The sequence below is a fragment of the Rhinatrema bivittatum genome, chromosome 5, assembly GCF_901001135.1.
Source record: "Rhinatrema bivittatum chromosome 5, aRhiBiv1.1, whole genome shotgun sequence".
Taxonomy (NCBI): domain Eukaryota; kingdom Metazoa; phylum Chordata; class Amphibia; order Gymnophiona; family Rhinatrematidae; genus Rhinatrema; species Rhinatrema bivittatum.
In genome coordinates, this window is record NC_042619.1 from 29624062 (window position 1) to 30200777 (window position 576716).

Consider the following 576716-nt stretch of genomic DNA (forward strand, 5'->3'; position numbering starts at 1 on the left):
AAGGTGGAAGGAAGGCCAGGCGATTGCTGGTAGGGTTAAAAGGTGAGGTAAAATAGGCTATTTTAGCCAAAAGATCTTTCTTAAAAAAAAATTGGAAGAAAGATCCGTCTGAAGAAAATAGGAAAAAGCAGCACTGGCAAGTTAAATGTAAAAAAACATTGATAAGGCAGGTTAAAAGAAAATCGGAAAAGGAGCAGGTCATACAGGCAAAACCTCCTAGATCGATGCGGAAATGTCTGCGAGGAAACGCTTGCACCGTTAAGATGATCGAGGGGTTAAAGGGCACTTAGGGAAGAAAAGGGCATCTACCGTGTTTACTGAGGAGGACTGAGATAACTTGCAGGAGGACCTTGTGAGACTGGAAGATTGGGCATCCAAATGGCAGATGAAATTTAACGTGGACAAGTGCACGGTGAATCATATAGGGAAAAATATCCCTTGCTGTAGTTACATGATTCTAGGCTCCATTTTAGGAGTTACCACCCAGGAAAAAGACGTAGGCGTCATAGTGGATAATACATTGGAATCCTCAGCTCAGTGTGCTGTGGCGATCAAAAAAGCAAACACCATCAGGAATTATTAGGAAGGGAATGGCAAATAACACAAAGGCTGACATAATGCCTCTGTATCGCTTTATAGTTAGATCACACCTTGAATACTGTGTGCAGTACCGATTTCCACATCTCAGAAAAGGTATACTTGCCCTGGAGAAAGTACAGAGAAGGACGACCAAAATGATAAAAGTGCATGGAATAGCCCTACGATGAGAAAAGGCTAAAGAAGTTAGGGCTGTTCAGCTTGGAGAAGAGACTGCTAAGGGAGAATATGTTAAAGGTCTACAAAATCATGAAAGGACTTGAATGGGGTAATTGTGAAATGGTTACTCTTTCGTATAATAGAAGGAGTAGGGGGCTCTCTATGAAGTTAGCAAGTAGCACATTTAAAATGAATAGAACATTATTTTTCACTCAATGCACAATTAAGCTCTGGAATTCATTGCTAGAAGATGTGGTTAAGGCAGCTAGTGTAGCTGGCTTTAAAAAAGATTTGGATAAGTTCCTGGAGGAGTGTAGTGGGTTCTAATATAAAATCATACGAAGTTACCATACTGGGTCAGACCAAGGGTCCATCAAAGCCAGCATCCTATTTCCAGCAGTAGCCAAGCCAGGTTACATGAACCTGGCAAGTATCCAAAACATTAAGCGGCGGATTTTAAAACAATATGTGTGCCGGTACTTTTGTTCGCGCCACTGGCGCGAACAAAAGTACACCAGATTTTATAAGATACGCACGTAGCTGCGCGTATCTTATAAAATTCAGGGTCGGCGCGCGCAAGGGGGTGCACATTTGTGCAACCTGCGCGCGCCGAGCCCAGCGCGGCCTGCTTGTTCCCTCCGAGGCCGCTCCGATTTCGGAGCGGCCTCGGAGGGAACTTTTCTTCGCCCTCCCCCCACCTTCCCCTCCCTTCCCCTACCTAACCCACCCCCCTGGCCCTATCTAAACCCCCCCCCTTACCTTTGTCGGCAAAGTTACGCCTGCTTTCAGCAGGCGTAACTTTGCGCACATCGCCGGCAGCCCCGCTCCGTCCTCCGGTCCTGGGGGCGTGGTCCGGAGGCCTCGACCTCGCCCCCGAAACACCATGTTGTTTCGGGAACGCCCCCGGACACGCCCCCTCCCTCCCCGTTTCGAAAGCCCCGGGACTTACGCGCATCCTGGGGCTTTACGCGCGCCGGCGGCCTATGCAAAATAGGCGTGCCAGCGTGCGCAGGGGTTTTAAAATCCGCCCCTAAGTAGATCCCATGCTACTAATGCCAGTAATAGCAGTGGCTATTCCCTAAGTCAACTTGATAAATAGTAGTTAATGGACTTCAAGAACTCATCCAAACCTTTTTTAAACCCAGCTACATTAACTGCCCTAACCATGTCCTCTGGCAACAAATTCCATAGCTTAATTGTGCGTTGAGTGAAAAAGAACTTTCACCGATTGGTTTTAAATGTCTACTTGCTAACTACATAGAAACATAGAAACATAGAAATGACTGCAGAAGAAGACCGAATGGCCCATCCAGTCTGCCCAGCAAGCCTCACACATTTTTTCTCTCATTCTTATCTGTTACTCTTAGCTCCTTGTTCTATTCCCCTTCCACCCCCACCATTAATGTAGAGAGCAGTGATGGAGCTGCATGCAAGTGAAATATCTAGCTTGATTAGTTAGGGGTAGTAGGGGCAGTAACCGCCGCGATAAGCAAGCTACACCCATGCTTATTTGTTTTACCTAGACTATGTTGTACAGCTCTTGTTGGTTTTTTTTTTCTTCTCCCCTGCTGTAGAAGCAGAGAGCCATGCTGGATATGCATTGAAAGTGAAGTATCAGGCGCATTTGGTTGGGGTAGTAACCGCCGTAACAAGCCAGCTACTCCTCGCTTTGTGATTGCGAATCCTTTTTTTTCTTCACCCCTGTCGTTGAAGCTATGCAGGATATGCGTGAAGCATCAGTTTTTTGTTTTTGTTTGTTTTTTTTTTTTTTCCCCTGCCGTTGAAGCAGAGAGCTATGCTGGAAATGCGTGATGTATCAGTCTTTCTCCCATGCTGATGCAGCAGAGAACCACGCTAGATATGCATGGAAAGTGAAGTATCAGGCACATTTGGTTTGGGGTAGTAACTGCCGTAACAAGCCAGCTACTCCCCGCGTTTTGAGTGCGAACCCTTTTTCTTCTCCTTTGCCGTTGTAGCAGAGAGCTCTGCTGGATGTGTGAAGTATCAGTTATTCTTCTCCCCTGTCATTGAAGCAGAGAGCTATGCTGTATATGCATTGAAAGTGAAGTATCAGGCATATTTGGTTTGGGGTAGTAACCGCCGTAACAAGCCAGCTACTCCCCTCTTTATGAGTGCAAATCCTTTTTTCCATTACCTCTTGCTGTTGAAGCTTAGAGCGATGTAGGAGTCACAGTAAGCATGTGTATGTTTATTTAATAAGGGTATTGTGTCAATAGCCATCATTCTGGCGAGTCACCCACTCTTCATTGGTGGCCTCTTGACTTTATGGATCCGCAGTGTTTATCCCACGCCCCTTTGAAGTCTTTCACAGTTCTGGTCTTCACCACTTCCTCCGGAAGGGCATTCCAGGCATCCACCACCCTCTCCGTGAAGAAATACTTCCTGACATTGGTTCTGAATCTTCCTCCCTGGAGCCTCAAATCGTGACCCCTGGTTCTGCTGATTATTTTCCTACGGAAGAGGTTTGTCGTTGTTTTTGGATCATTAAAACCTTTCAAGTATCTGAAAGTCTGTATCATATCACCTCTGCTCCTCCTCTCCTCCAGGGTGTACATATTTAGATTCTTCAATCTCTCCTCGTACGTCATCCTATGAAGATCCTCCACCTTCCTGGTCGCCCTTCTCTGTACTGCTTCCATCTTGTCTTTGTCTTTTTGTAGATACGGTCTCCAGAACTGAACACAGTACTCCAGGTGAGGCCTCACCAAGGACCTGTACAAGGGAATAATCACTTCCCTTTTCTTACTTGATATTCCTCTCTCTATGCAGCCCAGCATTCTTCTGGCTTTTGCTATCGCCTTGTCGCATTGTTTCGCTGTCTTCACATCATTAGACACTATCACCCCAAGGTCCCTCTCCTGCTCCGTGCACATCAGCCTTTCCCCCCCCATCGAGTACAGTTCATTCGGATTTCCACTCCCCATATGCATGACTTTGCACTTCTTGGCATTGAATCTCAGCTGCCATATCTTCGACCACTCTTCCAGTTTCCTTAGATCCCGTCTCATTCTCTCCACTCCTTCCGGCATGTCCACTCTGTTGCAGATCTTAGTGTCATCCGCAAAAAGACAAACCTTACCTTCTATCCCGTCTGCAATGTCGCTCACAAAGATATTGAACAGGACTGGTCCCAACACCGATCCTTGCGGCACACCACTTAAAACCGCTCTCTCTTCAGAGAAGGCTCCATTTACCATCACACATTGTTTTCTGTCCGTCAACCAATTTGCAATCCAGGTCACCACATCGGCACTCACTCCCAAGCTTCTCGTTTTATTCACCAGTCTCCTGTGCGGAACCGTATCAAAAGCTTTGCTGAAATCCAAGTAGATGACATCTAGTGCTCTTCCTTGATCCAATTCCTTGGTTACCCAGTCAAAAAAGTCAATCAAATTTGTCTGACAGGATCTTCCCCTGGTGAATCCATGCTGCCTCTGGTCCATCAATTCTCCAGACTGTAGATAGTTGACTATTCTCTCTTTCAGCAGTGTCCCCTAGTCCTGTTAGCCAAAAGAATAAATAATCAATTTATTCTAGACCTCTCATGATTTTGTAGACCTCTATCATAACCCCCCTCAGCCGTCTCTTCTCCAAGATGAACAGCCCTAACCTCTTTAGCCTTTCCTCGTAGGGGAGCCATTCCACCCCCTTTATCATTTTGGTCGTCCTTCTCTGACTAGAATTGTACACAGTACTCAAAGTGCAGTCTCACCATGGAGCAATACAGAGGCATTAAGACATTAACGTAAAGAGCACAAGGGCCTGGGTCACTATGATAAGGCCCTTAAGTAACCTTTCAATACTTCAAAGTGCCAGATATATAGACTATAAGAAAAGGTGGATAAAACCAAGGATTTCCCTTCCATTATTATCAAGGAGAGGGGTAATATATAAACAGCGTTATTTTCAATAATTTAGAGTTAGTGGTCCCTAACACTGTCCCACAACCTCACTTTTCAACTGTGTTATTTTATTCCACAAAAAATGGGTTTTACAGATGTGTGGGAGAAAGGCTGGAACAAAGTAAGTTACAATGGTAACAGATTCAGAGAGGTTAAACCTGTATTTTTATATTTTCCTTATAAATAAACATTATATTAAGAGCATTTAATGACAATTTTTAATTAAATATATTTTATTAATGCCAGGCTACAAGGACATTCATAAGTTAAATAAAATAAGGATAAATCCCACACAACAATGATATTAACTTTCAGCTAGCTTCATCAAAATGCTATAAATATAGCAAAAATAATGCTCAGAATAAAAAAAATGGCAGTGGTTAGGCTAACTTCCTAACTTCCGCACCTCATAGGCTATTTCCGTGAAGTGCAATGCGTCCTCCAGTTGCACATAATTAGCCATTCCTCATTAAACCAAATTAAAGACTAAAAAAATAAAATCCAGGCAGCATCCGCTCCATTCTAGTGTGCTGGAACAAGAGGTCACAGTCTGATGCGCCATGTGGGTAGACACAGGAGCAATATCAGAAAATATTTCTTCACAGAAGAGTGGCGAATGAACTTCCAGTACAGAGACAAAAATGGTAACAGAATTCAAGAAAGTATGGGATCAACAGAGAAGATCCCTAGTGCCAAAGAGGTGAAGAGGAGGCTGGGGATTGGTTGTGGGTCTGTGGTGTTCCTCTGGGAATGAGGTAGGGTGGACTGGATGGGTGCCATGGTCCTTGCCTGATGTTATGTTCTTTGATAGTGGGAGGGACAGGGTTGAGATGTTGCAGTATTGAAAACAACCACTGCTCACTAAGGGCCGGATTTTAAAAACGTACGCACGTAAAAACCCGAGGTTTACGTGCATGGCCGGGTCTTACGCGTGCTGGGCCAATTTTCAAAGGGCCCAGCCACGCGCGTAGACCCCCAGGACGCATTTAAGTCCAGGGCTAGCCAAAGGGGTGGTCTAGGGGCAGGGTGGGGCTAGAGGCGCCCGGCACAGAGGCCATTTGCCATTGGGCCGGGGGATAGGGTGCCAGCAGGAGCAAAAGGTAAGATAAATTTGGGGGTATTTAGGATAGGGGGAGGGCAGGATAGGGGGAAGGGAAAGGAGGTTAGGCTAGGGGGTTGGGAAGTTCCCTCCCAGTCCGCTCTTTAATTGGAGCAGACTGGGAGGGAACTGGGGAAGGCCCCGATGCATCCACGCACATAATTGCAATAGTCTACCCCCCTTGCGTGTGCCGACCCGAAATTGTATAACATGCGAGTGCCAGCGCACGCATGTTATGAAATCATGCATCCATGTGTGCCTGCCGGGTAGCGCGCGCACGCATACCTTTTGAAAATCTACCCCAAGAGCGTGCAGAGGAAAACATTTTGTTTTGGTTCATTTGTTTCCTAGGGCACCTTTGGTTCATTAGTTTAAAACAAGAAAAAATTTGTGTTTATTTGTTTACCATTAAAGTCTATGGGGGGAGGCACTGTAGCCTATTCAGGGCTCTAAATTTGGGGTTTTCTCATCAATTCTCATAAAACTGGTGGGTAGACATCATCAAAAGGATGAAGGCATGATAACACATCAAGACTATGTCAGTGTGGTACCAAAGGTGGCATGAATACCTGTAAAGGTGCAAAGGACTACCAGCAGTGGCAGGAGTTCTTCAAGGCATCATCAGAGGAGCACAAAAAGTGGCAAAGAGGGGGAAGGAACACCCCAAGGCTTCAAAAGGGGACACCAACAACAGTGGCATGAAATTTCAAAGGCAGCATGCGAAGCAAAGTGACACCAAGAGTGGTATCAACATCCTAGGGCACCATGAAGATGCAACGAAGCTGAAAAGGAGCAGAAAAATTCCTAAGGCACTGATAAAAAGGAAAAGCATGACATCAGCACACCAAGGCACCAATGAGAGGTGTAAAGCAGCCCCCCCACAGTGGCAAAAACATCCCAGGGTGTAGAGTTTGGTGTTTGGTAGAAAGAACCCCAAGATATAACATGAGTAGTATATCAACAAGACAGAGTAGCATGGGAGATGTCTGTCTTTCTGTTGATTAACCAACACGGTAAATTAACACAGAGGGTCACAATTATAAATACTCCCTTATTTGCTTGTAGAAATATCACACAACAACAGAGAGATGACACATTCACAAGGTGTATAACGTTTATTGAGCAAGATAACACACTTACCTATATAGACACTCTAAAAACTAAACTAACACACACATACAACCATCATGCCCTTATTTGTTTTTAAAACAAATTGCACTTGAATTAACAATGTACATAAAATACAATAATTGACAAATCATTTATTTCCAAAATTGAATTACAAATTCCCAATACTAAAAAATGGATCCAGATCATACATTTCTTCACATAGATCTGAGTATGTTTGATAAATTCTGAAAATGGATCCTAAGTCCGGGTGTTTAACTGCTTCTCAACATGGGTCCTATGGGACTTATGTTGAGAGGACCCATGTTGAGAGGAAGTCCCACTGTAGCTGAGGTGTCCCAGAGGTAGCCCCGAGAAACGGGAGGCCTTGCAGGTTAGAACCCAGGAGACGCAGAGCCAGCCTGAGGAATGGGGTAGGCAAGGAGAGCAAGTCCCCATTGCGTGCACTGGCCCCCGAGGAGCGGGTACCAGACAGGGTCCAAGTCCAAGGCTCGAAGCGTAGTCTCAGGAACATGTAGGCAGTAGTCGAAGACGAACGGAACTTGTTGCCAAGTCGGCTAGCTGAGGGCGAAGGTGGAGTTTAAATACACCGGTCTGATGATGTCATCAACTGGAGATGCCCCCGAGGTTCCCACCGAGGAGGCTTTAAAGGAGGGCCCAGTGGTGCACGCACACGCGCCTAGGAAGACCCAAAGTCGAGGAAGATGGCGGCAGCGTCCAGGCTGCTATGAGGAGTCCCAGGGAGTGCGGCAGTGAAAGCTGGCCTGAGCCACGAGTAGCCCCGGAGAGGGCAGAAGAGCAGTACAGGAAGTAAGTACATGCAGTCACAGCCGTCTGCGACCAACAGGCATAACACGTTCCATGCCACTTATCATTTTGGTCGCCCTTCTCTGCACTTTCTCCAGTGCAAATGTATCTTTTTTTAGATGCGGTGACCAGAACTGCACACAGTATTCAAGGTGCAGTCTCACCATGGAGCGATACAGAGGCTTTATGACTTCCATCATTTTATTTGCCATTTCCTTCTTAATAATTCCTAACGTTCTGTTTGCTTTTTTGATTGCCACAGCACACTGAGCCGACGATTTCAATGTATTATCCACTATGATGCCTAGATCTCTTTCCTAGGTAGTAACTCCTAAGATAGAAGCTAACATTGTGTACCTACAGCAAGTGTTATTTTTCCCGATGTGCATCACTTTGCACTTGTCCACGTTAAATTTCATATGCCATTTTGAAGCCCAATCTTCCAGTCTCACAAGGTCCTCCTGCAATTTATCACAATCCGCTTGAGATTTAACTACTCTGCATAATTTTGTGTCATCCACAAATGTGATCAGTTTACTCATTGTACCCCTTTCCAGATTATTTATAAAAAGCACTGATCCAAGTACAGATCCCTGAGGCACTCCACTGTATACCTTTTTCCACTATGAAAAATGACCATCTAATCCTACTCTCTGTTTCCTGTCTTTTAACCAACTTGCAATCAACAAAAGGACATCGCCTCCCATCCCATGATATTTTAGTTTTCTTAGAAGCCTCTCATGAGGGACTTTGTGAAACACCTTCTGAAAATCCATATATATCACATCTACCGGTTCATCTTTGTCCACATGTTTATTCACCCCTTCAAAAAATGTAGGAGATTTGTGAGGCAAGACGTAACCTTGGGTTAATCCATGATGGCTGTGTCCCATTAAACCATGTCTATCTAAATGTTTTGTGATTTTATTCTTTATAACAGTTTCCCTTTTGAAAGTTTATTGGTAGAGCCATGGATTTACTTACTGCCCCCCTTCCAGTCATTAGTTCAAATTTGATCATATTATGATCACTATTGTCAAGCAGCCCCACCACCATTACCTCTCTCACCAAATCTTGCACTTCACTGAGAACTAGATCTAAAATTGCTCCCTCTCTCATCAGTTCCTGAACCAATTGCTCCATAAAACTGTCATTTATTCAATTCAGGAACTTTATCTCTCTAGCATGTTTTGATGTTTCATTTACCCAGTCAATATTGAAGTAATCGAAATCTCCCATTATTATTGCACTACCAATTTGGTTAGCTTCCCTAATTTCTCTTAGCATTTCACTGTCCTTCTCACCATCTTGGCCAGGTGGACGGTAGTATAATACTTTCATTATACTCTTCCCCATCACACAATGGATTTCTACCCATAGGGGGTAATTTTCAAAAGGAGTTACATGCGTAAATGTAGCTACTATTGTAGCAATTTTCAAAAGCCATTTACTCAAGTAAAGTGCACTTATGTGAGTAAATCCTATAGACAAGTCAATGGCATATATTGTAGCAATTTTCAAAAACCCACTTACTCAAGTAAAGTGAATTTACTCCAGTAAACCTGGTTTTTACTCGAGTAAATGCTTTTTAAAATCAGGCCCATAAAGATTCGGTTGTGCATTTAGTCTCATGCAGGATCTTTATCCTGTTGGACTTTATGCCATCCTGGACATAAAGTGTCACCAAGATGCTCCTCTCCGTCATTGCAATATAATTTGTACCCTAGTATAGCACTGTCCCATTGGTTATTCTTTTTCCACATTGTCTCTGAGATGCCAGTTAAGTCTATGTCATCATTCACTACTATACACTCTAATTCTCCCATCTTTCTTCATAGACTTCTGGTATTAGCATACAAACATTTCAAAGTGTGTTTTTTATTTATAATCTTTTAGCTCAGGTGAGTTTTTAATTATAGGCACTTGGACTACTTTTCTTATTATTGGAATCTCTATGTTGGGATGCCCTAACTCTAATGCTTCATTAATAACCTTCGAAGATACCTCCCTTTGAACCATTTGCTGCTGAGTGACTGTTGGCTTTCTCCTTTGATTTCATTTAAAAGCTGCTCTATCTCCTTTTTAAAGGTTAGTGCCAGCAGCCTGGTTCCACCCTGGTTAAGGTGTAGTCCATCCCTTCGGAAAAGACTCCCCCTTCCCCTAAACGTTCCCCAGTGCCTTACAAAACTGAATCCCTCTTTCTTGCACCATTGTCTCATCCACGCATTGAGACTCCGGAGCTCTGCCTGCCTCTGGGGACCTACGCTTAGAACAGGGAGCATTTCAGAGGATGTCACCCTAGGGGTTCTAGATTTAAACTTTCTACCTAAGAGCCTAAATTTGGTTTCCAGAACCTCCCTCCCCCATTTTCCTATGTCATTGTCGCCCACATGTACCACAACAGCCAGCTCCTCCCCAGCACTGTCTAAAATCCTATCTAAGTGACGCATGAGGTCCACCACCTTCGCACCAGGTAGGCATGTTACCAGGTGATCCTCAAGCCCACCAGCCACCCAGCTGTCTACATTCCTAATAATCAAATCACCAACTATGATGGCCAATCTAACCCTTCCCTTGTGGGCAATAGCCCTGGGAGACACATCCTCAGTGCAAGAGGACAATGCACCTCCTGGAGAGCAGGTCCTTGCTACAGGATCATTTCCTGTTGCACCAGATTGATGCTGTCCGATCATGAGACCTTCTTCCTGCAAGACAGCACCAGGACTGCCAGACTGGAGTTGGGACTTGACTACTATGTCCCTGAAGGTCTCATCTATATACCTCTCTGTCTGCCTCAGCTACTCTCGGTCTACCACGCTAACCTTATTTGTAAGCCAGGATATGTTGAGAATGATCTGTCTATCAGATTTACTACTAATGCCCTTCTTAGTATTACATTGTGACAAAAAGAGCCTCCTTCTGGAGTTCATAAGGTGTAATTTTTATAGGCAAAATAACAAGTGTGACTTTCCTGGTAATTTGTGAGATTTGCTTTATTAAAAAAAACTTTTCCTATATACTGTAGCTGAACAAGGTCTTTCCTTTGTTGATTTTCTGGTGTTGCATTAGTTCTCTCATCTTACTGAAAACTTTTCCACATTCAGAACATGTAAAATGTCTCTCCTGTGCACATTTTCTCTTGTACTTGCATTTCTTCTTTTTGACTGAGGGATTTGGGGGACAACACATCCTAGTATAACCAAGAAAGAAGAAGGGTGGGAAAATTAGGCTGGGATCCTAGAGATGTACAACAAAACAGTAAGGTAGAGAACCAGAAAAGAGATGAGGTAGTAGAGAAACTTGTATTTTTTTTCTCTTTTCAAATTTTTTTTCTGGGGACAAAACACCATAGTATAACCAACAAACAAAGAGGGTAGGAGAACTAGGTTGGGATTGTAAAGTGGTACAACAAAATGAAGAACCATACAAGAAGAGGGTGGGAGGAGAAACTCGTGTTTATCTATTTCACATTTTTTTTCTGGTGACAAAACACTCTAGTATAACCAACAAACAAACAGGGTGGGAGAACTATGCTGAGATCCAAACCACAACCATGGAGACACCAAAACTCCCATGCTGGTACTGTGGAAAATCTCTTAAATGGGATGTACCCAGGAGGCCCCTTGGCCTGGCTTTGAATACTTCTGTCTCTACCAATTTAAAAGCTTTAAAGAAAAATTTGTATCACTAAAGAATGGGAAGGCAATTAGCTTACTTCCTTATTTTATTATCTGAACATGCACACATATCTTGCTCAACATGAATATGTACAATATTTTATCAATATTTATTGAATTCCAAGAACTTACACTTAATACTATGCATAAGCTTACATTTTTCCTAAGAAATTACAGTTAACTTTTTGGAGTAAACAACTAGTTACCTTCATATATATTTAGGCTTTTGCTACTAGAGATTATATAAATGTATAATTTCTACCTTGTTGTAGCTACATAATTTTATTACTTCTGCCTTTAGCTGTTTGCTAGGCCTAAAAGCACAGGCTCAATTCTTATGTCAGCAATTAGCATAACCTAACCAAGGATTTCAAGCTGGAAATTCTGAAATTTACCACAGTTCCTCCTCCTTTTTATGCTATCTGTCATCATAATCCTAAAATAAACTACTGGGGAAGTTCTCCCTGCATCCACTGCAGCGGATGTAGTTCAGGTATCCATTCAGCTCTGTGATAACTCAACTGCCAAGTTGTCTCAGGAAAGTGCAGTTCTGGTGGATGTGGTGGAAGGGTGTCAACTGCCATGATGGTAGTAGACAGTGAGGAGGTTTTCTTCCTGCAGAAAGACATAAGGCACGAACAAGAAAACAAACAGATAATATCATAACTAGTCTATCAACAATCAAAAGTATATAAAGTAAGCAATTTTCTCTCTCAATCTTCCAAATAAATCCCCAATTCCCAGGAAATCCCAGTTCCCATCAATCTGTAAACCACCTACACTCACTCAGTTCATGGGCCTGATTAGCTAAATCTCTCAGTGTAAGGACAGATTTTTTAATGTGCAACAGGTAGTATTAATCACTTGACAAATACCACCTTCTTTGGCAGCAACATATCCAAGGTCACCCAATTATTCAGGGCAACTCTGGAAAGGGAGGAAACTTTGATTTGCTATGTCTTTGATGATGGAGAACAGGTTGAGGACAAATGTCTCAAGTTCAGTGACTTCTAAACTTAGAAAAAGGAGATGAACAAATTTATCCCAGCCACTTTATCTCAAGGGATGATGGTAACTTTTTCAGTCTGCAATGAGGATGGATGTCTTGATGATAGGAGGAGGGATTACTGGTGAGCTGATAATGAACAGAGAAGTAGGGCATCAAATGACATAATGTGAAGCGAATTGTCATGGTAGAATATAGTTTTTCTTAAAAGTTCAGTTCCCGGTGATGAAATACAAACCCTGGCATTGCCAAACAGTTATATGACTCCTACGACCTTGAGGATAGCAGGTCAACTACATTCACCCAGTCTATTTCTTATGTCGGGTATCCTTGTCCATTCTGATATAGGGGTCGTCCACATGGGTCAAAAGGCTGAAGAACATGGATAGGGGTTGCAATGAAATGCTGGCCAATAGGGTACAATTCTCAGGTGTAGCAGTGGAGTTTGGCAAAAACAGATAAACCTTCTTGAGACCGCCTCATTGCATTGTCTTTTGGTAAATGTTGATAGGAGTCAGAGAGGACCAGTTGACATAAGAGCCAAAAACAGGGCTCTAAGTAAACCACTTCAGGCAGGTAAAATTATTTTCCCAAGTCTTAGGGAGCACGATGTTTCCATCTGAATAGGCATATAGAATATTATGGCACAGTAGATAATCATAGGAGGTATTAGCAGTGAAAGAAGGATGTGGAATTGTTAGGCCAAAGCTTGAAACACTACTCATCCGGTTCAAGGACATCAGATAAGGTAAAAGGAGTGAGTGGGACTTTCTGGACAGGTTTTCTCACTTGACAGATGGCTGGTGGCTTGCAAAGATCTCCCACTGTGGCACAATTGTAAGAAATATCTCGAGTGGGAGCCCTTACAGTAGATTATCAGATTTAACCAATAACCTTATGATATGAATTCATTAGCTTTAGGGAGCAGAAACAAATACTTTTATGAAGTAGTCAAATTTATTAGCAGCATAAGTAATTTAGGATTAAATACAGTACAATTATTTCTTTTCTTTGCTTTTGGTTTGTAACAGTTTCAGTTTACAAACCAAAAGCAGTGAAAGCACCATCATGTAAGATAATGAGAATGTATAAGCATTATCTTTAAGCTTAACTTGCACTTAAGAATTACACAATTGCCACTAAATTAGTCCAAACTATAAAGGTAATTTAAGCCAGTGTTATTACCCTCCTTTGTAATACTGCGCAAGTCCAGGGTTAATTTCTTTAACAGGATGCTGCTTCAACACTGCAGGATTAATCCCATGGAATCCCTTTATTGGATGACAGATTAAAACCAAAAGCTTTCACAGACGTATCTATGAGGTATGACGGCAGATAAGGAGTAAAAATCACTAATTGGCCAAAAGCATTTTCGGGGAAATATTTGGCAAACAGCTGGCTCTCGGTTACAGAGCAGACTGTACTGAGTACCTGAAACTCAGTTTAGCTTGCAGATTTACTGCAGCAGTTAAAGTTCTATTATCAAATATCTCTTGGCAGAGCTTGGGGAATCTGTGAAGGAAAAGCCTTTAGCAAAGGCTTTTACAGATAATGTCCCCAGGATAATGTCTGTTCAGCTCTTGTCTTTTCAGACGTTAAAGTTCATCTGTCTGTCACACATCCAAAAATACGTTTGTATAACTCAGAGACTAACTTGAATATTCAGTTCTATAATGGTCAAATGCTGCTCCGGATTAGATGTTACCACCTCCTATAGACACAGAAGTGATGGGATGTGAATTAGGTCATCTGTGTCTCAACACATAGGAATATTCTCATCTGCTCATTAAAGTCCATCAGCAAAACAGGTATTAAAACAATTCCCGCTTCATAGCTGGTCTTCAAGCTGGATACAAAGTTTTATTTATTTATTTTTAGTTTTTATATTCCGATGTTCCTGTATAATATACATATCACACCGGTTTACAAGGAAATAAAACTGACGCCTCGGTGGGCAGTTTACATTGAAACAAGATAACAGATAACATAAAGGGGCAGAGGAATTTAGAGGAGGTTACAGGGATTAAGCATGTCTAGTTAAATAGCGATAACGAACTATTCAGTTTTACCAAGGACATGTTCTCAGTTCTAGTCCAAGGTTCCATCCTCTCATTTGAAAGGTGTTGATAACTCTCTGATATGAAGAAACAAACAATCTTTTCTCCTCTGTGTGAAAAAGTCACTTATAACGTTGTCAAAATATCGCATGGCAGCAAAACTCCATTTTGCATTGCTCTTTAGGCCTGCACTTTGGTCAGTCTGTGTGCAGTAGTAGGCCTCAAAGTTCATTATGCACATCCTGTTTAGGGTCACTGGTATTTACCCTACAGGGTGAGATTCATGGGGAGTGCTGTGAACATGTTGGGAAAGTCAGTCACAGTATCAGGCATATTGGTGCACAGCCAGCATTGCAAGAGGTTATGACCAGGGCTGATAGATTGAAACAAGCTGATGGCATGGTTGTGGTGACGGTAAAGATGTTAGCCAGGAAATTCAGTAAGCAGGAAGCACAAGACCAGAACATAGACAACATCATGACTAAGAAAAAGAATATTTATAAAAAGCTGACAAATAGAACTTTCAATAATAATTAAACTCATATAAAGATATTTTAAAAGTTCCCCAAAATCAATCAACGTTCAAAAGTGCAGACATCAAATAACATCCAATAATTAAAACTAATAAGGATAAAATAAACTTGCCATTCTCCAGACCTGGGAAATTTTGATTTTTAGTGAGATTGTCGTGAATTAACTGGGGGGAAGAGAAGGGTGCACAAATGTTGCCCTCTCATTTCTCATATACACACACAGAGGTACATATGTTCATTCTCTCATACATACATGCTTACACTCTCATACACACACACTGAGACACATATGTTCATTCTCATACATACATGCTCACACTCATACACACACACACAGACACGTTCACTTTCTCATACACACACACACCGACACATAAGTTCATTCTCTCATACATACATGCTCACACTCTCTCATACACACACATTTTTCTCCCCTTCCAGCATGCATAAGTTGAAGCAGCCTCCACCTTCAGCCTATGCAGCAGATAGGACCACTCCTCTTTCCTCTTGGGACGTGGGCTGATGCTGTCCCTGGCTCCTTTCTTCTGCCTACATGGGTTAATGCTACTCCTGATCCTTCCCATCCTCTTTTGTCCTGTTCTCTCACCCATACCTCCTCCCTTTCCTTCCTCACCCACTCCTCCCTTTTCTTGCCTCCACTCACCCCCTTACCTCTTACCCATGCCTCCTCTCTTTCCTTTTCCCCCTCACCCATTCCTGATTCCCTCTCCCCCTTCCCTCATCTCATTCCTCCTCCCTTCCATTTTCACTCACTCACCTACCTCTTCCTTACCTTCTCAATCATTCCGCTTCCCTTCCCCTCAATTCCTCCCTTCTCCTCATTCACAACCCCTTCCATTCCACTTACTTAGCTCAGTAAGAAGGAAGGGGAGGAGAGGAGACCTTAGTGAAGGAGAAGGAAAGGGAAGAGGAGGTGGGGGAGTAAGAATTTCTCATCTCCCCTCCCTTCCCACTCTTTCCCACAGTCTCTCACACACACTCACACACACACATGCGGGGCGGTTTTATAATAAGGCAGGATGAGGCGGCTGTTTCAGGTGGCAAAAATTTGAGGCGGCAAAAATTGCCCTTCAAAACTCTCCATCCACGGCCGCCTCACCCTGCCTTCAGGCTCATCAACGCGCAGCTCTGCCGACAAGCTTCTGCCGGCAGTCGATGGGAGACAGTGAGCAGGCCAACCCTGCTCTCAGCCGCTTGGCCATTGTTGCGTTGCTGCCATGGGACAAGCCTGCGAGCAGTCTCTCACCTTCCATTGGTGGGGTGCTGGCTTGGTTGCTCCCCAACCCGCAATCGGAGCCGCTGCTGATGCGGTCTGTCCCTTCGCGGCTAGAGTGCCGCTGCTGCCGTGGGACAAGCCCGTGGGTGGCCTCCCACCTTCTGCTGGCAGGACGCCGGCTTGGTTGCTCCCGGGCCTGTGGTCAGAACTGCTGCTGACCACCATCACCCCTGCCGCTTCTGCTGTCATCCTTATGGCGGCAGGCCAGACGCCTTCGCCGACTCCTTTTCGCAGCCTGGATCTTGGGGCGACAGCAGAATTTTGGAATGGCAAAAAGTGCCCCTCCAAAACACCTGTACCGCAGCTTCACCCTGCCTCCAAAGTCAAACATCGGATCGGGCAAGGATAAACCAAACCCCTGCCCGATCCACTCAGAGGCAGCTCTGGGCAGGAGTCACATTTTTCCTGCGGGTCATCTCCTGCTGCCACGAGACTGGTGACCCTAGAGAGGAGGAGGATATGGTGGCTTAAAAAAAGGTCTAGGTCCTATGGGCACGGGTGGGTGACTGCTTGTGTGTGTGTTGGTGGAAGGGCGAGAGCCTGTGTGTGGGTGTGTATGTGTAACTGCTTGGGTTTGGGTGGGTGGGTGAATGAATGTGTGAGAATGGGTGCCTGCTTGTGTTTGTGTGTGTGTGTGTGAGAGAGAATGAATTGGTGTCTGCCTGGGATCTGTGTGTGTGTGTGTGTGAGAGAGAGAATGAATGTGTGCATGCCTGGAGGGTGGGGGATAACAGTGTGCAGATGAATGGGAGCTTGCCTAGGTGAGTGTATGTGTGTTTGTGAGAGAGCCAGTGAGTTTGTGTGTGCGTATATGAGAGAATCCGGGGGAAGTAAGAGTTTGTGTGGGGTGGAAAGAGAGGGTCTTAGAGCCTGAGAGTGTGTCAGTGTCTGTGAGAGAGGTCGTTAGTGTGTAAAGGAGTATGTGTGAGGGGGCGCGCCCTCTCATCCCTCGCCTCAGGCAGCAGATTGCCTTGAGCCACCCCTGCACACAGGCACTCATTTCTCTCTTACCTACATAGGCAGTCTCTCTTTCATACACACTGGACCTCTCCCTCTTATTTGGCTGCCAGCTGCAGACGTGCTGGTGGCCCAGCAGGATCTCCTCTTCTGCTGGTGCCATGCAGGACCTTCCTGTTGTTGCAGGGGAGTTGGAACAGTACCAGCACGCCATTCCATGGTGCCAGGGGTTTTCTTGTCGTCAGGGCGTGAAAACTCTGCCGCCGCAGGGTTTTGTTTTGTTTGGGGGGGGGGGGGGGGGGGGGGGGGGGGAGGGAGGGAAGTGGACTCTGTGCTGCTTCACTATAAAACTGCTCCAAAATGGAGGAGGAGTGAGGGGTTCAGTGTAGAAGTAAGAGTAGCTGGCCGGAAATATTTTGGGGGGGACCCTGGTCCCTGCGTTCCTCCCCCTCCGATGCATATGCCTTCTAGGGTAGAGAGAGACAGGTTATAAGGACAAACTAAAGCACACATAAAGGCAACACAAGCTAACAATACTACACCCCATGTCATAGCTGCATTGGCACAAGCCGGCTACAGCTCCCCAGAAACCAACAAGGCGGGTCTTGACAGATTGAAGGTGGTCAGATAAATCCAGACCCAAGAGGCCGAATGTATCAGCAAGAACCACTTTAGTTCCGGCAGCTATTTAGATTTCAAAACTTGGACATATGACATGGGAGGCCTGGATTTGGATTAAGCAGAGAATCAACGAGGAAGAAAACAACGGCCTTGGATAAGGACTATCACCCTGGAAGCGGTCAAGCTTCTACGACTGGCAGCTGGGGTAGATCCGTGCAGTGCCCTACAACTGGGCAGATTGTATAGGCCAATTGGTCTTTTTCTCCCATCGTTTATTATGCTACTATGTAATGAACCTCCAGCAATTTATTCAAACCTTCTTTTAAACAGATATACTACCAGCCTTGATAATATCCTTTGACAACAAATGCTACAGCTTAACTGCGTGTTAACTGAAAAATTACTCTCAAATTTGTTTTAAATCTGATACCAGTTAGTTTCATGGAGTTTCCCTTTTATGAACTTCTGTCATATCCCCCCCTCTCAGTTATCTCATCTCCGGTTTGAAGATCCCTAGCCTGTTAAGCTTTTCTCCATAAAGGAAGACTGACAAGTGGTCAAGAGTCTGGCAAGTGAGATTTAATACAAATAACTATTTGGATGTAGAAATCCCAGAGAGCAGTACACAATGGGAGTGAGATACTGACATGCAGCCAACAGGAGAGCGATCCCAAGGGGATCATATCACATAATCACAAGGTAATAAAAGCCACTGAAACGGCAGTGGCAAGAGCTTAGGGAGAAAAAAAACAGGACGCGATAAGGTCTCTGTACAGGTCAGCTGGAGAACCTGGTCCAATGCTGGAGGCCGTATCTGTAAAATATTATTTAAAAAAAAGCAGACAGTTCAAAGAACTGGTGCTGAGCTTATGCCGTAAGCTCTATGGGGCCAAACTACTAAAGTGTGCTGAATTTAGCGCAGTCCTTGTGCTTTTTCCACACGTAAGTTTTCTATCGGACTCGTATGGCAATAAACCCAGTTGAAAACTTCCATGCAGAAGTTTCCTACAGACAGCTTTGCAAAAAAAAAAACAAAAAACAACCAAAAAAACAACTGCACCTTATGCTGTAGTTCTATTTTCAGCGAAAACCATCCTGCAAAGGCCTTTTTGTGCATATTTTAGAAACAGTTAATGAGCTGCTTCGCATGAATTTGCATTGTAGTAGCTCATTTACTTTGATTTTGCATAAAAATTCACAAGCACAAACTTACTGATGCAAGTTTAGTTCATGTGAAGGCAAAACATTTCACAAAGTCCTCTTCGCATGTAAAAAAGGGAACTTGTGCTCTTAAGTGCAATTTAGGGGCCCAGGTTGCTGTTTTGGTTTTTTTTTTTACCCATGAAATGGACGTTGTAAAGCTCGGCACACTTTAGTGCTTCAGCCTCCTAAATATATACAGTGGGAGATGCGATAGGGACATTCAGATACCTCAAAGGTAAAAATAATACCCAAGAAGCAAATCTGTTCCTGTCAAAATGGAGAACAAGAGGTTAAAAGCGGTCAGACTTGGGTACATTATATATAAAGAAATATTATTTCACAAAAAGGGTGGTGGATACATGGCAGAGTCACCCAGCAGCTAAAAGAAAACACCGTCCGAGCAGAGGATCCTCGACTAGGGGCAAGTGTGGGTAAAGCTGTAGATTGGGTAGGCTCTGCGGTGTTTCCTCCGTTCGGGGCAGACCAGATGGACTCAGCAGGCCTGATCTGCTGTCATTTTCGTACGTCTGAAAACGTTCATTCACAAGTAGAGAATGTGCAGTGATAAGAATTTCTTCCCTGCTTCCTTTCCACCCTCTGTCCTCTCCCACTCGCCTTCTCCAACATCGGAGGAGAAATATCAAGAAAAGGTGATCATTTTCATGCTGATAAACATTTGTAAAACCGATTTCTCCCTTCCTGCTGCTATTGTCCTTTGCCTTGGATCCAGCGATTATGCCTCACTCAACAGAATATATGCAAGTAATGAATTACCCTTCCCAACCCCCCATCTGTTCTCGCCTCTCCCCTTTCTAGGCATCAGAGTAGCATACTGATCATGTTAGACCCTAGGACAGGGGACACACACATCAGACAAACAGAAACCTCATTCGCAGACACCCCACACCCAGCCGACCAAGTGAACCAGATACGCAGACAGTCACCACACAGACAAACTAAACATACAGACAGACACAGACAAAGCCATACCACACCTGACAGAAAAACAGACACTCCACCCCCAGAGAGAAGACAGACAGACAGACAGACAGACAGAGAGGCATAGACACAACACAACCAAACACACAGGCCGATACAGTTACCCTGCTTCTAACCCGCTTCTAACTCACAATTTGGCCGCGTAAGTCCAACCCGCGATTCACTATCCCTTTTAACTCATCCTTACCGCTTCTTTAAATCAACTGGTAACCCTTTCCGCCCGCAGCATGTATATGAGATGTAAACGCTTCGATTATCTATTCCCTCCCATACAGTAACGTGCGCCCCGATTATCTCCTTTTTAACCTGCAGTTTTGCAGCGCGTTTAACCTGCTAACTTACCGCCTACCCTTAACCCTGCGTTAGTGTGGAGCGTCAGGTCAGAAAGATGAAATTTCATGGGCAAACGACCCCCCTCACCCCCCGGGACCCTTACCCTGGCGTTAGTGTGGTGTGACAGCAATAGGCAGGCTCCGGTCAAAATCCCCCCCTCCCGAAGCAAGGCGCAGGGCGAAAATCGGCTCGACATGTCATTAAAACAAAAGTAAATAAAGTGTAATAAAAGTAAACTTACTGCATGTGAATTTTCTTTTGAACAGTCCTCTCTCCCCTCCTCCCGAGGCGCGCACTGCGGCTCCCCTGCCTCCCGGGGGCAGCCGGCGGCGAAAGCGACATCCAGCAGCCCCCGCCGGCAAAGGTGGATGAATGGACGCCTGTACGCCTGGATGAACGCACGCCCGCCGGCGAAGGTGAGTGAATGAATGCACGCCCGTACGCGGTAGGAGCCACAGGCGTGCATTCATTCACTCACCTTCGCCGGCGGGCGTGCGTTCATCCAGGCGGAGGGAGCCGGCGGCGAAAGCGGCTTCCAGCAACCCCCGCCAGCGGTGAATGAATGCACGCCTGCGTACACCTGTGCGTGCAATTTGGGCACTCAAGGCGTGACGTCACGACGTTTGACGTCATGGCGTGTGACGTCGGCGTTCGCTAATGCACTGCCTTGAGCGCCCAAATTGCACACACAGGCGTGCATTCATTCACCTTCGCCGGCGGGGGCAGGGGAGCCAAAGCGGCTTTCAGCAGCCCCCGCCGGCGAAGGTGAATGAATGCAATTTCGGCGCTCAAGGCAGTGCATTAGCGAACGCCATCACCCGCCGTGATGCTAAACGTCGTGACGTCACGCCTTGAGCGACCAAATTGCACGCACAGGCGCGCATTCATTCACCTTCGCCGGCGGGGGCTGCTGGAAGCCGCTTTCGCTCCGGCTCCCCCCGGGAGGCAGGGGAGCCGCGGTGCGCGCCTCGGAAGGAAGAGAGAGAGAGAGAGGACTGTTCAAAGAAAATTCGCATGCAGTAAGTTTACTTTTATTACATTTTATTCACTTTATTCACTTTTGTTTTAATTTTCGCCCTGCCTTGCTTCGGGAGGGGGGGGAGAGAGGACTCGCAATCGCCCCTGGTACCTGTCATTTCAAACGTCATTTGAAATGACAGGTACCAGCGCACCCAGGATACTGTATAGCGCTCTATACAGTAAAATGGATTGCGCGGGCCTAACGCTTCACGGACGCGGCTTGCATTTGCATGCTGTTTCAATACAGTATCGAGGGGTAGGTGATCCGAACTGTGCGTGCGGCAAACGCAGGTGCGCCCGGCCGTAATGCACCTCTTCCTACCGCTCCTTACTGTATCGGCCTGCTTGACAGATAGTCCACATAACACACAAGAGCCACTCACTCCACACCACACTAGTAAGGGCTAGAACATTTTTCAAAAGACTTAGATGCCAGCCAAGATTTTTCAGGAACTAAGAAAACTCCATCCCTCTGTGCCCAACTTTTTGTTTTTACTTTTTCTCATTAATTTTTCCTATTTTTTAAATTTTTTCTTAGTGTTGTACACATCTATTTTTTCCTGTTTTGATTTGCTTTTTTTTTTTTTTTTTTTTTTTAACACTTTTTGCCTTCATTCTCTCCCCTCCACCTTCCTCATTCCTTCTGGCCTCTTTGCCCACTCTCCTCTCCAACCGCACCACTTCTTTTTCCTCCAGTGGGCAACAGCTGTGATCTCTCTCCCTGGGTAAGGACCTGGTAGCAGCAGAGCGCCTCCTGGGCTGAGGCCCGAGGGTGGCAGCTCTCCCTGGATTGTGGAGCACTGCCGTGGCTGTTCCCATGTCCAGTTCTTCTGCAGAGTAAGCAGTTCCCCCCCACCTCATCTCCCACCTGGACCCACCACACAGAAGCAGCTCCTCTCCCTGGCTCACCAAACGACGCACATAACTAAGCCGTGGCATGCTTACAATCAGGCTGATACAGTACAGTGCGCTCCGACGGGCATCCTAAGTAAGTAAGTAAGGGGCAGAAAATGCGCGTCCAACCCGTGGCACCTAATAGCGCCCTCAACATGCAAATGCATGTTGAGGGCGCTATAAGGTATGCCCGCGCGATACAGAAAGTAAAATGTGCAGCCAAGCCGCACATTTTACTTTCAGAAATTAGCGCCTACCCAAACGTAGGCGCTAGTTTCTGCTGGCACCGGGAAAGTGCACAGAAAAGCAGTAAAAACTGCTTTTCTGTGCACCCTCTGACTTAATATCATGGTGATATTAAGTCGGAGGTCCCAAAGGGTAAAAAAAGTAAAAAAAAAAAAAAAAGAGAAAAAAAATTTAAAATGGGCCGGCGGCTGTTGGGCTGAAAACCGGACGCTCAATTTTGCCGGCGTCTGGTTTCCGAGCCCGTGGCTGTCAGCGGGCTTGAGAACCGATGCCGGCAAAATTGAGCGTCGCCTGTCAAACTCGCTGACAGCCGCCGCTCCGGGTCAAAAGGAGGCGCTAGGGACGCGCTAGTGTCCCTAGCGCCTCCTTTTGCCCGTTTCTACCGCACCACCTAATTTAAATACAGAATCGCGCGCCCAGGCGAGTGGCCTGTTCGTCCACTCTCCCGCGGACTTTACTGAATCGGCCCGATTGCCAGTATGTTCTGGCCGCTCCCCCCTCCCGATCTTGCAGTGTCTCACGGCTCAACAGCATAGCCTTTTTTTTTTTTCTTAGATGCACGTTCTTTTTTTTTTTTTTGCATGCGGAGTGAATCGCTAATAAGCCTCATTCACATGCATTTGTTATGTGATGAGTGCAATTAGTTTCACTCCGCGTTGGACGCACGTTGTGAAGGCGCTAATCCCCTATACAACCCGCGTCCAACTGCGGGTTATACAGTGCGCCCGGCTGAGTGCACTATATTGCATCAGCCCCTAGAAGAGGAGGCGATGAAGGCCGGGAGGAGGGATAGTTCCTTTTAAGAATCGCAATACTGCTCAGGAATCATCTGGTGCAAAACGTTTAATGAAAGAATGGTCACTTAGCAGTGGATTTGGTATTGCTATAGGGTTACATTCCATCCTGAGTTCAGTAGAAACAAAGGCTTCCAGACATTTCATTTAGGGGCCCAGGTTTGAAGGTTTATGTTGTGATTTTTTTTCTTATTGAAAGCAAGCCTGATGAAGGCTCCAACTGCTATTTGTATGGCCCCTGCCGGTGCTGCTAAAGCTCTACTCCTAAATCCCATGCAAGCAGTGCTCCAGAGCACTATTTTGCAGGGACTGTCTTCCTGTAGGTTTGTACATCACTGCGAATGTCATGTAGTGCTATAGAAATGTCAAGTACTAGTAGCCCAAGTACCAGAAAAGGAGAAAGGCCAGCTCAAGACGCACAGATATTTTTTTTTTCAGCGAAAAAGGAAACCAAATCGTTCATCGGAAAAGGATACCTTGATGAAGCTAAGAGCTGTTTAAAAAGGCAAGCTTTCATGAAGAGCCCTCTCAGGCAGGCTCTCTGTAATCCCACAAGTTTGCATCTTTCAACATTTATTACCATAATCAAAGTATCATGCATACAGCTAGTTTGTTCATTCTTTTTATCAATTTTCTTTTTTTTCTCAAGCAGACTCTCCTTCTGTCTACACAAAAAGTTGTAAGCTATGTTAATTCTGAGAATCTAATCCATAAAAATTCAACACCTCTTGGTCACATTGGGATATTTCGTGGCCTTTCAGATTTGAGGCCAATCGATTATTCCGAAAGGGCACAAATAGTTCAGGCACTAGGATTTGTAGGTGGACAGAGTGAATGATATTCATAACTTGTACTTTAGAAGAAAACGATTTAGGGCAATGGCCTTTGCTGTGTCGCAGGGCAACCCATGAGAATGTAAAGCTGCACAGCCGTGAGTGCCAGAACACAACTGCTGGCACAAGAAACCGCTGCCGAGTCATGAGATGAGAATCCGTAAAATGAAAGAATAATCTCATAACTTGATGGTGCCCTTACATATGCACTCACAAGCCTGGATAGACTGGGAATGGACATTTTGGGGGAAAATCCTCTCTTGAGCCAAATATTTCACTGAGCACGCACCGCACACAAAATCTCCTTGTTGCCAAAGTTGTCCATTACCTTTTTTCCTTCCCATCACTGGTGCTTCTGCCTCTTCTGCCAGCCTGGCATGAAGCAGTACTGCAGGTAAGCCACACAAGCTCGTGCGATGGAATTCTGCTCCATTAATTACACGGCAAAGGGCCCCTTCTCATAGAAGTTACCAGCACAATTCTTGTGCTATCGAGATGCAGACAAGCATCTGCTCGAAGAGATTGCTGCAACATTATTAGTTCTGTGTAAAAACGGAGCAAGCTCAAATCGCTGGGCACTTGCAGCTTCAAGAGAAGTTAGTTGCAAGCAGGTGAGTGCTGTTTATGACTCAGCAAGGGGCCCTCATGGGCTTTCATTCAGTGGAGACCCACATTGATGATACAAAACTGTTTACATGAGGGGGATCTTCTGGAAGCTCCTCTCCCCAGCATATTGAGAAGCAAAATGGCAAACTTCATGTGCTCAGTTATCCAGGATGCTTTTTGAGGTTCAGGCGAAAGAGAAAGGTACCAAAAAAACACGAAGGAAGGCGATCTATGAAAGCCGTCAGGTTGAACAAAGGAATAGATGCCAATAGTCTTGAAAAAAACTTTATTGAAGTGGAGACACAAAGTAGCCCGACTCAGGCCGAGTTTCGCCGTATCAAGACGGCTGCCTCAGGGGCTAGAACATAAATAAAAGTTCATATAAGTACATCTTTATGTAATAATAAATAAAACAATGATTAAAAACAAAGTGTATGTACTGTACATGTATAAAGCATTGGTGACACATAGAATATATTGTAAATTATTAACATCAAATGTAATATAAATTAAATAAACTCACGGTTAGTACAAATATATAGTGAATTTGTAATAAAAGATGGTTTTACCTTGTGTATATTCTCTTCAGTACACAAATAAAACAAATCATATATGAAGGATCATATATACCATTATATGATCAATGAAAGTAATGAATCTGTAAAAATGCAAAAAAAGGGGGGGGGGGGATGGCAATATTATATAGGACTTTGTTCAAATATTAAAAATTGATTAATAAACAAATATCATGATGTATATACAGAGGTATATAATATCTTATATGCACCTAAAGTATCAATTGATGACTTATATATCTATTCTTAAAAATCTGTGTAGATTTGTAAAAAAGCTATTCTATTTTATATTTAATAAAAGTCAATTGAATAAGTGAAAAATGTCAAAAGTGAATTATTGAATGAAAAGTGCAATGATTGTCTAAAAAAGATTGTTTGTCTAGAAATGATATATGACTAATGGATTAAGTGTATTGATGTATTAAATAAAGATAATTAGTTAATTAACAAGGTAGTATTATTGAAACCCTCCTGATGATTAAATTCAATACTGATGTGTGTAGTAATGAAGGAAAACCAAGTCAAATCTGTATGTGTATAAAAATGTATATAAGGATCTAAATATGCAAGTATGCAAAACTAAAAGGAAGACTAATGCTCTGTTAAGAATAAAATCAAATGGAAGACTATCTATACTAACAAAAAACTAATTGTTAAATAAATATCTTAAGTAATGACTATATCACTAAAATAGAGCATAAATAATAAATCGTTATTAATGAATTGTACAATGTAAAATAGTTCTAAACGATGAAATTATTTAATACAAAAAAAGGGGAGCATCTGTTGTCGACAAAGCCGAGTGTTAAGAGCACCATTGTGAATTAATTGTATATCGAATAATGATAGTCCGGACCGCGTCTGCAACAAACTATATACAAATGGAGTGTCAACTCGAAAAACTACTATTATTATATTAAATGTATAATGTGATTATCATAAGAACTACACTGGTGATAGTTCTTATGATAATCACATTATACAATTAATTCACAATGGTGCTCTTAACACTCGGCTTTGTCGACAACAGATGCTCCCCTTTTTTTGTATTAAATAATTTCATCGTTTAGAACTATTTTACATTGTACAATTCATTAATAACGATTTATTATTTATGCTCTATTTTAGTGATATAGTCATTACTTAAGATATTTATTTAACAATTAGTTTTTTGTTAGTATAGATAGTCTTCCATTTGATTTTATTCTTAACAGAGCATTAGTCTTCCTTTTAGTTTTGCATACTTGCATATTTAGATCCTTATATACATTTTTATACACATACAGATTTGACTTGGTTTTCCTTCATTACTACACACATCAGTATTGAATTTAATCATCAGGAGGGTTTCAATAATACTACCTTGTTAATTAACTAATTATCTTTATTTAATACATCAATACACTTAATCCATTAGTCATATATCATTTCTAGACAAACAATCTTTTTTAGACAATCATTGCACTTTTCATTCAATAATTCACTTTTGACATTTTTCACTTATTCAATTGACTTTTATTAAATATAAAATAGAATAGCTTTTTTACAAATCTACACAGATTTTTAAGAATAGATATATAAGTCATCAATTGATACTTTAGGTGCATATAAGATATTATATACCTCTGTATATACATCATGATATTTGTTTATTAATCAATTTTTAATATTTGAACAAAGTCCTATATAATATTGCCATCCCCCCCCCCCTTTTTTTGCATTTTTACAGATTCATTACTTTCATTGATCATATAATGGTATATATGATCCTTCATATATGATTTGTTTTATTTGTGTACTGAAGAGAATATACACAAGGTAAAACCATCTTTTATTACAAATTCACTATATATTTGTACTAACCGTGAGTTTATTTAATTTATATTACATTTGATGTTAATAATTTACAATATATTCTATGTGTCACCAATGCTTTATACATGTACAGTACATACACTTTGTTTTTAATCATTGTTTTATTTATTATTACATAAAGATGTACTTATATGAACTTTTATTTATGTTCTAGCCCCTGAGGCAGCCGTCTTGATACGGCGAAACTCGGCCTGAGTCGGGCTACTTTGTGTCTCCACTTCAATAAAGTTTTTTTCAAGACTATTGGCATCTATTCCTTTGTTCAACCCGAAAGAGAAAGGTATACACGGTGCATCTAGAAATTTATTCTGTTTCAGGAGGATTCAACTGCTAGGTTTAACACTATTAGATTTTCAACTTGCATCACTTGTCATAACAGTGAGCCTTTTTTTTTACCCCCTTTCTAGATCTGTCAGCAATGGAAAATTGCAAAATTCATAACTTGTCATCCAGGCCACTGGGGAGCACAAAAAAAAAAAAAAAATGTCTCCCTTGCGAAAAGGCTTCATCTTGCATTTGGGATTTAGTTTTCAATGACTGGAAGAACTCAAACGAGGGGCTTACTGACCACACTGGAGGCAGGACACTTCTCACACCAGCATGTGCCGTTTGTTGTTGTTTTATTATGACAATTTACATGTCATACTCATATGAAAGAAATGACAGCAGGTATAACAAAAACATTATGAAAGAAAACAAGTTACACAATTAGGCCTACAGCTAGAAAATGGCTTCCGGCCTAGACTATACACAAAAGAGAATTCTTACCAGACGGCAGTATGACAACATTAAAACATTTCATTAACAAAAATATTGGCACCAGCCTTAACATTTTTTTTTTTTTACTTAATTTACAAGGAATACAGTATTTAAACACTTCTGCACTCTAATTCTGAAACGTTAGCTGTTATGCGGCAGTTTACCTTTTGACCACTGAGGCAAATCATGATTTCTGTTTGCGTTTGACTACAATCTTATATATAAAAAAGGTACAAACATGCGACTGATCTCCTGGCGTGTGCAGGTGGGGTAGAATAGCACAGCAACAACAACTCCAGTTCCCTTTTGTACACGGGCATCGCTCTTTGACCCAAAGAAATAAAATACCATGTTTGGAAGGGTACAGGCAGTACACAGGTCATTCTGCAAAGGGCAAGAGTATTAAGGAAATGTACCATTTTACTTCTGCACGAAGCAAGCAAGCAAGGCAGTCTGCAGAGCCGAAACTCGGGCATATGGAACTGCTGGTTTCATTTCAAACGCTGAAAAACAGGCTAGACTGGGGTAAGAAAAACTTGTTACGTCGAAGCAGTTCTAAGGCCTCTCACAAGTACTTGGCCGTTTTAATAAGATTTCACTTCTCATATACAAGTTGATGAAGGTAATTTAACTCTGAAGAGCCAGGCACCAGTAAAGCCCACAGCAAACAGACCCATGTAGCCACAAAGAGGACTTTACATGCATGGGAGGAGGGCTTAAAAATCAATGAAGTAGCCTGCACAGGCCATGATTTCTTCCTAAAGGCTCAAATGAGACCTGTTCAGTGGAACCACCTGTAACATTTGCCAGTTTAAAAAAAATATATAAATATGAGGAGTCTATGTTGTACCAAGAACAGGCAGTGAGAGGCACAATGTTGTAGTGTGGTACAGTTTACACTTAGAAAGCAGAAGACTATCCAACACCAAAGTGAGTATTAAATAAACACAGTGCACAATGGTCAGCTTATTCCTTGGGAAGTCACATTTTCATACTGAACATAATGAAACCACATCCCTAGTTAGAGTTCCTGGGAATCCCCCCCAAATGTCCTCGACTTTCATACAAACCAAACTATTGGTGATATGATAAACAACGCACAACTGTACTGTTATCTGTGTTTGGTAGCTATTTATTAAAGATTTCCCATTTGTATTGAGAGAAAATAATAGCAGTAATTTAGATTTATATAGCAGCTTTTGTTCAAAGGGGACCACAGTGCACTTTACTTTTTTCATTATTTCAGAAAGTCACATCAGCCTCTGGGGGTAGACGGCCTGATGGACTTCTCCCGATACCCAGAATGCATGCAAAGGGGAGAGGGGAGAGAAAATGTTACTATTATTACTCGTTATAGTGGGGTGAACTCAGGTAGAGAGGAAAGAAATGAAGAGCAGCAGAGGGGAAGATGGACTTCTCCCAACTCAGGGCTCTAAGCACTAGAGGAAAGGTATGCCGGGCTCTGCTCTGAACGTATTTTTTGGGTGAGCACTCAATAGCAGCTTGCGGTTCAATGAGTTGGTTTCTAGGTGGCTGGATCACCCATCAGTAATAATGGGCAAACAGCAGCTCTCAGTCAAGCAGGGTTTGCTCGGTTTTTTTTTGTATCTTTTAGAACAGTTATGTACTCATGCAAAAATAATACTTGCTAGAACAGTGTGCTTTCAAAAACGAAACCATGAGTCAAGAAATCTTGGTTTCTCCCCATATCAAGCAGCATGAAACGTGTTCATTGTTCACTGCAGCAGGGACATGTGGTATTAATAATTTTTACCCTTTATTATTTAGTAACCAATAAATATCTAAGATTAATAATAAAAGAACCTGGACTTGTCTGATGTATGTATTCAAATGAAAATATGTTAGCGTCATTGTTCTGTACATTAACGAGTACCAAAACTACACAACAGCCATCTGAAAATTCAAGTGCTGCAAAAACAGAGTCCTTGAGTTATACATCACAGAAGGGATTTAGGGACAGGAAATCTTGAAACTGTCAGTCTGTTCGGCTAGTAAATCATCCCTTTCTTTTTACAGGGGATAGCTATGGATAAGCAGTGTAATTTGCAGCATTTGAGCCGGTGTAGAATTACCCCAACATCTTTTCAGTATATTCGTTAAGAACGTAGCTTCTATTTTCTCATTTTTTTTGCCAGTCATGAATTGGTTTGTTGCTCAACAATGCTATTTTTGGGATGTTTCTATGGTTTTCTTTGAAGATATTGAACATGAATTTGTATACTTTTTGATGTGTTGCAGTTTGGTGCTTTGAGTGTTTGTAGGCGAGTATATGGTGCTGGTTGTATTTTCAGTTCTTTGGTTTGCTTTCAGGATTTATTACATTTTTTTTTGTTTCCTCTGGGTGCCTTGTCTGTTAAGAATAATTAATGAGTTTCTGAGGTTTCTCCAGTTTTCAAAGTTTGTCAATAAAAAAATTGATTTACACATGTATAAATGTATTGGTACTTTCTTAAAAAATGTAAGCACATTATTGTTTTGTTTTGGCTTTACAGTTTATTTGCGATAATGCAGTTTAACTATTTTGGTATTTACTTTTGGAGATACACACTAGCTATAAAGATCAGAATCAGGTCCTTAAGGTGTTCACAAGCACAAGCTGTAATGCAAGGCCATGAAACCAGGGAGTGTTTGAAATGTGCATGTGTGCAGTCAGTTCTTCTTGATACAACATGCATAGACTGGGGGAGAGAGAAGGGAAGGGTCTCTACAGCTAAGACACGAGGGATAAGAGGATGCCTTTAACCAGTTTTCATTATGAACAGATTTTACTAAAGAATATTACAATAAAAAAAAAAAGAAAAAGTGTTTTGATTATATACATATAAAATATTTTAACAGATGTACATATGCCTGTGTAAACATCTCGTTAACTCTGTGCAATTCTACCACACTAGGTTAGCCCAGTCACCCAGTAACAGTGCAAGAAATCCATGCTTCATGCCTACAAGGGCCTGGGATGCTGAGAAGTTAGCGTTCACAGCTGCTGTTATGGAAGGGAGCCTCATTCAACGCCAGAGGATAATACTTCAAGAGCACACAAGTCAGATTCTGGAGTAAGCCAGGACTGGTGCCTCTCAGCCAGAGGACTGTCACTGCAGTGGCTAGCCTAGATAGGGGAGAAGAGCAACAGGAAGAGAATAAAAACTGGAAAGTCCTCTGGTAGGTACAAATGAAGGCTCATGGCACCAGAACCCCAGTTGGGGTGGATTTGATTGAGCTAGAAGCCAAAAAGGAACAAAACAAAAAGCTTCCAGGCAAAAAACCAAACAACAAAAAAAAAAACACAACCAACAACAAAGTCCTACATCACAAGACAACATTCTAATGAAGGATATCCACTGCGCCAACATGAATTTGGATGCCGACAGATGGAATCTGCAATGTGATTAGTTAATTAGATTGCTAGATCATATCATGTCACACCCATACTGTAATGGTCAAATTAAACCACCGACATGCCATCACAAATCCTTAAAAGCAAATAAAATCCAGAAAAACGATCCTTCCCATAATAGCACTAAGGCACAATAAGTCCTACTTTATCTGCACACTCCTAATCCTTTTCAGCTGCTCAAGGCGCAGGCATGTTGTAATCACCAGGTAAAGCAATTCCTGTTCTCTCTTAAACCGATATTAGTCTATTAAATACCTGCATCTTGAGCAGCAGCAGGTTCTGAAATGGTTAAACTGAACATTCAGACAGCTCAATGCAATCATCATTTATTTTCTAACAAAGGCATCCAGACTTGGCCAAATCTATAAAGCTGGGGAAATATCTACTCTTTGAATCTTCAATTGTATATTTTAATCGAGCTGTACAATTTAAATATAAATATGTTTTAAGTTATAAGCCAGTAATTATTGCCACATCAATGTAAGATTTAACTGTATCTGTACTACAGGCTGATGTTCATTCTCTGAGGAAAGCCATTCTAACCACACTGAAGCAGTCTTCCTTGAAAAATGGCTTGTTTCAGCTCAGCTCCAAACACAGAACTTACAAACGATGTTGAAACACTTAGAACTTGAACAAACATAGGCAAGCTTGTAAGACACAAACAATGGGTGTCCACCTGCACCTAATTCTTTTCAATTTTGTGACTTTTCTGAAACTTGATTCCTAAAATATAGTATTTTGTTCTGTATATTACGCGAACAATAAACACAATGCATTTATCACTCATGTACCTTTCGGGAGTAGTTGTGAATCATAAACAAGGTCTTCCCACTACCCAGATAGCATATTCCTTGTGTGTGTGTGTGTATATATATATATATATATATATATATATATATAGTCCCAGGATATGTTCACACTAAATAGTTTTAGAAAGGATGAAAGTTCAAGACTTGCTAGATATTGCCAGCACCCTCCATCCCTTATCAGCTGCAATCTGGTTTCTACAGTGGTATCTAGAAGGGATGTGCATGGCCAAAATATTCATTTATGCTTTTGGGGGGGTTTTTTGTTTACATTTTTTTGTTTTTTTTCATTCTGATTCATTTTTGGTAAACTGTGCACACTATTTGCTGAAAACAAATCAAAACTAAATTTTTTGGGTTTTGGGAATCAAATTAATTTCGTTTGACAGGAAACAAAATGGGCTCATTCATCCCATTTTCATTTCAAACGAATGCACATTCCTAGTGTCCAGTGTTCTAAAGCTATGTTTCAACAGACTATAAAATAAGAACAGAAGATATGCCATACTGTGTCAGACCAAGGGTCCATCAAGCCTAGTATCCTGTCTCCAACAGCAGCCAATCCAAGTCACCTGGAAAGTACCCACACATTAAACAGATCCCGTGCTACTAATGCCAGCAACAAGCAGTGCCTATTCCCTATTGATTAATGCAGTTTATGGACTTCTCCTCCAGGAACTTAGCCAAACCTTTTTTTAAACACAGCTACATTAACTGCCTTAACCACATCCTCTCGTAATGTATTCCAGAGCTTAATTGTGTGCTGAGCGAAAAATATTTTTTTCTCTGATTCATTTTAAATGTGCTACTTGCTAACATCATGGAGTGCCCCCTAGTCCTTGTATTATCCGAAAGAGTAAATAACCATTTCACATTTACCCGTTCAACTCCTTTCATGATTTTGTAAACCTCTATCATATACCCCCCCTTAGCCATCTCTTCTCCAAGCTGAAAAGCCATAACCTCTTTAGCCTTTCCTCATAGGGGAGCCGTTCCAAACCCTTTATCATTTTGATAACTCTTCTCTGTACTTTCTCCAGTGCAACTATATGTTTTTTGAGATGTGGTGACCAGAATTGTACACAGTATTCAAGGTATGGTCCCCCACCATGGAGCGATAAAGTGGCATTTTGACATCCTCTGTTTTATTTCCTATTTCCTAACATTTTGTTTGCTTTTTTGATCGCCACAGCACACTGAGCTGACGATTTTAAAGTATTATCCACTATGATGCCTAGAGCTTCTTCCTGGGTGGTAGCTCCTAATATGGAACCCAACATTGTGTAATTATAGCATGGGATATTTTTCCCTATATGATTCACCGTGCACTTGTCCACATTATATTTCATCTGCTATATGAACACCCAATCTTCCAGTCTTACAAGGTCCTCCTGCAATTTATCACAATCTGCTTGTGACTTAACTACTCTGAATAATTTTGTGCCATCTGCAACTTTGATCACTTCACTCGTCGTACCCCTTTCCAGATCATTTATAAATATATTAAAAAGCACCGGTCCAAGTACAGATCCCGGAGGCACTCCACTGTTTACCCTTTTCCACTGAGAAAACAGACCATTTAATTCTGCTCACTGTTTCCTGTCTTTAAATCAGTTTGCAATCCACAAAAGGACATCACCTCCTGTCCCATGACTTTTTAATTTTCTTAGAAGCCTCTCATGAGGGACTTTGTCAAACGCCTTCTGAAAGTCCAAGTATACTACATCTACCGGTTCACCTTTATCCACATGTTTATTCACTCTTTCAATTAAATGTAGCAGATTTGTGAGGCCAGACTTCCCTTGTGTAAATCGTGTCTATCTATATGTTACGTGATTTTATTCTCTATAATAGTTTCCATGATTTTTCCTGGCACTGAAGTCAGGCTCACCGGTCTATAGATTTCCAGATCACCTTTGGAAGCCTTTTTACATAAGCTTCGAATATACTGCATTATGACTGGTTGGTCAGGCCAGGATCCATGGTGCTAGAATAGCAGCCTCAAAAGTAGAATCTTTTATTTTGCAATCTTTAATGCATTATCTATTTAGGCAGTTCTAAAAGAAAACCAAGTTTACGCACTGAAAATGCGACAATGTACACTGTATTGAAAAAGTTGCAAAATCCTTAGTCTGATTCAAGACCAAAGAGTATTAACATAATCAGTAAACTGTGCTATAGCGACAAGAAATTTGGGATATAAAGTTAAAGTGTAATAACCCTGGAGATAGGGTGATGCACTAACAATTCTCTCCAGGCTGGTATGTCATTATTGTAACATCACATCATTCTCATATTTCTGAACAAAGTCATGTATCTTCAAATATATGCTCATGATCACTTAGCAGGAGCTCATCTGATGGAAACTTTTATTTATTTCTAACTCCCATGCATAAATTCCAGTTACCTAAGATTTCCAAAGGTGGGGTTTGTTTGTTTTTTTGGAATGAGCACTAATTTTCAAAGTTTTTTTTTGTGTGTGGTGTGTCCTTGTCCTTTTTCATGTGTAATTCTCAAGTTTATGAGCCCCACTCTCAAAGCCAAGCCCGCAAGTTTCTAAACATTCACAGCTGAAAAACAACAAATAGCCAAAAAGCATTGTAAGTTTTGGACATGCATTGAACGAATCAAACCAATGTAATCAGGGGAATGGTCTGCCATCAAGGTGTGAAGGAGAGCATGTTACTGGCCAAGTAACAGTAGAAAAGGAGGTCATAATACATTACATAAAAATGAAATGGCTGAAGAACTGGTACATGTAACAAGACGTTGAAGGGAGTTAAGAGCACAAGCTAGTCGTATGTCTATCTTTATGAGTGCAATTTGGAACTAGGTATACCTTACCACTAACCCTTCCTAGCTATACAGTTAAGGAATGAGAGAACACTACTGGCCACAGCAACTAACAAAAAGTTTCACTGCAGTGCTTTTCATGTTCACTGAGCATCCATCTTGGAGAAATCAATTGCATGAGCAAAAAATAAAAACCATTTTCCTTTTGGATTTTTTTTTTAACTTTTAGGCAGGCTGCGGCATTTGAAATGCTTAAGAAAACTAGTTGTCGTTAAAGTTCTGCCTTAGGGTAGGTACCGCATTAAGTCACACCATCTTGGAAAGCATTTCTTCCATGATGATGTGATAGACAAAATGTCCAGTTTTCAATGTTTGTAATTTCACATGGGCTTGGTGAACTCACCATTTTAAACAAGTAGAAAGGGTGACATTCTAGATAGCCTCGGTTCAACCTCCCCATGCAGTTCTTTTCAGAAAGTGCCAATTGTGCCCTCCTTCTGTGCCTCCCAAACTACAAACTTTGAAAAGTGGACATATCCACCCACCTCCACCCATTTTTTGGTAAAACTAGCTCCATCTGTTTCAAAGTCATAAAGGGACACACACATACAAACTACGTGCGTATCTTATGAGAAAACGGACAACTCACCCCCTCCAAATCACTGCCACCTCCCCCCCGCCTCCCCAAGGGCCTTCCTCCACACATAGACTGGGGCAGCTAGTTTGAGCTGTTCCAAAGTTATAAAGAGAGGGTAGAAATGCATACATAAAAATGCAAACTGCAACACACAGACCTTTTATCAGCCGAAAAGCCTCTCTGTTCGATTCAACCAAAGCTAAAAACTGAAAGACCACAAAGTGACTAGTAAACCCAGGCTTTGGCTGGTCTAGTTCCTTTGGCTTCCTACAAGAAGTTACAACTGACCACAACAACGTGTCTGCACCACAGTGAGCTTCTGAGCCTCCCTGTTTCTGCTCTAGAGTCAGGACTTAAGGCTTCCTTTGGTAATAACTATTAAAACCAATCAACGTATTCAAAACAGCTGACGTTTGCTAGGAATCATTTTTCCAAATAGCAATGATTTTAAATTACCTACCTAGATATTGAATTGGCCAAAACAATGTTTAGAAAAGAAATATTTAAACTGCACTTTGGGACTGATGTATGGTGAAATCAGCGCTAGCTGTTAGCGCATATTTTTTTTTTTTTTTCGCACGCACAAGAAAAGCAGGTGCCTCCGCAGGATGTAATAAAGGACAGGCATGCAAATGAGATGCATGCAGAAAATCAGCGCAAAAGTGAAACCCGTGCAAAATACACGCGCTCACTGCTCCGTGTAATAAACCGTGCAGAAACCCACGCTGAAACATGCATTAATGTGGTGACCTATGAGTGATTCTCGGAGTAAAAGCCTTCCCTTTTTATAAAACAGTGGAGAGGTCAGTGGTCTGGGAGTGGGACTGAAGGTGGATAAGAGTAATGACTTAACCCCTTCATGTTCCATCTCCTACTGCGTGTGGCAGCTATACTGGCGGATGTCAGCAGGCGTTGGAATGCAGCAGGGATTGCTATAGCTGACCCACAAAAATGTTCCAGACATCCAGAAAAAGTGAAGGTAGCACATGATTACCCCAGAGTAACCCGTCTCCAGACGCGCGCTTTCACTCAACTCCTGCCCTGACCCAGGCACTAAACAACCCCTGTTCAAACACCCACACTAACCGATGGGTGACTCCCTGCATAGCCTGCGAATAGTTAATTGCCTCATTGGCCTGCACTCACGCTAAACCAGCTGCGTGTTTTAAAGTGGGTTTGTGCATGTGTTTTTCCCACACTGAACACTTTATTACATAGCCGTGTGAGGCTAGCGTGGGAAAAACGCATGCAAAACCCCATGCAAGTATGCACAAAAACCCACGGCAGCTTTAGCGCTGTTTATTACATCAGTCCCTATGTGTGGTGGCACAGTTATACATAACAAAAATGAACCGATGAGTCGGAACGTGCCCCCATGCCAGTATTCCTCTCACATCTGAGCACAAATGAAACGAATGGCCATCATAGAAGGTTAACACACTATGCTGACTGACTCGTAGCACTAATGTGTGTATATTATTATTATTATAGGTCAATTAAGCCAACAAAAATCTTTCATTGTACCTTATATTTCTTCAAACGAGCAAATCATACATGAGGTATTAATAAGGAGCTTCATAACACCCATGTTGAGGATTCGTTTGAGGCTTCCATTTAAAGAAACCAGGTAATAATTTATCATGAATGTCCATGCTGTTATTTATTCAAAATGTTTAATTGCAAAAAAGCCCTCCGGCTTCCATTTAGAATAGGGATGTGAATCGGGTGCCCGATTGTTCCCACTTTCGGGATCGCCTGGCCGCGGAAAACTCTCGTTTTCCCGTGGATCCCCATTTTTTTTTTTTTTTTTTTTTAGTGAAAAATCGTTTTTCGGGTTAGCGCGCGCTAACTCATGTTAGCGCATACTAACAAAAATAGCAAAAAGTAACAAAAAACAACAAAAATAAACGTTTTTTTATTAGTGTGCGCTAACCAGAAAAACAATTTTTACGAAAATTCGGGGGGAGAAAGTGATCATTTCTTTTTTTACCAGATATATTAACGAATTTAGAAATATCATACGATATTTCAATTCGTTAGAAAAACGATTCACGTCCCTAATTTAGAATGCTCATTAAGAATGAAAAATAGTACTTCCCTTTAGAAGCTGAAATATGCCCATGTTTCGATCTTCTGCATCAGGGGCTTGTACTGCACCTTCTTTATTGCGGCTTGACTTGCTAGGTTAAAGGTCAGTTTTTCATTATTTATTTAGCCATTTTATATACCATTGATCCAAATAAAAATCACAACGGTTTACAACATGACGTACATACTATACATCAACAATTATATTGATTTTAATGAGGTCAAACAACATACACATTAAAGATTGACATGTACTTGGGACAAGGTATTTAGATCAGAGGATAGCTTCTTAATGACATTGTCCTTGACGGTGCATGCTCTGTGTTCAGGGGATTTTAAGTTAGGCTATAGGCATTTGAAATAACCATGTTTTTAGGTCACATCTGAATTTCTTTGTTTCTGGGGTCAGTCTTAGATACTCTGGGCCTGCTATGGAGAACATAAGGGCTCTTATTTTTGTTAGATGCGTATTCTGTAATGATGGCACAGCCAGTAGTCCTTTGTTTTGAGATCTTAATGATCTCTGTGGCCTGTATGATTGCAGCGCTACATCAACCAAATCAGAGTTGTTAGAATGGATGATGGAGTGTTTTAATGTTAGGAATTTGTAGTTGATGCGGGGGCTTGTACAGGTAGCTAATGAAGAGCTATCAGTGAATGTGATATGTGATCGAATTTCCTTGAACCAGTTAAGAGTCTAGCTGCAGCATTTTGTAATAGTTGTAGTTTTTTTTTTTTAGAAGACAGTTGGGAACTCCGAGTAGAAGTGAGTTACAGTACATAAATGATGGCTGTCTTGAAGCAGAGCAGAACCCCTGATGCAGAGGTTTACTCTTGTCCAGCATCAGGCTTTAAAAGACAATCTCAAGACATTCATGAGATTAGTTACTTTTTATCTGCATAGTATACAATAAAAATATATACAATTACAGATGTTTGACTTATCATTACAACAACATACATGTATTAATACTACAAGTCAGTCAGCACAGCATGGTAACCTTCTATGACGGCCATTCATGTCATCCCATGTCATTTGTGCTCTGGTATGAGAGGAATTGACAGTTATATGTAGACATATAACTGCTGAAGGCATGTGTGTATAATTTTATTACTGTGAATGCTGTCATACACTAGTCCCTAAATAACAGGGGGCAGGGCATCTGCATATATGACACATACCGGCTGTTTTACCTTCTGCTTCCATCTCGACGGTTTATGTATTTTGTGTAGCCTCAAACACTAAACTGCATTAGAGTTCTTAAAATATATCTCTCTATATATATTATATTTATGTCAAGAATATAAATAACTAATTAAGGCAAAAAGAAAATATAAAAGATGCATATACCAGATATAGGCAACTCCAGTCTCAGAGTGCCACAAACAGATTGCTTTTTGGGATATCCACAATGAATATGCATGAGTTATATCTGCATGCACTTCCTCCCTTATATGCAAATATATCTCATGCAAATTCCTTGTGGATACCTTGAAAACCAGGCCTGCTTGAGGTTGTCGAGGTCCAGAGCTGCATACCACTGATCTATACATTACATTCCTGTACCACCTAATGCCAAGCTATAATTAACTGGAAACAAATGGTGCTTTTTAGGACATGAAATATGGGCATAGGAACAGAGGCAGCTAGAATTCCAGGCTGGCTTCAAAATGCCATTCCGCATCTATGACAGATTATAGCAGAAGTAAATATCCACAGCATCAAACTCATTCTAAGTTATAAACATTTTTTTTTTTTAACATTATTCATGTACACAAAACTAAGTTCTTTATGAAAAGGACTTTAGTTTGGATTCTTTTTTCTACACTGCTTGTTTGTAAACTAAAGGAAGTATTCACAGACAGTCAGATTCATGTGCAGATTCCACAGTAGCAGGGAAGCCTTCTCGGGTCTCAGATTAACCACTTCCATAGGTGCAAGTCCTGGCATTTACAGATATATTTACAGCACTAATCAGAAGAAACAGCAGTACAGTAATAAATTAGAAATATCACATCTAGATTAGTTTTGTTGTGTTGCCAGCAAGTTATAGGTGCGGCACATTGTAATTGTTGCAACACAGAGGAAACCAAAAGCAATGAGTTTACCTGTAAAAACTGTACATTCCCCCATATTTACCCATCACCTAAGTAAAGAAAAGTGCTTTAAAATTCTACCCACACCTTCTAAAAGTCAGTCGCTCCAGATACAACCCAGACAACTTGCAGTCAGTAAAGCCTTTTTTTTTCCCCACCAATGGGAAATTACATCTTCAAAAGACTATATTTGATTGTATTCCAGCTAACTTTTAAGAAATTAAATTCTTTTTTTTAGGAAAAGTTTCATGCTTGCTTACCACAGCCTAGGTGGTTATGCAGTATCCCTACTGGTTGTAATTCTGAAAGGGAAGGGACTTATAGCCTGCTAATGCCCAAGCTTAGAAAGCAACTCAAGATGCATAAAGGCAGGAGTCGGGCCTCAACAGGCACATGAAAACAGGAACCACAATTCACATAAAATGATAACTGGGTAAACAGGAGTGAAGAAAACACAAATATCAAAGGCATAAGAGTAGGTTTTTTTTTAAAATCTAGATTTACTATTAAGGTACACTGTACAGGTCCAATGTACTATCACAATCTTTTAAAAAACAGAGGCGTTTGGCTACAAATATAATATACACCATAGAGTTTTTCCCCTCTGATGAGATGTTAAATCATTAAAGATGTAAAAGCAAATACAACTGGGGAGGGGGGTGAGGGTTGACCCAATGGCAATACTGTGCATGGCATGCGAGAGAACCAGGTTTGACTCCCAAACTAGCCTTTTGCTCCCCGGGCCAGCTGGGTCAGGGGATTCTGCAGAGACAGCATTCACAGCCCCTGAGTGAGAGAGAGAGTGTGTCTCAGTACTTCACATGATGGCAACACCTAGTGGTAAATGTGCGTTGAGAGTTCCAGGAGGAGCCACAGTCTGTGCTCCCTGGCTGAGGATTGTCGCTGTGATGGCTGAGGAATAGAAGGTGAGGGTTCGAAACGGGGGAAAGCCTTGGCCAGGAAAGAGTAAAGGCTCATGGTGCTGTAAGCTCCGGCTGATCTTAAAAACCTAAGGGAGCAGAGCAGGGAAGGGAAAAACAAATTGGATTTCTAGTTGTGTGCACTATATTTGTAAATTCTACCACTGGTTTCTTACATGTTTTAAAAGCACGATAAAAACAAAACTTTGCATTAAATGAATTCAAAGCTTAGTGTCCATCATATGCTTGATATTTTATTTTACAAACAATTTCAACAGACTGCAGCGTGCATCCTCGCATGCCTTCCCATAAAAAGATGCGATGGCCGGGTCGGGTAAGTGTTCCTTTTTTTGAAGTCGGCTTGATCGGCTGACAGCTACTGAAATCGCTCTGAAGAAAAATTTAATGGCCAGAGGCCTACTCTACATTCAAAACCTGCCAATACATCCGAGACAGATGAGTAAAATCAAAACAAAAAAAAAATCCCACAAAACAAAGACGAACTGCTCCACCAGTTGACTTCAATTTGAAGTAAGTACTAAGGGTACGAATGGACCAGTCAAAGTTAAAGACAAGAAAAAAAAAATAATCCCCACTGTCACCCAATGAGCTGTAATCATATGCTTACATGTGGTATGCGTTTATGCATGCATGTATGTATGTACAAATGCATTCCTTTCAAAAATACTCTTCCAGATGTTTACATCTGGCTGGCTACTTTACAGTTATGCTGTCTGTACACGTCCCTATCCAGTGGCAAAGTACTCTCCATGCAAGGTTTGGCGTGGCATCACACTCATGCCAGATGTTTTAGATTATCAAGGGCTTCCTGATTACTAGTCATACAAAACTGCTTTGTATAATTTCCTTGTTTGCATATTATAATTTTCAGAGTACAAGTTTTGATTTGTTTTTACCTTTCTTTAAAAAAAACAAAAACAAAAACCCAGTCTAGAGAATTTAATGCTGGTGAAAAACATGCTTGATAGTTCGAGAGGCCAAAGTCCTCTGTTTCTCCCTGCTGCTCCCCCCTCAAAACCTATGTTGGAGGGGAGGGTCAGCTCCCAAGCCAATTCAATCTTTAGGGAACACCTTAAAAAGTTTGCCAATTATGGTGGCTATTTTGATGTGCACACCCGTCTCGAACTGTGACTTCCCAAGTCACTTCAAACAGGCCAGCAGATGCTGATAACCCTATTCATCTGAGCTGGCGGCATGCAAAAAGGCTCTGCATCTGTATAACCTAGCAATCAATTTTGCCTTCCAGTGCCCAAATGCAATGATATTTCACGAATCTCCATAAAAGTACAATGGATACTGAAAGACAATTTGGATAGTCTTACTCAATGGCCTTTTTATGTCCTAAATGGTCATCACCAGCATTAAAGAAAGCACTTGCACAAAGCTGATTACCTAAATTTCACAAAACGCAACAGTAAAGTAGATGGGGGTTTTTATTATTTGTAACTGCCTGTTAATCGTAACCTAAGTAAAGAATATTTAAATATATAATCTTCATATGAAAAAGCTAAAAGTACAAGGGTTTCCTGTCCCTTTCCTGTTCTTTCTTTCCACAGTCAAATTTCTGGGTCCTGCTGGATTCGGAATGCAATGTTTATCTTGGCTATTCTCATACATTTCTAAGTCCAGTAAATGTAAAGTCGGAACTCTACAAATGCTTTGTTAATGGTGTAAAGTTTTTGTGAGTGAAATTACCTCGGACCGTTGACTTTCAGAGATGAAAAAAAATACATCAAAGGGAATTTTACAGCAATTATGTATCTTCAAAGTTCAGAACTGGTCACTTCACAGAAAAAAACTGCAGGAGTGGTGAAAGATTCGCCTCGTTAAAAAAAAAAAAAAAACACAACCAAAAAAGAAGTGATAACGTAGTGGAGAGATTTCCAGGAATAAAACAGCTTGTAATAACTGGCCCGCTGGTATGAGAGCTACTATGGAATAAATTAGCACAAAAAGGAGGGAAGTCTTATAACTGTTCACTGTTACAGACATAATCCACAAGGTCAGTTACTCTTAAAAGTTCATCCTCGTCTTCCTCTGGCCCTATGGCCTCCTGACCACTACCTGTCCCATTGGGTGCCAGGCTAGTGTTGACTGTGCTGTCCTTAGGGGCTTGAGTCTTCTCGTTTGTTTTGCCAATCAAGGTCTCAAGAGTTTTTCCAGGGCTCTGTCCATTGGTGGAAGGTAAGTCCACCAAGCTGTAGTCCAAAGGGCTTTCTACTTTCCCCACACGATCAAAGTCATCCTCATCGTCGCTCTCCATTGGGTAGCAGGCCTTCTTGGTGCTTTCGAGCTGATTAAGCGGAGCAGAGGGCTTATCTACAGAAGCAGGATTTTCTGGGTATTCTTCTTTACCTTTCACCTTTTCCTCCTCCTCCTCCTCCTCCTCATCTGTCTCAATTCGATTCAGTCGCTTTCGGACAGGTCGCTCTTCCTCTTCTGAGAATTCATCATCTGAGCTCCTGACGCGTTTTCGAAGCGAAAGTCTTCTCCCTTTCCTTGGTTTGTCATCATCTTCAGAATCCCTGAAGAAGCTCCCTGAAACAAATAGCAAACCTCAAACACATTAGCCAATCCGACAGTAAAGAGCTCACCATTCAGCAGGATGACATCAGTCGAAACCCCCCCCCCCCAAAACAAAAGAAACAGAACTCTCAACACCTGGCTTTCTCCTGGCTTAAGTAAAGATAGCATTCATGGAAGGCGACAAATTGACATTTAAAGATAATTGCAATCCTCCAGTTTTATTTAAGCTAAAACAGGCACAGCATAGGTGGTGTCCGAGAAAGCTTCCCCCCACAATCAAGGCTGAATCTAACTTTGGAAGGGGACTGCACCTATTTCCATGCCTATTCAATCCTTAACTTCTAAACTGAGACTGCAGACTCCTTCCCCTTCCCAACCCTTTCCTGATTAAAGCTGCAGGAGTCCAAACCCACTGCTCCAAAGACAAACCGAGAGCTAGTGATGGGAGCAGCGGGGATAGGGTCCCATTGCTCCTGTCTGCAAATACCGCAGTGCAAAATACCAGGTTTGTCTCGTTTTATGCAAAAATATGATACTGGGAAATTTGCACTCTATTGACAAGTTTAATAACTGAATTGAGCACTTGGGCACTGGAAATTGTGAACTTTTGCACAAAAAACCCCCCCAAAATAAATTTACACAGGCCATTAAAATGCAGTCATAAGTAAACACTACAGCGAATGGGTTAGGATTTTGAACTGGCATTTAAGTTCCGCGGTTCTGTAGCCCTATCTCAAGTCAGTGAACCATCCAATTCCTTGCATGCATTACTTCAAGCCTTGCCTTCTTTTATGGAAAAAAGTCAGTATGATGCTGTACAGGGCAATCAGCGATCTTAGGGGGAGAAGAACAGTCTTCTCCACTAACAGATGCACAACTAACAACAAAACATGTCCGGACAAATGAAATCCTGGGAGGCGAGCTGGGGAATCAGTACTGCTACTGCTTTTAAGAGGTTAAGGAGGCTGTCTTATTTTCCTTGACTTCACTTTGCAGCTGTTTCTGCTGTGTTCATCCTTAATATGGGAGGAATAAATGGATTTCTGATGAGGGTCAAGGCAACATGTATCTGATCATGATGACAGGAGGGGGCTTTCAAACATTTCAAATATCTCTTCAGGAACAAAATAAAATTAATGTATTCATTTAACAATTCTTAAATTCTACCTAATTCAGACAAGCCATACTAGGTGAATTACAGTAAAACATATACAAAATGATAAAGGAGACAATGCTTTTTTTTTTTATTTGCTAATATAATTTGTTTTGTTACTGTGTTTGGGAAGGCAGGGTATTGACACTACAAGGCTAGGTACAAGGATGAAAATGTACTACACTGTATAGGAAATGAATTAAGTTAACATCATTAAGGAAAATGTGTTCTTACCTGTTAATTTTCGTTCCTGTAGTACCACGGATCAGTAGACCATGGGTTGAGCCTCCTGTCCAGCAGATGGAGACAGACCAAAACTGAAAGGGTATCCTTTCAGGGCAGAGCCTAGCCTGCTGCCTCTCAGTATAACCATTGTCAAAGCAGAAAACAGGAAGAGATCAAGCAAGTAACAAGAGAACTCGAGTAAACACGAAGAACTCCAAAAATTGGACCAAATGGAAAAACAATGAATGGACTCTGTAAAAGGATGCCCTTGCATAAATGTCCATAGTCATCATATAGATGCTTCCGGTGCCTCTAAATATAACCAGAGTTAAAGTTTTCGGAAACCTGCAGAAGATAAGGCATAAACTTCGAGCGGACAGAAGGAAGAATAGGGAAGGGCGTCTGGACTGATCCGTGGTATACTACAGGAATGAAAATTAACAGGTAAGAACTAATTTTCCTTTCCCTGTACGTACCTGGATCAGTCCAGACCATGGGATGTACCAGAGCTTCCCTAAACAGGGTGGGACCGAGACAGTCCCGCTCGAAGCACCTGCCGCCCAAAGGAACCAAAAACTGGCGCCTGAACATCAAGGTGTTAATGCCGAGCAAAAGTATGCAGAGACTTCCACGTAGCTGCCCTGCATATCTCTTGCGGAGAGACCGACTGACTCTCCGCCCAAGAAGTAGCTTGAGACCGCAAGGAATGAGCCTTTAAACCCTCCAGGACTGCATGTCCCTGACTGATATAGGCCGACGCGATCGTCTCCTTCAACCAATGAGATATCGTAGTCTTAGAGGCCTGCTTTGCCCTTGTTGGGTCCACTCCATAAGACAAAAAGATGATCCGAGAGTCGGAAGTCATTAGTTACCTGAAGATACCGCAAGAGAACACGTTTCACATCGAGATGGTGGAGATCATGCGAATCGGACTGGCAAGGTCCGCCGAGGAGAACGCGGGGAGCTCCACCGACTGACTGACATGAAAAGCCGAAACACCCTTTGGCAAGAAGGATGGGACCGTCTTTAGAGAAACCCCCGAGTCCGAGAAATGGAGGAAGGGTTCCCGGCACAACAACTCTTGAATCTCAGACACCCATCTGGCGGAGCAAATAGAAACTAAGAACACCGCATTGAACGTTAAATCCTTGAGAGTAGAGCGATGGAGAGGCTCGAAGGGAGCTACACAGAGAGCCCGGAAGACTAAATTAAGGCTCCACGAAGGACAAGTGGCCCGAAGCGGCGGCTTCAAATGTTTGACTCCCTTAAGGAAACAGACAACATCCGGATGAGAAGCAACCGCATGACCGTCAAGACTGCCCAAAAGAGAGCCTAGGGCCGAGACCTGCACCGGCAGCGAACCAAACGAGAGTCCCTTGGAGAGACCGTGCTGTAGAAAGGAAAGAACCAGCGAAACTAGTGCCGAATGCGCTGAGATACCCGATTCTACGCAAACAAGTTCGAAAACCTTCCAAACCCAGACATAGGCGAGGGAGGTAGAAGTCTTGCGAGCCCGCAGAATAGTGGAGATAACGTCCTCCCTATATCCCTTCTTTCTCAATCGCTGCCGTTCAAAAAAGCCAGACCGCTAGACAGAAGTGATCCGCCTGGTCAAAAAATACGGGACCCTGCCGAAGCAAGTACTGAAGATGACAGAGACGAAGGGAACCGTCCAACGACAGGTTTACTAGGTCCACGAACCATGGTCTGCGAGGCCACTCGGGAGCCATGAGGATGACCGGACCCTTGTGTAGTTCTATCCGCCTGAGCACCTTGCCCACCAGAGGCCGAGGAGGGAACACATACAGAAGGACGTTGCGGGGCCAGGGAAGGACTAGCGCATCTATGCCTTCTGAACAATGCTCCCTCTAGCGGCTAAAGAACCTGGGGGCTTTGGCACTGTCCAGGGTGGACATCCGGTGCAGATGAGGAGGAGCCCACCGGTGGACAATCAGCTCCATTGCTTCGTTGGACAACTCTCACTCGCCTGGATGGAGCCGCTGATGAGTCAGAAAATCTGCCTGAACATTCTCCTTGCCCGCAATGTATGATGCCGCTAGACACTGCAGATGGCGCTCCACCCACATGAAGAGTTGGCTGGCTCTGAGGGCCACCAGGCGACTCCTGGTGCCCCCTTGGCGATTGACGTACGCCACCGTGGTAGAGTTGTCTGAGAGTACCCGAACTGCTCTGCGGCGAAGGAGGGGGAGAAAAGCTTGGAGGGCCAGACGAACCACCCGCATCTCTAGGTGATTGATGTGCCAGTGGGATTGGGTAGGGGACCAATATCCCTGCATGGCCTGCAACTGGCAGACTGCTCCCCAACCGGAGAGGCTGGCATCCGTCGTCACCACAATCCACTGCGGAGTCTGAAGAGATCATCCTTTCAGAAGGTGTCGAAGCGAGAGCCACCACTGAATGTCGCTGATGGTAGAGTCGGAGAAAGAGAGCTGCGCCTGAAACTGTTCCGACACCGGCTTCCAGTGGGATAGCAAAGCTTTCTGTAAAGGTCGCATATGCGCAAGTGCCCAGGGAACCAAGTCGATCGTGGAAGCCATGGTCCCCAGGACCTGCAGGTAGTCCCACGCTGTGGGGAGAGGCATAGAAAGGAAGCTTCGGACTTGATCCATCAACTTGAATGCCCGGGAGTCCGGCAGGAACACCTTGCCGAGTCGGGTATTGAACCGAGCTCCGAGGAATTCCAAAACCTGGGAAGGCCGGAGATGGCTCTTGGCAAAATTGACTATCCATCCCAGAGACGAAAGGAGCGCAAGGACGCGGTCCACTGCCAACCTGCATGAGGTCTCCGACTTGGCCCGCACTAGCCAATCGTCCAGATACGGGTGGACTAGGATGCCCTCCCGCCGGAGAGCGGCTGCCACCACCACCATGACCTTGGAAAATGTGCGTGGTGCCGTGGCGAGACCGAAGGGGAGAGCCCGGAACTGATAATGTTGTCCCAAGATGTGGAATCGGAGATACCGCTGATGTTCGGCCCGGATTGGAATGTGGAGATAGGCCTCCGTCAGATCAAGAGAGGCCAGAAACTTTCCAGGATGAACAGCCGCTATAACAGCCCTCAGAGTTTCCATCCGGAAATGGGGTACTCTGTGGGCCCTGTCAACTCTCTTGAGGTCCAGGATGGGTTGAAAGGAGTCGTCCTTTTTTGGAAACACGAAGTAAATAGAATACTGGCCGGTGCCCTGCTCCTGCACGGGGACCGGGACTATAGCCCCCAGCCCCTGGAGTCAGGCAAGAGTCTGACAGACAGCAGCCCGCTTCTGAGGGCCGCATAGGGAGACTAGGTACAGATCCAGCAGGTCCCGAGCAAATTCTAATGCGTAGCCTTTCGATTAACTCGAGAACCCACTGATCCGACATGATTTTGGCCCATTCCTCCAAGAACAGGGATAGACGACCACCTAAGTTTGGAACGGAGGAATGGACCAGCCGAATCTCATTGAGAGGTGGGCTTGGCTGCGGGACACTGAGGGTTACCATCCCGGAAGGCACAGCGCCCGCGAAGGACTGAGACCAGAACTGAGACCTAGAAAAATTTCCCTTAGAAGAGGTGCCCTGTGTCCTAGGACTATATCTCCGCTGACCCCGGAAGCGGGTGTGAATGGGGAAGAAGGTTCTTGCCTGTTTCGGGCGATCCTCAGGAAGTTTGTGGACCTTGTTCTCACCCAAGGATTTGATAAGCTGGTCCAGGTCCTCACCAAAAAGTAACTTATTTTGAAGGGGAGTGTGCCGAGTTGTGCCTTGGAAGACGAATCAGCCGCCCGGCCGCAACCGCGGAAGCCATCGCCTTTGCCTGGACCCGGAACAAGTCGTAAAGGGCGTCAGCCCCATACGCTATAGCCTCTTCCAATCTTTCAGCCTGCTCTGCCTCTGCAGACGGGAGGTCCTAGATGCTGAGCAATTGTTGAACCCACCTGAGGCTTGCCCGCTGCATGAGACTGCTGCAGATAGATGCCCGAACACCCAAGGCCAACACCTCGAAGATGCGCTTGAGATGAAATTCCAACTTGCAGTCCTGGACGTCCCGTAGGGCCGTAGCCCCCACCACCGGGATGGTGGTGTGCTTGGTGACAGCAGTCACAGAGGAATCCACCCTAGAAATTTTCAGCATATCCAAACACTCTTCCGGGAGTGGATAGAGCTTTTCCATAGCCCTGCCAACATGGAGCCCTGATTCTGGAGCCTCTCACTCTCGGAGAAGCATCAGCCGATGCATTGGATGATAAGGGAATGTGCATGGAAGGGCCCTGAGTCCCGCCATGACCGGGTCTGCGCAAGCCGGCATTGCGGCAGAAAATTCATCCACAGTGGAGCACTCTATCCCCAATTCCTGGGAGACAAAAAGAAGAAGGGGCTCCAATTCTTCCTGCCTGGGGTCATCCTCCTCCAGAGGAGGGGGAGGCTCGACATCTTGATCTGGATCTTGGGCTGGGGTCACTAAAGGATCAGGAGGGTCGGGGGAGGGGGAAACCCCCGGGACCATCCGCACTCGAATAGACCCCTGTGAAGCAAGAACCACAGGAGCTGGGAGTGCCACAACCCGAGGATTTTTTGGAGGAGGGGGCCCAGGGGGAGAATCTGCCTCCTCCTGTAGGCTGGCCAAATAGGATTTGTGCATCAAAAGCACAAATTCTGATGAAAAACGAGGTCGGGAACCTCGGGGGGGGGGGGGGGGCTGTCAAAAACTGCCTCAGGGGAATGAGCGGGGCTCAAATCAGGGGGAGGATTGAAAAAATCCAGGTCCTGTGAGTCCTGCCGGCCTGAAAACGCAGTCTCTGAAAATCCCAAGATGGCCGCCGTTCCCGCGGTCTGCCGACCTGGGAACGGCCCGGCCATGTGCTTCTGAGGCTTGGCCCAGGGAGCTGGAGAGACTGCTGCCGTGGAGGAACCCTCATCTCCGGGAATGCAGCGCGAACAAAGCCCCTGTTGGGAAAGCCGGATGGAAGACTCCCCGCAGGCAAGACAGAGTGGGGATCGCGGCATGGCTCTGTGCAGGAGCAGAGAAAATCAGCTGATCAGACTGGGCTGTAGGAGCGGAAGCAGGCGACTGAACGCTGCACGCTCCTTCCTCTCTCAGAAGCTGCCAAAAATGCACCCAAGGTAATTCTTAGAAAACTCCCCAATTAAATCTTTTTTTTTTTTAAATCGGGTAGGCAGGGGAATAAGCGTCCCTGCCTGCAGCACAAATGAACAAAGTACTCAGGAGATTAGAGAGAGAGGAAGCTGTACTGGGGAAGTGACTGGCACCACAAATTTCACCCCACAGCCAAGGAACACCGGGAATAGGGGACCTAGGCTATGGAACCACAAGGGGCAAAAGCCCCCCTAGGCCCCCACAAGAGCGAGGAGACAGTAACCTGTCTCCTGACAGAAATCCACAGAGCCCAAAAAAAGTTTTCACTGACCTTTTTTTTTTTTTTTTTTAAGTACAGAATAACAAATACTTGCTTGATCCGATATAGTTAAAACAGAAAGGGAGTCCCAGAGGGGACTAGATAAAAGGAAATGGGGAGCTGTCGCATCTGCTGGAGACAGACAAATACTGAGGGGCTGCAGGTAGGCTCTGTCCTGATATAGGATCCCCTTTCAGTTTTGGTCTGTCTCCATCTGCTGGACAGAAGGTTCAACCCATGGTCTGGACTGATCCGGGTACGTACAGGGAATGGAGAATTCTTCACTTGTGCACCAAGAGGCCTAAGGTGATTACAATTTTTCAAATGAAACGTTTTTGGCATATGTAAGAGAGAGGACTCTGGTACAAGCACATTTGGAGCAATCATACCTCTTTCCCAGCAGCCCCAGAAAGGTGATGTGTACTTTACCATTACTGTCTGAGCTGGACAGCCTCCGCTTGCGCACACGTCTCATCTCTTTGCCTCTTCCGATGTGGACACTTTTCTGCGAGCCATCGCTCTCCGAATCCTCCCTGTAGTTGACTTGGCGCTTCTGGTTCCTCCGGGATCTCCTCCGCCTGGTTTCTAGGTAGTCATTGCTGAAATCACTAGAAGGGTCACTCTCTGTACAGAAGGGAAAGAGATTCGCCATCTGATCACTTACACATGTACTGTGGCACAGCAGCCCCCAAGCTTGTCATCCCAGTGTCCGGTCACATTTATTAGGGCTGCAAAGTCTTTGCTGACTAATCAGAAGGGCTCCACTGAGTGCATACTTCCGTATAGTCCTAAATCTGATGTTCACTTAAAAAAAAAAAAAAAAAGTTGATTTTAGGGGAGAATTAGAACATATTGCCCAGCCAGGGCAAATGAACACTTGATTGGACAATTAGGGAGCAATTTTCCAAAGTTTAGGCTCTTAACTTTTGGAGTAAGGCCCCTAAAATGGCCCTTTTTACAATTTACTCGGGATGAGTGCCTACATTTAGGCTCCCAAATTTAAAAGCCTATAAAGCGGGGAGCTATAGGGGCATATTTACAGTGTGGAAACAAAGTTAGGAACTTAACACCAATTTTCTGAACTAGGCATCTAACTTAGGAGCCTAAATCTAAGCAAATGAATAGCAGCCCTAAATTTAGGACCCTAAGTTACAGGCTCCTAAATTTATGTGAATTTTCAGCTGGAAACTTAGGCTCCCAAGTTCAGCTAAAAATAGGCATCAAACCTAGGCACCTAACCGATGCTTAAATTTAGATGTTCAGCTTTTTTTTTTTGGAATCTCAGCCCTTTAATTATTAAGTGTAATTTCCTAATTTCCAAATCTGTATTAAAGGATCAGGGTGGAAATCCTTCTTGTCAGCAGCAGTAGCAATGGAACAATAAGATAGAAGTTTGTCCTTCCTTTGGCTAGGGGCAGGAGATGAGCTGAAGTCACTATCTCACCTTGGGATCAAGCTCCTTTTTCGGGGGGGTGGAAACAGAGAGAAAGAACACTTTCTCTCTGTTTCCTAGAAGATTGCGTTGGATTTTCCAAGTTATTTGTAGATTATACATCGTAGCCACACATTGCAGACCTCAAAGGAGCAAGCCCTTGAGCACTCACAACCAGGAAGGAGCATTGCAGCCCATGCCCTGTTACTTGCATGTTACATGTGGGGACGTTAGCAGGGTGCACTAACACTTGCCGCCCTCACCAGATCCCTCGTTTGTGTCATCGGAGTCGTCCTCCTCTTCATCATCATCAGAGTACCTCCTCCTGACCGTCCTCCTTCGCAAGCGCCTGCTCTGTCTCATGGGTCTGGCATAATGCCGACGGGGTCTGCGAGTGCCAAAGTCGGCATCGCTGTCATCATTGGACTGCAGGTCCTCGCTTTCATCCAGGTTGTCGTCGGTCACCACAAACTCATCTTGAGATCTAATGGGAGCAAAATTTCCCAGCAGACACAATATCACTGCATGTACAAGAGGATCCCTTTATCGCAAGCTATGTCTAGATTCCACTGTACCTAACCATACCCATCCGTGAGTATGTGTACATACATAAATACACACACATCACATATATTAGCTACCTCAACTATTTTATGTAGGTGTGCAGCGATGCCTTATTAGGATCTAATGTAAGCATTCAGCATTACCAAAAATAAATAAATAATAAATAAATAAATTATAAACAAAAGGGAATATTCCTAAATTTTCTGATTTGCATTTCAATGTTACTAGCACACTGAAACTGTAGTATAGCATGACAAAGGTGTTTCTGTGTGCAGCAGTCACAAACGAAGACGCAGCCAGAGTCGAGTGCTCCAGCTTAGTGAGAGTTTCTTTTCTCCACTTGGTTGCTTATCGGAGACATGCACTGATCTACTGCATGTCTTCCATGGCTGATCTGGAGCAAGATTTCAGCTCCATTGTACTACACAGAAATCTCAGAAGGCCTCCAAAAACAGACAAATGCCAGTTGAAAATGGAAATTACATGGAAAAACTGTTTTTTAATGAGTCTGCCATAAAAAAATAAAAATAAATATATATATATAGAGAGAGAGAGAGAGAGAGAGAGAGAGAGAGAGAGAGAGACAGAGAAAGTGATTTGCCTTGTCTTTTCATCATACTATACTGGAGGGTTACACAGAAACACTGTCAGCAAGTGTCCCCTTGTGATGTGATACACACCTTACAAAACCATATTAAAAATGTTGAATATACATCGTAACTTAGCCAGATAAGTAATTTCGCTGGTTAGCACTTAACTGGCCAGTTTTTAATATTGACTCCATCTATAAATATATTAGTGAGTTAGGCCATACATTTCTATAATTCTATTAACAAGGAATGTAGCAAGGAATGTAGCAAGGAATGTAGCTTGGAAATACATGTTTATATATTCGTCTGAACTGCTTTTAAAATTAAATTCAAATGTTGAAAAAGTATGGAGCAATCGTCTACATTTGAGCAGGACTTCCATTATAGCAATGCTTTCTCTAATTTAATATCTGGTTACTTGACTGATAAAGATTTATCTGATTAGTGCTAAGAACAGCACTTTTGGAGGGGGAAGGTCATTTCTGCACATTTTGAGTGTTCAGACCTTGACTTCCACTTGAGGACATGTGAAGTATCCAAAACAGCACCTGGTTGAGAGTTACTATCCATGGTCATAACTGTTAGTATGTCTGCTACAGGAGAAAAATATTTACTTCATATGAAAGCTTTGCTGGTTCTGCCACAATGCATTCCTGGACAAGCCTTATATTGCAAATGCAGCATGGCTAAGAAATAACTGTTAAGGTTTCTCAAAGCAAATTTAGAGCCTGATTTACTAAGAGGTAGATTTTAAAAGCGTTGCTCGAGCAAAAACGGCCACATATTTATTTATTTATTTGTTGAGTTTTATATACCGTCATTCGGTAGAGCCATCATAAAGGTTTACAAAAATATACATTTTTCTTAGCAGTTGTGTAACAGAAAAAACAATGTGCACCTTATGTGGGCCACACGTGAGCTATGCGAATTTTAAGAAGCCAGGAAGGGCGCGCGTACATGCATGTTGCTTGCGCAACTTTGCTACTGCTCTTTATGTGGCGCAGGAGAGAGAGAGAGAGAGAGAGAGGGGGAGACACTCTCTATATAAGTAACCACTCTAGAGGGGCACTTTGAATCAGGGTGGGTTTTCGGGAGGTGGGTGGGGTTAGGGGGTATTGTTCCAGACACATTCAGAGGTATTCATAGTAAAACTGACATCAGTAAAGAATTATAGCCCTTATCAGTGATGAAAAGTCTAACAAGACGAGTCGATTTGTAAACTGCAGTGCTAGCTCCTCTTCATCACTGATAAGAGCTATAATTCTTTACTGATGGCAGTTTTACTATGAATACCTCTGAATGTGTCTGTAATAACACCCCCCCCCCCCCAACCCACCTTCCAAAAACTCACCCCGATTCAAAGTGCCCCTCTAGAGTGGTACACTAATATATAGTGTCAGACTGACTCTATACTGAGGTTCTCTCTCTCCCTCCCCCCACTGAGTGCACAAGATACGTGTGTGAAAAGTATGCGTGGCAACAGTATTTTATATGCTACGCGTGTACTTTATAAAATGAGGCGTATTTTTGCTCGCATTGCAATATGTGCATTTATGGGCGCACGCGCGTTCCCTTTGAACATTTACCCGTAAGGTTTCCCTCCCCCCCCCATGCTTAGTAAATGAGGCCCTTAGCTTGTTTCCAGATCTATGGAAGAAGTCTGGGGGGCTTCAAGTCTCTGTTTACCCTGCAAGTCAATGGAGGCAGCCATCGGTCACACCCTGTACCCTACACAGCAAAACCTACGTCTAAGAGGCAGCGATTTCTGAAACTTGGGCTGTTTCACGGCTCACGCACCCTTCACTGATTCGGAACTCGTCTTCGCTCTCTTCTTCGTCTGCGTTACTGTCACTGTCCAGGTCGTTCAGGCGCCTCCGTTTCTTGCGGCGGGCGGCAGCTCTCTGAGGTCGTTTGCTCTCTTTCCTTTCTTCCTCCAAGATGGTGGAGATGTCTTTCCCCCGGTGACCTGTGATGTTGGACATGTCTTTGCCTCGGCCACCACCTAGACAGCATGAGAAAAGATTTCAGACGCCCCTATTTTCTTAATCCAATGGTTGCTACTTACATACTTCTACCATCATTTATAGTGGCGAATTATCAACCAACAAAAGGACACAGGGGACAGAAAGTGCCAGAAATAATACTGTGTTAAACATAATGGTCTAATGCGCGTCTGCTTAATGGGATAATGTCTTCTTTCAACCCTAAAATAGGGTAAGTAACACCGCTAACGTTTCAAATGATTTGAGAGATGCTTAATATTGCAAGCTTTATTACGCGATGACAAAAGAATACCAAACTATTCAAAAACACGCAGACATATATTAATCAATTGTCCTAGTCAATCATTCCTCATTCATACCACATCTAAACTCTCTTCAGTGCTATACATTTATACCATGTATAAATACCAACATACAAACATTGCCAAAATATATAGAGTGCTTGTAATGAAACAATAAAACACTTGCAATAGAAGTGAACTTCAAGAAAGATACTTTGTGAATTGCACATGAGTCACATGAAAGACACCTTCATTAAAAAAGGGGATACAGCCGAACCACAGTCCACAAAGAAAGGATACTTTGTAATAGTTTCACAGGAATGTTGTGCATATCTTCTCACTTCATATAGTTTCCACTACTATTTCTGTGTCCCTACAAAGGCCTCTATTTCGCCATACAGGCTTCTTCAGGGGAAGTTATGGCTCATAACTTATTCTTGCATTGATACCAAGGACTGTATTTAGTGAAGAGAACTTGATCTCTTATTGCTGATTCTTTATATGTCGATTTGCCAATTCAGTGTCTCACGTCTTCAACTGTTGTTAATTAGCAGCTTGCTAAATACAGCATAATCATTGTTGTTTCTTTCCTTTAGTAGAATTTGTAGCCAGATTGCAGGATTTTTTTTGTGTGTTAGATACATGATGTGGAAGTATATTATTCTAATTCGATTTAGTCCTGTCTGGGGTCGTGTGAATTTTCAAGTGCTAAAATGGGGTCATACTAGCTAAAGGTTTGGGAAGCCCTGAGATACAGAATTTGGTTGAGAGAAGATGTCATTGCATTAAGCAGATCATCATTAGTCATTATGTGTAACACAGTATTGCTTCAGGCACTTACTGTTCCTAGTCTCCTTTTGCTGGTTTCTCACATAACCACTATCCCCCTCCCCACCTGCAATCTGGCTACAAATTCACCTAAAAGAAAAAAACAATCCACAGAAATACATACACACACACACATATATATATATATATATATATATATATATATATATAAACATATACACACATATATATACACATATAGCAAATGTTGCTTACCTGTAACAGGTGTCACAGGACAGCAGGATGTTAGTCCTCACATATGGGTGACATCACAGGATGGTGCCCAATCACGGAACACTTTTGTCAAAGTTTCCAGAACTTTGACTGGCCCCTACTGGGCATGCCCAGCATGGCACTAACCCTGCAGCCAGCAAGGGTCCCCCTTCAGTCTTGTTTAAAAAGCTACAGGAAGTGCCGAAAAATAAAATAAGAAATGTAACGAACCCAACACCACGGGGAGACGGGCAGGTTTTGTGAGGACTAACATCTTGCTGTCCTGTGAGAACACCTGCTACAGGTAAGCAACATTTGCTTTCTCACAGGAGAAGCAGGATGGTAGTCCTCACATATGGGTGAGCACCGAGCTGAGGATGTCAGAGTATGCACCAAATGTACCCAAGACGTGCAACAGGCACAACAACTGGGGTAGAATTTGGTAGAGAGCATCCTGAACCCTAATGGGCAGGCGGAAGGGTGTTGGTACATCAAGTTGTGAATAGGTTACGCAGGACAGACTGGCCGAAGATGGAATCTTGTCTTCCGGCCTTGTCCAAGCAATAGTGGGCTGCGAAGGTATGGAGAGAACTCCAGGTGGCAGCCCTGCAAATGTCAGGAAGCGGCACCGATCGTAGGTGTGCTACTGAAGTCGCCATGGCCCTCACAGAGTGTGCTTTAACATGGTCCTGAAGTGAAATGCCTGCTTGCTGATAGCAAAATGATATGCAGTCCGCTAACCAGGAGGAGAGAGTCTGCTTACCCACAGGCTGCCCCAATTTGGTGGAATGGAAAGAGACAAACAATTGAGTGCTTTTCCTGTTGGCAGTTGTATGGTCTAGATAGAACGCTAGAGCCCGTTTACAGTCAAGGGTATGCAGAGCCTGTTCTCCTGGATTGGAATGGGGCCTGGGAAAAAAGGTAGGTAGTATAATGGATTGATTGAGATGAAACTCTGACACTACCTTAGGCATGAACTTAGGGTGAGTGCGGAGTACTGGCCGGTCTTGCAGAAGTTTAGTGTAAGGCGGATAGGTAACTAGGGCCTGTAACTACCTAACTCTCCGGTATGATGTCCCCTAATACCGGTGTATAAAAGTCTCTAAAATAAAATAAATAAACTCTGCGAGCCGAAGTGATTGCCAAAAGGAAAATCACTTTCCATGTGAGATAGCGAAGTTCACAGGATTGGAGAGGCTTGAATGGTAGTTTCATGAGCCTTCCTAAAACCAGGTTGAGTTCCCAAGAAGGGGCTGGAGGACGCAGTGGAGGCTTGAGGTGAAGCAAGCCCTTCAGAAAACATGTTACAAGAGGTTGTACTGATATAGGAACATCCCCAACACCTTTATGGAAGGCGGCCACCGCACTAACATGCATTCTGATGGAGGAAGTTTTTAGACCTGACTCCGACAAATGCCAGAGATAGTCCAGAAACTTCGTGATTGGACAGGTAAAGGGGTCAAGGGATTGAGAAGAGCACCATGACTGAAACCTGTTCCATTTATAAGAATAAGATTTTCTCGTGGAAGGCTTCCGTGAAGCAATCAGGACACGGGAAACTGATTCAGAAAGGTTAAGTGGTTGAAGGATTAACCTTTCAACATCCATGCCATCAGGGACAAGGCTTTCAGATTGGGGTGGCGCAGGCACCCCTCGTTTTGTGTAATCAGAAGCTGGTCCTTTCCCAAGGGAATGTGTCTGCGAATGGAAAGATCCTGAAGTACTGGAAACCACACTTGGCGAGGCCAGTGAGGTGCTATCAGGATCATGGTTCCCTTGTCCTGACGTAACTTCACGAGAGTCTTTGAGAGAAGTGGAAGTGGAGGGAATGCATATAAGAGACCTGTCGCCCACAAGAGGGAGAACGCATCTCTTGGTTGTGAGTGTTGGCTGCGAGTGAGAGAGCAAAAGTTCTCTACTTTGCGGTTTTGAAATGTTGCAAAGAGATCTATATGAGGCCATATGAGGCCCCATTGTTGGAAGATCGAGTCCACCACTAAGGAGTTGAGAGACCACTCTTGCGGTTGAAAGGCGCAACTTAGCTTGTCTGCCAACACATTGTCCACTCCCGACAAGTAGGTGGCCCTGAGGTACATTGAATGGGAAAGGGCCTCTACCCATATCTGCGCAGCTTCCTAGCACAGTAGGTAGGAGCCCGTCCCTCCCTGTTTGTTGATGTACCACATGGCCACCTGGTTGTCCATCTGAATCAGGATGACTTGATTGGAGAGGCGATCCTGAAATACCCTAAGAGCATATCTGATTGCTCGCAGCTCCAGGAAATTGATTTGGTATTTGGCTTCCTCTGGAGACCAATTTCCTTGTGTCTGCAGATTGGCCACATGGGCACCCCAGCCAAGATTGGAAGCATCGGTGGTGAGAATTATTTGAGGGCCTGGAGGCTGGAAGGGCAAGCCTTGGAGGAGATTGATCTGATTTTTCCACCAGGCGAGAGAGTGACGGAGTGAGTCGGTGACGTGGACAATGATCGACAGGGGCTGAATGCATTGAGTCCATTGTGACCTTACAGTCCACTACATGACTCTCATGGCTAGGCGGGCCATTGGGTGACCTGAACTGAGGACGCCATGTGTCCCAGTATGATGAGAAAGCGGCATGCAGTCGTGTAGCACTGAGACTGCAGCTGGTGTGCGAGAGAGACGAGAGTGAGAGCTCGTTGTTGAGATAGAAAAGCTTTTGCCTGCAAGGTGTCCAAGTCTGCCCCTATGAATGATAAGGTTTGAGATGGGACTAAATAGGATTTGTCTTAGTTGACGAGAAATCCTAGCGAAATCAGGGTGTGCAAGGTAAGATGCAGGGACGACAGAGCAGTTTGCTGAGTGGGAGCCCTGATCAACCAATTGTCTAGATAGGGGTAGACGTGAACTCCTTGAGTCCTGAGGAAGGCTGCAACTACTACGAGACATTTCGTGAAGACTCGTGGTGCAGACGCGAGGCCAAATGGAAGCACTCGGTACTGATAGTGCTTGGGGTCTACCAGAAATCTCAGGTGTTTGCAATGAGATGGAGCTATCGCAATATGAGTGTATGCATCCTGGAGGTCTAGAGAGCAGAGCCAATCTCCTTTTTGCAGAAGAGGAAGGAGGGAACCCAAGGTTACCATCTTGAACTTTTCTCGTTGGAGGTACCTGTTGAGGGCACGTAGGTCCAGAATTGGACGAACGTCGCCTGATTTTTTGGGGATTAGAAAGTACCGGGAATAGAATCCTAGGCCTCGTTGGGAATAGGGTACTGGTTCTATTGCTCTGGACTGGAGGAGGAGGGAGACCTCCTGTACCAGAAGTGGTGAGTGGTCGGATGTTCCCCATGTCAGCCGAGGCGGGGAGTCCGGTGGGATGGAGAGAAAGTTCATGTGATAACCCTGAGAGATTATGGCAAGGACCCACTGGTCTGAGGTGATTGTGTGCCATTTGTTGTGGAAATGGCACAATCGACCTCCCACTGGTATCTGAGGCAGTGGAAGCTGGCTGCTGCTCTCTATGTAGGAGTCAAAAACCGGAAGCAGGGCCCGGCTGAGGAACTGCTTGCGGCTTTTGTTTTCGTATCCGACGAGACTGGGCCTTTTGGAAAGGTCTCGTGGAACAAGTCCTAGACTGTGGTGGATAGGACTTCTTTGGACGGAAGAATGACTTTTTAGTATCCTTCCTGAATGGCTGCTTGGAGGCATACTCAGAAGGCATCAGAGAGCTGTCTCAGGGTCTCATGATGGTCCTTGAGTTCCGCCACCGTTCTTTGAATCTGTTCGCCGAACAGATTGTCTCCTACACAGGGCAGGTCGGACAATGTATCCTGCACTTCAGGGCGAAGGTCCGAAGACTTGATCCAGGCCCATCTTCTCGCCGAGATAGCAGCTGCAGATACCCTGGTAGCAGTGTCAAAGATCTCGTAAGATGATCTTATCTCATGCTTGCCCGCTTCAAAACCCTTGTCTACTAGGGTTTGGAGCTGATCTTGAAATTGCTGAGGCAGGGAGTCTGTCAAGTCTGTCAAGTTGTAATGTAACTTTATGACCTCTTTGCCCTTGTTAATGTTTCGTTTCTGCGTTTCACACCCCCCTTGTTATATGTAAACCAGCATGATGTGATTTCTAATCACGAATGCCGGTATAGAAAAACTCTAAATAAATAAAATAAGTCTTGTATTTGCTTAAATAAGACCCTGTTGTATTGGGTCATAAACAGCTGATAAGAGGTGATTCGAGAGATGTGCATTGAGCCCTGGAAGACACGGCAACCAATGGCATCTAGAAATTTTTGCTCCTTGCCTGGGGGAAAGGAAGTGTGAAATTTTGATCTTTGTGTCCTCTTTTGGGCAGATTCCACGACGACAGAGTGGTGATCCAATTGAGATTTTTGAAAACCTGGGGCTGACTGTACCAAATAAGTGATGTCAGCCTTCCTGTTGACTGGAGCAACAGAGACAGGGTGTTTCCAGTTCTTTTTGAGGAGATCCAGAAGAACTTGGTGAATAGGGATGGAGGTTATTTCCTTGGGAGCATCCAGGAATTGCAACAGCTCCATCATTTGGTGCCTGTCATCTTGTTTGGTCTAAAATTGGAAGGGAACCAATTCAGACATCTCCTTCACAAAGTTTATGAAGGAAAGGTCCTCTGGAGGAGAACGCTTTCTGCTTTCAGAAGGAGAAGGTGGTGAAGGCAGGTCATCGGTGTCTGGTGAAGAATCATCTGTCCAGGTATCGTAGGGATCAGCATCTGCCCCTCTAGGAGCCCTAGGGGGAAGGGACGGTGGAATCCCTGAAGGTCCTGGTTGAGGCTCCAAAGGAATCGAAGGAATAATTGGAGGCACAGATGAAGGCATTGATGAATAGATCGGTGGCACCGACGGACGTATCGGCATCGATGGACGTATTGGCATCGATGGATGAGGCATCAGTAGGACTCCCGATGGAGGGATGCGGAACGGTGTTTCCCCTCCCGATGACAAGGTAAGTGGAGAGGGCACCGGAGCCATAGGTGACCCGGGATCCATTGGTGGAAAAGCGGTGATGAGCGCTTCCATTTTCAAGAGCAGCGGTGCCAACGCTTCCGGAATCGGGTCAGCGTTCAGTTCCATGATCGGTACCGGTGTCTGTGCCGGAGGAAATTGGAGTCGATGCATTGCCTTGTCGATGGCCTCCTGAACCAGCTGGTCCAGTTCTTCTTGGAGACCTGGAGCAAGCAGCCTGGCTCTGGAACAGAAGAAGGAGGCAGAAGCATAGCCGGAGGGACCACCGTTAAAGGCGGAGTCGCGGCTCCCAATCCCCTTTCGGGTGAGGGTTGCCTCGGTGACCCGGTCGCCGACAAGGTCAGTGCCTTTTCTGGACGGGGTTTCTTCGATGGTGGCTCGGATGATGGCGAGGTCGATGATTTCGCTCCCTCGATGGTCCGAGACTTCCGATGTCAATGGCGCTCTCTATGATCCCTTCAGTCCTGAGGGGGAGTAGAGGGAGTTGAAGGCCGAGAAGTCATCGATGCTGGACGGTCACCAGCCAGTGGTCGATACTGGCGCGAAGTTGACGGTGCCGGTTCTGACGACGTCAATGCAATAGACAGCATTGGGGTTTGAGCATGGAAGAGAAGTTCATTCTTCTCCATTCTGGCCTTGTGACCTTTTGGTGTCATTAGGGCACATTTGGTGCAGGTCAGGACATCATGCTCACATCTGAGACACATTACACAGACCTTATGAGGGTCTGTTATGGACATGGTGCGATTGCAGTCCGGGCACCGATGGAACCCCGATGCCATGGCCATGAAAAACTCGAGCCACGGTATGGTCGACGGCCAGTAGGCCATGAGGGCCAAACATGAAGGGAATCGACCGAAAACGGGTAAAAACTTACCAGAGTACCGCAGAGTCAAAAATTTGAAGGAGGGACCCCTCTGGGGTATGAAACTTTTTAATAATTCCGTGAGGAAAATTCCTTTCAGGAATCTCTGTGGAGCTCCTTAACCGCGTGGCTACTGCTGCGCGGAAAAAAGAAGACTGAAGGGGAACCCCTGCTGGCTGCAGGGTTAGTGCCATGCTGGGCATGCCCAGTAGGGGCCAGTCAAAGGTCTAGAAACTTTGACAAAAGTGTTCCGTGATTGGGCTCCGTCCTGTGATGTCACCCATATGTGAGGACTACTATCCTGCTTTTCCTGTGAGAAACATATATACATACACATATACACACATATATACACACACACATATACATACATATATATATATATCTTTGTAGCCAGATTGCAGGCTCCTAGAAAAGCCTATAATTTTGGTTAACCTCTAAAACAAAGGGACACATTTTGTTGTTCTATATCCCATTATGACCACTGGATCCACCAACACTTTGTAGGACCAGTAATAATACCACATTTCTCTCATCCAGTTTGTCAACCAAAAAATATGCAAATATCTACTATATGAATATTCATAATGATTAACTTAAACCCCTATCCATTATATTTTTTGAGAGGTAGGGGTGATGGTTGTGTGGGAGCGAGTCAAGGACTGCTTATGAGAAACACTATCCTACAGTGTGCAGACTCAAAACTCATGAAACACTGCAACTCATTAGGTTTCTAAGGCTTCCCTCCTACTTCACTTTAAGAGATTTCTTTGAGGGGAAAATGAAGCTGCTTATTTATAACACGTGTTCTCTGAAAACAGCAGTTCTGTCAAGCAGATGGGTGATATCATCTGACGGCACCAATACGGCTTTCCAGCAAAATCTCGAAGGCTCCTTTGGACATGTGCAGCATTTCGCATGGTCACACAGTGTTTCTCAGTTATATAATTAAGCTAAGGAGCTCAATTCCAGAAGGGTAGGTGAGAAGGTTGGTGTGAGTCAACTATTGATTTCAGATAACATTTGTTACACTTCAGCAACTTTGCTTTTTCTGAAGACAAGAAGTTCATCCTAGTCACGCACATGAGCCTCTCTAGCTAAGGAATGTCTTCCAACTAAAAATGAAAAACAGTCCCACAAAGGATGGAACCAACATTTTTTGTGCAACAGAACACTCTTTCAAAATAAAACCCCCCCACAAAAACAATCTGAAATAAAAAGTGGGTCTGGTTGGGCTCTAACCCTTTCAAAGATCCTGAAGAATGGATATCCAAACCTGCTGGCATTGTCATGAGTCCGTATCCAAACAATAATGGGATGTGATGTGTGGCATGAATTCCATGTTACAACCTTTTAAAGGCTGATCTACGATGGGCTACCAGCGCAACTATGTCCCTTAACATGTCCTTCCCAAGGTGAAATATGCTTGAGCATAAGTGAAGGATATGCAGTTCTCTTTGACACAGCAATCTGAAGCTTGTTGATGCTAAAAGGAATAAAAAGCTGGGTGGACTTCTTACAGTCTTTAGTCTGCTCCAGATAGATCATGATGGTTCTCTCTTGCAATCCAAATTGTATATGGCTTGTTCATCTTTGTAAGCAGGTGTGGTAAAAAGGTTTGAAGAATGATTAACTTGTTTGGGTGGATTTCCATCACAACCTTAGGCAGAAACTTTGAATGTGTGCACAGCACCATTCTGTTGTGATGAAAATTATATAAAGTGGATAAGTCATTAAGGCCCAAATCTCTCCAACCATATGGGCTACAGCAACTAGAACCACAAAAAGCAACTTTCCAGGTCATATGCTTTAGCGCACGAGAGTTGAGAGTAAAAGAAGGCTTTCATCAGTCATGTTAAAACCACACTGAAGTTCCATGATGCAGCAGGGGGCTTCAAATAAAGCAAGCCTTGCATGAATCTTATAACTAAGGGTTAAACCAAAATCTAAATTTCCTTCTACATAATGGTGACATGCACCAGCTGCAGTGAGGTGCGCCCTAACAGTATTGATGCCAGACTGAGATTTGTAGATTTTCAAGCTGTTTTGTGTTGAACATGAAAAAGTATCTAGGGCTTTGCCATCACGCTAGGAAAAAAAACCTTCTCTATTTGTAATCATATGGCCTTTTAGAAGATTCCTTCCTACAAAACAGTATTTGAAATACTGCATTGGAAAGGCTATAGGAACATATTACTTCATACTCCATATGTGGGCCACGAAGGAGAGGGTCTGAAGACTCGGATGGAGTAATGTTCCTTAGTTCTGCTATATTAGAGTTGGAAAAACGTCCAATTTGATTGGTTTCCTAAATGATAAATCCCAAAGGATCAGAAATCAAAGTCAAGAATTATAGTCTTGAGTTTGGTCTGAGTTTTATTAAGGTTTTTGTCACTAGAGGTATTGGAGGATACATGTTCTAGGGACTCTTTCTACAATTAGGGAGAAGATATCTGATGGAAATCTTCTTTTTGACCACTTTCTGAAAGATAATGTTGGCAACCTCCAGTTCCAAGTTGTTGCAAACAGATCTTTCTTGGGATTACCCCACCAAATGAAGATGCTCACTATACTGTGACTCAGGGACCATTCATTTGGGGGTGGGGGTGGGTGGAAGAGTATCTAACTGGCAATAACTTATCTGGGCTGTCTGTTATGGGATGATCCTAAGAGCCAGATAAATGGCTCTTAGAATCATCTCATATGAAACAACCCAGTTCCACAGTCTGATAGCTTCTTGACATAGGAGGTAAAATCTAATCTCTTCCTGCTTATTCAAGTGCAATATGGGTACCTGACTGTATGGACGAGGACAATTTGAATGATTACATTATATCTGAAAACCTTTAGAGAGGTGGTTCACAAACTTGTCCTGGGGAACCTTAAGCCAGTCAGGTTTTCAGGATATCCACAATGGATATACATGAGATAAATCTGCAAGCAACAGAAGCAGTGCATGCAAATTTAAATCATGCATATTTATTGTGGATATCTTGAAAACCTGGGGGGGGTCTTCCAGCACAGGTTTGGGAGATACTGCTTTACAGCATAGAGGATTGCCCTTAGTTCAAGAAGACTGATGTGCAGTCTTGTCTCCTGGAGGGACCAGGATCCCTAGGAGTGGAGTTCATCCAGTTGAGTTTGTATCCATCTATGGTTAGAACAATTTAATATGGTTGAATTTAGAAAGGCATGTTTTTTGTCAAATTGGAATAGGTCAGCCACCAATACAGGAAGTCTGAGCTTCTCTGGTACACGGATGCATTCCTGTAATCTCTGAATGGCTGCTTCCACTAGAGTTTTAATATCCATTAGGTATATCTCATATGGAGACATGCCATGGGAATTACATGTATTGTTGAGGCCATGAAGCCCAACATTCTCAACATGGTCCAGGTTGATGTCTGCTGACTCTTCCTGATGTTCAGGATTCCACTGCCAGAGAGAAAAACTCTGGCTTGAGAACCCCATTAGATGTGATGGGCTGAAATTGGACTTGGGGTATTTAATGAACCCTAGAACAGGATGTAGATTGAATAAAATTCTGACCCTTTCTACTGTAATAGGATATCTATGACTGCCTTGGCATCCAAGAGGGAGGAGATTTCTAATCTGGGTAGACCCTAGTGACTGTTGAGAGTCAATGTTCTCCTTGGTGAATGATTCGGGGAGGGAGTTCTAATAGGTGTAATTTGTAGCCTTTTCCTTGTTTATTGGTCTAGCTTTTTAAATTTTTTTTCCTCTTATTTTGCATATTTCTATTGCTTCTTTCCCCTCATGTGCTGGCAGATTCGTACTCATTCTTCCATTTGTTGGAATGCTTGTCCATGTTTTAGGATAGTGACTCATTCTGGCTGTTCACTTTTGTACTTCAGCAATTTTTTAATATTTGGGTCTATTGATGCTTTTAAGTATACCTAGAGGCCTATGATGGTAGGCCTCCAGATATAATATTTCTATAAAACCCATATCAGGTCTTAGCATGTACAATCTCAGTATACTTGGTCTGACCCAGTATGGCAATTTTTTATGTTCTTATAGATTACCTGGTAGGCATAGAGGATTTTGCTTGTTCTTACATTCAATTTTTCAAGATCCATACGGGGCCAATCTATAATCCCAAAGCTATATAAGAATATAGCTTTGGCATTATAAGAATATAAGAACTGCAAGCTAAATTGTTGCACCTTCCTCTACTCCTAAATATTTATGTATACCTTCCTGTTCAAATGCCTTTATACTACAGTCTTCAGTTAGAGAGATGTTTCCTTAAAGTTTTACTTTGTCCAGGCAAATGCTATCCTGATATCATCTGGAGTTTTTCTGCTAAAGTGATCATCACAGGAACTGTAAAGTTTCAAGACATCTACAAATAGTAGGTGAAATATTTGTGGATCCTTAATATCTCTAGGAGCTTAAAACCATAGACCTAGGAGCTGAGAGTGGATTTATTGCCAGACAAAACAAACATGATGACAGGGAATCTCCCTGAAATATTCCTCGCTGGATGTTGATATTAGGAATGACAAATTGTACATCTTTATAATTTAGGAGTGAAGTCCTGCCACATTTTTATGGTGAACTTGATGTACTTGATCAATCCAAGATTCACTCTGTACATTTCAAGTCAGTTTATTATCCAAGAGTATGGGATGCTACAGAGGCTTTCTTACTGTCAATCAATGCTATACTGTGATTTTGATTTTCCTTACAACTGGCCATGATGACTTTACTTAAGTTCCAGGATGCTCCTTTTTTTTTTTTTTAATTACCCTTCTGTTCTATCACCAGGATGTTATTAGAGTCTATGTAATTGTCCATTCTATCTGCATCTATTGCAGTGAACAGCTTGTAGATGCCAAGTTAGAGGTTGGTATTTTGGGGGATGTTACTTAGGTCTCCCTTTGAAGAGTCCTTCTTGCTATTATCCGGTGTGGTACTAATTCATTCTGTCTGATCAATTGATTTTTGCAGTTTGCCATGTCTTGCTGGAGAGATTTTAAATGTTTGAGCCAAAAATTGGACACACTATCAGGGCCAGGGCACTTCCTGTTTTTTGGCTCTTTTTAATCTGCTTTCCAGTTCTTTGGTTGCTACTTCAGGCCATTCTATGGTTTTGATATTGGCTTTTCCCAATGTTGTCCATAATCTCATCTGATGTATAAGGGGACTCCCATGACTGTTCAAAATCACTCTCAATGTATAAAAGAGGTGACAGCTGAACTTGTGCCAATCCCATTGACTGTCTTTCTATGCCGAAGGTTAACTCTTGGGGCCTCAGACCTGAAAATTGCTAAGGGTCTGAAGAAACTTTAATCTCTGAGGCCATTTGACTCAACTCAGTACACATCATTAATGTCGACCCATGTAGCTCAATTCTGGTGTTAAGATGCTCAAGGAGACAGCAATAGACAGGTCACATGATATTCCAAATGGGGCTGAGCTGGTCGATATCTGTTTCTCAGCACTCTTCATGGACTGAGCGACTGCCTTTACTTGCCTCCCAAGTTCCTCCTGAAAGCCTCAATGTGTTTCAGCAGATAGAATGACCTTCTTTAGAGTGTCCTGAGGGAAACCAAAGACTCGAAAGCTGGACCACTGGAGTCTAACGCAACAAGGGCTCTAAATGGGAGGCTGAGTTTTCCTCCAGATGTAGTTGATTCGGCGGTTAAAAGGACACCCCTGCATCTCCCTCTTAGCCATAAATTTAAAGAAATGGTCATCATCCTGATCTTCGTCGAACCCTTATAGCAGGTCTTGTGATAGTCAGTGATGACCACCTTCTGCCTACAGTTCAGGCAAAATTTGAAGCCACTGGCCTTTTTCTTTGCCATCATTAGAAAAATGGATAACAAAATAAAACAGGAGAAGAAATTTTAAAGTACAAGTGCTATAGTTAAAGCAGGCCTGCTGATAGAAATGTTGAAAAAGAAAGTGAACTTGAAAACTGGTGAAAAATCTAACTAAAATGAATAAGGGGAAAGAAAATATACCAAAGTACACTCAAAAGAGGGAAAACTGGAGCAAAAAATTCCCAGAGCATCAACACAGCAGAACAAAATGTGTTTGTGGGTTCCAGCAGAAAATAATGAACTGAGGCACACTAAGCAGCTATGGGAATTACCTTGCAAAGTCAGAGGGGCCTACAAGATTTTAGTGGAAAGCTATGGAAACATGTTCCATGTCAACACTATCAGATGACATCATCCATGTATGTGATTATAGTGAACTGCTAGTCTTCAGAGAAATAGATACTATGTTGGTCTGATTATAGGATGACACCTCTGATATTTGGGCCAATACAGTAAATAAAAGTTAGGGGCACAAGAATAGGTGACCCAAACTCCTTTCCTAGTTAGGCCCAGTGAGGCACTGCTGATTCCTCATGTACCAAGAAACTGCAACTGCCTCCTCTCTCCCACTGAGACATTGTAGATTTTTCCCCATCGGGCTCTGTAGGATAGTACTGCTTCTTGGTGGCAGTCTTCGGCCCAGCTGATGGGCTCTACTGAACTTCCTTGGCGGGGGTACTTTTTGGTTGCAATTACAAGATAAGGTAGGATTCTGGACAGACAAAAAGACTCCTTTGTCTTATAAATTGGGCCAATACAGAATTTCATATAAAACAAACAGAGCAGCACTGTAGAAAACATTCAGTGGAGAGGCTCAGCTCATGAACAAACTCAAGTTGTGCTATTTATATCTTCCTGTGAATGTCAAAGACCAGTTTCTCTGTTATAAAGACTTTTTAGCTAGAAAATCTCTTTCAGGGAATCAGTCCTCTGCTCAGCTAAGAAACAGCAACGTAAAAACAAACATACCCCCTCCCTCAGATTCTTTGATATCATCTTCTATTGCTTCATCAATGGCTTCATCAAATTCATCAAACCTAAAATAAAGAGATGACCATTTCTTCAACGTAACAGCAGCTGATATACACTCAAAGGAAACTAACAAACAATATCATGCTAACATTATAAGACTGACTAAAGAAAACACATTTATTAGAGGTCCAGACCCACCCAGTCTGTTCACTGCCCCATCTGATGCAATGCCATAAAGACTCCCTGATTTCTGGCTTTAACCTCAGGCTTCCCACTTTCCCTGTTCCATACATTTTCAATACCTTCTTTGCTCAAAACACAATTGTTACATACATCGACCATTTATAATGTGAAGAAATACTTCCTGATGGCACTTGTAACCTTCATATAGTGAGTCTCTTGTCCCGGCCTCAGCTTTACAGTTATGTAGAAATAAACTACAGATATTAGGCTGGAAAATTTCCAAAAGTCAGTTCTACTGGGTGCCTAAAATTTGGCACTTGGTGCTCAAAATACGGAAAAGCAAAAAATAAAAACAAACTAAGAAAAAGAGCAAATAAATTAAGCCTAACAAAATAGCAAAGTATTAACAACATAAAAGAAAAAAAAGTTAATTAAAAGTTAAGAAATGTTTTCCTGGTATGTAAATTTTCTAAATATATTTCCTTGTCTGATGGGCATATTCACTTGGTCTCCTGAATACTGCTTAGGAAACAGATAACAAGGAACCTGCTGATTATCCCCATCATGTGCCTTTTCTCTGCCAAGCAATCTAGCTTGTGGCTACTGAGGTTGAGATCTTTAAAAAGGGCATCATTAGATGTCATAAGAGAAACTGAAAGATTCTGTTCCTTTTCACTACTAGCTAACTTGCTCAAAATAACATAGAAAAAAAAAACTTTCCTGTTTTTGGCTCCATTTATTTTATCTGTTGCTGTTATTTGTAAGTTATATTTTTTTTGGTACCTCTTTTAAAACACAAATGAGAAAAAACATTTACAAATGTAAAAGGATATCAAAAGCAGAGCATTACATTTGTGAGCACAGAAATTCAAAGAATCCTAGAGTGCAGTTAACTGACTCTACCTCCATTCAAGAATCCTTTATCCATTTCCAATAAGCCCCCCAAATAGAGTCATATTTCTGCAGGGTATCATGAAAGGAGTGAGACATACTCCTTTCATTATTGCAATATCTGTAACCACCCGCTGCCAATGAACACTCTGTGGCTTTGTTTTCCAAAAGCAGGCGACAGTTATCCTAGCAGCATGAAGTAAATGCAAAATTATAAGTTATCTTTTTTGTTGTTCTAATATCTTACTCTTCTAACCTTCTTTAGGATTAAAAGGTGTATACTACATAGGGAGGGTAATTTAAAGGCAGTTTCCATGGGTAAAACAGTGCTTTACCTATGAAAATGCCCACTCTATATGTAGGCAAAAGTACATGCATAGATAGCAAAGTTGTTTACCTGTAACAGGTATTGTTCATAGACAGCAGGACAAATCAGCGACACACGAGTGATGTCATCTGATGATGCGGAGATGAAAAAGCATTTCTGCACAGCCACTGCTGCACCAGTATCCTCAGTCTTTATAGCCAGTCTTTTATAGTCTTTATGTGGCTGATTTGTCCTGTTGTCTAAGAAGAATATCTGCTACAGGTGAGCAACTTTGCTCTCTCCATGGACAAGCAGGACAGAGATCAGCCACACAATGGAGAATACCATGCTGAAGGCTGCATGAAATTATTATGCTCTTATTTAATAGTGGAACATGCATCCCATATTTATGCCAGGGGCTGAGGGGAAGAGTTGAAGGAATCAGTTAAATAAGCTCTTTAGAACTGCATGTCCAAAACTGTTTTAACACAAAATACTTTCTAGGCAGTAATGAACAGTAAAAGTATGGATACGAGACCAAATGGCAGCCTTCCGGCAGAGTGGGAATGGGCTTGAGAGGCTTTTACTGTAAATTGAAAATGTTGACCTGATTGATTATAACAAGTAGGAGATACCATCAGATAGCCAAGTTGAAAGAGTTCACTTTGCAACTGGAGGGTCCTGATTGACTGGGTTGAAGGCGACAAATTTTTGTCATGACTTTCTGAAAGCCTTTGCTCTTCCTAAATAGGACAAAGCTTTTCTGCAATCCAATGTGTGAAGTCTGCTTGCTCTTATTAGGGGTGTGATCTCGGAAAAAATATTCTCAAGTCAATGGATTGATTTTGATGAAACTGAGACACAGCTTTCTGCAGAAATTTTGGATGAGTTTTCAAAAGTACTCTGTTGTGGAAAATTTGAATAAAAGAAGAGTAAGTGACTAAGGCTTGCTGGTCAGAGATAGCTTCTATGAAAAATTGAATCTTCCAAGAAAGGAATTTCAGCTCTGCTGTTACCAAAGGCTCAAATGACAGTTTCATTAGTTAAGCCAGAACTACAGTGAGATCCCAAGGTGCAGTAAAATCTTTAATTAGAGGTTTTAAATGCTTCAAACCTTTCATGAATCTTGCTATTGTAGGTTGATAAATGGGATGCCCTTTTTAAATTTTCATTGTATGATGCTACAGCACTGTGATGATCTCTGACAGAGGTATTTTTTTCAATCCTGAATCAGAAAGGTTTAGCAGATATTGAAGTAAAATGGGAATAGGACTCTTAAAGGGGTCCTGGTGAAGACATGTGAATCAGATCATAAACTTTTTCCATCTGAAGTTGTAGAATCTTCTTGTATTTTTTGGCAGCTAAAAGAAATGTTCCTACTTCAGCACGCAAATAGAGAAGATACTAGATGACTTTCAACATCTATGTCATCACAGCTAAAGACTGAAGGTTGGGATACAGAAGATTCCCATTCCATTGGGTGATCAGGGATGGGAATATTTGTAATCTTATTGGGAAACCAATAAGATTACAAATATTTAAACCAAACCTTAAAGGTTCAAAAGTGGCTATGAAAATTATTTGCCCTCCCCCTTCTCTTAACTACTTGACTTAGATATGAATGGAATTGGGAAAAACACATAGCACAGTCTTGGATTCCATGTAACTGAGAAAGCCTCTGCAGCCAGACTGTTTTGGGATGGATTCTGGAACCATATCTTGGAATGGAAGAATAGCCTAGTGGATAGAGCAGCAGGCTACAAACCAGGGACCAAATTCCACTGCTGCTCTTTGTGACCATGGGTAAGTCACTTTACCCTCAGTTGGCTCAGATACAAACTTACCAGGTCATTCATCAATATGCATTATTATTCATAACACATGGCATGAATGCAAATTTTTTGGAGGGGCAGGATCAGGGAGGAGTTTGGGCGGGATTTATGAAAATGAGGGGCAATGTCGTACCATGCGATAGCATACCACATGCTATTACATGGTTTTAACGCCGGCGTTAGGCTGTGCGATAAGCCCGAAATGGCTATAACGCAATTCGCAATAAATTTTTGGAATTGCATTTTGGCCATTTCTGGGCTTGGGGAGAGAGTGGGAGAGTGGAGTGGAGTGGAGTAGAGTGCCTCTGGGGAAGGCCTCATTGTGTGCACCTATTTATATCTCTATAGGAGGGCCACCTAATAGGTCGAGGTGAGGTGCTGGTGGTTCAAGCTAGGGTGAGAGAACATAGTAGAAATTTCATCTTTTTGAGACTTTCCTCACTCCAAATGACATCAAATCTTCACCAAGGTGTACTGTGCTGTTCGTACGTCTCACTTTACATGAGAAACTGGTCCCTAAACCACCACTAACACATCACCTCGACCTATTAGGTGGCCCTCCTATAGAGATATAAATACTTAACTACTATGAGGGCCTTGTAGATTGGTTCTCTCTCTCCCCCCTCCCCCAGCGCAGGATGCGAAAATAGGAATCAGCACACAGTGCACTAAGTTTACCGCACCATGCGGAAATACCGATGTGAAGCAGTAAGTTATCGCGTGGTGCAGTAATTCAAAAATTTCCATAAACACGCCCCTTTTTGTTATCAATGTATTAGTAACTTTTTGGTGAATCTAGGTATTATATTGTAAGCTCCTCTAGGGATAGGGAAATCACCACAGTATCTGAATGTAATACACTTTGAGGTGCCAAAAGCAGAATATTAAATAAAAAAAAACAACCCCACTTTGTTATTTACTGGCATTACAAATAGATCTATCAATGGAGTGCCCCAGAGTTGCAAGAGCTCTTGTGTTACTCTTCTGTCTAACGACCATTTTGTGGTTGTAAGTGGTGACAATCTGTCTGCTATGTGAATCTCCCTCATCAGGATATAGACAGCTTGGAGTACAATTCCTTGGGAATCTGCCCATCTCCAGATTTTGTAAGCTGCTTGACAAAGACAGATTGCATCATTTCCTCCCTGTTTGTAATATAAAACACTGCTACTTGGTTATCCATTTAGAATAAGACTACTTTGTTTTTTTAACCATGGATTGAGAGCATTGAAGATGGCTTTTAGCTCATGTGAAGTAATTTTTCTATTGGCAATCAAATTTCTTGAGAAGATAAGTTGTTGAGATGTGCTCCCCATCCTCAATTGGAAGCATGAGTTTACTATCTCGAAACTGAGGGTGGTGACAACACTGACCTTTGAGGAGGTTTAGCAAATTTAACCACCATGTTAGAGAATGCATGACAGCACTGGGTACTTGCACCTTGTGGAACAGTAAAAATGACAGGAGTCAAGTGGCACCTTATAGACTAAGCAATTTTTTGAAGCATGAGCTTTCGAGGACAGAGTCCACTTCATCAGATGAATCTTCATAAGGCTGACGAATTTTCACTTCATACGGCTGAATCCAGTGCTTTCCATGTGGAGAAAATGATTCAGAAGGATAGCCGTATTAGTCTGATGTAGACTAACCAATTCATTGAATCATGAGCTTTCGAGGACAGAGTGTGTCTGCAGTAGGTGGCTCTGGAGCAGCTGAAGTGTGGAGCCACTGGATGGGGCACCTCAATGGAGTGGATTCTTAATCCTGCCAGGGTATGTACACAGCCTGCTGAGATATTTGATTTTTTTTCTGTAAAACTGGGAATATGACCTGGGGAGATGTAGTCCCATGCAGTCCTGTCAGTGAAAGATGGTGGCCTTGGAGAAGTGACTGGGGCTTCAGTGGATTTTGAGATGCCTTCCCCCTCTGTGGAGTGGGATCTAATCCTATTCTGGTGAGACCACTAGCTATTACTCTGGATGCTAATTGGCATGCACTGCCTCCATAACATGCAAATTTTCTCTCATACATATTCATTGTAGATATCCCAAAAACCCGACTGGCTGGTGGCCCTCCAGGACAGGTTTGGGGACCACTGGATTAGAGGGTTTCATCTCCAAATGTTCTGCAGATATTGCTGACTTTATATCTTTAATTGAATCACAAGCGTCTTCTCAGGGGAAGGCTATGGAAGATCTCACTAAAATTGTAGGAGATTTGGAAGTTAATGCATGGAAGCTTAATTCTGTACAAATAATGGTTTCTCAAGATCAGATGGTTGTTCTTCATAGTTCACCACATGCAGATGGGCTCCCAAAGCCGCCATGGCATGGTTGGAATGAGCCTTGTTGTGGCCTCCAAGCTGAAGGCCCACATAGCAGAAGGAAATACAATCTGCCAGCCAGTTGGATAACGTGTGCTTGGTAACTGCAATCCCCAATCTGTTCTTATCGAAGGAAACAAAGAGTTGCGTGGACTGTCGGTGGCCTGCTGTTCTCTCCAGAGAGAAAGCCAAGGTTCTTTTGCAGACCAGGCTGCGTACAGCCCGTTCACCATGGTGAGAATATGGCCTGGGAAAAAAAGGTAGGTAGGATAATTGACTGGCTGAGATTAAAATCAGTCACCACCTTAGGCAGGAACTTAGGGTGGTTGCAAAGCGCCACCCTATCATGAAAAAATTTTGTGTAAGATGGATATGTTACCAATGCCTGAAGCTCACTGTCTGTGTGTGCTGAAGTAACCGCAATCAAGAAGATAACCTTCCATGTCAGGTACTTCAACTCGCATGAACACTGTTGCTCAAAGGGATCTCGCATGAGATGAGCCAGGACTATGTTAAGATCCCAGGACACACCAGGAGGCCGCAGGGGAGGTTTCAGCTGAAGCAAATCTGGCATGAACTGGCTCACCACAGGATGCATGGAAATCTGTGAACCATCCACCTCGTGGTGGTCGGCCCCGATAGCACTGAGGTGCACTCTGAAAGAGTTGGTTTTCAGACCAGAATCAAAAAGAGATAGCAAGTAGTCCATCAACTTGAGAGTAGGACAAGAGAATGGATCCAAGCCATGCCTCTCACACCAAATGGAGAACCTCCTCCTCTTCAGTGTACAACTTCCTGGTGGATGGCTTTCAAGAAGCTACCAGGACCGAGATACGTCCTCAGAGAGGTCAAGGGACCATAGGACTAACCTCTCAACTTCCAGGCCATCAGAGACAGTGCCCAGAGGTTGGGATGGTGCAGCCTGCCCTGATCCTGTGAGATCAGGTCAGGGAAGGTCCCTAGATTGAATGGTTCCCTGAAGGAGAGGTCCCGAATGATTAGGGACCTCTCGACAGGCCTGTCTCGACCACCAGGCGTCCACAAAAATCATGGTCCCTCCCCATCCTGCTGGAGCTTCAGGAGAGTCTTCAACACCAGCATAAGCGGAGGATATGCATATAGCAGGCTCTTGCTCCAATGGTGGCAAAGGCATCTGAGGCTGGCCCCTCGGTTCCCCAGTGAAGGGATCAGAAATTGCTCACTTTGCTGTTGTAGGGGGAGGCGAAGAGATTTATGTTCGGTTCCTCCCAGAGATGGAAAAGGTGATTCGCTACTGCCTGGTCCAGGGACCACTCATGGGGGTGGAATGCTCAGCTCAGATGATCTGCCACCACATTCTATGATCCCACTAGGTACACTGCCCAAAGCAGAATTCCCTGAGACTGGGCCCAGGAAAAAATTTGGTCAGCTTCCTGGCAGAGAAGGAGCGATCCGGTACCTCCTTGCTTGCTGATGTACCACATCACTATCTGGTTGTCGGTCTGGACCAGGACCACTTGGATTGGACAGGTGATCCTGGAAAGCCCAAAGCGCATAACTTGATCATCCGAAGTTCCAGGAAGTTGATCTGGCACAAAGCCTTCTGGGCTGACTAGCAACCTTGTGTGTGGAGGCCGTCCACATGCGCCTCCCCAGCCAGGGTGGAAGCATCCGTAGTGAGCGCAACCTGGCACAGAGGGTCTGAAAGGGAATCCCCCACTCCAGGTTGGGGAGAATTTCCCACCAGGACAAGGAGACCTGGAGGGGTGGCATGATGCGCACCTGCACACTGATCCTGGGAGGTCTGGCGCCACTGCGACAGCAGAGTCCATTGGGCTCTCCGCATGTGCAAGCTGGCCAAGGGTGTGACATGGACCAAGGCAGTCATGTGACCCAACAACCAAAGCATAAGGCGGGCCGGCACCTGTTGGCTGCAGTGGACCAAACTCACCAGAGACACTATAGCAAGCACTCGTCAAGAGGAAGGAAAGCCCAGCTTTGAGTCATATCCAGGTGGGCCCCGATGAAGTCCAACTGAGTCGACGGAACAAGATGGGACTTCGGGTAGTTGATGACAAATCCGAGGGATTCCAGCACCCATATGGTCAAGTTGAGGGAATGAAGCGTCTCTTCGCGTGTGGCCATCTTGATCAGCCAGTCGTTCCAAGTAGGGGGAAGATGTGCACCGCTAGTCGATGAAGGTGTGCACCCATGACTGCCAAGCACTTGGTAAAGACACGTGGGGCCAAGACCAGGCCAAACGGCCATAGCTAATACTGGAAGTGATTGTCGCCTACCAGGAATTGAAGGTACTTCCTGTGACCGGGGGAGATTCCTATGTGGGCATAAGTGCCCTTTAGGTCGAGGAAGCAAAGCCAGTCCCCTCTTTGCAGGAGGGGAATCAGGGTGCCCAGTGAGACCATCTTGAACTTTTCTCTTCATAGATATTTGTTCAAGGCTCTCAGGTCTAAGATGGGGCATAATCTCCTTCTTTGGAATCAGGAAGTATTTGGAGTAGAATCCCTGTCCTTGATGACCTTGTAGAACAGGTTCTACCACTCCTGCTATTAAAAAGGTGGAGAGCTCTGTCCAAAGAAGCGCTCAGTACCCAGCACCGATGTTGGTGGAGAACACCCAGGACTCCCGGGGGCAGCTAAGAGGACCCTGGTACTGCCCCAAGCAAAGCACTGTATGATGATGGTGACCGGTGCCAATGCTTCCAAGGTTTCCCACGGTGCTCGGCTCAGTCTTTCCCTGGCACTGAGGATGGAGATAATCCTGAGGTCCTGGAGCACGACGACACTGAAGAAGGCCTATCTCCAGCACCATGCTCATGTGAGGGCACCACGGTACTTGGGAGTAGAGGCTCATGACGCTGGAGTTGAAGGGTCAGATTCTTTAGTCCCAAAGAGTTTTTCCATTTTATCAAGTCGAGCCAGACGACCCTTGGGGGTCATTTGGTCGCAAAGATGACACCTCTGGATGTCGTGCGACGCTCCCAGGCAGAAGATGCAAATGTCAAGCGGATCTGTAATAGACATGGTCCGCTGACATAGAGGGCATCAGCGAAAACCCGACGCCATGAAAGAGAGCCAGCGAATGGTCGATGACCAGTGGATACAGAGGACGGCACAGTCGGGAATCGACTGCAAAGAAGGTACAAGAAGTTACCATACCACCCTGAAGCACCGACTGGGGAAGGGGGACCCAGCACAGAAAAGTACTGAAAAAGTGCCGAGAAAGATTCTAAAGAGCAGAGCTCCAAAAACCCGCGAGGCAAACAGCTCCACGGAAAAGAAGAGACTGAAGAGGGACACTGTGTGGACAGTGGCATGCTGGGCATGCTCAGTGTGCCTAAGTCAAAGTTCTAGAAACTGACAGACGTGTTCCATGCTGGGCTCCATCTGATGATGTCACCCATGTGTGAGGACTACCATCCTGCTTGTCCTAGGAGAAAGATAGGTAGATGCAGATCCCTCCAGCGATTCATACAGGTCGATCATCTGATGTTATCCTTTTCTTAGAGTAATGCAGCTCATGAGACTAAGTCTGGTTTGTTTCTTCTCTGCATTGATAGGGAGTGATGGAAGACTGACTTTTCATTTTAGGTGCCAAAGATTCTAAAATGAGAGACATCTGCTCCAGTGGCAGAGGGGGTGGCATCTCAGTAAAATCATTTTATTTATTTATTTATTTAAAACTTTTTATATACCGGCATTAGTAAGCATACATCATACCGGTTCACATTGTAACTTGATTACAAAATCAAGCCACATTTTTCTTAGAAAGGCCTGAGGTACAACAGCAGGAACTCCAGTGGAAGAACTATGATTGAGGTAGTAAAGTGCAGGAGACTTTAGCTTCACAGTGGAAGATTCTGTACAAATCTTTTTTTGGAAACTTGCACTAAAGAACTGATCCATACCTTGATGCTCATTCCTAGGGATAAGCGATGGCGTTCCCAAAGTCTAACCATTTATGAATTTTTCCTTGAGGAACTTTTAAACCCATTTATGCTAAATGTCTTATCCACATCCTCAACCAATAAAATCCTTGAAATGCCAAGGGTCAATTAAGGTCTGCAGTAAATAAGACGGGAGATGAAGATGAGCAACTGGATGGGCCTTCTAGCTTTTATCTGCTGATATGTTCTATGTTTCATATGAGTCAACATAACTCCCCCCCCAATATTCTTAGTGGGCAGAATGGTTAAGTTAGAGAAGCTTTTAAAACCTTTCAACACCAATAATCTCCCCAGAAAGGGGATAAAACCTCAAATTAAAAATGAGACCCTTAATGACTGTGTTGCTCTTAAATAATTTATTTTTCTAGAAACATATTTCCTCGTATTCTTCCTGTAAGCTATGCTTTTCTTGGGCTTGTCAGCACTTGATTCTTGTGCTTTTCGCCCAATCAGCTTTAGCTCCATTCTCTCATGCTGAGATGGTGAAGAAGGGTGCAAGGAATGGGGATTAAATTGAGGCAGCATCCAGATATTTTCCCCTTTAGTTCCCCAAGGCCTCTCCCTCTATCCTGATGTTGCAATGACGACAGATGGTGGCTTCCTTTGCTCCCTAGTGTTTGTGGACCTTTGCAATCACTATTGAGATTTGTTTCTGCTTCCACCCCCATCTGATTGTGAAAGCTGCTGTGGTAGTAGTCAGAGCCCTAGCCAGCCCAAAGAAAGGGAGCTGTGCATTTTCTTGTTTGATAACATTAGGAAACACAAAGACACGCTACAGTGAATGACCCAAGTGAGTTTCCAGCCGGATTCTCTGAAACTTTCTAATATACTCTGGTGCCTCTCTTCACTGACAGTGAAACAGGGCCTTTTCAACCAATCACTCTTCTTCAGCACATCCCATACCTATAGCTTATGCATTTTCGTGTCCTCGTCGATCTTCTTTCCAATAATTTGGATTTTTTGGAATCTTTTTTCTTTACATCCAAAGGTTCTGAAATTTCTGGCTCCTGTTGAAAACAACAATGAAATGTAAGTAAGGATACATCAAAGTGCTTTACACCATCTCTCCACCCTTAAACATATGAGAAACAGCCAAACATTAAGATCTAAGAAAACAGTGGACAATCTACAAGTAAATTCTTGCTGCTCTGGCTTCTGTGTACAAATCAGACTTATGAGAGGAAAATCAGGTGTAAAAATGTTTGGGCACCACAAAAACAAACTACCACCATCAGGTGTTACAAAACTTTTATTACGTTTTTTCACAATGATGTCTGATCTTGAAAGTAAATTGGTGTATGAAATTTACTGACCAATTAACAGTTACCGATTTCCAAAGTAGATTAACGAAAAAGCCCTCATATGATCTGACTGAACTGGATGCTTAGCTCAGCTAATTGTGAAAGCTTTTCCATCTCAAATCCAACTTTCTAATCTTAGACAGGTCAAATTATATGCCCAATGACAAGGCAGTGCCTACAAAACAGGAGCATTTCAGAGGAGTTCCCATGGAATCAGAAAGATGAAACACACTTAGCCAAACCTGAACGTGCATGAAAATGATAGCCAGGCAAGTAACATGACAACTAGCATAAAACAAATAAGAATGGATTCTCTGTTCAGATATTTTTACTGGACTGACAGGAAAATAACCCAAAGATGATACAGGGGCCTATATGATGCAGGCTCATATAGGTTCCTTCTTCATTTTTTAGATATCATACCTCAAAAGCTCATGTGCCTTATTATCTTTGGGTTATTCTCCATTGATCCAACCTGCACAGAATCCAGTTTTCTCCAGGATCAAAACCTATAGAGATAAGATCCCATGCTGATTTAAATTATGAGCAAGGTGATCCCCAAGCCACGCTCCCATAAAAAGGCTAAAAATACTTATAAAAGAAAAGTAAGGAAAAGTTGAAAAAAATCTGTAAAATAAAGAGAGAATACACCAGATGGAAAATCTAATCTACAAAAGTGGTAACATGCTGTTGAAACAATTCTCAACATGCAAATTAATTTGTGAGACTGCACAGTACTACACCAATGTCTTTTGGCGCTATGTACTGCTTAATCAAATGTGTGTGTCAGAGAAGGTACTAAGTACAGTATATTGGAGAGCCTTTCACATATAAGTGGAGGTGTAGCCTAGTGGTTAGAGCAGAGGGCTATAAACCAGAAGACCAGGGTTCAAGTCCCAGTGTCGCTCCTTGTGACCTTGGGCAAGTCACTTTACCCTCCACTGACTCAGGTACAAACTTAGATTGTAAGTCCTCTGGGGATAGGGGAATCCCTACAGTACCTGAAATGTAATCCACTTTGAAGCGCTGCAAAAAGCGGAATATAAATCTAAATAAATAAATAAAATAAATAAGGTACTATGGGGGAGACACAGACCATGTTCTTACAAACTTTGAAAATGGTCATTTTCTGTCTCCATGTCATATTGCACACATCTGTAAAAAGAGCCATGAGAAGGCAGGTCCTTGCCTACAGACACAGCTAGGACAGGCTAGGACAGTGCACTTCACTTGGTGCTGGAGCTTCCACAAAGACTGGGTACATCAAAAAAATCTAATTTTATTCCTTCTTAATCTGCCCCAATCTAACTTCTCCCCTTCCCCAGTGAAGTAGCTGAACATCTGTATATCTTCTTTTACAGTATTCAGGAAGTGAAGAGAAGTAGCAAGGGGCTTATAATCTTTTCCCACAGTATGTTCAAGCAAAATCCAAGCAGAAGCTGAGTGAATGGAACATTTACTTTTACTTCTGATAATTTTATTTGTATTTCTAAGGTAACTGAATTAAAAATATTTATGAAAAATGCACAAATAGTAGCTAAGGTTGAAACCTTGATGTTTGGTGCTACTGTTCATCTATTTGAAACTTGAGCTAATTCAGCCATGTGTGCATGTGTATAAAGCCTGTTCTAAATTATTTAAAATCCAGTTCTTGATTATCTCTAAAGCCTGTTTGTTCTAAGTTTTGTAAAAGCTACCTTTCTGATTTCTTTAAAGCCTGTTTTGCTGCATTAATGTTACATGTAAACCGATGTGATGTTCCCAACGAACGTCTGTCTATAAAAATGTTTAAATAAAATAAATAAATAAATAATTAAAGTTCAGTAAAATATGCCTATCTACCAAGAATGAAATGGGTCCCCTATTAGGAAAAAATTGTCACTGCTATGCAAGTCTCTGAAAATGTACCTATAAGTAAACTGGACAATCTTACAATCTGAATAGAATTAGGCTAATTATACATTTACACAGAACAGTATTGTGGCAAGATCAATGACAATGTACAATTCTTTCTGTAGTTTCAATCTCCAGGTCAGCTTTCAAGGTACTACAAATTGTGCATTTCCATAAAGCCCTTATTCCATTCCTTCCCTCCCTCAAACTCCACATTCCCCGCTAATCTCCCTAAGAACATGCCACACTGGGTCAGACCAAGGGTCCATCAAGTAGAAAGTAGAAAATAGAAAGTAGATTGGAAACACGCTCAGTGAGCGTGCAGGCTCTCTAAACTGCTTTGGAGACGGAAATTACTGAAGAGCTTCACTTCCTGTGGGGGTATCTGTACCCGTGCTGACGTCAGATCCGTCTCCAACTGCTAGCACGAGCACACTATACCCACTTGTTCTGAGTCCATCTGCATACACGACAGGAAAGCTTCGTTGCTGAATACTTGTTGCCTGTAAACCGATATAATGTCCAGCAACGAATGTTGGTATAGAAAAACCCCCCCCAAAAAACCCTTAACCTTAAAGCACATCCTTTAGCAACAATTTCCAAAGTTTAATTATGCACTGAGTGAAAAATACTTTTATGATTTGTTTTAAATGTGCTACCTATTAGGTTCATTGAGTATTCCCTAGTCCTAGTATTATCCGAAAGGGTAAATAACAGTTCCCTGTTTACCCGTTCCATCCCACTCAAGATTTTGTAGACCTCTATCATATCTCCCATCAACCATCTCTTCATCAGGCTGAAGAGCCCTAACCTTATTTATTTTTATTTATTTATTTCAAAATCTTATATTCTGCCTCTTTCAACAAAAAGTGACCAGGGCAGATTATATAAATATAAACATGTAAAACACAAATTTTCAAAACTACAGAAAAAACATAAATAATCAGGTAAAAGCTTCTTTAAAAAATGTTTTGCCATTTTTCCTAAAAGCTTTGTTCTCAAACTTGTTTAGGCTTTCTTCATAGGAGAGTCATTTTGGTTGCCCTTCTCTGTAATTTTTCTAGTTTCACTATATCTTTTCACAACTAGAGCAACCAGAACTGCATACAATACTCAAGGTATGAGCCCATCATGGACCAATATAGAGGCATTATGATAGAACAGAAACTATTTTCCATTCCTTTCATAATAATACCTAACATTCTATTTGCTTTATTGACCATTGCCACTTACTGGTCAAGAATTTCAAAGTATTGTCCACAATGTTTCCAAGATTTTTGTTCTAGGGTGATGATGCTTAATAGAGACCCCAGCATTGTGTATCTTTAGTTTCGATTATTCTTCCCTATTGTGTTGTAGCGCAGCCCGGCCGCAGGCAGGAGCTGACAAGCTACCATAAGTGCAACAAGAGTACCAGAGCCAGACAGCAGGGGGCGCAGGGGAAGAGAAGAACTACGAATCCCAGCTTCCCTGAAACACCACCAGACAGGGAAGGAAAGCCTGAAGGCGAACAGGTGGCAAGCATAGAGGTTAATGAGGCAGACACCGATGAGTCCATGGAGGTGGAGGAAGAGGGCGTGCCCCCTTGGTGGGACTGGCCACAAAAAGCCAGCTCTTCAGAGTCAGAGGAGGAGGAGATGGAGGTAGGTTCAGGGATAGAGGAGTCCTCCAGTTCATGCATGGATACGGAGTAATCCAGGTGGAGGGGGAAGTATAATCTTTACTCTAAAAGGGCCTGTGGTGTTGGGGGCTGGTAATAGTGCTGAGCAGAGGAGGTAAAGGATGGCTCTGAACTAGCACTGCTTGTAAGGGAACCAGAGGGCTGGAGGGGGAGGGGACAAACCCCATGTAATGCAGCCAGTTGTTACTTATTAAACTGCTTTGAAGGAACTATTCCTCTTTCTGTGTTGTCTTTGGGGATTGGGGGAACTGCTTACCCCCAACCCTGCCTGAAGGGAACTCAGAAGCCCAGCAAAACCAGGGCCAGCAGAGGCACGGACTCAGGGAGTTACGTGAACACCGTGAACTCCAGGGACCGGGGCAACTGGTGGCGACTCAGGACTGGAGACCGAAGCGCGGTGCTCGAGGCCTCACGGACGGTGAGCCATCACACTATATACATCACTTTGCACTTCTCCACATTAAATTTCATCTACTATTTAGACTCCCAATCACCCAATTTTGCAAAGTTCTCTTGCAATTTCTCACAACTGGCTCATGATCAAAAAACTTTGAACAACTGTGACATTTGTGAATTTGATCATCTCACTCATCACTCCCTTTTCCAGATCATTAATATTAAAAAGCAATGGTCCGAGTAGAGATCCCTGATGTATTCCACCATTTTCCCCATTGAGAGAAATGACTATTCAGTCCTATTCTCTGTTCCCTATCTTTAGCCAGTTATCAATCCACTAAAGGACACTGCCTCCTGTTGCATGGCTTTTTCATTTTGATGAGTCTTTCAATAGGACTTTGTCAAATGCTTTCTGAAAATCTGTACACACTTTATCAATAGACTCTCCTTGTCCACATTTGTTAACCCCTTCAAACAAATCTACCTTATAAATGGGCTCTGACCAACGGCCCGCAAAAGCACAGTAGAGAGCAGCTCTACCGCACATGCGCGGGCGAGCACGTCGGTCAGAGCGGAGCGTGCCCGAAAACAAAAATGGAGCTGGGTCCTTAGGAGCGGCGGCGGCGAGGCGCAGGAGTGGCGGCGGCAGTGGCGGCGACGACGAGGAGCAGGAGTGCTGCCGCACGCGAGGGAGGGAGGGACACCCCCCACCCCTGGAGATCTTCCGTCTGCCGGTTGTGGATGAGCTGAGGGGAGGGAGGAGAGAATGAGGTGAGGGGAGGGGGGAGTGAGGAGAGTGAGCTGAGGGGAGGGGGGAGGGAGGAGGGAGAGGGAGGGAGACTAGGGGGGGGGGGGGAGGGAGGGAGGGGGAGAGAGTGAGCTGAGGGAGGGGGGAGTGGGAAGGAAATGGACCGAAAAATGTTTTTTAAATGTAGCCCGTTGTTACGGGCTTAACAGCTAGTCTAATATATTTGTAAGACAAGACTTCACTTTGCTAAATCCACCCCATTTTTCTCTGTTTATCCAGATAGCCAATAATTTTGTTCTTTATAATAGCTTTTACCATTTTACCTGACACTGATGTCAGGCTCACTGGTCTGTAGTTTCCTGGATCACTCCTGGAACCCTTTTTAAAAATAAGCATTACATTGACCACTCTCCAGTCCTTTATTTCAAAGCACCTGAGCTACTTCTGCCGCTATTGCAACCTCTCTATCGGGATATTCTAACTATCCCATTATGCTTGTATCCTTTGAAGATATCTTATTCCAAACCATGAGCTACCGAGTGACTGAAGGCTTTCCCCCATGATCTAGTTTAAAAGCTGCTTTCTCTGTTTTTTAAACATTAGTGTTAGCAGCCACATTCCACCCTGGTTAAAGTGAAGCCCATCCTTTCGGAACAGGCTCCCCTTTCTCTAAAATGTTGCCCGGTTTCTAACAAATCTGAAGCCCTCTGCCCTGCATCATTCCCTCACCCATCAATTGAGACTCCAGAGCTCTGCCTACCTGCATCTGGGGTCCTGCATGTGGAATGTGGAGTATTTCTGAGAATGCCCATATCTTCCTATGTCGCTGTTGCCCACATATACCACAATAGCTGGCTCCTCCCCAGCACTGTCTAAAATCCTATCTAGGTGACACATGAGGTCTGTCACCTTTGCACCAAGCAGGCAAGTCATCAAGCGATCCTCATGCCCATCAGCCCCCCCTCCCCCCCAGCTATCTAAATAAACGTTCCTGGGTAATTGTGAACGAAGGTTCATGGTCCAGACTTGCACAGATCCAAAAACCACAATGGAAAGCATTTGAGTTTACCCATGTTTGCCTCACTAAGGATACTTATCAGAGAAAAGTGGTAGGTTTTTTTTTATAATTAGCAAAAAGTGGCTTTTCAAAAAACAAAAGCTTTCAAAAAAATGTTTTTGTCGAAACATATGTGGAAAAAGGAAGGATTTGAATGCTTTCCCTTGCACACTTAGTATTCATGGGATATTGTGCACAGTAAATGAATTTACAATTAACAGTAACCACAAAGATGATCTTTGCTCAGTTCATATATGACTTGCCCCAATAAAACTTAAGTATTATATAATATTCAGATCCAACGCTTTCTGAATGTGAGAAATCTACAGACAAAGAATGGACAAGATCAGCAACTTACTTGTGGAGGAATGATGTTCTCAATACTAATGCCCACATAAACTAAGCGTTCTTTCCTTGAAAATACAAACAGGAAAAACAAGTGTCATTAGCTGCCATGCCATCTCTCTCACACATCATGTTACTATGTTATAACATATAGGCTGACCTCTGCTGCATACCATCAATTTTAATATAATACAGTGGTATGTGCTAGTGTTCTGTATGAAGATGAACAGGCAAGTACATATGGGATTAAAGGTTTCCTGGGCTGAATATGTAGAAATAAGGGTAAACAAGTTATAGGAGATAATCTTTCATTTGCTTGCCTTAATATTTTTGTGACTAGGTTTCAAGATTTATTAACCCCCACACCCCATTATAATATTTTAATCATTTGGATTAGATCAGTGCAAGCAAAGTTGCTTACCAATAACCAGGGTTCTCCAAGGAAAGCAGGATGAAAGTCCTCACCAGTGGGCAACATCATTTGAAGGAGCCCAGTGCAGAGATTTTACATAAAAGCCTCTAAATCCTTTCAGCATGCTCGACTGAGCATGTGCAGCCTGACCAGTGTCACCATATTGTGCAGGGCCCCTTCATAGTTCATTCATAGCTAATAAGAGAACCTGGAGAACCAAATCCAAGGGAGGTGGGTAGCTTTTATGAGGAATTACATTGTGCTGTTCTTGGAGAACACCTGTCACAGGTAAGTAACTTCTGCTTTCTCTGAGATCAAACAGAACGCGAAGTCATTACCAACAGGAAATCCTTAGCTACAGACTGTCCTGAACACAAAAGGGGGAAAAACAGAAGCATTGCTAATGGACAAAAATTATTTTTGGCAGCAGCCAGTCATTTCTTCTACTCCCCTCCAACCGGAAAACATGATAATGGACCCTAGAGGGAACAGAGTTGATTTCCACAATTCAAAAAGACTCCACATGACAGACTGGCTAAACCTACTGTAGCATCAGAAGTCCCTGGTCAAACAATAGTACGATGTGAATACATGGAGAGAACTCCAAGTTGCAGCTTTGTAGATCTCCATGGAGGCCAATCTAGCACTGCCATAGCCCTGATACTATGAGTTTTGACATGCCCTATCAGATTAAGCCTGCATGGGCATACAGGAAATGCCATATGCTAGCCAATTATAAAGTGTACGCTTGGCAATGGCAGTTCGAAGTTTCTTGGGAGTCAAATGAAGGAAAAAAAAAAAAAGCTTGGTGGACTTTAAGGAATACAGTCTGTTTCAGACAGAAGGATAAGACTCTTGTCACCATCCAGTGCTTGTTCACCTTTGTGGACTTGTGGCCTGGCAAATGTTGTTTGAAGGATGATTGGTTAAAGCGGAAAAGTCAAGTATTTTAACTCATAGGTTTCTAGTGGTTCAAAGGGCATTTTCATTAGCTGGCCCAAAAACACACTGGGGTCCCATGACATAAGCAGGAGGCTTGATGGTAGACTTCAAATGAAGCAAGCTCGGCATAAAATGAACATCTAAACACTGTATAGGGATGGGTTTACCTTCTGTATGGTGCTGATGAGCACCATTTTCACTAAGATGAACCTGGAATTAGTCTTCAGATATAGAAGGTATTCAAGCAGTTTTTGTGTGGAGCAGGAGGGTCACGTGCTTCCCCTCATACCAGACAGCAAACTTCCTCCATTTCAAACCATAAGATTTCCTCGTGAAATCCTTCCTAGAAGCCAGAAGATTATGAGAGACATCCTTAGGTAGGTTCAGGAAATGCAAAGCTACCCTCTCAACATCCAGGCTGTGAGGACTAGGGACTTGGTGTTTGGATGACGTAACATTCCCTCATTCTGAGTGATGAGAGATGGGGAATTCTCCAACCTGTCTGGATTCTTGATAGACATCTCTTGCAGGAGATTGTCTTGAGCAAAAGAATACTATGAGAATCATGGACCCCTGGTCTCTTCTGAGGTTTAGCAAGGTTCTTGCCAGCAGAGGAAATGGAACATAAGTATATAAAATACCTTGACCTCAAACTAGGAAGAAGGCATATGAGGCTAGTTTGTCTTGAGTCCCCTTCTGGAGCAGAAATTCGGGAATTTTCTGTTTGAAGGAGATGCAAACAGATCTACTATGGGTGTACCCCACTTGCAGAATATTTGGTTTGCTACCTCCCCATCTGGGGACCATTTGTGAGATTCCAGGACCTGATTCAGTCTGTGTGCCAAGGCACTGCCATGTATCTGACAGGTGAGGAGACTCAGGACCCTTCTATATGAAATGGCCCAGCCCCACATCTGGATGGCTTCATGACAAAGGAGATAGAAACCTTCTCCTCCCCGTTGATTGATGTAGAACATCACTACCTGATTATCCATCTGGATGAGGTCAATTTTGTTGGCTAACCGATCTCTGAAATCCTTTAGGTCATATCATACCACTGATGAAATTGTCTTGAGCAAACCACAGGCCTTGGGTATGAAGTTTCTCTAGGTGAGCTCCTCGGCCCTGGTTGGATGCATCTATGGTTAGGAGAACTGGCACTGTAGAAACTTGGAAGGATATTCCTCTGGCTATTTTTGATTGACTCAGCCACTAGGACAGAGAGTCCCTGAGTCACTAAGTGATGTAGATGCAGTCTCAATGGTCTTGACTGGCCTAGGTCTTCCATGATCTTAGGGTACATTGGGCTCATCTCATATGAAGACATGCCAAGGGAGCGACATGTACTGTTGATGCTATGAGGCCCAACAACTTCAACATGTCCCATGCTAATGTCTGCTTACCCATTCTTATTCCCTCTACTGTAGACATCAATGTGATGATTCTTTCCTGTGGAAGAAAGGTTTTAGCCTGATTTGTGTTTAGCAGAGCTCCTATAAATTTCAATTGAGATGACATGCTCAAATGGGTTTTTAGGTGATTTCTAGATGGTTTTGCTCATCACTTCTGCAGCACTTCCTTCAGATGCGCTCTTGACCTGCCAGTCATCCAGGTAGGAAAATACATATACTCCCAATTTGAGGATATGAGCAGCCATCATAGATACTTAATGGCAGAAAAAGACCATATGGCCCATCCAAGTCTGCCCATTCGTCCAATTAATTTAACATTATAATTTTCATCACTTCTTTAGAGATCCCCTGTATCTATCACATGCTTTCTTGAACTCAGATACTGTTTTTGTCTCCACCATCACCACTGACAGGCTGTTTCACACATCCACCACTCTCTCTGTAAAGAAATATTTCCTAAGATTACTCCTGAGTCTACCCCTTTCAAGCTCAGCTCATGGCCCCTCGTTCTAGAACTTCCTTTCCACTGATAAAGGCTCACCTCCTGTGCATAGAATCCTTTGAGATATTTGAATGTCTCTATTATATCTCTTCTATCATGCCTTTCCTCTAGGGCAGCAATTTTCAACCGATGTGTTGCAACACGTAGTGTGTCGCCAAGCACCGGCAGGTGTGTCGCGTCTCCTGGTGTCCCACTTCCCCGTTGTACTTTCCTTCTCCCTTTTTCCAGCCCCCACGGGCCAATTGGAAGCCTCCTTTCTTCCCACCCCCACTGCCCAATGGGAAGCCTCCTTCATTCTTCCTGCCAGTGGAAGTAGAAGGAAGGGAGGAAGCCTTTGATTGGCTGGTGAGGCAGGAAGAAGGGGCATCGCATAGTCTGGGGGTGGGGTGGGAGGAATGGTAGTGTTGAACTCCGACGAAGCAAAGCTGTCACGGGAGCTCATCCCCGTGGCGGTGAAGAGGAAAACCCGACCCTGACCAAGCAAGGCCGCCACGGGAGCTCATCCCCGTGGTGGTGAAGAGGAAACCGAACCCCAACCGAGGCCACCACAGGAGCCCATCCCCGTGGCAGCAAAAAAGAAGGCCCGCCGGAGTAAAGCTGCGGCGGAATTGAAGCCCATCCCTGCAGTGAAGGAAGAAGAGGGTTTTGGTGAGAGTTTGTGTCTATGGATGTGAATGGGTGCCTGGGTGAGAGCTGGTGTGTGGGTGTGAATGGATGCCTGGGTGAGAGCTTGTGTGTGTGGGTATGCCTGGGTGAGAGCCTGTGTCTGTGGGTGTACCTGGGTGAGAGCTTGTGTCTGTGGGTGTGAATGGGTGAGAGCTTGTGTGTGAGCTTGTGTCTGTGGGTGTAAATGGGTGAGAGCTTGTGTGAATGGGTGCCTGGGTGAGAGCCGGTGTGAATGGGTGCTTGGGTGAGAGCTGGTGTGTGTGGGTGTGAATGGATGCCTGGGTGAGAGCTGGTGTGAATGGGTGCGAGAGCATTTGTGTGTGATTGAGAGCTTGTATATAAAAGAGAGCATGTGTGTGAGAGAGAGACTGGTCAGGGAGGTGATGTGTTTCTGTGTGAGAGAGAGACTGGTCAGGAAGAGGGCTGGTGTGAGAGAGACAGAGACTGGTCGTGGGGTCTAATTGGGGGTATGTGTATGTGTGTGTGTGTGTGTGTGTAAGTGACTGGTTATGGGCGCTAAGGAAGAGGACTGTGAGGACAGAGCTTCAGCAGCCCTTGCTGCTTCTGGTGAGTGCTATTGGCTTGGAAGGGAAAGGAGTAGGAGAGTTGCTGGAGACGATAAGTAAAGGTGGCTTTTTACATTTATTTTTCTTGATTGACTGCCATTTTAATTATTGGGTATTATGCGATGTCTGCTGTTTTGAAATATTTTATTGATATTTGGACATGTTTTAATAATTTTTATGAGTTTTTAATTGTTGGATATTATTCTGTTCAGCAGCTGTTTTATAACATTTTTAGTATAGCTTTACAATTATTTCTGTGTGGGGCTCTATAGCAGCTTGGCTTATTCTGTTTTCCCAATAGGAAATGTATTAGTGTTTAGGGCCTGGTTTAATAGTTGTAGTGTTGCCTTTTCATAGACAGGGTTGTTACTGTTTGAGTGTATTCCATAATACAGATGTAACTTTGTGCGGGTTAGTTTGTGTGCATTATTGCAGATTCTGGGACTGTGTTAGGTGATATATTTCTCTTTCCATTTCTTCAGGTTCGCACAGCATGCAGAGTGGCTTTTTTGGTTTTCCATTCCAGTTTCTGTCTCCATATTTATAATTTGTGGTTTTTCTGTACTTGGTGAAGGTCAGTTCTGGGTATGTGACCAAGGTGAGGTATTTTACTAGCATGTAGGCATTTGTATCAATCTTATTTGTTGCATTAGTGGTAAATTACTGTCTTTTCATAAGGAAGGCTATTATGCCTGGTAGTAAAGGGAGTTTGTTTTGTTTTTACTTAGATGTCATCAGAACTAAAATATCTTTTTTGTATGGGGAGTTGTACAGGGTAATGCCCTAGATCTGCTCTGCACTCATTGCTGGGAGTTGAGGGGATTCCTGTGGATGCAGAGTGCATGTTTACATTTAGCCCCATGATGGTCACATGTTAAGTGTGTCACGCATGTAAGAACCATCTGTCAGGTCCAGAAAACCATCTGTGTCCCGGCCAGAAAAAGGTTGAGAACCACTGCTCTAGGGTATACATGTTTAGATTTTTAAGTCTACCCCATATGCTTTAGAATGAAGATCACTGACCATTTTATTAGCTATCCTGTGGACTGACTCCATCCTGTTTACATCCTTTTGATGTTGCAGTCTCCAGAACTGCACATAGTATTTCAAGTGAGGTCTCACCAGGGAGCTATACAGGGGCAATATCACCTCCTATTTTCTGCTGACCTACTCTCCTTATGCAGCCAAGCATCTTTCTGGTTTTACTGTCACTTTACCTACCTGTCTGGCCACCTTAAGATCATCAGACACAATTACCCCCAGATCCCACTCTTCCTTTGTGTTTAGAAGAATTTCACCTCCAATACTGTACCTTTCCCTTGAGTTTTTGCACCCTAAATGCATTACTCTGCATTTTTTAGCATTAAATCTTAGCTGCCAGACATTAGACCATTCCTTGAGCTTTCAAAGACATTGTGTGAACATCAGTGGTGCCAACAGTAGGCCAAAAGGCAGCATGCAATATTGGAGGTGGTGTTTCCCTACTATAAATTGGAAATATTTCCTGTGACTTGGAAATTTCTATGTGGATACAAGCATCCTTTAGGTCCAGGAAGCACAGCCAATCCTTTTTTTAAAAAAGGGATTAAGGTGGTAAAGTTTTTCGGAAATGATTGGAAAGTCTTTCGGAAACAATTAAAGGCCTATTTATTCATTTAAGCTTTTCATGATTCTTAATGTGTTTATTAATTATAAATGTTTTCTGATGTTCTATTTGTCTTTGTTTTATGTTGATTTTATGTTTTGTTGTATTTTTAACTGATTTTTATGTATTACAAGCCGTTAAGCCCGTAACAACGGGCTACATTAAAACATTTTTTTTTCGGTTTGGTTTTCGGAAACGGCACTCTTCCTCATTTCTTCTCCCTCACTCCCCCTTCCCCTCTCTCATTCACCTTGGTCACTCACCCCTCTTCCTCCACTCACCTCCCTTCCCTCCCCTGCCCCCACTCAAACTCCTTTCCCTCAGTCTTATTCACCCTCTTTCTCCCACTGCCTCCCTCCCCTCTCACTGAAACCCCCTTTCCTTCACTCTCACCTCCCCTTCCCTCATTCTCACTCCTTCCCCTCCTCAGTCACTCCCCACCCTCACTCTCATCCCCTCCCATCCCCTCTCAGTCACTATGCTATGTGACTCACTCCTTCCCTTGTGGCACAGCAGTCTGTTACTCTTGGCCCTTATTGGAAACCTTTTGTTTCTAATTTTCTTCCCCTCTGCCACTGATGCAGAGAGCAGTGCTGGAGCTCCATCAAAGTAAAGGCTTGCTTTGCTCTCTTTCTGGGAGACCTGTGCCTTTAAGAAATCCGCTCAGGGGCTTGAGAGGGAGGAGGGAGCAGGGAGCAGGGAGCAGGGAGCAGGGCTCTGGCTTTCACTTTTGTTGCTCTGCTTTGTGGGGAGTGGGGGTGGAGGAATGCCCAAGTAAACTCTTCCCCTGGTGGCTGAGACCCCCCCCCCCCATGGGTTGATAGTACTGCTCCCCCCCTCCCCCCCTGCAGCAGTTGCTGAATGTTTACTTGGCTTCTCCTTATCTGCGGGACTCAGGGGGCGGGCTGACTCAGATCTTCTCCATTGTCTTCGCTGTGCTCCTGCTGCTTCTAATCTGTTCAGCTGCAGGTAAGGAGCAAGGCCTCTACTGCATTTGCTGGCGACTCTTCTTTCCTCCTCCTGTCCCCCGGCCGTCCCTCCCCCCCCCCCCCCCCCCCCCCCCCCCCCGGCGGTGGAGGAGGAGGAGGAGGGACGGGCTCAGGCTGTTAACATATCGGAGCGGTAGCTCCCTGCCGTTTCCTCCTCCCCTCTGTCGCTCAGAGTTCTCTGTGCCGCACATGTGCAGTAGAGCTGCTCTCTACTGCGCATGTGCGGCACGTCGGTCAAGCTTCATTTATCTAGTTAGATTATATAATGCTTAGAACTTATATTTGTAATTTGTGGCCTATAAAACTTTTAAATAAATAAATAAAATGAGGTGCAGAGGGAACTCATCTTGAACTTTTTCTTCGCCAGGCATTTGTTCAAAGCCTCAGGTCTAGGATGAGAGGGAGTTCCCCTGTTCTCTTCAGGATCAGGAAATACTTGGAGTAAAAATCTTGCCCTCTTCCCCCTGATGGAACAGGTTTAACCGCACAGGCCTCTAAGAGGGAAGAGAGCTCCTTTTGAAGAAACTCCTGATGCTGAGATGTAGACCAAAAGCTTCTCAGTGGAAAATTTGGCAGGTTTCTCACTAGATGCAATCTATATCCATTCTTGACTATGCTGAGAACCCTGTGTCCAAGCCTTTTTCTGGCACGGATACTGGAGTGCTAGCTACGCTCACTTCATCCTAGGTTTTGACTGGGATGCTGCCTGTAATTTTGCTGTCTGAGATGAGAGTGAGGTCCTTGCAGTTGACAGAGACAAGGGAGCAGAGGATATAATCTTCTCAGCACCCCACTTGAAAACCTCCTAAATAAGGAAGGAAGGTCTGGAGTAGCAGTGGAGAGGATCTGAAGCATTGCACAGTAGTCTTTCACTTGACACACTGCTTCCTTGATCTTATCTCCAAAGAGATTCTTCTCCATTGCATGGCCTGTCTACAAATCTGTCCTGGACATCCTATCGCAAGCCTGAGACCCACAGCCATGAGAGGCTGCAGGTGCCAACATTCACTTCAGAAATCTTGATGTTGTCTCAAAAACATCAAAGGCTGAATGGACCATGTATTTTCCACACTCCATTCCCATGTCCACTACTGACTCTAGGGCATTATGCTGTTCCTGAGGAAGCTGCTCTGACAACCCATTCACATCTTCAGGATGTTTGGCATATACTGATTCATAAACAGCCAGTAAGAAGCTGTGCAAGCATATCCCCCTGGTAAACTTTTCTTCTAATAAAGTCAAGCACATAGGAATTCTTCCCTGGGGGGCACTAAGGAAAGAATTCTAGACCTCTTGGCCTTTTGAAAGCAGATTTGACCACAACTGACTGATAACAGACTTGCTGCTTTTTGAATCTGGGAGCCTTTGGGACATAAAATATCATGTCTGCCTTCTTATTCACTGAAGAGACAGAAAGAGGGTTCTCCCATATTCTTATTTGCATTTTCTGGAAAATCTTGGAAACAAGCACTACCAAAATATCCTTGGGGGGGATTAAAAAACTGGAGAATGTCAACCATTTGGCCCTGGATTTTTCCCTCAAACGGAATGGTCTCTACCAGTGTCTTAAAAATAAATTTGGCAAAAGGGAGGTCCTCTAGAGGAGATCATCTTCTTTCCTGTCAGAAGAGGGATCTAAGGAGAGACCTGTTGACCCCCCCTCCTGATCAGAAGCCATATCCCCAAGATTACTCAAAGTTTGAACCTGACTTAAGTAGATGGTGTGGATGACTCATATCCATCTAGAAAAGACCTCTGTGAGTGTTGTACTTGCCTGCTGAACTGAACGTCTGTCTGCACCTCAGTGAAGCACAGAAATTAACATCAGTGCAGCAGAACCCAATGCCCCTCCAGGAACTGACATCAGGACATCAGGACCCCTCTTCCAGATGCCCTAAGAGTCACCAGCAAGGACACAGATGCTTGTTATTTTACAGTCCAATGCCTCTTGGATCCTTCTATCTAGTTCCTCCTCAAAAACTGCTGATGACCAATACCACTTGGGAAGCAAAAGGAGAGACCACATCTCCCTGGGTCTCTTGAGGAAGATTGGTGGCTGACATCTGGACCCTTGGAGGACACTGCAACTCCTGAGAATGGTGCAAAAATGAGCTGTCCTCTCTATGAGAATGCTTTAGGGAAACCACGATAGCCATCAAAATGTTCCCATTCCCTCCATTAGAAACTGAGTCCAATGCCGATGCTTCTTGGCCTTCACCTGATACGTCATCAAAACTTAAATCTGGTACCAAAGAAGCAGAACCCTGCAATTTCCTCAGGTAGGAGAAGCTAGACAATGGTCTATCGCCTGGGTCCCTAAGGTGATCAATATCAAGAGGGATCAATGCCCTCCCAATGTTGATGCAAAATCAGCATCAGTACAGTTCCTGGGTCCCTTGATGCTAATGAATCCAATGCCGAATGGCTATATTTGACTCTCCTGTAGAATTTCTCTATTAGCACCAATCGGGAATGATGTCTCCTAGGGGTCATCTTCTCACACAAGGAGCACCCTGAGATGTCACAAAGCACAAATCTATCCATGGGGCTCTGAGAGAGACATGATGTGTTTGCACTAGGGATACTTATTGAAGCTGCTGGCCTTCTCATTTTAGGGCACTAGCTAAAAAATCAATAAGATGAAATCAAATAACTCAATTGTACCAAAAGCATAATTGATGCTTTTCAATGCATTGTCAGTGCAATGGGCGGCCAATGAAAAATAAAGGAAACTTGAAAAACAAGTGAAAAACCTACCTAGACAAGCTAAGATGGGAGAGAACTGCGAGGCCCTATATAAAAAATAATTCTGCCACTTTTGGGAACTTCGAGAAGAGAGAGGGAAAACTACAACAGAAGTGCTCTGCAGAAAAATAAAACTGAAAGGGTCCTGCATGATGCAGTGACATAGGGCAAACTGTACATTCTCAGTCAAGTATCTAAAAGCTTCTAGAAGCTTTTATGCAAAATCTCTACATCGGGCTTTGTCGGAAGACATCACTCACTGGTGAGGACTTGAATCTTGCTTGTTGTTGGAGAGAATGTGCTAGAGATGATGAAGTTTGAGTATACAAAAAGTACCACTTGGCTGGTTTATATCATTATGTAAGTCCAGTAGAAAGGTATCAGCTACAATTTGTTTATCTTTATTCCTATGTATCTAAGTACAACCCTGGAGAATTGCAAGAAATCCAATTCACACAGCATTTCCCTCTCCCTCCCTGCCACCCGACAGAGATGTGAAGGGCAAGGTTTCTCAAGCCAGTGCTTGGGACACACCTAGCCAGTCAGGTTTTCAGGATATCTACAACAAATATGCTTGAGATAGATTTTCATGCAATGGAGGCAGTACATGCAAATCTACTCCATGCATATTCGTTGTGGATATCATGAAAACCCGACTGGCCAAGTGTGTCCTGAAGACTGAGCTGAAAACCCCCCAGCTAATGTATAGAATCTCATTCACAATGTCTCTCAGATTCTAACCTAAACCAAACTTTCTTACATTTACATCTTTATTGCTTTCTTGCTCTCTTTTGATATGCAGTACTGGTTATAAGAGAATAAGGGCAGGGTAAAGTATGCAACAGAGATGAGATTATTCTGATTTCTGCTTTTTCTTTGCTTGTAAGCCTTCACACAGTAAGGCTGAAAATTCTCTGTTGGCACAAAAGTGTATCTTCCATCATCAAATAATTTTTTTTTCCATTTTCCCCACTTAATTCTATGAAGTAAGTGCACATACCTGAATTGTTTAAACATATTTAATAGGGAAGAGCTTTAAGTGAAACATATGCTGACCTATTTTATCTCCTTGAATACTTTCTTTAGCTCTAGATCTTGCCACATTATATCACAATAAAAAAAAAATGCACCCAATATATAGTAAATCTCCCAATCAAAAACAAGGACAGCAAAATTCTATTAAACATAATTTTTAAAACCTCAAACATTTATTTTATTTATTTATTTATTTATTTCGGATTTTTATATACCGGCATTCAAGACAGCAGTCACATCATGCTGGTTCACATAAAACGAGAGTGCATAATAAACATAAACTAGAACATTGGTGCGGAAAAGGCAGTTACATGTAACAGGGTAGCTAGAACTTGGTGAAGAAGGAAGAGAAAGGACAGTTATTAATTAATAATGGCTAACGCTAGTAGAGATAGCTAACAATAGTGTTATCTTTACATATTAACCATAATAAATGTTTAATATAAATTTGTTTAAATGTTAATGGTTAAATGTAAACCATGCATTAAGGTTTACATATACATTTCTTTTACAAAATATTCCTTTCACAAAAATTGTATAGATACACTTGAAAATTAATAATGTATGAACCACAGCTTTCTTCTCTTCTACCATACACCAAACAATTGTTGACAGAAAAACTGTAGAGATACACGTGAAAATTATTAATATACAAATCATTGACGACGGCCAAAGTGGATAGATTTTTTAAGCCTTCAGAGCTAAGAAGCATCATTAAGATGAATCTTACACTTTAGTGTGCGAATTACAAGAGGTTGACCACTGGGCATTAAGAAAAAGCCAACTAGAAATTTAAGAATTGTCCTGCCCCCTAATGCAGGCATTTTATGCCAAAATGCTGCAGTGTCATGATAAGAGTAGTCAGGAAAGGAAATTCAATAGAAACTAAAAGATTGAGAAATTACTACTTACCTGATAATTTTTTTTTCTTTAGGACAGTCAGATGAATCCAGAACCAGTGGGTTTATGCACTCCTACCAGCAGATGGAGATAGAGCAAACTGACGTCACAGTACATATACCCCTGCGGTGACATCAGCCTGCCAGTATTCTCTTCAAAAGCAACTGTGGACAGACTAGCAAAAAACATGATTAAAAACAGGTAACCATTGCAATATTCAGCCAACAGGCAACATTGTATGCAGATAAGAATGCAATAATACTAATCTAGGGGCTGGAGTATCACTTACCAGTAAGCCTTGTAACACAGGAGGATCATTATGCGATCAATAGGCAGCCAAAGGAGGGAAGCTGAATTCATCTGACTGTCCTAAAGAAAAGGAAATTAATAGGTAAGTAGTAATTTCTCATTTCTTAGCGTCCAGTCAGATGAATCCAGAACCAGCGGGATATACCCATGCTACTCCCTAATACGGCAGGAAGCTTCCCGCAGTCCAGACAAAACCACACATGCAAAAGCCGCGTCCTCCCTGGCCTGAGCAGCCAGGGGATAACACTTGGAAAAGGTGTGTAAGAAGGACCACGTCGCAGCTTGGCAAATGTTGATGGGAGACAACAATCCAACTTCTGCCAATGACACTGCCTGAGCCTGAGTGGAATGGGCCCTAACCTGACTAGGCTTACCAGCATCCATGTATGCTGCCGTGACAGCCTCCTTAATCCAACGAGCTATTGTAACCTGCGAGGCTGGCTCTCCCTGTCCAGTACCGCTGTGAAGGACAAGCAGGGATCCGACTTCCGTAAATGCTCAGTAACCTCCAGATACCTGAAAATATGTAGCTTGACATCCAAGGGTGGCAACAAACGATACACTTCTGCATCTCTCTCTCTGTCCATAGATGGCAGAGAAATGGACTGATTCAAAGGAAACTCAGTGACTACCTTCAGTAAAAAGGAAGGAACAGTACACTCAGTTGAACCGCTTCTGGAGTCACCTGGAGAAATGGCTCCCGGCAAGACAAGAACTGCAGTTCGGAAACCCTATGCACCGAACAATTGCCACAAGAAACACCGTTTTCAAAGTCAGCAACCGCAAGGACAGAGTACATAGTGGTCTACATGTAGAGCATGCCAAAAAATCCAAGACCAAACTAAGACTCCTTAGGGCAGGGGTCAGGAACCTTTTTGGCTGAGAGAGCCATAAACGCCACATATTTTAAAATGTAATTCCATGACAGCCATACAATATGTTTAAAACTAAATACAAGTAAATGTGTGCATTTTATGTAAGATCACACTTTTAAAGTACAATAAGTCTCTGAAAATATTACACCAGGCCTTAAGACACCAATACATCTCCTATTAGGAAAATGGACCAAGTCAGGCTGCTATAGAGTCCTACACAGAAACTACACGCCAGCAGAAAACCTCACCTGAATCACGTGCTGTCCCTCACCTAACATAGAATAAAGAGACCAAAATGCATAACAAGAAGCATGCAGAAAAAACTGAATTGGAAACTGCAACAAGCCAGAGTCTCTGTATGCAGTGTAACAAAGGAAAAAAGAAACATCACCCATCCTTATAAAACAAATCAAGAAATATAAAATCATCAGCAGTAAAACTGTACTAACAAAAAGAACATATTTCGAAACAGCTGATGAGTGGAATATCCAATAATTAAAAACTCATATAAAACATTTCCAGATACCAACAAAATATTTCAAAATAGCAGACACAAAGACCCAGTAATGAAAAATAATAAGGATACAAAAATTTTTTTGCTCTGCATACCTGGGAACGTTTGATATCCAGGTGTCCTGAGATTGTTCTGAATTAGCAGGAGGTGGGGTGGTTTGCTTGGAACTTTTTCCTCTCTCAGTCACATACCAGTGCTCTCTCTCACACTGGCTCTCAATGACACACCTATACACACATGCTCTCAGTCACTCACATATACACATGCTTTTTCTCTCTCACTTATATAGGCTCTTAATTACACATTTACACACATGCTGTCTATCTTTTCACGCTTACACACACACAGGCTTTCAATCACATAAATACATGCTGTCTTTTTCTCTCACACACAGACTCTCATTCACATGCTTACAAACATGTCCTCTCTCTCATTTACACACAGGCTCTCAATCACATACTCACATGCTCCCTCACCTAAATCAGCTCTCAATCACACACAGACACATGGTCTCTCTCTCATTTAAACACAGGCTCTCAATCACATACTCACATGCAATCACCTAAACCAGCTCTCAATCACACACAGACACACATGATCTCTCTCTTACTTATACACACAGGCTCTTAATCATACATACACATGATTTCTCTCACACACAAAGGATCTCAATCATACACACATACTCTTTCACACAAACAGGTTTTCAATCACAAACTTACACATACAGGTTCCCAATGGTAAACTTACATTCATGCTCTCTCTCTCTCACAGGCAGGCTCTCAATCACAGACATACTCTCTTTCACATGTACAGGCTCTCAATCATTCACATACATGCAATCTCTCACTCACACACACACACAGGCCCCCGCGGCCCGGAAGAGGAAGTGGAGAGTATCGGGTGCGTGCGCGGCAAGAAGAGGCCACGCTAGTGCGCTCGGCATCGGCCCGAAGAAAAGAAGACTGCAGCGCGGCTCGGAGGAAAATGAAGAGCTTCAACCGCGGCTGATGGGACTCCGCCTCCGCGAGGGCTGAAAATGAAGGAGGTTAGCGTTGGGAGAAGGCTGCTGCTGCCGCGAGTTCCCGGGGTGGGGGGGGGGGAGAGAGAGAGTGAATGAGCGAGCAAACACACATGCTTGCTCGCTCATTCACTCTCTCTCTCCCCCCCCCCCGGGAACTCGCGGCAGCAGCAGCCTTCTCCCAACGCTAACCTCCTTCATTTTCAGCCCTCGCGGAGGCGGAGTCCCATCGGCCGCGGTTGAAGCTCTTCATTTTCCTCCGAGCCACGCTGCAGTCTTCTTTTCTTCGGGCCGATGCCGAGCGCACTAGCGTGGCCTCTTCTTGCCGCGCACGCACCCGATACTCTCCACTTCCTCTTCCGGGCCGCGGGGGGGGGGGGGGAAGAATAGAGCACGCCGGTGCCGCTGACTCCAGCTGTCCTGCCGCGTTCCGCCCGGGCTGACAGCATTTTAAGCCCGGGCGGAAGAGGACCGGGCAGCAGCTGGGTCAGCGGGAAAGTGTGGCAAAACTTGTCTGCGAGCCAGATGCAGCCCTCAAAAGAGCCATATCTGGCTCGCGAGCCATGGGTTCCCGACCCCTGCCTTAGGGGAACTGGAAACTGCAAAGGAGGACAAAGATGGTTCACTCCTTTCAGAAAATGGGCCACCTCAGGATGAGCTAACAAGGATCCACCATTTACCTGACCCCTGAAACAGGCAAGAGCCGCTATCTGTACTACCAAGAGATAGAGAGCCAAGCCAATATTCAAGGCATCCTGAAAAAATTCCAACATGAGCAGAATTTTGACCAAGGAAGGAAGAGCACCTTGATCCTTACATCAGGCCTCAAACACTCTCGAACTCCGTATATGTGAACCAGCATGATGTGACTGCGGTCTCGAATGCCGGTATATAAAAATCCAAAATAAATAAAATAAATAAAAAATATAGGCCAAGGAAGTGGAAAACTTTCTAGCTCTTAGCAAAGTGGAAATCACTGTTGCAGAGTATCCATGTTTCAGCAAACGAACCCTTTCAACAGCAATACCATAAGAGAAAATCAAGCTGGATCTCTGTGAAAAACAGCTCCCTCCTGTAACAGGTTCCTATGCGCTGGAAGTTGAAGAGGCGAATCCACCAGGAGCCTCCACAGATCTGCATAGAACAGTCTCCTGGGCCAATCTGGAGCGACCAACAGCACCATCCTTCTGTGGCATTTGATTCTTGAAATCAATCTGCCTAACATGGGCCATGGAGGAAAGGCATACGGCATCTTATCTTCTGGCCAAACCTGCACCAGGGCATCGATCCCCAATGACTGCGGATCTCTTTTGCAACTGAAAAATCGCGTAACTCTGGCCCCATGCAAAATTGCCAACAGGTCCCGGTCCAGGAGACACCAGCGATCCTGAATCATCCGAAACGCCTTGTCTGACAATGCCTACTCTCCTGAGTGCAGACTCTCCTCGCTGAGAAGCCTTCTCTTATGTTGCCTTTGCCTGCAATGTGTGAGGCTGAGATCAATGTGTGAGGCTGAGATCAATGCCCTGCGACACTTGGTGGCTCTTGGTTCCTCCCTGCTGAGTGATCTAAGCCACAGTCGTTGCATTGCAGTTGGGAGAAGACCTCCATTGGCAGGTGGAGCTGACTTGAATAATCTTAAGACTACGTATTCCACCGAGACAGCAGGGATTGCAGCAGAGAACGCACATTTATTTATTTATCCATTTTATATACCGACGTTCCAAATGAAGATCACAACGGTTTACATCATGATATACATAATATGAATTGACAAATATATTCACTTAAGGTGTTAATCTAACATACAATTTAAAGACAGGCATATATGTTGGCTAAAGTTCTCATGGACACATACATTGACTAATGTTAGCAGGGGTGAGGAGATATGCAGGGATGAGCTAATATTTGGGGTGCTTTGGAACAAGATAAGGTATAGAGGGGTGGAAAGTGAAGTGTTATTGAATTCGCCAGTTAGATTCTTCAAGAAATTTGTCCATATAGGAGTAAGTACTAATATCAGAAAGGCTTAAGTTATGATATAGGCATTTTGGAATAACCATGGTACTATTGCTAGGGTTGCTGCCATTAGACCAAGGACCTGCAGGTAAGACCACATGGTCGGGCGCAGAGGGTTCAACAACAGACCGAGTTGAGCTAGCAACTTCTGAATTCTAGCTTCCAGCAGGTATACCTTTCCCTGTTTTTCGAGTTGAACCGAACTCCAAGGAATTCCAGCAGCTGAGGAGGCTGAAGGCTGCGCTAGGCTAAGTTCATCACCCAGCCGAGCTCCCACAACAGGGAATTCACCCTGCGAGTCACCAGGTGGCTCTCTTCCAGTGATTTTGCATGAAGCAGTCATTCGTCCAAATACAGGAGTATTAGGATTCCATCCTCTCTCAACTCTGCTGCAACTACCACCATTACTGTGGAAAGGTAATGGGAGTGGTGACCATACCAAAGAGTAGTGCCTGAAACTGAAAGCGGCGTCCCAGAACTGCGAACCGCAGAAAGCATTAATGCTCTAATCGGATGGGAATGTGGAGATACGCCTCAGATAGATCCAGAGAGGTCAGAAACTCCCCCGACTTCATGGCCATTATCACTGAATGCAAGGTTTCCATGCAAAAATGCTTCACTTGATTATGACAGTTGATGCCTTTGAGAGCCAGGATGGGGAAAAAAAAAAAAAAAAAAAAAAAAGAGTCCACTTCTTTGGCACACCAAAATAATTGGAATATCGCCCCGTTTGGTCTTGAGATGGGACACTGGGACCACAGCCCTCAGACTGAGAAGCCTTGCCAATGTAACTTCCATTGCCTGCTTCTTCAGCAGGGAGATGCCATGAACATGTCCCGAGGAATACTGCGAAACTCCATTGCATATCTTTCTTGAATCACCTCCAGGATTCACTGATCTGATGTGATTTCGACCCACCTCTGATGAAAGACAGAGAGAGGAACTCCATCTCCTGTTCCTGGGGGTGGGTCGGTTGGGAGGTATGGGAGGGTCCACCACGTGAGCCTGCACCTCATCTAGGTTGTCGGGAACAAAAGGACTAAGACCTACCAAAGGGCCAAGTCTTCTGAAAGGTCATTCCCCTATAGGGTCGAAAACACCTGGATCCTCCAGCACGAACTCTCATGATAAGGGAGCGCTGCACCTATCTCTTATCCTCTGGCATACGAGGAACCGGAGATTCGCCCCACTTAATGGCCAGTTTGACAAACAAGAGTGAGCTGTTAAAGGGCAATTTGGTGAAATTAGCCTCAGAGTTTGAATTGGCCGACCAATTTCTCAACCATAACTGCCACCTGGCTGCCACAATCAAAGTCACCCCTCTGGACAAAGTGAGGACCAAAGCACAGCCCGCATCAGCCAAAAAGGCAGCAGCTGGTTCCATAACAGTGCTAGGATTTATGCCAGAGTCAACAACCTCCTGGGACAGAAGTAAACAAGAGCGAGGCACCAAGGACAAGATGCGATCTGCAAGATCACTGCCAAAGCTTCAAACGCCTACTCAAGGACACTCTCAATTTTGCTACCATGAGCATCCATCAAGGTCTCTCCCCCCTTCCACAGAAATAGTGGTCCGCTTGGAGACTGCACACACAAGTGCATCTACCTTTCAGAAAATGGAAGTGCTCTCTCACCACTGGATCCAGAAGGTATAGGCCTTCCAAAATCCGACTCCCTTGGAACTAGCCTTTGGGGTACTGCACTCAAGCTCAATCAATTCTTGAATGGCTTCCATCTCGGGGAAAAAAACAAGAGGCTTTACACAAGGGAACAAAAATAGGATTTCTCCTTGGCTCAGAAATGAAGTCTGCCCCAGGAACTCCAAGCATGTTCTGGGGGGGGGGGGGGGTGGGAAGGCGGTTCCCCACCCTCATTCAAACTAGCCTGAGCTCCAATCCAGAGGAACTGCTGCCATTCAAAGGACACTTCGGCGCTGAAAAATGCAGAAGCATCCAGACCGAGAGGCATCTGAGGAGTACTTACTAAGTCACCTTGCCCTGCTGAGAAACAGTTAGGGGAGGGCCAATGTCAGGCACCCTACCTGAGAGGTCTTCAACCAGGCCACACCGCCTGGGAAGAACAAGGCTTATCTAAAAATTGAGGAAAACAAGACACTCTGAGCCTTCAAGCAGTGCTGGCACAAAGCAGCGGACATTCCAGTAGGAGATGCCCGAAAAGAACAGGCAGTGCAAAGATTTTTTATTTATTTTATTTGAATTTCTTATATACCGGCATTCGCGATGGGAGTCGCATCATGCCGGTTTACAAATAACAGCGTGTGACAAAAGGATAAATACTTAAAAACTTAAAACATTAACATGTGATAGAAGAAGAAAGTAGCAGTTACAATAAGGTGCTTAAGCATTAAGAATAATAAGATAAGGTAATAAGATAATAATAATAAGGTAAGGTACATTGTAAACCGGGTTGATGTGATGCCTGTCATGAAACTCGGTATAACAAAAACAATAAATAAATAAATAAATAAGATAAGGTGCTTAGGCATTAAGAAAAGTGTAAGGAAGGCAAAACAATTTCTGGCATGGTTAAAAGGTGAGGTGAAAGAAGCAATTTTAGCCAAAAACAAAAATCCTTCAAAAAGGATCCATCTGAAGAAAATAGGAAAAAGCATAAGCATTGTCAAGTTAAGTGTAAAATATTGAAAAGACGAGTGAAGAGAGAATTTCAAATGAAGTTGGCTATAGAGGCAAAAACTCATAATAAAAACTTTAAAAAATATATCCAAAGCAAGAAACCTGTGAGGGAGTCGTTTGGACCATTAGATGACCAAGGGGTTAAAGGGGCTCTAAGGGAAGATAAGGCCATTGCAGAAAGATTAAATGAATTCTTTGCTTCTATGTTTACTGAGGAGGATTTTGGAGAGATACCAGTTCCAGAGATGGTTTTCAAGGGTGATGAGTCAGATGAACTGAACCAAACCACTGTGAACCTGGAAGATGTCGTAGGCCAGATTGACAAACTAAAGAGAAGCAAATCACCTGGACTGGATGGAATGCATCCTAGGGTTTTGAAGGAATTAAAAAATGAAATTTCAGATTTTTAGTTACATTTTGTAACCTATCATTAAAATCATCCATTGTACCTGAAGACTGGAGGGTGGCCAATGTAACACCAATATTTAAAAAGGGCTCCAGGGGCAATCCAAGAAACTGTAGACCAGTGAGTCCTACTTCAGTGCCGGGAAAAATAGTGGAAATTATTCTAAAGATCTACATGGAACACAGTCTACATGGTAAATCCATTTTGACTGTGTTCCATTCAACCAAGTGATTTTATGGTTTAATGGAACACATGGTTTAATGGAACACAGTCTACATGGATTTACCCAAGGGATGTCTTGCCTCACAAATCTGCTTCATTTTTTTTTTGAAGGGGTTAATAAACATGTGGATAAAGGTGAACTGGGAGATGTAGTGTATTTGGATTTTCAGAAGGCATTTGACAAAGTCCACATGAAAGGCTTCTAAGAAAACTAAAAAGTAATTGGATAGGAGGCAATGCTCTTTTGTGGATTACAAACTGATTAAAAGACAGGAAACAGAGAGTAGGATTAAATGGTCAATTTTCTCAGTGGAAAAGGGTAAACAGTGGAGTGCCTCAGGGATCTGTACTTGGACAGGTGCTTTTCGATATATTTATAAATGATCTGGAAAGGAATACGAGTGAGGTTATCAAATTTGCAGATGATACAAAATAATTCAGAGTAAGCGGATTGTGATACATTGCAGGAGGACCTTGCAAAACTGGAAGATTGGGAATCCAAATGGCAGATGAAATTTAATGTGGACAAGTGCAAGGTATTGCATATAGGGAAAAATAACCCTTGCTGTAGTTACACGATGTTAGGGTCCATATTAGGAGCTACCACCCAGGAAAAAGATCTAGGCATCATAGTGGATAATACTTTGAAATCATCGGCTCAGTGTGCTGCAGCAGTCAAAAAAGCAAACAATGTTAGGAATTATTAAGAAGGGAATGGTTAACAAAACGGAAAATGTATTTATTTATTTAAAGTTTTTTATATACCGCCATTCATCAGAGATATCGCGTCTGTGTACAGAGAACAGGAACATACGCCAGAGCTTTATACATATAACATAAGGTTAATATATGAATTCTTAAACATGAAACAAGTAAAACATAATTGAAGCAAAACATATCAATTAAACGCAACTTATAACTGTGCTGAGCTAAACATAGCTTAATGAATAATATAGGGAGCCTAAGAACAGAAGGAAAATAGTTCGGGATGGATAAATGAAGGAATGGATTTATAAGTTAGAGATGGCAAATAGGGGGAGTGATAGCAAGCACAAGTAGGAGCGGTTAAATAGAGGGTATAGAAAGTATTAAGTAGTTATAAGGAGCAAAACAGAATTGGTGCATAACGGAGATGTATTGGGTGGATAGAGGAAGGGCATATATAGGGAGTAGATACACATATATGTATCATGTATAAGCATGAGTGAATAACCATGTCTTGAGTTTTTGCTTGAATATCTTGGGAGACAACTCGAGGCGTAGTTCCGTGGGCATAGTGTTCCATAAGAAGGGGCCAGCAAAGGAAAGCGCTCGTGTCATAATGCCTCTGTATTGTTCCATGGTGAGACTGCACCTTGAATACTGTGTACAGTTCTGGTCACCACATCTCAGAAAAGATATAGCTGTGATGGAGAAGGTACAGAGAAGGGCAACCAAAATGTTAAAGGGGGTGGAACAGCTCCCCTATTAGGAAAGGCTGAAGAGGTTAGGGCTGTTCAGCTTGGAGACGAGGCGGCTAAGAGGGGATATGATAGAGGTGTTTAAAATCATGAGAGGTCTTGAACGAGTAGATGTGAATCGGTTATTTACACTTTACGATAATATAAGTACTAGGGAGCATTCCATGAAGTTAGCAAGTAGCACATTTAAGACTAATCGGAGAAAATTCCTTTTCACGCAACGCACAATTAAGCTCTGGAATTTGTTGCCAGAGGATGTGGTTAGTGCAGTTAGTGTAGCTGGATTTAAAAAAATGTTTGGATATGTTCGTGGAGAAGAAATCCATTAACTGCTATTAATCAAGTTGACTTGGGAATGGCCTTTGCTATTACTGGCATCAGTAGCATGGGATCTTCTTAGTTTTTGGATACTTGCCAGGTTCTTGTGGCCTGGTTTGGCCTTTGTTGATCAGGATGCTGGGCATGATGGACCCTTGGTCTGACCCAGCTTGGCAATTTCTTATGTTCTTATGCTGCACAGGTGCTATTATGGCCAACAATGAGCTGAGCGATGGCCGGAGGTGTGTGTCTAGTTGATTTTTGCCTCTTATTTTTATATATGCGCTCAACTAGGCACCCAAAAATTATGCATCCAATACATGTACTTGCATACCTAGGCGCTCACCCAGACAACCAAAATGACAGCATACAAAAAATGAAGAGCATAGTGCCACTAGTACACTGACATAAGCGTGTGGCCACTAGGCGGTGCTTAAAGTGGGCGCTCAGAATTCAAAGCTTTACTATGTGCACACGATAGACCGACAAGCCAGAAGAGGGCAGCCTCTGAAAGTGCATGAAAAGCCGTTGAGGTCTACCACATTGCAACTACAGAGGCTACTCAACCTGGGGACCACTGAAATCATCTTAGGAATTCTCAACTAGGGGAGAGACCAATTGGTATCACTGCAGGAGAACAGGGCATTACATTTTTTTCCTTAATTCTCCTTCTTAAAACTGAAGCAATCCCCAGAGGGGAAATGTATGTCCAACATCTGCTGGAGATGGAGAATGCTGGCAAGCTGATGTCACTGCAAGGGTATATATACTGTGATGTCAGTTTGCTCCATCTCCATCTACTGGTAGGAGTGCATAAACCCAGTGGTTCTGGATTCATCTGACTGGATGCTAAGAAAGTAAAGATTAGAGGAGAAGGAGATATCTGATATATAAACAAAAATACAATAATAGATCGATCTGAGGTTTACAGCGGCACAATGAATCAAGAGAAACAAGAACACTAAAGAATAACGAGTCAGTTCCCTTTAAAAAATGGTTTATGGATATTTATAAATGTGGTATATTCATCATGGGGTTGGTTCTGTTTAAAACTTATGATGTATAGAATTAAGTTGTGATAGCTTTATAATATTTTAAACTTTGGTAATGTGTGCCTTTTACAGTGTTTGTGAGGTACACAATATTGATTGTATATATTTTTACATGTTTGAGATCTGACAATTGTTTGGTGTATGGCAGAAAAGAAAACTGTGTGTGTATCTATACAACTGTTATCAATTTCTTTTAGAAAAAAATCCTTTTACATGTAATTGAGGTATAATAACCATAATAAATGTTTAATATGTAAAGATAAATGTATGAGGTTTTAGAGATTGTGTTTAACAGAATATTGCTGCCCTTGTTTTTGATTGAGAGATTTTCTAGAACTTACCACCACAATTTCGAAAAAAGATATAAAGCCTTGTTTCATCAGATACAGCATGGACAAAAGTCTTCTGGATGAGGGCTCCCACTGAATTTGTAGGAGAAGACAGAAGCTGTTCCCTAAGATTTCTCCACGGGAGAATCAGTCCCTTGGAGATAGGTGCTTGGAACCTTTTATTTCTTCTACAACATTCACCACCACCAATAAAATAGCCATACCTTCTTTCCGCCCGCTCTTTCTTTTTCAACACAACGTCCAAATTTTGCAACTGCTCCTCAAGCTTTTCACATAGTAATTTCTGTCATGGGGAAAAAGTATACAATGTCAGTTTCCTGAACCTGCACAACACTTCAGAAAGTTTATTTGTTCAAAACCTTCTCTCAATATGTTTAGAACTTTGAGTCACAGGCAGCAATGAACTTCCCAGTCAAGAACTTTATGGTTGAAGATCTACAGAAACAAGCCTGTAAGGGGAAAGAAACAGCCACAGGTTCCTGCAACGGCTGAAGGGTACATTCTGTGCAGAAGATAGGGTTTTTTTTTTCATATTTTGTACGCCCACTTGTATATTACAATTTTCTATTACATATTTATGCAAATTTGCACATATTTACATTATTTGATAAGCACAAAGTTATTTTAGTGAAAATCTCAATACTCATCTTTCAAAATTAGTTTTCTAACCATTCTGAGCATTTAATTCTTTTTGCTTCTGTTTTCTTTCTTCCAGCTTTGTCTCTTTCTTTTGATTTTGTACCCCTCCCTCTCAGCCTCTCAACCTTTTTACCTTTTCCCCAAGGACGATTTCCTCATACTGCTCTATCCTACCCACCTTCCCAGCCTTTTCCCCTTCCCGATCCCACCTCTCCAATACTCTCCAAAGTGATTTCTTTCCCTTCCCCTTCTAAATTCTATCCAGTTATCAGGCTCTCACCTCCACAAAAATCTCTCTCTCATCTACAAAGCTATTTCTCCTCCTCTCCAATACAGTTTTGTCTACTAGCACTTCCCCAAAATGTCTCGTTTTCCTCTCTCCTCTCATCATCACTCCTTTCTCCTCTCATTCACTTCTCTTCCATTCTCTCCTCTGATCTCACTGGTAAACAAATTTCTGGGAACATTTTGTTTCTTCCACAACCTTCAGTGAAACAAGTAGATTTTAACAAGCTGAAAACAAATATGCATTTATTATGTCTGTGTCACATACTGTTTGCCAGAAAAGTGCGATATATATTAAGCATTGTTATGTGTCTGTAGTGGCATAAGCTATAATGGCAATGTTGACACCAGAAAACAAAACTAAAAATGTTTTGCCGCAGATTTTCATTTGTAATCGCTGTCCAACGCTTCGCGGATGCAAGTCCAACAATAGTCACCCAGCATGGAGTGGTTCCACTTGCCTTAATACAGTTTCTCCATTTTGCCTTAATACAGTTTCTCCATTTTGACAATGTCTTGATGAAACCTTTCACCATGTTCGTCACTCACAGCGCCAAGGTTGTCTGGGAAGAAGTCCAAGTGGGAATGAAGAAAATGTATCTTCAAGGACATGTTGCACTTCATCAATTTGTATGCCTAAAGCAGATTTTCAACCTGTTCGACATAGTCTGCTGCCTTATAGTTGCCTAGAAAGTTACAAACAACATTCTTGAAGGCTGTCCACGCAACACGTTCTGTACCTTGCAGAAGACCATCAAAGTGGCTGTTCTTCATCACAGCTCGGATTTGTGGGCCAAAGAAAACACCTTCTTTTATCTTGGCGTCACTTATGTGTGGAAACATTTACCGCAAATAATAAGAGGCTTTACTTTGCTTGTTCATTGCCTTAAAGTTTTTCATCAGCCCAAGTTTGATGTGCAAAGGTGGAAGAAATATCTTACTTGGATCCACCAATGGGTCGTGCACTACATTCTTCTGCCCTGGAACCAACTTCTTGCGGAGAGGCCAGACTTTTCTGATGTAATGCGAATCTCTTGCTCAACTGTCCCGCTCACAAAGGAAGCAATAATACTTGGTGTAACCAAGCTGCAGACCCAGTAGAATTGCAACTACCTTGAAATCACCACACAAATCCCAGTTGTACCTAGAGTACTCAGTGTGGTTCAGCAGTAGCTGCATGTTCTCATATGTTTCTTTCATATGAATGGCAAGTCCGACAGGTATTGATGGGTAGATAAGAACATAAGAAATTGTCATGCTGGGTCAGACTAAGGGTCCATCAAGCCCAGCATCCTGTTTCCAACAGAGGTCAAACCAGGCCACAAGAACCTGGCAATTACCCAAACACTAAGAAGATCCCATGCTACTGATGCAATTAATAGCAGTGGCTATTTCCTAAGCAAACTTGATTAATAGCCTTTAATGGAATTCTCCTCCAAGAACTTATCCAAATCTTTTTTGAACCCAGCTACACTAACTGCACCAACCACATCCTCTGGCAACAAATTCCAGAGCTCTACACTGTGTTTTGAGTGAAAAATAATTTTCTCTGATTAGTCTTAAATGTGCTACTTGCTAACTTCATGGAATGCCCCCTAGTCCTTTTATTATTCGAAAGTGTAAATAACTGATTCACATCTACTCGTTCAAGACCTCTATTATATCCCCCCTCAGACGTCTCTTCTCCAAGTTGAACAGCCCTAACCTCTTCAGCCTTTCCTCATAGGGGAGCTGTTCCATCCCCTTTATCATTTTGGTTGCCCTTCTCTGTATCTTCTCCATCGCAACTATATCTTTTTTGAGATGCGGCAACCAGAATTGTACACAGTATTCAAGGTGCGGTCTCACCATGCAGCGATATAGAGGCATTGTGACATTTTCCGTTTTATTAACCCTTCCCTTCCTAATAATTTCTAACATTGTTTGCTTTTTTGACTGCTGCAGTACACTGAGCAGACTATTTTAAAGTATTATCCACTATGATGCCTAGATCTTTTTCCTGGGTGGTAGCTCCTAATATGGAACCTAACATCGTGTAACTACAGCAAGGGTTATTTTTCTCTATATGCAACACCTTGCACTTGTCCACATTAAATTTCATAGGATAGGGATATACCTACAGTATCAGAATGCAATTTGCTTTGAAGTGTTGAAAAGCAAACAAAAGAAAAACAGCAGAAAACTGTGAGGATTCAAAGCAGCCTCATTTAGGTCAAGAAAAAGAGGACAAGAAATCAAACTTATCCAAAGCCTCCTTGCCCACTTCTCTTTCATGTAATTTAACAAAACCTTCTAACTGTTCAAGTTCGTAAAACACATACACGTACCTAAAAGTCATTTTGCATTTAGCTGGAAATTATAAAACAAAAACTAGCTCCTAGCTTTTGCACTGCTGAACCTAATGAGAGAAAGTTCTTAATTTACTATCTTAGACCTCAACTTGAAAACTAAAATATGGTTATTTTTCTTAGTACTCCTTATTATGTACATTTTCTTCTAGCAGTATTTCTATGAGATATTTATATCAATTATTATTCTCTGAAACTTACATAGAAGCATAGAAATGATGGCAGAAGACCATACTTATCTGTTATTCTTGGCCCTTATTAGTAACTTTTTGGTTCTAGTTACCTTCCACCCCCACTATTTATGTAGAGAGCAGTGCTGGAGCTGCATCTAAGTGAAGTATCTAGCTTAACTGGTTAGGGGTAGTAACTGCTGCAATAAAGCAAGCTACTCCCAGAGTTATTTGTTTACTTCTCCAAGAACTTATCCAAACCTTTTTTAAACCCAGCTACACTAACTGCACTAACCACATTCTCTGTCAACAAATTCCAGTTTAATTGTTTGTTGAGTGAAAAATAATTTTCTCCAATTAGTTTTAAATGTGCTACTTGCTAACTTCATGGTGTGCCCCCTAGTCCTTCTATTATCCGAAAGAGTAAATAACCGATTCACATTTACCCGTTCTAGACCTCTCATGATTTTAAAGATCTCTATCATATCCCCCTCAGCTGTCTCTTCTCCAGGCTGAACAGTCCTAACCTCTTTAGCCTTTCCTGATAGGGGAGCTGTTTCATCCCCTTAATCATTTTGGTCGCCCTTCTCTGTACCTTCTCCAGTGCAACTATATCTCTTTGGAATGCGGCAACCAGAATTGTACACAGTACTCAAGGTGCGATGTCACCATGGAGTGATACAGAGGCATTATGACATTTTCCGTTTTATTCACCATTCCCTTCCTAATAATTCCTAACATTCTGTTTGCTTTTTTTGACTGCTGCAGCACACTGAGCTGACGATTTTAATGTATTATTCACTATGACGCCTAGATCTTTTTTTCTGAGTGGTAGCTCCTAATATGGAACCTAACATCGTGTAGCTACAGCATGGGTTATTTTTCCCTATATGCATCAACTTGCACTTGTCCACATTAAATTTCATCTGTCATTTGGATGCCCAATCTTCCAGTCTCACAAGGTCTTCCTGCAATTTATCACAATCCACTTGTGATTTAATTACTCTGAATAATTTTGTATCATCTGCAATTCTGATTACCTCACTCATTGTATTCCTTTCCAGATCATTTAAAAATATACTGAAAAGCACCGGTCCAAGTACAGATCCCTGAGGCACTCCACTGTTTACATTTTCCACTGAGAAAATTGACCATTTATACCTACACTCTGTTTCCTGTCTTTTAACCAGTTTGTAATCCACAAAAGGACATTGCCTCCCATCTCATAACTTTTTAGTTTCCTTAGAAGTCTCTCATGAGGGACTTTGTCAAATGCCTTCTGAAAATCCAAATACAATACATCTACCAGTTCAACATTATTCACATGTTTAACACCTTCAAAAAAATGAAAAAGATTTGAGAGGCAAGACTTCCCTTGGGTAAATTCCTGTTGACTATGTTCTGTTAAACCAGATCTTTCTATATGCCCTGTGATTTTGATCTTTAGAATAGTTTCCACTATTTTTCCCAGCACTGAAGTTAGACTCACTGGTCTTTAGATTCCCGGTTCGTCCCTGGAGCCCTTTTTAAATATTGGGGTTACCTTGACCACTCTCCAGTCTTCAGGTACAATGGAGATTTTAATGATATGTTACAAATTTTAACTAATAGATCAGAAATTTTATTTTTGAGTTCCTTGAAAACCCTGGGGTACATACCATCCAGTCCAGGTGATTTGCTACTCTTTATTTGTCAATTTGGCCTGCTACATCTTCCAAGTTCACAGTGATTTGGTTCAATTCATCTGACTCAACACCCTTGAAAACCATCTCTGGAACCGGCATCTCCCCAACATCCTCATTAGTAAACACAGAAGCAAAGAATTCATTTAGTCTTTCTGCAATGGCCTTATCTTCCCCAAGAGTCCCTTTAACTCATTGGTCATCTAATAGTCCAACCGACTCCCTCACAGGTTTCTTGCTTTGGATATATTTTTTAAAGTTTTTATTATGAGTTTTTGCCTCTACAGCCAACTTCATTTCAAATTCTCTCTTAGCCTGCCTTATCAATGTTTTACACTTAACTTGACAGTGCTTATGCTTTTTCCTATTTTCTCCAGATGGATCCTTCTTCCAGTTTTTGAAGGATGGTTTTTTTTTGGCTAAAATAGCCTCTTTCACCTCATCTTTTAACCATACTGGTAATCATTTTACCTTCCTTCCAATGGCATTCTTTACTGAGGCCAATTTTTAAAAAAATAAATGGCAAAGTAAACATCAATCAAATTAGAATAAAGAAACTATTTAGGGTATCATTATTTATGTACCAGTAGAATGTGGTCTTACCTTGTAAGTTTATGCCTCATTAGGTCAGTGTCTTTAGCCAGTAGCCTAACAAATATAGATCTTCATAGGCCTACATAGCACTACAGCACATGTATAGGTATCTAACAGAGACAATGTAAACAGTAAGTTGGGGAGAAAGTGTTGACAGAGCCTATGTCCATTCGCAAGTCATTCCTGAAGATCTAGCCTTCTTGTGCTCTATATTCTTTTATTTGAAAACACAATAAAAACAGATGGCACACAAGATGACTGGATATTCTCCAATAACTTACTAATAGGATCACTGTCAACACTTTTCCTCCAACTCACTGTTTATGTCATCTCTCTTAGATACCAGCAACAAAATCAACAGTGCCGCAATGATGATTAGTTCAGTATTTCTCAGGAGATCTTCATATAAAGTGATTAACATGTTCAACTCTTCTTGGTCTATAACTCTCAAACATCAAATTTATCTAAATCCATTCACTGGTTTATCCACTAATACTAGGTGGATACTAGATGGATACCACCTTCCCATAAGACATACTTTTCCTTACTTTCAGGAAAAACACCTAAAATGTGACAACAAATGGAACTGGGATAAGATTTATCTTTGAGATTTTGAGATTCCCCTTTTTAGCTCAGGTAGGGATACACAGCAAAAGAAAGCAGCTTCTGAATAAGACTCAGTAATAATGGCCAATATGCAGCAGATATACATCTGAAGGCCACTTATGATTTATAATCTTGGCTTTGAATACGTATAACATATCTAAAGCTTTGTTCCTGGAGGTTTTAAGGCAAGCAGCCAGGATGTATAGCTACATGGTTCATTTTAGCTTCAAGAGGGCCTTGCAAACACACTTGCTGTTTTAAAATGTGTCTTTCTGTTGCTGCATACATCCAGTAAAACTTGGGCCAAGCTGAATGATTTTTATGCATTTCAAGAAGTGTTATTTCATTGCATGGCATAGAATGATTCTTCTAATGCTGCTAATGTTTCCTTTATAACACAGCTTGGAAATGCCATGCCTAAAAAATAGCTTCTCCTTTTGTTTTAAAACATGGGTCTCAAATCAGTTTCTTGAAGGACACAGACAGTTCTGTTTGTCAGGTACTAAGTAGATGGATTTCCATACATTTGCTCTGAGAATCCAGTTCACATGCATATTTTGTGTATCCTAAAATCTAAACATGTTTTCAGCCCTCAGGGAGCAGGATTGACATTTGTTTTTGTGGCTATCTCCTGTTCCTCTGGCTTCAAAGCTCAAGCCATATTTGGGGGACTTCTTCCAATAACTCAGCTATCATGGAGGCAATCCTCAGACATCACATACCATGGGCTCCTCCAGAACCAGGTACACACACGTGACTCTGGTCTCTAGGTGTTACTATTCTGTGATGGCTGAGACTCCTTGTTTCACCCTCCCCTGAAAGAGGGGGATATTTTCTGTAAGCAAACAATTCTCCTACCATGGGATAAACAGGGTTTCAAAATATTTCATATTGGAACATAATATTAAATACAAACACATGAAATGTATTTATTTCCATGTATCCTCTGCCTCTACAACCTGCTCAAGGCAAATTACAACATTAAAACATAATTATACAAATTTCATCACACAGCAATCAATATTATAATTACACAATCATCAAAATCAATGCTCCCTACATTAAAAAAAAAATCCTCACCCCATTCTTCCCTATCCCCCTGCTTAACACCACAATATAACACTACGGTCCCATTAAAAGCTCTTATCTATGTCCAGAGGTAGCCTCTGTACTCCTTAAGTTAATCCATCCACGTCTGCCTGGTGAAAAAGTCAAGCCTTCATACTTGTATGTAACACAGATAATACAGGTGGAGCCAGGTTTCCTCCAGCAGCTTGTTCCAATGTGCCCTTGCAATGTGGTCCAAGAAAACAAAGAGGTAGGCGATCTATAATAGCCGTCAGGTAAACACAAAGGAATAGATGCCTTGATCTTTTTCAATACTTTTATTGAAGCAGAAACGTGTTCATAAAAATGCCCGACTCAGGCCGAGTTTCGCAGCTCAACAGCTGCTGCCTCAGGGGCTCAAATACTCTGAAATCATGAATAAAATACAGTAGTGTAGTATCATCCAATGAGCAATGATTGTGTATCAGCAATGTAAGGACAACTTGCAAACCACATTCAGGGCGCGTATCTTATAAAATCTGGTGTACTTTTGTTCGCGTGCTTTTGTTTTGAAGATCTACCTCATGGTGTTTATCCATGAGGTGACTTATCCCCCCCTTTTTTGTTGTTTTATCAGCTGCTATATTTTAAGTATGTAATACTTAGAAAAGAGCATTGTGATGTTTGCTTTTCCTCCATTTTTTGGGGGGGTAATTTGTATTTCATTATGGATGTGTTTAAAGTCTGCCTATTCTAGATCTTTGGGGTTTGGGGAGGAGTGGGACAGGTGCAGATGGGAGGGAGGGTGAAATGAACTATTAACTGTAATATGTTTGTGATCCTATGTTAGGGTTATAATATAAAACAAAATAACTATATATTGTTGTTGTGCATTTGGTCTGGTATGCATAAATGTCAGTGCATGCCAGGTGTTTGTATTGCTGTTACAATAAAAAGATTTGAACGTAAACTAAACTAGTTAGGTTTATGAAAGCTATCTCTCTCCCCATTAACAATGGTCCCCCAGTGGTTGAATGTAGGAAATACAACCGATCTGGCACTTATCGCAGAATCTGAAAATGGTATCGCAATTTGCGCTAACTTAGCTCTTCGCACAGGTAATTAGCGCAAATTGCGATAAATGCTATATTAGCATAAAACATGCCCCTTTTGCTATCGCATGCGTTACTTACCGCATATTGATAAATCCAGGCCTTAGATTGTAAGCCCTCTGGGGATAGGGAAATACCTACAGTACCTGAATGTAAACCGATGTGATATCTCAGATCGAATGTCGGCATATAAAAATAAATAAATAAATGTCTGTATATAATGCTTCAATTGTAAATACGCGTAAACCTGTTTAGGATTTAGCCCATACTGAATATCCTAAAAAGGGAAAAATCTTGCCATCTACATCAACCACATATGTTGGATACTTGTCAATGCCCATAAAAGCAAAGGTTTTGGAATAGGTCACTGGTTATGACCCAGTTTAGCAAGACAAACCTCCAAGCATGTTTGAGATAAACTACAATAAAATACCCACAATTTTCCAGTGCTCAAACACCAGCTATATCTAAATCACACTAATGCTTCCATCTTAATTTTTTTTTTTATTATTTACATTTATTTTTTATTTTTACCTTTTTTTAATATATCAATTATATTTCTAAAAAATCTGTACTAAAATTAACTTTTACTACTACTTCTTGGACTATTTCTTTTTTTTTTTTTTAATACTTTATTTTCATTTTCAACTAAGTTACAATACAAGAATACTCTTGCTTAGGAAAGAATGAAGGTACTAACACTACGATTCCCAAAAATTGGTGATACAAAACAAAAATCCAAGGGAATCAGTGTTAAAGAGTGTTCCCAAAAAAGAATTAACAATAAAATCTGTCAATTAAGACTAACTAATTACCCTCAAATTATAGACTATTGAGCTACAAACCATATTAAAAATTTATTACATACACACCAATCAAACCACTCATTCAAACACTAATTAAAACATATACCAATAAATGGAATTTCCCACAATACAAAAATACAAAATGTGTAAATTCAATATATATTTCCAAATACCAAATATATCAGAATGTTCAAATTCTTAAAGTGTACCCGAAAAGAGGCCACTGTTTCGCTGGAAAGTAGCTTCTTCAGTGGATTTGTTAAACAGTAGTTTCTCTATTTAACTTTTGTTTAAAAAGTTCTATTTATCTGTTTGTTCAAAAAGTTATTCGTTATATGTAATTGCTCCCAAGCAAACCTTTCAATAGTTCTCTGTAAACCGATTTGATTTGCATATAATGTAAGAAGACCGGTATATAAAAAACATAAATAAATAAATAGTATTCATATGCAAAATCAGTATCTTCACATACAAAATAGGCTCTCCATGTTTTTTTTTCTTTCTTTCAAATGCAGACAATCTCATCAGGCAGAGAAAAATTGTGAATGCAGTATAAGAGCTCTTCATAGCTCAATTATAAAAGACAGAGAACTTCAATTAGGAAAGGAGTGCAGTTTAATTCTTCCTCCTGTCTTTAGACTGCTGACACGCAGCTTTATGATCAAAAACTTTCCTTCAACTGAATTCTGATAATTATTTCAAGACCGCTAAAGCCAAACTATGAATGAAATATTAGTTCATCAATTCTCTGCTGGTAGAGAGTATCTGGTTAAGCTGCTTTCCTTGAAACTAAGTAACTGCTGCTCCGTGCATGTTACTCCCATGCAGAAAAGTTACACCATCCCTTTCTTTATGCCTTTAGGGATCCACAGTATTTCTCCCATGCCCTTTTGAATTCACTAACTGTTCTTGTTTTCACTACCTCCTCTGGAAGGGCATTCCAGGCATCCACCACTCTTCTCTGTGAAGAACTATTTCCCGATATTGATTCTGAAGTTTCATATCATGACCCTTAAGTCCCAGCAGAAAATGTTTGAAGTTTGTGCATCGTTAATACCTATCAGGTATCTGAAGGTTTGTATCACACCTCCCCCCGCATCTCTTCTTCTGCGGGGAAATACATATTCAGATCCTTCAACCTCTCTTCGTAGGTCTTCTGAAACAGATTTCCCACCATTTTGGTAAGCTTCCTCTGCACCAGTTTCATCCTGTCGCTATTGTTTTTGAGATACGATCTCCAGAACTGAACAGTGTACTCCAGGTGAGGCCTCACCAAGGGCATTATTACTTCCCTTTTTCTGCTAGTTATTCCTCTCTCTATCCAGCCCAGCATGTTTTGGCTTTAGTTTCTGCCTTGTCATATTGCTTTACCACTTTCAGATCACCAGACACAGTCACCCAAGGTCCCTCTCCTGTTCAGTACACATGAGTCTTTCACCCGCCATCACATACTGCTCTTTTGGAATTCCACACCCCAGATGCATGTCTCTGCACTTCTTGGCACTGAATCGCAGTTGTCAAATATTTGACCACTTTTTAATTTTCTTAAATCACTTTCCATTCTCTCTACTCCTTCAAGTGTTTCCAGTCTTGTAAGAAGATAATTTTAGGCAGCTTAGATAGATCCCTGGAAGACTTTCAGGCCGATACAGTACAGTGCGCTCCGACAGAGCGCACTGTTAACCTGCCATTGGACACACGTTTTCCCTTACCTCTTATTCAGTAAGGGGCGGAAAATGCGCATCCAACCCGCCGAACCTAATAGGGCCCTCAACATGCAAATGCATGTTGAGGGCCCTATTAGGTATTCCTGCGTGATTCAGTAAGTAAAATGTGCAGCCAAGCCGCACATTTTACTTTCAAAAATTAGCGCCTACCCAAAGGTAGGTGCTAATTTCTTCGGGCACCGGGAAAGTGCGCAGAAAAGCAGTAAAAACTGCTTTTCTGTGCACCCTCCGACTTAATATCATGGCGATATTAAGTCGGAGGTCCCGAAGAGTAAAAAAAAGTAAAAAAAAATATAAATTTGAAGTCGGCCGGTGGCTGTCGGGTCGAAAACCAGATGCTCAATTTTGCCGGCGTCCGGTTTCCGAGCCCGTGGCTGTCAGCGGGCTCGAGAACAGACGCCGGCAAAATTGAGCATCAGCTATCAAACCTGCTGACAGCCGCCGCTCCGGGCCAAAAGGAGGCACTAGGGATGCGCTAGTGTCCCTAGTGCCTCCTTTTGCCAGTTTCTACCACCAAGCCTCATTTAAATACTGTATCGCGCGCACAGGCGAGTGCCTCTCCCGTGGACTTTACTGAATTGGCCCGTTTGTGATGGATAAGAACAGGCTCTAATGACTCATGATTGTGGATCAATATATTGCATATAAATTGAGTACAGGGATTGTATAAAGGCATGACACTATCACATTCTTTGTTCCTTTCATTCCTGAGACTTCCTGGCACCAATGAGCTGATAAAGAATTAAGAAACCTCAAAAAACATTTGGTGTCTCTTAACAACTGATTAGTTCAAAGACTAGTACTGACACCAATGAGCTGATAATGAGTTAACATAACTTCAAGACATCTGGTATCTTAACAACTGGGAAGATCAAAGACTAGTACTGAAAAACCTTCAGTACTAGTCTTTGATCTAGTACTGAAGGGAGCTAGTTGTAAATCTTTTGTTAAAGTGCAAATTGAAACACCTAACTTGCAGTCAATAGATGAAAGTCAGAGAAAATAAGATATAAAAAGCTGTGTGTAACAGTGAGTTGTTGAATGAGTCATGAACAAGAGAGTGAATAGCTCTTTAAATGGAGTTCCTGGTGCCATACAGTCCTTTGTTTGAGAATACACAATTCCACAGCAGGGAGGACCTACAAGGAGAGTATTCTTTCTATAATACTTTTTCTTTATTCTTATAATTGCAATCTTATTTACTTAATTCATTTATTGTTTCCCTTTGCTGATTTAATACCATATAAGAAGTTGCCATACTGGGTCAGTCCAAGGGTCTATCAAGTCCAGCATCCTGTTTCCAACAGTGGCCAATCCAGGTTTCACGTTCCTGGAAAGTACCCAAAAACTTAAGATGATCTCATGCTATTGATGCCAGTAATAGTAGTGGCAATTCCCAGTCAACTTAATTAATAGCAGTTAAGGGACTTCTCTAAGAACTTATTCAAATCTTTTTTAAACCCAGCTACACTAACTGCACTAACCACATTCTCTGGCAACAAATTCCAGAGCTTAATTGTGCATTGAGTGAAAAAGAATTTTCTTTGATTGGTTTTAAATGTGCTACTTGCTAACTTCATGGAGTGCCCCATAGTCCTCCTATTATCCGAAAGAATGTCACAGAACATTTCATAAGGAGCATAAAATGTATCTTCCCTCTTTAGAGTTGCCTTTGTGATGATCCACACCATTGATCCGAATAACCCATAGCAATCAGACTATCCTGAAGATCTTGAGATAGGAGTGTAAAAAAGGATGCCCAGCAGGCACAGTATGCAGTCCCGTCACTTTTCAATTTCACTATGCTGTTCTTTTTGCCTTTACTTTTTCAGCCATCATCTTTGAGAACCAGATGTGTTTCTTTTTCCTCTAACTTTTGTTTACTTTTCCAACATACAGATAGATTTGTTTCCTTTGTAATAGCTTCTTTTAATTTGGTCCCCTATTGTTCCATCTCACCCATTTTCTCACAGTCTTCTAGCTCTTCCTTCAGGAATATCCCCATTTTGACAAAGTCCATATGTTACGTAAACTGGTGTTTTAATGTGCCCATGGGCCTCAGCCTGATCCCAGACGGATCCAGGACCGAACTGAGGGTTGACGGCGTGTTCCACTATGGCAGACGGTCTTACCCTCCGCCAGGCCTGCAAGCTCCCAAGCCCAACAACAGGATGATGTTGGAATGTGAATGGTCCTCCGACCATTCCGAGCCCTTTCGGACCTGCCGCTTGGATCGGCATGGAGCAGCAGGCCTGGCCTGAGGATGAGGGCAGACGGACCTTGACACGAAGACATGATAGACTTGGATTGATGCGACAGCATCACAGACGAAGACTTGGGTTGATGCGATGGCATTATAGACGAAGACTTGGGTTGATGCAACGGCATCACAGACGAAGACATGACACCAGGGCTGATGCGACGGCATCCCGGACCAATGGTCAATATGACAGCATCCCGGATCAGGGTCGATGCGACGACATCAGGAACAAGACGTTGACATGATACCAAGACTGATGCAATGGCATCCGGGACGAGACAAGGAACATGACGAAGTCCAGACAAGACGAGAGATTGGGCGGAAGGACACTGGCACTATCTCTCAGGGTGCCCTACACAGTCCACCAGCAGGACTGGTCACGGACCACCCTGACCCACTGCGTGCCCTACACAGCCCGAGGAGGCTGGTCACGGACCACGCTGAGAATGGGACGAGCGCAGGAGAGGATCCAGTCGAAGCAGAACTCAGACGGAGCCGATGTCGTCCGAAGCTCCACCAACGGCTGGCAGGACATGAAGCTCAGGAGCGCAGGGACCGGAGTTAACTGCCGGCATCTCCCAAGACGAAGCAGCGTCACCAGGAGATCCACGGCCGGCAGTACGGAAGGCTCACGAGCACAGGGACACAGGAGCAGGACACCAAGAAACCTGGAACATCAGGAAGCAGAAGATCTATGACGAGACAACAGGACACCTGGACGGGGACCTCAGGCACGAACATGACTTGACATGACGAGATGAGACAAAACGAAAAGGAGCTCCACGAAGAAGACCTGACGGAGCTCTGGCAGGCAGGAGCCTCCAGAGTGAAGTAACTCCAATGCAAGCAAAGACGTACTGACGGAGCAGGAAGTCCAATCAGAGGTGGGGCCAGCACACTTCCTGTGTCTGGCCCTTTAAATACAGAAGAGAGGCACGGTCGCACGCCTAGACGGAGCAGGAAGAGCTGTGCAGGACCGCGGACAGCGGCCTGCACCGTACAGCGTCAGAGGTGCAAGGCTGAGCCCTGAGGAGCAGGCCCGATGAAGGCAGAGGTTCCAGCTGCTGCAGGAGACCCCGGGGGCGGCTCCAGCCGCTATTCCATCCCGGGGGTGCGGCCTCCAGGCCACGAAGACCACAATGACCTCAGGGGCGGCATTGGCCGCGAAGAGAAAAACAGACAAGTCCACGGCTCCGACCGCGGTGAAGGGCGGCTCGATGGGCGGCCCCCGGGCCGCAGGAAACAAACAAATCTGCGGCTCAGTCGGGTGAAGCATGGGGGGAGGTAAGCAGTGCCTGCTCGCGGGGGTTAGCTCCGCGGGCAGGGTTCATAACACCATATTTTTGAAATTCAAATCTCTGTTCTTTGTGCAACTTCTATGTATCTTATTTGCAATAAACCATACCGTCTGATGAACACTGGTGCTCAGATGGGCAACTTCTTGGACATTAGAGACATTATCCTCATTTGTGAGTATCAAGTCCTTCCTTATGGGTTCCATTACTATTTGTTTGAGCAGAGCCGCTTGAAGGGCATCCACTATCTCTCTTCTTCTTATAGATTATAGGACTTCAAAGGGGCGTGGGATAAACACTGTGGATCCATAAAATCAAGAGGCCGTCAATAAAGAGTGGGTGGCTCACCAGAATGACGGCTACTGCCTGGAGATAATACCCTTATTCAATAAACATACACATGGTTACTGTGACTCCAACATCACTCTAAGCTACAACAGCAAGAGGAAATGTGGAAAAAAGGATTCGCACTCACAAAGTGGGGAGTAGCTGGCTTGTTACGGCGGTTACTACCCCAAACCAAATAAGCCTGATACTTCACTTTCAATACATATCCAGCATAGCTCTCTGCTTCAACGGCAGGGGAGAAGAAAAACTGATACTTCACGCATAGCTCTCTGCTTCAACGGCAGGGGAGAAGAAAAACTGATACTTCACGCATATCCAGCATAGCTCTCTGCTTCAACGGCAGGGGAGAAGAAAAAAGGATTCGCACTCACAAAGCGGGGAGTAGCTGGCTTGTTACGGCGGTTACTACCCCAAACCAAATAAGCCTGATACTTCACTTTCAATGCATATCCTGCTTCAACCGCAGGGGAGAAGAAAAACTGATACTTCACGCATATCCAGCATAGCTCTCTACTTCAACGGCAGGGGAGAAGAAAAACTGATACTACACGCATATCCAGCATAGCTCCCTGCTTCAACGGCAGGGGAGAAGAAAAACAACCAATAAGGGCTGAATAACACAGTCTGGGTAAAACAAATAAACATGGGTGTAGCTTGCTTATTGCGGCGGTTACTACCCCTACTACCCCTAACTAATCAAGCTTGATATTTCACTTGGTTGCAGCTCCATCACTGCTCTCTACATTAATGGTGGGGGTGGAAGGGAAATAGAACCAAAGAGCTAAGAGAAACAGATAAGTATGAGAAAAAAATGTGAAGCTTGCTGGGCAGACTGGATGGGCCGTTTGGTCTTCTTCTGCCGTCATTTCTATGTTTCTATGTTTCTAAGATTCTGCAGATTTAATCTGGCAGATTAAAATTTCTAACGGGTAACACTTCTCTTTTCTTTCCCACTTTTTGGATGTCTTCGATCAGATCTTTGTCCCGCTCTTCTGACTGAATCAAAGCCCTTTAGACCACACAGATGTAAATGGAAGCACCATCATCTTTTTTTAGTGCACATGTCCAATGCATTGAAATATGTTGTTCAATGCATTGCATGAATTCCTGCGTTGACCAACATACATGAATTTTATAATATGCAGTCATGTGATATGACCATGTTATAAAATACTAAGGTAAAACTACACATGTCCACATACACGAGTATATGCTGCTGCGCACAGCCTTTTAAAAGCTACTCTCCTAGATTGTAAGTCCTTTGGGGATAGGGAAATACTTATAGTACCTGGATGTAGTGTGCTTTGAAGTGCCTGAAAAGTTGAATATAAATAAATAAAATAAATAAATGGAGAGTGAGGGAAGAGATTGGGGGCAAGTGAAAGATTTGAGAAGGTATGGGGTTAGGGGCTTGGAGGATCGGGTGCAGTGAGAGAATTGAGGCAATTGGAGGGATTATGAATCAGAGGAACAAAGAGGTGGGAAAAAGGGATCAGTGTTGAGAGGAGGGATGTGAGTGAATTTTCCCTCCCTCTCCTGATCCTGGATCCCCTCTTTTTCCTCCCCATTCTTTAATCCCCTTTACCTCTCCCTCTGATTACTGACTCCCCATCCTTTCCTCCTCGTGTGCCCCATTCTTCTACCCATTCTGCCTGAGATCCCTTCTCTCTCCCCATCCCCCAGATTCCCCTATTGTTTACTCCCCTTTTCCCTTTCTACTACCATCACTAAGATCCCTTCCCCCTACAAAAAAAAATTCAAATAAACTGGACACAGAAATGCCAGAAAAGGACTTTATTTTTATTAAATAAGAATGTACATATGCCAAATTATGAAAATCTGACACACAATTGTCAATTTAAAAAAATCTGCCATTGAATCTTGAATAATTTGCCACAGGAAACTGTACTCAGATAAATATTTCCATTTCTCATGTACCTCTACATTAATGTTGGTGAATGAGTAGTAATTTGTGTTCCAGAGCTGCTTTAATAAAAACATTCCAAGTAATTCTGATTAGAATTTCTCTTAACTTGTAGTACCATGTGTACGGCGAGTTCACAGTTTCTTTTGTTGGTACCATACACTGAAAACAATTTCTCATGAGTCTCTCAGTTCAGACGCGGTCGTTTTCGGATTCTCTTGCAGAGCTGTAGCTAGCCTATTGGCTGATATGACCTCGGCCCACCATGCTTCAGGGGCCCCGTTGCACTCCTTCCGCTAGAGCTCTTCCTCCCAAGCTTTGAAGAGCTGCTGCGCCTGATCTTCCTGTCTACCCTCTCCAACAGGGCAAATCAGAAAGTGCTGCTGCCTAGGCAGCCTGCACAAGACCTTCTTTTCCCCTCATCCCGCCCCATAGTTAGAAGCAGCATGGCCCACAGGGCCATAAAAATCATTATCGCCTTTCCCCCTCCAATTGAGAGCAGGAAAACAGCGTGGCACTGAAAATTGAAGCATTGGCTCTCCTTCCCCTCTGGCAGCCAGGAGCAGAAGGAGCACGCTGCTGCTCAACAAGAAGCATCATTGGCTTCCTCTACCTCCAAGCAGTGGAGGTGGGGGAAGGAGCAGTGTGATGTGGTGCAGGTTGTAAAAAGACTCGACCTTCCTTGGTTTTCTGGATCAGGAGGAGATGTGCGTCTAGTTAGCAGAAAGAAGCACTAACAATCTTCCCTGCCCCCTTCCCCATAATCAGGAGAAGGAGCAACTGGGCCTGAGGCTAGTAGAAAGTCTGATGAGCTGAAAGAAGATGCGTCTGCTGCTGCTCCTTGTGTTTCCAAAGGGGAGGAACAAGTAAGAAAGCGTGTGTGTGTGTGTGTGTGTGTGTGTGTGTGTGTGTGATTGAGCATGAGAGACACAAAATGGAAATGTGTGACTGGGCATCTGAGAGAACAAATGTGTGAGTGTGTGACACTAAGCATGGGAGTAAGCGTGCATGTGTGTTTATATGACTTAGCATGCGAACGAACATCTGTGTATATGTGACTGAGCATGTGAGCAGCGAGTGTGTGTGTGTGTGTGTGACACTGAGCATGAGACACAAAATGGAAATGTGTGACTGGGCATATGAGAGAACAAGTAAATGTGTGTGATTGAGAGTGAGTCTCGGGGTACCTAAAAATCAGAAACTCCCAGGTATGGAAAGCTGGGGATTTTTTTTTATCCTTATTAGTTTTAATTATTGGGAATTATTTATTGGTGTTTGGAAAGGTTTTATGAGTTTTTAAGTACTGTCAGCTGTTGTGAAATATTTATTCTTTGTATCAGTATGGTTTTACTATTATGATTGATGATTTTATAGTTCTTGATTTTATTGTTGTATATGAAGAATGGCCATGTTTCTGATTTGTAAAAATAAAAAAAAGGAGACAAGCTATGTACACAAAAAACTAACTCACAAAAGGAGAATAGGAGCAAAAATCCTCAAAACAATTATTAGATACATAAAATATTAACTTCATATTCAATTATTGGCACATACAATTTGATTTAGATTTTTAAAGAAGTGACATTTTTAAAATGGAGAAATTACTTACCTGATAATTTCGTTTTCCTTAGTGTAGACAGATGGACTCAGGACCAATGGTTATAGTGTGCTCCTGATAGCAGTTGGAGACGGAGTCAGATTTCAATCTGATGTCAGCACTACAAATACCCGTGCAGGAAGCTCTGCTTTTCAGTATTCTCCTCAAAAAGCAATTGTGGATATATGTGTGTTTGAATAACTTGATTAACTTGGTTAACTCGATCGACTTGATTACTTGGTTAACTTGAACTGGTTGACGTGAATTCTAGCTGGAGACCATCAGTGCACTCAACCGAGAAACGCCGACACCTGGCAATTATAAGGTGTCTTAACTAGGGGTAAAGTCCAGCTTACCCATGATTGTCTTGCTCTCGGGGATTGTCACTCGAGGTTTCCAGATTTTGGGGCAGCCTTGGGCGGGATGCTGAGACCATTTGTCTACATTAAGCGTGCAGCAGATGGACTCAGGACCAATGGGATGTATAAAAGCTACTCAGCGAAAAGAGAAAGGTCCAAAGTGGTATAGTGAAATTGAAAGGTGGTAATGATCAATGTGTGGAGACAGACGAAGAAATGGCAGAAATATTAAACGAATACTTCAGCTCTGTGTTCACTAAAGAAGACCCTGGAGAAGGACCATCTCTACACAACAAGAAACTGGAGGGAAGTGGAATAGATGAAAATCCTTTTACAGTAGAAAATGTGTGGGAAGAGCTAAAGAACCTGAAAGTGGACAAAGCCATGGGGCCTGATGGGATTCATCCAAGGATATTGAGGGAGCTCAGAGATGTTCTGGCGGGTCCGCTGTGTGACCTGTTCAATAGATCCCTAGAAACGGGAGTGGTGCCGAGAGATTGGAGAAGAGCGGTGGTGGTCCCGCTTCACAAGAGTGGGAACAGGGAGGAGGCTGGCAACTACAGGCCGGTTAGCCTCACTTCGGTGGTGGGAAAAGTAATGAAGTCTCTGCTGAAAGAGAGAATAGTGAACTATCTACAGTCCGGAGAATTGATGGACCAGAGGCAACATGGATTCACCAGGGGAAGATCCTGTCAGACAAATCTGATTGACTTTTTTGACTGGGTAACCAAGGAATTGGATCAAGGAAGAGCGCTCGATGTCATATACTTGGATTTCAGCAAAGCTTTTGATACGGTTCCGCACAGGAGACTGGTGAATAAAACGAGAAGCTTAGGAGTGAGTGCCAAGGTGGTGACCTGGATTGCAAATTGGTTGACGGACAGAAGACAATGTGTGATGGTAAACGAAACCTTCTCTGAAGAGAGAGCGGTTTTAAGTGGTGTACCGCAAGGATCGGTGTTGGGACCGGTCCTGTTCAATATCTTTGTGAGCGACATTGCGGACAGGATAGAAGGTAAGGTTTGTCTTTTTGCGGATGACACTAAGATCTGCAACAGAGTGGACACGCCGGAAGGAGTGAAGAGAATGAGACGGGATCTAAGGAAACTGGAAGAGTGGTCGAAGATATGGCAGCTGAGATTCAATGCCAAGAAGTGCAAAGTCATGCATCGGGGAGCGGAAATCCGAATGAACTGTATTCGATGGGGGGGGGAAAGGCTGACGTGCACGGAGCAGGAGAGGGACCTTGGGGTGATAGTGTCTAATGATATGAAGTCTGCGAAACAATGCGACAAGGCGATAGCAAAAGCCAGAAGAATGCTGGGCTGCATAGAGAGAGGAATATCGAGTAAGAAAAGGGAAGTGATTATTCCCTTGTACAGGTCCTTGGTGAGGCCTCACCTGGAGTAGTGTGTTCAGTTCTGGAGACCGTATCTACAAAAAGACAAAGACAAGATGGAAGCGGGACAGAGAAGGGCGACCAGGAAGGTGGAGGATCTTCATCGGATGACGTACGAGGAGAGATTGAAGAATCTAAATATGTACACCCTGGAGGAAAGGAGGAGCAGAGGTGATATGATACAGACTTTCAGATACTTGAAAGGTTTTAATGATCCAAAGGCAACGACAAACCTTTACCATAAGAAAAAAATCAGCAGAACCAGGGGTCACGATTTGAAGCTCCAGGGAGGAAGATTCAGAACCAATGTCAGGAAGTATTTCTTCACGGAGAGGGTGGTGGATGCCTGGAATGCCCTTCCGGAGGAAGTGGTGAAGACCAGAACTGTGAAGGACTTCAAAGGGGCGTGGGATAAACACTGTGGATCCATAAAGTCAAGAGGCCGCCAATGAAGAGTAGGTGACTCGCCAGAATGATGGCTACTGCATGGAGACAATACCCTTATTCAATAAACATACACATAGTTACTGTGACTCCAACATCACTCTAAGCTTCAACAGCAAGAGGAAATGTGGAAAAAAGGATTTGCACTCACAAAGACAGGAGTAGCTGGCTTGTTACGGCGGTTCCTACCCCATACCAAATATCCAAATTACTACCTCCACCCTCCTCTATTCCTGATGCCTTTCAACTAGCTTGATCACTCCATTCTTATACTTCACTTTCAATGCATATCCAGCATAGTTCTCTGCTTCAACAGCAGGGGAGAAGAAAAACTGATACTTCACGCATATCCAGCATAACTTCAACGGCAGGGGAGAAGAAAAAAGGATTCACACTCACAAAGCGGGGAGTAGCTGGCTTGTTACGGCGGTTACTACCCCAAACCAAATGTGCCTGATACTTCACTTTCGATGCATATCCAGCATAGCTCTCTGCTTCAACGGCAGGGGAGAAGAAAAAAACTGATACCTCACGCATATCCAGCATAGCTCCCTGCTTCAACGGCAGGGGAGAAGATAAACAACCAATAAGGGCTGTATAACATAATCTGGGTAAAAACAAATAAGCATGGGTGTAGCTTGCTTATTGCGGCGGTTACTACCCCTACTACCTCTAACTAATCAAGCTAGATATTTCGCTTGGATGCAGCTCCATCACAGCTCTCTACATTAATGGTGGGGGTGGAAGGGAAATAGAACCAAGAGCTAAGAGAAACAGATAAGTATGAGAGAAAAAATGAGGGAAGCTTGCTGGGCAGACTGGATGGGCCATTTGGTCTTCTTCTGCCGTCATTTCTATGTTTCTATGAACCGGGTGGGAGGCTGCCCGAGGCCCACTTAGTACTGCCCTTGCGAATGCTGTATCCTCCTTGGCCTGAACATCCAGGCAGTAGAACCTCGAGAAGGTGTGAATGGAGGACCATGTCGCCGCCCGACAGATCTCGGCGGGTGACAGCATCTTGGTTTCTGTCCAGGACACTGCCTGGGCCCTTGTGAAATGGGCCTTGACTTGTAGAGGTGGAGGCTTGCCTGCCTCTACATATGCCACCTTGATTACTTCTTTGATCCAGCAGGCTATGGTTGCCCGCGAGGCTGCTTCCCCTTGTTTCTTCCCGCTGTGAAGGACGAATAAGTGGTCCATCTTTCGTACAGATACCGACTTTTCCAGGTATCGGACTAGGAGTCTGCCGACGTTAAAGTGGTGTAGAAGGCATGTGTCTTCCGAGTCCTTATGCTCGTCTGGTGATGGCAGCGAGATGGTTTGGTTTAAATGGAAATGAGAAACCACCTTTGAAAGGAAGGAGGGTAGCTGTATGGATCCCGATGTGAATCTGAGGAATGGCTCCCGACAGGATAGTGCTTGAAGTTCGGAGATGCGACGGGTTGAACATATTGCCACTAAAAATGCAGTCTTCAAGGTCAGGAGCTGTAGGGACAGACCGCGTGAGGGTCTAAAAGAGGTTCCTGCTAGAAAGTCGAGTACTAGATTGAGATTCCAATAGGGGTACCAGCCACTTTAGTGGTGGTCGGATTTGCTTGATCCCTCTCAGGAAGCGGGAGACGTCTGGATGGGAAGATAGACTGATGCCATCCACTTTGGCTCTGAAGCAGGCCAGCGTGGCCAGTTGAACCTTGATGGAGTTGAGAGACAACCCCTTCTTCCAGTCATCCTGCAAAAATTCCAGGATCATGGGAATTTTGACTGTCCGTGGAAGGACGTCGCGGTCTTCACACCAGGCTTCGAATATTCTCCATATTCGTATGTAAGTTAAAGATGTGGAAAACTTGCATGCTCGGAGCAAGGTGTCAATCACTGCCCTTAAGTATCCGCTCTTCTTCAGGAGAGTCCTCTCAATGGCCAGACCGTAAGAGAGAATCGAGTTGGGTCTTCGTGGAGGATCGGTCCTTGCTGGAGCAGGTCCCTGTGTGGAGGTAGATACAGGGGGGTCCCTGCCAGAAGTCTTCTTATATCTGCGTACCATGGCCTTCTTGACCAGTCTGGGGCCACTAGAAATACTAACCCCCTGTGGTGTTCTATCTTGCAGATGGATCCTTCCCAGTAGCGGCCATGGAAGACAGGCGTACAGCAGGTCTTCCTGCGGCCAAGTCTGGACGAGGGCATCGATTCCCTGGGATTGTGGTTCTCGTCTGCGGCTGAAGAACTTGGGCGTTGGACCGGGTTGCCAGAAGATCCATGGCTGGTGTTCCCCAGCAGTTTACTATCAACTGGAAGGCTGTGGTGGACAGCATCCATTCCCCTGGGTCTAGACTCTCTCTGCTGAGGTAATCCGCAGAGACGTTGTCTTTTCCCGCGATGAGGGCGGCTGAGATCCTTTGTAGGTTTGCTTCTGTCCACACCATTAGGGGGTCTATTTTCAGGGACACCTGTTGGCTTCTGGTTCCTCCCTGGCGGTTGATGTAGGCAACTGTTGTGGCATAGTTTGACATGACTCTGAAAGATTTGCCCCGGAGCCTGTGACTGAAACGTAGGCAGGCTAGTTTGACTGCCCGGGCTTCTAGTCAGCTGATGTTCTATCCCGACTCCTCCTCGTCCCATTGCCCCTTAGTCGTCAGTTCCTGGCAGTGGGCTCCCCACCCTCATAGGCTCGCATCCGTGGTGAGCAAGACTCAGGTTGGTGGGGATAGCATTATTCCCTTGCTCAGATGATCTTCTTGTAGCCACCATTGGAGCTGGGTCTGCACCTCCTCCGGTAGCTGGAGGTGAACGGAGTAGTCCTGGGACATCGGGTTCCATCGTAACAGTAGGGAGCGCTGTAGCGGTAGCATATGGGCTCTTGCCCATGGGACGACTTCCAGGGTTGATGTCATGAGGCTGAGGGCTTGGAGGTAATCCCATACCTTAGGGCGAGAACATCTCAGCAGTTTTCGCAAGTGGTTCATCAGTTTTCTTCTCCTTGTAGGGGGAAGAATGACCTTGTCTTGTTTGGTGTCTAACCAGACTCCCAGGTATTCTAGAGATTGGGAGGGCTGCAGGCAGCTCTTGGTTGTGTTGACGACCCACCCAAGGTTCTCCAGTAGATTCTTGAATCTGGTGGTCGCCTGATGACTTTCCTCTGGAGATTTTGCCCTGATCAGCCAATCGTCCAGATATGGATGTACGAGGATTCCTTCTTTCCTCAGTGTCGCTGCCACTACAACCATGATTTTGGTGAAAGTCCGAGGGGCTGTAGCTAGCCCAAAGGGTAGTGCCCGGAACTGGTAGTGATGGTCCAGGATCGTGAAGTGTAGGAAGCGCTGATGATTGTCATGGACCGGGATGTGCAGATAGGCTTCTGACAGATCCAGAGAGGTCAGAAATTCTCACAGCTGTACCGTCCTTATGACTGAGCGTAGGGTTTCCATTTGGAAGTGTGGTACCCTCAGGTAGTGGTTGACAGACTTGAGTTCCAGGATGGGCCGGCACATTCCCTCTTTCTTGGGGACAATAAAATAGATGGAATAGTGCCCAGTATTTTGCTGGTGCGTGGGCACCGGTGTTATAGCCTTTAAGGCAAGCAATTTGGTCAGTGTGGTTTCCACTGACGCCTCTTGAAGGGGGGAGTGGAAAGGGGATTTCACAAATTTATCTGGAGGGATGCTGTGGAAGTCCAGATAGAATCCCTCTCAAATGATGGTTACGACCCTCGTCAGATGTTATCTCGACCCATCTTTGGTAGAATAGGTCAAGCCTGCCCCCTATGGCTTCTTCCTGTGAATGGGTCAGTTGATTCTCATTGTGGGGTGCGGCTGGGGCCTGGGCTGGCTCCTCTCTTGTTGTGTTTGTTCCGAAAGGACTGGCCCCCACCTGTGGGGAGAGGTGCTTGGTATGTATTTTTGTACGATCTAAAACACTGTGATCCTCTGCCCTTGGATGTTCGGGGAGAGGGGCGTTGGCTTCTTTTGTTCTTGTCCTCTGGTAACCAAGGTACTGGGGATTCACCCAATTTGTCAGCTAACTTCTCCAGTTCGCTTCCGAACAAGAGGGTTTCTTTAAAGGGCATTCTTGTGAGTTTCGTCTTGGAAGTCGCGTCGGCTGACCAGCTTCGGAGCCAGAGTTGCCTTCTGGCAGCCACAATGGATGAGACGCCCCTGGCTGAGTTGCGCACCAGGTCGCAGGTCGCATCCGTGAGGAAGGATATTGCTGGTTCTAATGTTTCAACGGGCGTGGTAGCATTCCTGGCAAGTGACAAGCAGACATATCACCACGGCACAGCAGGCAGCGATCTGAAAGTCACAGCTGCTACGTCAAATGACTGTTTAAGGATAGATTCCTGACGTCTGCCCTGAGCATCCTTGAGTGCCGCTCCTCCGACTGGAATGGTAGTGCATTTTGTGACAGCTCAGACCTTGGCGTCCACTTTGGGAAACACCAGGAATTCTTTGGCTGAGGGTTCCAATGGATATAGGGCTTCTAGGGCCCGTCCTCCTTTGAAACTGGCCTCCGGAGCATTCCATTCCAGGTCGATCAGTTGTTGTACGGCTTGCAGCAATGGGAAATGGCGTGAGGCCTGATGGAGCCCGCCCAGAAGAGGGTTCATCTTTGGCTCCGCTGTGGCGCTTGAGCCTGGGATGACCAGCTCCTTCAGGCTCAGAGACACGAGGTCTGGTAGCTTGTCTTTGGAGAAGAAACGCATCATGGTTCGGTATGGTTACATTCCTGGAGGGATTTCCCCTTCCTCCAGGGAGTCTTGATCTTCCTCCGAGGTGTTCGTGTCCCCTAAGGTGAGGCTTTTGTCCGGGGGAGGCACGTCTCTGGGAGGCAGAGAGGGGCCTGGGAGGTTTGGGTCCTCTGGTGGAGGCTGTGGCTGTGTCACTGGTGGCACCGATTGCGCCTGGATAAAGGTTTGCAGACCTTTAAAGAATTCCACCCAGGAAAAGGTTCCTGGGTCTATATTGAGCCCAGAGGCGTTCCCAGAGGGCCCCGTCTGAGGAAGGGCTGAGCTGGGGATAGAGAGGTCCGGGGTACTATCGGTGAAGCAGATTCCTGTACTGGCTGGGGGGGGGCCTTGCCCTGGTTCTCCCAGAGGCACAGGGCAGTAGCCTCTTCATGCTGCGCAGCTCTTACGTGGCAGCTGGGCAGAGGGCTTGTGTCTTGGCTTTCGTGGCCGGTGGTGCCATGGTTTGTGCGCATAGGGTCGTTCAAACCCGGTCTGTGCGTTTATATGCGCACGCCGGGAGGCTTAGAAATGCGCGCAGGCTGGTATGTGCGCTTACGGAGATATGGTGGCACGCGCAACTTGTGTGCCCGGCGCTGATGCGCGCGCCGCTGTGCGCACGGCTCAGTTAGGCGGACAGTACGGCGATAGCGGGGGGAAATGGCAACGGCGACTATGCGAGCAAGATGGCGACCCCCCCCCAGAGGGTCTCCACGTGGGAGGACCCTCGAACCGGATCGGGGTCTAGCCTGGACGGGGCTGATCAACCCAATGGGACAGATGCCAGCTGGCGATCTATACAGTTATCCGAGCCTCGGAGACCGGAGGCTTAAGAAAGTTTTCTACCTTACCTTGTCTCTGTGTTTCTCGTTCTGGTGCCGGGCGGTCTCCGGCTGCGGGGGAAGAGGGAAAATTACCTTCACCGCCGCGCTCGGTATTGCACCTGCTGACTCTCAGCCACTCCCGTTCCTAGGGGCTAAGTCCACGCCGGGAACTGGCTACCGGACCAAGGCTTACTTCTGTGGGATCTCGGAAATCACCTCAGGAATTCTCGACTGGGAAAGGGGCCCTTAGGTATCACCACAGGAGAGCGGGGCTCGTCTCTAGAGGTAAGATTATTTCTTCATCGTTTTGGAATTTTCTTCTTTGGTTTGGATTTTCTAACGCTGTGCAAGCGTGTGTATAGTCCCGAACTGCTAAGGAGACAGAGAAATACTGAAGAGCAGAGCTTCCTGCACAGGTATATGTAGTGCTGATGTCAGATTGAAATCTGACTCCATCTCCAACTGCTATCAGGAGCACACTATAATCCTGAGTCCATCTGCTACATGCTAGGAATCTAAACTTTTTTTTTTAAGATTAAAAGGCATCAAATGGCAAGAGATTGCAATTTATGCTCTCAACTCTGTATTCTGACAATCATTACGTGCCCAATGTGTTCAGATTTTTCAAATGGTGTTTTCAGATGGAGAAAAAGCAACTTTTTAATGTCTCAGAAAGTGTTCACCAAAACAACTTTACTGTCCCCAAAACAGCATCAACAAACAAACGTTCTTTAAAAATGGAATAGCTTATTATTCTTGTCTTCTAAATAAACCTTTTCTCATTTAAGATGGAATGACTTGTAAAAATCTTCTTTAAAAATCTAAATCAAACTGTGTGGCAATAATTGAATGTGAATTAAATATTTTTTTTGGATATACCGTATTTTTCGCTCCATAAGACGCACCTGACCATAAGACGCACCTAGGATTCAGAGGGGGAAAGGAAAATTAAAAAAAAAAAAAAAAAAAAAAAAGTTGTGCTAAACTGGCTCTGTCCCCGGGCGTCTGTGCATCTTATGGAGCAAATTAGGGGAGTGCATAACATTTTTTTTCTCCCCATTTTGTTTTTGGGTCTGGGGAGGGCCATTTTGGTCCATTCCCCAGATCAGAAAACTTTTGTCTTTCTAATTCTGTGGGAAACCCTCCCCCCCCAAAAAACCCCCCACCCCAACCCTTTAAATTAATTAACAACCCCCCACCCTCCTGACCCCTCTCCAAGATCTTCCAAATTAATTTACTACAACCCCCACCCTCCTGACCCCTCTCCAAGATCTTCCAAATTAATTTACAACAACCCCCCACCCTCCTGACCCCCCCAAGACCTTCCAAATTAATTTACTACAACCCCCCACCCTCCTGACCCCCCCAAGACCTGCCAAAAGTCCCTGGTGGTCCAGGAACGATTTCCTGGACTTGGGCCGTCGGCTGCCAGCAATCAAAATGGCGCCGACGGCCCTTTGCCCTTACTATGTCATAGGGGCTACCGCTGGCATTGGTCGACCCCAGTGACATAGTAAGGGCAAAGGGCCGTCGGCGCCATTTTGATTGCTGGCAGCCGACGGCCCAAGTCCAGGAGATCGCTCCCGGACCACCAGGGACTTATGGCAGGTCTTGGGGGGGGGTCAGGAGGGTGGGGGGTTGTAGTAAATTAATTTGGAAGGTCTGGGGGGTGGTCAGGAGGGGGCGGGGGTTTTGTTAGATTTTAATTTTTTTTTATATTCGCTCCATAAGACGCACAGACATTTTCCCCCCACTTTTGGGGGGAAAAAAGTGCGTCTTATGGAGCGAAAAATACTGTAATTGTTTTTGAGGATTTTTACTCCTCCTCTCCTTTTGTGAGCAAGTTTCTGATTTTCCATTGTTGCACTGCGTAGACACTGGCTTATTTGCGGTTTCCAATTAAGTTTTAGTCTACTCATTTCTATTTATACTTTATGATCTCTTTATCTGTATTTGGTGAGGATCGCTCTGTGTTCTGCTTGTGTGATTGACCTTGAGGTATTTTCTGTAGGGATCTATAGCAGCTTGGCTTTTTCTATTTTCCTAGTGTTTTAGGGCCTGGTGTAATAATTATAGTGTTGCCTTTTCATAGGTAGGATTTTTACTATTTGAGTGTTGGTGGTTAGTGTTGTTTTGGTATTGGGGTTTATTATATTGTAATTGTAATTCAGTTTACTCATGGCTTTTTCAAGCCAAGACCACAACCAACACGCCATAGGCCTAACACCATATAGGTTCCAAATATTTTTTTCACTTTTTAGCAGGATTTTCTGAATGGCATCACAACAGTGCATGTAAATATAATATACAAGCTGCAAGAGATTTTTAGTCTCAGAAGACTGTACTTTGAATGTTTTCATATAAAATCTTATTATAAATGAATAATTTTAAATTATATGTTTGGAGGGCACGACTGGGGGCAGGGGGGGATACAAGACTGTAAAAGGGAGAGTGGAGCTGGCAAGCAATATGTTTGGATTTCATTTTGAAATTCCTGAGTGTGCTGATTAATGTTGACTTGGAACCTGCTACAAAGCAGGTGAAAGTCTGTGGGTGTACAAGCACCCACACGTCCAGGTGGCCCCCAGATTCCAAAAAGAAATTTGCAGGCAGTTTCCTAGTCTCTTACATTATCTATATTGGCTATGTCTGATGATAGTGAATCCTCTGATCTATCCCTAAGATACAGTTAAAGGGGAGTTGCTTACCTGTAACAGGTGTTCTCCTAGGACAGCAGGATGTTAGTCCTTACACATGGGTGGCATCATCAGATGGAGCCTGGCACGGAAAACTTATGTCAAAGTTTCTAGAAACTATGACTAACACACGAGCATGCCCAGCATGCCACTTTCCATGCATCCACGAAGGGTCCCCTCTTCAGTCTTATAATATAGAGTTTGCGAAAAATAAAATTAAAAAACCCCAAAATACCCCTAATTCTGTGGGGAGGCAGGTGGGTTTCATGAGGACTAACATCCTGCTGTTCTAGAACAGGTAAGCAACTCTGCTTTCTCCTAGGACAAGCAGGATGGTAGTCCTCACACATGGGTAAATACCTAGCTCAGGCTGCTCCCGAACAACAGCAAGACCGATTGACATCCAACCAGTTGCCAATGGGCACAACAACCCCAGTGCCGTCAGCTACAGAGGGAGATGGCCTGAACTCGAACAAAAGGCCCGAGGCAGGAAAAGTTGGTTTTCACGACCGGAAAATGTTATGGAAGACCGACTGACCGAAACTGCTGTCGCGTTGGCCTTCTTTGTCCAGACAGTAATGAGAGGTGAAGGTGTGGAGGGAACTCCAAGTCGCAGCCCTGCAGATCTCGTCCATGGGCACCGCATGCAAGTGGGCCATCAAAGCTGCCATGGCTCGAACAGAATGAGCTGTGATGTGACCTCAAGCTGCAGATCAGCTTGCACATAACAGAAAGATATACAATCCACTAGCCAGTTGGACAAGGTCTGCTTGGACATTGCAACACCAAACCTGTTTCTGTCAAAAAATAGAAAGAGATGTGTAGACTGCCTATGGTCAGCTGTACGGTCCAGGTAGAAGGTCAGGGTCCTTTTACCTTCTAGCGTGTGCAGTGCTCGCTCACGCTGGTAGGAAGTGTGGCTTTGGAAAGAAGGTGGGCAGGATGATTGATTGATTGAGATGGAACTCAGTCACCACCTTCGGCAGGAACTTAGGATGCGTATACAGCACCACCTTGTCATGAAAGAATTTTGTATAATGTGGGTATGACACCAAAGTCTACAGCTCGCTAACCCTGCGTGCTGAAGTGACTGCAATCAGAAAAAGGACCTTCCAAGGACAGGTATTTCAGGTCACATGATCGCAGGGACTCAAATGGAGCCTTCATAAGGTGGGTTAAAATCACGTTGAGGTCCCAGGAGACTGCCAGAGGATGGATCGGCGGATTGAGCTGGAGCAGTCCCAACATGAAGTGGCCCACGAAAGGCAGAATGGAGATGGGCAAGCCATCCTCTTCCTGGTGATAAGTCCCAATCGTACTGAGGTGGACCCTTCATGGAAGTGGTCTTCAAGCTAGCCTCGAAGAGGTGTACCAGGTAATCCAGAAGTTTCGAGGTGGGGCAGGAGAACGAATCCAAACCATGTCCCTCATACCAGTCCGAGAACCTCTTTCACTGAGATTGTAAGATTTCCTAGTGGAAGGCTTTCTGGATTCTACCAGAACCTGAGACACCTTTTCCGAGAGGCCCAGGTTCTGCAGGGTCATCCAGTCAACATCCAAGCTGTGAGAGCCAATCAGGTCCAGAGAGGTCTCCGGAGATATCGGAGTCCAGGAGGACAGATCCTGTATAAGTGGGAACCAGATCTGTCGCGGGCAATATGATGGGATCAGGTTATGGTCCCTTGGTCCTGCTGGAGCTTCAGAAGGGTCTTCAATACCAGTGGAAGTGGTGGATACGCATATAGGAGACTGGTGCTCCAATGGCGAGCGAAGGCATCCAAGGCTGGCCTGCTGTCCGTCCTGAACAGAGAGCAGAATTGGTGCACTTTCTTGTTGCACAGGGACCTGAACAGGTCTAGTCCAGAGTTCCCCAAAGGCGGAAGATCAGATCCGCAACCTCCTGTTTTTGGGACCATTCATGAGGGCGGAATGAATGGCTCAGAGCATCCACTGTCACCATTCTTGGTCCCTGGCAGGTATATGGCTCAAAGGAGGATGCCCTGCAAGAGTGCCCATGATTACATCTGCACCGTCTATATGCCTCCCTGTTAGTTCAGATACTATATTGCAACTTGGCTATAAATCTGAACCAAGACATTCTTGTTGACCAGGTGCTCCTGGAACACTCCCACAATGTACCAAATCGCTTGGAGCTCCACGAAATTGATCTGGAAACGCTGTTCCAGCTTGGACCATCAACCCTGGGTGTGGAGATCTCAGACATGGGCTCCCCAAACCAGGTGGAATGCATCTGTAGTGACAGTAAGCTGAGGGGGAGAAACCTGGAAAGAAATGTCCACATCTAGGTTGGATAGTGTCTCCCATCTCGATAGGGACTATCGAAGTGGTGTGGTAACTAGGACGTATGCCTGAAGGTCCTGGGTGGCCTGTCGCCACTGGGAGCGCAAAATCCACTGTGTTCTGCACATGTGGAGCCGAGCAAATGGCGTAACAAGAACTGTTGCCGCCATGTGTCCCAAGGACACAGGAACTTGTGCGCCGAGGCTCAGTGGCTCTGAGAGATCACCAGCGCCAGGGACACCAGGGCCAGCGCTTGGTCTCGGAGCAAGAAAGGTGGAAGGAAGGCAAAACGATTACCAGCATGGAGTAATTGGTTCAGGAACAGATGAGAGAGGGAGCAATTTTAGATCTAATTCTCAGTGGAGCACAGGATTTAGTGAGAGAGTTGACGGTAGGGGACTGGAAGGGGGACACAGTAAGCAAATCCACGGGTCCAGTGCTAAACTTTCAAAAGGGAAACTTTGATAAAATGAAAAAAATATTTAGAAAAAGCTGAAAGGAGCAGCTTCAAAGGTAAAAAGTGTGCAAGAGACATGGACATTGTTAAAAAAAATACCATCCTAGAAGCACAGTCCAGATGTATTCCACACATTAAGAAAGGTGGAAGTAAGGCAAAATGATTACCGGCATGGTTAAAAGGTGAGGTGAAAGAGGCTATTTTAGCCAAAAGATCTTCATTCAAAAATTGGAAGAAGGATCCAACAGAAGAAAACAGGATAAAGGATAAGCATTGGCAAGTTAAAAGTAAGACATTGATAAGACAGGCTAAGAGAGAATTTGAAAAGATGTTGGCCAGAGAGGCAAAAACTCACAGTAAAACCTATTTAAAATATATCCGAAGCAGAAAGCCTGCAAGGGAGTCAGTTGGACCATTAGATGATCGAGGGGTTAAAGGGGCACTTAGAGAAGATAAAGCCATCACGGAAAGATTAAATTATTTCTTTGCTTCAGTGTTTACTGAGGAGGATGTTGGGGAGATACCCATTCCGGAGAAGGTTTTCATGGGACTGAACCAAATCACAGTGAACCTAGAAGAAGTGGTAGGCCTGATTGACAAACTGAAAAGTAGTAAATCACCTGGACAGGATGGTATACACCCCAGGGTTCTGAAGGGACTAAAAAATGAAATTTCAAATCTATTAGTTAAAATTTTTAACCTATCATTAAAATCATCCATTGTTCCTGAAGACTGGAGGATGGCTAATGTAACCCCAATATTTAAAAAGGGCTCCAGGGGCAATCCGGGGAAACCACAGACCAGTTAGCTTGACTTGTGTTCAAAAGATCAAACTCACAGAACATATAGAAAGACATGATTTTAATGGAACAATGTCAGCATGGCTTTACCTAAGGCAAGTCTTGCCTCTCAAATCTGCTTCACTTTTTGAATAGGTTAATAAAGATGTAGATGAAGGTGAACCGGTAGATGTAATGTACTTGGATTTTCAGAAGGCATTTGACAAAGTTCCTCATGAAAGGCGACTAAGAAAAGTAAAAAGTCATGGGATAGGTCATGATGTCCTTTTGTGGATTACAAACTGGTTAAAAAACAGGAAACAGAGTAGGATTAAATGGTCAATTTTCTCAGTGGAGATGGGTGGGCAGTGGAGTGCCTCAAGGATCCGTATTGGGACCTGTGCTTCTCATTATATTTATAATGAATCTGGAAAGGAATACGACGAGTGAGGTAATCAAATTTGCAGATGATACAAAATTATTCAGAGTGGTTAAATCACAAGCAGATTGTGATAAATTGTAGGAGGACCTTGTGAGACTGGAAAATTGGGCATCCAAATGGCAGATTAAATTTAATGTGGATAAGTGCAAGGTGATGCATGTAGGGAAAAATAACCCATGCTGTAGTTAAATGATGTTAGGTTCCATATTAGGAGTTACAACCCAGGAAAGAGATCTAGGTATCATAGTGGATAATACATTGAAATCATCTGCTCAGTGTGCTGCGGCAGTCAAAAAAGCAAACAATGTTAGGAAGGGAATCGTGAATAAAACAGAAAATGTCATAATGCCTCTGTATCGCCCCATGGGGAGACCGCACCTTGAATACTGTGTACAATTCTGGTAGCCGGATCTCAAAAAAGATATAGTTGCAATGGAGAAGATACAGAGAAGGGTGACCAAAATGATAAAGGGGATGGAACAGCTCCCCTATGAGGAAAGATTAAAGAGGTAAGGGCTGTTCAGCTTGGAGAAGAGTCTGTGATAGAGGTGTTTAAAAACATGAGAGGTTTAGAACGGGTAAATATGAATCGGTTATTTACTCTTTCGGATAATAGAAGGACTAGGGGGCACTCCATTAAGTTAGCATGTAGCATTTTTAAAACTAAACGTAGAAAATTCTTTTTCACTCAACACACAATTAAGCTCTGGAATTTGTTGCTAGAGGATGTGGTTTGTGCAGTTAGTGTAGCTGGGTTTAAAAAAGGTTTGGATAATTTCTTGGAGGAGATGTCAATTACCTGCTATTAATCAAGTTGACTTAGAAAATAGCCACTGCTATTACTAGAATCAGTAGAATGGGATATACTTAGTTTTTGGGTACTTGCCAGATACTTGTAGCCTGGATTGGCCACTGTTGGAAACAGGATGTTGGATTTGATGGACCTTTTGTCTGACCCAGTATGGCATGTTCTTATGTAAAAAAGCCTTGCTCTGGGCCGTATTGAACCTGGCCCCAATGAAGTCCAGGCATCAGGATGGAACAAGCTGGGACTTCGGGTAGTTGTTCAGAAACCTCAACGTCTCCAGGATCCGGAAGATATATTGGAGAGACCGTAACGACCCCTGCCTGTTGTTGCTCTTGATGAGCCAATCGTACAGGTAGGAGAATACCTGCACTCGTCGCATCCTGAGATACGCTCCCACTACCACCAGGCAATTCATGAAGACATGTGGCGTGGATTCAAGACCCAAAAGGTAGCACCCGATATTGAAAGTGCTCCTTTCCCACCAGGAAACGGAGGATCTGTCGATGATTGCGAGAGATCGCAATATTTATTTATTTTATTTAGCGTTTTTCTATACCGGCATTCATGATTAGAAACCACATCATGCCGGTTTACATGCAACAAGGGGTGAGAACAAGAAACGAAACATAAACAAGTGCAAGGAGATCAAAGTTACATTACAACAAGGGTCTTAAACTGGGAAGAGAAATTAGAATAAGAGAGCCGAACAGTAAGGATTACATTATTTACATTATAATGTGAAGTCTCTTGTATAGTTTGCTATCTCTTATAAAATTGCTATCATTTAGATCGGATCTGGGAAGGCTTGTTTAAATAGCCAAGTCTTAAGCCTTTTTCTAAAAGTCGGTAGGCATGGTTCTTGTCTCAGATCCGGAGGGATAGAATTCCATAATGAAGGACCGGCTGTGGAAAAGGCTTGGTCTCTGAAAGTTAGGTAGTGAGTGGTTTTGGTTTGGGGAACGCGGAGTGATCCTCTGTAGGCTTCTCTGATGGGTCTAGTGGATGTGTGTTGTCTGAGTGGTATTTGTAAATCGAGCGTTGCTTGATGATGTATAGCCTTGTGGATAATAGTGATGGATTTGTGGATGATTCTAAAGTGTATAGGCAACCAGTGCAGGTTCTTGAGAGTAGGGGAAATGTGATCTCTTCTCCTGGTGTTGGTCAGAATTCTCGCAGCTGTGTTCTGGAGCATCTGAAGGGGTTTGATGGAAGCGGAAGGCAGACCTAGTAAGATAGAATTGCAATAGTCTATCTTAGAAAAGATCACTGCTTGAAGGACCGTTCTGAAGTCTCGCACGTGAAGGAGCGGTTTGATTCTTTTAAGTACCTGGAGTTTGTAGAATCCATCTTTAGTAGTTTGTTTGATGAAGGATTTTAAGTTGAGATGGTTGTCGATAATTATTCCTAAGTCCCTTGTTTGGGTGGTAGGTGGGATGGTTGGAAGACTCAGAGATGGGTTACTATTTTCTGGTGAGATGATAAGAAGTTCCGTCTTAGCTGTATTTAATATCAAGTTTAAACTCGAGAGGAGGAGATTTGAGCTTTGGCGTCTTTTAGGTCAAGGGAGCAAAGTCAGTCCCCTCTCCTCAGGAGACGGATTAGGGCACCCAATGAAACTATTTTGAACCTTTCTCTTACGAGAAACCTGTTCAAAGCCCTCGGGTCTAAGACAGGATGAAGGCCCCCGTTTTCTTGGGAATCAGGAAATACCTCTAATAAAACCTGCTGTTTCACTGATCTGGTGGGACAGGCTCGACTGCTCGGGCCATTAAGAGGGTGGAGAGCTCTACTCGAAGTATCTGCTTGTTTGTTAAAAATTTCCAAGAGGGGATTCTGGGGGAGGCCCACTGGAAGTTTAATCTGTACCTCCAATGAAAAATGGATAGGACCCATTAGTCTGAGGTGACAGAGCCAATGGTCTGCAAAGCTTTGCAGATGGCCTCCCACTTGGGGGGGGGTGTCGTTCGTCGAGGGTACGGATTGCTGGCTCAAGCTCCCTCGCAACCAGTCAAAACCCTGTAATGGGGCTCTCCTGCGAGGCTGGTGGCGGCCGAGGGGTGCGCACCTGCCTTATTTGTGGTCTAGCTCACATACATTGAGGCCTCTACTAGCTGGAGGATAATACTTCCTTGGGCGGTAAAAGGGGCACCTCGAGCTTTGCCGTGATAGCCTTTTGCCCGTGGACTGTGGATCCAAGGAGGTGGCAGAGAGATGTTGAAGGGTTTCATGGTAATCCTTAAGCTGTGCTACCACCTCCTTGATCTTGTCTCTGAAAAGATTTTCCACCGTACAGGGGAGGTCCTCAATTTGTTCTTGTACTTCTGGCCAGAGGTTGGAAGCCTGAAGCCAGGCCATGCGTCAAGTTCCTATGCCTGCTGCCACCACCCTTGCAGCCATTTCAAAGTAATTGAAAAACAACCTGAACTCATGCTTGTCACATTCCAATCCTTGTTGGATCACTTTCAAGAAGTCCTCCTGGAATGTTAAGGGAGGCGCTCCACCAGATCCTGAACATGTTTCCAGAGGTTCTGGGCTGCCAGCATGAATCCTTGGAAGACCTTCCTTCCTAAAGTGTCCAGGGCTCTGTGATCACGACTTGGAGGAGCTGAAGATTGGGTCCGTGACCATTTTGCCTTCTTTAAGGTGGATTCCACCACTATCAACTGGTGTGGTAGCTATCGGCATTCAAATCCCATGGTGGGTTATACCAAGTAAGACCACATCAGTTTTTCAGTTTACTGGAAGGATGGAAATGGGATGCTCCCACAATTGGACAAACAGATCTTTCAAGATGTTGTGTATCGGTACTGCAACAACCTCCTTTAGGGTGTCCACAAACTGGAGGACATCTAGCATCTTATGCCTGGAATCTTGCTCAGTCAAGAGCTGAAAAGGCACCGATTCCGCCAGGGCCCTCATGAGCCCGGCAAAGGTTATGTATTCCAGTGGAGACTTACACCTCTCCTCCAGAGGGGAGGGTTTGGAGGGCAAATCCTCAGAGTCCTCAGTAGAGGACAGGGACTCCTAAGGATCATAGGGGCATTCTCCTCACTCTCTGTATCCAGGGACATCAAAGGTGGAGCCCCCAATGAGCTCTTGTGCTGAGACCTCCGAAGGCAGAGGCATGGGCACCGCTGGAATCGAAGGGTACTCCAGCCCTGGTGGTGTCATGGGTAGCATGATTACCAGGGGAACCGGCAGCCCCAAACACACCATGTCTGATGGATCTGGGAGGGGCACCGCCAACTGGGTTATTGGTTGCGAGGCCGGCACCACCGATCCCAATGCCCCCCCCCCCCCCATTGGAGGAATCAATCATCGGGATAGTCTCAGATGAAAGCCGCCCCGAAGCTCCTTGTGGCAGCGAAGGTGCCTGGGGCATCGGGAGAGGCTGCGTCGGTAAAGTAAAGGTGCAAGCACCAATGGAGCAAGCTCCTGTGGCTGCGGTAGCACCAGCGGGACCCGGGGCTCGATGCCCTGCAGGGCCTGGATGACTGCCAGCCGCACACGCCACTTCAACTTCTCCTTGAATGCTGAGGAGGACAGGACAGCTTGAGGAGAGGTGGCAAAACCAGATCTTCCCTGCAGCCCCGAAGGGATTTGTGCCCACCACTGGAACCGGTGGGGATTATCATCTCGGTCCCTCGGATTTGATGGAAGGTGATGCTTCCTCGGCCTGGGGCCGTTTCAGGGGCAGCTCGCTCAGTGCCTTCCTGATTTTGGAGCCATGCGATGATGGTGATCGATGGCGATGTTTTTTCTTGAGTTCTCTTGATGCTCAGCCCGGTCTTTCCCCAGCGTCGAGGTGGATGATGAGGAGCCGGACCTGGAACGAGAAGAAACCGACATCAGACAATCCCCCGCACTCAGTTCTATCCAGGAACCTGACAGTGGAGGAGATGTCAAAGCTGCTGGGGTCGCTAACATCTCCTTCCCCTTTGGCGTTGATGCCCGCGATGCCGAAGTTGAGGGCTCAGACACTTTGGCATGGAACAATTTTCCCATTTTGTCCAGGTGCATGTGATGGCCCTTAGGAGTCATTTGGGTGCAAAAATCGCAACCCTGGACATCATGCGAAGCCCCCAGACACAAAATGCAGACCTCATGGGGATCCATGATGGACATAGTCTGGGGGCACTGGGGGCAACAGCAGAAACCAGACGCCATGGGCAAAAGAGCACGGCGCACGGTCGATACCCGGCAGCTACCGAGGAATGGCACCTTCGGTAAATGACCGCAAACAACGGAGCACTTACCATGATGCCCAAAAAGTATCCTGAAAGTGCAGAGGGACCTGACAGGACTCGGGACAGAAACAAAAGTTTTCCACAAAAAAAGCACGAGTCCACAATCACGAGTTACTAGCTTCGTGGAAAAAGAGAGACTGAAGAAGGACCCCGCATGGATGCGTGGATAGTGGCATGCTCATTGTGCTGGGCTCCATCTGATGATGTCATCCATGTGTAAGGACTACCATCCTGCTTGTCCTAGGGGAAAAATATTGTCCATGCTCATTATTCCAACATTAGAAACCTAACTAATGTAAATATGGTGAACAGCATTTGATGCATGGATGTATATTTTTGGTAAATATTTTGATGGTTATAAGTTTTAATATGTATGTCATTTTGTACCCTACCTAAAACTGTAGATAGAATGAGTTATACATTTTTATAAATAAATAAGGCTAAAGGCGATAGGATCCCCATACTGGTTCCAACTGAGCTGGAAGCCCAAAGGAGCAAGAGGAAACTGCCAGATAAAATTAGAAATTAAATTGCCCTAAATTTAACTGAATCTCCCAACCCGTGGTATTGTGTGTTGCATTAAGAGTAAGGGCACACTTTCACTTCGCCATAGGTGCCAAATGGACTGGCCACAGCTCTGTTCTCTTGCTTTGCAATATATACCTGTCTCCTTTTCCTTTAAGGGAATCCAAAACAAAAGCTATCTACTCTGACAACTTATTGCTTCTACTGCAGACTAGTCTCAGTATATTCTCTCACTCTTCAGGATTCATTGGTGGCTGAATAAGCTAACTAGTATAAAATTAAAAAAACATTGCTGTGTTTCCCTAAATCCTGTGGTTCAGCTGTTTGGGAAGGTGTTTTCATAACCTTCTACTTTTCACATTCACAAAACAAATCCATCTCTTCCTGTCAACACACTCACTCTCTCCTTCAGGGAATCGCTAGTTTTAAAATATTGTTTATTTCTCAGCTTCTTAGATGGAATTTCAGAGCTCCACTATGCAGCCAGTGTCACACTGTCACTGACTGTACAGTGAGATCCGTATGAACCTTCTATTTCTGATCTGTAAGGTTTAAATCTATTTCAGGTCAGTATTACCAGTTTCTCCCAAATATTGGCATTACCTGTATTACCAACTAAACTCCATTGGAAATATCCTCTCGCACATTTATTTCTCTTACCTTGAGCAGATTAATTACTTTTACATTTGCCACAAATCTGCTCAAGAATATTATAATTTATTTCTCTCACTTTCAAAAATCTATTTTTCTCTTACCTTGAGTGACTTAAGAGTCATTGGTTCAGATTCTTTCATCAATACTTCTCTTTCTGTGGTAAATCTTGCTCTCACACATTCACTAAAATATTCCTAACTTGAGTCCCAGAACTTTAAGACAGAAGCTCTCCAGTGCAGGCTCTCTCGGGCCTTATATAGACTGCTTTTGAATTCAGCAATTTTCTCTTTAAACATCTAATTTTAATCATTACAGAGCAGCAGTCTCTCAATACTGCTCCTGTCCCTTCAATCTACAACGGTCTTCCAAATTGTGAGTTCTGGCTTAGGATTGAGCCACGGACCACATGCCGATCATGCTGAAAATGAGTACTGGAGAACTGACTCTCCTCCAGCTGTGGAACCCTCTGGCCCCCAAGTTTTGTCTCCAGCCCGGTTCGGTTTGTATGCTGCACTTATTTTTTTTTTTTTTTTTTTACAGCAGTGCCCAGGCATTGGATTTTGCTGCAAGTTACAGGCAGATCCCCCACATGATCCGGCTACAGCGGAGGGAACTTATGCGAGCTCCCTGCCGCTTATTCTGTTTCTCTCTCTCCTTTCAGATTCACTCTTACAGCGGCTTAAGCAGCTGCACAACCTTCCCTTCTGGGTTGCAGCCATTTTCAGCCCTGTCAAGCCATGTTCCTGGGTCTTTCCCCCCCCATTCTCTCTCTGCTCCCGCTGCTGGCCGAGACAGTGAAAAAGAGAGGATGGAAGAAAAAAAAATAATCAAGCCAACTTTTCCCTGTACCCACAGCAGCCAGAACCAAGTCACTGCACCCCCAGATAGGCATTCTCCCTTACCCTAGATAAGAAAAAATATTTTTCACTGTCTGACAATGCTCTCTCCATCGAATCAACAGACCCTCCCCCCCCCCCCAAAACAATCCTGCCATGTCATGCTTCTAAAGGCATTTTACAGCTTGCAGTGACAATGTTTTAATAAAGTACTCCCAAATGCCAAAAAGGAAGTACCCCCAATTCTAGTCTCCCTCTGTTCAGCAGTTCATATGGCCTTTGTTATGTTTCTAATACTTTGTTCCTTTGCATATTTAAATTTGGTGAGCTTTACCTATTCGCTTGATCAGAATACAAGATTAAACAATCAATGACATTTTACTGATATTAAAATCTTCCTCTTTTTCCAGATCTTTTTATCTACTAAATCCGGAAAGACAGTCTTTTCTGATTTAGAAATATTACATCTGTCAGACTCAACTATAAAGTTCAATACCAAATCACAGAGAGTACTTTACGGCTAAATATTTGCACAGCAGGCGCAGGAACACTAAACTTTGTGTAGCAGTGAGTCAAAATTGCGTAGCAAATTTAAAACGAGGAAGAATACTGAATTAAACGTGTTTTCTAGCGGGTCTGGCATTTCCCCCCCATCTGTTTCATCTCCTGTCCTACTTTGCTCTCTTTTCAATCATTTTCTCCCTTGAAACTCCTCTTTTGTTCTTTGTCTTACTGCTTCCTATCATCCCTCTCTTTTCTTTCCCCTTTCCCAAAGCAACCTTCTTCCATTTTTCGTTCCCTACAGAACCCTCCCCCCTTTCCCGTGCGATACCTTTATCCACCTTTCCTCTTGCCTCTTCTGCTTTGTTTCTCACTCCTCCATTAGATCCCGCGTATTTTGTTCCCTTTCTGCTTTCTCTTTCCCCCAATCCCTTCCTTTCCCTCTCTCTCTCCATAATCTTTTCTTTCTCTGTCCCCCTCCCCCCATAACCTTCTCTCGGCCCCATGGCAGATTCTCTCCCTTTTCCATACTGCAGACTTCCCCTCATCTTTTTCCCCATGCCTCTCTCCTTTCCCTCCAACCCTCCCTGCAATTTACAATCCCTCTCCCCTCTGCTTCTCAACCAGTCTCCTTCCCCCACCAGTTCAAAAGCCATAAGAGCCCATCACCCCTGTTTTCAACACCTCTCCCAGTAAAAGGTGCTGTGATCCATTTAGACTTTCTCACAGGTTCCACTGAAGTTTCAAAAGTATATACCACAAGTCACAGCACCTCACATCAACAGAGCCAGAAGTGTTGGGAGCTGTGGGCATGGGCAGACGGTGAGCAGAAACACAGGTTGTGGACAGAGGGCACCGTTTCTCAACCCTTTCCTGGACGCACACCTACCCAGTTGGGTTTTCGGTCTTGCCACAATGAATATACATGAGATAGATTTGCATACCCTGGGTCTCCAGAGTAATCTGGATCCTCGACTGGATAGGTGTGCCTCCAGAAGGCTGGGAAACACTGGGGTAGGGAAAGACAGGAGAGCTTCAGGTGGCTTGGAATAGCTCTTCCTCTCCCACACCATCTACTGGCAAGAAGAGTGCACTGTTCCTGTTAGCAGACAGCTCCATGAAGTGAAGTAACTTGCACTGCACAACACTGCTAGAAAAATGCGATACTGATTCACAATAAAGGGGGTATGTATCATGTTATTTTTGCAATGCAATACTAAGAAATTTACACCCTGAAGGGCTGTGAACACTGTCTCCACAGCATCCCTAGCCCTGATTGGCCCAAAGAGCAAAAGCAGGAGTCTGAAATCAAACCCCGATCTTCAGTCTGGCTGTCTACAGCACTGCCACTGAGTCATCAGGCCAACCAAGAACCCCTGCTTAAAAAGGGAAGGCAGATAGGGGCCAAGCTGGTGTCCAGAAAAGTCATTTTTGTCTTCGCGCCTGTGGTAGCACCGATAACAGTACATTTTAGCTGCATCTTACATGCTGGCAAGGCGGACAAAACCATTCTCCATCAGGGATGAGCATCAGAGGAGGGCGAAGGCAGGCCGTATGGTAACCACTGTCACAGGAATCACACAACAGAATCTGTAGGGAGGAAAAGAAAATATCTGCTGTATCTGACTGCAGGGATCTGGCAGAGTCAAAAAAATGATAAAAAAAATAACTTACAGCAGAGCTGAATAGATTCTAATAATAATATTTCCACTACTTGTTTACAAAATGTAACGAAGAGCCATCTTGGTACTTTGGGACTGATTCATGAAAAGCAGAAGAAAACCTACTACACGTAAAGCACCAATTGTCTACTCCTTAAGCAAGATCTCTCAATTGCTACAACAACACAGGGTTATTCCTCATGTGTGCTAAGGCCAATATACTCAGCATCTTGGTGGATCTCTTTTCCAAGGACCAATCAGTGAGTATTGTTTTGCGCACTGTTTTCCAACTGGATCAAGTGAGGGTCAGAAGGTCAGAATGAAAAAAATGAGGAAACCAGGAGACATTCTGCCATGAGGAAGTCTTTCCAGCATATATTGCAACACGGGGAATGCTGCTTCTGTTCTGCATTACCTGCACAATTACTGTCACTAATTCAGCACAGTGGAAGCACTAACTCAGAAAAATGTGCTTCTAATAACTGCAGGCAACAAGAGCAGCTGCCCTGATTTCTAAAGTCATGACTGTATGCCATTGGTGATCACCTGCCACACTCCCACTCCAACCGATTAAAAGTTTGATTCAAAAAAATGGTCATAGTGGTAAATTCGTCTAAGACTGAATGCTTTTTATTTCCAACCCCCAACATCCCAAGCCTGCACTCTCAAGCGACCCTACATACAGTGTTCTCTCCTCACAACCCTTCGTACGAGACCTTGGGGTTTAGATTGACCAACATTTAAACTTGAAAAAGCACATTAACACTGTCCTAAAGAAAGGTTTCTTCAAGCTCAAAGTTATAAAAAAACTCAAACCCTTACTTCACACCCACGATCTCCGCACAGTCATTGCAAGCGACCCTATCAGCCAAATTTGGATTACTATAACTCCCTATTTCTAGGCCTCCCCTACTCCACTATAAAACCACTCCAAATGCTGCAGAATGCCGTTGCCAGAACTATCACCAATGCCCGCAAATCTGACCATCCTTAAGGACCTCCATTGGCTCCCGATACCCTCCTGTATCCTCTACAAAACACTCACCATCATACACAAATCCATCTACAATCACAATTCCAGCTGGCTCGACGAGCCCCTCCGTTTCACACAATCCAACCGCCCCACCAGAGCATCCCTCAAAGGTACCCCTCCACATCCCTTCCCTGAAGAATTCTCACCTCATCATCACTAGGGAGAGAGCCCTCTCCATTGCAGGCCCTTCCCGCTAGAACTCACTACCCACGAATCTCTGCCTCGAGCCATGCACCATCAAATTCAAGAAAAAGTTAAAAACCTCAGTACTATGTTACCCGTTACTCTTGTTACTGTCCTTTGTAGTCCCATTCCCCCTCCCTGTTCTATGTATTTTCCACCTTTAGTTTGATGTAAACCGACATGATGTTTCCACTAATGTAGGTATAGAAAAGATGTTAAATAAATAAATTAAATATATAAAGAAGAAAAACTCTAGAACGGCATTACTAACAGAAGTGTCAGTACCAAGCAACTATTCTGTACTGTGTATGGAGAAAGAGAAACTCTTCAAGTACCAAAAAGATGCACTCAGAGATCAAGAAAATGTTGCAGAAAGATACAAATATAGTCTCAACTGTATTGGGCCCACTGGCTGGATTTAAAAAGAATTTCCAAGCACCTTGCTATGTTGACTGTACATACTAGACCCTACAAACTCAAGGAGGCAGCTCTCTTTGGTACAGTGCAAGCTTTGAGACATGCACTAGTAGTAAATTTGAGAGACTAATAAGTCATACCTAACAGACTCTTGCTAACAAGTGATGTTCATTTCCGTCATGGTATGTACAAGAGCTTCCAGCTCTTTAAAAGCCATCCGGTATGAGCCATGTTTCAAAGAAAGGCGACTCCGAGCGGGGATCGCGTCTATAAAAAATAATTAGAGATAGCTATTGAAGACTTCTTACTGGTTGGTTTGTCACAGAACAAGATGAAAATTTTTGTCCCCTGAAGCAGGACCTCAAGAGTGTGGGTCCGAAACGCGATCGTGTTGGGATATGCAGGATAAGTACTTTTGCTGAATTAATTGTTCTTTGGAAAGAAAAAAAGTGACAATTTAAAGACTTTCGTATGGGACTATGTTTGAAGTTTTTCACCAGCTTGGCACAAATAGAACAAAATCACGAAAAAATGTGTTGAAAGTATGTTGTATAATTTTAAAAAATGTTGAAAAAAATACAAAGTAAAACGGACCAAAACCCATAAGAGAGAGTCTGGTTAAAATACCTTGACCCTGTGAGGAGTGGTCCCACAAATATATTTTGTAGCTATTCCTTTATATTTCCAAGAAAACACTGGGTGTACCAATATTTTGAGGTATTGTTTACAATTGAGGTACCCGGAATACACAAGGTGTGCAAGAGCCTATATTGTGTGATGTACAAAAAAAACCCATCTAGAGTCATTACCTCATGACGGAAAACAACCCTCTTTATGTGAACTCCTCTGTTCAGCAATTAAAACCAGCAGCAAAGATAAATTCACTTTCATCTCATATTTTTTTTCAGCACTACTTAGAACTTCTTGCACATGACCAATGGTATTTGTTACTTTTGAATCTTTTCCCTAATTTCACCAGACACCATTCACATGCAGTCAACATGAGCATTATGAAAATGATCAGAGCCTGCTATGCAGGGCTACAATAACATAAGAATATAAGAAATCGCCATGCTGGGTCAGACCAAGGGTCCATCAAGCCCAGCATCCTGTTTCCAACAGAGGCCAAACCAGGCCAAAAGAACCTGGCAATTACCCAAACACTAAGAAGATCCCATGCTACTGATGCAATTAATATCAGTGGCTATTCCCTAAGTAAACTTGATTAATAGCCGTTAATGGACTTTTCCTCCAAGAACTTATCCAAACCTTTTTTGAATCCAGCTACACTAACTGCACTAACCATATCCTCTGGCAACAAATTCCAGAGCTTTATTTTGCGTTGAGTGAAAAAGAATTTTCTCCAATTAGTCTTAAATGTGCTACTTGCTAACTTCAAGGAATACCCCCTAGTCCTTCTATTATTCAAAAGTGTAAATAACCGATTCACATCTACTCATTCAAGACCTCTCATGATCTTAAAGACCTCTATTATATCCCCCCTCAGCTGTCTCTTCTCCAAGCTGAACAGCCCTAACCTCTTCAGCCTTTCCTCATAGGGGAGCTGTTCCACCCTTTTATCATTTAGATTGCCTTTCTCTGTACCTTCTCCATTGCAACTATATCTTTTTTGAGATGCAGCGACCAGAATTGTACACAGATTCAAGGTGTGGTCTCACCATGGAGCGATATAGAGGCATTATGACATCCTCCGTTTTATTCACCATTCCCTTCCTAATAATTCCTAACATTGTTTGCTTTTTTGACTGCTGCAGCACACTGAGCTGACGATTTTAAAGTATTATATGATGCCTAGATCTTTTTCCTGGGTGGTAGCTCCTAATATGGAACCTAACATCGTGTAACTACAGCAAGGGTTATTTTTCCCTATATGTAACACCTTGCACTTGTCCACATTAAATTTCATCTGCCATTTGGATGCCCAATCTTCCAGTCTTGCAAGGTCCTCCTGGAATGTCCGCTTGTGATTTAACTACTCTGAATAATTTTGTATCATCCGCAAATCTGATAACCTCACTCGTCGTATTCCTTTCCAGATCATTTATATATATATTGAAAAGTACCAGTCCAAGTACAGATCCCTGAGGCACTCCACTGTTTACCCTTTTCCACTGAGAAAATTGACCATTTAATCCTACTCTCTGTTTTCTGTCTTTTAACCAGTTTGTAATCCACGAAAGGACATTGCCTCCTATCCCATGACTTTTTAGTTTTCGTAGAAGCCTCTCATGAGGGACTTTGTCAAACGCCTTCTGAAAATCCAAATACACTACATCTACCGGTTCACCTTTATTAACATGTTTATTAACCCCTTCAAAAAAATGAAGCAGATTTGTTAGGCAAGACTTCCCTTGGGTAAATCCATGTTGACTGTGTTCCATTAAACCATGTCTTTCTATATGCTCTACGATCTTGAGAATAGTTTCCATTATTTTCCCGGCACTGGTCAGGCTCACTGTTCTATAGTTACCCGGATCGCCCCTGGAGCCTTTTTTAAATATTGGGGTTACATTGGCCACCCTCCAGTCTTCAGGTACAATTTTAATGATAGGTTACAAATTTTAACTAATAGATCAGAAATTTCATTTTTTTAAATTTCCTTCAGTACCCTAGGATGCATACCATCCAGTCCAGGTGATTTGCTACTCTTTAGTTTGTCAATCTGGCCTACTACATCTTCCAGGTTCACAGTGATTTCGTTCAGTTCGTCTGACTCATCACTCCTGAAAACCATCTCTGGAACTGGTATTGCCCCAAAATCCACATTAGTAAACATAGAAGCAAAGAATTCATTTAGTTTTTCTGCAATGGCCTTATCTTCCCTAAGAGCCCCTTTAACCCCTCGGTCATCTAATGGTCCAACCGACTCTCTCACAGGTTTCTTGCTTCGGATATATTTAAAAAAGTTTTTATTATGAGTTTTTGTCTATGGCCAACTTCATTTCAAATTCTCTCTTCGCCTGTCTTATCAATGTTTTACACTTATGTTTTATCCTATTTTCTTCAGATGGATCCTTCTTCCAGTTTTTGAAGGATTTTTTTTGGCTAAAATAGCCTCTTTCACCTCACCTTTTAACCATGATGGTAATCGTTTTGCCTTCCTTCCACCTTTCTTAATGTGTGGAATACATATGGACTGCGCCTCTAGGATTGTATTTTTAAACATATGGACTGCCCCTCTAGGATTGTATTTTTAAACAATGTCCATGCCTGTTGAACTCTTAACCTTTGCAGCTGCACCTTTCAGTTTTTTTCTAACTATTTTCCTCATTTTATCAAAGTTTCCCTTTTGAAAGTTTAGTGTTAGAGCTGCAGATTTACTTATTGTCCCCCTTCCAGTTATTAGTTTAAATTTGATCATGTTATGATCACTGTTGCCAAGTGGCCCCACCACCGTTACCTCTCTCACCAAATCCTGCAGTCCACTAAGAATTAAATCTAAAATAGCTCCCTCTCTTGTTGGTTCCTAAACCAACTGCTCCATGAAGCAGTCATTTATTACATCCAGGAACTTTATGTCTCTAGCAAGTCCTGATGTTACATTTACCCAGTCAATATTTATTTATTTATTTTTAATTTTTATATACCGATGTTCCTGTAAAGTATACATATCACACCGGTTTACAAGAAAGAAACTGTCGCCTCAATGGCGATTTACATTGAAACATTTAACAATTTAACAATATCATTGCGATATTGGGGTAATTGAAAAATCTCCCATTATTATTGCACTGCCAAATTGGTTAGCTTCCCTGATTTCTCTTAGCATTTCATCATCTGTCTGATCATTTTGTCCAGGTGGATGGTAGTATACTCCTATCACTATACTCTTACCCAACACATATGGGATATCTACCCATATAGATTCTACTGAGCATTTAGTCTATTGTATGATCTTTATCCTGTTGGACTCTATATCCTCCCGGACATAAAGTGCCACACCCCCACCAAGTTGATCCTCCCTATCATTGCGATATAATTTGTACCCTGATATAGCACTGTCCCACTGGTTATCCTCCTTCCACCAAGTCTCTGTGATGCCAATTATGTCAATCTCATTGTTTGCTGCTATACACTAACTCTCCCATCTTACTTCTTAGACTTCTGGCAAGTGACAGAGCACACAAACAATACACAGCCATGCTGATGCTAAACATTTATTTTTACAGACTAAATACATACCAGCTCAGGGTGGTTGGGAAGACCACATTTCTTGCAAGGTTCGTCGTCTTCTGCTGCCGCATTCTCTTTTTCCTCTCCTGAACCTTCCTCCGAGTTCTCTTCGCTATCAGAATCCTCACTGTCATCTTCACTAGAACATCGCCGTCTACGGCGTGACCGGGAACCCGTCCATCGAGCTCTGCTTCGACGTTTGGATTTAGTCTGCTGATTAACAGATGTAAAAACAAAAGTTTTTCCACTACCAAATAAAGTGCCTTGCATAACAAAACAGCATTTTAGAAAATCATGGCCAACTTTACCTACCTAAACAAAGGCAGACGTCTATTCCAAACAAAGCTCGATAAAATTTTCTGATTTTGTCCTACACTATGTACCGTATTTTCAGGTGTACAAGTAGCATTTTTTTTTTCGCGATTTCAGTGACTGCGACTTATACATCGGTGCAACATATACTGTCATAATCTCTCTCATCATCCTTCAGCTTGTACTGTTAAGCTCACAGTACAAACAGGTGTGACTGATCTACCAACCTTTTCGTCAAAATGGTAGTTTATACAGGGGTGTGAGATACACAGATGTGATTTATACACCAGAAAATATGGTGTATCTTTACCTCTCAGCACTGGGAAAGGCAGCTATTCTGAATTTATCGCTTTCCTGTTGTATTATATATTTGGCACCTTAAAGCCAGCAGAGAAAAATATTGTTTATTATTTTTGTGTTTCTTTAAACTCCATTTACTGAAGTATTTCTTCATACATGGAATAAAAATACAAAATATAACAAGCAACCCAGTGGAATACAACACCAGAGAGAAAACCAACAGCATAATTCATCATTTATTTATTTTATTTATTTGACTATTTTCTATACCGGCTTTCACGACCAGGGGTCACATCAAACCGGTTTACATTGAACAGTTTGTGCATTAAACATAGAACTGGAACAACTAAACTGGTGCAGGAAATCATGAAGCAAGAACAACTAAACTGGTGCAGGAAATCATGAAGCAAGAACTTATGCACAGAAGGCTTTCAAGTTATTACATGCTATGTTAATCATGGTACAAACCCATGGCTCAAGTTTTAGATTTACCAGTTTAGGGGAGCCCAGATAGGTCTGTGCTTGTGGTCCTTCAGACTGCTTACTTTATGCACTGTGGTCTTCCTCCACACATAACGTTTGCTGAGGAATCTGGATACAGCATATCCAGAATGAGTGACAAAAAGCACTGTTCATCCATGGACTGATTTAAGAGGGGATGTGGTTACCAGCTATCTTTGCTTCCCTTTGTTAACTTGTAAGCATGCTGCAGCAATAGCTCTCTGTCCTTTTACTGCCTGGCATTATTACCACTTCATGGGAGTCCTGAATTGTACTACCTGGGGAATTAGAAACAAAACTATACAGGACTAACATAAGAAATCTAATCAAGAGGAAAGTTGGTTCTTACCTGCCTCCCTTCCAGCAGATGGAGACAGAGAAAGTTTTGCTGAGACTGGCATATAACCTGGTGTGCCACCTGCAGTCACTCAGTATTGACCTGTACCCAAGCCAAGATACCATAGAAAACTAATTCTACATACAAATCCTAACATATACCCTTGAACAAGCAGTGGGATGAGTAATCCCAAAATGGAAAAGATCCTTTCCAACCTTAAACAGAGGAAACCAAATAGAACCTGAGTCATCCTTCAGCCTATTTACAACAATAGATCGAGCAGACTCTCCAAACTTCTCCCGCGGTAACTGGGGTGGGAGTCTGGACTGATCTGTGATACTACAAGTATGAAAATTGAATTTTCCTTTCCCTGTACATATCCAGATCAGTCTAGACTCCTGGGATGTATCAAAGCTTCCCTAAATAGGGTGGGACTGCAAGAGTCCTGCTCAAAGCACACTCTCACGAAATCCAATGGCTTTGGAAGCCTGAACATCTAAGTGATAATGCTTAGCAAAAGTGTGCAATGACTTCCAAGTAGCCGCCCCACAAATCTCTTGTGGTGATACTTGCTGACAATCGGCCCAGGATTCAGCCTGCGACCAAGTGGAGTGTGTTCTCAATCCTTCAGGAACCATATGACCTTTTACATATGTATGCCGAATCTATAGCCTCTTTCAGCCACTGTGCTATGATGGACTCAGAAGCTTTATGCCCTTTCTTCGCACCACTCCACAAAACAAAAAGATGATTCAACAGCCGAAAATTATTAGTGCCTCCAAATAACGGAGCAAAGCCCGCTTTACATCCAGAAGCATCAACTTTCTTGCGAGGGGTGCCTTTTCATCCAGGAATGGAAAGGCTGGCAGCTCCACAGACTGATTCAAATGAAAAGGACAATATCACCTTTGATAGGAAAGAAGGGACCGTATGCAAGGAGACACCATCATCTGTAATCCTGAGATAAGGGTCCCTTCAAGACAGAGCTTGTAGCTCTGAAGTTCTCCTAGTGGAACAAATGGCCCCTTGGATAAAATGTACCACATCAGGATGCGACACTAACGCTACCCTCTTGACCTTGCCCCTAAGGCAGCCCAATACCGCGACCTGGACCCTAGGGAGTTAAAGGTCAAACCTTTCACCCGACCCTGCTGTAAAAAAGTCAAGATGTGCGCCACCAACGCCTAAGGGGGAAAAACCCCTTACTGCATGCACCAGGTCTCGAAGACTATCCACACCCTATCATAAGCCAAGGATGCTGAGGTCTTCCTAGCTTGCAACAGGGTTGGGATAACATCCTCAGGAATTCTTTGGCCCTCAAACGCTTCCTCTCAAAAGCCAAGCTGCAAGACAGAAGCAATCTGCCTAATCCAAAAAAATAGGACCCTGATGCAAAAGATTGGGCAGGTGAGCGAGACATAACAGACCATCCACTACGAGACTGACTAAGTCCGTGAACCAAGGCCACTGAGGCCACTCCGGTGCCACCCAAATCACCTCTCCCGGATGGATCTCTATCCGCCTGTACACCTTGCCCACCAGCGGCCATGGTGGGAACACATACAGGAGAATCTTAGATGGCCATGGAAGCACCAAGGAGTCAACTCACTCCCCTCCTTATTCACTTCTGTGACTGAAGAATTGCGGAGCTTTGGCACTGATCCAAGACGCCATTAAGTCTAGACAGGGAACTCCCCACCTGCAACAGATCAGTCGCATCACTTCCTCAGACAACTCCCACTCTCTGGGGTCCAGCTGTTGGCAACTTAAGAAATCCGCTTGAGCGTTTTCTATCCTGGCTATGTGGCCTCACTAGTAACTCCAAATTCTGTTCCGCCTAGTGAATTAACTCCTGTGTCTCCTGAGCCATCTGACTCTTGGTACCCCCTCTGTCGGTTGATGTAGGCCACTGTGGTCGCATTGTCAGATAAAACTCTGACTGGTCATCTGCGAAGCAGAGGGAGAAAAGCTTTCAACGCGAGGCGCACTGTCCTTCTCTCTAAGTGATCGATAGCCCAGGATGACTCCTCCAGTGGCCACTGGCCCTGTACCAACTGGCTCAGACACACCACTCACCAACTGGAAAGGCTGGAATCAATTGTGACTACATCTGATTTGGAACATCCAAAGGTACCTCCTGAGCTAAGTTGTCTTGACCAAACCATTGAGAGAGACTGGACCTTGCTTCCTCCATCTTATTTATTTATTTATTTAGGGCTTTTTTTTTTATACCGACATTCGTGATACCAACCATATCATATCAGTTTACAAGAAACAATCGTGCAATAACATTAACATCAACATGAACAGTAGGCGAAGAGAGAACAAAGTGAACAAAAGTTACAATAAAACAGGGGCACTTGAACTGGGAGGAGGAAGAGCCAGAGGCATGGCTAACTCAGAAATAAATAATATCTAGTCATATATTCAGGACTATAATAGTAACATGTACTCAGGACTGAATACTATCAAATATATAAATAATATCATATACTCAGGGCTGTAATAATTGAAAGGCAATGGAAGATGAAACTATTCTGAGAATGGGTCCCATCGGGAAAGCAGAGCGCTCTGCAAGAGCCTCATATGAGCAAAGGCCTATGGAACTAATTCCAACGTTGAAGCCACGGAGCCGAGAACCTGCAAGTAATCCCAGACTCTGGGAACCGTGATATCCAACAAGACGCCAATCTATCTCTGTAGCTTGTCGATCTGCTCCGAGGTGAGAAAGACCTTCCCGACCCTTGTGTCAAAGCGAGCCCCAGGAACTCCAACACCTGAGAAGGAACCAGCTGACTCTTGGACAAATTCAATCCAACCTAGGGACCATAAACACTGCAGTACCACTGCTACTGACTGCACAAATCTGCTGACGTCCCCCGGATAAGCCAATTGTTGAGCTATGGGTGAACCAATACGCCCTCCCTCTGGAGAGCAGCTGCCACCACAACAATCACCTTGGTGAAGGTTCTTGGGGCCGTTGCCAACCCGAAGGGCAGGGCACAAAACCGAAAATGATCTCCACGAAACACGAACTTCAAGAACCTTTGGTGATCCGGACGAATTGCTATGTGCAAGTAAGCTTCGGTCAAATCCAGAGACGCCAGAAACTCCCCCTTGTGTACCACCACAATCACTCATATTACAGGGTTTCCATCCGAAAATGTGGAACTTTGAAAGCCACATTCACTTTTTTCAGATCCAGGATTGGGCGGAAAGTCCCTCCATTCTTTGGAACCACAAAGTAAATAGAGTACCTTCCCTTGCCTCACTCTTCTACAGGAATGGGGGGACAATCGCGCCCAGCATCTGCAGGCGGTCAATGGCCTCTTTTTTGCGTATGTGCAAGGAGCCACCATGAAGAGATCTTTTACCAGATGAGCAAATTCTAAAGCATAGCCAAGTTTTATCACACTGAGGACCCACTGGTGTGTTGTAATCTTGGCCTTTGTTCTCACTGAGGAGTTTCACAAGCTCCTCCAAGTCTTTACCAAAGAGCATCTTCCCCTTAAAAGGTAATGCACCTAGCTGCAACTTAGACCAAACATTCGCTGACCAGGCCCTCAACCAGAGGAGTCTCCTGGCCAAAACCGCCGACATCATAGTTCTGGAGGACGTCTAGATGAGGCCATACAAGGCATCCCCCCCCCCCCCCAATAGGCAACCATAGCCTCCAGCTGCTCGGCCTGTTTAGCCTCTGATGCTGCCAGCGCCTTACCAGACAGGAGCTGCTGAACCCAGCGCAAACCAGCTCAAAGCATAAAACTGCTGCATAAAGCAGCTTGAATTCCCAAGGCCGACACCTCAAAAATCTTCTTGAGGTGGAACTCTAACTTCCCGTCCTGCATAACTTTCAGCGCCGCCGAACCAGCTACCGAATAGTAGTCTTCTTTGTGACAGCTGAAACTGAGGCATCCACCTTTGGTAGCCGCAACAACTCCAATGTGTCCTCTGGCAGCGGATACAACTTATCCACAACCCCCTGCTGACTTTCAGACCAGTTTCCAGGGTCTCCCATTCACGAAACACAAGCTTCTTTATTGACTTATGGAAAGGGAAGGCCTTCGCCGGACCTCACAAGTCCTCCATGACCAGGTCCACCTCCTCATGATTGGAATCTTCTCGAGCACATATAGAATCAAGGATCACAAGTCCTCCCTGTGGAAAAGGCAGACCACTTTGGGGTCACCTCCTTTCACAGCCAGGGCATGACCTTGTCCCTTATTCGAACCTTGATGGTCCGGAGAAGAGTCTGGCACTGGAAGATCCTCAGGCAGAGGAACCCCGATTTCAGACTCCTCTGAAGAGTTGCTCGTGTCTCCTGGATGCTCCGGCTGCCTTAGGATTCAAACTCTGGTAGCCACCTTAGGCTGCACCTTTCTGGGCCGCTTGGAAGAACACGGCTCTTGCAGGCCTGCTGCCTTCCTGGCCATATATGCTTTATGAAACAACAGAACAAAATCCGGGGGAGAAACTTGAAGGGTCCTCCGGATCCTCCCCCAGGAGGCTCTCATCAACCTCATCCCCTGAGAGGATTTCCCTGGTCCCCCTGGGCCTAGCACTAGCTGGGGAAGGTGGTGGGGGAAGGGCCTTATGCTCCACAATAGCCTGAGTCGCAGCTTGAAAAGTTTTCAAAATGGCCTCCGTTCCCGGTGCAGTGGAAAGGTGGTCGGCTGCCAAATTGGTCTCTCCCGTAAACCCTGCAGCGGCCCGAAGCTTCCCCACTGCTTTTGCCAGCGTGCTTGAGTTACCCTCTCCCCCAGAGAGGCAACTGGAGCAAATGCCGGCCTGAGCGTGCCACAGGCATGACTGACCACACAAACAGCAGCTGCCACGCGGCATGGCCCTCGACACATGCAGACATCGCCGGTGGGAAGATGCCAAGAAAAGAAAAATTAAAAGAAGAAAAAGTTAAGTCTGATGGCCCACCTGCCTTTCCTCCCAACCCGCAAACTGCCCACGCCATCTAGAAAGCAACAAAGAAAGGAAATTTTACCTAGTCGTCTTTTGAATTTTTTTTTTAAACTTAAACAAACCCTTGTAGCAGGACTGACTCCTGAAGGGCTGTAACAGTCTCCAGGGCAACAGCAGGCTTCAGGTATCCTCTTGGGGGGGGGGGGGGGGAGGGAACTGGCCCCACGAATTGTACCCCACCAACGGTAGAAAAGACCGAGCCATAAAAGGGTTCACAATTCCCTGCTCATTCAGCTCAGCATCAGAAGGGCTGGTCCAACCAGGACCTGCCAACTTTCTGGGAGGATTTAGGCCACTCCTAACTTCTGATTTTTTTTTTTTAAACTCTTCAGACTGCAGGTTTTCCACTGCCATCATCTGCTGGAGACAGAGAAATACTAAGTGACTGCAGGTGGCACACCAGGTTATGTGCCAGTCTCAGCGAAACTCTGTCTCCATCTGCTGGAAGGGAGGCAAAACAGGAGTCTGGACTGATCTGGGTATGTACAGGGATCTTAGGTTATTTAAAACAATTTACGTTTTAAGTGAGAATTGCACATATCTAAGATTATTAATCCTATGCTATCAACATTCATAGCAGGACAAAACTTTCCCCTACAACGCGTATTGTATTACATCTCTTTGATTAATTCCCCATTTTACCTTTACTTTAGCAAAGGATTCCTTTTCTGGCATCCTTTCGTCATCTTTCCTCTCAGGCTTTTGCGCATTTTGTTTCTCCTCCTCTTCTGCTCGTTTTCTCTCTGATTTCTGCTCCATGATTTCAGCCACTTTTGCAGTCGGTCTTGAAATTCGAGGAGACCTCCTCAAAGTACGACCAAGGATGACCTCCGTTTCTACATCTTCTGGCTCTTCCTTGGCCTCTGTGTCCTGCGATTTTTGAGGTACTTCAGGTGTTTTCTTTTTACTGGATATCCTTATGGTTAACTTGATTCCATCCTTTTGCCTTTCAGAAGTTATTTCCTTACTTTCTGAGCCACTATTTTCCTCTTCAGATACCAAGTGAAATTTCATTTTACTCCTAGGCACTACAGCAGCTTTTTTTGTGGTCTCTGAAGGCTCCTCTTCCTCTGAAACCTGGGCACTATCAATTTTACTCTTTTCTTCCACAATTACCTCAGCTTTCTCTTTCATTTTCTCAGCGTCTATTTTTTCCAGTGGCTTATTCTCACTAAGGCTCCTGTTCTTTGAATTGGAGTTCTCTTTTTCTATCACAGACACAACGGGAAGAGGGGATGATTCAACAGAGGCTTCTGTGGCATCTACAAAATCTGGTTTCTTCTCAGACTTGCATTTATTCTTTAAAACTTTCTCTGACTTGGTACCAGATTGACAGTTGCTTTTCAAACTTTGCCCATGTCCTGGTGGCTCATTACAAGACAGCAACGTCGTGGAGGACTTTTCTGAACTTTCCATGAGGGGCGTCTGTTCTCCATCTTTGATCTCTGAAGAGGTGGTCACCTTGGAGACTTCTTCTGTCACCCCTAGGTCTGCCTTTACAGGAACTTCCACTGCTTTCTCAGAAATAGCATTGCCAGCTGACCTCTTTTTCTCTTTAAAGCCAGTTTCTTCTTTTGAAGGAGCTTTTTGATTTGATTTTTCCAAGCCCACCAAAGTTATATCCTTTGTTGCTGGTAACACATCTTTCTCTGATTCACCATTATCTACACTTTTGTTAACATCCAAGCTAATTTTTTCTCCTATTAAAACTGTGTTAGTACTGGAGCTTATTTTTTCTTCAACTAAGCTTTTGTTGATTTCCAGCCTCACTTTCTCCTCAGCTATGCCATTTTCTTCCTTAGAGAACCCAATACTACTGTCCTTTGTGCTGCTGGAAATTGTTTCAGAAGATTCCGTTTTGCTCTTCAGAGTGATTTTTTCACTGCTCACTTCCCCATTCACCATTTGTTTTCCATCAGCTCCTGAAGTAGAACTTGCATGATTGCGCTTTAGACCCTCGTCTTCTTGCTTCCCTTCTTCTTTCACCACATCCTTTGTAGGCGTCACAGGTTTACAAAAAGATCCTTTAACTGGACTGTCATAATCCTCCGTCATTTTAATTTCTCTCTTCTTCAGAGGTATTTTGGCCTGCTGATCATTTTTAAGTTTCTCTGTTTCTTCTGTTGTTTTCTCAATGATATCTTGAGGAGGCTTGACAATTACACGTATTTCAGGCCTCTCCAGTTCCTGAACAATTATTTTATCAGTGTTGACTTTCACCTCTTTTGACCCTTTTGTCTCCATTTTATCTTCTTTAATCTCAGTTTTCACAGGCTTGACATTTTCCTTAAAGGAATCACTTTCTTCTTTGGTTACCTTTTTTTCATCATCATTTCCTGAAGCTCTCCCTATTTTGATTTTGAGAATTGTTTTTAAAGACTCTTTTTCTTCTGTTTCACTTTTCACTGTATTTTTTCCTTCATCTGGGCAGGTGGGTGTTATGTTTCTTAATTCTTTTGATTGTTCTTCTGCTTTTGTTTCATTTAGTTGATCTAATTTTTCTCCTGTTAATTGTCCCCCTGTCTTTTCTTCCTTTATTTGCCCATCTTCATTTTCTTCCTTTATGTGCCTCTCTCCCTCTACTGAAATAATGCACAGAAAATCAACAATTACTTATCAAATAAAAGGCTAAAACAAGAATATCTGGCCCATCTACTTTTGACTCCATCTGCTTTTGATTAGACACAAGGCTGCTCTATTTTTGTACAAAGTGTTAATCTAGAACCTCAAATTTCTATCATTAAATCTTCATTACAAGCTGATTAAGTATGTTTCTAAACTTTGTTTCATGTAAATGAGCTGATCTGTCCTGTAATCAAATGACAAAGAATATATGCACTTTACAGAATAAATTTGTTAACGAGGAAACTTCAGCATTCACTCAGGGCTGGTGCTATTTTGCTGTAATTACCATGCTCCCCCCACTGGTTCTAACATAATCCTTCATGGGCTTCCCCCCACCCCCAAATAACTGACTGTTTATAGATTGCCATATTTCTGTTAGGTGAATCTGGGAAACTTGTTCACAATAGTGCCAGCATTGACCAAGCAGTTCATTTGGGGATGAGGGAGGTGTTGTCTGGATTAACACGATGAAAAATTGTAGCAATCTACTCTCAAAATATATCTAAAAGCATACTCTAAAATTATGCATCAGAAAAAGAATCAAATCAGGCAACAAAATCCAGCTGTTCTCAACATTTAAATTCTGTGTGAGAGACATAGCTAGCTAGCTCAGAGACTTTGAATTGGGTCCCAAGGTATTTTAAACTGATATCATTAATATTCTCTATCAGATAATAAAACAGTATCCAATTTTTGCTGTCTCTGGCTTAAATTTTCTGCTTGGCATATCTCTTTTTAACATGCTCCGTTCTTGTTTCTGTTCTCTCTCTGGTGTCCTTTATTCTTTTCTAAGTTCACTCCTTTCTTTAACACTTTCTCTTCAGATTCTTCCTGCCTCCTTGCCTCTCCTCCAATCATTTCCCCACATTATCTTCATGCAAACCTTCCTAACCATCAAATCTAGAGTCCTCTCTCTGTATCAGCTGCATCCCTGGTCCTCTTCTCTACTCTGGGTCCTTTCTCCCTTGATCCTCATTCCTTCCAAGCCAGGCTATTTTCTCCCTCAGTCTCCAGCTCTGCCTGGTCTCTGCCCCCCCCCCCCCCCCCTCCATCCTGGGTCCTTTTTCTCAGTTCTTAATCTCCATGTCCTCTCTCTCTGTCCCCCACCCCAGATTCACTCTCCTCAATCCCTTGAATGCTGTCCCCACATTCCCTCCCCTTGACCCCCAAAAAGCTGTTCCCAAATCCCCATTCCACTCCTAGAAGGTGCTCTCCATTGTCCCCATCCCGCCTCCACAACCCCACCGTCTCCCCTACCCCTGAAAGCTGTCCTCACAGTTCTCCTCGCCAAAAGCTCCCAAACAGTTCCCTCTAATCCTCTCTACCTGTGACCCCCAGTGTGGCCTACCCTCCCTCTGATCCTCCCCATTTGGCAGAAGGCGCAGAGCTTACCTTCCTGTGCAGGGCCATTTTCATGGTATGAATGTAATAAATCCCATAGACCTTGTGCATCATACCATGAGACTGGTCCTTCACAGCACAGGAAGTTAATGCTGTGTTAAGCATCATCCTGACAGATGTGGGAAGAGTGCAGTGGAGAGTAAACGGGATAAGCCAGGTTCTACACTTCTTAGACTCCATAGGCAGGGTCAGCTGTGTGATGTTGCTCTTTTGGAGCTATCTTGTGCATGTACACAGTCTGCATAATGGGTCATGCCAGCCCTGCATTCATTTATGTTCAATATAAAGCATTCTGCTAATAAATGCAACAGAATGGTAAATATGTTATATAGTCAACCCATCACACAATGCAGTTGTCTGCCTGAATATACAAGTAACTCACACTAACTCCAATGCCTGCCTCCTTACTCATTGTTTTTTTGTTCTACAAGCTATGGCAACCCCAACTGCAGTCTACAAAAAAGACCACCTGTTATTACAATCTAACAACAAAGTTACTTTTCTGTAACAGATGTTCTGAAGACAGCAGTTCACCAATCACATAACTGGATGATGTCATCCTGATGGCTCTGAACCATACATCTTCTTCCAGAGCTTTCTAAGAACATCTTTAGCTCTTCTAGACATGTGCAATAGCTCCTGTACAGCTGCATGCCCCTTGTATTCCCAAGTCCTGTCATTAAGCTAATCAGCTCAACTGCAGAAGGGGGAGAAGTGTGGGTTTCTGTGACTGGTGAACTGCTGTCTTCAGACCACCTAGTAACCTTGTTATCCAACTGTAACAACTGGTGATCTGTCCTTAAAGAGCACTTATTACCAGTAAGTAGCTTTATTTTCTCAAAGAACAAGAAGTTCACCTATCACACAATTGGGACCTCCTAGCTAAGAGCTGTCCTCAAAAAAAGGGGAAGACAGAAAAACCACCACCACCTGCCAATAAGGCAGGTCAATTATTTTTGGTGGGTTAGAACTCTTTTTCCATTAACAGAACCTAAAATAATAAAAAATAGACTGGAGGTAAGCTCTAGAAAAGAGACTACCCAAACCCGGCTCTTTGTGAATCATTGGTTAAACAGTAATGGGATTTAAATGTGTGAACTTAACTTCATGTCACAGTCATCCATAGCTTCTCAATAGAGGCTGAAATATGCTACTGCTGCAGCCACAGCACTGATAAAATTTGAGCACTGACATATCTCTCTATGTTAAACCCACTTGAGAATAAGCAAAGGATACACAATCTGCTATTCAGTTAAAGTCCTCTGAGATACGGCTATCCCTGTTTTATTTGGGTAAAAAGAAACAAAAAGCTAAGGTCTTTAATTTGTTCCATGTAAAAAGTGAGAAGACTCTTGCAATTGAAAGTGTTGTTGGCATCAGTCCTCGGGAAAAACATTGGACAACGATGAAGATGGACGTTTGACACTTCCTTGGGCAGAACTTTGGGTGCATGTGAAGTACCACTTTGTCATGATGAAACTTAGTATACAGCAGATAAGCTAATAAGGCCTCAAGTTCCTTGCCTCTACATGCTGAAGTAATCACCACCAAAAATAGGATCTTTTAAAGGCCCACAGGATGCCAGAGGCAGAAAGGGGGCTTTCATCAGCTGGGTTAAAACCACATAGAGGTCCCATGACATAGCAGATGGCTTGATGGGAGTCTTCAAATGAAGCAAACCCCACATGAATCACATCACTAAGGGCTGTAGAGAAATGGGTCTTCCCTTTATATAAAAGCAGCATCCACCAATTACAATAAGGGTTGGTTTTGAGCCCAGACTCTGAAATATGTAGAAAGTATTCAAGCAGTTTTCGTATGGGCAGGAAAAAGGATTTAAGACCTTGCCCTCCCACCAGATAGCAAATCTCTTCCATTTACAATAATAAGCCCTTCTAGTGCATTCTTTTTTACGAACCAAAAGAATTTAAGACACTGAATCAGAGGGACCATAGGAACACATCACTTAACTCTCAACATCTAAGCTATAAGGGTGCAGGACTGGAAGCTGGGAAGAAGTAGCATTCCCTGGTTCTGTGGTATGAGGGATAGAAAACTGTCCAACCTGATTGGTTTTCAAATGGATAGAGGGCCCAGAGGGAATTATAAGAATCATAATTCTCTGAGAGGCCCTGATGGGCAGTTCTCACCTCTGACCAGTAGAGGGCCTCAGTGAGCCTCTTGGACCATCTGGTTAGTCTTCCCAGGTCTATGGCTCACACTTCCTGCTGGCAGCCATCTTCTTCCTGTTTGGACACAGTTATATTGAAGACTCACAGTTTGCACTTTGGCAGAGCTTGGTCTTCATGGTCAGACACGGTCCTATATTTTGTGTTCCTGTTTATTTCTAGATTGCTTCATCTATCCAGTCCTCCTGAAGTGGTCTTACACTTTCTGTGGGCGCCTTCAGGTCTCCAAATTTTCCTGCAGTGGTCCAGCTCAGTTCTCTGTTTCTGTGGGCATTTGAATGTCTCCAGGTTTGGGTTCTGTATTGTCTTAGTGGGTTCCTTGTGTTTTCTGCTGTTCCTATCCAGGTCCTGCAGGCCATCAGCACCTAAAGGCTCAATCTGAGGGGAAGGTGGCTGCCACAGGCAGAAGATGCATGACTCCTGCTCCAGGCTTTGGGTTCACACCTCTGGCAGACACCATCAAACCCTCAGGCTAAGAGGGTTCTGTTTTAATTCTTTATTTGAGCAACAGAACAAGAAACAAACAGAACACATGAGCCCAGAATCATAATCAAGATGATTTGTATATTTACTTATTGAGCAAGTTCCAACATTACTAATTCAATATTAAATATATTTCAAACCTGTGTTATTGTCATGCAGTTTTTCCTTCTTTTATTGCCCACCCCGTCCCCCTTCCCAAATATTATCCTTCCACACAAATATGTCATGTCTTTCATCTAAATTGCATTAAGTTTCTTCCCACTAGAGATATGAGATGATAAATATATAGAATCCCCATCCCTCAGTGAAGGGAGACAGCATCTACAGCCAGACTTTTATTTTATTTATATTTCACCTTTCAGCCACCTGAAAGCGGATTACGTTCAGGTAGTATTTTCTGATCTCATTTTGCAACAGAGTGCATCTTTCTGGTCTGAACAGTTGTGAACAGATATCTCAGGAGTTTCCAACTGGGAGAAAATCTCATTTGCTAGGCTCTGAGCCAGGGATCATTTGTGAGGATCCATTTGGCAACTCAGGCTATCTGCCAGAACATTTGCAAAGTACAATGCTCTTAAAGTCATCCCCCTACAGTGGGCCCAAAGTCATAACTTCCCAACACAGGAGTAAGCTTGACCCAGTTTGATCAGGTAGAACACTACTAGCAGGTTGTTGGCTTGCACTAGCAGAGTTTGACTGGTCACCCGATTTCTGAAAACCTTTAGTGCATAAACAAATAGATTGCAATTCCAGGAGGTTAATGTGAAATCTCCTTTCCTGTTGAGACCACAAGGCCTGAGTATGAAGTTTGTCTAATTAAACTCTCTAGTCCAGACTGAATGCATCTGTGGTTCGAAGAACTGAATGGGGCTGATTTTGGAAGTATAATCTGAAACAGCAGAAGTGTGAGGCTTAACTGGTTTTTTTGTTTTTTTTTTTAAATAAACAATAGTGTTCCAATTAATCAACACTTCAACAATGTTTCAATATTGTAGATAAAGGTATAAACAAGCTTTTACTCCCAAACAGAAGGTATAGAAACTGAGTCCCTTCACCTGTTTGGGAGTAAAAGCTTGTTTATACCTTTATCTACAATATTGGAACATTGTTGACTAATTGGAATAGCGTTGTTATAAAAGTAAAAGCTACTTGAAATTCACACTATGGAATATTGGCAATTAAGCCTCACACCTCTGTTTCAGATTATATTTCCTTGTGTGAGGTCATTACTCATCCACCCTGACTTTTTTGGCTGATTTTGGAAGGACATGGTCTTTGTCAAATTAAATTAGAATAGACACTAGGACAGGAAGGCATACTTGGAGATCCCAAGTACTGTGGGACCCCTGGGATTTTAATGTCTATGGACCATGTTTCATATGGAGATGCACAATAGGCAGAACATGATCTGTTAAGGCCATAAAACCCAACATCCTCAACATGTACCAGACTTATATATGTGTTGTGCTTATTGCACCTGATTTCCTCCACTGTAGACATGATGTCCGTAACACTGTTGGGTCAGGAAGAAAGCCATAGCTTGACTCCTGCCAAAATGTTGAGCTGAGATTTATTTACTTTTATTTTAAAATCTTATATACTACACTTACCAACAAACATCTAATTACTGCGGTTGACCTCTCTGATTCTGCCTGAGATATGCCCTTCACCACTCAATCATTGCAGTAGAGAAACATACACATCCACATTTTGCATTGATATGCAGCTACCACTGCTAGATGTTTCGTGAAAACTCAAGGGCTGAAATGGCAAAACGTGATACCACAGATGGTGCTTCCATACTTGAAATCTGAGATACATCCATGTCACTGGAAGTATCTTCATATGGGTGTATGCTTCCTTAAAATCCAGAGAACACAGCACGTCTACTTTAACAGGAGCTCATGGAAAGTACCTTGAACTTCTCTTTCATTAAAAATTGTTCTAAGCCCTTAGGTCAAGGATGGGATGGTAGCATCCTGTCTTCTTGAGGACTAGGAAATACTTTAAATAAAATTCCTGTCCTCTCTATGATAGTACAGACTCGACTGGTGGAGTCTCCAAGATGGAAGAAATTTTTAACCTCAGTAAGTCCTGGAGTTTGTTAGGAGGTAAAACTCCTCCGGTGAATGATCTGGTGGCAAAGCAAGATTATCTGAAGCACCTGTCAGAGAGTATAATGGGTCAATGGTTCATGTAGAACCTCAGCCTCTCTCCAACAGAGAGTGACTATGGGTCATGGATTAAAATACTAGCTATACTTTGATTCAGTCAAAATTCTGTCCCTGCTATTGGCTTTGTAATATTCTAGGCTTTAGAGCTTCTGCCTTTGCTTTCATGAGGCTTGAAGCCCTTCTGGTGACAAGGGGTGTGCTGAACCCTGGAATCATTTCCTCTGCTGATAAAAATGCTTTATTTATTCAGTACTACAGTACTTTCTGAAGAAGGTGACTATGGTAAAGAGGGCCTGAAGCATAGAATGGTGGCCTCTGAAAAGATTCACAGCCTCTTTGACCTTATCTCAAAGAGATTACCTTCTGAACATGGTATATCAGCAAGTCTTTACTGCATATCTTCACACAGGTCTGATGCACACAGCCATGAGAGTCTGTGCTCATCAACAGGCACTGCAGAGGTCCTAGGTACTGTGTCAAAAGCATCATATTCCAAGTGGATAACACACTTTTAGCACTCCGCTCTTTGTGCCTGAATCTCTTGAAATAGGTGCTCAGTGAAGCTATGTGCCTTCTCAAAAACAGTGTGTAAAAGTATTGGATCATGTAGTTCTGGTAGGATGCTATACAGGATTAGAGCATATGATTCTGATAATGCCTTCTCCCAAAGCAATTCAGGATTGCGGTCATATCCTAGGGGCACCGCAACATGAGCAAAAGACTTCTTAGGTCATTTTAGGATAGATTTGATAATCAGACGGGTACGGCAGTTGGGATTTGTTGAATCCTTTAACCACCTGGACATTATACTTCACATCCACCTTTCTACTTACTGAAGTATGGTGTGTGCAGTTTCTTGCAACCTCTCACACACATCCTGGAAGACAGAGTGGACAGGTACTACCACAATCTTTCATGCATCCAGGTACTTGAGGAGGACAAAAAGGGATACCTGAGCTCTACTTCAACCTGCAATTCAATGGGGAGTGGCCTTTGCCATTATGTCAACAAAATCAGAAAATGAGAGGTTCTCAAGTGGGGTGTTTTTCCTAGGCTGTGGAGGACAGAGTTCAGAAGGGAGATCAAGAATATTCTTCAGAGTCAATGTTGGCTGATCTAAAGGATGAAACCCAAGAACCTTCCGATTTACTCTCAAAGACTAGACAGGATTGTAGAAGTTGGGCTGAACCCCACGTCAACTGCTTCTTGGGACTGGAGACGCTTGGAGAAGGGTCACTGAGTGTTGAAAAACAGAAGGGGAAGCTTCCCTTTCCTATTTTATAATGTACGTTAGTTGTTACCTACCTAGAACCGTGATAGTGTGGGATACAAGGTTTTTAAATAAATAAGCAAGCTACTGCAGCCTGGCATGGCATGCGTCAACATTGAACATCAACTTTCACTGCTCAACACATAAGTAGGCAACACAAGAGAAGGCTCAGTCGACAAATTAAGTTCAGTCAAGCCAGACAAACACAGACTGCTCAATGCTCTTCATGGGTTGAATGACCACCTCTCCTATTTGCTTCTTGAGGTCCTCTCCTCCAAGGCAGCTGAAGCAAAGAGTCAATAGGACCTAGCAATTGGAATGACTTTCCTCAGAATCATTTAAGGACAGTAAAAGATCCATGAAAACAGATGTGACAACTACTCCTGAAGAGAGGAAGAGCTATCTAAGAAGCACAAGTGCTTCAGTAACAAATAGTGCTCTCATGCTCTCACAGCATGCACTGAAGGAGGTTGGAGTTGATGATCCTTATCCTTTAATGGCCCCTTGATGCCAGATCTTGGTTCTATGTTCGGGCACTAGAACTTTCTGGACCATGCAAGCTGGGACAGCAAGAGCAGATTATCTCCTTTGGCCTAGCAAAAGCAATCAAGGCATCCTTCGGCAGCTCCTCGCCTCCAGCTGTTGGCACTGCTCCATGGTCCTTGTGCTTCAATGCCTGTTCTCTGGAACTGGACTTTTCCTTGAGCGCAAGATGGGTGTGAAGTCTCTTTTTGCAGGACTTGATGACCCTCAGCAACATCCTTGTGCACATGCTGCAGTTGGTGACATGGCCCTCATCCAAACACTTAAAGCAACTCGTGTGACGGTTTGTAAGGACATCATCTGACCAGTCTGGACAATTTTTGAAGGCACTGGTCCTCCCCTCAGACATTTCAGAAAAAATAACAGAAGCAAAATCAAAACAAGAGATGACTGTGTCAAAAGAAAGATGGCTGAAAGAAAAAGGGGATGTTGACACAAGGTCCACAGTGAGCTGAGAAAAATGGGCTCAATACAGGAATGACAAAAATAAGCATAACTAATTTTTTTTAGCAAGAAACTAGTAGGAAAGAAAAAATATTAAGACTGAGTATGCCCAGAAGAGCTGAAGCTTTGGAAGAAGCTGTCTGGTTCAATGCCGTCAGGATGACGTCACCCAATTGTGTGATGGATGAATTACTTATCCTCAGAGAATGTTTTTATTAAAACTACCAACAGGCAATACGTAGAGCAGAGATGGTCAACTCTGGTCTTCAAGAGCCACAAACGGGTTTGGTTTTCAGGATATCCTCAATAAATATGCATGAGATTGATTTGTATACAATAGAGGCACCATATGCAAATCAATCTTATGCATATTCATTAATGAAATTCCAAAAACCAGGCCCATATGTGGCTCCTGAGACTGGAGTTGGCCACCCCTGACCCAAAGTATATGTAAGAGACAATGCAGATAGAAATCCCAAACCATTTACCTTTATACTATCTACAATTATTCCCAAATTCATTCATATAGTGTTGCTAGATGGGCAAATGGGAAGGTAAAATTAAATGAAGGAAATATATATCAGTATTTTAAAAAAAACAAAAACACAAAGCCAATAACCTTTTTTTCTAAAAGACTTTTTATAAAGGCCTTTTCAGTTAAAATTTATACTTTAGTACAGTTTAGTCAAGGCCAAGCAAAATCTTGAAATGCAAGTTGGATGCCCCATTGTCAGCATTTTTGTATTTAATAAAATGTATGAATCACTTTCCAGATTTAAACCAAATCACTCAAAGCGATGTACAGTATCAAAGCGATGTACAGTATCACTCAAAGCGATGTACAGTATCAACAATTCACTTTCTCTTGTACATTTGTTTATGATCGTGTAACTGGGTAATATTAATTTCCCTTTATTGCTTGTAGAGCCTAATGTGAGGCCCAGGCACCGGAACATTCTGCCAGACCATATACTCCAGATGTAGCTGTTGCATACATTTCTGGAATGCATTTTATTCTTTAGGGCATTGGAATCCTGTTCAAACAAGAGGCAATACGTATATGCAAAAGTGTAATGGACTGGCATATTTGCTATGAAATTGCAGAGCCTTTATAGTAGGGTTTGGGTTCCTCCTCAATTCTCAGAAGTGAGAACAATCTAAATAACTGGAGATCAGCTAGAGACCTTGTAACGGCATTCCTTCCTTCTTGATTTCTTCCTCCTCAAGACTGGGGCTGTCACGAGAAGAGGTGTCCGGTTGGTCAGGCTTTTTGAGCAATGCTGGGTCTATCTGTGCTTTCAGGAGTTCAAGTATCTCAGCCAATTCATTTCTATTTCTAAACAATAAAAAAAAAACAAAAAGGAAAAAAAAAAAGAATGGTAAAAATTCTTAGTTGTCAACATTTGGCTAGAAAAAGCTGTTTTATTAAAAAGAGCAGTTATGTTATAAATTCCTTTCTAAGTTAATAAAAATGAGGCTCCTCAAATGTATTTAAAATATATTTATCTACATAGTTTGGGTCCTGCAATTTCCCTCTTGCTAGTTTGGGCTTCCATTGGGCTGTGTCATGAGTCTCCATTCACATCTATCAGGGATTTCCCCCCTGTTTTATAATCCCAACCTAGCCCAGCCATTGCTGCAAGTCCTTAGCTCCCTCCAGAATCCAGTATGCATGCAACCCAAGTCTGGTTACTAAGTGTTGCTGTTGAGCGACGGCTACTCCCTCCTCCCTAGGGACTATGAACGCTGCCTCTACAGCATTCTCAGCCCTGGCTGGACCAGGGAACAGAAGCCAGGCCCTAGGAATTGAACTCAGCTCTTCCAAATAGCAGTACACAACACTATCCATGCAGCCACCAGGCTGGTCAATTTAATAAAATATGTAAAGTCATCAGTGGATGATGCACTAGTTGGGGTAATTACAACCAGCATACAATATCATGGGCACTTTAAAAACCTCCAAAATACATCATTTTACAAATTAAGGTTGTTAAAGCACTCCTCATGGGATCTTCTTATTTATTTATTTAACACTTTTATATACCGATATTCATGTAAGAAATTACATATCACTTCGGTTTCAACAAAAATGGGGCCCAACAGCTTAAGAACCATATTTTAAATATATTCATTTATGTAAAAATTATAGATTATGAGCATGCAGAAATCCTACTATATTAGTGTGGGTGGGCCCACACTAATATACCAGTCATTGGACCACCCACCCTCTCCCCTAGTCTGCACCCTTTAATAATCAGAGGCAGAGCACCACTCTGGTTGTGGCCCCTCCCTTAAATGGGGAAGGGTTGGCTCCTTGACAGAGAAATAATTTAACATTTCGTATGCAACTGCATATTGACATCGCTTTGTAGAAATACTGTGGTTTCACAGTTCTTCACAAGTTATTACTGGGCAGCTGTGTACTGCGTAGTACTAGTTTACATTTTCAAGTAAAAATAAAAAAAACCCCCCAATCTAATATTTAATATCCAAAAGTTCTGTACAATTTCAAAGACAGAGCTGGGCAAATCTGGGCCAGATCTAGGATCCCCCTCTAGACACCAGGCAGGAATCTGCTTCCTTTCCCTTCTGTGTGGCTCACTTACCCCCCACCTCCCCTGTGAAGTTCTCTCACCTTGTGGCCCTGCATCTCCCACTGCTGCTGGGGCCATCCTGTGATATTGGTTTCTCTCCCTGACAAACCCCAGGTACCAGAATGTGGCTTTTAGATGCCATGGTGACCTGGCACCCAGGATTTCTCCCACCCTGTTCAAAGGCTCGTAAGATCACCTGCCCTCATGAAATGCACTTTCAACACAAACTGCCATTAATAGTTCAAAAAGTCTTAAAATAAAAAAAAAATAGTTGATCACAAAGTAAATGGGCTTTTTACATTTTGTGTGAAAAACAGTATAAAATTGTCATTTTTGTATAAAAGGATTTTTTGCTATTAGGGTATTACTATTACATTTGGGAAACTCACTGGCTGGCCATGTACTGTGTGGCACAGAAGACTTTAGTTTTTATCTCTTGCCTTCATGGGGCTGGCAAGGGTCAGGTATGTGATGGAGATAATACACTAAATCCCGGCAAGGGTGGGAAGACCACTGCCACTTCTTCAGTGACCCCTGCCACGCAAGTGTGAGTGACAATGAGGTTAGGTCAAGAAGGGGATCTTTCCTCTTGACTGGTTAGGACACTTGTTACCCGTGTATGGTGTCTGGGATGCTGGGTTTCAGTAAGAGAGGAAGAAATGGGATTTAATAAAGCAAACAAAAATTGGGATTCTTCATTATTCATCACACTAGATAGAAACACAATAGGAAAATCAGTCACATTTACATGAAATGGTATTAATGCTATGGAGTCCACTTAAGACTCAGTTGTGTGGGAATAAACCTGAGATCCCTTCACAGGAGAGGCGGGATAATAGATATGCTTAAACCTTTCATCTATGGAAAAAAATGAGATTCATTTTTATTTTTTTCTCTCTTTATAGAGCAGGATAAAAAAACACTTGGTAATTTAGTTTCATTTTAGGCTTAAAAACTGGGGTCATTACAGATAAAAACAATCATTTTTAAAAAGATTTGAAGATAATGCTTTTTTCAGTTTCACTCAATGAGAAAATTAGTTCTGATTCAGCTGTATCATTTCCAGCAGTGGCCGAACACTTTTAAACCCTAGCTCAACCTACATACAAAGCTTGAAAGTTCAAAAGGCGATTGAGGCTGCTCTTAAGTCAGATTCAGCTTAAGAGCTAAAGTCAACTGTTTGCGCAAGGAATAAACTCATTAAACACCAGGGATCCATTTTCAAAGGGATCTAGTCAGCTAAGGAAAGACTTAGTCAGCTAAATCAAAGCCTTTGAAAATTGACCAAGCAGCTCAACTGGAGCATTTTAGATTCATTATGTAGCTTAAATTAGTCAGTGCCAAAAGCCTGGTTGAGGCAGGAAGACTTAGCAGTGCTAATCAGCTAAGACCCCAATATCATAATGTGCACTTGGCTGTGTTTGCATGTTAGCACGCAGTTCTGTGCATATTTTTGTACATACAACTTTACTCCCAATTTAACAAGAGTTTAGCACACACTAATATGCACACCAATAAGAATAAAAATGTGTGCACAAAGCAGTGCTCCTCCATGCAAATCCCATGTTAATCAAGGCATTAGCTATTATTCCCCAATGCAGAGAGGTGTGTAAGCTTTATTAAGGCTGGAAATGTAACACCTGGTGAGAGGTGCGGGTAAAGTTTCTGGGGGTAGTGACAGTCTATGGGGCTGAACCCAAAATTCATGGTGCTCGGGGGTCTGCACTTGGAATTTTATGCGCGGAAAACATCTTGCTTCCTAACTCACGTTTTGTGCTCCTACGTTTTAAAAGCACAATCTTTATGCTCCTAACTTTTAGGAGACTTTTAAGCTCCTAACTCTTGTTTTCTGCACACAACAATGTGCATAAACCTTTGTATGCACAGTTTTGGGTTAGTGCTTTTTTTTTTTGGTAACTTCAGACACATTAGCATACCATTAGCTTTTTGCATTGGACTTGTGTTTAAAAAAACTAAGAGTAAAGAAAATATGCACTGAAGTTTGGCACACATTTTATACTCATGTCCGGGGCCTAAGTTCAGCTAGCTAACTGGATAAGATTATCTTTACTTAATTAGTAATCTTTATCCGGCTAGATACATTTTTTTAAATATGCAAATTTTGCATGAACTTTTCCAGTAAATACAACACAAATACAATTAGCTGGGATAAAACAGCAAGCTAAATAAAGATAGCCACTAAAGGGGTCATTTTCCAACTCACATTACGGCGTTTTCAAATGTGTTAAAAGCACCATAATGCATGGTTCGAAGCTAATTTTTAAAAGGGGAGGAATTGGGGCAGAGTCAGGGCAGGATTTCTGTAAAAGTGGGCTGGCTTCGCGAAGCCATACACATGATATCGCACAATTTTAACGCCGAAAATAACTACACCTTTTTCATTGGCGTTAAGCTATGCGATATGCCCATAACGTAAACTGTGATTTTTTAGAAATTATGTTTTGGGCATTTTTAGGCTGGGGACGGGCCTGAGAAGTGGGGAGAGAGGAGGAAGAAAAAGAGAGAGAGGGAGGGAGAGCGCCTCTGGGGGTTGCAACATATTAAGCAGCTATTTATGCTACAATACGAGGCCCACCTAGTAACTCAAGGTGAGGTTTAGGTAGTAGTGTAGGGGTTAGTTAGGAGCCACTTTGGCATGCATAGTTAAGACATTCGAATAGAACAGTACACTCTCTTGTGAAGACTGGATGTCCTTCAGAGTGAGGAAACTCACACAACGATGACATTTGTACAATATTCTCTCAACTTAGCTTGATTGACTCTCTACCTGGGTAACATCTAGCTAGGTTGAGAGAACACTGTACAAATCTCAGCGTTGTGTGAGTTTCCTCACTCTGAAGGTCATCCAGTCTTCACAAGACTGTACTGTTCTGTTCGTACGTCTCACTCTGCATGCCAAAGTGGCCCCTAACCCCTACACTACTACCTAAACCTCACCACGAGTTACTAGGTGGGCCTCATATAGTAGCATAAATAGCTAACTACTACAAGGGCCTTATAGTTATTCTCTCTCTCTCTCCCCACCAGTGGTTTGCAGGTAGGAAATGCAATAATTGTGGTATTAACGCAAAGTGCGAAAAGTTAAAGTAATTTGCAGTAATACCTATACGAAGTACTAAGATAACATACATTGCGATAATGGAGAAATTACTTACCTGATAATTTCGTTTTCCTTAGTGTAGACAGATGGACTAAGGACCAGTGGGTTATATTCTCTTCTGCTAGCAGATGGGAGATGGAGTCAGATTTCAAAGCTGACATCACTCTAGATATACCCCTGCAGTAACCTCAGCAATTGAGTATTCTCTTCGAAAAGCCATTGTGGATATATCTTGCTTAAATAACTCGATTAAACTTGATTGAACTGATTGAACTGATTTCAAACTGGAGACTGCCAGTGCTCTCAATCAATTAATGCAGACACCGGACAAGCTGTGGGTGTCTTAAAACTAGGGGTAGGCAATAGCTTACCCGTATTTGCTTAGTCTCGAGGTTTGCTTCAGAAGTCCTCTTTCTCTGGGGCAGCCGTGGGCAGGATGCTGAGTTCATTTGTCTACACTAAGGAAAACAAAGTTATCAGATAAGTAATTTCTCCATTTCCTAGCGTGTAGCCAGATGGACTCAAGACTAGTGGGATGTACAAAAGCTAATCCCAGACAGGGCGGGAGGCTGCTCGTGGCCCACTTAGTACTGCCCTTGCGAAGGCTGCGTCTTCTCGGGCCTGAACATCCAGGCAGTAGAACCTGGAGAAGGTGTGTAGGGAGGATCATGTCGCCGCCCGACAGATCTCAGCAGGCACCAGCAGCTTAGTTTCTGCCCAAGAAACTGCCTGGGCCCTAGTAGAATGAGCCTTCACCTGTAGTGGTAAGGGCTTTTCTGCCTCTATGTAGGCTGCCTTGATTACTTCCTTGATCCAGTAAGCTATGGTCGCCCGCGAGGCCGCTTCTCCTTGTTTCTTCCTGCTGTGAAGAACGAATAAGTGATCCATTTTGTGCACCAGTTCTGGTCTTTCCAGGTATCGCACGAGGAGTCTGCCGACATTTAGATGGCAAAGAAGGCGTGAGTCTTCAGAGTCCTTATTTTCCTCCGGAGATGGTCTGGTTCAAATGAAACTTGGAAACCACCTTCGGTAGGAAGGAGGGGACGGTGCACAGCTGTATGGTTCCAGGAGTGAACCTAAGGAAAGGTTTCTGATAGGACAGAGCCTGTAGTTCAGAGGTGCGATGAGCTGAACATATTGCCACCAGGAATACAGTCTTCAATGTTAAGAGACGTAATGATAGACTTTGCGTTGGTCTGAAGGAAGCCCCTGCTAGGAAGTCTAATACCAGATTGAGATTCCATAGGGGTACCGGCCACTTTAGGGGTGGCCGGAGTTGTTTAACCCCTTTTAGGAAATGGGTTAAATCCGGATGAGCTGATAGCCAGATACCATCCAATTCGGCTCTGCGGCTATTTGGACCTTGAGGGAGTTGAGTGACAACCCCTTCTACATACCATCCTGTAGGAACTCCAGAATCATGGAGATCTTGGCCGTCTGTGGGAGCATCCCACGGTCCTCGCACCAGGCTTCGAATACTCTTCATATCCGTATGTATGACAGATGTTGAGAACTTGCATGTGTGGAGCAGGGTGTCAATCACGGCCTTTGAGTAAACGCGCTTCCTCAGGTGAGTCCTCTCAAGGGCCAGACCATAAGAGAATCGAGCTGAATCTTCGTGAAGAATCGGGCCCTGCCAGAGAAGGTCCCTGTGTGGAGGTAGGCACAGGGGGCACCCTGCAAGGAGTCTTTGCATGTCTGCATACCATGGTCGTCTTGGCCAATCCGGGGCCACTAATAGAACTAGTCCCCTATGATGTTCTAAGAAAACACAGAGGTAGGCGATCTATGATAGCCGTCAGGAAAAACACAAGAATAGATGCCTGGAGCTTTTTCAATGTTTATTAAAACAGAGACGTATATTAAAAAACTTGCCCGACTCTGGCCGAGTTTCGCGGCTCACAAAGCCGCTGCCTCAGGGGCTACCAACAAACAAAAATCAATATCAATCACAACAAATCAAAAGTTAATAATTAACAACATCATTAAGATCTCATATATATTAAAAAGTCTTTAATAAAGTTTAAAAACCTTTTTAAATGTTCACTAAGATCTAAGATATTGACCAAAACTAAAAATTATGAATAATCTTAAAATGACAAAATAAATATGATGCCAAACATACCAAAAAATGAACTTCCTAAGTATAATGCCTATCTACTTAAAAAATATATCAAATAGTATATATTGTCCTTTAAAAATCAAAGTAAAATTGCTTTACCTTCAACACTTCACAGCTGCAAATAACACTCAGTAGTGCAGTTTCTTCCAACATACAATCACTGATTGTCAGCAATACATAAGGCAACTGGAAAAAGTATATAAGACAGCTTAAAAGATTTTCCTAAAACCCTTCATTAATCTCTAGTGTGATTCTGTTAAAAATGAACAAGTGGCAAAAAATCGATTTAACATAACAAATAAATCATAGGTTGAAGGCTAATTTTTAATATAAGCATCCCCATCCTTTAAAAAATTGAAGCATTGCAATATTTGATAAAACAGCAAAAAGTGGCTTTAAATCACTGATCGTGTGATAAATATTATATTGGAAAAACGATCAGGGAATTCAATAAGCGCATATTGGAACATAAGAGTAGCATTAAAAGGAGTGTCAGGTCGAAACCCTTAGTAGATCACTCTCTGGAATTCAATCACAAATTTGAGCATTATAGATTTTGTGTGATACAGCAACCGAGTCTTAGCTGGAGAGGGGGAAATTTGGATAAATTACTATTGCAAATCGAACAGAAATACATATATGAGTTCAACACAATGACACCTAATGGTTTGAATATGGAAACTGATTTATCTGTATTCCTCTAGTCTGTTTTTTGTGATAATGTACTCCATAGGTAACTTTTACAACATATTTCATGGAATTCTGTTTGCGCATTTAAACGGCATGTTAGCAATGATCGAATGCTGGTATCTCTTTCGTGGTTTTATATTACTCTTTGTGTGTTTTAAATTGTTTTACATATGATAAGACAGCACAATACATTTTCTTACATGTGGCAATTAAATAGTTTTAACATTTCTTATAATTTATTATTAACTAACATAGATTTTATAGACTATATTTATTCATTGGTGGGTTTTTTTTATTAGTTTATAACCATGAAGTTTTATGGATTGTATTTATTTAAAGGTGGCTTTTGATCAGTTTATTTATTTATTTATATATTTTTTAGATAAATTCATCAGCAATTTAACCATTTTTAAAGAACAATAGTGGCTTTATTGAAATCTGTTATTTTAGATCATGAATTTACACTAATTGGTAAGATATTTTTTATAGTGTAAATATATTTTTTAGATATACGTAATTTATTTTAAATTTTTCATCATTTGGTTATACAGTATTTCATTGTTCAAATTGGATCTTTTTAATAACTTGATGAACTGAATAGTAAAACTCAGCATTTAAACTGGGCTATACGAGCAGACTATTTTGCTTGACAGCCGATAAGTGTATCAGTAAACACACCCACGAGATTGATTGACATATGCAGTAACGCCCATTTTATTAATTTAAAACAGAAATCCCTTGACTTTTTTAATAATTATAAAATATTTTTTTGCAAATTGAAAAGATCATTGCATGTCTAAAAGATCCTTGTTATAAGCAGTATTTTTGAAAACCATTTTTAAATTTTGGCGCCAAAATTGTCCCTTTAAAATGGAGGATTCGACGTGCTGAACAACATAGAAGCAGAGACTACATATGCTGCACGTCAGTGCGAGAAGTAAACTGTTCAATAATTTAATTGATCTTTTTTGAATCATGTTTTAAATTATTACTTGTTTCTCACAATCAGTTTAACGATTTATCATTGCATTAGAGCACAAAGGTATACTGAATTTGCTCCGTAAAGCTTTTCTAGCTGCCACCAGTGGACTTTAAAGATTTAACAGCGCTTATTTTGATTTTAATTGATTTGAGAGTGAAATATATAGTCTATTTGCATCCACCCCATATATTTTGTGAGCGTTTTGGTTGCCAAGGGTTTGTCGGGCAAAAATCTGCGTTTTTAAAAAAATGATCGCGCTTTTTAGCGATCAGTGATTTAAAGCCACTTTTTGCTGTTTTATCAAATATTGCAATGTTTCAATTTTTTAAAGGATGGGGATGCTTATATTAAAAATTAGCCTTCAACCTATGATTTATTTATGTTAAATCGATTTTTTGCCACTTGTTCATTTTTAACAGAATCACACTAGAGATTAATGAAGGGTTTTAGGAAAATCTTTTAAGCTGTCTTATATACAAACGATTACAAACGAAACATGCATCTCTATAGGATCTCTCTTCTACAAGCAAAAAAGGACTATTACGCCAGCAAAATCCATGATATTCAGTTTGACGCTAGGGCCCTGTTTTCCTACGTATCTCAACTCACTAAACCCTCTGCCCCTACCATTCCTGACGATCAGGCTCAATCCAAAGCCAATGAACTCGCACTCTTCTTTCAAGATAAAATTGCAAACACGCTAGCGCTTCTACCTACCAACCCAACACCACCAGCTCTAAACTTCACCACCACATGCTCCCCCAGAGCTACCCTAGATTCCTTCGAGCCCACCACCCCCCTGGAGATAGAATCAACACTCAAGAAGCTGAAACCATCCAGCCACCCGATGGACCACATCCCAACGAAACTTCTGCTCCTTATCCCAGGCACCATCTCCAGATCTCTGGCCGACATCATTAACTGCTCCCTAGCCCAAGGAGTATACCCAGATGACCTTAAAACAGCTTCTATTAAACCTCTCTTGAAGAAACCCAACCTGGACACCAACGAGCCTTCCAACTTCCGACCCATATCCAACCTCCCGCTGCTAGCTAAACTCACCGAGAAGGTGGTAAACACACAGCTTTCGGAGTACCTGGAGGAACACAAAATCCTATACCCCTCCCAGTATGGCTTCCGCAAGTCTTCCAGTACCGAAACCCTCCTCATCTCGCTAACAGACCATATCCTCATGGGCCTGGATAAAGGGATTTCGTTCCTGCTAGTTCTCTTAGACATCTCCGGAGCGTTTGACACCGTAAACCATAGCATCCTCCTCACTCGTCTCTCAGACATTGGATTATCCGGATACGCCTTCCAATGGTTCAGCTCATTCCTCAATAATAGAAGCTCCAAAATCACTATCAATAACAAAGAATCTCCTAACTTCAAATCTACTTTAGGTGTTCCCCAAGGCTCCTCTCTATCCCCCACCCTCTTCAATTATATACCTACTGCCTCTTTGCCAGCTCCTCACAAACCTTAACCTAATCCACTACTTATATGCTGACGACGTTCAGATCCTGATCCCAATAAAAGAATCCCTTCCAAAAATGCTCTCCTTCTGGGAGAACTGCCTTAAGTCCATCAACCAGTTACTCACCAGCCTGAACCTGGTCCTCAATGCAGCCAAAACTGAAATCCTTCTCATCTCCACCGACCATTCTTCCAGCCATGATCAGACAACCTCTATCCCTCAGACCACTCAAGTTAGAGATTTAGGAGTCACCATTGATAACGACTCAAACCCCTCCTCCATCTCCAGGACTTCAGAACTGTCCTTCAGTCTACATTATTCTCCAAAACTGACTACTGCAACACTCTCCTCTTAGGACTCCCGATCTCTGCCACTAGACCACTACAGATGCTCCAGAACTCAGCAGCCAGGATATTAACCAACACCAACCGGAGAACTCATATCACTCCTATACTTAGAAACCTACACTGGCTACCTATTAAATACAGAATTTTGCACAAAGCAGTCACCATTATCCACAAATCCATACACAACCAACTACCTTTAGACCTTCAGTTCCCACTCAAACTATACACATCGGCAAGACCCATCAGAGCGGCACACAAAGGAACCCTTCAAGTTCCCCCAACTAAATCCTCTCGTCTAACCTCCACGAAAGAACGGGCATTCTCCACAGCTGGCCCCATCATCTGGAACAACCTGCCGACTGATCTAAGACTGGAACCCTGCCTGATTACCTTCCGAAAAAAACTCAAGACTTGGCTTTTCATCCAAGCCTTCCCATAAGCCAAACACTACAACAGTTCGTTCATTTTGCCCAATAGACTAAATGACCGACCCAGCCACTATATATTCATAAGTTCTCATGCTCCAGTTTTTCTGTCCTTTATTTCCTGGCTACTCTAGCCCCCAAGTTCTTGCTCCCTGTTATTTGTATCTGCACCTCGGCCTTCCTGTTATATGGTTTTGTTCAGTTAACCCCTAAGTTCGATGTAAACCGGCCTGATATGAAGCTTGTCATGAAGTTCGGTATAGAAAAACATGTTAAATAAATAAATAAATATACTTTTTCCAGTTGCCTTATGTATTGCTGACAATCAGTGATTGTATGTTGGAAGAAACTGCACTACTGAGTGTTATTTGCAGCTGTGAAGTGTTGAAGGTAAAGCAATTTTACTTTGATTTTTAAAGGACAATATATAGTATTTGATATATTTTTTAAGTAGATATCAGGCATTATACTTAGGAAGTTCATTTTTTGGTATGTTTGGCATCATATTAATTTTGTCTTCATTTTAAGATTATTCATAATTTTTAGTTTTGGTCAATATCTTAGATCTTAGTGAAAATTTAAAAAGGTATTTAAACGTTATTAAAGACTTTTTAATTTTTCTGAGATCTTAATGATGTTGTTAATTATTAACTTTTGATTTGTTGTGATTGATATTGATTTTTGTTTGTTTGTAGCCCCTGAGGCAGCGGCTTTGTGAGCCGCGAAACTCGGCCAGAGTCGGGCAAGTTTTTTAATATATGTCTCTGTTTTAATAAACATTGAAAAAGCTCCAGGCATCTATTTTTGTGTTTTCCCTATGATGTTCTATCCTGCAGATGATCTTGCCCAGTAGTGGCCATGGGGGGGAAGGCGTATGGCAAGTCTTCCTCTGGCCAAGTCTGGACTAGAGTATCGATCCCTTGGGAGAGTGGCTCTCGTCTGCGGCTGAAGAACCTGGGGACTTGGGCAGTGAGATGGGTGGCCAGTAGATCCATGGCTGGGAGGCCCCAGTGATTTACTATCACTTGGAAAGCTGTGGTCGCCAGCATCCATTCCCCCGGGTCCAGGTTCTATCTGCTTAGAAGGTCTGCTGAGGCATTGTCTTTTCCCGCGATATGGGAGGCTGAGATCCCTTGTAGGTTTATCTCCACCCATGCCATGAGAGGGTCTATCTCCAGAGACACCTGCTGGCTCCTGGTTCCTCCCTGGCGGGTGATGTAAGCTACCGTTGTAGCATTGTCAGACATTACCCAAATCGCTTTGCCTCAGAGTATGTGGCTGAATCACAGGCAGGCTAGTCTGACTGCTCAAGCTTCCAGGCGGTTTATGTTCCATCCCGCTTCTTCCTTGTTGTATTGTCCCTGGGCCTTCAGTTCCTGACAGTGGGCTCCCCACCCTCACAGGCTCACATCCGTGGTGAGCAAGATCCAGTTCGGTGGGGATAGGTTTACTCCTCTGCTTAGGTGGTCTTCTTGTAGCCACCACTGAAGCTGAGAACGTACCTCTGCTGGTAGTTGAAGGCGAATCGAGTAGTCCTGGAACAGTGGGTTCCAATGTGAGAGTAAGGAGCGCTGGAGCGATTGCATGTGGGCCCTTGCCCATGGGACAACCTCCAGGGTTGATGCCATGAGGCAGAGGACTTGAAGATAGTCACATACCTTGGGGCATACATTGGTCATTAATCGTCATAATTGTTCCTTCAGTTTCCTTCTCCTCAGGGGAGGGAAGACTTTGTTCTGTTTGGTGTCGGAACGGGTCCTCAGGTACTCTAGAGATTGAGAGGGCTGCAGGCTGCTCTTGCCCGTGTTCACGACCCAAGTTCCTGCAGTAGGTTCTTGACTCTGCTAGTCACCTGCCAGCTCTCTTCCGAAGACTTTGCCCTTATCAGCCAGTCGTCCAGGTAAGGGTGTACCAAAATCCCTTCCTTCCTTAGTGTTGCTGCCACGACCACCATAATTTTGGTGAATGTTCTGGGGGCGGTTGCTAGGCCGAAAGGTAGCACTCGGAACTGGTAATGGTGACCCAGTATCGCAAAGCATAGAAAGCGCTGGTGATCTTGATGTACTAGAATGTGAAGGTAGGCTTCGGAGAGGTCCAGGGAGGTTAGAAACTCTCCTGGTTGTACTGCCATTATCACGGAACAAAGAGTCTCCATGCGGAAGTGTACTATCCACAGATGACGGTTGACGTTCTTGAGATCCAAGATGGGTCGGAATGATCCTTCTTTCTTGGAAATAAAATAGATGGAATAGCACCCCGTATTTTGTTGGGGCTTAGGAACCAGAGTTATTGACTTCAGGTTGAGTAGTCTTGTTAGCGTGTCTTCCACTGCCAGTCTCTGTGTGGGAGTGGCAGGGTGACATCATAAATTTGTCTGGAGGGATGCTGCGGAACTCCAGAGAGTAACCTTCTAGAATGATGTTTAGTACCCATTTGTCCGACGTGATCTTGACCCATCTTTGGTAGAAGAGGGCAAGTCGACCCCCTATTTCCTCTTCCTATGGATGGGTCGGCCCATTCTCATTGGGGAGCACGGATGGAGCCTGCCCCCGGGCCTGTTCCTCTCTTGGTCTGTCAGTTCCGAAAGGGCTGGGATCTTCCAGAGGGACGAGGTGCCTGGAACTGTGAGTTCCTTTAGAGTCTAAAGCGTTGCAAGCCTCTGCTCTTGGCTCTTCTGGGGGAGGGGCACTGAGATCCTTTACTCCTGTCTTCCGGTAGCCGAGGCACTGGGGATTCGCCCCATTTGCTGGCTAACTTCTCCAATTCGCTTCCGAATAAGAGAGATCCTTTAAAAAGCATTCTTGTGAGATTTGCTTTAGAGGTCACGTCAGCAGACCAATTTCACAGCCGTAGTTTTCTTCTGGCTGCCACTGACGAGGCTACTCCTCTGTCTGAGGTACGCACCAGATCTGAGCTTGTGTCTGTTAGGATTTCTGCCGCAGGTTCCATCATCTCACCAGTATAAGTTCCGGAGTTATTTGCTTCTCTCAAGAGGAGCAAGCAGGAATGTGCCACCAGTGTGCAGCAGGAAGCAATCTATAGTGTCATTGCTCTTGCATTGAAGGCCTGCTTAAGAATGGATTCCAATCGACTATCCTGAGTATCCTTCAATGTAGCCCCTCCCTCAACGGGAATGGCTGTTCGCCTTGAGACGGCACAGACCATGGCGTCCACTTTCAGAAAACACAGGTGTTCCTTTGGTCACTGGTTCCAGAGGGTAAAGGGCTTCCAAGGCCCGACCCCCTTTGAAGCTGGCCTCCAGGGCATCCCACTCCAGGTCAATCAATTCCTTTATGGCTTCCATCATTGGGAAGTAGCATGAGGCTTTACGAAGGGACACCAGGATAGGGTTCTTCTTTGGTTCTGCCATAGGGTCCGTGCCTGGAATACCCAGAGTCTTCAGGGTCTGGAAAACAAAGGCTGATAATTCATCCTTGTGGAAGAAGCGAAGCATGGTTTGGTATGGGTTCCAGGCCTGGTGAAATTTCTCCTTCCTCCAGGGAGCCGCCCTCATCATCTGAGGTGTCTGGGTTCCTGTCAGGGAAATTCTTTGTTAGGCGAGGCATCTGAGCAGGGCAGGGAGGATCTTGTGCTTTCAGCAGGGGTTGAGCCCGGTGCGCAGCCAGGGCTGATTGTGCCTGAACAAGGCTTGCAGCCCTTGGAAAAATTCTAACCAGGAGAAGATCCCTGGGTCCATTTAATCCCAGGGGGAATCTGAGTAGGAGCCCCTGAGGTGCCCCCTCTTGTGGAGAAGCCATCTCAGAGATGCATAGATCCGGGGAGCTATCGTCTATAGTAGTACCGGACCCATCCCCAGACAGTGAGGGACCAGGCTTTGGTTCCCCTTGGGCTTCCTCACAATGCTGACACAGGCGGGACCTCCAGTTCAGGCTGCGTGGCTCTTATGTGGCTGGCTGTGCAAAGACAGTACCTTCTGGCCTTCTTGGTGCCGGTGCCATTGCCTCTAGCTTCAATGCGTGCTTGCAGTTGTAAACGTGGCTGTTCGCTTGGTTGCACGCGCATCTGTATTGGACGCACACAAGTTAGGAGCATCGCCCACCCGGCGTACCCCGCGCGTACCACCGGTCGAGAAGGGAAGATGGCACCGACACCCCCCGCGCATAATATGGTGCCCCACCAAGGGACTCCACGTTTACCCCAGCACCGGATCGGGGCCTAGCCCAACCAGGGCTGCTCAACCCGATCGGTGCTCCCTTTCACCTAGTTGGAAGAGAAAAAGAATCGGTACGGCGATCCGAGCCTCGGCGCTTACCGATCAAGTGCCGGGACGGTCTCCAGCTGCAGAGGGAGAGAGCTTTACCTTCACCGCCGCACTCGGTTGTGCACCTGCTGCCTTTCAGCCACTCTGGGGGCTAAATCCATGCCGGGAACCGGCTACCGGACCAAGACACACCTCTGAGGGTTATCGGAAATCACCTCAGGAATTCTCAACTGGGGAAGGGACTCTTAGGTATCACCACAGGAGAGCGAGGCTCGATCTTCTTTAAGGTAAATTTTAATTTTCTTCTTTGTTGTAATTCTTAACACTATTCTAGTGTGTGGGATAGTGTCTGCATCTGCTAGGAGACGGAGAGATACTGAAGAGATGAGGTTACTGCAGGGGTATATCTAGAGTGACGTCAGCTTTGAAATCTGACTCCGTCTCCCATCTATTAACAGAAGAGCACATAACCCACTAGTCCTGAGTCCATCTGGTTACACGCTAGGAAAATAGGCTATTACCATAAAACATGCCCCTCTTATCACATGCGATATTTTGATGAATCTAGCCCTAAGTACAGTTACCAGGCTAAATCGAGCCATGTAACCCAACCCTACAAACAGCAATCCTAATTCTAACCATTTAGCCAAACTTTGATTGGCTAGATTTAGGAGAATTTTCAGCTCTAGGCAATTAGAGTCAGCTAAAATCTGCCAAAAGATTAAATTCCTAAAATTCACTGCAGTATCTTACCCATTCAGCAGGTCTTTGAAAATTGATGCTTCAGAGTCTATGGCCCCAGATAAAATTTAAAAATACCATTTACATGCTAAGGAAAAAAATATAGTGAATGAACCTACTTGACAACACATTTCCATGAAGATCCATCCTGATCATCTTGCTCCTCTATATACATTCGGATATTGTGGTCTTGGTCCAGTTGGCACCAATACATCAGGCCATCTTTATCTCGGCCAACTGGTTGTAGGCGCATGGCATCAGAATCCTCTTCATTAATAGTATTCTTAAATTTCAGATTGTCATCAAACTGACACTCACAAAGGTGCTAAGAAAAACAAATGCAACATGCAGAGTCTTTTGCTTTCGTTTTCATTCATAAATGCGAAAATCCCTAAAACACAGGGGATAATGGACAATTCTGCCTCAGATGTAACAGTTCTATAGGCTGAATGTAAACAAATTTACTATTAGGAGTGTAAGACAGCACAGGATGGGTTCAGGTGGTATATTTGGAGCCTCCCCTGAATTTGGGATTATTCCTTTATAAGCTGGGGAAGGTATGTCATAATGTTTCTCTTTGTACTCTGTGTCTGGGACTGAACAGAAGCAGAGGTAGAAGAGGTTCTCCCTCTGCAGATCAAAAAAAGGCCAGATGAGAAAATAAAAGAAAAGCTGCAGTTTGAAGAGACAGTGTCTCAGGACAGAGGTAGCAAAGAAGAAATTTCTGTTTACGAGGTTCAGCCTAAGCCCCAGAGGCTACTGCCTTCCATCTCCTTCCTCAGATCCAGAGGGAGAGGGATGCAAGTGGGACTTACAAAAATGATCCATACTAACTCACCATCTGAGTACAAGTAAACAGACAGGATCTTTGCACAAGTCCAAGATTTTGCAGCTTTCAGAAGTTTGTTTCTGACCAACTATATGGCCCCACCAGGAGAGTGTGGGATCCTGAACAAAAGTACTCATTTGATCTGTGAGGAGTCCCCTGGGAAACTATGCTATTAACCAGGCAGACAGATCTGCTGTGCTTCAAGTTAAAAACTGAAATTCATAGTGAGGTGAATGCCAGCTGCCAGAAATTGAATTTACTTAGGACTATCCCTTGAAGAAATTTTGCCATTCCACATTCTTGCAGCTATCATCTAGCATCACTAAATCACCAGGAGGTCAAGGCAGCCGTGTGCTGTTAACTTTTAAACTCCTATATGATGCAACTGTTCTTCGTATAGCAGAGTTTCCTGCCGTATACGGATTCTCACCATTAGGGGCTGTGAGATAACAGGAGGCTTAAAGTTTGTAGAAATTATCAATACATTATTTTAACTGTGTGTTTTAGTATGCATGAATAGTATTGTTTTAACTATGTATGTTTTACTGTAAACCGCCTTGATGGCCAGATCCTGCCTATAATGCGGTATATAAAAACTTTTTAAATAAACAAATGATGGTAAAATATTTAAAAGGAGAAACTATGCATTTTTATTATAAAAAGGCAAGTAAGGATGGCAATCCTTTAATTGCAGGTGTTGAGTTATTTCCATTACAATTAAAAAAAACAACATACAACCATTTTAAATATCAATATCTTCTACAACAATTTGTGCTATCAGTGACTGCAGCACGCCACTGGAATACTGGCTCTCCCAAAATAAGCATACCTAATAACATTAGATGCTGTCCCTACTTACACTATTCTAGCTAAGGATATCTCCCAGCTGTCAGCCTTACAAGCTTGACAGTCTACATTGCTCTAACTGTGATCATCACTCCATATCTTTCAGTTGTCAGCTGTACAAACTTGTGACCCGCGCAGGAGATTGTTCCTCATCCTCTATACTCTTAGTTGAGAAGTATGTTCAAATCAGCCTGCTACCGATGCTAGGAAATGCAGCATCGGTAGCAAATTTACTGACCAATAAAAAAAACAAAACAAAAAAACACACAACAAAAAAATGAAACATCCATAAACAATTTAATGTTAATAAAAACCTCATGTGTTTTGGGACTCATGTCCTGTTCATGGTCTCAGAATGTAAGGTACTAGATCTCAGTGCATAAAGGGGTGAATGTCAGCATAGTAAATTCAATTGGGCTTAACATGGCAATGGTAAAATATATGTTTGCAAAAAAGTTAGGTTATCAGTACAAATCTGGCAGACTGTTTAAAAAAACCCCCCCAACAAAAACAACAACTTTTTCATGAGTTAGCAACCCTGCTCTGATTACATCTGAGAATGTACCAAAGGCCTGCCATTGCTCTATGTTGCTTGACCTTGCCTTCTGTTCTTGGGAGCTTCATGCAGCCAAACCACTCTTTTTAACAAGCCAGTTTGATCCATCTCCTCCTTTGGGTTCTCTACTATTCTAGGCAGATAGGCATAACAGTTCATTCCTACTCCAAGGCCTCACATTTCTTTTACCTTACTGTACCCACAACACCCTGCTCTTCCTACTGCCCTCCACCTGTCGGGTTCTGTCTCCTTAGACCTCCTTGTCCTCTTCATTTCTGCTTTCTTTTAACTTTGAAGAACTCTATTCTCACCGTTTATTTTGTCACCAAAATGGGTCAAGAGCAAACACTTTTTATTTTCTTTTTAAGGAAAGCTCGATGCTACTATTTATGATTACTTTCAACTTCACTTCCATTCTGATCTTGGAAACGAATGCCACCAAAGCCTGCCAGCAACTTCAGCTATTGTACCCATTGCCGTTATGAAGTCTACGGCTACTGCTTGGGAGGCAATGACGCCTAGTTGTCACTTTCAGCTAGCCAGACCCAGCAGGAAAGACTCGGCACTTACCTGACCGAGAAAACGTCCAAGCTGTGAGTTAGCTCACAAGTCTGGCAAAAAGACTGCATGAAAAGGATTTCCTTGTGGGTAGGTTCTGTCAAAGCAGTTCTCAGCTACTTTAATGCCTCATCATAAAGCTGGGACCCAGGGAAAAAAAAAAACCCAACAATTTTGCCTGCCCCAAGAAATATATTCCTTCAAATAGACTCAGAAGTTACTGCTAAACATTGGTCTGAATTCCGCCTTAATCATGCCCACAAGGGAGAACCTGCCCTCTACAACCAGGACTGCAGGAGAGCTCTCACCTTCTATCTGAAGCAAACTAAAGCCATCCAGCTTTTTATTTCTTTGATGCCCACAAACCTAGCCTTCCTCTGGGAAAATGTTCAGTCTCTACTGGGTTAACACATTGCATCTCTGTTACACCCTGGTAGGCTAGCATCTGGAAGGACACATCAACAATCATGCTGTTAGGAAAATGGCAACATCAGTAGCAAATGTCTAAAATACAGAAATCTGCAAGGCTACATCATGGTATTCAATCAACACTACTTTCTCTAGACACTGCCTTTTGCCAAGACCGATTCGGTTTATCAGTGCTATTACGGTTTCTCCCAGGATAATGCCCATCTCCATCTCCTCTGGGACCTGTTCTTTTATATTTGTTGTTTTTGTTCTGTCTATCTTTATAAAACGCAGTTGTTCCTTCTATTTCTCTCCCATGCCCTACTGGTGCTTGGTTTACCAGACAGCTAAGTTAACTAATCCTATGTAATAGTGTAACTACTGAATACTACCTTAGTAATTATGGATAATTAATAGCTTTCCAATGACTTAAGGCATTCAGGTGTGGCACATGTTGATCTAAAACAATACAGGAAAATCATGCATGCATTATAGTAAGTTCCCTTACTGTAATTGTTTTCTGTAGACAGCAGGATGAATTAGCCATGACTTGTGGGTGACGTCATCTGGCAGCACCGAACAGACCCCCTATCTCTTAGCTTAGAGCTTTTGCTCTGATCAAGTGTGGGAATTCCCATGCAGTTGTTGCCTCATAAGCCTTGCTCAGTTGATTTTAGAGATAATTCTAGCTAAGTAATCAACTGTCCAAAGAGGGTGGTAGATATTTAACATGGCTAATTCATTCTGCTATCTACAGAGAACACCTTTACAGTAAGTAAACTTGCTTTCTCCATCAACAAGCAGGGCTGAATTAGCCCGACATAAGGGGAGTTCCAAGCTGAGGGCTGTAGCAAAACATTTACTAAATAAGCAACTCAGAGCCCACCATGGAGAATAGACTGTTGAGTGAATAGGCTACACAAAACTGCTCGTCAGAATCCACTCTGACTCTGAGAGACTGTCCAAACAGTAATGAGTGTGCACTGATGACCATTTTGCAGCTTTACAGATCTCTGAGTGGTAATGTTCGGAGATGAGTCACTGAAGCAACCATGGCTCTAACTTGATGAGCCTTGATGGTGTCTGTAATTTGAAGTCCTACTAGTTTAAGGTGGATAATGTAGTAAAGCCTAAAGCTCGCAGACCTTTTTGGCTGACATTACTGCTACGAAGATTATTACTATACTTTCCATGTTAGAAACTTGAGAGAAAGATTCCAATGGTTCAAATGGCAACTTCATTAGTTGTCCCAAAACCATGTTTAAGTCCCATGGAACAGGTGGTTTCACAATTAGAGGTTTAGTATTCCATAAGCCTTTCATGAACCTGCAACCTAATGGATGAATGGAAAGGGGCTTCCCCTCAATTTGAGCATGGTAAGCTGCTATGGTACTGAGATGTACTCTTACTGTTGAGGTGCTAAGTCCTGAAGCAGAAAGAGAGAGCAAATAGCTCAGTAACTTAGAATTCACATGTAAATGGATCCAAGGTATTACGTTGACATCATATAGGAACCTTTTCCATTTAAAACCATAGGCTCTTCTAGCTGATGGGTTTCTGGCAGACACTATTATGTCCTCAACTTCCTTGAGTAAAGGCAATTCGGTGATCATTAACCACTCCATATCCAAGCCGTCAAGTTGAGGAAGGAAGGTTCAGATGACACAGATTTCCCTCTTCTTGAGTTAATAAGGATGGATCTGACCCAAAAGAGATTGTAGAACCGCTGGACAACTGTACTAGATACACAAACCAAACTTGTTGGGGCCTAGTCTGAGCACTTTTTGCACTGTTCCAGCTATCAGTGGATTGGTGGAAAGGTATACATAAGATCTACACAACAATCGAGCAGAAAAGTGTCCTGAGCAGATCTGAGTTTGCTGGGAAAATGGAGCAAAACTTTTTCCAGTTTTCTGTTTTGCTCTGATTCAAATAGGTAGATTGCTGGAAGTCTCCATAGACTGAGTAGTCTGACGGCTGTTCACTGCTGCACAGACCATTTTGCGTAATCAAAACAACTCTGCTGAGGCGATCCGCTAATATGTTGTAGATCTCTGATAGGTCGCTTGAGGACAGCTTGATAAGAAGAAGAAGAAGAAAATGCCATACTGGGTCAGACCAAGGGTCCATCAAGCCCAGCATCCTGTTTCCAACAGTGGCCAATCCAGGCCATAAGAACCTGGCAAGTACCCAAAAACTAAGTCTATTCCATGTAACCATTGCTAATGTTAGTGGCTATTCTCTAAGTGAACTTAATAGCAGGTAATGGACTTCTCCTCCAAGAACTTATCCAATCCTTTTTTAAACACAGCTATACTAACTGCACGAACCACATTCTCTGGCAACAAATTCCAGAGTTTAATTGTGCGTTGAGTAAAAAAGAACTTTCTCCGATTAGTTTTAAATGTGCCCCATGCTAACTTCATGGAGTGTCCCCTAGTCCTTCTACTATCCGAAAGAGTAAATAACCGATTCACATCTACCCGTTCTAGACCTCTCATGATTTTAAACACCTCTATCATATCCCCCCCTCAGTCGTCTCTTCTCCAAGCTGAAAAGTCCTAACCTCTTTAGTCTTTCCTCATAGGGGAGTTGTTCCATTCCCCTTATCATTTTGGTAGCCCTTCTCTGTACCTTCTCCATCGCAATTATATCTTTTTTGAGATGCGGCGACCAGAATTTTACACAGTATTCAAGGTGCGGTCTCACCATGGAGCGATACAGAGGCATTATGACATTTTCCGTTTTATTCATCATTCCTTTTCTAATAATTCCCAACATTCTGTTTGCTTTTTTGACTGCCGCCGCACACTGAACCGACGATTTCAATGTGTTATCCACTATGACACCTAGATCTCTTTCTTGGGTTGTAGCACCTAATATGGAACCCAACATCGTGTAATTATAGCATGGGTTATTTTTCCCTATATGCATCACCTTGCACTTATCCACATTAAATTTCATCTGCCATTTGGATGCCCAATTTTCCAGTCTCACAAGGTCTTCCTGCAATTTATCACAATCTGCTTGTGATTTAACTACTCTGCACAATTTTGTGTCATCTGCAAATTTGATTATCTCACTCGTCGTATTTCTTTCCAGATCATTTATAAATATATTGAACAGTAAGGGTCCCAATACAGATCCCTGAGGCACTCCACTGTCCACTCCCTTCCACTGAGAAAATTGCCCATTTAATCCTACTCTCTGTTTCCTGTCTTTTAGCCAGTTTGCAATCCACTTATTGGCAAAGAGTTTATGATCCTGTGCCCCCCATCCCTCCACTTGCTTAGTCAGAGTGAACATGACAACTTGGATGTCAGTCTGAATGAGAATGCTTTTCCCCAGAGAAAGTGAGTGAAAGTTGTTAGAGCATATCTGATCACTCTCAATTCTAGAAGGTTGATTTGAAATTGTCATTCTATGAATGACAGAATCCCTTGAGTTTGGAAGAGGCCTGTGTAGGCCTCCCAACCCTTTATGGAGGTATCCGTTGCCAATGTTACTTGGTGAGGAAGTAAATGGAGTGGTGCTCCTTCCTGAAAAGGGGACTAGCCACCAACACAATTCCTGTGTCTTTTTTTTTTTTTTTTTTAACAAAGCCTCCACTTTGGTTGTTAAGAATAGAGTAAGCTGGTCCCATTGGGAACCAAGGCCCTGTAAGAAAATTTTAGGGAGCTAGTTAAGATTTCCAGAAGACACTAACGCAAAAATGGGGTTAGCTATGGAGGAGTAGCCTAGTGGCTACGAACCAAGGGAAATCAGGGTTCAAATCCCACTGTTGCACATTGTGACCTTGGGCAAGTCACTTTACCCCCAATAAATTGATAAATGTGGATCAATAAGTTATTGTACACAGCTTAGCAAAATTTAAGCATAAGAATTATTAAAGCCTGAAATACTGTCTCAGCACACTGTCTCTCGCTGTTACTGATGAGCTAATAAGGCAGGAGAGGCAAGAGACATTTGGCTCCTCTAACATTTGTTGTTCTAAGAGATAACACTGATGAGAGCCAGCGTTCAGGAGACTAGTACAGGATATCTTCCTAACAGCCAAAGTTAAAGCAGTAAATCTTACTGTAACTGAGTCTTAATTGCTATAGCTTGACAACTTCAGATGGCTAATGTCAGAACTATGGGTGCAAATTGAAACACCTAACTTGTAGCCAGTGGACTAAAGTCAGAGAGAATTTGATGTATAAAGCTGTCTGCAACAGTGGGTCATTGAATGAGCCACAAACAAGAGAGCAAATAACTTGTATATGTGGAGTCCCTGACATCGTACAGTCCTTCATTTCAAGAATACACGATTCCATAGCAGGGAGGACCTATGAGAGTGTTCTTTGTATAATACCTTTTCTTTATTCTTATCTCTGTGATTGTAATCTTATTTACTGGATTAATCTATGTAATGCCTACTGTGATGTTGTGTGCTTGTACTGATATTCATTATGATATTGTTTCTCTTTGCTGATTTCATACCATATATTTACAACATATAGTAAACTAAGTTTTGCTTTACCAGATTGTGCAGAATGTTATTTTACATAATTTATAACCAGTCAGCCTACTTTCCACAGTCCCCACTGCTGGAGTCATATGTGATGGTGGGTTAGTGCAACTACAAGAATTGCCGCCATTATGTGGCCAAGAACAACCAGGACCTCCCTGGCCAATGACTGAAAGGCGTTCAACAGAGAGGGTGTTTGCTCAATCTGTCAGAAGGAAAGCTCTCTTTTGTGCAGAATCTATCCAAGCTCCAATGAATTTATTTTTTCTGGGTAGGAATTAGAGTTTATTTCATGAAATTCAGGAGGAGCCTTAACAACTGTAGTAGCTGTATTGATTTTTGTAGGGAGCTTAGCACACCTTCCTGGGAACTTGCTATCACAAGCCAATCACCCAGGTAAGGGAAAACTCAGGTGCCCTTTCACCGCAGATGTGCTACTACTACAGCCAGGGTGAGGGGGAGAACTCTGTACTGATAGTGGGAGGAGTCTACCATGAAATGGAGGTAATGCTAGTGGGAAAGATGGATGGGAATATGAGCATATGAATATGAAGGGAAGAAATGTATGGAAGGAATTCATTTTTAAGTTCTCCCAGAGTATATGCTTCTTAAACCCAGGATGGATCTCGGTTCTCTGGATTTCTTGGGGATAAGCAATAGCGGTAGAATCCCTGGCCATGGTGATAGGAACTGGTTCTATCACCCACTGCTTGAGGAACAACTCTTTCTCTAAGTTGAGATGCACTGAGTGAGACAGATCTGGATTGAAGGCTAAGCAACAAGGAAGCATAGGAAACCAAGAAAAACATAAGCAGTATCCAAACTTCACAATCTTGAGAACTCAGCAATCTTTGATGACCCTGCACCCCTTCTCTAAGTGCTGGATTCTCTCCCATACTGGAAAGGGTAATTGTTGGGTTTGGAACATAAGAACATAAGAAATTGCCATGCTGGGACAGACCAAGGGTCCATCAAGCCCAGCATCCTGTTTCCAACAGAGGCCAAAAACCAGGCCACAAGAACCTGGCAATTACCCAAACACTAAGAAGAACCCATGCTACTGATGCAATTAATAGCAGTGGTTATTCCCTAAGTAGGAATGAGGTCAGAAACTTGGCTCACACTTGTTGCATTGTTTTTTGGCTAGTGGAATTCATACTGTCAAGCATGAGCCTGTAGAGAAGGGATCCAGTATCACTGGGACTGCCAGAAGGAGCATCTCTGGAAATATGGTCTTGGGAGATTTCAATTACCTGAATATTGTCTGGGTAATTGTAACATCAGGACATGGATGGAATAAACAACTGCTTCATGGAGCAATTGGTTCAGGAACCAACGACAGAGGGAGTTATTTTAGGTTTAATTCTTAGTGGAACACAGGATTTGGTGAGAGAGGTAATGGTGGTGGGGCCACTTCTTAATAGTTATCATAACAATCAAATTTGAACAAATGACTGGAAGGGGGGAGAATATGTAAATCTACAGCTCTAACACTAAGTTTTCAAAAGGGAAACTTTGATAAAATGAGGAAAATAGAAAAAAAACTGAAAAAGTGCAGCTGTAAAGGTTAAAAGTGTACAACAGGCGTGGACAGTGAAATGCTAAGAGAAATTAGGGAAGCTAACCAAATTGGTAGAGCAGTAATAATGGGAGATTTCAATTACCCCAAAATTCACTGGGTAAATGTAACATCGGGACATGCTAGAGAGATAAAGTTCTTGAATGGAATAAATGACAGTTTTATGGAGCAATTGGTTCAAGAACTGATTGAGAGAGGGAGCAATTTTAGATCTAATTCTCAGTGGAGCACAGAATGTGGTGAGAGAGGTAACAGTGCTGGGGCCGCTTGGCAATAGTGATCATAATATGATCAAATTTGAATTAATGACTGGAAGGGGGACAGTAAGCAAATCCATGGCTCTAGTGCTAAACTTTCAAAAGGGAAACTTTGACAACATGAGCAAAGTAGTTAGAAAAAAACTGAAAAGAGCAGCTAAAAAGGTAAAAAGTGTGCAAGAGGCGTGGACATTGTTAAAAAAAATACCATCCTAGAAGCACAGTCCAGATGTATTCCACACATTAAGAGTGGAAGGAAGGCAAAACTATTACTGGCATGGTTAAAAGGTGAAGTGAAAGAGGCTATTTTAGCCAAAAGATCTTCATTCAAAAATTGGAAGAAGGTTCCAACAGAAGAAAATGGGATAAAGCATAAGCGTTGGCAAATTAAATGTAAGAAATTGATAAGACAGGCTAAGAGAGAATTTGAAAAGAAGTTGGCCAGAGAGGCAAAAACTCACAGTAAAAACTTTTAAAAATATATCCGAAGCAGAAAGCCTGTGAGGGAGTCAGTTGGACCATTAGATGATTGAGGGGTTAAAGGGGCACTTAGAGAAGATAAGGCCATCACAGAAAGATTAAATTATTTCTTTGCTTCGGTGTTTACTGAAGAGGATGTTGGGGAGATACCCGTTCCGGAGAAGGTTTTCATGGGTAATGATTCAGATGGACTGAACCAAATCATGGTGAACCTAGAAGATGTGGTAGGCCTGATTGACAAACTGAAGAGTAGTAAATCACCTGGACTGGATGGTATACACCCCAGGGTTCTGAAGGCACTCAAAAATGAAATTTCAGATCTATTAGTAAAAATTTGTAACCTATGATTAAAATCATCCATTGTACCTGAAGACTGGAGGGTGGCTAACGTAAGCCCAATATTTAAAAAGGGCTCCAGGGGCAATCTGGGAACTACAGACCGGTTAGCCTGACTTCAGTGCCAGGAAAAATAGGGGAAAGTGTTCTAAATATCAAAATCACAGAACATATAGAAAGTCATGGTTTAATGGAACAAAGTCAGCATGGCTTTACCCAAGGCAAATCTTGCCTCACAAATCTGCTTCATTTTTTGAAGGGGTAAATAAACATGTAGATATAGGTGAACCGATGGATGCAGTATATTTGGATTTTCAGAAGACATCTGACAAAGTTCCTCAAGAGAGGCTTCTAAGAAAAGTAAAAAGTCATGGGCCAGGTGGAGATGTCCTTTCGTGGATTACAAACAGGTTAAAAGATAGGAAACAGAGAGTAGGATTAAATGGACAATTTTCTCAGTGGAAAAAGGTATACAGTGGAGTGCCTCAAGGATCTGTACTAAGACCCGTGCTTTTCAATAGATTTATAAATGATCTGGAAAGGAATACGACGAGTGAGGTAATCAAATTTGCAGATGATACAAAATTATTCAGAGTAGTTAAATCACAAGCAGATTGTGATAAATTGCAGGAAGACCTTGTGAGACTGGAAAATTGGGCATCCAAATGGCAGATGAAATTTGATGTGGATAAGTGCAAAGTGATGCATACAGGGAAAAATAACCCATGTAATAGTTACACAATGTTAGGTTCCATATTAGGAGCTACCACCCAAGAAAGAGATCTAGATGACATAGTGGATAACGCTTTGAAATAGTCGGTTCAGTGTGCTGCAGCAGTCAAAAAAGCAAACAGAATGTTGGGAATTATTAGAAAGGGAATGGTGAATAAAAAACAGAAAATGTCATAATGCCTCTGTATCACTCCATGGTGAGACCGCACCTTGAATACTGTGTACAGTTCTGGTCGCCGCATCTCAAAAAGATATAGTTGCGATGGAGAAGGTACAGAGAAAGGCGACCAAAATGATAAAGGGGATAGAACAGTTCCCCTATGAGGAAAGGCTAAAGAGGTTAGGGCTGTTCAGCTTGGAGAAGAGACGGCTGAGGGGGGAAATGACAGAGGTTTTTAAAATCATGAGAGGTCTAGAATAGGTAAATGTGAATCGGTTATTTACTCTTTTGGTAGAAGAACTAGGGGGCACTCTATAAAGTTAGCAAGTAGCACATTAAAAACTAATCAGAGAAAATTCTTTCACTCAACGCACAATTAAGCTCTGGAATTTGTTGCTAGAGGATGTGGTTAGTGCAGTAGTGCTGCACGCGCATGTTATAAAATTGGGCATACATTTGTGCGCGCCGGGTAGCGCGGTAGTATGACATTTTTATTTTTATGCTCTTATGTAGTAAGGGCACCTTGCAGAAGACTGTTGTTCTGGTTCTATAAAGAGGGACTGGACCACCACATACTATTCCTTTATTTGAACCACTGTTTCTCTGATCTTTTCTCTGAGAACGATCACTTAGATAGAGAATATCTGCCAATTTGTCATAGATACCAACGCATGGGCCACTAGCGCTTAACCAGGCCATGTCTTGAGCTGCAATGGAGTTCGAGGAGCACAGAGGTGGTATCGAATGCCTCACAGCCAAATCAAAGATGGCGATATATACACTCTTCAGCATCCAAGAGTGACTGAGGGTATATGATTCCACCTTCATTAGCCAGAAGAAAAGGTTGCAGTTTTTCTATACAATCATGTAAGTACTGAACCATGTAGAATTGGTGAATGGTACCACAGAATGGTACCACAGAATGCCACAGAGGCATTCACGGAGCGGGATGCCAGTGGCCAGTAGTTAGTGTTCCACCTTCACGGAGCGGAAGGATGGAGGGCTGCTATCTCCAAAAAAAATAAAAAAACAAACAAAAAATAAAAACAGGGGTGGGTAAGAGTATGGGGCAAGGGTGTGGCCTGCTTGTTACAGCGGTTGCTACCCCTAATTGATCTGGATGTCACTTGGATGCAGATACGGCACTGCTGTCTAAATTGGTGGTGGGGTGGAGGGGAATTAGGGCTGGAGGGTACTGGAAACCAATAGTAGAAGGTGGGAGAGAGAAAAAGGGAAAAAAGGGAAAAAAAAATGGATAAAGTGTGTAGCTTGCTGGGCAGACTGGATGGGCCGTTTGGTCTTCTTCTGCCGTCATTTCTATGTTTCTATGAATGGAAATCCATACATTAAGCATTGAATTTTGGAACTTTTTATTAAAATTGTCCCGTAGCCTGGGATCTGTAGGCAATATAAGGGTATATGTAGCTGGGAGGAGACTGCCTGCCTTCCCTATCTGGGGGATACTGGCCATGCTATGGGAGCTTACCACTTATTACCTTATATGCGATCCAAAAAGTCTAAGAAAGGACACCTGTTTGTTTCAGAATCAGACTGCTTTATTTTCAGACACTTCAGGTTTAGCAGTTAGAATAAAATAAACACCTGCCTCTAATGTCCTTCACACAGCACAGGTTTATACTGAGTAAAGCTCTACATCATTAGTAAACTTAGAATATCAGAGACTTTGACTGGCTTTGGGTATATCACCAACACAATATGGTTTCCGAAAACACCTCAGTATGGAATCCCTACTCCTCTCCCTTACAGATACCATCATCAAAGGAATGGACGCCGGTAACTCCTATATCATCGCCATGCTAGATATTTCCGCCGCCTTCGATACCGTAAATCATAACATCCTCATCAACACTCTCATCAGTATAGGAATCTCAGGTACTGCTCTTTCTTGGATAAAGTCCTTCCTCCAAAACCGTACGTACACAGTCCTCACCGACAATTTTACATCCCCCCCTGTAAATCTTGACTGTGGCATCCCCCAAGGATCCTCCCTCTCTTCCACCCTATTTAACATTTACATGCTCCCCCTTACAAACCTCCTCTCCAACCTTGGTATTACACACTTCATCTACGCAGATGATGTGCAAATCCTCATCCCCTTCAAAAACTCTGTACTCACTGCACTCCAAAAATGGAACACCATTCTCGCCTCCATAAACCAACTCCTCACTGACATGCACCTAGCCCTTAACCCGCAAAAAACGGAACTCCTCCTCATCTCCCCTAGACATGCACCCATACCCATTCCCTCCACCCCCCACCCCCCTAACTTTCTCTCAGACACAAGAAACCTGGGCGTTATATTTGACAACCAACTAACCTTCAAACCATATATCAAATCTATCCTTAGCAGCTGTTACTTCAAATTACAAACCCTCAAAAAACTCAAACCCCTTCTTTACTTCTCTGATTTCCGCACAGTACTCCAATCTATAATTTTTTCAAAAATGGATTACTGTAACGCACTCCTACTTGGACTCCCTGCTACCCACATCAAACCCCTACAACTCCTTCAAAACGCTACTGCACGCATCCTCACTAACACCAAGAAGAAAGACCACATTACTCCCACCCTCATGAATCTCCACTGGCTTCCCATCCACTCACGAATTATATACAAGACCCTTACCCTCATCCACAAAAGTATTACTAACGAACACTACAACTGGCTAAACCCACCGTTCCTCCCTCGTACCTCCACAAGACCCACCCGCTCCTCTCTTCGTGGAACTCTTATTCCTCCCTCCATAAAATCCACAAGACTCATCTCCACCACCAATAGGGCCATCTCCCTCGCAGGCCCCTCCCTTTGGAACTCCATGCCTCTTGACTTACGCACCGAAACCTCCACACCCACTTTCAAAAAGAAACTCAAAACCTGGCTCTTCCTCCAAGCATACCCCCAAACATCATCGTCACCTACTAATACCCTAACCCGACCACCATCTCGTACCAACACCTCCACTACAGGACCTACACCCAACACCCACCCCCTCTAAGGAACTACAAACCCCTCCCTTAACCTCCTGCACATAATAAATGTTACTGAGTACAACCGCATACATTCTCTCACCTCAATTACTGTTGTTTTCGCGCTTATACAGTTTGTAAATAACCTATGTACATATCAATTGTCCCTTGATTCCCTGTACATATTCTTGCCTCATGTATCTGTTTTCACCCTCCCCCTGCCCCCTCCTTTGTCACGACCATCCCTACCTCTCCCTCCCCCAAGTTATCCAGTTATTTGCTGTTACTGCATTTATGTTACACACTGTTCCTTGTAAAGGCTCTGCCTATATATCCTTGGTTGTAAGTTATCTGTAAACCGGCATGATGTGCAAACGGCTGTCGGTATATAAAATTAAATAAATAAATAAATAAATAAAAAAATATCAATTAGAGATGTGAATCGGTGCCGGAATCGTTTCTGGTATCGTGTTCTGACCGCTATTTTTTCGGCTGTTCCAAGCTGAAAAAAAACCAAACCACCCTGACCCTTTAAATCTAATTATTTAGAATCCCCCCCCAAAAACTTTCCTAAAGTACCTGGTGGTCCAGCGGGGGTCCAGGGAGTGATCTCCCACTTTCGGGCCGTCGGCTTCCAGTAAACAAAATGGCGCCGAATGCCCTTTGCCCTTACCATGTGACAGGGGCTATCGGTGCCATTGGCCGGCCCCTGACACATGGTAGGAGCAATGGACGGCCGGAGCCATCTTAACAAAATGGCATGGGCCATCCCCCCCCACCCCGATTCTTGACAGATTAGACAATATCGTACGATATTTTCATCCGTCAGAAAAACGATGCACATCACTAATATAAATTAATGAACATAACTAGCTAGCCCTCATGACTGTAGAAGATTACCATCTGTTCTCACCCTTATAGAGGTCCAGATTACAGATCCATGGGAGACACACTCGCTCACAGAGGATGTCCCTAGAGTGGCAGCACAAGTTGAAGTCTCTGTTGTCCAGGCCAAGGTGTAGCAAGCAGGACCTTCTCTTACAGGAGGAGACCTCGGGTAGGCTGAAACGAGTCTGCTGGCTGTAGGGAGAGGCAAGCAGCAATGGCTCAGGTGTTGACTTCAGGTGTTAACGAGTATCTCTCCACTGCAGCTTTTTAAAGTCAGAACATGAATATGCAACAGTTCATTCATAGTTACAGAGCATAAAAAGGGGTCATTTCTTCATTTCAGAGTGCTGTCTCCCTCTCCCATAGAGAGGGGGGGGGGGGGGTGTCACTGCTCCTGCTACCTGGCGGCTCTGGAGCAGGGTGTGGTCCAGTCCAGTAATCTGACAGTGAACTGTCTTGTTGTGTCAGGATTTTTCTGTGCGTCAACCTGTCTGATGAGCTTGCCCTTTGGACAGGCTGTTTTAATTTACAAGCAGATTTGGGCTGTGGAGAAAGTCATCTGTGAGCCCCCCATCCGATAAACTCTCCTTCGCGGATTGGTAATTTGTTTCCAAGCAGGCACTGGGATCTGTTCCTAGGTAGATTAAGTTATTTTCAGTCACAAGTTCCTCATCTTGTTTATGGAAAAAGACAGTCAGACCTTAGAGGGCCCTCAGTATTCAGCTTGCTGGCAGAACAAATAGCTCAGCCATGAATTGCTTCTCTAGATCAAAGTTCATCACCTCTATATTCCTTAGCTGGAATACAGGTCTGTGTCCATATTGTGATCAGAATTCATATTTTGTTGCATACAGTGGTAAAAACGTCTGATATCTCCTACAGATCCCTCCTTGGCAGAATATTCAAGTATATCCTCTTTTCTTTGCTCTTTTAAGAGCCAATTCTTTCACAAATGATTGATAGAGAAATTGTATTATTCCTAACCCCAGGAATTTTTGCACTCTATATTTAAGGTCTAGTTTCCTTGCTACTGGGAGACAGGAAAGATGATTTTTTTTCACATACTTGTTAATAATTCTTGCAAGGATATCATGGATTGGGATAGCTGATGGCTCCACCAGTGTTTCCAGAATTTGGAAGAGCCAAAGACATTTGTGTGAAGATCTATGTCCTTAGGCACATTAAATGAGCACTTTTCCCAACTTATCCAGAAATCTGGAAGAAGCAAGGCCTCTAGTAAAAACAAGTGTTCTGGAGGTTCTGGGAGAGGGTCCCCGTTGATCCCTCTTCAGAGACTAGAGGTGAGGGAACACTAATCCAGGACCCCAATGATGAAGATGATGACTGAGGAGGGGGTGGGGGGTCCAATCCTGGTGCACATCTGACTGGCTGGACTCCGTTGCAAGCAAATGCCATGGGCTACAACTATCTCAGAGAGGTTCTGATGGAGTATCCATATGAATTGGGGATACTGTGACTTTTCATGGGAGTAAATCTGATATCCTGGAAAGGAGAGATTGGAAGGTACCTTCTTTATCCTTGGCCACTAAAGAGATTAAAACAAAATCCTTCACTAGCCCCACTACTTGGTCAAGAGGCTGACATGACCTCTTTCCTGGTTGGTAGAACATCTTCTGATACTACAATGGAATCCTGCACATCTTCTGGGCTCTGCAAAACTTGAAATAGAGGCCAATTAGATGTGAGAGGTACCAGAGAGCAAACAGGATTTGGCGTCTCCAGTCGTATGTTATGAATCCTCCTGTAGCTGTGCTACAGGAGACTTCTCACCTCTTTCCTGGAGGCCGCTCCGTAGCCGGGGTCTCGCCTACGAATTATCTAGGATTTGCTCCAGGGTCTGGGAGACCTCGATGTCCTTGGGGCCTGCCTGAGGCTTGCTTGGGTCTGCATGGACTTCCTGGTTTGGGCCACGCCCTTCTCCCTAGGGGCCGGCCCGCAGCACTTCTCCTCAGTTATAGGGCCAGCTAGGTGTGGCCCATCCAAACTCCTCCCAGGGAGTTGCTTGTCTTCAGCCCTATAAAAGAACTTCAACTTCCAGTCAGCTTTGCCTTCACAATGAGCCAGTTGTCTGAGGAGCTTCTCCTTCCTTTTGGACTCCATGTTCCTGCTCTTGTTTGGTGTTCCAGTATTCCAAGGGTCCCTCTTCGTTTCGTCTCTGCTGTTCCTGATCCCGGTCTCTGCCCTCCTGATGTTCCAGAAGGCCTGACGTCCTCGATGGCTAGAGGTCCTTATGTACCGGACCTTCCTGATGTCTGTTCCTGCAATGTTCCAGCTCTCCGAGTTCTCCAGATGGCCACCCCGAGGGTAAACCCATTCCATTCAGTTCCTGTTTCCGGTCATTGGATCCCCTGCCAGTTGGATTCCTTTCCTGAGCCTGCCCCACTCCCGCGTGTTCCGTGACCAGCCCATTGGGTCCGCCCTGAGTAGTGGGCTGTGTAGGGCGCCCTGAGGAACAGTGCCCACTTGTTTTCGTCCAAGTCTTCCAAGTTCCTTCCATCATGTCTGGATTTCCCAAGGTCCATAAGAGACATCCTTGCCTCTGACATTTCTGTTGCCTTGAGACTCCATCTATTCTAGTTCCAGTTGCCTTCTATGGGAGAGCTTCCACTGCTCGCCCTTCCGGAGGTCTTTCGTTCCTGTTGTTGATGCCTTATGTTCTACTCCTGAGTCCTGAAGCCTTCGTCTTAGCTTTCAAGCTTCAGCCCTTGTCCGCCCTCATCTCTTGTCCGGCCTGCTGCCTGTGCTGCTCCCTGCAGCAGGTCCGAAAGGGCTGGGAGTAGTCGGAGGACCACTCAGAGACCAACCTTGTGTGGTTGGCCTCAATCAGGCATGCAGGTCGGCAGGGGCCTGGTCACCTGCAACCCTAGACGAGGTCCGTCTTACTGCAAGTGGCACACATCTCACCCCCTAGCGCTCCCAGCCAGCGGAGTGCAACATCGTAGCCCTTGTTCAATTAATTTTGTTGGTATAAGGGCTCTGGTAATTGGTGGAGGTAGGGGTATCATATCCCCTTTTGAATCTGTCAAAATTCTCAGTGGGCCAGCATTTAGCTGCATTGGAAGCACTGTAGTACGATGTATCAATGACAGAGCAGCCTTCTCTGATGCCAGAGGTGTTAAGAATCAATGTCTTTCAAGTTCTGGGGCTCAATGCATAGAAGGTTTGTGTGTCGATGGTGCCCATGCTCAATGCGTTGAGATTTGATGCACTAGGTGTGTCAACAGTGCCAAGAGTCATCAACTCTTTGGTGCCAGCTTCACCAGCAGCTCTGTAGAGTGATATCTTTTTTTTTGACACATTCCACTTATGTTTGCTCAACCCCCAAGGATTCAACCTCTTCCACTGAAGGGCGGAGAAATTTTTGAGGAGATTGTACTCAATTCCATTCCCAGGGAGGCAAACGAAACTATGTTTTGGAAAGAGGACAGATTGCAGCTTCTCAGAGACTGTTGAACTTAGTTCCTCCACTTTCCAGGCCCTCGACTTTTGGTAACACGGGGATATCCGATCACAATCGTTAATAGTTGGTCTGGTCATAGTCTGGTCCCAGGCAACATAAGAACATAAGAAATTGTCATGCTGGGTCAGACCAAGGGTACATCAAGCCCAGAATCCTGTTTCCAACAGAGGCCAAACCAGGCCACAAGAACCTGGCAAGAACCCAAACACCAAGATCATCCCATGCCACTGATGTAATTAATAGCAGTGGCTATTCCCTAAGTAAACTTGATTAATAGCAGTTAATGGATTTCTCCTCCAAGAACTTATCCAAACCTTTTTTGAACCCATCTACACTAACTGCACTAACCACATCCTCTGGCAACAAATTCCAGAGCTTAAAGGTGCATTAAGTGAAAAAGAATTTTCTCCGATTAGTCTTAAATATGCTACTTGCTAACTTTCATAGCACAGGTTGTGTTTGTCGGTAATGGACATTTTCCTATACCAATGCAGTCCTTAAAACCAGTCACAGTGGCTTTCTTCTTCCTGGATATACTAAAGAAAAAAAAATTATCTTTTTTTAAATAGGATTGAAAAATGTTGTTTGGGGGCCGCTGAGGCAGCAAGGCAACTTTTTCTTTAAAGTTATCAAGAATTTTATATAAAAATCAGAGATATAGAGGTATATGTCCGTGCTGACGCTTGGATGGAAAATGACTGGGAGGGTCTCATGAGGCAATGCCCATGCTGAAATTTTCACACATTCTAGGTAGAGCAAAACCTCTATTAGTTAAGAGATGGGTCTATTTGGTACCACCAGATTAAGTCATCCACATGTTATGGCTAATTCAGCCCTGCTTGTTGATGGACAAAATCATTTATTCTAAAACTATTTATTAAAGCAGAGGATAAAAAAACATTTTGTGATTTTTTTTAATCAAAATATTGTGATATTCTATAAATTACTGCTGCAAGTGCCAGGCTTCCTGTATTTTACTGTACATTTTTCCTTGATCACCTTATTTGCTGAGGGATGCACCCAGCATTCTTCTATACTTAAAGGAAATACAATGGTTCCCAAGTCTGTCCTAGTGATCCCACAATCAGTTACATTTTTAGAATATCCACAATGATGTATGTATGTAAGATAAAGTTACAAACTGGAGATTGAGTTAATCTCATGAATATTCACTGTGAATATCCGGAAAACATGACTGGATGTAAAGTCATCAGTTTGGGAACACTGCGCTGATATTAGCACTTCCTTCAGAACTGGATACCGTGATGTTTTGTGTCTTTGGTGTGGAGCAATGTATACATGAAAAACAAAATACTCATCCAGAAATAGTCCTGTTTAAGAATAGTTACAATTTAGTTTTTTCAAAGGCTCAAACATAATAAATAAATTCTCTAGAGGGGAAAAGTAGGTCAACTCAGTTTTAAAATACAATCCATCGCCTTGTGAAACCCACTACTGGTAAGAATAAGCAGACAATGTTAAGTTCAACTTGTGCTATTTACTTGATTAAGACCATCAGTAGAGTTGCTTACCTGTAATAGGTGTTCTCCGAGGATAGCAGGATGTTAGATCTCACACAAGCGTGACATCATCGGATGGAGCCCTGCATGGAATTTTGACCGCAAAGAATCTAGAACTTTCAAAATGCATGTGCAGCTGTAGACATCACCCTGCCTCCTAGGCAGAGTCCTTCAGTCAATAATTTAGCTAATACATGGAGAAACCAACTCCCAGAGGTGGCGGGTAGATTTTGTGAGCACCAGCATCCTGTTGTCAGAGAACACCTGTTACAAGAAAACATCTCTGCTTTCTCCGAGGTCAAGCAGGATGGTAGTCCTCACACATGGGTGAATCCCTAAGCTACAGGCTGTCCAAGCAGGAAATCACACCATGCTGAAACCACCACCTCTCCTCCCTTTTGTTGTGAGATAGCCAAACCACAAAGGGGTCTAGGTGGGAAAAAGAGTTGGGTTCTACAAAGAGAAAAGCATAGAAAAGACAGACATAAAACTCTGATGCATAGTTAGGGCGCCTAAGGCAGGGGAGCGATGAAAGTGTCAGCAAGAAACATACTCCGCATCACGGAAAACATTACAAGCAAGGTTCAGGATCAGTAAACCCTGACAGAGGTCAAGAAACTCCTGGATACAGGAAAAAGTCTAGAGATGTAAACAAGAGAAGGATTCTTGGATGAAGACTGCACAGTTTCCTTCAGTGTTTCAAGACAACTGAACAACCAGCTGGGACCCGAGAACTCCCCAGAAAGAAACTGTGGTCCACCAACATCCAAAGGACAGAATGTCTCTGCAGAAATGTGCCCATGTTTGGCTAATAGGCATAATGGGTAGAAAACCCAAGCAATGCTTGGAAGCATAATCAGCAACAAGGCAGGGTCTGTCAAAGACCCTATGTGCCAAAGCACCAGACACAGCTAACCAGCAGGACAGCATCAAGAGTTTCAGAGGATGAAAGGAAATCCCTAAATGGGATTGCTGGCCCAAACCCCTGAGCAGGGAGATTTAAGGAATCTTGAAGAGTGGTTGAAGATATGGCAACTGGGATTTAATGCCAATAAGTGTAGAGTCATGCATCTGGGATGTGGTGATCCAAAGGAACTGTTTGTGATAGGGGGTGAAGTGCTGCTTTGCACAAAACAGCAGAGAGACCTTGGGGTGATAGTGCCTTACAATCTAAAGATGGCAAAGCAATGTGACAAGACGACAGCTAAAGCTAGAAGAATGCTGGGCTGCATAGAGAGAGAAATATCTAGTAAGAAAAAGGAAGTGATAATCCCCTTGAATAGGTCCTTGGTGAGGCCTCACCTGGAGTACTGTGTTCAGTTCTGGAGACCGTATCTCAAAAGGGACAGAGACAGGTTAGAGGCGGTTCAGAGAAGGGCGACCAAAATGGGGGGAGGTCTCCATCAAATGACATATGAGGAGAGGTTGAAGGACCTAAATATGTATACTCTGGGAGAGGAGGAGCAGAGGAGATATGATACAGACCTTCAGATACTTGAAAAGTTTTAATGATGCATGATCAGCAATAAACCTTTTCCACTGGAAAGAATCCAATAGAACTAGGGGGGTCATGAAATGAAACTCCAGAGAGGACGACTCAGAATCAATGTCAGGAAATATTTCTTCAGAGAGAGTGGACGATGCCTGGAATGCCTTGCCAGAGGAGGTGGTGAAGGCAAAAATGGTGCAAGATTTCAAAAGGGCATGGGATAAACACTGTGGATCCCTAAAGGCAAGAGGGAGGGGAATGAAGTAAGAGGCTTAAAGGTAAGTTGCTGGTGTGGTGATACTACCCTTAAATAAGCTGTCGCATGGGCTGCTGGAGTTGCATCATACTGTGATGCAACTCCAACATTGCTCGCTGCTTCAACGGCAGGGGGAAAAGAGGAATTGGATTCAGTCAACAACCAACAAGGATATTGAACTGCAGAGTCTGGGAAAACAAATAAGCATGGGATAACTTGCTTGATGCAGTGGTTACTACCCTTAACTAAAAAGCCTAATACTACACTTCTGATGCAACTCCAATATTGCTCTCTGCTTCAACTGCAGGGAGGGGGGTAAGATAATTGAACCCACAGTAACCAACAAGAGCATAAGGGTAAGTTGCTAGTTGCAGGGGGGGAAGAAATTGGTCTCGAACAGTAACCAATAAGATCCCTGACCTTGACGATCTGAGTAACTGATAAGTATGGGAAACTGGTAACTATGAGAGCTTGCTGGACAGACTGGATGGGCCATAAGGTCCTTTTCTGTCGTCACTTCTGTGTTTATGTTATGTTAGGCCTGAAGCTCACCCACACTGCACCCTGTCAGGGGCAGGGCTACCCATCCTACTTACAAGATAGTTTAGGTGAGAAGGAAGTTCCTTTGGGCAATCTAGTGAAGTGAGAAAAGCCAAAGGTAGTATTGGCCAGAGCTTGGCAAAAATATGGGGCAAAAGTGGTTTATCTTTTCCTGCAGGTATACAGTAAGATATATTCACGAATGCCTTCACTTTTCCTCCCCGCGACATTCAAACTGAAAGGCTGAAGAAGCGAAGAACACAAGAAGGTAGACCGCTGGACTGCCAGAAGAAGCACAAGTTGTAGGCTGTATAACAAACCCAATGAAATAACTCACTGCCGATTCCAGTAGGGGAGTTAACCACCAAGATAGAACTCTCAGCCTGCTTGGAACAGCTGAAAGCAAATTCCACAGGGAAGAAATCCAGAAACACTCCACTAAGCGACAGGATTTCTTCACTGGCTTGGAAACCCTAAAGGTACCAGGGCAGGGCAAGGACGATCTCAGAACAGATTACCCTGAACCTGGCTTAGGTGTTAATACCTCAGCCATGATTGCATGTACTTCTCCCAAGGAAGCCCACGGTCCAGTAAATAGAACAATAATTTCATGAACCCGGACTGCCCTGTCCACAGAAAGGATTATCCCTAATATGGGGAAGTATAGCTTGCAAGCTACTGCAACCAAAGAGCAGCACCTCTGTTGCAGGGTCCCTCGTCCCCCAACTCCCTCGGCCATGGATATGGCGACAGGATGAAAGGCATACTCACCAATTAGAGGGATTAGAACCCTCCACCCCAAGGTAGGGTCCCGCAGGCAAGAATGACAGGCAATAGTGGTCCTTATCAAAAATTGCCCATTGAGCTCAGCAGATATCAAAGTTGACTTCTGGATGGAAGAAACCCCTATTCCTCATCTAAGCAGATACTCTGGAAAGGCGCCCTCGCGAAACAGACCTGCTGTGCCTTAGGACGACCTAAGGAGAGCGCTACCGCTCGATCAGCTATCGGATCCCATGAGGAACAGAGAACGACCACTAGTCAGAAGACATGACATCCCTTCTCCAGGAAATGCAGAACGAGGGACACCCTTTGTAGGGTTGTCCTGGAACCCAGTTGAATTCCCGCTTCCTGAAAGGTTAGGAAAGCAACAGGAATCGGTGCCTCCCAATCCCGAAAAACCTGTCAATTCTCCAGTTGAGAGTTGAGACACAATAGAGAAATTACTTACCTGATAATTTTGTTTCCTTACTGTAACAAATGGACTCAGGACCAGTGGATTTATGCTCCCCTGCCAGTAGATGGAGACGGAGCAAGCTGATGTCACAGTATATATTACCCTGCAGTGACCGCAGCCTGTCAGTATTCTCTTCAAAAGCAACTGTGGAAGGACTAGGAAAAAACTTGATTAAAAACATGATTAAAAACAGATAACCAGAACTGTACTCAACCAACCATAAACAGTGAACTCATGTAAGATTCTAGGTACCCCAAGCTAGGGACTGGATGAACACTTACCACAGGAGGACTACTGACACACTCATATGGTAGCCGAGGGCGGGAAGCTGAGTCCATCTGTTTACACTAAGGAAAACAACAGGGTGGGAGGCTGCTTGCAGTCCAGTTAACATCCACTCTCCCGGATCCCAACTCTCCCTGCTGAGAAAGTCTGCTCTTACGTTGTCTTTTCCTGCAACGTGAGAGGCAGAGATCATCTGCAGATGACCTTCCTCCCATTCCATCAGCTGGTCTATTTCCTGCGACACTTTCTGGCTTCTTGGTTCCTCCCTGGCGCATTGTCAGACATCATGAGAACTGCTTGATTTTACAGCCTGTGGCTGAACTGCAAGCATTGTAATTGTATGTCAACTTCTCTTAAATTATTTCAAAGAATAAATAGTCGGTACCGAATCCCACTATACAATATTTATACAAGTGATTTATTGACCTTCATAACATCCCGCGGTCTCTTTGGGCATCTCTGCTCTTTGTTAAGCCGCTATTGGGATCATCTTTAATCATGGGTCATGGATTCACTTGTATTCAAGTCACTTTTTGTTCGTTTTTTACCTATTTTTTCTCATTTTTCATTGAAATAAAACATGCCTACACATGATTTTGCATGCCATTTTTAGAATGAATGAATGAATTAAAAAGTACTTCCCTTCCGGGGATAACAGAGCCCAGTTCATGGAGGGTGCTACCCTTCCGATGGTAAAAGAGTACAGTTCGTGTCCACGTTTCACGTCCAAAGCTGCCTCAGGAACTCCTCTATGTATCATTTCTGCATTTGCAGGCCAAAGTTTCTTCGGTTACACTGCAAGCATGCCAGCCGTACCGCTCGGTCCTCCAGGCAAATAATGTTCCAGTGGGACTCTTCGGCGACTCCAGGCAGTGATCCCCCCTTTGCATCTGTCATGAGTACCAACCAGGCCAGAGAGGACACGGGATCTCCCTTTCTCAGATGACCCTCCTGCAACCACCACTGGAGATGGGAACAGAACATTGGCAATTGGAGTCGAGCCGCATAATCTTGAGACTGTGGGTTCCAACGAGATAGCAGAGAGCACTGAAGAGGACGCATGTGTGCCTTTGCCCATGGCACCACTTCCAGGGTAGCTGCCATCAACCCGAGTACCTGTAGGTAGGACCACACCTTCGGGCGTATGGTGTTCATCAACTGATGCACTTGAGTCATCAATCTCTGGATCCGAACTTCTGGTAGGAAATCTCTACTCTGTCCCGTGTCAAACTGGACCCCCAGATACTCCAACGACTGGGATGGCTGAAGATTGCTCTTGATCAGGTTCACCACCCAAGCTCTTGTAATAAGGAGATCACCTTGTGTGTCACCAGGCAGCTCTCTTCCTGACACTTGGCTCAAATCAGCAATCATCCAAATATGGGTACACCAGGATCCTTCTTTTTGCAAGGTCGCCGCTACCACCACCATAATCTTGGAAAATGTTCTGAAGCGGTGGCAAGATCAAAAGGCAGCATCCGAAACTGATGATGCCCCAACACCACAAAGTATAGAAAGCGTTGGTGTTCCAATCGGATGGGAATATGAAGGTAAGCCTCTGACAGATCCAAGGAGATCAGAAATTCCCCCGACTGCATCGCCATTATTACAGAGCGTAAGGTTTCCATTTGAAAATGAGACACCTTAAAGTGACGGTTGACACTTTTGAGATCCAAGATGGGATGAAAGGCACTCTCCTTGGGCACAACAAAATAAATAGAATATCACCCCATATTTTCTTGAGTTGTGGGAACCAGAACCACAGCCCTCAGTCTGAGGAGCCTTTGAAGTGTGAACTCCACTGCCTGCTTCTTTTGCAGGGAGTGGCAAGGGGTCATTATGAACATGTCCCCAGGAACATTGTGAAATTCCAGTGCATACCCTTTGCATATTACCTTCAGGACCCACTGGTCCTAAGTGATCTCGACCCTCCTCCGACAAAAGAGAGAGAGACGTCACCCTATTTCCTGTTCCAGAAGGTGGGTCAGCAAGCCTTCATTGGGAAGCTTGGGAAGGTCCACCACCCGAGCCTGCTCCTCTCTTGGGCTACCAGGGACGAAAGGACAGAGACCTACTGAAAGGCAGAGTCTGTTGAAAGGTCATCCCTCTGTAGGGACGAAAACACCTGAAACTCTGGAAACGAACCCTCATACCAAAGGGGCACTGGAGACTCGCTCTACTTACTGGCCAGTTTCTCCAACTTGCTCCCAAACAAAAGCGAGCCTTTAAAGAGCATCTTGGTAAGACTGGCTGTGTCAGCTAACCAATTTTACAACCAGAGTTGATGCCTAGCTGCTATTACTGAAGCCACTCCTCTGGCCAAGGTCCAGACCAAACCACAGCCTGCATCTGCTAAAAAGGCGGCAGCAGGCTCCTTAACTGCTCTGGAATTCTCTCCAGATTCACCAACCTCCTAAGAGAGAAGCAGACAAGATCTCACCACTAGGGTGGAACAAGAGGCAATCTGTAAATTCATCACCATTGCCTCAAATGCTAGAATAGCCTCAATCCTTCTATCATGTACATCCTTCAAGGCCACTCCTCCCTTCACGGAGGATAGTCATCCGCTTAGACACGGCACATACCAGAGCATCCACTTTGGGAAAACGTAAACACTCTTTCACAGCTGGATCTAGGGGGTACAAGCCTTCCAATGTCCAACCCCATTTAAAATTTGCCTCTGGGACATCCCATTGCAGATCAATCAATTCCTGGATGGCATCCATCACCAGGAAAAAACAAGAGGATTTACGTAAGGAAGCCAAAATAGGATTTTTCCTCGGCTCTGACAGCATCCAAACCAGGAACACCCAGCTGTTTCATGGTCTGGGAAATCATGGCCGGCAGTTCATCTCTATGAAAGAATCGCAAAATGGATCGATATGATTCTAGCTCTGGAGGAATTTCCCCATCTTCCACGGAATCGGGATCAACCTAATCATCAGTGCCATCCAGATTCCTGTCGGGAACACTTGCAGAGAGCAGAGGCGAGCTCCAGCACTTTAGCATAGGACTGGAAGAGGGAGGAGCCACTGGTTGAGAGTTCGACTGGACAGAAATGGGGGAAGCAAAGGATTGCACCTTAAGAAAGGCTTATAAGCCTTGACCAAGAAAAAGCAGCTGGGTCCAAACCAAGCCCAGAATGAACTGGAGCTGGTCCCACAGTACTGCCCTTGCCAGTGGAGGAGCCAGTCAAGGGAGAACCAAGATCTGGCGTCCACCCAGTCAAGACTGTGACCAACCCATCATCAGAATGGAAAGAGCCAGGCTTAGCAAAATCTGAGGAAGACAACTCTCCCTGAGCCACAAGTGAGAAGCCATAATATGACAGGCAACACAAATAGGAAGACGCTTAGGCTTCTTGCTTACTGGCGCCATCGCTGTGGTAAATGTGTGTCGGAACGGCTTGCACTCAAAAATGAAACGTGCCTAAAAAATAAGCTCCTAGAAGAAAGCACGGCAAGGTGCATGCACATCCTGTGTGCCAAGTTAAGCACATAAAAAAGTTTGAGAGTGTAAAAAGTGCACCCAAAACCTGCATGCACAGAGCAGACACACTGCGCGCACTGACAGCCTATAGAAGGCAGCAGAACACCCACAAGAGCGTGCAAAAATGGCTACTGCGGCCTACCATGCGGCATGCAAGAAAAAAGCCTAAGTGCGGGGCCTATCCCACTGGGGGACCACTCAACCCACAAGGCTGCCCAGTTCCCCAACCCCAATGGAAGCGGAGGAAATGTCGGCACAGTGCGCTGAGAACGGAAACTGGAGAAAGCCCTGAAAACTGTGTCTCTGATTCAGGTAAAACTTTCTCCTTTTTTTTTTTTTTTTTAAACCTTACATGAGCTCAGTGCTTACCAGCTGAGTACAGAGACAGTCTCCAGTTGTAGGGGGAAAGGGCATCTGCTGTCACCGCTGCGCTCAGCCTCCTGTACCAATTGCCTTTCAGCTGAACTAGCAGCTAAGTCTACACTGGGGAAACCCAGCTACTGGACCAAGAAATTGCCTCAGGAATTCTCAACTGCGGAGGGACCTTTAGGTATCACTTCAGGAGAATAGGGCTTTTTTTCCCTGAATTTAGAATTTCAGATTTCTCCTTTCAAAAAGCTCAAAGCAATCCCCATAGGGAGATGCACGTCCACCATCTGCTGGAGACGGAGAATACAGGCTGGGGTCACTGCAAGGTTATATATACTGTGACATCAGCTTATTCCATCTCCATCTACTGGTAGGGGAGCATAAACCCACTGGTCCTGAATCCATCTGTCTACCCACTAGGAAATCACTGATGGCTGAGGTTCAGAAGCAATCAATCTGCCACTAGCAACCACTCTCAGAAGGGGAAGGCCACCACGGTAATCAACTAAGGGGTCCCAGCAAAAACGATCTGATGACCGCTGCTGCCATCCCCCAGCCCTGGCCTACAAGGAGATGCACAGATTCAAAATAATCGAGCTCCAGTTCAGAGATAAACATGCCAGGGACATAAGAACATAAGAAGTTGCCAAACTAGGTCAGACCAAGGGTCCATCAAGCCCAGCATCCTGTTTCCAACAGTGGCCAATCCAGGCCACAAGAACCTGGATTTTCTAAGTCAACTTAATTAATAGCAGGTAATGGACTTCTCCTCCAAGAACTTATCCAATCCTTTTTTAAACACATCTATACTAACTGCACTAACCACATCCTCTGGCAACAAATTCCAGAGTTTAATTGTGTGTTGAGAGAAAAAGAACTTTCTCCGATTAGTTTTAAATGTGCCACATGCTAACTTCATGGAGTGCCCCCTAGTCTATTATCTGAAAGAGTAAATAATCGATTCACATTTACCCGTTCTAGACCTCTCATGATTTTAAACACCTCTATCATATCCCTCCTCAGCCGTCTCTTCTCCAAGCTGAAAAGTCCTAACCTCTTTAGTCTTTCCTCATAGGGGAGCTGTTCCATTCCCCTTATCATTTTGGTCGCCCTTCTCTGTACCTTCTCCATCGCAACTATATCTTTTCTGAAATGCGGCGACCAGAATTGTACACAGTATTCAAGGTGCGGTCTCACCATGGAGCGATACAGAGGCATTATGTCGGAGCCTCAGGGGCTTCCCCACAAATGGAGAAATTACTTGCCGGATAATTTCGTTTTCATAGTGTAGACAGATGGACTCAGGACCAGTGGGTTGTGCGCTCTTCTGCTAACAGATGGGAGACTGAGTCAGATTTCAAAGCTGACATCACTCTCGATTTACCCCTGCAGTAACCTCAGCTCTTCAGTATCCTCTTTGAAAAGCCATTGTGGATATATCTTTGCTTAATTAACTTGACTGAACTGATTTCAAGACTGGAGACCTCCCATGCACTCAACCAATTAACGCCGACATCAGACAAACAGTGGGTGTCTTGAACTAAGGGTAGGCAGTGGCTTACCCGTATTTGCTTAGTCTCAAGGTTCGCTTTCCGAGGTTCTCCTTCTCTGGGGCAGCCATGGGCGGGATGCTGAGTCCATCTGCCTACACTAAGGAAAACGAAATTATCAGGTAAGTAATTTCTCCATTTCCTAGCGTGTAACCAGGTGGACTCAGGACCAGTGTGATGTACAAAAGCTTCTCCCAGACAGGGCGGGAGGCTGCCCATGGTCCACTTAATACTGCCCTCGCGAAGGCTGCATCTTCTTGGGCCTGAACATCCAGGCGGTAGAACCTGGAGAAGGTGTGTATGGAGGACCACATTGCCGCCAGACAGATCTCGGCAGCGACAGCAGCTTGGTTTCTGCCCAAGAGACTGCCTAGGCCCTCGTAGAATGAGCCTTCACCTGTAGTGGTAAGGGCTTTCCTGCCTCTATGTAAGCTGCCTTGATTACTTCTTTGATCCAGCGGGCTATGGTCACCCTTGAGGCCGCTTCTCCTTGCTTCTTCCCACTGTGAAGAACGAACAAGTGATCTGTTTTGTGAACCGGTTCTGATCTATCCAGGTATCGCACCAGGAGTCTGCCGACATTTAGGTGGCGAAGAAGGCGTGAGTCTTTAGAGTCCTTATGTTCATCCGAAGATGGCAGGGAGATGGCCTGGTACAAATGAAACTCGGAGACCACTTTTGGTAGGAAGGAGGGGACGGTGTGCAGCTGTATGGTTCCAGGAGTGAACCTAAGGAATGGTTCCCGACAGAATAATGCCTGTACTTCAGAGATGCGATGAGCTGAACATATTGCCACCAGGAATACAGTCTTCAATGTTAAGAGGTGTAGTGACAGACCGTGCATTGGTCTGAAGGAAGTCTAATACTAGATTGAGATTCCATAGGGGCACTGGCCACTTAAGGGGTGGCCGGCGTTGTTTAACCTCTTTCAGGAAGCGGGACAAATCCGGATGAGTTGATAGTCTGATACCGTCCACTTTGGCTCTGAAGCAGGACAATGTGGCTACTTGGACCTTGAGGGAGTTGAGTGCCAACCCCTTCTTCATACCGTCCTGTAGGAAGTCCAGAATCATGGGAATCTTAGCAGTCCACGGGAGTATCCCACGGTCCTCGCACCAGGCTTCGAATATTCTCCAGATCCATATGTATGACAGGGATGTGGAGAACTTGCGTGAGTGGAGCAGGGTGTCAATCACGGCCTTCGAGTAACTGCGCTTCTTCAGGCGAGTCCTCTCAAGGGCCAGACCGTGAGAGAGAATCGAGAAGGATCTTCGTGAAGAATCGGGCCCTGCCGGAGCAGGTCCTTGTGTGGAGGTAGGCCCAGAGGGTTCCCTGCAAGGAGTCTTTGCATGTCTGTGTACCATGGTTGCCTTGGTCAGTCCGGGGCCACTAGTAGAACTATTCCCCTGTGATGCTCTATCTTGCGGATGACCTTGCCCAGTAGCGGCCATGGGGGGCGGAGGGGGAAGACGTATAGTAAGTCTTCCTCTGGCCAAGTCTGGACGAGAGCATCGATCCCTTGGGAGTGTGGCTCCCGTCTGCGGCTGAAGAACCTGGGGACTTGGGCACTGAGATAGGTGGCCAGTAGATCCATGGCTGGGAGGCCCCAAGCGATTTACTGTCAGTTGGAAGGCTGTGGTCGACAGCGTCCATTCCCCCAGGTCCAGGCTCTCTCTGCTGAGATGTTGTCTTTTCCTGCGATGGGAGAGGCCGAGATCCCTTGTAAGTTTATCTCTGCCCATGCCATTAGATGGACTATCTTCAGCGACACCTGCTGGCTCCTGGTTCCTCCCTGGCGGTTGATGTAAGCTACTGTTGTAGCGATGTCAGACATTACTCATATCGCTTTGCCTTGGAGTCTGTGGCTAAATCGCAGGCCCGCTAGTCTGACTGCTCGAGCTTCCAGGCGGTTTATGTTCCATTCCACCGCTTCCTTGTTCCATTGTCCCTATGCCGTCAGCTTCTGACAGTGGGCTCCCCACCCTTGCAGGCTCGCATCCATAGTGAGCAAGATCCAGTTCGGTGGGGATAAGCTAACTCCTCTGCTTAGGTGGTCTTCCTGTAGACACCGTTGAAGCTGAGAACGTACCTCTGCTGGTAATTGGAGGCGAATTGAGTAGTCCTGGGACAGTGGGTTCCAGCGTGACAGTAAGGAGCACTAGAGCAGTCGCATGTGGGCCCTTGCCCATGGGACGACCTCCAGGGTTGATGCCATGAGGCAGAGGACTTGAAGATAGTCCCATACCTTGGGGCGTGCATTGGTCATCAATCGTCATAATTGTTCCATCAGTTTCCTTCTCCTTGGGGGAGGGAGGAGGACTTTGTTCTGTTTGGTGTTGAAACGGGCTCCCAGGTACTCTAGAGATTGAGAGGGCTGCAGACTGCTCTTGCCTGTGTTCATGACCCGAGTTCCTGCAGTAGGTTCTCGACTCTGCTGGTCACCTGATGGCTCTCTTCCGAAGACTTTGCCCTGATCAGCTAGTCGTCCAGGTAAGGGTGTACAAAGATCCCTTCCTTCCTCAGTGCTGCCGCCATGACCACCATAATCTTGGAAAATGTTCTGGGGACAGTTGCTAGGCCGAAAGGTAGCGCTCAGAACTGGTAATGGTGACCCAGTATCGCAAAACATAGAAAACACTGGTGATTTTGATGGACTGGAATGTGAAGGTAGGCTTCGGAGAGGTCCAGGGAGGATAGAAACTCTCCTGGTTGTACTCTCATTATGTCGAAACGAAGGATCTCCATGCGGAAGTGTAGTATCCGCAAATGACGGTTGATGTTCTTGAGATCCAAGATGGGTCGGAATTATCCTTTCTTCTTGGGAACAATAAAATACATGGAACAGCGCCCCGTATTTTGTTGGGGCGTGGGAACTGGAGTTATTGCCTTCAGACTGAGTAGTCTTGTCAGGGTGGCTTCCACTGCCAGTCTCTTGGTGCGGGAGTGGCAGGGTAACATCATAAATTTGTCTCGAGGGATGTTGCGGAACTCCAGAGAGTAATCTTCTCGAATGATGTTTAGTACCCATTTGTCCAACGTGATCTCGACCCATCTTTGGTAGAAGAGGGCAAATCGACCCCCTATTTCCTTTTCCTGTGGATGGGTCAGCCCATTCTCATTGTGAAGCACACCTGGAGCCTGCCCCCGGGCCTGCTCCTCTCTTGGTCTGACGGTTCCGAAAGGGCTGGGACCTTCCGGAGGGACGAGGTGCCTGGAACTGCAAGTTCCTGTAGGGTCTAAAGTGTTGCAAGCCTCTGCCCTTGGTTCTTCTGGGTAAGGGACGCTGAGATCTTTTATTCCTATCTTCCGGTAGCCGAGGCACTGGGGATTCGCCCCATTTGCTGGCTAACTTTTCCAATTCGCTTCCGAACAAGAGAGATCCTTTGAATGGCATTAGTGTGAGATTCGCTTTAGATGTCGCGTCAGTAGACCAATTCCGCAGCCATAGTTGTCTTCTGGCTGCTACTACCGAGGCTACGCCTCTGGCTGAGGTACGCACCGGGTCTGAGCTTGCATCCGTCAGGAAGGCTGTTGCAGGTTCCATCATCTCACCGGTACACATTCTGGAGTTATTTGCCTCTCTCTCGAGGAGCAAGCAGGAACATGCCACCAATGCGCAGCAGGAAGCAATCTGCAGTGTCATTGCTGTTGCGTCGAAGGCCTGCTTAAGGATGGATTCCAATTGTCTATCCTGAGTATCCTTCAATGCAGCCTCTCCCTCAACGGGAATCATCGTTCACTTTGAGACGGCACAGACCATTGCGTCCACTTTCGGGAAACAGAGGTGTTCACTGGTCGCTGGTTCTAGAGGGTATAGGGCTTCCCAAGGCTCGACCCCCTTTGAAGCTGGCCTCTGGGGCATCCCATTCCAGGTCAATAAGTTCCTGGATGGCTTCCATCATTGGGAAGTAGCATGAGGCTTTACGAAGGGACACCAGGATGGGGTTCTTCTCTGGTTCTGCCATTGGGTCCGTGCCTGAAATACCCAGAGTCTTCAGAGTCTAGGAAACAAGGGCTGGTAATTCATCCTTGTTGAAGAAGCGAAGCATGGTTCGGTATGGTTCCAGGCCTGCAGGAATTTCTCCTTCTTCCAGGGAGTCGCCATCATCATCTGAGGTGTCTGGATCCCTTTCAGGGAAATTCTTGGTTAGGCGAAGCATGTCTCAAGGAATCCGAGCAGGGCTGGGAGGATCTTGTGCTTCAGGAAGGGGTTGAGCCTGGGGTGCAGCCGGAACTGACTGCGCCTGAACGAAGGCTTGCAGCCCTTGGAAAAATTCTAACCAGGAGAAGCTCCCTGGGTCCATGTTAATCCCCTGAGGTGCTCTCTTGTGGAGAAGCCATCTCAGAAATGCATAGATCTGGGGAACTGTAGTCTGTAGTAGTTCAAGATCCATCCCCAGACAGTGAGGGGCCAGGCTTTTGTTCCACTGGGCTTCCTTGCAATGCTGGCACAAGCAGGACTCCAGTTCAGGCTGCGCGATTCTTATGTGGTAGGCTGTGCAAAGAGTGCCTTCTGGCCTTCTTGGGTGCCGGTGCTATTGCCTCTAGCTTCAATGCGCACGTGTAGCTGTAAACGCGGCTGTGCGTGTAGTTGTGTGCATGCGGGGTGCACTCAGTTATGCATGTGTCCCAGTTGTACGCGTGGTTATGCGCACCGCTGTGCGTGCAGCTGTGCGCGTGTCTGTATTGGCCCAGCCTGCCCCGCGCATACCGCCGGTCGAGAAGGGAAGATGACATCGGCACCCCTGCGTGTAAGATGGCGTCCCCGAGGGTCTCCACATGGACCCCCGCATCGGATCGGGGCCTAGCCCAACCAGGGCTGCTCAGCCCGATCGGTGCTCCCTTTTCCCTCACCGGGAAGTAATTCAAATCGGTACAGCAATCCGAGCCTCGGAGACCTGATTTAAAATTTCCTGCTTACCTGGTCTCAGCGCTTACCGATCGAGTGCCAGTACGGGCTCCAGCTGCGGGGAGAGAGGGCTTTACCTTCACCGCCGCGCTCAGATTTTGCACCCGCTGCCTTTCAGCCACTCTGGGGGCTAAATCCACGTTGGGAACCGGCTACTGGACCAAGGCACACCTCTGAGGGATCTCGGAAATCACCTCAGGAATTCTCAACTTGGGGAGGGACCCTTAGGTTTCACTGCAGGAGAGCAGGGCTCGATTTTCTTTTAAGGTAAATTTTCTCTCTTCTTTGCTATATTTGTTAACACTATTCTAGTGTGTGGGATAGTGTCCGCATCTGCTAGGAGATGGAGAGATACTGAAGAGCTGAGGTTACTGCAAGGGTAAATCTAGAGTGACGTCAGTTTTGAAATCTGACTCAGTCTCCCATCTGCTAGCAGAAGAGCACATAACCCACTGGTCCTGAGTCCATCTGGCTACACGCTAGGAAAGGGGATTTTTGAATGGAAGGGATCAAAAGACATTCTTCTAAGGCGGGAGAAGACTCCCGACACTACCCTCCCCCTGTTGTCTACTCCCCCCCTTAGGGTTCAACCAGGAACGCTGTACTAGGGAGTCCTGTGGCTGCGGCGCAAAAACTGTTGTGCTCGCCATGAAGGAAACACATACACCCCCCCACACCCCCATAAAGTAGAGGGCCACTGAAGAATAGAGCCCTCCGCTGTAAAAGCACTCTGACCTATGACCCCACTCACCATGCTTGTGGGCAGAATGCCATTGCATAGGAAGGACTGACCACCACTTGGTAGAACCAGTGGCTGAAAAGGCAAATCACAGAATTTGTGATGATGCCTTCCTCACCAGTGTTCCCCAGCACTTTGTGGTGGTGCAAAATTGACATATTTGGCAAAACATTGGCATGGTTGGGAACTACACAGACAGGGAGAATGCCGCCTGCCATTGCCCGATGCACTTGGAGTAGATGCTTTTGCTGTAGCGACTCCCAGTGGAGTGCATAGGAACATTGTGAAAATATTTCCAGTACCACTGGGGCTCTGGTTATGGCATGGTGGTGGGTGGCGTTCTATGGTGTTGCCCCCTCCAGTACCTGATAACACTCAGAAGCTGGACAAAGCCCTTGAAACTGTGACGGGAATGGCTCACAGCCATTTTCCTCATGGAATGACAACAGCAAAGTCCATGGCACCCAACAGTGCCCATGGTGCCCTGTGATCATGTCCTGTGGCATCCGACCGTGGCCACTGTGGTGACTGTGCCCGTAAGGTCCATAGCACTTTCACGCTCGCCAACGATGGATCACATCAAGGGTTCCAAACAATGCTGCACCCAGGGCTTCAGCAACGCTTGATCAAATCTTGATCAGTTTGACGGTATATAGTGCCATCCCTGGTGCCACAGGCACCCTCGAACCTCAACAGCCCAGGGGCACCAATAGAGACCTCAGTGCCCTAATGCATTGATGGACCGGCGGTACCAAGGATGCAAGAAGTGCCTGCATGCAGAGGCTCTGCAGCCCCGACATGTCCCATAAGTGCCCAGAGGAACCGATGATTTGCAGCGCCATTGTCTGTTCTCCTCTGCTCACCTATCCATCCGATGATGTCAATGCTGTGAGCTTGATGGTGTCCCTTGCTACCAGCTATAGCTGACGATAGCCTCACTAGTGCTCATTAACACCAATGGTGCATGAATCCAGGCAGGGCCTCCAATGCACCCCGATCCCAGTGATTCAGGGTCCCTGAGATCATCAGCATCCATGGTGTCAGACAGCCACAGGCCAGTGATGGGACAGCAAATGCCCCTCAGTGCCCAAATCAGGACACCACCAAGGAGCCTCGAGGGCACCAGATCACTGCACCTGGATGCCTTGGCATACCAGGGTGCCTTGAATAAATGGCAACCCCAGCACTCAATCTGTTCAAGGCTGAAATCCCTGTCATTTGAGAGTTTCAGTGGCACTTGAGGGCTCTCAAGAGCCCTGGCAGTCGATGGCCTCAGGGATACCAGGGCACTCAATGGCGATCCTAGTGCCTCTTTGGTGGTCCTCGACATTGTCGAGAGCAGCAACTAAAGGCATCAATGGCCACCACTCCTGACGGCCTCTATGGCAGCCCTGCGCCTCAATGGCATTGAGGGCGTTGATGCTATCGGGGCAGCTCCACATCGTGATGGCATCAAGGCCACACACCTCGAAGCCATCGAGGGTAGGCACTCACGCACCTCGATGGCATCCAGGGAACGGATGGGACATCGATGCACTAGAGGTCAGTGCCGCTACTCCGTTACCTCGAGGCCCAAGGCTCTCGATGACTCCAGTGTATCAAGCCTCCATTGTCCACAGATGCCTACAGCACAGAAGGCCCTTATGGCATTCAGGGCTGTCATGCACCTCAATTGCATTGAGGGCATCCCAGCACCTTGACAGTGTCAAGGGTGACCATGGTGCTCAATAGCAGTCATGGTCCCTGACGCGGTCCTGACATTGATGCGTCAGATCAATGGTGCGCTGATCACAGATGTGTACGAGCAACTGTTACTGGGTATGGCACCAAATATGCAGCAGCAAGCTGCTTGCCCAGGCTCTAGCTCACCCTCTTTCACAAGGAGACTGCACTGCCATCACCAGCAAGCAGAAGGGGAGGCTACATTATCCAGAGCTCCTGCCTGTGGAGACTAGTTCCTTTGAATGTGGGGAGGATGAGCTCTTCCCCCCACAGGAACAGTTTGGTCCTCGATCTCTATACTGTCTGAACCTCCATCAATGCCAATCGATCAGTGAAACAACATGGAACTCCTGTCCGGATAACACTCAGGCGAGTGCCCACACTCAGCAGCCGACACGGATCACCCACAGAGTGTATTCAATCAGTCCTGCCAGTACCTGACAAAGGTACAAAAACAGACCGAGCAAGGAGAAGACACAGATACCAAATTGCAGGTGCAGTATTTATTTTTCTTCTTTTTAAGGAATAGAAATAGATTCTGCGAGACTGCACAGTGATTAAGGCCTGCCCTGCAGCTGGTAGACAGAGGAAAGAAGAAGAAAAAGGAAAAGAAATACAACTACCTTAAGGTAAAGGAAAGAAAACTGCTGCAGCTCTAGACAAAAAGTCACTTACAAAAACTGTGAGGAGAGAGCAAAGCTGAATACCATGACACACACGGCTCCTGCGATCACATGGCTCTGCAGAAAAAAAAGAGAATAAGTATCTCTGCCTAAGGGGCAAGGTGTTGGCTACAGCTGCACATGCTCAGTAGGGCATGTTTGAAAGTTCTAGATTCTTTGAGATCAAAGTTCTGTGCCTGGCTCCATCCGATGATGTCACCCATATGTGAGGGCTACCATCCTGCTTGTCCTCGGAGAATGTGAGAATTCATGCAAATATTTTACTGCTTGGTATTGCTTCGCTGTTTAAACAACTGTGCTAAGTACTAGTATATTTCCTGCATGTACCATATCTGGCAGCTATTAAAAGATGACAACTTTTTTCCTTCAGATATATTTCTGGCTAAGTATTCTGTCAAATGGTTTTAAAATCCTATTAAAATTTAAAAAACGATAGAATTACACCACCATACCCAAGGTGTCACCCAAAGAAAAGGAACAAACAGTCCTATACTGATGACATCAGCATTTTGCTTTCAGTGTATGAAAACCAATGTAGGAAAAAGAATTATGCAATTAGACATTCAACGGTTGGTTCAATTTTAATAGTATGAGAGTTGAACTTTGAAAATGCAATCCATCCATTACCTTCAGAATTCCTAGTTTGCATTCTACAGTCATTTCCTGGTATCCCTTCTTCTCCATCTCCCAGGCCCAAGTGCTGTTGAACTCTTGACATATCTGTTGAACAGTGAACATTAACTGGAGTCATCGCATTCAAGTCAACTGAAATGGGCTGAAGCTTCCAGCCGAAATTTAAATCAGTGAGCAACTTGCACCAAGAAGCGTATGCAAATATCCAACACGTCTTGCATAACAGGGCTGAAACTACTGAACACAGAACAAGGCCACAAAAGACTGTGCTCCTGATCAGTAACTGCTTTCACTTATTTATATTTTACTCCAATATCGGGCTTTTAATCTTCATTCTTTATAGCTAGCTCAAAATTCTGTTGCTCACTTAGCAATTGGTGGTTCTTCAAGGGAACACATTACCCCCTCAATTGTAAAACTTAATTGGCTTTCAGAGACTTGGCGTATACAATTTAAGGTATTATGCTTACTGTTCAAAATTTTGTACGATCTTGCCCTACTGTGTGTTTCTTCCTCCATTCAATCATATCAACCAAACCATTCTTCCTCAGGAAATTTACTTCAGTTACCCCTGACAAGTTTTTACAACGTGCTCAACACTGGAAGAGAATATTCAGTGCTACTACATCTTTCTTTCTTATGGAATAAGCTACTGATGTGATAAGGGCTGAGAAGAATTTGTTTTGTTTCAGGAAGCTGTTAAAAACCCATATATTTTCATTAGCATTCAATCAGTTGGGTGGTTAGTTACCAGTTACATACTGTAATATTCTTTGATTAAGAAATTTAATGTATTTTTGAATGTGTTTATTCCGATTGATTTGTATAGACTGTATTGTTATTTTTGCATGTGTTATATTGGAACCCGCTGAGATTTATGCATCAGCGGAATATACATTTTTTAAAACAAATAAAATATAATGACTATCACTCCTAGTCAGTTTTTTTCTTTAAATATTTCATAACAAAATGCCAACAAATTTGATAGAATTTAATAGTTTACCGCACCATACTATTTGCTGATTTTACACAGTAGTACATAAAAATCTCCCCATGCCAGTTTGATTTTAACCCCATAACTGTTCCTTCAGAATGTAAACAATCATACACCTTAGTATAAGCAAGTGAGAATTAAATTGATTTTAAGAGAATTATTTTTTTTGAACTGAAGTGCTCCAGAGGCCTCATCCTCTCTTATAGTTGCCCTATGGCAGATAGATCCATAGATTATTGAGATGCCAAACAGTATAACCGAGTTCAAAAGGGATTAGATAAATTTAAGGATGATGAGCTCCATGTATGGCTACTCAGGGATTCTTTTTGATTTTTATCCCTCCCACTGCAATCTAATCCAGCCATAGCAGCTGTAGTCTTTTAGCTCAGCGGCAACAACCCCAGTCCTCTCCAAAACCTACTATACGTTCATTCAGCTAGTAGGTTTCACTGTTACATAAGGACTTGAGTCTTCTAGCTCCCATTGGCCTCGGGACCAGGTCTCCCACCTGACTAATCAGAACTTCTGCTGAGTCATCTTCTAGCCCAAGTAAGATAGATCAATCATAGGTTAAACATGACAGTCAGGGATGTCACCCTCTGGCTCAGTGCACCCCTAAACCACAAGTGTTGGAAAATGAAAGGGTATGACAGGATATATATACTTCCTCAAAGCACCTGATGCTTTCCCACTGCTGGACATAGGGTGCTGGGCTTCATGGACACTTAGCTTAACTCAGTTTGACAATTATGTTTCCTTTTCTGAAAAAAAAACAAAACAACATTCCACAGTGTGGAAAGCCTTGCTTTAAGAATATCAGTTGTTTAGACCTCCAGTTTTCTAATGTCAATAATTGATCAACAGTGATCTGCAATTTTTTCTCTCCGATAAAATATTCTTTTAGGGGAAGGGAGCAAAGACTTATCAATGGTCAATTCTTCAAAGTTGCCAGATACTAGCCTTGGCTGCTGAAGTCATAGGAAAAAGATGTCTGATTTGTTAACCCTAGCTGCTCCAGTCTTCTGAACTGCCAGGTTCACCCCTCCACCAATCCAGAAACAGAGAAGTTCCACAAGCTAGTATATGTGACGGAGGCACACTGTTTTAAAGCACTATCACCGCACATGCTCAACCCTTAGCAGGAACAATTTAACTATTATGAAAGTAAGGGATGGACTGGTAATCCACAACGTGTAAAAATTCACAGCATCAAAGCACAAGTAACAGCTTGTAGCTCAATAGGACCTTCACATTGTCAGCCAGCTGGACAATAAAGGAGAGGAAATGCATGTCTAGAGCTTGCACATAAGAAGTCTCTTCTCAGTCACACACTGAGCTGTGGAACTTTTCTTGACTACCCTGCTACTTGGAAAACCACTAGGATCTCTAGGATTCCTGAATGCATTTATATTTCCAATGTATTTTTGTTTTTTTTAATTCTCCTCTCATGGAAGCAAGTGTTGTGACCTCCCTTCAAACTGTATACAGCCATGGGAGGTTGTTTATTTAAATAATGTGGCCCGATAATACAACTGCCACAAACTACGACTTAATATTCTTGCAAAGTGCTGTGGTAGCAATCCCAGTGGTTGGAGCATAGGAACAGAGCTATCCAAAAAACATTCTGTGGTGCTCTCCCCTGCCCCTGAAACCTCTCTAATGTTATGCAGGATTTGGGGTGGGTAGAAAGATTACAAGAAAGGCATGTGGTAAACCTTTAGAAGCCTGAGTTCCCAGAATACGCTGCTGTGCCTGCGGATGGGAGGTGGCAATAAACCAAAGGCTATGGCAGCACGGGGATGGATAAACTTGGTTAATGGCAGTAGGAAAGATAAACTTGCAGCTGAATGCATAGGTCTCTCAGAGAAAAAAAAAACAATTGAAGAGGAGATAAAAACCTTACTTTCTACTCAGTATAGGTAAAAGATCTTTTTTTAATTTCTTTTGCAAAGACTTATTAATATTGGACTATTAATATCTGCACTGCAATATAATACGGATGTTAAATCAATTGTCAAGACCAACTTATGTATTACACTAACATATTTGGTTTGATTGATTCCTAGTTTTGTCATACTAGAACCGCCGTAAACAGTGACCTGACTGGCTTAAATCAGGAAAACAAAATATTTGAAGGGGATTCACAGATATGCTTACCTTGATCAGGTATTTTTCCCATCTCTCTACTGTCACGGACTTCCCAATCTTTCTCATTAATTTCAAGTGAAGCTCCACCAGCTGTTTCGGAACTAGAGTTCATTAAAAACAAAAAAAAAACCAAAAATAAAAAAGTTTTCATAAAAGTAGACACACACTGTTCATAGACACATGATGTACTAATTACAAAAATAACCACCTCGGAGGAACCAGAGGCTAAGCTTGTCTTACAGAGTGTAAAGCAATTTCATTTAGGCATTTTCACATTTCTCTTCATTTATATTACACCAACGGAATGTAAACTTCCATGCTGAGCTATTTTTGTACTACATTATGCAATTTTTACATCAGGTTGTCTTGGAAAATGTTTGCCTTGCACACATACACACACACACTGTCTCAAAAGCAGTGCAGCACTGACCCCTAGAGGAAGATACAAAAGAAAACTTCCCATAGGTAAGAACTGAAAGTAGTCCAAGAATTACATTTTATTTTCAACTATACTGAAAACCAAGATGACACCAGATCGAAGCACAAACTATCATACAGCAGGGATATCTAAATTGTAACTCCAAAAAGAATCTTAGAAAAACTAGGTTTAGAGCTGTAGTGGGACACTGCTGGACTCAAACTTAGAAAGGGAAAAAATGGGAAATGCACATTCAGGTGAAATCTAAAAACTTGGACTTCGTAGATGCAAAAAAAAATAAGTCAAGTTACCTGAAAGGAAAGAAAAAAACTGGAGAAGATGACCAAGAAGAAAAGGATTAGTGTAAATTAAATGGTTGGGAGCTGCAGCTGAAATCAGCTCTAAAACCTTTTAATGTTATGCTGATGCTTGGAAGGTGAAGTACAGGATCCTTCAGCATGACAAGTGGGAAACATCACCATGGAAAAGCCCAGGATGTAACCAACACAAAGTGCTTCTACTTCATCACATTATCTACAGTGCACTGAACTTTGACCCAATGCACCAAGGTAACAAGACATCAAGAATAATCTGCAGAACCTATAATCCTGCCAAAAATGTCTGCTATATAAGTATTCAAAGTAATATTCCACCCCCCTCTTATTGCATTTAAATAAATACTGAGGGACTGGGGAGTAGCCAATATTCCCATATCAGATTTGCAGCCCTTACTATAGACAGAACTTGGGACTGGAATCTGTGTAAATGTGGATAGGATGGAAGAAGGGAGAAGAATGACCAAGGATCTGGAGCTCATGCAGTGCCAGAGCAGAGCTGGATCTGAGATTACTGGAACCAGAATGGATCAGGACTCTGGAGCAGAAGCTGGAGCTGCTCCACTCTCTGCTACTTTAAAATACCGAATAAAAATTAAAGTTGACATAATGCAAGATGTAGTTCATTTCATAAGAGTAAAGCAACCAAACCTCATTCCTATTATTTGGGAAAGAGGACTTTTATTAATGCTATCTCTTTGATGCCTTCCTTTTCTTGATTCTAGAGCTGATAAACCACAACTATCGAGTATGCAACGCACAGGGAAGTATTAGGAAGAAATGCAGTTTAACAAGGGACAAAAAAATGGAAACAAATCTTTGTTTAGGAAGTTTTAGTACACAATTAATATTCTACAAATGTAGCTTTTGTGCCAAATAATTGTTTAAAACAGAAATATATTACTTTCCCAGCTCTATTCATTATGCCATAGTTGCTGACTTGTTAGATACATAAAACAATTCAGGTTTAATAAGCAGCTTTTAAGTATCATCTCTTTTCACTGAAATGCATAATTATTTTAATTATCATCCAGTAACATCACATAGAAAATGCCATTAAGCTTATAACAGTAACATACTTTTTTTTTTTTTTAACACATTTTTCCCCTGTGATTTCAGAGCTGGAACCCGGTAAAAGCAGCCAAAACTGGTACAAGCAGTTTGGGAGCTGCTCCAGACCAGAGCAGGGGTTCCTGGAACAGTCTGGAGCTGGAGCTGAGGGTCTCTCTTGGTTCTGGAGCTAGCTTGGAACTAGACTCCTGGAGCCAGTCCAATGCTGGAGCTAGCAACCCTGGAGCATTGCCAATGCTAGAAGGGAAGACAACTCAAGCTTTTGTTAACTCTGACTGAAGTCCATATTTGTATCTATATAGAGAAATAAATGGTAAATTAGAAAAATCTAGAATATGCATGTTAAGTTTACTGGCATCCCAGGATCCTTCACATTAAACCTTATTCTGTACTTAAAATTAAAAAAAAAAAAATGTAACTGTTTACAGGCACAGATTGCAAGAATTGGCAGAAAACAAAAGCACCAGTTTCTTTAAATCATGTAAACAGCGATAAATTGTTTATGCTCTTACAAATGTTGCAGGATACCATTATCCACAGTTTTGTACCATCCTTGACAAAAGCAGAGCTGCTTACCTGTAAAGGTATTCTCCGAGGAAAGCAGGATGCTAGTCCTCACACATGGATGACATCATCAGATGGAGCCCGGCATGGAACTTTGATTTCAAAGAATCTAGAACTTTCAAACATGCTCTACTGAGCATGCACAGCTGTAGTCATCACCCTGCCCCCTAGGCAGAGTCTCTCATTCCATAATACAGCTAATACATGGAGAAACCAAATCCCAGGGTGCGGATGAGTTTCGTGAGGACTAGCATCCTGCTATCCTCGGAGAACACTTTTGTACAGGTAAGCAACTCTGCTTTCTCCGAGGACAAGCAGGATGGTAGTCCTCACACATGGGTGAATCCTAAGCTATAGGCTGTCCAAGCAGGACAAAGTGGGAAACTGTACCGTGCTGAAAGCACCACCTCTCTCCCATTTGCCTGTGAGGCAGCTGACCCACAAAGAGGTCTAGGCGAGAAAAGAGTTGGGCTCTATAAATAGAAAACCACAGAGAAGACTGAGACACAAAACCCCAATGCGTAGCAGAGGCACCTAAGGTTAGGGGAGTGATGCGAGTGCCAGCAAGAAACATACTCTGCATCATGGAAAACCTTACAAGCAGGGTTTCAGATCAGTAAACCCTGACAATCACAGTAAATCTAGAACCTCCTGGATGCAGGATAAAGTGTAGAGATGTAAACAAATGAAAGGACTCTTAGACAAAGACCACACAGTTTTCTTTGGTGTTACAAGAGAACTGAAAAACTATCTGGGGCTCGAGAACTCCCCAGAAAGAAACTGTGGTTCACTAACATCCAAAAGACAGAATGTCTGCAGACGTGTGCCCATGTTTGGCTAATAAGCATAATAGGTAGAAAACCCAAGTAATGCTTGGAAGAATAATCAGCAAAAACGGCAGGGTCTGTGACAGACTCCAAGTTCCAAAGCACCAGACATAGCCTACAAGCAGAACAGCCTCAAGATTTTCAGGGGATGAAAGGCAATCCCTGAATGGGATTGCTAGCCCAAACCCCCAAGCAGGGAGATAAATTAGGTCTGAAGCTCACCCACACTGCACCCTGTCAAGTGTAGGGCTATCCATCCTGTCTACAGGATAGTTCAGGTGAGCAGGAAGACACTTTGGGCAACCAAGTGAAGTGAGAAAAGCTAAAAGCAGTATTGGCCAGAGCTTGGCAAAATATAGGGAAAAAGTGGTTTATCTTTCCCTGCAGGTACACACTAAGATATACCATGAATGCCTTAGTTACCCCCCACAACAACAACAAAAAAAATTCCAACTGGAAGTTGGAAGGAGCAAAGAACACAAGGAGGCAGAAGCTGGACTGGAAGGGTAAGCACAAGTCGCTAGGTTGCATAACAACCCCAAGCGAATAACTCACTGCCAATTCCAGTAGGGAGTTACCCACTGTGATAGAGCCCTCAGCCTGCTTGGAACAGCTGAAGCTGAGAGCGAATTCTTCAGGGAAGAAATCCAGAAACACTCTACTAAAAGACAGTAAGCTGGGTTGCTGCAAATGCAAATCCCTGTCGAACAGGATTCCTTCACCGGCCTTGAAACTCTAAGGGTACCAGGGTAGGGAAAGGGCGATCTCAGAACAGATTGCCCTGAACCTGGCTTAGGTATTAATACCTCAGCTATGATTGCATATACTTCCCCCATAGAAGCACATGGTCCAGTAAATGGAACAATCATTGCATGAGCCAGGACTCCCCTGTCCGCAGATAGGGTTATCCCTACAATGGGGAAGTATAGCTTGCAAGCCATTGCAACCAAAGAGCAGCACTTCTGTTGCAGGGTCCCTCGTCCCCCAACTCCCTCAGCCATGGAATGGTAATAGATTGAAAGGTATACTCTCCAATTAGATGGATTAGAACCCTCCTCCCTGAGTTAGGGTCCTGCAGGTGAGAATGGTTGGCAATAGTGGTCCTTAAAAAAAAAAATACCCATTGAGCTCAGCAGGTATCAAAGGTGACGCCTGGGAGAACCCCTTAATCTTCACTGGGGAACTGCTCTAGAAAGGTTCCCCTTAGGATAACCTAAGGAGAGCGCTATCGTTAGACCAACTCTCGGATCCCACGAGGAACCGAGAGCGACCACTAGTCAGAAGCAGTGACATGTCTTCTCCTTTATATTGAGAATGAGGTAAAGGTGTTGTGCTTTACCTCATTCTCAATATAAAGGTGTTGTACTTCACTTTCAACGCATAGCCAGCATAGCTCTCTGTTTCAATGGCAGGGGAGAAAGTCTGTTACTTCACTTTCAACGCATAGCTCCCTGCTTCAACGGCAGGGGCAATGTAGAAAAGAGGATCTATATATAGACAACAACCAACAAGGACTGAATTACATAGTCGAGTAAACAAAAGCATGGGTGTAGCTTGCTTATTGAGGCGGTTACTACCCCTAACCAAGCTACATATTCAATTAGATGCAGTTCCAACACTGCTCTCTACATTAATGGTGGGGTGGAAGGGAAATAGAACTAAAAGGTACTAAGAGCCAAGCGTAACAAGTAAGAGGAAAAAAAAAAGAGTGCATAGCTTGCTGGGCAGACTGGATGGGCCGTTTGGTCTTCTTCTGCCGTCATTTCTATGTTTCTATGTATGCTTCATGAGGATGGATATCAATTTTTTGGAAGAAGGGTTACAATTGGTTGCATCCTTTCGAGGGACTACACACACTTATCAAGAGCCCACGCCACCTTTTCTACATTGTTTTAATGTAACGCCTTAGCCGCGATTGTTCTGTTGTATTGTAAACCGATATGATTTGTAAATCATACAAGAATGTCGGCATATAAGAATTTAAAAAAAATAAATAAATAAATAGACTATATACTGGTTGGAAAAGATACTCTCTCAGGAGTCAAACATAGGCATTGATGAGACTGTGATTTCTGACTATGCTCTGTTTGGGCCCAGTTTACTTATTGGGTGGGAGATCGATTGACACGTAGTTGGCAATTTCCATATTATTTGGCTAATGACCCCCACTCATGATTATATGCACACAAAATGGAAGGATTATACTTTAAACAATAATACTCATACGGATGATCCCATTCCGTTCTGGTATACTGCTAAGGCTGTTCTAGGGGGAATGTTATTTCTTATGTAGCTCAGAGGAGAAGAGATATTGACAAACGTTTATTGGAGTTGGAATGCCAGCTTCATTCAGCTAAGCATTTTTTGTCAATATCAAACTCAACATTAAATAGAGAAAATAGTATGGCCACGCATGTAGCAATAAATTCGCTGATTCATCAGAGAACTAAAAAGAGCTTTTTATATTATAAATTCAGGCTCTATCGATATAGTGCAAGGCGGGTGAGTTCATGGCTAATATGATCAAGACAAATGGTGGGTCTAAATATGTAGCTGCATTACAAACTAACAAGGTCATTCATCAAAATGCATTATGGCGTTAACGCCATAACGCATGCGATAATAGCAGTAGCGCAAGGCACGAATGCAAATTTTGGGAAGGGGCAGGATTAGGAAGGAGTCTAGGCTGCTCTTCTTTATGAAAAAGAAGGGCAATATCGCACCATGTGATAGCATAACGTATGCTATTGCACGGTTTTAACGCTGAAAATAACTACACCTTTTTTCTTGGTGTTAAGCTGTGCAATGTAACTGAAAATGGCCATAACGCAATTTGCGATACATTTTTCGACTTCCATTTTGGCCATTTGTAGGCTAGGGAGCGGAGGGAAGAGAAAGAGAGAGGGAGAGGGAGAGCGCCCCTATGGGAAGGCCTTCACAGTATTTACCTATTTATATGCCTACAGGAGGGGCATCTAATGCTTCTTTAAATTACAAACACTAAAGAAACTAAAACCACTACTAAACTACAGAGACTTCCGCCTGGTTCTACAGGCCATCATACTCCCAAAACTGGACTACTGCAATTCTCTCCTTCTGGGCCTTCCCGCCTGCACCACCAAACTACTCCAGATGGTAATGAACGCCACGGCCAGAATTCTCACAAACACCAAAAAAAGGGAACATATCACCCCCATCCTTCAGCAGCTTCATTGGCTACCGATTAAATACAGGATTCACTTTAAAACCATTATGATGATACACAAAGCCCTACATAACATCGCTCCTCTCAACTTAACATATCAATTCCAGCTACACACCTCCAAGAAACCAACCAGAAGCGCATACAAGAACCTGCTAATCACCCAGCTGGCAAAAACCTCCCTGAGGAAACGCGCAATATCCACAGCGGGCCCCACACTCTAGAATTCACTCCCTCCAGACCTTCGCCTTGAACCCTGCCACAATACATTCAAAAAGAAACTAAAGACTTGGTTCTTCACACAAGCATTCCTGGAGAACTAAGAGCAGGAAGATCTACTTTATCAGTTTAGCCTCTGACCATTTTTGTCCCCCCCACTGTCCATAAGTTCCTGAAGAGCTCATTATTGAATCTTAATTAGTCATGATTGTTTTTACTGTAAACTCCTCTAATCTCTCCTAAGTTCATTTATGCTCCTTTAAGCTCCTTCATGCTCCTTTATGTTTCTCTGTTAATTGTTTACAAGGTTATTTGTTAAAATGTAAGCCGCCCCCGAGGCGACAGTTTTATTTCCTTGTACACCGGTGTGATATGTATATTATACAGGAACGTCGGTTTATAAAAACTAAAAATAAATAAATAAATAAATCTAATAGCTCAAGGTAAGGTGTTGGTGGTGGTTTGTGGTGTAGGGTTTAGGGGCAGGTTTTCATTCATAGTGAGACATTCGAACAGCACAGTACACCTTGGTGAAGATTTGACGTCATTTGGAGTGCGGAAAGTCTCAAAAAGAAGAAATTTAGTACTATGTTATCTTGCCCTAGCTTGATGGTACCCTTTTACAGAGTCCGTCAAGCTAGGGCAAGAGAAAATAGTAGAAATGTCATCTTTGTGAGACTTTCCTCACTCCAAATGACGTCAAATGTTCACAGAGGTGTACTGTTCTATTAGTATGTCTCACTATGAATGAAAACCTGGCCCTTAAACCCTACACCACCACCACCCCCCTCACCTCGAGCTATTAGATGCCCCTCCTATAGAGATAAATACTTTACTACTATGAAAGCCTTATAGATAGAGACTCTCTCTAATAGGAATTATCGCAGGGTGCAAAATGTTTACCACACCATGCGGTACTACCAATGCGAAGCGCTATGTTACCACGTGGTGCAGTAATTCTAAAATTTCCATAAACACGCCCCTTTTTCTCAGCATGGGCTTATCCACGCATTATCACAGCATTTTGATGAATCTAGGGGTTAATCAGGTAATTTGACTAATTCAAATACTTGATAGTTTTCAAACTTTTTATAAAGAACTCTACTCAGACGATGGCTGGGATTCTGAGAAATGTAGCAACTTTTGTGATAAGTTGAGATTGTGTCAAGGGTGACCATGGCGCTCAATGGCAGCTCTGGTCCCCGAAGCAGTCCCGACATCGAGCAACTGTGTGCTGGTCACAGATGTGCACGCACAACTGTTACCGGGTATGACAACCGAAGGTACAGCAGCAAGCTGCTTGCCTAGGCTCCTGATCACCCTCTCTCACATGGAGAATGCACTGCCATCTCCGGCAAGCAGGAGAGGAGGCTAAGTCACCCAGGGCTCCTGCCCATGGAGGCTGTTCTCCCCCTCTCCCCCCAGGAACAGTGTGGTCTTCGATCTCTGTACTGTCTGAACCTCCATCGATGCCTATCGATCAGTGAAACACATGGAACTCCTGCCCATATAGAATTCAGGTGAGTCTCCAGGCTCAGTGGCCTACACGGATCATTCACAGACTGCATTCGGTCAGTCCTACCAGCACCTGACAAAGGTACAAAAACAGACAGAGCAAGGAGAGGACACAGATACTAAACTGCAGGTGCAGTATTTTATTTTTAAATAAGGGATAGAAATAGAGACTACACAGCGATTAAGGCCTGCCATGCAGCTGGCAGACAAAGGAAAGAAGAAGAAAAGAAATAAGGCTACCATAAGGTAAAGGAAAGAAAACAGCTGCAGCTCTAGGAAAAAAGTCACTTACAAAAACTATGGGGAGAGAGTAAAGCTGAATACCATGAGAAACATGGCTCCATGGGGAAAAAAAAAGGGACTTAGGGACTCTGCCTAGGGGACAGGGTGATAACTACAGCTGCACATGTTTAGTAAGGCATGTTTGAAAATTGTAGATTCTTTCAGATCAATGTTCTGTGCTGGGCTCCATCTGATGTCACCCATGTGTGACGACTATTATTCTGCTTGTCCTCGGAGAATCTACAGTGCTACTCAATAGTGCACAAGGAAGGTACTGTAAAGCAAGTTTTAGGGGTGCTGGGACCTGTCTGCTACAGAACACTTTCAGTTGCCCTCCCAACTTTCCTCACGATCCTAAGCTCAGGAAAAAGATGTGTTCTCCTCAGAAACAGACTCATCAGATTTGGCAGGATTTAGCATTTAGAAGATAACAATAATATATCTCTCTAACCATCCTGGCTTATTAAGCACCAGTTTACCCTAAAGAAAGGTCTGTACCATGGGTGAGTTGACACATGCCATAAACCTTAGCCTGCTTAATATATTAATACTTATGACTAACTTACTTACCCCTGGTCCAGACTTCAGGCGATCTCCCCTGTTTACCACTGAAGCAGGCTCCGGCTGAAGAGTTGGAGAATGTGGGCAGGCAAGGAGACGACTTTGGGATGGGTTCTGGCAGAGCTACTGGCTGTCTGGGGCTTGCTTCTGAGTCCCTTCCCTACTGGCAGAGCAATCAGGCTGTTCTCGGCTCCCCATTGCCTCAGACAACTCATCATCCTATCTCGTCAGGACATCTCTTCTCTCTGGTTTCCTGGACACAGCTAGTCTTCTCCCTCCTTGATAGCAGGGAATGCTGCTTCAGACTCCCCTTTCACTCTTCCTTGCCGGGTCACTCTCCGGGTTTGCTCCAGGGTTCATTCCTTCTGGGGAGTCCTTCGCTCCCTCTAATTTTACCCAGTCTTATACTTTCCAGCTGATAAATATGCATAAGCTCATGTATAATCATGTGGTGGTTGGAGAGTCTTTGCGGCATTGCAGGTCTTTCCCCCCCCCCTCCCCATTTCTTCGAGGGGAGAACTAGTTTTTTGTATCTTATTACTATTTTTAAGTTCATTTTATCTATTTTATTTTCTATTGTAAACCGTTTTGACAAGATACCTTGTTTTGAAAAACGGTATATAAATACTTTTAAATAAATAAATAAATAAATAAATAAACTGCCACATTTGTATGTCAAGCGGTTATGTCAGCGTGTTCTCCTCTGTCTCAGACTGCCACCCCTCTCCGCCAAGGGTGGGGACCTTTCTGACCTCTGGACTTGTTGGCCGATCCATGACTCCTGCTTAGGGGCTTAGCTGCTTTATTGTCCTTCTGTCTTCTTTTTTATTTAAACAGGCACTAAAAACAGGCAGATCTAGATAAAGTATCCTTCAGTGTAAAGTTCTCATCAGGGCAAGGTCTCGTTTTTCCACTGACACAGTGTTTTGGGGGCCTGTCAGTCTTGTCTGCATACTTCTTTGGCTATTATGATTCATATTTGCTGCTTTCAGGGATAAAACATGGGATATCTCCCTACAGCAAGCAGTATCCAAAAATGAATGATACTGCTGCTCAACAATGGCTATAATACATTCAATTTAACCTGCAAAAATTCTGTCTACAGGAATTACACAATTCTTTAATGCAAAATTATATTCACCAGATGTTTTATTGTAATACAAGTCTTTACAAATGATATCTGTACCAAAATACAATAATTACAATGCATTCTAATCACTGTGTAAGTAAAGTTCAGGCCCAGCTATCTGCCACTCTAATAATATAAACAGTAGGGCCTTACAGGCAGAGATTCCAGAAGTTGAAGGCTGGGGACAACAGATGGATCATTTTAAGTTCAGTATCTCCAATACCTAGTATAGGGTACTGCCTGTTTCAGCTGTTAATGAATTAATGGGATTTAAACTGAGCCAGGAAAGGGCTTCAGAAACTCTGATTGGACAGACAGCTGATTTAACATATAAGAGACAGCTAGAAAAACAGGATTTCTGGGGACCTCTGTTCACACCGAGGATGATAAATAAGAAGCATGAAGCTTAGCACACCTTGTTGCTGCTGTTTTTGCTTTAGACTTTACTCATGATTTAATATTTTAGCACACAAAAAAAGTGCATTAAACAAGGAATTTAAATGTGTATTAAAATTATACACCTCCATGCAAATCCCAAGTCCATGAATGGATCAGGTATTACTTCACTATAATTCTTCCTAATTCTCAAAAAATGAGGTATTGGTAAGTTATCTTTAAATATTTTTGGATGTGCACTACTGTAATCTAAGGGTATTACGATCTGTTGACTTTCTATATAAGGAAGTTTTAAAGCCTTTTTTTTTTATAAACCATAAGATCTAAAAAAAAGTGATTTTCAACTGGCTATATTGAACAGTAAATTGAATCTTTTCCTTACAGGAATTTACCCCATTTGTGAAACAATTTCAACTCTATTGTTCCATCCCATAATAAAAAATCATGGTCGATAAATCTCTTCCAAAATGTTATCTTTTTCATAAAAGGGAAGTGATCTATCCATAACTTTTCAAATTTCACCGTATATAGATTAGCCAAGGACGGAGCCATACTCGTGCCCATAGTACTCCCTGACACTTGCTGATAAATATTACCCTGAAAAATAAAATAGTTCTTCTTTAAGGCTATACTAGCTAATTGTAAAACAAATTCCGTAGGAACCTGATGTGGTCTTGTGCATAATTCTAAAATTTCTTTTATTACTTGCAGGGCCTCATCTTGCAGTATGCTGGTATATAGTGAACTAATATCCATAGTAACTAAGAGCACCCTCTCGTGTCTTTTACAATGTTCTGAGCCATATTAATAAAATGCGAGCTCTCTAACAAATGATGGAATTTCAAAGACAAATGGCCTTAAAACTTTGTCTACATAATTTGACAAAGGTTTTAAAATCAAATTATTCCCTGATACAATCGGCCTACCGGGAGGACTCATCAGGGTTTTATGTATTTGGAAGTACATAGATCGAAGGAATCCTCGAATGTTCTTTATTCAAAAAGTTACACACTCCTTTCTTCAAATAACCTATATGTAATGTTTCCATTATCATTTCCTTCATTTTACTTTTAAGAACCTTAGTAGTATCTGAAATCAATTGCTTATAGCTACTAGCTTCATTCAGTTGTCTCATTACTTCTTTTACATAATCAGAGTGAGCTTGGATTACTATTGCACCCCCATTATCTGCCTGCTTAATCACTATATTGCTGTTATTTGATAGATTTTCTAACACTAATCTTTCTCTCCTTTACTTAAATTCTTATAGCAATATTTATGTGTTTCCAACTTCAATTAATACTAATGCTTGAAAAGTTGCCAAGGCTGAATGTAGAGGGAATGGTGGCACCCATACTGTTCATGCTCTCACAATCCCCGGTGTATTAACACATGGATGCTCTGAAAAAAATATCTTTAAAGATAAATTACGTATAAAACAATTGAGATCTACCCTGAACTGAAACAGATCATGCCGATTCAGGGGTACAAATGACAGCACTTTTGTCAACACATTTTCTTCATCTTGTTAATTTATCTAAGCGTGTTTTGACACAATTACTGATTGCATCTCTTCAATGTGTGCTCAATCTCATCCAAGTTTGTGAGAGACGATTTCTCCAATCTTTCCACTTTTTCTTTCCTCTCATATTTTCTCCCCTTATTTCTAAAAAATGTGACAGCATAGAATTATCACTATCTTCACTACTAGAGTTAGAATCAGATGAGGAGTCAAACGTAACCTTGTGTATTCTTTCTAGGCATCCATGGATATATTGAGCCTTTACTATAATCACCCTCATCTCTCTGGATCTTACTATATTTAAACATATCTGAATCTATGATCTATTGTTTGTTTGTTTTTTTGCAAATCCTGATATTGATTGTCAAACACATCTATCGCTGAATTTCCTTAATCTAATTTTTCTTTTATTTGACAAAACCTTAGTGGTTTCAATTATCAGTAGCATTAGATCTAGAGAACACTTGTTTAATATAGAATTCCACCTCTCAAACGACATCTTCCAAAAATAATTTAGGCTCCTTCATAATCCTTAACCCCTGAAGGATCTTTTCATGCTTGCAATATTCAATTAAAGTGCTACCATATAGTTCCATTCAAACTAATCTCTTATATAGGTTGTCTAACTCTGACCACTTGCCAGAGTCATTTGCATTTGAAATCTCCCCAAACGGAGATGGTTTTTGTAACACAGAAGAAACCTGTTCATGTGAATAACTAAAGGCATTTTTCCACTTAATCTCTGACATGACAAAAAATAATTGGATTTCCAAACACAAATTCTGTGGGGTGACAACTGAAAAATGTATATAGCAACCCCACCAAAATGTTATCTAATATCTTTTCATGGAATAATTTAAATATCACAGACTTAGGAATTATAGAATATCAGGCATTTTTATGAAGTTTATTACAAACAACTTCAATTAAAATTTAAAACATTTCTACAGCACACCATAATATTAGTTCATTCATATCCCTAATACTTCATTAATTGTGTCAATGTTCCTTTGATTTTTCAAGAACTTATCAACTGCAGATATTCAATAAGCAGTATTCTTTGGCAACTTGGCAAAAAGACCTCTTTGAAGAATCTTCTATTTCAATGGCTAAAAATGTTCTTCTTTACAGTCCCAATACTTAATGGCATCTCTGGAGGGACCCACTCTAGAAAGCAAAATTGCTTACCTTGTAATAGGTGTTATCCCAGGACAGCAGGATGCAGTCCTCACACATGGGTGACGTCACTGATGGAGCCCTATCGCAGGAAAACTTCTGTCAAAGTTTCTAGAAACTTTTGACTGGCACTCTGAGGCCACTGAGCATGCCCAGCATGCCATGATATTCTCTGCCACAGGGGTCTCTCTTCAGTCTCGTATGTAGCAATAAGCTTTAGCAAAAAATAAAATAATAAAAGGTATGAGACCCAACTCCGTGGAGTGGCGGGTGGGTTTCGTGAGGACTACATCCTGCTGTCCTGGGATAACACCTATTACAAGGTAAGCAATTTAGCTTTATCCCAGGACAAGCAGGATGCTAGTCCTCACATATGGGTGATTAGCAAGCTAGAGGCTGAGTCATTTTGTAGTGAAGCAACAGTGAAGAATTGTTGGTGAAAATGAGGCAGCCGAAGATCACAGCAACAGTGATCATAACATGATCAAATTTAAACTAATAACTGGAAGGGGGACAATAAGTAAATCTGCAGCTCTAACACTAAATTTTAAAAAGGGAAACTTTGATAAAATGAGGAAAATAGTTAGAAAAAAACTGAAAGGTCCAGCTGCAAAAGTTAAAAGCGTTCAACAGGCATGGACATTGTTTAAAAATACAATCCTAGAGGCACAGTCCATATGTATTCCACGCATTAAGAAAGGTGGAAGGAAGGCAAAACGATTACAGTCATGGTTAAAAGGTGAGGTGAAAGAAGCTATTTTAGCCAAAAAAACATCCTTTAAAAATTGGAAGAAGGATCCATCTGAAGAAAAAAAGGATAAAACATAAGCATTGTCAAGCTAAGTGTAAAACATTGATAAGACAGGCAAAGAGAGAATTTGAAATGAAGTTGGCCATAGAGGCAAAAACTCATAATAAAAACTTCTTTAAACATATCCAAAGCAAGACACCTGTGAGGGAGTCTGTTGGATCATTATATGACAGAGGGGTTAAAGGGGCTCTTAGGGAAGATAAGGCCATTGCAGAAAGACTAAATTAATTCATTGCCTCCGTGTTTACTAATGAGGATGTTGGGGAGATACCAGTTCCAGAGATGGTTTTCAGGGGTGATGAGTCAGACGAACTGAACGAAATCACTGTGAACGTGGAAGATGTAGTAGGGCAGATTGACAAACTAAAGAGTAGCAAATCACCTGGACCGGATGGTATGCATCCTAGGGTTCTGAAGGAACTAAAAAATGAAATTTCTGATCTATTAGTTAAAATTTGTAACCTATCATTAAAATCATCCAATGTACCTGAAGACTGGAGGGTGGCCAATGTAACCCCAATATTTAAAAAAGGCTCCAGGGGCGATCTGGGTAACTATAGACCAGTGAGCCTGACTTCAGTGCCGGGAAAAATAGTGGAAACTATTCTCAAGATCAAAATCGTTGAGCATATAGAAAGACATGATTTAATGGAATATAGTCAACATGGATTTACCCAAGGGAAGTCTTGCCTAACAAATCTGCTTCATTTTTTTGAAGGGGTTAATAAACATGTGGATAAAGGTGAACCAGTAGATGTAGTGTATTTGGATTTTCAGAAGGCGTTTGACAAAGTCCCTCATGAGAGGCTTCTACGAAAACTAAAAAGTCATGGGATAGGAGGCGATGTCCTTTCGTGGATTACAAGCTGGTTAAAAGACAGGAAACGGAGAGTAGGATTAAATGGTCAATTTTCTCAATGGAAAAGTGTAAACAGTGGAGTGCCTCAGGGATCTGTACTTGGACTGGTGAATATATATATATATAAATGATCTGGAAAGGAATATGACGAGTGAGATAATCAAATTTGCAGATGACACAAAATTGTTCAGAGTAGTTAAATCACAAGCAGATTGTGATAAATTGGAGGAAGACCTTGTGAGACTGGAAAATTGGGCATCCAAATGACAGATGAAATTTAATGTGGATAAGTGCAAGGTGATGCATATAGGGAAAAATAACCCATGCTATAATTACACAATGTTGGGTTCCATATTAGGTGCTACAACCCAAGAAAGAGATCTAGGTGTCATAGTGGATAACACATTGAAATAGTCAGTTCAGTGTGCTTCGTCAGTCAAAAAAGCAAACAATGTTGGGAATTATTAGAAAGGGAATGGTGAATAAAACGGAAAATGTCATAATGCCTCTGTATTGCTCCACGGTGAGACCGCACCTTGAATACTGTGTACAATTCTGGTCGCCGCATCTCAAAAAAGATATAATTGCGATGGAGAAGGTACAGAGAAGGGCTACCAAAATGATAAGGGGAATGGAACAACTCCCCTATGAGGAAAGACTAAAGATGTTAGGACTTTTCAGCTTGGAGAAGAGACGGCTGAGGGGGGATATGATAAGAGATGTTTAAAATCATGAGGTCTAGAACGGGTAGATGTGAATCGGTTATTTACTCTTTCGGATAGTAGAAAGACTAGGGGGCACTTCATGAAGTTAGCATTGGGCACATTTAAAACTAATCGGAGAAAGTTCTTTTTTACTCAACGCACAATTAAACTCTGGAATTTGTTGCCAGAGGATGTGGTTAGTGCAGTTAGTATAGCTGTGTTTAAAAAAGGATTGGATAAGTTCTTGGAGGAGAAGTCCATTACCTGCTATTAAGTTCACTTAGAGAATAGCCACTGCCATTAGCAATGGTAACATGGAATAGACTTAGTTTTTGGGTACTTGCCAGGTTCTTATGGCCTGGATTGGCCACTGTTGGAATCAGGATGCTGGGCTTGATGGACCCTTGGTCTGACCCAGTATGGCATTTTCTTATGTTCTTATGAGTTGGGATTAAACTGGAAACAAGTTCTTTAAGACAGATTGTCCATAGGCTAAATCCTGTCATCCTTCTTTGTCCAAACAGTAATGAGCTGCAAAGGTGTGAAGAGAACTCCATGTTGCTGCTTTACATATGTCAAGGATTGGCACTGAACGATAGTGTGCTACTGAGGTTGACACTGCTCGTACTGAATGTGCCTTTACTCGCCCTTGGAGAGGAAGGCCTGCTTTTTCATAACAAAACTGTATGCAATCTGCTAGCCAATTGGATAAAGTATGTTTACCCACTGCTTTATCCGGTTTGTTTGGGTCATAGGAAATAAAAAGTTGATTGGATTTTCTGTGGACTGCAGTGAGATTTAAATAGAAAGATAGTACACGCTTACAGTCCAAAGTATGTAAGGCTCATTCTCCTTGGTGACAATGAGGCCGTGGGAAAAATGTGGGTAAAACTATGGATTGGTTCAAGTGGAATTCCGTAACTACTTTAGGAAGGAATTTTGGATGTGTACGGAGAACCACTCTGTCATGTAGGAACTTTGTGTAGGGTGCGTACGTGACAAGTGCTTGTAACTCACTAACCCTTCTAACTGATGTAATGGCTCTGAGGAAGATAGTCTTCCATATGAGAAATTTAAGATCACAGGAATCTATGGGTTCGAAAGGAGAACGCATTAGTCTTGTTAAAACCAAATTCAGGTCCCATTCTGCGACAGGTGGCCGAATTGGTGGTTTAAGTTGAGTTAAGCCTCTCATAAACCTAGTAACAAGAGGTTGTGAGGATATAGGTGCATCTCCCAGCTTATTATGGTAAGCCGAGATTGCACTTATATGTACTCTTACAGACGAAGTCTGGAGACCAGAGTCTGAAAGATGGTATAAGTAGTCTAGTAGAAAGGCAGTGGGGCAAGTGAAAGGATCAATATTCTTTTGACTGCACCACAAAGTGAATCCCTTCCATTTGGAAGAATAATTCTTTCGTGTGGAAGGTTTACGTGAAGCTATAAGCACTTGAGATACATTGGTTGAAAGATTGAGTGGCTGTAAAACCAAGCTTTCAACATCAGGGATAGGGATTGAAGGTTGGGATGGTGCAACCGACCCTGATCCTGAGTTATGAGAGTGGGAGCAATTCCAGACGAATTGGATCCCTGACAGAGCTCTAGGAGTGTGGGAAACCATACTTGTCGAGGCCAATACGGGGCTATAAGTATCATGGTCCCCTTGCCCTATTGTAGCTTCACTAGAGTTTGTTATGAGCGGTATTGGAGGATACGCGTATAGTAGGCCTGAGTTCCAAGGGTGAGCAACTGCGTCCTTGGCTGGTTGGTTTTCCTGTTTGTGACGAGAACAGAATCTGTCCACTTTGTGATTCAGAGGAGACGCAAAGAGGTCTATTGTCGGTTGTCCCCAACGTTGGAATATCCTGGTCGCTACTGAAGGATCCAGGGACCATTCGTGTGGTTTGAACTGATGACTGAGTCGATCCGCCACTATATTGTGAATGCCTGCCAGATAAGTGGCCCGGAGGAACATTGAGTGGTTCAGGGCCCAGTCCCAAATCTGTGCAGCTTCTTGACAAAGGAGATATGAGCCCGTACCTCCTTGCTTGTTGATGTACCACATAGCTACTGTGTTGTCCATTTGGATCAGAACAGTCTTGTGTGAAAGGCAGTCCTTGAACGCATAGCTCAAATCTCCAGGAAATTGATTTGGAATGTTGCTTCGAGTTTTGTCCAAGTACCCTGGGTTTGGAGATTGTCTATGTGTGCTCCCCAAACCAAGGTGGATGCATCTGTAGTTAACGTTATCTGTGGGACTGTTTGTTGGAAGGGTAGGCCTTTGCGCAAATTGTCCTTGTTCACCCACCAAAGAAGAGAAGAGCGTAGCTGGTGGGTTACTTGAATTGGAGAATGCAGTGGTTGAATGGCTTGGATCCATTGAGATCGTAAAGTCCATTGAGTTACCCGCATGGCTAGTCTTGCCATAGGAGTGACATGAACTGTGAAGGCCATGTGGCCTAGTAAGGTTAGAAACTGATGAGCTGTTGCTTGTTTCGTTGAGTGAATCAAGTTTGCCAACAGGGACAGTGTTTCTGCTCGATCCTCGGGTAGAAAGGCTCTTGATAGGATAGTGTTCAAGTCTGCACCTATGAATTGAAGTAGGTGAGATGGAGTAAGGTGGGATTTTTGATAAGAAAACCCATGGAGTGAAGTAGGGAAATTGTGCGACAGAGAGGTGAGAGCTCCCTCTTGATATTGACTTCTGATGAGCCAGTCGTCTAGATATGGAAAGACATGTACACTTTGCTTGCATAAATGTGCTGCTATTACTGCCAGACATTTGGTGAATACTCTGGGAGCAAAGGCAAGACCGAATGGCAGGACTCTGTATTGGAAATGTTGATGACCCACCATGAAGCGCAGGTACTTTTATTTTTATATATGCATGAGAGAAAAACTGTTATTTTTGTGATTTACGTCTATGAAAGCGGTCTGAAAGCGGTCTGAATACAGACTACGGAATACGCTATATCCCCATTTTGTACATTGTACTTTATTGAAAATATTTATTGTTAGTTATTGTATATAATTTATAGTTTCTCCAATTCATTGTTTATGCTTTTCTACCCATGACCCCCCTACCCCTAACCCTTCCCCTCACCTCACCTCCCCTACCCATAACCCTTCCCCTGGTTTTTTGTTCTTCGCTGGTTATATGTAAGGGCTCCTCCCTATAGTTACCTGTATATTTTTCAGTTTTATGTAAGGGCTCCGCCCAAAAGTTTTTGTTTAATGTGAACCGATGCGATGTGCGAACGGACATCGGTATATAAGAGACTTTAAATAAAATAAAATACTTGCGATGAGGAGGGAATATTGGAATGTGAGCATAAGCGTCTTGAAGGTCCAGAGAACAAAGCCAGTCTCTTGTTTGAAGAAGTGGAAGCATGATGCCTAGAGAAACCATCCTGAACTTTTCTTTTTTCAGAAACTGGTTGAGATTTCTGAGGTCTAGGATGGGACATAGGCCTCTGGTTTTCTTTGGAATGAGGAAATAACGTGAATAGAATCCTCTTCCTTTCTGAGACCTGGGTACCAGCTGTACAGCCCTGGCTTTCAGAAGGGTGGATAATTCTATTTGTAGTTGAAGCATGTGATTGTCGCTGAGATGAGAGTGACTCGGTGGAAAATCTTGTGGAATTGAAATGAAATTTAGTTGATATTCTCGATCTATTATTGATAGGACCCATTGGTCTGATGTTATTGATGTCCAATTGTTGTAAAACTTGGATATTCTGCCTCCCACTGGTAGTCCTGGCTGAGGATTTGAGCAAAGGCTCAGTTCTCTGGATGTAATTTCAAAACCCAGTAGTAGGTCCTGTTTGCGGAGCTGGCTGGGGCCTAGCTGCTCTCTGTTGCCGAGGTTGTGGTCTTTGCTGGGTTCTGGAAGGCCTGGGTCTGGATGCAGGAGGGTAATATCGCCATTGTCTGTAGAAAGGCTGTCTGGTGTCTTTCCGTGGAGGTCTGCGGCTAGTATGTGTGGAGGAATCATGTGGGAGGGAAGATGGCTGTCGTAATGTTTCTGTGTGCTCTTTTAATTGAGACACAGCATCCTGTACCTTGCATCCAAATAAGTTGTCTCCTAGGCAAGGGAGATCTACTAGCTTATCCTGCACCTCTGGCCTTAGATCTGAGGCTTTGAGCCAGGCCCACCTCCTGGCACTGATACCTGATGCAGCCACTCTTGAAGCCGTCTCATAGCCTTCGTAGGCAGCTCGGACTTCATGCTTACCGGCGTCTAAACCTTTATTTACGATAGCCTGTGCAGCCTCTTGGTATTGTGTAGGAAGGGATGGAACAAACTCCTCTATTTGTTTCCAGAGATTTCTCTGGTATTGGGTCATATATAGGTGGTATGATGAAATTCTGGAGTTTAGCATTGCACCTTGAAAAACCTTACGTCCCAGTTGATCCAGGAATCTATTGTCTTTACCTGGGGGTGTACACGAGTGGACCCTTTTTCTTCTAGACCTCTTCTGTGCCGATTCTACGACCACTGAGTGGTGGGGAAGTTGTGTCTTTTGATAACCAGGTGTGGATTTGTACAAGATAAGTACTATCCACTCTTTTATTCACCGCAGGAACAGAGCAGGGATGTTCCCAAGGCGTTGTTGCAGTTGCAATAGAACATCATGGATAGGAATTGCAACAATTTGCTTTGGAGGGTCGACAAACTGGAGTACCTCCAAAGTCTTATCTGGTGTCCTGCTCTGCTTGTAATTTGAAGGGTATGGAGTCCGCCATCTCCTGTACAAAGGTGGTAAAAGAAAAATCCTCTGGAGGGGATTGTTTCCTGGCATGAGGTGGTGATGGGTCAGACATAAATGCCTCTGAGGAGGCATCAGAGTCAGTGTCAGACCAAGTGTCGTAGTCTGGAGTTTGATAATGAGCAGGTGTAGTCCTATGAGGAGGAGGAACACCAGAAGGTCCTGGCAAAGGGTCCTCAAGTGGAATGTCTTCTACATCCTCTTCTACAGGATTAGATGGCAAGGAGGCTAGCAAATATTGGTATCGCTTGGTAAGGATACCATGCAGCGCTGCTTCGGCAGAACTTTGAACCTCAGGGAGATAAGGTGCTGTTAGTGCAGTGGTTCTCAACCCTGTCCTGGGGACCCCCCCCAGCCAGTCGGGTTTTCATGATACCCACAATGAATATGCATGAGAGAAAATTTGCATACACTGCCTCCATAACATGCAAATTTTCTCTCATGCATAGTTATTGTGGATATCATGAAAACCCGACTGGCTGGGGGGGTCCCCAGGACAGGGTTGAGAACCACTGTGTTAGTGGATGTTTAGGCATCGAAGGTTTTGACTTAGTCGATGTCTTTTGTGTAGATACTGATGCTTTTTTATTAGGAGGTAGGGTGGGTGCCGTAGTGTAAATGGATATCGGCTGGGGACTCGATGAAACTGATGTGTACTACTGTAATTTAACAGGGTATTATGTTCTGTTGACTTTCTATATAAGGTAATATATAAGGTAATGTGGGAATAGTCATCGAGGGCATCGATGGCACCGATGTTACTGGCATCGAGAGAATTTCCAATGACACCGGGATTGAAAGAGGCATCGACACGGGTGTTACTGGCATCGATGACATAAGCGTCGAAAACGGCACCGGCATCAGGGTGCTCACCGGCATCATCGCCGGCATCGGCGAGGTCGCTGGAACTTGTGCCTGCAAGGCTTCCATCACTACTTGCCTGATGAGGACAGTTAAGTCTTGCATAGTCGGTGGTAGTAGCAATGTCGATGTAGGCGTCGATATCGATGATTTTGACGGTGGCACCGTAGGTGCGGATGTTAGCAGTACATCCCCATCTTTATGCTGCTTTGCAGTCGGTTCTCCCCGGGGGGGGGGGGGGGGAAGCGACTGTGACGCCGAGGATTGATGATGTCGATGTTTGTGTTTAGGCCTTGGTTCTGTGACTGACCTTGTCGATGACGTCGACGGGGCTGGTGATGGTGCATCTCCGGATCCTTCTAGTCAACGTTTTTTTAAGAAGGAGTTTCTTTGTAACTCCTGTTGGAGATGATTTGGTCAAAGTAGAAGGTGAGGGAACTAGTTGAAGATGGAAAAGATGTGTCATCTTTTCTTGTCGAAGTTTCCTACCTTTCGGGGTCATTTCCTGACATTGTTGGCATGATGAAATATCATGCTTTTCCCCCAAACAGATCACACATTCAAATGTGGGTCTGTTACTGACATGGTCCGATTACAGACCAGGCATTTTTAAAATCCAGAAGCCATGTCAGTATCGACTGCAGTCTATGAAAAACATTTGTGAGAAAAAAAATCAATGTGAAAGCACAAAAACCCTATCAGTTTTGTCACCGTCTGGTGACAAAAGAGAAGTGAGATCCCAAATGGGAAAAAAATGTGTGAAAATAGTTGACTTTTCAGTCAGAATTGTGAGTAAACTCACAGGGCTCCTGTCTCCGCGATGCTCACAGCAGCACGGAAAAACGAAGACTGGAGTGAGACCCCTGTGGCAGAGAATATCATGGCATGCTGGGCATGCTCAGTGGCCTCAGAGTGCCAGTCAAAAGTTTCTAGAAACTTTGACAGAAGTTTTCCCGCGATAGGGCTCCATCAGTGACGTCACCCATATGTGAAGACTAGCATACTGCTTGTCCTGGAATAAGGTCTTTTCTCTTTATTTAAAAAAAAAAAAAAAAAGTTCTCTTTAAAATCCTTATATACCGTCAATACTTAATAGCATCTTTGGAGGGACCCACTCTAGAAGGTCTCCTCTCTTCAAAAAATGTTCTCTTTAAAATCCTTATATACTGTCTACACACGTATGTTTCCAATGCTGCGTCAGGACATTTTAAATATATTAAGCCATTTAAACTACAAAAGAAATAAATGTTTCATAAAAGAATGCCTTTCTGATATTACTTAACAAATTTCACATTCCCAATCCTTACTTTATATTATATATTTAACTTGTAAATTTACTCATGCTTATAATTCAATTCATTTTTCTTGCTCTAAGTCGGAGGAATCAACCTTCTCTGCACTTCAACTCAGATTGAAAATGGCACTAATGTTCAAATCTATTCAATGTCCTTTTAAACAAATCTCAGTATTACGTAATGACGTCTTTGTAACAATTCAGTATCTTACTGGGTGCTTTTTTTTTTTTTTTATATTTTTCTCCCAAATCAATACTTTATCATATTCACCAAGAAAATATTATCATACTTCAATACCGGCATTTCTTTTACTCAACACCATGTCAATTTAAATTAATAAATATTTTATTAAATTAGCCACAGAAAAAGTTTTTGCCCCACCTGTTTCATAATGTCTTTCATTTGTAAAATATTCCAATCTATACTTGCATTTAAACCCCTTAGGTGTCATAATTTTTACCTATAAATCCACTTCTGCTCTTTACTTATTAATATCTTATAGCGATTTCCTCCTCATAGATGGAGGAGGTTAGGTACCTCTTCCAAAACACATTTCAATTCTGCAAACCTATGCTTAAACTCTAAACAACGTGAAACCATCTGTGCTGTCATTCTATGTTCAGCCAACCTCGTACGTACAACCCGACTTGTTCAAACACGGACAAGTCAAAGAATAAACATGATGGCTTACACAGTTAAAAAAAAAATCTTTTCAAAACATTCTTTCCCATCCAATGGATTCTCATACAGCTTAGTAGTATACATCTTATCACAACTACAATGGCCATATTTACAGTTAATCACAATTTTTTCACCTCTGATAGAAGTCTGAAAAACTTCTCCTTTTAGTAGCATTGATGGACTATCCTTTTCTCATATATTTCTCTCTTGAATATGCAAATCTAATTTATCTTTCATACATTGAACAGTAGATATAACTTGCCAATTTTTCTTCAAAATTCTAGATAATAGGTTAGAAATAGGAAAATATTCTCTCATTCTCTGAATTCGATTTAATATTTAACCAAAGCTCTTGATTATACAATGCTCTTTTATATACTCTATGAATAAATTTAAAGGGGTATCCTCTCTCACTCAAACTTCTACTTAAGATCTTGGATTTTTTTTTTTTTTTTTTATAATATTCTCACACTTCACTACAATTCCTCCTAATTCTCAAAAATTGAAATACTGGTAAGTTATCTTTCAACATTTGTGGATGTGTACTACTGTAATTTAACAGGGTATTATGATCTGTTGACTTTCTATATAAGGTAATATTAAAGCCTCCCTTTTCCTTTTTATAAACCATCAGATCTAAAAAAAAAAAAAAGATTTTCAACTGGCTATATTTAATAGTAAATTGAATTTTTTCCTTACAGGAATTTACTCATTTGTGAAACAATTTCAACTCTTCTATTGTTCCATCCCATAATTTAAAAAAAAATTGATAAATCTCATCCAAAATTTTATCTTTTTCAAAAATGAAAAAGAAGAGTTATCTATCCATACTTTTTCAAATTTTGCCATATATACATTAGCCAAGGACTGAGCCATACTCGCGCCCATAGCAGACCCTGACACTTGCTGACGGCATTAGTCTATGGTTCTGTGCCAACATGGTTCCGAACTTTTTGCTGAGATTATATAAGCAATATAAGGATATACATAGCCGAAAAGCTGTCTGCTCCCCTTCCCTCTCTGGGGAATACTGGCTGTGCTTCAAAAACTTACCATTTATTATCTTATATCGATCCAAAAAGTCTAGGAAAGGAGACTTGTTAGCTCAGGTCAGACTTGCTCCATCTCAGAGGAGATAGAAGAGCGAAAGGGGATAGCTCTGAACGAACCCTACCTTGAGTTGAGGAGATGGTAAACAATTAGCTCATGGAAGTAGATGCTTGCATGAGCCTGGCAGAGAGAGATCAGCTAAAAACTGTTACATAAATATAAAGATATCTTTGCCATTGATGCCTATGACTGTGGCCTGACTTACATGTCACTCAAGTGCCCTCAGAGCCAAAAGGTTTTTATACTCCAGTACAAAATACCACCAGCCTCATTTGAGTCAGTGCAAGAAATCTTAAATACTCTAGAAGAAAGAGTGTTACAGCACCTTAAACAGCCACACATGGCCTATCTTGAAAAATAAAGGCACATGGAGACTGGCTATAGACTACAGGAAACTAAACAAAATTGTACCCTTGTCCAGATGGCCTATGGCCCAACTGGTTGAGAATTTAACCAAAATTCAGGAAGCCAAATATTTTACCATTTATTTGATTTAGCTTCAGGGTTTTGGACTGTTCCCATAAACCCTAAAGTTCAGCATAAATTGGCTTTTTCCTTCAGGAAGAAATAATACACCTGGAGAAGAACCCCCTTTTGGGTATCTGAATTCTCCAGCGGATTTCAACATTTTCCTACACAAGGCATTATCCAATGCGGATGCAAGTGGTGCCTTAGTGTACAAGGACGATTTCCTAATAAAGAATACTAACTTCCACAAGCACCTGAGAGATTGAATCGTGTTTTGGCCCAGCTGCAAGCAGCTGGAGCTAAACGGTCTCTCTCTAAAGGTCAGTAATGTAGGAAATCACTCAATTACTTAGGATATGAAGTCTCAGCTGAGGGACTACGTCTCCAGAAAAAAAAGAATAGAAGCTTTACAGAAAATAAAAAAACCCTGCCACCCTGAGAGAGGTATGTTCTTTCCTGGAATATGCAAAATTACTCCTGTCAGTGCATAGATCAGTATGCAGAGACCACACAGCCTTTGGTAAAACTCCTGTAGAAGGATGAACCGTGGCAGTAAGGATATGAGCAGCAAGCACCAATGGATGAGTTGAAGGGAATTCTGGGTAAAGCCCCTTGCCTTGCTTATCCGTAAAGAGGCAAAGATTTTTCATGGAATTAGCCTTCACTCCAGAGTGCATGAGTTCTGTCTTGTAGTAAAACATGATAACCACCGCTGAGTTGTAGATTATGCCTGCAAATCTCTGAGAGAGAAGGAAAAGAAATAGTCGGAGTGTGAGAAATCCCTGCTAACTGCAGTATGGGCTCTTCAGTACTTCAGAAGTTATGTGCAAGGAGAGAAAATGATAGTAGAGATGTTGTCATCAGTCCATAAACCTTTTAGCCAATGACTGAATCAAACCTGCAGGCCGATACAGTACAGTGCACTCCGGTGGAGCGCACTGTTCACCCGCGTTTGGCCGTGCGTTTTCGACATGCTATTTTTACCCCTTATACAGTAAAGGGTAATAGCGCGTCGAAAGCGCGCTGCCAACCCTCCCGAAACTAATAGTGCCCGCAGCATGCAAATGCATGTTGATAGCCTTATTAGTTATTCCCACTCGATACAGAAAGTATAATGTGCAGCCAAGCCTCACATTTTACTTTCAGAAATTAACGCCTGCCAAAGGCTGGCGTTAATTTCAGCCGGCACTTAGCGATATTAAGTCGGAGGCCCCAAAAATTAAAAAAACAAAAACAAAAAACAAAACTAAAAATTAAAAAAAATGTAAAATGTGCCCGCGGCCCGGAAGACAGATGCTCAATTTTGCCGGCGTCCGTTTTCCAAACTCGTGGCTGTCAGCAGGCTCGAGAACAGACGCCGGAAAAATTGAGTGTCAGATGTCAAACCCGCTGACAGCCGCCGCTCCTGTCAAAAAGGAGGCGCTAGGGATGCCCTAGTGTCCCTAGCGCCTCCTTTTACCGCAGGCCCTCATTTAAATACTTGATCGCGTGCCCAGGAGAGTGGGCGCTCGCCTCGGAGCGCCGGCTCTCCCGCGGAATTTACTGCATCGGCCCGCTGGTTAGGTCTCCAGAAGCAAAATCTCTTCCTGGACACTTGCTCTTCAAGGTTGGCCGCTAGAGGCGCAATATACTGAAGGACATAAAAGTGTTGTAGCTCAAAAATCAGCCGAATTACATGATTGCACTGCTGAGGGAGAACTGGATTTGATCTTGCACCTGAGACAGAGGCAACAGAATTCCACTTTCACCATGCTTATGATGAGGGAACTTGCAATAATTTCCCCAAAGTTTATGTTAACGGTTGTACTTTTCACAGGGAAACAGACCACGAATTAGTAGCTGGAATGGGAATAGTGTGGGAGAAGAATCACCCCTGTGTTCCTCTCTGCTACGCAGAACTTACTCCAGCACTGAGAGCTGTGCAAATGGCTATACAACATGGTTTACAGGCCATCATAATCTGCACAGATTCCAATTTCATTAACATCTGCCTAACTGGAAAGCAAAGCAAATGTTGAAATCTAAAAAGAAACTTGTCAAACAGGGAATTGATTCTAGCCTTAGATCAGTTAGTACAAGCAAAAGAAATGACAGTCTACTGGAAAAAGGTAAAAGGTCATTCTAAAGTCAAGAGTACTGACAAGGTTAGCAACGACTTTGCAGACCAACTTGCCAAGGAGGGTGCCACATCAGATAGGCTCCGGCAAATGAAGGAATGGCCCACGGTAGAAGTGAAGGCAGTAACAAGGCACCAAGCTAAACAGGCCGCTACACCCTCATCCCCAGTGGTGTAGTGAAATGCCAGCCTTCGATTTAGTGAACGCACAGAAGGGAGATTCTTTCCTGGGAAAGTTCTATGCCTGTATTCAGGCTCCTGATGTGAATCCCATCACAGAAGCAAAATATCAGACAGGTGAGGAGGTAAGACTTCTCTATGCTTTCAGGATTCAGTTTCAGATAGCAAAGGATTTACGGATATGGACAAACAAGAACAAAACCACACAATGGGTAGTCCCACAGTGCTACAGCATGCACATGATGAGCCATGCACAGGATACAGAGGTGACTAAATCGCTTATGAAGCACTGAAACAAGTAGCACATTGGCCTCACATATACCAGGAAGTAAAATCATACACAATCACTTGCTGCAGGTTCCAGCCCAGTTCTTCCGCATAGTACGCCATTGCAGAACCGGAGTATTACCATGCCCTGGTCTGATATTCACTGCTTTGGAGGCAGTACAAGCATAAGAACATGCCATACTGGGTCAGACCAAGGGTCCATCAAGCCCAGCATCCTGTCTCCAACAGTGGCCAATCCAGGCCATAAGAACCTGGCAAGTACCCAAAAACAACATGCAATGTGCTCCTCAGTATATGGAGCTTCGAACATGCTGGGATGCCCCCCCATGCATATTTATTATGCATATCCTGAAAACCTGACTGGCTGAGGGTCCTCCAGTATGGGTTTGGGAACCACTACTCTAGAGGTAACAAAAACATGCTCACAGTAACATGCATGTTTACCAAATGGGTAGAGTGCATTCCAGCCCTGAACAGCACTGCTGAGACCACAGCCACCCTACTTTTGAATCACATGTTCAGTCACTGGGGGTCTGTCTATGAAAGTAGATTCTGACCAAGGCCCACATTTTACTGGACAGGTAATTAAGCATATGTGGAAACAGTTGGGTGTGAAAAGTAAGATCCACATATATCATCCCCAATCGTCAGGACAAGTACAGGGAGATTCACTTGAAAGAAGCCCCGAATATTCTGTAATAACTCTCACTAGGACAAAGCAATCTGAACGAAACAACGTGCAATGTTCTCCTCAGTATATGGAGCTTCGAACATGCCAGGATGCCCCCGCGTCAGAGCGATGAGGTAGGTGCTGGACAGCTGTTGCGACGTTTAACCTCCGTTTGTGAGATGGAGCAATGTGTCACACATCGGCAAAGAGCATAGTGGAAATTGAGTCCTTTTTTGACAACAGGGTAATTCCAAAAGGGCTTTGGCCACCATGGTCGCAGGATCTGACACCACCAGACTTCTTCCTTTGGGGTATGCTCTATGGAAAATTTGAAGGAAAACATCCAACGTGAAATTGCTGCTATTCCTCCCGATATGCTCGCAGACAAGTTCAGGAAAATGGAGCTGGCGGAAAACAGCGATCACTTCCAGCATCGCACGTAATGGCAAAGATTACACATACGTCAAGGTACGAGGCGTATTTTTTGGGTTCAGATCGCTTCATCCTAACGGAAGTTACAACAGAATATTTGGGGCCTCTTTCGAGTGAATCTCCCTGTAGAAAGAACATAGAAAACCATAATTAGCATTCTAACGAAGTATGTATCTACATCAGATAAGGGCTGGGACGTCAAATTACCCCTAGTGTTAATGGCTATCAGAGCCATGCCACACAGTACTACAGGGTTCTCACCATTTTGAGTTGATGACAGGGAGAGAAATGATCTAACCAATGCTTTACAGGACATAGGATGCTAATTTGGCTTGTGCAACTACTGCACATGAATATGTTACCCATCTGCAGGAACATCTACAAAACACATGCCTCTGCACAAAAGAATTTGGAGACTGTTAGAGATAAAAAGGCCTATTAGGATTTAAAATATCTCTCTCTAAAGAGTATGAAATTAGAAACAATTTTAGTAAAAGACCAAAGTAAAAACAAAACCAAAGAAAAAATTTTGTCCAGCAGGAAAGGACCTTTTGTAATTGTGGATAAAGCTTCACTTATGCTTATCTTATCCAAATTAAGACAAACCCTGATGGCGACTCATATGGGTCAAAAGCTTTGTGCCCAGTAACACTGACACTAACAATAAAACAAAACAGAGTAGTTCTCTGCTGTTTTTCAGATAGAGCGTCGATCCCTGAGGGTGATTTACCTAATGCTGCTGCTGACTGGAGCTGAAGCTGCCAAGTTGGTTGAGCCTGGCTCCTCTTCCACCATCGTGATGGAAGATACACCTGATTTTCTAATAACGCAGCCCGCCCCAGGTTGTCACCCAGAAAGTCTTTGGGTCACTGGACCCCAACATGTGATCCAGAAACATTTTAACTTCACTAACATGCATTTGCTTGCAAGTAGAGCTTGGTTTCAAGACCACATGAAGTATGCTACCCAGAATGTTCAGAACATTCTGAGCCAATTGGACAAAATCATGATCCAGCCCAGAAAAAGAGACTTAGACTGCCCAAGAGGTTTACTGGACTAATTACTGGATCCATTATCTTTTCTGCCCTGGGAATTCCTTTTTGGTGCATCCATGTCCATTGCATACTGTTAATGAATTGCAGGACAATATCAAAAGTATCTCCAAACATATACATCAACAAGAACAATTAACTGCTCAAGGTAAAACTCTAAGTAACACTGTCACCTTAACTTAACCTACATTCTCAAGCATTTGAGCATAACCAAGAGGACATCACCTCCATTAAAACAGTGCTGAGTGAGGATCGTACCTTTAACCATTGGTGAGCTCATTCAGGTGCTCACCAATGATTTGTTTACAAGAGCTGGATAACAGCATTAGTAATTTAATGAAAGGACAGATTCCAACCTTTTTGGTCTCCCCAGATGTCATTACAGATGCTTTTGCTAAAATTATCTGAAATAACAGAGTCTATTCAGATCCAGATTGCTTATTATATGGGTAATGCTATATCTGTATGTGGACATTGAGAATATGGAGGTTGCTTATGTTTCAAATTTTCCTTTCATTTTACCTGAGAATGTTTACCAATTGAAACAAGTAATTAATGTAGGTACTTGGACAGGCAATTTATGCATGTAGATACACCTGCCCTTCTGGCATATCAAAGTGACAACCCACAGTAAAATTTAGTTCCCAAGTTAGGCTTATGCCAACAAAGGATATACATTGGTTGTGTCCCGGGAAGTCTAAAGGATATTACTGAAGATCTATGTGGTTTGTCCTCTGACAATGTCTGAGAGAAATGTAAGATTATCATGACAAAGTATGATGAATTCTCTGAAACCAAGATTGCTGTTGTAAATAATGTTTGGTAGGTTAGTACCTCACTGAAAGAGATTGCTATTTCTAACATGATGTTACCAGTAAGGCTCTCTTACACAGTAATGTTTCTTTAGTCTCAGTACCTAAGAACTCTATAGCCACTGTAAGGGGGGATGTCCTTATATTACCTGGAACCAGATCCTGTTCCTACAGAGGAGGAGATTCTGGATGCATTTCAGGGCCATGAAATCAACTTTGATGAAAATCTGTTATATCTTTTAGACTACAAAGACTCACACTGTTAAATTGTCTATGGACCATAACACAGCAGATATCTTGGACTACAATTTGATTCCAGAGATGAAGATATTTTGCAAACTATGCTCCTACTTATGCCTTGCCTGTCCTAGCGAGAATATCAGTTATCCACCTCTATCTCCTTTTTAGAAGAATAATGGCCTTAGGCAGACACACATGAGGAAAATGTCACCGTAAAGCCATGCGCCTGTGTGATCTCCTACCACCCAAGTCTCTGGAACTGTAGCTTGGCTTAGCATACTTACACATTGCTATAGAAGTAATTAGGGATATGGAGTTACAAAATTAATCTTAATGATTATACTTTAATACATCTAGAAGTAATTTATCCTAATCTAAGATTGACGTCACTACCTCATGTTCCTACAATATGCACCATGTGAGAATCAGTGTTTCATTATCTTATGCTTTTATATTTTCTACTACTATCATCAATTTATTATCCCATCATTACGATTATATTATTCCATTTATTACTATTATAATTCCTAATCAATATTATTACTCTACTATTGTTACATTATTAACTCAATGATGATGTCATCATTGGTCATACAGGTCATGATGGCTGAGACTTGCGCAGTAATCTGGTAGTTAGGCTTGCCAGTTCATCCCAGCTTAAGAAAAGAGAAAAATGTAGGAGATGCCAGAGGTTTCACTGTATGCAACCAAATATATGAACACTGACCCCACAAGAAGGATGCTGACATTTCAGCAGAAAAAGAAGATGAAGGATTTTGACCACAAAAACAAGTGCTTAGGTTACCTAATCTGCCTGTTTAACTTAAGGGCTATATATTTTCTCCAAAACAATGAATTAAGCTGCCCAGGACAGGGGCAGGTCACAGGGTCGCAAATAGCCCAACCTGCCTAGAGACGAAAAACAGACTATCCAAAGGGCAAGTTTATCAGACAGGTCGGCTCACAGAAAAACGCTGACACCAAAGGAGTGCTCACTGATCAAGAGGTTACAGGACTGAAATCATACCCTGTTTCAGAGTCACCACATGGCAGGAACAGTGCCCTCTCTCCCGAGGGGAAAGGGGAACAAGCAGTCTGAAATGAAGAAACAACCCTGCTGCTTGACTATGCATGACCTCCCTTACATATTCACAATTTACGTGTTAAAAGCAGCTGGGGAGAGGGCTCAAGAGAGCTGGCAAAAAAAGAACCACTAACACCAGAAGGCTCGAGCTCGCACCCACTCCCCTGCCCGAGGAAGCAAATGAGCTCCGGTATCCTGGAAGGCTACACGGAAGACAACCTCCTGGCACCTGGTTGTTTGTGTGGAAAATTGTTACTCCTTCTCCAGTGCTCAACCAAGCCTTCCAAGCTCCTTTCAGCAGAGTGCCTCCAAAACCACCCCTCAGAGACCACTTCAGGGTGAAATGGAAGGTAATCTCCTAAAATTATAGGGGTAGTTAGATAGTTACATTTATTAATATATCCTAAGCAAGTCAAAGTCTCTGATATGTTTAAGTTCACTAAAGATGCAGAGTTTTACTCCGTATAATCCTATACTGAGCAGCAAGGACTGTAGAGGCCTGTGTTGTCTTTTATTCTAACTGCTAAACCTGAAAAGTCTGGTAAATAAAAGTCTGATTCTTAGGAAAAACCCAGTGGTCTTTTTCTGAGCTCTTCGGATTACATATGTATAGAAGGTGATAGAGATAATTGTCTGCAGCACCGCCCATCCTGACTGGTGGGGGGGGGGGGGAGAAGAGAAGGAAGTGCACAGTATCAGACCGGTTACAGAACACCCTTATGGTGCTTACAATTCCTCCAGAATCTGGCTGTAAATTGGACACCTTGGTCTGAAAGAATATGAAAGGGGAGTCCATGAAGGCGAAAATGTGCTGCACAAAACGATGGACCAGTTCTGATGTGGGTGGCAATCCCAGGAGTAGCATGAAATAAGCCATTTTTGAGAATCTAACACGACCCATATTGTATTGTTGCTGTTAGAGAGAGGGTGGTCAGTGATAAAATTAGTGGACAAGTGGATCCAGGGTTCCTCGGGGGCTGGCAACAGCAGTAACAGCCCCCAAAGTCGGGCACAGGTAGGACAGGCCCCTACGTAATGTTTTATATCTGCCAGCAGTAGTGGCGATACATTTCTAGGGTTCAGGCAATTCCGGGATTTCCTGCTATACATGAGTCATGGGCCCATATCAATACTTTTTCAGAGTCGCTTGGAGACTACCATCTTCCTGGTTAGGATTGGCATTGCAGCAGTGATGACTATCCTCGCCAGATCTAAAATGATTTGAGGGCATTCTGGGATATCATCCATCTGGAAGGAGTGTGAAAGAGCAACTATGCACTGATTCTTCGCCACTGGTCAATAGCGAAGCATGAAATTGAAGTGATTGAAGAACAATGACCACCTGTCCTGTCATGGGTTGAGATGTTATATCTGTTGTAGGTACTCCAGATTTCTGTGGTCAGTGTAGATAATAATCTGATGTCTGGCTCCTTCAAGGAGGTGGTGCCATTCTTATAGCGAGAAGCTCCCAATTTCCAATCGTATAATTTCTTTCCACCAGGGTAGACATTTTGGATGTGAAGGAGCTTGGTAGAAGAGTCCCTAGGTCGTTGTATTGAATGAGGACAGTCCCTTTCCCAAGAGTGGAAGCATCTATCTCCATGACAAAGGGTTGAATGGAATTAGGATGTCTCAGACAAGGTCCATGTGAGACTGTTTACTTGAGAAACTGTAAGGCCTATATAGCCTCCTCCAGCCAGTGCCTGGTATTCATACCCTTTCTAGTAAGAGCCGTAAGTGGAGCTGTAAGAGAGAACTACCCAGGTATAAATTGTCTATAACAGTTTGCAAACCTGAGAAACTTTGCAATGCCCTATATTCCATAGGATGAGGCCATTCTAGTATGGCTTTTACTTTAGCGGGATCTATGTGAAAGCCATATTGGGAGATGATATATCCCAAGAAGGGAAGCTCTTCCTGCACAAATGTGCATTTTTCCAGTTTAGCTTAGAGATGTTACCATACCTGCTATAGGACTTGACTGACCATCTTCGAGGTTGCTTTAGGGAGCAGAAGAATATGAGGATATCATCAAGAGAGACGACCATGTGGGAGTACAGGTGGTCTCAGAAAATCTCATTTACTGTGATCTGGAATACAGATGGGGTGTTACATATGGCAAGATTAAATATTTGTAGTGGCCATCTCCTGTATTTCCACTCATCTCCCTTGCATATGTATGAGATTATATGCTCCCTGTAAGTCCAGCTTGCTGAAAATCCTTGCCCCTTACAGGCAAGCGAATAACTTTGAAATAAGTAGCAAGGATATTGATTCTTCTTAGTGATGGCATTAAAGCCCCTGTAGTCAATACAGGGCTTGAGAGATCCATCTAATGAAGAAGAAGCTGCCTCAGCTGGGAAGGAAGGAAGGAAGGAAGAAGGCTGGATAAAGTCTCTCTCCAGAGTTTCTTTTATTTATTTATTTATTTTTGGTTTTTATATACCGGAAGTTCCTGTATAATATACATATCACTCCGGTTCACAGATAACGGAGATAACTATCGCCGGGATGGCGGTTTACATGGAACATATCGAACAGTTAATCTATTATAAAGTAGAATACAAACTAAGATCTACTAAGAACACATAAATAAAGCAAATAAACATTACAAATTGCTGTGGGATGGGAGGGTTGTTGTTCTTCCTGCTCTTAGTTCTCTGGGAAAGCTTGTAGGAAGAGCCAAGTCTTGAGTTTCACTTTAAACGTGGAATGGCACGGCTCAAGGCGGAGGTCTGGTGGTAGTGAGTTCCAGAGCGAAGGGCCCGCTGTGGATAGTGCGCGTTTCCTCAGGGAGGATTTTATGTACTGAGATATGGCAACAGTTTCCGTAAATGATAGGGGTAATATTCTACCCTGTGGAGGCATCTTCTCTGACAGGAAGTCTATGGGACAATCATAGAACCTGTGCGGGGGAAGGTTTTCTGCTTGCTGCTTATTGAATATGTCTGTGTAAGCAGAACTGTAACAACAAATTGCCATGCTGGGTCAGACCATGGGTCCATCAAGCCCAGCATCCTGTCTCCAACAGAGGCCAAACCAGGCCACAAGAACCTGGCAATTATCCAAACACAAAGAAGATCCCATGCTACTGATGCAATTAATAGCAGTGGCTATTCTCCTAAGTAAACTTGATTAATAGAGAGGCAGAAGTTGCACATGGGACGCAGCATGCCAACTACAGAGTGTTCCAGTCGATCACAGGTTGGTAATGCTAAAGTCAAGGCTGAAGACCCAACCAAAGAGCAAGAAAGAGACCGGTGGCAGTAGGACAGCTTCTCCCCTGCACCCCATTCCCAATCCCTTAACTCACTTGCTGCTATCCTAAAACAACAGAACAACAATAAGAGCTGCAGCTGTTCAGGTGTGTCCTCCCCTCCTCCCCTGCCAGGGCCTGATTGGTGCACTTAGAACCACATGGCTCAAAGCGTGACACTGTGACCCACAGGGGAGGAGGGAGGATGCACCTGAGCAGCCGCCATGCTCACACACTTCCACCATCTGTAATCCATAAGGACCCTCACATTACACTACTTACAGCCAGTCATCAGAGCTTGGCTATCACCTAAAGCAATATCAGAACTTTAATTTCCCTCAGCTGCTTCCCATCCAAACAATTACATCACAAAGAGTTTGATGGATAGATAAAGCTACACATTCACCCAGTAGAAAATATTTCCTATATATATTGTAATACAGAGAGCACAAAAAAATCCTAAGAGACAGACTGTTGCTGAATTAAGTTCTGCTCTTTGTGGAGAAAAATCCAGGTTTAATGAATAAAAGCCAAGATCAAAATATAAATCATCCACATTTCCGATGATGCGGTCATTATCAACACATGCCTTGCTTTTTGTTTTGTTTTGTTTTTTTTAACACCCAAGATATACCTTCTGAAAGTGAGATAGCAGCGGGCTCCATGTCATCAGAGATAGGCAAAGCTAGTCCAGATCTTACCCATGTTGGACCAGCTCTAAAAGTCCCTGATGACATGGAGCCCACTGCCTTCACATTTATAGACCCACTCTGCACACATCCAAGTGGAAAAAGTACATATATAGTACATTATAGTGGCTATACATGTATATATTAAACAAATATTACAGGTGGAAAAACTTCTCTAATTTCTTTCGAGGTTTCAGTCAATAAGATGCCATCACAAAAGAGAGACCAAAAATACCTCTTTTTTTCTAAACATTCAATGAACATTGATCATTTTTTTACTCTAAATAAATGACCTCATATAGGCAAATATTGGTCGGAGTCTTATATCAAGGCTCCGACCAATATTTGCCTATATGAGGTCATTTATTTAGAGTAAAAAAATGATCAATGTTCATTGAATGTTTAGAAAAAAAGAGGTATTTTTGGTCTCTCTTTTGTGATGGTATATTAAACAAATATACATGGGTCACGTGATGCCGTGAGAGACCAGTTGCATGCTGCCTTCTCTTCGAGGACTCCTTCCCCTATTTTGCTCATAAATAAGCCTTTTATTGCAGCGTGATTTCTACAATTCGCTGGCAAATGCTTTGCTTATCTCCCACTTTAGAGAGTCTGTGTTCTTTTCGGGATAGCTCCCTGAATGTCGACACAAGCGGCATGAAGGAAGCGGGAGAAAACAAAGCCAAGAGAGCTAAAATGGCCAACCTTGAGGACACTGATACATCAGGCAGAGCATTGGAGGCTGTGGCGCCAATGGTGGAGCCTGCCTCTTCTGAATTAGCAGCCACAATTGTTAATTCCCTAGAAGGACAGTTAAATAAATTCATAGCAAATTGAAGGCATCAGATCCCATATCGCTGGGTTTAACAGAGTTTACCTGAAGCAGAACTCAGAACATCTGGGCTGGAAGACCCTGTGCAAGCCCTGGAAATACAATCACAGAACTCACGACCTCTAAGGAGCTTCTACTGGCAAAAGTGGATGACTTAGAGAACTACTCCCGGCAGAACAATCTTAGACTGGTTGGTTTCCCCGAGTCTGTTCCTGATTTTCGCCTGCTGGAGATCTTGGAAACATGGCTGCCACAAGCCCTGGCTCTCCCTGATTAAGGGACCCTTACATTTGGAGAGAGCGCATAGAATGGGTCCACCACAACCACCACACTCTTCATCTAGTGTACAGAACCTTAAGGCAAGTGTGGTCATCTTCCATGTTCTCAACTTTACCTATAAGATGGACATTCTTCGGGTGTATAGAAAAATGAATGATCTGCAATATGAAGGGAAAAAGATTCTACATTTTCAGGACTATTCTGCTAGTGTGGCAGAGAAGAGAAGATCCTTTGCTTCAGTCTGCACCCAACTGATCAAGAAAAATTTGTGCATTACGCTTTTATTTCCTGCTAAACTATGTGTCATACACCACGGCAAGGCACACTTGTTTGCTATTCCACAAGAAGCTGCGTTTTTCCTTCAAAGCATGGACAGTACTTGGCTATTCTTTTTCTGAGGATATGTGGCTACTTGTTGCTACTGATTCCACTTATACCTTTGGTATTTAACAAGCCAACAGTTGGTTTGGTTGCTACTGCCCTTTTTTCTTTTTCATGGCATTTTTTTTTTTCAAGGCTGATTTTTCTGGGTTTTAGGGGGGAGGAGTCCTTGTGGCATGAAACATGTGTCTCCCTGTTTGGATTCCAGATGGTTTTTCTTATGTACTTTTTATACTTTTCTGTTTCTCTTTACAGCCACATGGTATTCTTGAAAGTTTTAGGGAGGCTGGAGAGTTGGGCATGGGGACATTTACAGGTTTGACCACAGATGTATGTTTCCTTTTTCTGAGTCTTTCACAAGTCCTGTTCCACATGGTTTCTCTTGGGGAGGGGGTGACCTAGGCTGGGGGGTATCTCTCCTCTACTCAGTAATGATACATATTCCTTTTTCTTATTTTCTTTCATTGGAGGGGGGAGGATGGCTAAGACTCTTAAATGTATTTCATGGAATGTGTATGGTATTGGTAATGTGGTGAAACGCTTCAAGCTCTTACAGGCCATCCAGGGCTTCCAAGATGACATAGCTCTCCTTCAAGAAACATGATAATATACTATATCCAAACCAATTCAGGAAAAAAAAAAAAGTCACTTGACAGAAACCCTACTCATTTCTTTAGCCAACCCTGTACTACAAGGGTTTGACAACAATGAATCTTATATCCTGGCACTAATTGATCTAACAGCAGCATTCGACACAGTTGACTATACCTTGCTATGTCACCAGCCGAGAGAAATCGGTATAGATGGAAAAGTTAACAAATGGTTCTCCTCCTTCTAAAAGATAGAACATTCAAAGTCAAACCGGGAAATCAAAATTTCTGACACGTTCCCAACCGATACAGGTGTCCAAGGATCAGCACTCTTGGCCACTCTATTCAACATCTATTTGCTTCCTATATATGCATTACTAGCAAATATAGGAATCAACTTCTTCCTATATGCAGACGACATAATTCTACATCCCTTTCGACAAAACATTTGGAAAAACTGCATCATCTGTCAACATATGAAGGCAATACAACAAAATCTCTCTCAACTGAAACTAACTCTAAACCCCCAAAAAACTGAAATTGTGTGATTAAAGAGAGATAACACAATAATCAAACCTTCAACCCTAGAATAGGAGTCATTAACATTATGCTCTCAGATCAAATACAGGACCCAGGAATACAGATCGATGAGAACTTCACTATGAAAAAGCATATAGCAAATTAATCAAAACTGGATACTCCAAGCTGAGAATATTATATCGGCTGAAACCTCCAACAATACAGGACTTCCGCACTGTCTTACAAACTCTAATATTTTATACCTTAGACTACTGCAACTCCCTATTATTAGGCCTACTCTCAGGACTTCTAAAACCACTACAATTACTTCAAAATGCCTCTGCTAGACTCTTCCTAGGGACAAGGAAATTTGACCACATCACCCCCTCACTGATAGCACTGCACTGGCTTCCTTTACAATCCAGAATTCATTACAAAGTATTAACTCTAATTTTCAATATCAACAATAACCCTTGCTTATTAGGAATGTCACTTCAACATTACACACCACAGAGAACCTTAAGATCACAAAACAAAGGACTTCTAAAGGTGCAGTCTATTCAGAACACACGAAACGCAAATAAGAGAATGAATGTTTTCCATAGCGGGCCCCAAGTTATGGAACTGTCTTCCAGAGTCATTATGTTAAATGACAGAAATAAAGAGCTTCAAATATGAGCTAAAAACATGGTTCTTTAGAAATGCGTACGATTTATCATAAAATCACAAAATGCTGAATACTGCAATGTCAGTACCAGAGACTATGTTAGCGGAGCGAGCAATAAGGATGTTAAATGTATTGTTATTAGAATCAGAACCCGTAGTTGCTTTTGTGCCAATCTAGAAAATGTATGAATATGTACTAGATTATATATTTGCTGATATGATGACCTAGAATATGTATGGATATGAACAAGAGTTCCACGAATGTCGGTAAATAAATAAATAAATATGCTTTTGCTGTTATGTTGACCTAGAATATGAAAGCTGACAAAGATGTGAATGCGGACCAAGAATTTTTAAGCTGACTTTGTAAACCGCTATGATCTTTTGGAACGATGGTATATAAAACTCCTAAACAAATAAAATTTAACATGCTAAATTCTAAAAACAATGGGTTGGGCGAGTGTATCATGCCTCCACTACTGCTCATAAAGCAGGCATAGCAATACTGATACATAAACTCTTGTACTTTCAACAGCTAAAAGTGATGCAGGATCCCGAGGGTTGTTGTATATTTGTGGAGGGTCAACTATTTGGCTATCATATACTTCTGGGGATATTTATGCACCTAATATGATATATCTATTTTCACACTTTCTTTGCCCAGATTGTTAACTTACAGGCCCCTTATTCTCATATACCTATCCTTCTTGGTGGGGATTTCAATGTGGTTTCTGATCCCCCAAATAATCGATGCCCTGCCAGACCCCCTAGTAGGAGTTCTCAGAGGAGAGGTATCCCATATATATGTGAACATCTCTGTCTTGTAGATGTTTGGAAGTATCTTCATCCTCTAGAGATGGACTTTAACCACTTTTCAGGGCACACGACATGAAATCCCAACTTGATTATACATTATTGTCTGAGATTTCCTTCTCACACAGGCTGCAGACATTGGGCTTTTGGCAATATAAGACCATTCACCAGTGTGGTTTACTTTGGAGGAGTTTACAGATGCAGAGTCTTTGAGATCTTGGAAGTTCCCTCCTTACCTATATTCTGATAAGGTTTTTCACTCCTATCTCCTGGAAAGAATATGTGGAATTGAATAGTGTTCACTCTGATACGCCTTTATTATATTGGGACACTGCTAAAGCTGTACTGAAGGGGGCTATTATTTCTTATGTAGCCTGGAAAAAACTGATGAGGGTCAAGGAGATTCTTTTGTTGGATAAATAGAAATTATTTCTTGACCTTCCTCCGTTACATAAAACCCAATTTCTGTCGACAGAGGTTGCACTTAATGCCTTGATCCATCAACATGCGCAAAAGCGTCTTCTATACTACAAATTTCAATTTTTTCTGCACGGAAACAAAACTGTTCGCATATTTAGTAAGGAATTGGGGGGGGGGGGGGGGGGGGGAGTCACATTATAGTGGAAATGAAAGGGCCTAGTGGTCAGTCAGTGCACTCCTCTCAAGGAACAGGAGATTTATTTACTACTTATTTCCATTGTCTATACTCAGATTAGGGTGTGAAGAACAATGATATATCGTATTTGAATCAGACTGTGACACCTAAGCTCACTGAGGATCAGCTACAACTTTTAAATGCTCCTTTCACATTCGCTGAAATTTATTCTCATGTCTAACAGGCACCACTGGGCAAAGCACCAAGCCCCGATGAGTTGCCGGGGGAGTTTTATAAGATTTTACTTGACAATATCTGCTGACCCTTGGGGAGAGTGAATTAAACCGTATTACCTTATTGTGTCCTACCTAAGGAAACTAATACAGCGACTATTGTTGTTCTACCGAAACCGAGAAGGGATGCATAGACGACCAGCTCTTATCAACTGATTTCATTATTAAACTTTGAGGTTAAGCTATTGGCCAAATTGTTAGCAGATAGGTTGTCTAAATTCCTTTCCCTTTTGATTTCTCCAGAACAGGTGAGTTTTATAAAAGGCAGATATGCTGTGACTAATGTGCATAAAGTGTTGGCTTCCATGGCCCACTCTGTCATTGTTGATACTAGGTTGAAATCTTCTGCTCAGTGTGCAGCAGCAGCCAAGAAAGCAAATAGAATGCTAGGGATTATTAGGAAAGGAATGGAGAATAAAACATAGAATATCATAATGCCTCTGTATTGCTCCATAATGTGACCTCATCTTGAGTACTGTGCTCAGTTCTGGTCACAACATCTCAAAAAAGATACAGCAGAATTAGGAAAGGTACAGAGAAGGGTGACCAAGATGATAAAGGGGATGGAACAATTACCCTGTGAAGAAAGACTAAAGAGATTAGGACTCTTCAGCCTGGAGAAGAGACGGCTGAGAGGAGATATGATAGAGGTTTATAAAATGAGTGGAGTGGAACAAGTAAATGTTAAGCAGTTATTTACTCTTTTGAAAAGACAAAGACCCAGGGGACACAAAATGAAGTTCCTTTGTAATATATTTAAAAGTAATAAGGGAAAATATTTTTTTATTCAACATATAATTAAGTTCTGGAATTCATTGCCAGAGGATGTGGTGAAAGCTATTAGTGTAGCTGCATTTAAAAAAAAAGGTTTGGACAAGTTTCTGGAGGAAAAGTCCATTAACCATTATTAAGGTAGAGTTGCAGAAATCCACTGCTTATACTTGCAATAGGTAGCTTGGATTCTATCTTATTTATCCCTTCGGATGCTGGCCAATGTTGGAAACAGGATACTGGGCTTGATGGACCCTTGGTCTGACCCAGTATGGCAAGTCTTATGTTCTGCAGTTTCATCTGAAGTCTTTGCTTATCAGTTTTGATACTGAGAAAGCATTTGATCGCGTGAATTGGAGTTACATGTTTGCTGTGCTTGGAAAGTATGGGTTTCAGGGTAGCTTTTTGGACTATATTCATATTCTATACCGGAACCCTAGTGCGTCTTTCTATCACAGCGGGGCACACGACAGGGCTGTCCCCTTTCTCCACTTCTTTTTGTTATCATTAGACCCTCTGGTTCATACTATACTCCTCAATGACAGAATTCTGGGGGTTACCATCCAGAACCATACTTTTAAAATTGCGGCTTTTGCAGATCTGCTGATTCATCTTACAGATCTTCAACTCCATCTCTCAACTTTGTTATAAACTATATCACAATATGGTACCAGAGCAGGTTTGAAACTGAATTTGGACAAATCGGAAGCCCTGGCCATTGGAACAGGTATGATTGGAGAGACCCCTTTCTTTTCAAATGGGCAGATCATAAGCTGAAATTCTTAGTATTTGGATTCCAGCAGATCTTTCCTCTTTGCATGATATTAATATTACTAATTTACTAACTACCACTAGGGCTCCTTTGAAGAAATGGATGCCACTGAATCTTTCCTGGAGGTGGGGGCACCCTGCATTCAGTTGTACAAAATGTTCATTTGCCCTAAAATGGCTTTACAATCTCAGTACTGTTCCCCTTTACTCCTTTCTAAACAAGACATTCGAGGATTATATGGGGAGCTTCGGCACTACTTATGAAGGGGGAAGAAACCTAAGATTCCCCTGACACAGCTAATGGCCACCAGCAAACAGGGAGGGTTGGGTCTTCCAGATATTTGATTAATTATGGAATACACCTTTGTCATACTGAAGATTGGCTCTTAGCTATGTCCTATTATTGTGACCTCGCTTATGAGGCAGCTGTTACCTTTCCCTTTCAGCTACGGTTTAAACTACATACTATCGGATCGCAACTCTCTCCTTTTTTGAAGTCACATGTGCTTATATCACTTGCTCGGAGGGTATAGCATTGGACCACCCCTAAGATGGGTCTCGCGCCTACGGTCTCTCCCTTTTCACCTATTCTTGGTAATATGGCCTTTTCAGCAAAGTTGGATTGTAGGGTTTTTTTCTAACTGGACTCGGGGAGGGTTTTTTCTATTGAACCATACTCTTGATGAGCAAGGACAAATGCTTACCCTGGATTCCTTGCAACAAGCTTTTTCTGATATTACTATTCCAGTGTTTAATTATTTACAATTACAACATTATGTAAGATCTTTGGATGGCAGAGCCCTTGCAGCCATGGGACGTGAGGTGCTCCAGGTCTGGTTAGATATAGAAGATTGATCCAGACATTCATTATTTTTTCATAACTCTTTAAAATTCTCACTTAGCATCATTTCTTTAGGACGTATTTGGTCCAAATGGAACCATGACTTGCACACCTCTCTCCCTTTGTCTTTCAGGCCTGTTTTCAGTGTCTTTCTAGTCTCACGCAAAATGCACATTTACAGGAGATGCAATTTAAATTGCCTACAGCATATGTTTCCCCAAACGGCAAGCCTATTTAATGGGCCTAATTCTGATTTATTTATTTATTTGTAAGCTTTTATATACCGACGTTTAGCGAAAGGCCCTCACTCCGGTTTACAGGTATAACAACATATGTAACAAATATATGATTGAAGAGGGAACCTTAGGACACTATCTAGTCCTGTACTAATGTTCAAGTTTTTTGGAAACATATTTGGTTATATGGAAGCCATTCTCTGTCTTTACATTTGCCTTTTTCTGTACAACTTGCTGTATTTGGGCTCTTTTCTATGGCTAGAGCTTATACTGTAGAGCAAAGGCTATGGATTTCTAAGGTTTTGTTGATTGCTCATAACACTACTCTGCACTATTGGAGGCAGGATGTGGACCCTTCTCTTGATTTTTGGAGGAAAGCTATCCATTGTTTGCTAACCATGGAATTAATGCTGGTCAGTCGCACTCACTCTTCCAAGAAGCGGAGAATTCTGGCAATATGGCTTCCTTATCCACCAGGACTAGAAGTTTACTTTTGAATACTTATTGATGGACCTTGTTGAATAAGAGACTCACATCTGTGGTTATTGGGAGGGTGGGAATGGGGGTTTTATGCCTGTTGTCAACTCCACGGTTCACGCTTTCTTTGTGTGTCTCATGCTCCTATTATTGCGATGGAGAAGGTACAGAGAAGGGCTACCAAAATGATAAGGGGAATGGAACAGCTCTCCTATGAGGAAAGACTAAAGAGGTTAGGACTTTTCAGCTTGGGTACTCACTCCTCGAGGGCCTATCTACTTCATATCCTGTACCACGGACTTTAGGTTCCATCATTCTACCATCAGGAAGATTGCCTTCACTCTGTGAGTACCTCTATGATCCGGTGCTCCAACTCCACCCACCAGCTGCGGCGTTACCCGCACTGCAGGCTCCTGCCTATCATGAACATCTGGGTGAGACAATACTTCTGAGCCAGTTGAGCGTATTGGCACTTCGTGGATCAGTGCCTTACCGTCCTGCTTCATCATCTATTTACAGCAGTACAATAAAGACTCTATCCATTCTGTGTCTGCTATCTGTGTCAGCCTATCGCAGTGGTTCCCCAGAGGGCTCCTCCCCATGGGCGGAGTCATCTCCACTGCAATCAAGGGTCCACAATGCCTCAAACACAACACTTCTGTTATCCAAAAGTGTAAATAACAGCTTCACATCTACTCGTTCAAGACCTCTCATGATCTTAAAGACCTCTATCATATCCCCCCTCAGCCGTCTCTTTTCCAAGCTGAACAGCCCTAACCTCTTCAGCCTTTCCTCATAGGGCAGCTGTTCCTTCCCCTTTATCATTTTTATTGCCCTTCTCTGTACCTTCTCCATCGCAACTATATCTTTTTTGAGATGCGGTGACCAGAATTGTACACAGTATTCAAGGTGCGATCTCACTAGAGCGATAGAGGCATTATGACATTTTCCGTTTTATTAACCATTCCCTTCCTAATAATTCCTAACATTGTTTGCTTTTTTGACTGCTGCAGCACACTGAGCCGTTGATTTTAAAGTAGTATCCATATGGATACTTAAATCTTTTTCCTAATATGGAACCTAACACATAGTGTAACAGGAAGGGTTGTTTTTCCCTATATGCAACACCTTGCACTTGTCCACATTAAATTTCATCTGCCATTTGGATGCCCAATCTTCCAGTCTTGCAGGTCCTCCCTGCAATTTATCACAATCTGCTTGTGATTTAACTACTGTGAATAATTTTGTATCATCCGCAAATTTGATAACCTCACTCATATTCCTTTCCAGATCATATATATATATATATATATATATATATATATATATATATATGTGTGTGTGTGTGTGTGTGTATATATATACACACACACACACACACATGGGATAGGAGGACATCGCCTCCTATCCCATGACTTTTTAATTTTATTAGAAGCCTCTAATGAGGGACTTTGTCAAATGTCTTTTGAAAATCCAAATACACTACATCTACCGGTTCACCTCTATCCACATGTTTATTAACTCCTTCAAAAAAAATGAAGCAGATTTGTTAGGCAAGACATCCATTGGGTAAATCCATGTTGACCGTGTTCCATGAAACCATGGCTTTCTATATGCTCTATGATTTTCATCTTTAGAATAGTTTCCACTATTTTCCCAGCACGGAGTTAGGCTCACTGGTCTATAGTTACCTGGATCACCCCTGGAGCCTTTTTTAAATATTGGGGTTACCTTGGTCACCCTCCAGGTACAATGGACAATTTTAACGATAGGTTACAAATTTTAACTAATAGATCATTTCATTTTTTAGTTCCTTCAGTACCCTAGGATGCATACTATCCAGTCCAGGTGATTTGCTACTCTTTAGTTTGTCAATCTGGCCTACTACATCTTCCAGGTTCACAGTGATTTGGTTCAGTGCATCTGACTCATCGCCCTTGAAAACCATCTCCGGAACTGGTATCTTCCCAATATCCTCATTAGTAAACATGGAAGCAAAGAATTAATTTAGTCTTTCTGCAATGGCCTTATCTTCCCTAAGAGCCCTGTTAACTCCTCGGTCATCTAATGGTCCAACCAACTTTTATCAAAACCATCCCAATAAGTGCATGGAATTTGAGACAATGGTCCTGATCAGAGACTGCTAAACATTGGTGCACCTCTTTATTTATTAAAATAATTGAAGTGAGCAGGTTTTTGAAAAGGAAAATTGGCATTGAATACTACTGATGCAACGTGATCAAGTAGCGTTGGAAGATTACACATTGAATATTGAACACCATTCACACTGCTAATTGTGATCTGGTTTAACATCGGATCTTCCAAGGGAAATCATTCTAAGTGTTCTGTTTGAGGTGCTCCTTTTTTAGGAGTGGATTTTTAAAGTTCAAGCTTTATGGAATTTTGAACTGTGTGTCTTTTAAGCAATGAATAATGTGGTGTTGTTAAGAGTGAATGAATGTTTTTTGCAAGTGCAGAGCAAGTATGGACGTGAGGATGGTTTTCAAAACTTACGTGTATTTAATCTTGATATTAAGAGTTTCTTTAAAATAAAAAAATTCTTATTGATTGAATACAAGGTAATATATTTGGGATTGTAGATCCAGGCTGTTCTACTTTTGTTTGTTTGGTTTCTTACACATAGGACAGCAGGTGTGGTTTGGGTGTTTTTTGTTAATAGTGTGGGGGAGGGCCAGGAGTCCTTGGCTAAAGTGAGTTTGGTGGGTGGGAGAGAAGGTATATTTTGTGTCCTTTAGTTTTTCAGGGTTGGTTTTTTAAAAATGGATTTTGATTTACTGTATATTCCAGTTTTCAGGCATGTCAAAGCTGTTTACATTCAGGAACTGTAGATTTCGCTAACGAGGGTGGCGCAAAGCGTGCTGGGTCAGACGGAGGATGGGAGTGTGTTGGTACAGGGAGTAGGAGGGAGGCTGCAGTGTCCTGGGGCATGCAGAAATGTGCTGGGGAAATGCTGGGTAGGAGAGGAGAATAAGTTTATTAAAAAGATTTGTATTCAAAAATTCACAACAGGAAATTACAAAAAATAATCATAACAATAAATAAAATGCAGCAAAGTCTCAGCTGATTATTCTTCATTAAAGGTCTTCTTGAAAGGTGTGTGTGTGTGTGTGGGTGGGGGGGGGGGGGGCGGTTGTTGCTGCAATTACCACCAACAGAGGGCCAACTGTGTCTTTGCTGCAAAAAGAAAAAGTGCTGTGTTGTAACAGCCACTGGTACGTTGGGTGGGGGACGGGGGTTAATTCTGAATACCTGTCCCATGTATAGAATAGTCCTGGCACCGGTGGTAACAGCCGGATCTTTGTGCCTTTTGGAATTCCTTGTTTTGCCTTGGGACCTTCTGGAGAACACCTTTGCCTTAGAAACCTGCAGTTGACATCTTGACTCCTGCAGCATCCTGGCAGCCAGGTCTGAAAGGGTTAATTTTATTTTATTTATTTATTTAGTATTTTTCTATACCGACCTTCATGGTTAAATACCATATCAGGTCAGTTTACATCGAACAAGGGGATAGTAACAGAGAATACGTATTTAAATAAGTGGATAAACAGAAGAATCAAAGTTACATTCAACAGGGATGGTAAAAACTTGGAAGCTTAAGCAGCTGGAAAGAAAGGCCTAAGAAGGCATAAAGTTAAGTAAACATAAAAGCATAAAAACCAACACGGTAACATGGTTAGTGCTAGATTAAGTGGTTAGATGAGACTTGTGCTTGTGGGAGTTAAAGGATGTCAAAGTCCATAGGTCTTGGGAAGTGTTAATCATCTATTGTGTGTCCGATGGATCTGGGAAGGCTCAATACAATACGAGGCCTGGACTCAATACAATACGAGGCCTGGACTGTAAACTTCCCCCAGTCCCATCAACAAGATGAAATGTTATAGCATTCTGCTGTATAATTAGGAAGTCGGTGCCTTCAGTTCTAATTGGTTATACAGAACCAGCCCAAGAAATGTTGGCTTAGAATATACCAGACAATCTTCAGTCTTGACTGAGCAGCAACATCAACCAGAACTGTCAGGCCCTGTCCCACTTCTGATCCCCAAGCACTGGCTAGTTAAAGTAAACATTAATTCGTGTTATTTATGTAATCTCATTTCCTTTTTCTCTTATTTGCAGATTGTACTTTTCATGTTCGCCCCACTGCTTTTTTCTTTATAAAACTTATTAGCCATCTTGCCTGTGACTAAACAGTGATCCACAGAAGTGTGTAATTGGATGATCCTAGTACGTTTTGTAGCTTCACAGTGTCCACCAGAGGACAGGGTATCTGTCCAGAGGCAAGTGGGAACCTAGCTAGAGTGCAGAAGGTTACCAGTGTGGGGCACATGCGTAGGTAGGCCTGAGCACTGCATGGCAAGACTTCTAAGCAACCAAAGGCTTAACCTTGAGTAGATGCTAGATAATGCTAACATTTAGGTGACAATAGCAATATGAGGATTTTGCTAATTTCTAATTATTTGCAATGGGCCTTCTTTATAAAATAACTCCTGCTTTACAAATAGGAAACTCAAAACAAACTAATCATAGTCCCTTACATTTTGTAGAGTGTGTGTCATGAGACACTCCTTATACCAGAGTGGGTCAATTCCAGTCTTAAGAGCCAAACAGGCCTAGTTTTCAGGATATCCACAGTGAATATGCATGAGATATATTTGCATACAATAGACTTGCATGCTCTGTCTCCAACTCATGCAGGTTCATTGTGGATATCCTGAAACCTGACCCGTTTGTGGCTCTTGAGGACCAGTGTTGACCAGCCCTGTAAATTTCAGATCACATACTTTGTAAAATGAGGCAATTTAAAACAGTTTGACTTGCCGAGTTTGGACGTCATTGTTTCTGTATCAAGGGTAATATTCATTTCTCAAAAAAGCTGATCATATTACAACTCAGAATATGACAGCAGATAATAACTATAATGCTCATCTAGTCTGCCTAATTTGCTTCTTGTGCAATGCCACAAAACCATAGTTGATCTTTAGCTCGTTCTTGAATTTCAAAGCGTGGGTTCCACCTTGGAACAACTTTCATTCATAACAGCTTCAGCCTGACAACAAAAAACAGGAGTAGTAGCCTCAATCTTCACATTTCCTGCTCCATCAGAAAAACTGCAATCCATACCAGAAAACGCATAATCTTATTTAATATTGCAACCAATTCTGTTTATCACTGCAATTATCCTCCTAGCTGAAGCAGGTATATACATTATCGTGGACACCTGAATGAGTGCCCAACTTCATCACTGCACCCCATCATTATATTTAAAAAAAAACAAAAAACTGTAGATAAAACATTTTGATCACAAATATGTAGAAAATTCATGAAGCCAATCAAATGCATCAAAACGTTTTCTACTGTTCCTTTATTCATAGATTTGTTAAATTTAGGTTCCAAATATATCAATCATGTGGAACTATTGGGTGATATCAGGGGTCCATGAGTAAGCAGCGGCAGCAGCAGTATTGATAGCAGCAGATGTATCTCTCCACCCTGTCAATGTGAGCTTGAACACGGGAGCAGGCACCGCAGGCTATTTCCTCTTACCGTGTAGCCAGGTGCTAGAGAATCACGTGTTGAACTGTGTGGCGCTACAGTGTCCCCCATGGTTCAAAGCCCAACATTCACATCACAGGTTGTACAGGAAGAGGAAGCAGCATCAGGTGCCGCACCACTATGATCTGACAAAACCCAAATCAGTACATGAGTGGGTGTGGATGTGCAATAAGGGAGAAAAGTAAAGGGATCCAGAAAGAGGGGGGGGGGGGGGGGGGGGGGGGGGGGGGGGGAGAGGGGATCTTTGAGAGAAAGTGAAGGGATCGAAGAGTGTGTGTGGGGGGGGTGCAAGTGTGAGTGAAGAAACTCGAGGTGGTGAGAGAGAGTGATGAGCACATCGGGGTGTGTGAGAAAGAGAGAGATCAGAGATGGTGTGGGATATGTGAGAGAGTGAGAAAAGAGGATCATGGGGGGGGGGGGGGGGGGGGGGAATCCCTCCCTTCCTCTCCTGAGCTCAGATCCAAGTTCCCCCTTTTTCTCCTCCCTCGACAAGCTCCCTTTCCTTTTTTCCACCATCCCTTACCTCTGTGCTCTCCCTCCCACCTCCATCTATCTTTCTTTCTGCCCCCTTCCCCTTGAAAGTCCATGTCCATTTCCCCAACCTCCAAGGTCTACTCCCTGACTCACTCCTCCACCCTTATTCTTTATCCCCTCCTCCCTTCCCAGCATTGATCACTAAGATCCTTTCCCCCCAGCCTCCCCTCCAAAAAAAAAAAGAAATAAATTATCCAGACACATAGGAAATAGCAGAAAACAACTTTATTTTAGACAGTAAAATACAAAACGTACATTTTTTTTCCTGGCCCATGAATTTCTTCCTTCTTTGTACTTCCAGCGGAATCAGAATCAGGGCTGGGATTTGGCACTGAAGCCGACCTGTGCATTTTCCCCTCCCTTCCCACCCATGTACCTTAGTCTGGTCATTACAGCAACTCCCAAATTCCAACCACCAGATGTGATGTTTAAGCAATGACCAGAACCCCCCCACCCGGGAGGCTGTTAAAATGCTGCCTTTACACTGGATGACCCAGGGGACAGAAGACCCAATTTAGAATCAAGGAAGTGTACAGCACAGGCCACCTGGATGGCCAAATTTACATTATTTTATATACAAACATGCTGCATAATTTCAGAAATTTGCCAAAGACTTCACTGAAGCTGCTCAGGAAATTAGGAACTGTGCAGTTTTAGATTTATTGATCGCCTCAAGCAAAGCATGAGGCGATGTACAGAACCGCATACATAAAACAAAATGTCAATATTATACAAGATAACAGGACCAAATAACATTAAAATACAATTAAATTAAATTAATAAAGAAACATGTCCTTGAGCAGGCTCTAAAAAATCCTTTGTCAGTCAAAGGTCACTTAAATAAAGTGGTCTTAAGAAGTGCCTTAAAAGTTTTCGGACACGCCATACAGTGAAGCAGCTCAGGTAAAAGGAGTTTCAAGTTGTGGCCACAGAGAAGGCCCTCTCTCTAGTGTCAGCCAGGTGGGCCTGTTTAACCGAGGACATGTCCTAAAGATGTCACTAGGATGAACGCAAGGCTCTCATAAGTTGGTTTAACCTTAATAGGGGATTTGCCCAAGGAAATGTGATTGCGTTGATCATTTCAAGAGTCATTTCAAGCAGATTTTGTATGGTATTCTGATTTGATTATAAGCCAATGTAACCGTTTCAAAACTGGAGTAATGTGTTGATGGTGATCAATTCCAGCAATCAATCTAGCAGTAGCATTTTGTAAGAATTGTAAAGGCTTCCTCGTGGAATCCGGAAGACTTCTTCCTTCCAAGCATATATAATCTTCACATTCAAATACTACTTGTACTCACATCGTAGATCAAACTACCATATGGAACCCATTCCCAATACTGTTGTGTCCCTTTTAGAGTTGAAACTGCTGCTCTCTGCAGGTTACTCCATGCCTGCCAAGAAGCACACTGCAGCCACGTCTCTGTTGCCTTTAAACTTCTATCATGTCCCTTCTCAACCGTTTCTTTTCCAAGCTGAAGAGCCATAGCCTGCGAAGCCTCTCATCATAGGAAAGCTGTTCCACCGTCTTTGTCATCGTCACCCCTCCTCTGCAGATCTTCTAGTTTTATATATATATATATATATATATATATATATATATATATATATATATATATATATATATATTTTTTTTTTTTTTAAGATATGAACGATCAGAACTGCACCAGTACTCAAGGTACAATTTCACCATGGCTCAATACAGAGGCAATAAGATATTTTCCATTTTATTCTCCTTTCCCTTTCGGATCGTTCCTAACTTTATTTGCTTTTTTGATCACGGCTGCTCACTGAGTTGAGGATTTCAACGTATTATCCACAAGGAATCCATGGTCCTTTTTCTGGGTGGTGACAGAACCCAGCTTATTTTTTCCTACATGAATCATTTTGCTCTTCTTTACATTAAATATCATCTGCCATTCAGCTGCCCAATCTCCTAGTCTCACAAGCTTCTTAAGTATCTCACAATCCGCTGCTTTAAATAATTTTCTGTCATCTGCAAATAGGATGACCTCACTCATCCTTTCCTTTTCCAGATCATTTATGAATGTGTTGAACAATGCAGGTCCCACTAATGATCTTTCTCCATTTGGAAAGCTGACCATTTACTCCTACCCTCCTATTTCCTGTTTTTTTCAGCAGTTACCAATCTACAATAGGACACTGCCTCCTATCCCGTGACTTTGTAATTTCTTGGTGTCTCTCATGGGCAGCTTTGTCAAATGGCTTCTATCAACTAACTCACTTATGTACATGCTTGTTTACAGCTTCAAAAAAATGCTAAAAGATTGGTAAGGCGAGACTTCCTTTTGTTAAAACCAACTCTATCTATATGGCCAGTGATTTTGTTTTTAAGAATGGCTTATAGAACTTAAATACTACCATATATTGGTCAGACTGAAAGTCCAGTATCCCATTTTCCAAATACCTGGAAGGATCCCAAACAGATCCTATACTGCTCGTGCCCAGGAATAAGTAGTGGCTTATCCCAAGTCTATCTGATTAATAACACTTTATGGACTTCACCAAGAACTTATCCAAACCTTTTTTAATCCCAGCTACTCTAGCTGCTTTTATCAGCATTCTCTGGCACTGAATTCCAAAGCTTGTGTGTTGAGTGAAAAAGAATGCTATCTGATTTGTTTTAAATGAGCTACTTACTAACGTCATGGAGTGCCCCCTAGTTTTTGTATTATTTGAAAGTGTAAATAACCGAATACATTTGCCCATTCTATTCCACTCCTGATTTGATAAACCCAAAATCAAATCCTCCCTCAGCCATCTCTTCTCCAAGCTGATCAGCTCTAACCTCTTTAGCATTTCCTCATAGGAGAGCCATTCCACCCCCTTTGGTCACTCTTCTCTGTACCTTTTCCAATGCAAATAAATCTTTTTTTGAGATGCGGCAACTAGAAATGCACACAGTACTCTAGGTGTGGTCTCACCATGGAACGATAGAGGCATTATGACATTTTCCATTTTACTCTCGATTCCTTTCCTAATATTCTGTTTGCTTTTTTGACCAATGATGCACATTGAGCCAAAGATTTCAAAGTATGGTCCAGATACCTTTCCTGGGTGGTAAATCCTAATATGGCACCTAACATCATAACACTATAGTGTGGGTTACTTTTCCCTATGTGAATCACTTTGTACTTGTCCACATTAAATTTCATCTGCCATTGGGATGCCTAATCTTGCAAGGTCCTCCTGCTATTTCTCATAATCAGCTTGTGATTTCACTACTTGAAATAATTTTGTGCCATCTGCAAATCTAATCACCTCACTCATGGTTCCTTTTTCCAAATCATTTCTCTGATGAGAAAACTAACCATTTAGTCCTACTCTGTTTCCCAGCTTTAAACCAGTTTGAAATCCACAGAAGTCCATTGCCTTCTATCCCATGACATATTTCACAAGAGTCTCTCATAGGTACTTTGTCCGATGTCTTCTAAAAATCCAAATACATTATATCTTCTGGATCATCATTATCCATGTTTATTAACCTCTTCAAACAAATGTAGCAGATTGGTGAGGCAAGACTTAACGTGTGTAAAACCATGCTGGCTGCATCACATTAAACCATGCCTCTGTCTATATTCTGTGATTTTATTCTTTTGATTCAGCACTGAAGTCAGGCTCACTGGTCTATTGTTTCCCAGATCAGCCCTAGAGCCCTTTTTAAAGATTGGCATTACACTGGTCACCCTCCAATATTCAGGTAAAATAGATGATTTTAATGATAAATTACAAATTACCAGTAATAGATCTGTAATTTCATTTTTTAGCTCTTTCAGAACTGGGGTATAAACCATCTGGTCCAGGCAATTTGCCACTCTTTAGTTTTAATTTGCCCTATCTTCCAGGATCACCATGAATTGTTTCAGTTCTTCTGAATCATCAAATTTAATATTGTTTCCAACACAATTTCCCCAACATCCTCTTCAGTAAAAACCGAAGCACAGAATTTAGTCTTTCCACTATGGCCTTGTCTTTCCTAAGTGCCCATTTAACCCCTTGATCATCTAGCAAGTCAACCGACTCCCTCACAGGCTTCCTGCTGCAAATATATTTTTAAAAGGTTTTATGATGAGCTTTTGCCTCTACAGCTAGATTCTTTTCAAATTCTCTTGTTGCCTGCCTTATCAATGTTTTACATTTAACTTTCCAGTACTTGTGCTTTTTCCTACTTTTTCAGTTTGATCCTTTTTGCATTTTACTTGGCACAGATGTCAGATTCACTGGTCTATAGTTTCCTAGCTCACCCCTAGAGACCTTTTTAGAAACCGGAGTCACATTGGCCACATTCCAGTCTTCAAGTATCATGGCCGTTTTAAATAGATTTTAGATTACTAGTACTGGGATAGCAATTTCATGTTTCAGTTGTTTTAGAACTCTGTAGTGGATGCCATCCGGTCCCGGTAATTTGTTACTAAAAGAGAAAATAAAAGCAAATGATAAAGTATGCACCACAGACAAAACAAGAATCCAGAAGTGGAAACCAAACATTTGACAAGAAAGAATTCTGCTCCAGGGTAAACACCACTTCAAACATGCATGCATCAACTGGAAGAGAACCTGAAAAAAAGGAATCAGGCTGAGAAGTGAGCTGCATGATCCCTTTGTTCTGCAATTTTTTTTTTTTTTTTAAAGAGTAAAGGAGCAGGGGAGACAAAATAAGGTAGAAATAATTACATATATGACTATACAATGAAACAGAGAGAGAAAAATAAATGTAACAAAGGCAGGGCGGGCTATAGCCAGATCAGGAATGACATTTACTTTGCACACAAACAGCATGTACTTTTCTTTTATATGTGGTAGTGAATAGTGTCCAAAACACGGAATTAAAATACAATTTATTTATTTATTTATAACTTTTTTATACCGAAATTCAAGTGACAGTGTTACTTATCATTCCGGTTTACATTACAACAAGTAGAAGATAATGACAACTGTGTCTTACAATGAACAAGGAGATGAACAACTTGGAGAACCATAACTAGGCAACGAACAATGTGTGTGCTTACAACAAATTGGAGATAAAGGTTAACATGCTAAAAAAGGAAGGAAGTTAACTAATGGAGGGAGGAAGGGGGAAGAATTTACTGTAACTAAGTAACCATAAACTTTGGTCATGGATAGCGATAGTCTGTGACAGTCTGTGGAGGCTGTAGACTGAGAAAGTCTGTGGAGGCAAAAGTCTGTGACAGTTTGTGGGGGTTATGGGTGATTCAAGAAATTATGGGAATGCTTGACCGAACAACCAAGTCTTAAGAACTTATCCAATACAATACAAATACCAAAACAAAGAATGGAGATGTGAATAGCAAGCTGCCATAAAAGAACAACAAACAGATAGCCCACGTGAGAAATAACCCATGCTATAGTTACACAATGTTAGGTTCCATATTAGGTGCTACCACCCAAGAAAGATCTAGGTGACATAGTGGATAACACATTTAAATCGTCTGTTCAGTGTGCTGTGGCAGTCAAAAAAGCAAACAGAATGTTGGGAATTATTAGGAAGGGAATGGTGAATAAAACGGAAAATGTCATAATGCCTCTGTATCGCTCCATGGTGAGACCGCACCTTGAATACTATGTACAGTTCTGGTCGCTGTATCTCAAAAAAAGATATACCGTATTTTTTGCTCCATAAGACGCACCTGACCATAAGACGCACCTAGGATTCAGAGGGGGAAAATTAAAAAAAAAAAATTTGTGCTAAACCGGCTCTGCGTCTGGGCGTCTTATGGAGCAAATTAGGGGAGTGCATAGCTTTTTTTTTTTTCTCCCCATTTTGTTTTCGGGTCTGGGGAGGGCCATTTCGGTCCACTCCCCAGATCAGAAAACTTTTTTCTCTGGGAAACCCTCCCCCCCCCAAAAAACCCCCATCCCAACCCTTTAAATTAATTAACAACCCCCACCCTCCTGACCCACCTCCAAGACCTGCCGACTTAATTTACTACATCCCCCACCCTCCTGACCCCCCCCAAGTTGTTTATTTTTCATATTCGCTCCATAAGATGCACATACATTTTCCTCCCACTTTTGGGGGAAAAAAGTGCGTCTTATGGAGCGAAAAATACGGTAATTGCGAAGGAGAAGGCACAGAGAAGGGCTACCAAAATGATAAGGGGAATGGAACAGCTCCCCTATGAGGAAAGACTAAAGAGGTTAGGACTTTTCAGCTTGGAGAAGAGACGGCTGAGGGGGGATATGTTAGAGGTGTTTAAAATCATGAGAGGTCTAGAACGGGTAGATGTGAATCAGTTATTTACTCTTTCGGATAGTAGAAAGACTAGGGGGCACTCCATGAAGTTAGCATGTGGCACATTTAAAACTAATCTGAGAAAGTTCTCTTTTACTCAATGCACAATTAAACTCTGGAATATGTTGCCAGAGTATGTGGTTAGTGCAGTTAGTAAAGCTGTGTTTAAAATAGGATTGGATAAGTTCTTTTAGAAGTCCATTACCTGCTATTAATTAAGTTGACTTAGAAAATAGCCACTGCTATTACTAGCAACGGTAACATGGAATAGACTTAGTTTTGGGGTACTTGCCAGGTTCTTATGGCCTGGATTGGCCACTGTTGGAAACAGGATGCTGGGCTTGATAGAACCTTGGTCTGACCCAGTATGGCATGTTCTTATGTTCTTACTCAAGGGGAGGTCTCAAGGTGGTGGTTAACTCTGATCCTCAAGAGATACAAGAAGGCCAGGTTTTCAGGATATCCACAATAAATATGCATGAAATCGATTTGCATACAGTGGAGGCATGCAAATCTATGATACATCTACTGATGCAACAGCACATATTGTTAGCTTTTTCAATTGGTTGATTACATTGGCTGGTTACCTTGAGATCATATGAGATGAATACTCCTATATCACTTTCTTGTTTGACAGTTTCCATTTCTCTCCTTCTAATTAATACGTGGCTAATGGATTTTTGCATCACAAATGCAAGATTTCACATATTTTAACACAAGCTAATTTTCCAAACCACCATTCTTCCAGTTTTAGCAAGTCCCCTTTTATTTTTCACCCTTTCCAGCATGTCTACTCTATTTTAGACCCTGAAATCAAGGGCATCAACATCAATGGTCTTGCTGTTGAACAGACATGCATATGTGCCAAGATAGAGAAATACCTACAGTACCTGAATGTGGAGGCTGTCTCCAGAAGGCTCACAATCCAAGTCTGTACCTGAGACAAAAGACAGTAACTTGCCCAAGGCCATAAGCAGTAGCAGTGGGATTTGAACCCTAGCTTTCCAGGTTTGTAGGCCACAGGTCTAACCACTAGGCTACGCCTCCTCCTCCTTGCTCAATGTCAAATGCTGCTCAGCATTTGAAAGCCCTTATCTCACTAGACCATGTCTTAAACAGGGTGGCCTGAGTAGAGTAGATATGTTTCAGTCTATCCTAGCTGCAAAGGCTTTAAGGTCTAAGTCAATGACACAAGCCCTCATTAGACTGTGCCTCATGCAGGGTAGCTGGAGAAGGGCAGAAGTGTTTCGGCCTATCCTGCCTCAATTCCAGCTCCGCAGAGGCAGCGGTCTCTCCAAGTTGAGTGGTTGCAGACTGCTAGCACTGCTTCAGGATAGTCTGAGCTTCTCAGACATGTTAGAACATATATATTTTTTACATGATAATTTACGCTTAGGAAACATGGGCAAACCTGATCTGTGATGGACATTTTCATGAGGGGGGATATGATAGAGGTCTATAAAATCATGAAAGGATTTGAACAGATAAATGTGAATTAGTTATTTACTTTTTCAGATAATATAAGGGGCAAGGGTGCACTCCATGAAGTTAGCAAGTAGCACATTTAAAACAAATCAGACAAAATTATTTCATTGAACGCATAATTAAGCTCTGGAATTTGTTGCCAGAGGATGTAGTTATGGCAGTTAGTGTGGCTGGTTTTAAAAAAGGTTTTGTTAAGTTCCTGGGGGACAAGTCCATAAACTGCTATTAATCAAACTGACTTAGGGAATAGCCACTGCTTATTACCGGTATAAGTAGAATGGGATATATTTAATGTTTGGATACTTGCCAGGTACTTGTAACCTGGATTGGCCACTGTTGGAGACAGGATGCTGGGCTTGATGGACCTTTAGTCTGACCCGGTCTGGCAATTTCTTATGTTCTTACATATGCATACAACCAAGAGGAGTACACATTACGTGTTTAGTTATGCCTCGGATTTTTATTTTTTTTTACTTTTTTGGCTGTGCTTTGTATCTTTCTAGTGAAAATTTAGAACAGGATATTATTACTGCTACTTAACATTTCTATAGCCATGTGCCGCACAACCAAATGAGCAGAGTATCACAAGACCTGTTGTACTCAGTCCACGGAAGAAAAAAAGAAAGACTGAGGAGACCTCAACATGACTACTGGGAATGTGCAGCACATTGCACATGCTCAGAAGAACGCAAACGTTTTTACTTCAGAGCTATGCATTTCCATCCTTGGCACCGAATGATATCACTCACAAGTGTGGGTGACTTTCCTGCTTGTCCAAGAAGAATTAAAATATAAATATGTCCTACGTTTCCATTAGCTACTTTAGCAGCTCTCTCACATCTACTTTTCTTTGCTGTCTTCTGTATGTTGCTGTCTGGTTTATTTGGGGCTTACCCTATTTACCTCAATTGATGTTGCTTGCAGTCGAAATAGAATCTGAAATGACAGCTAAGGACTCTCGTGCTCATCTTGGATGGATATAAACCATTCCACTTGTAATAATCTTTATCCTCTGGTTCCAGGTGGTGGGAGGGAGGAAATGATTAGATGTTATAAGACAGCTGAGTATCCAGAGATTGTTGAAAGGCTGATTAATAAGAATTACAAGGAGCAGAGTGATGTTAGTGCAAAAGTAGTGGTGTGCGGCCCAAATCATTTATCCATACCACATAATCAAGGACACATTGGCTCCACCCCTCTTGCTGCTGTCCAACATGAAAAGCCACCCTGTAGTGGAAGAGAGAAGACATCTGGGAAGACTAGCTTTGTTCACCTTGCTCCTCCTTTCCCTCACCAAAGAATCTTCTGTGCTGCTCTCCTTTCTTGGGCCAACCAGAAGATTTCTCTGCGCACTCCTCCCGTGTCTCTCCTTTGGGAACTCTTTAGGGAGTGATTACGGGCAGCGAAGCCATCAATGCTGTCCTTTGCATGAAGCACTTGCGTGAAATGGGGCATCCTATAGTTGAGTGTCTATTGTAAGGGTGTGCTGGTCTTCACTCTCAGTGGTTAGATGTTTTGGTTTAGTAATAACATTGGCATCCAGGACAACACCAGACCCCAACAAACAGCTCAATTAAAGAGCAGCCATACACTGTGTGTGGATATAAAAAGGCCGCAGCTTTATTAATCTTAACAAATGCTACCTGTCGTACCTGACTCACATGACCATTAACCAAATACCTGGTTGTCCATTACCGCCGTCTGCCTTTAGCGCCAAGCGAGACAGCCATCCCAGTAACCAGTCCCCTGCTGCGTTTCCAAACAAGGAGGCCTTGTTGCTTGGACTTTACAGTGCCTAATTTGTTACTAACTACCAGCCCTGAAATGGCATAATTAAGTGAAAATCACATCCCACCCAATACAAAGGTATCCTGCTCCACCAATGCCCAGCTGCAACATTCATCGTGATGTACCAAACTGAGAAAATAAAGATGTACAGAGTCTCTGTCACACTGACTAACATGATCTGCTAGCTAATAAAAGAAATACACAACAAGCAACACAAACATCGTAATGGAATTATCATTGGTACAAAAGGGCTGGAACACCGCCATATTGCCAAGTGTGGCAACTGCTGCCATTGCTACCTGTTTAAATTCCCTCATGTCATCAACTACAGTAACTGAATGTAATCCGCTTTGAAGTGCCGAAAAGCAGAATATAAAAATCAGACAAAATTTTAAAAAGTGCGCTACTGTCCCCTGCCCCTATCAATGCACAGCCCAGCCCCCCCTCCCTGTCGCTCTAGAAGTTCAGGAGGAAGAAAGGGGGCAGAGAGGGCAGCAGGATGCCCAGAGCTGGGGCTGGGACAAAGTGGGCAACCGGCACAATGTTATTTGCCCTCCTGCTGCGGGATCTGGCCAGCAAAATCTTTTTTTTTTTCCTACATAGCGTCGGCAGCAGCAGAAAGGCTAGCAGGGTTTCCCAGACTCCAACAGTGGAAGCAGACAATATGCAGTGACAGCAACAGAAGAGCAGGTGGGATTTCCCAGGCCCCGCCAGTAAAAAAAAAAAAAAAAAAAAGGATGCCTGCCAATCCATACTGCTGAAGGGGCAGCCTGACCTCGTTATCTGAGATCATGTCGAGCACGAGAGAGCCAAGGGAGAGAAAGGAGAGGGAGAGTTGATGAGGGATTGAGCGTAAAGGATAAAATAAAGGGAAGGGAGATGAGAGTGGACAAGGGAGGAAGGAAGTAGTATACCCCCCTATATTTGGAAGGCAAAGGGCAGTTCAACAGTTGGCAAAATATGAGAAAGCAGAGATGATTACCTTTAACAGTTGTTCTCCAAGGACAGCAGGATGTTAGTCCTTAACACATGGGTGACATCATCAGATGGAGCCTGGCACGGGAAACTTTGACTAGCACACTGAGCATGCCCAGCATGACACTAACCAGGTATCCACGCGGGGTCCCTCTTCAGTCTTATAAGAGTTTGCGAAAAATAAAACAAACTGAGGGAAACCCAATTCTTCGGGGCAGCAGGTGGGTTTCGTGAGGACTAACATCCTGCTGGCCTTGGAGAACACCTATTACAGGTAAGCAACTCTGCTTTCTCCAAGGACAAGCAGGATGGTAAGTCCTCACACATGGGTGATTAAGTAGCTCCAGGCTGCTCCCAACATGTGCAGCAGAAAACAGGTGCCAACGTGCACAACAACTATAGCTGCAAGAACCAGAGGAGCAGGCCTGCACCCAAGGCCCACAGAGGGAGAGTTGGGTTCTCATGGCTGAAAAAGATTACGAAGGACGGACTGTCCCGCCAGCCATCCTTATCCAGGCAATAATGTGAGGCGAATGTGCGGAGGAAACGCCAGGTCGCCGCTCTGCAAATCTCATGAATGGGGACTGCACGCAAGTAAGCCATCAAGTCTGACATGGCTCGTACGGAGTAAGCCTTGACGTGATCGTCAAGCTGTAAGCCCGCCTGAGCGTAGCAGAAGGAAATACAGTCTGCAAGTCAATGGCATACGGTTTGCTTGGATACCACGGCCCCCAATCTGTTTTTGTCGAAAGAGACAAAAAGTTGAGTAGATAGTGAGAGTGAGGTGCCGTCCGTTCCAAGTAAAAGGCCAGAGCCCTTTTACAATCCAGGGTGAGCGTGTGGCTTCGGAAAAAAAGGAAGGCAACACAATGGAATGATTAAGATGGAACTCAGAGACCACCTTAGGAAGGAATTTTGGGTGCAAACGCAAAACCACCTTATGACAAAATTTTGTATAAGGGGATATATGACACCAGAACTTGCAGTTCACTCACCTTGTGCGCAGAAATAACCGCAACCAAGAAGATGACCTTCTAGGATAGGTAATCTAGGTCGTAGGACTGCAATGGCTCTAACAGAGCTCTCATGAGCTGAGCCAGGATGACATAAGGCCCCAGGAGATGGCCGAGTGGGGGGCTTAAGCTGTAACAAGCCTCTCATGAACCTCCTCACAAGTGGATGGGTGGAAATGGAGGAACCATCCTTATCCTGATGGTATGCCCCAATGGCACTTAGGTGAACCCTCACCAATGTGGTCTGCAGACCAGACATGGAAAGGGACAACAGGCAGTCCAAAAGGTTCGGTGGGGAAAAGGAGAAGGGATCAAGACCGCGCCCCACACACCAAGCCAAAAACAACTTCCACTTTAGATTGCAGGATTTCCTCGTGGAAGGTTTTTTGGACCCCAACAGGACTCGTGATATGCCCTCTGAAATGTCCAGGGTCTGTAGTGTCACCTGGACAACATCCAAGCTGTAAGAGACAGGGCTCGGAGGTTGGGGTGGCAGAGTCTGCCCAGGTCCTGAGAAAGAAGGTCCGGAGTAGTCCCCAGCCGGATCAGGGAGCACGTGGCAAGGTCCCATAGAAGCAGGAACCAGGCTTGTCGAGGCAAAAAAAGGGGCAATCAGGATCATGGTACCCCCATCCTGCTGGAGCTTTTAGAGTGTTTTCGAGATGAGCAGCAGGGGAGGGTAAGCATATAGCAGCCCGGTGCCCCACTGAATCGAAAAAGAATCTGATACCAATCCCAGCCTAGGGAGCAAAAGCGATCCACCTTCCTGTTCTCTGAGGAAGCAAAGAGGTCTATGACCGGGGACCCCTCGAGCAAAAGATGCAGTTCACTACCTCCGGATTGAGGGACCACTTAAGAAGTCGGAAGGCACAGCTCAAGGAGTCCGCAAGGTTGCTGTTCACTCTGGGGAGATACACAGCTCTGAGAACACCATTCTTGATGGCCCACGTCCAGATCTGGACTGCCTCCTGGCCTACGCTCACATTGCCATCCTCCCGAGGTACAGGAAGTACCTTCACTTTGTGGTGGGGCAAGCAGAGGGTGTAGGACCCTGTTCCCCCCTGCTTGTTCAGATACAACATAGCTACTTGACTGTCTGTCTGAACAAGGATCACCTTGTTGAGAAGTTGCTCTCTGAATACCTGTAGGGTGTAGCGGATCCCCCGCAACTCCAGGAATTTGATCTGAGATTGCTTCTCCTGTCAGGACCAAAGCCCCTGGGTGTGGAGGCCTGCAACATGGACTCCCCAATCTATCTAGGATGCATCCGTGGTGAGGATAATCTGGGACTGCAGGATCCAGAATGGCATCCCTCGCTCCAGATTTGAAGGGTTTGACCACCACATGGGGGACTGCTGAAGGAGCATGGTGATTAGTACACAAGCTTGTAAGTCCTGGGTAGCTTGACACCACTGGGATCGAAACATTCATTGAGACCTGCGCATGTGAAGCCTAGCAAACAGCGTGACATGCACCGTTGCAGCCATATTACCCAGTAACCGGAGAAATTGTTGTGTCGTGACCTGGGAGCAACTGGAGACTGAGCGAGAATCGCAAGGGTCTCTGCCCTGTCTCGGGGTAGCAAGGCCTGCACCTGGATGGTGTCCAGCCTGGCCCCAATAAAGTCCAATTGCAAGGACAGCTGGAGATGGGATTTTGGATAGTTGATCAGAAAACCCAGGTTTTCCAAGGCCCGGATTGTGGCCCACATAGCATTCTGTGCCCCCTGCCTGGGGGTCGCTCTTGATCAGCCAGATCCCTTGCCTCTGAAGATAAGCTCCGAGACCACCACCAAGCACTTGGTGAAAATGTGGGGTGTGGACGTAAGACCGAAGGGCAGCACCCGGTACCAACAGTGCTTCCCGTCTACCAGGAATTGCAGGAAGGGGCGATCTGCCTGAGAAACGGGCGTATGCGTCTTTGAGATTGAAGGAGCAAGGTCAGTCTCCCGCTTTGAGGAGGGGAATCAAGGTGCCCAACAAGATCATTTTGAACTTCTCTCTGATCAGGAACCGGTTCAGTGCCCACATGTCCAGAATGGGTTGAAGGCCACCAGTTTTCTTGGGAATCAAGAAATAACCTGGAGTAGAACCCTTAGCCTTGCTGAACTGGCTTGACTGCTGAGCCAGCATGAGGGCAGACAGCTCTAGAAGTATCTGCAAATTCCCTATCGCTGTCCACACGGAGGCGAGTGGGATGGAACTCATAGGAATTGCAACTTGTAGCCCAGGCACACGACAGTCATGACCCAGAGGTCAGAGGTAATCAGAGGTAATTGAAGTCCATCAGTCTGCAAACAGCTGTAGCCGACCCCCCCCCCCCCCCAACCGGGGAGTTGACGCCATGCAGAGACTAGCTCATGCTCCCTGGCCACCAATCAAAATCCTGTGGCGGGGCTGGAGTCGGGCAGGGCGCTTGTGGTCACCTCGATTTTGGTCTTGCCGGAGGCCGTTGAGGTCTCGCCCTAGGTGCAGGTGGATAGTACTTGCACGGCCGGTAAAAAGGGCACCTTAGGTACTGCTGAGGGGGCTTCTTGGGAGGCTGGCTGTCAGAAGAACTGACTGACAACTGCTGAAGGGTTTCATGGTAATCCTTTACTTGCTCTACTGCCTCCTTAATCCGGTCAATAAACAGATTTTCACCCGTACAAGGCAAATCTGCCAAGTGGTCCTGGATCTCAGGGCATAGATTAGAGGTGTGCAGCCAGGCCATACAGCAAGCCCTGGTGTCTGCTGTGGCGGTTCTCATGGCCGTCTCTAAGACATTCCATGCAGAGTGCACCTCATCTTTATCATACTCAAGGCTCTGTTGCACTACCCTATAGAACACCTCCTGAAACTGTTGCAGGAGACATTCTCCAAACTCCTGGGCCTGTTTCCATAGGTTCCAGGAGAACTGGCCATATACAGTTGGTAACAAGCAATCCTGGCTGTTAACATTGCACCCTAGAATACTCTGTGCCCTAGAGCATCCAGTGATCTATGCTCCCGCCCCAGGGGGCTGAGGAATGAGTTTGATGCCTCTTTGCCTTCTTTAAGGCCGACTCTACCACCCACCAACTGGTGGGGGAGCTAACGGCATTCGAAACCAGTGGTAGGCTGGATCAGGTAAACCACGTCCATCTTGCGGTTCACTGGAGGCACCAAGATGGGGTGTTCCCATAGGCGGGCTCTCAAGTCCTTAAAAGTGTCATAAACTGGAACAGCCACCACTTCCTTTGGGAGGATTTCCACTGCTCCTTCGATGGAGAGGGCTCAGAGGGCAAATCCTCCTATTCCTCTGTGGAGGAAAAGGATGCCTCCCCTTCCAAGAGATTATAAAGGGGCCTCCCCTTCACACTATCCGTCCGGAGACACGGGGATCCGATGCCCCCAACTGCGTCCAGGAAGCAGGCCTTGCCGGAACCAAAGAGAGACCCGATGGCACCAGAGGGGCTTGAGGCTGTAAAAGCATTGAGGGATCTAACAGCTTCGGGAGCACCAACCCCAATGGCCCCAGGAGAGCTGGAAGGTGGCAGGAAGCCATGCACAATCGGGGCACCACCTAACCCGATGGTCCTTCCCTGCCTGAGGAATCACTCACCAGAATGGGAACCGGTGGCAGCATCGATGCTCCCTTAGACCGCGAAGGGGCTTGGGCATCAGCTACGGCTGTGTCGGCAGGACACCGGGTAGCGTATCCAGCTGCTCCAGTAAAGGTGCAAGCACCAGTGAAGTAGACTCCTGCACCGGTGGCAGTCCCAATGGAACCAGAGGCTCGAGGCCCTGTAAAGCCCGGCCAACCATCAACCACATGCGCCTCTCCAACTCCTCAAAATCAGCTGAGGACAAAACGGCTTGAGGAACAGGTGGCGGAGGAATCAGAATGTCCCTGGAACAATGGGAGACAGAGCCTTCCACCAGTGTCGGTGGAGGTCGCCAAGAGGCTTCGGAAGGATCGTGGGAACAGATTCTTCCGCCCAAGACAACTTTGGGGGAGGCACTGAAGCGGCCGATGCCTGCCCGCTGTCTGCTTTGGAGGAAGATGACCAATGGCAATGCTTCCTCAACCTCTGTCGATGTACACCTCGGTCCTTTCCCGGAACCAATAGTGACAGAGAAGAACCTGACCGGGTGTGAGACAATACAGAACGCCCCCGGTCCCCCACTCACACCTCAGGACTGAAAAGCAGCAGTTTCCTCAAAGGGTTCAAGGCCCGGACCTCCTTCCTGAGCAGGATGGAGGTCCCAGATGCAGATGACTGATCCGAACGCTTAGGGACGAATAACTTCTCTAACGGCCCTTAGGGGTTATCTGGGCACAGAGATCAAAACTGCGGACATCTTGAGCTGCCCCCAGGCAAAGGAAACAGACCTCGGTGGCACCGGTGAAAGCCGGATGATGCCAAAGCAAAACACGCAGAGCACAGTCAATGATCGGCGGCCATCAGGGAGGCGATACCATCGGCGATCGACTGCAAAGAACTGAATGACTTACCAGATTGCAGAGGGAGAGAACCCAAACACCCCCCCCAAAAAAAAAAAAAACCTCAAGGGAACCTACGTGATGCCAGAGATATAAAAATCTGCAGAAAAAGAAGGAAAAGCACGAGCTCCATGATCGCGAGGCAAAAGCTTCGCGGAAAGGAAGAGACTGAAGAGGGACTCTGTGTGGATGCGTGGTTAGTGGCATGCTGGGCAAGCTCAATGTGCCCAAGTTTCTAGAAACTTTGACAAAGATTTTCCATGCCTGGCTCCATCTGATGATGTCACCCATTTGTGAGGACTACAATCCTGCTTGTCCTTGGAGAAATCTAGAAATACTGGCACTTACAGTCTGTCTCCCCTCTGGGAACCTTGCCTTACCCCTTTCCCAGCATTTCAAATCACTAAAAGGGACAGACATGTACCTTCTCCCAAACTCTCTCCTACAGCATTCAGCAGCAAGCGCAGAGAGGGTCTCTCCCCACCCAGCTCAGCAAACAGACTTTAAACAGGAGATGAAGGCCTCACTCCCGCTCTCTTAGTGACCTGAATGTTCTATATGTAGCCATCTGTTGAAAAATGCAGGGATCCCTGGTTTAGTCTCAAATTCAGTAACATTGTCAAAAGAAGGTTAGCAAACAAAGATCATTTGGTCCACTTGAGCTGCCTAATTTACCCACCTGAGAATAAATTTTATTTATAACTTACATTTCTTAAAGCCCCCAAATTCTCTCAATACAGCTTGGTCATACTTAAAAATCTAACCTAAACCATTTTTAATCGACTTAATTCAATCATACTCTTAATAAGCAAGTTATAAGAACAATAATGAAAAATTAAATGGGTTCAACACTTAAAAATGGATAAGGTAACAGCATGATCTACAAAAATCCTTCATTACAAAGTTAGCTCATAAATGCTTTCCCATATCAGAGCCTTGCTAAAGTTTTATGCTGACTGACCCCGACTCCTTGTCTTAGAGACTCTGTGCACGTCAGCTTTTGCCTTCTCCCGTTTTTGGCCCTCTACTGCTCCATGGAATTTAGCATATAGAGTCCTAAAAGTGTTCAAACAGTCAGCCCCCCCCCCCCCCCCCCCACACACATTTTTCTCTATCTCCACCTGCTCTTACCACTGTGATCTGTATCCAACCAAGGGACTTTTTTTGTCATTGACTGCCTCATCATAGTTGGGCAAAAATAGATTTGAGTAAATACCTAGAATGAGACTTTGGTAACATAGAGCAGTATAAAGACTTTGCACTCACTTGGGAATAATCACTGGTGTTCTTCCGTCACAACAGCCAAATATGGGTAAAGTTTTAATAATCAGTAACCACCCTGTTATACAAGAAGTTACAAAAAATCCCACTTCCCTGTTATGAAACTTTTCATAAATCTTGTTCCATTTAAAATTTAGATATAAAATTCTCTTAATATTAGCTTTTGGAAAGTGAGTCATTAAATTCACATTGTATATAATCAAACTGTATTTTATTTTCACAGTAAGGCTTCCTTACTTCCTGGAAAAACCAGTGAAATAATTTAAAAATAAAGTATTTTTTTCAAATGGAATGAACAAACTGATCACTTAACAACCTGTGGGCTCAAATTATCAAAATTTATTTTTCTTTACAAATGGGTGGCATGCACTGTGCAACTAGACTCAGGTCGATCCAGTAAGGCCGCGGTAAAAACAGTGAGGTAGTGTCAGGCGCACCCTTCCTCCCCGCACGCACAGTTCTCTTCACTAACTCCCCGATACTCTCCTCTAATCGCATGCAAATGCATGCCGCGGCTGTGAAGCGTTAGGGAAGGGTTATGCCCGCGCAACCCATTTTACTGTATAGGCGCTGTAACAGCGCCTATACAGTAACCTGGGTGCGCTGGTACCTGTCATTTCAAATGACATTTGAAATGACAGGTACCAGGAAGTGTAAAAAAAGTTTAAAAAGTGTAAAAAACAAAAAACCTGTGTGTTATATAAAAAAATAAAACAATTTTAAATACCTGTCGGAGGGCCGTGGGTCCCGGTGGGCGGCGGGCAGCCATCAGCGGCATCCGGTAGTCCCTTCTCCCTTCCTCCCTCCCTCCCCTGCCTGGATGAGCGCCAAAATCGCACGGGCGGGGCGGCAGCGGGGGGGGGGGGGGGGGGTGGGGGGGGGCGGCGGCAGCGGGGTCCGGGGGTGGCAGCGAGATCCGGGGAGCCAGCAGCGGCAGCATGTTCGATCGGGCAGGCAGCTAGGTGGCAAAGTAAAGATGGCCGCCTGCACGGGAAAATCGTGCAATTGGCCGCTGAAGACGTGACGTCACACCCCGTGACGCCAAACGTCGTGACGTCACGTCTTCAGCGGCCAATTGCACGATTTTCCCGTGCAGGCGGCCATCTTTACTTTGCCACCTAGCTGCCTACCCGATCGAACATGCTGCCGCTGCTGGCTCCCCGGATCTCGCTGCCACCCCCGGACCCCGCTGCCGCTGCCCCCCCGGACCCCGCTGCTGCCTACCCGCCGCTCCCGGATCCTGCTGCCGCCCCCCCCCCCCCCCCCCGCCGCTGCCGACCCGCCCGTGCGATTTTGGCGCTCATCCAGGCAGGGGAGGGAGGGAGGAAGGGACTACCGGATGCCGCTGATGGCTGCCCGCCGCCCACCGGGACCCACGGCCCTCCGACAGGTATTTAAAATTGTTTTATTTTTTTATATAACACACAGGTTTTTTGTTTTTTACACTTTTTAAACTTTTTTACACTTCCTGGTGCCTGTCATTTCAAATGTCATTTGAAATGACAGGTACCAGCGCACCCAGGTTACTGTATAGGCGCTGTTACAGGCGGTAAACTAGCAGGTTAAGGCCGCGGCAGAACAGCAGGTTACGGAGGAGATAATATCAGCGCCCGTTACAGTATCGCAGGGGAATAGCTAATTCCTTCATTATACAGCTTTTTCGTTCATTTACATGCCGGGTGCGGAAAGGGTTATGCGTCTGTTTTCAGAAGCGATACGGACGCGTGAAACTGGAGACTGTATCGCCGAATTGCCTTGCGCGCCCGAATTGTGCACTACGAGCACGTTACAGACGGGCAATCCTCGAGCGGACGATACTGGATCGACCTGACTGTTAGCTAAGCACTTAGAATGTACAGGTAAGTTAAATCCAAATAATTATAACAGTATTACTTTTTTTTTTTTTAAATCACCTCTTATGCTTTCCAGGTAATCTTTTGGGAATTTATAGGATACTCAGTCACTGAAATTAGCTCAAAACAGTCCCCCCGAAAATAAAGACTCCTGAATTATAACAAATTACTGCTTCCTTTTATATACATCTAGAAATGAGCAAGAACCCTTTTGAAAAAGATAGCAAGTTTGCTTGTACAGAGCAGGATGAATTTGCCATGGCACATGTGCGATATCATCCAACAGCATTGAACAAACCCATCTCTCCGAACTAGATAAAACTTTACTGAACAGGAGGCGCCAAGATGGCTGATTTGAGCATACAACATATTGGACACATCTTCCTTTTTTGCGTCTTTTTCCCCTCTTGGGTTTTATTTTTCTTATTATAAAAGTGTATGGGTCGGAAGTGAAAGGAAAACCAAAGTATTTACCTTGCAGTCCCATTGGCACATCTGCTTTGGGGCCGATGGACACCCATGTTGTCCGTGGCTCCTTGCTGCTGGAGGGAGAGCTGATGGAGAGTTCGGGAGAGGGAAGTTGTACTCCCATCTCCCCCTAGTTCGTCGATATCACTGAGCCCAATGGTTAGAATACCCCCCTGCTGCATTTCGAGCTTCTGTGCTGCAATTAGGAGGGTGGTTGGTTGATGACGCACCAGCAATGGTTCAGAGAACAAAGGGACATATCGATGCAGTGATGACCAGAAAGGACAATGCTGGGGGATTCATACAAGATGCAACGCTCATAGGAAAAGGGACAAATATGATGAAGGGGATCCCTCTAACACTAAGATTTCCCTAAATTCGCCTGAGACCATTCAGAGGAGTTTCATCATGGAGAGACCTACTGTATTCATTTTGGAATCTATGTGGGATACTATAGATGGTTTGGAAAGCACTACTGTGCCTCAATTAACTCATTTGGTGGACAAAAATCTGAATGTTTGATAATTATAACCAACTCTGGGAAAATTCCAATTTAGACCTTTGGCAGCAAATCTCCAAACTGCATAGTAAAGTGGATCATGTTAAACTTGTTCAAGAGACTGTGCTTAAAAAGAATTCTTTTTTGTCAACTAGACTGGAAAACCCTGAGAATTTTGTAAGGAGTAAAGTATGAAAGGTAATTATCTTAAATTGCCATTGGTTTCTCCTAAAGAGATGTTCAGAAAATACTTGGTGGAAGTCTTAAATGTTCCTGAACAATCAATACCACCAGCGTCTAAGATGTGTTATCTTCCTCCTTTCAAAAGAAAGGAAAAAATAATGGTGTTGGGACAACAAGAACTATCCCCTGCCTCCATTACTGAGAGTAATTTGGATATAACAACTTTACTTTAGACTTCTGATAGTGCTCTGGCTAAATCATCAACTTTAATAACTGCCCTAGTGGGTTTTTTTTGACAGCTTAAGGTCAAGGTGTTTCCTGATGTAGCAAAACAAACCCAAAAAAAGCATAGGCCATTTTTGCTAATGCGACAAAGGGTTTTACAGAGAGGGGTGATCTTTTTTTAAAGATTTTCCTGCAAATGCTACATTAAATATAAAGATGTTTAATATATATTTTTTTTAACCCAGCCAGCTGACTCCATTAATGAGTCTTAAGTTTGTACAGCTTGGTTCATCACCATTAACTCAGCCTGGTATATATTAGCGCTCTAGTATATAGTTAGTCAACATAGCATTTTCATCATTATGATTATTTTATTTAAAATACTTGTTACCTGTATGTGTATGAAGTTGTTTTAGTCAACTGTTTGCTGAAACCAAGCTCTGTCTATGATGTACTATTGTGGTTGTGTTTCCTTCTGTGTATGTAATCTGTAGTCTGCTGAGATTTGTGGATCAGTGAAATATAAATTGCTTAAATAAATAAATAGATACATAATGAAAAAGCGATCCAAGTTCATGTTTTAAGTTTTAGGATTCTATTTTTTTTTTTAATATCATCTTGTATTGTATAGTGGTGTAATCTATTTAGCTTATCGGGTGCATTATAGGCGGACTTAGAAAGCAGGGCACATATTAACATTCTAAAATCAGAAGCCACAAAAAGAGGCAGCCATCTTATTTATTTCATATTTCTTGTGGATTGTGTTATTGAATCCCCCTTTTGGAGGACTGGAAATAGAATTAAATATGCTTATATCCTTTAATTTTTTTTCACTTATTGGATTCCTAAAAATCCAACTACTGATTTTCTCTTCAAGATGTTATGTCTTGAAAGTTGTAATTTGAAATGCATAAATAAAAAGTGCAAAAAAAAAAAAAAAAGAGTTTTGGTGCGATTTGTAGATCAGATAGCAATATAGTTCGCTAGCCAATTTGACAAAGTTCTTATGGCAACTGCCACTCCTAGTCTGTTAGGATCAAAGAAAAACTGAGAAGCATTTCAATAAGGTTTTTAAATTAGCAAGCTAAGGCTCTCTTACAGTCCGATGAAAGAAGAACTTTCATGTCTGCCTGAGTATGCAGCCTTGGGAAAAAAAAGTAGAAAGGACAATGGCTTGATTTATATGGAAAAGCAACATCATTTAATGAAGGAATTTAGGGTGATTATGAACTACATAGTAACATAAAATAGTAATGACAGCAGAAAAAGACCAACAGTCCATCCAGTCTGCCCAGCAAGCTTCTTATGGTAGTAACAACATCTCTGTGCAGGTTACCCCCCAAGCTTTATGTTAAGGATAGTAATATTAAAAATCAAAACCAAGCAACTGTCAAACCCACAACAAAATTACTGCTAGTATAATTTTTATAAGGTGAGCAGCCTTCATGATAATTCATACAATGCTGCTGCTTGAAAGTGCTTTGCTTTTGGACTTGGCCACTGCTTTCAGATCATCTGACACTATCACCCCAAAGTCCATGTCCCAGTCTGTGCACATCAGTCTTTCATCACCTCCTCGCCCCCCCCATCACATACAGCTCTTTTGGATTACTGCAGCCCAGATGCAGGACTCTGCATGTCTTGGCATTGAATCCCAGCTGCCAAATCTTCAACCACTCTTCAGACTTTCTTAAATCACTTTTCATTCTCTCTACTCCTTCGAGCAGGTCCATTCTGTAGCAGATTCTAGTATCATCCGCAAATAGACAAAACTTTACCTTCTATCCCTTCTGTTATGGCACTCACAAAGATATTGAACAGAACCAGTCCCAAAACTGATCCCTGTGGTACTCCACTTAACATGGTTCTCTTCAGAGTAGGTTCTATTTACCATTACACATCGTCTCCTGTCAGTCAACCAGTTTGTAGTCCACTCCGACACCTTAGCGCTGAGTCCCAAGCTTCTCATTTTATTCACGAGCTTTGCTGAAATCTAAGTAAATCACTTCTAGTGATCTTACTCAATCCAATTCTCTAGTCACCCAATCAAAAAAAAAAAAATTCAGATGTGTCTGACAGGACCTTCCCCTGATGAATCCATGCTGCCTCGTGTCCAGCAACCCTCCTGATTGTAGATAGTTCACAATCCTTTCCTTCAGCAGAGTCCTCATTTTTCCCACAACGAAGATGAGACTAAGGAGCCTGTAGTTTCTAGCTTCCTCTCTGCTACCACCCCCCCTTGTGAAGCGGGACCACCACCTCTCTTCTCCAATCAGACAGCACCACTTCTGTTTCCAAGGCCTGCCAGAACATCTCTGAGCTCCCTCAGTATCCTTGAATGTATCTCATCCTGCTCATGGCCTTGTCCAATTTCAGTTTGCCTAGCTCTTCCCATACACTCACTTCTGTATATAGAGTTTCATCTACTCCACCCCCATCTTTGGTCTTCTCAACCAGCAATGGTCCTTCTCTGTGGTTTTCTTTTGTGAATATCTAACTTAAGTATTTGTTTAATATTTCTGCCATTTGTCTCTCTCTACTTATTGCTCCTTGTCACCTTTCAATTTCACTATTCCACTTTGGGCCTCCTTTCTTCCTCTGATATCTGAAAAATGTTTTGTCACCTCGCTTTACTTTGGCAATCCTTTCCTCCGTTTGATCTTTTACTTTCCTGATTTCTTTCTTTGTCTCCCTCAGTTTCATTATGTATTACTCCCTGTGTTCCTCTTTTGGGATCCTTTATACTTGAACACTATTCTTTTTTCCTTTATTATTTCAGCCACCTCCTTGAGAACCAGATTAGTTGCTTTTCCTCTTACTTTTGCATACTTTTCTAACATACATTTGTTACCTTTGTAATAGCGCCTTTCAATTTAATTTGCTCTACCTCACCCATTTTCTCACAGTCTTCTAGGGCTTCCTCCAAGAACATCCTCATTTTAGCAAAGTCCGTATTTTTAAAATTCAAAACTCGGGTCTTCGTGTGACTTCTCTGTATCTTATTTGCAATATCAAACCATACTGTCTGATGATCACTAGTGCTCAAGGGGGTACCCTACCTGGACATTTGAGACATTATTCCCATTTGTGAGCACTACGTTGAGTATCACACTCTCCCTCATGGGTTGCAGAGCCCTTTGAAGGGCATCCACTATCTCTCTGTTTCTTGCAGATTCTGTAGAAGGGATACTTCAATCTACACCCAGCAGATTACAATCTCTAATGAGCAAAACTTCTCCCATCTTTCTCACCTTTTGGAAGTCTTCAAGCAGATCTCTGCCCACCTCTTCTGTCTGAGTTGGAGGCCTGTAGACCACCCCTATATAAATGGAATCCTTCTTCCATACCCCACATTCTTTGCATTTCAGTTGCTTGTGTACTGATTTTGACAAAGATCTACGCCTCTCCCTGTCTTGCTCTCTCTGAAATTCCTTATCAAGTTATAGCCAGGGATGGCCGTATCCCAGTCATACAACTCAGTGAACCAGGTCTCTGTAACTGCAACAATGTCCAAGTCCACCTCCACCATTAGGGCCTACATGTCTACGATTTTATTGCCCAAACTATGAGCATTTTCCAACTCCCTTTGCTGCTCTTCCTAGTCACCTATTTTGCTGTTTTGAGCTGATGGATTTTAATTTTCTCCTCCCACTTCATGTATTGCTTGGGGGGTGACACGCCAATTTCACTGACCACCTCCTGCCACCCCCACACTGTATTTTAAATGCCTGATAATATATGATTTGTATTTCTCGCTTAGCATCCTCCTTTCTGCTAAGCACAAGTCTAGACCATCCTTATCATATCATCTTCTATTGCTCCATACACACCCACAGCCTGCCATGTATCCAAAACCACATTCTTTACACCATTTTTTTTTGTCAGGCATTAAAGTTATCTACTGTATATGATAAAGCCTTTCCTTCCCCTTTCTATTAACAGGTAATACTTCTAAAAATGCAATAGTTTTTGCCATGTGTCTGATCTTCCTCCCTAGATTTTGGAAATCTTTCCATGTTTAAAGGATACCATTTCTAGCAAGGTTATCGGTTCCCACATGGATATTGGAGTCTTTACTTTCTTCTGTAATTGCATGGACTATCTACTTGGTATTTTTACTTGCTGAGGATCCTGAAAGACATTTAAGTCTTGCGACCCATCAAAATGATTTACCAAACTGGTTCCCCTGATGAAAGAGTCTGTGGAAGAACTGGATATAAGATAATCCACTAAAGCTTGAAGCATGCTGACTCACTAAGCAGACGTGATGGCCATCAGAAACAACTTCCACGTGAGGAATTTCAAAAGGAGATAATTGCAGAAGATTCAAATGGAAATTTCATAAGTTGGGTCAAAATAGCATTAACATCCAAAGGCACTGGAGGTTTAGAGAATCGCAATCCTTTCATAAATTTGGATATCAAAGGACGAGTAGAAATTGCAGGACATTCCTCTTGTTGACAGTATGCTACTATGGCACAAGGAGCATTTTCACCAAGGACATGTTGAGTCCCAACAACAAAAGGGAAGGCAAGTAGTGGAGCAGATCCCTTGGCTACAAAGAATGGCACCCAGGCCAAAAATCTCTTCCATTTTAAGCCACGAGCCTTCCTAGTGAAAGGTTTCGTGGCCAAGATCAAGATATCTACCACTTCTTTAGGAAAGAGTAGGGAGGATGTTATCGTGCATTCAAAACCTATGCTATGAGGACTAGAGAGGTCAGATTCAGATGGGAGAGACAACCATTCTCTTGATTGATGAGGGAAGGAGATGTACCCAATGAAATCAGAGGTCATCTGGACAACTGCAGAAGATAGGAAAACCATATTTGTCTTGGCCAGGCCGGACCAATGGGAATCATTCCCGCACAAACCCGAAGTACTTTCTGGATGGTCTTCGCAATTAACTGGATCGAAGGATAAGCATATAGAAGACCTGTATTCCAGCATAGCAGGAGCTGAGCTAAACCTGCTTGGAAGCATGGAGCAGTATTTTCCAACCTCTCTACTACTCTCTTTAACAAGTCAATTATCAGAGGTCAAACAGACTGCCACCTGCTGATCCAGCAACCACCTGTGAGGAAGTAGGACTCGACTGAGGAGATCCAGAGTGTTTTGGGACCCTGGAAATTATTGCACTTGTAGATGAATTCCATTGTGGAACGCCCACACCCAGATCCTGAGAGTTTTGTAATAAATGGCAAAGTATCCTAATGTCAAATGCAATAAGAGTAACGCCCAGCAATGAGGGTTTTAACACCAGAAATAACTACACCAATTTTCTGGGCATTGTGGCTGGAATAGCTGTGCGTTAACAGGAAAAGGTTTTTAGCACACATGCCGTTCGGGCGGGAGAGGGACTCTGGAGACCAAATATGTCTCTCTACTATTTATACCACTGTAAGAGGGTTTACTTTTAACTCAGAGTGGAGTTGGGTTGGTTTTTTTTTTTTGGGGGGGGGGGGGGTAGGTTTAAGGGAGTGGTTTTACATACACAGTCGGAGGTACGAACAGGAAAGTTCACATCAATGAAAATTTTCTGTCATTTCAATGGATAAAAGGCACAAGAGGTGTTGATTTGTACAATGCACTCTCTACTAGCTTCAAACAAGCTAGGTAGAGAGTGCATTGTACAAATCAACACCTCTTGTTCCTTTTATCTATTGAAATGACAGAAAATCTTCATTTATTGTGAACTTTCCTGTTCGTACCTCTTACTGTGTATGTAAAACCAGCCACCTAAACCTACCACACACACCCCAAACCCCACTCTGAGTTAAAAGTAACCCCTCTTACAGTGGTATAAATAGTAGAATGACATACTGGTTTCTACAGTCTCTCTCTTCCGCCCAAATGGCATTTGCGATATAAATCTTTTCCCGGTAACGCTTCAGCGATGTATTAATCAGCGCACAAAGCAAAAAAATAGTGCAGGTGCGAGACATTTACCAATGTGATGCGGGAGCAAGGAGATTAGCCTGACCACCCCCCCCCTTTTTATTTTTTTAATCAAGGGCGCTATTTCTGCTATATTTATAGCATTTTGATAAATCTAGAGGTTAGAATGTAAGTCCTCTGGGGATAGGGAAATACCTGCAGTACCTGAATGTAATCCACTTTGAAGTGGCTGAAAGGCAGAATATAAATCAAATAAAAAAACATTAACTTATAATATACTGACAGACTATCTTCCTCTACACAATTTTAATTTGTGGTTATTTTTTTTTTACATTAAATGCATACCTGGATCACTAACTAAAACATCTATACGTACTTTAAATACTCCTGCTTTAAAAAAAAAAAAAAAAAAAAAAGAGTGCATTTGTACTTTTTTAAGTGTACCTAATAAGCTGCATCTTGACCTTGACCATTAGATGACAGAGGGGTTAAAGGGGCTCTTAGGGAAGATAAGGCCATTGCAGAAAGACTAAATGAATTCTTTGCCTCCGTGTTTACAAATTTATTTATTTATTTATTATTTTTATAAAAGGTTTGGATAAGTTCTTGGAGGAGAAGTCCATTAATGGCTATTAATCAATTATACTTAGGGAATAGACACTGCTATTAATTGCATCAGTAGCATGGAATCTTCTTAGTGTTTGGGTAATTGCCAGGTTCTTGTGGCCTGGTTTGGCCTCTGTTGGAAACAGGATGCTGGGCTTGATGGACCCTTGGTCTGACCCAGCATGGCTATTTCTTATGTTCTTCATGAAGAAAATGTGGCACATAGCTTCTCTCTCATAATAAGCAAAGCAACCACAGGGATATCACAAGTCCCAATTTGAAAAAGTCAATAAAATGCTGAAGATGGTTTCTCATTTATAAATGAGCAAAATTAACTAACTCTAAAATACACAACTCCCTGCAGATTGCTCTAGGATTCATTGTTATATTCACAACCTGTATTAACAAAGAGATGAATGCTAATCCAGCAAATCAAGATGATAAACAAAACAAAAAAGAAAGAAGGAAAACATTTTCCTGATACCTAATTTTCTAAACATATTTCCACTCTGTCTTTTTCTAATATTATAATTACAGATGCTAATCAAATATATTTTGGATGTGTGTACTCTTCATGTTTCAGACATCTGTACACAAGAAAAATCCTTGGTTAAATCTTAATACATTCCTTCTTCCCCCTATATTAGTGAAGGAATTGTAGAGTTTGTATTCACAGATGCATCTTTCACTTGCAACAGGGATGAAAAACTTAAATAATGTCCAGTCATATGAATAAACCCTCTGCAACAGGTGAAAAAAATAAAAACCTTTGGTTTGGATTCTTGGCTTGCTTTCCTTTTTTGGTCTTTTTATTTTGTTTGTGTTTGCTTCTTTTCCTTTATTTGTTGTGTTTCTATATTTTAGGCACCCAGATAACCTGGCTTCAGGGATTTTTTTTTTCCAGCCCTAAAAACAGAGTGTGCATGAGTACATTTTTTCTCCCCTCATACTTTTTCTGTATCCTCTAGTGGTTGGGGTCTTCCTCCACTGCTATTCCGCTATGAGTCAGTGTACCTCAAAGCTCTGTCTTGAGCTGTCTTTTCTTTTTACACTTGTTCGCTTGGACATCTGATCTCCTCCCACAGCTTTTGGTATCATTTTTATACTGATGGTTCCCAGATCTACTTTTTTTATACCAGAAATTTCACCAAGAATCATGTCCCAAACCTCAGCCTGCTTGTCTGATATTGCTACCTGGATGTTCCACCATCACCACCCTAAACTTAACACAGCCAACAAGGAACTTCCTGGTCAATCTGCCACAATCAGGGCACTCTGTAGAACCCCCAGACTTCCCAGGATAGGTTTATTAGACACATATACACCCAGTGACTCCGGTAATATTTCTCTGTATTACTTACACATGAAAATATTACCAGAGTCACCAGGTGTGTGTGTGTGTCGTCTAATAAACCTATCCTAGGAGGTCTAGTAGAGCTCCATGGAATGCCCTCATTGTAGCAGATTAGCAAGATCAAATGCTAATCTTGCTTCCTATTAGTGACCCTATTGAAAACACCCTCAAATTATGGGAAATTTATCTTGGATCCATACAACGACTTTTAATTCATAATAGCCTCTCTTTACATCAATCAAAAACAGAGATTTTGTTAATTTGTAATAAGTTAAACAACAACACTTACCTTGAAATTGAATCCTTAAAGCCCAAATATACTATTGTAAATGAATTAAGAGACCTAGGAGTAATTTTAGATAGCGAAGTAAATTGGAAGAATTTTATCAACACTCTAATAAAAGATGTTTTTTTTAAACTGCATATTTTAAAAAAATTTAAACCTCTCCTTCATGCCAATGATTTTAGAATAGTTTTACAAGCACTTATTTTTTCTAAAATAGACTACTGCAATGCCCTGTTACTGGGCCTCCCAGCGTCTACCACCCTCCCGCTTCAACTACTCCAGAACACCACTGCACGACTTCTAATAAATACCAGAAAATATGATCACATAACTCCAATTTTAAAGGAATTGCACTGCTGCCGATTACTTTTAGAATAAAATTTAATACAGTTTTAATTCACAAAACGATATTTAACGAAAAAATCGAATGGTTTAATGCTGCTTTACATTTTCATGCTCCTCAGCGAAACTTGCGTTCGGCAGGCAAGGGACTTTTAACGATCCCATCCTCCAAATTAGCACAATTAAATACAGTAAGAGAAAGAGCATTATCCCTTGCAGGTCCAGGGTTATGGAACACACTACCACTAGAATTAAGGCTAGAAATGAATTTGCAGACTTTCAAAAAGAAATTAAAAACTTGGCTATTCCTGCAAGTTTTTACGTGACGATGTCAGTATCTATGAAGGTATTATGTTTCTTTTTAGTTTAGTTTTTTTAACTTGTTTTAATTATATTTTATGTTTTGGGGTTTTTTTTTCTTTTATGCCATTTTAGATTAGTTTTGATATTTTATTTAGTTGTTAATGGTTATTTTATGAATGTTTTAATATTTGTTATACTCTACATTTGATGTAAACCGGTGTGAAACTACCACAAATATCGGTACACAAAAATAAATAATCTATCTTTTTCAGGCAGTACAAAACCTTTCATTTCAAGTAATTCATTAGTAAACAGCAGAGAGCATCATCTCAGTTAGTACTCAAATATCAATTGGAGCTTTCCACTAGGTGTTTTACCTTATATGGAAAAACTATCCAGTGGTTTCATTAGTTATCTATGTTTCTCTACAGTTTCTGTACTTTTATGAATAATACATTTCTGATTAAGTACAGTCTGCTTCTGTAAACGGTAAGCAATGTTTGTACAATCTGCGCAGTGAGCTTCAGTTTGGCCTTAGGAAAAAAAAACCACAAACAGGCCAATGGCCAGCTTTCTATAATTCTACAATTCCCCCTTTTTTAATTTGTTTCACAAATGCCAAGCTAAGAGAAAGCTGCTTGAGACCTTTCTTAGGCATATCATGCCACCACACCATTAATTTCACCTACACAACCCTGCAAATTCCTTACAGAAAATCAATATTTATTAAATGAACAGGCTCTTCTTGAAAAGAGAGCTCCTTCAATTCTTGTTATTCAGTACCTGAAGAGGAAGTAATCATAATAATTGTACTGGCAACAGTCTTACAGCACTTAAAAATAAGACATTGGGCACTTAGACAAACACAAATTTAAAATCAACAAGCATATAATTTAAAAAATGACATAGGTAATCTTTTTACCCAAAGCCCCAAATAAATGACCCTATGCCTAGAAAATCCCAACCCCAATCGGTACCTTTAATGTTAAGTTCATAGGCCTAGTTGGCCAAGTTTTTAAGAGTGCAATAGAGTGTTTTATTTGGGCCTTCATTACCAATGTAAGCACAACAAGAAATGTTTAATAGCTGGCAAATTCTTATTTTCTTGGCTAGTTCTATGTCCATAGCCATCCTGTTATTCATGACCTGCCCAGCAAAAGAGGAAACCTGGTTGAAGCCATTCCACTCCTTTGCTGGCTTTTCTGCTCTACTATGGAGGAAAGAGTTTTCACAAACATTTAATAGTTCACAGACTCAAAGTTTGGAATTACGTAATGCATACATTTGTGCCAACTGGATGGATTTAATGGGGTTAGTTGTCTTATTTCACTTGATGATAGGGATGGATATCTGGATGACAAGTGGAAACAGAAGTAATCATAGATGCATTGTCATAACAATAGACAGAGAAGTTGGAAATGGTGTATCCAAGGGTGACTCGAGAAGTATCAGAAGATAACATTCTTTTGAAAGCTCTTTTCCCATTCAGATAAAAGATATTCACAGTTCTTAACATTATTTGTCCAGTATTTGCTAATAGGGTGGTACACTTGCCATTTCTTTGGCATTTGTGCACAAATAAATAAATAAAATAAAAGTTGATTAATACTTTAAATTTAATATATACTGTCAAGTTTACTGGAAAGGGGTTTGAAAAAAAATGTTTAATTTTAGTGTGTCAGCTATTTTAATAGATTTTTCCTGTCAATTTAGATTAAAATATAAATGAAACAATGATCTCACCACGGAACAAAACCTTCCTTAAAATGGAACTTCCCATCTTTCCCCTCAAACAACCTTTTCTCCTCTTCCCTGTCTTTCTGTCCCTGTGGATAGCACACTCATCATCCCATTACCTTGGATGTCATCCTTGATACCTCTCTCTCCCCTTCTCCATGCACATTTAAAAACACTGACAAAGTGAATTGTTTCTGGACTTCCGGTGATGATGTCAGTTGGATAGGAAGCAGATTCCACTCACTCTGTTGACAGGTTTTGGTGGCCGAACATGAATCTAGCCACCCCCTTAAGTGCTATGTTTCTTGCTGCTCGTGCCCAAGGGGCTTTTGCATTAGGCCATAATTTAGCCACAATCATTCTTCTCACTCCAACCTATTTGATTACTTAACCAAGATATCAAATTACTAGCGGCCGCTCTTGAGCAGCATAATTCAATCAAAGGTGAAGAGCGATCAATCTGGTTTTATCAAGAACCACACTTCTACTGCAAACATTTTGAAGGCCTTAGTTGCCATTTATGGTGCCCCCTCTGCCAACCCTGCAGGAATTATTTTAAGTCTGGACTCAGAATAAGCCTTCGATCGGGGGGGGGGGGGGTGTTTGGCCCTACTTATGGTATATCCTGGAGCGATTTGACTTTCCACACAGTTTTCTTAATTGGGGGCAACCACTCTATGCAGATCCTGCAGTCCAAATTTTTGTTAAGGGATCACGGTCCCGTCCCTTTCCAATGTTGTGGGGCACAAAACAGGGTTGCTCCTCATCTCCCTTACTTTATTGTCCTACCCCTTGAACAATTGGCTATTTTCTTATGTGAGATGAGGGAATTCAGGGGGATTCGGATTGACAGATGGGAGCTGAAGCTCAGTTTGTTAGCAGATGATATGCTGTTATTTGTGGTAAACCCTGAACACAGTATTGCCTTAATCACTGCAGCCCTTCAAAACTTCAGGTCCTTTTCAGGTTTGAAAATCAATTATGCGAAGTCTGAAGCGTTCCCACTCTTCCCTTCTTTAAAAGCTGTATGAGGAACTCACTTTTCCTTTAAAAGGAACCTGGAGAGGGGGGGGGGGGGTTTCTGAAATACTTAGTTATCTACCTTACTTGCACTCTATGGGATAGATTTTATAAATCTACGCGCGCGCGTACTTTTGTTCGCTCACTAGGCGCAAAACAAACGTACGCTGGATTTTATAAGATACACGCATATCTTATAAAATCCGGGGTCGGCACGCACTGCCTGTTCCCTCCCCACCCCCCCGCACCTTACCCTCTCTAACCCACCCTCCCCGGCCCTATCTAAAACCCCCCCCCCAACTTTATTCAAAGAGTTACTACTGCCTTCGGGCAGTAGTAACTTACGCGCGCCGGCTGTCTGCTGTCGGGGCACTCGGCCACGCCCCGAGTTGACGCCACTTAGCCACGCCCCTGACAGCCCCTTTTTGCAAGCCCCGGGACTTACGCGTGTCCCGGGGCTTGCGCGCGCTGCCGAGCCTATGGAAAATAGGCTCGGCACGCGCAGGGGCGTTTTATAAGGGTTACGCGCGTACCTTATGCGCGTAACCCTTTTAAAATCCGGCCCTCTCAGAATTGTACCAGCATAATATACTTTGAGCACTAAAGGAATATAAGCAACGGTTAACTAAATGGACGGACTATCCATTATCCTTCCTTGGCAGGTGTGCAGTGGTCAAAATGATTATTTTGCCTAAAGTTTTATATGTTCTGCAGATGCTTCCTTTATGGGTTAAGGTGATGGAGGTTAAATCTTTTCGATCTGTGTCATTACTTTTACCTGGAGGGGGGAGTCTGCTCGTATTGCTGATAATTTTTATTTATGTCTTAATAAATGGCTAGGTGGGCAAGCTTTACTGGAATTCAGATGCTACAATATGGCAGCCTTGATGAGCTACATACAGGACTGGGGTTTCTTTGCATGCCAAGTTTGACCCCGTCCATCTCCTGACAGAGCTGGCCTTTCCATGGGAACCAGTTAATGTGCTGCATTGATCCCTACTGATAAAATTAGTTCCTCAGTGCTGGCAGTTCTGGTTTAAGGCTTTTGACAAAGATTGGAAGTGGTGGAAGCTTTTCAACAAGCGATCTCCCTTCGTACTCCCTTTTTTTTTTAGGCTGATGGGAAACCCAGATTTTCCTAGCGGTAGGGACTATATAGCGTTCCAAGAATGGAAGCGAAGGGATTGTTCTGTATAGGGCAGTTAGTGGATTCAGACACTACAATTTTCCATTCCTTTGCGCAATTAAGGGAGGATTGGGTTACTCCCAACTCGGAATTTTTTTGCTTATCTTCAAGGCAGACATTATTGTTTTTCAGTGGGGAGGGAGAGCTTGGCAACTTATTGCCTTTTCAGTCAGGAAGAAAGCTTTTTTGACACCACACCTAAATTCAATAAATTGCCATCTCGGATGTTACAAATTAAATGATTTTTCTCCCTTAACTGGCCTTACTCATCTAGCAGAGCAGTGGAGTGTGGATTTAGGACTATTGCTTTCTGTCGATGATCCTCGGTCTGCTTTTTTTGTTCTTTACCACCGTTTAAAAGCAGTCCACTTGCGGAAGGTACAGTTCAAGAGTCTCCACTGGGTCTATATTACTAGAACCAAGGGGGCCAAAATGAAACTATGGGAGTCAGCACCTGTCTAAAGTGTGCCATAACCGGCTGTCCCAAATACAAGGCTTTTTTGGAAAGGCATTACTGACCATTTGCATCAGGTACTGCAGGTCACCCGTACATGGACAGGTAAATTGCATTTGTACTCTTTTGATGAAGCTATAAAGTTACCGACAGGAGAGTCCAAAATGCTCAGTATAGCTTTAACCTTGGCCAAGGTGGTCATTTTATTAACCTGGCACAATGATACGCTGCCCAACTTAGATGAGTGGAAGGCAGAAATGAGAAACCATGCTTCTATGGAACACTTGTATCAAAAAAAAAAATTAATGGCAATCCAGCTCCATTGTTAAGCAGCGAAGTTATTTTTTTCTCTGATCCAAAAAGTTCTTTGTATGTTGTAACTGCATCTGTATTATTTTTATGCTTCTATTCAGCACTATGACAATATGTCTTATATTGTTACTGCTCAGCATCTTGTTTGTGATGTATGTATGGGTATGGTTGAGTTTGAATGAATGAGATGTAGGGGAAAAAGACAAAAAAAAGAATAGAGCAAGAAAGAAAAATTATTGAAAATTGAAGGGAGAAGTCTCCTAACAAGTATTTTCAGGTCACCATTACTTTTGCTGTTACTTGCGAGCTTTTTTTGTTGGCCTCTGCACTACAGCATGTTTGTATAAGTTTTGGTTTTTTTTTACATTTTTCTATTCTTTGACTTATTGGTGTATTTGTTCTTGTTCTCTCCTCCAATAAAAAAAAAAATGTTTAAAAAAAAGTGAATTTTTTTTACCCCATAACATCACTAAAATCAGTCCCTTCCTTTTTCAGCTTGCTACCAAAACACTAATTAGACTACTGCAACCTGCTCTTTGTGGGTCTCCCACTGCACCATCTTTCTCCATTGCAATCATTTCAAAATTCGTTTGCATGACTTCTCTTCCTTCAGCACAGCTATGACCATGTAACCCCTCTTTTCAAATCACTACATTGGCTCCCCATCTACATACATTTCAAGCTTCTCTTACTCACCTACAAATGCACACATTCTGCAGCTCATTACCTATCTTCACTTCTCTCTCCCTAAATCCTTCTTTGTGAACTCTGTTCATGGGGCAAGTCGCTCCTTTCTGTGCCCTTCTGTACTATTGCCAACTCCTGTCTTGATGCTTTCCCCACCTTACTGCACCATATGCCTGTAATAGATTTTCTGAGTTACTGCGTCATGCCTCCTCTCTGGCCGTATTCAAATCCAGTCTAAAATCTCACCTTTTTTTGAAGCTGCTTTTAAATCTTAACCACTTCTCTATAATAAATACATTTCTCATAGACTCTAGTTTGTCTTAACTATGTAGTCCCTGCTCCATGGAGCTGACAGTCTCTTATGGGTATCTGTACAATGCTGCATACATTGAGCAGTGCTTTTGAAACGATAAATAATAGAAGTAGCAAAATCAACCTGGATCATTTAGGCTTTAAAGTTTTATATCGATATAGGTGATATCCAGGTGATCATCCCTTTGTCCCCAAACCGCATGGAGGCAAATAGACGGCTTAAACTTTTGTTACAGACAATAAAGGAATAGCTGAACCTGAATAAATTTTATCCCCAGCAAGACAGAAGGGTTATAGGTTAAGAAACCTTTCATATTGCCTGAATTTATTTTCAGTTTTGGATCAACAACCCCCCCCCCCCCCCCCCCAAGTATAAACTACAGGGATATTAATTGATGCAAGACTGCATACTGGTAGTAAAAGCTCATCCAAGGACAGGAAAATACTGTGATGTGTGGAAATAGAATGATACTCCCTTCCCAAGCCCCTTTGATCCACATACTCAGCCCCCCCCTCCCCCAAATTGCCTCACTCACCTTGGCTCCCTCCTCCCTTACTTTGTTTTATTCCTCCCCCTACAATCCCTCACTCTCACTGGTTTACTCTCCCCTGCAAAAGCCCTCAATCACTCTGGTTTCTCCCTTCCCCCACTCCAAGAAATCCTCACTCTGTTCACTTCCCCCCATCCCCAGTTTTCTCACTCTCCTCTTTCACTTCCTCCTCACTCACCCTCCCAAACCCCTCACTCATAGAAACATGCTCACCCACCCTATAATTTAGCATTATTATTACCATCACTTTTTTTTTTTTTTTTTTAGAGATCCCCTGCATTTATCCCATGTTTTCTTGAATTCAGATAATGTTTTTGTCTCTTCTACCTCCACTGGGAGGCCGCGCCATACATCCACCACCCCTCTCTGTAAAGAAATTATTATTGAGAAAAAGTGGTGGATGTAGGAGGCGGCCGCCCACTGGAGGTGAAAGATCAAAAACAGTATCTGAATTCAAAAAAAGGATGGTTCAAAGCACGCCGTTCCGGCCCCGGCAAGGGAAGAAAGACGACACGCCAAATGCACTGCAAGATCACCATCCTCCTTGTCTGGCAGATAGGAGCCAATGAATGAGGGGGTCAGGGGAGGGGATGCAGGAAGGGAGGACAGATTGTGCTCTCTCTTCCAGGGCAGGAGAGGTTAAATGCGCCGTCTACCTTCACCAATTTAAAATCCAGGAATACAGTGGGCTCTGGTAGAATTAGACCTGTGATGAGGAGACACACAATGTACCAAATGCAAAAAGAACAAAAAGCCTTCTCTATATTAGAAACTGAAGAAGTTCTTGAGAAAAACATTGAAGTGTTACCAGAAAAGAGAAAACAAACACAATGCATGCAGAATTTCAAGATCCATAACCAAAAGAAAAATCTAATTGAGATGGATAACTCTGTCAACAGTGGCACAACTGCAAAAGGAAAGAGTGAAGTGAATAACAAATCTCAAATAAAATCTCATAAGGAGTCCAGGAAAAGCAACAACCTTAAAGAGAGTACCTGGAAGGCTATGACCACAAATGCTCATAGTTTGGGAAATAAAATCCCAGATCTGCAGGCCCTAATGGCTGAGGCAGAATTGGACATTGTTGCTATCACAGAGACATGGTTCACAGAATCTCATGATTGGGATACAACAATACCAGGCTATAACTTGTTAAGGAAAGACAGAGAGGATAGAAAAGGGGGAGGTGTGGCTCTTTATATCAGAAACAACATCCAAGCATCTGAGCTGCAAGGAAGTTGGGGCAAGGAAGAAGCAATATGGGTCGACCTAAAAAAAGATGACGGAGCATCCATTTATATTGGAGTGGTTTACAGGCCTCCAAACCAAAAGGAAGAGCTGGACAGAGATCTGGTTGAAGACATCCATAAGATAGGTAAGAAGGGAGAAGTGGTGATCGTGGGTGACTTTAATATGCCAGATGTAGACTGGAAAATCCCATCTGCAGAAACTAAAAATAGTAGAGCAATAGTGGATGCCATGCAAGTATCTTTGTTCAAACAAATGGTGTTGGAACCCACGAGAGAAGGAACTATACTCGACTTAGTGCTCACTAATGGAGATAATGTCTCCGATATCCAGGTGGGCACCCACCTCAGCACCAGTGATCATCAAACGGTATGGTTTAATATCACTAAAAGAATAGGGAAAAGAACCACAAAGACCCGAGTTTTACAGTTCAAAAACACGGACTTTGAGGAAATGGGTAAGTACCTGGAGGAAGAACTAAAAGGATGGGAGAACGAGAGAGATGTGGAGCAGCAGTGGACCAATCTAAAACGAGCAATCACCAAGGCAACTACTCTATATGTTAGAAATGTAAAGAAAAGCAAAAGAAAATTGAAACCTATCTGGTTCTCAAAGGAGGTGGCTGACAAAATTAAAGCTAAAAGAACAGCATTCAAGAAATATAAAAGATCCCAAAGGGAGGAACACAAAGAAGAATATTTGATTCAACTGAGGGAGACAAAGAAATTAATCAAGTTGGCAAAAAGTCAAGCGGAAGAGAGGATTGCCAAGGAGATAAAAAATGGTGACAAAACATTTTTCAGATACATCAGCGAAAAGAGAAAGGTCCAAAGTGGTATAGTGAAATTGAAAGGTGATAATGATCAATGTGTGGAGAGAGACGAAGAAATGGCAGAAATATTAAACGAATACTTCAGCTCTGTGTTCACTAAAGAAGACCCTGGAGAAGGACCATCTCTACACAACAAAAAACTGGAAGGAAATGGAATAGATGAAAATCCTTTTACAGTAGAAAATGTGTGGGAAGAGCTAAAGAACCTTAAAGTGGACAAAGCCATGGGGCCTGATGGGATTCATCCAAGGATATTGAGGGAGCTCAGAGATGTTCTGGCGGGTCCGCTGTGTGACCTGTTCAATAGATCCCTTGAAACGGGAGTGGTGCCGAGTGATTGGAGAAGAGCGGTGGTGGTCCCGCTTCACAAGAGTGGGAACAGGGAGGAGGCTGGCAACTACAGACCGGTTAGCCTCACTTCGGTGGTGGGAAAAGTAATGGAGTCACTGCTGAAAGAGAGAATAGTGAACTATCTACAGTCTGGAGAATTGATGGACCAGAGGCAACATGGATTCACCAGGGGAAGATCCTGTCAAACAAATCTGATTGACTTTTTTGACTGGGTAACCAAGGAATTGGATCGAGGAAGAGCACTCGATATCATATACTTGGATTTCAGCAAAGCTTTTGATACGGTTCCGCACAGGAGACTGGTCAATAAAACGAGAAGCTTGGGAGTGAGTGCCGAGGTGGTGACCTGGATTGCAAATTGGTTGACGGACAGAAGACAATGTGTGATGGTAAATGGAACCTTCTCTGAAGAGAGAGCGGTTTTAAGTGGTGTACCGCAAGGATCGGTATTGGGACCGGTCCTGTTCAATATCCTTGTGAGCGACATTGCGGACGGGATAGAAGGTAAGGTTTGTCTTTTTGCGGATGACACTAAGATCTGCAACAGAGTGGACACGCCGGAAGGAGTGGAGAGAATGAGACGGGATCTAAGGAAACTGGAAGAGTGGTTGAAGATATGGCAGCTGAGATTCAATGCCAAGAAGTGCAAAGTCATGCATATGGGGAGTGGAAATCCGAATGAACTGTATTCGATGGGGGGGGGAAAGGCTGATGTGCACGGAGCAGGAGAGGGACCTTGGGGTGATAGTGTCTAATGATATGAAGTCTGCGAAACAATGCGACAAGGCGATAGCAAAAGCCAGAAGAATGCTGGGCTGCATAGAGAGAGGAATATCAAGTAAGAAAAGGGAAGTGATTATTCCCTTGTACAGGTCCTTGGTGAGGCCTCACCTGGAGTACTGTGTTCAGTTCTGGAGACCGTATCTACAAAAAGACAAAGACAAGATGGAAGCGGTACAGAGAAGGGCGACCAGGAAGGTGGAGGATCTTCATCGGATGACGTACGAGGAGAGATTGAAGAATCTAAATATGTACACCCTGGAGGAAAGGAGGAGCAGAGGAAATATGATACAGACTTTCAGATACTTGAAAGGTTTTAATGATCCAAAGGCAACGACAAACCTTTACCATAAGAAAAAAATCTGCAGAACCAGGGGTCACGATTTGAAGCTCCAGGGAGGAAGATTCAGAACCAATGTCAGGAAGTATTTCTTCACGGAGAGGGTGGTGGATGCCTGGAATGCCCTTCCGGAGGAAGTGGTGAAGACCAGAACTGTGAAGGACTTCAAAGGTGCGTGGGATAAACACTGTGGATCCATAAAGTCAAGAGGCCGCCAATGAAGAGTGGGTGACTCGCCAGAATGATGGCTACTGCCTGGACACAATACCCTTATTCAATAAACATACAAATGGTTACTGTGACTCCAACATCACTCTAAGCTTCAACAGCAAGAGGAAATGTGGAAAAAAGGATTTGCACTCACAAAGCTGGGAGTAGCTGGCTTGTTACGGCGGTTACTACCCCAAACCAAATGTGCCTGATACTTCACTTTAGATGCACATCCAGCATAGCTCTCTGCTCCAACGGCAGGGGAGAAGAAAAACTGATACTTCACGCATACCCAGCATAGCTTCAACGGCAGGGGAGAAGAAAAAAGGATTCACACTCACAAAGCGGGGAGTAGCTGGCTTGTTACGGCGGTTACTACCCCAAACCAAAAGTGCCTGATACTTCACTTTAGATGCATATCCAGCATAGCTCTCTGCTTCAACGGCAGGGGAGAAGAAAAACAACCAATAAGGGCTGTATAACATAGTCTGGGTTAAAACAAATAAGCATGGGTGTAGCTTGCTTATTGCGGCGGTTACTACCCCTACTACCCCCTAACTAATCAAGCTTGATATTTCACTTGGATGCAGCTCCATCACTGCTCTCTACATTAATGGTGGGGGAGGAAGGGAAATAGAACCAAGAGCTAAAAGAAACAGATAAGTATGAGAGAAAAAATGTGTGAAGCTTGCTGGGCAGACTGGATGGGCCGTTTGGTCTTCTTCTGCCGTCATTTCTATGTTTCTATGTTTCTTCTGGAGTTGGCTTAAGTTCCATACAAAGAGAACAAGGCAAGACAGAGCTCAACTCACATCCTGGCGATGCAGGTGCGGGGCAACATTCCCCTTTATTATAAATTACATAGAAGATGGATGGACACAGCTACACCAAATTAGACAGATATAACATACAGCTCGATACAGTAACATTCATTTGAAGATTTCTCGTCTGTAACGAGCTCGCTGCGCACAATTCGGACGCGTAAGGCAAACCAGCGATACAGTCTCCAGTTTCGCGCGTCCGTAGCGCTTCTTAAAACAGACGCGTAACCCTTCCCCAGCCGGCATGTAAATGAACGAATTAGCTGTATAATGAAGGAATTAGCTATTCCCCTCCGATACCGTAACGCGCGCTCAGGTTATCTCATTAGTAACGCACTGTTTTGCCGCAGCCGTAACGTGTTAGTTTACCGCCTCCCCCTAGTAGGAGTTAGGACTGTGAGTCTAGTAACAAATCCATCGACACCGCTTAAGACACTCAAAAACAATAAAACACAATAAAAAAAAAAAGCCATACAGAGATGATCGAGAAAATGTAATGATGTGGGACACAAAACCTGTCAGAAAAAAAAATAAAAATTTTTAAATACCTGTCGGAGGGCTGCGTGGGTCCAGGCGGCCGGCGGCGACGGGAGCCGGGTGGTCGCATGTTAAATCTAGGCCGCAGGCGGGTGGGCGCCTGTTCCAGGCGGCAGCGGCGGCGGGGGGACACACGTTAGTTCGAGACGGTCGGTGGGCGGCGGGTGGTCGCGTGTTAAATCTAGGCCGGGTCCGCACAGGCGCGCATTCATTCATCCAGGCGGAGGAGCCGGCGGCGAAAGCAGCCAGCTCCGCCTGAATGAATGCGCGCCTGTGCGACCCCTGCGATTCGGCGCTCAAGGCTGTCACATGCCGTGACGTCACAGCATGTGACTGCCTTGAGCGCCGAATCGCAGGGGTCGCATTCATTCACTGCCGGTGGGGGCTGCCCCGGCAGCCCCCACCGGCAGTGAATGAATGCTGTGACTGCCTTGAGCGCCGAATCGCAGGGGTCGCACAGGCGCGCATTCATTCAGGCGGAGCCGGCTGCTTTCGCCGCCGGCTCCTCCGCCTGGATGAATGAATGCGCGCCTGTGCGACCCGGCCTAGATTTAACACGTGACCACCCGCCGCCCACCGACCGTCTCGAACTAACGCGTGTCCCCCCGCCGCCGCTGCCGCCTGGAACAGGCGCCCACCCGCCCGCGGCTTAGATTTAACACGCGACCACCCGGCTCCCGCCGCCTGGACCCACGCGGCCCTCCGACAGGTATTTAAAAATTCTTTTTTTTTTGAACACTCAGGTTTTTAGATATTTTTGGTATTTTTTTTTTTCACTTCATGGTGCCTGTCATTTCAAATGTCATTTGAAATGACATTTAAAATGACAGGTACCAGCGCACCCTGGTTACTGTATAGGCGCTGTATTAAGCGCCTATACAGTAAAATGGGTTACGCGGGCATAACCCTTCCCTACCGCTTTAAAGCCGCGGCATGCATTTGCATGCGATTAGAGGAGAGTATCGGGGAGTTAGTGAAGAGAACTGTGCGTGCGGGGAGGAAGGGTGCGCCTGACACTGCCGCACTGTTATTACCGCGGCCTTACAGGATCGACCTGATAATATTCAATTGGAAACACACTATACAAGTCCATTCGTCAAATAAATTGTGCCCGAATTATGTACCAAAAACTTATTAGTTCAAGATTACACAGGCAGCCAGTTGAAGCCTTTAAGGGTAAAAATGAGGTGCTCCCTCACCTTGGGGACCGACGTAATAAGACCCGCGGTGAAATTGGCGCTATTTCTCAGCACTTTTTTTTTTTTTTTAAGCACGCACAGAAAATGCAGGCCCCTTCGCGAGATATAAAGGGGCAGCATGCACACAGAAAATCCACACAAAAATAAATGTCTACGCAGATATGCAAGTTACAACATGGGCTCAAGGCCCTATAAAATAAACTGCGCATAAGCCACATTAATGTGGTTACCCCTGATTGATTCTTGGTTGAAAGCCTTTAAGACGGTGGCGAGTTTGTGGTCCGGGAGTGGGACCGAAGGTAGGTACAGCGACGTCTAACCCCTTCATGATCCATCACCGACCGCGTGGGAACTATAATGGCGGATACCGGTGAGTGGGGGAAATGCAGCAGAGATTTGGAAGGGGCTACAAAAGCATTCGGCGTTTCTGACATGAGCCTGTCCCTCTCTGAACTCACTCCTGGCTTCTGCCTTAATTTTTCGAACTCCAGATAGGCACTTACACTTAACTCCTGCCCTGACCCAGGTAATAAAAAACCCACACTAAACACTAGCATACGAATAGTTAAATTTCCTCTCTTGCATGGCATGAGCATGGACTCACGCTAAACCACGGGTTTGTGTGTGCGTTTTTTCCGTGCTAACCGCGTTATTACCTACACGTGTAAGATTAGCGCAGGGAAATGCACATAATACCATGCGCAAAAACCCACAGCTTATTACATCAACCCCCTTAGCACTTGGAAAAAGGCAGTCTGCAGCATTTCAGATGACTTGCAATTTATACACTTTAGAAGGCAGACCCGCTAGTAAGGTGTTGCAGTAATCTAAACTGTACAAATTACAGTAGCTAAATCTGCCTTGGATTTCAATGGATCTTCACAAGAAGCAGTACTTAAGATCCTACCACCTAAAAAGCGGAGACTAGAGTGCACCCAGAAACAGACCTTTTCCGTAGCAAGCCCAGTTTTATAGAATTTGCTCCCCTGTGATCCATATCTAAGTTGTGATATTTTAGTTTAAGAAATCTCTTAAAACATTCATTCTCCAATAAGAACATAAGAAATTGCCATGCTGGGTCAGACCAAGGGTCCATCAAGCCCAGCATCCTGTTTCCAACAGAGGCCAAACCAGGCCTCAAGAACCTGGCAATTATCCAAATACTAAGAAGATCCCATGCTACTGATGCAATTAATAGCAGTGGCTATTCCCTAAGTAAACTTGATTAGTAGCCGTTAATGGACTTCTCCAAGAACTTATCCAAACCTTTTTTTGAACCCAGCTACAATAACTGCCCTAACCACATCCTCTGGCAACAAATTCCAGAGCTTTAATGTGCGTTCAGTGAAAAAGAATTTTCTCTGATTAGTCTTAAATGTGCTACTTGCTAACTTCATGGAATGCCCCCTAGTCCTTCTATTATTCAAAAGTGTAAATAACCATAAGAACATAACATAAGAACATAAGAAAATGCCATACTGGGTCAGACCAAGGGTCCATCAAGCCCAGCATCCTGTTTCCAACAGTGGCCAATCCAGGCCATAAGAACCTGGCAAGTACCCAAAAACTAAGTCTATTCCATGTGACCATTGCTAATGGCAGTGGCTATTCTCTAAGTGAACTTAATAGCAGGTAATGGACTTCTCCTCCAAGAACTTATCCAATCCTTTTTTAAACACAGCTATACTAACTGCACGAACCACATTCTCTGACAACAAATTCCAGAGTTTAATTGTGCGTTGAGTAAAAAAGAACTTTCTCCGATTAGTTTTAAATGTGCCCCATGCTAACTTCATGGAGTGACCCCTAGTCTTTCTACTATCCGAAAGAGTAAATAACCGATTCACATCTACCCGTTCTAGACCTCTCATGATTTTAAACACCTCTATCATATCCCCCCTCAGTCGTCTCTTCTCCAAGCTGAAAAGTCCTAACCTCTTTAGCCTTTCCTCATAGGGGAGATGTTCCATCCCCTTTATCATTTTGGTCGCCCTTCTCTGTACCTTCTCCATCGCAATTATATCTTTTCTGAGATGCGGCGACCAGAATTGTACACAGTATTCAAGCCTTTAAGACAGTGGTGAGTTTGTGGTCCGGGAGTGGGACCGAAGGTAGGTACAGCAACGTCTAACCCCTTCATGATCCATCACCGACCGCATGGGAACCGAGTCACATCTACTCGTTCAAGACTTCTCATGATCTTAAAGACCTCTATCATATCCCCCCTCAGCTGTCTCTTCTCCAAGCTGAACAGCCCTAACCTCTTCAGCCTTTCCTCATAGGGGAGCTGTTCCATCCCCTTTATCATTTTGGTTGCCCTTCTCTGTACCTTTTAGTTTTGGACCAACAGTGGCTTTAGTTTTAGAACATTTTAGATTTTTGGGGAGAATTTGTACAATTATTGAATTTTAATCTTTCTGTAATGCCTTTAAGGATAGGATGGTTGGGAATTTGGAGTCTTGGTGTCACTATTGGTTGAAATCAAGACTGCATTGTTCCACTGTTTGTGTTCTAGCTGTTTTTTGTTTGGTTTTTTTTAAGTATTTTACTGACAAGTATATGAAGGCATTGTTTTTAGGTAAATTGACTTTTTTTTTAGGGACGTAATGGCCTACTTGTTAGAGCAATGGGCTGTGAACCAGGGTTCAAATCCCACTCATTTTTTGTGACCTTGGGCAACTCATTAAAACTCCATTGCTCAGTTATCCATTTAGATTATTAATTCTCTGGAGCAGGATTTATTTTACCTGGAAAAAAAAAATACTGTAATCTGCCTTGAGCTAGAATTGGAAAGTTGGTCTAGACATATAAAATTGAATAATTCTGTATGTTTTAAATGCTATAATACACCTTAAGCTATTTTACCAAATGGCGGGATAAAATAGAAAAATAAAACAAAAAAAAAATACATGGAGCTGGACCAAACTGCAGGAATTTCAAAACAGATGATGCTGCAGTGTTTGGAACTGCTCATATAGTACAATCTTAGTTTGTGCAACAGTATCAAACTACTGGTGTTATGCAACAATAAGAACATAAGAAATTGCCATACTTGATCAGACCCAAGGGTCCATCAAGCCCAGCATCCTGTTTCCAACAGTGGCCAATACTGGTTACAAGTATCTGGAAAATACCTGAACAGTAAATAAATCCCATGCTACTGATACCAGTAATAAGCAGTGGATATTCCCTAAGTCAGCTTGGTTAATAGCAGTTCATGGACTTCTCCAGGAACTTGTCCAAGCCTTTTTTAAACCCAACTATGCTAACTGCCTTAACCACTTCCTCCAGCAATGAATTCTAGAGCTTAACTGTGAATTGAGTAAATAAAAGTTTGGTTTTAAATGGGCTATTTACTATCTTCATGAAGTGCCCCCCTAGACCTTCTATTATTTGAAAGAGCAAATAACCGATCTCTCAAGATTTTAGAGATCTCTATCATATTCCCCCCTCAGCCGTCTCTTCTCAAAGCTGAACAGCCCTAACCTCTTTAGCCTTTCCTCATAGGGGAGCCGTTCTATTCTCTTTATCATTTTGGTCGCCCTTCTCTATACCTTTTCCAGTGCAACTATACCTTTTTTTAGATGCAGCAACCAGAATTGCACACATCATCATGGACAATACTTTGACGTCCTCAGCAGAGAGTGTGGCGGCAGTCAAAAAAAAGCAAACAATGTTAGGCATTATTAGGAAAGGAATGGAGAATAAAGCAGAGAATATCATAATACTCTATATCGCTCTATGGTGAGGCCACACCTGGAGTACTGTGTACAATTCTGGTCACCGCATCTCAAAAAAAGATATAGTTTAACTGAAAAAGGTACTGAGAAGGGCAACCACAATGATAAATGAGATGGAACAGCTCCCCTATAAGGAAAGGCTAAAGAGGTCAAGGCTATTCAGCTTGGAGAAGACACAGCTGAGGGGGACATGATTGAGGTCTCTAAATCATGAGTGGAATAGAGGGTAAATTATTTACACTTTCAAAAATTATAAAGACTATGGGATACTTCATGAAGTTAGTGAGTAGCACACTTAAAACAAAATTGGAGAAAAAATTATTTTTCACTCAACCAGAGTGAAAAAGAAGATGTGGTAAAAGAATTAACATAGTTGGGTTTAAGAAAAGGTTTGGACAAGTTCCTGGGGTAAGTATATAAACTGTTATTAACCAGGTAGAATTAGAGAAGGCTGACCCTTTTTCCTGGGCATTAGCAGCATGGGAACTATCTACTGTTCGAGATCTTGTTTTGTACTTGTGACCTGGACTCGCCACTGTTTGAAACAGAATACTAGGTTTGATTGACCCTCGGTCTGACCCAGTAGGGCAATTCTTATGTCCTTAGTGCTAATCCTCTTCATATCCCCAAGCATGCATGTAGTATGAAAAGCTGGACTGGAAACAGAATGAAAATCTCTTAAAATGGGATATGATCATGATAAAACATGCAATATCTCTTCAAAAGCTGATTTTATTACCTCATGATGGGGGTTCTAGATTTTCCAGATCTATGCAACTATAATATAGCATATCTATCTGCTAATAATTTGGATCAGACAGCCACCAATAGAATGAAGAACAAATTGCCTGTCTGCTGAATCTGAAATTCATACTCCAAGAATATTTAAGCTCCCTTCCCAAAAACAAAGGAAACACACATCTGGCCAGTTACATGGGGGAATATGCGAGAAGCATGTTAAATACCTCTCTCTTGCCCAATGTTGTTTACCCCTGAAGGTGAATGCTAACTCCCAAATTAAATGATCTGGATTATGGGAAGTAACTGGCCTATTTCTTTGCCTTTTTACAGGCCTGAACTATTAACTAGAAAGGACACTTTGTCTCTTAGCTTGTCATGGTTTGATTCCTTGATGTTATCCTGCTTTTCTCCCTCTAATCTGTATAAAAACCTATGTGATAGTGTATTTAACCAAGCATATGAATTACTTCTTGCCAAACTGCAGGTTGATCTGAAGTGAAGCATATCTCTAGAAATTGCAAAAAGCAGATTTGGAAGCATCAAGGAATTGATGGAAAACATTAACCTCTGAGAAGTACAAAATATAAAATCCTAATTAGGATTTATATACATTCAGTTTGGGCACATAAAACAAGGCAAGCAGTGCATCTTCAGGCAAATGCCATAAGTGCCAGGAGACTGACACTTATGCACACTGCATCTAGAGCCATATCAAAATATTCGGCTTTTGAAGAAAAACAGTAGGCTTATTGAGTAAGATGCTGGGGTGAGAAATCTTGCTAGACACTAAATCTATTATAATGGATTACTTCCTCAATTTAAGCATTGAGAGGAAATATATTAAATGAATTATTCTTCTGTAAATGTTTGTTTTAAATTGGTGAAAAATGTACTGTACTCAAATGACAAAAAGATGTTCTCCCATACAAGATTCTATGGAGGATCCAAATGCATAATTTGATGATCATAGAAGAACTCATAATCAAACAAAATGGAGAGAAAACATGTATTGTAGTAGGATGACAATTCTTCCCCAGTCTAAGCACATGCTTAGACTGGGGAAGTGCATTTAACAAAACAACTTTCAAGATTATACATCCATATATGCATATTGAAGGTCAAATGCTGTAACTAATAAACAACCCCTGAAAACTATTCCTCCAGTGTTGTGTGATCATAATCTGGTTCATGTCACTTACTACATAGGGTTTTGCTGGTAAGACTGGATCTATTCTCAGAGCCACACTGCCCACACCATAAACCAGGATTTCAGGGTTAACTTCATTGTTTGCAAACTTGTGGAGCTAGAGACCTGATATACGGATCCCATGTTAAGAAAAAGGCATTTATTGCATATTCACTCTGGATGTACAGAGCAACATGGACTGTAAGAAAGCAAACGTTTGACAAGTTAAACTAGGCTTATTTAGAGTCTGAAAGCATGTGTTCACAGTGCTGAACTTACTAGAAGCTTGGATGTTTACACCTTATGTATGCAATGCTTGTAACATATTAGTGATAGCTTTGTAACACAGTAACATATTGCAATGGTTTGTAATATAGTAACATAATAAATGATGGCAGATGAAGATCAAAAGGGTCCAGTCTGCCCAAGCAAGGCTTAATTGCTGCTCCATGCAGCTACCCCCATGCCTTCTGTTTTATGATAAACACAATAAAACAATTTAAAACAAAAAACTATCAAAAAAAGTGTAAAAATTAAAGAAATAAACAGTACAACAAAAAGGAAGGTGGCTCAGAGGACAAAAAGATGAAGCAATGCCCGGTTAGCTGTGAAAGAAGACTCACTATGTCAGATTACAGCCCTGGTTTCAACTGAGATGAAGCAAAAAGGAAAAAGAACTGTGATTTCCCCCCACCCCCCTCAAAAAATGAAGCAAAACCAAGAAAACCAACATTTGAAGCAATCTAGATATTACTGCTGCTTCAAGATTTCCAATACAGCCCCACGAAGGGTTTATTTCTGCTACTGCTACAAAACATTGCCAGAAGAATACAAAGTGCCAATTTCTATTTGTTAATCAACACTTCTTTTTGAAGTTATCTCCTAAAGCCCATAGTCAACTGTTTGTTGATTGTTTCGATGTTCTTAATTTGTTCCTATAATGTAACATTATGAATGTGACACTGTAAACCACCCTGATCAATATTTCTTGAAGGATTTGGTATATAACAATTTGTAAATAAATTACATAAATAAATACTAGGGAAGATGAAGCCTAGTATGATCATAACAGGGTTTAACAAAGAAGGCATGAAATTGTGGCAAAGGTAATGACATACATGACACTAGGCACCTTTATAGTGCAAGGATATCATCTTTTAGACAAATGATGAAAAATCAGGAAACATGCTGAAAAGCCTAATATCAAGTGATGTACATTGCAAAGTCCAGTAACCAAGCTAGAAAGGCTCTCTAAACAGAAAGTTACAATATACAATATACTGTATGCCAATAAAGCAAGATCTCAAATGCAAAGACCTAATCATATCTTAGTCATGGCAAGCTTCTAAAATTCGTTAGATTATTTCATGAAGAAAGTGTAAAAAATATTACTCTCTCCAAATAGTTCTGATTTTATCATGAACCAGAGCAGGCTAAAAGGCCTACAGAGTGTTTTATTCAAACAATAGCATAGTGCTATACCTCCAATCAGTATTTTGCCCAAAGAAATGCTCAGCTCTGCTATTGCATTAAGGAAGCAAAGCAGCTATTGGATCTGAATCCCTCGATCGTGTTTCTTTACTAGGATGTTACAGAGAAATGTGAATATGATCAAGTATTAGATGTCCTTAAGAAAAAAAACATTTTTAGAAATCGCGCACAAAAAAAAAAAAAAAAAGGATTTCCTTTCTGCTTGTGGCTCCAATAAGACTATCCCAGTATGGCTCGCCATAAACAACGCATCCATACAAACACAAAATTCGACGCACTTAATGACAGACATAGCACCAGCACTTTTTTTTTTTTCATATTCGCCCATCAAGCGGACAAACGTCCCCAGTCAGCAACAGATGCCACCAATAACGCAACGCACCCCGCCGCCACCACTCCCCTCCTCCTCCAGTACAAAGCGGCCAGAAACTACTAAAACAAACCGCTGTAAAAACTACTGAATAAAGCGAGCATCCAGATGGCTGGCAGCCCGGGCTCCGCTGCCCCTCTCCCCGGGTACCGGGTGCGGACAGGAGCAGGAAGTCTTCCCGGGAGGCTGCGAGCATGCGCCCTGCGCCGCCCCGCGCGCGCTCACTGTGTGGCAGGAGCCCCCAGAGCAAGGCAAGAATGAGAGAGAGAGAGAGAAAAACAAGCAGCGGCCCCCGGAGGCGACAGGGGCCCGCTGAACGGCCATAAACGGCCCGGAGAGGGGGAAAAGCAGTCAGTGCCCGGGTGAAAAGGGGCCACCCTAATAAACACAGAGAGAGGAGCTGCGCCAGGGAGGGGGGTACAAAGCCACCATCCCCTTTCCTTTCGAGCCGGCCCAAAGGCACAACCCCATGCAGATCCCCGTACTCTGCACGGTCAGGGCCGAGCAGGGAGCTTTCCCTCCTTCCTTCGCCCCTCCGGAGGCCGCCGCCGCCGCCGCCTCCGTGCACAGTTCGCAGAGAGAGAAGATAGCTATTCTATCCTCCATCACACAACCGCAGGCCCGACACCCGTTTCCCTCCCTCCCCCCAGCTCACCTGCGCTGTCCTCCTGCAGCACTCTCTCCAGCTCCGGGAAGGTGAGCTCGGGCAAGTCCAGCAGCGCCCCGTAGCGCTCCAGGAACGAGCAGACCACGGCGAAATCCGGCCAGGAACCGGGGCACTGAGCTGCCGCTGCTGCTGCCGAAGCAACCGCCATCTTGGACTGGAGGAGGAGGGGAAAGCGGAGGGAGGGGGCGCTCGAGAGCCGCTTCGGGCTCTTCGGAGGACTCCGCCGATATCCCACAATGCAACCCGGGGACGGGAGACCGGACGGGCGACGCTCCGTCTCCCGCCCCGCCCCTCTCTATCGCCCGAGCTGCCGCGCTTGTAACAAGGGGGAAAGATAACAAAAGGGACTAGGAGGAGGAGGGGCCTGATGGTAGGGGGTGGTAGTGACGCATCACGAAAATGGGCGGGCCGGGAAAAGTTGTAGAAATGCAATATTCGTTGTCACCGTACTGCGAAGTGAAATGTAGTGAATGCAACTGTTGCGCGTCCTCGTTTTGTAGCGCTGCCTGTTGACATGTGTACGACGCACAGTGAAAGATTGTAAATAAAAGTAAACACGCTGCGTGTGTTTAGAGCGCTGCTGTGACCGGTGATGGGCTCAGGGGGGCGGAGTCTGCCTGGGTTGTTTATCTTATTCACGTTGCTGTGGTTTAGCTCGGGAGATACTGGATAATTTTGCCATTCGCACTTCCGGTTTAGTGAAGGAATGGGGCAGATTTGAAGTGTGGCAGAACTTTTTTTTTTTGCGTGAGTATAAAATGAGTTGTGGGGTTCTGGGAATCGTTACTTTAAGTTTTCGAAGGGCAAAAATAGTGTGGCCTGAGGGCTTATGTCGCTGACAGGACTGTGTTTTAAGGGTGGGGGTTTGGCACTTTATTTAGGTTGCAATGTATATCTAATTTTATCTTGTGCAGTCTCTGAAATTGTTGTAACTAAATGGGTCTTGACATTCCTTGCTCATTGGAAAAAGTCCAGAGGTCTCTTTAATACAACCTAGGAAAATCGGATAGCTGTCTGCTAGCATATAACAAGGGGTTTATAGTGGGGAAGACAATTGGTGGTTGTTCACTTCTAAGGAAAGGACAGAAATAATGGGCTGAAATTGCAGAAGGGGAGATTTAGGAACCTTTCTAATTCTTAAAGGCACTTGAGCAGAGGAACCAATTACTGAAGTGTGAGTTGTGGAATCTCCAGCACTGGAGCTTTTTAAGAGTAGATTAGACAAATTTATGGGAGAAAACATGGTTACAATAATTCCTGCCTGGAGGTAAGAGAATACATTTCACGGCCTCTTGAAGTCCCTGTTAATCTCTGCACCCGTTTACTGGCTTTCCAACACCACCTACTCCTGAACCAAAAAAAAAAAATTGTGCACAATATTTTTAATTCCGAACACACTCTATTTGTCAAAATTGCACTATAATTACTGATTTGAGAGAGCTTTTTATACTGTAGTTTAAATTCATTCTATGTCTCAAAGTTGCAGAATTTAAGTTTTTTGATGCAGAATTCTCCCAGGAATAGCATATAACAACTAAGGTGTCTGATTTTCGGATTTTACTTTAGTGATCCACAGAGCTCAAGGGACTTGCTAAACTGTATGCAATGCCGACTTCTTGCTGCTGCCATGGTTGTTGCCACAGATACCAGCAGTTGAAAGAAAGAAGCGCTATCAGCAGTTAAGGGCTCCTCTTGGATTCTGCAGATTGTCAGATTTAAAATCACCAAAACTCAGATGCCCTTACCATAAAGCAGTAGAATGCTCGTTTTGCTTCCCTCTCCCCCCCAACTTCCATCTCATTCCTATCGGGTTATATCCCCCACTATACTCTTTCTCCTCCCAGCTAACCAGTTCCCCATTTCCCTCCAACCATCCTGCCAGCCTATCCGTCTCCAGTAAGCCCACTCCTTCCCATCTTCCTCCATGCTTCCATTCTCTCCTGGCACCACCCTCAGAACAACTGATACCTTCTGGCACTGCACAGCTGCTAGTGAATTTGAGCCCTGCAATGTGCACAGATAGTTGAGACACTGCAGCTCAAACTCATTGGGAGTTGCACAGTGCCAGAAGACATCAGCTGTTCCAGGGGCATTTCCAGGAGGGCCTAAAAGTGATAGAAGAAGGTAGAAAGGGATTGACAGATTGTTGGGGGTTAGAACGTGAGAAGTAGCCAAATGGTTAGAGCAGCAGGTTACAACCCAGGGAAACTAGGGTCAAATCTCACTATTGCTTCTTTGCCTCGTGCAAAATTAGATTATAAATCCTGTGGGGATAGGGAAATACCTATAGTACCTGAATGTGGTGCACTTTGAAGTGCCAAAAAGAGGAATATTAAAAAAAAAAAAAAGTGAATCATGTCAAGACAACAAACCGGCAACCGATCCAAGATGGATAGCAACAAACACAAGGAATTGAATCGGTATAAAATGGACTTTATGGAATCTTGCATGACTCTGGCCAAGTTTCGCTCATCGAGCTGCCTCAGGGGCTTGAGAGCCACTAGAGTTGGCTCAGATTAACATGGATCTCTCATATCATACTTTAGAGAAACATCAGCAAAAACTAACACAAAACCATTTTGTGTTGAGCAGCGAGTAGTTTTTTTGTAAGTACTGAATCGCCATTGCATTTACAGCGGTGTTGTTAAAAGTGGCTGGTTCAAAAAGAGATTCCATTGGTAAAAACAGATTCAACAGTTTGTATAGTTAGTTTTTGCTGATGTTTCTCTAAAGTATGATATGAGAGATCCATGTTAATCAGAGCCAACTCTAGTGGCTCTCAAGCCCCTGAGGCAGCTCACTGAGCGAAACTCGGCCAGAGTCGGGCAAGATTCAATAAAGTCCATTTTATACCGATTCAACTCCTCGTGTTTGTTGCTATCATGTGTCAAGACTCCAGCACCTCATTCTGTGCTGCTTTTAATAAATTCCATGGTGTGCAAAGGAATACAATGCCCCCAGCAGTAACTTTGCACATGCATTATCATACATATCTTATTGAATAACAAAATTCGTTTGGCAAAACTCATATTTTCTTCTCTGCAGCAGGAAATGCCCAGTTGCCTTCTTTGGTATAGATATTTGCATAGGGCAGTGTTTCATAACCTTCTGGAGCTACACCTGATCTTTCAGGTTTTCACGATATGTGTAATGAATACGCATGAGAGATTTCTATACACTAGGTCTCAATGTATGCAAATTTATCTAATGCGTATTCATTGTGGCAATCCTGAAAACCCGTCTGGGTAGGTATGCCTTCAGGAGAGGATTGAGAAACACTGGCGGAATATAAGCACTTAAAATAAATAAACTAATGGCAAAGCAGTTTTAAAAATCCCTGCTGACATCACAATGTGCTCTGACTTCTCTGAGATTATAACTGAACTGAATAGTTTCATTGTAGGAACTAAGGTTAAAAAAAAAACCCAGCAATTTTTAACTTTAGGGTACATCAGGAGTCTTTACTATCTGTGGCAGAAATTTTGAATGAAATTGGATGAATGGTTCAAAAGTTATTAAGGGAGACAGGCAGGAATGAGTGTATAAAAACAGTTTTCTTGTAGAAATCCAAGCTATAAATTTATTTTTTTTTAAGTTTTATAGCTCACTTATAGCTATCCAGTCGGGTCTTTTTTAAGGGTAGATAGGATTGCAGCAATGTGTTGCTGAGAAATTTAGGTTAGTGGGGTATTTTTAAATGTTACCAATCTGAAAAACTGTTTCTAGAAGGGAAATCTTATTCTCCTAACTCAAGGTGGTTTGTTATGTAGCCCGATGCCTGTTTCCTGCAGAGTAGGTTCCAAGCAGGTCCTCGGGTATCTCACATTGAAGAGGATTCCCTGCTGCTATTAGGGAGAGAGCAGTGATGTCCACATGTTTGAACCCATTCTGAGAGCAGGGCTGGGCTGATGGCACCTAATGAGCAGGTAGCACAAAGTGGAAGCACCTTGGACCAGTATAAGAGGGCTTAAAACCATCTTGAAGGTCAGCATTCTAAATGGTTCCACTTAGAATTCAATGTTTTTATCGGGTTTGCTCCCATGAAATAGCGTAGCTATTCATATGGTATTTATTTTAATATATATTTTTGGATTGCTGCTTAAGTACAGGTTTCTGTTCAGCCAAAGCTCTCCTAATTATCTCAGAAGGAAGAGCTGCTAAAATTGTACAGCACTTATGAAGAGTTATAAATGGAAAAGACAATGTATTAATGGTGGAATTAAATTTGTCCTTTCCCACCCTGAGGTTTCTTACAGTATAAAAGTCGGAGTCTCAAGATTAATTAGAACGCTGCTTAAGTTTAATTAGCTTACAAGCCGGAGAGCTGCATTTTATTAACCTCATCATTCAGGGGTTAATTTTCAAAGCTGTTTACGTGCATAAAACCAGGTTTTATGCACATGAATGGCCTTTTAGACATAACCCTGGGTGGGGAGGGGGAATTGTGCATAAAATTCTGAATAAAAGCGATTTTTGTGCGTATTTTTACATGCACGATGGAGCTGGAGTGGGAACACGATTTACATGCATACTTTCTATTTTCAAAACTATGCGTATGAATAACCGTTTCTTTCACCTGTTCCCAAGCAGGTGTAACTTTTTTTTGTACATGTATGTCGGCACTGGTTCTGTGCACAGCAGATTTATGCAGGCTGTTTGAAAATTTCTGTCCCTGAGGGGGAAGACTTATGCTCAAACAAAAGGTGACTTTTTGTCCAACCAGATGGAACTGCTCATCTGTCTGTGGGTTGTGAGCTCACCCCTCTCAGCAGTGATTTTGTGCTGATGCCAGAAGCATTGTTTTTCTGCAGCAGCCAAGCAGTGATATCTGTCCTACTTTGTTATCCTCAATAAAATCTTTATATCCTGAAACTTGGGCCTCAGGTACACATAAAAGACCACAATATCTCCTTTTACTTCAATTTGTGTTTCATAAAGTTGAATTCATACATGAGCACCATTAATAATCATGAAATCTAAAGCCCTACTCAGACCTTCTTAACCTTCAGCAATTTCCAAATTGTAAAATAATCCATGGCTAGTGAAATTCCTTTATTTCCTAGCGTATAGCAGATGGACTCAGGACCAATGGGTATAGTGTACTCCTGTTAGCAGTTGGAGACGGATCAGATTTCAATCTGACGTCAGCCCCTAGTACATATACCCCTGCAGGAAGTGCAGCTCCTCAGTATTTTCCGTCTCCAAAGCAGTTAGGGACTATCTGCACGCTCTCAGAGCATTTAGGACAAGAATCAAGGAGAAACCCAAGTTTAAGAAGAAAAGAATTTACTGAAGAAGAGCCCCGCTCTCCTGCGGTGATACCCTCAGGTCCCTCCCCCAGTTGAGATTCCTGAGGTGATTTCCGTGGTCCCTCGGAGGTGAGAACCTCGGTCCGGTGGCCGATTCGCGGCAGGGACCTAGCTCCTGAATCCTCGGGCGCGGCGTAGAGGCAGCCTCGGTCCGGCGGCCGAATCGCAGCAAGGACTTAGCCCCCGATCTTGGCCGCGGCTGAGAGGCAGCGGGTGCACCCCTCGAGCGCGGCGGTGAAGGTAGTTGCCCTCTCCCCCCGCAGCCGGAGACCGCCCGGGGCGAAACCGGGAAGCACCGAAGACAAGGTAAGGTATAAATCTTCTACTTGAACCGGTCTCCGAGGATCGAGGAGGAGCACAGGTCGTCGATCGGAACCAGTGTCACCGGGTTGATCCTCCCTAGCAGGGCTAGGCCCCGGCTGTTTCTAGGGTCTGCCCACGTGGAGACCCTCTGAGGAGGTCGCCATATTGCCTGCATGCTCGCCGTCGCCATCTTGGCCTCGTTCACCGCACCGCCCGCCGTCCGAGCCAAGCGCACAAATGGAGCTAAGCGCACAAATTTACATGTGCGCATAAGCTTAGGCGCACACAAACTTACGCGCATAAGTCGCGCGCACAAAACAAGGCGCATATCTACGGCCGGGCGCACATCTGCGCGCACATCCCTGAAGCACCAAGAGCTTATGCGTCCATAGCCATGGCACCTCCAGAAACAGGAATAAAAGCTCAAGGCCTCTGCCCAGCATGCCAACTCAGAGCCGCTCAGAGCGAGGAAGCCGACGCCCTATGAGCACATGGTGAGGAGGCCCTGAGAGACCAGGTCAGGGCCAGTCCCACCTAGGGCCCAGTGCTAGCTCCTCAGTGGGCACCCCAGACCTAGCAGGCCCCAAGGAGTACACCCCACAGTCTGGGACTCCAGAGAACCGGCATCCCTCAACCTAGACCCAGAATCGAGCTCTTGGGTGGAGTTGCTCAAGGGGATTCATGCCTTGGTTAAAATGCAGCCGGAACCCGGGGCGTAACAGCCACATGCAACACCGGAGGACCCTCATGCCCCAGGACCCTTGAGGCCTAGGCACAAGTTTACACTGCCCAGAAGTCCCACCTATGGGGACACGGACCTCTCCGACGAAGAATTCGAGCTCCTGGAATGGGGGAATCCCCCCGGGGACAGAGCCACCAAACATGAGACGCTCCTTCACGAAGGATGAGCTCCCGGAACTGATATCCCGATGCCTAAAGGAGTTCGCTATCCCAGGCCAGAGCACCTCGGGGGAACCTAAAAACCCCCTGCGGGAGGGCCTTCGCCAGACGTCACGCCACTTTCCTCTCCCACAGGCGGCGCAACAGCTAATTGACCTAGAGGGGAATGCTCCGGAATCCTCATGCAAAGTGGGTCGAGCCTTGTCTGCCTTGTACCCCCTGGACCCAGCAACCAAGGGTTGCCATAGCCTGCACGATCGCTATGCGCACTGCCATCCCAGTGGAGGGAGTAGCAGCGCTCAGGATACACATGACCGGCGCCTGGAAGCCATACTCAAACACTCATTCAAAGTTGCAGCCCTGGCCTACAGTTTGCAGCCTGCTGCACCGTGGTGACACGTGCCTGCTTATCACAAGATAGGAATAACACCCTGGGAGAAGACAATGAATCAGCACTATCTTCTCTTACGGGCACGGCTTCCGATCTAGTGCACACAGCGGCCAGAGGAGTCTCGTCCACAGAGGCAGCCAGCTCTGGCTTTGAATCTGATCGGCTAATGCCTCCCCCAAAATGAGCTTCATGAAGACACCCTTCAAAGGATCCCTCCTGTTCGGCAGCGAACTAGAGAAACTGGCCAACAAATGGGGCAACTCCCCATTACCGCACATGCCAGAAGACAAGACAAAGGGAAACCAGCGTCCCTTCCCCATGTCCACCAGGGGCAGAAGTTCACAGCGCTTCAACCCTCACAAGAGCAACTATCAAGCGTCCTGCCCTACGGGCAGGAACCAGTCTTTCCGGAACAAGCACACCAAGAGGGGAACCAGCTCGGGTACAGGCCCCGGCCACACCCCATAACGGGAATCAGCCGACTCATCCAGGCCCGATTCTTCACGAGGACCCAGCTCAATTCTCTCTTACAGTCTGACCATTGAGAGGGCCCGACTGAGAGAGAACGGATTCTTGGGGGCAGTAATAGTTACTATCCTCAGAGCACGCAAGTTATCCACATCTCCAAAGTACACAACGATCTGGAGAGTTTTTGAGGTCTGGCGCGAAGACTACAACATCAAGCCACGCCCCTCTAAAGTTCTTGTGATTCTGGAATTCTTACAGAATGGACTACAGAAGGGCCTGTCCCTCACCTCCATCAAGGTACAGGTGGCAGCATTGTCATGCTACGGCTCCAGGAGCGAGGGCGAAAGCATAGCCTCGCACCCAGATGTATCACGCTTCCTGAAAGGAGTCAAACACATTCGGCCACCCCTGAAGTGGCCAGTACCTCTGTGGAACCTCAACCATGTCTTGGAGTTCATAGCGGAACCCGCCTTCAGACTCCTCCGAGGCCTGTTCCTCCATCTGTTTCCTTAAAGATGGTGTTCTTGCTGGCCGTGTGCTCGGCCCGCCGCACCTCGGAACTACAAACCCAAAGTGGTCTCACACTTCCACCTTAACCAAACCATCTCTCTTCCAACGATGGACGGTTTGAAGAATTCGGAAGAACCCCGTAGTCTACGCTACCTCGCCATAGGCAGACTCCTATCCAGATACCTGGAACGGTTGGAACCAATACGAAAGACAGACCACCGTTTCGTCCTCCACAGCTGAAAGAGACAAGGGGAAACGTCCTCGCGGGCAACCATTGGCCGCTGGATCAAGGAAGTCATCAAGGCAACCTACGTAGAAGCAGGAAAGCCACCACCTCTACAGGTCAAGGTCCATTCTACCAGAGCCCAGGCGGTGTCCTGGGCAGAAACTAGAATACTGTCACCTGCCGAGAACCGCAGGGCGACAACGTGGTCCTCCATCCATGCCTCCTCCAGATTCTACCGTCTGGATGTACAGACTCAGGAGGACACGACATTTGCAAGGGCAATCCTAAGTGGGCCACGGGCAGCCTCCCACCCGGTTCGGGAATAGTTTTTATACATCCCTTTGGTCCTGAGTCCATCTGCTACACGCTAGGAAATGGAGAAATTACTTACCTGATAATTTCGTTTTCCTTAGTGTAGAGATGGACTCAGCATCCCACCCTTGGCTGCCGTTATGTATGGTTTTCAATGAAATACGGGTAAGCCATGTTTTAACTTACATAGAGCATCCACCCTGCCGGGTGTCGACGCTTTCCGGTTGAGCACACTGGCGGTCTCCAGCTATAGTCAACCAACCAGTTCAAGTTAATCAAGTTTTAACGTTCTAACTAAAATTATCTAAGTTAACCATATTAAGTTAATCAATCAGTCAGTCACACATATATCCACAATGCTTTTCAAGGAAGAATACTGAGGAGCTGCACTTCCTGCAGGGGTATATGTACTAGGGGCTGATGTCAGATTGAAATCTGATCCGTCTCCAACTGCTAACAGGAGTACAATATACCCATTGGTCCTGAGTCCATCTGTCTACACTAAGGAAAACGAAATTATCAGGTAAGTAATTTCTCCAATTCCCCACTTCCTCTCTCCAGTGTAGGTCTCTGAAGTGGCAGAGGTGAAGAGCAGCCAATCCAGACTGACTCATGCAAAACTGTTATGTGGTTCTTTCTTGACCTACTGATTATTTCATTTTATTGCTACAATGTTCACCACCTGTTACTTGACTGGAATATTTTTTGCTTCTTTTTTTTTTTCTGGGTCGGATTGAATGTCCTTATATGGAAGGAACTTTGTCAAGTGTCTGAGACTCAAACTATGAGTCTTTGATGTGATCAGGTGTTTGGAGTCTCTCTTCCTTTCATGTTAACCTCCTACTGTGCCTGAGGCCTTAAGTTACTACACCATGCCACTTCCTCTCTTGAGAGTCCAATTAATCCAAAAGCAATCATGCTGTTTGTTTCTACATCTCTGTAATGCCAGTCCAGACATTGTGCTACTGTATGTCTTCTGCCTGTATTCCCTGCAGGTCTTAGATCGAGTGTTCGTTGACTAATGCTATCTTCTGCTCGGGTTCCTACAAGTCTTCATTCTCTTTTATGCAGAGGGCTACATAGGCTATAGCCCCACTGTGGTGCTTCCCATTTGCTGCAGCGAGTAAAAAAATGTATCTTCCAAGGAGTAATAGGAAGCAGACCTCCAGGTTAATTTAGGTTCTGGCTTGCTTGGGTACATAAGTATATAAGATTTGTCATACTGGGTTAGACCAAAGGGCCATCAAGCCCAGTATCCTGTTTCCAACAGTGCTCAATCCAGGTCACAGGTACCTGGCAGGATCCCAAGGGGTAGAGAGATTCCAAGCTGCTTATCTCAGGGATAAGCACTGAATTTCTGCAACTGCACCTTTAATAATGATTTATGGACGTTTCCACCATGAACTTGTCCAAACCTTTTTTAAATGCAGCTACACTAATAGCTTTCACCACATCCTCTGGCAAAGAATTTCATAACTTACTTATTCATTGAGTAAAAACATATTTTCTCTTAGTTTTAAATGTATCACCTAGTAACTTCATTGTGTGTCCCCTTGTCTTTTTGTATTGTTTGACAGAGTAAACAACCGATTCACGTTTACCCATTCCACTCAACTCATTATTTTATAGACTTCTATTATATGTCCCCTCAGCCATCTCTTCTCCAGGCTGAAGAGTCCTAACCCCTTTAGCATTTCATTATAGGGGACTCATTCCAATCTCTCTATCATTTTGGTTGCCATTCTCTGTTCCTTTTCTAATTCTGCTATATCTTTTTAAGATGAGGTAACCCGAATAACATACAATACTCAAGATGATGTTGCACCATGAAGAGATACAGAGGCATTATGATATTCCCTGTTTTATTTTTCATGTCTTTCCTAATAATTCTTAGCATTCTATTTGCTTTCTTGGCTGCTGCTGCACTCTGAGCAGAAGATTTCAATGAATTATCAATGTTATACCTAGATCCTTTTCCTGAATGGTGGCTCTTAATGTGGAACCTTGCATTGTGTAGCTATAATTTGGGTTCACTCTTTTCTAAATGCATCACTTTGCACTTGTTAAATTTAATTTCCCATTTGCATGCCCAGTCTCCCAATTGTGCAAGGTCCTTTTGCAATTTCTCACAGTCCTCTTGTGATTTAACAGCTTTGAATAATTTTGTGTTATCAGCAAATCTGATCACTTCATTCATTGTTCCCATTTCCAGGTTGTTTGTAAATATATTAAAAAGCAGTGATCCCAGAACAGATCTCTGGGGCACGCTACTTTTCACCTTTTTTCCTTTGGGAAAATTTACCATTTAGCCCTACTCTCTGTTTTCTATCTTTTTTTGCCTTTTAACCAGTTTTAAAAATAGCTCTCAAGTCAAGTAGGCTCTTGCATTTTCTTAGCGTAACAAGTCTTCCTGAATTTTGAGTAGGGGTCCCCATGTAATATTTTGTTCCCAAGAAAATTAGATGTATCATGTTGGGTCAGACCAGTGATCCATTGAGCTTACTCTCAGAAATAAGAGGTAGGGATCCCCTTCTCTAGCTGGTTAATAATTGTTCAAGAACTGTCCACCAGGAACTTGTCCAAACCTGTTTTATTAGTCTTGATAACATCCTTCAGCAACAAATTTCATAGCTTAATTGTGCACTGACTGAAAAATATTTTTTAAAATCTATCAGTTTCATATATTGTCCTGTCCCACACGCATGATCCTATAAAGCTCTTTCACATCTCCTGTTATCTCTTCTCTATCCTGAAGAGCCCTGACCTGTTTAACGTTTCTCCATAAGGAAGCAGTTCCATACTCTTTATCAGTTTTGTTGCCCTTCTCTGTGCCTCCTCTACTTGTGCTATATCTTTTTTTTTTTAGATCGAAGAACCAGCATTACACACAATATTCATGGTGTGGTTACACCTCGGATCTATACAGAAGCAGCATGATATTCTTAGTTTTATTCTCTGTTCTTTTTAATGACTGACTGCTAGTTTTTGTCATTGCTTTGATATCATTATAAATTAGTTGTCAGTCTGTTAATTCTTTGGTATTTGTTCTGAGATACTAATATAGGCACATGATCAACAAGGACACACGTTCACCAGTAGCACCTTTAAAATGTATTCTAAATCTATTGCTATGCTGATACTATATCCATGCAAATCTGGTGACACCTTTTGAAAATGACAAGGTTACATAAATGAGAGCTCAATGCTAGAGTAGTTTTAGAGAGGGTTAAATTTTGATCGTTACACAATGACAAGAATTATCTGGGTAACATGTTAATTCCAGGGCAGGATATCTTCAAAAGCAACTCTATATCAATAATAATATAATCATGCAGTGTCTAACGATATTGTGAACAGTCTCAGCTTGCGTTTGTGAACATAAAATCACCAATATTTATCCTAACTTATGCACACAAAAATATTCCTGTATTGTAGACTTTAAAAGGACCAAAATATAAGCTTATCTGAAATAGAAGGGGTTCTATATGTTCATACCGTCTGTAGGCAGCAGGTGTTGCTCTAGTTAAGCATAAATAGATAAAAAGCTTGAGAAAAGTCAAGTTACCTTTACTTCTTTGCTGCTAAATAGTAAATACAGCCACAGCTGGCTAAGGGTTTTTCAGATAGTAAATGTCCACAGTGGAGAGGCACATTATAAATGTACTAGCTGACACTTACAAAACATTTGTGAGCCAATTGTCCAACCCCAGCACTTAACTTCTCAGGCTGATTGCACTACTGTCTCGTTTCCCCTGTCCTGCTGCTCTGGCCCTCCAGACCTCATGGAGCAATTCAGCTGTCCTAACCATTTTGTTTCATCTGCCAGCCTATGCAGGCCACTACCCTGCACTGCTCCGACCCGTGTCATCAATACAAACCTATTATACAAAACCAAAACTACTGAACATATAGCATTCATAATGTGAAATAACACCAAACGGCGAACTGTTCTCTGTCTTCTCCAGGCTCATCACTCCCCCACTGTCTTGTTCCTTGCATGTTACCTGGGAGGGGAGAGTCATCAGGGTAGAGCCTGTGTTTCTGCCTATACGTAAAAGCAGCCGTGCTGATGATGCCCTTCTGGGCTTGACACCCGGGGCAGCCGTCCTTCTCATTACCCGCCCCCCACCGGTCCTGGCTGTTTTGGGGGAGATATGCTGTCAGCTGAGTGCCATTCAGAAGCCTTGCAGCCATATTCTGGATAAGTTGGCATTTGAGTATGTTGGGTTTTTTTCTTAGGAATTTCATTATATAAGACATTGCAATAATCTATACATGAACTGACAACACATATACCAGAGTAGTGAACTTATTTCTCACAAAAAGGGTCTCTTAGTTGAAGCAGAAATTTTAATAGTAAGAAAGTGCTTCTCATAATCCCTTTAATCTATTTCATGGTGCGTTCTGAATCCAGAGGTGTCCTCTTTAAAGGGCAAGGTCACTCCACCAGTTTTGGGAGTAAGAAGTAAGTGCTCAAAGCGTTTACTTCTACACTTTTTGATCCATAGGATTTCAGACTTTTCTGCATTTAATTTTAATTAAATTCTAATCAGTTGGCAATGGCTTCTAAACATTTAATCCATGTTCTTTGGCTGATGTGTGAGTTATTTTACTGTAGTATAGTTTCTATAGAACATCTGTAAGCCACCTTGATTGTTTTCAGGGAAATGTTACAAATAAACAGTTTCTTGTTGAGGGCCTAGAGGTCATCTGCATAAAAGTGGAACAGAATTTCAAATTTCTGAATTAGCTTGGTAAGAGATCGAAGACATATATTGAAAAGTATCTGTGAGGAGTATGGAGCTCAAATCCCCTCAGTTACCTCTTCTCCAAGCTGAAAAGCCCTAACCAGGTTAGCTTTTCTTTAGAAGGGAGCTGTTCCATCCCTTTTTTTTATCACTTCTGTTGCCCTTCTCTGTACCTTTTCTCGTTCTGTATCTTTCTTTGAGGTAGTGTGACAATTGTGCTGAATTATGAACTGGAGTTGGTATATCTAATGCTACATTCTGAAAACATTGCCTAAATACAAGAATTTCAATTGGAAACCTTCACAAGGAGCAAAAACAAACAAACAAAAAAAACCTGCTAAAGCAGAATAGCTGACCTAGCAGAACCATCTGCCCACATGATATGTGCAAAAGGCCTTCAGTGTTACATGTCCCTACAAAGTGTCTTGGCAGAATTTCAAATGGGTTTGTTTTGTACTCACCTTGCCAGAAATGAACCTCATTCCTAAACCAGGGTATGCTAGAAATGAGCTTAATCTCTCAAATTTACTTTTAATGTTCTTCTTAATACCTGCATTGTGCCAGTTCATAGGATGCACCTGGTGGGTTTTAATCGGGCCAATGGCACCCACTACAACTGGAACTATTTCTGTATCTTTCTGCCACTCTTTTTTTGGTTTCTAGTTGCATCCCAAAGATCAGGGATGAGGATCAGGAGTTTGCAGCATTGCTAACTTTAGTGCACGGTTCATGATTATTGTGCTTGTCTGACAGTATTCGCAGTATCCTAATATTTCACAGTTTTGCAGACTGCGCCTCTTTATCCATTTTCATAGTTTCGGTCTTTTCAGTTTTCTTTCCTGCCCCATAGCAAATGGCATCATGCGTGGCTTGCTCACGCATGCTCTCTCTGTTCTCTGTGCCCTCTGCTTTCCTCCGCTTTTATGTCATCACTGTTGGAACCTGGAATTGGTGGCCAGCTGTCACCGTTTTTCAAGGTTGAATTTTTAGCAAATGAGGCACTGGAAAAACTATATGACATAGTGAGGGCAAAGGTAGCGCCGGCGCCATTTTGAAGATTGGCAATACGGCCCGCGTGCAGGAGGTTGCTCCCGGACCCCCGCTGGACTTTTGGCAAGTCTTGTGGGGGTCAGGAGGCCCCCCCAAGATGGCCAAAAGTCCCTGGGGGGTCCAGCGGGGGTCCGGGAGCGATCTCCTGCACGCGTGACGTCGGGAGCCAGGAACCAAAATGGCGCCGGCGCTACCTTTGCCCTGTCACATGATAAGGGCAAAGGGCCACCAGCGCCATTTCTCTTAACGCAGCCGTGGCCAGAGAGAGCTGGAGATCGCGCCAGGACCCCCCCCACTGGACCCCAGGTAATTTAAAACATTTTGGGGGGGTTCGGGAGGGTGGGGGATTTGTTTTAAAGGTTTGGGGTGGGTTTTAGGGTTTTTTTGGTGTACCGGTTTTCCCGCCCTCCCCGATTTACGATTTTTAACGATTTAAAAAAAAAACAAAACACGTGACGATCAGATTTCCTTCCCCCCCCCAGCCAAAATCGATCGTTAAGACGATCGATCACACGATTCACACCCCTAATATGCATAACCTTATATACCCTTCATACTGACCAATCAAAGCATATTTAGAGTGTTTCTAGATAAGTGCAGTTCATATGATTTGAGAATGTATTAGACCAATCAGCTAATGAGTCTGGGGTGTTGGCTGGCTGCATTCCAGCACATAGTCAAAATCCTCTGCATTCCTTGTCTAACACAGGAATATAGCACAAAGGGGTGTCAGAAAGACAATGCATACCTACAGGGGGTTTTGGTGGGGGGGGCGGAAGGGGCTCCCCTAGGGCTCGGCACGTGCAAGGTGCGCAAGTGTGCACCCCCTTGCTTGCACCGACCCTGGATTTTATTACATGCATGCGGCAGCACGCGCATGTTATAAAATCGGGCATAGATTTGTGCGCACAAATCAACGCCCGCGCATAGATACTTAAATCTGGCCCTTAATGTTTCAGGTGTTTAGATAATTTTTTGAAATGGGGATAGAAAGGTGTCCCATCTGTTTTGCAGTGCCTCTGAGTCCCATGATGCATTGCACAGCACTACATATGTCATGTAGCGTTATAGAAATGTTTAGTAGTACTTAATTTGAACATAAAGCACACAGAAATCATTGGGTGCACGGATTGGTTCATTGTAATAATTGATACTGAAAATGTTGAAATCTTGGAAACTGCTGATTGTGGCTGCCTGCTGGGAAAGAATATAATCTGCAAAACTGACAAATTTCTAACAAGAAAAATTAATTAATGCAGCAGGTGTGTTGCAAAAACTTGTGTGAATGGTCCATGTAAAAAACTACTGTTGATTATCTATTAGTATCAGATCAGTGTTTTCCTACAGTGACTGATGCTTCTATAGGTACTATTTCTATTTCAGATCATGCTCCAGTGACAGTAACATTGCAATGTGGCATCCCTTATCGTCCTTATCGTCCCCCATACTAAATATAAATCAGGACGCGTTTGCGTCCTGATTTATATTTAGATAAAATATTTCACAAATATTTACAAGACTGCTGGAAAGAATATTTTATTAATTTTTATTTATTTATTTATTTATTTATTTAAAAGTTTTTATATACTGCACTAGGGGTAGTAGTCTATCCATCTTAGCGGTTTACATATTAAAAACATACATAATGTTAAAAGACATACAGTAAAATACATACTTTACAGTTACTTCACAACTGGTTATCAGTAGTGTCAAGCATTATAAGAAGCAGAGGTGGGATGTTCATTCAGATATGTTGTAAGCACAAGTGAATAAGTACGTTTTTAATGCTTTTTTGAACTTATTTAGAACTTAATGATATCCATGAGGTCTCCCCCGCAACATTGTGGGATGCGGGAAAAACAGTTATGAAGGGAGCTATTATCGCATATGTAGCGAAGCGTAACAAAAGATGCAATGCAGAAATATTGAGGTTAACGACTGTCCTAAAGACAGCGCAGATGCAACACATGTTGGACATGACTACTGATGCCAAAGCTCATGTAGATAGAATTAGCGAAAACCTTAATACTTTATTACACCAGAGAGCTTCTAAATCGCTCCGGTACTATTGGTATCAGTTATATAAACATGGTAATCGAACTAGTCGTCTAATGTCGCACCTTATCCACCCTCGACGAAATCGTACAACTGTAGTTGGTATTCGAGATAGCCAGGGGTTGTATCAGACTACAGCTGCAAAAATTGCTACCAGATTCATTGAATACTATGCTGCCTTGTATGGTCATAAACCTATGAACTTGGAAGTGGCAGAAAACCTTTTTCGAGATATCACTTGGCCTCAAATCTCTAGAGAACAGGTGTTGGCATTGAATACTCTCATATCTGAACAGGAAATTTACTCTGTGATTCAATCAATTAAGTTGGGTAAAGCGGCGGGTCAAGATGGTTTGGGATCAGAGTTTTATAAAATCCTGAAGTTTACTGTTTTAAAGCCTTTACAAAAATATTATGCTGGAATGTTGCTTGACAAACATATTGCTATATCTTCTAATCAATCAACTATCGTTGTTCTTCCTAAACCAGGTAAAGATCCCCTGGAAGTGGGCTCATATCGTCCAATATCTTTAATTAATGTGGATATAAAAATTTTGTCCGCGATTTTGGCATCTCGATTAAATCAAATTTTGCCTTCTATCATTCACGAAGATCAAACTTGTTTTGTAAAAGGCCGTCAGGGAGTACGCAATGTTCGGCGTCTTATTGCCGCATTAAGTTATCAGCCAAAGGCAGAATCGTTAATTCTTAGCCTGGATGCCGAAAAAGCTTTTGACTCCCTATCTTGGGAATATATGTTTTGGGCACTGCAGAAATATAACTTTTCTGGAAATTTCTTTACTTGGCTTCAAACTCTTTATAGTAATCCCAGCGCCATTATTTTGCTTAATGGAAACTCTACAGATTCTTTTTAGTTAAACTGTGGGGTCAGGCAGGGCTGTCCATTATCCCCATTGTTGTTTATTTTGGCATTAGAACCATTGGCTAATGTCTTGCGAAAGACACCACAATTTGTTGGAATTAGTTTGAATGGTCACCCATTAAAGACAGCTCTGTTTGCAGACGACATCCTACTTTTTGTGGGAAATCCTCGTAAAAGTGTTCCTGTTATTATTAATTTATTTGAACAATTCCACTTAGTAGCGGGCTTAAAAATAAATTATGCTAAGTCGGAAGCCTTGGCCCTCATTGATAACCTATCTGCTACTTGGCATGGTCCCTTTCCATTTAAATGGGCTCCTGAAAAGTTGAGGTATTTGGGAGCTTGGATCCCTAGACAGCTATATGACTTGAATATTCCCCCCTGTACAACACGCTTAGAGGAGCATCTGAAAGTTTGGATATCTCTCCCACTTTCTCTGTTCGGCCGTTGTGCATTGATAAAAATGGTGATTGTTCCTAAGCTTTTATATCTTCTTCACATACTTCCCTGTTGGTTGAGAGTTAAAGATCTTCAGGGCTTGCGATCTATTATTAATAATTTTCTTTGGAACGGTGGTCGAGCCCATATGGCTTATACTATTCTGGTAGGCCCTAAGGAACAGGGTGGATTAAATATGCCTGATTTTCATTTATATAATGTAGCCTGCCAATTGCGTTTCATTGGTGAATGGATCACGGGAACCTATCATTACTGTGCGCAAGGGATGTTGGAATGTATGTCTCGCCCAAGTTCTCCTCTTAGTATTATTCAACTATGTCCAGGGCTCAGATGTACCCTTTCATTTCCCAGAGTATTATTGGCACCATGTGTACGTGCTTGGAGATGGGTGCGACATCGTGCACATCTATCAGGAGAGGCCTCTCTTTTAAATCCCTTTCTTGGTAATACTGGCTTTCTTCCTGGGATTGAGAATAAAGGTGTCTATCTATCATGGGCAAATCGTGGATTAATGTTTCCTTTTCATCTATTTGATCCTGATTCTCATGTTTTATTGGATTATGATACTTTGGCTCGTACATATCAACTCCCAGCAAAACAATTTTTCGCTTACTTACAGGTTCGTCATTACTTACAATCTTTCTCATGGAGCTCTGAGATGTTAGCTGCTGAATCAAACTTTGCTACAAATATATTAGATACAGCGTGTATGACTAATTCAATCACAGGTTGGGGAAAACTAGGGAAGAAATTTATTAAAGTTGCCTATTTGGACTCTTTGGCAACTCGTTGATCAAATATGATAGGAATACAACTCACACCATCATATTTGAAATCTTGCTTTAAGGCACTGTATATGTCTTTACCTGACTTGGGATTACGGGAAGTCCAATTTAAGATACTTCACTGTTTTTATTATGATGATGTACGCAGAAATAAAATGAAGTTGGCATCTACTTCTTTGTGTAGTAAATGTGGAACAACGGATGGGATATTATACCATCGATTGTTTACCTGTCCAAAATTAACCACCTTTTGGGACTCTGTGTTTCAGACAATTACTAAATGTACAGATGTGCCTATACCTGTTACCGGGCATATACTGTTGGCTAGCTCCCACTTGGTAGACTTACCTGACAATAATTCAAAACGAAAATTTGAGCGTCTTTCTATTATGCTTGCATGTAGGACCATACTGGCAGACTGGACTGACCCAATGGCTATGCCTACTTTAGCAGCGTGGACAAATAGAATGGTATTACTACTACAAATGGAATTTATGGACTTTCTCAGTGACACACGTAAACCTGATAAATTGTACTGTGCTTGTTGGCAAGCCTATTATGCGTTACTTCCAAAAGATTTACAAGCTGGTTTGATTGATACTGGTTATAAACATAACTGGTCTTAAATGGAAGTTTCTGTAATGGGTGGGAGGAAATGTATGAATGTTGTGTGACTGGGGTATGACTGTTTATAACATAGAGATTTATGTCAATGCAATTGAACACGTAAGCTGAATGACTTTTAGATGTTTCATAGTGTTGGCTTTGTTAGATACTATGGTTTATGTATTGTGTTTTTGATTTCTGTATTTGTAAGCTGTGTTTTTTGTTTGTTTTTTTTGCATTAATTTAAAATTATAATAAAAATTATTTTGAAAAAAAAAATACTGTTGGATTCTTTTTGCATTAGCTATTGTCTTGTAGTAATATGCTCCCTTCCATATACTGACTCCGTTTTTCCATTCTTCTGATATTTTAAGTGATTTTTAATCCTTGGTCCTTGCTGTTGTGCCAATCACAAGGCAACATGGTTTAAGGTGGTCACATTATCTTACCCTTGAAAACCCTCCTATACTTCTTTTTTTGTAGATAACGTAATGTTAGCCATGACAGCTTGGCTTTTTACACGCTGATTTGATTGTATGGGGTTGGTACTCTTTGTTCTCTTCTCTGCTAATTTTGCCACGTTATTATGGTCCCTATAGATTGATATTTTCTCTTGTTTTTGTAGAGATTTCTTTCACCAGTTTATTGCCAACGATCTTATATCATATGTGACTCGTCCCTCCCGATGCAGCCCTAGTGAAACACAGTTTCGTGTTGGGGAACTGATTTTCTAATAAATGTGTTTTGGGTTTTTTTCATTTTATTTTTCTTAAATTTTATGATTTACATAATTCAACATTACAATTGAACTTTATAATTAGAAAATAAGATCCACATATTACCTATATAACATTCAAAACTTTAAACATCATTTTACTTGCTCTTATTTTCCATTTTACAATACAAGCTTGGGGGAGATTAATACTAAACAAGTACTTCATCTATAAATTTAGACCAACAAAAAATAAAGGATTAGCAGATTTAACTATTTCCCAACTCTGCTTGAATTTGAGATTGATCTTCCCTCCTTTGATTACGATACTCCTCTAAGTACCTCTCAAGATGTTCAGGTTCATAATATATATATCTTGCCCCTTCTATATACATCACAACTTTACACGGAAATCTTACTACTATTTGAATTCCAAAAGTTCTTGCCTGGTTCGCTAAAATCAGAAATTTTTTTTCGTCTCAACTGGGTTTCCTTGGCAACATCAGGGTATATCCATACCTTTTGGCCCAGGTATAAAGAGATTCTTTTTCCAGCAGTGTCAAATTTAAATCCTTTGGTAACAAATAATGGGACTGCATTAGCAAAAGTTGAGGAAGATATAACCCAGTTGAAAAAAGTTCAGACAGCTATTGTACAAGGTGAAACAGTACTTTCAAGAAAAGTAGAAATGATTGAAAATAATATCCGTTATACCAACTTAAGGATGGTTAACTTCCCTAAGTGTAAGTTAATTTCCCCAAAAGAACAACTGAGGAATTATTTTCAGGAGGTGCTTTTATTACCTTTAGAGAATATTCCCACAATTGTAAGTGCTTATTTTATAAATTGGAAGGCGGGAAAAACAGTATTAGATCAAGTGGGAAACTTCTCTGAACGTAACTGAATTGATAGAGACATCTCTTAGTGCACAGGTAGAAAAGAGGGGAACACTTTTGGTAAAATTTTCCCTTTCTTCGGAAAGGGATAAAATTCTAATAAATGTTTTGATAACTTGGAATTATATATTATCTGTTGTCAGTTTGTTTGTTTGTCTTTAGCTCTAATTTTTATATGGACCATTACACAAATATTTGCACAACACACCTGCTGTGTTTGCTCGTCATTCCACGTCATTTTGTAAAAAGAAAAATTGCCAAAGATTACCAAGATTCCTCTATTCTGTGCTGCTGTTATGAAACCATTGAATTCCTGGGTTTGAAATGGTACAAGCGACACAGCATCATGATCAAATGACACCAATGAGAGTTGGGTTAGCAAAATGAGAAAAGTGCCAGAAAGAAAGCTGCATTCTAATTTGGATAATGGCCATGCCCTAAAATGTAAGGCAGTACAGGACGGTTTGGGAATGCTTGTATTCTAGCTGTCTTGGTGGAGTAGATTTCTGAACCAGTGATCCAGATATGCTTCTGTGTGATTCTGATGGAAACTGTATGTCAAAATAATAATTTTAAATTCTGTGCAACTAGAAATGCATGACCAATGCAGATCTTTCAACAAGGAGCCCACGATAAAATGGGCAGTAAAATGTATTATAATCTGTAGTGTTTGGGGAGTGCAATCAACTTTTGTAAGATGCCACCCAAGGCATGTAAAATAGGAACAAGGAATAAAAATGTTCTGAGATCCTTCTCCTTTAAGCTGAATGGAAATGAAAGCCAGCACTTTAACAGCTGAGTGGCACGTACTGGGCCATCCAGCTAACTCTAAATTTAGAATATTTTGATAGACGCCTGTGGATTCTGGCCTTCCTTCCAGGTTAATCAGAACCCGATCTGGATCAGGCTTACTGCTGTAGCGAAGCAGTCTGGTGCCGTATTTCCATTCCTAGTCTCCATCATCTTCCTCTCTCATTTTGGGCACTTCAGCAGTTCGTTGATCATAACTCCCTTTATAACCTGCTGCAAGCAAACGTTTTGAGCAAGCTGTATACGTGAGTATGGCACAATGTCTGGGACTTCCTCTCTACCTGGGGGCTTTGATACCGTTTCTCCAGTACTCCTAACCTCCCCATTCAGGAGCAAAAACTGAACGAGAGAGACTCTCTTCTCATTCATGGGCGTGCATTCTGTTGCTACTGGTTCAGATACTGTTGGGGGGTTTTTTGTTTGGTTTTTTGGGTTTTTTTTTTTTATTTAATGCCTTTATTGATAAAGCAATGCAAACCTTTTTTAAAAGCAAGTTCTAGGGTTTATTTTTGTGTTTCTCCTGTTTCAGATTTGGATGCGAGGCTTCTCCTGAAGTGTGGATATGTCTTCTCCTGAAATTGCTAAGCTTTCCTGGGGCAGCATGAGGGTGGAAGGCTGTCCTCAAGTTTACAAGGACTGTAAGGTGTGGCCAGGTGGGAGCCGGACCTGGGATTGGAGAGAAACTGGAACAAACGTAAGTGTTTTTTATTTACATAGTGCTCAGAGCTGCTGACACAGGCAGGTGCCATTGACATTTAGAGCAAAATCTCGGTGCTGTGTCCTGCTGTAATTTAGCCAAAATGTTTATCTAGTCAATGCATCTTAATGAGGAGGCAAATAATCACACTTTTTCCACAATAAGACCTTGTTGGAGCTATCAAAGTCTGTGAAATATGAAATGTGATGTGCATAGGTGGGGAAGGATTATTGACAGGAGGCATATTTTATTCATAATTTTTACATATTTATTAAAGAGTTGTGGTTTCACTTTCTTGTAAGCAGCCACCTGGGGCTTAGCTATCACAAGTAGTTATTTGAATACAGTGTTAGAATGCAGCAGATTTTTCATCATTAAATTTAATTTGGATTGATTAATTTACCAGGTGATTTTATTCTTATGATTAACTGAGGGCTTGGGATATTGGTCATCAAATGGGGAGAAATGTATTATTCACAACATCCAGAAAATCTGCCATCGCTCCCATTAAGGGTCCAAAAAAAAACAAAAAAAAAAACCAACCAGAAATAGATGTCACAGTGAGCTCTGGTGGGACAAAACCTGTGATACAGACCTCCTCCCTAAATCCATACCCAAACAAAATGCTTTCCCAGCCTCAAAAACAGGGGGTAGCTAAAGTAATATCAGAGTTGAAAAAAGAAACCCAAAGGCGCACCGTTAGAGGAATTGTTACAGAAAACTCCCTTCTCCTGGGGGATTCTATTATTAAAGGTATTAATTTGGGAACAAACTTGGAAAGAGACAAAAATGTCAAGTGCCTACAAGTGGAATACAAACCAGATTTTTTTTTTTTTTGTACGGTTGCAAGAAAGATGATGTCCAGAGTCCTTCTGTCTCGTTGTCCATTTGGGGACCAATTACCTGGCAGTAAATTACAAAGGGAATTCCAGAATTTAGGGGACTGTAGCATTTTCAGAGGTGTTGGCAGCTCATAGTAAGGGAGAAGGAAGACTTGGTTGTATTGCCAATTTTAATAAGCGGCTCAAAACCTGGTGCTTTACTGTTCTGATGGCCTACATCTTTCTGTTGCAGTAAAAAAAGATCCTAAGTGAAAAATTCAGATCACACTTTGACAGACTTTTTAGATCCCAATCGTCAGCGCTCTGCATAAGTTACCAAATGCGCACACAAGAGATTTATGCTTGTATGTGTGGCAGGAGCTGCACAGTTTATAAAATACTGCGTATTTCTGCCCAGCAAGTACATGCTTATGAGTCAATACATGTGTACATTTGTAATGCAGGAAAATATATACACATTCTATCTGTTTTATAAAATTATGCACATTTATTTTATACATGTAATAATTGTAACATGTCATGTAATAACCAGAGTTAAACAGGGAGGAAGATATATTAAGTAAACATGTACTCCGCTTATGAAAACACTTGTGCACGTACTTGGAATCACCAGTTTACGCTGACCCCCACCACTTAACCCAGACCTCCAATCCAAAAACTGCAGTAAAAAGGCAAGTCCAGTTTCACCTCCACAACTTAATTAGCAGGTGTATGGAGACGTCTGGTAATATATGATCAAGTACTGCTCACAAAATAGCAATTTATGCACGTACATCTGACCCCTGCCTTGGAACATGCCCAAAATGTTTGAGATGAAACTGGGATCTCACACAGGCAGAAGCAGCTTCTGGACAGTTAGGTTGTCCAGTAGACAGAACAGGCTCTAAAAGGGAGTCTCAGGTTTTTAAGGCAGGAAGAAAAAGTGAACAACAGTTGGCTAGGGGATTGTAAAGCCAGAAGCAACAGGAAGCACCAGGCTGCTGGGAAATGTAGTTTGGAGTTCTTTGGCAGAGAACCAATAGGATGAAGGTAGCAGCCATAGAAAGGTGTGGTAATAATTGGACGTCACTGCTGAGGCTAATTACAGAGCTACTGAAATGAATCAGCATGTCTTAAGGGAGAGAATACTGCCTTTCAGACAAAGGGAGAGAAGGAGATGCAGGTGGTGAGCCAGGGCTCACCCAGACCCTTCAGTTAGGGATTTTGAATCTGTAAAGGTACAATTGGGAAGCAGGTTCTGCAGAGACCTAGGGAATTGAGCTGTGTCTTGTTGCAGAGATGCCCACAGCCCTTTGTTAGGGATTTTGAATCTTCAAAGGTACAGTTTGGGAAGCAGGTTTTATAATGACCCTGGGAGGATTAGGCTGGCGTGTGAATGATTCCCAGTGTATCTTGCTGGTGTCTCAGGAAAGGAACTGAAAGTTAGAAGTGTGATGTGAACCCTAATGCATGGAATAGAGTTGCTTTCTATTGGAAGTGGCTGGCTCTGAGCTGTGTGATCCTCAGAACTGTAAAAGGGCTGTGCAGGGCCCAGACGCTGACTTGTGATATGCTCTTTTTATTTTTCCCCCGTTAACACTTGCGTGTGAAACCACAAGTGCACGCATACTCGCAGTGTTTTTCCCATATACGAGTGTGCATACTACGTATACATGATTATGCTGACATGCGCAGAAACCTTTTGAAAAGTTAACCCTGCAACTAGAGGAGGGGGTGGCAAATGGAGGCCGATGCATTTGGGCTGTTACCCTGACAAATGAAGATTGTGGAGAAAATTTAGAAAAGTGAGAAACTCACTAGTCTGCTCTTCAGCAGTAGGGAAGATGAAAAAAGCAGATATGAGGCTACAGAGAATATAGAAAAGCCAAGAATAAATAAACGGAAGGCCATTAGCACACCTGGGAATGGACTCTCATGGTGGCAGGTCCAACAATGTGAAATGCTGTAACATCAAGTTTAAGGACTGAACAATTGATAAAGCCTTTCAGAAAAAAAGTCTTAAGGCTTTTTTTTTTCCCCTCAGGCCTTTGGGACTTACCAGCCTCTAAAACAGTTCTGTTATTTTGTTTTTGATTGGGTTAAAATTGCATGTAAGGTTTCTAGTTTGTAAACTTTTCCTGTTGCTTCATATTGTAATGTTGCTGCACTTGGTTATATGTTTTTGTTTTTAAATGTCATAACTTGGAGATCACTTGATGCGGTGAGCTGAACGGTTATCTGTAGAAGGAGCTCTGGGCACCACCCCTGCTAAATCCATCAGCATCACCTTGTGTGAATTTCTGCACCCGGTTTGCTTATAGAGGAGGAATAGCCTAGTGGTTAGATCAGTGGACTATGAACCAGGAGACCAAGGTTCAAGTCCCACTGTCACTCCTTGTGACAGTTGGACAAGTCACTTTACCCTACATTGCCTCAGGTACAAAAACTTAGATTGTAAGCCCTCCGGGGATAGAGAAATACCTACAGTACCTGAATGTAAACCGATGTGATATCTCAATTGAGATGAATGTCGGTATATAAAAATAATAAATAATAAATAAAAATAAATACTGAGATGGCAACTGGAGTACAAAAAAAGGATAAAAATAAGCTGAAATCAGTGGAAGGCAAAATGGCTAACGGCCAGGAGAACCAGGGGCCTTTCAGCCTTGATGACGCAGCTATAGCATTGCTTACTGCAGTGATAGTAAATACTCTAGACAACAAACTGCAGGCAATTAATGACAACATTACAGATCTGAAAAACATGATGACCGAAATAGGAGGTCATAGGAATGTTGTGAAGACCTGGTTGAAAATACCTCCCTAGCATTGGAAAGAAAAGTTGAAAAACTGAAGAAACAAGTATTGGAACAAAGCCCAAAAATAAATGACCTTGAAAACTGATTGCGACGGAAGAATCTCCATATTGTGGCTTTACTGGCTTCTTTGGGAGATGACATGCTAGTTGAGACCTTGCAAACATAGCTGCCGCAAATGTTGAATCTACTGCAGCTAGCTAGCCTCCTACAAATTGAGCACACCCAGCGTGCCGGTCCTAAGACTCAGGCCAATGCAAGGCCATGAATAGTCCTTGCTATATATTCGAGCTATGCACACAGACTATCTTAGTAATGGCGCACAAACAAGAGGGCCTTACTTATAATCACCATAAGATACTTATTTTTCAGGATTTTTCCAATCATTGGCTTTACAATGGAAGGCATTTGCCACGGTGTGTTCCGAATTGCACCAACGAAAATTCACTTCCAGCTACAATATCCTGCTAAGCTTTATGTGTGGTATGAGAGGAAGGTTACCCTTTATGAATTTGAGGTGGAAGCAAAGAGGTTTTTGCAGGCTCAGACATCAGGCAGCAGTTCTAATGCCACAGAATAATTTCTTGAGATGTAGAGGTTTTTTATTTTTTTGACTTCCTCAGGAATAAGGCATGCAAGACACATTGGAGTGCTTAATCCACATGCACAGCTGAAATAACATGTACCATAAGATACCATGGAGATGTTCCTTTTTTTTTTTTCCTTTCTTTAATCTTTGAGGGGTCAAAATTTAATCTGTGGGGTCAAAATTTCTTGACTATACAGTTATGGTGGTGTTATTAACCTGTATTGATAACTTTAACAGAAGTTAGAAATGGTCGGATTGGTGAAGGTGGTGCCCTTTGTCTCAAACTATGGTCATATCGGACCACAGCCCTGTATCTTGTGATTTTCTGATTGGAGCAGTAGTTACACAAACTTTTAATTGGAAAATGCCTTTCTCTTTAGTATTGGGCAAAGCTTTCCCTGCCTATTTAAAGAAATGCTGGCAGGAATATGAGGAGTATAATGCCATTCATAAAGAGAATCCTGCTTTATATTGGGAAGCAGGGACAGCAGTGATGAGAGGCTATATCACCAATTATTTGATTAGGAAAAAGAAAATTTAAATGCTGATATTTTAGACTTGGACAAGCAAATTAAAAAACAAACTTGGATACAACAGCCTTCACTAACTCGCAAGCTGGAGTATATGAGGACCCAAAAGACTGAATGACCTGCTCCATTGAAAAGCTGGTTATGCGATACAATCTCTGTGACATAAATTCTATCTTAATGGAAATAAGGCAAATAAAATGCTGGCTAATGTGATTTATTTGCAGAGAAGTACTAACTTTATCTCTGGTATTAAGGATCATAGAGGTAATATTGTTAATTCCGCTGAAAAAATGTGCTAATTTTTTTGGGACTTTTATGTTACACTATACTCTGCTGAATCTGAGAACTTAGAACTAAGAGAAGAGTTTATGCAGAAGGTAGTTCTTCCTCAGGTATCCCCTGTAGATCTTGCTAGATTAAATGCCCTGTTTACCTCGTTTGAAACTCTATAGGTAATAAATAATCTGAAAAATTTTAAAGCACCAGCCCCAGATGGGCTCTATGCTGGATTTTATAAGACATTAAAAGAACATATTGCAACTGATCTGCAGAATTTATTTGAAGACATGGGGCCGGATTTTAAAAGGGTTACGCACATAAGTTATGCGCGTAACCCTTAAAAAAAAAAAAACCTTGCGCGCGCCGAGCCTATTTTGCATAAGCTTGGCAGCGCACGCAAGCCCCGGGACCCGCGTAAGTCCCAGGGCTTGCAAAAAGAGGCGGTCGAGGGCATGGCCAGGGGGCGTGGTGTTGGCTTGGGGGCGTGTTCGTGGGCATGGGGGCGGTCTGGGGGTGTGGCCAAGTGCCCCGACACAGTGGCCCGTGTTGGGGCCTGCTGCGGCAGCAGACAGCCGGCTCTCGTAAGTTACGACTGCCCAGAGGCAGGCGTAACTTTGCGGATAAAGGTTAGTAGGGGGATTTAGGTAGGGCTGGGGGGTGGGTTAGGGAGGGGAAGGTGGGGGGAGGCGGAAGGAAAGTTCCCTCCGAGGCCGCATCGATTTTTAAATCAGCTCGCAGCGCTGCCTGTGTCTTTCTAAAAAAAAAATGGTGAAAGACAGAGACAGTGCACTGCGAGCTGATTTAAAATTTTTGATCGAGAAGAAATAATATGAGCACAGAATAATGTGATTATAAAGGAACAAATGGAGAAAGCTGAGATGTGTGGTGGTCAAGCAGTTTTCCCCTGACGAAGAATTGATTCGAAATGTGGCCTCGTTGGGTATAAAAACGCTATCATGAACTGAGTTCTCAGCGTCTGAACCAAGCTAAGTATCCTGCGGCTGGTTAAGGAAGCAGTTTTGAAGGTTTTTTGTGGTGAACTGTTTCCATTTTTTGACAAGGATTGACTTTTTACAATAATTATAAAAAAGTACAAAAATATTTAAGAAATAAAAAATTAAATTTTTGTGGTAAATAAACATATTAGGTGTGGAAGGTTGGCAGTCTGTTCATGATTAAAAATTATAGCGAGGATTGCCTGGATGGCTCCTTGGTAAATTTATGAAACAACCACCTCCCTCCTATTCAATTTTTTGTGATTTAAATTTTTTAAGAAAAAATTTTTTTTGAAAAGGGATTCTTGGTGGCAATCACAATTGATGAATTAATTACCTCCCTTTTTTTGGGGGGGATTTTTCAGGTTTTATGAGATACATATAAAAAAAGAAATAAAGAACAAGAACATTTGATGTGGGTTGGTTGTTGTTACTTAGAATTGTGGATAGGCAGGAAACAAATATATGCTTATAGTCCTAAGCAATTAAGGGGTAGATTTTTAATACGTGCGAGTGCTTCCTGGTGCACACACATGGATGTGCATGTGCGTACCGGATTTTATAATCCGCACGAGCAAGGAGGGGGAATTTTACAAACTCTGCATGGCAACGCAATCCGGGTTTCCCCAATTCCCTCCCAGTCCGCTCCAATTAAGGAGCGGACTGGGAGGGAACTTTCTTAACCCCCTGCCTAACCTTCCTTTCTCTTCCCCTCTCCTCTCCTCTCCTCCCCTAAACCAGACCTATCTGGCCGGAATATTTTTATTTTATTACTTGCTGCTCCTCTGGAGCAGAGGCCAGCACGTGCTTCTCTGGGACTGCGGCTAATGGCCGCTGTCCTTTCCAGCCTCGGCCCAGCCACGCGCGTAAACTCTGGGATTTACGCATGCAGGGCTTTTAAAATCTACCCTACAGTTCCTGAACTGCAAGCCCTCAGAATAGAGGAGGACTTGGACGTAATTGCTATCACAGAGACGTTTCAATTAGTACTACGAGCAGGATGCAGCCAATACCGGGCTAAGGTGGTGGAATAGGTCTTTAAGTAAAAAATATCAAAGCGACTGAAATGCAGGGAGGTCGGGAGAAGGGGGAAGCCCTGTGGGCTGTTTGGGAAAGAAGCCATGACACTTCCATTTACACCAGCATGGGCTTCAGGCGGCGGAACTGGACTGAGATCTGACTGAAGATGAGGAGCTGGGAATACTGTGGAGGCAGCATTCAAAATCCAGGCCAGCCCGAGATACAGGCATCCTTCTGGATCTCCTGCACTACAGGACTGTGGCCGAGTATTGTCCTTATTAGTATTTTTGAAAGGCAGACATACACCCGTGCCTTAGATATCTGTGAGTCATTATATGTACATAGGCATGTGGGGGGCCCACATAACGCCATAGAATTCAGTGGGAAGTAGATTATTTTAAGAAGAAACAGTAATCGATTATTTGTAGTACAAATGATACTGTTGTGAGTTTCCAGATGTGTTTGATATTTTTGGAATGAAATAAAGATACAGCTTTATCCTCGGAGGATAACTTGCATTGCATTTTGAAGCCTACAGGGGACATTAAGACCATTTTCTTCACAAATAATGTGGGCCTTCTCCCCCCTGCCATGACGTCAGAGCCGGTAGTGGAGGGGGGATAGGGAAGGAAGAGCTACCCAGTTCCGGAGGTGGATCACTAATGGCGTAACCCTGCCCTTTTGTGAGTGATGATGCGCGGTGGTGCTTTGTAGGGAGTTAGAGTCTGGTCATGTTTCGAATCTCTCTGTGAGAGAGGGGTTTAGAAATTGTTGGGCTATTGGGCTACATTTAAAACATTTGCTTATGCATTTTTTTAAATTTTTATAGTATATTTTGTGAATTTGTTATTGCTGTACTTTTTTTAATAATACTGTTATGAAGCTTTATATTTTATAATTGTATTATTTTGCATCATTGTAAGCCACTTTGGGTCCCTTGGGAGAAAGGTGAGGTGCAAATCCAAGAACAGAATAGAAGCTCACATCCTTTCATTAACAAATTTAGAAACTTCCTTTTCCACTGTCCCTCCTCCTATGATAGGATGCACTGATGTCTATACAGAATAAAGGGGAGATGGGGAAAAGGATGGGCATCCAGACAGGAGAATAAGATCAGTCTCAGTTAACGAGCAGGATTATATAAAATGGCTATAACCAGCAGGTGCGATCCATCTGATGGCACTGACATGGACCAACTTTCAGAGCATGCATGGGAGATCCTGCACATGAGCCCTTCAGTCTTTCTTCGTCTGAGCTACTGAACAGATGTATAATCACGTTCCACGTTTGGTAGTTTTGCCAATTGTTGCATTTTTGCAGATTTATTAACATTTTTTTTGCTTCCTTGGCAGCCTTTAAAAAAAAAAAAAAAAAGTAAATAAATAATAGCAAAATCCAATAAGGCCTCTGTCGGTGGCTTCAAAGCCTGTGGATGGAAGGGTCTGATATTCATCAGGATACCCACACTATCTGCTTCTGTTGCCTGGGCTCAGATCATGATATCTCAGGCTACGCATACTGTGGTAAGATGTCTCCAAGGACATTGCAGTTCTACGGGTGGAAAATGTATCTTGCAGGCCTCTGTGCCAACTGGGACAGCGCCGTCATTCGTCCTCCCTGCATGAGGCCTTGTCCTTAAAGACCCAGTGCTACAGGGATTCCAGATGTCGCCAGGAGTCAGCCTCCCTCCATAAAGGCTCTTCAGGGAACATCCCCCCCCCCCCCCTCGATTGGGGCCATCTCTTGGATTCACCACCCGCTGGGGCCTTTGCTGTCACTAAACTGGAGGTGGAAGTAAACTTCAGTATGGGCACGTCATCAGAAGAGGTCACCCCCCCAAAGGTACTCTTCAGTATGGGCACGTCATCAGAAGAGGTCACCCCCCCCCCCCAAAGGTACTCTTCAGTATGGGCACGTCATCAGAAGAGGTCACCCCCCCAAAGGTACTCTTCAGTATGGGCACGTCATCAGAAGAGGCCACCCCCCCCCCCCCCAAAGGTACTCTTCAGTATGGGCACGTCATCAGAAGAGGTCACCCCCCCCAAAGGTACTCTTCAGTATGGGCACGTCATCAGAAGAGGTCACCCCCCCCCCCCCCCCCAAAGGTACTCATCAGTGAAAGAATAACTCGAAATCCTGCATTTATAGAAGTATTGTTACAACAAAGATATTAGTCTTGGTTGCCGTCTTGAGGGTTTCAGCTAATAGAATAGTCATTCAATCCAAGCTAGTATTTGTTTAGGGATTTGACTGCAGGAATATAGAAAGGCCAAAATCAACACTGGGTGTCAAGGCCATTCCTTAGAAGTCTGATGTAGAAAGCATCCTCTGGGGTGGAGCTCTGCCTGTGATTATTCTTCCCTGTCCTCTCTCCAGTGCCTCCTGAGCAGCCGCTTCCAGTGATAATGTTTCTGCCATAGAACATGACCTCAGATTCTCTGGGTAATGCAGACAAAGCTGGCTTATTGTTGAATCACAGCCTAATGCTGCGCTTGCATGTGGCCAAGTAAAGTGATATATATATTTTTTTTGTTCTTTATGTTTTACAAGCTATCAAATTTGCTTTTTCTCTGCCAGCAAAGACCCAGTGAATTATTGCACAAAGGAAAATCGAGTGCATTCATAAGTCATTCAGCACTGGTGTTGGTTCAGACAGCACCTAACATTTCTACTACAGCAAAGATGCAAGGAAATCAATTTGTTGGCTGTAAGGCTTGCACCACCATCTGAGAGTTTATTGCTTTCACTCCAGTCCTTTTCTGGATGTCCTAAGCTGCAGGTGTCTCATAATGAGGAATGAAAAAAATGGTGTAGGCATTCTCCATATTTATCAAATGTATTTATTTATCAAATGTCTAGCCCACTGATCCGCAGAACTCAGTGGGTTACAGTGTACATACACAGTAATAAAACAAAGTACAATACAAACTAAAACAATTTCAAATAGTAAAACAAAAGCATACATACCCAAATTAGTGTTACATAAGCCCCATGGCACGTTTCCCAGGTCAAGATCTTCTACATGCACAATATTATATTTAGGGTTTCTATTTTTAGATATTTATAAATGTAGATATTTATTTTTCAGTTAAGGATTCTTTGAGGGTACAAAAAGTTAGTGGTTTTGCGGGACAGGTTCTATTACTGGGTACCACTTTCCAGCTGAATCAAATGCATGCATTTCTATAGCACAAATCTACTGCTATAGTAAAACCATACTCACATTCCCCCCTGCAAATAACCAGCACTGTCATTCACAACTCCAGCCCCTCCTCTCTCTCTCTCCATCTCTGTTTCTACCACTCAAATTCCCTACCCCTGCTTGTCCTGTTCTCGTACCACCAGCTTCAATACTTTGGGTTGGGAATAACTGTGCAGCAGAGCCAATGGGAGGAAGAGAAGAACAGAGGCTAATCATTGGCTAACATTTTTATGTAGCTGAGGTGTCCTCAATGTGAAAAAGGTATAAAAAGAGAGCGGAGGATCCAAGGAGAGGGTTGAGAAAGAACTATCCAATGTTGAGTTTTGTTTTTTTTTGTATTAGGGGTGTCATCAGTTTTTACCAGCTACAACCCCTGATTATATTATTTTATACAATGAATGCTATAAACCAGGGGTTCTTAACCCAGTGCTCAGGACACACCTAGCTAGTCAGATTTTCAGGATATCCACAACAAATATGCATGAGAGATGGCTGCAATGGAGCCAGTGCATGCAAATCTATCTCATGCTATAAACTGTTGGCTGTAGTAGGGTACAGTCTAGTACTTCTCTCTTTTTTAACCAAAAGCTTAGAACTCTGGTTGCATTCGGTCATGAGAAGTATTTCTCTGTGAGCACTCTGTGGAATTGATTTCCAGGACACGTTGGTCTGCTCCAATCAAAGTCAGGATATACAAGAAAAATTCCCACCATTCTCAAAAGATGGACGTTGTTGGAAAATGCAAAATTCTTTCTTGCTTATTTTATGTGTGGTTGTACTTTACTTGTCACTTCATTGTACACCTACTGGGTAAAATCAGAGGCATAAAAAGGAAAGTAATATTCATATAATGAGATGCAAGAGAATGTTGAAAATCTCTTTGGGAATGTGCTTTATAGGTGTAGGGTATAAAGAGCATACGGTGACAACTGGCATAATCTGTTTGTATTAATGTGACAAAAGTAGACAGCGATCCGAAACTGTAGCCATGATGCTTGGGCAGATAGGGCATGTGCAAGGAAATAAAGATAAATAAATAAATTCAGGACCCATATTGAAAGTTCTTAGAGGAACTGAGAAGTTGGATCGAAAATCTTTGGGTTTAGTTTCCTTATAGCCTTGATTTATCACATTGCAATTTAATATCATAGCACAGTAATAATAATTCTCCTTATATTATAAACTACAACTCATTGGAAACAAAATGCAAAACATGATACAGTATTTAATAAAACCTGTTAAAATGAAAATTCACTAAAAAGTAAAAGTCTCACATAAAAAACTATGCTGGATAATCCTCTAAACATCATTAAAAAGCCAAGCCATTAATATCTTTCAAGATTTTTGATAATTGCTTTCTTGACATAGACAGCAACAGCAATTTATTTACCGTGAGCTCCCTACAGGGTTAACTCGAGTGCAACAGGCCAGTCCTTTTTATTAGCTTAAGCATCTGCTGCAGCTCGGCTTCCCATGTGCACAATTAGGCATAATAGCTAAGTAAGGTCTCACCAGCTAGTCCATTGTGTTTACCTCTTACATACAATTTCTTCTCCTTTTAAACCCATGAGCAAAAGGTGTCATTGAAAGAAATCTCTTTCAAATCAATAACTACTTGGTTTTTTTTGTTTTCACATGTGAATCAATGGAGGCTAAATTTAGGCTTCTAGCTAGTAAGGATGAGGCGTGGATGAGGAGGACAGAAAGGAGGACTTTAGATTTATTAGAACGGGGGTGCTATTCTGTGAAATGAGGCCGCACCTTAACCAAAATGGAACCTGGCTGCTGGGAGATAAACCCGCTTTTAAACTAGATTGTAGCAGAACACCAACAGTCTCTCAGGACTGGGTATGGGGCAGAGCACCCGCAAATGATACCATTAAAAAAAAAGGAAATTAGATTGTCCTGACAGTGAAGATATAAAAAAAAAAAAATGTCCAGAATACCTGAATCAACTGCTAGTAAGTGGGTTATAAAAAAATAATACATTTAGGTGTCTATATGCAAATTGAATAAATCTAAAAAAAATAAAATAATAAGATGAGAGAGTTATATAAACCTGCCTCCAAAATATCAAACAGCTTCTCACAAGCCTCAACCTGATACTAAATTCATCAAAAACAGAACTTCTACTCATCACGCCAGAAAACAGCTCCCTCACACCCACTCATCCAGCCTCACCAAATACTACACAAGTGAGAGACCTAGGAGTCCTAATTGACAATCACCTAAACCTGAAAGCTAACATCAACAAAACCACCAGAGACTGCTTTTATAAGCTCCAAGTGCTGAAAAGAATAAGACCTCTCTTCCACACACATGACTTTAGAACGATTCTACAATCAATCATTTTCGCAAAGCTGGACTATTGTAACACCATCTTGCTTGGTCTCCCTTCATCACACACCAAACCACTGCAAATGGTCCAAAATGCCTCCGCCCGTATACTCACTAACACCAGGAGAAGAGAACACATAACCCCTATCCTGATGGGCCTCCACTGGCTGCCCATCCACTTCAGAATAATCTACAAGGCCATTCTCACCATTTTCAAAAACATCCATCAATTAGCCCCAATTGATCTCCATATCCCACTACGATTACACAACTCAACAAGACCGACAAGAGAAGCTTACAAAGGAACACTTCAAGTACCTCCAGCTAAAACTACCAGACACATCACGCTTAGAGATCGGGCCTTCTCCACAGCCGGTCCAACTATATGGAACTCCATTCCTCCAGATCTTAGAATGGAACCAAGCATCTCAATCTTCAAGAAAAGACTCAAGACGTGGCTGTTCACACAGGCCTTTCCTAACTCCAACATTATTTAACTTCCATCAATCAACACACTTCGCTAGTATTAGCATTAATAGCCTCCTCTTACAATGTTATTATATGTAATTATCTGATCTACATTTCCCTTCTTACTCCAAGTTATTGATTTCCTTGTTACATGTAACTGCTTTTCTGCACTATTGTTCAAATTGTAAAGTTTATTATAATCGCACCCCTGTTTCTTGTGAACCAGCATGATGGGACTATCGTCTTGAATGTTGGTATATAAAAAAAACTTAAATAAATAAAATAATTAAATATATAATGTATGACAATATTGACATAACAGGCACCTTGGAGACCTGGTGGAAAAAGCACAACACTGGGACAGTTTTCATACAAAATATATCAAAGCGACAAATGTGGTGGTGGCATTACATTAAATGTTAAAGATTCTATAGAGTCAAGCAAGATATAGATTATACAAGAAGCTAATTGCACTTTGGAATCTCTCTGGATAGAAATTCCATGCATAATCTCCTTAAAATGTGTAGTCTCTCAGCTCATGTATTTATTTCAATCTGAGCCATGCAGCATACCTTAGGCAGTGTTCTTCTCTCTCAACAGTCAGATGGGTAGCTTCATTTGGCATAACAGAGTGGCCCATATTAGCATAGGAACTCTTGCTAGACTAGACCCAAGCTTTTCAAGGGGGTTTGGGGGTTACTAGATGTAAGGATGTATTACTGGGTGGAAGGACTCAGAAGCAATTCAAGTCTTTCATGGGACCAGCTAGAAAGAGACCAATCAGAGGGTATAGACCTACCATTGCTGTTGACACTACCCAGTAGTTTTTTTTTTCTCTGCTCGGAAAATTCTTAGGAACAACCCCATTTGGATGTTAGTATGTAAATTTCTTTAGAGTGCCTGATTACATGTTGTCTCCTACTTCCCCTCTTGCTAAAAACCCAAAGGTATCTTACTGCTCCTCCTTCCTGGCTGTGGCGGTAGTATGGATTGATATGTATGGAAAGAAGGGGAAATAGCTTAATTTAATGAGATTGTGGTAACTTGAGCGGTAGTGGCTTGGGAACAGCCAAAGGAAAACAGGAGGCAGACTCTGGCTGTTCCTTAAGTGCAGTTTATTTACCTAAGAAAATGCAGCGCACAGCAACACAAGACAACTTAGGCAGTTCACCTTGACTTCAGGCAATGCACAATCTTTAAACATAAGTCTTGACCTTCATTAAACATTGCAAGTTTTAAACTTCCTACACTTCTCTAACCTTAAACGTAGCAGGCTTTGCATAGGCTGGGATTTTGTCAGCTCCCCAGTAACCAATCCTTCTAGGCTGTGAGGGTTTTATAGTCTGGTGAAGGGTTCCTGCCTTCACCCAGCATTCCCTGCGGGTCTCAACCTTAAGGAAGACCAAGCGGGACAGCTGTGCCCAATCCTTTAAAGGTAGTCTGAGGTAGTTTTCTGTACACTCCCTCACAGAGCTAAAAGACAAATGTGAGATTACCCCCAATACACACTTCCTTTATTTTACACATAAGAAACTAAAGTAAGCTAAGGAACAAAGGTTGGTACTCATGAAATCGGAATATGTTTAAAGAGGTTTTTAAGTGACCCTGAGTGAAAAGATAAAATAATTTCCCATATCTACAGACACATTCTAGACACGGAGCAGATCTCAGAAAGACATAAATAAGTGGAACTGTGAATTATAACTTATAAATAAGTGGAACTTGATGAATATAACTAGGATGTGATATGGCAGACCGCAAACTCAGTTTCCATCTGCTGCAGGGAGCTGAATCTGATGGTGCAGCTCCTTCAATGCACAGTCAGATACCCATTACATTTTATATAGTGCTCCAGGATAGCTTCACCTCTCTTGGCAGGGTGTGGACTTTCCACATCACTTATTCATATGGGGTGGGTCCTGGCCCAATATTCATCGATTTTTGGTGTGAAGTCGAATTGGAGATTAAAAGAATTTCTGATTGCAACATATTCTTAGAACAGATTCTATGCTTACTGCGTTACTGGAAGGATGCTGACATTTCTCCAAGACATAAGAAGTTTGTTACTCATTTCATTCTTGCCACCTAACTCACCATTGCCCTACTGTGGAAAGAGAACCCTGGCACAAGAGATTGGAGAAAGCAGCTGTTCGAAGTTGCACTGATAGAAAAAATGACATATATATACTATCAAGGGAGAGCTTGATGCATAAAACAAAATGTGGAATAAGTACTGACCAGCATAAATAGCAACTCCCTTGTTAATTGAGAAGTAGCCCCGAAAGCATGCTCACTAATCATTACGTTGCTTGAAGGTCTTATACTGTTATATGGGGTTACATACATCCAAGTATGAAATATCTTATTAATATACAAATGTCCAAGAGCCTATGTATTCTGTCAATATGTATCTCATGAATGCATACATTGCTGAGAAACTGTGTTGTAAAGTTAAGTACAATTAAAAAAAAAAAAAATAGAAATTCTCTGTGAGACAGGGAGAGTATAGCAGTGAGCATCTATGACTGTCCTCCTGACCAAACTGGCAAAACAGATTTGTTAAATGCTAAAAGAGATTACGTAGGCCAGTAAGCATGGAAAGGCAATAGTGGGAGATTTACCTCACTATTGAGTGGATGTCTCATCTGAGCAATCAGGCAGGTTAAAGTTTCTAAACACCATAAATAACTGTTTGGTAGAGCAACTGGTTGTAAAACAAAAAAAAGGGGGGTGATTTACTTTAGATCCAGTTCTCAAAGGAATGCAGGATCTGGGGAAAGGGGTAACAGTAGTGGTAATGATCATAATGCAATAAAATCTGAGATCAGCCGTAGAGGGAAAATAAATAAAACTACTGCAGTAACGTATAACTTTAAAAAGGAAGACTATGATAAGAGAGGAATCTAGAAGGAAACTAAAAGAAGCAGTTGCAAGGGTTAAACGTCTGCATGAGGCATGGAGTCTGTTTAAAACATTAGCTTGGAAGCCTAGATAAAATTATTTCACAAATGTAATAAAGTAAAAAAAAAAACAAAACAAGAAGCAGCTGCCAGCATGGCTAAATAGTGCTATGAAAAGGCCGAAAGGCATCTTTTAAAAAGAAAAATGGAAAGCAGGACCTAAAAAGCAAAATACGAAACACTGCCAAATTAGATGTAAAACATTATTAATACAGGCCAAGAGAGAATTTAAGAAGAGGCAAAAGCTAATCGTAAAAACATTTTCATATACATTAAAAATAGGAAAACTATGAAGGAGTCAGTTGGGCCATTAGATGACTGGAAGGTGAAAGAAACACTCAGGAAGGATAAGGCCATAGCAGAAAAACTAGATGAATTATTTGCGTTAATCTTTACTGAGGAAGATGTTTGTGATACCCATGCCTGTACATTTTCTGTAGGTGGTGTTTCAGAGGAACTGAATTAAAACTATGTGAATCTGGAAGAGGTGCTAGAGCAAATTGACATACTAAATAGTAGCAAATCACCGAGACCCGAAGGTATTCACCCCAGTGTTCTAAAGGAATTTAATTATAAAATTTCAGACCTGCTACTGGTAATCTGTAATCTATCATTCAAATTTGGAGGATAGCTAATGCAACACCAAATTTTCAAAAAGAGTTACAGGGTGACCCAAATAACTAGAGACCAGTGAGTCTGACATCAATGCTGGGTAAAAGGGTGGAAGCTATTGTTAAAAGCAAAATTATTGGTCATATGGATTAATGGGGGAAGAGCCAGCATAGTTTTAGGAAAGGGAGGTCGTGTCTTACTAACCTATTACATGTATTAGAAGGCATGGATAAAGGTAAACCGGTTGATAAGTGTATTTGGATTTTTAGAAAGTGTTTAATAAAGTCCCTCATGAGCGACTCCTCAGAAAATTGAAAAGCCATAGAGGCGATGTCTTGCTGTCGATTGGTAACTGGTTAAAAGATAGGAAACATAATAGGATTAAATGATGAGGTGCCCCCTCTGGATGAAAGTAAATAATGGAATGTCCCAGGGATCTGTACTGGGACCAGTGTTCGAGGTGCTTCCTAATGACCCGGATTGGCCACTGTTGGAGAACAGGATGCTGTGCTTTGGTCTGACCCACCATGGCTCATCTTATGTTATGATTTTCCACCTTAGCACCATCCAGGCGTGCAGCCAGCAGATCTTGAAGAAGTCATCAAGAAAGGTGTGAAGACCCTGGTGATTGGTCGTGGAATGGATGAGGCCCTGCAGGTAGGTTCTGTTTTGCTTACATGAGGGAAGGAGGACCCTATAGTGTGTGTGTGTGTGTGTCTCTCAGGTGGTCTGCTGTAATGCAGTCACTTACTTAAACTTTCCAGTCACCATGCCCCTTTATTTTTTTTTTCCAAACATATGTTTGTTTGTTTGTTTGAAGCTACAAACAACAGTGCCTACTAGTCAAATTTCCATAATCATTTGTTGTTAATTTTCAGAGGAGAGGGAAGAATAAATGGGCTTACTTACAATATGGAGGGGTAGATAAAATCTAAGTGAGATGCAGAGTGATAGTCTTACCTAAAACCAAACTAGTATGTGACATTGCTGCTAATTTACAGAGAAGAAAATACTTTAGATAATGAGCATATTTGTTTTAGTCTGTTTTTTAAGATAGAGGTTATGTAAACAGGAGGTTAGACAGTATATTTCAGTTCAAGAGATACCTACAGGAAATGTTAAAAGTTCCATCTGAGGCAATGCCACCTTTGGCTAAGATTTACTTTGTATCCTTTGATAAGAGAAAAGAAGATCAGTCTGCTGTTAATATCTCAGCAATATTGGAGGCTTCGGGTGAAGAGTCTACTGAAAGACCAGGAACAGTGCTTGTTAAGTTTATATTTCCTTCTGACAGAGATCTAGTCCTTAAGCTGTTTCTGAGAAACAGACAGGTTCATTATTATGGACAAAAAATATGGATCTTTCCAGATATTGTAAAAGCAACTCAACAAAAGAGAAAAGAATTTCTAGCCTTAAAACAACAAGCTAAGCAAATTGGAGCCCAGATTAATATAAGATACCCATGTATATGTATCATGAAAATTAATAATCTTAAATATGTATATTTTGAACCAGATGATCCCAAGTCATTTTTGGAAGCTAAGTCATTGATCGGGAATACCGCCAACTAGTGTTATCGTATAAGTGAGACTGGGACTCTCCTTATATTCTTTTGTATTGAGTTTTTGAATGTGACTATTGCTCCCAACTTGATTCTTGGTCTCCCCAATTACATAGTATTTGGATATTTAATCATGTAATGTTATGGGAGAGGAGGGAAAAGGGTAAAGGATATTGTGAAATATTGTTTGAATAGATAATGTGATGGTAATAACTTTCTATTTGCCCTTTCCTCTGATCAGTATTATGTTTTCCTTATTGTAATTTTGGAGATTAATATCCTTTATTCTGATTGACATTGTAAGTCATATGTTAAAAATTTAATAAACAGTAAAAAAAAAAAAAAAGTTAGAGCACTGGACTATGATTCAGGAGAAGGCCCAGATCACAAGCTCGACAGTTTCCCCCACCAATCACCCTGGACATATCACTTTATTTTCCTAGCCTCTGGGACCAATGATGTGCCGGAAGGAACTCCCAGTTAAATTACTCTGATAGCAAAGAGTATCGCATTGAATGTTGTCAGTTTGTCTCTCTCAGTACAAATAAACATATCTTATGTTTATTTGTATATTCCTAGTGCAGTTATCTAATTCTGGTATGTGTGTGTGAGAGAGATTCAAATGTTGGTGTTGCCTCAGTAACAGTGACACAAACTTTCCTCCGCAAAATCCTGCACAAATAAACCCACTTGGCACCTCTGTAGCAAACCTGCCATACCAAAAACAGCCAAAATCCTACTTATGAAAAAGAAGCACTGCAAATGTGCCCTAGAATACCAATACACCTGACAGGAAGTGGCCAGTGAAATTGCCATGTCACCCTCAAGCAATACAAGAATTGGGAGGAGAAAAAAAAAATCAATCAGCTCAAAATAGTAGAAAAAGTTTCTAAGGAAGAACAGCAAACCAAGGAAGAAAAAGTTGGAAAGTTATGACCACAAATGTTCATGGTCTGGGCAGTAAAATCCCAGACCTGCAGGCCTTAATGGTGGAGGTGGACTTGGACATTGTTGCTGTTACAGAGACATGATTCATTGAGTCTCATGACTGGGATACGGCCATCCCTGGCTATAACTTGATAAGGAAGTACAGAGAGGATAGGAAAGAGGGAGGAGTAACTCTTTATGTTAACAATATCCAAGCAACTGAAATGCAAGGGACATTGGTTAGGGAAGAAGCAATATGGGCTGTCCTAAAAAAAAAAAAAAAAAGAGGATGCTGCTTCCATTTACATTGGTGTAGTCTACAGATCTCCACCTGAAACAGAAGAACTGTCAGAGATCTGGTTGAAGACATCCAAAAGGTGGGAAAGAAGGGAGAAGTGTTGCTTGGTGGATGTTTTAATCTGCTGGATATGGATTGGAGAATCCCTTCTATAGAATCTGCGAGAAGCCCTGCAAGGGACTCTGCTCAAATGGAACCCAGGAGCAAAGGGTGTGATCCTCGATTAGTGTTCACAAATGGGGAAAATGTCTCTAATGTCTGCGTAGATGCCCACCTCAGCACCAGTGATCATCAGATGGTGTGGGTTGTTGTTGTTGTTCTTGCAAATAACCAAAAGAGAAGTCAACATGAAGACCTGAGTTCTGAATTTAAAAAATACAGATTTCGTCAAAATAAGAATGTTCCTGGAGGAAAAACAAGACAACAGGGAGAAAACGAGAGAGGTGGATCAACAGTAGGCCAAATTAAAAGGAGCTATTACAAAGGCAACTAATCTGTAGATTATAAAAGTAAGCAAAGGAGGCGGCTGAAAAAATACAGGCAAAAAGAACAGCATTCAAGTATAAAGGACCCCAAAAAAGAGGAACAAACGGAAGAATACCTGGTGAAACTGAGGGAGACAAAGAAAGAAATCCAGGAAAACAAAAGATAAAGCGAAAGAAAGGCTTGCCAAAGGGGTAAAGTGAGGTGATAAAACATTTTTCAGATATATCAGAGAAAATAGGGAGGCCAAATTGATATAGTGAAATTGAAAGATGACAAGGAGCAATGTGTGGAGAAAGACAAAGAAATGGCATAAATATTAAACAAATACTTCAGTTAGGTATTCACAAAAGAAAACCCTAGAGAAGGACCGCTGCTGGTTGACAAAACTGTAAATTGGAGTGGAGTAGACGAAACTCCATTTTACAGAAGAGAATTTATGAGAAGAACCTGGAAAACAAAGTGGACAAGGCCATGGGGCTGGATGAGGTTCATCGCAGGATACTGAGGGAGCTCAGAGATGTGCTGCCGGGTCCGCTGAATGATCTATTCGATAGATCCCTGGAACAGCAGTATTGCCGCAAGATTGGAGAAGAGCGGTGGTGGTCCCGCTTCATAAGAGTGGTAACAGAGAGGGGGCCAGTTTGCCTCACCTCGGTGATAGGAAAATTAAGAGACTTTGAAGCAGGAAGGGATACTGAACTATCTACAATTCGGTGGGTTGCTGGACCCAAGGCATCATTGATTCACCCAGGGGAAGGTCCTGTCAGACAAATCTAATTAATTTGGTGGCTAGAGAATTGGATCAAAGAAGAGCGCTAAATGCGATTTACTTGGATTTTAGCAAAGATTTTGATACAGTCCCACATAGGAGGCTTGTGAAGAAACTGAGAAGTTTGGGAGTCAGTGCCAAGGTGGTGGCGTGGATTACAAAGTAGTTGACTGACGAGACAGTGTGCAATAGTAAATGAAAACTTCTCTGAAGCGAGAGCGGTGTTAAGTGGAATGCCACAGGGATCAGTTTTGGGACTGGTTCTAATCAATATTTTTCTGAGTGATATTGTGGAAGGGATAGAAGGCAAAGTTTGTCTATTTACAGATGATACTAAGATCTGTAACAGAGTGCACATTATTATTTATTTTTATATACCAACATTCGATCAGAGAGATCACATCTGTTTACATTCAGGTACTGTAGGTATTTCCCTATCCCCAGGGGGCTTACAATCTAACAGGCCGATTCAGAAAAACGCGCGGGAGAGCTGGCAAACAGGCCACTCTCCTGGGCGCGCGATTCAGGAGGGTGGCCTATGCAAATGAGGGCCTGCGGTAAAAAGAGGCGCTAGGAACACTAGTGCGTCCCTAGCGCCTCTTTTTTGATGGAAGCGGCTGCTGTCCGCAAGTTTTGACAGCCGACGCTCAATTTTGCCGGCGTCTGTTCTCAAACCCGCTGACAGCCTCAGGTTTGGAAACCGGACACCGGCAAAATTGAGCGTCCGGTTTTCAACCCGTGAGCCACGGGCCACTTTTAAATTTTTTTTTTTTAATTATTTTAAACTTTTAGGACCTTATCCTCATGCAGCTTTTTCAAAAGGCTGATATCTTTCTCTTTTACAAGAATATCAATAACCACAAGTGAACAATATAAGGAGAGGTAGAAAGGTAATCGTTCTCTCTTCATCTGCTTTTCAGGTACCCTCCTCGACAGTGGATTATGTTAAAAAGAATGGGATTGATGTGTTGGTACTACAAACCGAGAAGGCAGTAAAGGAGTACAATACGCTTGCAGCTCAAGGAGTCAAAGTAGGAGGAGTCTTCCATTCAACCTGCTAATCGCCAGCCTAATGGAATAAAAACCTATTCACCACAACTGCTTTTTGCTTTATTTGTGGTTAACAATTGGACAAAATATGGTAACTACACATGACGTCAACATTTTCACCACACTAGACAGGCGGAAGCCTGAGACAATGCAATTTTATTATTTTATGCATGTTCACAGTGGAATACTATTCAGCATTTGGAAAAGGATGTTAGCGATTAGTATACCTTGCATAGTAGTGCTTATAGTGAAGAAAATGTGTTAAATAAGTGGTGTTCTTTTGGCTGTCAGCTGGCTCCTAACCTAACCAAACTAAATGTACAAAACGATGAATTATCTTACTGTGTGATCTTGTAAAAAAGAACAGATGAATTAAGGACGGTCAATCAATTTTCATGGTGACTACATGGCCTAATTCCCCAAGTTTATTCCATTGAGACAGAATGGGAGAAAATCTTTAGTGAATCGGGCCCTACATTTTACAAAACACTTTTTTTTTTTTTTTAAATACTTGACTGCTGCCATCAATGCCCCAGCTGGAATAAGCATGGAGGCTCACGAAGCAACCCCACAGATACTGTTCTTTGCTGCACGAGTGACAGTTCATGACAATGGAAGATGTCTCGTGTTTCCTAGTGCCACTGCTGTGTTCAAGCAACGAAGATATGATGGAGGTTCTGGGATTCCCTGGCTTACAACAGAATAGCTGCCCAATTCTGCTATTAAGATTTTGTGGAATTTTGTACTGTGCTTAGCTGGGTGACATTGAGTAATGAAATGTCCTGAAGTACACTTTCACTCCTTACTTTGTTTTGAAATATACATTTTTGATTCTACTACTCCTCTTTACATTTCTACAGTGCGAGTGCTTTAAAAGGCCAGCAACACAAACAGCCTTGAAGAGGAAAGCTTCAGTATTTTGTGTTTTTATTACTTACATAATCAAGGCCTTCTATAATCCATCTTGGGCCTACCTTTGCAAAAAATACAAGTATCAAATGCTTTTAGAGAGAAATCTAAAATAATGTAACTAACTCAGTAATGCTGCAAATGCAGGGTGGCAAAATTAAACAAGACAGCTCTCTTCGGAGCCAGGGCCTCTGCCTGCTTGTGGAGGAGCTGCCTAGTAGTTAGAGCAGATAGGAAGCCAGGGTTCAAAGCCCAGTGCCACTCCTTGTGACCTTGGGCTCCATTGCCTCAAGTACAGATTTACCCCTAGATTCATCAAAATGCAATATCATCATAGACCAGGCATGGATAACGCCCGCGGTAAGAAAAAGGGGCATGTTTCTGGTAACTTTAGAATTACTGCACCACACTCTAACTTAGCAGAGTGTATCACAGGGTGCGGTAAAGTTTTCACACCCTGCAGTATTATTTTGCAGCTCCCGAAGTGCACAGAGAGACTTTTTATAAGGCCTTCATCGTAGTCAACTTTTTATATCTCTATAGGAGGGCTAGTTAATAGCTCAAGGTGAGGTTTAGGGGCCAGTTTTACATTGAGGGAGGCAGCACAGTACACCTTACTTGATGGACTCTTATAAGAGGGTACTATCAAGCTAGGGTGAGAGAACATAGTAGAAATCTCAACTTTGTGAGACTTTCCTCACTCCAAATGATGTCAAATCTTCACAGAGGTGTACTGTTCTGTTTTACCAATTAGTCTACTAGTTTGCGTAGTCCATCTGCAGTGCGTGAAGACCTTCCTGGCTCTTAAACCTTAAGTCCCATTGCACCCAGACCCTTTACCCAATCATTTTTTCACTTTAATATTTACAATCACTTATACTAGATATTGAGCAGAAATAAATATACACAAATAAGACATACATGCATCAAAACAGCAACTTATTAGTATAAATGTTGGCCCTGCCCCTTTCTTACCCACAGACCCTGATTTACATATCTAAGTTGCAGTTGTGATATTAGCATGTTTTCATGTTGTGCTACTGTAAGCACCCAAGTGCCAATTTTTTCCCATGCAACATTTGAAAATTCACCTGTTAATGCATACAAATCATGATTTAGGAGCACAAAACATGGATTTTGCATATAATCTTTTGCATGTATAGGTCATGGTTAATGCACACAAAGCATAATTTAGGAGCATAACCCACAGTTTATGTGCACGGTGTACAGAAAACGATTTCTACACATGAAAGTTTTGCTCCTAAAAATCAGGGACACAACTTAAGTTGTGCTTTTTAGAGTTGTGCACAGAAAAAGGAGAATTTTAAAAGCCCAGCGTGCACGCCACCAGTGGGAGATGAGCACACCTCTTAATAGATTACAAAAGGGACATGGTCTGGGCAGGGCATGGGCGTTTCAGGGCATGACCAAGAGATGTGTGTGTAAAAATACTCACATAGACCAGGCTATTGCCGCAAAGGTTTACTTCTGCTATGGAGGAGGTGTAAGTTGTAAAAAAAATAAAACACAGCTATTGTGGAGAGGTTTAAAAGGTCTGGGGTAACACGGGGGAGTACAGGGGCATTTGGAAGACCTAGCTCAATACTGGGCAAGCTAGTGAAACGTCATGGCGTGGACAGGCCCTGGTTTTAAAATATCCTGACTTACACAACAGCGATGGGAATTACGCAGCTTGACGTGCACCCACTTAAAATTAGGCACACATTTGCACAGGCTTTTTTTTTTTTTTTTTTTAAATGTGCTGCATCCCTGGGCACACACAGACACACATGAGTTAGGAGCATAAGTTGGCTCATAAAATTAGTGCACACAAACACACGTGTTTTGTGTGCATAACTGCTAAGTACTGAACCAAGAATTCCAAGTTCAGTCCCCGAATCTTTATTCCATCTCCGAACACGAGTTAAATTTCTAGTGTTAAGAAAACATGCATTGTACCTAGGCACCTCTCTGCAGTGGGGAGTAATAGTTAATGCCTTGATTAACATGGGATTTGTGGGGAGGAGCACTACACAGAGTACACTTTCTTGGTGTATAAAAGTCCTTGCTTCATCAAGAGTTCAGTTCTACCTAACTAAACTATGTACAGAACTGCATAAGAGCCTAGCAAACCTTATTACATCAGGGCCTCAAGAGAAGCAAGGCAGTCATTTGCTGCACCTCACCTGATCCAAAACTCCTGCCACATGTAGAAGACCCTAGCTGCATAAAGTTCAGAAAAAGTCCTCAAACTAGAATTAGGGATCAGATTTTATATGTCCTTAGTCCACAACTTTAATAGCATGGGCTATAGCAGTATAGATGGCACCATTTACTCACAGCTATCCCCAAGCCCTACTTCCTTCCCCATTTACTTGTAAACCGCCGTGACCTGCCGTAGCTTGTGTAGGCGGTAGAGAAAAGCTTATAAATAAAGAGCTCTTTTCTTTCAAAGTCAATGCAGTGCTGACTCAAAGAGGGATTGTTCCATTGTTCTCACTGGCACCCAGAAGAAAGACATCAAAAGAAAGAGTGGATGGAAATACCCCTGCCCTGAGCTGGCATAGATGGCAAACTCTGTAACCAGATCCAGTGCTGAGGCCTAACAGTTTCCATTATTTGTCCTTCCAACTGATATCTGGCTAATGTTTTTTTTTTTGTGTCTAACCCCCCTCCCTACTGCCATCCAGGGGAACCTTTTAGGTAACCCTAGTAGGGTGACACTGCTCTCGTTTGCCCTCTTGGGGACTGAGAGGAAGCTATTGTGAGCCCCAGGACCTGGACTGCTCCAACACACAGAGCTCCTGCTGCTGAAGGCCATCAGGCTGTTTGGCCTCTCTCCACACTGACATCAGGTCAGCCTTTTTAAGCAAATCCCACTAGGGGGGTGGGTCACTCCTTTTGGAGATACTGGGAATCTAATGGTGCTGGTAGCCACTTTGGTGTGAGGATGATATATGGTAGGAAAGAGGATGATATTGGGTCATTGTTTGGTGAATAAATTATTTTTAGATGAACTGTGGACTTTTCCACCTAGTGAGAGTGGGAGATGTGCTATACTGATATGTATTTAATAATTATGGGGCGGATTTTAAGAGCCCTGCTCGCGTAAATCCGCCCGGATTTACGCGAGTAGGGCCTTGCACGCCGGCGCGCGCAGAGCCCCGGGACTCACGTAAGTCCTGGGGTTTTTCGAGGGGGCGGGGCCGATCAGCGTGGCGTTTTTGGGGCAGGACGCGGTGTTTCGGGGGCGGGTCCGGGGGCGTGGCCGTGCCCTCCGGAACCGCCCCCGTGTTGCGTCTAGGCGCGCCAGCGGCCTGCTGGCGCGCAGGGATTTATTTCTCCCTCTGGGAGGCGTAAATCCCCCGACAAAGGTAGGGGGGGTTTAGACAGGGCCGGGGGGTGGGTTAGGTAGAGGAAGGGAGGGGAAGGTGAGGGGAGGGTGAAAGCGAATTCCCTCCGAGGCCACGCCGATTTCGGAGCAGCCTCGGAGGGAACGGAGGTAGGCTACGCGCGTATCTACTAAAATCCAGCGTACTTTTGTTTGCGCCTGATGCGCCTACAAAAGTACGCGAGGGCGCCCTTTTTTAAAATCTACCCCTATATGTTTAGTGCATTTCTAATACTTGTTCCCTGTACGTACCCGGATCAGTCCAGACTGTGGGTTATGCTTCCCTTCCAGCAGATGGAGACAGAGAAAAACTTCAAGGGTGCCCTTAGTTAACTTGGTGTGCTTACTGCATCCCTTCAGTCTTTCTCTGTCTCCAGCAGATGGAGGTGGTGCAAACCTACAATCTTGCCCTGATTAAGGGTTGAGGCTTATCCCTTTAAAAAAAAAAAAAAAATCAGGAAATCCTCCCGGGGCGGGGGGTAGTTAGGTTCACATGAGCCATCCTCCCTGGTAGATGGTTCATGAGCAGGGGTTGGTTACCCCGCGGTGCTCCTCGCAGTTAAGACGCAGGAGGAGAAACCAGTGGTCCGGTCCCTCTTTCTCCTTGCAACCCCGATCGAGTTGTTGTGTAAAAAGAAAAAAAAAGCAGCCTGCCGGTTCTTCTTCTCTTTCACAGCTGCACTGCGATTTACATCGGGGGCCGTCGTGGCGTCTTTAGAGCTTATCGGGCTCTCTGCCGCGTTGCTCCCCCCCCAGCTGCCTTTATGCCGTGGCCATCTTCTTGTATTGCCTGCGGGGAGTCTGATTCCAGACTCTCCCGCGCAGGCCTTTGCCTGCAGTGTATTTCGGGGGGGGGGGGCAGCTCTTTTCAGGCTGCCAGCAGCTTCTCTAAGCACCGAGGTACAGTAAAAAGGGCAGCACCTCATGAAGTCCGGACCGATCTGTTCCCCCTCAGTGCGGGAATGGCACTCATTCTGAAAACATTTGCCGATGCTGAAGCAAGAGCAATGGGGGCGGGGGCGGGGGCTCCCCCCCCCGATTTTTCCCCGGTAGATGCAAGCCCTGGGGATATTTTTGATCAAGACCAGGAGGTTCTGCAGGATGGACCCGATCCCCTGGAGAGGCATGGAGCTGGTTCTACAGATTTCTCCTTGAACTTTGTGCTACTTATGCACAAAGCCTTTTTGGCTACTCAGCAGAGCGGTGCTCCACGTCTGTCATATGGCTCAACCCCCCATTAAGCTTGCTAAACATATAGAAGCTTAGGCATCTCTGCGGTCGCCAAATTGCGGGGCTCGTCTGGCAGGCACATCTGTCCCTTCCAATAGCACGAACAGCGGGGCAGCAGATGTGCTGACTCCACCCTTGCCTCCTTCAGGGGCAGAGGAGGACCTCATAAATCAGTCCCCTCTAGCTGGTGACAACCTTAAGGTGGTCTGCCTATTCCACAGGGAAGAACTAGAGCCGCTAATTCCCTCTTTTATATCCAAACTTGGGGTGGATATCCCCCAGGATACCCTTCCACAGGATTCCGTGGACCCGGTTTTAGCGGGGCTGCGAGGCCCAGCCAAGGCCTTTCCCTTTCATCCCATGCTGCAACAACTGGTGACCCGGGAGTGGGATGCACCAGATGCCGGTTATGGATAAGCTTTATCCCCTGCTCGACAATTCGCTGGAGCTCTTGAAGTCTCCTAAGTTGGATGAGTCAGTGTAGCGGTAACAAAGCAAACAACTATTCCCATCGCAGGGGCGGGGGCCCTCAAGGATCTAGAGGATAGAAAAGCGGGAGGTGCTCCTCAAATGGATCTTTGACGTTTCGGCTTTGGGAATCTGAGCAGCGGTGTGCAGTAGCTATATGCTGTGGGCGAGCCTCCACTAGGTCCAACAATTATTAACTTCCAAAGAACTGCCACTGGGAGAGGTGGAGCAGGCCAAGCGCTTGGAAGCGGCAGTGGCTTATGGAGCGGATGCTCTCTATGATCTCTTGCGGACTTCCTCTCGTACCATGTCGTCCGCTGTATCGGTGCCATGGCTCCTGTGGCTCCGTAACTGGTCGGCGGATATCTTGCCCAAGGCTCAGTTAGGGGCTTTGCTGTTCATGGGTAAATTTCTTTTCGGGGACGACTTGGAGCAGTTGATAAAGTCCCTGGGTGAGAAAGTCCACAAGCTCCCTGAGGACCGACCGAAACCTTCCAGGGGTTTTCCTTCCGCTCGTTCCCACTTTCGAGGACAGCGGAGGTTCCGCCAGAGCAAACCTAAGCCTGCGGCACAGAGACAGCCTCTGGACTGTCAGCAATTCTGGAATTCTTCCTTTCGGGGACACAGAACCACTCGTGAAGCAAGTTCAGCAACGTCCCTTGTCTCCAAGTCTTCTCAGTGAGATCAGGCCGACCCTTGATTCCGCAGGTAGGGGGGCGTTTATCCCTGTTTCACAAGGCATGGGGCAGAATAACCTCCGATCAGTGGGTCCTAAGCATTATCGAACACGGCTACGCTTTGGAATTTGCTCGGCCACTCCAAGACTTCTTTCTGGTCTCCCCCTGCGGTTCACGGACCAAGGCTCAGATTATTCAGCAAACTCTCGACTGACTCCTTGCTCACTGGGCAATAAAGGAGGTCCCCCACAAGGATTGGAAGTCGGGACACTACTGCATTTATTTTGTGGTCCCCAAAAGGAGGGAACCTTCTGGCCTATTCTGGACCTAAAAAAAGTAAACAAGGCCCTCAAGATACCTTACTTCTGCATGGAAACCTTACGTTCCGTAATCGCTGCAGTTTGCAAGGGTGAGTTTCTGGCGTGCCTAGATCTGATGGAAGCATATACTCATCCATGAAGATCATCAGAAATTTCTTTGATTCATGATTCTAGGTATGCATTTCCAATTCTGCGCACTGCCATTCGGTCTGGCTACGGCCCCTCACATGTTCACCAAGGTAATGGTGATTATCGCAGCAGCCCTGAGGAAGCAAGGGCTTCTAATTCATCCCTACTTGGATGACTGGCTCATTAGAGCAAAGTCAAGAGCCCTCTGCATACAAGCAGTCAACATAGTCATCACACTTCTGGAGTCGCTGGGATGGGTTGTCAATCAAGCCAAAAGCAACCTCATTCCATCACAGATGATAGACTTCCTAGGAGCACGGTTTGATACCAGGCTCGGAAAAGTATTTCTCCCGCCGGACCGAGTGACCAAGTTGCAGGAACAAGTTTGTCGCTTTTTATCGCTGCCACTCCCCAAAGCCTAGGACTATCTACAGGTTCTCGGCTCCATGGCATCCACCTTGGAGTTGGTCCCCTGGGCTTTTGCTCATTAGACCATTACAATGAGCATTACTTTCCCATTGGGATCCCAAATCGTAGGACTTCCAGTTCCCTCTGCCACTCACCGATCACGCCAGGTCCAGTCTTGGATGGTTGCTTTGCCCCCACAACCTGACTTGCGGAGTAGACCTCGAGGTCCCGGATTGGATCGTGGTGACCATAGATGCCAGTCTCTCCGGTTGGGGAGCGGTCTTGTCAATCCCGCTCAGTCCAGGAGAGCTGGTCCATGGAAGAGTCCAGCTGGTCGATTAATCGGCCGGAAATCAAGGCGGTTCAGTTAGCATTGCAGCACTTCCTCCTGTTGTTGCACAATCAAGCGGTCAGAGTCCGCTCCAACAATGTGACAATGGTGGTCTACATCAACTGTCAAGGCAGAACCAAAAGTCAAGCCGTGGCTGAAGAGGGGGAGCAGCTCATGAATTGAGGGGAAAAACATCTCTCTCTACTGGCAGTGTCTCACATTGCCGGATCAGACAACATTCAGGCAGACTTTCTCAGTCAGACAAATAGATTCATGGGAGTGGGAACTGTTGGACCTAGCAATGGATCTTATCTTACAAAGGTGGGGGATTCCCCACATGGACTTGATGGCGACGAAAAACAATGCCAAGGCTCCTCACTTCAGCCGCAGAAGAGATCACGGAACAGAAGGGGTCGGTGCGTTGGTTCTCCCATGGCCCACCTCAGTTCTCCTGTATGTGTTTCCACCCTGGCCTCTGGTGGACAAAGTTGTACGCAGGATAGAAGTTCACCCAGGAACCATAATCCTAGTTGCTCCAGCGTGGCCCTGACGTCCATGGTTCGCAGATCTAGTCAATCTTGCGGTGGACTGGCTCCTGAGGCTCTGTCGCCTTCCCAATCAGGGCCCTATATTTTTCGACTAGGCAGATCGCTTTTGTCTAGCGGCTTGGCTTTTGAAAGGAGGTGGTTAAGGAAGAAAGAGTATTCAGAAGAATTAATTTCTACTCTATTGCGAGCCCGAAAAACCTCTACCTAACTCTCCTATGTCAGGGTGTGGCGAGTTTTTGAGATGTGGTGTCGTGACCAAGGTATTCTCCCACAACAGTCTTTGGTGGCTCTTTTTTGGCATTTTTGCAGGCCGGCTTAGCGAAAGATTTGTCCTTTAATTCCCTCCAGGTATAAGGGTGGCTTTAGGTTCCCTGGTAGGTACCTCCTTAGTATCACATCCAGATGTGGTTAGATTTCTCAGAGGAGTGAGACATTTGAATCCTCTCGTCCGTCCGGTATGTCCCTCCTGGAACCTTAATTTGGTCCTTCGAGTCTTGTGTGATCCCGCGTTTGAACCTCTAAAAAAGGCAAAGTTAAAGGATCTCACTTTGAAAACAGTGTTCTTAGCAGCCATATGTTCCGCTCGCAGGATCTCTGAACTACAAGCTCTGTCTTGTAGGGAACTTTTTTGAGAATCTCTGATTCGGGAGTGTCACTTCGCACGGTTCCTTTCTTTTTACCAAAGGTGGTTTCAAGTTTTCATTTAAGTCAGTCAGTAGAACTCCCAGCTCTTTCCAGTTTGTCCTCTGAGCCACACACGTGAGAGCTACGGCGTCTGGATGTTTGGCGAGCTCTTTTACGTTATTTGGAAATCACTAATCCTTTCAGATATTCAGATCGTCTGTTTGTTTTGTGGAGCGGACCTAAAAAGGGTGAGAAAGCTTCTAAACCAATGATTGCACGATGGTTGAAAGAGGCTATTGCTTCTGCTTACATTTGCAAAGGTAGACCTATTCCTGAGGGGTTGAAGGTCCATTCCATTCGTTCACAGGCAGCTTCGTGGGCCAAATGCCAGCTGGTATCGCCATAAGAAATATTAGAGCAGCTACCTGGAAGACACTCCATACATTTGCTCGTCACTACCATTTGGATGTTCAAGCCCCAGATGTCTGTAATTTTGGCAGTGGGGTTCTTCGCGCAGGACTCTCATCGTCCCACCCTGTTTAGGGAAGCTTTGGTACATCCCACAGTCTGGACTGATCCAGGTACGTACAGGGGAAAGAAAATTGGTTCTTACCTGCTAATTTTCGTTCCTGTAGTACCACGGATCAGTCCAGACGCCCACCCAGGAAAGGGTTTTTCGACAAGTTCGTGCTGATATTCACTTTTATTGCAGATAGCTACAGAAGAAGAAAGCTACAGGTTGCTTGTTCACAAAGTTAACTTTATTACAGTTATTGCTTGATTTGTTATGATTAATATTTTTTACTGTTCTGCTTGGATATTCTTAAGACTGAAGGGATGCAGTGGGCACACCAGGTTAACTAAGGGCACCCTTGAAGTTTTTCTCTGTCTCCATCTACTGGAAGGGAGGCATAACGCACAGTCTGGACTGATCCATGGTACCACAGGAACGAAAATGAGCAGGTAACAACCAATTTTCTTTAATGCATGCTGTGTAAGGGTTTCATGTATAAAAATATGACCCAAGTGAATACAAATTGCAACAAATTCTAAACATTATTTCTAAATAATAACCTAAAAAAATCTGCCAAGTTAACACCTCCTTCCTTTTTAGAGGTTTACAAACTCTTAGGGCTGATTCTAGCTTGTTTACTCGGCTACACAAAGTGCCTCCATCGTTGGTAGAGGTTGCAGTGTTTGCAACTGTATCCATGAAGAGACAGAGTAAGTATGCAGAAGAATGGGATCAGATTGTGAAGGGAATATGGAAACATTCTAGGTCAACAATAATAGAATAGTACAGAATTCTTATGCGAGCTGAACTCCAATGAGAATAGTTGATACGTCTTTCTTGGGGTTACATAGATAACTTTGCAAAATAATTCATACATTTTTGGGCTTACATTAAAAGATGTGTAAAGCACATAATGGGACTTTTAGATATGCCTTATGACCCAAATGTTTTCATACTTATATACTTACTGTTATAGTTAGAGGGAGGAATGGAAGCTAAGTTAATAAAGAAGCTAATATTAACAGGCTACAGTTATTCTAAGCAATTAGGGAAAAAAAGCCTCCACAAAGAATTGCAGAACTGAGTAGGGCAGAACCAGAAATAACTACTGGTGGCTAACTGCAGAGGTAAATATAAGGAAATCTAGGTCTGGTTTTAAAATTCTTGGAGGACCCGAAGGTCAACTTGAGGTAAAGGTAGTGGTGATTTTCTGCCAGGTCACCAACCCAGAATCTTTTTTACGTTGCTGTCTTTCCTCTATTGGGAAAAAAATTAAAAGGTGGAGGCTGCCACTAGATCTGACCCAGTACTTTACAAAAGTACCACTGGGTAAAGGGCTTGTGAAATAATTCTTAAATGGGAAAGGGGCTAGCCAGGTTGGGCTGTGGTTGATATTATGTTCTTCGGGTACTGAATGAAGTGGGGCTCAGATTTGCTGGAAGTCCATGCCAAGCCTATTTTGTTTTATATAGGTGAAATCAATGTTAATAAGAACATAAATTGCCATTCTGGGTCAGACCGAGGTTCCATCAAGCCCAGCATCTTGTTTCTAACAGTGGCCAATCCAAGTCACAAGTATCTGGATGTTAGACGATGTAAATTTGTTTAATTTCAAAAATCAAGAAAAAAAAAGTTAAAAAAACCTAAAACTTTATACCTGGGTCCTAGGCAATGTTGGAAATCTCAGTTTCTCTATTGGTCTTTGCTGTCAATTTAATTCCTACTTGGACAACTGATGAGAGCTGAAAGAGGCACTCAGTTTAAGATGTCAGTACATGATGTTCTGTACAAGTTTGTATGGGAGATGCACGTTTCATATTTATGACTGATTTGGCTAACAGAATTATAAAACTCATAGATAACACCAGGTGGAAAGAGGATTAGAATTCAAAATGACAGACATTTCAAATAAATTTAAAGTGAATAAATGAAAACCAAGGCCAATGTAAAAAGCTAGGCTGCTCAGCTGTAACAATGTTCTCCAGTGACAGCAGGATAAATCAGCCACAGCAGTAGAGTGACATCACGAGGCAGCACTGAGCCAGAAAAGCTCCCTAACAGCTTAGAAAAACCTTTTGAGCACGAGTGGGCCCTTCCTGTGCAGCTGCCCATGAAAGTCTCCTCCATCTTTACAGCAATCTGTTCTTCCACTTTTTTTTTTTAATTCACACTTTAAGTATTCATTTAAAGTAATCATACATCTTACTTTAAAGTAAAGAAATGGTATGTAACATGAAACCATTTTCACCTTAACATATAAAACAGAAAACATCAAATGCAACCTTTTCAGCAAGGTAACAAAGGGGCCCGTATATTTAAGGGAGAAATTAAAGAAAGCCAAACAAAGATAAACTGGCTTAACAGATTCAGTGGTTATTTTTAAATGACTATCATGGGTTCTGTTGACTGGGAATGATGTTCACTTCCCTAGCATTCAAAAAGGATCTTAGCTGTTCTGGTGCAGTAAATACAAAACTCTTATCTTTCCCTGGTACTAAGCATCTGCATGGGTATTTTAAAACAAATGTATAACCTAGATTAAGTACTTGTGTTCTCAAGTTCAAAAACTCCCTTCTTCTTAATTGACCATAAAACATAGAAGGAAAATTCTGAAAATACTTTCTCATAATCAGGCTAATACAGTAAAGCGCGGCCACGGTTACCCTGTTTCTAACCGGCTGTGTACGCACATTTTGGACGCGTATGTCTAACCCGCGATTCACTATCCGTTTTTACCAATCCTTACAGCTTCTTTCAATTGACGCGTATCCCTTTCCGCCCGCGGCATGTATATGATATGTAAACGATCGGATTAGCTATTCCCTCCCATACAGTAACCTGCGGCCCGATTATCGCCTTTTTAACCAACTGTTTTGCCGCGTCTTTAACCCGCTAATTTACCGCCTACCCTTACCCTGGCGTTAGTGGGATGTGACAGCAATAGGCAGGCTCCGGTCAAATAAGTGGGTGGGTTGGAGCAAGCGAGTAACATGGTGTGGCCAGGATCTCCTACGCTCGGGCCTGGTTCTCCTATGCACAGGCATTGGGGATTGCCAGTCCTCTCTCCCCCCCCTTCCGAAGCAAGGCGCAGGGCAAAAATTGACTCGACATGTTATTAAAGCAAATAAAAACTGTAACAAAAGTAAATTTACTGCATGCTTCCAGCAGCCCCAGTCCTCTCTCCCCTCCTCCCGAAGCGCCCACCACGGCTCTCCTGCCTCCCGGGGGCAGCCGGCGGTGAAAGCGGCTTCCAGCAGCCCCGTCGGCGAAGGTGCATGAACGCACGTCCAATTTGGGCGCTCAAGGCAGCGAAGGCGCATGAGCACACGCCGTGACCTGAGCGCCTGGATGGACGTAGCTGGGTCCGGACTCTGCCCGGGAGTGGTAGACGTACGGTGTAGTTATGGGACCATGGGCTCCACCGTGATAGAAGTGAGCGCTGTAGGGGCCTCATGTGGGCTCGCGCCCATGGCACAACTTCCAGTGTGGATGTCATCAGTCCGAGTACTTGCAGGTAATCCCATGCTGTGGGACGAGGATCGTTCAGCAAGGTCTGCAACCGGTTCCACAATTTTGATCTCCTTGTGGGGGTCAGGCTGACCTTGTCTTCCTTGGTGTCGAATCGGACTCCTAGGTATTCCAGCGACTGCGAGGGCTGTAGGGAGCTTTTGTTTGTGTTGACCACCTATCCTAGGCTTTCCAGTAGCATTATGACTCTGCTGGTTGCTTGGTGGCTTTCCTCCGGTGACTTTGCTCTGATCAGCCAATCGTCCAGGTAAGGGTGAACGAGGATTCCTTCCTTCCTCAGTGTTGCCGCCACCACTACTATTACACCTTGGTGAATGTCCGGGGTCCTGTGGCTAACCCAAAAAGGGTAGTGCCCGGAACTGATAGTGACGATTCAGGATTTTGAAGCGCAGGTAGCGCTGGTGTTCCCGATGAATTGGGATGTGTAGGTAGGCCTCCGAAAGATCCAGGGATGTGAGGAACTCTCCCGCTTGTATTGCACATATCACGGATTGTAGGGTTTCCATGTGGAAGCGGGGAATCCTTAGGTGGCGGTTGACCGACTTGAGGTTCAGGATGGGCCTAAATGTACCCTCTTTTCTTGGGTACGATAAAGTAAATGGAATAATGTCCAGTATTTATTTCTTGTGGAGGCACCGGGGTTATGGCCTCAAGGGCCAGAAGTCTGGACAGTGTAGCTTCCAATACCACCTTCTTGAGGGGGTCGTGGCAGGGGGATTCCACGAACTTGTCCAGAGGGGTTCATAGGAAATCCAGGTAGTACCCCTCCCGAATGATGGCTAGGACCCACTTGGCTGAAGTTATCTCGACCCATCTGCGGTAGAATAGGGCTAGTCTGCCCCCTATGGCTTCCTCCCTTGGATGGGTCGGCTGAATCTCATTGTGGGGTGCGGCTGGGGCCTGTACCCAAGCTGGCTCCCCTCTTGTTGTGCTTTCTCCAAAAGGACTAGTTCCTGCCCGTAGGGCAGGGCGCTTGATAGTTGCTCCTGTAAGGGTTGAAGCGCTGTGAACTTCTGCCCCTGGAGGGCCTGGGGAAGGATCGCAGGCTTCTCTTCATCTTATCTTCCGGCAGGCGCAGTAATGGAGACTCGCCCCATTTGTTGGCCAGTTTCTCTAGTTCGCTGCCGAACAGGAGGGATCCTTTGAAGGGCATCCTTGTGAGGCGCATCTGGGAAGATGCGTCGGCCGACCAGCTTCGAAGCCAGAGTTGTCTCCTGGCCGCCACTGCAGATGACACTCCCCTGGCTGCTGTGCGCGCTAGATTGCGAGGAATAATACTGCTGGTTCCATGTCTTCTCCCGGGGTGTTGTTCCTGGTTTGTGATAAGCAGGCACGTGTCACCACGGTGCAGCAGGCCGCAATTTGTAGAGACATGGCTGCAACATCAAATGACTGGATTCCAGGCGCCGGTCATGTGCATCCTTGAGCGCCGCTCCTCCCTCCACTGGGATAGTAGTGCGCTTAGCGACCGCGCAGACCATGGCACCCACTCTTGGGCATGCCAGAAGCTCTTTGATCGCTGGGTCCAGGGGTTACATGGCTGCCAAGGCTCGTCCCCCTTTGAATGTGGACTCCGGAGCATTCCATTCCAGGTCAATTAGCTGTTGTGCCGCCTGTAAGAGAGGAAAATGGTGAGAAGTCTGGCGAAGCCCCTCCAGCAGGGGGTTCGTTTTAGGTTCCCCCGAGGTACCTGGGCCCGGGATAGTGAGTTCCGACAGGCATTGGGAGACCAGGTCCGGGAGCTCGTCCTTTGTGAAGAAGCGTCTCATGGTACGTGCGGCTGTCCCCGAGGGGAGCTCCCCCTCTTCTAGGGGCCCAGCTTCCTCTTCGGAGATATCCGTGTCCCCATAGGTGGGGCTTCTGGGTAGTGGAAGCCTGTGCCTAGGCCTCGAAGGGCCTGGGGCATGAGGGTCCTCCGGTGGAGCATGTGACTGATCAGCCAGAGGTTCAGTCTGCATTTTAACAAAGGCATGAATCCCCTTGAATAACTCCACCCATGAGATCGACGCTGGGTCCAAGCTGAGGGGCACTGGTTCCCTGGGGGTCCCCGTCTGTGGGGAGGTCCCACTGGGACCGGCTAGGTCCGGGGTACCCCCTGAGGAGTTAGTACTGGGCCCTGGGTGGGACTGGCCCTGACCTGGATCTCCCAGGGCCTCCTCACACTGTGTGCACAGGGCGTCGGCCTCCTCACTTTGTGCGGCTCTGATGTGGCATGCTGGGCAGAGGCCTTGAGCTTTTATTCCAGATTCTGGGGGTGCCATGTCTGTCGACGCGTAAGCTCTTGTGCGTTTGAGTTGTGCGCGCAGTTGTGCGCCTAGCCTTAAATATGCGCCTGGCTCTGTGCGTGCAACTTGTGCGCCCAAGGTTTTATGTGTGCGTAAGTCTATGCGCACAAGTATTTTGTGCACCTAGCTCGGTTTGTGCACTCGGGTCGAATGGCGGGCGGCGCGGCGAATAGGGCCAAGGTGGCGACGGCGAGCACGCGGGCAATATGGCGACCTCTTCGGAGGGTCTCCACGTGGGCAGACCCTTGGAAAATAGCCGGAGCCTGGCCCTGCTAGGGCGGATCAACCTGGTGGCACTGGTCCCGGTCGGTGACTGTGCTCCTCCTCGATCCTCGGAGACCGATTCAAACACAAGATTTCTACCTTACCTCGTCTTCGGCGCTTCCCAGTTTCATCCCGGGCGGTCTCCGGCTGTGGGGGGAGAGGGCAAATACCTTCACCGCCGTGCTCGAGGAGTGCACTCGCTGCCTCTCAGCCGCGCCCGAAGATCGGGGGCTAGGTCCTCGCCGCGATTCGGCCGCCAGACCGAGGCTCACCTCCGAGGGACCACGGAAATCACCTCAGGAATCTCAACTGGGGGAGGGACCCTAGGGTATCACCGCAGGAGAGCGGGGCTCGTCTTCAGGTAGGTTTCTCCTTTAAATTTGGGTTTTCTTCTATGAATTTGGTTCAAACGCTGCGAGAGCGTGCAGATAGTCCCTAACTGCTATGGAGAGCTGCACTTCCTGCAGGGGTATATGTACTAGGGGCTGACGTCAGATTGAAATCTGATCCGTCTCCAACTGCTAACAGGAGTACACTATACCCGTTGGTCCTGAGTCCATCTGCTACACACGCTAGGAAAACCTGAATTAGATAAGTTTAATAGATACTGAAGCAGAGACAGGACATTAGAAGGGCCTTGACTAAAATATGAACACTACAGAAAATCTCTTCCATTTAAAATTGTAAGATCTTCTGGTTGAGTTGCTCCTTGAGGGCAGTGGAATATTCTTCACCTCCATAGGTAACTGCATAAATGATACTAGATGACTTTCAATATCCAAGCAGTCAGAGCTAAAGACTGAAGGGTGGGGATGCAGGAGATTGCCATTGCATTGTGTAATGAAGGATAGGAATTCCTCCACCTTATTGGTTGTTGAACAGCTAGGCAGTGTAGCTATCAAAATCATTTTTCTCCTATTCCTTTTTCAGCTTTTGGAACATCCTCAATACAAGTGAATTGTGGAAAATGAGTAAATACGTCCTAGATACTAAGAATTGAGAAAGCATCCACAGCTAGGCTGTTTACTGGTCTCATGGAGCAGAATATTGGTACTTTATTGTTAAGGGACAACAACATCGCTAAGTGATCCATTTGTGGAGTGCCCCAAAGCTGAAAAAGCTTGTGCACTATTTGATCATGTACAACGGTTCATGTGGTAGAAGTAGTTGACAAAGTATCTTCAATTTGATTATGGGCCTCGGGAAGGTAGTTGGCGCGAAGAAAAATTTCATGAGAAACTGCCCATTTCCAAATCTTTGTGACCTGCAGGTAAGTCTTATAGCCTTCTACTTTTCCTCCCTGCTTGTTGATGCAACAGATACGCGCGTAACCCCCCGAAAACCTGCCCCAAGTTCCCCCTGCGCGCGCCGAGCCTATGTTGAATAGGCTCGGCGGCGTGCACAAGCCCCGGCTGGCAGCCGAAACTTTTAAAACAAAGGTTGGGGGGGGGGGGGGGGTAGGTTAGGGAGGGGAAGGTGTGGGGGGGGTGGGGTGGAAGGAAAGTTCCCTCTGAGGCCGCTCCGATTTCAGAGCGGCCTCAGAGGGCCTCAGAGGGCCTCAGAGGGCCTCAGAGGCTGCGCGGCTCGGGGCAGCCTTGCGCGCGCCGACTCCGGATTTTAAAGGATATGTGCAGCTACGCGCGTATCTATTAAAATCCGGTGTACTTTTGTTTGCACCTGCTGCGCGAACAAAAGTACGTGCGGGCGTACTTTTGTAAAATCTACCCCAAAATGTGGAAAGGATGGGGTTACAAGAGACCAAAAACTGAACAGAAGTCAGCATTATGATAAAAACCAACACCATGTACAAACATCATCATACATAAGACTTCCTCCTGCCATCAACATAGCTCACAAAGAAAAATCATTTTATTTTTAATTGACAATGAAACAGAATGCTTAGATGGAGTTTTCTTCTGAACAGATCTGTAAGAATTGGATGCTTGCTACTTGAGGGTGTCCCTCGAGTAAACAACTCTTTCAGAGATCCATGGCAGTAATCTTGTGTGTAAAAATAAATATATTTCAGCCAGCAAAGGGACCCAGAACAGACTGCATGTTCAAAGTTGCTTCCGTCTCCCATGGCCTGGTGAGTCCTAGCTCCTTGTGCAGTTTGCCGAGCCCCCAGCTCGGGCCTGTTCTTGCCAGTACTCAGCGCCGAGCGGGTTTCGGCATTATATACACTTTGACTGGCTTGCTGAAGGGTATAGTGCCTTCAGTACAGTTTTCTGGTTGGGGTGGAAGGTCCATGCTGTCGCTCCAGCCAGATTTTGCTATTCTATTTGAGGCTTTGCTTCCACTGGAAGTATAGGCCAACAGCAACCTCACTTCAATCTGGCAAGGCTCTGGAGGGACAAAAGACAAAGGCTCTGGTCAGTTAATAACACTTCCATGCTTACAGCAACATTTATCCCACCCAAGTGGAAATTTTAAAAGTACATTTTCATAGTTTGTACAGGGGTGATATAAGTAACTAAATCCCTGAAAATGAAGATCCAGTTTGATTGTTCTAATCAAAAAAGTGGTAAACTAACAATTATATAACATGGAAGATACACATTTTCCAGTTACAAACAGACTCCATTTTTTTTTCTCCAGACCAGGTCGATCCAGTCCTGATTTCACTCCACTGCATGGGTGGAGATGGAATTCTGCCTTTCTTAGAGACCTAAGAACTGAAGATTATACAATGTGATGGGTTAAAATCCAGCTCTGAGAAAACCTGTCCCAAAGACTGGAGTCAGTGGGTCATCCTGCCCATTACACATGAGACCCCCACCAGTGAAGCCTGCCATGGAAACGTGAGAGCACCTTCCTGGCAGAGGTGCATAACCCCCTTGTTGGGACTGACCTGCCTGAACAGAAGATGACTTATGTCATGAAGCACATCTCATATTAGCATGATAATACATCCATTTAGATTGTGTAGTAACAGATACAGGTGACTTACCTCACGATACAAAACTAGTATTTCAGTTTGCTTTTATTTGGGAAGGTGGGGGTAGTTTCTGCAGCAGCAATTTACTGTGATGCTGATAGAGAGAGACGAGCCTTAAGTCGTAAATGCTCAGCTTCACACATATATTTTAGTGCCCACTGGCAAGTAAGAGAGCAATTGAATAGCGCACAGAGACTTGCCAAAACAAACTATGGGGGCACAGCAAAACAAAACTATTCAAAACAGGCCATGGTTCTCATGCTAGGAGGGTACCAACCCTTCCTCCTTTCCTCCCGTCTACTTCCTGCCGTCTCAGTAAATTTCACGTATTCGCTTTTTTACTTGTCCTTCTGTTGATCATGCAAAATGAGCTACAAAAACGAAATAGCAGTATGGGTTTGACAGTTGCTTGGTTTTAAGTATTACTATCCTTAACATAAGGCATGGGGGTAACCTGCATGGAGCAGTAGTTAATGCCCTTGGGGGTAACCTGCACGGAGCGGCAGTTGTTGCCATGGGAAGCTTGCTGGGCAGACTGGATGGACCATTTGGTCTTTTTCTGCCAAAATACTATGTTATGTTATATCAATGGCTGACTATTCAAATAGCACAACATTTTAACAGCTGAAACCAAACGCCTCCTGGAAAAGAGAGGCCTTAAGCAGCAATCTAAATATTAACAAATCATCCATTTTCTGCAATGCACTCTGGAAGAATATTCCAAGCTGCAGGAGCTGCCCAGAAAAAGCCTAACTTCTGGTAACGGTCAAACGGGCAATCCTCATTGAAGGGCTTGCTGATAGCATATGATCAAAGGACCATAACTCTCTACTTGGCACACAGCAATGTAATAGATACTTAAGATACTGTAGACCGCTGCCTTTTAATACCTTAAAGGCTAGCATTAAAAGCTTAAATTTTACCCATTTAATTGGCAACCAACATAATTGAATCAAAGATGGAGGAATATGATTATATTACTCAATTAACATGCAATTAACATAAAGGGCCCAGCAATCCATCTAACTGTTCCTTAAAGCTGCCCCTAGCTTCCACCTTTCCCCTAAACCTACAATTAAAATCCTAAATCTGCTCTGCAATATAATCAAATCAACAACCATATCAAATGGCCTAGACCTTAACCCCAAAGGAATATCTAAAGCTCCGCACACACACAGCTCTGTGCTTCTAATTTATCCTTTGGAAAGGAAGAGAAGCAGGCAGGAAGGGAAAACGCAGGCCTCCAACTGCACTTCAAAGTCTTGGGTTACTTTTTGGCTTAGCTTGTTTAGAAAACACCGTCCAAGAGCTAACACATAGGGCAGAGAGTGCATTGGTACAGCACGGCGTGCTTTCCTCTAGGAACGGCAGAAAATTGTCCCACTTTATGCCAGACAATTCTTGTCCTGGGAAAAAACTGGATTCTTTGCAAATCCTTTTGATAATTAACCCTTTACAGAGAAGATCAGGCACTTTCCTAAATGCATTCCCTGTATGACAATGGTACTTCCCTGGAGGTTACTGTCTGGCACATGAGCTCGGCAGATTGTAACTAACCACAAAGAAACGGCTTAGAGTAGATGGTCACGGGATATAGGAAAAAGGACGGACATCTGAAATCCTAATGGTATACACAGCTTTCAAAAATAAGCTGCCAATTCTGTGATCAGGAAATATACCTTGAGCACTGTAAAATGCTTAAAAAAGCCTCAGCAATAATATTTACCTGTCCAGGCAGTATGGGAGAGATAGACCTGCGTAATCAGTCTGTGTCTTCCAGGTCCAGGATTTCGAAAATCAGCAGGTTTAGGATGGATTATCTGTACCTGTCCATCAGGATATATAACCTGCAGCGAGAAGAATCACAGGGAGAGAGATTATATATTTCTATCGTTAACATAGCCCAGCGTTTCCCAACGGGTGTGCCATGGCTGAAGTGCAGGTGTGCTGCGGAAGCAGTCTCATTTCCCATTTCCCTCCTGGCCTACAGGATTATCCTCCCGCCAGCAGGGGGCGTCTGAGACCAGCGTTTTCCCCCCTGCAACAGAACCTACACGGGGGGGCTCTGTAGGCTTGTGAGACCTGCTGGCCCCATGCACTTCAGACTGCAGAGGGAGGCTGGCGACGGAGGGAGAAGCAGCGCTCTGCTCCCAGAGGTGTGCTGTTCTCAAGGACTGGGTGTGAGTGGGGAAAGGGACAGATGAATGTGCCACAGGGTATGGGGGGGAAGAAAGAAGGGCATTTAATGATGCCTGGAGATGGGAGAGAAGGGTGGAAGGAGAGGGAAAGTGATAATGATCCAGGGAGTGAGGTTCAGGGAAGGAGATGCCAGGGGGTGGGGGAGACAGAAGATTGACGATGTCAGTGGGGGAGAGGAGTGGAGAGAAAAGGAAGGCGGTGATGCCAGGGAGAGGGCTAGTTATGCCAGGGGATGAAGAGAAAAGGTGGTTGGCATGGGGTGGGGAGGGAGAGGGAGAGAAAAGGGATGGAGAGAAAGGGAAGTTGATGATGCCAGGAGGTGAGGGTGAGGGATGGAGGAAGAGGGAAGAAGAAGATGTCGGGGAGAGGGAAGGTGATGATGATGATGGTGGATGAAGGGAGAGGGAAGGTGAGGTGGTGATGATGCCTGGGGATGGGAGAGAGGGATGGAGGGAAAGGGAAAGTGATGATGTAAGGGTGGGGGAGAGAGGTAGAAGGAAAAGGAAGGTGGTGATGATGATTCCAGGGGTGAGGAGGTGGAGAGGGAAGATGATAATTTATGTTACCTCCGATAATTTTCGTTCCTGTATTACCAAGGATCAGTCCAGAGTCCCGCCCTCAATATTTTCTCAGATTGGAGAGCCCGCTGTGTTTGTTCATTGTGAGAATATTTGTTTTCCTTACACAGATCAGTTGATGCCTGTTTGGTTCTTTGGGGCAGGGCCCTCGTTGGGGTCAGTGAGCCTAGTTTTCTCCGGTTAACCTCCCGGGGGTCTTAGTTAGTGTTTAGTTCAGGATTTTTTCTGCTTTGACATTACATTATACTGACAGGCTGTGGGTGGCACTCTGGTATATATGCGGAGCCTGACAAGTTTGGCTCTGTCTCCACCTGCTGGTGCGGAGGCAAAACCCAGGAGTCTGGACTGATCCTTGGTACTAGAGGAACGAAAATTATCGGAGGTAAGACCTAATTTTCTTTTTGAAGAAAAATCTCTTGCCAAAGAAGTCATGCTTATCACACAAAATTAGACAAGGATTAAAAGTCCTCACTACTGCATAAGACTATGGCTTCTATTAAGGCAGTCTTCCTTAAAACCAGAAAGTTAAGCTGCCGTTCCAGGGCTGTAGATGTGGTGTGCTTTTTTTTTTTTTTTTTTTGAAAGGATGTGATATGAGATTTATGCACGGATAGTAATTTACAGAAACTTTCAGAGACCACACAAGTACCATCTTCAGATAGGAGCATATATGAAAAAGAGACCCGTGCAACACAGTAGATGATGGCAGTTAAAGACTAAGCGGCCCATCCAGTATGCCAAGTCATTCCTGTCCACAATCTAAGGAAGTCGTGCTCTATGGCTGCCATCTGCCAGCCACAGAGCATGACTTTCTGAAGAATCTCTCTCCTTATCCAAGACAGTTTTGTTTTGTTCCTCACTAATTCTCTATTACCTTGGGTAGATGAACATACAAGACCCCATACTTACTCCGACAGCCAGTCCCTTTTCCTCCATGTTTTTACCATCAAGCTTTGGAATATTCTAAACAGCTACCACAACTAGTGAGGCTGTTGCCTGAACATCTGGCCTCCTAGGTCCTTGTTGCCTTATTGGGATACCCAGTCACGACCAACCTCCCAGCACAGATTTGATTGCTTTCTGGGCAGATGTAGCCTGCTTGTCCCAACCCAGTTACTAATAGCCTGCTGCATCACCAGGTCATTCTGCCTTTATCTACCCTGCTTTTCACCTTGCTGGACAATACCCAGGCCACCACCAATTTCTGAGAAATTGTACCCTACTTGTTCCATCCAGCTACCTCAAGACCTGAAGTACTGCTAATTGTGTTTTATCATCACCTCTCCTCATGCTTCTGCTCTTAAGGGAGTGAAGGGTAGTAGCAATCCTGCAACCTCCTAATCTCACTCTTTTTCCTATCACTATCCTCTATGTCCATCCTAAGCATGCTTGAATTCTGACTGCAGGAAATTACCATCCTTTCAATAATGTTGTATGAACCTTGAACACACACCTCAAGGTTCTCAGCAGGGATCTATAGAGGGTTAATATTACTTCCCTATTAGATGTGATCTTTGGACATTCATGTATGTTATAGTTCATGCATCTTGTTGCTGCTGGGCCAATAAAGATATCACAACTTGAAAAGAAACCAGTAATACAGCTAGAACGCTACATCATGAATGCTTCTTGGATACATTTAGGCAAAACCAAATCTTATGCTTCTGAACCAAGTCTTCAGTTTGTAAGTTTGCAGAGACACATCATCATAATTTCCAAATATCCCCAGCAGGAGTCATCCTCTCTCACTACAGAGGGAAGCTTCCCATCTCTTCAGCTTTGTTCAAGAAAGCAACACCTAAACTCCCCTTTCAATCTGTACTTTTGTACCTGAACTTTCACCGTGTTCTGAGGATCTTGCACATGCTCCAGAGTTGCGTCAACATCCAGTGCCACCACTAAGCCAGAGGTAAAACGTAACGGATTATCCGACTCGCCAGCAGGCTCAATGATAGTTGCAGAAGCTCTGTGGATCTAAATGGGGAAGAAATTTCTTTTTGTATTATAAAGAGAGAATTTAAAAACGAATTCTTTTTTCGACAGGGATCTATACTAACATATTTACATATTTATTTGATTTCTAGATCGCATAACACCCCTAAGAGGAGTACAGATGAATTAAATATAGTCCACAGTATCCAACACAGTACAATTATCAATAGAAAAATTAAAATAGAATTAAAATAGGAACATAAAAAAATAACTAGCTGTTCAAGTTAAAAGTTTTTGTTTTGGAGCAGCTAATAAGCTAGATTGAATAGAAAAGTCTCAGATTTCCTATGAATCATCCCCAAAGATGCCTATATTTCTCTGATATGTTTATTCTACAAGTATGGATCAATACAACAGAAAGCTCAATCATAGAGGCACTTTAGATGAGCTATCAGATGGATAAAAATCCAGCTTGAGAAGAGCAGAGAGCTCTTACCAGGGTATAAGACTGAATATGAGCACATTTATTTATTTGTTGAATTTTATATACCGTCGTTCGGTGAAGTCATCACAACGGTTTACAAGATTCAAAAGGTAGTATCTTAACATGGCAAGAGCTTAATGTTTAACAACTTTTACATGCAAATTTCAGAAGGTATTTTACATTTTTTTTCTCTATACAAATGTCATTGTTTCCATAATCACCAATATGAGTTGTCCGATTTTAACCAGTCCCACCTTAGTGTGAAATTAAAGAGACAAAGAGGACAAAGCAAGGACATTTTGCAGGAAAATGGTAGGAAACAAACATTTCTAAATGGGCTTTGAATCTTGTGATGGATTTCTCGGTTAACAGAAGCTGGGAGCAGAAGCACACAAAGCCCTGACTAAGTTCTGTGGTCATTGGTGGAAGAGAGCCAAGAAAGAACTGAGCCAGAGCATCTGGTCAGTCATCACAGCTCTGGACAAAGGGGAAAACTAGAAGCCGGCAGCTCGATCATGGCTCTGCTCCTAAAAGACTACAGTAATATTTCATTCATATCGGGTAAGGCTGACCTGCTCTGGGAGCATCAAGTGCAGGAAGCTGCTCTGTCGCAGGGTCGTCTGCAGGATTTTTACCACTTCAGAGGGCTTGGAGGTCACCAGTCTGGGCATGAGGTCCAGCAGCTTGTCCACAAAGCTGTCCTGCATGTGAGGGAGCTCAGAGATAAAGCACCTGAGGCCCCAGAGAACAAAATACTATAACTAATAGAAATGATGCACACACAGCAGATCTGAAAATACTCAATGGGGAGTGGAAACATACACACTTAGTTTTCAAGATCTGTGTCTAACATGAGGGTTATGACAAGAATGAAAAGTTTTTGTACAGCTGGGAGACTGGCGAGAGCTTTTCAGCTTAGACTACAAGGTACACAGTATGTCATCAGCACTATCTGCAGCACTACAAATAAAACTCTGCAGGGTAATGTGCTCTCAGACACACCAAGGTACAATAATTGTATGATTTATAGTCTAAGATCTAAAACCTCTTTACTGACTGACTGCATTATTGCATGGCAGCCACTAGTTCTGGGAGCTGTTTAGATTATTAGAAAGCTTGCTGCTAAGAAGGGGGATAGTGCAAGCTTGCATGTTGGATTAACAATAGAATGTGTAAAACTCTACAAAGGAAGATGAAAAAGCCTATTTGGATTGAAAATGATAATCTGCATAAGATAGTCAAACTTCTGTAGCTAAGAGCTGGGGTGTAATCTTAGCAGAGCAATACTCGAAAAGCCAGGCAGACTAGATGGGCCAATGGGTCTTCATCTGCCATTATCTTCATGGACTATAATTTAGGCTTAGAGGAAACATGAAGAGGTTCTTCTTTGCCGGGGAGCTGATAAGATGCCTGGACTGGTCTACTTGGTGGCAAGTTAAGTGCAATGGCAGAGTTTGGACGTATCTGGTACAGATATATGGCAGTGCGTGGAACTGGGTTGAGAGGCTAGATAAAAAACATGGTAGGAGGTGTTGGGAGATTTCTATGCACATCTACCTGAAGTGACAGGAAGCCCACTGAGCAGATGGGGCATACCAACTGGTCTTTATCTACCATCATTTACTATATATGTTGCTATCACCACCTAGAGAACCCCAATGACACACAGCTTGGAAACTGCTGAAATTTCCTACATGGAGATACAATACAATGTTGAGACCCAAAATGATTATTACAATGAAAGCAACTGGAAGTTTTCAGGTATCTGCATGACCAATGTACACCTGTTGATGCCATTTATAAAATGACTGTACTTGACACATACTGTGCAATGCTTCAGCACCACACAAATAGTAAACCCTTCTTCCCTCTCCTTCCCCCTCACCTATGCTAGTTACAAATTAGCTTTTAGATCATATTTCCAGCTCTGAACACTGTCCCCATGAAACTCCTGAGGTTCTGAGATATAGCCACATTCTCAACCAGTGTCAAAAATGACCCAATGTTGTACACCAGCTTCACTTGGTCCACACTAACAATGTCATGAACAACAGCATTGTGCACCTCAAATCAACAGCAGTCCAATTCAGGTGATACTATTTGTCATTGTGCCGCTCTTCTAACAGGACGGCATGCCCTCCCCCACAGTTCAGTGAAAAGTTTGTTTACTGTAAATGGTGCTCTCTCTGTAGACGGCAGGATCAATTAGCCATGACATGTATGTGATGTCATCCAGCGGCATCGAAAGGACCCTTCTCTCCAAGCTCGCAGAGCTTTTGATCTACTGGGCATGTGCGAGAATTCCTGCACAAGCATTGCTTTGTGAGCCCCCTCAGTCGATTTTAGAACTAACTATAGCTAGTTACTTGATTCTCCATAAACATGGGTGGGTATTTAGCATGGTTAATTCATCCTGCTGTCTAGGGAGAAAACCATTTATGATAAGCAAACTTGCTTTCTCCGGTGACAAGCAGGGCTGAATTAGCCATGACATATGGGAAGTTCCAAGCTGAGGATTACAGCAGAGCATTTACTGAATACGCAACTCAGATTCGCCCCACACCCCGGAAAGTAGACTACTTGTTGAATAGTCTACGCAAAACTGCTTCTCCAAATTTAGTCCCTCTATGAAAGATTATCTGGACAGTAATGGGACATAAAACTGTGTATTGACAACCAAGTTGCAGCTTTGCAGATATCTTCAAAAGGTAAGGCTCGCAGATGAGCCATGGCTCTAACTTGATGAGCCTTGATAGTGTCTGTAATTTGTAAGCCTGCTAGTGTGTACATCTGGCTATTGTTAGGACGAATAGCTTTGAAGCTCGACGATGAGGCAACGTTCCTCTTTTATAGTAAGCGAAGGCTCTTTTACAGTCTAAGGTATGAAAGGCTTTTTCTCCTTCTGGTATGTGTGGCCTTGGGAAGAACACAGGGAACAATGGCTTGATTAATATGGAAAGATACTTACTTTTGGTAGAAAACCTGGGTGGGTTAGGAGCACTACCCTATTCAGGCCCGGCGTGACTGGGTGTGCATACTGTGCATTTGCACGGAGTAGTAAACCTTTGGGGGAGGGGGGTAGCAACAGAAGAGGCCACTGGGCTGCCAGCTGAGCCAAACCCGCTGGCGGCTGAAGAGGAAGAGAGGCAGCTGGCAAAGTTCAACCCGCTGGCAGCTGAAGAAGAAATACCATGTCGCTGCAGTATTCCCTATAATAGGATGCATGTGCACTCACGCACAACTTTTCCTGCTTCAGCGCCAACCATCCCCCCCTCCCAAGAGAAGGAAGGCCAGTGGGACGTGGTGGGGCTGATAAAAAAAGGAGCCCCCAGGGCCGTGGTGGAGCTCATTCCACCATAGCCCGAAGAGGAGCCCATGGGGCCATGGTGGAGCTTATCCCACCAGGCCCGAAGAGAACAGGAGGCCAAGTATGTGTGTGTCTGAGTCTGTGTGAGCGCTTATGTATGTGTGCGAGCCTGTGTGTCTGTATGAAAGCTTGTGTGTGTCTGACAGCCATATGCATGCGTGTCTGTGGCTGCGTGACAGCCTGTATGCATGAGAGCCTATGTGTCACATATAGGCTCTCACAGACATTCTCACACACACACATTGTCTGTCTATGAGGGAGAGAGGGAGTATGTGTGAGAGCATAGGCATGTATATGCGAGAATCTGAGAGAGAGAATAAAGTTTGTGCGGCCCTATCTCCCCAAAACCATGAAAATCTCAGGATGAATGATAATCAAAAGATCCCAGGTATGAAGAGCAGGAGATTCTTTAATCCTTATTAGTTTTAATTATTGGGTGTAATTTGATGTTTTTGCTGTTTTGAAATATTTTGGTTTTTTGGGAAAAAATAGAACATTTTTTAATTATTGGATTTTTTGAAATATTGTATTGTGTTTGGGAAATTTTGGATATTCTGTTCATTAACTAGTTTGAAATATTTATTATTTTTATGAATATGATTTTACTAATATGTTTTATATTTCTTGATTTTATTATTTAATGTTTTATGAAGAATGGTTATGATTTTGTTTTCCATTGTTGCTCTGCATATAGAGGCTGCCTTGTTGTGGGTTCCAGTTCAGTTCTTCTCAGCACATTTCTATTTATACTTTCTGGACTCTTTATTCTGTATTTGGTCAGGGTCTGTCTGTATTCTGCATATGTGATCGAGGTGAGCTATTTTGCTGGCATGTAGTTTCTATGTAGGGATCTATAGCAGCCTGGCTTATTCTATTTTCCCAATAGGAAGTGTATTGGTGTTCTAGGGCCAGGTGTAATATTTGCAGTGTTGCCTTTTCATAGATAAGGTTGCTACTGTTTGAGTGCTGGCAGTTAGGATTGTTTTGACATGGAAGGTTTACAATATTGTAATGGTAATTACATTTATTCATGGCTTTCTAAGGTGCCATTATAAATTCTACAGGAGTTCCAAGTGTATTTTTTGAAGAGTTTTCTGGTTGGCACCACAGCAGTGTATATAAACATAATATATATGTTGTCAGTGATATTTTGCCTCAGACGACTGTACTTTTGAAAGTTGTTTTTCATGTAAAATTTGTTAAAAGTGCATAATTAAATTCTGTGTGGCTATAGAGGGTGTGGGGGTGTGTGTGTGTGCAAGGCTGTAAGGTTTCCATAGGGTATGTAATACCCTTCTCCCTTGATCATGGGTTCCATGGAGGAGTGGTTGGGGGGCCAGTTTTTAAAAATACAGATTGCTGGTGGGAACTGGGCTTTATTTGATTGGCCTGGGACAGAGACTGAATGAATCATGTGTGTGTTGGTGGGGGGGGCAGCACTGTAATTGTTCACACAGGGCAGCCACAAAACAGCACTGGCCCTGACCCCTATTGTGGAAGAACTGCATATAAGGGGGATAATGAACCAAAGCTTGAAACTCACTGACTCTTCTGGTTGATTTGACTGCTACAAGAAATATTACTTTCCATGTTAAAAACTTGAGAGAAGCAGATTCCAGTGGTTCAAATAGTGGCCTCATCAGTGGTGCCAGAAACACATCTAGGTCCCATGGAACAGATGGTTTTACAACTGGAGGTTTAGTATGCCATAACCATTTCACAGCTTATGGCACTCTAAACCTCCCGTTGTAACTAGAGAATTGGATCAAGGAAGAGCACTAGATGTGATCTACCTGGATTCCAGCAAAGCTTTTGATACGGTCCCGCATAGGAGGCTTGTGAATAAAATGAGACGTTTGGGAGTGGGTGCCAAGGTGGTGGCATGGATTACAAACTGGTTGACTGAAAGGAGACAGCGTGTAATCGTAAATGGAACCTACTCTGAAGAAAGAGCCATGTTAAGTGAAGTGCCACAGGGATCAGTTTTGGACCGGTTCTGTTCAATATCTTTGTGAGTGACATTGTGCAAGGGACAGAAGGAAAAATTTGCCTGCTTGCAGATGATACTAAGATCTGCAATAGAGTGGACAAGCCTGAAGGAGTAGAGAGAATGAAAAATGATTTAAGAAAGCTGGAAGAATGGTCGAAGATTTGGTAGCTGGGATTCATTGCCAAGAACTGCAGAGTCCTGCATCTGGGGTGTGGCAATCCAAAACAGCTGTATGTGATGGGGGATGTAAGATTGATGTGCACAGACCAGGAGAGAGATCTTGGGGTAATAGTGTCTGGAGATCTGAAGATGGCAAAACAATGTGACAAAGCGATAGCTAAAGCCAGAAAAATGCTGAGCTGCATAGAGAGGAATAACCAGTAAGAAAAAGGAGGTGATAATGCCCTTGTACAGGTCCTTGGAGAGGCCTCATTTGGAGTATTGTGTTCAGTTCTGGAGTCCGTATTTGAAGGGGGATAAAGTCAGGATGGAGGCAGTCCAGAGAAGGGCGACCAAAATGGTATGGGGTCTGTATGAGCAGACCTATGAGGAGAGGTTGAAGGATCTTAATATGTCTACCCTGGAAGAGAGGAGGTGCTGGGGAAATATGATACAGGCCTTCAGATACCTGAGAGGTTTTAATGATGCACAATCGTCAAACCTCTTCCATTGGAAAGAAATCAGTAGAACTAGGGATCATGAAATGAAACTTCAGGGAGGACGACTCAAAACCAATGTCAGGAAATATTTCTTCAAAGAGAGGGTGATGAATGCCTGGAATGCCCTTCCAGAGGAGGTGGTGAAGACGAAAACAGTGAAAGAATTAAAAGGGGCGTGGGATAAACACTGGATCCCTAAAAACTAGAGGATAGAAATGAAGAAAAGAGTGCATAGGGGTAACATCCACCCAACTAATTTAACTTTATTTAGATTTATATTCTGCCTTTCACCCACTTCAAAGTGAATTACATTCAGGTACTGTCGATATTTCCCTTTATAATTCTGATCACTCCCCCAGAGATCCCTTGTGTTTATCCCATGCTTTCTGGAATTCAGATACTGTTAAAACCATTCAGGTGGATGAAAATTTCTGCTGAGGCGATTTGCTAACATGTTGAAGATCCCTGGAAGGTAAGTCACTTGCAGGACAGCTTGATGTTTGCATGCCCAGTCCCATATCTTTATCGCTTCTTGGCTAAGAGTCCATGAACTTATGCTTCTCTACTTATTCATAGAGACCATGGCTACTTGGTATTTTGATTGCAGATGCTGTTCCTTCTTTGTAGGAGATGAATGAAAATTGTTAGAGCATACCTGATCGCTTGCAGATCTAGGAGGTTGATTTGAAACTGTTTACGAATGACCATGTTCCTTGATTTCAAGAAGGTCCCATGTCGGCCCCCCAACCCTTTATGGAGGTATCTGTCACCAATGTTACTTGGTGATGAAGTTGACAGTGCTGTTCTTTCCTGAAGGATGAAGGGGAACCAGCCACCTGTGTAGTTCCTGCTTCATTTCTTGTGAAATGTCCACTTTGATTGAAAGTGATTGAGTTAGTTGGTCACGTTGGGACCGGGGGCTCCAATGCAGGAGATGTATGTGAAAGCAGGTTAGTGAAACTACATAACTGCTACCATGTGTGACCTAGAATGACCAGTAGCTCCCTGGCCATCAAGTAATCTGTGTCCAACAGTCTGTACACATGGGACCTGAGAATGATGATTCAAGCCAAGGAAAGGAAAGTTCTCTCTTATAGATAATCTATCCATGCTTTAATGAATTTGATTTTCTGAGAAGTAATTAGAGTCAATTTCTCAAAATTCACCAAAAAACCTAACGACTGCAGGAGCTGAATTGACTTTTGTAGGGAGGTTATTATATCTTCTTTGGAGGTTGTCATCACAAGCCAGTCATCCAGGTAGGGGAAGACTCTGATGCCCTTTCATTGCAGATTCATTGCTACTACAGAAAGACACTTGGTGAAATCCCTTGGTGCTGCTGATAGGCCAAAGGGAAGTACTCTGTACTGATAGTAGGAAGAGTCCACCGCAAAGTGCCTGAAATATCAATGGAAGGGAAGGATGGGTATATGAGCATAAGAGTTCTTTAACATCCATTCCCTTCCTCTGAATGATGGGGAGAATTATGGAGATAATTCATTTTGAGTTTTTCCCCCAGAGTATATGCTTGTTCAGGTTTCTTAAATCCAGGATGGCCTCAATCCCCTGGTTTTCTTGGGGATGAGGAAGTTGCGGGAGAATAACCCTTAACCCTGATGGTGAATGAAACACGTTCTATCACCTGTTGATTGAGAAGCAACTCCACCTCTAGGTGGAATTGCATTAAGTGAAACTGATCGATTGAAGGCTGAGCAATGAGGAAGCATGGGAAGTTGGGAGAAAAAGCAAGTTCTATTCAGACTCCACAATCTTGAGAACTCAGTGATTTTTAGTGATCTTGCCCCACTCCCTCCAGATATTACTGAATTCCCCCTGCTACCAGACAGGGTGGTTACGGTGTTTGTAAAGTGGTCAAAAACTTGGTCCAGATTTGGGCTGGACCTGTTGCATTGCTTTTAGTTGTTGGAGCTTGCATTGTCAAGTATGAGCCAAAAATTGTTGCTATTGAGGAAGCAGAGGAGAGAACATGGTAATATTGGAATTGTTGGAAGGGGTGTCTCTAGAAATATGGTCTTTTAAAAGCATATTAAGCTCTCCTCACAGAAGGCTGTTCTTCCAATCCCTTGGAGAGGGACTGGACCACTACATATTGTTCCCTTATGTGCGTCACTGTTCCTCTGAGTTTTTCTCTAAAGAGACAATCATCTAGGCAAGGAACATCCGCCAACTTGTCATGAACATCATTACACAAGCCACTAGCTCTCAACCAAGCCATGTGGTGTGCTCCAATGGAGGTTGATGAAGTGCATGCAATGGTATCGAATGCTTCATAAATGGATCAAATATATTGTTCAGCAACTTAAGAGTGGCTGAGGATATGTGGATTTGCCTTCACCAGGCAAAAGGAAAGGCTTTAGTTTTTGTATGCAGTCATGTTTATTGAACCATGTAAAATTGGTGAGCAGAAATATGTGCATTAAGCACAGAGCTCTGAAATACCTTTTTATCAAAACTGTCCAGTAGTTTGGGATCTTTCCCTGGTGGAGTATTTGAAAACATTCTTGTTTTCTTCATTCTTTTAAAGTACTGATTCTACTACAACTGATTGCCGAAGTAGTTGCACTATTATAAACCCCGGGGATTTTTGCACTCTGTATTTGAGGACTAAATTTCTTTGCAACTAGGATACAGGAAATAGGATTCTCCTACATTCTTGTTTGTAATTCTTGCAAGATATCATGGATTGGAATGGCTTCTAGCTCTGCTGGTATTTCCAAAATGTGGAGGCAGCCGAAGACCTTTGTGTGAGGAGCCTTGCCCTTAAGCACATTAACTCCAAGAGTTTTGCCCAACTTGTGCAGAAATCTGCAGTAAGAAAGATCTTCCTGTAGAGACAAGTGTTCTGGAAGCTCTGGTAGGGGTTCGAAAGGTATTCCCATTGAACCCTCTTTGGAGCCCAGAGGTGAGGCATCACTAATCCAGCAACCCAATGATAAAGAAGGTGACTGAGGAGGGGCTCTTGGTCACCTTGGTTTTCATCCTTTGATTGGCTGGACTCTGCTGCAATAGAGTACTGAGGGCTAGAACCCCCTCATGGGGGTTCTGATGCATTGGGGATATTGGCACTCCTTCTGAAGGTAGCAAATCTGATACTCTGAAAAGAAGAGGTCAGAAGGTATCTTCCTCATCTTTAGCTGCTAGAGAGAAAGAAATCCTTCACCAACTCTACTACTTACATAGAAACATAGAAATGTCGGCAGAAGAAGACCAAACGGCCCATCAAGTCTGCCCAGCAAGCCACGCACTTTATCCATTTTTTTTCCCTTTTTCCCTCTCCCACCTGTTACTATTGGCTTCCAGTACCCTCCAGCCCTAATTCCCCTCCACTCCACCACCAATTTAGAGAGCAGCTCCATATCTGCATCCAAGTGACATCTAGCTCAATTAGGGGTAGCAACCGCTGTAACAAGCAGGCCACCCCCTTGCCCCATACTCTTACCCACCCCAGTTTTTATTTTTTGTTTTATTTATTTATTTTTTTGGAGATAGCAGCCCTCCATTCTTCCGCTCCGTGAAGGTGGAACCCAACTACTGGCCACTGGCATCCCGCTCCGTGAATGCCTCTGTGGCTACTGCCGCTCCGTGCAGTGTTTTGCTGCCTCCACTTTATTCACGCCCTCTAGACTTGATGGATCCACAGTGTTTATCCCACGCCCCTTTGAAGTCGTTCACAGTTTTAGACTTCACCACTTCCTCCGGAAGGGCATTCCAGGCATCCACCACCCTTTCCGTGAAGAAATACTTCCTGACATTGGTTCTTAGTCTTCCTCCCTGGAGCCTCAGCTCGTGCCTTCTGGTTCTGCTGATTTTTTTCTGACAGAAAAGGTTTGTCGTTGTCTTTGGATCATTAAAGTTATTCAAGTATCTGAAAGTCTGAATCATATCACCCCTGCTCCTCCTTTCCTCCAGGGAGTACATATTTAGATTCTTCAATCTCTATTTAGATTCTTCAATCTCTCCTCGTATGTCATCCTATGAAGACCCTCCACCTTCCTGGTGGCCCTTCTCTGTACCGCTTCCATCTTGTCCTTGTCTCTTTGTAGATACGGTCTCCAGAACTGAACACAGTACTCCAAGTGAGGCCTCACCAAGGACCTGTACAAGGGGATAATCACTTCCCTTTTCTTACTCGATATTCCTCTCTCTATGCATCCCAGCATTCTTCTGGCTTTTGCTATCGCCTTGTCGCATTGGCCTACTGTGAGTGGTGGAAAATCCTTTTCTGATACCAGAATGGAATCTCTCTCATCATTTTGGCGCTCTAGAATTTGTATTGGGGCCCAGTTAGATGTGAGTGGTACCAGAGAACAAATGGGGTTTGGGGTCTCCAGGTGTAATCCTTGTCCCAGCAACTTTATTGATGAAAATTCTCCAGTAATTGGTGAGGGCAGGTGAAGCATCTCTCTTTCTGCTCTCTTAAAATTGTCGGCTTGTCAGCGTATAGCTGCATTGGAAGTACTTCTGCATGATATGTCAATGATGGAGCAGCCTATTCTGATGGTCTAATTCTCAATAGTGTCAATGTTTGATACATTTTGTGCTCTGGGGCTCAATGCAAACGTGTCAAATACATTGAAGACCTTCTTCAGTGCATTTTGTGACTTTTTATGTTTACTTGACCCCAAAGACTCAGCTTGCTGTGCTGAAGGGGGAAATATTTTGGAGGAGCTCCTGCTCAACACCCTACCCGAGGAGGCAGACGAGGCTGCGCTTCAGAAAGAGGATCAACTGCGGCTTCTGAAAGACCTAATGCAGTTCTTCAATTTTCCAGACCTTCGACTTCTGGGAAAACAAGGACATCTGGCCACAATGCTGGTGCTCGGATGGAAAAAGACCGAGAAGGCTCACGAAGCAACGACCACATGGGAATTCCTGCACATGTTCAGTACAACAAAAGCTTTATGAGTTTGGGGAAAAGGTCTATTCACTGCCACCTGTTGATGTCATCAATGTCATGGCTAATTCAGTCCTGTTCATCGATGGAGAAATTTCAGGACAGCAGTATGGCAAAGTTCAGAATGAGCAAAACTAAACTTTGTAATTGGTGGGTGAGAGTAGGATTACCGCTTATATAAGCATCTGAAATGCTGATGTGCTGGAAACTATTTCTTTTAATGCAGCTGCTCAAGAGAGGCAGTAAAATCTATTTTGTTCTGCCTACCTTACTAATATAGCATTATTAAGCCACAGTGTGCAACTTTTGTTGAGTACAAGGATTTCAAAAACTAAAGAAAAGTTTAATGAAAATGGTCATTGACCAGCCCTACACAGGTGGCACACATCAGATTTTGTGCATTTTTATCTTCACATCTTAAATCTCTACAGATTAGAAGCAAGACATGCATGCAGTGACAGGGCTCAACATAGCTTTTTGTGAAAAACATGGGAGAGACGTCTAGGATCTTTAAAACTTCAAAGGCAGGAAAATCCTGCCCTTCATTGGGGTTCTTATGATGTCTGATTTTACAAAAGTGTTGAAGTGAAAAGCAAAGTAAAATACTTGCCTCTGGAAAAAATCCACTTCTTGTAAAAATGTTTCACATATCCCATAAAGTGGCTCCACTCTGCAACAAATAAAGACACAGGGAACGTGAACGCTGGCTAGAACATTTCCACACTTTTACAGGAGAGATTAACTACGATACACAAACTTAACTTATACTAAAAGTGAATGTGCCTATCCACTATGTGGGCCTATAGGACAAGAAACAAAGGGAGCCCCACAAGGCACTCAATCAGGCTGACACAGAGAGGAGTCGAAGGTCCCAAAAGGTAAAAAAAAGTTAAAAAAAAAAAAAATTGGAAGTCGGCCGGCGGCTGTCGGGCCGAAAACCGGATGCTCAATTTTGCCGGCGTCCGGTTTCCAAGCCCGTGGCTGTCAGCGGACTCGAGAACTGACGCCTGCAAAATTGAGCGTTGGCTGTCAAACCCGCTGACAGCCGCTGCTCCTGGTCGTCCCTAGCATCTCCTTTTGCTCGTTTCTACCGCGCCACCTAATTTAAATACTGCATCGTGCACACCAGCGAGGGGCCGGTGTGCGCACCGGGAGAGCGGGCGTTCATCTGCTCTTCCGCGGCCTTTACTGTATCGGCCTGTCACAAAGGGAAAACCCCATCGAGCTCTAGGGAACTTCACAGATTGTGAACAGTATGTAGGGTAGCAATGAGTCCCAATTCTTGCCATCTTCATCCACAAAGTTCCTCAACATTTGCTTGAGTATCTGATTGAAGATTTCAGCAAGGCCATCGGTCTGCGGGTGATACACCAAGGTACGCAAAGTTTTTACCTTAAGCAAGATGCAAAGTTGTTTCATTACTGTGGGCATGAACAGGGTCCCCTGATCAGTCAAGATCTCCTTGGGCAGCCCAAGTTGTAAAAAGACCTCCCATTAAGGCGGTCGCCACTGTCAGGGTCTTCATATTCCACAGCAGTACTGCCTCTGGATATCTTGTGGCATAGTCAATGACAAGGATGTACTTATTTTCTCGACTAGATCTCTCTAATGGCCCCAATAGGTCCATGCCCATCTTTTAAAAGGGGTTTCGATGATGGGCATTTGTATAAGAGATGCCACCCATATGCCGGCAGGCTTTGTGGGTTGACAGGTAAGACAGAACCAGCAATACAATTAGACCTGTTAATGTTGACCTGGCCAATAGAACCATACCAATATTTTCTCTAGAGTCTTTTCTTTACCCAGATGACCCCCTAGAAGGCGGCTGTGCACTAGTTGCATGACCTTCTAGTGATATGGTTTGAGACCTAGGAGATGTTCTCTCAATTCCCCCTCCACACTTCCCTTTGTGACTTGGTAAAATAGGTCCCCTTTCCTTACAAAATAAGGAGGAATAGAGTGTGTAATCTGTACTCCAGGGACTAGCTTTCCATCCACCCTCTGTATATGCTCCCGGGCCCACTTAAAGGGCTCATCCTCCCTTTGGACCTGCCTGAAACTTCCCAGATCACCATTTTCCCATGCAAAGGGGCTAGGTATGACATACTGAGTAGGTTGCTGCTCTTCCCCAAACTTCGACCCTTCCTCCCTTGTGGCCTCTAAATTAGCCACCTATTTTTCCTGTCGGCATTGCTTCCTGGATTTAAGAGTCTTAGTGTCTTTATGATACAGATCTGAACTTTCTAAGTGGAAGAGCTCTGGAAATGTTAGTTTGTTGTTGGCCTAAAGTGAACCTGTGAGCTAGTTCCAAAGGATTCTGAAATTCAGACAGTCCCATCTTATCACTACAGGGCAGGGAAGCCAAGGAAGAACTCCCAATTTTATTTGGTTTTGGCCAACTGGGGTCTTCAGCTGTACTTGGCTTGTAGGATATTGCTGTTGGTCCCTGTGGATACATTCCAGGGTCATGGTTTTCATTCAGTATATAGGAACCACTTCACCAAGTCTCTTCAACTGAGCATTTTCACATGCCCAGAGCCCACTAATGTCTGAGTTGCAGAGCCTTCTAACTCCACAGGACTCACAAACTTAAGACACTTCCTGGTTGGGTACATCCACAAAATTACAACTGTGTGGGGCCATGAGATTAACGTCCACTGGCTCATCTTTCCTGCGGGGACCTGAGTAATAGGAGAAAGAATCATGGGACAATTCTGAACCTTTTTAAGAGTGTCAAAACAATATAGTAGGAGGGACCTCCGGTGTTGATCTTCCTTTGAAAAAGACTGATTCATGTACCTGAGTCTGAACCATTTCATCCCTTGCCTGATAAGAAAGGATAGTGTATTGAGTACTTAACATGGAAGCTATCATGTCCAAAATGAAGGACATTATTTCCATTCAAGGAGGAAATGGTAAATTTGGCATATCTTACAGATAACTCTAATCACATTTTCTCTACAAAGAAATGGAGTCCCTCCTTTCGTGATGGACATACTGATGAGAAGCCATTTGATTCTGGAACTAGAATTGGTATGGCTACTGGAATCTTCTGCATTACAAGTCATGTTTACATGTCTGAGCACCAAGACAACTGTGGCACTGATAAGTCTACCATTACTTTGCTAGTTGACAGCACCGAAATATTGTCTGCATCTAAAAGACATTCTGCAACTCTTTTCTACCTTGTGCCAACCTATTTTCTGTATCTAGCATGGAGGATAGCCGTTTTCATTTCTCTGCACTAAAGCCTTGGGATGGTATGCACAGATGTGCTTGTGCACTGAGGAGCACAATTTATCTCCCTCTTTGCTAGAGAAGATATGGTGCCTGCACCGATAATGCGTCAACTCATGGCACTGAGCATAGAAGGACTCTGCCTTTTTTTTAGTTTAAGTGAAGGTCCCCCAGCTTTCAAAGGTTTCCTCTTACCTACTGAAGTCAGAGGATGAGGAGATTCCTGGAACTCATTCAGGGTGAGACTTTTGTATCTTCTGGCCCTCAGGGACATACGAGTGCAGGCAGTGCAAATAGGGTATATCATGCGAAGGGCCCAAACACTTCAGATAGCGATTATGGCAGTATGTGAGAGAAAACTTTGTATCACAAAGAGGACACATCTTAAAAGCCCGTCAGGGTGAAATGAAGGAAGGATAAGTTAAACTCAATTTTTAAAAGAAATAAAATTACAAAAAAAGTTTTTACAGTTTAAGGAGTTTTTTTTTTCATTATCAAGAATAAAGTAAACACAACTGAATGCCGAAAAAACATGACGAGTGGCTTGAGAACATAGCAAAACAATTTGTCTGTTTGTGCAAACAGATGAAAAAAAAACTAAGGAAACTTGTACAATGGACCATTGTGTGGGTAGTCCTGTACAAGCTCAGAAAAACCTTGGTTTATATCTCAGCTCAGAGAGCTTTTCCATCCCAGTGCCATCAGGATGACATCGCTCACTTACATGGCTGACTTTATCCTGCTTATTCACAGAGAACATAGACCCACACATAGGAACCCAGTTACTTACCCCTTGGTGGTGCGAGCAGTCACAATGAACTGTAATGCTTTTGCCTGCAGTCTCATGTGGTGAATAATGGCTACTTGTCTTGTTTCTAATCCACTGTACATGAACTCCATCTTGTACGTTTCTCCCAGAATCTGCAATGAAAACACAGCACCTGACAGTGACGCAGGAGAGAGGACTGAATACAAGGATCAGGGACACGATCACATCAGCACAGATTATGCTCATGGATGTAAGCCCTAAACACAACCTTCTGTTTTCAGAGGCCACAGTATGCCTACGCCAGTTAACCTTCTGCACCAGCTAAAAAAGCTATTTGTCTAATGCATTTAAGACCAAACGATAAGCCATGCTGGGTCAGACCAATGGTCCTGCGAGCCCAGTATCCTGTCTCCAACAGTGGCCCATTGGGATAATTTGGAATTACCTGGAAATCCTATTAAAAAAAAAAGTCTATTCCATGCTGCTTACACCCAGAAGTAAGAAACAAGAAGACCCAACTCTACCTTGCTAATAATTAAGGGACCTGTTCCCCAGAAAATCGTCAAAACCTTTTTTTCGCAATTGCTCGAAAACAGCAAGATAACAAGCCACGTGTTGTGATTGCTTGAATCTTCAACTATGCATATAAAGTGGTTCTACTGCGGGAGTACAGAACAATAGCTTGCTATATGACGGGAGAAAGATCTTCATATTCCAAAATTTTTCTGCTATGTGTCAATGGAGCGGCAGGAATTTTCGGTGTGCTCACAGCTTTTTAATTGCAAAATTAAATTCAGCCTTCAGTATCCAGCTACACTGAAAGTGTGGCATGAGGGTGCTGTTAAGTCTTTTGACTCAGCTAAGGAAGCCATTAAATATTCTCAATCCCTATGTGAGGCCCAACCCAAGTTGAAGAGACTTGGTGAAGTGGTTCCTATATACTGCATGAAAACCATGACCCTGGTATGTATCCACAGGGACCAAAGGCAATATCCTACAAGCCAAGTACAGCTGAAGACCCCAGTCGGCCAGGACCAAATATAATTGGGAGTTCTTCTTTGGCTTCCCTGCCCTGTAGTGATAAGATGGGACTGTCTGAATTTCAGAATCCTTTGGAACCAGCTCACCAGTTGTGAGATAAACTCTGGCAATTCTTAAGTGTGCAAATATAAAGTTCTTCTGAATCTAGCATTTTAGCAATTGGGCTATTCTGCGAAATGCCAAGCTATGGGGTTGGCATTGCTACTGCAGATGGTCATCAAGCGGCCTTATATAACTGCATCATGTTTATGTGCAACTTCCATTACATAAGCTTACTATCTGAAAGTGGCATTCGAGTGTCTGCTTAATGGACCTGTGTTTCTGATGGAGGTCATGTTGAACTGTTTGCTATTTTTCTTTATATTATGTTCAGACGCCTTGTTGGGCTGGGGTGGTGGGGAATGAATGGTTTGTATTTATATAAGTGGGAGTGCGTATCTGTTGTGAATTGGTGATATGGCCTTCTGTTTCTCTTGATCGTCATATGATGTCCTTGTGGTGGATGGGTGCAGCTCACCTTATCCTTTTGTTCTATTATTTCGGTCAGAAGTCTCACTGTCTAGGATGAGTTGACACAGTTTAATTATATCACTTGGAATGTCTTAGGCCTCACATCCCCAATTAAGTGACAAAAGATATTGAGATATTTGAATAGACTCAAAGTTCAGATTGCTTTTATCCAGGAGACTCACTTTAATGAGGTGGAGCACAAGAAATTGAAATGACACTGGGTGGACTCAGATATTTGCTTCTTGTACCAGAGCTTCATCGCTGCTGCTGTTTCCAGCACCGAGTGAATCCCAACCAGTGCTCAATGCATACTGTTTTCCGTCTTACTCATCCTGGAGATAAAACAGTGGCTTGAAGGACTCAAAATTCTGTACTGCAGAAAGCGGGTCCTAGCTATCTGTGCCCTTCATGTACCACACTCAAGAGCTCATGTTGCAGCTAGGAAGAGGAGGCATGCATGACTACTAATGTTCTCAGAAAGGAGTTCCTATCCATTTAAAAGCCACCGCTGGTGACTCTTGTTGCCGTGAGGTGCCGAGAAAAGAGCCCAATACTGGCCTGGATGTGAGCATCAGGTACTGGTGACTTCATGGCACATCTGATCAGATCTGAAGGCACACCAGTGTGCCATGACATACTGGTTGGGAACTACTGCTTTAGAAGGTGTGGTTAGTGGAGGGCACTGGGCATACAATATAATCGGTGCCCCTGGCCTCCTGCCATTGTGTGTCTGTGGCAGAAACCGCACGATTAGTTTGTTGCTGCATAATTGACAACCTGCCACAGAATCAACATACCTGAAGCTTTCTCACCTCTTAATTCAGACTTTTGAAGAAAGATGAAGGGTACCTACCTTCGCGTCTTGGCCCTCTCTGCTACTGCTCCAGCCCCTCCCCTTTTAAAGAGCCTGCAGGGGACAGAAGGGGGGTGAGGCAGCAGCAGATGAAAGCCTCTCCCTAATCCCTAATAAAGGTTCTTGCACCTGCATATGTGGACAGTCATACACCGTTTACAAAGATCTGCCTGTATTTTTGGAAGTCTGCAACTGCTGGTGTCTCATAGCTGGCAGAGAGGGTATTATCTTCAAATCACAGATGCCTTGATGACAGGCACTACTGCTGACAATTTTCAAACTTATGTTAAACAATTATGTCCCACATTTTTTAAGAGGCTATCCTCTAAAAAGGACACAGACATAATAGTTTAATTCAAGCCCTTTTGTGTCTGCTGTCATGTGTCCAATATATGTACCCACATCTTTCTGTGTAATTAGCATCATGACAAATTGCCGTTGTTCAGAGCATTTTTAGCATACAAAGCTCAAATACTGAGAAAGATGACAAAGACTCTCTCAAGAAAATATACAAAGGATGGTATTATTTCAGTTCAAAACAAAGGTAACATTTCACAGTTAAAAGTTTGTAACTTATATGCCTCGGCCTGACCCCAAGAAGGTAGCCTGGAATGTACAGCATGGTAATTGTGATAAATTGTTGAGTTTTGTAGCTGATACATTTTTTATTTCTATATAGTTTCAACAGTGTTTAAAAACAAATAACTAATAGTTTTCAATAAAAAAAAAATGACTATTTGCATAGTCAGATATTAATCTTTATGCAAAATTATGCAAATCTGCTGTAGAATTTTGAAAAAACTCTGCCACAGAACTTACTAACTCTTTTTGCAGAATCTTGAAAATCTACCGCAGGAAACTGGGGACTATGCATATAATTAAATGCTATTAATACATGAAAATCCAACGATGCAAAGACATCTCACCGATTACTAGAGAACAGTTCAACTTACTAACATCAAGAAGTAATGAAGAAAAAATGGACATAGGAACCTTACGCACACCCTGGAGGAATCAAAAAACAAGTACTGACCTGTTTTGCTGCTGTGATCGCCAGAGCATTCTGCTTTAAGTAAAGTGGGGCCGCTATATTCCACAGCTTTTCCTGCAAGGCCTAAAAAACCCCATACAAATTGCAACATTAAACAACAGCAAACAAACTATAAATATAAAAAAAACCTGCCTTAGTATGAAGGTAAAATGCAGTTCCTGAGCCAGCACCATGCCAGGACTACAGGATTATAATGTGACCTACGGGAACACCTTAAATAGCTCGTTCTGTGAGTGCTGCTGAAGTAAAGTTGGGGGCAGCAAAGGGTACAGAATCATTTACTACCCAATGGCATATAATGGCCGACCAAAAAGCAGCACCAGAGGCGACGTTGGGGAGGCTGCATCCTACGCTGCATAAAAGGAACACTAGTTCTTACCTGCTAATTTTCGTTCCTCAAGTCCCACAGATCAGTCCAGACGCATGGGTTTTTCTCCTTTACCAGCAGGTGCAAACAGAGAAGAAAAGCTTCACTGATCCGGTCGTACTTAAGACAATGTGCTACCTGCAGTTGCTTAGCATGTACTGTACCCAAGCAAAAAATATGACAACTACCCCCACTTCCAACCAAGCAGGGAAAAGCTAATCCCCAAACTGGAGGATCTCTGTACATAAAGAAACGTGAACATCAAAAAAAGGCAACACACAGAACAGAGCAGTCGTCAAATCCAGGGCAGGATTCAAGGCTGATCTGCGGAACTCAAGGAACGAAAATTATCAGGTAAGAACCAATTTTCCTTTTCTTATTGTCCCCCAGATCAGTTCAGATGCATAGGATGTATCCAAGCTTCCCTAACTGGACGGGAACCTGAAAAACTTGCTTGTAACACACAGTCACCAAATTCAGGTGAGTCCAGAACCCAAACATCCAACCTGCAATACTTGACAAGAGTGGGTAATGAAGACCATTTCATCGCCCTACGGATCTCCTGTGGCGATACCAACTTTCAGCCCAGGACGCAGCTTGCACCCTAGTGGAATGCGCCCCTTAGTCTCTCCAGAAACACCTTTACATACAGTATGTAAGCGGAAGCAAAGCCTCTTTTAACCACCAAGAAATGGTCACTTTCAAAGCCCTGCCCCCTTACTGTGTCCACTGAAAAGGACCAACAGATGGTCCTTTTCAGCTTGGAGAATAGACGGCTGAGGAGGGATATGATAGAGGTGTTTAAAATCATGAGAGGTCTAGAACGGGTAGATGTGAATCAGTTATTAATTCTTTCAGATAATAGAAAGACTAGGGGGCACTCCATGACGTTAGCATGGGGCACATTTAAAACTAATCGGAGAAAGTTCTTTTTCTCTCAACGCACAATTAAACTCTGGAATTTGTTGCCAGAGGATGTGGTTAGTGCAGTTAGTATAGCTGTGTTTAAAAAAGGATTGGATAAGTTCTTGGAGGAGAAGTCCATTACCTGCTATTAATTAAGATGACTTAGAAAATAGCCACTGCTATTACTAGCAATGGTTACATGGAATATTAGTTTTTGGGTACTTGCCAGGTTCTTGTGGCCTGGATTGGCCACTGTTGGAGACAGGATGCTGGGCTTGATGAACCCTTGGTCTGACACAGTATGGCATGTTCTTATGTTCGTCCTCCAAAAACTGTTGGTAACCTTTAAAAGGCATAGAAGGACATGGCATGCATCCAACCAAGACAATTCCCAAGATGATGACTCCAAAGTACCAAAGGCAGGCAACTCCACAGTCTGATTTAGGTAAAATGGAGATACCACCTTTGGCAAAAAAAGAAGGAACCGTGCACCGAGATACCCCAGCCTCCAAGAATTAAAGAAAAGGGTCCCTTCATGATAGTACCTGTAACTCAGAAATGAGTCTTACTAAACAGACCACCACTAAAATGACCATCTTCAACATGAGGGCTTGCAATGACGCCCTCCTGAAAGGCTCAAAAGGCGGCTCATGCAAAATCCACAAAAACAAATTAAGTCCCCATGGGGGAACCTCCCGACTCATTGGGGGTTGCAAATGCTTCACTCCTTTAAGGAATCACACTATGTCCGGATGTGATATCAGGAAAGATTCATGGACTCTCCCCCTGAAGTAAGCCAAGGCTGCTATCTGGACCTTAAGAGAATTCAGGGCCAGGCCCTTTTGCAAAAAGGAAAAGATCCGAGGAATAGGATGTGATGTGGAGGAACTCCATCCTTGAGTCACCGGGATTTAAAACAGCTTCCACACCCATACATAAGCCAAGGAAGCCAAGACTCTCCTTGCCTAATACGAAGTTGCAATAACTTTCTACAAATAGCCTTTCAACCTCAACTGATGCTGCTCAAAAGCCAAGCTGAGACACAAAAGCAATTCACCTGCTCCAAGAATACTGGACCCTGAAGAGGCAACCTGGGGAGATGCCCGAGCCATAGAGGTCCGTCCACCGTTAGATTTACCAGACCTATGAACCATGGCCACCGCAGCCATTCCAGAGCCACCAGGATCACCATTCTGCAAGGAGCATCTATACACCTAAAGATTCTGCCTATTACGGGCCAAGAAGGAAACACATACAGCAGAATTCCACATGGAGGTGGCTGTGAGAGAGCATCAAAATCCTCTACTTCCAAATCTTGCCTGCAACCGAAGACCCCTCAAAAGCTTTAGTGTTTTCCCTCAATGCCATCAAGTCCAGCTGGAGAACTCTCCACTTTGTGCGAATGCGTCATCACTTTGCACAACAATTCCCACTCTGGGGCCGGGGTCCAGCATATGTCTGCTGAGAAAGTCTGCCTGCAATTTCCCTCCTCCCCCCAGTCACATGAGATGCAGATAGATCCAAGAGATGCTGCTCCACCCAATGAAAACAGTTTCTGGGACTCTAACTATACACACAGGATTCTTGGTGCCTCCTTGCCAGTTGATGTAAGCTACTGCGTTTGCACTGTTGCACAGGACTCTTCCTGCCTGATTGTGAATTATATCAGAAGAAAAAAAGAGCAATGCCTTTCAGACCATTTTAATTTCTAACAGGCCGATACAGTAAAGCGCAGCCGCGGTTACCCTGCTTCTAACCGCTTTGTACCCACAATTTGGCCGCGTAAGTCCAACCCGCGATTCACTATCCCTTTTAACCAATCCTTACCGCTTCTTGAAATCAACGGGTAACCCTTTCCGCCCGCAGCATGTATATGATATGTAAACGATCGGATTAGCTATTCCCTCCCATACAGTAACGTGCGCCCCGATTATCGCCTTTTAACCCTGCAGTTTTGCCGCGTGTTTAACCTGCTAATTTACCGCCTACCCTTACCCCTGCGTTAGTGTGCAGCGTCAGGCAAGCCCCAGCAGACAGAGATGAAATTTCACGAGCAAACTTTCCTGTGAGGCTTCAGCAGCCCGGGGCGGATCGGGCGCTCCCAATGCGAGGCGGCTTCCAGCAGCCCCCGCCAGCGAAGGTGCATGAGCGCATGCAAATGATTGCTTCACTGCCTGACCCCCTCACCCCCCGGGACAAGACCTTTAGAGGAGCCAGGATCAGGCAAACTTTCCCCCAGCCCCCGCTCATCTGCCCTGGCCGCGTCCATGGGTGCCGGTCTCCCGTGCGGGCATGCTGACAGCTCCGGAGCAGCCCCAGTCCTCTCTCCCCTCCTCCCGGGGGCAGCCGGCAGCAAGAGCGGCTTCAGCAGCCCGGGGCGGATCGGGCGCTCCCCATGCGAGGCGGCTTCCAGCAGCCCCCGCCAGCGAAGGTGCATGAGCGCACACCGTGCATGAGCGCCAGCCTCAAACGGACTGGGACCAGGACTGTTGCCTTCCCAATGGCTGTCGAAAGGAAGATCCAGAAGACAGAGACGAACAGAACCTCCGATTCCCCCCGGAAACAAGAGTGAGCCGAAATTGCGCCCCCTTGTCTTTGGCCAATCCTCAGGTAGACTGAGTACCTTGCTCTCAGCCAAGGATTGAATCATGTCCTCCAGGTCTTTCCCAAAAAGCAGTTTTCCTTTAAAAGGCAAAGAGCCCAATTGAGCCTTGGAGGACACATCCGCAGACCAATTTTTCAACCAAAGAAGTCTTCGGGCCGAAACCGCTGAAACCATAGACCTGGCCAAAGTATGCAAAAGGTCATAAAGAGCATCTGCACTATAAGCAACCACCACTTCGAGGTGTCCCGCTTGTACCGCTTTCTCCTCTGTAAGGGCAGTGCTATTTTGTAGGTGCTGAACCTAGCGCAGGCCTGCTCTCAAGGGGAAACTACTGCACATGGCTGCTCTGACACCAAGCGCCAACAGCTCAAAAATCTTTTTGAGCTGTACCTCCAATTTCCGATCTTGGAAATCCTTGAGAACTGTCGTCCCCGTCACTGGATCGTGGTCTTTTTCGTGACAGCCGAAACCGCAGCATCTACCTTCGGAACTCGGAGAAGGTCCAACACCTCCTCTGGTAAGGGATACAACTTGTCCATAGCCTTACTGACCTTCAGACCCAGGTCAGCAGTATCCTACTCTCGGAACAACAAGTCCGTAACAGAGAGATGAAAAGGGAACGACTTGGTCGGACCACGCAGGCCCAACATGACTGGATCCACCGAACCCATCCAAGAATCTTCCGGAGGGATTTCAATGCCCAGCTCCTCCAGAATGGCCAGAATTAAGGGACCTAACTCATCCCTGCGAAAAAGGTGGACCACCTTAGGGTCATCTCCTTCCACAATTTGTGGACCCCCAGGATCGGTAGGCAGATCCTGTCCCTCGTCCGGCTGTTTCTCCTGAGATGCCCCGCTAGGTTCCGGGACGCCCTGTTCCGAATCCTTGGATGATGAATCCTCCCGCGGACAAGTCCATAGCTTTTGGAACCCTGCTTCCTTTGTTGCCCGAGACCTCTTGCCCTTATGGCTACCTAGACCATTGGGCTCCTGGTCCACACGCCCTCCAGAGCGCTTCCGAGCTGCCCTCCTGGCTTTAAAGGCTTTGGGGCAGATTTAGGCGAGCAGGGCCCTGCGCGCCGGGAAGCCTATTTTACATAGGCCTACCGGCGCGCGCAGAGCCCCGGGACTCGCGTAAGTCCCGGGGTTCTCCGAGGGGGGCGTGTCGGGGGCGGTCCCGGTCGTCACGGCGTTTTCGGGGCGTGTCGGCAGCGTTTTGGGGGCGGGTACGGGGCGTGGCTACGGCCCGGGGCGGTCCGGGGGCGTGGCCGCGCCCTCCGCACCCGCCCCCAGGTCGCGGCCCGGCGCGCAGGAGGCCCGCTGGCGCGTGGGGATTTACACCTCCCTCCGGGAGGCGTAAATCCCCCAACAAAGGTAAGGGGGGGTATAGACAGGGCCGGGCGGGTGGGTTAGGTAGAGGAAGGGAGGGGAAGGTGAGGGGAGGGTGTTAGAGGATTCCCTCCGAGGCCGCTCCGATTTCGGAGCGGCCTCGGAGGGAACGGGGGTAGGCTGCGCGGCTCGGCGCGCGCCGGCTATACAAAATCGATAGCCTTGCGCGCGCCGATCCAGGGTTTTTAGTAGATACGTGCGGCTCCGCGCGTATCTACTAAAATCCAGCGTACTTTTGTTTGCGCCTGGAGCGCAAACAAAAGTAGGCTATTTGCGCTCCTTTTAAAATCCGCCCCTTTATGTAGTAATAACACAAATTCAGAGGAAAAGGAATCAGAAGAGGAGTCTGAAGCCCCCTCGGGGCTCTCCTCTGCCGGCCCAGGGGATTTGAGTGAATGACAGCCTCCCCCTGGGGCCATGGGGAAAGAGGAGGAGGGGAAATCCTTCTCCCCTCAGCAACCGGCTCCAGCGCGCGAAACATGGCCGAAATGGCCTCCATTCCCGTGCTCAGCTGGAACGGGTCTGCCGGTAACTGCTGCGAGCGCCCCGACACTGAAGAGCCCTTTTGGGACCGAGAAACGGCTCCCCTGACTGACCCTGACGTGCCTTCCCTTCTGGGAAGGCAGGCTGCACACAGACCATCGTGGGAAAGTATAATCCCAACTCCTTCCACATCCAACCTGCTGTGATTTCAGGCTGCCTCATTTTTTCCAACAGTACACCAGTTGTTGTGCCCGTTGCACAAGTTATACGCTGTTGGTCCAATACACATATGACTCAGCCTGTAGCTTGCTAATCACCCATGTGTGAGGACTATCATCTTGCTTGTCCTGGGATAAAGCAAAATTGCTTACCTTTAATAGGTGTTATCCCAGGACAGCAGGATGTAGTCCTCACGAAACCCACCCGCCACCCTGCGGAGTTGTGTCCGAAACGTTTTATTTTATTTTTTGCTAAAGCTTATTGTACAAATGAGAATGAAGGGAGACCCCTGTGGCTCGAGGGATCATCCAATCTTATGACAAACAAAAAGAAAAACCACAATTGGCAACATGATATATATCTTTACAGATACGGTTCTTTTTTTTTTTTTTTTTTTTTTAAATTCTTTATTTATAATTTCAACATATATACAAGGATAACTTGTCCATATGAAAATTACAGACAGTAATGTAATATAAGAAAAGAAATTAATCAAGCATAGAATATTTTCATTCAAACCTAATATTTTCTTACATTACTTCTGTATTTGTAAAGTAAAATTAGGGATGCTTATAGATTTTGAGCAATTTTTAAACAAAATAATATATAAGTAAATTAGGTTTAACCCCCTAATCTATCTCTATCTAACGTTCCTTCATCAACCCAGGAGTGTTTTTAGGTGTTCTGGATCTGTGAACTGATAATTATGTCCATCCAATTTAAGTGAGCACTTACAGGGATATCGTAAAATAAATTGACCTCCCCTTTCTATTACTTTAGGCCTTAATTCCAAGAATTTTTTCCTCCTAGTCTGAGTGTTTTTAACTAGGTCTGGGTATATCCATATTTTATTACCATAATAGGTTTTGGACCTATTATGGAAAAAATATTTCATAACCAAATCTCGATCGGTAATGAAAGCGAAGGTTACTAGCATCGTGCCTGTCTTACCCACAACTAACTCTTCTTGAGATTTCTCTAAGAAATCTGACAAGTCTAATGTAGAATCCCCATTTTTTTTTCTCCCTCTACCCCATCTACTTTTTCTTTAACGGTTTGGACATTTTCTTTCGTCTTAAACGAGTTATTTATATAAAATGCTCTGACTATGGTAGGCATATTTTGTTCTGTAATGTTTAAGATTTTAATAACATACATCCTGAACAACTCAATGGGAGACACCTTACTAATGACAGGAAAATTTATTATTCTTAAATTTAAAGCCCGTGAGTTATTCTCTAAATTTTCTAACTTCCTTTGTATTTCATCTTCTGCCTTAATTTGTTGGACCTCTATTTTTTCTATCTGCTCTATACGCTGTTCTACTACCTTTATCTGTTTTTGCTGTACTACCAAAACTTCTGAGTTATTTTTAACAGTTAAGTTTGTTTCATTAACCGCTTTAGTTAAGTTTTTTATAGAAAAGTCCAATTTTGTCAAAACATTCCATAAAGTGTCCATTGTTATAGTCGTTGGCCTGACTATAATTTCTTGAGTATGTTTTCCTTTTAGTTGTTTTAAAGGTTGTTTGGGTACGCACACAGGTGTCACATGATTTTCTTCCACATTTCCTTGTTCAATAATTGTTGGGGATTTTCTTGCCGATGCTTCATTGTCCTGTATAGCTCCATTAGATAGATCCAGATTCCCTTCCAAAACCTGGGGAGTTTCTGGTAGTATAAAGGATATATCCTTTTCTTTACCAGGAGATGGTGGAACGTTTGGTGCTCCTGGACTTAAAGATACGTTATCGGTCAGTAGGGACAGATCCTGCTCCATCTCTGCCCCTACAGCGACCCCCTCAACAGGAGTATTCGGCGGGTTAATCAACCAATCAGCTACCAACTTTTGGCTTTTCTCAAGAATAGGAGTACTAACGGAAGGCTTTAACTTTGCCTTCCGTTTTGTATGCGGCCATCAGTGCGTAAATTTACAGGAAAAGCCTAAGATGAGCTGTGGATTCCCTAATATATTTACTAAGCTTCCCTATGGGCGGGTATAGGGATATCAGTTATTAGTAATTATTAATAGGAAGCGTACCTGCAAAAGAAATCCAATAATCCTGGCCGCAATGGACCCGAATGGACCCGGTCGGAGCCGGTCAGAGCCGCGCGCCCCTTTGGCGCGCGGCTTCGGCGGCGCACCGTCAGCGACCTGTGCGCCGTAGAAGTGCCGTTTAAGAGGTCTCCCACGGCTCCTCCTACGCCAGCTCTGCCCTCTGCAATTGGCTGTCCAGCAACACCGTCGGGGCAGGCTGCCTACCCCCGGAAGTCTCTTTCGTTGCGGCAGGGAAAGGCAAATTGGTGCAGGAAAAAGTGCTTCACGCAAGTTCAGGTAATAATCCCTTTTACCTCCAGTTTGAATTCCGTAGAAGTGCCGTTTAAGAGGTCTCCCACGGCTCCTCCTACCGCAGCTCTGCTCTGCAATTGGCTGTCCAGCAACACCGTCGGGGCAGGCTCCTGCCTACCCCCGGAAGTCTCTTTTCGTTGCGGCAGGGAAAGGCAAATTGGTGCAGGAAAAAGTGCTTCACGCAAGTTCAGGTAATAATCCCTTTTACCTCCCTACAGATACGGTTCTATTCGCAGATCTTTTTTCAAATTACATTGAAATATAATCTTGCAACCCATTTGAGTTTAAATGAATATCTAAGGTAACAATAATGAAAGCTATTTACATAATATGACTATAAATTCAAAAAAATTTATATAGCTAAATTGTATTTTATTTTTACAATTAAGGCAAAATCAAAGTTTTCAATGATTTTTAAATTACATCGATGTTTTATATATATATAGGTAAATTTGTACTGCAATGATTTGAGATGGTTTTATATGTTATATGTCTTATATTTTTTGAGTTTGATTCAAATATGTAATATTATATTTTTATATGTATTCTGGTTTTAATTATTATGTTGTTTTTCATGATTTATTTATAGCCCCTGAGGCAGCCGTTGTGAGAACGGCGAAACTCGGCCTGAGTCAGGCTATTGTTTTAAACACGTCTCCACTACAATAAACAATTGAAAGAGACGTTTTGGCATCTATTCCTTTTTTGTTTACCTAGCTCAAGGGATCATGGCATGCTGGGCATGCTCAGTGTGCCAGGCAAATGTTTCTAGAAACTTTGACAGAAAGTTTTCCGTAATAGGGCTCCGTCCAGTGACGTCACCCATATGTGAGGACTATCATCCTCCTGCTTGTCCTGGGATAAACACAGAGAGATGATTTTATAAAGGCAAAAAATAAAATAAATGAGGCTAATACTGTGGGCCATGAGTAAACCTCCTTAGAAGTTAGCATCGCTCTAGATAAGGAAGACTTGGTAGGTCTACTAAATAGGGCTTTTATCCTTAATTACTCAAAAGCGATTCCCGGTTACTTGGTTATGACTAGTATTACATTTTACTTGATATAAAATGTTAGAGAGCAAAACGTGTCCTGTCCTCACAGGTCTCCTAACCTTAATAAGAAGCAACTGACAGCGCAGGTAGGTTGCTGAAAAGTCTGCCATCCCAGCCAGCTCCGACTGCAGTTCCCCAAGTCTCTGGAGGTCACTAAGGCAGAAAGTAAAATTAAAAAAAAAAACAAAAACCGAAAACAAGTCACCACATTATATGCAAGGAAACAAAAAATATTAGTCTTAGGTTATCATTAGAGAGGTCAATATTCAAAAAAAGCTGAACTTTAGGCCCTTAAATTAGAGGGTCATTTTCAATCAAATTTAGGGTCCTAAATGTAGGACTCTCCTCCACAGATTTGCCTAGATTTAGGTCCCTAAATTTAGGATTCAGCCCCAGTAAATTTTCAAAAACGTTAGGCTCCTAAACCCTTTTGAAACTGACCACAAAGTAACTCCTCCAATCAGATACTGAAACAAACAGCATTCTGCGTGGGCTCCACTGGCTCCCAGTGAACCAGAGGATACAGTTTAAAGTTCTGGGTACTATTCGCAAAGACTTACATGGGGGTTTTGTTCATGTGAATCATTATATATGCTTGTAAATAGCCTTTGTGCAGGCCAAGCAAAGTTTCACAAGGCCCAAAGTATGTACATACTTCTCCTGCCACGTGGAAAAGCACATGTGGAGAAGGAGGGCATGGTCAGAAAGTCTGCACAAACTCACATAATTTAGAAGTGGAATACCCGCATATGTCAGCAAACATGCGTGCATGATTTTACGTCTGCCCATGAAGCCACAAAAAATTAAATCAACTCCTCTTTGTTTGAAGTTTTTTAATAGGCAGGGGGGTCTAGGGTGTGACTGTACTGCTGGAGGGCCTGGGTCAGCTAGTGACATCTCAGTCAAGAGGAGCTTGGAAGTATGAGCACAAGAATTTTCATAAGAGAGATACAAGTATACATCCAGCCAACTTGGTAAAATACTTGCATCCACGTATAAACCAAGATTTCTGTGTACATTACAATTACTTTGTGTGTAAAACAGATGCACATATTTTTTTTTACAAAAAGGTGTACAAACTATGCAGATCTCTCCATGCTAAATTAATTGGATGGATGGGCAGACTGGAAGGGCCATATGGTCTTTGTCTGCCATCGTGTTTTCTACAAAAAGATCAGTGGGTGCAATTTTTCCAGTTGAAGGCAAACAAACTGACACAGGGTCTCTTCTTGCCGTCCTCTGGATTAAAGTCAAGTTGCTGCTAGACAGGGAGATGAAGAACCCTGAACACAAAAAAATAGCTTGCCACCTGAAAAATCACAGTCAGACTCTTTGGATTCTGAAAGTTACAAAAGTCAGCCCATTTTTTAATTCTTTCATTATCACCATCAAATTTTTGTCAGGTGCTAAACATGCAATACTTACAACCAGGCCTGGATTTACCAATAGGTCTGGCCTAGGGCTGCAAATTTGTAAGGGGCAACAAAGCCAGCTGAAGATTTGTAGCCTCCCAGTTCTGCTGACTCTCTCTCAGCAGAGAATGGCCTGCTTTCTGCTCCAAGCCCTCCCCCCTTCCAGTGCAGAAAACAGGAAGGTAGGAGTGAGGCTGGAAGGGACAGAGCAAAGAAAAAAACTGCTCGTCTCCCTCTTCCAGCCCTTCCTCTCCTGTCTTGTGCAGGAAACAGGAAGAGGGAGATGAGGCCACAGCACGCAGCAGGAAGCCAAGAAATGTCACTGTGCTTCCTAATTCTGGCCCTTTCCTCCTGTCATTCAAGGATTCAAGAGCGAGGAGGTGGTAAGCCTGGAGCAGAATGAACAGAATAAAGGTGGCTGTGTCTTAGATGTTCCGCTTCGTTGTCTGAAGAGGGAGGGGGGGGTGAGGGGAGAAAGTGGGGAGTGGGGCAATAGCATCTAGGGGCAGCAAAACTCTAAATCTTACAACAAGGCTATCTTAATCTGGCAGTGAAAGGTTCTAGTACCTGTGCTAGTCTTGCAGTAAACTGAATTCTGTTCGGATTCTGATTCCTTTAATTGGACCAACATAAGAATTATCCAACCCTGCTAATGAGACCATGAAGGTCCCGTTTTCAGAATCACATTTGTCCTAGCAATGCAACCATGTCTTCCTAGTCTGCAGGCTTACCGGATTGTGAATTCCAGCAGCTCTTGTGTCCCCTGTGGGTCCAGGTGCTGCAGATTGTAAACTCTCTCCAGGCTCTGCTGCAGGAAGTGCTGGGAAGGATCCTCGTGTGGGGTGATGCTGGGGAAAACGGGCAACGTGACCAGCTTTCTGCCCGGCAACTGAGGAAATGCAAGAAGGAAAAACCAGCAGGTCAAGTCTCAACAGCTGTGACAGCTCAGCAGTGGTCTTGGGTATCAGAGGTAAAAGATAAACTCTGGATTCCCTGTACGTACCCGGATCAGTCCAGACTGTGGGGTTATGCCTCCCTTCCAGCAGATGGAGATAGAGAAAAACTTGAAGGGCACCCTCTCTTAACCTGGTGAGCCGCCTGCATCCCCCCTCAGTATTTCTCTGTCTCCAGCAGATGGAGGTGGTGCAAACCCTGCAGTCTTGCCCTGTTCCTGGGTTTAAGGCAATTCCCCTTAAAAAAAAAAAAAAAAAAGAAGAAGTTAGAATTTTTCTCTGACAGGAATCAAGCAAAAAATCCACCAAAAACCCTGAAAGTTGAGACCTCTTAAATGAGTTCCATCTAAATCACACGAACACCACATTAAAGGTCTTCATTCACTATGACTTTTCTCCTTAACTGCGTATATGGAAAAAGTCCTGAACAAACAAGATCCTAAGTATACATTGAAAAAATTACCTATACTTCCCTACCTCCACATTATATAAATGTAATTAAAGACTCAAACCCACAACTACCATGAAAACCGTGAACTATGTTTTGGAGTAATAAAGGAAAATTGGTTCTTACCTGCTAATTTTTGTTCCTGTAGTACCATAGATCAGTCCAGATTCCTGGGTTTTGCATCTCTGCCAGCAGATGGAGACAAAGTTTTTCTGACACTGCTACATAATCACTTGTGCTACTTGCAGTTCCTCAGTATTGACCTGTACCCAAGCACAAAAATCGTACACACACAAATTCAACAAATTTACAAAAACCTTTTTCAACAAGTCTGTATTCCATATCATGAAAATATGTATTCCCTACCAATAAAACCCAGCTGAGTGGACCACTCTCCACAGATCGGGCAGGTTCTGGACTGATCTGTGGTACTACAGGAATGAAAATTAGCAGATAAGAACCAATTTTCCTTTCCCGCCACGTACCCAGATCAGTACAGACTCCTGGGATGTTCAAAGCTCCCTACTTAGGGTGGGACCTGGAGAGTTCCACTACAAAACCCTCTCGCCAATTGACCAGGACTCTGGATCCCCCACATGTTGATGACTGCTCCTTGCCTCCCTCGCATACTCCAATGTATATTATAATCTTTATTCCCCCTTCTTATTTCCTACTCCAAGTTTACACATCCTTGTTATAATGTAACTTTATTTCTCCTTCAAATTGTCTACTGTTTGGTTGGTTATAGTTTCTACTTGTTCGATGTAAACCGAGTTGATTTGATTTGTATCAAGAAATTCGGTATATAAAAGCCTTTAATAAAATAAATAAAAATATAAGTGACAGTACCTTGTGAAAGTATGCAGAGATTTCCAAGTCACTGCTCTGCAAATTTCCTGCTGTGAAACCAGCTGAGCCTCTGCCTATGAAGCTGCCTGAGATCGCATAGAATAAGCTCTCAAACCCTTAGGAACCGAACATCCCTTTGTTATGTACATGGAACCAATGGCCTCCTTGAGCCACCTCGCAATAGTAGCCTTGGAAGCCTGAGAATCTTTCTTGGAACCACTCCACAAAATAAAGAGATGATCCAACCTCCTGAAATCATTTGTTACATTGAGATACCTCAACAGAGCTCTATGTACATCCAAAAGCTTAAGCTCTCTCTCATGAGGTGCGGAAGAATCCATCTCAATAAAAGCCAGACGTTCCACTGACTGACATGAAATACCAATACCATCTTCAGTAAAAACGAGAGTACTGTCCGCAAGGACACCCCCCGAGTCTGAAATCTGCAGAAGTGGATCATGGCAAGACAAAGCCTGCAACTCAGAGATTCTCCTAACTGAAGAAATGGCCACTAGAAAAATGACCTTAAGGGTCAAATCTTTTAGGCATTGCTCTCCAAAGAGGTTCAAAAGATACCTCATACAAACTTCTGAGGACGAGATTAAGATTCCAGGACGGACAAACTCCTAACCAGCAGACGCAAATCTTAGCCCCTGCAAGAAACAGAACTATGTCAGGATGAGAAGACAGAGTAACCATCTACTTTACCTCTCAGGGCAAGCCAGAGCAGCTACCTGGACCCTAAGAGAGTTGAAATCCAAACCCTTAACCAAACCCTCCTGAAGAAAAGTCAAGATATGAGAACCGAAAATCGTAACGCTTGCACACAGTTAGTGATACACCATGATTCAAAAACCTTCCAGACCCTTACATACTATAGAGAAGTAGAAGTCCATCTAGCCTGAAGGAGCGTAGCACTAACCGCTTCTGGATACCCCCTACTTCTCAGTCGCTGCCTCCAAAAGTCAAGCCGCTAGATAAATGTGAACAGCCTGGTCTGAAAATATTGGCCCCCTTCCGATGAAGAGCCTGCAGATGGGCGAAGCATAACGGACCGTCCACGGCTAAGTTGACCAAATCCGCAAACCACGGCCTATGTGGCCACTCTGGAGCTAATACCACCACTTCGCCCGGATGTCTCTCTATCCATCACACCACCTTGCCTACTAGAAGCCAAGGAGGAAATACAAAGCAGAAATCCCCAAGGCCAAGCCAGCACCAGAGCGTCAAACTCCCTTGTCCCCGTGTTCTCTTCTCCGACTGAAAAACTGAGCCGCCTTTGCATTGAGACAAGTTGCTATTAGATCCACATGGTGGCAGCCCCACCTCTCATAGATGAGCTGCATCACTGTCTCGGACAGCTCCAACTCTCCCTGCGACTTAGAAAATCCGCTTGGACGTTTTCTACTCCTGCGATGTGTGACGCTTGTGTCTGCTCCAGGTTTTGCTCTGCCCAAAGAATCAGCTCCTGAGCCTGGGCAACTGCTCGACTCTTGGTTCCTCCCTGCCAATTGATATAGGCTACTGTCATCTCATTGTCCAACAGGACCCTCACCGACAGACCTTGCACCAACGGCAGATACACAAGTAAAGCTAAACGCACCACACTGGTCTCTAACCGATTGATAGACAAGGAAGCTTCTGTCGTAGACCAGCTGCCCTGAGTAGACTGCTGCTGACAAACTGCTCCCCAACCAGAAAGATTGGCATCGGTAGTAAGAGCTACCCAATCCGGAACCTCCAGGTCGACACCACGAACCAGAATGGAAGTCAGCAGCAACTAAGACAGGCTATCCTGTGCAAATCCCTCGAGCAGCAAGGGAAGATGGAATTCCTCAGAGAGCAGGTTTCACCGAGACAACAGTGCCCTCTGCAGAGGTCTCATATGCGCAGAAGCCCTTGGCACCTACTCCAGGGTTGACACCGTCAAACCCAGAACTTGAAAATAATCCCAGACTCTAGGTATTGGCAACCCCAATAAGTGCCAAATTTGCTCCTGCAGATTGAGAACCTACTCCATCGTGAGAAACATCTTGCCCCTCTGAATGTCAAACCAAGCCCCCAGATACTAGAGGGACTGTAACGGCACCAAGTGACTTTTTGCTAAGTCACCACCCAGCCGAGCGACTCCAGAGTACTGATCACCTTCTGCACTGACCAGCAACAAAGGTCCTCCAACTTCACCCTGATAAGCCAGTCGTCCAGATAGGGGTGTACCAGCAATCCTTCATGACGCAATGCCACTGCCACCACCACCACCATAACCTTGGCGAAGGTGCGTGGCACCATGGCCAACCCAAAGGGAAGAGCCTGAAACTGAAAATGTCAACACAGAACCATGAATTGCAGAAACCACTAATAATCCAGCCGAATGGCAATGTGTAGGTACGCCTCTGTTAAATCCAGAGAAGCCAGAAACTCACCCCTGCGCACCACTGCTATTACTGACCTCAGGGTCTCCATACGGAACCTCGAGCGCCACATTTACCCACGTCAAGTTCAGAATTGGGCAAAAAGTGCCTTCCTTCTTTGGAAGATGAAGTAAATGGAATACCTTCCCTCGCCTCATTCGTCCTGGGGGACTGGAATCACTGCTCCTAACATCAACAACAGAACCAATTTCTCTTGCACCACAAACTGCTTTTCTAAAGACCCACAGGGGGAAACTAGAAACAAATCACGGACAAGCTGAGCAAATTCTAACGCATAGCTGTTTCTTATTATGCTGAGAACCCACTGATCCTATGTAATCTTGGCCCACTCCCCGAAAAACCACACTAAGCAACCCCCTATAAAAGGAAAGGCAGAGTGGACCAGCCTCACCTCATTGTGAGGACTTAGTCCCAGCCGCACCACTACTTGCAGTGGCTCTAAAGGGCCTTCGGCCTCCATGAAAGGACTGGCCCCAGGACTGACCCCAGAGAGAAAACTGTTTTTGTGAACCTGTAATTCCTCTCGCCGAACACAACTTCCTACTGTCTTGAAAGCGGAACCAAGCCTGGAAAAACCTCCGGCAACCTATGCACCTTACTCTCGCCCAGATCCTTCATCAACTGCTCCATGTCCTCTCCAAACAAAAGGCGGCCCTTGAAGGGCAGAGAACACTACTGGGACTTAAGACGACACATCCACAGCTCAGGTGCGCAACCATAACCTTCTGGCTGATACAGCGGGACCCATAATCAGAGAAGAAGTTCTCATCAGTTCATACAGAGCATCAGCAACATACGCCACTGTTACTTCTAAGTGGTCGGCCTTAACTGCCTCCTCACCAGACTTCGCCTGACCATCCTGAAGCTGCTGCACCCAATGCAGACAAGCTCTCTGATTAAACTGGAACAGATGGCCGTCCGTAAACTCAGGGTCAACACCTCAAAAATTATTTTGAGATGAACCTCCAGTTTTCGATCCTGTACATCCTTCCTCACCGTGGACCCTGCCATCGGGATAGTCGTTTTCTTTGTCACCACCGAAATCGCAGCATCCACCTTTGGAAGGGAAAACAGCACCAATGTCTGCTCAGGCAAAGGATAAAGCCTCGCCATCACCCTCCCAACTCTCAAGCCGGCGCTGGGAGTACCCCACACCCTATCCACCAACTTATGATATGGGAAGGCTCTCACGGGACCCCTAAGCCCATCCAGGGCTGGATCTGCCCCTTCTATGTCAGAGTATTCTTGCAATATCTTCAGCCCAAGCTCCTCCAGAACCTGAGGAATCAAAGGTCCTAACTCCTCCTTACGGAACAAACAGACCACCTTAGGGACATCTCCCTCACATACCGGGATCTCCTCTGGATCATCCCCTGGAGCTGTGCCGGCCGCATCGGATCAATTCCGAGGTCCTGCGACAGAGGTACCCCCAGATCCTCCCCACCCTCTGAATTCTTTGACTCATCACCAGACGGATTAGAGCCCAAACGCTGAACCAGCAAACGCCACTTCTTCAGAGACTGCCCTGGTCTGGAACCCAACTCCAGACCCTTGGCAGGACAGGTCTAGGTCCCCAGCCCTGCCTGCTGAGCCAAATAGACCTCATGCAACAGCAGGTCAAAATCAACCGAAAAGGGCCAGGAGGCACCAGCCAATGGCTGAAAAGACCCAGCACCAGAAGACCCCACCCCATCTGCCCTCCCCTGCCCCTCCCCAGGGCTAGAACAGGCCGGAGAAAGTCTCAGGGGAAAATCCCCCCCTCTTCTGTCAGCGTGGCATGAGACACATGATAATTCAAAATGGACGCCGTTCCCGTGCCGACAGAAACTAAGGCCCCAAACTCAATCCAAGCCCCGGCATGCAGGGAGAACTGCTGCAGGAGAAACCTTCCTCTTTTTTTGCAGCTGCCGGCCAGACAGCCCCTGACCACCCGACATGCAGGCAGAACACTGCCCAATGCAGCTCAAGCGTGCAGGAGCCATGCTGTGCACCATCACCTTCCCAGAGGGAAAATCCCCACAATACAATGGAGCTCGCCAACAGCAAACAGCACGGGAGAGAAAGAAACCCTCACCCAGCTGCCAGAAGCGCAAAGGCAGGGAGCCGTCCCTGAACTTACCAAGGGCTTCCTCTTCAGTTAAACTACTTTTTTTTTTTTTAAACAAAACTTTAACACAAACTCCCTTAAAATGGAACACAGAGCTGTTCACACCAAAAGAGAAGATTAACCAAATTAAAAAGGGAGAGACTGACAAAAAACAGCTGTCCTGAGCTTACAGCCGCCTCAGCAGCCTCGTGAAGGGGAGGGATTCTGCACCACTAGATTTACACCCCTCGAGTCCAAGAAGCGAATGTACAAAAGGGTCACCAACCCCCTAGGTAGTCCACCTCCACCAGACAGGGAAGGACCCAGCAGGACCCAAAAACCCCCTGGGAGGAAGGCTCACAAACCCAAAATCAACTCCAGACTGCAGAACTACAGGTTTTGCTCCATCTACCATTTGCTGGAGACAGAGAAATACTGAGGAACTGCAGGTGGCACAAGTGATTATTTAGTAGTGTCAGTAAAACTTTGTCTCCATCTGATGGCAGGGATGCAAAACCCAGGACTCTGGACTGATCTGGATATGAAAAGAAAATTAGGTTCTTACCTTTGGCTAATTTTCGTTCCTGTAGTACCGAGGATCAGTCCAGACTCCTGGGTTTTGCCCCCCCTCTAGCAGATGGAGACAGAAGTTTATAAACAAAAAACTCCGCCTACATATAGGCTGGTGCCACCTACAGTCTGGCAGTATTACTGAATGTCAAAGTGGCAGGATAACCCGCAACAAAGAACCCAAAGAACACTGAAGATTACCTCCAAACTAAGCCCAACCGAAGCTTAACTCCACCCAACTGGGTACCGAACTCGAGGTAACCAACAAACATATTCCAGAAACAGCACACAGACCACACATCCTCTCCCGGCAGACAACCGCAACCGCAATACTGGGCGGGACTCTGGACTGATCCTCGGTACTACAGGAACGAAAATTAGCCAAAGGTAAGAACCTAATTTTCTTTTCCCTGTACGTACCAGGATCAGTCCAGACTCCTGGGATGTACCAGAGCTTACCTTACTGAGGGTGGGAGCCGGAGAGGCCTGCCCTAAGCACCCCTTCTCCAAACCCCGACGACCCTGGCGCCTTCACATCCAAACGATAGTGCCGGGCAAAAGTATGGACTGACTTCCAAGTGGCCGCCCTACAGATCTCCTCCGTAGGGATATGTTGGCATTCCGCCCAGGAAGCAGCCTGGGCGCGAGTAGAGTGGGCTTTCAGTCCCACCGGCAATGGTCTCCCCGCCAACAAATACGCTGAGCGAATGGTTTCCTTCAACCAACGAGCAATTGTAGTCTTGGAGGCCGCTTTACCTCGCCTGGGACCACCATAGAGGACGAACAGATGATCGGAGACTCGGAACACATTAGTGATCTCCAAATAGTGCAACAAGACGCGCCGAACATCCAGCTTCCGCAGGTCCCTAGCCAAGGGATCCGAAGACTGCACCTGACCAAACGATGGCAACTCAACCGTCCTGATTGACGTGAAAGGACGAAACCACTTTGGTAAAAAAGACGGCACAGTACGCAAGGAGACTCCTGAATCTGAAATCCTCAGAAAAGGTTCTCGACACGACAGAGCCTGCAGCTCAGAAATCCGCCGCGCCGAGGCCATGGCCACCAAAAATACCACCTTGAGTGTCAAGTCCTTAAGAGTGACGTGCCGCAGAGGCTCAAACGGTGCCTTACACAGCGCTTTAAGAACCACATTCAAATTCCAAGACGGACACGGAGGACGAAACGGAGGGCGTAACTGTCTTGCCCCCCGAAGGAAACGCACCACATCCGGATGCTGCGCTACCGAAACTCCGTGCACCCGCCCCCGAAGAGATCCTAGCGCTGCCACTTGCACCCGCAAAGAACTACAGGACAGGCCCTTAGCCAACCCATCCTGGAGAAACAGCAGAATATCCGGGATAGTTGCTCGGGTAGGTGCTGTGCCGCGATGCACACACCAAGTCTCAAACAGTCGCCACACGCGCACGTACGCCAGAGACGTAGATTTCTTTCGGGACCGCAACAGCGTGGATACCACTGAAGCCGCGTACCCTTTAGAGCTCAACCGCTGCCTCTCAAAAGCCATGCCGCTAGACAAAAGCGATGCACCAGGTCGAAACAAACGGGCCCCTGATGTAGGAGATCCGGCAGAAACGGAAACCGAAGTGGCCCCTCGACCGCTAGATTCACCAGATCCGCGAACCAGGGCCTCCTTGGCCATTCTGGAGCCACCACGATCACCTCCGCCGGGTGCTGCTCTATGCGACGCAGCACCCGTCCGATAAGCGGCCACGGAGGAAACACGTAGAGCAACACATCCCTCGGCCACTGAACTACCAGTGCATCCACTCCTTCCGCCAACGTCTCCCGTCGACGAGAGAAAAATCGAGGAGCCTTTGCATTGCGGAACGTGGCCATCAGGTCTACTGCTGGTGTGCCCCACCGATCGCAAATGAGCCTGAAGGCGTCCTCCGCGAGCTCCCACTCCCCGGGATCTAACCAATGCCGGCTGAGAAAATCCGCTTGGACGTTTTCCACCCCGGCTATGTGGGAAGCCGCGATACTGCTCAGATGGGCCTCCGCCCATATCATCAACGACCGAGCTTCTGCCGCTACCGGCTGACTCCAGGTTCCCCCCTGACGATTGATATAAGCCACCGTGGTCGCATTGTCCGACAGAATCCTGACTGAACGCCCGCGGAGAAGCGGGAGGAACCTCACCAGAGCTAATCGCACCGCTCGAGTTTCCAACCGATTGATGGACCACGACGCCTCCCGAGCCGACCATGTTCCCTGAACCGCTCGACCGAGACAGACCGCTCCCCAACCGATCAGACTGGCATCCGTGGTAACCACCGTCCACGACGGAGTTTCCAACGAAACCCCGCGACTCAAGTTGTCGTGGCAGAGCCACCACGGCAAGCTGTCTCTGGCGTCCTGGGTCAACGGCAGGCTGAGGAAAAATTCCTCCGAGACCGGGCTCCAGCGGGAGAGCAACGCGGACTGCAAGGGACGCATATGCGCAAACACCCATGGAACTAACTCTAGCATGGAATTCATAGAGCCCAAGACCTGCAGATAGTCCCAGACCACTGGGACCGGTTTGCGCAACAACCTGCGAATTTGCCCCTGTAGTTTGAGGATATGCTCTTGCGTTAGGGCCACCGTGCCTTGACACGAGTTGAACACTGCCCCCAAATACTCCAGGGATTGCGACGGCACCAGATAACTCTTGGCCAGGTTGACCACCCAGCCCAGTGATCGTAACAGGTGAAGCACCCGCTGAATCGCCAGCAGACAAAGAGTCCTCGACTTGGCCCGAATCAGCCAATCGTCCAAGTATGGATGCACCAACAGCCCCTCCTGGCGGAGTCTCGCCGCCACCACCACCATAATCTTGGTGAACGTGCGCGGAGCCGTTGCCAGGCCAAATGGCAACGCTTGAAACTGGTAATGTTGCCCCAGTACCGCAAAACGGAGAAACCGTTGGTGCTCCCGTCGAATCCCAATGTGCAGGTACGCCTCTGTGAGGTCCAGAGAGGCCAGAAACTCTCCTTTTCTGACCGACGCGATCACGGACCGCAAAGTTTCCATTCGAAAACGCGGAACCCTTAGGCACTTGTTGACACTCTTCAAGTCGAGAATGGGACGAAACGTTCCCTCCTTCTTGGATACCACGAAATAAATGGAATACCGGCCCTGTCGGAGTTCGCCTGTCGGTACCGGAACGACGGCCCCGAGGTCGCGCAACCGCGCCAGAGTCTCCCGCACCGCCCGGCGCTTTCTGAAAACCCGGAGCCGGACGGTGTGAAAAATCTAACGAGTAGCCGTGTTTTATCACCTCTAGGACCCACTGATCTGACGTAATCTTGGTCCATTCCTCGTAAAACCGACTTAACCTGCCTCCAACCGGGGGAACCGAGGAACGGACCGGCCTCACTTCATTGTGCTGGCTTACCGCCCTGCACAGCCGGACTGGCCCCCGGACGGCCGAATCGACGCCCACGAAAGGACTGCGAGTACGACTGTTGTCGGGCCGCACCGTGACGGAACGAAGAGTTCGATCCGCGCGCCGCACGAGTTCTACGGCCCCCACGAAACCGCGGCCGAGCGGCTGGAGCACCCCGGAAACGGTATCTACCCTCCGGTAAACGGTGCACTTTATTCTCCCCCAATGATTCCAGGAGATCCTCCAACTCCTTACCAAAGAGCAACTTCCCCTTAAAGGGAAGGGAGCCTAACCTAGCCTTGGAGGTACCATCCGCCGCCCAATGGCGAAGCCACAACAGTCGCCGCGCCGCTACTGCAGAGACCATGGTCCGTGCCGAAGTGCGCAGGAGATCATAAAAAGCGTCCGCACTATAAGCGATGACCGCCTCCAATCGACTCGCCTGCCTCGCCTCATCCGTCGATAGAGACTCATTCGCCAACAGCTGCTGTGCCCAGCGTAAACCGGCTCGCAACGAAAAATTACTACAAACCGCGGCCCGGATTCCCACGCCGAGACCTCAAAAATACGCTTCAGTTGAACCTCCAACTTCCTATCCTGTATATCTTTGAGAGCCGTACCTCCCGTTACCGGGATGGTGGTCTTTTTGGTAACCGCTGCCACCGCCGAATCAAGTTTTGGCAGGCGCAGAAGTTCCAACACGTCCTCCGGCAGTGGATATAACTTATCCATAGCCTTAGCTACCTTGAGTCCCAAATCCGGAGTATCCCACTCCTTAAACATCAAATCCGATGCCGAGAAATGTAGTGGAAAAGCCAACGAGGGACCCCTGAGGCCCAAGACCACCGGATCCGTCTGACCCAGACGAGATTCTACCTGGGGAAGTGGGATTCCCAGTTCCCCCAGGATTTCCGGGATGAGGGGCCCTAGCTCATCCCTATGGAACAACCGAACTACCTTCAGATCGTCCCCATCCGTAGCGTGCAGTGTCCCTGCATCCTTAGGCTCCGGCTCTTCATCCCCCTCAACCCCCCTCGGGGGCTGGGATGGGCAGTCCAGATCCTCCTCCGGATCCGCCAGCGCCTCCGACTCAGACGAGGAGAGCGAAGGCCCCTCCGCCCCCCTGGAACGAAGAGGCCTTGGCCTGGGCGGGGGCCTAGACAGCCCCCTCCCCCCGTGCCGGATTTTGGGGCCTTGACCGCTGGCGCTCCGCTCTCAGAAGCGGGGATCCCCGGACCTCTCTTCCGAGCCAGGCGGCGTGCTTTAAACGCCTTATGCATTAGCAACACGAACCGCGAGTTAAATGAGGAGTCCGATGACCCCTCCTCCTCTCCCCCATCCTCGGGGGAATCATCCCCAGGAGACTTGGACCCTACCGGCCCTTCCTCACTTCCAGACACCCTCTGGGGGGACAAACGCGGCGGGTCCTGCACCTGTGCGCTGGTCTGCCGGCCCGCGCTAACTTGTGCTGCCCGCGCTGAGAAAATGGCCGCCGTTCCCGCCGAAAACGCTGGCAAAATGGCCGCCGTCCCTGACGAACTCGCAGCCGTCCGCTCCGGGAACGCTGATACCTCGCGGTCCTGCCTACCCCGCCGAGACGCTGAAGGCACCGCCGACCCTCCTTCTCCGCCGCCCACGCACGCGGAACAGAGACTGCCGCGGACCCGCAGGCCCTACACGAAGCCTGCCGAGGCATTTGCAAAACGCCGCGGAGATCGGAGAAAAAAAAAAAAAGACAAAATTTCCTCCCCGGATCGCCGAGCCCCCAGTCGCCGCGAGGTACAAGCACACCACACACACACACACACAGCCAAACAAAATCCAACACCAAAATTTATTTATTTATTTATTTATTTTTTATTATAAGCTGCTTACCTCGGATCCGGATCCGGCTGGGGGGAGTGAGCCGGGACCCCCGGTATCACCCCCAGCCCTGTCAAGCTGGTACGTGGGGCTCCCCCACTCCTCGGCGGCCTCTACCAGGAGGAACGGTCCCCTCAGGACCCTACCTTCCCCTGGGAGGCGGGGATTGGGACCAGCAGGCAAGCCTCTGCGGTCCCTTCCCAGAGCACAAACAAAACACACCTATCGTCCTACCACAAAAGTCCTATCCTTTTTTTTTTTTTTTTTTTAAACACCTAATAACTAGGCCCTCAACAGACTGTAGGATTTTGCACCCTCTCCACCTGCTAGGAGACAGAAGAATACTGCCAGACTGTAGGTGGCACCAGCCTATATGTAGGCGGAGTTTTTTGTTTATAAACTTCTGTCTCCATCTGCTAGAGGGGGGGCAAAACCCAGGAGTCTGGACTGATCCTGGTACGTACAGGGAACAGGGAATCGCAGATTCTTATGTTGCTGTCAACAGTCACTGGACAATACAAATTTAAACAGAAAACCAGAATAATGGTCTGGGCTTACGCTGAGTGGAGGCACCAAATGGGAAAGGCTGTCACGTAGGTAGGCATAGTGCCGGAAGGTGTGGTCCGAGAACAGGGCTGGCATCGTCGGACAGGTTTTCGCAGCATTGAAAATGAGGACCAAAACGGCAATATCTAAAGAAATGGGTTGTTAAGTATTCTTTTATAGCAAAGAGAAGAAACCCTCTGTGGTTCTGTGCCAAACATATACAGCGTAAACTATCTTTAAAAGAGGCAAGGAAGTCAGCACTGTTACCAGCAGACAGAACGCCCTTTATTCCACAGCCAGCATTCAGTCCTGTGCACCTGTCTCTGCTTACCCCCTGACCCTCTGTTACCACTGGGCTTTGGACGCCCTTAGCCTTTGGAAAAACCAGGCGTGGAGCTCTTTTGTTTCCACCATATTCATTAACCGCTACCAACACACATCATCTTAACAGGTGTCTTAAAAAATGGAACCCAAACGTTCTCTGTGATATCCTCGTAAAAAATTGTAAGTAAATTATCAGCCATGGGGGAGGGTTTGAAGATCCCAAAATATCTGAGATAGTGTCTGCAGGAATGGATTTGATGTGTCTTACTGCAGGAACCAAAATGCTAGCACCTATATGCTCAGCCTAAATAAGAAGTCATACGATCAACACTTTCACCAAAAATCTATTTTTCTCAGAAACCTGGCTAATGTGTCCCACTCCTCAGGCAGAGTCAGCACTCACAGTCCTCAGGGCATGGAGATCCGGGTGCCACTGAGACGGCATCTACCGATCGGCTTTCGGATGCGGCTGGAGGGCTCTGCATTCTGTGCGCCTCAGCTGGGAGTCTCGTTACAATGTCCAATCTGCTCGGGAGGAAAAAGGGACAAAAATCCTCATCTGACCTCAGTGAAGGCCAGGCATATTCTGTCTTCCCTCTGCCACATCAGTATAACAGCAACCTAGGCCTAGGTCGATTCAAACTCAGCTAGAAGTCTGGAGAAAAGAGGAAGCATCTTAGGCCCTACCCCCCAAAAACCTTTGGAGGTGATGTGGCAAAACCTGGCACATACAGCAAGCAGCATTACGCTGTGAGTGTGCGCCACGTAACACGAAGGATACAAGCTGGGTCATCCATGTCGGGCTCTGGGGTGTCAAAAAAAGGATGCGTGCTCAGCAACTCTGGAACTAAGGGAAGGACCAGGGTGGGGTGCCGGCTTCCGAGGAACTTCAAGCACCTGCCGAGAAATTCAGAGCTAAGCAAGAAAAGGACCAACGTCGGTCACCGTACATCAGGACTGAAACCTGAGCAACTACCTACTGTTCTGGTATCTCTCTTTCTCCTTGCACTAAATGGTTACAAAACACGCTGCAAGAAAACATTATCTGATAATGATAAGTAACAATAAAACTCGGTGGCACTGGGTAGCCCGGTGGAAGAGCTGGGTCCAATTTCCAGCTCAGGGCTTCCGTTCCCCATTTTGGCCAGGACTGGGGATGCCATGAAGGCTTGCACTCACAACCCCTGGGGGGGGGAGGGAGGGGGAGCAGGTGAGAGGAGAAGCCACAGCCCTCATGCAATGGCAACACAAGGGGTTGGTCATTTTCAAATGGCTTTTTAACAAAACTGCTAGCCCGACATGCAGGCAAGCGTACGCTCAAAGGTTTACCTGGAATGAGCGGAGACATTCCCGGGGACGGCGCTGGGGAGGGCTTTGCGCACTTATGTGCCTACCACTTGGGAAGTTTCAAAATTATGAGCGTAAAATTTCTTTACAATTTTACCGCACTCGTAAGGGAAAACTGTAATCGTGCGCGGGTTACACCCCAGGTCCGCTTTGAAAATTTGTGAAACTCACCTGCGGGGGGGCCCCCCCCCCCCCCCCCCAGCTGCAGCGTGGCTCCCGGCCGAGGACAGCTGCAGCAACGAAGGGACTTAAAGAGGAAGCAGGGGAAATCCCCAGAGAGCACTGGATTTTCACCCCCTGGCTCCAAGTGGCAAAAGGACACTGCTGGGTCAGCAAGACCCCGCCACAATACCTAGGGGAGCAACCTTGAATCCTTCTCGCTCTCAGCAGCTGTAATCAAGCGTCAGCAAATCACCTCAGCAGCAGGAACCTATTCACAATTGTTTTTTTTTCTTCCATATGCTCAACGCGTTTTGTTGAACTGTATGTTACGTCACCGCAATTCTGCATCGTTTGCGTGCAATGAAAGCATGAAGGCAGGCCAGATTATTTCCAACCCAAATAAGTTTGTTTTCGGACTACTGGCAAAGGATCAGGGAACAGCCCCCAGAAACCTGGTACTTGTTGCGGTTCCTTCATTTGCCCTTGGAGAGGGTCAAGTCTCCAAAGGAATTCATCTGCGTGAAACGGCTAGTCAAACAATTGCTGCCTTCTGGCCGGCTAAAAACACGTGTGGCCTTCTAGCCGGGCTGCAAGGAAGGGCTCTCAGATGCATTTTCATTGGGGGTCTGGGGGGGGGGGGCAGAAAACAGCTCACAGGCATGACCTTTTCACAAGTACGCGTGCTCTTTCTCCCCCCTCGGCCGCCTGCACAAAAGATGCTTCTGGCACGTGTAATTTACAGCAATTTTCAAAGACAAAGTGACCAACAGCACCTTTACAAGTTGGCGGACTATTTTAAAAAACTGCCCCTAGAACAGCTTGAAAACTAACGATTCTGCATGTTTTCTGCCTGCTTCCAGGTTTTCTTGGCCTTTTTACCCCATATCCCTCGCCATCAGCTTTCTCTGCCCCTTTACCCTGAAGGTAGATGTTTTCTATTCTTGTCCTTTGAGTTCGGCTCAATCTCCATTCTCCCTGCTAATCTGATTTGAAAAAGTTACAATACATTTCTTTCTGAGGAGTGACTGTGGAGACCGAATGCTTAGGACAGGCCCCCCCCCACGCACGTGTCTCGGTCTCATGCTAACACGTGTGCCACCATCTGTTCCAGCAAGAATTTCTATTTTGTATTGCCATATAAGAAACAGGCTTAAGCATGCAAGGGAGAGGCAGAATACGGGACCACTGCCAGCCAACCTAAGGGGTGGGATGGGGTTGGGGGGGTCAGGCAGGTAGGGGGAAAAGGAAGAATAATTACCAACTGGTCCTGTGGAAGCCCCCTTGGTCCCAAAAGCACCAGCAAGGGAGGGAGCACAAGGCTATCACCTCAGAGCAGAAATCCTCTCGCTCTCTTTCTTGTTCCAAATCAGCCGAGGACCTTCCTGCCAATATTTTCTCTTCAGCCGACCAGGCCGCAGACCACTGCGTGGGATGCTTGCCTATCATCAACTGCAGACAGAGAATACTGGCAGACTAGTGTCAGCATGAAGATAAATAAGGAGTGACACCAGCGAGCATGTTGATCTGTCTGCATTTGCTGGTCGGCATGCATAACTCACTTGTCTGTCCTGGTCTGACCGGATGAAAGAGAAAACCAAATCTTTTTGCTTACTAAGACTTTACAAAGATGCTGGGAAGGGGCGGCAGCTTCACAGCCTTTAATAGTGTTACAAGTACTGGAGAGAAATGCTCAGCATGGCAGAGAGGGGGCAAGGACCGATAGAGAAAGGAAAACTGGGTGCTTACTTCCATATGGAGTCCCTGTCGGTAGGGTACTTGGCAAGATTTTTCAGTAGCTCCACCAGAGCAAGGTGAATGCCTTCTTTCGTAGATACATTGGTGTAACAGAGCAGCTCATGGAGAGCTTCTCTAATATCGCGGGAAGAATCCTACAAAACAAGAATCAATCATCGTCGTAAGCTACAAACATAATTCACTCATTTAATCATTTGCTCTCAGCCAGACCTGGAGCGGACTATATCCCTGTCTTTCCTTGTGTAAAGAGATGACTGCTGTACGCTGCACCAAACCTGGGGCAGACTATACCCCCGAGTCTCTCTGTGTAAGGAATAATGTGAAATTACTTCTTACCTGATAATTTCCTTTCCCTGAATACAGTCAGATCAGTCCAGATGAATGGGTTCTGCATGCCAACCAGCAGATGCAGAGAGAGATCAACAGGCTTGCAGATGTCACTCCTTATATAAGAACATGCCATAGTGGGTCAGACCAAGTGTCCATCGAGCCCAGCATCCTGTTTCCAACAGTGGCCAAACCAGGCCATAAGAACTTGGCAAGCACCCAAAAACTAAGTCTATTCCATGTTACCGTTGCTAGTAATAGCAGTGGCTATTTTCTAAGTCAACATCTGTATTGACACCAGCCTGCCAACTTTAACACACTCAACAATGTAGTCACTATACTAGCTTTCTTTTTAAACCAATGGTCTTCCAGAAGAAACAGGAAGCCAGAAACAGAAATGAAAGAGGGATGTGCAACTAGCAGAAAAAGAAAGCACTCACATTTTTTTTCACTGGGCTACTCACCTACCCTTATTTGCCCACAAGGACATCTTCTGTAACAAAGACAGAGAAGTAAGATATTGAAGATACCAATACCATAGAGAGGGTCCTGGCCTCCATCCAGTCCAGACGAACAGGATGTACACAAGCTACTCCCTTATAGGGCGGGATGCTGCCCAAGACCCTCACAAAACTGCCAAGGCTGTCTCCTCTCTAGCCCTGACATCCACACGGCAAAACTTAGTAAAAGTATGCAAAATAAGACCAAGTTGCTATTTTACAGATCTCCAAAGGACAAAAGGCGTAGTCCTTGCCATCCATCTATTTACTGATTGAAGGTGAGGAGATAGACTGAGACAGATGAGGGAACCAGATAACTTTGGATCCCGTCCCTTGCAACCAACAGCAAAGATACCCTACCAGCAAGCACCTGGAACTCAGATAACTTCTGAGTCAAGCAAATAGCGACCAGGAAATCTGTCTTCAAGGTAAGCAGCCATAGAGAGAGAGTCTTTAGAGGGGCAATCCTGCCAAGAAAGTCAAAACTTTCTTGAAATCCTGCCAAGAAAGTCAAAACTAAAGTCAGATCCCAGAGCAGGGTTGAAATTTGAAGCGGGGGCCTAATATGCTTCACGACCCTCAAGAAAGGTAAATCTGGATGAAAAAACATTGGTCTATCTTGAATCCCCCCCCCCCCCCCCCCCATAACAAGATGAAGAGCTGCCCCCTGCACCTTCAAGATATTCACATCCAAGCCTTTAGAGAGACCTTCCTGAAAAAAAAAAATATATAAAATCAATGGACCCGAGAAGTTCCCAGGAGCACACAGATGTCCAATACACCAGTCCTTGAACACTCTCCATAGACAAACATCCACCAGGGATGTGAAATTTTCCTAGCCATCTGGAAAATGATGAAGAAAGGCTATAACAACCTGTGGTGGCCAATCATGCAAACCATAAAATAAATTCAATCCAGATCCTACTGAAAAATGGTACCTGGAAGTCTTAAAGGGTTACCAGAAGACAGATGATCAAGATCCGAAGACCACAATAGATGTGGCCAATCTGGATCTACATGATGAGCAACCCACTGAAGTACCCTGCCTATCAGGAGCCAAAGGGGAAACATGTAAAGAAGTTTCTCCATCGATCAATCCTGTACTAGGCCACTAAGCTCAGGCGAAAGTCTCTCCCTCTTTTGACTGAAAACTTGTACACCTTCGCATTCTTACTGGCCAACATTAGATCCAAATCCAGCAGACCCCGTCTGACAGCAATTACATCAAAGGTTCTGTGAGGGAGAGACCATTGCTATATTCTTGGAGTATAATGGACGGGTGTTGTTTCTGTTCATTGTAGGGTAATTGCCCTCTGAGGAAGCCCAGTGGGGCAAAATGAGGGTCCCTTGTCGGGGAAGATCATATTTGACATCTTTTAAAAGACCTTTGGAACAAGAAAGGGGAAGATCTTGTTTGACATGTTTGAAAGACCTTTTTCAAAACTTCAAGGGAAATATTCAGATTTAATGGAAGGTTTAGTGACATCAATGGGAGAGTTCTTCTAAAGCACAGGGGAAAGTCGATGGGTTTCATGGGCTCTAAAAATACAGGGAGCCGTTGAGTTTTTATATGTATGAATGTGGTTGAATATGAATGGGGGAGATCATTTATTTATTTAATTTCTTTTACTATACCGATGCTCAAGACTAGGTCTTATCGTACCGGTTTACAATGTAACTGAGGGGAAACCATGGATCATGGAGTAAATGATGTTGGTTTTTAGTGGGATTTTGGATGAAAAATTCATGAGGCAATAGGATTATTCCTTATTATGTGATAGCAATATTTGTGTATTTTTTACATTGTTAAAATTGAGAGATAATGTTATTGTCTATGACATATTGTTAAAATTGCACTGTGTCGGGTATCTTCACATATTCATGAAGCTGTTGTAATAAATTTTGTATAATTTGTTATTTCTTTATAAACAATCGACCATTTCTCATTTGCATTTTAAGGTTGTGTTTTGTCATTGGAAGTGATGTGTAATTTCACCTGCTCAAGTTTTGTTTTACCTATTAGGTTACTTATCTGGGGTATTCCAGGAATGAAATTTAACAGGTAAATACCAATTTTCTTTTCCTGTTCGTATCCCAGGCAAGTCCAGACAAGTGGGATGTACCCAAATTCCCCTAAACTGGGCGGGAACACAATCACTTCAAACCGCACTTCCTCCGGCACCCGAACATCCAGTCAGTAATGACTGCTGAAAGTATGAAGCAAAGATCATGTCGCTACTCGACGGATGTGCTGCGGAGAAATCAGCTGACACGCCACCCAAGAAGCTGCTTGTGCCAGAGTAGAATGCGCAAGCAGCCCCTCCAGAACCAGCCGTCCATTACACTTATACACTGATATGACTGCTTCTTTTAGCCATCGCGCAATTGTGGCCTTAGAAGCCTTTACTTCTTTGCATCACTAGACAACACGAAGAAATGATCTGGTCTCCTAAAACTGTTAGTGACTTTAAGATACCGCAACAACGTTCAGCAAACATCCAATAAATGAAGCTCCCTTGCACGCGGCTTAGCCGCATCCAAATGTTGAAATGTGGGGAGCTCCACCATCTAGCTAATATAAAACAGAGATGCAACCTTCGGCAAAAAAGAAGGCACCATTCCAACAAGATTCTGTCATCTGAAATCCAAAGGAAAGGATCTTTACATTACAAGGCCTAAAGTTCAGAAATCCTTCTGCTTGAACAAATCACCACCAAGAAAACTGCTTTCAAAGTAAGATCCTTCAGATATATCTGTCTCAAAGACTCAAAACGGAGGTCCACACAGAACCCCAAGGACCAAATTAAGGTTTCAGAAGGGCACATTCTGTGGACCACAGTGTGCAAATGCTTCACATCCTTAAGAAAGCAAATCACATCTGGATGCAAAGCTAGAGGTATCCCCCTGAACCTTACCTTGGATTCAGCCTAAAGCTGCCAGCTGCCCTCGTAGTGTTATAAGCCACACCTTTTACTAGACCCTTTTGTAAAAATCCAAATATGAGACCCTGCCACACACAGAGTCAAGATCTTCCACTAGATACCACATTTTAAACACTCACCTCACTGTGACATAAGCCAGTGAAGTGAATGGTCTCCTGGCTTGAAGCAACATAATAATAACTGCTTCCGAGTAACCTTTTCAACGCAAACATCTCCTTTCAAAAGCCAGGCTACCAGACAAAAGCGATCCACCTGATCCAAGAAGATTGGCCCTTGATGAAGTAACCCCTACAGATGTCCTAAGCCTTAGGGGCCCGTCCACTGCGAAATTTAGGAGATCCACAAATCACAGCCCATGTGCCCACTCCAGTGCTACTACAACCACTCTTCCTGGCTGCCTCTCTCTATGTCACAATACTCTCTCTATAAGAAAAATGTATAACAGGATCCCCGTTGGCCATGGAAAGAATAGAGAGTTGAGTCCCTCAGATCCAACCTCTCACTGGTGACTGAAGAATCATTGCGCCATCAGGTCTAACTGGGGAAAACCCTACCTGGCCCAAATGAGATCCACGGTCTCTGTGGAGAGCTCCCATTCTTCCAGATCTATCTCCTGCCAGCTGAGGTAGTCCACTTGCACATTGTCCACTCTGGCTACATGAGATGCCCTAGTCCCATCAAGTGCTGATTCGCCCAGAGAAAAAAAACTCCTGGGCCTCCTGAACCACCGTGCGAAGCTGTGCCTGCTTTGGTGAATGATATACACCACTGCGGTCGCATTTTACGAGAAAACTAGCACTGCCTGATCTTGCACTCGTGGAAGAAAACATAGTCCATAACGCTTCCACTGGCGACCTCCGACCTTGGGCAGTGTGCAGCCCCCAACCTTAGAGGATGGCAACTGTGATCACCACCACCCAGACCGGAATTTCCAATTCCATTCCTCTCTCCAAATTTGGACAAGAAAGCCACTATAATAGACTGGAACTAGAGCTTTCCTGAAGTGGAAGATGTAGTAGGCCAGATGGACAAACTAAAGAGCAGCAAATCACCTGGACCGGATGGTATGCATCCTAGGGATCAGAAGGAACTAAAAAATGACATTTCAGATCTATTAGTTAAAATGTGTAACCTATCATTAAAATCATCCATTGTACCTGAAGACTGGAGGGTGACCAATGTAACCCCAATATTTAAAAAGGGCTCCAGGGGGTGATGCAGGAAACTATAGACTAGTGAGTCTGACTTCAGTGCCGGGAAAAATAGGGGAAACTATTCTAAAGATCAAAATCACAGTGCATAGAGAAAATCATAGTTTAATGGAACATAGACAGCATGGATTTACCCAAGGGAAATCTTGCCTCATAAATCTGCTTCATTTTTTTGAAGGGGTTAATAAACATGTGGATAGAGGTGAACCAGTAGATGTAGTGTATTTGCATTTTTAGAAGGCATCTGACAAAGTCCCTCATGAGAGGCTTCTAAGAAAACCAAAAAGTCATGGGATAGGAGGTGATGTCCTTTCGTGGATTATAAACTGGTTAAAAGACAGGAAACAGAGTAGGATTAAATGGACAATTTTCTCAGTGGAAAAGGATAATCAGTGAAGTGCATCGGGTATCTATACTTGGACCGGTGCATTTCAATATAAATGATCTGGAAAGGAATATGATGAGTGAGGTAATCACATTTGCAGATGATACAAAATTATTCAGAGTAGTTAAATCACAAGCAGATTGTGATAAATGGAAGGAGGACCTTGCAAGACTGGAAGATTGGGCATCCAAATGGCAGATGAAATTTAATGTGGACTTTTGCAAGATGATGCATATAGGGAAAAATAACCCATGCTATAGTTACACAATGTTAGGTTCCATATTAGGCGTCATAGTGGATAACACATTGAAATAGTCAGCTCAGTATGCTGCGGCAGTCAAAAAAGCAAACAGAATGTTAGGAATTATTAGGAAGGGAATGGTGAATAAAACAGAAAATGTCATAATGCCTCTATCGCTTCATGGTCAGACCACATCTTGAGTACTGTGTACAATTCTGGTCGCCACATCTCAAAAAAGATATAGTTGCACTGGAGAAGGTACAGAGAAGGGCAACCAAAATGATAAAGGGGATGGAATGGTTCCCCTATGAGAAAAGCCTAAAGAGGTTAGGGCTGTTTAGCTTGGAGAAGAGACTGCTGAGGGGGGGATATGATAGCGGTCTATAAAATCATGAGAGGGCTAGAACAGGTAAATGTGAATTGGTTATTTACTCTTTATGAAAACAGAAGGACTAGGGGGCATGCCATGAAGTTAGCAAGTAGCACATTTAAAACAAATCGGAGTAAATTATTTTTTACTCAATGTACAATTAAGCTCTGGAATTTGTTGCCAGAAGATGTGGTTAATGCAGTTAGTGTAGCTGGATTTAAAAAAGGTTTGGACAAGTTCTTGGAGAAGTCCATTAACTGCTAATAAACAAGTTGACTTAGGGAATAGCCACTGCTATTACTGGCATCAGTAGCATGGGATCATTGTCTGGGTACTTGTCAGGTACTTGTAACCTGGATTGGCCACTGTTGGAAACAAGATGATGGGCTTGATGGACCTTTGGTCTGACCCAGTATGGCAACTTCTTATGTTCTTAAACTGAAAATCCCCGACAGAGGACTCCACCAGGACAAAAGCACTCTCTGAAGGGGCCACATGTGAACAAACGCTCATGGAACTAATTCCAGTGTAGATGCCATAGAATCCAGGACCTGTAAATAATCCCAGACCCTGGATACTGAAAACCTTAGCAGCCGACAGGCCTGAACCTGTAACTTCATCACCCTGTCTGAAGTGAGGAACACCTTGCCCATTTGGGTGTTAAATTGTGCCCACATGTAGTCCAGCCATTGGGATGGAACTAGATTGCTCTGTTAGGTTCACCACCCAGCCTAGAAACTGCAACATCCGCATGATTCACTGAACCAAATGACAACACTCCAATTTTGATTTTGCTCAAATGAGCCAGTCATCCAAGTAAGGCTGAATTAGCATTCCTTCCTTTAGCAGCGCTGCGGCTACTATCACCATCACTTTGGTGAAAAAACGTTGTGTTGTTGCCAATCCAAATGGAAGAGCCTGAAATTGACAATGCTCTCCCAGCACTATAAACTTCAGGGACTTTTGATGCTCTAGCCATCTGAGAATGTGCAGATAGGCTTCTGTTACATATGACGCCAGGAACTCTCCCTTGCAAACCGCAGCTATCACCGCTCACATCATCTCCATCTGAAAACATGGCACTCAAAGCACCACATTGACCTTCTTCAGATCCGAATGGGCCAGAAGGTATCTTCCATTTCTGCAACCACGAAGTAGACAAAGTACCTTCCTTGGACTTGTTCCTTCAGAGGAACTGGCACTATCACCTCCAGGCTTTTAGCCACTGCAACATATCCCGCACTGCCTCTCTTTTTGACGTGGGATGTACATGGAGATATTATGGAGGCTTCATGGACTAGCCAAGCAAATTCTAAAGCATAGCTATCTATCATCACCTCTAGAACCCATTGATCCAGAGTGATCTTGATCCACTCCTCGTAAAAGAAGACCAATTGCCCCCCGACTGCTTCCAGGGAAGACTGACCAGGCCTGTTTAATTGCATGGCCTTACTTCTTCTGGTTCCTTATTCAGAACTATCTTGGGCAGATCCATGTGTCCCCTGAAAGGACTGTTGTCTTCCCAACCCTTGCCTTTACGAGGAAGAACGTCTGTTGGCCAGAGGATCCTTTGCACGGATGACGGTATTTGCCCAGAAAACCTTTCCTGCTCCCAATCGGCTAGTGCTCGGGCCACTTATGGCCCTTTGACTCACCCAGGAGCTTTACTAGCTGCTCCAATTCTTCCCCAAACAACAGTTTGCCTTTGAAAGGGAGATAACCCAGCTGAGGCTTGGACCATAAATCCGCTGACCAATTGTGCAGACAGAGGAGATGCAGAGACTAAATGGCCGACACCATGTTTCATGCTGACGGATGCAGCGAGCATACAAGAGATCATCAATGTAGGCCAACCCCATACCCATGCACTCCATCCACTTCGCAACGGCTGACGGACCTGCCTCAGACACCAGGAGCTGTTGAACCCAGCACCACACGCCATGAAGCTACTGTAAACAGCAGCCTGGAAGCCCAAAGCAGAGACCTTGCTCATTTTCTGGAGAACTTTCAACCGGCTCGTGCCTTGAAGCTATTACATATTTCCTTGTCCCTACATGAATGGCAACGTTTCCCATGCTTCGCGAACATTGCCTTGTGCTAACGGCACTTGTCAACTTCCCACACAACTGAGAAACCATTCCACCGAGGATCCCCGCCATTCCCCTGCCAGTGCCACAGCTGCCAAGCAGGCCCGACTCCCAGCATTCGGCCTGACTTTCTTTTTCTTATAACCAAATATTCCCTTAACAATAGTCAAAGGCCAAGAGCCAAGGGAGAGGTGAGTAACAGCTGCGTGGAAACAAAGAGTCAGACCACTGGCAATCTCCCCACAGCCACCAGGCTGAGACCAATTAGAGTTACCAACCCCCTGCTCGCCCTACTCTCCCTGGGTGATAGCCCTTCAAAGAACCTAACACTCCAGGGAACCAGATTCCCAAAACTAATTTTTTTTTTTCAAGAAGAGACTAGCAGAGACCTCTGGAGGATCTTTTTGCACCGCTCTTCTCTAAGAAGGCCTTGTGCTTAAGGAAAAACTCAAGATGAAAAAGGTTCTTGCCCATGGGTATGGCCAGAAGAACCCCTCCCCCCAACATGAGGCATTAGTAGGGTATTTGTAGCATCCTCCCTTGCAGAGCTCTGCAACATGGAGGCATCTTCCAAAATGGCCGCCGTTCCTGCCATCAATGAGCCTGCTTGAGGGTAACAAGTAGCTCGCAGCTGCTGCTGCTACTTCCCCCAAGTGACATCCGCAGACCGGGTTTCTCCCAAAGGTCCCTCCTCACTGCCCTTGCACAAGTACCGAGAGAAGACAATCCCACCATGGTCCTCCAGGCCGCATAGTGCTCCCAGCACCACCTCACTGCAGCCAGTTTGAGCCTAAACACTGCGGGGGAACTGAAGCAACAATTGTGCCTGAATCATTTTCTCACCCTCTGTGCAGTTAAAATTCCTTCACTGGTTCCCACACCAGAAAACTTACTGCACAAGCTCCTTCGTTGTCCAGTGGCACCATGCAGCTCCCAGCACTGCCTCTGACATTTTCTTTTTAGATTTCATTAAAGTGACCAAGCCCCAAAATAGGAACAGACAAATAAATTAGAAAACACTTCCCTTTAGTTGATCTTGCTCTGAAGAGAACTGGAGGAAGAGGCGCAGGGTATGAGGGAGCCAGCGCCACTGGTTATCAAACTCTCCTAAAGGTCCGGGCAGAAGCGAAAGAAGGGCCATCGACCCCCCCCCCTGCTTGCCCTGCTCTATCAGGGGGATGGGTCCTCCTCAGAACCTAGCACCCCTAGGAGCAATTCTCCTCTCTCATCTTTTCATTTTATTTTATTTTTAACTCCTCTACCATCTGCTGGAGACAGAGAAATACTGGGGGACTGCAAGTGGCACTCTGTTATATAGCAGTGTCTAAAAAGATTTTATTTTCTGCCTCCATCTGCTGGTAGGGATGCAAAACCCAATCGTCTGGACTGATCTGGGATGTGACATGCAAAAACAGCCTAAAACCTTTTCTCTGAAACCAGTCAGCTACTCAGAACCAAATCATTAGGAAATGACTGACGTTGAAGACAACGGCAACCCCTAGTGCTTATACTCATACAACCCTGGACTCTGATCCTGAGAGATGCTGAAAGCAAACCTAAGCTGCTCACCCTGAATGAACTCCGTAAGAACTGCAGTCCCTGAATTGTGCTAAATGTCATTACTTTTCTGTCTGTATCACCTATCACCTGATATTTTCTGGAATCATACACTCTTTTATGCCCTCCCTCCGAAATGAAAGGTTCTCAGCCCTCGGGCATCTACCACCCTCCCTCTCCATCTGCTTCCATCTACTTTCTTTTCAAGGCTATAATCTGCTTCCTACATATTGGGTTACAACAAACCAATCGACAGTTTCAATGGAAGTAATGAAGCGAATGGCTGAAAATTTAGATTCATCAATTGAAGAATTCCTTCCTCCTCATTCTAGATCTGTAATTTTGAACATGAAAGGATTTTTAACTCACATTTCCTTTACCTTAATCTACTCAATGAAAAAGGGACTTAATTAAAAAAAAGAGGAATGTAATTGCAAACTTTGGGTGTTTGGGCAGAGCCCTCTGTTGATACAAGGGCTGAGGCAGTGGCGGTGATCTCAGACCAGACACTGACCTCCAGCACTGCCAGCACTGTGTCCAGCTGATCTTCTCGCAGGGTAATGTTGTTGGAGATTTTCCTCATGGTGTGTATGGACTGTAACCGCACCTCCTCAATCTCATCGTTGAACATGTCCACCAGGAAATCCAGACATTTCTCCGCAAAAGACGGGGAAGACTGGGCCAGCATGCAGAGGGCCTCCACAGCAGCAATGCGTACTTCTACAGGGCAGAAAGGAGATAAGAAACATACCCTTTTGGCTTCAGCTAAAAGCAAAGATGCTTACCTGTAACAGGTGTTCTCACAGAACAGCAGGATGTTAGTCCTCACATATGGGTGACATCATCAGGATGGAGCCCAATCACGGAACACTTTTGTCAAAGTTTCTAGAACTTTGACTGTCACCTACTGGGCATGCCCAGATTAGCACCAACCCTGCAGCCAGCAGGGTTCCCCCTTCAGTTTTGTCTTATAGTAAAAAGTACATGCGAAAAATAAAAAGGAAAACGTAAACGAACCCAACTCATTGGGGTGGCGGGCGGGTTTCGTGAGGACTAACATCTTGCTGTCCTGTGAGAATACCTGTTACAGGTAAGCAACTCTGCTTTCTCACAGAACAAGCAGGATGGTAGTCCTCACATATGGGTGAGTACCGAGTTGAGGATGCCCGAGCAATGCACCAAATGTACCCAAAGACGTGCAACAGGCACAACAACTGGGGTGGAATTTGGTGGAGGGTATCCTGAACCCTACCGGGTTGGCGGAAGGATGTTGGTACCTCAGTTCGCAAATAAGTTGCGTAGCACAGACTGGCCGAAGATGGAATCTTGTCTGCCAGCTTTGTCCAAACAATAATGGGCTGCGAAGGTGTGGAGAGAACTCCAGGTAGCAGCCTTAAAGATGTTAGCAAGCGGCACCGAGCGTAGGTGCTCTACTGATGTTGCCATGGCCCTGATAAAGTGTGCTTTAACTTGAAGCGGAATGCCTGCCTGTTGGTAACAAAAGGAAATACAGTCCGCTAACCAGGAGGAGAGAGTCTGCTTACCCACAGGTTTGCCCAATTTATTTATTTATTTTATTATTTTTTATATACCGACATTCGATCTCAATCAGGATATCACACCGGTTTACATTCAGGTACTGTAGGTATTTCTCTATCCCCAGAGGGCTTACAATCTTTAATGGGATCGAAGGAAACAAACAATTGAGTGCATTTCCTGTGGGCAGCTGTACGGTCTAGATAAAATGCTAGAGCCCGTTTACAGTCAAGGGTATGCAGAGCCGTTCTCCTGGATTTGAATGGGGCCTGGGAAAGAAGGTGGGTAATATAATGGACTGATTGATATGAAACTCCAATACTAGCTTAGGCAAAAACTTAGGGTGAGTGCGGAGTACTACCCTGTCATGCAGAAGTTTAGTGTAAGGCAGGTAGGTGAGATGGCGGAGATCACAGGATAGGAGAGGCTCAAATGGCGGTTTCATGAGCCGCCCCAAAACCAAGTTGAGGTCCCAGGAAGAGGCTGGAGGACGTAGTGGAGGCTTGATGGGGAGCAAGCTCTTCAAAAAGGAAAATTAGTTTCTTACCTGATAATTTTCGTTCCTGTAGTACCAAGGATCAGTCCAGGACACCTGGGTTGTGACTCCGCACCAGTAGATGGAGACAGACTAAAACTTGTGGGCGGAGCCATATATGCCCCTGTGCCAGTCACAGCCCCTCAGTCTTACGGAATGTCAAAGTAGAACACAACCAGAGAAGTAAACCAAACTAGATACCGCTAACTAACGGGGAAAGAAACACCCCTTCTGGAAACGGACTCTCCAACCGAGAGAGCGAACAAGCGGAACAGAGCAAATCAAAAACACAGAGCGGACTCTCCATTACTTCAGCGCAGCACTGCGGGCGGGATCCTGGACTGATCCTTGGTACTACAGGAACGAAAATTATCAGGTAAGAAACTAATTTTCCTTTCCCTGTACGTACCAGGATCAGTCCAGGACACCTGGGATGTACCAGAGCAACCTACTGAGGGTGGGAAGCAGAGAGTCCCGCTCGGAGTACCCTCTCTCCAAAACCCCCAGAATCGGTAGCCCGGACATCCAGCCGGTAATGCCGGATAAAAGTATGCAACGACTTCCAGGTGGCCGCCCTACAAATCTCTTGAGGCGACACCTGAGAAGCTTCCGCCCAAGACGCTGCTTGAGAACGAGTCGAGTGAGCTCGCAGCCCCACGGGAAGAGGTTTGCCCCGGATCAAGTAAGCCGAACCAATGGCCTCCTTGAGCCAACGAGCAATCGTTGTGCGGGACGCTGTAGCTCCTTTCTTTGGTCCAGAGAACAGTACAAACAGATGATCTGTGACCCGAAACGGATTAGTGACCTCCAGATATCGGAGAAGGGATCTCCGCACGTCAAGCTTCCGTAACTCCCTCTCTTCAGTAGCAGAGGAGTCTCCGCACGCAAAAGCGGGCAACTCCACCGATTGATTAACGTGAAAAGACGAGACCACTTTCGGTAGAAAGGAAGGGACCGTCCGTAAGGAAACCCCCGATTCAGAGATACGCAAGAAAGGTTCCCTACAGGACAGGGCCTGTAACTCGGAAACACGCCGTGCCGAGGCAATCGCCACTAAGAATGCCGTTTTTAAAGTGAGATCCTTAAGAGTCGCGCGTTTCAAGGGCTCAAACGGCGCCATGCATAGAGCGGAGAGAACCCAATTGAGGTTCCAAGCCGGACAAGGCAGACGTAACGGGGGGCGAAGGTGTTTAGCACCCCGAAGGAAACGAGCAATATCCGGGTGAATCGCCAGAGACTTACCTCGCAAACACCCCAGCGCCGCCACTTGGACCCGTAGGGAACTGCACGCCAGACCTTTGGCCAGACCCGCCTGGAGGAACGCCAGAACCTCAGCGACGGAAGCCGAAGTGGGGTCCACCCCGCGCTGCACGCACCAGTCCTCAAAGACAACCCAGACACGGACGTAAGCCAAAGACGTCGACTGCTTTCTGGAACGCAGTAGCGTGGCCACCACCGCATCTGAATAACCTTTTCTCTTCAGTCGATTCCTCTCAAAAGCCATGCCGCGAGACAGAAGTGATCCGCATCCTCCAAACAGACGGGGCCCTGATGGAGTAGGGCCGCCATTCCCTGGAACCGAAGGGGTGCCGCCACTGCCAGTTGTACGAGGTCTGCGAACCACGGCCGGCGAGGCCACTCCGGTGCCACCAAGATCACGTTGGCCGGATGCAACTCTATGCGCCGTAGAATCTTGCCGATCATCGGCCATGGGGGAAACACGTAGAGCAGCACATCCGTCGGCCAGGGAAGCACCAGCGCATCGACGCCCTCTGCCCCCCGCTCTCGACGTCGACTGTAAAATCGCGGGGCCTTCGCGTTGTGCCACGTGGCCATCAGATCCATGTGGGGCACTCCCCACATTTCGCAAATGAGAAGAAACGCTTCGTCCCCCAGCTCCCACTCTCCGGGATCTAGACGATGACGGCTGAGATAGTCCGCCTGCACGTTGTCGACTCCCGCAATGTGAGACGCTGCGAGGTTGCTGAGATGTAGCTCCGACCAGGCCATCAAGCGCTGAGCTTCCTCCGCCACCTGGGGGCTCCGGGTCCCCCCCTGCCGGTTGATGTATGCCACGGTGGTCGCATTGTCCGACAACACTCGGACCGCCTTTCCTCTCAGCAATGGTAGAAAAGCCTGCAGGGCCAGACGGACCGCTCTGGTCTCTAGGCGATTGATAGACCACTGGGCTTGCGACACCGACCATAGGCCTTGAACTGAGCTCCCTAGGCAGACTGCTCCCCAACCGGAGAGGCTGGCATCTGTGGTCACCACTGTCCAACTGGGCACCAGGAGGGAGACTCCGGCGGAAAGGTGACTGGGGTCCAGCCACCAACGCAGGCTGGATCTCGCGTGTCCCGCTAGAGGAAGTGGTAGGTGGAAATCCTCCGAGACCGGCTTCCAGCGGGAAAGCAAGGATGACTGTAAGGGTCGCAGATGAGCGAACGCCCATGGCACCAGCGCCAGCGTGGAAGCCATAGACCCTAGGACCGTAAGGTAGTCGCAGACACGTGGTTGGCGGAGAGACAACAAGCGTTGTACCTGAGTTTGCAATTTGACCATCCGTTCGAGGGAAAGAAACACCTTGCCCTGCTTTGTGTCGAAAAGAGCTCCCAGATATTCCAGGGTCTGCGTTGGTGTCAGATGACTCTTGCTGAAGTTGACCACCCATCCCAGGGACTGCAACAGATGGAGGACCCTGGCCACCGCCATCCGACACTGATCCTCGGATTTCGCCCGAATCAACCAGTCGTCCAGGTACGGATGGACATGGAGACCTTCTCGGCGCAGTTGAGCCGCCACCACGACCATCACCTTCGTGAAAATACGAGGGGCCGTTGCGAGCCCAAAGAGGAGCGCCCGAAACTGGTAATGCCGACCCAGAATGCAGAATCTGAGGAAGCGTTGGAATGACGGCTGGATACCTATGTGAAGATACGCTTCCGTGAGGTCCAGGGAGGCCAGAAACTCGCCTGGCCGGACCGCGGCGATGACGGACCGGATGGTCTCCATTTTGAAGCGAGGAACGCGTAGGCATCGGTTCACCCCTTTGAGATCCAGAATTGGTCGGGACGTGCCGTCCTTCTTTGGAACGATGAAGTAAATGGAGTAACGGCCCTTTCCTTGTTGGCTGACAGGAACGGGGGAGATGGCTCCCAAGTCCTCTAAGCGGCGGATGGTGGCTAGCACCGCCACTTTCTTCTCGGGAGCCTTGCAGGGTGACACAAGGAACTTGTCCACTGGAATGCGAGCAAAATCTAACGCGTAGCCGTGACTTATCACGGTGAGGACCCACTGGTCCGACGTTATCCCGGCCCATCTCTCGTAGAACGACAGCAACCGCGCCCCGACGTTGGGAACAGCGTGCCGAGGCTGCTGCGGGAGAAGGGCCGACCCTCTTTCATTGTGAAGACTTGGGCGCCGTGATGGCCAGGGCACCCCCTGGCCTACCAAAACGCCTCCCACGAAAGGACTGCTGCTGCTGCTGCTGCCACTGTGGGGTACGGGAGGAGGAAGACCTGAACGAGTGCCCCGACGACCTTTGAGGCCGCGCCCTCCTGGGCCCACGAAAGCGGGACCTGGCTGAAAAGGAAGGCCGCGACCTGGATCTATCTTCGGGCAACCTGAGAGCCCTATTTTCCCCCAGGGAAGCCATCAAGTCATCTAATTCCTTGCCGAACAGCAATTTACCCTTGAATGGCAGCGCCCCGAGGTGAGCCTTTGAAGAGCCATCCGCCGCCCAGTTGCGTAGCCACAGGAGGCGGCGAGCCGAGACCGACGCCACCATGGATCTAGACGAAGTGCGCAGTAGATCGTGGAGTGCATCTGCGCCATATGCTATTACCGCTTCCAACTTATCCGCTTGCGCTGCCTCGTCTGCCGAAAGGTCCGCATTGGCTTGAAGGACCTGAGCCCAGCGTAAGCCCGCTCTCAAAGCGAAATTCGTACACATGGCGGCCCGAATTCCTAGCGCTGAAACCTCAAAAATCTTCTTGAGCTGTACTTCCAGCTTCCTGTCCTGAAGGTCCCGAAGGGCTGTAGCACCCGTAACCGGGATAGTAGATCTTTTCGTTACCGCCGAAACCGCCGAATCCACCTTGGGAAACTTGAGAAGGTCCAGCGCATCCTCCGGAAGCGGGTAAAGTTTGTCCATGGCCTTGCTGACCTTCAACCCTAACTCCGGGGTGTCCCATTCCCGGAACATGATGTCTGTTGAGGAAAAATGGAACGGAAAAGCGACTGCTGGACCCGTGAGGCCTAACAGGACCGGATCCATGTTCGCTTCCTGACGAACCACCGCCGGAGGGGGGTTTATTCCCAGTTCCTGGATAATCGCTGGAATTAGAGGTGGCAATTCATCCCTACGGAAGAGCCTGACCACTTTGGGATCGTCTCCTTCCACAGCCTGTGAGCCTTTGGCTACGCCGGACGTAGCGGAGCCGTCCGCTCCTACATCGTCGGGCCCCTTCTGGATCTCTTCAGGGGAATCAGCGTCCTCCTCGGGGGAGGAATCGGTGTCGGCCTCCTGTGGGACGCCACGTGGAGGCCGCTTCCCCCGCGAGGTGCCCTGGGGCCCCTCCGCGACCCCCGAAGGCTTCCGGGACCTCTTCAGCGGTGGAGCTCTGCGAGCCTCACTCCGGCCGCGCTTGCTTTTTTTGTATTTTAGGACCTTGCGCAACAAAAGCGCAAGGTCCTCCGAAAAAGAGCCCGAATCCGATGAAAAATCATCGGGACTCCCCGGGGACCCTGTGTCCCCCGAGGGACCCCTTCCGACCGCGATTCGCTGCGGGGAAAGCGCGGGAGGCAAGGCCGAAGGCCCTGCCGATTCCCGCGCCATTTCGCGGCCCGTGGCCAAAATGGCCGCCACTCCCGCGCTGATCGGGAAAAGCTCTTGGGGCTTTTCTACGGCGCCCCCCCCCGCGCGGAGGCGATCGCGCGGGCCGAGAACGAGCCCCCCGAGGCGCCCCCGACGACCCCTCTCCGCCCGGGATGCAGGCCGCGCAGAGACTTTCGCGCGAAAGACGCGCGCGCGCCGAGCCACAGGCCCGGCAGACCGAGCCGCGAGGCATGCCGGCGAAGAGGCGCGAAGACGGAGCAGCAGGAGCGACGAAAACTGAAGAAAAAAATTCGAACGGCCTCCCCCCGTCGGTGGCGCCCCCCCCTGCGAGCGGCGCTGCGAAGCAAGAGAGAGCCGGCAGAAAATAAAACGAAACCTTTTTTTTTTTTTTTTTTTTTTTTTTTTTTTTTTAACAAAAAAACCTGTCGCTGTCCACGGTCCTGGAGCCCTAATCCAGCAGGGGTGAGTGAACCGGGCTCCCCGGTGTCACCCCTGACGCTGCTACTAGGCCAGCTGGGTCCTCGACCCTAGCAGCGGCCTCAACCAGGGGGGGGTGGTCCCCTCAGAACCTCACAACCCCCCTGGGAGGCAGGGCGAAAGGGACCTAAGGGACAATTTGGAAAATTACCCAAACAGAAAAACAACGTAGCCTAACTGGCCTAAGGAATCAAAAAGAACCGACCCTGACGGAGTACCAGAACCAGGGCAGGCAGGGCTGTGACCGGACCTGCACCATCTACTGGAGACAGAGTAAGACTGAGGGGCTGTGACTGGCACAGGGGCATATATGGCTCCGCCCACAAGTTTTAGTCTGTCTCCATCTACTGGTGCGGAGTCACAACCCAGGTGTCCTGGACTGATCCTGGTACGTACAGGGAAACCATGTTACAAGGGGTTGTACTGAAATAGGTACATCCCCGACCCCTTTATGGAAGGCGGCTACCGCACTGATATGTACCCTCCTTATAGAAGAAGTTTGGAGACCTGACTCTGACAGATGCCAGAGATAGTCCAAAAACTTCCGTGTGGAACAAGTGAAGGGATCGAAGGACTTGGAAGTACACCATACTTCCAAAAACCTGTTTCATTTGTAACGATAAGACTGCCTTGTGGAAGGCTTTCGTGAAGCTACCAGGACACGGGAAACCGGCTCTGAAAGGTTAAGAGGTTGAAGTATTAACCTTTCAACATCCAGGCAGACAGGGAGAGGGCCTGGAGGTTGGGTGACGAAGGCAGCCGTTGTTCTGAGTGATCAGAAGCGGGTCCTTCCCCAGAGGAATGTACCGTGTACTGATAGGTCGTGGAGAATTGGAAACCAGACCTGGCGTAGCCAATGAGAGGCTATGGGAATCATCAAGCCCTTGTCCCTTTGCAACTTCACGAGAGTCTTCAATATGAGTGGAAGTGGAGGGTACACATAAAGGAGACCGCTGGCCCACGAGAGGGAGAAAGCATCTCTTGGTTAAAGATGTTGGCTGCGAGTGAGAGAGAGCGGTTGTGAATTGACGCAAAGAGGTCTATGTGAGGGTAATCCCAACGTTGGAATATTGAGTCTGCTACAGTGGGGTTGAGGGACCACTCGTGCGGTTGAAAAGTGCGACTCAGCTTGTCTGCCAAAACACTGTCCACTCCCGGCAAGTATGTGGCCCTGAGGTACATCGAGTGGGAAAGGGCTTCCACCCATATCTGTGCAGCTTCCTGACACAGGAGGTAGGAGCCTGTTCCCCCTTGCTTGTTGATGTACCACATGGCCACCTGTTTGTCTGTTTGAATTAGGATGACTTGGTTGGAAAGGTGATCCTGAAAAGCCTTGAGAGCATATCTGATTGCACGAAGCTCCAGGAAATTTATTTGGTGTTTGGCTTCCTCTGGAGACCAAATGCCCTGAGTTTGCAGGTTTGCAACATGTGCACCCCAGCCGAGGTTGGAGGCATCTGTTGTCAAAGTTATTTGAGGTTCTGAAGCCTGAAATGGAAGGCCTTGAAGCAGATTGGATTGGTTTATCCACCAAGCCAGCGATAAGCGGAGCTGGTTGGTGATGTGGACAATGGTGGACATTGGCTGAGAAGACTGAATCCACTGCAGTTTTAGAGTCCACTGCATTACTCTCATGGCCAGGCGGGCCATGGGAGTGACATGCACCGAGGTGGCCATATGACCCAGTAAGATCAGGAAGTGACGTGCAGTTGAGTGTTGTCGAGACTGCAATCGATGGGCCAGAGAGGTGAGAGTGAAAGCTCGATCCTGAGATAGGAAGGCTTTCACTTTTAAAGTGTCCAAGTCGGCCCCTATGAATGATAGGGTTTGAGAGGGAACTAGCCTGGATTTTGAATAGTTTATGAGAAACCCTAGGGAGATCAGGGTATGGCACATGAGACGTAGAGACGTCAGTGCAGCTTGCTGAGTAGGAGCCCTGATCAACCAATCATCGAGATAGGGGTAGACGTGGACACTTTGACTCCCAAGAAAGGCAGCTACCACTACGAGGCGCTTGGTGAAGACTCATGGAGCAGATGCTAGGCCGAATGGTAACACTCAATATTGGAAGTGTTTTGGGCCTACTAGGAACCGCAGGAATCTGCGATGTAACGGAGTAATGGAAATGTGTGTGTAGGCGTCCTGGAGGTCTAGAGAACAGAGCCAGTCTTCCCATTGGAGAAGGGGAAGAAGAGAACCCAAGGTCACCATCTTGCACTTTTCTCTTTGAAGGTATTTGTTTAAGGTGCGAAGGTCCAATATTGGGCGAACACCACCTGACTTTTTTGATATCAGGAAATACCGGGAATAGAAACCCTGCCCTTGTTGGAATAGGGGCACTGGTTCTATTACTCGGGACTGGAGGAGGAGGGAGACCTCCTGCTCTAGGAGCGATGAGTGGTCAGATGTTCCCCAAGTCAGCCGAGGTGGGGAATCCGGTGGAACAGAGAAAGAGTTGAGGTGGTAACCTTGGGTTATTACAGTGAGTACCCACTGATCTGTGGTGATTGTGTGCCATGGTTTGGAGAAGTGGCACAACCGGCCTCTGACAGGAATAGTCGGAAGTGGAGGCTGGGTACTGCTCTCTAGGAAGGAGTCAAAAGCCAGATGCTGGACCTGGCTGTGACTTTTGTACTCGAGGTTGCTTGGATTGGCCTTTTAGGTAAGGCTTAGAAGCTTGAGCCGTGTCCTGGTAGCTTCACGCCGGGGGATAGAATCTCCTCTGCCGGTAGAATTGTCTCTTGGAGTCTCTTCTAAAATAATGTTTGGAAGAGGAAGAGAGATCAGAAGGCAGAAAGGAGAGCTGGTGCAGAGTCTCTTGGTAGTCCTTGAGCTGCGCCACTGCTTCTTGAATCTTTTCTATGAAAAGATTATCCCCAGCACAGGGCAAGTCAACTAACCTGTCCTGTACTTCTGGTCTGAGGTCTGAAGATTTTAGCCAGGCCTATCTCCTCGCACTAATTCCTGCCACCAATACTCTGGAGGCGGTGTCAAAGATGTCATATGCCGAACGTACTTCATGTTTGGCAGCATCTAGACCCTTTTGTGCTAGGGCATGAAGTTGGTCCTGGAATTGCAGAGGTAAGGCTTCAGCAAATTCCTGAATCTTAGTAAACAGGGCCCTATTGTACTGGGTCATGTATAATTGATAGGAAGCAATGCGAGAGATGAGCATTGACCCATGAAATACTCGCCTTCCAAACGCATCCAGAAGTTTCTGTTCCTTTCCTGGGGGAATGGAAGAGTGGGGTTTGGAGCGTCGTGCCCTCTTCTGGGCTGATTCTACTACTACTGAATGATGATCTAGTTGAGCTCTCTGGAAGCCAGGGGCTGGCTGAACTAGATAGGTGGCATCTGCCTTACGGTTAACAGGTGCCACAGAATCAGGGTGCTCCCAATTTCTCTTTAAAAGGTCCAAAAGGATGTCATGAATAAGGATAGACATGATTTTCTTAGGAGCATCAAGAAACTGGAGAAGTTGTAACATCTGATGCCTAGAGTCCTCCTCTTCAGTCTGAAGCTGGAATGGAACTATTTCAGACATTTCTTTAACAAAGTTGATAAAGGACAAGTCCTCTGGAGAAGAACGCTTCCTTTCATCAGGAAGAGAGGGCTGTGAAGGCAGATCGTCTGAATCCTGGGACGAATCATCGGTCCAGGGATTGTAATGCTCATCACCAGCTCCCTTATGTTCATCAGAAGGGAGTAACGGTGTTATTCCGGAAGGTCCAGCCTAGGCATTGATGGCTTTGGAAGTGGGACCGAAGGCATCAATGGAGGCATCGCCAGCATCGAGGGAGGCACCGATGGAATCTGTGATATTGATGGGTGTGTCGGTGGTAGCACTCCGGAGGGCGGAATGGAGATCGGTGATTTTTCTTCTTCTTCCGATGACAAGGGTATCGGTGAGGAAGGAATTGGGGCCATCGGTTCTCTCGGATGCACCGGTGGAAGGGCACAGAGTAACTTGTCCATTCTTACCAATAGCGGTGCAAGCTCAATGGGTATTGGATCGGCGGCCGGCTCGGGAACCAGCATCGGCATCAATGGAGGTTTGAACCCCTGGAGTGCTTTTCCGATGGCCTCTTAGATCATCCGATCCAATTCCTCAGGGAAATCTGGGGCATGGATACCCCGTTCAGAGTAGGAGGCAGCACAGGTGTAGCCGGAGGGTCCACCGGTGAAGGTGGAATCGCCCATCCGAACACCTGTCCAGGTGGGGAATGCCTCTGTGACCCAGAGACAGAAGAGGATGGAGCCTTTTCTGTTCGGGACTTCTTTGTCGGTGGCTCAGACGATGTCGATGCCGAGGGCTTGCCTGTATCGGTGGCCTGAGCTTTATGGTGGCGGTGTCGATGTTTTTCTCGATGTTCCCCTCGGTCTTTCTCCTGAGGAGGAACAGAGGGGGTCGACACCCGTGGAGTCATCGAAGCCGGTCGGGCAGTAGTGGTTTCCCAGTGCTGGCGCGAAGTAGAAGGTGCTGGTTCAGACGACGTCCAAGCTATCGATGGCGTCGGGGTTTTTGGCCAAAAGAGAAGTCCCATCTTCTCCAGCCTAGCCTTGTGACCCTTTCGTGTCATTTGGGCACATTTGGTGCAAGTAAGGATATCATGGTTGGAGCCAAAACACATCACACAGACCGTGTGAGGGTCAGTGATGGACACTGTTCGAGTGCAGTCAGGGCACTGACGGAAACCCGATGCCATGCCCTCGACAAAATTTAGCCACGGTGCGGTCGATGGCCAGTAGGCCGCAAGAGAAAAACTCGACGGGAATCGACCGCAAGCAGGTAAAAAACTTACTGCTCGACCGCAGAGCAAAGATATGGATAAAGGGACCCCTGTGGGGTAAAATATTTTTGAATTTTTTGAAGAAGTTCCGTGAGGAAAGATTCCTGTCAGGAATCTCTGAAGAGCTCCTTAACCTGTGTGGCTACTGCTGCGCGTAAAAAAGAAGACTGAAGGGGGACCCCTGCTTGCTGCAGGGTTGGTGCTATGCTGGGCATGCCCAGTAGGTGCTAGTCGAAGTTCTAGAAACTTTGACGAAAGTGTTCCATGATTGGGCTCCATCCTGATGATGTCACCCATATGTGAGGACTACAATGATCCAGGACACTGCCTTTGGTTCAGGCCAGAGCAGTTATAAACAAGAAACAGAGCACGAATAGTTAGGCAAGTCCTTACCATACATCTCATCCTCCAAGCCATGAACAAAAGCTCCACAAGCTCCCGATTCGATCAGGTTCACAGCATCTGTGTCAATTTCTTCCTTGGGAGCATCGTCTCCCCATTTCCGGCCGCTTGAAAATTCCCCTGAGCTGTACAGTTCTTTTGCTCGCTCGTGTGCCGTGCGCTTCCTCTGCATGCAGAGAGAACATCATAAGTGATGCACAGCTGGAACCTGGAGATCTTCAAAGGGAGCGACCATTTTCAGCACAGTTTGAAATTTACCGTGCATGACTGGCACGGCCCAAGTCTTCTGCGATACAGAGGCATAGTCTACTAGCTGCAGGAAAAAACAAGGCAGCTGGGCAGAGCCGAAAGCTTTATAACATGGCCAGCTTTAAGGGCTACCAAAGCCCCCTCCAAAGATAATGTCCATGGGGCATTAGCAGGTTTGAAAACTCACATCTTTACACATTTATATCATTTCCAAGCAGCTAATTTGTTTTTCTTTTAACTAATTTTCTTACTGGTAGTTTCATTCTGCTTTCAAAGGGTTACAGATCTAGGAATGCAGACTCCTAGTTCTAGCACTCTGTGAGACCGCTGCTAAGTGTATGCTGACCCTCTTGCTTTTGTCCACAAAGCCACATCAGGGTATTAGTAACCGATATTAAAACTCTTGAAATTAGTTTTAGTTCACAAATGACAAGTAAAATCACAAACACAGAAGAAAATTCACAAAGGGGCAGTCTAGTAGTTAGACTTGGGGCTAAGAAACAGGAGATCAAGGTTCGAATCCTGTTCCTCCATTGATGCTCCTTGTCACCTGGTCAGGTCACTTTGCCTCCTGATACCCCAGGTACCAGCTTAGCTCTCTGGGGAAGGGACCTGTTGTAACTGTATGGAGGGGTGTTTAGAAGTAGCAAAACAAAACAAAATAAACACAAATTTTTTATGTACATAAAATAGTAATTACATGTATTTTACATGTATTAGTAACAAAACAAAAAGGCATTTGATATCACATAAACACCTCCAGAATATTAAAGCAATGTTATTGCAGATATAAACCAAGATTACCAAATAGGCAATTAGACCAAGGATAGGAAAACTGGTTCTTACCTACTAATTTTCGTTCCTGTAGTACCACAGATCAGTCCAGACTCCTGGGTTTTGCCTCCCAACCAGTAAATGGAGACAGAGAAAGTTCTACTGACCCTGCTACCTAACCTCGTGTACTACATGCAGCTCCTCAGTATTGAACGGTTTCAAAGCCTAAGATAACCCAATTCATCAAAAAACATTTCTTTTAAAACAATCTGCATTATAGTAAAACCAGAAAATAGACTAAGCTGACGACGCTCCCTCTCCAAAGATCAGGCGGGTTCTGGACTGATCTGTGGTACTACAGGAATGAAAATTAGCAGGTAAGAACCAATTTTCCTTTCCCTGTACGTACCGAGATAAGTCAAGACTCCTGGGATGTACCAAAGCTACCTACTCTGGGTGGGACCTAGAGAGTCCCACTTGCAAAAGACTCTCACCAAAGGATTGAGAATCTGTCTCTCCCACATCCAGACGATAGCATCTTGCAAAAGCATGCAGCGACTTCCAAGTCGCCGTCCTGCACATCTCCTGCGGAGAAACTAATTGAGCCTCCACCCACGAAGCAGCCTGAGAGCACATTGAATGAGCATATAAACCCTCAGGAACCGGATGACCCTTGGATATGTAGGCCGAAGCAATAGCCTTCTTAGGCCACCACATAATGGTAGTCTTAGATGCCTGCAAACCTCTTTTCAGACCACTCCACAAGACAAAAAGATGATCTGACCTATGAAAATCATTGGTAACTTTCAGATATCTTAATAATGCCCTGCGTACACCCAAAAACTTAAGCTCCCACATTTGAAGGGCAGAAGCATCCACATCTGGAAATGCTGGAAGTTCTACTGCCTTATTCACTTGAAACGCCGAAACTACCTTCAGTAAAAAAGAAGGTACCATACGCACAGACACCCCCCCGAGTCAGAAATCCTAAGAAACGGATCACGGCACGACAAGGCCTGTAACTCGGAGGAAATCAACCTTAAGCATCAAATCCTTAATCACCCTTCTGAGTGGTTCAAAAGGAGCCTCACACAAACCCTTGAGGACAAGATTAAGACTCCAAGGTGAGCAAACTCTCCACACTGGAGGACGCAAATTCTTTGCACCCCATAGAAAACGAATAACATCCAGATGAGGCGACAAGGAAGAACCTTCAGTTAGTGTAGCTGGGTTCAAAAAAGATTTGGATAAGTTCTCGGAGGAGAAGTCCATTAATGGCTATTAATCAAGGGATCTTTACTTAGGGAATAGCCACTGCTATTAATTGCATCAATAGCATGGGATCTTCTTAGTGTTTGGATAATTGCCAGGTTCTTGTGGCCTGGTTTGGCCTCTGTTGGAAACAGGATGCCGGGCTTGATGGACCCTTGGTCTGACCCAGCATGGCATTTTCTTATGTTCTTATGTTCTTACCTCTAAGACAACCTAAAGCAGCCACCTAAACCTTAAGAGAATTTAGAGCCAGGCCCTTGACCAAACCTTCCTGCATAAAGGATAAGACATCTACAACTGCAGCCTCCAGAGGCCATACACCATGCTCCGTACACCAGCTCCAAAAACCTTCCAGACTCTCACCATAGGAAAGACAGGTCGACTTTCTCCTAGCCTACAAAAGCATCATAATAATCACCTTGGGATAGCCTTTGCGCCTCAAACGCCTCCTTTCAAAAGCCATGTCACTAGACAAAAGTGAGCAGCCTGGTCTGAAAATATGGGCCCCTGACGAAGAAGGTCTGTTAGATGTCCAAAGCGAATCAGATCGTTCACGGCCAAGTTGACCAGATCTGCGAACCACGGTCAACGTGGCCAATCCGGAGCCACCAGCACCACTTTGCCCTGATGTTTCTCTATCCTTTGCATCATTTTGCTTATTAACGACCACAGAGGGAAGACGTACAGTGGTATCTCCCAAGGCCAAGGCACTACTACAGCATAGACGCCCTCGGTCCCGTGCTCCTTTCACCAACTGAAAAACCGAACCACCTTGACATTCCGGCACATTGCCATTAGATCCATGTGCGGTGGACCCCACCTCTCGCAGATGAGCTGTATCACTGTCTCTGAGAGTTCCCACTCTCCCGGATCTAAAAGCTTGCGACTCAAAAAATCTGCTTGGATGTTTTCGATCCCCACGATGTGCGATGCTGCAATCTGTTCCAGGTGAAGTTCCGCCCAAACGCATTAACCCCTAAGCCTCTTATACTACCGCTCAACTCTTAATACCGCCCTGCCGATTGATATATGCCACCGTGGTCGCACTGTCAGAAAGAACTCTCATCGACCGACTCTTCACCAAAGAAAGAAAAATTTGTAAGGCCAAGCGCACTGCCCTGGTCTCCAACCAGTTGATTGACCAGGAAGTCTCTTCCTCGGACCAACAACCTTCAGTGGACTGATTCTGACAAACTGCTCCCCAGCCAGAGACAGGCATCGATAATAAGTACCACCCAATCCGGAACCTCGAGTTCCACACCACGTACCAAATTGGTATGTAGTAGCCACCAAGACAATTTCTCGCTTCTCCATCGAGTGACAAGGAAAGATGAAATTCTTCTGAGAGAGGATTCCACTGAGCCAAAAGAGCCACCTGCAAGGTCCTCATGTGCATAAATGCCCACGGTACTAATTCCAGGGTTGACGCCATAGAGCCCACAAACTGAGCATCGGCAACAATCGCCAATCTGCCCCTGGAGCTTCTGAACACAGTCCTCTGTGAGAAAAACCTTGCCTAACCGTGTATCAAACCGGGCACTGACATACTCCAGGGACTGTGATGGCACCAACTGACTTTGACATGTTCCCTACCCAGCCAAGAGACTCGATTAAGCCTATCGCTTTCTGCACTGACCGACAACAAAGATCCTCCGACTTCACCCTGATCAGCCAGTCGTCCACATAAGGAACCACCAGAACACTTTTTCGCCGGGGAGCTGCCACCACCACCACCACCATAACCCTTGGTGAAATTCAATGGAGCCGTAACCAACCCAAAGGGTAGAACATGAAACTGAAAATGCTGACCCAGAACCTTGAACTGCAGAAACTGTTGGTGATCTGGTCGAATGGGGATGTAAAGCTATGCCTCAGTCAGATCTAAGGATGCTAGAAACTCTCCTTTGCAGACTGCCAGTATAACTGATCTTAGAGTCTCCATAGAGAAACGCAGAACATTGAGCGCTGAAGTCACCTTTTTCAAGTCCAGCATTGGGCGAAAAGTACCTTCCTTTTTTGGGACGATGAAATAAATGGAATATCTTCCGGTACCTCGCTCATCTCATGGAACTGGAATCACTGCTTCTAACTGGCGCAACCTGTGCGTGTCCCATTTGGCTAACTGTTTGACCAGCGAACCGCAAGGGGAAACCAGAAACAAATCTCTAATGAATAGCCTTCTCTGACAACACTGAGGACCCACTAATCCCGAGTAATTTTGGTCCACTCCCCAATAAAACCTCGTTAAGCAACCTCCTATACAAGGAATGTCGGAGTGGATCCGCCTCGCCTCACTGCAAGGACTTGGCTCCCGCTGTACCACTACCTGTGGAGTCACGGAAGGGCCTTTGGCATCCTCAAAAGGAGTGACCCCAGGACTGCCCCCGAAATTGGGAATAGACCTGAAAAAGCCTCTTGCCCTTAAGGTTTATCCTCAGGCAGTCTGTGTACCTTATTTTCTCCCAAGTTCTTCATCAACTTTTCCAAATCCTCTTCAAACAAAAGTTTACCCTTAAACTGCAGAGAACTCTACTGCGACTTTGAGGACACATCAGTGGACCAATTGTGCAACCATAATAGTCTCATGGCTGAGACTGTCAACACCATAATTCTTGACGTCCTTACCAAATCATGTAAGGCATCTGCCCCATAAGCAACTGCTGTCTCTACACGCTCCGCCCTACTTGCTTCGTCACAGGAACTTGGATGACTCTCCTGCAGCTGTTGAACCCAGCACAGACAAGTCCACTGCATAAAACTAGAACAAATAGCAGCTCTCAGGCACAGAGCAGACATTTATTATTTATTTATTTAGGGCTTTTCTATACCGAATTTCTTCATACCGATCAAATCCATTCGGTTTACATCGAACAATAGTTTTAAACAATAACAACATAGTCAATAAACATATCAGTAAGGAGCAGAAAGTGGCAGAGTCAAAAAGTTACATTATAACAAGGGCGAGCAACTGGGATAGTGAAAAGGAAGGAGACATGTCAAAAATCTCTTAAGAAGCACCTCCAACTTCCGATCTCACATGTCCTTCAATGCCATGGACCCCGCCACAAGAATAGTCATCTTCTTAGTAACGGCAGAGACTGTGGCATCAACCTTAGGCAGGGCAAAAAGCTCTAACGTCTGCTCGGGTAAAGGGTACAGTTTTACCATAGCCCTATTCACCTTCATGCCTGCATCGGAAGGTGCCCACTTCCTTTCTACCACCTTCTTTATGGATTTGTGATAAGGGAAGGCTCTAGCTGGACCCCCTCAGCCCATCCATGACTGGATCTGCCCCCTCCAAATCCGAATCCTCCTAAAGTACCTTGACCCCAAGGTCCAGAAGCGTCTGAGGAATTAAAGGTCCCAGTTCCTCCTGCCAGAACAGATAGACAGTCATCCCCTTCAAAAACCGGGACCTCATCCGGATCCTCTTGATGATCATCATCTCTGGGACCTGGATCCTCTGGCATATCAAGCCCCGTAGGATCCCTTGTATGCTCTGGGGAACCAACTGACCCCTCAGACTCTTCCCCATGAAGTCCCAGCTGAGAAGCAGGACCTACTACTTTTCGACGAGAAGGGACCCTTTTGGTAGAGGGCTGAGTCAATTTGGACCCCTTATCCTGTCCACCAGATGGTCGAATTTGTTTCCTGGAGGAACCCTCCTGCTGCTTAGCCAAATAGGCCTCGTGCAGCAACAAAACAAAGTCTAGTGAAAAAGGCTGTGAGGGAACAGATCGGGATGCAGCCTGCACGTCCTCCCCCTACGAAGCTTCCTGCTCCTCTCCAAAGCCAGAACAAGCCGGGGACAAACAGGGGGGGGGGGACGACGACACATCCCCTCCCACCAACGCAGGAACAGCCACAAAGGATTCCAAGATGGCCGCCATTCCCGCATTGAGCGGGAAGGGATCCTCTGCCAGCCTCAAGCTCCGACACACCGTGGACAAAGGGGAAAGTAAACACTGCCTTTTTGCACTTCCCTAGCCGGACGAGGCCCCCCCCCCCCCATTCAAAGCACAGCAGGAACACAGCCCCTCTCTGTTTAGCCGCGATTGTGCCGACCCGCACGTGCCACAGACTGACCCACCTTACCTCAGAGCAGCTCGAATACACAGACCTCAAACTGCAAAATCTTACACCCAGCCACCTGAACTAGGCAGGGGAAAAGTCATCGGCACAGCCCTCCTCTGTTTCTTTTTTTTTTTTTTTTTTTTAAATAAAACTTTATGAAGAGCCTGCTTTTTCTGGCTACAAAAAATTGCTCAAAATACTCTGGTTACAAATAGCCAGAGGAAAAAAACAAACAAAACCTTTTACCCCGAGCCTGCAACCATCTCAGTGGCCTCATAAAGGGGGTGGGATGCGGACCACCAGATTTACCCTCCCACGGGTGCAAGGACTGAGCATACACAAGGGTCATCAACCCCCCGCTCTTCCACCTGAACTGGACAGGGAAGGAAACACTAGGACCAAAAAAAACCCTGGGAGGAAGACTCCAAAACTCTAAAAATATCGTAAACATTGCAGAGCGCAGGTCTGCCAATCTACCATCTGATGGAGACAGAGAAATACTGAGGAGCTGCAGGTGGCACACAAGATTAGGTGGCAGTGTCAGTAAAACTCTCAACTTTGTGCTTCTGCTGGTTGGGAGGCAAAACCCAGGGGATTGGACTGATCTGGGTACATACAGGGAAATAAGGATTATTTAGTTTTAAGGGACAAATGTACATTGATATTGTTTTGTCTTTTTTTTTTTATTATGAATATTTTAATTCTTGTAAACACCTCGTTCTAAAATTGTAAAGAGCGAGTTATAAATTTTATTAAAAAAAATAAAGAAAAAAAATTTTTAAATCACAACAAAAAAGAAAACAAGAAAAATAAAACAAATACAATTTTTTCCTTCCACACCCCCTTCCCTGTATCTAAGCTGTTGCACAGCAGCCTGGTTCAGGGTTCTAGATAAATGCTTAGAGGAACAAGAAAAGTACTGCAGCGCAATTCATATAAGCACATGCCTTGTCTTTCAAAACCCCTACGATTATAAAACACATTATAAGAGGGTTTAAGCCTGGTCCTACCATCACGGCTGGGCAAGGATGTCCTTAGGTAATAGGCAATATCAGAGCTCTGGGGGCCCCCCCACACCGATGCAGCAACCCTGCCCCCTCCGACGTCTAAGATCCAATCCTCAGGAGCATTGGTGGGGCAGGAGCTGCAGCAGTTCGTGTGCGAAGACATCTGCACCAGGCCAGAAGGTACAGTGCCCCTCCCCCATTCTTTGATTCTAGGGGCCCCTTCCCTACCCCCACCCCTACCCCCAAGCTCTTCAATATCTCAGTAGGGGGGAATCCACTAGGGCTGAATTGTCCCGAGTGCTGCAGCCCTGCCCCCAAAATACAGTCCCAGTCCAGAACTAAAAGTGGCAGAGATTATGTCACAGCGTTCGTGGATAAGACATTCTTGGTCTCAACATACAGGAATGGCAATTTTCTGAATTTATTCCACTGATTTTGGATGAGTTGAGAAACCCTGTTGGATGCAATGGTTGATGCCGCTCAGTTTTATTTTTATTTAAATTTTGGGCTAGTTTCATAAATTTACAGTAAAAATTTTCATTTTTAGATTTTATATAGATATGCCTAGCCTGAAAAATGTGGATGCAGTAGGTTGAATGGTTTTCATTTCTTTCAATTTTGTGCTAGAGCCATAAGTTTTATGGGAAAATTTTAACTCCAATTTCCATATATATGTGCGCGCATACACACACAAACTGTGGTTGCTGTAGACTGAATGGCTTGGAAGATAATGTGTGCAAAGAGTCAGAGAAAGAAAATCACAAGGGGCCAATATTTAGCTGCAGAACGGCTAGTTAAGTTAGCCAGAAATCCATATCCAGCTAACTTAACGGGGACGTTCAGCAGCGCAGCAGCACTGCTGAATACACCCAGCTACCTTAAAGTTAGCCGGATAGGTGTATCTGGCTAACTTTAGGACCAGCCCTACAAAAGGACCAGACCTTGAGGCCAACTCTGCTCCTCTCCAAAACACCTTCCGCCCGCCCCTGACTTATGCAGCTAGAATTTAATCATATACGGCATTTAATATCGCCGGTTACCCATTTAGTTGGATAACTTTTCATTTATCCATCTAAATGGCTTTTGAATATCGACCTCATAGATAACATTACAAGCTTTCTTTACCCTCAAATCCGACATAAGTTTCTTGTCCAGAGTCTGCTCCAGGAAATGGGTGCTGACTCGTTGCATGGATCCCTGTGAGCCAGAAACACACAGACACACAAAAAATTCCGGTTACTTGGGTACAGGGAAACATTTTGAGAGAAACATTGTACAGCTTGATTTTAAATGTCTGGGCTAGTCGCCTGGTTCCAATTTTTTCCTTCTCTTTTATTACTGCGCTCCACTCTGCCCCCAACCCACCTGGCATCTCCAGATAGTATAAGTGCAGTCGTTGGCCCTAAGGGCTGGGGAAAACTCTCCTCCAAGACTTACCCTCGGCAATGCTACATGGCCAGCAAGGGTCAGCAGCAAGCATCTTCCCTTTCGCTCGAGAACAGACCCAACCCCAGCAGGGTCCCGCGAGACAAGGCACGCAAGCCTTCCACACTGTGTCCTAAACCACTTGGGCTGGGGGCTTCTGAGTCACAGTTTTAGAAACTATTCTTTCACATAATTAAGCTGCGCATTCTGATAATACCATAGTGGTAGAGTTTACAGTAAAACCACACTTTGGGAGGTGCTGATGCACGTAGGACCAAGGCCGATGTCTTAAAGGGCTGTATCTGACTAAAACAAAAGAAAGAAAATTCCTTCTTATATGTTTTAAAAAAATGTTTTGACCCCTTTTCTCTTCTTTGGGGAAAATATTCAGTAGCCTTTTGCCAGATAACTTGTGAGATATCCAGCTAAATACTGATTTTTAAGCAGTTGATATTCAGCCACTGAGCAGCTAGTTAATTAGCCAAATACACCTATCCAGCTATATTAAACCAGGATGCACCACTGAATATACTTGGCTATCTTAAAGTTATTCAGATAGGTATACCCAGCTAACTTTAGACCTGCCCTATAGTGCAAGCCAGAGTTAGCTGCTTAGATTAATTGACTAATTCCACTCTTCCTGGAAATGCCTATTGCTTGCTCTTGGAACATCCCTGACTTACCTGACTAGAATATAGCTGGATAAGAGTTTTTAAGTTCATAGTTTGGCCATTGAGACAGATAACTTTTCAGTTATCCGACTAAATGGCTTTTGAATATCTGCCTCTGAATATTTCTGCCACTTATCCAGCTAAGGTTTAGCCAGATAACTCATTATCCATCTAAAATTTAGCAAGATGATGTAGGGGCATTCTAAGGCACAGTTAAGTTACAGATAAGTTAACTGGCTAACTCCCATATTTAGACTTAGCCAGATAACCTATCCAGCTAACACTGGCTGTCCTAAAGTTACCTAGATAAACTTATCCAGCTAACTTTAAAATAGTCAGATATATTCGGTGGTACGGCTGTGCTGCTGAATATCCTGCCAAAGTTAACTGGATAAGTTTATATGGCTAACTTTGAACGTCAGTCAGTGGCTGCCCATCTGACAGGGTCATTAAGTGTCTTTTGCAGTTGTCACTGAAGAGATTCAGTATGAAAGCCCAGAAGAGACATACAGAGTGCAGAAGCTAGGAGCCCTACTGGTTCTGAAGAAAACTGGTCTTTGCAGGATGGGATTTAATTATCCAAAACTGTTACACATCAGTTTGGGCCTGCATGGGTCCCTTCTTCAGATGTGACCTATGTGGACCAAGAAAAATATTGAGAATCCAGTGAATACGTATTTACCATACTATGGCAGTGACTCCTTTCTATACTGTAAGAAGAATCTTCAGAGATATAGATTGGTTCAATCTTCCCAAAAGCAGGCAGTTTTGAAATGTTTTTTTGCTTATGCACTGAATTTGATTCAACTGGTACTTAACAAGTCAAACATACATACTTTGCTCAACAGCAAATTAAAATGAAGGCATGCTACCGTCAGGCACTGTGTAAACTGACAATCTGTCTTAATCTTGACATGTCACACCCTTGCAATTCCAGCCCAGGGTTTCTCCAGCAAGCAGGGACCATCTGTTATACCAGGTGCCCAGATGAGTGCAGTTCTTGAGATACAAGAAAAAGTCCAACAGGAGTTAGACGTGACTGCTATATTCATTTCACATTGAACAAACACTACCTCAATTTATACAGGTTTATAGAAGTGAAGACGACATTTTTAAATGTACTATAAAACAAACTTAACTGAGAAGATGCTACCTGGGGACACACAAGGACAGCAAGATCATGCATTAAGCTCTCCAGGTCCCCCCCTGCAACACATCTGTTCTCTCCCACTAGTTCCAGGCTGCTCTCAATCTGGAACTAGTGCAAGCAGCAGCAGTGCAAACCACATTGCCACTTACTGATTATTATTTAAACAAACCTCCTGCTAGCAAATTATGTTGTGCTTCCATTTTGGAGGTGAGTAAGACTTCTTGGTGGCAAGTGAGCAGAACTGGGCAGCAAACGAGGTCACCCAGTGATCCTTAGATTTAATTTGAGAAAGGGTTTACAGCGGGCTGCAAAATACATTCTCAGTATGTCCACAGAACAATGACACCCCGCCACGAACACCGAAAAGGCAGCTGGCACCAACACGTTCTATTCAGAATGCAAGTGCCACAGCTCATAACATGTCACTGTTTTTGGGAGCACAGTGTGAACTCCCTTTCTTATTTAGAAGGGCATTTGAAGACTATGGCTTGCTACAGATGGAGCCAAGTTTAGCTAGTCTGTCAGCAATAAAAAGTAGCTGCAAACCTCAGAGCTAGTGTTCATTCCAGTGTCACCACATTTCTCACTGCACAGTTGCTGACACTCACTAACCAAGAGAGCATGCTGGCAGTTTTTCAAAGCCTATGGCAATGATGAGGAATCCTTTAAAGGCCAAACCTACAGAATTTCCTAATAGCTGGAGGGGTCGGTGTCAGTGAGACTTTATTTACTATCACTTGGAACTTGTATTTTTTCTGACCACTTATTGTACATGAGTGCAGACAGCTCACCATCGAAATCTGGTGAAACAGTTTTCTTGTGAAGCTATCATTACAGCACTATGAAATTGCACTGATCAGATCTGTAAAACTATCGAAGGTTGCTGAAATGCCAAAATGTATGTAAATAGTCAAAAAGTATGTTACAGTTCAATGCAGAGTTTCATTTTTGCCATCTGGCTCAATTTACAAGAAATCTCATGATTTACAAGAAGTCAATCCTTTAGCATATATAAGATAAAATTATAATGCCAATCAATTAGGAAAATGCTATGCAAACAAAGTAACTCATTGGTGAGTAAATTAGAGATGTGACATTTAACCCACTGTATCAATAACATTCTCTGAGACTGCAGCCCACCACAAAGCCATTTATCTGAAATTTAGAGGCATTTTTCAAAGGCATTTCTTCAGATAAAGCAGAGTTGCTTACCTGTAACAAGTGTTCTCCAAGGACAGCAGGATGTCAGTCCTCACACGAGTATCATCATCTGATGGAGCTCATCATGGAACTTCGATCTCAAAGAATCTAGAGCTTTCAGCATTCTCTGAGCAAGTGCAGCTGTAACTATCTCTCTGCCCCATAAGCAGAAGCCCTTAGTCCATGATAATAGCTAAATACATGGAGAACCAACTCACAGGGAAGGCGAACGGGTTTTGGGAGGACTGACTTCCTGCTGTCCTTGAAGAACACTGCTACATGTAAGCAACTCTGCTTTCTCTGAGGACAAGCAGGATGGCATTCCTCACACCTGGGTAAATCCCTAGCTACAGGCTGCCCAAACAGGATGAAAAGTGGGGAAACCCCATAGTGTTGACAGCACCACCTTTCTCCCTTTGGATCATGAGGCAGCCATCCCAAAAAAGGGGCTAGGAGGGAAAAGAGTTGAATTCTACACAAGAGAGACCCAGAGGACAGACTGAGCAACAAAACCTAACGTGCAGTACAGTGACTTAAGGTAGGGGGAGTGATGCAAACTCAGAGCGAGAAGCACGCTTTGCCTCACAGAGAGTTTTAAGGGAATGAAAAAGAGAAAACAAATTTTATTAGAAAAACAGCTGCAGCTTAGAAAAAAAATCACAGCAGTAAGCTGAATACTATGACCGCACGGTTCAGCGAAAAAAGCAAGGGGCTCTGCCAGGGAGGCAGGGAAATAACTACAGCTGCACATGCTCAGTAGCTCATGCTGAAAGTTCTGGATTCTTTGAGATCAAAGTTCTGTGAAGGGCTCCATCGGATGATGTCACCCATGTGTGAGGACTGACATCTTGCACGTCCTTGGAGAATCTGGTGTCTCTCCACAGGAAAACACCCTTTTGAAAACTGCTCACCTCCCCCATCCATGTGGGGAAAAATGTGGGGGTGGGCCCAAAGTAGTACACACAGGGATTTCATTTTGAGATCCCTGCATTTTTTTTTTACCCCATGTACTTTGCACTTGCAAAGCATGCTGGGTAAAGAATCCCCATGGCACCAGTCCGCCACAGGATTTTGAAAAAGAAGCATCATAGGGATCATCTGGCCACCTACTGATGAAAAATGGTGGCCAAATCAGTTTTTAGGGTTGCCACCAGTCACTAGGCTCATGGATTTCTGCCAAACTGTTAACACTGCAGTGACCAGAATGCCGCTTTGATAAGCTACTTATCGTGTTCGCAGCACTCAGGAACACCTGAAGACCACAGACAGCCTGCAAAACTTTTAAGAGCATCCCCTTTATATTCAACAGATGTGGCAGGGGGCGGGGCTCAGCTGCTGGGGACACTTACCAACAACTTGGCAGCCTGCATTCGGACAACCCAAGATCCGTCGCTGACCATGTGGCAAACTTTTCCAAACGCATCATCGACCAGGCGGATTTCTTCATTGGATGACGGAATGGGGACGATACTAAATAAAAAATATAGGGGGAGCCACACATGTAACTTCGAAAGATTTCTCTGACAACTCCGTGCCCTCATGTCTTCATGAGTTACTGTAAAGCTGCTCTTCTGGGCCTCTCAGAAACTCTGACCACCAACTTCAAAAAGTTACAGGTTCAGCAGTATGCTGCCTATTGTCAGTTAAATGGTCATTCTAGCTTCCCTAATGGTTCTCAATTCCGTTTAATGTACTAATGCTCACTTTCAAACCCTATCACAGGCTTTCTTTTCCACCTCATTTAAAATTGAGAGTTACTGTTAGCTCTTTAGGGAAGGGACTATTTTTGGCACAGTAGTCTTCTCCTGCTCCTTTGGTCTTACAGCTAAATTGGAACGAATCTCTATTGGGCAACACCACCATGAGCCTTCACTTGCAGCAATGCAGAGAATTTCCTCCGTTTTATAACCCTTCCCCCCTCCCGGAGCCACAGATCGCAGTTCCCCCTGGAACTCAGTCTGGTCACAAGGTGTCACCACTGTGCAATACTGAGGCTCCCTCCCACCGATAGACTATAACTGCTACTTCGGCAGCACCTCTAGATCGGCCCAGGGTGCCCAAGCTAGGAGAAATGAAGCTGGGTCTATCACACAGCACTGCCAGTGAGTGCCCAGGGAGAGATTCTGATAATCTCTCCTTGCTGTTGATGGCATCCTAACCCATCACACCTTAGTGCTCTAGTAGTAGCCTTCTGTCCTCTTTGATGTAATGGGTCACTGCCGACAGCCCAGAGACAGGCAAACAAGCTGCCAGGCAGAGAATCCAGCTTTGATTCCAGATTCCTCGGGCTCTGTGGTAGTGGAAGTACTAACAGCTATCAGAAGGGTCGGTTTTAGGCCCACTGCTAACCACACTGGCACTGGCTGAGCATGAAATAGTACCTGAGACCAAAGTTTTGTCCACAGAAGATCACTGTGACTGCTGAAATATAGGAAAAAGATGGTCTAAAAGGTGAAAAATCCCAAGGTATAAATAATTGTCTATGGTCTCAAACATTTTTCCCCATAGACACAGAAAGGGAGAAAATGGGAGTAAATCTATCTGTTGTGATTTGCCCAAGATCATAAGGAGCATCAGCGGGACCTGAACCCTGGTTTCCTGCTTCTCAGCCCTCTGGCTCTAACCACTAGGCTACTCCTCTGCTCTTTAAATTTATCACACGGAAAGGAACGAGGAGGATGTGTTCGTGGGGACTTTACACATTGAGCGTGATCTGTGATAAGCAGATACCTCTCGGGATAAAGCTGGCTCAGGACCCAGACCAGCTGAACAGCTGCACTGCGCACATTTTCATAATCATCCGACAGCAGCTTACAGGCCTGAAATGCAGACAGCAAGATTACTTAGAAAATGTTCATGCTTTTCTATTTTATAGCAGTGGTTCCCAAACCTGTCCTGGGAGACCCACCAGCCGGTCAGGTTTTCAGGATATATCTGCAATAAATATGCATGAGATAAATGTGTATACAATGCAGGCAGTGAATGCAAATTTATTTCATGCATATTCATTGCAGATATCCTGAAAGCCTGACTGGCTGGGGATTCCCCTGGGACAGGTTTGGGACTCAGTTTTATAGTTTAAAATATTAACCAACCCTGTTCACTGACAATTCAAGCAAGTTACAAAGCTTCTCTCCCCCACCTGCCCTCAGCTATGAATCAGAACTGAATAATGGCTGGAGACTGGCAGTGCAATTCCTAGGCTATTGGGCAGATTGGATGGACTATGTTGGTCTTTATCTGCCATCATTTACTATGTTTTGCTTAGAAAAAAAAAAAGAGTTGCCTCTTTTTGTAGTACTAGGAAAGGCTCACACCAGGACAGTATGTGGTGGTATGTAGTACCAGCACTTGTCCCACCCTGGTCCAGTGGAAACCAGGAGGAGGAAAGGAAAATTCATTCTTACTTGCTAATTTTCATTCCTAGAATACCAAAGATCAGTCCAGGCAAGTCGGTTTTGTATCCCTACCAGCAGATGGAGACAAAGAACTAAAAAGCTTTTCAGGCACTGCTACTTAACTGAGTGCGCCACCTGCAGTCCCTCAGTATTGACCTGTACCCAAACCAAAGTAGAGTCACAAATCAACTCAAGTAACAACTTCCTCTTCTAGGGCAAACACAGAATCCCGGGTTGGAACTCTCTGGAGACCTCACAACAAGGACACAGAAAAACCCCTTTCGGTCCAAAGGTTCTAACTATATACAAAATTAAGCTCTGCTCTAGAGATATAACTCCAACATTACAGTCTTTCGGAATCAAGGAGCTGCGTCTCTGGACTGATCTGTGGTATTCCAGGAACGAAAATTAGCAGGTAAGTGCCAATTTTCCTTTCCTGTTCATAAACCAGATCAGTCCAGACAAGTGGAATGTACCCAAGTTCCCCTATACTGGAAGGGAACCTGAAAGACCCGCTTGCAGAACACTGTCACCAAAACTCACCTTCTCTGGCACCCGCACATTGAACAGATAATGTTTGGTGAAAATATGAAGGGAAGACCATGTGGCCACTCTACAAATCTTCTGTGGTGACACTAACTGAACCTCAGCCCACAAGGTTGACTGTAGCCAAATGTGCCCGCAACCCTTCCGGGACTGTCCAACCCTTACAGAAATAGGCCAAAAAAAGTCTCCAACGAACAATAGTGGCTTTAGAAGCCTTAATTCCTTTCTTTGCACCCCTGAACAAGACAAAGATGATCTGATCAACGGAAATTATTAAGATACTAAAACAGATTCTAATGAACATCCAGTTAGTGCAGTTCCCTTGCATGCTGTCCCTCCCCAGACAAACTCGGAAAAGCCAGATGCTCTACCATCTGACTGAGGTGGAATGAAGAAACAACCTTCAGTAAAAGCAAGGGTACCGTCCACAAAGACACACCACGGTTTGAAATCCACAGGAATGGTTCTCTACAGGACAAAGCCTGAAACTCTGAAATCCTTCTGGCCGAACAAATCGCTAACAGATAAACTGCTTTCAAAGTGAGATCCTTCAATGATGCCCTCCACAAAGGCTCAAATGTAGGACCACAAAGACCTCGCAACACCAAATTTAAGTTCCAAGAAGGACACATCCTTCACACCACAGATCACAAATGCTTGGCTCCCCTGAGAAATTGTATGATATTCAGATAAGATGACAACAGCCTTCCTTGCAACTTCCCTCAAATGCATACCAAGGCTGCTACCTGTACTTGAAGTGAATTATAGGCGAGACTCTTAATCAAACCCTGCTGCAAAAAGGCCAAGATGTGTGGAGTATCCATCCGTAAATGATCCAGGCCCTCCTCTACACACCAGGACTCAAACACTCTCCTCACCCTGGCATAAACCAGCAACTTGGAAGGTATCCATGCCTGAAGCAACATAGCAATAACCAACTCAGAGTACCCTTTTAATCTTAAATGTCTCCTCCCAAAAGCCAAGCCACAAGACAAAAGCAAACCACCCAATCCGAGCTCCTTGTCTGAGCATACTTGAAGATAAGCCAACCTGATGGGCCTGTCCATGGTAAGGTGAATCAGATCTACAAACCACAGGCACCGCAGCCACTCCTGTGCCAGCACCCTGCCTGGATGTCACTCTATGTGCTGCAACACGACCTATAAGAGGTCATGGAGGAAATACGTACAGCACACTCCTTGTTGACCACAGAACCAGAGCATCGATCCCTTCGGCTCCTGCCTCTCTTCTGCAACTGAAGAATCTCATCACTTTGGCACTGCTGCACGACGCCATCAAATCTAGTTGGGGATCACCCCATCCATCAACAACTCCTATTCCCCTAGATCCAACTGCTGCCTGGTGAGATAATCCACCTGTACACTGTCCACTCCTGCAACATGTGATGCCACAATCTCTTCCAGGTACTGCTCCGCCCAGACAAAATTCCTGGGCCTCCAGAGCCACTTCTCGACTCTTCATCTCACCTTGTCAACTGATATACAGCACTGTTTTATCACTGTCCGAGAACACTCACCATTCGTCCCAAAACCTGAGGAAGGAACACCATCAATGCTCTGCGAACTGCCCTCATTTCTAAACAATTGATAGACCAGGACGCCTTCGCTGGCGACCACAGCCCTTGGGCCATCCACCCTTGACAGACTGCTCTCCAACCTCAAAGGCTGGAATCTGTAGTCACGACCACCCAGTACAGAACCTCTAGATCCACTTCATTCTCCAAACTGGGCTGCAATAGCCACCACAAGAAACTGGACCTGGAGGCCCCCTGCAGCGGTAAGGGCCGATGAAGCTTCTCCGACAACAGATTCCAACAGGACAGAAGTGCCCTCTGAAGTGGATGCATGTGAGCAAAGGCCCATGGTTCCAATTCTAGCATAGAAATGCTCTCCAGCACCATGAAGCAAAGAAACCTCCGTGCGTATGGGAATGTGTAGATAGCCCTCCGTTAAATCCAATGAGGCCGGAAATTCCCCTTGACAAACCACCGCTATCACTGTTCACAAATTCTCCATACAGAATCATGGAACCCGCAGCACCACATTGACTTTCTGCAGGTCAAGGATGAGCCAAAAAGTCCCCTCCTGCTTGTGAACCACAAAGCAAATCAAGTACCTCCCTTGACCCTGCTCCGTGGCCGGTACCAGAATAATTGCACCCAACTACGAAGGCAAAGCTATATATCCAGAACCGCCTCTCGCTTGCTGCAGGATGTGCAATGAGACATCATGAAGGCCTCCCTGATGGAGCGAGAAAATTCTAAAGGTAACCATCTCTTATCACCTCTAGAACCCATTGGTCCGAGGTGATCCTGGTCCACTCCTCGTAATATCGTGTCAGGCATCCCCGACCACTTCCTCGAGAGAGTTGACCAATCTGGCTTCATTGAGAGAATTTATTACCTCCGGCACCCTGACCGGAACTATCTCTGGGAGATCTTCGGGAACCCTGAAATCACTGCTGCCTTCCAGATCCCTTGATTCTGTGATGGTATCAAAGAACTCTTGTTGGGACGAAAACGTCTCATATCCCGGAAACGGGCGTGAGCTTAGGAAGTCTTCCTGCCAATCTTCAAATCCTCCAGTAGCTTGTTTCCCATCGACTCCCCCAACTGCTTTATCAACTGCTACAGGTCCTCTTCAAACAGAAGCTTTCCTTTAAAAGGAAGATTGCAGAGTTGAGACTTGGCCTACTTAAGCCTAAACACTGCATGGGAATTGAAGCAACAGTTGTGCTTGGATCATTTTCTCAACCTCCGTGCAGTTAAAATTCCTTTACTGGTTCCCAGATCACAGGAAACTTACTGCACAAGCTCCTTTGCTGTCCAGCAGCACCAAGCTGCTCCCAGCACTGCCTCTGACATTTTCTCTTTTTTATTTTAGATTTCATTAAAGTGACCACTCACCCAAAGAAGAGACAGACAAATAAATCCTTTTAGCTGATCCTCCACTGAACAGAACTGGAGTTTCTATAGAGGGGAGGAAGAGGCGCAGGGTATGAGGGAGCCAGTGCCACTGGCTATCAAAGCCTCCTAAAGTCCAAGCAGAAGTGAAAGAAGGGCCATTGACTCCCCCTGCTTGCCCTGCTCTATCAGGGGGATGGTCCTCCTCAGAACCTAACAATCCTAGGAGCAATTCTCCTCTCTCATCTTTTCATTTTATTTTATTTTTTTACTCCTCTACCATCCACTGGAGACAGAGAGACACTGAGGTACTGCAGGTGACACTCTATGTTACGTAGCAATGTTTGAATTTTTTTTTTCTCTGCCTCCATCTGCTGGTAGGGATGCAAACCCCACTCATCATCTGGACTGATCTGGGGTATGAACAGTTAGAGCTGCTGCTTATCCCATAGCCGAAGTGGGAGACACGTGCTCTCAGTCTCCATGACCGCACCTCTCCTCCTGCACCTTCCTGTTTAGAAATAAAGTAAATGAGGAAGGGGAAGAGACGTTGCAGGGGCCAGGGAAGACGTTGGCTGTGTCCCCACACTGCCGGCTTCCTGCTGAGGCCTATAGCGAAGCGCATAGGAACGTTAAGAGGAGGGGACCTTGAGAGCCAGATTCCTTGCAAGGAAGTAACTTTTTGACAAGGACAGGTATGAAGAGCTCTGGATATATTTTGCTAACAGCTCCAAAAAGACTTTTAGGCAATTACTTTTAAATCACCAGTCCATACCTGCTGGCCAGCTTTTTCAGTTAGCCAAGACTCTTCCCTAGAATGAGAGGGACTGTGTGCAGGTATACAGCGCTACCAGCAACTACCTCACACTTTGGCTCTGATTTTCTCCCATTCCAAACTTATGAAAAAAAAGCTTTTATTAAAAAAAAAAAAAAAAAAGTAAAGTGTGATGCAGAAAATAACCAAAGGAAACGCTATAAAACAACCAACGAGCAGCTCCGATTCAGCTGCTTTGGAAGCATCGGCTTTCTGATTGGCTGCCTATAATTCACAGAGAAAGGAACATACACACACAAACTTGATGGCTCCTTGAAGTGTAATTACACTGCCAAGAGACAGCCCCTAGAGCAGTGATTCTCAACCAAGGTATACAACAAGACCACAACCACCACCACCACCACACAGGCGGGGGAAACCCAAACTGGGGAAAAAACACCCATCCACCCCTGCCGCACAAAGCGGTAACCCCAAGCGAAAGATCCCGGGCTCCCCATCAGCTGCCATGTTCTGGCCAGGAGAAGTAAAATGGAGATGTGCAGCATCACTGCTGCCGCACAGAAGGGAACCCGAGGCGGCCATCACCAGCACACAAGGAGCAAGAGAGGCCAGCAGAGCAGAGAAAGTGAAAGCATTGTGTTTCCTGACCTCACAACTCTCTCCCTGACTGGAAACGAAGCCTACACACTGGAGGAGGAGGAAGAGGCGGCACTTTCACTGTCTCTGCTTTAGTCCTATGGTCGGCTGCTTCTCCTGAGTCCCACTACTCCTGAACTTATGGTGCCTGCTCTGATGCTGCTCTATGGTTGCTACAGGAGACAGACCAAAATTATGGAGATGGAGCGCTAAGGAGAAGAAAAAGTGGAAATGGGGATGATGGGAAAGATGAGAGAGATGGAGAACATGAGGTAGGAAGAGAAAGGAATCAGAGAAGTCAAAAGGTGAAGAGAAAAGTAAGTGGAAGGACAGAAAATGAAGATTGAGAAATGGGAGGGAGAGAGAAGCAGGAGAGAGGTGAAGCAGAGAGAAATACTTAGAGAAAAAAGATGGAAAGACATGAGCTCAAGAGACAAAGATCTGAGAAGCAGGAGAGAGATGAATGAAGAAAGAAGATAAACATGGAAAAAAGGAAAAATGCAAAGGAGAACCAGGAAACAAAGTTAAGGGACAGACAAGATTAAAGCAGAGAAGAGATCGAGGGTAAAAAAAAAAAACCCTTACGATCAATGCTGAGAAAAAACAGAAGCACAGTATTTGCAATAAATTTTACATTTCTGCAAATCAGGGGGGTACACGAGAAACCTCAAATTCCTGAAAAGGGTACAATGGCCTGGACTGGCCACTGTTGGAAACAGGATACTGGGTTTGATGGACCCAGTATGGCAAGTCTTACGTGCTTAATAGTCATGAAAAGTTGAGAACAAGTGCCGCAGAGCAATGGGTCTCAACCTTTACTGCGTCGCACCACTGCCTCTTCCCCTAACAGCCTCATATGGGCAGAGCCAGTAGGAGGGGGATGGTGTCAGCAGGGCAAAGGCAAGTGGCACACAGGACCTCCTTGGCAAAGCTGAGGGATGTCACAGAGGTTGACCTTCTGGGCGCCTGGCACTGGCTGAACCCCTTCCCAAGTTTCTGCCCTGGGACCCAGCGAGTCTAATCTTGGCCCCCCCTGCACGTGAGCTCTGAAAGCACCCCCCCACCCCCAACTTTGTTTTGCAAAATGTAAATAATTATTTCAGCCATTCTAATTAACTCATATTACTCACTGATGGAATGCACCGTATAAAAAGAGAGAACGCTTCCCTGGCTTCTCTTCTCGCCTTTGGAGGTAATGGGGCAGGTGGCTCCTCTCGCCTCCACATCAGCAGTGGGGATGGTGGCTCAGCTCCCTTATGTGGGTGGGAGGAGGAGACGTAGAGGCAGATGGGCTCTTGCAGTGGTGGCACCGGGGCAGACTCACCCCCCCACTTCCTCCCACCTCCTGGGTTGAGAGCCACTCTCCTGGAACAGGGGCTGAGCACTGCTCCTTCAGGGTGATGTCGAGCCGCACGCCGCTCTTTTCACCACAGGGCCTACAAGAGATGGGGGAGGAAGCGGAGGCTGCGGAGCACGGCGCTCTGATGAAAGTCTAGTAGGAAGAAGCATGAAGAGAAGTCGGGAATGGAAGAAGAAGAGAGAGAGGTCACCTTCTTTCTAACACACCGTGGAGCGTGTCATCCAAAGGCCGTCTTCTCCAACCTCACCCATACGTACGTGAGCATCTGAATCTATTTCCCAGGCCAGGGGAGGACCCCCCAATACCGGAGAAAAGCAAGCCAGAAAAAATAAAACCATCTTAGAAAAAAAAAAGCAGCAATACCTGACTATAAATAGCCTGTTGAAGCTTCAGTCCTCTTTCATGGAGCTGCAACTACAAAAGAAGATAAAAATTAAAAAAAAGTCCTCAGGATATTTTTTTTTTTTTTGTTCAAAAGAAGAGTGGTCAAAGTTCTCCAAATGAACCTCCCCCTTCAAGATGACACTCGGGAGGACATTATCCAATGCTGTCGTGTGCAAAAGTTACCCCTTTAGTGACACAGCCACTCTGAACTCCGCTTCCATCTTTTCAAGTCAATTATAGGACCGCTGCTACTTATTTCTACAGCGCTACCAGGACCCGCTCAGCGCTGTCATTATGATGTTCCAGATCAGGAAAAGAAAGCACAGCAACCACGCAGCCCAGGCCCTCTGTGGCTCTTCAGGCAACAGGCACTAGTTTTTCAAATTAACCTTTCTACATCTTTTTAAAACCTATTTTAGGGGCAACACCAAGTAAAAGTGTCTCAAATCTAAGGCACAGTCCTAAAAAGTATTTTAACCTGAAACGTCTTTTTAAGCTCACAAACTAAACATGCAAAGAGGATTCAAAAAAAAAAAAAGAAAGCATCACATATCACGTGCGTCTCCCATATGACTCGGAGGGATGCGCTGCAGCCTTGCCCAGTCCCACAGGTTCCTGTGCTCTCTGACCAGCAGCACCTGAGAAGGCAGAACAGCCGAAGCAGAGGCCGTGAGCTTTCAGGCTGCGTACATAGCAAGGGTTCCTGCAGTTACATACTGTACACCGAGCCTTGCCGGATCAACATCGCAGGAAAAGGGTTCACCAGGACTTCATTCTTTTCCCTGCAATCATCCAAAGACAGTTTACCTGTGCCTGAAAGGAGAGCGAGGATGAAGCGATGCCTCGGAAGCGGATCCCCATTCATCTGAAGGCATCAATTATATGCGCCAGTCCGGAAACGCACAGGCACGCGGACTTAACTTTTCTCTGCCTCATAAAGGTGAAAATCAAGGTTGCTTCACTATATGGCTTCTTTCTACGCTCTTATAGGACAAAAGTAACAATACTCCAAAGGCGACGGTGTACGTGAGCCTTCCAGACCACACGGGTCTCTTCTTCAGCTGCGGCTCGGAAAAAAGAAAGATCTCAACGGATGTCGCCTCCGAAGAAGGGGACCTGCCTGGTCACAAAGATCTCCTGTTCGGCCTCCTCTTTGCAGGATTGTTACGTTGGTCCTGTAAAAGGTATCACAGCCCATACAGAATCCAGGTTCTTACAGGACCAATATCGCCCACTAGAAAACTGAACTTTTTCTTGCTATACAATGGAACCCTTTTACGATGAGTTCATCTTTTCAAGAAACAAAAAAGGGAATTATTGTGTGCTCAGATCAAACTCACTTTTTTTTTTCATTGCCTCTGCTTGAGCTGTCTGCAAGTGCACCGTTAAAGCGGGACGCCACACGCTTCCCGCAGACGCTCCTGAGAAAGTACACTAGAGCTGTTTCTCATGGTGGAGGAGGCCGTCTCCTCCCACACATTCGGCAGACAGGAAACGTGTCTCCTCGTGGACGACATCGACCCCACTGGGCAGCAGAGACCTCTTCCTGGGATCAAGCATGCGGTTTCAAGCAGGCAAATAGGGCAGAAACAGAAGATTCCCGCCATTCGTTACACTACCACTCAAAGGGCCTCGTTAAGGAAGGGCATATCCCCATTTCATGCCTGGGGGAAACAATCTTTATTTAGCAAGGCTGGAAGTCTTGCATGCTCTCAGCTGAAAGGTATACCCCTTTCAATCACTGTGCTCTCGAGGTCGCACAACTATTCTGTCATGTTATATATTTTAAAGAGATTTTCTGTATTCTGTCACTGTCACCTCAAATGCAACGTTTCTTTTCCAGAATCAACACGTACACTGTGCACACTTGCTAGAATGTAGATAGTGACGCAAAGCTATTTTGTGGGGCAAAAGGAGATGAACCTTACAAAACATTTGTAAACTCACTGCAGTATGCATACTGTTAACAATAATTAAAAAAAAAAAAACTGCAGCAGATGGAAAGGTTTTCCATGTCGGGATTTTCTCCTGGTTTTGGATCCTTGATCTCCTACCACCCCTGCTGCTGAGCCTGTTTGGGCTCTGCAAATGTGGAAGGCGCTCAGATTTCATGCTATGGCTTTCTGTTTTCACTCTGCAACACTGCTTTGCCGCTCGGTTTACTTTTCACATTCACCAGACAATTGTTTAGCATTGTACAAACTCAAAAAAAAAAAAAAAAAAGATTTATACAGCAAATCCTGTCTTAAAAACAGGGAACTCATCTAACTGCCAAAAAAGGTGCAAAAGATTTCTATATGAAAGCTACTGTGATTAAAAAGAATAGGTGACACAAAACAAGACCCACAATAACTGACGTGAGAAACAGATTTTAAAATAAATAACTTCTGCTGGGGATCGCCAGGGCTCATTTGATGTAGTGCAGGAGATCTGTGATTTTGTGTTTGCTGGGAAGAGGAAGGAAAGGGCAGACTACATGACCCCCCCTTACCACTACCAGTGGGTCACTAAATAGTCCCACTTTGGCTAAATGTGCCATCTCCTACCATGGCTTTTATAGCTGCTGTCCTCACGCGAGGGTCCTGGTCATTGAAGTAATCCCCTATTATCTTCTGCACGTCTCGGGCGGCCAGGCCCTCGCACTCCTTCGGGCCTTTCTCTACAGAGCCAAGGCAGCCAATCAGTTGCAGGCACTTGTTCCTGACGCCGTGGGATGTGTCCGTGAGATGCTGAGCAAAGCAAAACAAGAAAGTTCAGCATTAGGATTAACCAATAATTAAGCAATAATCACAGCATCATGTATAGTATTACAGGCTTGCAACATCAAAAAGAGCTATGCTTTTATTAAAACAGCAGTAGCTAAGCACATCTCTTAATCAATATTCATCCCACTTGTTGCAAAGACTACAGCTGCAGTGAGGAGGCAGCTGAGAACAAACTGAGATATGCCCATAATGCCCTGATCAGATTTTTTTATTATTATATACAAATAATAAGCAACCATTAAAATCTGAATTAACTAGAATTTAAGCAGCACTTAGCTGACATCCCTGTTCTCTTTCACTCCACAATGTCAGAGACCCAAACACATCACATGGTCCATCTGCCTGAAGTGTTTATGGCATGCTACCAGTGCCTGAATTAATGCAAAATAGGTACCTGTACTTTGTAAGGCAATAACAAGCACACAAATTGACAAATAAAACTATTACAGCACTTTCATATGAAAGTTAACATATCAGTCTTTTAAGGACTTCCCTCTGGATAGCTATCATAACAATCGCCATACTAGGTCAGACCAAGCCCAGTATCCCATATCCAACAGTGGCCAATCCAGGTCACAAAATACCTAGCAAGATCCCAAATAGTAGACTGATTCCATGTTGCTTACATCCTGAAGTAAGCAGTAGCTGTCCCCGAGTCTGCCTGTTTAATAAAAGTTTGTCCAAACCTTTTTTAAACTTAGTTATGCTGACTTCGCCACATCCTCTGGCAATGAATTCCAAAGCTTAACTGTGTGTTGAGTGGAAAAATATTTTCTCCGATTCGTTTTAAATGAGCTTATTAGTGGCTTCATGGAGTGTCTCCGAGTCTTTGTATTTTTTGATAGAATAAACAACAGATTTGCGTTTACCTGTTTCACTCCACTTATGATTTTATAGCTCTCTGTCGAATCTCCCCTCAGCCATCTCTTCTCCAAGCTGAAGAACCCTAACTCTTTAGCCTTTCCTCACAGGAGAGCTGTTCCATCCCCTTTATCATTTTGGTTACCCTTCTTTGAACCTTTCCTGGTTCCGCTAGAACCATAACCATACAGGCCAGTCTAGGCACAATCCAAGCATCAACATCCTGCCCAAATTGATGCAAAACGTTTGTGTGTATTTTCAATATCCTGTCCCACAATATCAGATGCCATCTCAAAATTACTTTATATTACGATGTTATGCTTTTACTACTCTTAACCAAAGGTGTCAGTCACCAAATGAACAAACACAAAATCTGTCAAAGAAAAATGAAGCATTTGATTCAAAATTCACTTAAAGAACTTCATAATCTCACCAGGATTATGTGAGTCTATGAGGTTTTTCATGCCTGTCTTGGAAGCCAGCAAACAGAAGCAGGCAGAGGGAAAAATCAGTATAAAAGAGGCAGCTGAATGTCAGCAAAATTGTGAAAATGTAAACAAAAATAAAACTATATACATATTTCAGATTTGTAGCAAAAGAATACCAAAGTAGTGAGACCTGGGCTCCATCCATTCCTAAACCCAATTTCTACTCCCTGGGCTGGCTAGGATTGAGGTGGTAGAGAGGGAGCCTCTGTCATTGCAAAACGGTGACACCTAGTGGTCATACTCAGAATGCACACTTACTGGCCAAGGTCAATCAATGCAATGACTGGACTAGATGGAAGTGGGAAAAATCCCCAGATAGTTGCGACTGAAGGCTCATAACACCATAATCTAGCAAAGGTTGGAGTCTATTGAGCTGGAAGACCAAAAGAACAGGAAGAAAGTGGAAGACCATAAAAAGAACACCAATAAACTATGGCAGTGTTTCCCCAACCAGTATGACAGCACATTGGTGGGTCTTCAGACACAATCAGGTTTGCCACAGAAGTCACCACTGCTTTTTGCTCCAGACCAGGCCAGAATCTATGCTCTGCACTCAGCTCTTCACAACAAGAGACACCATTGGTGGCTCTTAAACTTGTAAGAGCTGCTTTCTGAGAAAATATGTAATCATGCACGCCTCTTCTTCCTAGCTCTAGCAGGAGTGGTAATTAATGAGCAGTCTGCAGAGCATAGATAGCCGGGCCCCACTTTGTGCAGTACAAACCACACTGCACACAAAATGTCCCCGTCCTGAGCCCCCCTCTTTTGAGTTCTTCCAGCCTCTGTCCTATTGCCAGGCTGAATGAGATGGGAAGAGTGTGCACTGAGCACTGAATGTGACTTACTTTGAGTACTGGGATTAGCAGCAGGTAATTAACGGAGCCAGCTGCCTGCACCACACCTTTTCTCTTCTCCTGCACTTATATATAGAGAGAGCTGATCCATCATGATGAGTTCATGTGTCTCTCTGCTCCCTCTCTCCTTTTATTTTAAAATTTGGAAGCAAGACGGTGGGGGCTTTCAGTGCTTTCCTGGTTCTTCTTTTGGCCATACGAGTCTTCTCCATGTCTGCACTCCATGGAGGCTGGTGTGCCACACATTTTTGTTAATGTGGGTGTGCCTCAGGCTTGAAAAGTCTTGGAAACACTGTCCGATGATATATATATATACACACACACACACACACACATACATTGACCCAAACATCTGCTCAGTCTGAACATGCATCAATGGCAGTGACTATTCCAAAGCACAAACTAGAACAGTGGGTCTCAACCTTTTTTCAGTCGGGACACACCTGACCGATGGTTCTCCCATGCGTGACACACTGCTCATTACAATCTACGGCAGAAATAATAAAAAAAGAAAAGTCCCCATATTACTTTTATTGTTAAGAATGAGGCAAAGGAAAAATTTAGAGTAAGGTGCGCTGGGTTTGGATAGGGGAGGGTGGTCAGATTGTGCTGATGCTGATCTGGTGAGGAATTTGAGCTGGTACATTTTTCTTGTCCGATTACTGCGCTCAACCATTTAGTGTTATTTGTAGCAATTTACTTTGTCTAGTTATTCCTATAAGCTAATAATAAATCCATTATTACTTTTACTTGGCATCGGGGTATTTTTTAACTCAATGGGGCCGATGCAATACTGGGATTAGCGCGTCCAAAATGCACATCCAAACCAGCACATAGCTAATAGCGCTCATCACATGTAAATTCATGTTGATGAAGTTATTAGCTATTACCTACCTATGCAAAAAAAAAAAAAAAAAAATGCGCGCCTCACGGGCACAATGTTACTCTCAAAACTGAGCGCCTGCCCTGGAGCAGGCATTAAGTTTTGAGGAGCCTCCAAAGTTAACAGAAAAGCATAAAAAACTGGTTTTCTGTAGTTCCTCTGACTTAATATCATGCGGATATTAAGTCAGAACAGTAAACGGAGTAAGGTTAAAAAAAAAAAATTGGTCTGATCACCCCCAAGGTCTGGTCTGATGGATCAAGCGGTCTGGGTCAGAACTGGGAGTCCTGTACCTGAAATCGGGAATCCGAGGTCCGTATGATAAAACTGCCCTTGCCAGACTCCAACTCTCCTCCCTCCCGGCCAGGAACCCCTACCGGAGATGCTGCTCCAGCAGAGCTGTTCCCGATTGGTCCTTTCACTGACATGTGACAGTGAATGGATCAATCGGCAGTAAGTGAAGGAGTAAATCAATCAATATTAAGTGCCGGACAGAAAGTGCCCATCAGAAAGATGTAAATTGGGTGAGGAACTGGCGGAGCAACAGGATGCAGAGAATGGGGGTAAATGGAGTCCACTTTGCCTTCCCCAAATGGGCCTCAGGACTCAGTACTGGGACAGTTTCTTTTCAATATCTTTATGATCGGAATTGCCAAAGGATTTGAGGAAAAATTATGCTCTTTTGCAGATGAAACAAAATCTATACGAGCAGCTACACCAGAAAGTGTGGAAAAAAAAAATGAGAGGGGGCTTAAAAATTGTGGGCTTGGAAAATGAGTTTCAGTCTTATAATAGTTTAAACAAGTAGATGACAGCAGACACCAGTTTGGTAGCCTCTCTCCAGAAGACCTCCAGCCTGTCTAAAACATGCAGAATCAAGAATTTAGGCCACAAAAATCCATTAGTCACGTATCAATTAGATGGACACTGTCAAACAAGAGAAAAGATCTAAGAGGAATCATCTCAGACAATCTCAAGGTAGCCAGTCAAAGTAATAAAGCAACTGGGGAAAACCAACAGTATGCTTGGATGCATAAATCACGCCATCATCAACGGGAAAAGAGATAACATTCCCCTGTGTAGGTCACTTTGAGTACTGTGCTCTGTCCTGGAGGCCACACCTTGTTAAGGATTTTAAGAAAGCAGAAGTGATTCGGAAAATGGCAACTAAAAAAATATAAACTCTGAAATTCAAAGCCCATAAAGGGCTTCTTTGGCCTTCTCAAGTTCCATGTGGGTTAAGTCAGCACTCAAGCGCCCTCTCTCATTTATTCTGTTATCCCCACGTGCCCTCACCACTGCACTCTGTCCCAGGCATGATTAAATTCTGTCACCTCCTCTACTGGTAGACTATTCCACGCATCTGCCACCTGCTCAGTAAAGAAGTATTTTTTGTGTCTCTTTTGAACCTCTCCCTGCAATTTCGGATCATGATCAGTTCTAAGGATAATTTCATCTTTCTACGCCTGTCACACATTTAAATCTTTCTTTACAGCCTATCTAGTCTGTATGTCCACACCAATTATTCAGCTTTACAATCTCTACCATTCCATCAGAGATCCTCTGTGCTTATCCCATGCTTTCCTGAATTCAGATACTGTTTTTGTCTCCACCACCTCAACAGGAAAGCTGTTCCATGCATCCATTACCCTCTCTATAAAGAAATATTTCCTTAGATTACTTCAGTCTGCCCCTTTTCACCCTCTTCCCATAAGCCCTTGCTCTAGAGCCTCCTTCCTTTTGAAAGAGGTCCGCCCCCTCTGCATAGAAAACTCAATCATATCCCCCTTATCCTGCCTTTCCTCTAGGGTATACATGTTTCCATCCTATTCTGTTTCCATCCTTATGAAGGTGCAATCTCCAAAACTATTCACAGTATTTCAAGTGAGGGCTCACCAGGGACTTATGCTGAGGCATCAATACCACCTCCTTTTCTCTGCTGACCATTTCTCTCCAAGATGCAGCCAAGCATCTTCCTGGCTTTTGTCGTCACCTTATCCCCTGTTTGGCCACCATAAGATCATCAGATACAATCACCCTGATCCCATGCTTCTTTTGTGCTTAGAATTTCACCTCCAATACTGTATCTCTCCCTTGGGTTTTAACAGTCAAAATACATCACTCTGAATTTTTTAGCATTAACTCTTAGCTGGAAGACCCCTCCTGTTCCACACCTTCTTGACTTTCTACCTTGTTGTAGATTTTGGCATCATTGGCTAAAAGACAAACCTTTCCCGATAATCTTTCTGCACTGCTGCTCAAAAAATGTTGAAAAGAACCAGTCCAAGGACCAAGCCCTATGGCACACTACTTAGTAACATCCTTCTCCTCAGACTGAACTCCATTAATCACTAACCTTTGTCACCTCATGGTGGCACAAAAGGACTAACTTGGCCCATCCAGTCTGACAGTTGCATTTCTTCCACTCTTTATAATTAGTCATATACATTCCCAAACGTGACCCAATACTAGCTTCCCATAACCCCCCTACATCTTTTATAGAAACATAGAAACATAGAAATGACGGCAGAAGAAGACCGAATGGCCCATCCAGTCTGCCCAGCTAGCCTCACACATTTTTTCTCTCATTCTTATCTGTTTCTCTTAGCTCCTTGTTCTATTCCCCTTCCACCCCCACCATTAATGTAGAGAGCAGTGATGGAGCTGCATCCAAGTGAAATATCTTTTACCGGAATATTCAACACCTTTCCTACCACAACCCTCCATTTCAGTCCCAAGTGTGCCCAGAATGTGTTAAAGTACGGGCCTATATCACCTACACTGGTAGGCCATTTCAGCCCTAGGCATCTTCCTCTCTGATTCTTACACTAAATCCAACAACCTTCAATGATATATTACCAATGATCCACATAGCTACAAAAACCAGCGAAGCCACTATCCAAAACATCCAGCCTCCCCACGTTTACTAAAGTTTGGGTTTTAACCATGGTCCCTCTAGTGCTTCTTGGAAGCCCGATGAAGTGTTGCCACTGATGTTTGGGTTGTAAGTACCATACCATGCAGGTTACCCAAATGCCTTCTTGGAAGCATAGGCTGTTAGGGTCATAACTGCCACTCTGCTTAAGCCAATGAACAGAGAAAAATGGTATGGTTGTATCAAGCTTCCAAGAAGGCTGGGGGTAACCCACATGAGGTGGGTTTTGCCTCCTCTCCAGCAGATGGAGACAGAGAAGTTTTTAACAGACTCTGCCCTATATCCTAAGGTGCCACCTAAAGTCCGTCAGTATTACTCAGTATCAAAGCAGAATGGTTCAAAACCAAACTATATACAAATAACACTTTGTCTGAACTGGCTCACTAAACCCAAATGGGAACAGAACCTGTTGAACATCGTGAACAAAGTTGATCTGCAGACCAGAAATAAACAAATGCCGAAACGAGCGGACTATCCGTTATCTTACTGCATAAAATGGGCAGGACTCTGGACTGATCCGTGGTACTACAGGAACAAAAATTAGCAGGTAAGAACCATTTTTCCTTTCCCTGCACGTACCCGGATCAGTCCAGACTCCTGGGATGCACTAGAACTTTCCTACCTGGGGTGGGTCCCGGAGAGGCCCGTTCGGAGCACACCGTCTCCAAATCCCCCAGAACTCAGGGCCTGGACATCCAGTCTGTAATGCCTCGCAAAAGTATATAAAGACTTCCATGTAGCCGCCCTGCAAATCTCCTGCGGCAAAACTTGCTGGCACTCCGCCCAAGACGCTGCTTGCGAATGGGTAGAATGGGCACGAAGTCCAACCGGCAGGGCTTTGCCACACAGCAAGTACACTGAACTTATAGCCTCTTTCAGCCAGCGGGCTATCGTAGTCTTAGATGCCATATTACCTCTTTTTGGACCACTCTACAGTACAAAAAGATGGACGGACATATGTAAAAGCATTCGTAACTTAAAGATAACGCAGCAAAGCCCTGCAAACATCCAGCTTTCTTAAGTCCCTAGAAAGGGGATCCGACCAATCCAGGTCTGTAAAAGACGGAGCTTCACCGATTGATTCAAATGAAAGGAGGAAACTACCTTTGGAAAAAAAGAAGGAACCGTCCGTAAGGAAACTCCAGAGTCTGCAATTCTCAAGAAAGGTTCTCTACAGGATAACGCCTGAAGCTCCAACACTCTATGAGCCAACGTGATAGCTACCAGAAAAATCACCTTTTTTTTTTTTTTTTTTTTAATCTTTATCAATTTTCACTATATAATTCATATATTAATACATTACATAGTTGTAGTAATAACAATGAGTGGTTTATAAAATGCATTGTATACTTATTTCCTACAATGAGGAAAAAAGAAAGAAAACAAATATTGACAAAAAAAATAACAAAATTAAACCACTGCATTTAATTATCAATCATATTGGAGGGTCATTATTCCTGAAAAAATGGGAGCTTAACAAGAGAAACAAATCATTCAAACTATTGCATTCCCTTTATCTTTTTCTTTCTCTTTTTTGCCTTGTTAACTAGAAATTGGGGTAGATGTCGGCACTCTAACTTGTTCCACGAATTTCTTTAATTGATCTGGGGCAAAAAATATATGTGTTATCTTGTTTCTGTATTATGCATTTACATGGATAGCGTAATGTATAAGAATATCCTAACGAAATTACTTCCTGCCGAAGCCCCAAAAAGGCTTTACGCCTCAGTTGGGTAGGGGGAGCTAGATCCGGGAAAATTTTTATTGATTTTTCATAATAGGTAATTGGAAACTTACTAAAATATTTTTTCATTACAGTATTTATATCTGTGGTGGCATAGAAGGTGACTAACAAAGTTCCCCTATTTATTACATTAGCTGCGGAGTCTTCCAAAAAGTTGGTTAGATCTCCCTGAAAATTCTCATCTCTAGGCAAACCATTTCTTATAGGGAGAAAATAACAGCTATTAACAGTAGGAGATCTATCGGAGGGAAATCCTAATTGATCAATAAAAAATTTCTTTAAAGATATTATTGGATCTTCCCCTACAATTCTGGGGAAGTTTAAGAATCTTAAGTTAAATCTTTTTGTATTGTTTTCCAACATTTCTAATCTTCTGTCAATAGCAGCCCTATCTTTCACCACAGCGACATTAAATTCCAATGTCTTTTTCCCCTGATCTTCCAACAGCTTAACTCTTTCACTTGTATCTTTTATTTGCTTTTGAGTCTCAAAATGTTCTTGTTCATTTTTCCCATTTAACAAATCCATTTTTCTTTCCAGATCCTTGATATTACTTGACATGCCTGCCATCAAATCCCATAGCATTTCTAGTGTCACTAGTGCAGGGCGGGATAATGTGCCTGGAGACTGAACATTTGGCACATTAGTTTTCCCCACCCCCTCTGGGGTTGCCAAAGACAAGCTTCCGTTTCCCCCTACTACCTTAAAGGGGGAAATTAAGTTGTCTTTTTTCCCATTAGGGCTATTAATGTGGGAGCATTCATTTCCCACACTTAGTCCAAGGTGTTCTAGGTTCTCAGCAGTCATTCCAGGCACTATTTCCTTTGCCCTTTGCACTGGCGGTAGCCCGATGTTGGGGCTGAGAGAGGCCTCTTCTGTAGGCACAGGGTGCCCTCCCTGACCCCCTGGCACACCAAAGTCCCTGGTCTCTCCATCTCTTGGAATAGGAGAAGCCATGAAGCTGGGAATTTCTTGTTGCAGCAAAGATGGCATTGGGAGAGAGGGAAAAACTCTCACTCTGCCTTTTCGTTTAGGAGGCATTTTGAAAAAACATACAACAATCTGCTCAAGATACTGACCAACTTCACTAATGCAATTTAATTTAACTTTGGAATAGTTGGACCCCGAGAGAGAGGAGAGAATAAGATGGTCTTACTTTGGGCGATTCCGGCGAAGTCCGGCAAAGTCCGTAGTTGAAGCGTGCCCCTCAAGCACGTGCGGCTCAAGCTGCGCGCCGGCTCTGCTACGCGCCGCAGCACGTCAGATTTTATTGCCGCTTCCGGGTCTGTCGGGTCCGCCCCCTCCACAGGAGACGTCTCAGAGCAAGCAGCTGGCCTGAGAAAGCTCAATCAAGCCCAGCAAAGATGGTAAAAAAACTCCAAACAGCGTCTCTGCTCTCCTCTCTCTCACCCTCCGAAAAATCACCTTTAACATGAGATCCTTCAGTGTCGCCCTTTTCAGAGGCTCAAATAGTGCAGCACACAGAGCCGAGAGAACCAAGTTCAGACTCCAGGAAGAGCAAGGGTGTCTGACCGGAGGACGCAAGTGCTTGCTCCCATCCACATCCGGATGCGTAGCCAACGCTACTCCCTGTATGGAACCGTGAAAGAACCAAGAGCTGCCACCTGCACTCTCAAAGAACTACACGATAAGCTCTTGGACAGACCAGCTTGGAGAAAACACAAAATATCCGACACTGATGCCCAGGTAGGAACAACCTTACGTTCTTTGCACCAACATTCAATGACTTTCCACACCCGGACATAAGCGAGGAAGGTGGACATTTTACGCAAGCTCAAAAGTGTAGCCACTACCGCATCAGAATAACCTTTGCCCCTCAAACGCTGCCTCTCAAAAGCCATGCCGCTAGACAAAAGCGATCGGCCTCTTCCAAAGAGACAGGCCCTTGATGTAGAAGGTTAGGGAAATCCCGAAACCGTAGGGGCCCTGCCACCACTAGGTTGACCAGATCCACAAACCATGGACGCCTTGGCCACTCTGGGGCTATGAGAATTATCTCTGCCGGGTGAAGTTCTATCCGCCAGAGCACTTTGCCAATTAGAGGCCAAGGTGGAAACACGTACAGTAGGATGTTGGTTGGCCAGGAAAGAACCGGGGCATCCACTCCTTCCGCTCCTGTCTCCCTGCGGTGACTGAAGAAGCATGGGGCTTTGGCATTCCAGAATGTTGCTATCAGATCCATGCTGGGTATGCCCCACGTGTATCATATGAGCTGAAAGGTCTCGTCTGCCAACTCCCACTCCCCGGGATCGAGATGGTGACGCCTGATAAAGTCCGCCTGAATGCTGTCGACGCCCGCTATGAGAGACGCCGCAATGTTGACCAGATGTTGCTCTGCCCAGTTGATCAGCTGTTGAGCTTCCACTGCTACTGGTTGACTTTTGGTTCCTCCTTGGCGATTAATATAAGCCACCGTGGTCGCATTGTCAGACAGTATCCTGACCAACCTCCCCTGGAGGAGAGGAAGGAAAGCTCGCAGCGCTAAACACACTGCTCTGGTCTCCAGACGATTGATCGACCACAGATTCTTCTTGGGACCATAGCCCTTGCACAGATTTCCCCAGACAAACTGCTCCTCAGCCGGAGAGGCTGGCATCTGTGGTAACCACTGTCCAGTCTGGCACTACCAAGGGAACTCCGCGGGTTAAGTTGTCCAAGAGGAGCCACCAATCGAGACTGGACCTTGCATAATCTATAAGGGGAAGAGGCAGATGAAATTGCTCGGAGACTGGGTTCCATCGTGAAAGCAATGCTGACTGTAAAGGATGCATATGAGCAAAGGCCCATGGCACTAACACCAGAGTGGAAGTCATGGACTCTAGGACCTGCAAGAAATCCCGTACTCTGGGAGGATGCTTGGACAATAAGTCTCGAACCTGCCCCTGTAGGTTGCAAATGTGCTCCGCTGTAAGGAACACTCTCCCTTGCTGCATGTCAAATAGGGCTCCCAGAAATTCCAAGGACTGGGAAGGTACCAGACGACTCTTGGCAAGGTTGACCACGCAACTGAGCGATCTCAGTAGCTGAAGCACTCTGCGGACCGAACAGCAAAGCAACTCCAACTTCGCTCGAATCAGCCAGTCGTCCAGATATGGATGCACCAAGAATCGTTCCCTCTGGAGCTGCGCCGCTACCACAACCATTACCTTGGTAAAAGTCCTGGGCGCGGTGGCAAGGCCGAAAGGCAGAGCTCGAAACTGAAAATGACGACCCAGGATAGCAAACCGTGAGCGGCACGGATGCTGATGTGAAGATATGCCTCCGTTAGATCCAGCGATGCCAGAAACTCTCCCTTTTACACTGAGGCAATGATGGACCATAGAGTCTCCATGCGGAAGCGGGGTACCCGAAGGCATCTCTTGACTCATTTTAAATCCAGAATGGACCGAAAGGTCCCCTCTTTCTTGGGTACCATGAAGTAAATGGAATAGCGGCCTTTTCTCCATTCCGCCGGAGGAACTGGCGTAATGGCGCCGAGCTGGAGAAGGCACTGTAAAGTGTCTTGTACCACCTTCCGTTTCTGCTCATAAGCACATGGGGAGACCAGAAAACGGTCGCGAAGGTGACATACAAAATCTAAAGCGTAGCCTTGTCTTATCACGGTGAGAACCCACTCGTCCGACGTCAAACTGGCCCATTCCTCGTAAAACAGGGACAGTCTGCCCCCTACAACTGGCACTGAGGAATGGACCGGCGTCTCTTCATTGTGGGGACTTGACCCCAGGCACAGACTGGGGATTACCGGCTCTACCAAAGCGTCAGCCTCGAAAGGACTGGGACCAGGTCTGCTATCTGCTCAAAGATTGTCTAATCAATGAACCCAGCTGTGCTTTGGAAGAAACATCCGCAGACCAATTCCGTAACCTCAGAAGTCTGCCTGCCGAGACAGCCGACACATGGACCTGGCCAAAGTCCTCAACAGATCGTAAAGAGCATCCGCACTGTAAGCAACTGCAGCTTTCAGACGACCTGTCTGTAGAACTTCCCCTTCCAAAAGATCGGCATTGGCCTGCAGCTGTTGCACCCAGCAAAGGCCAGCACGTAAAGAAAAACTGCTGCACATGGCTGCTTGCACTCCCAGTGCCGAGACTTCAAATATTTTTTGGAGCTGAAGCTCCAATTTTCTATCCTGCATATCCTTGTGGGCTGTCACCCCCGTGACCCGGATGGTGGTCTTTCTGGCGATTGCTGATACAGCCGCATCTACCCTGGGAATTCGAAGAAGGTCTAAAGCTTCCTCTGGCAGGGGATATAGCTTATCCATCACTTTACTAACTTTCAACCCCAGATCAAGGGTGTCCCATTCTCTAAACAGCAAGTCAGTTACAGAGAAATGAAAGGAAAGGAAGTGGTCGGACCCCGCAGACCCAACGACACCGGATCCATAGCCCCCATTCTGGACTCCTTTAGCGGCACTTCGATGCCTAACTCCCCTAGAATCGCGGGGATAAGCGGACCCAGCTTATCCCTTCTAAACAGGCAGACCACCTTCGGGTCATCTCTTTCAATATGGGAGCCGCAGCCTGAATCCTGATGTTGATCTGTATCCACATCCACCCACAGCGGGGGCTTGGACTGTAAATCCTGGTCCTCTGGGTCAGAAACGTGTTCTGAGGAATCCGTATCTGTACGGGGGTGCTACTGATCTTAAGGGGAGCTTCCCCTAGGCTTGGACTGCTTACGGGGATTCGACCTGGGCACCAGTAAAGAAGTTTTCCCTCCAGCCTGCTGTTTCCCTGCCTTCATGGCCTTAAAGGCCTTGTGAAGCAGCAAAATAAACTCCAAGGAGAAGGAGGAAGAAGAGGAGGAGTCTGAAGCCTTCTCGGGGCTGTAAGAAAATTATACCTTACCTGCTAATTTTTGTTCCTGTAGTACCACGGATCAGTCCAGACAGTGGATTATGTCCCCCTTCCAGCAGATGGAGTCAGAGAAAAACTCGAAGGGCGCCCCCTTATAAACTGGCGCACCCTCTACTCCCCTTCAGTATTAAGGATATCAAAGCTTAAAGAAGAGAAGATGGATGGATCAAGAAGTCCAAATTTCCAACTTGAAATAACGAATGAACTGTGGTAAACAAACCAAACTTGCAAATTGAACCATTGAACAATAAGAGAACTGTATTGTAGTTCTAACCCACCGGAGCAGAGAGGCAATCCCAATCCCAGAAAACTTAGGGAGGGCGTCTGGACTGATCCGTGGCACTACAGGAACGAAAACGAGGTATAATTTTCTTTTCCCTGTACGTACCCGGATCAGTCCAGACAGTGGGATGTACCAAAGCTTCCCTACGTAGGGTGGGCCCCGGATAGCCCTGCTCGAATGACCTGAATGCCAAAGGAGCCAAATTTCAGTGGCTGTAGATGCAAGCGATAGTGCCGAGCAAAAGTGTGCAGAGATTTCCAGGTAGCTGCACGGCATATCTCCTGAGGTGACATAGACTGGCTCTCCGCCCAGGAAGCCGTCTGAACCCAGAGGGAATGTGCCTTGATGCCCAGTGGAGGAGGACGGTCAGCACAGATGTACGCTGCTGAGATAGCTTCTTTCAACCAGCGAGCTATCGCAGTTTTGGAGGCCTTGGTCCCCTTCTTAGGACTGCTCCACAGGACAAAAAGATGGTCCGATAAACGAAAGTCATTAATCACCTCCAGATAGCGCATTAGGAGGTGCTTGACATCGAGTTTGCATAGATCCCTGGAATCCTCCTCGGAGAAGGACGGCAATTCAACTGTCTGATCCATATGAAATGTGGAGATCACCTTAGGTAGGAAAGAGGGCACAGTCTGCAGGATAGCGCCTGAAGTTCGGAAATCCTGCAGGTGAACGCAATAGCCACCAAGAAGACCGTCTTGAGGGTGAGATCCTTGAGGGTAGCTGAGCGCAGTGGCTTGAATGGTGGCCCGCCCAGAACACGAAGAACCAAGTTGAGGCTCCAGGAGGGACACAGGGAGTGTACCGGAGGCTTTACGTGCTTCATGCCCTTCAGAAAACGTACGATGTCCGGATGAGCCGACAAAGGAGCTCCCTCCCGGTGAGTAAGCAGGGCACCAAGGGCAGCTACCTGCACCCTTAGGGAATTGTAAGCCAATCCCTTGTCCAGACCCAGCTGTAAGAAAGACAGTATTTGGCTACTGAAGCGCTACGCGGAGAAACAGCCATGGAGGTGCACCAGGTGTCAAAAACTTTCCAGATCTGGTCATAGGAGATGGATGTAGAAGTCTTTCTAGCTTTGAGGAGGGTCAACCTTGTCACCTCAGCCGGCGTCTCTCAAAAGCCAGGCCGTAAGACAGAAGCAATCTGCCTGATCGAAAAATACCGGACCCTGGCACAACAGATGTGGCAGATGCCCCAGGCGGAGAGGACCGTCCACCGCGAGGTTGATCAAGTCTGCGAACCACGGCCAGCGAGGCCATTCTGGTCCCACCAGGATCACCAGTACCTGGTGCATCTCTATTCATCAAATTACTTTTCCCACCAGGGGCCAAGGTGGGAACACGTAGAGCAGGAGGTGCCGAGGCCAAGGGAGGACCAAGGCATCCACCCCCTTCTGCGCCGTGCTCCCGTCTGCGACTAAGAATCATGAAGCCTTTGCGTTCCTTAGGATGGCCATTAGGTCGAGGTGGGGGGTTCCCCACAGCCTGAAGAGAAGTGCCACCGCTTCCTCGGATAGCTCCCACTCCCCGGGATCTATGTTTTGACGACTTAGGAAGTCTGCTTGAACGTTGTCCACCCCTGCGATGTGGGACGCCACCAGGCGGGAGAGGTGTACCTCCACCCATGCCATCAGCTTGTCCGGTCTCTTGAGACACGTCGTTTCCCTGTTCCCCCTTGACGGTTGATGTACGCTACCGTTGTTGCGTTGTCTGAAAGTATCTGTACTGCTTGATGGTGGACCAGGGGGAAGAAACGCTTCAATGCCAGGCGCACCGCTCTGGTTTCCAGGTGACTGATCGGCCAGGTTGCTTGCAGCACCGTCCACTTCCCCTGTGCAGACTGCGTGCGACACACTGCTCCCCATCCGGAGAGGCTGGCATCTGTGGTGACAATCACCCACTGTGGGATCTCCAAGTCTACCCCTGTAGTAAGTGGTCCAGGGTGAGCCACCAGGTCAGGCTGGCCTTGATCACATCTGACAGCGGCAGGGGAGCATGAAATTCCCGGGACACTGGCTTCCAGTGGGAAAGCAAGGCCCTCTGCAAAGGACACATATGCGCAAAAGCCCAGGGAACCAGATCGATAGTGGACGCCATAGTACCCAGAACCTGGAGATAGTCCTAAGCTGTGGGAAGCGGGAGACAAGTGATGCGCTGTACCTGAGATATGAGGGAGTGGGCTCGGTCCCGACGAAGAAATACCCACTGCAGGATCGAAGCATGCTCCCAAGAAGTCCAGAGACTGAGATGGAGTGAGGCTGCTCTTGGTGAAGTTGATGACCCATCCCAGGGCTTGAAGGAGATGTAAGATGCTGTTGATCACTCGCTGACACTATACCAAGGATTTCGCCCGAATGAGCCAGTCGTCCAAGTAGGGATGGACCAGGATCCCCTCCCTCCTGAGGGCCGCCACCACCACCACCATTCATCTTCGTGAAGGTGTGGGGAGCGGTAGCCAGGCCGAAGGGCAGAGCTTGAAACTGAAAATCGTGATCCAGAATCTTGAAGTGCAGGAAGCGCTGATGAGCCTTGAAGATGGGAATGTGAAGGTAAGCCTCCGTCAGATCCAAGGAGGCTAAATATTCTCCGCGATGCACTGCCGCTATTACGGAACGCAAGGTTTCCATCCTGTAGTGTGGGATTTTGAGGGCCTTGTTGACCATTTTGAGATTCAGGATTGGACGGAATGAGTCGTCCTTCTTGAGAACTACAAAGTAGACGGAATAATGGCCGGACCCTTCTTCCGCTGGAGGCACCGGGAGAATCACCCCTAAGGCCAAGAGTCTGTCGTTCGTCTGACATAGTATGCGTTGCTTCAGCAGTGGTCCAAAAGGCGAGAAAAGGAACCTGTCTTTGAGGGGGCGAGCAAATTCTAATGCCTAACCGTGCTTTAGAATATCCAGGATCCACTGATCGGAAGTGATCTTGACCCACTCTCGTAGAAAAGGGAGAGAAGACCCCTATCCTGGGGATCAAGGAGTGAGCCGGCAGGCCTTCATTGCGAAGGTTTGAGAGCTACTCCCTGAGCGAGATTATCCCTGGTTGGTCTTCTGCCATGAAAGGAATGAGACCAGGACTGGGAACGAGAGGCAGGCGATCTGTGCACAGGCAGTCTTGATTGACGAAAACACCATTGGCCCCTGAATTTTCTGGTAGCACTGAATGTCCTGGATGTCTGTGGATGATCTTCCAGAAGCTTATGGACCTTATTCTCTCCAAGGGACTTGATGATCTGTTCCAGATCATCACCGAAGAGCAACTTCCCTTTAAAGGGTAGAGACCCCAATTGCGCTTTGGAGGAGGAATCCGCTGACCGATTTCTGAGCCAGAGGAGGCGTCGAGCCACTACTGCTGAAACCATGGACCTGGCCAGCACTCGGAGAAGATCATAGAGGGCATCGGCCCCATAAGCTATTACGCCTTCCAGCCGCTCTGCCTGCTGCGCTTCCTCAGGAGGAAGCTCCTGTGCACTGAGCAATTGTTGGACCCATCGGAGATCGGCCCGTTGTTTGAGGGAGCTACATACCGCAGCTCTACCCCCAAAGCTGAGACCTCAAATACCCCTCAGGTTTTCTGTCCTGTAGATCTCGGAGGGCAGCTCCACCCGTCACGGGAATGGTTGTCCGTTTAGTCACTGCGGTCACAGATGCATCCACCTTGGGGACTTTGAGAAGATCCAGGAAATCGTCGGGGAGAGGGTATAGCTTATCCATGGCCCTGCCTACCCTTAGGGAGGCTGCCAGGGTATCCCATTCCCTGGATAATAACTGAAGGAGCATAGGATGAGAAGGAAACGCTTTCGCTGGTGGACGTAGACCGGCCCGGACGGGGTTCCCCTTCTTTGTTGTTGGATTGGGACCGGGGAAGGGGAGTCCTGTGGAGCCTCAATATCCAATTCCTGGAGAACATGTGGAATGAGAGGATCTAACTCATCCCGTTGGAAGAGGCACAGCACTCTCGGGTCATCACCTTCCAATGAAAAGGAAGGAGAGGTATCATCCAGGTCTGGATCCTGAAGAGATCCCTGCAGAAGGGGATCTGGACCCACATCAGAAGGAACTAAGCGGACCCTGGAAGCTCCAGTGGTAGTTCCTGCCCCTGGGGCCACTCCCTTAGAGACCCCCATAGGACCCTGGGAATCCGACATCCTGCTCACCTTGGGCGGAGGGGGCCCTGATGTTAAACCCTGTTGCTGCTCTAATCTCGCTAGATAGGCATTATGCATTAAGAGAACGAAGTCCGTAGAAAAAAGGCCAGGTGGAGGTCCTGAGGGAAGCATCGAGGGGGGGGTCTCCTGGAGGAGTATGGGGGTCCAAGGGCTGGATGGGAGTTAGAATCAACAGTAGAGGCGAGAATCCGGTCTCAGCATCATTTCCAGGCTGCGCTGGAGGAGCTTTGCTTCTCCCCTAAAATGGCCGCTGTTCCCACGCAGGACGGGGCCGGAGCACTGAGGCATGCATGGGAGCGTGAAATTGGCTGTCCTGTCGGTAGAGAGGGTCCCTCCCCACCAGGGAGGCACCTCGTACACACCCCTTCAAGGGAGAGCCGTGATCCGGGCTCTCCACAAGCCGAACAAGTCGAGAGGCGCGGTAAGAGGGCAGAGCAGGAAGGAAATTAAGCCGGCTCAGAGCTGCGAGGAGCGGATAAAAATAAATTCCCTGTACGTACCTGGATCAGTCCAGACAGTGGGTTATGTCCCCAATCCAGCAGATGGAGTCAGTCAAAGCTTTGAGGGGGCGTCACCATGAGTGCTACTACCCCCTCTGCAGGAGTTCAGTATCTTCTGACTCCAGCAGATGCGAGTAGGGAATCCGGGTTGCTCCCGATTACCTTAGGCATTTCTTGTACTTCTTTATCTGGTTTTCTTCTCTCTGCCTACTTCTTTTGGATCAAGTTTTGTTTGAAAAAAAAAAAAAAAAAAAAAGTGTAAAGTGAGTTAGAGGGTTCTAATTGGGAGGCGTGGCTTCCCTCTGTGTTTGTCTGCTCTCTCCTTCTTCTATCGTTGCGAGCGGGGTAAGTGCAGTGTTGTTTTGCTTCTTTCCCTGCAGTTTGCTTCGACGGAGGGTCTCGCGGAGGCCAGTAGGACCGGCCTCTCCGCGTTCTCTCTCTTGCCTGCGGCCATTTTCGCGGCTCCTCGTGGGCTGCAGAGGCAGGCAGGGAGGTCGTCGTCGGCGGGTCGCGCGGCCAGGAAGGCCCCCCCGCGGTGCCGTTTCGTTCTCGGCGGGTTGTGCAGGCCGTCCGGGCCCCCCCGCAGCGGCGCTCCCGTTCTCGGCCCCCCCCGAGGCTCTGCCGGGTGGTTTTTTACCTGCCGGGCCTGTTTTCTTCACAGCTCCGATGCCGCGGCCAGCGCGCTGCTCTGCTTGCGGCGAGCCGGGCTCACGGATTTCGAGGGAGGGCATCTGTGCGAGGTGTCTCCCCGGGGGGGAAGGCACCTCGCGGCCCCTCATCGATTTCCCTCGTCTAACAGGCTTGCCCGGGCGGCGGGGGCCGGCCCCTCCCCCATTCCTGGCGGGAACGGCGGCCATCTTACATTCTGCACGCCCTGAGGGGGAACAGACAGCGCTTGGGGCCGGGGATGCTGGAGATTCCCCGCCACACTTACTTCCGGAATCGGACCTGGAGACAGGCCCGCAGGGGCAGGGTTCCCCGGGGCCCCCCCCCTCGGAGCCCCCCTCGGGTAGACAGGGGTTTTCCCCAGAGTTTATCCTTTTGCTGCACACTGCATATCTGCAGAGCCTTGAGGCTCCCACGGGACCTCCTTCAAGCAAGATACCGCGGCCCTCGCTGCCTTCCCCGGCCCCCCCCCGCTCCGGCAGGTGTGGGGGCCCCCCTACCCCCCGCTCGCGCCCGGCTCCCGGGGGGCTCGGGGACTGCGGGCACAGGACCAGGTTCCCCTGGATCGGACCCGGCGGATCCGGGTCAAGGGGACTCCACTTCAGAAGGTGATGATCCGCACACGCTGCGTCTGTTCCAGCGGGAAGAGCTGGATGACCTACTTCCACAAGTTATTAAGGAGTTGGACCTCGATCCACCGCCGGAGCCGCCCGCGCCCGTAGCGCCCGCTGTGGTCACTTCCTCAAAGAAGGGGGATCCAGTCTTGGCAGCCCGGAGGCCGAGGGCTCGGGCTTTCCCCATTCATGAGTCTTTCCTTCAGCTTCTCACCGGGGAGTGGGATGCCCCGGAAGCTTCCTTTAAGGGCAGCCGGACCATGGAGAGACTCTACCCGCTGCCTGAAGATTTTCTCGATCTCATCAAGGTACCTAAAGTGGACTCCGCGGTGACAGCGGTCACGAAGAGGACAACCATCCCAGTGACGGGGGGAGCGGCCTTAAGAGACGCGCAAGATCGCAAGTTGGAAGTCTTCCTCAAGCGGGTCTTCGCGGTCTCCGCGGTAGGGTTGCGGGCGGTGATGTGTAGCTCGCTGGCACAGCGGGCCAGCCTTCTCTGGGTCCAACAACTGCTCACCTCTCAGGTCCTACCGGCCGGGGAGGCCGCCCAGGCGGATAGACTGGAAGCTGCGGTTGCGTATGGGGCTGACGCCTCCTATGACCTGTTTCGGGTCCTCGCCCGCTCCATGGCCTCGGTGGTAGCGGCACGTCGCCTCCTATGGCTCCGCAACTGGGCGGCGGACACGTCCTCCAAGTCGAGTCTGGGCTCCCTGCCATTCAGGGGCAAGTTCCTGTTCGGGGAGGATTTGGATCAAATCATCAAGTCGCTGGGGGAAAACGCGGTTCATCGCCTGCCGGAAGACAGGTATCGCTCCACCAGGGCGTTCTCGTCCTCTCGGACCAGAGCCAGGGCGCAACGGCGCTACCGGAACTACAGACCGGCGGCAGCCAGGCCCTCTGCCCCCAGGTCTCAGCCCTGGTCTCGCTCCTTTCGCGGGCGCCGCCCCGCGCGTCCCGCTCCCGCAGCTGGACAACCCTCTCCCAAGTCCTCGCAATGATGTTCAGCTCGCCCACTCCGCCGTCCCCAGGATCGGGGGGCGACTGGCGTTCTTCTACGAGGAGTGGGCGCGGATCACCTCGGATCAGTGGGTCTTGGACACCATCGGACAAGGTTACGCGTTGGAGTTTGTCCGCGCTCCAAAGGGACGGTTCATATTCTCCCCTTGCGGCTCGGACACCAAGCGACAGGCGGTACAGTTGACCCTGGACAGACTTTGGGAGATTGGCGCCATTGCGCCCGTGCCCTTCGGAGAGGTGGGCTCGGGCCATTATTCCATCTACTTCGTGGTACCAAAGAAGGACGGATCCTACCGACCCATTCTGGACTTGAAGGAAGTCAACAAATCACTCCGGGTGGTTCGGTTCCGCATGGAAACGCTGCGGTCCGTGATCGCGGCGGTGCATCGCGGGGAATTCCTGGCCTCCTTGGACCTGACGGAGGCCTACCTCCACATCCCCATTCGCCGGGAGCATCACTGTCTTCTACGGTTCAAGATCCTGGATCAACATTTCCAGTTTGTGGCTCTCCCGTTTGGGCTGGCAACGGCTCCGCGCACTTTCACCAAGATCATGGTGGTGGTAGCGGCTGCCTTGCGGAAGGAGGGGATTCTAGTTCATCCTTACCTGGACGATTGGCTCATTCGAGCGAAGTCTTTTCGGCATGGACAGGAGGCTGTGGCCAGAGTCATAGAGTTTCTGCAGTCCCTAGGATGGGTGGTGAACTTTTCCAAGAGCTCCCTGGTACCCTCGCAGCGCTTGGATTTCCTGGGGGCGACCTTCGACACCCGTCTGGGCGCGGTTTTTCTACGTCAGGACAAGGCGCAAGCCCTGCGGGAACACATACAACGGTTTTCTGCGTTATCGGTTCCCACCTCCTGGGACTATCTGCAGCTCCTAGGGGTGATGGGTTCCACCATCGACATGGTCCCTTGGGCATTTGCGCACCTCAGGCCTCTACAGAGAGCGCTTCTATCCCGTTGGAAGCCGCTTTCGCAGGACTACCAGGTGCTCCTTCCTCTGCCGCTGTTTGCCAGGAACAGTCTGACCTGGTGGATGAATCCGGAAAATTTGGCCCGCGGCATGTCTCTCGATCTGCCAAATTGGGTCGTGGTAACCACCGACGCCAGTCTCGTAGGATGGGGAGCGGTCTGCGACCGCAGCGCCACGCAAGGGACGTGGTCCGCGGAGGAATCAAAGTGGTCCATCAATCTACTGGAGACCAGAGCGGTCAGATTAGCGCTCCAGCACTTTCTGCCACTCCTCCGGAACCGGGAGGTCAGGATCTTATCGGACAATGCGACGACGGTGGCCTATATCAACCGACAGGGCGGCACCCGCAGTCCGCAGGTCGCGCTCGAAGCAGAGATGCTGATGCAGTGGGCGGAGCGGCATCTGGCCCGCCTGGCGGCCTCGCACATTGCGGGCATGGACAACGTACAGGCGGATTTCCTCAGCCGTCAGCTCTTGGACCCCGGGGAATGGTCCCTCTCCAACGAGGCGATGCAGCTGCTCGTTCGGCGGTGGGGATCCCCCCACCTCGATCTCATGGCGTCCGCAAGCAACACCAAGGCTCCCCGGTTCTTCAGCCGCCGGAGAGAGCGAGGAGCGGAGGGCGTGGACGCTCTCGTACTCCCGTGGCCGGCCAACCTTCTTCTTTACGCGTTCCCGCCGTGGCCACTGGTGGGAAGACTACTCCGCCGCGTAGAGGTCCACCAGGGACCGGTGATCTTCGTCGCTCCGGAGTGGCCAAGACGACCTTGGTTTGCGGACCTGCTCCAACTGGTGATCGACGGACCCATCCGTCTGGGACATCTCCCCCACCTCCTTCACCAAGGCCCGGTATTTTTCGACCAGGCAGAACTCTTCTGTCTTGCGGCCTGGCTTTTGAGAGGCACCGCCTCCGGCGCCGGGGCTACCAGGAGGCGGTAGTCTCAATGCTGCTGCGTTCTCGAAAGACTTCGACGTCGGTAGCCTATGTGCGAGTCTGGAAGGTGTTCGAGCTGTGGTGTGCCGGACTGAACACGAGTCCCTCTGAGGCTTCGGTTCCTCAGATCCTTCAGTTTCTGCAAGCAGGGGTGGACAAGGGGCTTGCCTACAACTCACTCCGGGTTCAGGTGGCCGCCCTTGGCTCGCTCCTGCGGGACGGGGGTTCCCTGCTACAACACCCGGATATTCTCCGTTTTCTCAAGGGTGTCAAACACATGCGACCGCCGGTGCGGAATCCTTGTCCCTCCTGGAGTCTCAACCTGGTGCTACGGGCCATGTCGGGACCTCCGTTTGAACCACTGCGGAATGCGACGATCAAGGATCTCACTCTCAAGGCGGTGTTTCTTGTGGCGATCTGCTCCGCTCGGCGCATCTCGGAGCTGCAGGCCCTGTCGTGCAGGGAACCCTATCTCCGGTTCTCTGATTCCGGGGTTTCGATTCGCACTGTTCCCTCCTTTCTCCCGAAGGTGGTGTCCGCGTTCCATGTGAATCAGACGGTGGAGCTTCCTTCCTTCTCCCCTTCAGAGCCAAGGTCTCTCCGGCTTCTGGACGTCAAGCGCACCCTGCGCCTCTATCTGGAGGCTACGAATGATTTCCGGACTTCTGACCATCTCTTCGTCCTCTGGTCCGGCCCTCGGAAGGGAGCTCAGGCCTCGAAGACGACCATTGCCAGATGGTTGAAGGCTGGCATTGCCGCTTCCTACATTGGGATGGGGCGGACTCCCCCGCCCGGTATTGTTGCGCATTCTACACGCTCTCAGGCGGCCTCTTGGGCGGAGACCCGCTCGGTCTCCTCTCAAGAAATCTGTAGAGCGGCCACCTGGAAGTCGTTACACACGTTCTCCAGACACTATCGTCTTCACCTCGCTTCCTCGGTCTTTGGACACTTTGGTGAGCAGGTTCTACGAGCGGGTCTCGCAGGACCCCACCCGGTTTAGGGACGCTTGGGTACATCCCACTGTCTGGACTGATCCAGGTACGTACAGGGAAAAGAAAATTATTCCTTACCTGCTAATTTTCGTTCCTGTAGTACCATGGATCAGTCCAGACGCCCACCGCATTTGGGTCCTACTCCTGCTCGACTGGTTTTTCCTCTACGGGACGGTAGTATTTTCTGTCTCTCACGATTTCTCAGTTTTTCACTGTTTGTCACAGTTCCGTTTTGGGGTTGACACGCTGACCTTTGGTCCTCCCACCCGTTGGTGGGGCGGGCACGGTTTGGTTGCTTAGGTCATACGGCTGATTGTTGCCGTTCCTTAAACTTGATCCAATTTGGGGGTTCTTGGTTTACTCGGGCTTGGATATACTCGATACTGAACTCCTGCAGAGGGGGTAGTAGCACTCATGGTGACGCCCCCTCAAAGCTTTGACTGACTCCATCTGCTGGATTGGGGACATAACCCACTGTCTGGACTGATCCATGGTACTACAGGAACGAAAATTAGCAGGTAAGGAATAATTTTCTTACTCCGCTTAGCAACCGTTTGACTCTCCCAAACTGAAACTGCTCTGCCTATAATTAACACAGAGGAATAACACGTCTCTATGAGCGCTGCTGTGAAACGGCATCCCAGGGCAGCGAGTCGGATCGCAGCAAGGGGGGAAAGGTTGGACAACCAATGTGCACCCCGAGAGTCAAACTGAACCTGTAAGTAAAGAAAATACAAAACTTACCCCAGGAAGGCATACAGGCTAAGACAGAAAGAGATAGAAACAGTGAGACAGTTCTGCCTGCAAGTTACCAATTGCCAGAATGTAGACTTTTTTTTTTTTTTGTTAAACTTTATCAACTTGATCCATCCAAAAAGAAATAGAGGAAAATTCAATAAATCTAGCTTTCCAGAAATTTACTGGGGAACCATAGGTTCAACCACTCGCATCTGCTGGAGTCAAGAAAATACTGAAGGGGAATAGAGGCTGCGCCAGCTTATAAGGGGGCGCACTTCGAGTTTTTCTCTGACTCCATCTGCTGGAAGGGGGACATAGCCCACTGTCTGGACTGATCCGGGTACATACGGGGAACCTCCGTTGCAGGCGAGTCATGCTCCGATGGTTAGAGTTAAGAGAGTGAAACCGTGATTGGGAAGCACTAAACCTTGTGGGTTATAGGTGGGATCTAGGAAGGGGCAGCTTTAATGGAGTAAAGGACTATTAGAGGTCTATATAGCATGCTTGACGTGAATATGGCAGAGCAGAAGGAAGACGCATGTAAGTAGGACTGGTTAGAAAAACTTCATAAGGCAGGAGATAAAAAGCAAAATTATTTTTTTCTAATATCCTTGGTTAACCTACTGCTTATTATCCCATCAGAGTTGTTACCTAATTTAGTGTCAAAAACAATGTGTTACCTTGCAGGCCATGTCCACCAACTGCAGTCTAAGAGAGAGGTTCTCTGGGAGCTTCGTGCCAATTGCCAAAAGAGTATCCAACAGCTGGGCAATGACAGGATGGGATTCTGTAAAGATAAAGCACTGGAAAGTGATTTCTCTCGATAGGGTTTTTCTTTACCAGAAGCATTTAAACTGTGATTCATTTATAGGCACCTACAAAGCAAGCATGATGATGTAAGTACATGAGAAAGCTGCAAAGTGTGGGGAAAGCACAGGTGTACAAGACATCCATCTGCCTGTAATATCTGTGTACTGAAAATCTAAGCTTAAATCAGAGGCTTACAATGCAGTCAGCTCAGTTCAGCCTCTCTCCCTTCACAAGAAGATAAAATGAGTTTCGGGTGAAAGATGGACAATAGTAAGTGTTATGCTTGAAATCAGTGGTTCCCAACCCTGTCCTGGGGACCCCCCAGCCTGTCAGGTTTTCAGGACATATACAATGAATACGCATGAGAGAAAATTTGCATGCATATTCACTGTGGATCTCCTGAAAACCTGACTGGCTGGGGGGTGCCCAGGACAGGGTTGGGAACCACTGCTTTAAATGAAGGAAAAAAAAAAAAAAAACAGCAAACATTTAGCAGTTTCCCAGCTCATGGTGGCCTGTATCATGTACAGGGTAAGGGTGCACTTTTTCACTTCACCGTAGGTGCAAAATTGCTTGGATACAGTTCTGCCCTGCACGGGACACAGGGAAACCACAGAGGGGCAATATTTTTTCAATTTTTTATCTATACCTTAGGGAAGCCTTGAATGAACCCTGGTTCTAAGACAAGTGAAACAGAAAGAGTTTCAGGAATATACGACTCCACTGTAACCTATCTAACAGCAACTTAACTGAGCGGAGATTCGTCCAATCTTTTAGGTAGTCTGTACTAAACAGGACAAGCTTCAGTCCATTTCTACATTCAAATATATTTGGAGCATCCCTCATTATGCAGTTTGGGAATGGGTAGGCTGGAGCTGAACTCTTGAGAGTCCACAGCCTTTCCCTGATCTTTGAAGTCTTAAGGATTTCCAGGTGAAACTTTGGCTTACATTGAAAATTAAAACATACTTTCATTTTGAAGCGTGTTGATGACATCGTCCATAATGGAGTCTGGTACAAATCCTGCGGTCTTTGATAACAAACCCAGCAAAGATGCAATTTTCAGTCTCACCGAAGCATCATTCTCCTAAAAACAGAAAAGCAACAGCTGAGCTGTAATTCCAGCCGAGGGTCATGCAATCGTGCCGCACAAGGAAATGCTCCGATCGGTTTGGTTTTACGTGAAGCAGGACCTCAAGTGCTTTCCTACTACCGGTACTTCAGAAGGATATGCAGCCACCTCATGAGTGGATGGGCCCAGCAAGTTTATTTTCAGAGTTTTTTTCTGTGTATAAAAGAGTGCTTTACCCTGGAAATGGGCTTTTTAAAACTGCCCGCTCTGTAGGTGGGTACAAGTATGCTCACAGCGCCTGTATGAGCGAACTTTTACAGAGAGTGGGAAGAGGCTTTCTTGCAGGAGATGCGGTGGGGGCACCATTTTTTCCTGAAGAAACTCCGTGCGCACATAGCTTTTGTAGGATAATTTTCAAAAGAAAATTTAAACATGTTTGTTCTCTGAAAATGTGTAAAGTCAGGGTGGGAGAGCGCAATAAACACCAATGGGGGGCAATTTTCAAACTGCCCGCATTGCTGCAAAGTCCCTTGGTCTTTGCACCAATTTTCAAAGAAAAAAAAAAGGACACGCAAACTTTCCCTTTGAAAACTGCCCAGGGAAAAGCGCCCGCACATTTTCCCCCAACCAAAACTAAAAACGTGGCCTTCTCCCCGACCTGAGTTTGTGGAACTCTTGCCCATACCTTTACCTGCCACGCAGGGTGGGTGATCTTCAGACGCCTGGATTCATGTGGGTGAAATGCTTCCTGCCGGCAGAAACCCCCTTTGCAAACTGCCCCTCCCCTCAACCAATTCCAGGCATGGAAAACCAAGAGACAGAGATGCGAAGTGACTCGTTCAGGATCATTCAGGGTCAGCAGAAAGAGCTAAAAACCCTAAACTCCCACCTCCAGGCCCCAAAACATCAGATCAAAGTTCTCTCCACTGATCCCTGGGAGCTGTGCGTGCGCACACAAGAAATCATTTTGCTCTGAACTGGCTCACCGTTCACAAATTTGAACTCGGTTTATAAAAAGTCGCACCAAAGTACATTTTTGTTTGGAAAGGGATCCCCAATATATTCAAATGGCGGTTCACTGCTGCCTGAAATTGCTCTCCTAGAAAAGACGACTTATTCTTTACTGGGGAAACTGGACCAATACGACCAAAGTTGGGGGAAAGTATTGGAAGTATTTGCGAAGCTGACTTGTAGCGGCAACATGTTTTTTTATGCTGAAGTGCAGGTGTCGATGCTGACAAATGCATGGGTTGGAAGGGATTTGTATACAGATGGATTCTTGATGTCGTCATTGTTTTGGAAATTTGGTGTATTCCTGCCAATGTTGTACCCAGCTCTTTGTGTGTGCATCATCAGTTTAATAAAGTTATTTAAAAAAAAAAAAAAGTAAATTTTTGGGCACATAGTCTTTCAAAAATTAGAGTGAGTATTGGTTCTCCCCCGTGAAACAAAAGCAATATTTCACAACTGCGATATTTACTGCCTAATTCTACTCCATACCCTAAAGCAGCAAAAGTCCTAGTCTATGATCCAATAACTTTACTTCATTCTGTCTTTTCTAGTACTTTTTTCTCATATTAAAAATGACCCTCAGCCATTCGTTACTTTAATGTAAGCAGCTAATTTCTTACCTTGTAATAATGTTCCAGCAGGATTCGGACAACTCCTTCCACACTCTCTGCCTCTACAGGTTTCCGAGCAAACTGAAGCAGATACTGCAAGGCATCTGCGGGAGAGGTAGCCTTGCACAGGTCTATGTGCAGCGCTGCCGATTTACTTGGCTTAGTCAGGCGAAGCTTCTTTGCAGCGAGCTCTTCGTGCGGTTGGTGCTAATAATTAGAACACGGTGACACAAAATGCAAAAGTCAGATTTTCGAACCTCAGAAGTCTAGTGAACAGTGTTAGGCTACTCAAACACAAGACTATTTCTTCAAAATAAAAAAAAAAAAAGGTGAACCTTCTTATGAATATAAATGTCCTAAAATAAATAAATGTACGCCATAGTATTTTAGAGCTATACACAGGAATTTAGAATCTGGGCAGGAAATATTTTTAGACAAACTTTTTTTAGGCACCAGAGTACATTATTTTTTTACTTTCATTCTTTTTTGTTTTTCCTAAATCTTTTGCTTATTTTAATATTTTTATTATGCACTTTTTTTTTGTTTTCTTTTTGCCTTTGCTCTTTCTTCAGCTCCTTCCATCCCATCCCTCCCTTTCTCAGCTCATTTTCTGTCCTTGTCCCAGAGCAGCAGCATTTCTCCCTGACCTGAGCTCACAGTAGCTGGAGCAGCAGTTTCTCTCCCCAGCCCATCAGCTTCTCCTGTTGGGCTCAAGATGGTCAGGTACCAGGCCCCAAATTCTAAGCACCTAGACAACCAGCCACTTGAGATTTTCCAGCCCTTCTAAAAATATTCACCCTTTATCAAATTACATTTTACTGCTAAAGCATTTTTTTTTTTCATTCTTTGAACTGCTCCCCTGAAATCCTTTGAACCCCTGGGAGAAGCCATATTCAAATCAGTGCCATTAATTATTTCACAGAGAATTGGTTTATGCGCTGTACAATGTGATTTTTGACACTGTAACCAATATAGCCCAAAGACATGCTACCAGTATGAGGTAATCTGACCTGGTAGTATGTCCAGAAGGATCACACTTCTTTTTTTTGAAATTGTTTATTTATGCTCATCAAACATACAGCAAAGGTAACGTGCATATTGAAAACAAACATGTACAGGTACATTCCGTGTAGTGCTCTAGGTACAAGATCAAAAACAAAATAAAATAATATAAATCAGGTCTCAGATCCTATCAATACGATCCTAGTTATTTCCCTAGGCACAAATAAACTATATGATTAACACATAATGTCCTGTCATCCGTGAAACTTAACAAACAGCGTAAGAATGAGCCTTTTTTTTTTTTCTCCCGCAGTTCACCCATCCCCTCCCAACCCCCCCCCCCTCCCCCCGTCCCTAAACATACGAGCTCAACTAAATGCAGTAAAGGTTTGTCATTGTGCTTTCTTCCACACTCGGTAAGGTTCCCATATTGCAGAAAATTTATTGACCCGGTCATGTTGCACAGCAGTAAGATATTCCATCTGAAAAACTCTGTCTAAACGTGCCAAGACATGAGCAAAAGTTGGCGCCCTGTCAGCCTTCCACCGAAATGCAATTTCGCATCGGGTGGCCACAAATATTTGCAAGGCCAACCTCCTCTGCTTCTCACTCCCAACTCCCCCGACCAAGCCTAATAGGCAACCCTTAGGATCAAGTGGTATGTCCACCCCCAAAATCTGAGTTGAGAACTGAAGCACTGCAGCCCATAAAACTTGAACCTCCTTGCAGACCCACCACATGTGGTAGAATGTGCCCTGCTCCCCACACTGACGCCAGCAGCCATCGCTCGTTAGGAAGCGTATGCGGTGTAACCGTACAGGAGCCATGTACCATCTATACATTAACTTGTAGCCATTCTCCTTAATGGTTGCAGAGATAGAGCTCCGTCCCATAGTCATATAACATTGGTCCCAGTCCGAGTCGGATAGGGTTTGCCCTAGATCCTCCTCCCAGCTTAACTGATAGCTCGCCTTAGATCTAGGACCACTATTAAGAAGCATATACAGACGAGAGATAGGCTTAGGTAATGGCCCGCTCCGTGAACAAAATGATTCAAACATAGTCTTGCCCATAAGCAATGCCGCTGGAGCACCTTCGGAGCGTAAAAAATGGATAATTTGCCGGTAGGCATACAAATCTTTGGGAGTCAGTACATGGGCATTCTGCAAATCTACAGCCGGGATCAACTGAGAGCCCTGAAAGAATTGCTCTACAGTAGTGATCCCCAGGAGCCTCCACCGCCGGATAAATGCTGCGTCCTGGCCTGGAGTGAAACGGGGGTGCATCAAAAAGGTAGTCATATGATAAATACTCTTGTCCCCCACCAGACGCTCCTTCCATTTTGCCCAATGCCGCAGAACTGCTTGGGTGAATGGGGTGAGTGAGTGAGATACGCCCTTCCCCATAGCACGGCACCATACCCTAGAGGCCAACGGAATAGGCTCTGAGCCCGCCTGCTCAATGACCACCCATGACTTAGCACTGCCCTTAAGGTGCCAACTGATGATCAGGATCACACTTCTAACCACCGGGCAGCGGATCAGCTGCATGAGGTTTTCACTCAGCCCTTCATTCATTGCTCTACAAGCAAAAGCTACTCGGCACGTGGCTGCCAGAGCCATGAACTGGACAAGTGTTAAGGCCATAGGTCTGACTTTGCAGCTCTGAGGTCATCTTGAACTTAGACAAAGCAAACATTCAATCAATGCCCCAGGAACAGCGAAAACCAAAAAAGAAAACCATCCTCCCGCGGCGGCGAAAATCAGCGCTCCCCCCCCCCGCGGGAAGGAATAAGGAAGGAGGACACAGTAAATTTAACTATAACCCGACCATTCAAAACATTTTTTTTTTGTATAGTTACCGATCACCTCCGGGTCCTGGGCCAACTGGGGGGAGTGAGCCGGGCTCCCTGGTGTCACCCCCAGTGAAGACGGTACACTGGAAAATGGGTAATCCCCACACTTCAGTGGCCTCTGAAACCAGGAAGGATGGTCCCCTCAGGACCTCGCAACACCCTAGGAGGCGTGAGACCGGACCTGCAGGTAAGCCACTGCGGTCCTTATTCTAGCCTATCCGTTTTTTGTTTTGTTTTTTTTAAACACTAACACCTAACCAACTAGGCCTCAGCACAGACTGTAGGTTTTACAGCACCTCCACCTGCTAGGAGACAGAAGAATACTGCCAGACTGTAGGTGGCACCAGCCTAGATAAGGCAGAGTTTTTGTTTGCAAACTTCTGTCTCCATCTGCTAGAGGGGGGGGGGGGGGGGCAAAACCCAGCAGTCTGGACTGATCCGGTAAGGTGTGGCAACCTATATCTGATAGAGTAGTAGCCTCAGGATAGTTGTTCATACTCAACCTTTAAATATTTATCAATTTAACCCAAGGGCCAACTTTTGTAAAGTCACTACAATTGGAAACAGATAGGTCTGTTGATAGCATTTTCTCTTGTCCTAGCACTCAGATGAAACAGCAGCTAGGAAGAAGCACCATCCCGGTTGAACTTGATATGGACATAATTGTATAATTGTGACGTGCTTAATATGTGAGTTCTCTCTAAAGTAGAAATAGGGGACACAGTCCAAATGTACAATAGTAGACTGTATTCTAAGATTCTCACCGGGGGATGAGGGGAGGGAGGGAAGGAAGGGGGGAAATTGAAGAACAGTACAATGGATGTTTATCTGTGACTTGATAAGATTGTATTATACTTATTTCATATTGTTATGCTCTCTAAGCTTGCTATTTTATGTATTGCACCTGAAAACTTAATAAAGTTTAAATTAAAAAAAAAAAATTTCTCTGTCTCCATCTGCTGGAAGGGAGGCAAAACCCAGCTTTCTGGACACGTGCAGGGAATGGGATAATTGATATCTCCATTACTGCACCACCAATTTGATTACCTTACCTAATTTCTCTTAGCATTTCACCATTTTGGCCATCTGTTCAGAAGTATACTCCTATCGCTATACTCTTCCCCAACACACATGGGATTTCTACTCATAAAAATGTATTGTACATTGAGTCTCTTGCAGGATCTTTATCCTGTTGGACTCTATGCCATCCAGGACATAAAGCGCCACCCCACCAACAAATTGCTCCTCCCTATCATTGCAATATAATTTTTACCCTGATACTGCATTTTTCCCATCGTTAGCCGGACTGAATTAGCCATGCTGTCTGGGAAGCGTCGCGATCCCGAGTAGGCGGAGTTTCCCCTAGCTGATCACAGAGTTTTTGACTCTGTGCGTCTGCGCGGTAGTGTTCCCGTGCGGTTCCCTCACCTCTTCAGTTTCTTTTTTTCCCCTCGAGCCATTCGCCTGCGGGGTTTTTTCCTCTAGCAAATTTTTTCCTGACTGGATTTTTTTCGTCAAATTTTTCGTGTTTTTTCTCAAGATTTCTCTTCCCAGATGGCTCCGAAGCCCTCTGGGTTTAAGTATTGTCAGTGTGGCAAAATTATGTCCATCACAGATGGACATAATTATTGCTACATCTGTTTAGACCCGGACCATGACCAAAAGTCGTGTCGGGACTGCGGAAAGATGTCTCCACGAGCCCAGCGGCACCGGGCAGCTAGAATGGAGAGGTTACGAATGGGCACTTCGGCCCCACCATACTCGGTACATTCTTCGCCGGGACCAGCGAAGTCGGGTAAGGCCCATCTTACTTCTGGCATTGGCATACATTTCAAAGTGTGTTTTCTGTTTGTATTAACAACCTGCTTTTCAGCTGACAGGGATCATTTGGAATCTTTTAGCTAAGGTGATTCTTTACTTATAGGCAAATGGGTTACTTTTGCTTTTATTGAAATCTCTCTGTTGGGATGCCCAACTTTCCTGCTTCAGTAGTATCTTTCGAAGAGAGCTCCCTCTGAACCATGCACTGCTGAGCGACTGTCAGCTTTCCCCTTTGTTCCAATTTAAGAGCTGCTTTATCTCCTTTTTAAAGGATAGCGCCAGCAGCCTAGTTCCACCCTGGAAAAGACTCCCCCTTCCCCAAAATGTTCCCCAGTTCCTTACAAAAACTGAATCCCTCTTCCTTGCACCATTGTCTCATCCACGCATTGAAACTCTGGACCTCTGTCTGCCTCTGGGAAACTGCGAGTGGAACAGGGAGCATTTCAGGGAATGCTACCCTGGAGGTTCTGGTTTTCAGCTTTCTACCTAAAAGCCTAAATTTAGCTTCCAGAATGTCCTCTCCCACATGTTTTCCTATGTCGTTGGTGAACACAAGTATCATGACAGCTGGCTCCTCCCCAGCACTATCTAAAATCTTATCTAGGTGATGCGTGAGGTCCGCCACCTTCGTATCTGGCAGGTATGTTACCAGTCGATCCTCACTTCCACCAGCCACCCAGCTAGCTACATTTCTAATAATCGAATCATCAACTATGATGGCCAACCTACCCCTTCCCTCCTAGGCAGTAGCCCTGGGAGACACATCCTCGGTACCAGAGGACAATGTATCACCTCGAGAGTAGGTTCTTGCTACAGGATCACTTCCTGCTGCATCAAGATGATGCTCTCCTACCAGGAGACCTTCCCCCTCCAAGGCAGCACCAGGCTGCCAGTCAGGAGTTGGGATTTGGCTGCTATGTCCTTGATGGTATCATCTATATACCTCTGTCTGCCTCAGCTCCTTCAGGTCTGTCCTCTAGCCTCCAGAGATCAGACTTGTTCCCTAGGGGAGCTCCTAGCACCTACCTAGTAAGGAAAACACCCCAATAAAAGGCTGCATGAGGTAGTGATCTGACCAGGAGGCGCGTCCACAAACCACCTGTGGCAAGACACCCCAGTCTACCACTTTATGCCCTTAATTTCCAGTTCTAGATATGACTCCTCTTGAGCTTTCCATCCCCCTCATCCCACTTAGAAAAGCTGCGATTGGTTGCTCCTTGCTTTATGACCAGCTATTTTGTGATTTAAGGTGTGGCTAGATTCATTTCAGAGCAGACACAGAACAGTAAAGCTGTATTTTTTCCCTCCCTGCCTCATCGGGTTTTTGCTTTTTGAGAGAAATCTCCTTTGTGCACACCCTGTCAGAGGGTCTCTAGAAGTTTAGTTACAATAAGGATCTCTTTTTGCTGGAACCCCTGCAGGACTCCCACTCCAGGACTGAAGACCAGTGAGCCCATTCATTCCTTGAATGAGTCAAGCACTTGTGACAAATTTGGCTGTGGGAAGTACTTGAAGGTTAGAAGAATCCTATTTTTGGAAGGGACTGTGTTTAACCCTACTCTTTTGAAGAAGGCTGGACTCAGAGTGCAGGGGCTAAAGATCAGTGAGCCAATCCCTCCTTGAACGTGGCAAGCACCTATGACAGCAGAACACCAGTCTGGGAAGATTTTTGACTAGGAAAATATTTTCTCTTTTGTTGTAAGAAGGTTTTGAACCACACCTCACTGGGAGCCTGGCTGGATCAGCAGGTTCCTGACCACAGACTTTTCAACCCAAGGAGTCACATTTGCAGAAATATCTACAAGGAATCAAGCAAGATCTTGTAGACGCCACCCATATCCCCACCTATATGAAACCAGGATACAAGGCTGGGTGCTCTGTGAGAATCTGGAGATTGAAGTAGGACTTTTTTTGCTGTGCTAGAAGAGGACCCAACATAGAAATCCTGAGAAAGCCGCTGGGAGAGCATTAGTGCACCTTTACACCACCAATTGGGAAGCGCAACTAGTTTGCTGAAGGACACCTACCCAAAATGAAACACCCAAACTGAAAAAAAAAAAAAGAATCATCTGTAACTGCACACTTGTTTAAAGATGGACTTTAGTTTTCCTTTAACTAATCAGTAAATTATTTAACACCCAGTACCTGGTCCTGTCCATTTCTTCACAGCAACGCCTTCCTGGGGTTGCCACAGCTACCAACACACACAAGCAATAAATCACACCTAGTCTGGGATAGAGAGCTCAAGACAAGGGAGAAGCCCCAAAGCATAATAAATTAGTTTGTGTGTCCTGGGATTAAAAAAAAAAAAGCAAACCCTGCTAAAGGTTACACATCCATGCCTACCAGTGTCCACACCTGGTCACTGCTAAAATTAAGCTAGTGCCCTGTGTAACAGCCACCATTAGCCAGACCGGCATTCTAGAGCTATGGAGCTCAAAGCACAGAGAACCAGAGTTGCCTTAGAACATAAGACCTGTGTCAGCCCAAGGGTCAATCAAGCCAAAAGTGGCCAATCCAGGTCACAGATCGTGGCAGGATCCTAGGTGCAGAAACTCAGTACCATGAATAGCGGACTCCGCCTGCTGTTACTGGACCCTTCCTACCTGAATTCTTTTGTTACAAATCGCCACACGACTCAAGGCCTCGGGGGGCAGGAGGAAGAAAATAATTATAGGAGTCTATAATACCACACTACGCTGTGGTATTCGTAGTGTATTATACTACAGTGCGCTGTGGTATTCGTAGTGTCTCATCGGCACTACGGGTACCTCCCTGCACAGGGTATCAGGGGCCAGGCCAATCATAAAGTCTGCTCCCGGCCCCCAAAACTCGGGGATCACCAGGTAGCTCCAGGGGAAGAAACCCGAGGGGAGGTTCCTTTTTCATGTCTCCTCACACGCCAGGGGTAGAGCAAGGAAATTGTGAACTCCAGCTCCACATCAGAAACTGGGAGCCGGCGTCCTAGCGGAGAATTTTGAACATTGGGTACTCTGCTCAGGGCCCGCGTTAGGGCAGCGATTACCTGCACGACTTTACTGAACTCCTCGTACACACGCTTTTTCAAGTGCGCCGCCATCCTCCCCCCAGCCCGCGCCTCCGCGGCCACTGTTACTCTTACACAGTGAAGCCCTGCTAGGATTCCGCGGCCTATGCAAAGGATGAGCTGAGCAGCAATCAGCTCAGACTCAGCCTCGGCGACTTCCGTATTACTCCCGCGACCTGCGCTGAGCTCAGCCTCAGGCTAGATAGTGTCGTCATAATTCCGCGACCTGGGTTGAACTCAGTCTCGGCGGCTGTCGTCATAATTCCGCGACCTGCGTTGAACTCGGTCTCGGCGGCTGTCGTCATAATTCCGCGACCTGCGTTGAACTCAGTCTCGGCGGCTGTCGTCGACCTGCATTGAACTCAGTCTCTGCTCCTGTCGTCATAATTCCGCGCGCGATCCTTGTTGAACTCAAACTCAGCCAAAGCGGCTTTCGTTATAATTCCGCGACCTGCGCTGAGCTCAGGCTAAAGGTCAGTGGCTGTAGTAAAAATCCCTCCACCTGCGCTCAGCTCAGTGAGAACTCTTACTAGCTGCTTCTCCCCCTTCACTTATGCATATGGTGGGAGACTTGAAGACTTTCCACAAAAGAATAAGTAGGAAAATCTCTGCATGATCCTGGGAGAAACAGCAAACAGCCATAACAGCAACAATGTTGTATCCTGCCATGAGGCCAGAAATGTAAGGTGACCATGGTCACTATAGGCCAGCACCAAAACCTGAAATGTATCCATGCTACTATTAGTTTGTCATGTTTTCTTTTCTTACCCTTTTTTAACATAGTGTTTTTTAATATTTCTTACCATTTATAATCATTTTATGTTTTACTTTGGCAACAGGAGAAATTGGCATATCTGAAAGTAACTTTAACACATGAACAGAATAAGACTGGGCCTAGCTAGTCTGCCCAGTTTCATTTTGCTGCGGAAGTGCCAGAGATCAGTCCTGGCTCCTGGTTACATTGATTGATTGTTTTTCTCTGGTTTTATATTTTGTTAATTTTGATCGCACAGAGACTGTACCAGGATCATAAACCCCAGCATCAGACACTTTTATTTTATGTGCCCCAAAAAGCTACAGGAGTTTATCATCAGCTTCACAGAACAGAGACATCCTCAAACTTCTTTGCGTTGTGAACTAAAATATGTAACGAAAAGCATATTACAGATTGCACAACTATAACATGCACTCAATCCATGACCCTTCTAAACCTGTTATCTCCAACTACACAATTTCACATCAGCTTGTTAGGAATTATATCTCTATGCCGATGTGCAGATGCAGTGAGTACATAAGCAGCAGCATATTAAGACAGCAGCCATGTTAGTGTTAAAAGCTGTTTAGATTATTATATAGTTTGGTGGTAAAACATAACAGTGGGAAGTCCTCTGTGTTGGATTAAGTATGGGAATTTGTATGCTCATCTACCCAGGATGGTAGAGACCTAGAGAAAGAAGACAAAATTTGAGATAAGGAGCAATAACCTATGAGCAATCCAGTGGCTGGCAAGTGGAATATATCAGCAGTATAGACCAGAAAAAAACTTGGGTAGACTGATGGGCCAATTGGTCTTTTTCTGCTGACATTTACCCTGTAATTTCTATTTCTTATTCTGCCTTCTGACGAGCCCATAATGCAGCCTTCACAGGCTCTTCTGTTTAAAGCAGATGATGATGGGCCATACATATTGTGGAGCATGCATCACACTATAGATACTTCGGTTGGAGGAAGCCTCTAGTGTGATCCAGACAGCAAAGTGTGTTTCAGGAGTTCAAATGTGTGCTCAGTAACTGTAGCCCTCTTCTGAGCCAGCAGGTGGGTTCAGGGACACAGTTAATAGCCAAAGGAAGATGAGATACCCATTGTTACCTGCAAAGATAGAAAAAGGACATTGCACTTACAAGACTTTTCTTTACAACACATCACACAGCTATTCACTTCTACATCTATTCAACAGAACTAAGTCCTGATGGGGAGCACATCTACTCATGGAGGGGGCTCAGCTTTAATTTCTGAACATCATAGCAGGGACCAGGAAACTTAGCCAATGTAGCCATCACCTGTGTGGTAATACTGTGAAAGTTGTTCCAGTAGATAGCTTTCAGAATTTTTGACTCGCATAAGTGTAGGTCCCAGTCACATCTGGGAAAGGCAAGAAGTGTAGAATAGACCAGTCGCCTTAGGTAAGGAGAAAGTTTATTCGCACAATTCTAAAAGGTAAAAAACCCCAATTCTGGCCGAGTTTCACTTACACAGCTGCATCAGGCTGGAATATATCATAAAATATAAAATAAACTAATTAAAAATATAATAATACAAAATGATAAATAATACAAACATAAAACCATAGGATGCATACAGAAATATAAAACAAATATAAATACAGTATAAAACATAAATACATAAAAAATAAAAACATGAAGGGATACTTTATGCAATGATGTACAGCACTTGATGCATTAATCTGAATGAAGACTAAACCAATAAAGATATTGCTGAACAAACGGTCGATGTGTGTGTTTTACTGAATTGATATGACACACCTAAGAAGATATATTACGTGGTAATAACAATAAACATATAAAACCATATATAAGGCAAAACAATATGAAACATAGGCCAGGATTCATCATTCTTCGCAGGCCAGGGAGGGGCGGGCCTGCGAAAGCCCGCAGCCTTCGCACCACGGCAGTGCGCCAGCTGCCGGCTTTCACACCAAATAGCACCACCGTGAAAGGTGGTGCTATTTGGCATGCTATTGCCAACGATAATGTTAGTAGAAGACACCGCCAACACCTCCCCTCCCCGCCCCAATTCCTACCCGCCCCCTAATTTGCATGATATTGCATGCGAAAAGGCCCTTTTCATGTGTGATAAGTCTTTGATAAATGACCCCCATAAATAGTACACAAATAATTAAATAATACAGTAAATAATGAAATCACCACACTGGAGAGGAGGTAGAAAGGGAGTATGAAAAGTAAAATATAAGGATGCTGGAATACAAATAAAAACATAACAGCAAACAGGAGGAATACATATACATCTAGATTAAAAATATGAGGTACTTAAATAAAATTTTGTTTTGAAAAATTTTTAGAAAAGTTTTTAATGTAATGAGAGGGCACCACAATTAGAAAAATTAATGAATCTATTCCCCCTATGTAACCTGATATTCAATATAAATGGTAATAGATGGATAAAGCGATATGTACTGATGAACCAAAATGATGAAAAAATGTAAATATCAAACTTTTAACAAAAGGATGCAGAAGATAAAGGATAAACAAGGGGGTGGGGGGGGAAGGGAGAGGGAAGGGGGGAGGAGGTGGAGGGGGAACAGGATGGGAAAAAGTGGTATAGAGGGGGGAAAGGAAGGAAATAAGGGATTACTAAAAATCACTTTACTCAAATTCAAGGCTAAAGCGGCACATTAACTTTAATAGACTAAGGCCTGGATTTATCAAAATGCACTAAATATCACATGATGTTAAGAATATAAGAACATTAAAAGCGCAAAGAAGACTTTACTTGGTCATAACATAGCATTTTAAAGTTCTTTTATTTCATCACGGTGACCCCTTTCAGTGAAACACAGTGTTTGACAACATTCCCCAACACGGACCCGTGTTTCGCCAGTCCGGCTGCTTCGGGGGGATAATTTTAACAACAGTCTGTGAACAAAGGAGAATTTAACATTGACCAATACATATTCTCTCGGTGAAACTAAGACAGACAAACAATTCCAACAGTTAACATACTGTTGGAATTGTTTGTGATGAAATAAAAGTCTTCTTTGCGCTTTTGGTGTATATAATAGAATTGCAGAGTGCATCTTTGCTCCAGTGATATAAAGAACATAAGAACATGCCATACTGGGTCAGACCAAGGGTCCATCAATCCCAGCATCCTGTTTCCAACAGTGGCCAATCCAGGCCATAAGAAACTGGCAAGTACCCAAAAACTAAGTCTATTCCATGTTACCATTGCTAGTAATAGCAATGGCTATTTTCTAAGTCAACTTAATTAATAGCGGGTAATGGACTTCTCCAAGAACTTATCCAATCCTTTTTTAAACACAGCTATACTAACTGAACTAACCATGCCCTCTGGCAACAAATTCCAGAGTTTAATTGTGCATTGAGTGAAGAAGAACTTTCTCCGATTAGTTTTAAATGTGCCACATGCTAACTTCATGGCGTGCCCCCTAGTCTTTCTATTATCTGAAAGACTAAATAACTGATTCACATCTACCCGTTCTAGACCTCTCATGATTTTAAACACCTCTATCATATCCCCCCTCAACCGTCTCTTCTCCAAGCTGAAAAGTCCTAACCTCTTTAGTCTTTCCTCATAAGAGAGCTGTTCCATTCCCCTTATCATTTTGGTCGCCCTTCTCTGTACCTTCTCCATCGCAATTATATCTTTTTTGAGATGCAGCGACCAGAATTGTACACAGTATTCAAGGTGGGGTCTCACCATGGAGCGATACAGAGGCATTATGACATTTTCCGTTTTATTCACCATTCCCTTCCTAATAATTCCTAACATTCTGTTTGCTTTTTTGACTGCCACAGCACACTAAACCGACAATTTCAATGGGTTATCCACTATGACGCCTAGATCTCTTTCTTGGGTGGTAGCACCTAATATGGAACCTAACATTCTGTAACTGTAGCAAGGGTTATTTTTCCCTATATGCATCACCTTGCACTTATCCACATTAAATTTCATCTGCAATTTGGACGCCCAATTTTCCAGTCTCACAAGGTCTTCCTGCAATTTATCACAATCTGCTTGTGATTTAACTACTCTGAACAATTTTGTATCATCTGCAAATTTGATTACCTCACTCGTCGTATTTCTTTCCAGATCATTTATAAATATATTGAAAAGTAAGGGTCCCAATACAGATCCCTGAGGCACTCCACTGCCCATTCCCTTCCACTGAGAAAATTGTCCATTTATTCGTACTCTCTGTTTCCTGTCTTTTAGCCAGTTTGTAATCCACGAAAGGACATCGCCACCTATCCCATGACTTTTTACTTTTCCAAGAAGCCTCTCATGAGGAACTTTATCAAACGCCTTCTGAAAATCCAAGTACACTACATCTACCGGTTCACCTTTATCCACATGTTTATTAACTCCTTCAAAAAAGTGAAGCAGATTTGTGAGGCAAGACTTCCCTTGGGTAAAGCCATGCTGACTTTGTTCCATTAAACCATGTCTTTCTACATGTTCTGTGATTTTGATGCTTAGAACACTTTCCACTATTTTTCCTGGCACTGAAGTCAGGCTAACCAGTCTGTAGTTTCCCAGATCGCCCCTGGAGTCCTTTTTAAATATTGGGGTTACATTAGCTATCCTCCAGTCTTCAGGTACAATGGATGATTTTAATGATAGGTTACAAATTTTTACTAATAGGTTTGAAATTTCATTTTTGAGTTCCTTCAGAACCCTGGGGTGTATACCATCCGGTCCAGGTGATTTACTACTCTTCAGTTTATCAATCAGGCCTACCACATCTTCTAGGTTCACCGTGATTTAGTTCAGTCCATCTGAATCATTACCCATGAAAACCTTCTCCGGAATGGGTATCTCCCCAACATACTCTTTAGTAAACACCGAAGCAAAGAAATCATTTAATCTTTCCACTATGGCCTTATCTTCTCTAAGTACCCCTTTAACCCCTTGATCTTCTAACGGTCCAACTGACTCCCTCACAGGCTTTCTGCTTCGGATATATTTAAAAACGTTTTTACTGTGAGTTTTTGCCTCTGCAGCCAACTTCTTTTAAAATTCTCTCTTAGCCTGTCTTACCAATGTCTTACATTTAATTTGCCAACGCTTATGCATTATTCAGGTAGAGAGTCCATCAGGCTAGGTTGAGAGAACATTGCACAAATCTCATCTTTGGTTGAGTGTCTGTTGCGCTGAAGGCAAACCCTTGGCCTGGCGCAGGATTGGTACGGCCCTCAGGGAGGTCCCAGAGGGTGCATGCCGCCAGGAGGCGGAGCACATGAGCAGACAGAGGCAAGCTGGAGCTTCACCAATAACAGTCCGGGGGTTCCGCAGGTTGAGCCATTGGGTACCTGGACCACCTGGGCTTAGGTGGGCCTCAGAGGGTCTTCCAGAGAGGTAGCGGCGAGGTGTGCCCACCAAGAGCAAGGGTGTGTGGCTAGTGGAGAACAGCTGAGCTAGACCGGAACAGAGTGTACTGGAGACCACTGGAAGGGAACAGGAACTGAAGGTCCTCCGGACAGAATAGGCAGCGCCTAGTGGTCTAGCTTGAAGAAGGCCGCGGGCAGCGTCAGAGCAGGTAGACCTGGTGGTCACAGGAGAAGCGAAGAGAGTATCCGAGTGAAGCGCAAACGACAAAGCCAGGGTATCCATCCGAGGGTGGTCAGCCAAAGTAAGGGTCAGTTCCAGGCAGCGGTCCAAACGTGGTCAGTGGCGAGCAGAGGGCAATACCGGGTATCAGTCCAAACATGGTCAGAGGCAAGCCGAGGTTAGTACCATGAATCAGTCTGAGAAGGTACAACCTGGGAAGTGGAGCCGGAATCAGGAACAGACGCTGGCACACAGGAACACTGGAACAAGCACAGGATCAAGGAAGCAGGAACACAGGACAGCAACTAGCTTCTCACGAATGAGACAACCCATTTGCCAAGGCAAGGAACTGGAGCCTGAGCCCTGCCTTTTATGCAGGGCTCAGGTGACGTTATAGTCACGCACCGCGGAGGAGTTTCCCACGCTTGGCCCTTAAAGGGCCGGGTGATCCGTGCGCGCACGTCTAGAGGCGGACCCTACGCCGACGAGGACACCGAGCCCCACCATGAGGAGAAGTGCGAGGTTGAAGGCCCCGAGGGGCCTGGAGACATCGTAGGGGGGGCCGGCTGCAGCTGCAAGGGAGGACGGACCAGGCCTCGCGGAGGGGAGTCCGAGGTGAGCAGGCCCAGTCATGGCACCAGCAAGGCCGGGACGGCCAACAGTATCCTCACTCCGAAGGTCATCAAATCTTCACAAGAGAGCACTGTTCTGTTCGTACATCTCACTTTGAATGCCAAAGTGGCCCCTAACCCCTACACTCCTACCTAAACCTCACCTCGAGTAACTAGGTGGGCCTCATATAGAGGTATAAATACCTACCTAGTATGAGGGCCTTATAGCTGCTCTCTCTCTCTCTCCCCCCCCCCCCCCTCCCCAGCACTGAAAAACAAGCTGTGTGATATGGCTTCGCAAATTGCCACTTGGCCACAAATCCCACCCCAAATTCCTCCCCTTTTCCTAATTTGCATCGCACCATGCGTTAAAGGTGTTTTTAGCATGTGAAAACTCCTTAAAGTATGTGAAAACGCCATATAGCACTTTGATAAATGACCCTCTAAGATAGATGATGCTATTTAGTTTCATACTATTTCTATAATAAAAATTGATAGTATATAAATAGGAATTACCCAAGTATTTTTGCTAGCGAATGCCACGATGGTCTCTCTTAAATTCACTAAAAACGAAATGAGATAGTAAACAGATATCAATTTCTTTTACTTCCATGTGTCAGCAATTAATAGAGGACCAATGGTGTTAACATGCAAACTTATATCACAGTGTATCCAAGACAATGATGATGTTGCGTCCGTCGGTCTCAGACGGCTTCGCCCGACATGCCTCACCTCTATTTCAGCCTTCTCCACCAGCCTCGGGAGAATGGCGTCCGTAGCGTCTCCTTGCCGCACCTTCCAGCGTCCCCGGAGCGGCTTTGGCACGGCCTCCCGCCATGTTGGCCTGAGGCCTCCTAGGGTGCGCGAGCACGCATGCCTCACATCTTGTAGCAGTGTTGGCGTGAACCTCAGGGGCATCCCCCTCAAGTGACTTCACTGCTTCCAACTACAAAAGGTTGCCCATTTGCTGACTCTCACCGAGTTAGCAACAGATTGGATTCGTTCCGGTCTGAAGCTGCTCTGCCGCTGGAAGCAAGCTTCACCCTCCGGGGTTCTACTAACTTGGGTACCCGCTCCTCGGGGGCCCTTGGCTTATTTCCAGGTGCCTATCCTGAATCCAGGTACTCGCTCCTCGAGGGCCTGTGTGTCTCTCCTGGTGCCTGCTACCAATTCTTCTACCTACTGGAACACTACCTATCAGCTACAGAGAGTGAGTACTACTTCTCCCAGTCTGTTCAACTACAGCTCCTCGTTGTCTATCTGCATCGGGCCCTACACCACCATTGTGGAACGGGACTTCTCTGCCGAGGATCATAGACTGTTGCTACCTATCCTCTCTCTACTGCTTATTGGGAACGCTATCTACTCAGCTACAAGGGAGTGTGTAATAACATCTGCCAGTCTGTCTCTCTTACAGCGCCTCACTGGATATCTGCATTGGGGCCTTATACCCTCCTTGTGGGACGGGTCTCCTCCGTCGAGGATCACAGACTGTTGCTATCTAATCCACTCTCTACTGCCACCTCTGGTGAACCATACAAGCTGCATAATAAAGATATATTCTCTGTGTTTGTGCATCTGAGTCTAGCCTGGTGCTACAGTTCCCTATGGGGCTCCTCCCCGTGGGAGTCGCTATCACTGTTGCCCCTAAGAATCCACCAAACACCTCGATGTCATAACATGATTAGTTAAAAAATGTGCCGGTGTTTAAGTAAATACTGCGATAAGCCGTGCACAGAGGAAGAACATGGGGGAAGGTAGGAAGGGCGTACAGTGGTGACTACCAAAAGAATTATTATATTATAACTAACTCAGCACGAAGTGAAGATGTATGATGATATTAAGACATGGCTTTTCAAACAGGCATACCCTGAATAGAGTCAGTTTCACCCCCCTTCCTTCCCTCTATTCTTCTAGCTTCCTCTCCTCCTTCTCCCTGTGCCCCCTCTTACATCCGATCCTCATCCCCATTATTTCATTGTATTCATCATATTTTATATAGTTGTATTTGTCATATTTTATATAGTTTACTGTATTCATCTTATAGTATATCATCCAGTTTTAGTCCTGTAAATCCTCTTTCATGTATTTCAGTATATCTTTTACCTTTTTTTATTAGATTCACCTTATTTTATAGTATCCATTTTTAGTCCTGTACTTTATTCCCCCTGTATTTCAGTATATTTTTTGCCTCGTATTTCAGTATATTTTATGCCTTGAACTTCAGTATATTTTACGCCTTGTATTTCAGTATTTCTTACGTCTTGTATCTCAGTATATTTTATGCCCCGTTCTTCAGTATTTTCTGTGCCTTATTACCCCTGTACCATCTAGCCGTTATTTATTAGTTACGCCTCATTTTGTCTTAATCCCCTTCCCCTGTGTATTTTAGTACCCTTCCTCCTGTGTTACCTTCCTCCATCCTCCTCGTTCATATTAGTTACTCCTTTTATCCTATTTTCCCCCTCCACCCCCTCTCCTTGTTCTTTGGTTCCATGTTCGTTCCCTTGTTTCCCCCACCCTTGCTCTCTGTAATACATTAAGTTACCTGTAAACCGATATGATGTACCCACGAATACCGGTATAGAAAAGTTCTTAAATAAAATAAAATAAAATATCTAGTCTCATGACAACCTAATAAAGATCCTGTGGAAGTTGTTCCAGTTCCAATAGATAGCTTTCAGAATCTTTGACTCGCATAAGTGCAGGTCCCAGTCACATCTGGGAAAGGAACATTCTCTTAGAAACCCCTTTCCATCTCCTACATGAGTTTTGGATATAGTTTGGTAAGTAAGTAATCCTGGCATGCATAAAGGAGTTGACACATCTGGAGACAGAAAACTGACTGATGCTAGTTCTGTCTTTAACACCCTCTGGCATGGGTAAGTAGTTAGATAATGTAGTCACTTTCACATCCACCAACAAGCTGTGAAGGTGGTCACTATGGGTGGTCAAATGTAAATGTGTCCACACAGCTGGAAGATGAGAGGTCTGATACAGAAAATAAGTCAAAAATCAGAACTGCATCTCTATAGGGTAAATCCAGAATTGGCTCAGCATGTACCCCTGGACATAGAGCTTTATGGTTACTATATGCAGGATTTTAAAAATCCATTTGTTCACTTGCCTAGGGCCAGTGGAATTTTTCATCAGGTGAAGAGGCAATGGCATCTGGCCAGCTTGAGCAAGTCATGTCTTTGGCCTGATCAGGGAGGGCAGGAGAGACTTTTTCTTTGGCCTGATCAGGATCAGGCTGTGCCTTGAGGAGCACAGAGAAAGTGTTGCAGTAGAAGGTGGGGGGGAGGTAGGGCGAGTAAAGGAAAAGAGAGATGGCTGAGAAAATGCATTTAATACCAAAATCATTTTCACGAAATATCTCCTCCCTTCATTAACATTCCTACGCCACAATTGTCTGTGGGACACTGAGAGGAAAGCCTGTGGAACCAAAAGCAATCACCCTGTGGCCCAGACAATCATGACAAATGGGATTTTTCCAGGCGTGACATGCAGAGGCAACTCAGTCTCAGACCCATAGCAAATTATACGGAGAGAGAGAGAGGCTGCTTCAAGAAATCTGCTCAAAGGCAACCACCAGGAACGTAGGTGAAAGTGAGCCTGGAGCCAGCCATGTTTGGATGGTCGCGCTTCTCCCCCCCCCCCCCCCTCTGCCCATCATTATTCTTAGGGGCCGCGACCATCACACCAGGCACAAGTGTCATGGAGGTGTGGGGGGGTTCAGCTGTGGTTTCCCTACTTCTGACGGTTTATTCCTTTCTTAGCAAATTGGTGCTAGAGGATGCAAACGATATTATTTTTTATTTATTTATTTTATTTAAAGAATTTATATACCGGGGTTCCTGTATAGTATACATATCACCCCGGTTTACAAGGAACCAAAACTATCGCTAAGGAACCGTAACTATCGCTTCATTTAGCGGTTTACATTGAACATTTAGCGGTTTACATTTTATAATCTCTTGGCGGCGGGGGGGGGCAGGCTGGGAGGAGTGGAGACAGCGAGCACTCCGGACCAGAATTCTAATGATCAGCCATTTATTTGATGGCTTTTCCAGCTTTAACAGAAATGTCTGCTTTTTATTTAGGGACACTGCCACTCCCTGTGTACAAAGACTTTTACAATGTACCATTAAACATGACTTTCATGGGAGGGATAAGGTGAGAAACTATTTTAAAAGTATACTGCACTATTTATAGCTGTGGTCAAACATACATATTATTTTTTATAGTGTTAAATACATCGCATTCCACGTTCAGATCTAGGACATTCCACCAGCACGTCAGCTGATAGAAGAACAAACAAAGCCAGAGTCTTGTGCTTTATTTATTTTGCTCCAGTTCCTTCTACTTTATTGTCTCACCTAGTGAGACTTTCCTTCCATACACAGACACAATCCCCGCTCCCCCTCAAAACCAGCATCACGTGGTATTTCCTAAAAGCCCTGCAGAATGCAGCAGTGGCGGGAAAGCGAGGATGCCCAGTTCTTAACCAGAAACTGTTTGTCCCAATGTTTTTTCTGCATAAAGCTCGGAACTGAGAGCAGACTTCATTACAAAAGCAGAGCGCTGCAGAGAGCATGCAGCTGCGAGATTCAACAGGGACGAGCTCAGAGCAGGGCCTGCCGCTTGCCTTTTGGCAAACACGGGCGACCGAGGACAGCAGAATGAAAATGAACAGCTCTTCCGAAGAGCTGTCTCCTCTTGTTTTTTTTCCAGGCACCACCTTGCTATTCTACCTCTCCTAGGGCTCATCATGTCCTTCCACTCGTGAGCCAGACCTGCCAGTCTTTTGGGGTCAGTTACAGGATGACATTTCATTTATTTAAAGGAAAAAAACCCACGTTTTACCGTGTAGCTTTGGTTATAGTGTCTTTCATCCTTAGGAGGAGAAAATAATTTTTTCTGCGTGCCCTAATAGAATTATTTTTGTATGCTGCTTGCATAAGGAAGGGTTTGAAAGCAGGAATGGAGACAGGTCTAGCTCTGTCCTGCTCTCACTGGCCCCTACAAATTCCCTGTTGTGAAAAATGTGTCCCAGTCTGACACATTCATCTTTTGCCCTAGAATCTAACAAACGTTTGGGTAAAATCCTGACTAGATCCAAGTTATCTTTTAAGGGCATCATCTGTGATGGAAATGTTGTTAAATGCAGTTTCGCATTGGGCATTGCCACAATTGTAACCCACAAGAGGATGATCCACTGGAGCCAAGCCATGGCGAGTAGCACAGATCTGTAAGGGAAGAGCTGCTCTTCTGTACCAGGTCGGTGTTTGTCTGACTTTCAGCTGACCTGCCCAGTACTACAGTTTTAAATTAGGTACCCTGCAGCCTCTCTCTTTTTTATTTTGCATGAGTACACCTTTTATTGATTTGATTTATTTCTTTTCAGATTTATATGCTGCCAGAGTACAGAATAAAACATTAACAAAGTAAAAGACAGTAATTAATAAGATGCAGTAATCAAACAAATTCTTTAGAAAAAAAAAAAGCCAAGTTTTACAAAATGTTATGGACATTGGCATAGTTCTCTGTAAGCCGAAGACCTAAGTTAAGGCATTCCATAAAATAGGACTCATACAAGAAAATGCTTGTTTAGTTTCCACCAGTTTAACAGCTGGGACTTTAAGTAAAGCCTGTTGTGACGACTGCAGAGCTCGGATTGGCTGATAAAGCCAATAATATCCCTTAGATAAGAAGGGACACAATTGTGCAAAATATGAAAGATTATACAGAGTAACTTAAAATCTACTCTGTAACCAATGGAGGAATTTGAGCACTGGTTATATATGGTCATATTTTTTGCTTCCGAGATTAACCGAGCTGCAGTATTTTGGATCACTTGGTAATCTATACAGGTGATGTTTTAATATGCCTTTCAACACAGAGTTACAGTAAGGACTGCTTGAACCAAAATACAGAAGTCATCCTTCTCCAGGTAAGGCGGAAGTGACGGATGTTCCACAATTGGAAAAAAAGCAGCATTTCACTATGGTGCTGATATGTTTTTTCATAGATAATGAAGAATCAAGCCAAACGCCTAGAATCTTTATTTCAGTTTCTGGGAAGGATTTCATAAGCTGCGGAGTATCAAGATGCAGATGGGGGTTGCTTTAGCCAAAGTTTGGTTTAATCATGATCACGCTTTATTATCCAATAACCAGTGCTCAGTGTCTCATATGTGGGAGTTATATAAGCTATCGTCCTAGGTCTGTTATTAACCATGGAATTACAGATTTGTATATCATCTGCATAACATAACATATGAGAGATTTCAAGATTCTAGCACGAAGGCTAAAGGAGCCTTATAAATATTAAATAAAATAGGAGAAAAAAATAAGATCTCTGCGGCACCCCTAATGATAATGCCTTTGCTTGAGAGAATCTAATCCACCATCAAACTTGCTGGGTTCTGTTCAATAAAAACGAAAACCTCTAGCTACCCTAGGTTTCTTGTCTTTCCAAATGAAACTAAACATTTCCTTATTTAGGTCTCTAAATAATTTATCTGGATTCTGAATATAGACAGCATGGAAAAAAAATATTAAACATGGGAGAATATTAATTTTCTCCAATGGCTTCCTACCAAACCACTCACAGACTTTGAGAATATTGTCTAAAGTGAAATGCCTAACAAAGAAATGATTCGTAGCATTTACTCAGTTGTACTCGCTAACTCAGGCAATGCTAGGTCCCACTTTCAAGAAGGCATGGGAATCTGATCTAGATTTCACCCTTTGAGATCAAAGTTGGGATTCGTATCTTCAACAGACTTAGGAAAGGCAACGATATAAGAGTGGTGGCGCAGGAAAGTAGATACAACCTCACCTATAGGTGGCACTGCACACCACATTCGCTGAAGACCAGGTACAACAAATGTTGCTTGCAGGTATGCAAAGTGTTTAGTGAGGCATATCTATCCTCTGCCAACTCTACGCATCAGATACTTTCTTGATGTTTTCAAGTGCTTTTTCTATTGTGCTTTTAAAGCCAATAAATAATTTAAAGATATATTTCTTTTCCATAATTTGGGGCTCTTCCTGCCCTATTCCCTCACTGCACTGTGGCACCCAGCAGACCCAGTCAGGGAGACCCTCTGTGATTAAAAATCCACAGAGAAAGTTACCTTCGTATGGTGGGGTGTAGAGCACACATTTTAATACTGTACGCTCATGAGAAATCAGCTCAGCTGACAGTTTTTGAGTTAGTAAAAGCTGACGTACTGCTTTCCAGTGTCAGCTTGTATGCCCTGAGGCATTATCTCGTGGTTTCAACTCTGCAACCCATTAATAAACAGTGCTCTCTCCCATATTCTGTCCACGGCAAATATTTGCTCTTGAATACCTTTTCTCGTGTTAAAGGCCTTCTACATCTATCACACTGCTTCAAGGTTTTGTCATTTAATTTCCAACTAATAAATAATAGCGTTATATGCTGTTTGCACATTTCAGCCTACCGTGATACTGCCTGCTGTCTAGTAAAACTCTTCATTTCAAGCTTTTATCAGGTTTTATAGAAATGTCCAGGTCTTTATCATTTAATCATTTGGGGCTTTTCCCAGAGAGATGCAAAATACAGCAAGGCAGGAGTCTGTAGGTGGCAGTTTACTTTCAACTAAAACCCTACCATTTCCTGTATGTGGTTTGCATTGCACACTCATCCAGATCACATTCTCCTTTGTAAAAAATCTTGTTTCACTTTTTAATTAGCCAGGACCATTAATAGTACTCTTTAAAAGTGGAAAACAACGGGTGGTTGGAGCCAGGATCTGAATGATCATTGCACAAGAGGTGAGAGAGAAGGAATTGATATTACTTACTATTTATCAATGTTAATAAAACTTTTTCGGGCTCATATCATCTCACAATCCTCTACATTTCACTTGTTTATATGTGCACACCCGCACAGAGATGTCAGTGTCAGCATACTGTGTATTGTATTTGTATTTGTGGAATTGTACAATTATCCTCAAACTCATGCATATTATATATAATATATATAATATAATATAGCAATAATATTCCCCATGGGAAAAGAAGCACTTAATGCACCAAATGAATATGTAATATTCCAATAATTAAAAATATGTTTTTATTGACAGCAAACCTGCTATTACATAAAATAAATAGGCTGGGTTATGAAGCGAAAACTAGCACACCTCAGATTGAGTTCAATTACATAAACAATCCCTGTCTAGAATAACTAAAGAATTAATCATTTGTGCTTTTCAAGATCTTTAAATTAGATTTGACTTAATGAACTGTGAGTTATTTTCTTTCCTATAGATCAGGGCAGGGCTTCCCAAACTTTTAGCTGTGACCCAGTTTAGAACTTGAAAATTCACATGACCCCAAAAGACAACAAAAACAAATTAGGGGTGCGGTCCCCCTCCAACCATCATTCCACACTGACCTTCTACCCTCTCCACCTCTATCCCCCCTCTCTCAAACTCTGCCCCTCTGAGCACCTCAGACATCCCCCAACTCCTCCCACTTTCTCAGCTCATCCCCTCTCTCACCCCATCCAACTCTTTTCATATCATCCCAGGTGATCCTCTCACCTCCCAGCTATTTATATACCCCCCCCCCCCAATTGATCCTTAGTCATCCCTTCCCTCTCTCACCCCTCCAACCTTTCTCTCATATCCCTCACAGTTGATCCTCTTTCACCCCTTGCTCCTCTCTTACGATATCCCCCTCACCCTCCATAGCCCAATCCCTCTCTAGCTGATCCAGCCCTCAAACCCCTCCTGCATCTGATCCCTCCCTTCAAACAGCCCCACTGCTAAACAGCCCCTGGATCACAAGCAACATTTTCCTTTTGACTCTGGGCCAAAAGTGGATGAAACCTGGTAAGAAGAGAGGTTAGGGCTGCTGACGGGGGCAATATTTTTCTCTTGGTGGGTGAGGACCAAGGAGCAGTGGCAGTCTCCCTGTGCACACTCAGCCCACCCTTCCCCTCATGGCTGGTCCCAAACCCAACTGTGACCTGCAAGGGGCAGCAGCATTAGGAATATCAGCAGCTTGCCTTTGAGCCAGTGCAAGCTCCCAGATCTCTCCTCACGCAGGCCTTCCTGTTACTACAGAAACTCATGCAAGGGCAGGGCCACCACTCTGTGTGTGTGTGGGTGGGTGTGGACTCAAAGGTCCCATCCTGACTTCCATAACTAATGCTGGTGCCTGTGCCGGAAGAGCTCTGCCCTTTCAGGCACTTGTGACCCCAGTTTGGAAAGCACTGGATTAGGCACTACTGAAGTACCATGGGCAGGCCGGGATTTAGGCATAGGCAACTAGCTAGGGCTCCAAATATCCAAGCCAAAAAGGAGCCCGTTTCTGCTTGCTTTAGGGTCATGTGCTGGCACAGCTTCAAAGAGGTGTCGCCATAGGATTCTGCTTATAAGCACCCAATTCTTAAATCCGGCCATAATCATGGGGGTCAGTAAACAGTTTTATTCACCCAATTAATTTAAAGCAGTCACTTGTCACTACCCCCATGCAAAAGGTTTTTCTGTTTCAGCAATCTATCAAATTCTATTTGCTGTGCAGAATTTGAATAGATTTCCTATAAAATGGCAATCAGATGCAGGTATAGATAAGCAGACAAGGGTCATCCAAGACTCTCCAAAGATGATTAGTGGGGCTTAAGGAATGGGCTAAAAATGTCTCCGAGAGGGAAGTACACTTGAAAATAAATGTCTAGTATGTCTATCACCCCGTTCGAGCAAATAAAGTGGGCATGGCAGTGACTAGGTTGTGCTCAAACATAGAAGACCCTTCGATTCATGGCTTTGATCATGCATGCCCGTTTCCGATTTCTGGGATACAGTACTACTTGAGTTGAATCCTATGATTAAGTGAAATCAATATGACTTTGCCTATTATGATGGTAATGAGATTGATTATGATAATTCATCCTTATTTTACAAAATGATCTACTTGAGGCAAGGAAATGCATAATGTTCAAACAGGTACAACAAGTGACTCCTGGCCAATGTGAAAAATATAAAATGCATCAGACCTTCATGATGGAAAGTGTATGTCTGGACAAGGGAGATATCCACAGAACTGGAAACCATTTCTAACACTATGGCAGTGTCACAGTTGGAGCCAAGTGTGTGTGTGTGGGGGGGGGGGTTATGAGTGAGAGGAGTCAGAGGAACACACTTGGAAAATTTACCCAACCCTTCACTTGTAATAATAATAACTGTATGTGATATGAGTATATAATTATATTTACCAAGTACAATATAGTGAAAAATGCAAAACTGGCACTTATGAGAACACCGCTGACCATAACCCAAAAGAAATGATATATTAGCACCTGAGAAAGGCAAATGATTTCCCCCTGCTAAGAGGGATAATATATACAAGCGCCTAGCGAAAGCTGCCACTTTCCTGGGAAAAAGTGCCTTCCAAAACTCCTTCGACAGTGGGCAGTAAGCAGATCTCTTTGGAAAGGCTGACAGTGCTGGAGCCTCCAGTGCTGGGCATATGAACCGGCTCGGCAGGAAATCTGTCCGTCACAGCGGGTGTTGGGGTTTTATATCTTTTGGATGATACATGCAGTGAACAGGACTGTCTACTAGCCTTCCTGAAATATTGCCAACTAACCAGGGGGTAGTTCTATAACGAGGCAGGGTGAGGCAGCCGCTTGAGGTGGCAGAATTTTGAGGCAGCAAAAATAATTGCCCCTCTCAGAACGCCACTGTGGCGCCTGCCTCACCCTGCCGACCCAGGCCAGTGGCAGCAGAAAAGAGGAAGGTCGCTGCTGCAGGCCAGGCCAGTGGCATGGGGGAGGGATGCCGCCACCGGCGGAGGCCAGGTTGGTGGTGGTTGAAGGGAGAAGGGACGGGGTGGGGGTGCGCCCTCTTGTTCCTCGCCTCAGGTGGCAGATTGCCTTGAGCCACCTCTGAAACTAACTGATGAGACGCGCAGTAGTTTTTCTTAACTCTGAAATGGTGAATTTCCATCTTTTTGTCCATATTCCCTATTTCACCATTTTTACATCATTCTCACATGTGTAACTATTAGCCTTGCCCATTATCTACATCTAAACACATTCTGAAATAAGCATCAGTCATATAAAATAAAAGCAATCATATAATAATTCAGATAGAAATACTACTTTAAAACCAATATAAAAGAGCTTGTAAATACTGTGTGTAGGTTATATTATGGCTTTAATCGATAAAGAAGTTTTACCATGAACTAAACCTGGGCAGTTGCCAGGTCTTTTCCAATTCTCAGCACTAGTAAAACTACTTGTGCTGCACTTAACTGTTGAAAGCAGAGCTGCTCAAGGCCAAAATTTAACTCCTTAACTGCTGGCTAGGTGTAAGTGGTATTCTTATAATTAGGTCTTGACTGCATCTTGTATTTTGTATCTCTTTATGTGTGTCTTTGCGACCTTGAAGTTTCCAGATTACCATACTTCTTAATCAGACTAGGAGGAAAAGGGAGGGCTAACAGCCCAGAATCCTGTAATTTCTTCTGTCTGCTTTCAGCATTGTACATGCATATAAGCAGTACTATGTATCTTATCTTCTCTGGCAAAAAAAAAAAATTCAGTATTTTCCAGCCAAGTACAATAATAAAGGAGTAAAAGTTGTTCTTTGCTCTCTAAGATCCTCGTTTGCCACATACACCACCTTCATCATCCTGTCAGTACTAAATTCTGATCATACTTTTACAGAAAAATGGGGCCTATCTATCCCTAATGCATACATCTAAATAATCTTCACGTCCGCTATCTCCTCACGCTAATACAGGTAGCCATCTTTAGATATGCTACCAAGCAGGACTCATAAAATGCCTGTTGAAGCTCATCTGATTTTAAATGCAGAAATGTGCTAAAGCCTGTGCAAATTATATAGCTGTAGAAGTATGACCTGCATATTCTTGCATTTCTACAATACCAGCTGACATTCATGTTAGCAGAACATGTTGAATTTCTTGATGTTTTATGCTATCATTATCCTTGGCATTGGATAAGAACGGGACAAGGATGAGAAATCCATGATGGTGCAAAGGAAAACGTATTTACAAGCGCCAGTAAGTACTTATTCCTAATGAGGTACAGTCCTTTGAAGTTTGTAAGGGCACTGTAAAGCTTCATAAAGGGAAGGGGAATAAAGCACAAGTGATTTTAGATAGGAGATGATTAAATCCATGAACTAATGAAAAACTGCAGCTGACTGCCATTATTATTCTGTGAATAGTGCAGAATCTCAGTTCTAACCTGTAACACTGCCTGTCATTTTGAGCCTCTAATAAAAATGTTTAAAAAAGGTGTTAAGTCTCCAAAACATCCAGTTTCTTCCAGGATAAATACTACTCCAATTAGAACGCTGCACTGCAAAATCAGCTTCGCTCAGAGAGCTGCACGGACTTTTCGGCACATTTACTGATTGATTTGTTTCCTTGAAGCTCTTTTTTATTATTAGGAGGGGGGTTTTATTTTTATTTTTTTTAGAGTGACTGTTCTCTTCCTGCTATGTTTTCTCTTTCTTAATGTTTCAAGTCTCTACAACAGCCACATTTTAAAAACACCCCCACACCTGTTCATGGTGCAAAAAGATGGCACAGTTAAACTGGAAAATTTGAAAAAAAAAAAGCATGTGCACCCATAATTGTTTTCAGGGGGTTGGGGGCACAGTAGTTTCCTCCTGCTTCGGGCTCCTAGGTTAATCAGAATAGGCCTCCATTAGACTACTGTGCCATGAGCCTTCATTTGCAGCTAGCTCAGGCGTTTCCCCCCCATTTTATAATCCAACCACCTAGCTCAACCCAGTACAGCAAAATTCTTCAGCCAGGGGCCACAGACCACGGCTCCCTCCGGAAACCAGTACATGTGCACCTTAACAGTAGCCACTAGGTGTCACTATCCTGTAATGACAAACACACACACAAACCCCCCCCCCCATATGGCTGTGAATGCTGCCTCTGCAGTAGCCCTAGAGCCAGTTGGCTCAAGGAAGCAAACTTGAGTCTTCCAGCACTGCCACTAAGCCACAGGGTTGCTCATATGAGGCCCAATTTAAAGCTCTCAATCTCCTAAAAATAAATTTTAAAGCAATGTTCCTGTCAATATCAAAAGCCATGGAAGCGAAAGAAGAGGCTGGATTTCTGAGATCCAGCAACAGAAAATTGTGACAAGCAGCTCCTGAATTTCCCTGCATTTAAATAAGGGATTCGCTACCTCTGCTTGAACTTTACACCCAAACCTTCTGTCAACTGGAACCAACCACGAAAACTGTCTTTTCATTTCAGAATACCATCAAGGATGTGTTTCTCTCTGGATCTTTTCTGCTCTCCGTCCCTTTTCTCTCCGCTACATTACATCTGCTATAAGCTAAACACTGCCAGTAATGTAAACATGGGTTTGTCCAACTTCAGGCACGCAGGTTTTTCTTCATCAAGATAAAACAAACTATACAATATCCATGCAATTCAAGAAAGCGGTGAATGATTTAAGGTCCGCATCCTGTGCACAGAAACATTTGGCAGACTCTTGTGAGGTGCAAATTTTTAATCAAATACTAAAAAAGTCACATAATGTATAAAACTGGCAAACTGTCATTAAAAGGCCTTTTCATGAGCCGACTACCCCTGGTTCAGGAGGAAACTCGAGAAGACACTTCTTTCCTGAAAGGGCAGTAGCTGCCTGTAATAACTAGCAGAGGTGGTGGAAACCAGAACTGTAACAAGATTCAAGCAGGCTTGGGACAGACACAGAGGGCAGGGATACGACCAGGGCTGGGTGACTGAAGTATTACAAAACAACCCACCCTTCACTCTCGAGAGCACTTACAAGGAGAAAGGCAAGAAGGAGAAAACAAGTGCTGAATAAAAAGGAAAAAATCTACCATCTTCACAGGTCACAGGCTAGCTAGGTTGGAATAAGCAGGCTACAGCTGCCTAGAAATTGACCCGGTCAATGCCAACACGTTTGTAATGGCTGGGTACTGTCCCTCAAGGAATTAAGGGAAAAAAAAAAAAAAAAAGGCAGATAAAGGATGCATGATCCAGTGACAGGGCAGGCCTTGGGGTAGCCAGATTGGAACAGGCAGGCTACACGTCCTCAGAACAAACCAGGTCAGTGCTGACAGGTTAATGGTGGCCCGATACCATTCAGCAAGGCCACAAGGATTTAGGAAGTCAGATGTTTGGGCAAACAGCCTCACTAAGGGGCCTGACGTAATACTGTGTGCTCGGCTGAGTGCACTTTACCACCAACAGTTGTGTGCACATTTTGGGTGGGCAAACTTTTACGCCCAATGCAGCAAGTTTTAAACACAAAAAACGAGTGTGAAGAAATACACGCCCTGCTTAGTGCCCTTGTATGTAAATCCTATGTATTAGCCATTCCCTCTCCAATAAAGGGATGTGTGCTGGCTTAACTTATATTTTCTTGCGGGCCGATACAGTAAAGTAGGCGGGAGAGCGCGCGATTCTCTATTCAAATGAGGCCCAGCGGTAAAAACAGGCAAAAGGAAGCGCTAGGGACGCTAGCGCGTCCCTAGCGCCACCTTTGGACCGGAGCGTTGGCTGTCAGTGGGTTTGACAGCTGACGCTCAATTTTGCCGGCATCGGTTCTCGAGCCTGCTGACAGCCACGGGCTTGGAAACCGGACGCCGGCAAAATTGGGCGTCCGGTTTTCGACCTGACAGCCGCTGGCCGACTTCAAATCTTTTTTTTTTTTTTTACACTTTTGGAAACTTTCGGTACCTCCGACTTAATATCGCCATGATATTAAGTCGGAGGGTGCACAGAAAAGCAGTTTTTACTGCTTTTCTGTGCACTTTCCTGGTGCCCGAAGAAATTAGCTCCTACCTTTGGGTAGGCGCTAATTTCTGAAAGCAAAATGTGCGGCTTGGCTGCACATTTTGTTTTCTGAATCGTGCGGGAATAACTAATAGCGCCCGCAACATGCATTTGCATGTTGCGGGCGCTATTAGGTTCGGGAGGTTGGACGCGCGTTTTCGGCTCCTTACTGAATAAGGGGTAACGCTAGCTCGTCGAAAACGTGAGTCCAATGGCGGGTTAACAGTGTGCTCCGTCGGAGCGCACTGTACTGTATCGGCCCGTTAGTGCTGGAAATTTTACTCCTGGTCTGAGCACCTGTGTTAAGCAAATGTTCCAGTGTCAGGGCCTGTAGTCAGTATTTTCTGCACAGAAAACATGATTTGTGCAAATAAGCCATGTTTTCTGCACCTGCAATGATTTCTGTGCATAAATCATTTTTCTGCACACTAAGCCTTTTCTTCGCACACATTTTCTGGTTTGTGCACATTTTTTTAAAAACCCTGATGCATTAGCTTACTGCATTTGGAATTTAAAAAATTAGCTTGTGCATTAAGAAACTGTGCACTGAATTTTAGTTTTAACGCTCAGCTAAATTACATCGGCCCCTAGGTTTGATAGCTGCTTATATTATTACAAAGCTTGGTGATAAGAGATGGAGATGGAGGACATCGGTGTTGGTTTAAATATGAGAAATTGAATGGCAAAGAACCACTGAGGAAAAAAAAAAAAAGGGAGTTGGATAAGGAGCAATATCCTACAAGAGATCAAACTTCTACCAGTGGTAGCTGTGCTATATCCTTAGCAGTCATTAGGTGTCATCTTCTCTGTTTACCTTAAAAGGTGTAAATACTATGGCCCTTATTAGTCAATACGTGATTAATAAATTCTCCACCTCCACAGCTCAAGCTAATCCACACTTTCTAATGACTTTGTATCTTCATTATGGCAAATTCCTTGTAACACATTCTTTATCCACCATGTCCCCTTTCAATCCGTGCAGCATGCTGCCATTAAGAACATTTTCCTCTCCCCCTACTTTATCTCTGAATCCCCCCAAGGCCTCCATGTGTTCTTTTACGTCTACCTCCTATCTGTAAAATTGGTCGTTTAAACTTTTTTCTTAACAGTCCAGGATCTGACCAGGTGGGCAAGTCAATTAACAAACTCTTCACTCCTCTTCCAGGGATGCATTAGGCAGTGGCCTGCTGTATACAGGGAGACCGGGCCAGGAAACCACAGGGAACACTCTAGTTATACATATACTTGAGAATATGTATTTATACCAGGTATATTCTTGTGTACCCGACTTGAATCCGGGTCAAAGACCCCGCCACAAGGTACAGCATACACATGCCCTGTCAGACTGGTTCAGGCCCCCAGGAGAGCGCCTTCTCCAAGATTCAATGCAGCTGCACTCTGAAAGTGTGCTCAAGGCACAAAAGTCTTAAATTGCCATTCAACCTTAAAAGTGGAAAATAGTTTTCACTTAGAAACAAATCTTGATTCTGATGGTGACATCACAAGGACAAAAACTAGCCCAAACAAGATAATTTCATTTAATTAATTTTTTACATCAAGCACTGAAAAAATAGAAAAGCATTTTGCTATGCAAGCAGTGTTATCACAATGCTGCCTACTCCGATCTGCTGGTTTTTATAAGCCTCCCATTTGAGAATATATAAAAGTGCATCTAAACCAGTCTGTAGGATCTTCACAAATCAGGTCTTTTGTTTAAAATAAATCTTCCCATTTTATTACCACCAAGTGAAGACAAATTTAAAGAAAAAGTCACATGACTTGATACGGAATCCTTTCTCTGCCACATGGGTCTGGTGGAAAATCTTGTGGCCTTTGGCCTCAATGTCAATCTTAATGCAGTCCAGCAGATCAGAGATGGAGGGCGTAGCCTTCCAGGGTCCAAACTTCACTACAGACTTTTTATCTGTGTCCAAAGTGTTCAGGGCATCCTGGCACTTGGCCACATCCTCCTCGGTCTTGACCACGCACACGATGACATTGGAGTGACGGGACGCCACCGCCTCCGCCCTGGCTATCCGAATCATCACTTCAATGTTCTCATAGTAGTTGGGCACCCGGGCCAGGAACTGCTTCCTTCCGACCAGCTCGCCGAAGATCTGGGGAGAGTCTTCCAGCTGCTTCACCAACGGCTCAATCTCGTAGAAGGATGCCTCCTTGTAGACTTCCTGGATAAACTGAGTTGGCACCAGGCTGCTGCGCAGGTATTCCAGGATGTACTTAAAGTAGGTCCCTTCCCTGTCGATGAAATATCTGCCCTCCGAGTCAGTCTTGAGCTTGGGCTGTCCGGTGAACATCTCAGCCAGCTTAGAGCTCGGGCATTTCTTCAACGTGCTCAGCGTCGTCGTGTAGATCTCGCCACCAACGTTTAGTTGGACGATTGGTGACAACTAGAAGGGCAGAGAAGAAAGAAGCAGTGTATGAGTTATCTGTCTGAGACCAGTTTGGAGCCAGGGCAAAGCAGACTGCTTAGTGCTGGAAGTAGAGGGAAATCCTTTTTATTAGAGCTGTGTGAACGTAATCATCACTCCTGAGCACTAGCGGCTCGGATTTATTGACTTTTTAACCTCTTAAATGCATTGGCCTACTTATCTTGCCCACATTTTAACATTCAAATATTCTATTTTGTTGCAGTTAAATAAATAACCAATATGTAATAGAATGCCAAAACCAAAATAAACAGGCATTCATAAACAGAATTAAAGAAGAGACACAGATCATGACCACAAATAAGGACAATTAGGCCCATTTAGTCTGCTCAGTTTCACTCCTGGTGCGATATCCCATAGACTCCCATTGATTTCTGCCTTTCCCTCGCTTCTTTGCAACAAGGAATCCTCTGTGCTTAGCATGTGCTTTTGAAAAATTCTGTTATTTTTGTCTCCATCTCCTCCATGGGCAGTTCTTTACATTTATCGACCGCCCTTTCATTAAAAAATATATTCTGATCCTTCCCTGAGTTTTATATCATGTTACTCTTGTTCTACAGCATTCATTCCTCTTGAAAAAAAAAATAGTTTGCTTCTTGCGCCTGATTTATATTTTTGAGGTATTTGAATGTCTGCATGCCTTCTTAGTATTTAATAAAACAAAAAAAGAAACAACAGTTAAAGCAGCAGTGCTTAGCAAACCAATTTAAGGCTAATTTTGTACATCAAGAGCATAGACTGGATAGAGAAAACAATGGAAAAGGGTATATTAATGTGAGGGGGGGGGGTTTAAGTCTTTTAATCCTTGATTTTCATGTTCTTGCATCAAAAGCTGCTATTTTTAAATTCCACAAGAAAATACTATTTAACTCTACCCTGCTAAAGCTAATTCCCAGGAGCTGCATCAAAGCCTTAAGTTTAGCAAACACTGCTTTTCTATATAAAGCAAGCATTGGGAGGGGAACGTCTTCTGAGGTTAAGCTGCAGATACATGGCACAGTGCTGGCAGAGTCACAGATTAAAGGACTCGGGAGATTCGCTTTCAAGACCGCACAGACTGCGTCGCTTTGCAAACTGTGAGCCGCAGGGCTGTAAGCTGCCAGCCCTACCCACGGTACCGCGGCTGTTTCTCTAATCCGAATAGGCGCAGCTCTTCGAGTACGTCTGAGCCGCGCGTTGCCCACTCTCCTGCATCATTCTGGGGGGGGGGGGGGGGGAAATCTGAGCCGGCACAGAAACGGGCATGGCGCGGCTCCAGCTTACTGAAAGAGCTGCTCAGCATCTGTACGCCCCAAGCTGTTCTCACAGTATTGGCTCAGGTGTATCCCACCCCCAATCGCAGGAATAGCGCGAGAGTTCAGGCACCACACGGCCCAAACTGTCTCAGGAGCAGAATCAGACGAGAGAAGCCATCGTGGTATCATGGGCAGGAGGTGGGAAACGAGGGAGAGAACTGGGTCAGAGGGGCCGATGTAATAAGCTGCACTGTGGTATTACTCACGGTTTTTTCCTACGCATGTACGTCATAACACGGTTAGTGTGGAAAACATGCGGGCACAAACCCGCTCAAAAAGCTGCGGCTGGTTTAGCACAAGTCCATGCTGATGCCATGCAAAAGGAGGCAATTAACTATTCATGGGCAATACAGAGAGCCACACTGGTGTTAGTGCGGGTTTTTTTTAAGTGGGTTTTTTTGACGCCTGGGTCAGGGCTGGAGTTAAGGTTAAGCGCTTTTCTGGAGGTCGAAAAACTAAGCGGCAGAAGCCAGGTCGGAGAACGACCAGGCACATGTCAGAAACGCCAAATGCCTTTGTGGCCCCTTCCAAATCACTGCATCATTTCCCCTGCTCAACAGCATCTGCCATTATAGCTCCCACAGTGACGGATCATTAAGGGATTAAACATTGCTGAACCCACCCTTCAGTCCCACTCCCAAAACCACAAACTCACTACTGTCTTAAAGGCTTTCAACTGAGAATCAATCACGGGTCACCACATTAATGCGGGTTTATGAGCGATTTAATCGCATGGATATTTTTGTTGTGTGTGGATTTTCTGCGCCTATCTCATTTGCATGCCAACCCCTTATTTTACATCCCACGGAAGCACCTGCTTTCGCCACACGCACTAAAAAAAAATACGCGCAAACAACCAGCGCTAATTTCACGACAGGTCTTATTACATCGGCCCCAGAGTGAGCAGTGGGCTCATGAGAGAGTAGTGGGGGTGGGCCGGGAAGGTGGTCACAGGAATAAATGCTTTACTTTCCCAGAGTAATAAGAAAAAAAAAACCCCCCAAGAAGTTTGAAAACCACTGACCTAGGGCATAGAAGCTTGAGTTCTCTACTGAAAGATTTTCCCCAGCCTTACCTAATTAATCAGTTCACTGACATTGGGCAATTCTGTATAATTAATTTTGCTGTAAAACAGGAAACATCCAACTTAAACTTGCATCCAAGGATTTGCTTAATAAAAATTAAGCATTGTACATATCGTGAACAGATTTGTTTTTTTTGTGTTCTAAAAATCTACCTACATTCTGTTTCTTATCCATCACGGAAGTGTCACACTCAGTATTGGTAGAGGCGCAGAAACGTGACATGCTCTCTCTCTGAGGGGACCGGGCACAGAGAAGAACACAACGGCTCTTTCAGCCATGAGTTTTGGTGGCCATGTTGACTAGTACATACTTATTTATGCACTTAAATAAACTTCCAGTTATCCTTATACACGTGGTACAAATAATGAGCTAAAGGATAATTATCTATTGAACAGCAAATATAGCATTAACTATTTTCTGGCTTACTTAGCGCAGTACACACAAGCACTTTTCTCAGATAAAAATGGGAGAAAAACCTTTCAAGACATGATTAAGCAATACATTTTCATATGAAGCTAATGAAAACATTTTAATGGATAACAACCAACCATTCATAACTCAGTGAGGTATACTAAATCGGACAAAAATTAGGTGTACTAGAATTATAATGCAACACTGGAAAAATTCTTAATCGTAATTTAGGTAAAAAAAAAAGAAATACAATTGTGGGCATCACACTCTAGCATTGTCAAGCTAATCTTCAATAATATAAATTAACATTTAATTTCAATCCATGTAAATCAGGGGTATTCATTCCCAGCCCTCAAGGGCTGCCAGCAGTTTGGGTTTTCAGGATATCCCTAATGAATATGTATAAGAGATTTGCATACAACAGAGGTAGGGTGCATGCAAATCTATTGCATGCATATTCATTAGGGATATCCTGAAAACCCAACCCATTGGCGGCCCTCAAGGGCTGGAGGCAAATACTGCTGGTGAAAACTACCTGCTGATAGTATTAGGAAAGCTTGTGTCTAGTTTTATTTTCCACCAACTAAATGTAACATTTTGGAATACATCAAATGAAAAAATATGTACTACTGGGACAGAACACTCAGAGTAATGTGGTAGACGTTCACTAGGGCCTCTGAAACGGCAACACATGTGCCTTCTCTTCTTCCAAGCAAGCCTAGACAATCTTCCAAGCCAATGGGCATGCGAATATATGTCTGAATATCCGATCGCTTTGGGCAGGTTCTCTGGCCCGGCTTAGCGGTATATTACATAACATTTTGAATAAAAAATTATGCATCTTAAAGTATACCCATGACCGATTATTTGGTTTTAAAGAATGGCGTAAGTCCGCATGCTGGTAGCATGCCAGCCACCTTGATCCGTTTCCAACGCGTCTCCCAAACACCGGTTTCGTATGTGGCAAAAAGTAGGCACACATTTTTTTGGCAGCTACAAATCCACTTTCCCAGGCAGGAGGTTACATTTTTACCCGCATATAAGATGCCCAAGCCTTTGACAAAACCAACCAGTGTGTGTGTCCATACATCAGTGCAGCTTTTGTTTTCAGCAAAGAAAGAATGTTTCCTTTTTCTGCATACAAAGGACATAATTAGAGTTACTGCATACCTCTGCTGTAGGCTGTGCAAGGCATTTATGACACCCACACCTTGGGGCAGCTAATGGCAAGACTAGTACAGGATAAGAAGGCAAGGCCACAAAAAATGCTAGATGTGACAAAACTGGAATTCTTTCAACTTCCTGGTTTAAAGGGATACCAAAAATAACCGTGGAAGTCCCACCCACTCCTATCAAGTTGCAATAGAACTTAAAAAAGGGGGGAAAAAACCAACACACACTTTCATTCATCAAGTGACAAGGTCTTTTAAATGGGGTCATCAATCTCAGGACATTGCGTAAGTAGCAAGGGATAGGAGGAGCCACAAGGGCCAGCAAAGAGAGAGAGAGAGAGAGAGAAATAAGTACAGATTTCTCATTTGCACAGTCAATGCACACAGGTTCCAGTCCCCAAGCGCTTCCATTCTAAGCTAGAGGGGTTACGTGCCTTCTGCAATGGATATGAATCAGCTCTAGAAGCAGCACACCTCTCACTACCAGCCCCTACAAAAAAGGGCAGAACAACCAGGAGAGATCAGAGGAAGAGAGAGGAGGGAGGTGGGGATAAATTACAGAATAGGAAGCCACTTTTTAAAATGAGGGGAAAATTAAGCTGACAATTAGAGTATGAATGAAGTGAAAAAAAATAAACCCATAGCATTAAAGGAGTACAGAAAGGAGAGGAGAGATTGATTGTTTCATTAGCTGCCTAACTCATACTGATATTTAAAACAAAACAAAACATTAAAATATTGCATCTGAAGATCGCCGTTTTGCAGCCAAGAGGAGTGCGAAATGAGGGAAGTGACAGTGAGTGACACAAAGATCCTTCAGCAGTCTCACAGACACAAGTTCCGGGCCAGGAACCTTCCTCCCAGCTCAGCCCCCCCCCCCCAGAAGAAGAGAAATGCATCTCGTTAAAAAAAAAAAAAAAAGTTTGGTTGAGACTGGAACCTGTTGATTCTGCAGCGAAAGCTCTGCACCCCTCACCCTCGCTCCGGCTGCGATCTCAGCCTGGATCCCCCCCCCCAAAGCCCGCACTCACCGCCTGCAGAGCGCTGGTCAGCTGCTTGCCGGGGGAGTTCTGGCTGCCCGAGATGCTCATGCTGCGGGCCGGAGCTCCTCCTCACTCAGCGCCGCGGGAGTTCCTCGCAGCTCCGCCCGGGAGAGTTTCCCGAATCACCCTTCGGTACGAGCTTGGCGGCTCCGGCAACACAAGAGCACCCGAGCCTCTCCCTTGGCACCGCCTGGGACCTAGAGCCAGCAGGAGGCAGGAACCCAGCCGCGAGCGCTTAATGCCAGCTCTACGCGCCGGGCTTTAATAAAGCGACGCCTCCACGAGACGTCAGCTTCTCGCGCACCTGGGGACACCCGCGCGCGCGTGCCCCGCTGGAGTGTTAACCTGCACAGCGAAGGCACTTTCGCAGCACCGTCAGATCCGAATAATTAATAAGAGACGTCACTTTGCCACGCCCCCTCGAGGGGGAAAGGATGCCTGAGGGCGCTCTTATATAACTCGCCTCTCAGAACACAAACCACCTCCTTGTTAGTCTGCGCCTCGGCTTTCCCAAAACTCGTGCTGATGGGAAAGTGCAATTCACAGTGTAACCTGATGGGAAGCCGCCAGAAAACCATCCGCTGTTAGCCGAACACAAGATTTTCTGTGAATCGTTTTCTTCCCTATGTCCTTAAATATTGTCAGTAAAAGGCTTTCATTTAAGCAATGAAAGATAAGTTATATACCCTTAATCTACCCTAAATTGAAGACTCCTGAAGGAGGGAGGGGGAGGTCTTTCTAAAAAGCAAGAAGCCTGAATATTTCTAATATTCTCCTGCTGAGAACCTGGGGCCCAAGATGCTCCTATTCACCAAAAAAAAAAAAAAAAGAGGAGGGGAGCAGGAAAAACTACCACATCTGATCCTGACAAATAGGCCGATACAGCACCAACGCGTACAAAAAAGTGCGGCAGTGTCTGGCGCCTGCTCATTTGACGCGCGCACATGTCGGTTCGCAATCTGCTCGATTCAGTATTCAAATTAGATGCAAATCCAAGCGGGCTGAGCAGAAAATTTCATCTGGCATATGGCAAATATGCACCAATCAAAGCTCAAGAGTCAGATCTGTAACCTATGGATATGATCAATACCAACACTCTTTATAGTCTAGCCTGCCTGTGAGTGGGGGTAGACCACAGTAGTTTGCAATGTGATCCAGTCACACTTTGGATTAAAATCCCCCTCCTGTACATTACTTCATGCATCTGATGAAGTGGACTCTGCCCTCCAAAGCTCATGCCCCAATAAATTAGTTAAGTCTATAAGGTGCCACCTGCCTTCCACACTTTGGATTGTTTATGAGTTTCCACTTGTGAATGAGATGTAAACAGCGCCCAGCCAAGGTTCTAAAGCCATGTATGGAGCACCAAATCTTTCTTCGACGGTCAAAGCCATACGGATCCTCAGTCAGATTCTTATTAGGAACATCAGTGGCGTCCCACAGTGCACACCAGTGTTCAACAATGGGGCCTGCTTTCTTTGCATGTTCCCTGAGGAGGACTTAGCAGATGTTGATGTAATGGAAGTTCTCGGTATTCTTGGATTATCTTGAGCTGTTTTGAGGTTGTATTGCCTCAGCAGAGATTGTGCCTGCCAATGTTACGCGGGACATATAATCACTCTGTGGGGAGGAAAATCAAGGTACCCATTATTGTCCAAAGAATACAATTAATCTGGACATCTAGTTTCTTAACATTGTTGTGTGGTGCACAATACTTAGTGGTAGAGAACACTAGAGCAAGCAAAACCATTAAAGAGTCTTGACATGAGGTCCCCGAGCTGTACTTATAGGCATCACTATGGGGTGACAAATGCCCCACCCCCAAAACAATTGCTTACCTCCTCTTTTACCATCACATCCAGAGTGCACCATACAGGATGGGGTGCCAGAACAAGAAGCATAACTGGCAGGGATCCCTCTGCTCCACCAATTGAAGAGAACCAGATTTCCAAGCAGAAGATGCAACAGGAATTTTCCTGTTGTGATTCCGGCCGCTGCGCAGCCTCCTTTCCACCAAAGGACCCCAGTGAGCTCAGCTCCAAACTTTGTCTCTGCCTGCTGTACTACCTCTGCTCCACCAGGGGATCGCCCTGAGCATACGCCTCAGGCTGACCAAGCACTTCTTTCTGCCTTGCACCACACCCACACTGCAGCCCTATTTAGTCCTGTCTCTCCCATGCCCCCTTGCTTTGGCATCGAGTCCTTCTTGACTCTGTTTTAGCTACTCTCGCTCTGCGGCCTTCTAAGGCCTTTCCTTGTATCCTGCCTGGCCTCTGGGCCTACTAACTCTAGTTTCCTTGAGCCTTGTTTCCTGCTTCTGGGCCTTCTGCTTCCTGGTTCCCTTGCCTGTCCTGTGGCCATCCGGCCTTCTGTTCCAAGCCTTGCTCAGTGGCCTGCAGGCTTTCTAAGAACATAAGAACATAAGAAATTGCCATGCTGGGTCAGACCAAGGGTCCATCAAGCCCAGCACCTTCTCTGTCTTGTGGCCTACCTTAGGCCTCTCTGTTCTTTGACTTGGCCTTGCTTGAGGCTCCCTTAGCCTCTTCCTGTTTCTAGGCCCTGCCTGCCTTGCCCCTCGGGGCTCTCTTATCTCTGCTGCCTTCAGGCTTTCTGTGTTTCATGTTTTGTGTAGTTCTTGTCCTGGTTTGACCTGTCTTGTGCTAGCCTGTCTGCCCTAGTCCCAGTGTTCCAGCTCCACGCTTACATTCACTCTGTTTCTGTATTCCAGTTCCACCTTACCAGCACTCAGCTCCAGTGTTCCTGTTCCACGCTTACCTTCACTCTGCTCCTGTATTCCAGTTCCACCCTTACGAACACTCAGCTCCAGTGTTCCTGTTTCATGTTTACCTGCATTCAGCTCCACGCTTACCTTCACTCTATTCCTGCATTCCAGTTCCATGCTTACCAACACTCAACTCCAGTGTGTTGCGTCCGTCGGTCTCAGACGGCTTCAACCCTTGTGCCTCACCTTTTTCTCTGCTCTCCCCGCTAGCCTTGGGAAGATGGCTATTGCCGCGTCTGCAAACCGCATTCTCCGGCGTCCCCGGAATGGCTATGACAAAGCCTCACGCCATGTTTCTCCTAAGGGCCTACTAGGGTCCACGTGTGCACGCCACCCATGTCTTTATCCATGTCATGGCGGGAAGCTCGGGGGCGTTCCCCTTGAGTGACATCATGCCATCTGGGTATTTAGCCTACGCCTGTTTGCTAGCTCATTGACGGGCCGATACAGTAAAGTCCACGGGATTCTGTATTTAAATGAGCCCCGGCGGTAAAAACGGGGAAAAGGAGGCGCTAGGGATACTAGCGCATCCCTAGCGCCTCCTTTTGGACCGGAGCGGTGGCTGTCAGCGGGTTTGACAGCAGACGCTCAATTTTGCCAGTGTCAGTCCTCGAGCCTGCTGACAGCCACGGGCTCGGAAACCGGATGCCGGCAAAATTGAGCGTCCGGTTTTCAACCCGACAGCCGCCGGCCGACTTCAAATTTTATTTTTATTTTATTTTTTTTTACTTTTGGAAAGTTTCGGGACCTCCGACTTAATATCGCCATGCACAGATATTAAGTCGGAGGTGCATTTCTGTGCACTTTCCCAGTGCCCGAAGAAATTAGCGCCTACCTTTGGGTAGGCGCTAATTTCTGAAAGCAAAATGTGCGGCTTGGCTGCACATTTTGCTTTGTGAATCGCGCGGGAATACCTAATAGGGCCATCAACATGCATTTGCACGTTGCGGGCGCTATTAGGTTTGGCGGATTGGATGCGCGTTTTCGGTCCCTTACTGAATAAGGGGTAAGGGAAAATGCGCGTCCAGTGTCGGATTAACAGTGCACTCCGTCGGAGCACACTGTACTGTATCGGCTTGTGAGTCAGCAAGGATTGGACTCGTCCAGTCTAAGCTACTCTGCCGCTTCCTTGCTGCCACCAGAAGCTCTCTCTGCCCTTCAGGGTATTCTCTAACCTGGGTACCCACTCCTCGGGGGCCGTCCAGCAGCCCCCGCCGGCAGTGAATGAATGCGCGCCTGTGTACGCCCGTGCGATTTCGGCGCTCAAGGCGTGACGTCACGACGCTTGACATCACGGCATGTGACTGCCTTGAGCGCCGAAATCGCACGGGCGTACACAGGCGCGCATTCATTCACTGCCAGCGGGGGCTGCCGGAGGCCGCTTTCGCCGCCGGCTCCTTCCGCATGGATTAAATCGCGCCCGCCGGCTCCCGCCGCCGCCTGGATCAAACGCGCGGCTCCCGCCGCCGCCTCGATGACCGCACGCCCGCCCACCCGTGTGGAGATGGGGGATTCGGAAAGTGACAAGGTATTTATATATATATATATATATATATATATATATATGTAACAACTTTACGCTGCAAATGTTAGTATATATGGAGGTCGTCCATGGTGCAGTCCGGTACGTAGCTGTTCGAACACCACACTAACACCAGGTAGAGGGTAGGCGGTAAACTAACAGGTTAAGGACGCGGCAAAATAGCGGGTTACAAAGGAGATAATCGAAGCGCGCGTCCCAGTATCGGAGGGGAATAGCTAATTCCTTCATTAAATAGCTAATTCGTTCATTTACATATCATATACATGCTGCGTGCGGAAAAGGTTAGGGGTCGGTTTCAAGAAGCGCTAAGGACGCGTGAAACTGGAGACTGTATTACAGGATCGCCTTACAATTGTGCGCCCACAGCGCACACGCAGGATCGCCTTACAATTGTGCGCCCACAGCGAGTTCATCTCCAAGCGCACCTTACAGTATCGAGCTGTATGTTAAGCATCTGAGAAGGCTGAGCTTGCTTCCGCCAAAGAAATTCTTTTATTCCGGACCATTTATTTTTTTTTACCTCGTTCATAGTCACATTCTTTCCACTTAAATGTTAATGCAAAAACAGCCTTTTTCTTTTTTTTTTTTTTTTTAAATGATAAAAATGAGAGAGCCTGCGGCAGTGAGCTGAGGCAGAGCAACGACAATCTCGGAGCCGTTTCCCGCACCTGTGTGGACTCAAGCGACTCCTGATACCCCCCTGACTTGTGCTGCTGTGACTCATTAGACACACAAGCTCGGTGTGTGCACATCGTATCAGAGGTGTGGCCTGCCCTGTGGAATGTGCCCGCCCACTCGCTTTCCCACAGTGCGACAATAGGAGGAATGCGCGTGGACATTCCTGCACAGGACAGGAGAGGCCCAGCAGCCTTGCGTTTACACCCTGGAATGCAGGGTGGGTGCCCTTAGTGGCTTATCAGCGTTTCCTGTCACAGTCCTGAGGAACCTGAAACAAATGAGCATATTATGGCATGACACGGTTGCTAGAGGTTGTCGCAAGAAACGGTCTAGAGCTAGAGATTTATGTTCTGGGCAAAAAAAAAAAAAAAAGGGAGCAAAAACTGCACCGTTTCAAAACAGCACATCGTTTGGCAAAGGATTTAATTTCATTCCATGTCCAGAAGGGAAAGATATTGTAAAAAAAAAAAAAAATGCCCAAGCATTTAATTTTCTGCAGCTTCAGGAGAAGAAAAAAAACCCCAAAAAACATTCCCAGAAAAAAAAATTGTGCAAGTGAAAACTCATGCAGAAAACTCTGTACGACTTCCACGTCAAAAGTGCTTAATTTAGGACTTGGACAAAACGTCCACAGCTCCTTTTGCACAATTTATTGCTTGGGCAAATAGATATGTGGGCTTTTTCCAACTGTTTGGCAAAAAACCCCAAACCCAAATAAATAAATAAAATCTGGCCTTTAGAAATGCACCCAACTAAGGTGGCCATTTACTACACATTTTCTCCCATTCTCTGTCTGTGGGGAAAATGCTTAGTAAATAGGACCCAAAGCAAGTGATGGTCCTATTTTTTTTAACGTACTTGATTGCAGCCTTTCTGGAAGATTTCTAAAAACATCTGATTTGTTTAAATCACACTATTCTTATGTATGTAAACTCAATTAAGTTTACCCAGCCTGAAGGCATCAGTAATTTTAAGTTTCAGGTGATATTTATCAACTTCTCTTGGGGTTTTGTGATAATATAGGGTGAGCTGTAAAAGATTTTGATGCATTTCTGGGGTATGTTGCAGCCTCACCACTCGGGAAGTATCAGAACCACTTCATGTGTGCCCTGACAGGACTTCAGTTTCTACCAGTTTGCCAGCACTTTACTGCCAAAACTAAGAGGGTACAAGTAGTAACTGACATTATCCTTTCTACTTGAAATACTGAGTGTTGTTATTATGACTTCCAAAAAGATGAGAAAATGTCTTAATCTGGATGCACAGAATATTCTTACTTAGCTGAACATCTGCAGCCTGCAATGCACTATTGCAACCATCAAATCTACCAAGACCAAAATTAATGTATTTTTCGTTCAAAATAAAAATGTCAATTTCTAATATTTTGTAATTGATTCTTTGGCTGTCCCAGCTGAAACCTCCAGGAGACTCTAGCACATTGTGATATTATCAGGCACTGTTAAAAGCTCTCGGTTACCGCTGCGAATTGGGCTTACCCTTCCTTGTCGAAACCCCGAAGCAGTGTGAAGCAACAGTGGCGTCACAGCCGCGCAACGCTGCCCAACCCGCGCGGCACTTTGGCTCTTCTCCCCTCGGCACGTCAGCGTGACTCCTGACGGTCCCTGCAGTAGCACGCCAAACTTTGCCTATATCTACCCAGCATTCCAGCACAAGCCTTCCCTCAGCTACAGGCTTGCTTGTGCTGGTGCTGTTTTTCTGCTGATTCTGCCTTTGTCTTGACCTGGATTGTCTTGCATTCTCCTTGCCTGCTGCCCGCCATTGACCCGGTTTGGATTTTGGATTCTCCCTGCCTGCTGCCCACCCTTGACCCGGATTGGATTGATTTCTTCAACCTCCTGCCTGGCTCTAACTCGGACTGGGATTCGGTGGAGACGGTGGCTCTGACTCCAACTCTGGCTGGATCTGAATCCTCCTGTTCCTCGGTGAAATCTAATCTTGGTTTGGGCTCAGGTAAGGCTGTCATTCTATCATTAGGTCCACATAAACATTGCACTCTCTTGCCATTGGTCAGGGCCTCCTGTGGCTTTCACCGTGCATGATTTTTTTCTATCCAATCACAATGTTCCATTTTTCTCAACCACTTTAGAAGTGATAATTGCTGGTGCTGTGAACATTTTCTCCAGCTGTATGGATTTTACTGCAGCTTGGGGTTACTAATTACTTACTATCCCAGGGTGGCAGCTGCTGCTATTGTCCGAGCTTGCTGGAAAAATTAAAAAGAGAAATAGGGCAACACTCGTGTTACTTTGGTATCTGGTCTACGGGGAAATATATTCTTTCTCTAGGTTTTCAAAAGAAAGTGCGTAGACAGATGTCACTTCACAGACCTTCTTGCTTACCTCCATTTTTGGAGGGTTAATCATATTGGGGAGGCTCTGAGTCTGGGCAGGACTCTATTTGAAGGTTATTGCACCAATCCTCCACAGTGTAAGGGTATAATATCTAAAATCTATAAGCTCTTTAATGTGCCTCTACATCAAGGCCCAGTCTTTAGACCTATCCAGAGCATGTACGCAAAACGATTGGGCTGGTCTTTTTGAACAGATATCCAAAATATCTATTTCCTCTTCATTGATTGAAAGCTGTTATAAACAATTATATAGGTGGGATCCAACCCCAGAGTGAATGCAGAAATTTATGCCTTCCACTGAAGGGAAATGTTGGCGTGGGTGTGACTCGGTGGGAACTTGTATCCATATGTGGTGGGCGGGAGATTGCATAAACACTGGATGGGAACAGATCGAAGTTCTGCTTTCACAAATACTCAAGACCACAATTCATTTAACAAAGGAACAAGCTTTATTGACTATGTCGGATACTGGAACTTCGGTCACAAATACTTCCTTTATTACCCAAGTTTGCATTGCAGCTAGAATGGACATAGCATAACCACTGGAAGTCTCCTACTTGCTCACCTATACATCAGATACAGAAGAGATTGGACACTGTCTGCACGATGAATAAGCTAATGGCGGAAAGACATCACTCTATGCGCAGATTTCATGAGACATGGGACGCTTACTTATGCTGGAGATCTGAGGAGCACACACCTTGAACTAGATTAGACCCTGGTGCACGACCTATGTGCGCAACACCCACGTGGACTACTATGGATCTGGACATTGAAGAGGCTTGTGCAGGTGGGAGGGTGAAGTACTAAACACCTGGTGATTACTGTTATGCGTTCCACAAGTTGTAGTATGAGTTTATCTTTTTTTTTGCTATTCACCAATAAAAATGTTTATGCAAAAAAATAAAAATAAAAAGACAAAACATGAGAAGAGAATAAAACGTAGGGAGGATATATTGGGGAAACCTGTGCTGGGCTTGAGGGTTGCATACAGCTGTAAATTTGCCTTTCTTAAATTAATATTTTATCCCATCAGTTTCCTCCTGCTTCTTTGGCCTCCAGTCGGCTACAGTTTCATGAGCTTTTATGCACAACTACTACTCCTGGGGGATTTCTGTGCAAAACAATTTTAAATTCTGCACACAAAAACTTAAAATTCTGCAAAATTCGACATACTTTATATTGGACAAAATAACACAATAGGCAGGACAATCTTTAAGTAATTACATTTTTAATTAGTACAGAAAAAAGTTATTACTTAAAGATGTAGAATTTTAAATATTTTGAGCAGAATTTTCCTAGACAACTCTTTCACCCTCTCCCCCTACTCCCCTGGCCACTTTGCTCTCTCAGGCCCCAGCTCCTCCTCCACTCTATCTCCACTCCCAGAATTTGACCCCTGTCTCAGTACTGCCCCTCATACAGGCTCCCTCTGTCCCTCTTTTTCACACACAGGCTCTCTCTAGTGCACACACACACACACACCCTCATACAGGCTCCCTCACTCTCTCACACCACACATCCCCTAGTATAGGGTCCTTTCTCTTGTACACACACATCCCCTACTACAGGGTCCCTTTCTCTCTCTTGCACACACACACACACATCCCTTCATACAGGATCCCTTTCTCGCTTACATACACACATCCCCTCATACAGGATCTCTCTCGCACACACACATCCCTTAATACAGGGTCCCTCTCTCTCTCTTGCACATACACATCCCCTCAAACAGGATCCCTCTCTCGCTTGTATACACACATCCCCTCATACAGGGTCCCTCTCTGTCTTGCATATACACCCACACAGGCTCCTTTTCTCTCTCACGCATTCACCCTCACACAGGCTATCTATGTCTCTCTCTCTCTCTCATACACTCCTTCACACAGGGTCTCTCTCTCTCTCTTGCACACACATACACCCCCGCATACAGGGTCCCTCTCTTTCTCTCGCACACACACATCCCCTCATACAGGGTCCCTCTCTCTCGCAAACACACATTCCCTCAAAAAGGGTCCCTCTCTGTCTTGCATATACACCCACACAGGCTCCTTTTCTCTCTCACGCATTCACCCTCACACAGGCTATCTATGTCTCTCTCTCTCTCTCATACACTCCTTCACACAGGCTCTCTTTCACATATACACAATCTTAGAGAGGGAGCCTATGTGAAAAAAGGCTCTTTTTTCACATAGGCTCCTTCTCTCACAAACAAACAAGCACCCTCACATATACACAATCCCTTTTTCACACACAACAGCCCTGAATTGTTACCATTCAGCAACCTGCTACATCAGTTCCTTCCGTCAGGGCCAGCGGCCGTGTTCCTCTGTGGCATTCCCCAGCTGCAGTGCAGGTTGACGCATGCCACGTCATGACTTCTCCCACCGCGGCACGTCATCGCTTCCCCCGGAAGTCCCTGCATTAGCGAGGGAACTGGGATTATTTAAATGCCACTCTTCAGCACAGCATTGCCTCAGTTACAGGCTTGCTTGTGCTGGGGCTGCTCTCGAATTCGCTCGCTTCCTTGTTGAATCAAATTGTGCCTTGGACCTTCTATTGCTTGCTGCCTGCCTCTTTGACTGGCTGAATTCAACCATTAAACTTCATACGCCCCAGCAAGAACTAAGATCAGCAAATAAGGGCTTATTATCAGTGCCCACAGTAAAATCGGCACATCTCAGTGAAGTGAGAGACAGAGCAATTTCGGTCGCGGGGCCAAAATTGTGGAATACTTTGCCTTTTCATCTCAGAGTACAGGACAATTTGAAAAAATTTAAGAAAGGTCTAAAAACATGGGGGCAGATTTTTAAAAACTACGCGAGCGCGTACTTTTGTTTGCGCTCCAGGCGCAAACAAAAGTACGCTGGATTTTAGTAGATACGCGCGGAGCCGCGCGTATCTGCTAAAAACTTGGATCGGCGCGCGCAAGGCTATCTATTTTGTATAGCCGAGCCGCGCAGCCTACCCCCGTTCCCTCCAAGGCCGCTCCGAAATCGGAGCGGCCTTGGAGGGAATCCTCTAACGCCCTCCCCTCACCTTCCCCTCCCTTCCTCTACCTAACCCACCCGCCCGGCCCTGTCTACACCTCCCCCTTACCTTTCTCCGGGGATTTACGCCTCCCAGAGGGAGGCGTAAATCCCCGCGCGCCAGCGGGCCTCCTGCGTGCCGGGCCGCGACCTGGGGGCGGGTACGGAGGGCGTGGCCACGCCCCCGTACCGCCCCGGGCCGTAGCCACGCCCCCGTACCTGCCCCCAAAACGCTGCCGACACGCCCCGAAAACGCCACGACGACCGGGACCGCCCCCGACACGCCCCCGACACGCCCCCCTCGGAGAACCCCGGGACTTACGCGAGTCCCGGGGCTCTGCGCGCGCCGGTAGGCCTATGTAAAATAGGCGCACCGGCGCGCAGGGCCCTGCTCGCGTAAATCCGGGCGGATTTACGCGAGCAGGGCTCTTAAAATCCGCCCCATGGTGTTTCCAGCAGGCTTTCGGAATTGAACCTAAAGAATGTTAGCTAACACAGTAGTTACTTAAGGAGTCTTTTATTTTCTTAACTTTGTTTCTTTTAATGAGTAGTTTTTAACTATCTTAGTTTTATTTGAAATTTTATGTATTTATATCTGTTTCTAACTGTTTTTATATATTATCATGTAAACCGTACAGATAGAATTTTGTATTCTGTGACACGGTATATAAAAGTTGCATATATAAAATAATAAATACCTGCCTCTTTGACCCGGATTGTGCCTTGGACCTTCTCTTGCTTGCTGCCTGCCTCTTTGACCCGGATTGTGCCTTGGATCTTCTCTTGTCGCCGGTCGACCCAGGGGTACCGGATTACGCCCTTGACCGGGTAACTTGCTTGGTCCAAGGGCAAGTGAAGGTAAGACTGTTACACTATCTTGGGTCCACTAACACATTTGTATTTTATTTATTTATTTATTTATAGGTTCTTTTATACCGTGGTACGTATAGTTATACATCACCTCGGTTTACAGTGAAACAATAAGTTAGCAACAGGCTTTACATATAACAGTATAATCATTAGAACATTTAACAGCAACAGTGTATGTGTATTAGATTTAATACAATTTAACAGTTTAACAATTTAACAGTGTATATGTATTAGATATTGTAACATCAATATCTAATACACATACACACTCCTTCACAATCTCCTCACATAGGCTCCCTCTCTCTCTCCCCCCAAGCACCTTCATGCATGCTCAATCTCCCCCCAAGCACCCTCACACATATTCTCTCTTGCCCCCCCCCCAAGCACCCTCACACATGCTCTCTCTCACCCCCCCAAGCACCCTCACACATGCTCTCTCTCGCCCCCCAAGCACCCTCACACATGCTCTCTCTCGCCCCCCCAAGCACCCTCACACATGCTCTCTTTCCCCCCCAAGCACCTCAGACATGCTCTCTCTCACCCCTTCAAGCATCCTCATACCCCCCAAGCAACCTCACACATGCTCTCTCTCTCCCCCCAAGCACCCTCTACATGCTTTCTCTTACCCCCCTCCCAAGCGCCCTCCACATGCTTTCTCTAACCCCCCCCCCAAGCACTCACACACCCCCAAGCACCCTCACACATGGTCTCTCTCACCCTCCCAGGCTCGCAATCTCTCTCTCATACACACACATCCCTTTACACACACACTTGCTCTCGCCGGGACCTCCATCTTCGCCACGGGCGGGACGAGCTCTACTCATGGCATGCTGAGGTCTCCTCCATCTTTGCCATTTTCTGCACAGAATTTGGCAATTCTACACGGGGGGGGGGGGGGGGGGGCGGAATTCTGCGCAAATCCTGTGCTCCGCAGTAGCACAGAATTTCCCCCTTGTGCTAAAGTACTCCAAATTTGTACTCATTCTTTTAATGCCATCTCCCTTCATCTAACCCGGTGAAATGACCCTGGTATTTCTGTCATATAAATGTTTATAATATTGCTGATTTAAACTAAAAACATACATGTATGGGAATAAATCCCAACATGTTTACTTATGGGCATCCTTTTGGTGATATTCCAATGCCATGTATGTAGCATTTTATGTCTGGGTCTAGGAGGATCAATATTTTACGTATGACACTGAGCCTTCAATAATAGCTCTGAATCTGATGTGGAGCAGAGCACATTGTTGTATGGGGGACTAATATTTAAAGGGAGGAATCTTCAGCTATCACAAAATAAAATTGCATTAGTAGCAAAGGGGCACAGCAAGACTACATTTCTGGTTCTCCATATTGCCCTGACTGCTTCTGATTAATCTAGCTGTCAATTTTCAACATCTTGTCCCAGTTCTTAAAGAATAAATTCAGTTGTAATTATTTCTGCTGTTTTCTAAAACTTTTTTTTTTTAATGGAGATAAGAAACATCACAGTTGTTTGTGTGAAGGGAGTAGGTTAAACTTAATCTGAAAATGTTGAGACAAAGCATACAACCAGTTACAGTCATGTGATACTCATGCCTCCCTGAAAGCTAACAGAAATGACATTGGTTGAATGAGGTCAATGTACCATGAAGAGGAGAAGCCTATACGCCCCGACCTTGATGATGTGGTAGCCCAGGAGCACAGATAAGCGTCTCCGAACCCTTCCAGATGCACTTGAGACAGAGGTGCTGCTGTACCTTACTGCTTTAATCTTAGATCAATTTTTGTAGTGTCCTGAGAAATCAAATATAGTAAACAGCTTTGGTTTGGTAAGGTAAGATGGGTAAGAACATTGCTTAAAAAAAAAAATATTCTCTTATCTGCCCCTCTCCCTTTGCTCCATAGAACTGCAGTCAATCTCTGTGCAGATATTTGTCCGGTTTTTAGAGAACTGGGGCCAGATTAAGGCAAACTTCTTCCAGCAATTTTGGCAGAAGATTTTGCCTGTGACAATTTTATTGCCCCCATTATTTTCTCTTGCCGGAGTAGCATTTTTCCCTTTTTCCTTTTTTTTTTTAGCCCCCTTCGTCCCCTGGCAGGATGAATGCCCAGGCATCAGAGTTCCCCTTCTTGGCCAAAGGCTAAAAGTAAAGTCTACAACAAAATGCAACTCTCAGTACCAATTTATTTATTTTATTTTAAAAGTATTTATATACCGTTTTTTAAAAAAGAAATTTTATCAAAAACGGTTCACAGATTTAAAACCAAAAATAAAATAATCAAAATAAAATGGAATTTTTAAACTTTACATAAAAATTGGTAATAACTAGACAGAATGCTAGTATATAAGGTTATTAAAAATATAAAAAGTTTGGAACCATGGGCTTATTGTTTGGGGGAAAAGGGGAAAAAGGGGGGGAAGGGGAACGGGAGGAGGAAGGGGAAGTGGGAGAAATAGAGCGTAAAAATTATATGAGATAAAGGGAAGAAGGGAGAAGGGTATGATAGTTGGAAACGTGTGAATGAGCAGGTATGTTGTAGTTATGTGTAGTATAAATGGGATTGTAATGGGTGTAACTATGTTTAAGAGGGTAATTTCGGTATTGATGATTAAGTTTAATTAGAAGACGTGTTGAATGCAAGTTGAAAAAGATATGTTTTGAGAGATTTTTTGAAATGTGCAGGGTTGGATATCGAGCGAAGATGGTTTGGTAAAGTGTTCCAAAGTGTTGGACCGGCTATTGAAAAGGCTCTTTTTCTAGTGAGGTCTAATCTGGCTTGTTTAGGAGAAGGGATATCTAGTAAATTTTGGTTAAGTGATCTTAAGTGTCGCGTCGGTTTGTATATGCGCAGTATTGAACAAAGCCAGGTAGAAGTATGATTATGGTTATGAATTAAACTATGGATAATAGAGAGAATTTTGTATTTTATTCTGAACTTTATGGGTAACCAGTGTAATGATTGTAGAATAGGGGTGATATGATGACGTAAAGATGTTCTGGTTAGTATCCGGGCTGCAGAGTTTTGGATCAGTTGAAGGGGGTATAGTGAAGAGTCTGACAATCCTAATGTCAGCTGAGGTGACCATTGCTTGCAGGGGCAGAAGACTTGGGGAGGGGGTGCAAAAGAGCTGGAGGGGGTGGGGGAAAGGTCCATGTGAAAGAAAGCCAGAGGTGGTGATGGTGGGTGAAGAGAGCCATAGATGGTGTTGGGGTGGGGGTGGAGGGGGCAGAGGTGGTGGTGGTGGAGGGTGTATGTATGAGAGAGAACTAAAGGTGGTGAAGGAGAAAGGAGGGTGATAGTGATGTGGGTGCTCATAGGCCCTTAGTTTCAGGGAAACGCTTTTGGTACGTCACACAAGAAGTCATTACTCCTGTTCTCCGAAGTTTTTTTTATTTTTCATAAGCAGCCTTTATAATTGCTTAGAAGTATAACATTGTAACATGACGTTTGTGTTGCAATGTTGTAGTTGTTTGTGTAGACAGTCAGACACTGTAAGCTACATAAAAGATGCTGAAATTCAAGATTTTGGAACAACTGCATCTTCATGCTGCCGCGCGTCTCATTACTGGCACGAAAAGATGGGAACATATTACCCCCGGTCCTCATGGACTTGCATTGGCTCCCCGAGGCGGAGCGTATTAAATACAAGGTTGCAGTGATCACTTTCAAAATGAATTTCTTCTGCAGTCACCCTCCCCCCACCCCCACGGTGCAATGCCTTGCTGCGATTGTACTGACCCACTCGCCAGCTTCGCTTCTCGCAGAGGATGTACCTTCACCTGCACACGCCAGGCTCATCTGTACGAGAGGCTGTGCATTCGATGCTTAATTAGCGTTAAATTTTCTTCTGTTATCAGTTTTGTCTTGAAAAACCAGATGGGGGAGCTATCTCTGTCTTATGTTCCCTAGCAGATGAAGAATTTCTTTTTATCCTAAATAATGTTCTAATTTGTACCTTTTTATGATTAAGCCATTTGAAATCCTTCTTTATTTTCTGTCTCAAGGATATCTTGGTCTTTGTATGTATTGGTAAAAAGTACTTTCCTTTACCTGCTACAGTGTTAGAATATAGGATTAAGGGTCAGAGCCTATACATCAGCTGTTCCAGGTTCAGACGATGCACACTGACATTCTGCCCAGGGGCTCTGACCTGGGGGGGGGGGCTACATGAGAAGCTTATTGCCTGCATGCACACAGGACTACCTCGGGGGCTTACCCCATATAAGCATACACAATTACTGGGATTATACCTGGGGGCTTGAACCCAGCAGCTTATTCCATACACAAACTTTGATTCAGTACATCACGATTCCAGGTACTTAGGAAAGTAAGTTTATTTGAGCAATAGGAGGATAGAACAAAAAAAAAAGTCAGATCATACAGAAGAAGTCATGGTGGATAATAACAATTGCTATATGTATATAAAAAGCTTACATGTTTCCAAAGGATCAGCCTGTGCTATCACGTCTGGAGCATGCTCTCCCCTCTCTCTCTCTCTCTGGCTGCTATTATTCCTTACACTAAAAGGCTTGGGAAAGCAGCCATGTTCCCTCCCTTTGAGGTCTTATCAATTTCAGGCACAGCTGTGTAGCCTTCATTCTCTTTAAGTTCATTGCTTGCTTTCTCATCATAGACCTACTGGAATAACTAAAATAGACTTTTGCCTGTTCGTAAACATTTCACAGTGCAAAACAGTAAATAGGACTTCACTCAGAGGTTGGCCTGTGGCCTTCAAACTAGTCTGTGTCTATGTGAAAACTCTGAATCTATACAGTCCAACCTCTAAATACATCCTCAGCAAAAGTTACAAAAAATGACTCTGACATCAGCTTTCTTATAAGTTTTCCTGAGAAAACACATGGTTTATAAAAATGTACATACATGAGATAAAAATTATAATCTGAACCAATTAGAAAGATGTTTTATTATTAAATAAACTAAGCTATGAATGTGTAAATCAAAATATTTTGATCTCTAGAGACTCCAGAATTGCATCTGCCATAAGAACAACGCTTGCACTATTGTTGTGTGTATAATGGGGAACTTGTTCTTAATGGGGCGGATTTTAAAAGGTGCGCGAATAGCCTACTTTTGTTTGCGCTCCAGGCGCAAACAAAAGTACGCTGGATTTTAGTAGATACGCGCGGAGCCGCGCGTATCTGCTAAAAACCTGGATCGGCACGCGCAAGGCTATGGATTTTGTATAGCCGGCGCGCGCCGAGCCGCGCAGCCTACCCCCATTCCCTCCGAGGCCGCTCCGAAATCGGAGCGGCCTCGGAGGGAACTTTCCTTTGCCCTCCCCTCACCTTCCCCTCCCTTCCCCTCCCTTCCCCTACCTAACCCACCCGCCCGGCCCTGTCTAAACCCCCCCCCTTACCTTTGTCGGGGGATTTACGCCTCCCGGAGGGAGGCGTAAATCCTCGCGCGCGAGCGGGCCTCCTGCGCGCCGGGCCGCGACCTGGGGGTGGGTACGGAGGGCGTGGCCACGCCCCCAGACCGCCCCGGACCGTAGCCACGCCCCTGTACCCGCCCCCAAAACGCTGCCGGCACGCCCCCAAAACGCCGCGACGACCGGGCCCGCCCCCGACACGCCCCCTCGGAGAACCCCGGGACTTACGCGAGTCCCGGGGCTCTGCGCACACCGGGAGGCCTATGTAAAATAGGCTTCCCGGCGCGCAGGGCCCTGCTCGCGTAAATCCGCCCGGTTTTGGGCGGATTTACGCGAGCAGGGCTCTGAAAATCCGCCCCAATGTGTGTAATATTTATGCTACACATGAGATTTTTCATAAATAACTGAGTGACTAAAAGGTTATATTATCTGCCCCCTCCAGTATGGTATGGTACTGTCTATTTTATTATCTTGGGTAGTGTTTCCTGTTCTGTTTATGTATTATAAAAATGTTTAAAACTTTAAATCAACTAGTCTATTGAAAATGTAACAGAATTTAAACTTTTTGTTTAAAGTTGTTGCCTTATTCTCTTTTGAAATGTCTCTTCTTTAGATTTCACTTCTGTCTTTGTTATTCTTTTATGTGTATTAGTGCATGTATGCATTTATAAACAACATGGAAAGAAAAACTATGCTGTGTTATTCTTCCATGTTTTTTTTCTTTCCAAGTTCCTTTTCTTGGTGTGTTAAGAAAACATTATTATGCATAAAATACTTATGTCCTGTTTGTCATCATTCAAAATCTATTTGCTTTTCTTTATGTCCTTCTAGCTCAGAACTAAAGGCAAAATATTAAAATATTCCTTTCTCCTAAATTTAGTTAAGCTGTTCTTGTAGCGCTACTTCTTTATCTTATTAAGATGCTTAGCTTTGTCTGGGTGTATATAGTGTTAAATTCTCTTCTCCCCCTTATCAGCTCTGCCTGGGGAACGAGATGGGGGTGGGGGCTGCCTGCTTCTGTTCAATCTCTGTGCCTTAGAACTGTTCAAATCATCTCATATTTTCAGTCATTAAAGCCAAAAGCCGTGGTTATTTATTTATTTTATTTATTTAAGGTTTTTTTATACCGGCATTCATGAACTCGTTCACATCATGTCGGTTTACAGAAAACAGGGGTGCGGATAATACAACCAAAAAACATAAATAACGTGATGAAGAGAAGCAGTTACAATTAACAAGGGCTAATGAACTGGGAATGTAAGAAATAGAAAGAGATAGAGGAGAATAATTATATACAAAAGTTCAATATAAATATGGTGTCTCATATGTACAGTCTCTGAGTAGAGAGTTTGTTTATGGTGCATCTTAGGTAGAGTTCGAGAAGGCTTGCCTGAAAAGCCATGTCTTGAGTCTTTTCCTAAAGGTTAGGAGACATGGTTCGTTTCTGAGTTCTGGAGGGATGGAGTTCCATAACTGTGGGCCTGCGGTGGAAAGAGCTCGGTCTCTTAAGGTGCTGTGATTAGTGGTTTTCGTGGGTGGAACAATGAGGCATCCTCTGTAGGCTTCCCTGGTCGGTCTTGTGGATTTGTGGAAGCGGGGAGTGGAAGCGGGGAGTTAATAGTCATAACTCTGAAATGTAAGGTTTGCTTTTTTAAAGATAACATAAGCGGATTGAAAATAATTTATGCTCCTGTACGCTGAATGCAGCATGATGAATTACAGAGCTTCTCTACGTAGGAAGCAATCCAGCGCAGTTACAAGTTTAAGTTACATTGTTTGTTTTACTGTTTGCTATTTAGATTTAGAAAGGTTATTAGGTAAACTGTCATTTTCTTACTTATACTATTAGCTCTGTGTAAAATAAGTGTCTAGAATTGTAGCTGTGAATTGAGAAGAAATCCATTAACTGCTATTAATCAAGTTTATTTAGGGAATAGCCAATGCTGCATCAGTAGCATGGGATCTTCTTGGTGTTTGGGTAATTGCCAGGTTCTTCCTTAATGTCTAGTAACCAGACTGCAAAATGTTTTTATATAAAGCCCTTATAGTAGTTAGGTGTTTATACCTCTATATGAGGCCCACCTAGTCACTCGAGGTGAGGTTTAGGTATTAGTATCACAAGCAAAATCAAAGACGGATATCACAAACTCCTAACAATGCATTAATTAAAACCTTTCCTCTCCCCCAACGATTACAGATCAGTCCTTCAACTACTTATCTTCTCCAACCTGGACTACTGTAACTCCCTACTATTCAACTTACTGCTTAACACCATCCGAATTCTCACTGGATCCAAAAAACATGATCACATTACTCCTACACTTATATCACTACACTGGCTCCCAATAAAATTTAGGATCGAATACAAAATACACTAAATAATATACGAAAAACATACAAACTGGCTAAGTTCATCCATAAAAATGCATTCTCCAAACAGAAATTTCAGATCAGCAAATAAAGGACTATTAAAGATCCCACCTGCTCGTTCTAAACAACTCACCTCAACTCAAAAGAGAGCAATTTCACTAGGAAACCCTAAACTCTGGAACACCCTCCCAATCGAACTCAGAACACAAGAAAATGTAAAAACTTTCAAAAAAGATCTAAAAACTTGGATGTTCACCAAAGCCTACCAACTCACCCAATGACCCTAAAGCACCACTCCCTCCTAATGACACTAGGCAAACCTGTGAAACCAATACACGATGATAACATAACACTGAACCAAACTTGTATAGACTAACCTACGAACTAAATTTATAAAAAGAGAATATCTATGTTAACAACCATATGAACCTTTTGGAAACTTTGTTAAACATCGAAACCTTGTAAACTGTTGTGATGGCGAAACCGAACGACGGTAAATAAAACTCGATAAATAAATAAATACATAAATAGTGTAGGGGTTAGGGGTCACTTTGACATTCAGAGTGAGATGTATGAACAGAACAGTGCTCTCTTGTGAATATTTGATGTCCTTCGGAGTGAGGAAACTCACACAAAGATGAGATTTGTACAATGTTCTCTCAACCTAGCTTGATGTTACCCGTGGCCAAACAGGTGCTAAACATTGCGCTCAGCCAAGCACACCCGCAGTACTGAATTGGCCTGTTAGATGTTTACCTAATGTGCTTGTTATTGAATAAAATGCCTAAGGTGCTGCTACTCAGTGTTCCACTCCTGTGTTTAGACATTTTGTTTATACTAAAAGAAAATTTATTCTATATCTATTCTAAATCTATTCTGTAATCTATTCTACAGTATAAATGTTCAAAACATATTCTTAATCCATGATTAGGTTTAAATGCTAAGTGTAACCTAAATTATTCCTTTTCTTTCAATATGCATGAATAAAATGAAAACAATATAGTGCTTTTAAAAGGAAATTGATCAATAATGATCAATATGCAAAGTTATATTACACTATATGGTGTTATACTTGAAAGTATTTTGAAAACTTTCAACTTTGAAAAGTTTATTTTTGTTTCTATTTATTTTCAATCTATTGAGAAGAATGATTATTAATATGCTTTTCTCTAAAAGTAATGCAAGTTAAATTTAAATTGGTTTAAATATTTTCATATATTATGGAATCTTGGAAAGTGACCAAACATTGAATTTTATTTAATCATGATCTTGGTAAACTATTATAATTAGAAAACTGGACCCTTTTCATTCCAATATTTCTATGATTATGTATTTTCATCCAAGATAGCTTTGAATTTTTCTTATAATGTATGGACAGTCTTTGGATTGTATGAATACACTTAAAGGTTCAGAGCAATGGTAAAGAATTAAATAATTTTGTAAATGAGTGCCTCACCGAGTGTAACAGAGCTGGTGAGAACCCCTTGATAAAAAAAAAAAAAAAATGGCAGCACATCCCTGATTGTGTAAAAATCAACTAGTAAAGTGTATCCCCTTGGCTTGTGATTGGTGCCATTTTTTTTTTTCAAATTATCCCCACAAAAC

The 576716-nt window shown here is 44.3% G+C and overlaps 4 protein-coding genes across 9 annotated transcripts; 1 reads left to right on the forward strand and 3 right to left on the reverse strand.

Moving 5' to 3' along the window:
• Positions 1-38396: 38396 nt before the first annotated feature.
• Positions 38397-332127, reverse strand: RSF1 (remodeling and spacing factor 1). 4 transcript variants are annotated; one of them, XM_029602189.1, is made up of 17 exons: positions 331777-331796; positions 231964-232055; positions 230484-230567; positions 228807-228899; positions 190903-191108; positions 175247-175398; positions 163576-165515; positions 156519-156722; positions 150507-150611; positions 108799-108878; positions 85595-85649; positions 79064-79167; positions 68679-68746; positions 54480-54684; positions 51792-52012; positions 50526-50720; positions 38397-43316 (listed from the first exon to the last, which is right to left on the reverse strand). In XM_029602189.1, exons 3-17 carry the CDS (start codon positions 230523-230525, stop codon positions 42745-42747), a joined length of 4242 nt encoding a protein of 1413 aa, XP_029458049.1. In that variant the 5' UTR covers positions 230526-230567; positions 231964-232055; positions 331777-331796; the 3' UTR covers positions 38397-42744. The 4 variants fall into 4 exon arrangements, with proteins under 4 accessions (XP_029458049.1, XP_029458048.1, XP_029458047.1 ...); XM_029602188.1 differs by lacking the exon at positions 230484-230567 and having other exon boundaries at positions 156519-156719; positions 331777-332127; XM_029602187.1 differs by lacking the exon at positions 230484-230567 and having other exon boundaries at positions 331777-332126.
• Positions 332128-332385: 258 nt separating this feature from the next.
• Positions 332386-376470, forward strand: AAMDC (adipogenesis associated Mth938 domain containing). 2 transcript variants are annotated; one of them, XM_029602191.1, is made up of 4 exons: positions 332386-332535; positions 353741-353905; positions 371102-371197; positions 375502-376470. In XM_029602191.1, the coding sequence occupies exons 2-4, from the start codon at positions 353774-353776 to the stop codon at positions 375640-375642; spliced, it is 369 nt and encodes a 122-aa protein (XP_029458051.1). In that variant the 5' UTR covers positions 332386-332535; positions 353741-353773; the 3' UTR covers positions 375643-376470. The 2 variants fall into 2 exon arrangements, with proteins under 2 accessions (XP_029458051.1, XP_029458052.1); XM_029602192.1 differs by lacking the exon at positions 332386-332535 and adding an exon at positions 353311-353456.
• A 16634-nt stretch (positions 376471-393104) lies between these two features.
• Positions 393105-527074, reverse strand: INTS4 (integrator complex subunit 4). Of its 2 annotated transcripts, XM_029602193.1 has the most exons (23): positions 526840-527072; positions 519146-519343; positions 517412-517529; positions 516313-516419; positions 491877-492059; positions 489310-489360; positions 482039-482127; positions 480658-480778; positions 475988-476059; positions 467478-467652; positions 455424-455629; positions 445281-445423; positions 442807-442922; positions 441714-441847; positions 429295-429452; positions 427211-427304; positions 417763-417843; positions 414347-414477; positions 410930-410989; positions 399961-400120; positions 398803-398946; positions 395922-396042; positions 393105-393602 (listed from the first exon to the last, which is right to left on the reverse strand). In XM_029602193.1, exons 1-23 carry the CDS (start codon positions 526891-526893, stop codon positions 393409-393411), a joined length of 2910 nt encoding a protein of 969 aa, XP_029458053.1. In that variant the 5' UTR covers positions 526894-527072; the 3' UTR covers positions 393105-393408. The 2 variants fall into 2 exon arrangements, with proteins under 2 accessions (XP_029458053.1, XP_029458055.1); XM_029602195.1 differs by lacking the exons at positions 441714-441847; positions 442807-442922; positions 445281-445423 and having other exon boundaries at positions 526840-527074.
• A 23086-nt stretch (positions 527075-550160) lies between these two features.
• Positions 550161-556519, reverse strand: KCTD14 (potassium channel tetramerization domain containing 14). Its single transcript, XM_029602196.1, has 2 exons — positions 556080-556519; positions 550161-551046 (listed from the first exon to the last, which is right to left on the reverse strand). Exons 1-2 carry the CDS (start codon positions 556137-556139, stop codon positions 550375-550377), a joined length of 732 nt encoding a protein of 243 aa, XP_029458056.1. The 5' UTR covers positions 556140-556519; the 3' UTR covers positions 550161-550374.
• Positions 556520-576716: the final 20197 nt, after the last annotated feature.

Bases quoted from the DNA above. Each gene is read 5' to 3' on its own strand.
- RSF1 (XM_029602187.1), bottom strand. From the start codon at position 331,936: ATGGCGGTTGCTTCGGCAGCAGCAGCGGCAGCTCAGTGCCCCGGTTCC. The intron at 165,516-175,246 runs GTCTCTAGCTGA...GCATTATTTCAG, and splicing joins GGAAGGAATGCCGTTACAAG to TAGAGGGAGAGAGGCACATA. The intron at 150,612-156,518 runs GTATGTATTTAG...TCCTCCCTACAG, and splicing joins TTCCCAACCACCCTGAGCTG to ATTCTGTTGTGTGATTCCTG.
- AAMDC (XM_029602191.1), top strand. From the start codon at position 353,774: ATGTCTTCTCCTGAAATTGCTAAGCTTTCCTGGGGCAGCATGAGGGTG. The intron at 353,906-371,101 runs GTAAGTGTTTTT...TTTCCACCTTAG, and splicing joins GGAGAGAAACTGGAACAAAC to CACCATCCAGGCGTGCAGCC. The intron at 371,198-375,501 runs GTAGGTTCTGTT...TCTGCTTTTCAG, and splicing joins GAATGGATGAGGCCCTGCAG to GTACCCTCCTCGACAGTGGA.
- INTS4 (XM_029602193.1), bottom strand. From the start codon at position 526,893: ATGGCGGCGCACTTGAAAAAGCGTGTGTACGAGGAGTTCAGTAAAGTC. The intron at 489,361-491,876 runs GTAGGAGATGGC...CTTCTTTTGTAG, and splicing joins CAGCAGCTATAAAAGCCATG to TTGCAGCTCCATGAAAGAGG. The intron at 482,128-489,309 runs GTATTGCTGCTT...TCTGCATTTCAG, and splicing joins AACAGGCTATTTATAGTCAG to GCCTGTAAGCTGCTGTCGGA.
- KCTD14 (XM_029602196.1), bottom strand. From the start codon at position 556,139: ATGAGCATCTCGGGCAGCCAGAACTCCCCCGGCAAGCAGCTGACCAGC. The intron at 551,047-556,079 runs GTGAGTGCGGGC...CTGCCCTTCTAG, and splicing joins TGACCAGCGCTCTGCAGGCG to TTGTCACCAATCGTCCAACT.